Here is a 562717-nt window from a genome sequence, read left to right as displayed (position 1 = left end):
ATCATGATAATCACGTTATGTTGCACGATTGAAAAAATAAAATCCCAATCACTCTGCTGAGTCACTACAGAAGACGGACAGTAAACTGAAATCACGTTTTTAATTTGATCACAATTAAACACTTTAACGTAAACAACTTCTACACCAGGATTAGGGTGTTGGACACGACAATGCTCAGACTTGATCGATTTATGCGTAAGGATTGCAACACCACCATATCCATCCGATCTGTCCGCCCTATATATATTATAATTACTAATGCGAAAATAACAGTCGGAATCTAACCATGTTTCACTAAGTGCCGCTATATGGATCTTCTCCTGAATAAGTAGATTTTCAAACGATGGTAACTTTGGTCTAATACTCTGTGCGTTCCATTGCAACATGTTAAGTCTGCACTGTTTTAAGTTACTAGCCATCTGTGGCGTTAAAAAAGGATTTTAAGCAGGACATGTCAAGTATATTCTTCATAACAAAAGATAAAAGCCATTCTAATCCAGTTTGAACCCCTAATTTTAATTTTTCAACAATCGTCAAGTTTTTCATGAATATGATATCTTTTAACTTATCAATTAGTGAACTAAATTTAAGTTTATTTTCACTTACTTCCTTGGGTTTAGTCGTTATTTCTGGTAGAACGTCACTATCATTAGTTTCCATACTTGATAAGTTATTATCAGATATACTGTCATCTTTTTCTCTCACTTCCTGCTTCCTGCGTTTAGGTTTAGTACGGCTTGCCTTTTTAGATGGAGTAAACGAGACATTATTTTTACCTGGGGCATCACTATGAACTACAGCTTGGGTCGTCACTACTTTTGCATATGCTGGTTCGATTACCGCAGGCTCCACTGTTGATGTTTCAGCCACTGAAGACGTCTCAGTTGTCCTAAGCGTCGGGGGAAAGTTTTCCTGATACATTGATGCCGCCGGGGCTGGCGGGCTGCTAGAACCTGGTTCATATTTATTCAACGCCTTTTTATATGTACAATTAAATTCAGCCATAATCTTCCTTATGTTTCTTTCTTTTTGGTAGAGCGGACAAATTTTGTCTAAAGCCATGTGATTCCCTGAGCAATTACGACATGTGAATACAGTTGTTTCGCAATTTGAATGTTGGCCTCCACACTTAGGACAAGTACATTTTTTGGAACACGTTTTCTTTGTATGACCATACCGCCAGCAATTGGCACATCCTGATTCATCTGAACTTTTTCTGCTTAATCTTTTTACTGAAACTATTTCTACTCCACACATCATACTCTCTTTCACTTAAATCTAAATCCACATCTTTAATAATGCCATAAGAAACACCAACCTCGTATGTTTTTTGGCACCGCCAGCCCAACTCCTCATGCATAGCAACCTTGGACATAAGCCGCTCAGCGCTGGTTTCATTATCAAATTGGACAAGCACTTTATATGAATTAACGTACCTGACTCTAATGATACCTAAAATATCATGACTTTTTAATAGCTTCGCTAGCGCAAATTGTTTCGGCAGCTTATCTTTGCAAGTAATGCTTATTTCTGTGCCCACGGATAAGTCTGGGTTAAACACATAACGGCGTTTTGGATTTTTGGTAACTAATGTCCATTCATCGTCCTTCCTCGTTTCGTTGCATAGGAATGATCTGTCGTAATAATTGTCTCAGTACTAACCTTAGGAAACTGTCTTGCCTTAAGCTTACCCTTGACCTTAGGTGACCTTAGGTCAACTGATGGGTTCGGTTCACCATTATCAGTCGTCATTTCCTCTAACTCGCAGTCCATATCACGTTGTGTTAAGTCTATGGAATCATTTTGTAGGATTGTCTCGGAGCTATTTACGTGATTTGTAGCTTCATTTGCGCCATCATCTCCATTGTGGGACATTGGTTTCGGATCCCGACTGTATCAGTCGGGACCGCTTCAAATTTATGAAAAACCAGAAGATTAATAATTTATGAGTATTTTAAAACACAAATAACTGAAAGACACGCGTTAATTGAATATAAAATTAATAATTTTACACAAGAGTTTTCAAAACACGTCTTGCCGCCATAAAAGTTTTTTTTTTTTTTTTGTACAAAATCTTAATTGTACAAAATGAGTAAATCAACCTCTTATCACTCAATATTCATAGCATCCTGTGGCAGCGTTTTATCAAATAAAAATAGGTACCTAGGCGGCATTGATTATCAATATCATATGTTTATGTTTTAACTCACAGATTTCAATAGGTATCAAAAGTCCATGTACTACACAGTAATGTTTTCCAGTCCTTAAACCTTATGACCATCATTTGTAGAATTTGTACGTAGACATAAAACCGGCCAAGTGCGAGTCGGACTCGGACGGGTTCCGTACATTACCCAATTTTTAACAATGTATTTTTTATATGTGAAACGCGAGTGAATTGCCTTTAAAAAACCGTAGGGGTTGGATCAAAAACTAAGTAATTAGTCCGACTCACGCTTGACTGAATATTTCTAATAGGTTTTCCTGTCATCTATAGGTAAAGAACTATTTTGTATATTTTTCTCAAAATTTTAGACCCAGTAATTTCGGAGAAAAGGGGAGGGGGGCTGGGAATGGTAATTTTTTGGCTATTTTCATAAATAACTTCTAAACTATTTATTTTAAAATTAGAAAAAACATATTTAAAATTCTCAAAATGAGCTCTTTCATTCACGCCTATTCCACCTATCCCTACCGCGATATCCCCCCAGTTATGTAACACGATATAGTTTAAAAATCATTATTTTTTAATTTTCTCATTAACCTCCCAAAACAAGGCCTCCATGTTTAAAATTCATTTGTTTACGTAAGATGTCCGTCTTTGGGTCACGAATTTACATATGTGTACCAAACTTCAACTTAATTGGTCCAGTACTTTTGGAGAAAATGGGCTGTGACAGACGGACAGACAGACAGACAGACGCACGAGTGATCCTATAAGGGTTCCGTTTTTCTCTTTTGAGGTACGGAACCCTAAAAAGCAATTGCCGGTAAAAATTTTAACAACATTTAAACACGAAAATTTTTCAAAATAGAAAATAATAAAAAAAACCGGGCAAGTGCGAGTCGGACTCGCGCACGAAGGGTTCCGTACCATAATGCAAAAAAAAAACGAAAAAACAAGCAAAAAAAGAACGGTCACCCATCCAAGTACTGACCACTCCCGACGTTGCTTAACTTTGGTCAAAAATCACGTTTGTTGTATGGGAGGCCCATTTAAATCTTTATTTTATTCTGTTTTTAGTATTTGTTGTTATAGCGGCAACAGAAATACATCATCTGTGAAAATTTCAACTGTCTAGCTATCACGGTTCGTGAGATACAGCCTGGTGACAGACAGACGTACGGACGGACGGACGGACGGACGAACGGACAGCGAAGTCTTAGTAATAGGGTCCCGTTTTACCCTTTGGGTACGGAACCCTAAAAACAGAACCTGTGAATATAACAACTGTTACAAAGTAACTTTAATTTATATAAACCTTTCAATATCTATCGTCGACATAATAAATGGGAAAGTGTGTTTGTCTGTCTGTCTGTCTGTCTGTCTGTTAACTCTTCATGCTTAAAACCGCTGAACGGATTTAGTTTAAAGGCATAGAGATAGTTTGAGTCCCGGGGAAGAACATAGGATAGTTTTTATGTCTAAAGTCACCCCTAAAGAGGGTGTAAAAGGGGGTGGAAATGAGAAAATTAATGAATTGCCTGTTAATTGGTGTAAGCGATTAATTAACCATATGCTCAAAATTATTGCCATTCGATTTTGTCCAGGCGCTATGCTATAGGTACTTTAACTGCTGGAACTAATTCCACTCAGACGAATTAAGTCGCAGTCAAAAGCTAGTTATATTATATACGAGTATAATACACTATATGAGGTACTTACCTACCTTGTGAAGTTTCACATTATCACTCAGTATTACTTATAAGAAATGTCTCTGTAATACCCAGATCCCAGGGGGCAATACGCGAGGACACAACTCACATGGCGTTCGGGTGGGAATTGTGTGATTTATGATAACAATAACGACCTTTGTTATGCGAATGAAGTTGTAGGTTTTCTGAGATATTATTATTTTTTACTTGATGAGCGTTTATTATACTTATTACTTACACACGTAGGTACTTATTATGCCTATATTATATAGGCAGGGCCGGATTAAGCATGTCGGGGCCCCTAGGCAGTGCGAGGCTCGGGGCCCCCTACAGTCAATTCTGCACACAGCATATTCAGTATAGGGAAACAAGTTTGCGTTTTTAATTTAAATCTTTAGGCGTTGGCCCAGCGGTCCAGCCGATCCGAATCGAACGATGTCTTTTTCGCTCTTATTGCATGTACATAAAGCTTTATTCTATTGGTTTTTGCCGATTCCATCGCGTCAAGTGTGGGGAGAACCATTTAGGCTTAAGGCCAATTCCCAGTAGAATACCAAAGATGTGAGCTTCAGCGTCACTTTCCTATCTACCTCTAATGGCAAATTTTAAGCTCAACTAGTGCCGCAAAGTTGATAGTAGTAGTAGTAGTAATCAGTTTATTGTACACACCACAGGTTTACATAATATTTACAGAAATAAAGGTACAAAGGTAAACTTATCCCTGTAAGGGATCTCTTCCAGCTAACCTTCGAGTAGTTGATTTTCTCAATAGTTAATATTTTGCGAGGCTGAACAGCGATTGTCCGACCATAAGACCAAACGCCGAGCCACATGATTAGAATCAACTTAATAAGTAATAGTAAAGGATTTCCATATGTTAAAATTATTTAAATTACTAGAGTTAGACCAAGATAAGCCTGCAACAATTTTGATAGCACTCGCAGTGCAAGTGTGCAGTGCATTATGACGTATAAATAACACTTGCACTGCGTATGCTATAAATATCATTGCAGACTTTCTTGGTCTAACTCTATTCATTCACCAGTCAAGCTAATATGTAGATGATACAGGGTCAACTAAAGAATCAGAAATAAACGCGAGCGCAGCGAGCGCGAAAAATTTTGCTATCAATATCGCAAATTGTGAAAGCGTGTTAAAAGGCCGGGTACCTATCGATCTTCATCTGGGCCTAAAAGTCCGAAGTGTGCCAGTGAGGCGAGCTTTCATGCGAAGTCAAAGCCGTGCTTCATCAGGCTTCAGGATAAATAGTTGAGCACAGACACGAACCAATGTCCATTGTATTAAAAAGCGAGACCGCAGGCCGAGCTTGGCGCGGCGAGGCCAAAGGCTAAGCTGAAGTAGAGGAGATGTGGAACACAAACCAATGGTAAATTGAGGTCGAGCATTCCTATGAAAAACTAGGGACACTTTCGTCTTCTTCCCCCTTTCAATTTTGACCCTATGGAACAAAATTTTATTTGGTGCGCGCTGAGCCGCCGGGGCCCCTTAGCCGAGGCGGGGCCCCTAGGCAGTTGCCTACTTTGACTTAGGGTTAATCCGGCCCTGTATATAGGTAGTGCTCCCTCACCGTAGCTTCAAAACTGCTAGGTGTATTTTATTTATCAGAGTTATTATAAGACTTTGGCAAAAATGACATTTTTGGTACAAGCTTTTATCGCTGACTATACTTTTCTTAACACAGGCAACTAATACCTACTTACTCATCGAGACAATTCTAAAACCCCAAATACAATTAGGTTGCGTTGTTTCATCACAGTGTTCTTATGGCTACCTCCTGTCTCCATCAGATCAGCTCGATGGTACCATAATAGTACATGCATTGTCACCCGACTCATACGTACATGCATATGAACCAATGTTATGTAACAACTCAAAGTTGCAGTAAAGACTATTTTTATATTTTCATCTCAATTGTAAATCGGAAAGTGGGTCAAATTATAAGATTTAACCCACGATTAAAGGCCTGTGCACACCGGATGCGTGTGCGTAGACGTGCACGTGCACGTGCGCGTTGTAGACTTGTAGTATACAGATGCTCTTGAAAGCCCGACCATTAAAAGGCCAGGCACTTCACACATAGACAATAATCTTTCATAGAGCTGTAGCATTACCATAATGGTCCTGACTGCCGTATAGAGCTAGGCTAGTACGTACCAAAGATGACTTATCTACTAGATTAAACATGCTTCGACTTACACATGGGTGACATGCTTTGACGACCTGCCTATGAAGCTGATGGTCCTAGGTTCGAATCTCAGTAAGGGCATTTATTTGTGTGATAGTTCCTGAATTATGGATGTTTTCTATTAGAGATGGGCTGAATATGGACTTTACCGAATACGAATTACGAAGGGTTACCAGATGTCAGGAATTTTGGCCTTTTGTTAACGCCTAGACCCTTCCCCCCCCGTCGTCGTCGTCAAAAATATGAATGTCAGGAAATTCTAAATTTGTATCTGGTAACCCTAAGTTCAGCTCATTCCGAACCGAATATTCGGTTGGGCTAAAACTGCCTAAAACGCTGAAAACTAGTTCATTCAGGTCCGTGGTCTGCACTCATAACGTGTGTTTGACCCTCCTCCTAAGCTCCCGACCGACCGGGAATGTTATATGAAAAGAAACGGAAACGTCTCATACCTGATCGCGAAGTACCTCCGCGCTAACTAGCGGATGCCCTTAAAAAAATGTTTATTCGGTAAATATTCAGCAGTTCGAACCGAACTATTTGGCCGAATACGAACACTGAAAAATATGCCGAATACCGAATAATTACCGAATATTCGGCCCATCTCTATTCTATGTATTTAAGTGTTTGTATTGTATATTAATGCACCTGCATGCGCCCGCTCCGTGCATCCTCGCCAGCTAGCGGGCGGAGGACTTAATAGAGCATGTAGTAACCTCATGGTCGTCGTAATTTTACAAATCGTAGTCTATGCGTGGTAGTCCAGATATGTCGTAATTTTACAAATCGTAGTCTATGCGTGGTAGTCCAGGTATAGAATATAAAAGCACGTAATGAACTGAAGTTTTAATGAGCGCTAAAGCCTTGAGTTGAGAGTCCCTGAAAGCTCTAAGTAGGGTTATCATGCTACGCGAAAGATGAAAGCTTCTACTTTAGTGGGGTTAAATACAAAATTGTCTGAAACGTTTAAAAATTTGCTGTTATTTTTGCTCTGAATCACGAGCTTTTTCGATCCTAATATTTGGAACGTTTTTACAAAATATTTAAATAATAAATAAGTATTATACCTACATCTACACTAGTTAGGTACACGAGAACAGATTTACAAAGTACATAAAAGTAATCTTATTTTCGGTAGCATACAAAAGTCGCTTATATATCGAATTATAAAAATCTTACTCGATTTATAAAAATCTCAGACATAAGTAAGTAAACTAATGGAGACACTTAAACTCTTTGTACAATAGGTTAATAGCTTTTTCATCACACTTGCTCGGAAAAGATGTATTTACACGTAGGGCTTGCGGGCGGGAAATTGAATTTTTCGCCCTAGGGCGGAAAAAATCTTTTCCGAGCAAGTGTGATGAAAAACACTTATTTACACGTAGGGCTTGCGGGCGGGAAATTGAAATTTTCGCCCTAGGGCGGAAAAGTGTTTTATACAGAAGTTTGTTTTTATTAATTCTCCTTTTTTTCCTTACAAGTGTGATGAAAAACATTGTGTGTGCCACGGGCGGTAAAGAAATTCCGAACTCGTGAACATTTTAAGCCCTCGCTTCGCGTCGGGCTTAAAATTGACACTCGTTCGTAATTTCTTATTTCCCGCCCTTAATACACAATGTACTATTGTGTTGTTTTATTTATTCTTCTTAAGGAGGACACTAGGACAGACGTTTAAGTAATAAATTGATATTCATTGGCAAGAAGCTGGTTTTTCACTTGGCTGTTGTTGCCAAATATTAACTTTGCGCTGAGCTTGGCATATAAAAGAGATGTTTACTTAGCTATTTGGCAAGAGTTCAGAGTTTCAAAACAGGGTTGATCGCTCAAATAGCTGGAAGGTCAAAAAGTTATCCCTTAAATTGATAAGGTCACCTTTGCACTTCACATTTCGTTTTGGTAGTCTAATTTGTTTACTCACAGCAAGTATTTTTATTAGTTAAGACGTAGTTCTGTGTCTACAGAACTACGTCTGTAGTCTGGTAAAGGTCGCGGGAGCCCGCTGGATGCGGGTGGCGCCAGACCGGTCATTGTGGCGATCTTTGGGGGAGGCCTATGTCCAGCAGTGGACGTCCTCTGGCTGATATGATGATGATGATGATGAAGACGTAGTTACGATTGTCCGTTGGGGCCACCCCACACTAGCGTCTTTTGACGGTTTTTGAGCGTCGGCGACTAGCCAGTGCGATGGAAAATGGCGTCGCTGCGCAGTGGCGCCAACGTTGCGTCGAACAACAGTATATAAATATATGGGCATTTTGACTTAAAAGTGTACCATTTACTTGGAAGTCCCTTTCTAACAAAACCTGTCAAAAAGTGACATCCGCTTGTATTACAAGATATAAAAGCTTTTGAGAAACGGGCCGCTGGTGGACGATGCCACAGAGTTAGTGTTGCGTTGTACAATAAAGTGTTTACTAGATTAACTAGGTACGTAAGGTACGTATGCCTCATCATCATCATCCTGGCGTCAATCCCGGCTGTGCCCCCGCGCGGGGCGCGAGGACCCGGGGTCCGCCTTCCGACTCCTTCGTGACCACTTTGCCCGATCTTCGGCATCCCTGGTAGTGAGTCCGTTGGCACGCATGTCCTCCTTGAGGACATCAAGCCATCGCTTCTTGGGCCGGCCTCTTCTTCCCGTACCGGGAGGAGGCGGCATGGCCAGGCATTTGTTACCCACGTAACTTGCCGGTCTGCGCGAGACGTGGCCATACCAACGAAGGCGACACTCTTGCAGTTTGTCTGCAATGTCACGGACGCCAAGACTACCCCGAATGTGGGCGTTTCGGACGCGATCCTTGCGTGAAACTCCGCACATCCACCGTAAGGTACGTATGCCTGTCCGAGATTAATGATGTTATTATTGCAACAAAATTACAGCGGGTGCAGCTGCGGATGCGGCTGAGCGAAGAAAAAGGGCTAAATACAGCCGCATCGGCCAAGAATATAGCTTTACCCCTTTTGGTGTGGAAACACTCGGCCCGTGGGGTCCCAGTGCCCAGATTTTTTTCGGAGCGATATCAAAGAGGCTGGTGGATGTGACTGGGGACCGAAGGGCTGGCAGCTTCCTCGCACAGCGCATTTTAAGCATTGCAATTCAGCGTGGTAATGCTGCCAGCGTCTACAGGACCTTGCCGAGGGGTGATTTATTAGTGTAGTTTAGGTTTAGGGATGTTTTATTTTTATTAATTTAGAATAGTTAGATACTTTTAGTTTATAAGTTTATATACAATATTTATATTTATTTGTTTAATGGTTCAATAATGAAATTACAGCTACATAGTAGACGCTAGTGTAAAAATGTGAAATAAAAGATGCAGTTCTGAACTAAACTCCATAATTGGGTTAGTTTAAAATATTTAATAATTTTTCTATTCCAAACATTGACACTGTTAAAGTATGTTCATTCTGTGTGTAACTACTCTGTGACAGTCTGCGGCAGTAATTTATACCTAATTGCCCTAGCCTAGGCCCTTAGTGGCTGCCCATGGGCTGCCCTTTCGAGTAGGCACACTAGGTATAGCCTTAATTACGTTTTAAACTAATTATTTTACGACCTTAATTATTTATGACTACCTACACTTTAGCTCAAACTTCATATGACATGTTTTATAAAATATAAATACCTTATTTGCCTTTATTTAACAAAGTGTTTGGGTTTAGAATTTAATACCTGACATACCTAAGTCAACATATTTCATACCAAATCCATTTAGGCACGTATACCTACAAACTTTTATATGACAATACACTAGATAATGTAACTATTATCACAGATTAGGTATATAATAGTTCTTATGCTATTATGAATTATTTCCATTCAGCCAGTATAAGCGGACAGTACTTACTTAATACCTAACGATACCAAAGTAATCGACATACTTATCTTTTGCGTGAAAGAGCCTTTGTACCAACCACCCTACCCCACACTAGCTTCTTTTGAGCGTCGTCGTCCTGCCAGCGCTAGAGAATATGGCGTCGCTGCGCAGTTGCGCCAACGTTGCGTCAAGCAGCCATAGATTTGACTAGACGTCGACGCTCGTAAATGCTAGTGTGGGTTGGGCCTTTATTTCCGGTGTGATTTCTGTCATAAATTGAGTGTAATTAACAGTTAATTTTCATTTTGTTGCAGGAGCTAGTTGTAAGCCACAATGATCGATCCCAGCTCTTCGGAAGAGGACAGCGAGGATGAACACAAGAAGCATCAGCCCACCAACAAATTACAACCTGGTAAGGTTTTGCTCAGCATCATCTTTCTCGCGTTGTCCCGGCTTTTTGCCACGGCTCATGGAAGACGCAAAAAACAGTGCAAAGGCTTCCCAAAAATTTAAGTAGGTATAGACAAGGACCATGTATAGTTGAATTTTTTAAGCTGACCGTGTAGAACTGTGAGCTCTCATAGTTTAAAACGGTCAGCTTAAAAAAATTCAACTATACCTACTAGTTTCTTAAGGTTTTTCTATTACACAAGAGTCTTCCAGATTACTTAAAAAATAAAGAATGACTAGAGTCTGTCTTAGCTAACTCTGCACCGACTCGACATAGGATTATTTTTATCAATCATCATCATCCATTCATTCCACACAGACGAAGTCACGGCAGAAGCTAGTAGATAAATTTACGTCATAGCACAGATTAATAAATAGTTACTACGTAACAGATACTTCATTCCCAAACAAAAGCGAAAATACCTACGCTATAATAGCCTACAAAACCTTAATAATAATACCTGCTGCTCAGGACAAGAAGAAATGTACCATAAGTACGCGCACAAAGAGTCGAGACTGTGTTGCCCGCCGTGCGAGTCACGTGCTAACGCGTCATCGTAAGAATGCGCTAGGGTTGTAGGCATCTACCTAGGATGATTATTGTAATAAAACGAATGTTGCGGATCAACCATATTTTTTATTAGTCAATCAAATATGTTTTAGTTTTATATAATGATTTATAATTTTTACCCTTCTCTTTATTAAATTTTACAGTTGTAAATATCCTAAATCGCGTAAATAATTTTAATAAATACTCAGGAGCAAAGCAACGGAAAATCAACGGTTTTAAAAAATTTTAATACCGTGCTACCAGGCCGATTAATTATTACGTCGTCAAAATTATTTAAAAAATACTTTTTCTAACCCTTCAATATAATTATTAAACGTTTCAGGTGGGACCTTTAGCCCGCCATAAAAAGATGAATCTTTATTATAGGCTTTTTCCTTTGTTTTTTTGACTTTTACACCCATTTACTGCACAATAATTACGTGGTTTCGGCATTTCGAAGCGTAAGCGCGGGAAACGTGCGGTGCGAGCGTTCAGGCGGGCGTTTGGCGGCCCTCTGTCGGTTGTATCGTCGACGATACGACGAGCGGTAGGCATATAGCGCGTGGCCTTGAGCGTGTGACGGAGGCCTGGTCATAGCCACTTCAGAACCTGTCTACCCCGACTGTTATCGATTCGCTATTGATATGATAGGCCCAATGCCACTTCAGGTAATCCAGTTAGTGGAAAACATATTGAGTTTGGCTTATCTGTGTTTACTACTAGAAATACAAAATATTTTTTCACTTTTGATACAAGTTTTTGATATGGAAGAGAACAATCTCACAACCGAGGATGCCGAAGACTGGGTAAAGTGGAGAAGATTGACCAGGAAAGCGGACCCTGGCGCTAGGCCGGGAAAACGCTAGGTTGAAGAAGAAGAAAAAGTTTTTTCACTCTTGGTTGGTCTTGGTTGGTCTTGGTTGGTCTTGGTTGGTTGGTTGGTAAAGGAGATAGCATTATGATCTCAGTCGCCAGTTGGTATTGCGTTAAGTATAGATTTGTGTAAGATTGTCCCATAATATTTATTTATAATTATTACAATATTTATTAAAACTTGTAGGAAAGATCGGGGCTGTGCAGTGGAATACGGCGTGTTAATGGCGGTAAGGAGTTGGCTTGGAAATAAAACACTCACTGGTTCTGCAAATGAAGCAATGTGTATTTCTCAGAATACAATGTCTTCATGTTTGTCAGGCGGGTTATAGGACACACGACAACACATATAAACTATCAATTATAATATTATTTAACTTGAGGATAGCAAACACAGCGGCCATGGAGATAGCCATCAAGGAAAGAGATCGGAATGACATTTGGTGTTGCCAGAGTTGAGAATATAATTTCCAACACTTCCCCTTATTCTCAACAATAGCAACATTCATATACACAAAATAACTACGTCTTAACACATATATATGAAGTTACATGCCATAAAAAATTCTACAATACATATTTCTAACACAATGTGTATGTATTCATATATTCACAAAAACATTCTACATGTCAAATATAAAAAGAATTAAAATATTGTTTGCAGGCAAAACTAACCATTAATATTATCATTCCAATAAAATATTACAATAACTCATGCTTATCATTTAAGTTTAAACCTTTCATAAACGTGTAATGTTTAGTTGTACATAATGGTTTGGTAAATATGTCGGCTGTCATATTGTTTGTAGGCAGATATTTTACAGTTATACAATGCTTTTGAATCAGATCTTTTACAAAATGATATCGAATATCGATATGCTTAGTGCGTTTATGTGAATACTCCTTTGCCAACAACAATTTTTGAGCGCTTTGATTATCATTAAAGATAACTGGATTATAATGTTTATCAATAATTTCACACAGGAAATTCTTAATAAAACACAACTCTTTCGCTACATCACTAATGGCTAAGTATTCAGCCTCTGTACTGCTTAAGGCCACACAATGCTTCCTAGATTCCCAGCTTACACAATTCAAGCCTAACTTTACTACAAAGCCTGTGTATGATTTTCTATCACATAAGTCGTTAGCCCAGTCAGCGTCAGTATAGGCTGTTATATCTAAGCCCTTACTTTTATAAAAACATAGACCTACATCTATAGTTCCTGCCAGGTATCTTAGAACACGCTTTGCAGCCACCCAGTGACTTTTATCAAAGTTACATAAAAATTGACTTAGCTGACTACAGCTGAATGTAATGTCAGGCCTTGTACACACTGAAAGATACATAAGGCAGCCGACCAATTGCCTGTATTTGTAAACATCATCATCTAGTGGTTCCGTGTCTGATTTTAATTTACAGTTTGGTACTAAAGGTGTGGAAACAGTTTTACATTGCAACATATTAAATTTATTAAGCAATTTGCGAATATATTCCTTTTGATCTAATATTAATACATTTTTATCTCTAGTGACTCGCATTCCCAAACAGCTGGTTAATGAACCTAAATGTTTCACATTAAAATTTTGCTGTAACAAATTATATAATGCTTTTGTATCACATGTAGAAAAAATGTAAAAATCATCCACATAGAGAGCTATAATGGTAAGATCCTTATCACACTTTCGCACGTAAACACAAGGTTCATTTTTGCTCTGTATGTAACCATTTTTAGAGAGCAAATCATGCACTTTCAGGTTCCACATGCGACTGGCTTGTTTTAGCCCATATATGCTCTTTCGCAATAAACAAACCTTTCGTTCATCAGACACAAAACCCTTTGGTTGCTCCATATAGATCCTCTCATTCAAGTCGCCATTCAGAAATGCCGTGGTGACATCAATATGCTCTATGGACATATCATATTCATGAGCCAATGAGAATAGAATACGCATCGTTGAATGACGCACGACAGGAGAGAATGTATCTATATAATCTATACCTTCTTTTTGTGTAAAGCCGCGAGCAACTAAGCGTGCTTTATATCTATCAAAATTACCCGATGTGTCATGTTTAAGTTTATAAACCCACTTGCACTTAATGACATTAGCGTCAGTGGGTCTATCTACTAATTGCCACACATTGTTCTCAATCAATGAATTATATTCAATTTCCATTGACTTTTTCCATTCGTGAGCGTTACATGATGCTACCGCCTCTTCATAAGTTTGAGGTTCATCTAATATAGAGCTGGCAAACATACCCATTTCGTAGTCACCATACCTAGTTGGTGGTTTACCACGAGTGGCACGAACGGGGCGGCTGCTGACAGTTACAGGTTCCACTGAACTAGTCGCGCCTTCCCCTTGAACTGCAGTGTCTCCTGCGGGCATCGGCTCCGAAAGCAGCTCCGCATTGGGTGACCACTGCTCAGCGGAGGACTCTTCCTCGCTGTTGCTGTCCTTGCCAGACTCAGCATCTGTAAATTCATACGAAAAATTATGAGGATTGTTCTGTGCATCATCATTTGAATCAGACAATTCATTTATGTTTTGACTAGAATTTTCATTTAATTGACTAGACTCTAAATCATTATTTGAATATTGTTCAATATTTATTTCATTATTAGTTCCATTCAATTCACCATAATATTGCACAGAAGGAATTATCAAGTAATCATTAACATTATTATTATTTTGTTCATTTTTAAAATTCTTATAAAATTTATTTTCTAAAAAGTCTACATTCCTTGACAAAATAGCCTTAGTGGGATTTGATGGCTCAATAAGTCTGTATCCCTTTGTAGTCTCTGAATAGCCAACAAAAATACACATTTTTGACTTAGCTGACAACTTACTAGTGCGAGTAGGCTCCGGTAACAAAGAAAATGCTATGCAACCAAACACTCGAAGGTGTCCAAGATCAACGCTGTGTCCGGACCAGACCTCCTCCGGCAACTGTCCTGCCAATGCCCTAGTAGGGCTGCGATTCTTGAGGTAAATTGCTGTCATGACAGCCTCGCCCCAAAATCGATTGCAGAGACCTGCCTGTAAAAGCATGCACCTAGCCTTCTCCAAAATCACCCTATTCTGGCGTTCAGATACACCATTCTGGGGAGCACAGTAAGGTACTGTCAGTTGGTGAAGTATGCCCTCCTTTGCTAAGAACTCCTTAAAAGCTGCATTGCAATACTCACCACCATTATCAGAGCGTGAACACTTAATCTGCAAACCAGTCTGCTTTTCGACTACATTTTTAAAATTAACAAAACAAGACATTACCTCAGATTTCCTTTTCATTAAGTATCCAAAGGTTTTTCTCGAGTAGTCATCAGTAAGGGTCAAGAGGTAACGCGCACCACCCCAGCTGTCGTCACTCATCGGGCCGCAGACGTCTGAATGCACCAGTTCGAGAAGCTTGCTTGCACGCCTCGCTCCATCCTTAGGGTAAGCCTTGGCCACCGGCTTCCCCTTAAGACACGCGACGCACTGCTGTATGCTGTCATCGCTCATCTGAAAAGAGACACCACGTGCAGCACTCTCTCTCACCATACGCATTCCATTCAAACCAAGATGTCCTAAACGCGAATGCCACAAAGATGCTTTCTTTGCATCTGACACAGCTAACTTTGCAGTCTGTGATCCCTGCACTTCATGCAGAGTAGCCATCGACTGCTCCTTTGCACAAATACCTCGTAACCGGTACACACCCTTACACAAATCAGCTGACATAACAGGTTTGCCCTCTAAAGTGCATTTATCATAAATAAAACAGCCATCACTTTTAAACACCACTACCAAACCCTTTTCACACATCTTACTTACAGACAGCAAATTTTGAGATAGATGAGGCACATACATTACATTCTTAATAACTCTATCAGAATTTTCAAGTCTTACATGTACATCTCCGATACCATAGCTCTCTAATTTTGAAGACCTGTCAGCACAGTTAATATTTGTTTTAGAGTCCTTTAAATTATCAAAAAAATTATTATTATTAACCATGTGAGATGTTGTACCACTGTCCACAATACAGTCCACTGAAGCCGCTTCCGCTGAAGCCATGAATGCAGAAACCTCTTCTTGAAGATAGAGAGTCTTTTCTTCTTTTTCGTTCTTATTTTGCCTTTTTAGTTTGAAGCATTTTGACTTAGTGTGTCCTGGTCTGTGGCAATAGTGGCACACAATCTTCCTTTTATAATTGCTGACAGCAAATGCGCTATTCCCATTTCCATTAATGTCAGCGCTAACTCGCCGGAAGTCCTCTTGTAGTAGCCTAGTTCGAACTATTTCTGATGTTAAAGAGTTTGAGATTGAAGCGGTTCCTAAGGCGGAAACTAGAGTGTCGTAATCCTGCGGGAGCCCTGCAAGGAGAATCTCCGCTATCTCCCCGTCTTCAATCGTTTTTCCAATGTCTGCCAATTGGGAAACCAATGTAAATACAGTATCTATATAAGCTGTCATGCTGGAACACTGTCCCAATTCTATTCTATGTAACCGGCGAAGCAAGCTCACACGCCTGAACAAGCCTTTATCTTCAAAGACAGAACTGAGCTTCTCCCAAGCTTCTTTTGCTGTGTTAATTCCATGCAGTAATTGAAAGAGTGTGGGTTTTAGGCTTAACGATATTCTGGCTAAGGCACGCTGTATTTCAACTGGATCGTTGTCATCACCCGTGACAGATGGCCAAAGTCCTTCCAAAATTAAAGCATTTTTGCACATAAATTTCCATGACGAGAAATTTCCAAGGCCATTCAATTTCTCAATAAGCATTCCGCCGCCAAAGCTCGAAGTCGAAGGGTTAGCAATAGCGTTCTCCATCTTATGCGGCGACAAACACGATTGAGGTTATGCCAAGCACGTTGCAGTTGAGGTTATGTGAGTTCGAATTTCAAGTTATTTTCCAGCCAACCGCTTATAGCTTTCTACTGCTTTAGTAATCAAATCTACGCCAATAATCTGGGCCCATAACCTGTAGGAAAGATCGGGGCTGTGCAGTGGAATACGGCGTGTTAATGGCGGTAAGGAGTTGGCTTGGAAATAAAACACTCACTGGTTCTGCAAATGAAGCAATGTGTATTTCTCAGAATACAATGTCTTCATGTTTGTCAGGCGGGTTATAGGACACACGACAACACATATAAACTATCAATTATAATATTATTTAACTTGAGGATAGCAAACACAGCGGCCATGGAGATAGCCATCAAGGAAAGAGATCGGAATGACATTTGGTGTTGCCAGAGTTGAGAATATAATTTCCAACAAAACTTGCTTTTGTTCACAGTGGCTCCACCCGGTTCGTTGGCAAGCGGGCGGCCCTCGGTCCGCGGCAAACCGGAGCTGCCCCGCGGCTCTACAGCCGGTCTACAGGGTAACATAACATAACATTAACATATTTTATTAATTGTTCTTCCATTTAAAGCGTAAAGGATGACTTACGTTAGCCCGGGCCGTGGCCGGGCCGGAGCTTCCGGATCTTCCTTTCCAAGGAAAGCACCACGTGATCGTCGATCAGCTGTCGTGGAACTCGTCGAAAATGACATGTCTGACGCCTCGGCCCGGGCACGGCCCGGTCTAGCGTGACGTGAGTCATCCTTCAGTCAGAAAATTAAAAGGGAACCAAATATATGACAGAACTTACCTAAACTACGGAGACTAATAAAAGTACTAAAAAGACATAAAACACGCGGTCGCTACAAAAATTCTTAGAACAAAAACCTCATTAATACTTATCCATTGCGGCTCAACGGTTCCCAAAGTTTCGGGAAACTTTTCAATCAAATCCTACATTTAACCAGCCCACAGTTTAATTGTTCAACTTCCTCAATTTGCTGGACTTGTAAGTTCACTCTTAAGCACAGAAAGTCTTAAGTGACACGATATTTCCATTGAGATACGCTTTTATGGTTGGTTGGACTGTTTCTGATACTTTCCAAGCTTCGAATTGTAGTCGCTTACAGAGGGCAAGCATTTGGTTTAAAAGGACCAGGCTTTGATTTTATAAAACTTGGTACAAGTTACGATTTTACGACAAGTATACTACTTATACTTAAAATAATTACCTACTTAAAATAAAAACTTTTTACAAACATAAGAAAACCGACTTTCGTGAAAATATTATCAGTAGGTATACCTAATATAATCTTGATTATAGCGACTACCATCCGTTATAACGACCATTATGGTAAACAAGTCCCTTCGATGATGTCATTATAAACTCCAAACGGTTAGGAATTTGCAAATTTTAACTTCACGTGAATATTGTATTCTCTCTTGTGTGAGTTGTGTGCGTATGTAACAGTGTATATGTGTAGGTGCGAGTCCCCTCACGACGGCCCCGCTCGCTGCCCCCCTCCACCCCGCCACCCGGCAGCGGGAGCAAGCCGCGCTAGCACCACCTCCACATGCGTAAGTATCCTACTTTTACCTTAGCTGATCCCACACTAGCGTCTTTTGAGCGTCAGCGTCCAGTCAGCGGTATGGAAAATGGTGTCGCTGCGCTTGCGCCAACATGCAGCAGCCATACGGCTCGGCCACGACATTGAGCGACTTGCGACAGCGGCAGCGATAACCACACGTGGGAACGAAAAATCCGATCGCTGTGTCTCGCTCCAACCTATAGTTATCGCTGCCGCCGTCGCAAGTCGCTCAATGTCGTGGCCGAGCCGATAGAGTTGACTAGACGCCGACGGCGACGCGAGTGGGGCCTCTTTTATACAGAATACAGTGGTATACAGATTGAGATAACATTGACATTAGACATTATTGCGTCTATTGTCTTATTTGATTTGATTTGACCATCCTCGCGCATCCGGCTTGAAGGACCATATATTGCATTGTGCCTTTATTACGTTAAAACTTTGGGGATTCCATACTATAGGGACAAAAATAAAAAAATCTAATTCTGGATACCACATTAGCTTTCCTCCAGGCTAATATTTTAATAACTTGAACTTTTCATCTGATATTGTATTTTAAATATTTTTGTATCGGTAACATGGTCTTGAATATTAGACCAACTAAATAATTTAACAGTCAAGAGAGAAAGAGCCGCAACTGCCTATTCAGCCTATTGTAGAATATTTTATTGTCAGTTGAAAACTGTCAAGTTGATGAAATAGTGCCATTTTTTCTATAAGTCCTTTTAAAAATCTATCATTCACTCCCATTTCAATTCACAAAACATAATAGAAATTATTTGCTAATAGAATTATTGATTAAGTTTTGACAATCCTACTTATTTCTTTTATAATCTATTAAAGTAGACGTAGTTTTCTTGTAAAAGTAGCGCTTAGAAGAAGAAGTAGATCATACATGAAACCATACACGTCTGGGCACACTGAACTACCCTATTACCAAATAAACAACTGTACCTAGAGTGGCTCCCTAGGGTACACCATAGCCAAAATAAGTTTAATGATATAAACTATGAGTAAAACATGAAATATTTAAATTGGTAAAGTTTTTTTATAAGTTTTGATTACTTTCTGTCAATATATTTATAGGAAATTACATAATTATGTCGGTATATTCTGTTCAGTGTGGTCGAACGCTTGGCACAATACATTGACGACCTAATACTATAGATCGTGTAGATCGTTCTTGCGCAGGACGTCGACCGGGAGTGCGAGTTCCGGGGAGGCGCCAGCGCCGTCACCTAGTCCTTCAGGGGCCAGCCATTCTGACAAGGATCAAGACCCTCAGGTAAGGCATCAAGCCCTGATATTGGTTTTATACATTCCATTGTTCCTGATATAACAGGGACTCATTTGTACATAGGCTAAAAGAGTATTAAAATGATGTTTTAATCAGGATAAGACAGAATTGACTTCTCACTCTTCTCATGAAGCTGATGTAGCTATAGCAAATCTAAGCTGTGTTTATATATCTTAGATACTAACTATAACAGTTCGATTGCCTATTTACCATCTAATCACTGTGCTTATGTACCAATTTTGTACTCAAATCGGTCGGCAAATTTGAGGCAATCGAACTGTTTTTTACCCGACTACGGCTAAGCAAAAAAGGGTTACTGTATCATAGATAGAATACCTACCGAATTTAACGAATTTTACAGAATGAAGTGATGATGAGAGCTTCCTTAGAGCCAAATAACACTAAATACAACGTTACTTTAGGAAAAGATCGAAAAGCTAGAGGAGGACAAGAAGCGGCGACTGCAGCTGTACGTGTTCGTGTCGCGATGCATCGCGCACCCCTTCAACGCCAAACAGCCGACGGACATGACGCGGCGGCACACCAAGCTCACGCCGCACCAGCTGGAGACCATTCAGGCGCGGTTTCAGGTCAGTCTTCTTGATGTATGTATGTCACTTTATTGCACATAAACAAGTTAACACAAAATATACATAACAGAGTAAAAGACGTAAGTATATGTACAAAGGCGAACTTATCCCTAGAGATCTCTTCCAGCTACCTTTGAAAAAATGAGAGAGGAACAAACACTAAAAGGTGAAAGAAAACTAAAAATGATCAATGTTGCAGTTCATTGAAAATAAGGGTTGGCAAAAATACGTACCCTGAATTCGTCCTCAGTACATAACTTCGCCGTAACTTGAATTAAATCACAATTCCACAATTATCTTATATCGTGGACGTTTATTAATTCAACATTTAGTGAAACATGTTACATTTTAATGAAATTGAACGAAGACAGAAAAATTCGTATTTAAAACCTAAATGTTAACTGATAGTGTAGTAAATAAAGGTAGTGGACCCCGCAGTAATTCCTCAGCCAGAAAAAACTTTACAGTATGATAAAGTATCAATAAATAAAAAGTATTGTATAAATTTCCAAAGAATAATAATAATAGAATTAAAGTAAATACCTAAAGTCTTAAATCGTTAATATATTTTTACGGAAAAATGCTCCGTTCAAACTTTCTTCGCCAGACATATTCATGTAACTTATTGCAACTATATATGAAATATCAAAAAAATATCCCAGCAGAAATACCAGTATTAATAAAATAAATTTTTTTGGCGTGTCTTGGACCGGAAAATTGCTCAGTCTAATTTTTTCACTGGAATGCCATTTTATTGCCGTTTTATACCTACAAAATGAAAATCTAAAAATTTTCTACTCTCAGTTTTTAATAGTTCTATATTACATACATTTCGATACGCATTTTTTTTGGATTTTTTTACCCACTACGCCAAATTATATTTTAAGATCATATAAGAAGAAAAAAATGACAGAGCAATTTTCCCATGAAAATGAGCGTCAAAAAAAAGAAGTATCATAAAAAAATATTCTCATGTTTGACAAAACTTTTAGATTTTTTTGTAGTATCACATACTGATACAAATAACTTATTTTGTAAAATAATTTTGGACTGAGCAATTACTCGGTTCAATATATAATCAGATTTGTGTTTTTACCTAACTTAGGAGTTTTTTTTTTTTGGATATTTATAATGTTAGTCTCGGCTCATACTATACAATAACCAAGCTAAATTTCATCGACTGAGAAATTAATGCATGGGTCTCCATACAACAACTTGCTTCATTTACTACCCTATGATGCAGATCTAAATATCTATTTTCAAATTCCTTCAGGCATTTCTAAAAGGCGAAACCCAGATCCTCGCTGACGAGGCCTTCCAGAACGCGGTCCAGTCGTACCACGACGTATTCCTCAAGTCCGAGAGGGTCGAGCAGATGGTCAGATCAGGCGCCTGCAGCCACCACGACTTCCGCGAAGTCTTCCGGAACAATATCGAGAAGAGAGTCAGGTTAGAGTGATTCATATCTTTTAGTCGTACCACGACGTGTTCAAGTCCGAGAGGATCGAGCAGATGGTCAGATCAGGCGCCCGAAGCCACCACGACTTCCGCGAGGTCTTCCGGAACAATATCGAGAAGAGAGTCAGGTTAGAGTGATTCATAACTTTTAGTCGTACCACGACGTGTTCAAGTCCGAGAGCATCGAGCAGATGGTCAGATCAGGCGCCCGCAGCCACCACGACTTCTGTGAGGTCTTCCGGAACAATATCGAGAAGAGAGTCAGGTTAGACCAGAGTGATTCATGTCGCTATATTTCTATCATCATTATTAGGTAGGTTACCTTTTGACATGTGTAAAGTTAGTTTATTAAATGATGAAGTTACCAACCAAATTGGCTGCTAAGAAAGTGATAAATTTTAATTTATCTAATTATTGGTCGCATGCAACCAAATTTTTTTTGGATTTTAAGACATAGTTGTGACGACGCATAGTTTTGCCTTTTGGTGCGTATTTTAAAGTGGGGACGTGAATGTTATAGATTACGTTCACTTTTTCAACTGAATTAATCTTAGTTTTTTGTCTTCACCTTTACGATTTCATTGTAAATATTTTAAAAACACATTAAAAACATGAATCTAGAATGTTTGATTATCATGTTGCTTTCTCAGGTCTTTGCCAGAAATTGATGGATTAAGTAAAGAAACAGTCTTAACGTCGTGGCTAGCTAAATTCGACTGTATCATGAAAGGAACGGGTAAGTCATACAAATACTAACTTGATTTCAATCGTAACTGGGCTACATAAGGGTCAATGTTACCAATGTTGATAAAATCTATCCTAAATACTTTTACGGCACCATTAGCTTTATTAATTAGCTGTTTGCGTTTCTAAATACCATTGAACTAGAAAATCGTACAAAAACTATCGAAAATTACATACCTACATATGTTATACTTGCCAGTTATTTCAATATTAACAACAAAGTTATCTACAGACTCGAAATTTGTATCAACATCAATAAATATTGCTATAGAGAAATTAGCGTTACTTAAGATGATATTTAAGATAGATTTGTAAGTAGTATTTTTGTCACATTGGCTCTTTTATAGCCTTTTGTGTTTTGGAGAACGGATTGAAAAGCATGAGTGTTAAGCATCAGTTGTTGAAAGAGCTTATGTTTGCAAAGCCTTTGGTTGTTTGTAATAAAACAGTGTGCTCATCGGTAGAAGGTGTATGTCCTTAGACTCATCAGTCAGTACAATGAATAAACTTAAAACCAGTACTGACATTACATGAAATCCTTTACAAAGACATTTAATCATTACACAAGAACTGATCATTGACGTTACTGAACAGATTGACTCTTCTGATAAACTAACAGTCATGAACCTACTGCCTTTTGCATCAATGTGTTCATCAAATCAGTGTATGATGCAACCAAATGACTATAATGGATTATAAAGTGGAATTGCGACATTTACTACTTGTTTATAAATATAATGTTCAAGATTAATATGTTATTTAGGCATTTGATCAACTAGAATGAAATGTGTTATGTCAACGTTTAGTGTAACAATGTTTACTATTTTATGTCCCAATTTCATTTCTACCTACGATAACGTGTGATGATTACAATATAATTTAACTTTAATAAAATACTTGTTTCATTTAAATAATATATGAATATTTTGAAAATCATCATACGTATCAATTCCAATCATTGTGTTTGTACGGTAGAGAAATAAATGTAAATCAAATCGGATCCAGTATTATAGCAAACTAAACCGTCACACCCTTAGATTAACGATTTTCTTTACATTAAAAAAGGAATCTTTAGTAAATTTATTTTTAAAATGTTCACGTGCACTAGTTTGCTAAGTACCGTCCTGAACTCAATGTACCTGATACTGTGTGTCGCCTGCGTCTGTCTCACTCTCTGTGTTTCTCTCCCTTTCTCTCACAACATGTCTCTCTCACAATCCCAGGAATAACAGGTATCACTCGACTGTTCATTGTTTCCTTTCTAGCTTCAGTCACGTGTGATTGCTTGATTTATTGATATTTTCGTGTAGTTCTTTTGTTTACAGTTTATAAGTCCGTTTTAAAAGAAACAAGTGCATATCTGACTACCTAACTTAGTTGCTTTCATTATTCTAATAATTTCGTTCAGCTCACCGAGGATCATGTTAAAGATACCAAGTCCTATATTGTTATGACTATTTAAATTATTTTAAATATACATTAAATTAAACATCAAGATTGTAAAAAATATTATACATCTGAATGAGTAAATTTAATATTTGTAACGATATTAATTATGTTTTTAATTAAAACGGACTTCCCATTTTTCTCGTAATCTTATTGTATTTACTCTGAAATATTTTCGCCTATAGCATGTTGGGAATAGTTTAATCTTACTAATGCCTCAAGCTTAAGTAAAAATCAAATTTTGAATTTTCGCTTCAGCTTGGGTGGCAAGCTTTTCAATATTTTGATCAACAACACAACACTTGCAGTTAATAAAGAAGGCAACTGATTTACTTAATAAATTCCGCAAACTTATACCTAAAACTTTTAAAAACTTTTAACTGATATTAAATAATATATCATCGCTTCATCACTGTACTGACTTGTCAATCTTAGTTATTATATTAAGATAATTAACTCGATTTAAAAACCCTCTTGCCTTCCTTTCCAAAGATTCTAACTTATGAATTTTCCACGGAACACTAATTTTACAGCAACTCACTACAAACTTTGTGAAATATTTTGTAACAAGATGTTCACCTTTACTTCCAACATTTTAATTGTTTTAGCATTTTTATATTTATCTTAATTAACATCTTTGGATAATTCATTTTATCTCTAGATTTGTAAGGGATTTTCATTTTGTTCTTTTAGGAAAATGGTAAGTTTATGGATAATTTATAGACATGAGCTCAGCGTCCACAGCAAACATAACTCTTATTGCGTTTCACGAAATCAGAAATTATAATCACAAGTAACAAATTTTAATCACGCAAAGAATTAAATACTAGCCTTCATAATCTTGAACCGATCGTCATAAAAGGCTTCCAGAAAAACCTAGAGACTGTTTATAATAAAGATAAATAAGATCAAAATAAAATTAAGAGTAACACATTCGTGCGTGACGAATGTAATTAAATAAGTCCTCATATAGTGCAGAATTATAAACACAAAGAAATACTTCTGCAATGTCGTATATTCCCCAGACCCCAACACCAAACAGTTTTTTTCTATTCCTTCTACTGGCTTCTACTGGCTTATTTCCAGAAATAGAACGTTTTAATCTTAACTATTTCTGATGATGTAATAATCCCAGGTGTGCTGGGTGACGATGAATCCAAGCGGCCGTCGCGGGCTCAACAGCAGAGTCTCAACGCGGAGTGCATCCTGAGCAAAGAGCAGCTGTACGACATGTTCCAGCAGATCCTTGGGGTCAAGAAGTTTGAGCACCAGCTTCTGTTCAACGCGCTGCTTGTAAGTATAACTACTGTCTTCAGTCAAATCTTCTGTTATTGTATCTCGGCAAGAAGCAGCTATATATGTTCCAGGATCCTTATTCGTATATATTTGCCCAGAAAGGTCAATAATTTTAAACAATAATTTTAATTTTATAAAAAAATGTATACATTTTCTAAATATGAACAATCGAAAACAAGTATTAAATATTAAAGGAATAAAGTAACTGGGTAATTGCAAAAGCAAAGAAGTCAATGATATAGATATGAGCGACAAAAAGGCGTGGAAGAAAGAAATTGATCCCAAATACAATGCAATGAGAAAAAGCGAAAATTAGAGTAACATGGGCAATATAAACGAACGTCTCTTGTCAAATTAATAACAACGATATATATCTTAATTTACAGCTGGACTCGGCAGATGAACAAGCGGCCGCTATCCGGAGAGAGCTGGATGGAAGAATGCAGAAAGTCAACGAGATGGAAAGGGTAAGTAACTCATGATGACGAATTTTGGTACTGAAACATGAAGATTGATTGGAAGTCTAGATTAGGAAATTGGAAAATCGATCAGAGAATCAAAATCTTATATCTTTATGCCTATGATCATGAATGATTCCTTAACTCGTAACCAATGATCATGATAACACTTTGCCTTATGGCTGACTACTTAATTGCTGAAAAGAGATATGACTTATATTATATGAGGCCAAGACTAATTTTGGGTCATCGCGCCAGATACGTAAGTAAGTAGGTATATGATTCATTCAGTCATGACTATAATTTTTGTGCAATAAGTATCGATACCAAACCATGTTGCGATTATAAGTTTGTGAAAATCTGAAAGTTTTCTTACATGTTTAAAAAATTCTGAAAATCTTGGTCTACACTACACAGATTATGAAGGTAAAAGTCTCAATGATTATCGTCAATTTCCAGAACCGCAAGCTAATGCCGAAGTTCGTCCTCAAAGAGATGGAGTCCCTCTACATCGAAGAGCTCAAGTCCTCGATCAACCTCCTCATGGCCAACTTGGAGTCCCTGCCCGTATCCAAGGGCGGGGCTGACTCCAAATACGGCCTGCATAAAATCAAGCGGTATAATCACAGGTCGGTGTCTGGAATGTTTTGGAGGTTAGGATCTTTATGTCAATTTATTCAAATCTTGGAACCTTCCGCGATTGTACAGTTAGCGGTAGAAGTTGCTAAGCGGGCGAAATATTCAAAATAATGTACACAACTTTATTATTAGTGTGTCATTTTGATCATCTCACCCGCTTAGCCACTTCTGCTGCTAACTATATTAACTAATTTAAAATGTTTCTCGTTACTAAAATATATCTATCAACAAAAAAGGTTTTCTGAATCTGAAAACTTAAAAGCAGCATTTAAGTCAATGACTGATTGTGAGTTGATTTTATTGATTTTCAATTTATAATAATCGTGGAAGGTGTTAATTGGCTTAAGACAACGTAAGATAAGAATAATTTTAGAGTTGAGAATAAAATTTGGACACAAAAATTAGTAAGAGTTTATCAACAGCTTTAAACTGTACTACAACTTTATTTATATTTTAGTACCCAAATTTTATTCAAAATTAAATGTTGTGATCTATGTTCTTCATTACATTTGTCTGTGTTTTAAATAAGTAACGAACTGAACAAGACAAGACAACTCGTGACATCATTTGAATGTTTATTTATTTGGCAAACGAAAAAAGAAATAAAAATATTGGTTATACATTCTTCAACACTGTGTCCAACTTTCTAACGCACTGACTCGATCTGGATGCAACTGCATTGCATTACACTCATTGAAATATAGTTTAATAGTTTCTAGTTCATCCAGTGTAACATTATCTACTTGTTCATTTTCTCTCTACTTTTCTTTTCCCTGGCACATAACTGGACACTAATAAAGGAAGTACAAGTAATGAGTACAGAATTGTTAAATTGAGCACGTGTCTTGTGTAGCAGGACCCTACACCCGCCCGGCCTCGAAACGATCCTCCTGTTGTCGTTAGACCACTGTAGTCATGTAGAAGTAACATAGAATACCTAGCTAGAGCCATAGAAGCTAATGTGGTCGTGCTAAATGAAATGACAACTGAGGATGAAACAAAAGCTTCCACTACACAGCCAGAAGATTTTAAAGCTTGATAGTCTTTTCAAATTTTAGATACAATTTTAATATTCATAGATTCGCTCACAAAACAATTAGAAGACAGTAGACATTTTATCAATTTTCGATATCAGAGCGCTTTTTACAATTAAACATAGCTTTTTAAAACAAATACACCACAAAGAAAAAAAATTTCCATCGTTAAACCATTTGCTTTATTTTAAAACGTTGCGATTACAACATTTGAAACAAGCAGATCAAATACCACACTTGTAATTTGTATATAATTGTCATTTTTTCAATACTGAATCACAAAATAACGTTGTACTTATCTTTTATTACTTCGCTTTCTATAATAATATTGTTTACAGCTTCCATTTTACTTCTCTCACTAAACTTCACTTCTTCTTATTCTACAACATTATAATTCGACAAATCATTTAAATGAGCAAAGTTAGGCAATGTTAAAATAGCGAACGCTTTTACTAGGACACCGATAAAAATGCTTCTTGCGGTAGGCTTTGCTTCTGTTTTTGTTTGGTTTGGTATCGCTTCTATTATCTTCACTATTATCACTGTTATTAATATGCAAAACACCCTTTACAGATTCTTGATAAGTTTATATCCTTCTAATGTTTCAACTATTTCAAAGGTTTTGCATATTACTAACAAAATAATCACCTTACTTCAGTACTTCAGCTAGCTTAGTATAGTTAGTTGTATGTCTAGAAATTAATGTTTCCTTCTGTTATGCTTAATCATTCTTGGTATCGGTGATGGTTCCATTGTATGCCACCATGCATTCGTCCTAACATGTGAATGTTTGTCCTATCTCTAAAACTATTATCAATGGTGATTGGGAACTGTAACATCAATAATGTATATATCATTAATATCTTCTGTTGTTGTATCTTTGTTGTTGACTTTGATGATGCTGGTTGGTTTATGATGATTAGATCAAACGCCGGGCCTGACCCGAGTCCAAGGTTGAGTAAGCAGCTGTGTTTCAGATCGCAAGGGTCTCTGGCCAACAAGTTGACAGGCGAGGGCGACGGCGGAGATGTTGACACTCAGCTGACCAAAATGGATGTCGTTCTGACTTTCCAAATAGAGGTAAAGATTGGAAAAAATTACAATGAAGATTGGGTGTGTTAGTATTACATCTGTTGTAAATGAAATAATTACCTATGTACTTCAAAGTTGTTTTTTTCCGATGCAGTGTAAATATTTGCGAAATTTAATAGAGCTTTGTTCAGATATTTGAGAACGACCGTGAATGACCTTGGCTGCTCCGATATATCTTATGCCGACCGTAATAAATAATGTTCTATAAATATGATGCACATTGTTTTTTTCACAATATGCAAATTTAATAAGTATATAAAATTCTCTGGCAAAACAAATAATGAAAATGAAAAAAAATAAGGAGTAATAATAATTATGTCACATAAAGTACTGATGATGAGTGTGTTGTATTTGAATGAATTCTAGGTAGTAGTGATGGAGGTAAAGGGTCTAAAGTCATTAGCGCCGAACCGGATAGTGTATTGTACTATGGAAGTGGAAGGGGGCGACAAGCTGCAGACCGACCAGGCTGAGGCGTCTAAACCGATGTAAGTAATAATACTAATAATATAAAGGAATCCAATCTAGCCCTAAGCTAAATTACTCATTAAGAACAGAATTAAATAGTGATTTAGGCAGTAAAAACTTCTACTATACCTAAGAACTTATGTAAAAAGTAATGAAATAAACGCATTTGTATTTGTATTTGTAAAAAACCAACAATCTAGAATTAAATGAAATGAACCTATGACCAGTGTTTGTGGCTAATATTAAAATACACTCCTATTGAACAAAACTGTGATGAGGTGACACACAAGAATTCCGTATTGACTGTATAACTGTTTATTCTTACAAAAGTCAAATTAAATTTGCCTGATGACGATGATCCAATGATGTAAAATAAGACGACTTTTAGTTGTAGATAAAAAGATACAAGATATTGTACAAACAGCAACATTCTTGACTGTCCATCGGTGGACCTTATGCCTTTTGTAATAATGTTTACGAACTGGCAGTCAACAGTGTAGGCGATGGTACTCAGATAGTAAATGTGACGTTCCACGGGAAAAGGTACCTTATGAGGGTTTCTAGTTTCGGAGATATTAAATGTTTTGTAAAGAGGTGAAAAAATGCTCAATTTTTTTTTATTGTGTGATCTGAAACCTTAATGCCTAACGTTTGTTTACCTGTTTTTATTTTTGTTATAAGTTAGTTATAAGCCTAGTAATGTCGTCTCAGAGTTTAGTAGAAAAGGTACCTTATGGAAAAAAGATTGAAAATTCCCAAAAAAACTAGTCAATACGGGAAAAGAAGTTTGGTAGAGAACTGTATTAGCATTCTGCAAAACTAAATTGATAATTTTAGTTCTGGTTGGGGCGCCTCGCAAATATTATAACCGTACATAGACCGACATCACAAATCCAAGTAGACTGCTATTATACCAAAGTTACTCTCGTCAAGTCTTTCTTAACTAGAATAATCTTCATTTGGTTTGGTCGCATGCAGTAAATCAGCCATTGGTTTGCTGAAAAATGCCAATACCCGACGCATTACCTTATGGAATATCTGAGGTCATTGAACCTCAATGCCGCTTATCTTCAATAGCAACCGAAATATATTATTGATAAGAAATAGACGATTTATACCATCTTAACCCCAAAATATTATTAGTTTATCCTAACTGTTCCATCATCATCATGCCTCATCATGTAACTTGACCACAAGGTACCTTTTCATTACATACAAATTATTGGTCTTTTTTAAGATTATTATGACGAAGAACTAATTAAATTGGGGGCAGTTTAATGTAAATTAATATTTTCTATTCATAAAAGATAAACTATAATATGATTGATATTTTGTAGTGATGTATTATTAGATTTATTTCCATAAGGTACCTTTTCGTAAATGTATGGAGCAAATACTGTTATTGTTATGTAAGTTTAAAGTGGCATAAGGGGTTAAATATAGTATTTAGTTGGGGTTTTAGGATTTATTTCATTTGAATGACAGAATTTCTTTCATATGTGCTCAGAAAAATTGATTGTGTGTCACATTAAAAGTAAAAATATTCAATTTTGTGATTTTATATGAAAAAGTCAGAAAATACATTTTCACCTCTAAATCGGTATTGTTTTTTGCTTAAACTGTCTGTCAGTGTCGTTTTCTAATAGATAAAATTTAAATCTTGAGAGCTCATTGCAATCAATCGTGAAAATGAAATAAAACTTTATTTTCAAGAGATTGGTTAGTATACACATAAATCAGTCGATATCAAAAGTTTCTATTTGCATTACAGAACAAGTCGCAATATTTTTTTAATCTCAGATATATAAGGCATTATTATTTGTAGTCAACTATGTAACTTACTTCAGGAACATAGTTTTTTAGGCGGCTAAACTTAAAACTTCTCTATCGTAAAGTTGCTCATTTCACAACATTATTTTCAAAAAATGATATCTCTGTAACTACGCAACCTAGAAGGTTGATCTTTTGTGTTATCGATAGCTTATTTATTGTAGATTACTGGGGTATGCATAACTCCATACCCGCCATAAGGTACCTTTGACCGTGGGACGTCACAAATGATTTGAATAATTATAAACTTTACCCAGGTGGGACACTCAAGGTGACTTTAGTACCACACAGCCCCTACCAGCTGTAAAAGTTAAGTTGTATACGGAGAACCCCGGAGTACTAGCCCTGGAAGATAAGGAACTGGGGAAAGTGGTTCTCAGACCTACGCCACTTTCTAGCAAGGTAATATACTCATTAGAAAAATAAACTCACAAGTAGTAGATAAAATACTAGATGATCTTTGAAACTGAATCAGTATAACAGTCTAGTGAAATTGAACACCAAAGTGTTAGGTTTGTAGATTCGGACGAAGCTCACTCTGCATGAAAGTGTCAAATTGCTACACTTTGGCACTATCACACTTTGTAAGTTCAAAGTAGGAGTTAGCTGCAAACTCCATAGGTACAAATGTTGTATTTTTCTACGCAGGCCCCAGAATGGCATCGCATGACGGTACCAAAGAACCTTCCAGATCAAGATCTGAGAATCAAAATAGCTTGTCGGATGGACAAGCCACTGAACATGAAACACTGCGGGTAAATCTCACGTTCTCATTATTTCTTTTTTATTCCTGTCTTGTCTTTACATTGACTGTAATGTTTTCTCTTTTACAAAATGTCCCCATTCTATTTGGTTTTGTTTAGTGTACTAACAAATATTTATATATTAACATCTTCAACGTCAATCTTGTTGTATTTTATGTATTGGAATCGCATTTGTATACTAGCTCTGTTTAGCTTAATAAGGTTATAACCGTTTAAAAAACTAAACTTATATTCCTAACAGTAGTTCTTTGATTTGTGCTTCGGCCTAAAGTCTGTCTAACCGCACCAAATAGTTATATGAAAAGCTGGTGTTCAGGCTACGAATAATTTTCGAATCTCTTTATTTTATTTCATCCATCAGGTACCTCCACGTGATCGGCAAGAATGTCTGGAGAAAATGGAAGCGGCGCTACATGGTGCTGGTGCAAGTGAGCCAATACACGTTCGCGCTGTGCTCCTACAAGGACAAGAAGTCAGAACCGGCGGAGATGATGCAACTGGACGGCTTCACAGTGGACTATATAGAGCTGGCTAGCGGTAAGATTTTAGATTTCGAATTTCTTCCAAGAATTAAGAATTTAAAAGGCTAGCATGTCGCAACTTCGAAATATTGCAATCCCGGTTCATCGCAAGTCCGATGTTTCATTTGCCGAATTTTAATTTGACTGCTAGCTGACTAGTGTTATCTTCTTGGACCGAATATGCATCTGAAAAATGGCATGGCCACTTTGTGAACGAGTGTCCATAGAATTTTGCAGCTCCCTTCTGTACCCTTTGCCCACCAACTTTAATCTAGAATTAATATTTTTCATTTTCTTTTACAGCACAACTAATGGTTGGGCAAGGTAAGATATCTTTCTTTACCTACAATTTATTTTATGGCCATATTTTGAACCAACATTTTTTTAAATCATCATGGCAATTACCATTATCTTGATAATCTATACCTATTTGTTTCTCGTTGTCTGGTGAATCAGGATAAGTCATTACCTAAAAGACAGTCCACAGTTCCCAGTTCTTTGCCCAGCATGCTTCTCAAAAATATACCTGTTTGAAAACCCGTGCACCTTTCAACTTCAACTTTTAATAATCTGACTCACAGAACTGGAAGGCGCCAAGAACTTCATGAACGCCGTCCGCGACGGCGAGTCCGTGCTAATGGGAGTGGGCGACGAGAACGAGTGCCACTTGTGGGTCATGGCTTTATACAGGGCCACAGGCCAGAGTCATAAGCCCACTCCACCTACTACGTCGGATACGCATCATAAGATCATGGGAGGTGAGTCTTCAAAGTTGTGTTTTTAAGGTCAATGTGGAGAAGATCGGCATATTAAATTTATTGCAGGGAAGACCGTCTCACTCCTTCTGCTCTACCGACTTTCTGTATGTGAAGTAATGTGTGCAAACGCAAGAGTTTATTTGGTACCTAAAGTGACATTTAGATTTTTTATCATGTATAATCCGTTTTTTTTAGCATTAGAAGTAAGATAAACAATCTTGGTGTGTCTTTTAATTGAAAAACACATTTTAAAAATAAGTTACGGCAATTATGTAACAATTATGAATCTAATACGATCATTTATATTCTTCTGCTTTCATAAGTAATAGTTACTGATTTTTAAAAAGCGTTTTTCAATTAAAAGACATGTCAAGATCGCTTACCTTCTTTGAAGTTCTTTCTAATGCTAAAAAAAACGAACTTTATACTCATTATCTTAAAAAAAAAAAAATATATAGTTTTATTTGCCAAAAAGTTTACAAGATATTCTTAACCTATGACTGCCACACTAGGCTACGCCTGTCTTGTGGAGTCAGATTGAAAACAATGCTAAATTGAGTTACTTCCTACGCTGAAGTTTTAGTTTTCTAATAAATATCTAGTACTAAATAATATGTTTAATTATAATAACAGGCTTAATCTAACAGGAACAATCACAATTTAGGTAGAGTAAAAAGTTTACATCAATTTATACCATTACCTATCGTAGACAGCAATCATGTGAAGTGAGTGTGTTTGTGGTGTGAGTGTGTGTGTTATATGACGGAGCGAAAATGACGGTATAATTTCCATTATTAAAAGCCTACCGAGAGGTTAGACCATTGATTTTACCAGTTACCAATCATTTGTCTTCATTAGTTGTTCTGTTTCAATATAAGTAAGAGTAGTTTATTATGCTTATTGTGTTAACAATCCAATGTTTGTAACAGATGCAGACAAGGCGCGTAAGCATGGAATGGAGGACTACATCCAGGCAGACCCGTGTCAGTACGATCACCACCAGCTGTTCTGTACGCTGCAGTCACTCACGCTGAAATACCGGCTCCAGGATCCTTACTGCTCATTGGTGAGTAAGAACTAAAATCCTTTGCCGCTCCACCTTTCCAAAAAAATTTAAAAGTTGTCGAAATTGTAAACTTTTCAAACATTTTGATCTCTGACAAACTTAAGTAAGTAATATCAATATTTTTTTATCTTTTCCAGGGTTGGTTCTCCCCCGGCCAAGTTTTCGTGCTCGACGAATACTGCGCGCGCTACGGCGTTCGCGGCTGCTTCCGCCACCTCTGCTACCTCTCCGACCTCCTCGACGTCGCCGAGAGCGCCTCCCAGACCGTGGACCCCACGCTCATGCATTACTCCTTCGCGTTCTGTGCGAGTCACGTCCATGGCAACAGGTGAGTTGTTGTTTTAATTTGATAGACAGATCGACGAAAGTTGGATGAAATAGACGGGATTATGTCGCGATAGAAAAAAAACACTCCTAGTAATGAGCGTTTTTTGAGGCTCTCGAGCTATGCAGGTGACCTTAGGGTTGATCGCGAACATCTTCGATCGTTCATTAGCCTGTTTGCGCTATCTAATACGTCAGAGTGAAGGAGAGGCAAATAGATGAACTTACGATCGAAGATGTTCACAGTAGGACCTCTGGATACTTAAGCGGGGCAATGACTGTCACCGCGTGATTTCATCTGTTTAGTCTAGCTTTCGTATGTCAAACTAAAGGAATCTGAAATTAGAAAATTCCAGTGCTCTTTTAAAATAAACTCCAAGTGCACAACGCGAATTCGACTGTGATTTGTTCTATTCCAATCGATGTCTAGAAAATATTCTGGACTGTTGTAAATTAAATAGAAAACAAAGAACAGCGTTGAATACTTTATATAGTTTTAAGAATAATCATATTAATGCCTTTGGAATGGTAGACATAGTAAATTGTAAACTTGATACCGATTCCAATCAGGTTGTACCAGTACAAAGATGAGAATTTATAGATAATCTTTATAAAGATCTTGAAATTAATTAGAATTTGCCTGCTGTGTATTAGAAATCGATGTTTTAGTTTGGTGTTCCCCAAGGATTCATTCTTGGTCCTATTCCCTTTTCAATGTGATAAATGGTTTAAAAGAAGCTGTAATCGATTATTGTTTATTCCAAATTTCGAGACTCATTAACTTAATATTTACTCAAGTAGGTATTTTTATGCTTCCCGAGTATAATTACTATAATTTATTAACATTACACAGTTAGCACACTCAGCTAGTTGATCACTTAAACCGACTTTAATATGTACCTAAATAATTTGTTGATCTTTCTTCTAAATCAAAAGACCATAAGAAACTTATAAAATAATCGAAAACAGCTTATAAGTCCCTCTTTACACCCCTAATAGTGACCACGTTACTGTGCCTCCACACGAACTTGCTTTCTATGTACTGAACTATTAGTTGGCCCCGTGGCATTTCTCATCTACCATTAATGTACCATACTTGAATATATGTGCTTAATACTAATTGTGACCTGCTTTTCCTTACTAATGTTTTCTGTTTCCGACCAGTGGATTTGGCAGTCGCAATAAGGTTTTTTGGAATCAAAAAGGGAAATAGTCGATGATACTTATGTTAGGCTTCTGACAGGGTTTGCTTTTAAAAATTAAAGCCTATGAGAAAATAACAATTATTGCGTGATGCAGTGTTATTAAATGAACTAAAAGTAAAGTAAAAAAAAAGTTTCTTTTCTTCATTTTTATTCTTAACCAAACATTAAACTAAAATTAAAATAGTGTTCTACAAGGATCAATTTTAGGCCCTTGCTATTTAAAACTGAAATAAATAATTTTAAGAATTGTTTGTCAATTGAGGAAATATTCATCTTCTTATTTTACGTTGTCGTTTCATAAATATACTTAATATATTAGACGAGAAGTATCGAAATATTTTTTTTTATAAAATCATAATCTGCCATTTCCACGGTCCCCTATCCTGCTTGTGCCCTACTAGATTAAGCCCCACACGCAAGTGGTTCACAGTACGGCCACGTTGCCTGGCAGGCCCGATGGCGTGGGCAGCATCACCGTCCAGGAGAAGGAGAAGTTTGCGGAGATCAAGGAGCGGCTGAAGGCACTGTTGCAGCACCAGATCACCAACTTCCGATATGCGTTCCCGTTCGGAAGGCCGGAGGGGGCGCTGAAGGTAAGATATGTGAGAAAAATACTGTAAAAGACTACAATTTCAAGGAAACCGTATGCAAGCTAAATTTTATATTGGTCGTAGAGACTTGTACTGCCTTTTGTGTTTTACTCGGAATCTTAGTCCAGAAATGTACCTGAACGATTGTGATGTTTTAGATCGGTAAAAATACTGTTAAATATCGATTTATGTCGACATTTCATTATTAACGTATGAAGAGAATAAGGCTTGTAAAACAAACCTTGCATTTGTTAAAATGATAGTTTTTCAAGTATATAACAAAATAGCTTCACTGATAATGCAAAAAGCAAAAATTACAGCGGCATAAAGCAATCACATGTAATTACGCCTGTGATAAGTAGATATACATATATGTATGTATTAATTTTATTAGCCATAAACTCAGATGGAATTTCAGATCACGTAAAACAGGATCGAAAAACTGTTCAATATTTTTCCAGGCTACACTATCTCTGCTAGAAAGGGTTCTGATGAAAGACGTAGTAACACCCGTTGCACCCGAAGAAGTTCGTGCCATGATCCAAACCAGTTTGGAGAACGCAGCGCTACTGAACTATACACAACTCAGTCAAAAGGCCAACATTGAAGGTAATTTAAACTAAATAACATTGAACATAATAGTAACTTATGATAATTTAGCAATACAGTAAACGATGAAATAGGTAATTGTAAATAATGATACTAAAATATAAATAAAACATTCAGAGGATTTAAGAGGAGAAACAATGGTGACACCAGCGAAGAAATTGGAGGACCTCATACATTTAGCAGAGCTGTGCGTTGATCTCCTTCAGCAAAACGAAGAACACTACGCGGAGGTAATGTAGAAAACATTGCATTCAAATATCAGTCCTTATAGAGAAAGCTGTGGGATGCGAGTTTTGGAGTAAAATCATATTAGCATAAAGCAATAATAAAATAACTACGAAATTGCAGAGAAAATTCTCATAGTGAAGATTTTAAGTTAAATGTATTTTTCTCCAAAACATTTGCTAACAGTGTCTATGTCTATCCTGAATGTCGTGATTTCTGTTTTGGGAAAACTTCTTAAGAGGATAATATACTGGAAGTTCATACTAACTGTAATATATAACTGAACATAAAATCTTAAGAATTTTTGCCATTAAAAGTTCAGTGTTCACTGAAAAATAGCACCCTACTCTCCTATCGCTATTAGTGTGGGGAATGATGAGGCAGTAATATTTGTATTTATATTCTTAAACTGAAAATATTTGTTTTCAATTCAGTAAATCATAACAATATTTCCAGTTTAGCCAGTACATGACGAATTTTTCAATTTTAGAGTGCAGTCTTTACAAAATGAAAGATTTTGAGTCTTGTAAAGACAACACAGTACTTTTAAATATTATCTGTCGTCGTTGTGTACTTGGTTTTTAAATTTTGAGTTAGAATCCCACAGAGGTTGTTTATTTTCCTCTATTATTTTATGTGGCTTAGTCGTTATGTGAATGACATATGATTCACTTCGCGACATTGGATGTAAGCTAAGTACTCTTTTAACTTTTTATATCCCACTTCTATCTTATCTTTATTTCTCCGCAGGTGTATAACACAAAACCGGACTCTAGCGGTCAACCAAATGTAACTACTCATAATTTGATTGAATGCTCGATGCTGATCAAATCACTTGTCAGTCTGTTCACTCGATTTTCTTGGTCATACTTCACTTGATTGGTTTGATCACAAATTTTTGAAAGGAGTAGACGTTTAATTAAAGTTTTTTATAGCTGAAACACGCTTGAGCAAATAGATGTTGATAGTGTTAAAACTGAAATGTTGCATGGATATCGAATGAGAATGGGATAAATAGAGCAACACAAATTGCTGGGTCTGTAACTTTTCATTCTGGGCTTGAGAAATCAAAATTTATTGCAGAAATTTCAATATCTTCAAACAAATTGGCAGGGTTTTCCAATGTGACGTCTGAAATGAAAAGTGTTTCACAAAATTCAAAACAGTCTACTCCAATACTTCAAACGTTATTGAACACGACATTAGACAGCTTCGATACAATACATAGTAGGACTTACAATACATTAAAAGCACATTTACAAAAAATATCTCGCTTCAGTAGTACGCTGTTCTTAGTAACGACGCTTGCACTTGTTCAAAGTACATTACTTGTCGTATATAAATCATCCAGGTGTACATATAGAACGTCAGCAGCATTGGATGATGCACATTGCTCATAAACAACAACATTAGTATAAAAACACTTTGGAATTACGGCTTTATTAGCAGCGAAATCAAAACGTAGATAGAAAGCGTTATTTTATTTCATATTTTGGTATAAATAAATATATGTATTTTGCATGGTTTACTTTTAGATTGCATAAGTGTAGAAATTTCAAAATATTTGCGTTATTTAGATGTCGTAATAGTAAAAACTCATGAAAACGCAAATATTTTGCTATCTTGGTAAGTATTTAAACTTTTAATAACATCTGAATCTCGTGTAGGTACCTAAATTGCGCTACAGCGTAACTCTTTTTCAATTTGCCAATTTAAAATATCAGATGACGATATGTTTTTCTCCATGCACAATTTATGAAGCATGGTTTTTTGTCTCTGCCATTGCTACGTTGCGAACTATTGTTGTCCCCTACTCTGTTGTCTTCCACAATTTGGCCGTCTTTAAATTCCGCAGACGTTTCATCACCATCTCCATTTTTAGTGTCAACATCATCAATATCTTCACGTGTATCTGTGCAGGCATTCGCGTGGTTCTCGGAGCTGTTGGTGGAGCATGCTGAGATATTTTGGGCCCTGTTCGGTGTCGACATGGATCGGGTTTTAGCGGAACAACCTCCTGATACGTGGGATTCCTTCCCGTTGTTCCAGATTTTGAACGATTATTTGAGAACTGACGGTAATTTATAATTTTGATTGTTAGTAAATTTGATATAGAAATTATATTCGTGATTTAGGAACTGTCTGAAAAAGAAGCTTTTTGTACATTGATAGAATTGTGCATTTAAAATTCATTTAATTAGTAAGATCTCTCTCAATGTTCTTTATTCTCGTGGGTTTACTTTGCACCAACAAGCTACCCTCTGTATATAGCGCCAAAGTATGTAAAAAAATCTTCATAATTTCTCCAGAAAACTTGAAAGGCGGCCGTTTCCACGAGCACCTACGAGACACGTTCGCTCCACTCGTGGTGCGGTACGTGGACCTCATGGAGTCCTCCATCGCGCAGAGTCTTCACAAGGGCTTCGAGAAAGAGCGGTGGGAGATTAAGGGGTAAGATAATGTTTAATATCATCAGAAGGGCGTTTAATATCATCATAGTAGAGTTCGGGTACGTTAACTGGGTTGATAAATTTAGTAACACCAGCATGAATGTCAAACATTTTCGAAAATTTGACGTTCATGGTCGTGTTATTAAATTATTTTACAGCACACACCTATCGGAGTCTAGATGCCTATTCATTCGTTCTGTCTCCCTTTCTTAGAGATTGCCCATTTAGTAGGTATATTAATATCTACTGTATAGTCAAAAAAATGTATGTCCAAATTTGATTGTCACTGTGACAAGATACGAAATGGGTCGGAAATTAAACTCTTTGACTGTACATGAATATTTGATAATGCCATTTGGTCTACCTTATGACCTTTTAGTAAGGTTCATGGCTACGGTTAGAAAAGTTAAAATGTGACGTTCCATACCTTAAGGGTCCTTATGCTGCTTTATTTCTCCTCCAATAAATAAAAAATATCTTTCCAGCAACGGCTGTTCAACAAGCGAAGAATTGTTCTGGAAGCTGGATGCGCTGCAGTGCTTCATCCGGGACCTGCACTGGCCAGAGCCGGAATTCCGGTCGCACCTGGAGCAGAGACTCAAGCTGATGGCCAGCGATATGATGGAGACCTGCATTCAACGTACTGAGTCCTCGTTCCAGGTATATTCTTCGTCATCATGTAAAAAATGTTTTCATGCCAAATGTTTTTAAGCATTTTATTTAAAAAGAGCATTTTAGAATTTTAGTCTCGCTGGTCAAGTGCCTGTGCCAAATCTTGAGGTTAAATTGCTGTAAACCGTGGCAGAATGCAGAGTCTTGCTGGTGATAATGAAGAGGTCAATCCAGCCACAAAAACTTGATGTATAAAATTGAGGTATAAAAAGGCAGTAGGCCGTCGGCTAAAGTAGCACATCTGTTAATTCCATTAGAAGGTGATATGAAATTGTGCCTTTAGCCTACAAGAAATTTAAATTGAAATCCTCTTAACTCTGTTCGAAGGAGATACGAGGTTTGCGACTTTAGCCAACGATGCGCCTTGTCTATGCCCCATTGACTTAGGGCAACTTATGGCGTGTAGTTTAAAATATAATTTACGGTGTCCCGCTATCTCTGTGTCTATTGAATGTTTTTTTCCACAGTCGTGGCTGAAGAAGAGCATAACGTTCATGTCAACGGACTACATCCTACCGGCGGAGACATGCGCCATGGTGAATGTGGCGCTGGACGCCAAGAACCAGGCGCTCAAGCTGTGTGCTGTGGAGGGTGTGGACATTGTAAGTGTGTCTAGATCTGAACATACTGATATTACTGATGAACCACCTAAGTAGTTTGATTACAATGATTATAGACACGTACCGGAACAGACGATACACAGACGATACAGACAAATTTGGGGGTCTCTATTGGTTCCCATAAAGTTTTAAGTCATAATAAATAAATAAATAAATAATAAATAAATAAATATTATAGGACATTCTTACACAGATCGACTAAGTCCCACAGTAAGCTCAAGAAGGCTTGTGTTGTGGGTACTCAGACAACGATATATATAATATATAAATACTTAAATACATATAAAACAACCATGACTCAGGAACAAAGGCCATAGTCGGTTTTCCATAGTAAGTTGGCCCTTAAGTCAATTTGATTCGGGTTTTTTTTGTGAGTACCTCTTATGGTGAAGGATATTTTTGCTGAGTATCAACATCCTACTAGTGACAGTTTTTGACTTATGATTTTATAATTTTTTGTCTTTGATGTATTGTTTTTCGGGATGTATTCAAGCGATTTACTTCAATTTTTTAAATAGTGTTCTTTATTTAGGTATGCATCGATACTCAAAAAACGAATACCAGTTGTCATATAAAAAAAAGTAAAACAATAATAAAACATTTTTTTTACTTCCTGTCAAAAATTAGCAATGTGTGTGGTCAAGTTCTGTACTCCATCGGTGTTTTTCAATGTAGTATACAAACATTAAGTTGTCATTGGCATTTTACTCTTAAATACGACAACCAGGGCCCAGTTTTATAAAGTTACAAGTTACAAGTTTACAGGCGTTTACTGGCAACACTTGCTCCGTTTTTTACAATTTGCGTTTTATAAAAGTACTGTGTTACAATTTTACAGGTTACAGGTACAAGTGCCTGTAGCTCAACCATAGACGAAAATATGGGAATTTAATAGTTTTAAACTCATAATCGAACAAGCGTTTTATAAAAATATTGTAAATTACAAGTGTAGATTGGTACACTTGTAACAAAAACGGACATACGTCTTGAGTCCTGTAATTCTTAATTTTTAATTAAAATTATTCGTTTTCTGAGCGATTTTAATATTTACTCTTTATTGTTAGGCACCAACGCCAACGATTTTGCCAGGGCATGCATATTTTTCCATGCACTGACCTCATCAGTTTTTGTTAATGTATCTGAAGTATATAGTAAATAGGAAATAAAGTGACAATATGTTTGATATTGATTTTATTGATGATATCGTTTTATTTTATCTACTAGGAAACGGAAAAGGATTGGTGCCGATATTTGTCGTTGATTTATTAGCATTCGTCTGTTTATTTAAGTATAGTGCATTCACATTATGGTAAAGTGTACTATTCATAATTTTCAATACACAGCGTACTTATCTTTGAGCCGCTACCGAAGCGATACATTTTATAATGTAATGTGAAACAGTATTTATTTACTTATTAGGTAAATATTTCATGAAATCTAACTTAATCTGAATCTGAAAACGGCCCGAAAAGTATATCCTTGGCATCGAACACCGCTCTCAACCACTCGATTTTTCCTCTGGGCATTTTTCCAATAATTAATATTTTACAGCAAACAATAACACAGCTTACACAGCATTTAGTAGAGCACAGAGTATCTATGACAGACTTTTTTTTTAAATAGTGATGTCCTTCACACCTGTAGATTTCACATGTAATCGAGATTGACCGTGGTTCTTTACAACTGTAATTATCTATGTGTATTTATAAAACACCTGTAGCCGTTCACAGTGCATTACAGGTGCCTGTAGCCTGTACTCTTGTAACCTGTAACTTGTAACTTTATAAAACTGGGCCCTGATAAGAAATCGCAAACAGAATCGAAGAGTTTGTATACTAAATTGAAAAACACCGATTGAGAACAGAACTTGACCACACACATTGCTAATTTTTGACAGGAAGTACCGTTTGGAAAATTTTGATATTTAGGCAAGTAGTAGGCCAATGTCAGGCCTACAACTAGAAAAAAAATTAGAGGTTTCACTATTTCACCACGACATAAAAAAAATGTATTATTTTTGTTTTACTTTTTTTCCTTTTTTTTATATGACAACTGGTATTCGTTTTTTGAGTATCGATGCATACCTAAATAAAGCACACTATTTAAAAAATTGAAGCAAATCGCTTGAATATATCGAGAAAAACAATACATTAAAGAAAAAAATTAATAAAATCATAAGTCAAAAACTGTCACTAGTAGGATGTTGATACTCAGCAAAAATATCCTTCACCATAAGAGGTACTCACAAAAAAAACCCGAATCAAATTGACTTAAGGGCCAACTTACTATGGAAAACCGACTATGGCCTATCTGTGTCATCACACAAATAAATGCCCTTACTGGGATCCGAACCCAGGACCATCGGCTTCACAGGCAGGGTCACTACCCACTAGGCCAGACCGGTCGTCAACAATAATGTATTGTTTGTCCGCATGTCGTTAGTCATAATTTGGTTTTTCTCAGAAACGCGTAACTTTTCAGCACTGCCATAAAACAATTAAACCTAACCTAACCTATATATAGGATAAACCAATATATAGAATTATGACTAATGATAATCTGACAGTCATTACATTATTACTTTCAACAATTATGTCAAACAAAGGGATCCGTAAATTTGGTGGTCTATTATCCCCTTTTAGAAGAAACTACGTGACCCGAACAACGGGATCTGGTTTATTGTCTCACTGATAATGTAGCGTGATATTTTTTGCACTTTAATATTCTTCGGTCGTTTAAATGTTTTTAATTAATTGAACGGATATTTTTTCGTACAAATATTTTATATATATTAAATTATATACACGTATTTATTATTGATTGTCTTTTTTGTGCTGGTTATATATTTAAATATTTTAAAGAATGGTTTTATTATTTCTCTGTTATAATATATTAATTTTTTCTGGCCTTTCTTCTATGCTTTCTATGATTTATCTAGGGAAGAAGGGTATGTCAATCATACCCTCTTGCCAACTTGCCATATAAGTACGGCTATCCATTGCTTGGTAGTTTTGGTTGATTATTGCATACCTCTTCCTATTAGGTGTCCTCACATCTTGCCTCTCCTATTCTGTACCTATGGACTAGCTATCATAAACTTGGTTCTATAAGGCGTTTATCAACCCTCGGATCACCACACATATGTAGGGGCTTTTTAAATTGCATTAAGTACTCAGGTATTCGACAACAGCCAATAGTTTTCAAGGACGTAAGCTAAATTGAGCTGGTGACCAGTAAGTAGTCGTTTTCTATGATCCTTTGGACACTAGTCTTCCTGAATGTTGTTAATTTTCACAGTTATATGTCCTCTAACCAAGATTGTATTTCACAGTACCAATACCACGCGAAGATGGACGCCCAGATCGACTCCTGCCTCCAAGCGATGGCGACGGGTATGACCACGCGACTGTCAGCCGTGCTAGAAGCCACGCTAGCTAAGATAGCACGGTTCGATGAGGGGAGGTAAGTTACCATTGCTACTAGATCTTGCTGGCCTAAAAGTACCCAAGAAGTTCAAATAACCCTTCAGAATAAGTAAGCCCCACCTTGTCTGCGTATCTTTAGAAACATCTTTGTCGTCACTCCAGCTCAATTCAGCTTTTAGATTGCTTTCGGCCCTCCGACATAACGTAGACGAGGAACTTGGAGTTACGGCTTCCGTCGATTACCATTCGTAAGCGATGCTTGCATTATTCGCTTCTCCTGTGCCATGGTGTGGCTTTTCTTTTCTACCTCAATTTTTGTGCCGCCGCCTGAACTTTAATGATTTAATCGATGACTAATACGTCTTTAGTAAGACATGCCAACTTGACTACATTGTATTAGGGCAAAATTAATGAGCACATGGACTTCTTATCACTACATAACCAATAGTAACAGCAATCGCGCAAATCTCACTACCAAATAGCTACCCGCCCTTGCCCTTGAAGGACTTCAAGTTAGGATCGCCAGTATTAGGTTTATTAGGTACCTATGTTATTGATAAACTTATTTCCTTTTCCAGTTTAATTGGCTCTATCCTGACGATAGCCAACGTGTCTGGGTCGGGGAAGGACATCGGGCAAGGCTACGTAAACTTTATGAGGAATTCTATGGACCAAATCAGATCGAAGGTACTTACTCCAATTGCTTGAACTCATTTTACAACAAATAGAGGCTAATGCAGATTAAAGAAGAAACTGACAGCAGTTCAAAGAAAATATAATTTCAATATTATTGCCAGGCCATTGCACTCGCTGATGTTAAAGTTTCGAAAACCAACCACTACTATTCTGATGATTTTATCACTTCATGGTAAAACTTTCCAAAATCATTTATTTAGATAAAGATACATCCAGTGGTTGGTACTACTAAACGAAATTAATAACTAAACTGAAAATCATAATACAAGACCAAAAAAAGTAAGACAATGTTGCCACTGCAATACATTGTTTGTAAAATAGTAAATTCCTTTTTTAGAAATAAAATGTTAAGATAATTTATTTATTGGTAATTTTACTCCTACGATTTAGAAAAGTACTTTTATTTACTTATTTTTACATAAATACAAGACGCGCTAGTAAAAAGTGGCAACATTGTTTTACTTTTTTTGGTCTTGAATCACGATTTTCAGTTTAGTTTAAATCTAAAATAGGCCCTTGAGGCATTGTACCAAGGATACTGGCGGCATTTCCTCGCTGTATCGCAATCAAAGAATATAATACTCACTAGGAGAAGAACGATAACTCCATACAAAAAAATGTCCCTTTCAAAAGTTACTACTAGCGCTAGCGCTCTGGTAGGATACCATTGTAATTAGAATTGACAACCCGTTTAGCCTAGCGGGTATTGGCAGTAATACCCGCCTGTTCAGGAAGCTAATGGTCCTGGGTTCGAATCCCGGAGAGGGAATTTCTTTTTGTATTTTTTCTTTTTTGTTGGGATCAGGTTTTTAAGAGCCCATCAACGTGCACACTAGCGCCACTGCTAAATAATCGTGATTATTTAAATTTAGCGACAGGTATTTCAAAAAGGGGGCCGCTACTGACTGTATTGTGTATTTAAGTACCTTTTGAATACACCAAACTAGTTTTTATGTTGCTGGATTCGCCGATCTATGAGCTCGAAACAAAAACGGCCGTTTTAACTTTGGACGCGTAGATTGACGAATCCAGTAACATAAAAAGTAGTTTGATGTATTCAAAAGATACTTAAATACACAATACAGTCCGTAGCGGCCCCCTTTTTTAAATACCTGTCATTCCTCCTTCTTCCTTCTTCCTCGCGTTATCCCGGCATTTTGCCACGGCTCATGGGAGCCTGGGGTCCGCTTGACAACTAATCCCATGATTTGACGTAGGCACTAGTTTTTACGAATTAAATTTAAATAATCACGATTATTTAGCAGCGGCGCTAATGTGCACGTTGATGCGCTCTTAAATTAGCATATCACAAATAAATTAAAAAATACGTTAAAAGGTAATGATTATGTATATATGTTAGGAGCAATACATATGAATACATACATTGATATGGCAAATGGTTACAAGTTGTTATTACATCTATCCGGTTATCGGACATTTTCTGCTTCACAACTCCGCGCAGCGTTCTTGGTCACCGGGGTACTAGTCTGAATATGCGGCAGATACGTGCCCTTTGAGCTTTTTCCAAGAAATCATATGACGGCCCAGGATTATAGTGTTATCTCACGCTCAAGCCATCTGCTGATTCCCTCTCTAAAACAAAACAGTCACAAATTAAACAATATAATCTAACTGCCTAATTACTAACGTCGCTAATTGCTACCGGGTCTAAATTTACCAGCTTTATCAATGTGAGGTTTTACATCTATGATGAATTTTGATTAAAATTTCGGACGCGATATAGCGTCCGCGGGACTTACGGGGATAATTAGATTAAATTATTATATTTGAATTTGGCAATTAGTACGCTCATTTTTATTTAAAGATTAATATATGTATTTCTTACCTTGAAATTATCGCTGTTTCTGGTTTACTACAGCGGTTTAAATTTAACTAAGTCTGTGCGAAGACGTATTTAGATATGTTGCTCGTACATATGAATAGTTTTTATTTTAAGATTAATAGGTAAATAAATATATTTCAAGTGAATAAATCGTTTTATATGAAAACTGATATTTTTGCGTTAAATGACTTTAATGACAGCATTGACATTACAGACTTTTGTCTTGCCTATGTTCTTACCGGCCAGACCCAAATCAAGGCCTATCAAAGAGGCCTATTGACAAAGATTTTTTTTAATTTTATCATGGAGGGTAGAGGCACGTCTACCCTTCATAGATTTTATGAACATAGACAAAGACAAACTGAAATAGATAATAATTTACATATGACTTCGACTACTTCATAAAATACTAATCAAAATATATTTGATAAAATCCTAGAAATCGTATAGACAAAGCCAGTTCTAGCAATGTTGCTGTAGTAAAATATTTTTATGGTAATTACTGGCAATCTTCCTCTAGGAACGGAGCACACATGTATAATTATGAAGGGTCACGTCATTCCAAGGAAGTCAATAGGCCTTGATCGCAATGCTGATACGTTGTGCGAGGTAGCCGCCAGCTCTTCTGTCACCAGTTACGTCAACCAGACGCTTCACGATTTCTGCATGCGAACAACTTGTGTAATTAGGTTAAGTTCATAATGTGGCCAACCTCAACCATCGTTACATGAAATGCTAATAATAGCCACAAGATTAAAAGACCAATTCTAAAATGTAGCCACGACATCGACAATCATTTTTGAATGCTCTATAATACTTTGGTTTTCGTCTGCAGGTGACAGATGAGTTATGGATATTACAACTGTTCGAGCAGTGGTATGGTATCCAAGTTGGATTAGTCAACACGTGGTTAACTGAGCGGCCCGCGTTACACCCTCAACAGGTCGCGTGCCTTTCTATCATTCTGAAGGTGAGTAAATTTCCACATGGTAAAATTTCGGAATCTTCACGTATGAGGATCGAAATTTTTAATTTCCAGAATTTTACGAACTTTTTGGTAACTATGTCCGTATGTATGTTGGTAACCAGGACACTCTATCAAGCGTGAAATGGCAAATCAGCCATAAGCCTCGTACCACTGTCCCTAATTATTCTAATAAGGTCCTATTTGTTATCACCCAGTAATTGGTACGGACAAAAGCTCTGGTTTCCTAAGGTAGCGGTGTGCCGTCATGTAGCGGTCGTCTCCCTTCAAAATACTACTATGGAGTAGTATGGATGGCCATATATTTTGTACGGAGACGGCCGCTATATGACGGCAACGCTATCCTAGGAAAACAGGGCTTCAGGACTAATGAACATACGTCGTTCCTTGAAATCGCTGAGTTTTAAGTAATGATGCTTGATTTCAGAAAATGTACAGTGACTTCGAGCTGCAAGGCGTGATAGATGACAAGCTGAACTCGAAGATTTACCAGAACGTGGCGTCTCGTATGCATACCGAGGAAGCTACATGCAGCTTGCTCCTGGCGCAACAGGACGCTGGGTAAGTCATCATCTTGGCCCCAGCATCTTTGCAGATAGTTAGAGCATCTAAGGAGGTATTTTGAGAAGGTAGTTGGTCTAACTCTAGAAATCGATCCAGCAGTTTGAAGAGTATCAGCTCTTTTCAATAATGTAAGGAATTTTTGGCATAAAATGTATTTTTTGGCACATAGAGTAGGGGTTTTTATTTACTTTTAAACGCAAACAACTTTGTCAGTAGAAAAAGGCCTGAAATTCATATTTTCTATGGTAACCCTTCGCGCCTACATTTTTTAAATTTGGTGTTTTTTTCTACTGACGGAAATGGCTTGACCTACTATATTTATTTATTTATATCAAGTTTTTTGCTTCAGGGGCGGAGACGAGGGTTCAGAAGAAGGTTCGAGGAGCGGCAAATCGAAGCTGGAGGCGCTCACCGAGGAGGCCAAGCTTGGCAACGTGACTGCTGTCGTTGGGAAGGTGAGATACCTAATATAAGACTCACGCTCCGCGATTGTTGCGCCGTCCTAGCTAAATTGGTGGTTCAATACTTACGCTATAGTATTTCCAATTTAGCAAGAACCCTAAATGGTATAACAATCCCGTGTGGTGACTGTAGGTAATATACAACGGGTTAAACTTAGACACGTCATTTCAGACAGGGTGTACATTGACGCATGGTATAATAGTATACTCCGCCTGGTACTCTATTCCGAGATTCGCGTATGACCTAACTGACACGGGCCTACGTCATCATGCTGTTTACAGGTTCTCTAACTTTAAAATGTGGGAGAATTTTAACCAACGGTGAAAATTATTACAACGGCATTAATTTTAAGTTCTCCATGTAGAAACATAGTAAAATAAAACAAATCTAATGTATTAAATTAAACTTTATTTATCTATACAAGACAAACGTTTGAAAAACTAATTCACAGTTACACATTAATTACCAAGCTTACGACGTGAAAAGTTTGGAAAACACTGCGACTGCTGACACTGAGCGAGAAGGAAATAACAATTAACACGCGTTCGACAAGGATGACGGTCAGGGCATGAAGTTATCTAGATCCGAATTGTCAAATGTGACAGCGCTATCCTGTGTTGCCAGTAATGTAAACAGAATTACCCGAACGTCTGAAATTTCTTTCGTGAATCGGAAGATATTGCTAACGAACAATTAAAAAAAACGTGTTATTGTAAAATTTAAGATAAAATACATTATAAATGAAAATTATAAAATTATAAAGAAATATTTTAACTTATTAACCATAGGTATAATGTACCCATGTAACATGTTATGTTGAAATAAAGTGGCAATGTTATTGTGACGTAGGCCCGTGTCACTCTGGGAATAGAAGACCATGTTTTATTAGACCATGCATTGACGATCATTTCAAACATGGCTTAGTTTATAACTACCTACTTTTATTTAGTGATAGTCTTTCTGATTATGAGAGGTAGATAGAGAACCTAACTCTAAATTAGGTAATATATATAGGTACCTACATTTATTTGGCTCAAAAGTTTTTAAAGAAAATTTAATTTAAAAAACACTTCAGCTGATGAACACTTTTGTGGGGACTTTTAAATTCCAGATTAAATGGTGTTGACAGATATTGCAAATGAAACCATCAGATTGTGTTTAATTCAATAGTAATCTTATCCAGGAAAATAAGCATGTGTGATTCATTTCGTTTAGTCGTTCATTGATTTAAAGTTTAGGTACATATACTTATTGTCATTTTTTTTAAAGCTTTAATTTTTTCAGGTGGGCAACATCTTCGGGCGAGGCATCGGCGAGCTGTCATCGAAGATAGGCGGCGCTTCGTCCTGGTTCTAGCGCCCCACATGCGTTTTATTATTTGCCTACATCGGTGTAGAGAGATGAGAATCCATGCCTTGTAGTACTGCGAAGGGCCCTGCCGAGACCCTATTGCAAATATCGAAATTTCTTTGTCTGCCTCTCTATCGCTCTTAAAATATAGTTATTCGAACGATAGAGAAAGTAGGTAATGATTTTCAATTTTCGCGGTAGACCTAGACCACCGACAGATTGCTGGTTGCGATCAACCTGGATATCTCAGATTGCGAACCATTAAGCTAACAGATTGGAACGACAGATTTTTGCGTCTGGTGCCTTTACTGCTGATCAGTTCGATTTTTCAATTGGCAACACTAAAGTTATTGAATTTTGCGTTCACATGAGGGTAGTTAAAAGCAAATCTACCTTAAGTCAACTTAAATACCAAGAGATTGAATGAATAATCATTTGTCTCAACCATTTAGTGTTGTCAATTTGAATCTATCGAACTTATCGGAGTAACCTTTTTGAGAAATGCTTGATCTGATTTTGCTATCTGCGCGTTACCATCGTTTATTAAGAATTATTTAAAAATTCTGAAAACAATTTGCCCATTCAGAATTTACTAAAACGCCAAAAGGAAAAATATTTCAGATCAAGCATTTTCCTCCCGGCAGTAGTAAAAAGCTTAAAACTATTCTGTGATGATGAAATAATTTCATTTTGCTTTCAACTTTTGAATTAGAGTTTCCGCCATTTCTAAAATAAATAAATGGCATCTTACGCGCTAGGTAATACTTAAGTGGCCAGTCGCATAGCTTAGTGTGATTTAGTAGGTATAGTAATTATTTTATAAAAAAAGCTTTATTATGTACAGTTAGGGTCACCATTTATTCGATACCATTGTACTAGGTGTGTATATTAAGAGTAGTATTTGATAACACGAATGATAACAATAATGAAATACGAATGCATAAATAGAAACACATGCTACAATAAGAAAACATATCGCTTTGGCAAGAGTATATTTTACGTGTTGTAATTTGTAAATTACAATTATTACGGTGGCGTTATTTACAAAAATATAACGTAAATTGTAATGAGTTTGAAAATGAGGAATACGAGTGCACGGAGTTACCTAAATTGATTTTATATCCCTAGCCCTACTAATTACAGATAGTAGATACGCCACTTAAAAAAAGTTTCCAAATACCTAGTTATCACCATATGGTCGTATGGCAGATGGATTAATTAATAATAACAACCACTTCAACAACTTTTTTTTGGGAAAGTGGCGTATCTACTTTTGTATTGTGTTATCTGTGTCGCTATGCTCCCAACTCCCAAGTAACATCCAAATGCACTATCTCAGGCAGTGTAGTTTCCAATGCAACTCTTTCTATACCTACTTCAAGAAAACATATTTTTCTAATAGACTTCGTAATTCACTTTTTACATCATTTGTTTAATCTAGTTCTAATCTAATGTTTACCTCAAAACTTTTGGAATGCATTCTTATAAAAATATAAAGGCGCGAGAATCGTATTTTTGCTAAACCTACATAATGTTGCCAGTTATTCAAATTTTACCCCATTTCGGGGTAAAAGATGTTTTTATAAAAATGCATGATTAAATTGAAAGTTAGTCACTGTTTGCTATAGTACTATTTCTCTATAGTTTAATGCTCTAATGTATTAAAATATCTAGTGACTACACTTTACCTTGACTTAGTCATCGATATAACTATTTATAAATGAATATGTATAACATTATAGTTATTTGTTGACAAATAATATTCTTCTACGCTAAACACCTTACAAATTTTTAAACTAGGTGAAAAATTTAAATTTCTTAGATAAACTTAACGTAAATGACAGCGAGTAGTCGCTATGCTGAGCCTTATTACTAAAGGGCGACTGACGGATGTTATTTTCATGTTAATAACATCAGTTGGCATTAAAACATGCTTGAAGTAGAAATTGACACTTTTATTGCATATACGTAGTAAGGTACAAGGTTGTACGTAATGCTACACAGAGTGAATAAATTCGAGTAAAACATATAATACGGTGGCAATATAGTTATTACACTGTACTCACCGCTAAATGATATTGCGAACACTAGAGGTTGTAGGTAATAAAGTACCAGTGTACTGCATTTCAGCATGTCAAGCTTCTTTGTAAAAAAAAACGAATTACTATCCATCATATAGTCACCAATAGATAGCATCTGGCAGCCGCCCATTGCTCATTACTCGTAACGTTGAGGACCGCTTGAGAAAGGCTTTTGAAGGAAAATTATTTTCATTATATCACTTTTCAGCGTTCATGACTAAATCATTACATTTATATCTTGGCATCTTAACACGCAATAGCCTAAGACGAGCGATCACAAACTTATACTTGCCGCTAAAAATGTCCGTACGGTCTAAGAAATGATTGAAATCAGTACGCGATGACAGAAATTCTAAATTTACGCAATATGCCTGTAAATTTGTACGGTAACGATAGCATCAAGGTCATGGTTTTCGCGCTTCTTGGATTACTCTACAGCAGGGCTCTCCAAACCCCGGCCCGCGGGCCAAATCCGGCCGGCGACGCATTCCTATCCGGCCCGCCAACACCCAAAGCGTCCGGCCCGCGGGAGTCAGGCCACAGGGGTTGAGCCGAACGCGAAAGTTTCTGAGGCACAATATGGCCCTCAGGTAAAAAAGTTTGTATACCCCTGCTCTATAGTTACAGTTTAGTAGAGTACCTATTGGTATTTATTTATCTATCAAATAAAATTTCACTAAAATTATAACACGCGTAGACATCGAAAGATATGCTTAATAATTGTATGAAAACATTTTTTACTATCTCTTTTTCATTTTTACTAGATGCCAAGATCACAGTAAAATTAAAACGAAATTCAATATGAACGGATTAGACCAAAGCATTAGTTTAACCTCGAAATCATAGTCATTATAATGACCATTTAGGTACACTAGAAATGAAAAATGCAGAGTCCGGAAAATATATTTAGCACTCTGTCGCAATAATACCTTTATTTTAACGCCTGTGGGTTTTTACAAAAATGTATCGATCAGGCTAAAGCGACAAAGTGCTAAATCATTTGGAGTTTGCGACACTATGTAGTACTGTAATAGCACAGTAAATAATCGACATTAGGTAATGTAGTGCTCATTAATCAAAAATATGAAATAAGAGGAACATGTAAAGTATCTATTCACGTTTATATTTTATTTTGCCTTCGTTTTTCACTACGAATGATGACTATATTTCTCATGTGCAGAACGCATGACATGGTTTTGGGAATATTTATTCAAAATAAAAATTGTAAATCGTTTTAATACACGAAGATCCAGAGAAAATCATAACATAAAAATATATAATTGTAATATAATTAAGTAACAATTAATAGTCAGTTCCTTAAATAAAAGACAAAAAAAAACAGTTAAAAATGTGGTAAAATATAAATTGTCGGTTTCCCAATGCCCGAATTTCATTTATGCGTTCTCACATTAAATTTGCTTCACTATTTTTCCTATAGATTGGAATCGAGCTCAATCAAAAAGTACAGATCTGTAGTGTCTAAGTCCATATAAAATTATGAAACGAGCCGACTGACAATGTTCGTAGACTTGCTTATAATGTATTATTTCGCCACGATATGGTCGAGATTCTGTATGGCTTATAATCTAAAACGGTAAACACTTGTGCCTATAAATCTTGAATAATTATTAATAATACTACTGAATTTGGTAACAGTAGCTACGTCCATAGGCTACGGTGACTGCTTACCATCAGGCGGGCCATATGCTTGTTTGCTACCGATTGTGTGGTATAAAAAAAGCATCATTAGATGACTTAAATATTTTAAATTATTGTGTTGTGATGCTTTTAGTTGACAATGGTAATTGCCTACTGAGCAATCATACGGTTGAATACGAACCATATTGAACAACAGTTTCATTGCTCAGGTGTATATAAAAAGTAGTTGGTTTTTAATAACTAAAGCCTAAAAAATGCATGAAACAGAATCGACGCCTTCTAAGATAATTTGTGTAAATTGTAATATCTGATTATCGCTTGGTCATTCGTTTTAATATAGTAAAATCGAAATCATTCATTCATTATTATAAGTTCCAAACTAAAACTCGTTAGAAATATCTAGAAATCTACCTAGTAGGATAGTGGCCTAAATACTAGGTATAAATATTGCTAAAGCTGTTAAAATGCTTTATGCATTGTAGGTAAATAAATACCCAAACCTAACTTAACATTCGTATATAACTTCATCTTCAATCTAATTAAAAATGTTACCAGATTGAAGTAGTATTAATCACGGATTAACCATTCAAAGTGAGTAATTTTGTCTGCGCCATACTGAGTCTCTGAAACGCTTCGAATGCCACCGAGTGTATTGCGATTGTAAGAGGATACAATAAAAAATATTTACAATAAAAATGTTTACTGTTTACTTTGTCTCTTATTTATTAAGCTGTATCTTAACCTTTTTCTTAAAAAAATAAGCCTAGTTTTAAAGCTTTCTTTGGTTTTAAAGCATATGTTTATATGATTAAGACTTTAAATTTATATAAAAAAGGAATGAAGTTCTTCAATTAGTAGTGTACCTACTTGGACATTTACAGGGTTTCCAAAGGGATGGCAACGCGCATGTGACCCCTCTAGGGTCTCAGGTGTTCATTGACTGCGGTGACCGCTTTCCATAGATCGTGCCATATATATACCTACTTCCATCGTTTTTTTTTACTTCGATTATTCGATTTAAAAATAGAGTGTTGCAAGAACAAGAAACAGTAAAAAAAGTTTTATTTCTCAAAAATTATGAGCCCATAAACTTTCCGTGAAGCAAGTAAATGGAGTGTTTTGTATTTTTATTACCACAAAGCTATAACAAGGGTGGGTTGAACCGACTGAACTGCTTACAATAACACTCGGCCTACTCGTAGTTTTGTTTATTTTTTTTACTTACTCCTTGTTAATGTTTTATTATAAGTAAGTAGTAACCACTAAATACTAAAACTTTTATAAGTTTTCGACTTCAATAAGTATAAAAAAATCTTATTTATTAATTAGCACGTAATTGTAATACTTAAAACATTTTAAAACATATTTTATTTGAATTTTGTCCTAATTGTCGAGCGTCCCACATTCCTGTAATGTAAAAGCGCAACCAAACTAAATGCTGATCTCGACTCAACAGCTGATTCTCTTCACTCTCCGCGCCAAAACAAGACCGCAAATCTGTTATCTACTCACCAATCCGCACATTTCATCGAACCAATGAGTAATTTTATTTTAAAACATTCAACGTACACTATCAACAGTGCATTGGTTCCCAGTCAGCGATCCGCGAATGCGATTACGACCGCTCTGGACCGCAATACGTGCCAACGAGGATTTTTAAATATTTGACCTATTTTTAGTCACTGCTAATAATAATTAGAAAAGGTAACGTGAACCTCTCAGCTGGCAAAGAATTTTGTGTGAAGTGTTGAGTCGTGGGGACTTTGTGATTTAGCGCTGGCAGCATTGAACTAAGAAATCAAATTATTTTACATATACACGGAAATTTTCACTTATATCGCGATGGCTATAATGAGAAACAATTAAACATTGTTTTATCTAGAGAATATTACTCTTGAAATCACTATTATTTTATGAACCATAATTTCAAAAGCTCACCAGCAGGGAGAATATTTTTATAACACGGCAACACCAAATCAAAAAAGTTTGACATATCGCAGTGAAGTTGTGTGGACAGTGAACGTGTGTGTAGTTTTTAATAAATAATTATTTTTTATGTAGTGTTATAAAGGAAACAGGTGAGTTTTTCAATTAAACAATATCTATTTAACAGATAGCCACTTGAATACAAACAGAGAATACGTTATGTGACGTTTTATAGCGCTAACATGACTCGTTCCCGGAAACGCTTCATACTTGGAGCTTTATTTTTAAAAAGAAAAAAGTTAAAATAAAAGGTATCATGTGCATTCCAAAGTTATTACGTAGGCGTGCCGTGTGAGGGGATCTTTCGCGTCGTTTTTGGCGGGAATTGCGAAAGGTGAAAATATGTGCGGTGTTTGAGAATCTTAAAATAGTTGTACGGGGATAATTGGCAAAGTCGAAATGTATTGATATGTGTCAGTAGGTGAGGGTTACCTGGATTTAGACTTCACCTTAGCCTAGTCAGTAATTATTAGAGAGGTTTCTTCTCAAATTATTCTTTCAAGTTCATTACTCATGACTCAAGACTGTTATTTTCAGAAATTAACATACTTTTGGCAAGAGAAGGTAAACATTATCAAATACTTATTTAGAAAGTTTATATGGGGCATTATCTATGAAAAGGAACCTTATTGTCGATGGCGCTTACGCCGCACAGCGTCCCGTGGCATTGTATTAACATAGGAGCATCGTTAATAATGGCGTAACCACCATTGACAATGAGGTCCCTTTTCATAGATAATGTCACATATTATTTTTGAACTAAGTAAGTAAGTACATTTAATATTTTAGAAAATGCCATAAAACTTTTTTATTATTCTAGTTTTAATAAAGGTAATAGCTATCACCAATTCTTATTGGAAATAACTTTAACTAGTAAGCATAAAGACACAAAACAGCTTAAATAATTTCCTTAATTTGGTGATTCTTATATCTTTAAATTATTTATATATTTGTTTTTAACAGTAACTATGCACTCACAGATAAGAATCCATTTCCTTCATTAGGGTTTCAAACATTCTCCGGACAGTTCCGAGCTGATAAGATACTAGTAATTACATATGCTGCTCTTAGTTATCTGTTAAAACATTTGAAATGTTTTTTAAAGTTGGTATTTTTAAAAGCAAGCTGGTGGGAACAGTTTCATGGACCACCACTGATCATTTATGTCCGTGGTTGCATCTTGTGCCCATGTAAACTAGTGGCCCTGTGAGCTATAAACCGTGTAAGCATAACTTAAAACGGAATAAATGTATTACTCCGCCATATCATATATAATAAAGGGGCCCATTGATTAACAGTCCGCCGGATGGTATCGTCCTGTTAGTTGTTCGGAACTATCAAAATTTTGTTCTAACTGACAGGCCGATACCGTCCGGCGGACTGTTAATCAGTGGGCCCCTTAAGTCTTTGGTTCTAACCATTCAATGTACACATACACCTCAAACAAAACATTAGCGGTTATCAAACATGTAATACGTATGTTTACATGATTAACTCAATTGTGGTGCCAATCAGGCCAATTGTGTTGCGAGTTAAATGCACTGCAATACGCCAAGCCATTCCTTCATTCAGGGAACAGGTTGAAAAAAAAAAACCGGCAAAGTGCGAGTCGGACTCGCGCACGAAGGGTTCCGTACCATTATCCACAAAAGTGCAAAAAATCACGTTTGTTGTATGGGAGCCCCACTTAAATATTTATTATATTCTGTTTTTAGTATTATCTGAGAAATACATCACGGTTCATGAGATACAGCCTGGTGACAGACAGACAGACGGACAGCGGAGTCTTAGTAATAGGGTCCCGTTTTTACCCTTTGGGTACGGAACTCTAAAAACATGTAATTAGATTGTTATAAAGATTTCGTCAAAATGGCTTTTTATTTAAAAAATAAAAGTAGGCACCTATAACATTTCACAGAATCTATACCATACCATAATATTCTATCAATGCCTACCATAATATTTATTTTACTTAAAGCACTAAGGTGCAGGGGGGGCATTTCGACTGCGGTATAATTTCAATTAATCGAAATATCTTCCATGTTTTACATTAACTAGAGTCACACACAACACATCTGTTTCGCTATATGGCACTCTAGTTAATAATGTAAAACATGGAAGATATTACGATTAGCTGAAATTAACCCGCAATCGAAATTGCCCCCCGCTGCACCTTTAAGGTTGACTCACGCTAGACCGGGCCGTGGCCGGGCCGGAGCTTCCGGCGCTTCGTTTTCTATGGAAAGCACCACGTGATCACCGATCAGCAGCCATAGTAAATGACATGTCGGTTGCCCCGACCCGGGCACGGCCCGGTCTATCGTGAGTCATCCTATAGTTTTTTCTGTTTATTGGCTTTTTACTGCGAAACTTAACAGGAGGTTTTATAACAGGCACGCGTAAAGCCACAGGTCTGTGACCCAGCTTTAATGTCCCATAGATAATACGCTTGTAGACCCACAAAAAATGGCTATTATCTTCAATACCGAAAGATTTGGTTTAGTTTTAAAACCGTTTGTGTAGGCTATGTCTTTCTTTACTCATCACGGAACAATCAAATGGTGTTCTGGACATTTGGGAGGCGTGCCTTGCGCGGAGCCGAAGCCAACACGTAGAAGCCCTTTTGTCACTTTAATGATGCTCGGTGTGTATCTCCCCCAGTTTTCACGTAGTAATTCAATTCTTTTTCGAACAAAAAGTAAAAAAAAAAATTGCTTCATCGTTGCCACCTGTCAGTTTAAAAAGCGCTAAACGCTGCGCGCTATATTTGAATATAGCTCGAAAAAGCGTGAGATTCCTTATAGGGACCGTGCGCGTTGGAGGGTCTGCCATCTTGTGGCCTGAATCGGAAACATAGGTATGTGCACATGTACAAAGCCAAAGCAAGTGCTACCATCTACCGTTCTCGTCGGTACGTTTCTTAGTGCATTAGGTTCTGCCATCTTGTGGGCTACATCGGAAGCATAAACGACACATTTACGCCTCGCACCAAAAATCTAACGGGTCCTATGCTGCCCCCTATAGTTCATGCACGGGGCCTTATAGGATGTTGACTATGTGACGAAAACCCTTTTGTTAAACTCTAGTAGGTACGTTTAAACTGAACTTCAATTAGATAAATATGACAATGACCTACACTATATAACACTGATTCCTTTTGTTATTGTTCGACGCCCGTTGTTATGCCTAAAGGGTGACTAAAACTGACTCACCTGGAATTCCATACCTAAGTCAAATACCTTGTACTTTCCTTATATTCTTAGTTAATCACATATTTAAGTAAATATCTAAAGTTTCTTGGTTTTTTGTGTAACGTAACCCTTATAGGATCACTCGTGCGTCTGTCTGTCTGTCCGTCTGTCACAGCCTATTTTCTTGGAAACTACTGGACCAATTAAATTGAAATTTGGGACACATATGTAAATTACTGACCCAAAGATGGACATGTAACGTAAACAAATGAATTTTAAACATGGGGGCACTTTTGGGGGGTAAATGAGAAAGTTAAAAAATTAGGTTTTTCAACTATACCGTGTTATAATATCAAATGAATGAGCTCATCTTGAGTATTTAAAATATATTTTTTATACTATGTATTTCGTACCTGGGCAAAAGAACATGTATTTAATAGGCCTACAGACACATTTTATTACCACCAATAGCAACGCACCATGTTTTCATAGTTTCATAAACCGGCATTATGTGCGTCCCGCTTTTTATTAATCTGTTGTTTTTCCGCACCATGGCAAGGTGTCAAATCGGCGTACTATTTATAAACGACACTAAACTAGGCAAATGTGAACTCTATTGCAAGGAAATAGGGTCTGTCAATGGTCAGTTGTTTATACGATGGTTGCTAAATCGCGTTTCCATGATTTATATGGAACGGAGTCGTTTTAGGATTCATGGCAGGTTAGACGGAGCACTTTTTTTTTACCTCACCAATTCGAAAAAGAGCTTTTTCTTCCCTGCTAGGAGGGATCAGAGTGGCACTTCTCCTCCCCGCTAGGAGGGATCAAAGTAACACTTTTCTGTTCTAGGACACAATTTTTTTTGCACTTTATTTTTTTAGCTCAAATTATATTTTTAAACATCATAATTACCTAATAGGTGATGTGAAAAGCAGTATTGTGTCACATGGTAGCAAAATAATTTCCATCTTGGGTGCAAAACACTTGAATCCCTCATCTCAGAATTCTACTTTAGAATCCTTCGCTTCGTTTAGGAATAAGTATAATACAGCACTTATGCAGCAGCAATAAGTATATACAGGATATTCGTTATTTCCCAAAATAAACAAATAAAAAATTTGTAGACTATATTAAGTAACTAATCTAATGAGAATCACGTTTCAAATTTTCTTCCATAAGCATTTCTTTGACACAAATTCATTGAGTTATTATTACCAAAGACATCTGTTACTTCGTATAAGAGGAATAAAGTCTAAGGAAAAAACGTGCCTCGGAAATCAAGAAAAAGTCATTCTCGGATAGGTGGCGCACATGCCTTTGGCCTATCCTCGGCTAGATGGCGTGACGACACCGTTTCATATTTAACAATTTTAACACATAGATATCACTGATATCAGTGAATGAACATGGGTCAAAATGATATAAAAATAATAAAATCATTTATTCATATATATACGTTTTTGATAATTTTATACGTTTTCATTTTGAGTTTTAGTCGTGTGTACAACGTCAATGAAAGTCTGCAGTCGGAAGCTAACTGTTTATTGATAAGAACTTAAAACTACCCTAATCTTAGTTACAAGCATACCCTACATTTCTTCCCCCTTATATATAAATAATTGACCCTCTGCTTTAGACCCATTTAAGTCCTGCTAAATAATAGCTTTGTAATAAGAAAACCCTTCACCTTGGCAATACAAGTACTCAATACTACTTATATAGGTATACAACAAATGGGAGTTGGAGTTGATACTATGTTTATATAATAGAAACATAGTACCAATATTTCATACATAAAAAGGTACAACTTAATAATAAATTAATACTACAACATTACAAAAGGTAATAAATACCTAAGCAATCTATGCAATGCACACATTTTATTTTCTCATCGGCGCGGCGTCGGCACTGGTTAACAACTATTAATAAAAACTTAGGCCTACTATTATTTTAATCTATTTGTTACTAACTATATACATTTTTTTTTTTTTTTTTTTTACTCTATTCCACCCCCCGTAATCTTTTCTCCCTTCTAAATGCCCTTTTAGCGCGTTCGCTGCCTTCTGCGGAAGGTATTAGACTTTGGGTTTTGGGTGGGTCTGCCGAGCATCCTTCGGATCCTTCCGAAGCAGAATCAAACTCGCTTTCATCTGCTGACCCTTCCTTTGCTGAACTTACGGGCTCCTTTGGCGGTGACGGAGGATTAGCGCCCGTGCTTTCCGTGTGTCCTTCGGACGATGAACTAGGGCCTGCTAAGGAAAACCTTGTGCGGCGCACGGGTATTATTTGGTCCGCGTGTCTACGACAGCTAGTCCCCCCGCCTAAATTTATTTTGTAGGACACCGGTCCCGTTCTTTCCCCAATGTTACCCGGAGTCCATTTGCCTCCGCGAGTCGAATAATCCCTTGCCAGTACTGCGTCTCCTAACTGAAATTCCCTATCGCGACCGCCGGCTGCCTCCACCTGCCGTTGCTGTGCCCTGCGCACGACCTCAGCGGTCTCGGGTCGCAGTGCGTCGAGCCGGTTGCGCAGGCGTCGACCGAGTAACGCGACTGCGGGCGATACGCCAGTACTCGCGTGTTCACAGTTTCTGTATTGAAAAAGAAACTTATGTAGACCTGTTACAAGATCTTGTCCCCTGTACAATGCCTTTTTTAAAGCCTTTTTTACTGACTTTACAGTGTTTTCTGCCGCCCCATTGGTTTGTGGTCTGTACGGGGCGGAGGTGGTATGTTTAATCAAGTTGTTTGCGCAATATTGTTTAAAATCTTCGCTTTGGAACGGGGGTCCATTGTCAGTCACTAATTGTCGTGGAAGACCAAATCTCGCAAAAAGGGATCTTAGGAACGTTATTGTATCTTTTGCTGACGTACTACGGATCTCTTCCGCCTCCAACCACTTAGAATGCGCGTCTACTAACACAATATAATACTTTCCATTAAATTGTGCGAAATCCGCATGCAAACGCTGCCACACCGTGTCGGGGAACTCCCAGGGGTGTAGGCTGGCCCGCGGGGGGGCGTCGCGCACACTGCAACACGCGTCACATTCCTTGGCTATTGTTTCGATATCTTTATCAATGGATGGCCAGTAAACATAATTACGCGCGATCGATTTCATTTTAACTACTCCTAAATGGCCTTCATGAATTTCCGACAACAATTTTTTTTGGTATTTCGGTGGAATAACTATTCTATATTTATAAACAATGCACCCATGTTGTAAATTTAAGTCTGCTCTTCTAAAATAAAATGGTTTCACCTGTTCATCGTCACATCGTTCTGGCCAACCGAACAAAATAAAACCTACCACTTTACTAAGTATCGAATCTTTCTTCGTTTCTATTGCTACTTCTTTAAAACTTATCGGTAAAGTCTCATCCGTAAAAAATAAATAGTGACAATCGTCTTCCTCCCTTACCCTCTGTGACTTACCCTGTAACGGCAAGCGCGAGAGTGCGTCTGCGGTCACGTTATTTTTTGAAGTGACGTACTCAATTTGAAATTCATATGCAGCCAACTTTGCCGCCCATCGCTGCAGCCTGCTTGCTGCCGTTTGAGGAATACCCCCTTTTGGCCCAAAAATATAAGTCAAAGGCTTATGGTCCGTTTTCAGTATGAATTGCCTACCAAATAAATATTGGTGATGTTTTTGTACTCCATAAAAAATTGCTAGTGCTTCTTTGTCTAGCTGACTATAATTTTTTTCGGCATCTGTCAGCGTTCTCGAAGCACAGCTGATTGGCATTTCGGTACCGTCGGCAAACTTGTGTGTTAAAATCGCCCCAATGCCATAAGCACTACTGTCTACCGATAAAATTAAGGGCAACTTTGGGTCATAATGTGTTAAAACTTTGTCGCTACTTAATAATGATTTTATTTTGTTAAACGAAATTTCACAACTTTCATTCCACTCCCACGTGACCTCTTTTTTTAATAAATTGTATAGAGGATGTAATAGAGTGCTTAAATTAGGCAAAAATTTACCATAATAGTTAACCAGTCCCAAAAACGCTTTTAATTGAGTAACATTGCCCGGTCGCGGCGCATTTGAAATAGCTACTATTTTTGACTCATCGGGATGCAACCCGTGTCGGTCGATCACAAATCCAAGATATGAAACACTTTTTTGTAAGAATTTACATTTATCAATTTTTACAGTTAGACCCATTTCGGCCAGTCTTTCGATTACCGCTCGCAGATTTTTAATATGTGTCTCTCTATCCTTGCCTGTAACACAAATATCATCTAAAAACACTACCGTATTTGGTAAACCTCGCAACGTTTCTTCCATAATTTTCTGGAATTTTTCAGGCACGCAACTCAACCCGTACGGAGTTCTTTTATAAACATACGTTCCAATATGAGTAGATATTGCCGTCGCCGCCTGAGATTTTTCTTCCAACGGTACCTGCATATAGGCTCTAGTCAGATCTATTTTTGAATATTCTTGTCCCCCGCTTAAAGCTGCGAACAACTCATCAATACGGGGGAGGGGATAATAGTCCCTTTTGAGTTTTGGGTTGATGGTGGTTTTATAATCCCCACAGATCCTAATTTCTCCCGATGGTTTAATCACGGGTACTATAGGAGTACCATAGTCTGACTGATCTACCGGGTATATAGAACCTTCCTGCTCCATTCGCGCGATCTCCCTCTCGACGGCCGCGCGCAGCGCGAGCGGCACGGGCCGAGCGCGTATGAAAACCGGTTCATTATCTGCGAGTTGTAATCGAATGGACTTTTTACACTTTCCTAAACCATCTGTAAACACTTGTGGAAATTCTCGAGTTAACTCGTTGACAAATCGATTCTGAACAACATTATCCTCGTCTGTCTCAATATTGTGTATGTCAAAGTACTTAATATTGAAACGACGAATCCACGATCTACCTAGTATTGGGCGGCTACCATTTTTAATAACATACAACTTTAAATCTCTTTCCGTAACATTATTTATAGATGCAGTTAATACAATATAGCCCACCGATTTGATCACCGAGCCTGCATATGCATTAAGTTTAATATCATCATTAAACAAAGGATAATCCGGGAAATAACGTAAATAATCCACTTCATTGATGGCAGAAATTCGAGCACCAGTGTCCACTTCAAACTTAATCACCGAACTGTCAATTGTAACGTCTACAAAAAATGGTTTTTCTCCTTCCGCGCACACCCGGATGTGATAAAAATCACTATCGGACTCCTCCGACTCCTCCTCCATAAAAAAATGTCTCCTATTTTGCCCCTTATTATCAGGCAACTTACACATACTTTTCAGGTGTCCTTTACGTTGACACTTATCACAATTATATTGTTTAAAACGGCACTTATCTGGTCGGTGTTGTTTACCACATCGCCAACAAGCCGCCGCCGCTGCCGCCGACGCCGCCGTCGCGGGCGCGCCGGGCCGCGCTCCCCGCACGGCGTGCAGGCCCTCGCCCGCCGCGCCGCCGCCGCCGAGCCCGCCAGCGGGCGCGCCGCCGGTGCTCGCGCTCGCGCCGCTGCCACTCGCACCGCCTGCACTCGCACTCATGCCCCCGCGCACACCACTAGCACTCGCCTCCGCATGTTTCTCAGCCGCCTCTAACGCCAGAGCTAGCTCCACCGCCTTTTTGTATGTGATATTGGTTTCCGCGAATAACCGCGATCTCATATCATCACTCGCCAATCCGGACACAAACTGATCTCTTAAGTTTTCCTCTAATGTAGTACCAAAAACACAGGTTACAGCTAAATGTTTTAAATTTTGTAAATAATCCGATAACGATTCGCCCACTCGTTGTCTACGTAATCTAAAAACATGGCGTTCGGCGATAACCGACCGCTTGGGCTCAAGATGATTTGTCATTAATTGTTCCAACTCCGCAAACGTTTTGTCCTCCGGATTAGCAGGCGCGCACAGATCACACATTAAATTATATGTGGGTTCACCGACTAATGTTATTAACGTTGCCACTTTCAATTCTGTTTTGATTTCGTTGAGTAATATAAATTGCTTTACGCGGCGTATATAATTTAACCACTGCTTCGACTGTAAATCGAAAGGTTCCACTTTACCGATCGGCATTTTGACTCCGCGTATCGATATTTATCACTGATTTTAAAATATTTGCTATCTAAAACGGTTAAATTCCCGAGTCGTCGCCAATACAACGTCAATGAAAGTCTGCAGTCGGAAGCTAACTGTTTATTGATAAGAACTTAAAACTACCCTAATCTTAGTTACAAGCATACCCTACAGTGTGTCGATAGATGGCAGTAAATTTACTATGACAAGACCCCTCTATACTATCTATTCTCTTTGTTATTACTATAGAGAAGCCATACCAAACAAATGAAATTGTCGCAATCGCAACTTGCGACCAAAACGTCGTAAGCGCCGTAAAATTCATGGCGCTTACGCGTTTAGGTCGCGGGATTCACGCTCCGCTTCTATGGTTTGTTGTCAAAACAACATCAACTCATGGCGCGAAATACTGGTTCTCTGTGCCGGTTCCATACATAAAGTAAAAAGTCTGCAGCGATTTTGATAGCCCACGCAGTGCAAGTGTCATTTTAAACGTCAAACTTCTATGAAATTATGACGTATACATAACACTTACGCTGCGTAGGCTATCAAATCCGCTGCAGACTTTTATTGGTGCGACTATAGTAATAATAGTTCAATGCACAAAATATGTCGCGGCGTAAACCCCGATAACGACAGCAGGTAAAGAATTCTATTTGGATTGGATTATATTTGGGTGGTTTGTGTAAAAACGCGCCCATTGACAAACCCGAGATAAAAAACGGAGACATTTGTGAGTTTGTCGAACGAAAGATGATGTCATTGGGAAAGCATTTTGTGAAACACAAAAAAGATTTAATGCCTTTTAGCACCATTGAACAACTTTAGTTACAGAGAAAATGTTAATACACGAGCCAATTACCTTTTCGCATGTGTATTGTACAACGTTTTACAGTACATATGGCCCCTAGTTAAAATTTTTGACATAGGCACGTATTGTGCTAATTACCGCTCTAGGGCGGTAAAGTGGCACCATATGTACTTTAAAAAAGTATTAGGTACAATTAGCGTACTTGACATTTATTAATAACCTTTCCTTACTTTAACTTTCCATACGACCAACGTACAATAAAACTCTTACGTCATGCATTGACGGCTCCGATAGGGCCGTGATGCCCTCCAGCCACTTACATCCATCGGCTCCGAAAATGAACTTTATTCATTAGACGGTAAGGTTGTAAGTCGTGAAGTGCCGTTGAAAGCTCGACATGGGGAGTATTACTAATTGTGCTGGCGCATGCGAGTTGGGACCTCGAGTTAACCACTGTCACGAGATCTCGAGATCTGCGTACAGTGCAGGTTACGTTTCCAAACCTAATTCTCACCATCGTTGTATCTAAAGGCTTGTGTACACGTTGCGAAGTAGCAAGTGCAGGTGCGAACCTGCACTTCTCACCTGCACTTGCTACTTCACACTCTTCACAGTGATTAGTAAGATCATGTGTAAACGGTAACGGTGTTAAGTGACAAGTGCGAGTGTCAAGTAAAGTGATTCGACGCTTGGTCTATTTTTGTCTGTATTTAACTCTTGCCCCCTTACACCCGCGTACTCCCCTCAATCACATTTTTGTCCTACTAAATAAAAACACTGTAAACTTTATCTGCTTGTTAAGTGCGTAAAAAAATAAAAATTTGGTGTATGATGGATTTAATAATTCTAATCGTTTTTCGCCCTTAGTTTTGTCCCTCACTTTGCACCTGCAACTAAGCAATGTGCTTTCTTAACACTTGACAATTATCATCGAAAAAACATGTTAACTAACCACTTCTCATTATTAAATTGTACAACGGGACGTATTTAAATTCTAAGAAAGTGATGAGATGTGTAAAAATTGTGAAAGTTTAAATCAGTGTAATCACTTCTCACCTGCACGTGCTACTTCGCAAAGTGTAAACAAGCCTGTAACATCTATATCGGACTCGGAGGGTCTACCGCGAACCACGTTCGACGTGTTGCCTCCCTGTCACACTTACGTACGAATTTACAAGTGCGACAGAGAGCCAACACGTCCTCTGGTTCTCTTGACCCTTCGCCTCGCCCGTGCAATCGTAACGCCACTGCTATGCACCCGTGTATGCAATAAAAAGGAAAGTGACTTCATCCTTAAAGTGCACATTCCGGTTATATAACGTCAGCGTGTAATTGGTCTGTGTCGCCGGCATACATTTCGATTTGAGTAACGTTTCTTTTTTAAAAGAGCTCAAATAGAGGCGGTTCTCAATTCGAAGAGTTTTTTTTTAATGATTGACGTAAATCCCGATTTCCCAAAGATGCCTGAGCTTTCCGTTTTCATAGTTCGTCCAATTACTATCGGATCTCGACGATGGGTTCCTAGAAAACTACTTCTAATAATTAGTACTACTAATAGTAGCTTGTACCTATAATATGTATATTTGAGTATGTTCCTCATTTTCTCTATAGTTAGTACTAACTAAAATCATTCATTGTCTGGCAACAAAGGCCCATAATAAAATAAATAAAAATAAAAAATAAAAAAATAAAAAAGCCTTTATTATTCCAAAGTCATACATAACATGCAGTATTTAGTTGTAGTTATTTTACTTGCATTACATTATAATATTTCTTTCCAACTAGCATGCATTTAAGAATAGTTTTAAATTTAAAGTGTTCAAAAATTATTATTTAAGTTAATTCATGTTCTTATATTATAATTACATATTTAGAAATTGTCCATTTGATTGAAAATTATATTGATTTAGCAGTAAGAATAAAATGTCATCTTTTAAAATTTAAATTTGAACACATTATTTATAGTGTAGTAAATAAAGGTAGTGGACCCCGCAGTAATTCCTCAGCCAGAAAAAACTTTACAGTATGATAAAGTGCCAATAAATAAAAAGTATTGTATAAATTTCCAAAGAATAATAATAATAGAATTAAAGTAAATACCTAAAGTCTTAAATCGTTAATAACTTTTTACGGAAAAATGATCCGTTCAAACTTTCTCCACCGGACATATTCATGTAACGTATTGCAACAATATATGAAATATCAAAAAAAATATCCCAGCAGAAATACCAATATTAATAAAATAAAATTTTTTGGCGTGTCTTGGACCGGAAAATTGCTCCGTCTAATTTTTTCACTGGAATGCCATTTTATCGCAGTTTTATACCTACAAAATGAAAATCTAAAAAAATTACCATGTAACTGTACTATTTTCAGAAATTGCCTTTTTACTCGCTGTGGAAAATTTCTCTATCCATTTTATTTACTGAATTAAGTTCACAGTTGTCTTTCTATTCAACTATTAAAACATCCAAAAAATAACGAGCGTATTAAAAACTAAACATATCGGGAGCAGTGTGTAGGGAGCGGGGTGTACAAGATATGATATTTCTTTTGGATATTTTGGATTTAAGTGTATACGTGACTACTTAGTACATATTTAAAAAGAAATCAGGCTGAGAAATTTTCCACTCTCAGTTTTTAATAGTTCTAAAATACATAAATTTGGGTATGCATTTTTTTTTCTTACCCACTACGCCAAATTATATTCTAAGATCATATAAGAAGAAAAAAATGACAGAGCAATTTTCCGATGAAAATGAGCGACAAAAAAGGAATTATCATAAAAAAATATTCTCATGTTTGACAAAAGTTTTAGATTTTTTTCTAGTATTACATACTGATACAAATAACTTATTTGGTAAAATAATTTTGGACGGAGGAATTACTCAGTTCAATATATAAACAGATTTGTATTTTTACGTATAAATACCTAACTTAGGAGTGTTTTTTTTTGGATATTTATATGTTAGTTTCGGTTCATACTATACAATAACCAAGCAAAATTTCATCGATTGAGAAATTAATGCATGGGTCTCCATACAACAACTTGCTTCATTTACTACACTATTAGGTGTGGACCCCTCGGCGGGTAAAGGCCTCCTCCAGGCATTTCCAATTGTCTCTATCGGATGCTATTTCTGTCCAATTTTCTCCGGAAATCTCTACGATCTCGTCTTTCCATCTCCCTTTTGGTCTTCCAGGTCTGCGGTCTCCGTCTGGTCCTTTCCATGTAGTCGCTCTCTTTGTCCACCTGCCATCTTGGTACCTAGCCACGTGACCTGCCCACTTCCATTTAAGGGCTTGGGCGTAGGATAGAGCGTCGAGTACTTTTGTTTGTTGTCTAATTTTGCTGTGTCTGATCTTATCTTTTAATTTTATTTTTAACATGCTTCTTTCTAGTGCTCTCTGAGTAGTTAGTATTTTATTTCTGGTTTTTGCATCAAATACCCATGTTTGGCAGCTGTACGTAAGACATGGTAATAGGCACGTATCCATGATTTTTTTCTTTACAGATGGGTGTATGTTGGACTTCATTACCTCTTTAAAGCTCCAATATTTCTTCCAAGTCAGAGCGATTCGTCTATCAACGGCCCATAGATATTTATAATTTTGGCTACACAACAGTTTTTTGCTGCGTCACCTGCCGTGCTAGCATGAATTGCGAGCGCGACTCCATACATCTAGCGCGCCATCAAGTATAGACACGCGCGAGAACGCATCTCATGCTAGACCCCCTGTTCTGGTGTAGTATGTACCTACTACCTACTACTACTATATACAGTCACTTGATGAAATGGAACTTCTGACGTACATAAAATGTTGGCATAAGGGACTGTGAGGAGTTTTATTTTGGTAAATATTATTTAGTGGTCAAAATGGTTGGCCAAACCATAACAGTAAAAGCGAGATGATTCACAATTCACATACACCCTTTGTTTTCGCGATGGCCTCAAATGTATCTTCCTTATGTCTGGCAAATAACTCCATGTTCCTTGAAACGGGTTTCCTGTCCGCATTCTGGTGTTGAAAAGTGCATGGAGATGTTTCAACCGTAATATTAAGGCATTACGGTCGACGTCTATCCATGCACTTTTGTACGCCACAGTAGGTACATAATGAATATAGAACTGGGATAACTAGTTTACCTCTGTGTTTAGACAAATATAACGAAAACACAATAATAAACATTATTATTCACAACGACGGGACTTAATCGCGTAAAATTAAGTTTTAAATTTACCTCCGACGTTTCGAGGACGGCATTGTCCCCGTGGTCTCGGAGAAGACTGGCTAAAGTTGACATCAACATCTAGGGATTCTTGAGCGAAATATATTTTCATAAACGTATGAAAGAGCTCAGAAAAATACGTTTTGATAAAAATTTCGAACTCCCCGTTAAGCTGGCCATACACTGCAGTATCACACTAGAGTATGCCTGTGGAATTTGGCGACTGCACAGGAAAAACGTAGCGTATGTGGCATTCGACTGTGCAGTTTTACCTATGCAGTTGAACTGTATAGGTAAAACTGTGCAGGCGTACCTTAGTGTTTATGGCCAGCTTTATAGATGCGATAGAAAATGCAGAGCGAGGCTACATCTACGCAATGCCAAGGAGTCAAGCCAATTCAGGCGTGGCTCACTCCGCCATTTCGTCGCTTTGCAACAGGTAGATACAAGTACATCCGTCCCACACCATGGCTAGTAGGGTGATTCACTTTTGTATGGAGAAAAAAAAGTTGTAATATTTTTCCTGACTTTGCTCACCAATGGAGCCTCCCCACACTAAAAACTATCTATTTCAATTTTCAAAAAAATCGAATAACGTTTAGAGGTTGCACAAGTTGAAAAGGTAGAGTGAGAACCCCATACATTGCGTGAAAATTAACTATGTTCTAAAATGACAAAATATAATGAACTGATACTAAAATCGAATGAGAAAACTGAATTTTGCGTTTAAAACACGATAAAAGCATTTTTCCTTTGGAAACAGGTGGAAAAACTGAAAAATCTTAATTAGAACATTTATCGAGTAACCAAAATCCAAGTTTATTACTAATTTTAAAATTTATTTATATGTAGAAGGTTCAGTATCACACTACTCTCCGCTTTGATGGTAGCCGCTTAAACCATTTTCTACCCTCCGATGTAGAGTCGTTGGTTATTTGAAAAATCTATGTTGATGGTGTGCAACCTCTAAATGTTGACCGATTTTAATTTCTTTTAACGTATAATATTCTAATCCAATCGAAGGTTAGCTGGAAGAGATCCCTTATAGGGATAAGTTCGCCTTTGTACTTCCATTACTGTAATTTATTTTTGTAAACCTGTGTTGTGTACAATAAAGTGATTACTACTACTACTACTAATATTTTTTTATCAGTTAGAACAAGAATTCGAGCAAAGTCAGATGAAAATCGAAAATTCGGAAAAATGAAACACCCTAATGGCTAGCCATAAGCCGCGCGTGGCGCTGTCGCCACCTAGCGGTCATATCTGTCCTAATCGTAAGAGACGCGTTTTGTTAGAGAGTGAATCTTCTGTACCTATACTATTATTTATTCTGTGGCCAAGTTAAGGACCGTCTCATCGTCTTTCTCATCATATGGAATCCTAAAGAGCTCCATCTACAACTAGCTTTCACCGGCCTTCCCCACACACTAACCCTTTGATTTAAGGGTTCGCGAACCCTTTGATAAATCACTTCAGCACTCACATAAAAAAAGTCTGCGCGTCCGTCTGTTCTATAAAAAACGTAAACAACCGCAGCTATGCCACGCATTCCTGTTGCGAAACTTCTATTAACACTCCGACCCAGTTTTCGAAAGTGACAGTTTTTTACGCAAGGTCGTGTCACGAAGACAAGTACTGCATAATGAGCGAGAAATTCTAGTTTTTCGCAATGACATTCATCTTTCTTAAAATTAACAAGGTTTGTTATTTTGGGTTCGTCTTGCGTTGTTTGGATGAGTGACTGACGGTTTTTTGACTAGGTAAAGTCAAATAATTTAATTTCAGTACCAGATCGTAAGGTAAACGTACTAGTGCTCGACATGCTAATGCCCAATAGATGACACCTTGCTGTCCCCTCTATTGACAATGACTTACGTTTCAAGATGTCCAGTACGTTTACCTTATAGTATATAGTCTCGTTTATTGCAAACCATGGTATAATACAATAGATCTTACAATGGAAAAGGGTCGCATGGCACCCTGGTAGGGTATGGCAATTATCCTTAAAACTAAATACATTAACTAAATATAGTATTTAACACAGAAAAATGGACTTAGGTACTACATATTTATTACTATCTAAGTATAGGAGGAAGAAAAAATATTTGTTTTCAATCATTTCATCATCCTGCATATATCTTGTCACAGTGACAACCAATATGGATGTCGCTAAGGGACCACCAACTGTTGTCACGTACAAAATGGTACAGAGATTAAATTGATCGTACACGAATTATTCCCAAGCCTTCGCAGTCGGTTTATCCGTCTGCTCTTTTTTCTGTTTTTCACAGAAAAAAAAATCAAAATAATCTAAACGTCAGTACCTACAATTAGCATAGTTGCAGAATTTATGGACAGACGAAGTACTTACGTCCAAACGCGAAGTATGCTAAAACTCTGAATACTCTGAAACGAATATAACTGCACTGAGCATTATACGACTTTGCGGAAACTATCCCTGACATAATCGTGGGTGGGCATGACTCGCGTATGGTATCAGATTGCGGATTATGTTGTACCATAGTTCACACTGTTAACTGACAATTTGTAATTCTTATTCCAAAGACATAAGGTCCACCAATGATCACCTTAATCAGCTAAGTGCATTGGTGTTAGTACGGTCTCGTGGACAAAGTTGACTGAGCATTCATAGTCTTTATTGCAAAGGGTGAAGGTCTAGCGATGGTCAGTGTTGCTGGTTGTACGTACTTGGCTACCTCATCAATGGATTATAATGCACAGGTGTTAAACGCGTAACTAGGGATTGCAAACCGGATTGATTTTCAATCCGGCCGGATCCGGCCGGATTTCGGCCTCAATCCGGCCGGATCCGGCCGGACCGGATCCGGTTAGGTATAGGGATATTAAAGTTAATAAAATTACATATTTTTCAAGTTTTATGCCTTATATGAGAAACAAAGGGTATTTTTACAAATGTATTCATAAAACAACAATTTGAAGTTAATGAAAGAAATAACTTTGTAACAATAAAATAAAACTAAGTATTAAAAAGTGTCACATAGTCAAACTCAATTTAAAAATAAAATATGAAATCTAAGTCATTTATTAATTTTATTATATTTAATCATTCACATTCTGCTCAAATTTATACGTTTACAATAAAAATATAAATTTGATTAGATTCCAAAGCCTGTTAATGGGATAATTATGCCATGGGAAATGGAACTCCTTGAAAGGACAAGTTTTCGTAACTGTTCTTTGATGGAATTATTTGTAACGCTGACATCCATTCTAGTACCAAAATATTTTAATTTTAATTAAAACCAAAATATTACTTTGCTAATCCGCGAAAAGATAACGTGCTAGTCAATCAGTGCTAACCCGTTATACTTACTTGCGTATTTTTACATGCAATTAATATTCCCACCCTCCCACCGCAAAAATAAATACGCAAATAAATATAACAAACCACCACCAAAAGAATAAACCTCGACACGTGTTTCGCCTCTCTACGAGGCATCCTCAGGAGTTGTTGACGGTCTGACGCCCGGCAACGGAATGACCTGTCTAGAATGGTCGGCCATATTTATACCTTGACCACTCCCCCTACCGTGCAAGTGTGAGTGAGATGGAAAAATTCGTAATAACGGCGATGACGCAACATTCAATTGTTCGTTAAGAATCATGCCCCTATTGTTGTACCTAATTATTTCCAGTTGTTCCAGAACACCCAAACGCAATCCCTTTTCGCAAATATGTAAAATATCAAAAGAATGATTCTCAGATAAAGTGTGACCTGCATCTAATAAGTGCTTTGCAAAATTCACTATTCACTATTTTAATTTTAACCAAAATTGTATGAAATGCGCTCCAATATTATCTTGCTTTCATTTTTTATCCGTGAAAATAGTTTTATAGCCTAAATCACAAATAAATAAGTAATTCATGAATAAATATTTGGGGACAATTTTATACAGATCGACCTACTCGTAGCCCCAAACCAAGCAAAGCTTGTATATGGGTACTAGCTAGCTCTAGGTAGTACTACTAGGCGACGATATATATACGTATAGTATATTGATAAATACATAGAAAAACACCCATAACTCAGGAACAAATATCTGTGTTCATCACACAAATAAATGCCCTTACCGGTATTCAAACCCAGGACCATCGGCTTCATAGGCAGGGTCACTGAATGGTCACTACTCACTAGGCCAGACCGGTCGTTACAAATGCCTTCCGTGGCATCTCTATCCTTTAATTTTTACTTCTAATTATTTACGTAATCGTCGTATCGTGCCGATTCGTGCCACCAACATGAAAGAAGAGGAAATCCTCTTCTGTTCTCAATCATCGTCATATGAAATATCTTCTTATTTTACTAAATTTGGATTTTTTTATTCGTTCTTTTTTCTGTTTAACTTCTTTCTTCTATCCATCGCCTTTATCTCACCTAAAACGCGCAGTGGGTGCTGCGTGCGGTCTTTTTTCTATTTTCCCGGATCCGGTCCGGATCCGGTGATTTCAACCGGATCCGGTAGCTCCTAAAACGTGCCGGATCCGGCCGGATTACCGGATCCGCCGGACCGGATTGCAATCCCTACGCGTAACCTTTTCACATTTTGATTTGTTTGAATTTCTTCGCAGATGTATGAAACTCTCCTTAGGATATTTTCCTTCAGAGAAAATCAAGTGGTAAATTGGACATACATGATTTTGATTTTGATTTTGATTTATAAAACAATAGGTAAATAATATAAAAACTATATCACATAGACCAAAAGTTGGGGATCGAATCAGTAGGACAACAATAGTAAATCTGATTTATACAGAAATTATTTGGTTTATTAGAAAACACAATTCCCCCAACGAGGGCGTCACTGGACAGGCGATGCCCTCATAATAAATTGAGATGTCTCTATATCTAGAACAACAACAGATACTTTTGAACGCGAACTGTACAGATTTATCTCTATTTGCAAATCTAATAGGGTGGCAGATATATTTGGCGTGTGGTTCCATCCGCTACTATTGATGCTAACTACCCAAAAGTGACGTTTAGTCAGGTGAAGCCCTTATTAACCAGGAAACGGCAAACACACGTATTCGAGTATAGCATTGTGTATGACATAACCGGGGCTAAAATTAGCCAATCAGGGCGCCGGCGCATCGGTGCACGGTTACCGTGCAGCGCTAGGCGACTCTAAAGAACCGGTATCATGACGATGATGCTAAGAGTGGGCAGCTATCTGACAGAGTAGGATAATATTTAGGGTTCCGTACCCAAAGGGTAAAACGGGACCCTCTAATTAGGGTTCCGTACCCAAAGGGTAAAACGGGACCCTATTATTACTAAGACTCCGCTGTCCGTCCGTCCGTCCGTCCGTCCGTCTGTCTGTCACCAGGCTGTATCTCACGAACCGTGATAGACACTTGAAATGTTCACAGATGATGTATTTCTGTTGCAGCTATAACAACAAATACTAAAAAGTACGGAATCCTCGGTGGGCGAGTCCGCACTTGTCCGGTTTTTTTTTATCGGCGCAGCGGTATTAACATCTTACTTTTTAACCGCTCAGTTTCGCCATTTTTATTCCACAAGTTTAACCGTAATAACTTTCTTACGTTTCCATCATCATCATTAACTTAAGAGTTGTTTACTCTTGTCGGTAGAGTATCATCCAGCTTTCCCTATCTTGCGCCAGCTCTTTGACTTTTTGATATGATTGCGTCCTATCTGCCTCTTCAGGATAGTTATAAAATTTTACGGGTACAAAAACAAAATACGACCAATAAAGAGCGTATTGGTATTGCAGGTGTCCATGGGCGACCGTAATCGCTTACCATCTGGCGATTCGTCTGCTCGTTTGCCTCCTATATCATAAAAAAAAACAATATTGAACTCACTTCCTAAGAGATAGTATAATTGTTAGGTACCTCTAATATTAAGAGAGCAGAACTGCAAGGACCATGACCTTTCTGTATATCACAGCTCGAAGGCCAGCAGTTACATAATATTAAATTGCCTTTTAGGTTCTCTCCTAGAACAAAAAACCTTAAAAATCGAGTCCCAAGGCGCGAAATTCAGTTGCGAAAAATTTAACACACTATGTGACAGTGCCTTTACGCGTTTCAGCATTTCTTAGTCTATGGTCCAGGTGTTGCCACTGCAAAATGCACTCCAATTTTCGGGTATTGAACCATTGAATTATGACATGCACTGGTATGCAGCATGTATTTCTAGCCGGGCCTAGTGCCAGCACACTCAGGTGCGAAGTGGACGTCAATTACTAGCTTTCCGGCAGTGTTTTGACTAAATTACTTGACTGGGATTCTTTGATGTTGGAGTATTTGCAATAGAATGGGAAGATCGCTTGGATGTCGGTTAGGAATTACAGTAAAATTGAGAATGGATAGGTCTAGTCTACACATTGTATTGTAAGCAAATTCCATTCAAGAATTTCTCGTACCTATAGCTAATATAGGTATACATTTTTGGCAAAAGTTATTAATAATTAAAAGAGGTTTAAAGTCTCAGACAAAGTTGTCTTGAATTTGACAGCGAATTAGATGTTCTGGTTCAGTATCTCTGGTTGATAAATGTTTTGACAAGTCATTTACCACAAAAAACTCATCGGGCACATTTTTATTAACTGCTTGCTTCGAGAGTAGACCTGATAGATCAACTTTAAATCGATTTTACATAAATCATTTAATTATTTCGTTATCAGCCTTGCTAATCTAGGTTTTAATAAACGCATAGTCCCTGGCCTTCTTACTTTAAAAGCTTTATAACCGCTGTACCTGTATAATTGCTATCCTTACCGTACCTTATCACTGACCCGCTGGGAACATACCATGCCATGTATTAAATATATATTATTCTCATTGGTTGCGCCAGCGAAAGAATCGACTTGGAACAACCAGGGTAACGTGACCTTGAGGCCATCAGCCGAAAGACCTAAAAGTGTACTTGTAATTAGTATTCTAACAAATATTACATAAAAAAAAACAGGACGACAAATTTAAATACAGCAAATGCTTGATGTCTGTTACAAGTGTCTGTTTAAGTGTACCAGCACCTTAACGCTGGACATAGTCTCTAAGGATCTCCTCAATGATGGATCATGAGCTGGTCCCATACGTTTCACTGCGATCATGATCAGATCGTCGGGCTCTCCGAGACGACGACGAAAGGTCTCTAACAAGGTGGATGATCTGTTCGTTCTGACGATTTTCTAGACTATTTCTGCTAATTTTATAGGGGAAGCCTTCCTTCTCCAAAACTTTTCGCAACATCGGCAACATCTGTAATTCAGTAACAATCGCTCGAACTCTCTAAGCATTTGGAATGAATACTTGTGCGATAAAATAATTAAAAGTTGACATAGCGGATTTAGTAATTAAGCTCTAATTGGACCTAGATCCGCCGCTAACCGTCAGAATAATTGGATTCAGAGAAAAATGGCCCCATTCCAGAATGATTTAACTTGAGGCTTCTGCCAAGATAAGATAATTTTATCGCGGTGGCCTAGCGGTTCAGGTTGGACACTTGCAAAGCGAAGGATGAGGCATTGAATTCAGCGGGCCTATCGCGAAAAACGAAAGTCGAAATTTCGTTATCTGCCTCTCTATCACTGATAGAGGAAAAGGCAGATAAATACATTTAAATACATTTCAATTTTCGTTTTTGCCGTCAGGGCCTCTGGGTCGTACCAATAATTTTCAAAAGATATGTGTCCGGAATATCACTAGAAGTTTTTGCGTCATATCTAGTGTTACCCCGAAGTTTTAGGCTCATCACAAGCTAAAGCCTGTAAAGATCCTGAAGGATGCAGCTGGGAAAAGACGAGAGCCTCTTTTTGCTTTGTCGCTTTAAAATTTTAAATGATGAGTCACGCTAGAACGGTCCTGGTCCGAGCCGAGGCGTCCGACATTTCAGTTTTCTATAGAAAGCATCACGTGATCACCGATCACCCGTCATAGAAAGCGAAGTGTCGGACGCCTAGGCCCGGACCCGGACCGTTCTACCGTGAGTTATCCTTAATTCTAATTTAATCTCCATAATTATTAGCGCGATTTGGAATAAAACGCTAAAAGGTCTTTTGTCACTCGATAAACAAGAAAAATCATCCAATAATCCGTCTGTAGCAGTCATATGTCAGAAAAGAGACATAAGCTTGTCTTCTATATCACTTTAATCACTTATCACCCGATAAAAACGGCTATCCCCTTTTAGAAGCCGAAGTCGTAAATCTATTAATTTACACTGTCCTAATTTGTCTTCATATGCGGGAATCCTTATATTTAAAGTGTGTTTCAAAATATGCTCTTTATTAAAGATACTATAAAGAACTCACTATTTCTTTGTCAAGATTGTACAATTTAAGTAGTTCTGAAAGCAAAAGAAATGTCTGTTGTAAAAATAAAAGTGATACACGTATTTAAAAAAACACCAATGACGTGTTTTGCGATGAAACATCTATTCTTAATTATATTATAACACGATATTTACACAACCAACTTGCTGACATGATTTGTGTTGGCTGAAATAGGGTCCGTTATAATTTCTGTAAATATCCGTACTTTAATTTCTTAAAGTGAAATTAAAGTAAGCTCGGGGATTCAGCATATATAACCTAGATTGAAAAATCCTCCAACAGGGTAGGCTGGCGATCGGGTCATGGTCGATGGGAGCCGTTTCTCCCGGTACCTGAATCCTGATGTTGACTAGAAAAGCTTAAAGTTCATGAGAAAACGACGACAGTCCATTTCAAGTCGAGAGATAAATAAGTTTTTGCCATTAAAGTGCCATTCTTACCTATACAAAGTACCACTCTTTACAAAATTGAAGAGTTTTTCTTCTACCTAGCGTTATCCCGATCTTTGCCAGGGTCCGCTTTCCTGCTTGCCTTTCTCCACTTTGCACGATCCTGGGCGTCCTCTCGTGTGAGCCCGTTTAAGCTCGTATCTGCTTTCATGACACCGAGCCATCGCTTTTTTTTGGTCTGCCCTGTTCCTATCTGTCAAATTTTAAGAGTTAAAGAAGAAAAAGCACTTTACGAAAACTAGAAATGAACTATAATTTTTCCTAGACTCTTCAAGTGTAAAAGAAATTTCAGTAACCTTGAGAACACCTCTAATTTTCCAAACGTTCCCGAATTGCGCGAAAACAAGACGACGCGAGTACGAATCCAGCGTAGATTCTTGGCACGACACATCGCATCACAAACCTATATTCTCTCCAAAACAATAAGAGCTCGAAGACTCTGATTTGCGTAATAATGCACTAACGAGAAAATCTTTTATACAAATAAGCGCATGGAAGGTAACTACCAAAGAAGTAGAATCTAATTTGATTAACATTTTTTATCAAGCAGATACCCTTCCTTGTTAGAAATAAATTAAAAGTGGAAAATTCACAGTCTTGGGCGGGACTTGAGCCCACGACCACTGGATCACTAGTACAGTGCTCTGCCATCTGAGCTACCAAGACCGTACCCAATACAGCGAATATTTCCACCATATAAATGAGCCAAATGAGCATTTGATGTCGCTACAACCGGGAGGCTGTAGCGACATCGCTAGAGCCCCACCCAAGACAGTGAATTATTCCACATTTAATTTATTTCTAAACCTACTATTTTTTTATATAATAAAGCATATATTATAAGAAAATTTTCACCGTTTCGGGCAAGATTCGAGCTGACTACTCAGAACACCGGTCCGATCGCTCTTGAAAAACTGAGCTACCGAAGCTTAACAGAAGTAAGTAAGTAAGTAAGTATTTATTTGCAAAGAAGCGTGCGAATCTTTTAATTCCTTCGACCGAAAATAAGAATTTTAATTTAAAATGGCGCTGCTTTTCCTCTAGGATCTTTTTCTAATACCTATGCCGATCCAACGTATAAAGTTGGTATTCTGTGCACCGCAGCATGAGTAAACATTGCAAATGTATTTCGAAATGTACTTACACGGACTGCGCATGCGCTAATGTAAATACTTCCCATGTACGGGTTCGGACTGATAAACAACTTCGCGAGTTCTCATAATAATGAAGAACGGCTTTTGTTCAAACAGTCAATCGAAGTGTTCAAATTTGTAATTGCATATACCACTTCAATGGCAAAGTAGCATACAGCCTACATGATAATTAACAGTTAATGTAGCCCATGGACGCTTCACATGTGTCGGAAAAACCTGCTTATTTGAAAAAGTTCATACTGATATGTATCTTGAGAGAACCTGAACAGGAAATTCGTCTCCCAGTCGCGATGCGAGCGTGTGTCGTGGCTACTAAAGTTGTTTTCGGCCTGAAAGCACGTATTTATAAATATTTTATGTGCATTCGAGAAACGAGGATGAAATTGTCTTATTTTCGGAAAAACGCGGAACAATTGGCAAATGCACAACGTACAGAAATACGTTGCAAATAAAGTATGTACTTACTTGCATAAAAATATATGGTTTTTAACATAAATAACACAATTTTATGAGTTCGGGCGACTCGCCTCTAATACTGTCCATAGTAACGCTTAATACTATTTCATCACACTCGCTCAGTAAATGTGGAATTGCACGCAGGTTTAGCAGGAGTTATAGAAAAAGCGTTTTCCCTAGGGAGTTATGAAGTTTCTGGTGCCATAATTAACAGTTTTTTGTTTTTATACTTAATTTTTGTATCGCAAGTGTGATGAAAAACATTTTGTGTAACTCTGGGCGTAATAATATTGCAAACTCGAGTCTATAAATCGCTCCGGCAAGCCGTCGCGATTTAACTTACTCTCGTTTGCAATATTTAACTTACGCCCCATGTTGCACAATGTACTATTGTGCACGATTGCTTCTCCATACAAATGTAGTTCCCATTTCCCTCCCTAGGATTACGTCTCTACCAGAGTAAATTGGTGAATCAACTTTTTCTTGTTACTCATAGCCATGGTTACGGTCTTTTAAAATCCTAGTTTTGCAGTATTTAAAATAACCAAACATACAATTTTTGACAGTTATAAGCCTCTTCCATTGAGTCTACTTAGCATATAGCGTAGAACGTTGTATAAGTATAACATTAAGTACTTATAACATACTACGCTACTATTGTCTCCAGCAGGCCTATTATGGATGGCTTTATCCACGTGACAAAATATCCGTCACTTTTTAATACCGTTTTATCACGCTGTCACGTAGACAAGAACGGCCGTCATATCCGTACTGGCTGACGGGACAAAATAACAACAACAAACTTTGAAATTAAATTATCATTTTTCACTTCTCATGCTCAAAAAGTGCACCTTTATGTCGTGCGTAGACGACATAAAATCGCATTTTATGCTCTAGAGTCTAGAGCATAAAAGTAAAATTTTCTTCTAAGACTAAGGTAATCGGTCTCAACAGCCAAACAGTTAAAACATATTGCACAATTTTACTGAGCAATAAAATTGTGTAGATGACAAAACTTGTTATATTATTTTATTTTTGCTACAATTTATTAGAAATCCGTATTTTGTGTCATTAAATTTAGTAAATCACATAAATAGGAGTCGATTATCGTTCAAAAATGCTCCGAAATGTTTGACTTGGCAGAAAACCAAGCGTCTGAAACTCTGATCACATATTGAAAATTAAAAAAAAAATTAAAAAGTTGGCGGGAATTGGTTTTGTATTATGTTCTTTCGCTTTACGACAATTTCGTGGTGTAAATTGCCGTGAAAAATATAATTTTATTTTCCTCGCAATCGAAGTGAAAAGCAGAGTGTACAACAAGGGCATAAATGTCCATTTTTACCCTCGTCTACAATTTTGCAAAAAAATTGTAAAAAATTGCCTCGGGTATAAATGGGTCACTTTATGCCCTTGTTGTACAATCTACTATTTCGTGCGTTCGTTGCCTCGCAAGAATAAAGAATAAGCCGTACTACCCACCAAGGGTAGGTGGAGAAGTGGGGATAGATCTGTTAGAGTTTTTTGCTAACCACTAGGACTACCTGGTTTTTATATCTGTAGAATGAAGCTTAAGAAATATAATAAACTGGATATAATTAATGTGTATAAATCTTAAATCAGGGCAGTCTGCGTTCCGCAAAAACATAAAGCCGTGATCTTTGAATGTAGGTCATTGACTGCCTCGTGTCCAACCGATCGAGTGACTCATCAAAATAACAATTATTGCGTTTGTACGTTTTTAATGGGTACCTATTTTATTTCTTGCTTTGTTTAAGCCGACTGTCGCAGGAGGGTTATGTTTTTCGATGTTCGCTTCGAATTTCGATATCTAAATTATTGGCATACTTACACCGTTTGACGAAATACATAGTTACAATGTTTGTAATTCATCTCAATGAAAATAGTTTAAAAAAATTAAAAGTGTAAACATATCTTTGACGAAGGTACAGTCTTCGTCAAAGATATGTTTACACTTTTAATTTTTACACACATCTGTGTTCTATTATCTAATCTAAACACTAGGTACCTACTGGAAAGTTCTTTGAAAGAAATTCTTTCACATACGGACACGTGAAGTTGGACCATACTTAGTTGTAGTACTTATGTTCTGGCTCCAATTTCACCACGGTGACAGGTGCGACAATTGTAAAACATCACTGTTGCTGACGTCACAGGCATCCATGGGCTACGGTTACCGCTTACCATCGGGCGGGCCGTATTCCTGTTTGCCACCATCATTGATTTATTAAAAAAAACTTTATTATATCGGAAAAAAACAGATATTTCTCTTGCTAAGTTTATGACAATTGTCACAAGAAACACTACAATTGTCACGAAATTCCGACATATAACTCATTACCTACAATTCTTCTAAATCTTGACAATTGTCAGAAACTTCGCAAAAGAAATATCTGTTTTTTTCCGATATAATAAAGTTTTTTTAAATAATACAATGATGCACTGAGAGAAAAAACTAACAAAAACACACTTAGAATTACAAAAATAAAACTTAATCCGGGGACAAGGAGAGTCAACTAATAGGAACAAATTGACTTTTGCAATTTCCATTTAGTAGGAAATACAACTTCTATATTTGTAATTTGAAGTATGCTAGAGTAATTTCAGAAATTTGGTTTTGTTATTCCGAGAGGTGCTTTAGCAATATCGGAGGTGATGACGTCATGGGTGAAAACTAATCGTTTTGTAATTCTAAGCGTGCTTTAGCAATATCGGAGACGATGACGTCATAGGTTTTACTAAACTGTACTGCGATTCCAAGCTAGCTGTTGTTATTCTAGAGATAAAGACGTCACAGGCAAAAACTAAACTGTTTGCAATTCCTCCGCCCCTAGCAAACGGGCGCCGCGAGAGCATGTCGCGCGCGTGGTAGCTACCCGTCTCTATTTCTGTCTGTATGAATAAAAAAGCATTTGGTAGTATATCTCTGTACTAAAGAGGCACTATAAAAGCCTGTCGAGATATTCTACCCATTCCTTTCTTATTCATACAGTCAGAAAGAGACTAGTAGTTATTACGCGCGCAACATGCTCTCGCGGCGCACCTGTGCTAGGGAGGTTGGAATTGCAAACAGTTTAGATTTACCTTTGATGTCATTATCACTAGAATAACAACAGCTAGCTCGAAGTTGCAGAACAATATATTCCTGTAGACCCCAACTACACAGTAGGTCGCGGGTTAATATGTCCATGGCCCACAATATATCCTAAATTTATTATTTAACTTAAGTATGTTTTAAACAAAGAAGACACGAGACACGCCCGCCCGACATCCGACACAATACTAACTCTAACCAAATGAACGTAGCAAGTAGCTGTGTTGGTATTACAAAACTCGTTTAGTGATTGGTACAACAATGAACATAAACCCAACAAGTCTATCTACTAAATACCAGTAAACTTTGTAATGTCGCTATAGTAACAACTGAATTGTTATTTTAAATGGGGTAATGTTATTCCCGCGAACTCGTTTTTTAGATATTACAAAACTATGTAAGTGAGACATTTACTAAAATCATAACTTGAAATCACAGATGCTTTTTTCCAAAAATCACAAACTTTACTAGTAAAAATCGGAGAATTTTAGTAGTAATAAAAATGGATTGTAACAAATACTGAACTTTGTTTAATGCTCCATTTACTAAAGTCTGTTTGCTGAAATTAGATTTAGTATTACTGAGCTGTTTGTAGAAATAAGTAAATTTTACAGAAATAGTGAAACTTCCATGATTACTACTAAAACTTCATTTTTTCCCCCAGTACAGAACTGTTTATTATTCCTGGTGATGATTTTTCTCTCAGTGTGGTGGCAAACAGGAATACGGCCCGCCCGATGGTAAGTGGTAACCGTAGCCCATGGATGCCTGTGACGTCAGCAACAGTGATTTTACAATTGTCGCACCTGTCACCGTGGTGAAATTGGGGCCTGGACTAACGTTACCTGTGTTTACGGTAACTATCTATTAATGTCCGACTGAAGTATCGGTTTCGGCATGAAAATCATGTTTCGACGAAGGAGAAACTATACTCTGTATCTTTAGGTATTAAGTATTTAGGTATTAGGTAAGTAAACAAACAATTTGTACATTTTCGGGTAGTTATAAGTGTTATAACATTTATTGGTTAACCAACCAAATACAAAAGCGCCTGGATCTGTCACTGAACGACCCGACTTTAACCTACTTACATTATTTGATCATGTAATGTTTTCATCTACCCTCAACTGACTTAAGGAGCCATTTGAGAGTAGATTTTGTTTACTTTTATTTAAATACCTAAAGATACAGAATTACAGACTATAGGGAAAAACCGAACCTTCATCGGAAAAATCTGGTTTCGTCAGACAGACACTGCTACAACATATTGGTTGTAAACATGGTACCGTTACTAAAAATTTAGTTTCAAATAAACAAGTATACCTATACAGTATGCTTAACTAAACAAATTAAACTATAATTCCCAATTATTACTGTAACGTAAATATATTTTTCCTTTTTAATTGTGGGACGTACCACATTATTACAATCTACAAATTGTAAATACAGAAACCAGCCAGAGAGTTGGCCAGAGTTGATCATCGTTGATTTTTTCATTGCGATTGACATCTGTGTTTACAATTTATAGATTATCACTGTAACGTTTCTAACCCTTTGCCCGGAACCTGGACCGATGTAACGAAAGTTAGCCAACGGTTTAATGGAAGGAAAACATAGTGTCGTATTACTGCTTTAATCGGGACGAGTAGGTATATATAGAAATACTTTTTCGGTGTGCTCTTGTTACGTCGAAAACAACAAGACGGTGTAGGTAAAAAGTAACAAGTATTTTTTTTAAGTATAATAAAATTATAAGTTATTGCGTTCAGGTCAGGAGTAGGTAGTAGCGATTCTGATCTGCAATTGCAAAATAATAATATGTCACCCATTTTATGTAATATGTCGCTCTTTCGTCTCTTTTAACTTTACTTGTGTTTGTGTGTGTGAAGAAGTGAAGCTCCTTTTTTAGGGTTCCGTACCCAAAGGGTAAAACGGGACCCTATTACTAAGACTCCGCTGTCCGTCCGTCCGTCCGTCCGTCCGTTCGTCTGTCACCAGGCTGTATCTCACGAACCGTGATAGCTAGACAGTTGGAATTTTCACAGATGATGTATTTCTGTTGCCGCTATAACAACAGAATAAAATAAAGATTTAAGTGGGTCTCCCATACAACAAACGTGATTTTTGACCGAAGTTAAGCAACGTCGGGCGGGGTCAGTACTTGGATGGGTGACCGTTTTTATAGATAATAGTACGGAACGGTACGGTAGTAGTATGTTTGAGCGACGTATGTATATACAAATATGAGAGTTCTTGCCGTTCGACGGTCTTCCCTGCAATACATTAGTTACATTACATACATTTAAATTTGTTTGTATTTTCCTTTTGCAAATTTAAACTGGTTAATCAAACTTAGACCAGCTATAATAGCGCTCAGTAAAAAAAGGTAAAAAAGGGACCATCCATAAAAACCGAGTGCTAAACCCTACGCTAAGGAAATGATAAATCTCGACACAAACGGGAAAGCACCGAGGTATATTCGCGTAGGTGTAACTATATGTGAGTTATATATAACTTTACGAGCTATAACGCTAGGGCAGGCTATGTGGAACGCGTAAAACAGGACTGACTTAATCGCGGGAGATAGCTAAATTATCACAGTTTAATTAATTAGTGGCTCTGTGAGGAAATATACATTTTTTTATGATATTGGAGGCGAATAGGCAGACGAATCATTTGATGGTAAGGGGTTGTGCACAAATCACGCGAGGTGTTTTCGGCTACTTTTTGATCCCTCCCTCCCCCTTGGTGATATTTGGTGAGGTTTTTGGCTACCCCCCTCCCCCACACAACCTCACGTATATTTTTTTGAAATTTTTCATTCGACCTTATTTTAAAATAAATAGTGTTGTATATAGAAAATCTTGTTTATTTTTCTATTTTCGTTAAATAGACTCGCTATTTTGAAGTGCAGAGTGAAGATTTATGCTTAACGAAACCGAGAAAAAGTATCTACTCATGTGGTAGGTCTTTTTTTCTTAGTTTCGTTCACTGTAGAAAAATACACGTGAGGTCTCCTTATACCCCCTCCCCCAACGTGAGCTATCGAGATTTTTTCGTGACTTCCCTCCCCCTATCGAACCTCGCGTGATTTGTGCACAAGCCCTGAGCGATTACTGTCGCCTATGGACATCCGTAAACCAGAGGGGTTCAGTGCGTTACCGGCCTTCAGGATGGGAGTACTTAAACTTAGCCACTCCTAACTAAACTAAACGAAAAGGTAACCTAATACTCTAAGAACAAATTAAATTACTTTCCAAAACAAAAATATAAAATGACCATAGGCTCCAGTGTCCATACTGGAGGCCTCGGAGTAATTAATTTTTCCCTTCGTATTTGACGTTTATTTCGGTTTATAACCTTATATTATGACATAATTCTCTACTTTTTTCTATTATGTTGATGTAAAACTCAAAACCATCTTCTGACACATCTCATATATACCCACGTAAAGCGCGCACTCACTTCGCAAACCGAAATGAATCAATGTAAATAAATAACGTTTACTCATTTTTGTGTATAAAAGACGGATTGTCTGTCTCTCCTAAACATTTTAGTTTTGACTCTGAGAGAGCATAGTTTGAGGACGTGAAGTGTTAAACATTTAAAATGTTGCTGGTGTCACCGATTTCGTACGGTACTTATTGTGAACTTATTTATTAAATTAGTTTGTTAATAAAATCAGGTGTTTGCTGTTTTAAAATTTATATAAGGAATGCACATGTTATTAATTTTGGTCGAAACCACCTCTAGTCCGTCATCAGAACCCCTAGTGTACATTTAATTCGATAAGGTGACGAGCGTTCGCGTTTGCGTTATGTCTATGTTTGTATGGGAGTTTGAACAGCGCGCCAAGCGGGACGTTTTGGAAACTCATAATCCCATACAAAATGACACTTAACGCAAACCCGTCTCGTCACGGTTGAGGTACAGACTCAATATTGTTTAGCTTCAGACTGTCAGATTTTAAATAATATTTCGTCTTCCAACTATAAAAAGGCAACAAAAGCGTATTCAAGTCTTCCTATTTAGTTACACTTTCATTTGTTTTTGGCCTTATCAAAATTTATAGAACAGGAAGAATAACAGTATATTTTTTTATAGATATACAACTTTACAAGGTGCTTATGAAATGTAATTTATTTCCAGAGCACAAGATGGCAATGGCTACAGCAACGCACAACTCCGTCGCTTCGACGATGGAGGCCTCTCAGTCCCTCATCCAGACGGAGTCGAGGGTCCAGAGGAACTACCAGGAGGTCCAGGTGTCGGAACAGCGTCAGGTTAAGAAGAAGAAGTCCATGAGGAGGCATAAGGATGAAGGGACCATTTCTGTGGTGAGTTTCTTTTGTCTTTTGTCTTGTCTTGTAAGTTGATGGAGTCCTCTCAGACCGTCATTCAGACGGAGTCGAGGGTCCAGAGGAGCTACCTGGAAGTCCAGGTGTCGGAACAGCGGCTGGTCAAGAAGTCTATGAGGAGGCATAAGATGAAGGGAATGTTTCTGTGGTGAGTACTTTTGGTTTGTGGAGTCTTTGACCTTTATCCAGGAGTTCAGGGTCCAGAGCAGGTACCAGGAAGTCCATGTGTCGGAGCAGCGGCAGGTCAAGAAGAAGTATATGAAGAGGCATGGATGAAGAGAATATTTCTGAGGTGAGTTGCTTTGATTTATGACCTGTAGGAGTCCAGTCCAGGAATTACTAGGAGTAGGAGCAGCGACAGGTCATCAGTATAAGGTATTTATTTATTTATTTAAAAGTATAAAGATATACATATAGGTATAAGTATAAGGAAATATTCTATATTGATTGCTTTTTTCTTTGGTTGACTGGTACTTAGAAAAATGATATCTTAAGTTAAGACATTAAGCCCGACTTTTCTACATTTATGAGACAATGACATCTGTCAGCGTAAGGTATAGGTACCGTAAACCGGGGTTACTTTGATTTGCGGGTCGACTTTGATAACGACTTCCCTCCGCTACTAAAGTGCTTGTTTTGACGAGTTGGAAAATACCTTCGCAGTTATTTTTTCTTTATTGACAACACTGATAGTTGTTTCATCGCCCAGTAACCGGATGCGAGTGTAATATTATTATTTCGTCTTGAAAAAAAAAATTAATGGCAGGTACGCATTTCTTCCTGGTTTTATTGGTTGAATAACTTTAACTGTATTTGTGTCAATAATTAAATACATGTAATTTTATAGTGTCTTAGGTTAATCACTGTTTATTCGTGAGTTTATAAAAAAATACCTGTATTCGACAACCTACACATGCGCACATAGCCGGGGAATCCATGGGTCGGGGTGTCTTTGATCACTTATACGTGGTGAAATTGATCAAAATATTAAAGTAACAACATGAATTACTTTGGCAACTTACGTTTTTTTATGTATCTTTTCCAATAATAAATAGGTATCGTTTGAGTCAGTGGAAGAGGTAGAGGTTGTAGAATTATAAGTTTGTATGTAAATGTTGATCTCCGGAACTGCTCATCTGATTTTAAACATTCTTTTACCCGTTTCTATTGTATGGAATTAACTTTCTGGGTGGAAATTGGCTATATTTAATCCTGCGTCTTTCCTTTAGGTGTTTTATTATACGTGCGTAAGGCCACCAGCCCACCAGGGTATTAATTAATTCTACTATTAATAAATATGCATTGATTTTTTTATAGAAACAATGCCAGAGATTACAAAAAAAAAATCGGGTAACGAGACTACAAAAAATACCAAGAAGAACAACTCAATGATGCACTCGCACACATAGTGGCGGGCACAAAATCTATTCGTGCCGCATCGAAAGCATACAATTATTTTTATAGAACTTTATACAATAAGTATAAAGGCAACATATCAAAAACCCGGGTGCACAGACCAAATTTACTGAAACCGTAAAGCTTGCAATTCAAAAATCAGTTGCTAAGTCAGATAATAAGTTAAAATCCTACGTTATTTATAGTAGATAATGTAATAACCGCTTAAAGTTATTAATTTTTATCATTTGGTATGTTATCAAAGTAACCCCACACCTTAAAAATATAAATAACTTAAAAAGTACTTAACCGATTTTTATTTTTTTATTTTTTACGGGCTTTTTAGCGGGTCTACTTTAGATTGTCAGCAAAAAAATTAGTGGTTTCAAAGTAACCCCATTCTCAATATAACTTTGATTGCGTTGTTTTTATTTATTTCTGAAAAAAATATAAGTCTTAATTTTTTTTTATTTGGCAGGCGGAAAGAAGAGAAAAAACCGATTATTATATTTTTATATCATATTTTTACGTATATTAGGATCGTCAAAAAATGGTGTCAAACTCTAAAATTGATCAAAGTAACCCCGGTTTACGGTACCCATCGAGTTTGAAAAATACTATATACGGTGAGCGATCATTTTGAATGATGGCACACTACGCCGCCTTATCTCCATATCAGCAATTTCACATGACCAATTACAGAGTGAAGAGGTAACGCAGCAGACCGTAGCATTCCTCTCGCGCACGCGACTATCAACAGCACTAATTAGTCGATTGTGACGATTTGATTCATATTTATGGTTGTGTACGGAATACCATCCCAACTTCGACCAGACAACGGCATACATGACAAGTTTTAATAATGGTGAACGAATTATAAGCCATAGTCTAAACTAATCAAATCGAACTTGTACTACAAAGGACTATCTAGCTTACAATTTAGCACAAAATATCTACGTCACTGTACACAAAACACACACTAAATAAAATTCAATGACATAAGTAGGTATACTGTCTTGGAATTTTTGATTGTTAATTGCAAAGCTCAGACTAGAAATGGTTTTCAACTGAAATTTATCTGTAGATCAGGTTTGTTTTGAGGAGGATTTTGTGGACAACGTTTTTGAAAAGTAAATTATTTCAGCAATAAACGTCTCATGCAATTTTATTATACGATCAAAATAAACTAGATTAAACATTACTATTATGGTTCCCATTACTGGGTCATTTTATCTTCATGTATGTGCAAAATTTATTAGGTACAATAAACAAAATTGTTGTGTGAAACAGTCACCTGCAGTAGTATGTTACACAACAAAGGCCGCAAAAATATCTGACACGATCTTGTTTGTAGGGACATAATAGCGTGTCACATATTTTTGCGGCCTTCGAATACATATTATTCCAGGTGACTGAACTAGACGAACTAATTTTCATCGGGGCAGTAGTCGACTACACTGGACTTAGCGAAATCTAGATCCGAGATGTCATAATAACTGTCAAATTTCTAAAAATCTCTTTCCAGTCAAGGAGCTCATCGAAGCTCCACAAGAAGATGCAAGCCGCCGACGAGAACCCTCAATGCGCCGCATGCTCCCGCCCCGTCTACGCCATGGAACGCATCAAAGCGGAAAAACGTGCGTGGCATAAGGAGTGCTTCCGCTGTACGCAGTGCAACAAGCAGCTCACGTAAGTATTTGACTGTTTCTAGAAGAAACACAAAACCGATAGTCAAGGGGAGAGGCCGTTACTCAACAGTGGGACACTCAAATTGGCAAGAAAAAAAACAATACTCTCAAAGACGATGTTTATACCCCTAAGGGCCACTTGTACCATTCCACTAGGATTCCACGGGATGGTGCAAGTGGGCCTTATTAGATTAGTCACTACTTTATGATGGCTTATCTAGACTAGAAGAACTGCTTGTTACTGCCAAAGAGCAAATAAAAAAATCGTCTCTCAGCTTAGGAGAAATGATCTGGTTCTGAGGTAAATTGATATAATTATTGTTAACAGTGTGGAGACATACCAGAGCGACCACACTACTCTCTACTGCAAGCCGCACTTCAAACAGCTGTTCGAACCCAAACCCGTAGACGGAGACGACCAGACAGACGGTAAGATTATTCATTGTATGTATATGGTTGGAAAATACTATAGGGAGCGCGCATGAACTGTAGACCTGCAGCAAAGAAACCCCCTATTCATATTAAATATAGTAAAAACAGGTCACTCACGTATTTTAAGTCGAAAAACGCTCGATGAGGATGAGGATAGTTTCTCGCCCCCCCTGCCGCCACATCGGGCGCGGAGGGCTGCGGCCCGCAGTCTGCGCCGGTCCGTCACCGTAAACGCAAGCTCCTGATGACACTCCTCGGTACGGAGTGAAACATGTCGGTCGTTTTTACTATATTTAATATGTCTGTGTCTCACGGAAGTTTTGTTATTAAAACCCTTGGCGCGAAGCATTGTCAAGTATCCATTTCTAGATTTAAGCCACTAGATGGCAAGCCCTATAATGCGAAATAGAGCCAGCGTGAAGTGTAGATGGCAGCACCTGCTTAGAAGCGTGAATTGTTTTCGCTTTCAATTCAGGTCACGAGATGGCAGACCCCAGGGTCTCTATCGTACCTTGAAAACAGGCGCCATAGAGACACAAAAATTTAGTGGTCGACTAATCTGTTTCTTTCACAGAATTCACCGATGTGGTTGCTTTGATTAATATAAAAAATATCCAAAATTTTGTAATTTGTATGGAACTTTTGGTTTCTATTATAAATAAGTTTCACACAAATAAAAAAGGTCATAAGAAAAACCTCATACAATAAAATTTAGCCAACGCTTTAACGGTGACAGACGGCTTGGTGCAACCGGCCCTTAGTCCATTTACTTAGGGCCACTTGCTCTACCCACTAACCCGGGGTTAAGCGGTTAAACCGTTAACCCAGTGTCAAATTGTACTGGTAACCATGGTAACTCCAGGTTTAACCGGTTAACCCGGTTTAGTGGAATGGTGCAAGTGTAGCTTAGGCATGTTAAAATAATACTTATGCCTCTTTAAATTTCAAACTTCCTCATAATTATTTGTTAGGTTTTTGCTGTTGGTATACAAACACATGATAAAAATAATGAATTCCTCAAAGACAATTATTGCAAATGAGTCATTTGGTTTAATAATAATTTGTAATTATATTTGTTAGTCATTACTGGGACTATAGTTTCAGTTTATCCTTTATGTTTCGCTTGAGTGGACGTAATTTTAATTGTTTAGTCCTTTATACTGTATTCGTCATGAATTGTGATTGTAAGGGCCACTTGCACCATTCACTAACCCGGGGTTTACCGGTTATACCTGGAGTTACCATGGTTATCAGTACAATTTGACACTAGTTAACGGTTTAACCGCTTAACCCCGGGTTAGTGCGATGGTGCAAGTGGGCCTAAGTGTAATTGTTGCAATAATTAAATAATTCGTGAAAATTGTAAACGTGAAAAAAAGATCATTCAATTGTATAGTTGAATTATCGAGAAGTAGACCAATAGTGGGACCGGATTTTTGCACTAAAAGTTTTGATAATTCTAAAGATGAAAAAGTGATACTTATCTGACATGGGACATATTTTTAAGCATATTTGTAAAATATGACGAAAAGTTAGAACGAGCGTTAGATATAAATTAGGTATTTATATATTTTTAGTAATGATTTTTTAATATTGAATTAAAGTGCAATGTTTAAGTTCCATCGTTCATAATATGTATGACGCTTTATAATGTAAAATTATTAGAAATTTTTTTAACGTGCTTCTTAGTCAAACTACAAATTAGCTTATTATTTTGTCGATATTGAATTAAAGTTTAATAAATCCACAACAACATATCTAAATTCTTAAGTTAATAGGCAAGCTAAAAATTTAGAAGAATAAGATATATGCTTTAGAATTAATATGCGTTTTTTGTCCTATAATATCTAATATTGAATTAGAGTCTGTAAAAATAAGTCTATTACTATAAAATAATATACGCAGCCATATTATGGAAAATGAGAAATTTCGGTGTGTAGCTTGCATTGTAATAGTAAAATATATTGTAAAAGGCGCGAAATTCATACATACGCCGCGCTGGTCCGTCAGTGTCGCCGGCGCGGCGCCCGAGACCCTATCATAGCCTACCTATACCTCGCCCCTCGCCTCGCCCCACCTGCCGCTCACAGCACTGTCTGTCTTTTCTTATCATTCATTTGTTTGTTTACTGTGGACATATATAAATTAGATGCGGACATTACGTGAAATTAAAGGGGTCCCTTTGTTTCCCATAAAGTTTTAAGTCGTAATGTATTGTTTGTCATATAAGAACCTTCGGGCTCTCGAATTAAGGTTTATTTTTGAATGGCCTTAGTAGCAGTGTGATAGCGTTGACTCGGCTCGGAGAGTTGGCGAATTGGCGATTCATTCGCCGAGTTAGCGGATCGGATACCAAGTTATCAGTTAGTTTAGTGGCCGAGTTGATTAGGAAGTACATTTGAATTTCGAAATTGTAATAAAAATGTACATGATATTCACAACTATTTTTTACCATAGTTTGTCAAAGGACTGTCTCATTTCAAACATAGAGAGAATCATCATACTATCTTTGACTTACACTAGTACTAGCACCCAAAAGAAAAGGATGAATATAGTTTTTTGTTTTTATTTACTGACAAATTGGTTTGACCGACTATACCTATTTCTGGTTCCTATTGTCATGTCCTGTCCTATTCAACGTCAATATCATATTATGTATATTATAAACCAACTGCTCAATATTACACGTATACATATTGAATATACAATAAGGTAAGTGACCTCACCTTATTGTATATTCCGTGTCGGCCGTATATGCCTATATACGGCCCACCTTAAATTAAAATGTTTTTTTTTTAATAAACAGGATATTAAGTATGAAAAACTCACTCAAATAGGTATCTTATTTATTGAAGTTTCTTCATTATACCAAAATAGTTATAAAAATATTACGATACTCTTGGAAAATATACCTTTTATAAAAGTCCTATTGTGGGCCTTATTGAACACTAGCAGGGTATTACTTAATCCCGCAAAAAATAATAATTTTGACAGTAGACAATAACAGATTTTATTGTTTTTAACTTAAGAGTTATACATATACAAATAACAATATTTGGTACTTCAAAACAAGAGGATATTTATAATAAGTTAAAAATAATTCTTTTGGGCCTTATTAACTAAAGATATAAAAATTGTCTAGTTTACGCGAAAATAGTAGGTAACTAAAGTCACTAAACATAAAGCTTTATTATTATTATGTTTTAACATCTGGGGGCACGGCAGTGCCCCCGCCAAGACGAGCAAAGCGCAAGGGCACTATCTACCTTTTCTTGAAGCGCTTCGTCGTTTTTTGGAACCCTCATAACTTGGGGTTGGATTATACTAGATAAACAAAGTTCTCGGACTTATTAAGCATATCAATTGCATAGCTCGTATACTTTAGATTTTATTCATATCTAAAAACTTCGATTTCGTCACTGACTCACTCACTTGATGATTATCAATACCTTTAGGGTACTTCCTGAAGTCCTCTAAGAAGCTGAAATTTGATATGTAAGATAGTTTTAGTACACAAACAACAAATAAATTCAAAAACTTGAATTTTTTAATTCCTAAGAGGATGATGAGGGGGTTTAATCTTGTATGGGGAATCAATAATCGCTGAACCGATTTAGTTGAAATTTGATATGTAGATAGGTATTGTTATGGGGAAGGATATAGAATAGATTTCAACCTCAAAGTTTACCCTTACGGGCTGAAGGCAGATTTCAACCCCAAAGTTTACCCTTACGGGGTGAAGGGTTTATATGGGGAATCAGTAAGAAGTACATTGTGTAACAGATGCCCCCAGATACTTATTTCAGGATTTTTAATAGTAAATCACCCCCAACCCTTTAAATTAGGGGATGGAAGATTGTCATAAGCAACTTACAAAAAGAAGTGAAATCCCACCAAAACATTTTGATGTAAAATGTTGCCCAGACGAAACCATAAGGCTCGCACTGTCAAAAAGTTATCAGATCTCTTGCCAAGCTTCTAACTCTACAAGCCCTAACTTCACTAGCTCTACACCTTAGTCAAAGTATGTAGCTCGGCCGTTTCGTTTCTACAAGAACTATTGTATGTATAATAAAAAAATCGCCCAAGTGCAAGTCGGACTCGCGTTCCAAGGGTTCCGTACATTACACAATTTTTAACAATATGTTTTTTTAGTGAAAAGTGAGTAAAATGTCTTTTAAAAACCCGTAGGGATCGGATCAAAAACTAAGTACTTAAGTCCGACTCACGCCACAGATTATACAATAGTTCTTACGAACAGATACTTATCTCTCAAACAAAACGCAAGTACCTACCGTTTTGATACCTACACAAAAATACAATGGAGTGACCTTCAACGCGCCGCTCCCCGCACCGCGCGCACCGGCACAACGCTAGGGTTGCTGACGCTTAGAAATGATAAATAAATACCCACTTAAACAGAGGAGTGAAATAAAAGGAAAGCTAAATCTTAAATTATACCTAATATTCCGATTATGCTTTAGTGTTTGCGAAATAGTCATTTTAAAAGGTCATATGTCCCTGCAGTAACCGCAGTGTTTATGCCGTTTTATAAACCACGCAATAATCCCAGCAAGAATTAGTTTTAAAACTTCGTGTGATTTAAAACCAGATAGAGATTAATGTTACATAGTAAAGAAAAATAATAGAAACCCCATGAATAAAGGTAATTAATTATAAGTTAACCAGAGCAAAAATGAGTAGGCACTTTCCGGTGTAAACTTACTGTCGTTAAAATAAACATTTACCAAAATAAATTAAAAATTTACTACCTATTTCAAATAGATAGATATCTAAATTTATACATTTGTCACACATATTAAACATTACATGTTTAATTAAAGAAATTCAATAGTAGGTAGGTACCTACTACCCGCGCGATTCGAACTTTAAGATATCGCGCCGTTAGATTTCACTAGATATGAAATAGTAAAGATATGTGACGTTCCACGGCAAAAGGTACCTTATGGCGGCTGGCGCTTACGCTTATTATGATCGCCACTCCAATATTCAGTCGGGGCAATGGTACCTTTTGCCGTGGAACGTCACATATCTTTACTATTTCTTATCTAGTGCATCTCTAATTCATTTCCCGAATCCCGCCGTCCGTGTAACTATCGTAAAATTTGACAGTGCGGCGCGCGGTGACGTGCGTACGTGAGCGCGTGTGGCAACCAACTGGCTTGCTTTTCTACCGTGAACGGGAGCAGATTCGTAGGTATTAATCCGAGCTCGCGCAGAGAGTTCCATAGGCCTGCTCACGCTTAGCTCCACATTTCTAATAGGTTTTCCTGTCATCTATAGGTAAAGAGCTAATATGTGTATTTTTTTCATAATAAAAAGACCCAGTAGTTTCGGAGATAAGGGTAATGTTAATTTTTTGCCTGTTTTCTTAAATAACTTCTAAACTATTTATTTTAAAATTATGAAAAAAATATATTTGAGATTCTAATTCTAAAATGAGCCCCTTCATTTGATATATAACAAAGATATAGTTTTTTTTCTTCTATTTATCATTCATCTCAAAAGTGACCCTTTTATTTAAATTTATATTACATATTTACTTTACATGTATGTCTTTGGGTTATAGACAAGTTTCAACTTATTAGTCCAGTAGTTTCGGAGCAAATAGGCTGTGACAGACGGACAGCCAGACACACGAGTGATCCTATAAGGGTTCAGTTTTATTCCTTTTGAGGTACGGAACCCTAAAAATAATGATTATAATAAGTTTTTCACCTTATGCCCATGTGGCGGTAGCAAAACAGCCAAGCCACATATTTTGACTAAGGTGTAGAGTTAGTGAAGGGGCTTGTAGAGTTTGAAGCTTGGCTCGACAAGAGATCTGATAACTTTTTAACAGTGCGAGTCTTAGGCTTATGGTTTCGTCTTAGCAACATTTTACATGAAAATGTTTTTGGTGGGATAATTTTTTACAGTATAAATATTTATTCGTAACAGTTAGTATTATCTTTTAACATGATTTTTACTGTACATCTGGGCCCTATTTCACCAACGTGACAGGTGCGACATTTGTCGACATCACTGTTACTGACGTCACAGGCCTTTATAGGCTACGGTAACCGCTTACCATCAGACGAGCGGTGTGGTTGTTTGCCACCAACCAGTGTTGGGCGTAATTAATTACTCGTGTAATTTAATTACATGTAATTTATTACTCGTGTAATTGAATTACATGTAATAAATTACTCGTGTAATTTAATTACATGTAATTAAAATGTTTGTAATTTAATTACATAAAATTAAAATACATGTAATTAATTTTTCTGTGTAATTTGCAATTGTGATTACATTAATTAGTAATTAAATTACTCAATTACTTTTCATTTACCTTTTTAATAATATGCAAATATGAACAAATTTACTTGTAGTAATTATAAAGAAAAACTTTTATGAATTCCATTATACGCTGGATAACGTTATAACATATTTTTTATCCCTGGAATCATACCTTTACAGGGTACTATGTGACAAACCACGTTGAATATGGCGGTCGGCGCTTACGTCGCGTAGCACCGCATTAGTTTGCACGATGCACATCCCTGGTGCGCCGGGTGCGGGCCAGCCCCAACCCTATCCTGTGTGTGATAGCGGACAGACTTGACTGCCCGTATATGAGACACTGCTGCGAAATGCATGTTTCCAGCAGTGTATATATATTGTAATAGTTAATTAGGTACTAATATTAGGAACGTAAGTCTACTAACAAATCTGTATGAGTCCATAGTTGCTCGAAATAAATATTTTTCATTTCATTTTCATTTCATTAGTATTAGGGCGCCGGTAATAATGACGTAAGCGCCGACCTAAGGTGCCTTTCGGGTTGGACTGTAGCAAAGGGGGGGCTGGGACTTGGACAATTGTCACAAGAAATATGACAGTTGTCACGAAATTCCGACACAGAACTCATTTACTGTCATGAATTACCGAAAGTTCTTTGAAATCTTGTGTCAATTGTCATCATTATCATCATAAACATCACAAGAAAGATACCTGTTTTTTGCCGATATAATAAAGTTTTTTTTTAATAATACAATGATAGTGACAAACAGGAATAAGGCCCGTCCGATGGTAAGCTATAACCGTAGCCCATGGATGCCTGTGACGTCAGCAACAATGTCACGTTGGTGAAATAGGGCCCTGGTGCTACATTACGACACCGGTGCTATAATAAGCACATTAAAACACTCCCTTTGGCCGTGTTTTAAAATTCGTCATTCGTTGCAAAATTTCAATTTTTCGCACTTCTATCGTAAATAACTACCTATGTATTAATAAGAAAAGTTACCTATATAAGTAAGTAGTTACTGCCTTTAAAAAGTATAAGTGTCTAAATGTTATTAGACTTTTTGATTCTTTAAAACGTCTTTAGGTCAATAAAGCAAGTGAAAAATTATTAGAGTTAGACCAAGAAAAGTTTGCAGCGATTTGGACAGCCCACGCAGTGAAGGTGTTATTTATAAGTCATAATTTCATAGAAGTTTCTTCAAATCGGCCTTATTAATGAGAGATTAAAAATATTCAAAATTATCTAAAAATATTTTAATCTATTATTTCATCTCATACGTTCAATAAGGCCCGGGACTGGACCTTTTTACCTGCACTGACAGTGGATCTTCTTAGCAACAAGTACAAATTCAGAATAATAGGGAGCAACTGCTATTTTTGAATGCTGGGCCTTGTTACCCGCCGGGCCTCATATGCCTGCACCTCACCTACCTTATTTATTTGTTTTACAAGGGGAAAATTTGTTGATTAATCATGCTAATATTGATACCCAAACAAGCGAAACATTCTAAAATTGAACCACAAGCGTAGCGAGTGGTTCGTAAAGTTGAACCTCGAGCGTAGTGAAGGTTTCAAGGGACGAGGGTTAAATAAAATTTTCACTACATCAGCTCGTAAAGGCCCTCTTGATTGTTCGAAACGGATAAGAAGAGTGGCATTTAATTTGATGCAAATTTTGAGTTGTTTCCGTAGGTATACTCGTAAAGCTCAGTTGGTTGGTAAAATTGACTTTAAAATGATAAATATTGAATAACGTTAGTTTGAAATTGATTTAAATGATAAAGTAAATATTAGCGGAGATATATTATATATCGGATATCGCTCTTAAACAAAAAATATATGTCGCTAGTCATTTATAACCTAAAAGCGCCAAATTACGCAAAATTATATTGAAATGACACCTGTCTATTGAATTTGAAGAATACTTTAACAAGGGTGGTTATCTGTATGACAATGCACCTAAAATAATTTTCAAATGTATCTATTATTTCTATACTTAACACGATAACGAATTCTACGTAAACCAAACCGCGGGCAATCCCTAGTACATATAGAAATAAATGAGTGTAGGTAAGTTTCCATTAGTGTACCTACTACATATTAACAATATAACTATTTACCATTGATAATAATTTTATAAACGTTTTGCGTATTTTTTACGGGCACCGCGCTAATCGCTAGCCCGCCACCGTCGATCGCTGCCTCCTGCCACGGCGCACAGCGCGGCGCGCGAAAACGCCGCGCGTTTGAAATGTAACTCAATATAAGCGCGGAATGCATACTTACGTATCAGTATTTAGTGTCGCCGTGATTTTATATTTCTAATATTTTGTGTGGGAACTAAGATCTTTATTATGACTGTGTAATATTAACTCTACAAACTTTAATTCAATATTGGCTATACTGCTTAACCAGAAATCAATATCTAGACAAGCACATTGTCTACATTTCTAATTTTTTACAAGTATACTAAGTTGATAGATAATATCGTAATTTTACAATATCAGCTACTTTAATTCTTTATTGACAAAGTAATTCGTGTTTTTACGTTCACCAGAAAGCAGCTGTTCCAGATTTCTAAAAACCGAATATTGTGAATAAATTAAAGTGTTATTGAACATGTTACAGTTTTTTGTAACTTTAATTTTATATTTACATAGTTATTTAGCAAAATTGAAATATTTAAATATGGCCGAACGCTCCACCTATAATTTTCTAATATTTTACATAAATGTTATTTAACATGCATGCAATAACATATCAAAAAAGAAAAAACTTTAATGTTATCAAAACCCATTTTTGTTCCACCGCTGGTCTAAAGATGGAATTGCATTTGTAGTGGTTGTATGCTGATAGTACAAGAAAATAGAAAATTCAAATATAGAATGCCTGTAAACAAACAATACTACTACATTCCACGCTCTCGATGATTCAACTATAAAAAGAGTAAAGTTCTTAAGTTATATTTTATTTGTGTGTACATTAAAATTAACTATAAACTAAATTAAAACTAAACTAAACAAAGCCACCACTCAGTCAAACAACTCATCCCGCGCCCTTCCAGACGCAAAGGTGCCCATCACGCCGCATTGCCACGCTGAATAGCGATAGACAGCCTCTGCGTCAGGAATGACCCGGAACGAGGGTCATGACCTCTTTCCCTTAAACGCTGTCCCAATTCGCCCAAGAAAATTTTGGCATTTTGTGTGTTTGTTTTGAATGTGTGTTGTTGGTTAAATTTTAACCGAAACTGCTGTGAAAGGGTAGTTTTATCCATAAAAAAACTCATTGGTACGGGCCGGGACTTGAACCCGCGACCTCCGGATTGAAAGTCGCACGCTCTTACCGCTAGACCACCAGCGCTTGTTATATTTTAATACATGAACGTCATAAACTAAGAATATGTTTTTTTTTCTTTGCAGCGGCGCCTCCTAAGAAACACCAAATGATTATTTGCGAAAGCAACCCCATCGAGCTACCACCCGATGTTGCCAGAGGTAATGTCATATTGTACAGTCGCCATCAGATGTATCGAAGCGGCCAAGGTGTTCACAATATCTGAACACGCGCTCTAACGCCCTGACAATAGAGGCGTGTTCCGATATTTGTGAGCACCTTGGCCGCTCCGATATATCTGATGGCGACTGTATATGGCGATCATAAATTAAAAAACAATATATATCTCTCTTTTTTAATCCTTAAAATTTTATGTAATTGATTTACCTATTGCCATTGCCACTGAGTGAAACGCAAAACTTTATAACACATACGCCTATTTTGTGTAAAATCATGTTTTTCACAGAAATCCATACGCATATGAAACGTTCGCACAGTAATCATCTTCCTCGCGTTATCCCGGCATTTTAGCCACGGCTCATGGGAGCCTGGGGTCCGCTTGACAACTAATCCCAAGAATTGGCGTAGGCACTAGTTTTGGCCAAAGCGACTGCCATCTGACCTTCCAACCCAGTGGGGAAACTAGGCCTTGTTGGGATTAGTCCGGTTTCCTCACGATGTTTTCCTTCACCGAAAAGCGACTGGTAAATATCAATTGATATTTCGTACAATAAGTTTTGAAAAACTCACTGGTACGAGCCGGGGTTTGAACCCGCGACCTCCGGATTGCAAGCCGCATGCTATATTTCTTAAAATAATTAATACCTAATCCTATATATTTATTTCTATCCCCAGCATCAGACAAGCCAGACCTGGGTCTCGAGGAGCTCTCGCAACTCGACGTGAAGTCTCGCTTTGAGGTGTTCGAGAAAAAGAACGTAGCGGAGGACCCCGCGCCCAGAGAACCGAGGGCTCCGAGAGAGAAGAGCACCGCCCTGCTGTCCAAGCTTGCCAAGTGAGTAGACCGTAGTAGACCACAGTAGACTGCGCCCAGAGAACCGAGGGCTCCGAGAGAGAAGAGCACCGCCCTGCTGTCCAAGCTTGCCAAGTGAGTAGACCGTAGTAGACCACAGTAGACTGCGCCCAGAGAACCGAGGGCTCCGAGAGAGAAGAGCACCGCACTGCTGTCCAAGCTTGCCAAGTGAGTAGACCGGAGTAGACCACAGTAGACCGCGCCCAGAGAACCGAGGGAGAAGAGCACCGCACTTCTTTCTAAGCTTGCCAAGTGAGTAGACCGGAGTAGACCATAGTAGACCACACGACCACAATAGACCGCGCCCAGAGAACCGAGGGCTCCGAGAGAGAAGAGCACCGCACTGTTGTCTAAGCTTGCCAAGTGTGTAGACCGGAGTAGACCATGGTAGACCACACGACCATATTAGACCGCGCCCAGAGAACCGAGGGCTCCGAGGGAGAAGAGCACCGCACTTCTGTCTAAGCTTGCCAAGTGAGTAGACCGGAGTAGACCGTAGTAGACCACAGTAGACCGCGCCCAGAGAACCGAGGGCTCCGAGGGAGAAAAGCACCGCACTTCTTTCTAAGCTTGCCAAGTGAGTAGACCGGAGTAGACCACAGTAGACCTTAATGCTGCTACTTTTCATGCTTGTTGGTAAGCATGAAAAGTAGCGCGGTGACTTGCGGTAAATTTTTGATCGTAATTTAAAATCCAATGGCTTTATCCGATTAATTTACTAAAAACATAATCGTCTGTCAATTCTAACAAGTAGTTGATAATCGTTTGTCCCTTTCCGTCATTGTTACATTTGTGTTTGTTAGAAAGAGAACTTTACACCTACATGCATTAACAAGTAAAATCATACGTCATAAAGCCATAACCGTGCCTTGCCGTAATCGGGTATAAATACCAGCGACGCCCCAGGACCACTCGACCGCGAAACAATAATATTCTTGTCAATAATCTTCAAAGAAAACACCCACAACTTTCATCGGTCTCCTATTACTACATCGCTTAAGTATCCTTTTTTTATACACCTTCACGAATTTCACATATTCGACCTTATTTTTAGATGGGTAAGGTTGAGATTCGATTGTGGGTAGTGAGTATTGGGGCTTACACGTGTGCGTAGTTCGCTTGAATGATCTTGACAGTGAAATTGTGATTAGTTGGATTATGAAAATGGTAAATGGTTCTGTTATTTTTATTATTGATTTAGGACTGATTTGATAAGATTGATTTAGACATTTTGCATTTTATGTGCATTGTGCATTAAAAGCAAACTTGCTTCCTGAAAAGTAAGTGGACATAACCAATATTTGTGGAAAAGAGTACAATGTAACTCGAATCATCTCCTCTTCTCCTCTCTCTCAAAATTACAAAAACAAAGTTGATTGTATTCACTTTGAAAGTTTAATCTGATTTAGAATTTCAACAACCTTTTTTATTTCATAAGTAAATAAACTTTAATTTAGAAATTTTTGGCATTTTCATATCAACCAATCCTAAGGGGTCGTCCAGAAATCATGTGATCATATTTGGCCTATTTTTGACCCCCCCTCCCCCTTGGTGATATTTGGTGATTTTAACCCCTCCCCCCCCTGCCACAAGATCACGTGATAATAATGATGTTTTTTATTGGGTACATACGCATATGAAATAGAGCGGATTATTTGATCTCATTAAATTTTTGAGTAATATTGTTGTTCTTGTCTTTCCCGCTTTGAAAAAACGTGATATCATCTCGGACCCCCCCTCCCTCATCGTAATCGTTCGTGATATTTTTTTACCCCCACCCCCCTCTAAACGATCACATGATTTCTGGACGACCCCTAAAACCAAGTATCAAATCCGTTCGCACCTTATACACCCGCACTTGCGTCAGCGCGTACATTTCGAACGTTCTATTTTTGAACGTGGAACGCTGTGCGAACGCACAACGACCGTTGCACGGTATACGCCGTACATTGCGCGCTGACCTTGAGGTAGAGAGGGATGCAGGTAAATGCTATTTCTTTTTTTGATAAAAAGTAGAAGGCTTCTTATAGTAAAAATTCGTTTGTTTCTTTTTAGTGCAAAAAAACTGAAAGACTGATGATAAACGTTTATGGAAAATGACGTATGTCATTTTATTGATATTTATAAGATGATATAAGGGTAACAATAGGATCATGAGCCTAGTGAGGGATTCAGAAACAGTAGGTATACAATTTGGTTGTTTATCATATTTAATATTAACATTTTCTATTCAGTTGGTACAAAAAATATTGGTTTATGGAAGACCCCTTTATAAAATAACTCATTAGAAAAGTTCTCTCGTGGTACAGGCAACTTTTTTCAGAAACTTCACCACAATATTACAGTTGCGGTGTTCGAAAATAAATTACTCAATATTTAACCTTATTTCCTAGCGTTAAATTATAATTTTTATTTTATCGACGCTATTTTTTACATTGTATAGGATAATAGTCAGATCCCTTGTCATATATCGTTTAGCGTTACACCGGTCGGACGTTGCGAGAAGTTTTTTTTATTTCTAGCGATGGGGTTAGACGTCTTGGAAAAGAGGTGATTTTAGTTTTTTTCTACTTTATTTTAAAAGTGAATTGTGATATATTTTTGTTTTGACTACTTAAATTTTTTGTGTAATTCTTCTATTTTCTGCTATTTAAATAGTATCGTGTGTGTTCTAAATAGGTATCGGAGTCAGGAGAATTATAAGAATTTTCTTGCAATGGTATTTTGTAGGTACAACAGGTACATAATAAGTTATGATTCTATAGACACGCGCCGGCTCGCCCCACGCGCCGCGCTTCTAATGAAGTTGATGTAGATATCAATGGCAGTAGAAATAGTAGTTTGTGTTACAAGGGACCAAAATTATATATTTCCGTCAAGGGCGTATATACATTGAATCCTGAATGAAGCGATGGATTCTACAATCATGGATTCATTGTAGAATCCTGAGCGTAATGAGGGATTCAAGTGTTAACGCCCAAGACGAAATAATTTTGATACCGTGTGACACATACACTATGAGGAAATTGTTATGTTCCAAAATATGTATTATTTGACCAAAAAAAATTGTATGCAAGAAAGAATAAAATTGTGTCCGAACAGAAAACTACAACTTTGATCCCGCCTAGCAGGGAAGAAAAGTGCCACTTTGATCCCTCCTAGCGGGGAAGAAAAAGCCCTTTTTCGAATAGGTGATGTGAAAAAGCCCTTTTTTGAATAGGTGATGTGAAAAGTAATTTTTTACCCCCTGACCTAGAGTGGAGGTATTGTTTCTCGACTGAACACACATACCTATGTTTGTTTATTACATTAGTGTATACTTTGGCACGTCTCAGTCAAAACGTGTTGACACATTTTGATTTATGACTCGTCGTTAAAACTCATCTGACTTTGGGGAGTTACAATTGTTATTTAAGACTACGCTTATGCAATACGTACTTGTACATATGTACGTGTTGTACGTACTCACGTACATGTATACGTATCCGTGTGCGTGCATGTTCTCTAAATTTCTACACATTTACTTTTTATGCTCTTTAACCCTTTAAAGGTCCAAATAAAATATAAATACACGATTCAAGCCTCATCGCCTCAAAGTCCTAAAAATTCTGCATGAGGAAAAAATACAAAAATATGATGTAATTTTTGCCTTATTTTAAGTGTGCCCATAAATAGTTAAAATGTATGTGTTACCTAGTTTGTGATTGACAGATGATTACCTTACTATATTACCTTGATATAAAGGGTACTTTATTGATAAAAACAAAGAAAGAAATAAACAAACATAATAAAACTTATTTTATCTTATCTTAATAATAATAAAGTTTATAACACTTCAAATTTCTATTAGCGTTAGGAAATTAAATGGATTAAAATCCTCTACCAATCACAAACTAGAAGTAATATTTCTGTATATAGGAATTGGTAATAATCTTTTTTTCTTTCTTTAGGTTCAAAGCCAAGGGCATGGACGTGGGCGTGTCCGACGAGTACCTGAACGGTATACCAGTGGAGGCCAGCTCCAGCGAGCCTGAGGATGAGGATGGTAGGTGTAGACCTGTTTAACGGCCTCTCACGCCTCGGCCGCGAAACGCACGCTCCATTCTGCGAAGCTGGAAGTTCTGGGTTCGAATCTCGGCAAGCGTATTAATTAGTATGTTTATCAAAAATATTTGTTCCCGAGTTTTCTATGTATTTAAGTAAACTAGTAAAAATTTGTATAACTTGGCCTAGTCCCTACCATATGATACAGTACAAGTGTCGCTTTGTTTGCGGCTCAAACAGTTCAACCTATCTTTGTAAGACTGTCCTCAAATATTTATTTGTCTTATTAATTTTTCTTTCTCTTACAGACGAAGACTCAATCCTCAAGAAGTCCTACAAGGCCGCTAACGGCCGCGAGCAGCCCGTCTCCTTCTGCAACATGAGCGAGATAGTCGGCAAGTTTGAAACGGGACAGCACAACAGCTCAGAGCGCACGCGCGAGAGGAAGCAGGAGATACAGAATATTCGCAGCAGGCTTTTTATGGTGAGAAAACAATAATAACACTACTTTGACAACTTTCTAAAACATATTTTTAGGGTTCCGTACCCAAAGGGTAAAACGGCCGTCCGTCCGTCCGTCCGTCTGTCACCAGGCTGTATCTCACGAACCGTGATAGCTAGACAGTTGAAATTTTCACAGATGATGTATTTCTGTAGCCGTTATAACAACAAATACTAAAAGAATAAAATAAAGATTTAAGTGGGGCTCCCATACAACAAACGTGATTTTTGACCGAAGTTAAGCAACGTCGGGCGGGGTCAGTACTTGGATGGGTGACCGTTTTTATAGATAATGGTATGGAACCCTTCGTGTGCGAGTCCGACTCGCACTTGGCCGGTTTTTTTTATTTATTTCTTGTGACTTATCTAAAGCTTTTGATTGTGTTTGTCGAAGAACACTATGTAGAAATATCAACATTACGGTGTACCTATGCGAATACCTAGTACTGTGTTAGAAATAAAGCAATAATCCATATAATTTTGTATCTCAGCGATAGATACATTATTATTGTTAGTATAAATTACATCTAGGAGCTGTGTTAAAGGTGTGCCTCAGGGCTGTAACCTAGGTCCTTTTCTTTTCTTGGTGTTTATGTCACCTATTAATAGTGGATTATATACTCACATGACTGTAAGGTGATTCTTAAATCCAACTGACTAGAAAGGTTTATTTAAGTGTATTTATGAAGATTTCTCTATTCCAGGGCAAGCAGGCTAAAATCAAAGAGATGTACGAACAATCCGTTATGCAGAGCGAACAAGGTAAGTTTCCCAGTTTATTTATTGTTTAAACATTTTGATTGACTGATTGTATTTTTTTATGAAATCCATTATTGTAGGATTTTTTATAAAACATAAAATGCCTCTATCATGTGTATCCCTTTCTAACCAACACAAGTGACGGATTAGGACATACATACAGATCTTAACGATATTTTAAAGACGAATATTTTAAGTTTCTATATTTAAAAACTATACCTTAGAAAACAAAGTCCCCCGCCGCGTCTGTCTGTTTGTATGTATGTATGTTCGTGATAAACTCAGAAACTACTGAACGGATTTTCATGCGGTTTTCACCTATCGATAGAGTCATTCATGGGGAAGGTTTAGGTGTATAATTTGTTAATCCGTGCGTAGCCGGGGCGTGTCGCTAGTTTTTTATAGCTTAAAATGCCTCTTAACGGTATTTTAAATTTGACAGATATTTTAAGTTTCTTTATTTTGCCAAGTAATAATAGCACACCCAGCTGGTCACGTAATTATTGCAATTATTGGATACGTAATTATTGCTAAAAGTAATTATTTCGACGCTTAAGAATCAATACTGTCCAACTAACATTTTTGACGTTTTTTACCTTTTAATGCAGTTAGGTGCAGAAAAAAATAACGAATAATATGCTATAATTGTCTAAATTTTAAATTATTTGTTACTTAGACAGTATTGATTCTTAAGCGTCGATTTGTCAAGACGTGTCTCATTTAACGTTATTACTATTCCCAGGTGTAACGTCGGCGGATAAGATCTCTCGCGAGCTAGAGTTGGACGCGGAGAAGTCGCGAGCGATCAAACAGCGCTTCGAGAACGGCGAGGTGTTCAACGACGAGAACCAGCCACCGAGGAACAGGGAGATAGACGACCAGGCGCTCTTTAACGAAGGTAATTTTTAGGGTTCCGTACCCAAAGGGTAAACACGGGACCCTATTACTAAGATTCCACTGTTCGTCTGTCTGTCTGTCACCAGGCTGTATTTCATGAACCGGGATAGCTAGACAGTTGAAATTTTCATAGATGATGTATTACGGTTGTCGCTATATATAACAACAAATACTAAAAACAAAATAAAATAAATATTTGAGTGCCTCCTTTACAACAAACGTGATTTGTTTGCCGTTTTTAGCGTAGGTAATGGACAATGGTACGGAACCCTTCGTGCGCGAGTCCGACTCGCATTAAACTTGGCCGGTTTTTTTTTTAAGACAGCAGGAAACACCTAAAATGTTAAATAAAATCAAAGTAAATATATTGGTTTGTAGATGTTTTCCTAGAAGTCAGCATTAAAAAAATATAACAGTTTCATAATATTCTATGAATATTCCCAGCAACACTGCTGTTATGATCCTATATGTCGGACCATTGCTCACACAATGTATGTCTGTGAACAGGTATCGGCAAGAAATCTCGTTCCATCTTCTTGGAGCTAGACGCCAACGCCAAGAACGCGCCGACCTCGCCGCCGCCGCAGGAAGTGCCCAGGAGGAAGGAAATTGTAAGTTTCTCTCATTTTTTCGTAGTTGTGTACACTTGTACAGTACAAATTAAATTGAATAAAATCACAGTAATGTAAAAAAATATATAATTTTATTGTCAACTTTAAAAAAAGACAAAAGTTGTGTCATGAAAATAAATGCGACTACAATTTTAGTCCATACATTAATACTGCCATACAATGTCGAAGAAGTGCCATATTGAAAGCGCCTTACAAATGGCCGAATTCCATATCTATGAATGCACTTTTGTTTCTTTTTTAAAATAAAGGAATGTCTCCTTTAAGTAAAATGAGCCAACTTAAGGATTTAAGGTAGTTACCCTGCAGGGCCCGACTTATTTTTCCACATTGTATAGGTTAATTTTATGGTATTTATCTGTGAAATAATTATTTGGTTCAGTATAGCAACTATAGCAGATTGATTGGTTGGTCAAACAATCGGTTGATCAGTTCTTTTAATTAGTGATTAATAATTAATATTAAATAATTTGAAAATTCAAATTTAAACTGTAAGATCCGCAATCCGCAAATCTGCTGTGTAATCCGCATTGGGCTAGCAGGCCAAGACCTCTCGTGCTTGAGAGGAGGCCTGTGCCCAGCAGTGGGACGTATATAGGCTGAAATATTTTTTTTTTAACTGTAAAATATTTCCCCAGCCCTTCATACCCAAGGATGTGGTCCGTGCAGCAGACAAAGTGGAAGAGGTCCACATCCAGACGGCGGACATCACGGACCGCTTCAAGTTCTTCGAGACCTACAAGCCGGAGCAGACCCGCAAGGAGTTCCGCATGACACCACCCAGGCAGACGCAGGTATACATTATATTATTTATCTTAGCGCCACTTGCACCATCCCACTAACCCGGGGTTAACCTAGAGTAACCATGGTTACCAGTACAATTTGACAGTAGGTTAACGGTTTTTAAATGATTTGTATTGATTTTGTTTGATATTTTACAGTTAGTATTTTCCTTGTTCTGTCTTGTCTCGTGTCCTGTATCCCGCAACGCTCAAGGTTCCCTTTTTCGAACAACTCGCTAGGCCGCTAGACTAGAATTGTTCGCTTGCCCGAGCAAGCGAGGCATGAGAGGTTAAAGAGCAAACTTTGCCCCCTTGTAAAACAAGTTTTGTGTGGCTGGGTGGCTTAAATGTGACGTTGCACGGGAAAAGCTACCTTTTGGCGGCTGGCGCTTACCTCTAGTAGCACCGCAATAGTATTGGAGCGGCGTTAATAGCGTAAGCGCCAGCTGCCATTAGGTACAGTCAGCAGCAGATATACCTGAGCGGGCAAGGTGTCCAAGAAAACAAACACTTCAATCGTCACAAAAATAAGGACATCTAAGTTGTCATTTTCACGTAGGCTTTCAGTTCGTCACATATATCTTAACTTCTGAGTTTTTCTTTAACACAGACACCCTTATTTAATCACAATGACAATAACGGTTAGAAAGTCAGTGGTAACTAAGCACTCAAATTCAAGCTGCTGTCATTAATACCTACACGCACTGCCAATCACGTACGTCAGCAGTTGAGTATTATATTCTTTGGTCAGCAGCCAGGGTGCCACCAGTTGCTAAGCAGTTGTTATTTCAATGGTAACTAAGCATCAACATTTTACCTGTTTAACTTTTAAAAAAAATACTGTAGCAGCTACGAATTGACACCTCCTTTCTTAAAGAAGTATTTTATCGTCAAGTGTCAAACTTAGACAATAAATAAGTAGGTTCTACGAGAATGATCGGTTTTTTTATTTTATGATCGGTCATAGGCGGCCGTTCTTCCAAACCGTAGAGCAAATATATGTTAATATATTTATTTAGCCCGCTTATTGTACTAAAATATACTGTACAGGGTGGCCCATTTAGATCGGTCAATATGGGAAAATCTGAAACTATAAGATATACACCGATCTCTTCTTAGGAACCATGTCGTCGATTTTAGTAACAAGAAAAATATATTTTACATATTTTTTTTTATGTATGAATGCAGTTTTTCTTGTTACTAAAATCGATGACAGGGTTCCTAAGAAGAGATCGGTGTATGTCTTATAGTTTTAGATTTTCCCATACTGACCGATCTAAATGGGCCATTTTTAGTTATATAACCTAGCAGTAAACATCAAATGGCATTCCGCACAGGAGTAATCTAAGGAACGCCCACTGCGGGTTCAAACCTACAACGTCCTGTTAGAAAATCGTACATACACCACATGTGACATATCTTCAAAAATTATATAAACTAATGCGAAATTGACATAAAACCAGAAGACACAAATTAATAATAGAAATGAAACCCAAAAAAAAATAAAAGCTGTAATATCTAGGTGCGTGCGACTGAGATTTGAACCCGCGGTCTCTGCTTTGAAACGCAAACGCTCGTTACTGAGACCACAACGTGCCTTGACAATTGGCTCTAAATTCGGCTTCAGTTAGCTTTCGCTATGTGTCATTCGTTTTGACGATTCTGCTAAAAGAAATAGTTTGCAGTAAGTTGACCGAGAGGCCCCTGTCAAATGGTTGAAGAACAAAACGTGAGATAGATGTATGTGATGACAAGTCTGCACTGCTTTCGATGATTGTCAAAACGCTTTACCTGAAATTAGCATGGCTATTTTTCATTCAATATTCGACCATACTTGTATGCTTTAAACGTCTATGTTTCCATATTGTTCAGATATATTTGACACGTTGACCGCATAGATACCAGTGTTTTTTTGACAGCTAAGGTATCAATGACTAGGGTGTAAGTGTAGAAATTAATGAATATCGACTGTTAAGATATTTGTGACACGTTGAGCGCTCACAAGTAAATACTACCATGACAGTCAACAACTTTTTGACAGTTTAAACGTTTACCTCTCTTTGAGCACCTGGAGTGTATAGCGACTTCTGCTGCTGACTGTACCTTTACCCGTGCGCCGTCACAAATGTAGTTGATCGCGAAACCTGAAAACGCTGGTTCGTATTTAACCGCGGCCACTGGGTTTACAACTATTTCAGTTAAGGCGCTCTTATACTCGAGTTGTACGTTTTCAAGGGGGTGAAGCAGACGCGTGGTAGAACGGGCAGGCGGGCGCCCCGCGCGGCGCACCGCACCATTCCCGCGCAGCACGTCTACGTCCTTATTCTGACGACATCGGTATTCTGAATTGTCAGTTCCGGGATTCTTTCCGGCATTTAATATTGAATAAGATTTCTTACCAAATTCGTATTTTGATGAGTACTTAATGAAATTAAAAATGGTAGGTAACGGTGATAGTGTAAATAATTATTAATTATAAACAATATGAGTGTATACCGCGACAAACTGAGAATCTAATCAAATGATGCCAAATTATTGTGAGACAAAAACTAGTACTTACTAATAGACCTTAAAAATGTAATAGAGTTAGACCAAGAAAAGTCTGCAACGATTTTGATTGCACACGCAGTGCAAGTGTTATTTTAAACGTCAAATTTCTATGAAATTATGAATAACACATGCACTGCCTATGCTATCAAAATCGTTGCAGACTTGGTCTAACTCTAGCAGTCAATTTCGGGCAAGTAGATAGTGAAAATAAGGGAGAATACTAGCAAAGCTAATGATTCGGTCAAATTGTGTTTTTTGAAAAACAGATTATAGCCAGCATTCAATGAATGTAGTATGATACCTTTGGGTATGGTGCTTTACGCACACTAGTGAAATAATCGATATGAAAGAAAAAAAGTGGTGTTTTCCCCTCTAGTTCCCCCAACTTTTGAACCATGTGTCCAAAAAATATGAAATAATCGTGAAAGTGCTTAGTATACTTTCAAGGAAAAATGTAGCAAACCTGAACGCTCCAGCCGTTTTTGAGTTTTTGCAATCACTCAATCAGACTATTTTGACGTACGGGTAACTTCGGTCCGGAACCCATACTGATCATGGCCCGACATGCTCTTGACCGTTTTTTTTATGTTTCATCAGCAGGTCGCTAAGCTTGCTTATTCTAAACACGCAAAATGATTTATGATGAACAATTACGAAAAAACGACGTTTTCTTAATTCGTCTTTTTTTATCTCTTTGTTAACTTTAACAACCTGTAGCTCCTAAAGTATTGATGTAACGTAAAAATAAAAATAACTACATTTGTAGAAAAGTTTATATTTTACTTTTGTTCGAAGTAATTATAATGCTATTCGTACAGATATTCGAGATATGAGCAAAAATTTAAAAAAAAGGTATCTTCAACCCCCGCTACACCCTCCAAGACCCCCTACCCTCGAGGACTTTTAGTATGTCTATCTGGACATCACAAGGTATAATTATACCAATTTTCAAAACTACACGAATTATTACCGCTAATTTTTAAAATTTTCTTGAGATACATGTAAATTATATTTTCAACAAAACAGAAATGTTACTTGTCTTGTATTCCTTTATTAGCCTTATTTTATATATTAGGACTATATCACAAAATCAATCAACATTTGGCATGATGTGCCTCATCCCTGTAGTTGCAGGCGTCCATAGGCTAGGGTAAATGCGGGTCGTATGATTGCTTGCCACCAATGTGGTATAAAAACAACTGTATAAAAAATGGCTATAAAACATTTTTTGGAACAAAGTTCTATATCGCACGGTACGGACTTGGCGGATGGAGGCTAGGCGAAAAAAAGTATAAGAGTTTTCCGTCACGAGTTTCCGTCACGACTCTTTCTTAACTTCGTTTCAACCGATTGTCCCATGACACTCGCATTTTTTTTATTACGATAAAAGTTTAGAGTGATCAATTGTACTTACACTTATTTTCCTTAGGATGTAAATACCTAATCCAAACACAAAACCATTATAGCCATTTTTCGACCACTTCCACAAAAACGCATGTAGGACGCAGATCTCGGAAACTAAAAGTGTTGAAATGGTTACCACCATACACTAAACACTCCCACATATTTGAATCCTGTATATCTTTGTTTAAAAATTATTCAATTAATTGATTAATTTAATAGCCTTTTATAAAATATGTTTACACAATTTATCAATCGTGACTGAATTCCGGATTGGTTAGATGGGTGTGTGCCTTTGCTGCCCAACTTGTTATAAAATGACAATATGACGGACGAATGTCTGAAATGTCACCGTATTTAAGAATTATTTTGCTTTTCTTCGTAAGTATGTTAAAAAACATTGTGTGTATAACATATTTGCATATTTATACTGTGATTACCCATTTTATGAAACGTCCGCTAAACCAGCATAGGTCCGACGCTGACAGTGGTCACGGGCATACTGGCGTGAGGAATGATCGCAAGGTATTGCCGCGTAGGGTGCATTTTAGTAGGCAAAATGTTGAATTCATAAAATGATGAATGAAAAAATTAACGTATCGATAAAAGCACAAGCAATAATGAAGATTTACTTAAAAGCTATCGACTGAAGTAAGTTTCATATACATTTTCGTCGTAGTACTTCTAACATAAGGAAATAAAGACAGTGTTAGGCATGTTTTCAATTTAAGATTCTATCGAGAAAAAATGAGCCGTCGTGTTTCTGACAAGCAATAACGTAGTTCAAGGACTGAAGTTATACATACTAGAAAATAATCCATGAAATCCTTGTAAAAGTCTGTAAATGTGGTGACAAAAAAGCGCATTTTACTACACACCGCGCCTTAATAAATCCCCATTTGTTCTCAGCGAGCCAAGTCGCCGTCCCCCGAGGTGTACCACGAGCCCTCGGTGGTGCGCAGCGAGGACGCGGCGCCCGACGCGGGGCTGGCCGCCACGCGCCACACCGCCTCGCGCATGATCAACGTCTTCCGACAGCTCGAGGAGCAGCGCCAGCCCGAGCCACAGGGTATGTCTTTCTAGTGCTTGTTTGCCACCAACATAGTACAGTCTACGTCAAAGATATATACGTTTTTCGCCTTATTACAAAGGAGTAAGGTGCAAAAGTGTAAACATATCTTTGACGTCGACTGTACAATGCGCAGGTATAGTCTGTCAAGCAATGTACAGCAAAGTGAATTAGCGCAACACTCGAAGAGCAGTATTGCGCTAAGAAAAGCAGCAATGCACATCGAACCAAAACATGTAATTATCATAACCTCAAATTTTACACCCACATATTGTTTTACAAATATATACGATCAACGAGCATGATTGTACATTGTAGGCACCTTGACTTTGCTTAAGTTCATGCACAATTTTATTTAATATATTGGTATTGAATGGTGACAGCAGAAATTTCTCTTGAAATAGCAACGATTCAGAATGTAAACAAACAAGATGGTTGTCATTCACGATCCACATTCCACAGATTAAACACAGATGACACGCGATTTTGGAATTATTCGAAAACAGTGTTGCTAACCCGCGAATTTCCAAATTTGCCGCCTTTTGCTACTGACCAGATTTGCTTGACCAAGTATAACAGCCCAGGCCCCGTAGACAACAGGCCAATCGCTATCGCTCCGTAGCGAACGAAACGCAACTGTCACTGTCACACTAATACGGAAGAGTGATAGAGAGACAAAGCGATTCGAAGCGCAAACGATTGTCACTTTGGCTAGGCTGCCTGAAGTTGCAGGCGTCAATATACTATGGTGACTACTTACCATCAGGCGGGCCGTACGCTTGTTTGCCGCCAACATGGTATTGAAATTATTGTCCTCCGAAGTATGTTCGAGGAGCAGCGCCACCCTGACCCCCAGGGTATGTCTCTTTCTAGTGCTTGTTTGCCACCAAACGCGCAGGTAACAGCCCTGGAGTTGCAGGCGTCAATCAATAGGCTTACCATCAGGCGGGCCGTATGCTTGTTTGTTATCAACGTGATATTAAATTATCCCCCGAAATATACCTTTGCTATTTTGACCTTGGCTGCTTACCATGGTTATGTTAGCTCTCAACTAAGATACGGACTAAGTCTGTGGGGTAACTGTACAAACTTTGAAAGGGCGATCATAGCCCAATAGAAATGTATAAGGGCAATATATGGGTGTAAATTATTAATTAATTATGTTCTTGATTTAGCTATAATTTGTAAATAGACTTGTTATTTAATAAAATAATTTAGGTTTAGGCTAGTTTTTAACATTTGCATGCTGCGCAAGGACGGCTAAGAGGATGGACTTTATTACAAATATAATGTCTCCTTTTTTTGCAAAAAAATATTATGAATTATGAATTATAAGTAAGTTTACCCTACATCTTGCCCTATATACAGGGTGGCCCATTTAGATAGGTCAGTATGGGAAAATCTGAAGCTATAAGACATACGACGATCTCTTCTTAGGAACCATGTCATCGGTTTTAGTAACAAGAAAAACTGCATTTATACATTTAAAATAAATGTGTACTCAGCTCGGGAATCGAACCCGGATGTTTTGAAAAATAAAACTAACAATATTTCTAAATAGATATCGATTGTGTAGGTCTTAAGCAGTAAATGTTACTATGAAACATGATGTCAGAAATGAATAAAATGCATTGTTTTCATATCCTTTAATTTATTTTAGTAAGTTTTCGAAATGACCACCAACACATACAGTCAGCAGCAGAAGTAACTAAGCGGGCGAGGTGTTCAAAATTACCTTGACACGCTCTTATTCTCTTAATAATAAAGTCGCGTCAAGATCATTGTGAGCACCTGGCCCGCTTAGCAACTTTTGCTGCTGACAGTACCTACCTAAACGAGTTGAATATTGTATTGATAAAAATGGTGGTCATTTTCGAACATATAATAACTCATTATTTCCCTCAGGCCCCAAACCCCTCAAGCGCTTCACCCCCCCTCCGCCCGGCGAGGAGACCCACCAGGGCCACAGCTCCGAGGAGGAGTACACGGATGAGTATTCAGACGAGGAGGATAGCGAGGAGGAACGCCAGAGGTTCTACACCGAGGCCCGCGAGAGAGACGAGGCTCTCAAACAGGTATATCTGCTTACTGTTATAACGAAATAGAGTGTATTCATACTTACTTAGTCCTATAACGTAAACAAACACTTCTCGAATTACACTTTTCTCTGGAATTACACAATAATCATCACTTAAATGTATACTTAAAGAAACTCACAAAGTATTAAAATCAACCAAATAACCATTGAAAAGTATCATTTCTAATAAGAATTTCATCAATAATCGCAGTAACAATCGGATCATTTTAAAAACATCTGACATTACGATGTCTAGATTGTCTATGAATCGTATTGTTGGAATGAAACTTTGACGTCACGTTTGTTTACATGATAAGACACGTAAGGATGAATACACTTTATAATACGGGGTGAAATTTTAATCACTGGCCAATACTCTGCGTAGTGACTGCCAATGCAGAAATCGCGAAAAAAAATTGGCAATGCCGTTGAAGACAATGATATTGATGACGATAACATTGTTCAAAATGATCTTAATGCGACTTTATAAGAACGTGTCAAGGTAATTTTGAACACCTCGCCCGCTTAGCAACTTCTGCTGCTGACTGTACCTACATAAAGTTGTTTTAGTTGAGTTATGGTGTAGACCGAAGTTAAGTAAGTTATTTTCCCCAGGCCCAGCAACTAGCCCGCACCAAGAGCTTCCGCGACCGCTTCGAGAACTGGTCCGAGTCCGAACCCGAGAGACAAGTCGGGCATGTCGTCATAGAGCGCGACGATGACGGGGAGTCGCAGCTCGAGACCGCCAAGAGGTAAGGACGCCCGAGTGACCCGAGTGAACCCGAGAGGCAAGTCTGGCCCATTATAGAGCGGGGCGATGCCGAGTCGCAGGTCGAGACCGCCAAGAGGTAAGCACGCCCGAGGGACCCGAGTGAACCCGAGAGGCAAGTCTGGCCCATTATAGAACGGGGCGATGGCGAGTCGCAGGTCGAGACCGCCAAGAGGTAAGCACGCCCGAGGGACCCGAGGGAACCCGAGAGACAAGTCGGGCATGTCGTCATAGAGCGCGACGACGATGGCGAGTCGCAGCTCGAGACCGCCAAGAGGTAAAGACGCCCGAGGGACCCGAGTGAACTCGAGCGGCAAGTCTGGCCCATTATAGAGCGGGGCGATGGCGAGTGGCAGCTCGAGACCGCCAAGAGGTAAGGACGCCCGAGGGACCCGAGTGAACCCGAGAGGCAAGTCTGGCCCATTATAGAGCGGGGCGATGGCGAGTGGCAGTTCGTGACCGCCAAGAGGTAAGCACGCCCGAGGGACCCGGGTGAACCCGAGAGCCAAGTCTGGCCCATTATAGAGCGGGGCGATGGCGAGTGGCAGTTCGAGACCGCCAAGAGGTAAGGACGCCCGAGGGACCCGAGTGAACCCGAGAGGCAAGTCTGGCCCATTATAGAGCGGGGCGATGGCGAGTGGCAGCTCGAGACAGCTAAGGACGGGAGTGTAAACCCGAGTGGCAAGTCAGTCGCAAAGCGGGAAGGCGACTGAGCGAGATCGCCTAGAGGAAAGGACACCCGAGGGGCGCGAGTGAACCCGAGTGGCAAGTCGGGCCTTGGCATCATAGAGTGTCGACTGTTTGTGCCAAATATTTAAATATTTCCAAGGAAATTAAAGCCCATAGTCTATTTTTAGTCAAACAAGAATTAAAGTTATAAAATTAGTGCTTGAAAATGGAGACATGGGTACTCCGAAACATGTCGCGCGAGTGACAAAAAAAAATACGTGAGTAATACTAGCTTATTCCTTAATGAACGGAAAAATTAATGTCTCCTTGATCCATATGGTGGAAGGATTTGCTGGCTATGGATGAGGTCTTGGTGGCTCAGGTGGCAGAGCGCTGGAGTATCGATCTAGAGGCCGTGAGTTCAAGTCTCACCCAAAACAGTAATTTTTCCGCTTTTAAAGGACCATGGGCAACTTTGTATGGAGCCTGGACCCAACGCCAACAGAAATGAGAATAAGGTTATTAGATAGGTATTTCTATGTACTTCATTTTTTTCTATGGGCACCAAGCGGAATTCCATTGCAGAACTGAGATATTGGTATTTTAGCCAAAATGTCGTCACCCTTATTACCTAGGCAATAGAGTCCAAGTCAGTAAATTAATTGCTGCAGGGTAGATGTTCGCGCAGGGTAGATGTTGGACTCTATTGCCTAGCTAGGTAATAAGAGTGACGACATTTTGACTAAAATACCAATATCTCAGTTCTGCAATGGAATTCCGCTTGGTGCCTAAAGAACGAAATGAAGTACAGAAAAATAGCTATCTAATGAACTTTCAACTCTGTTGGTTTTGGCACCATTGGGACGCATAGTCCTTTATTCTAAGCTTAAAATGAATGATTTGTTTCAGCTTGCGCGAAAAGTTTGAAGCTCTGAAGGAGCAACAGTCGAACGTGACGAAGACGTTCTCGACTAAAGTCAATAGATTTGTGGTGAGTACAAACATGTCAAAGCAGTACCTCGACTGTAGTGAATAATAAATATAATAAATAAATAAATAAATATCATAGGACAATATTTATACAGATCGACCTAGTCCCACAGTAAGCTCAATAAGGCTTGTGTTGTGGGTGCTAGACGACGATATATATAATGGTATCGACTGAATGCAATTTAATGCCCTGAAAACAAACATAATAATATGAGATGACAAGCGCGAAAATCGAGTTCTAGACGACTTTTCGAGAAAAGGCCGGACCACTTATTGCAACCTGGTCAAAAAAACAAGTTCGCACCCTTTACAGCGTTCGTGGTCAACGGGTGCTGTTGTGAATTTTATGTCACCCGTAAGTGGGATTTTCTTCCCACGGGATGGGAAGAAAATCTCACTTCCTGGCCAAGGCAAGACGTAAAACTTTATACAAACCACGGGCGGTAATTCGTAAAGCCCCAGATCGCATAACACCTGCGATCTGGAGCATTTACGAATTTACCTCCCTAGGTATGTAATGTACTATTACAGTACATATGGTGCTGCATTACGACACTCTGTGCTATAATAAGCACATTACGTAACTATGTAAAATTTAATGCGCCATATGGACTGTAAAACGTTGTACGATACACGTGCGAATAGGTAATTAGTAACTCGTGTCGTTTTAAAACACTCTCTTCGGTCGTGTTTTAAAATTCGCCAAACGTTGCGATAATTTAACTATGAAATACATTCCGTGTGCGATAAAAACAGTTTCCGTAAAGTCGGGTTCTTTAGCCCTGCAGGGTAACTTTGGCCATTGAGATTTACTCGGTCCAGGTTATATTATTGCAGTATAATCATGGAAATATGCCATGAGGTTGGTTTTAGCTAACCTTTGACGTTTTTATGTTTTTTATTAGATTTAAATGAGGTTTTCATGTGGGTCAAAGTTACCCTCCATTGGGTCAAAGTAACCCGAGTTTACGGTTCCCATAGTTTTATTTCATGAGTAACTATCGCGGTGACCGAAGACAATATTATATGACATTATATTGTTTTTTTTTTTTTGTTGACAGTAACCATGGAGTGATACCGCGAGAGCCGTCGATTGCCAAAGCCTTACGTTTTAACCCTGTTTTAAAGTTGTAAAGTCTCGTATTGCCAATATCGCAGGAAATATAATGTAAGTCTGATGACCCGTTTTCTTTACACATTCATAAGAAAGAGATACTATTGTTGGTTTTGGAACATTCCACAAGCTGTCCCGTACAAACACATTTTACTTCGTGTATTAAAACCTTTTTTTCGGCGTTGATTATTTTTTTTGCGCATATTTTTGATCATTTGTCACAGAAAACAAACTCCTATACGTAAATCTTTAGAAAATTCGCGTTTGTACGGGACAACGGTAGACAAGTTCATGTTATGCTCCTTCATTGCAATGAAAAATATAGCGAAGTAGGTGTCATCACGGACCACATTTATTTAGTATAAAACATTAGTACCATTGACCGGGGTGACTTTCAAATGCAGGGGCGACTTTAAAATTCTAGTTTTTAAGCCATAATATATATTTATGCGAGAATTTTTACAGTAGGTGAATATGAATATATAGTAATCTAACTAGTTACAGGAACATTTTCAGTAAATAATGAATAATGGTAATTCTATGGCCGTTTTAAATCTATCAAAGTATCCCCAAATTTTCCAAAGTCACCCCGGTCTACGGTAATGCATTTAGGGTCATTAAGCATTTAAAGTGCCTTATTGAGTGCATTTTGGGTTACAGTTCAACCAATAAATAGTACAATTAAACCCAAATTAGTTGCATTTTCGAGTTACATACTTAATTTTTTAAAGGAGTCAGATTTCTGTTACATTATATTTTCTGTGCCAATTATAATCTTAAGCTATGGTTGTATCCTTAAATAAATCTAAATTAGAATAGAAATATATTTATACAATTTTATATAATAAGGACTGAATAGCATTTGAAGTGCCTTAATATGTGCAATAAGTATTAGCTCATATGTAAAAATTTGATTTGCTTTTTCAACTTGCTACCTATTACCTAATCTTAAATTTTATGATTATTAATAATGTAAGCTCACTCAAACCAGAGGTTTGTTAAATCCAGATTGGTTTATTAAAGTTCTTCTGCTTTGTGAGAAATCCGCAAATAGAATAACTCCCTAAGAAATTTTACATCAAAAATTCGGACAGTTTTTTTTTGTGATTTTCATATTTCATTATCATGGGCCATTTTCTATTTTCTTTTTAAAGTTTCCCAATGTATCACTTTACCAAATTTCGGACATATCCTATCTTTGGGAGTTATCTCAAAGCACTAGAAAAAATTAAGTACCTAAATATGTTTCGAGTTGGAGCTTGAATCTCATTGTTCTTGTATTTTTGACTTTATACTCAGCAAACGGTTTATATTCGATAATACGATAAAAACATATTAATATTATTTTATCTGTTCTTAAATAGTCTCAATCTTAGATAGGCACTGAATCTTAACTAAAATTATTAAAGTGATTGTGAATTGACAAATAAATTTGTATTTTTAATAAATGACAATTTTGATCAGTATTTAGCGAAGTGGACTTTTCTATAAACTTTGAAACAATACCCTTGGAGCAAAAATTATTGTATCTCTATACACCATATAATATTATATACTGATAATACTCAAAAAACGCGCTTTGGTTGACTGGAAGAAAATATGTTAAAGCCATAAGTTCGCTATGTGAAGTTTAGGGAATCTCATGTTTTACTGTCATGGTAAAAAAAATTTTTTTTAATAATCTACATCTACATTGTATATCTCTTTTCAACTATTATTAATTTTGTTATATTAGATCCAAGGGTAAAAGAGTTATCAATATAATATATTTGTATATTATATGTGAGTTCCGAAATTATTTAGTATTTTATTGGCCTATTGATCTGGATCTAGTTAAAGTATTATTTTCATTGGTAAAGTGTTCTTGCCATATTTATTACTATTAATAATTTAATCATCAATTTGTGTCGCAATATGTGCCATTTTTAATGACAATTTCAATGGATAATTTTATTTTATTGCACGATTTTGACATTATTGTAAATATTTAACCCTTTAGGCCCACTTGCACCATCCCAATAACCCGGGGTTATGCGGTTAAACCGTTAACCCAGTGTCAAATTGTACTGGTAACCATGGTAACTCCAGGTTTAACCGGTTAACCCCGGGTTAGTGGAATGGTGCAAGTGGGCCTTAAACAGTTTAAACGAACACATCTAAACTAAAGACGCATAGCACGAATAATTTCGTACATAGACCCGCTTGTTTCTATCTCTATCGCACGTATCTACTTATATTGCTGTCGCGCCCTTGCCGGCGGTCAATGCCACTGCGAGCGGGACAGCAAAATAATTACGCGGGTGCGATAGAGATAGGAACAGGTGGGTCAATGTAAGAAATTCTTTGTTCTTAGCGTTCTTATATTAATGATAAACAAAATGCTCTTTTGCATATATTGCTTTTGCTCTTTTGCGTATCTAGATTCGATTTGCACTGTGATCCGATTTGTCTCGGTCTACCCTATTGTCTGGCATTGCAAAGACTGTTGGTGTCATTCGCGATGGAAGGGTTAATTCGAGAATATTATTTTAATTTTGATCACCATTTAGGTAATTATACGATCCGACTGATTACCGACTCTCTATTTATTATTTGTACTTACGTTTTCAATGTTTTTCAACTTATTTAGACACTTCGTTAGGTAAATAAATGATGTAAAATTATTTATTGTTTTATTATACTGGCTAGACTACCCCTTATCCTACTCTACCCGTCAACAAAATAAAATAGGAGCGAATAGGGTAATTCGCCAGTAAACTGGCCACCTGTTAGTAACTAACCACCCTAAACTAAAAACGAATTCTATTCACCTATAAACAAAATTCATTTTAGTATAAGGTGGCTAGTTATTGAAGGCTGGCCAGTTATTGAAACCTTATACTAAAACATAGGTGAATAGAATTCATTTTTGGTTTAGGGTGGCCAGTTATTGGCCGGAGGCCAGTTACCGGCGAATTACCCTACTTACATTAATTATTTAAATTACATAAATTAATTTTAAAATAACAATTTTTGATTCGTGTAAACCTTTATAAAATTTCAATTCGTTATAAAATATGTTGATATGTTGATTTTCATGGTGTTTTCACCTATCAGTAGAGTGATTCTTGAGGAAGGTTTAGGTGTATAATTTGTTACGGTTTTGTGAAACCCGTGCGAAGTCGGGTTGCTAGTGTAGTTATATACAGTGAAACCTGGTTAATTGGCACCTGGATAAATGGAAAACCTCTATAATTGCAACCAAACGTCCGGTCCCGGTCCCTTGAGACCAAGAGGCCTCTATAATTGAAATTTTGGAACCTCTATAATTGCAATTTAGATTTTAGTGCTTTTCTTAATTTTGCCTCTATAATTGACCACAACGCAGCTTAGACCTCTATAATTGAAACTGCGCTAAAAAAACCGTTATTTTAGCTCTTCTTATTACCTCTATTATTGAAACGAGTCTTACTTATTACCTCTGTAATTGAAATAATGAAGCGATCGGAAACAATATTTTTATAGCAATGATAATTTTGTTAAGTACTTTAAATATTACCAGAATTCATTTTATTTATAGATACCCATCTATCACAGCCTGTAGGTAGTAGGTGAAATAGTTTTGATTAAATTAAAAACTTTATGCTTTTTACACACATGCATACATTCCCATAAAACTTTCTTCTACAATTCAAGGGAAAATATTTAAAACCCAAACGATTATAAGAAAATAAAGTAGTGTAAAAGTGCAAGTCATATATGTAATATATTGACCAGAAACCCAGAACGTAAGCTTGTAAATCTACTTTCAACGGTTATTGGCACCTCCATAAAAAAAATTGTCAGAACGCAACCTCTATTAATGAAAACCTCTATAATTGAAACAACGATTATTTAAACCTCGTTAATTGGCACGACCTGCTTAAATGAAAAACCTGGTTAATTGACAAAAAATTGCCGGTCCCTTGAGATTGCAATTATCCAGGTTTCACTGTATCAGGAAAAACGTTTTCATCACACAAATGCCTAACGGGATTCGAACCCAGGACCATCGGCTTCATAGGCAGGGTCACTACCGAGTACCGATTACCAGAACGGTCGTCAAAATTACCATGACTCAGGTACTGATATATTATTCTCTTTATTCAATTAGGGTCTTAGGTTAGGGTTTTACAATGTGAGTATAAAAGTAAAATATAAAAACACTTACAAAACGATAAAAAATACATATAAACACATTATAAAAAACCTAACCTAGGGTGCCGCCAGCAGCGGGGCAAGGCCCAAGCTACCGGTGGTCAGGGCTGCAGAGAGAGGAACCGGCGGACTATCCGCGCCGTGTCCAAGATCACCGCCTTCTGCATCTGACCCTTGATCCAACCACCTAGCGAGAGTCTCTCAAGATGTTGGTCGAGACTCTTCGCTATTAGACCGTTCACTGAAACGACTATCGGGACAATGATCGTCGAATCAACATCCCACATGGCGGTTATCTCGTGAGCCAAGTCTAGGTACTTACTGGACTTGTCCTTCTCGGCCTTCACGAGATTCTCATCATGGGGGATGGTGATGTCAACGAGCACGGCCCGACGTTGCGATCGATCTATTATCACAATGTCAGGCTTATTGGCTACAATAGTCCTGTCTGTGATGATAGATCGATCCCAATAGAGCGTGGCACGACCATTCTCGAGAACAGGCGCAGGTAAGTACTTGTAGTACGGTACTTCGCGGTCCACAAGGCCATATAGAAGAGCAAGTTGCTGGTGAATAATTCTGGCTACGAGATTATGTCTGTGCAAGTACTCGCCGTTAGCAAGATGAGAACAACCGGAAATGATATGCCTGAGTGACTCTCCGGGACGGCGGCATGCCCGACAAATGTCGACCGTACCGTCCTTCAGGATATATTTCCGATAGTTGTTCGTCATCATCACTTCGTCCGCAATTGCACAGGCAAAACCCTCGGTTTCTCCGAAGAGGTCCCCGAATCGTAACCAGTTCACCGACGCGAGCAGGTCCACATCTGATATATTTATTATTGCTATTGTCGAATTAGATCCAATTTAATTTTTAACAAGCAGAGACGTCTGCGAACGATGTTATTAAGCTTTGAATAAATTTAAAAGTGGAAAAATTACTGTCTTCTGTGAGACTTGAACTCACGGCCTCTGGATCGATACTCTAGCGCCCCCTCATAATATGGCCCATAATAATTATGGTGGAAAGATTTGCTGGCTATGGATGAGGTCTGGGTAGCTCAGATGGCAGAGCGCTGGAGTATCGATCCAGAGGCCGTGATTTCAAGTCTCACACAAGACTAATTTTAAAATTTAGATCCAATTTAGTTCTAAACTAGTGCATTACATGAATCATGAATTCGTGAGAATAATCTGACTCACAGGAAAGCTACAAGATTGAGGATGCGTCAGGTAAGGGAGGGTGACTACGTGAGAACGGAACACAAATCTTGTCGAGTTATTTAAGATTCATCATCATCATCTCAGCCATAAGACGCCCACTGCCGAACATAGGCCTCCCCCTTGGACCTCCATTCGTACCGGTAGGTACCATTTAAGATTAAAATTTTAATATACACTCGAGTGCAAAGAAATCGGACCACCCCAGCATTTTAAACATTTTTTCAATTTGTATAAAAACTGTAAGCTCGATCATGATAATTTAAATACCACGTGGTAGATAATTTTCTGCCCTATCAAATGACATCAATATTCAGGGGTGGGGATGGATATTTTACAAAATATGGGCCTGGAAATCACCCCCCTCCAACTGCCTCATTAGCGCATGCACTAATTGACCACTTATCATTAGGTATAAAACCAGTCATTATCATTGTTTATGCATCTTTCGTGATTGGTACGTCTTCCTGAACACTACTCTCATCCCCTGAACCTGGAAAAACTGGAGAAAAATGGATACTACCCCGACTGAAGCCGGCCAAGCAGTTGCCCTATTGCAGGGAGGGCTTAGTCAACGTGCAGTGGCTTGACAACTCAACCTATCGAAGTCATCGGTTCAACGTGTCTTCCAGAGATTCCGCGTAGATGAGACGCTCTCCAGAAGACCCGGAACTGGCAGAACTCGTATCACTTCTGAGAGAGATGACCGTTTCATCGTTATTACCTCGCTACGAAATCGTCGACTGAATGCCGTTCAGCTTCAGCAGAAGCTCCTAGAGACCAGGAATGTGTCTATCAGCCGATGGACAGTTAGAAGACGACTGAAGGAGAAGGAATTGACAGCTCACAGAGCTGCAAATGGCCCAAAACTCACCCCAACACATCGTGGACAGCGACGCGTCTTCGCTCGCGAACATGAAGAATGAACCCTTCAGCAATGGAGTCCCGTATTTTTTTCCGACGAGTGCAGGATAACTTTGTTTGGCAATGACGGACGGGCACGAGTCTACCGAAGACCTGGGGAGCGGTTCTCTCAATGCTGCATCGAGGAACGTGTTGCTTATGGTGGGGGGTCAATCATGGTCTGGGCTGGTATTTCTTTGGAAGTGAAGACGGACATTGTGTTCATCGCAGGGCCAGGTACCAGACCGAATTCAGGCGGTTTGACTGCACGTCGGTACGTGGAGGAAATCCTGGCTGATCATGTGGTCCCATTTGGGGGTTATATCGGCGATGAGTTCATCCTCATGCAAGATAACGCTCGGCCGCATACAGCCCGGATCACTAAGGAGTACCTGGAGGAGGTCGGCATCAGAGTCATGGAGTGCCCAGCCCGCAGTCCTGACCTAAACCCGATCGAGCACATTTGGGACGAGCTGAAAAGAAGAATCCGGGCCAGAAATCCCGCCCCTGAAACCTTACTGGAGCTAAAGACTGCGATCGAAGAAGAATGGGCGGGCATCCCTCAAGACACTGTAAAAAAATTAATAAGATCAATGAAAAACCGTATGACTGCATGTCGTAGGGCTAGAGGAGGCAACACACGGTATTAAAATGCTGAAAATTGTTTTAATTTTTCCTTGATTTCCTTAGAATCGCAGTGTTCCCAGTACGCATTTTTAGGGTGACAAAGTTCTTAGCCCTGAAAGCCTGAAAATATTGGCAGCAAACCTATCAAAGGCACATCAATTTATAGAGGAAAAGCCAACCTTTCATTAGGTATATAATATGTCACAGTAGCCCTTACAGTTTTTACAGAAATTGAAAAAATGTTAAAATGCTGGGGTGGTCCGATTTCTTTGCACCCGAGTGTACATTAATGTACCTATAGATATTTTAACGTTTGATTGTCTTTTGTTATAATTAAAATTCCACGCAGTGCGAGTTAGCAAATGACCACCATAACTTTTTGTATTTGTTTTGCTTAAGTAGAATTTTTAGGACTTATGTAAGGCATAGGTAACTGTTTTCCATCGTATTTTTTCGGAAATGTTCGTATTTATCATGCTACTTCAGTCAACCTCAGTACTTTTTGTACCGAGACTGACTGAAATAGCAAGACACGTTCGTACGTTTCCGTGAAAATAATCATGCACTACCTACATCTGTAATGAGGATTGAATTGAGGATTTCTTGTAACCCAGTTAATGGGTTAAAACCACTGAACCACCACTGAACCACTGAACCACTGTGGTGCACTCCACATGTGCTTAAATAAATAAATATGTAGTAGTAGTAGTAGTAAACTCTTTATTGTACAAAAAGACATATTAAAAATAACATACAATTAGTAAGAAGTACAAAGGCGAACTTATTCCTTTGAGGGATCTCTTCTTTTTTCTCTTTCATTCTTTTAGGGTTCTTCTTTGTAGTTAGATAGTTACTTAATAAGTTTTGTGTATACCTACTAACATTAGTTTGTCGGTCTTAAATAAATTTAATTTTCACCTTCCACGCACCTTCTGGGCGAGCTCGCTCCATCGTAGGCCAAGGCTACGCCTCGGCTAGTCTGTGGCCATGAGTAAGCCCATTAATAATAAAAAAAAAAAAACCGGGCAAGTGCGAGTCGGACTCGCGCACGAAGGGTTCCGTACCATAATGCAAAAAAAAAAACGAAAAAAAAGCAAAAAAAAAAACGGTCACCCATCCAAGTACTGACCACTCCCGACGTTGCTTAACTTTGGTCAAAAATCACGTTTGTTGTATGGGAGCCCCATTTAAATCTTTATTTTATTCTGTTTTTAGTATTTGTTGTTATAGCGGCAACAGAAATACATCATCTGTGAAAATTTCAACTGTCTAGCTATCACGGTTCGTGAGATACAGCCTGGTGACAGACGGACGGACGGACGGACGGACGGACGGACGGACGGACAGCGAAGTCTTAGTAATAGGGTCCCGTTTTACACAGATGATGTATTTCTGTTGCCGCTATAACAACAAATACTAAAAACAGAATAAAATAAAGATTTAAATGGGGCTCCCATACAACAAACGTGATTTTTGACCAAAGTTAAGCAACGTCGGGAGTGGTCAGTACTTGGATGGGTGACCGTTTTTTTTTTGCTTTTTTTTGTTTTTGTTTTTTTTGCATTATGGTACGGAACCCTTCGTGCGCGAGTCCGACTCGCACTTGCCCGGTTTTTTAAGTTTTGTAGGTTAGTTATTTAATTATGTTTTGTTTCTTGGTATATTAAGTTTGTATGCACTAATAAAACCGTTATAAACTATTAGGTACTTATTTAGTTTTTAGAAAGCTAGCTGGTGTGTGTTAGCTAAGCAGGCCCTTGGCAGCCCCACGCTTCCGCCAGTAATAACTTCCCGCTAGGTGTGAAGCGGCGGCGCTCGCATGGCGCACACTGCGGGGATAGATACGAAGATTTCCCCGTTTATTCATTAAAAAGCTACCTCTGTTTAATTTTGTCTCTTTCTAATAAACATCTCTCTTAATTCTCCAGGAACTTGGTATTAGACAGCGTCTTTCTTCCATCGTCCAGTGTCGTATACTCACTTTCTTTGGACATATTACACGTCGAGATGATTCATCTGTGGGACGACTTGTAGTGCAGGGAAAAGTCGAAGGCACAAGCCGTGGTAGGTCACCAATGCGTTGGTCAGACCTAGTCAAAAGTGCATTCAATGAACCACTCACCACTCCATGAATGTACAAGAAGAGCTACAGTACGGGAGGAATGGCCACGGATTCTGAAGCTTGCCACCGGCCCTGATATGACGACCATGACCACTCTCACAAGAGTGTGACGACAAAGAAGAAGAAGAATTAGTCCACTCATTATATTCAAAAAACCGACCCTACCCACAGAATAAATAATAGTACTAAGTACAGAAGACTCACTCTCTAACAAAACGCGTCTGTTACGATCAGCACAGATATGGCCGCTAGGTGGCGACAGCGCCACGCGCGGCTTATGGCAAACCCCAAAATAGGGGCCGAACAGATGTACTTTTAGCTACCTGTAGCAAAGCGACGAAATCGCGGAGTGAGACACGCCTGCCCTACCCGTGAATAATCAGTTCTTGGATTTTTTTTCGTAGGTCCCTCGGGGGGGTCACTGGGAGTGTACATTTTTGGAAATTAAATTTGAAAAAAAGCGACAAATTCAAAATATTTTCATCTTCTCGTTTATTTTCAACTTTACGGCATAAATGAAGAGGACTAAACGAGATGATGAAAATATTTTGAATTTGTCGGTTTTTTCAAATTTAATTTTCAAAAATATCGATCCTAGAAGTAAAATTGTGAGGACCAAACTTGTAGAGAATCAAATTTCCTACGATTTTTGTCCTCATGGTTTTACTGTAAAATCAAAAATGGCCGAGTTATTCAAGAAAAACCGTTTTTCGAATATACACACAGGAGCCTGATTCAGTCTACTTTTTGAATTTACACTCCCAGTGACCCCCCCCGAGGGACCTACGAAAAAAAAATCCAAGAACTGATTATTCACAGGTCAAAATCTATAATGACTGAACTAAATAACAAACATATATGTACATATGTATATCAAAATGACAGGGACAAACGACTTTCAACGGCTTGTTAGATTTGACTATCGTTTATGAATAAAGACATATTATGAATATTTTATTAACAGGGGAAGGAATTTAGTTATCTTTTTTGAAGTGGATTTTTCTTGTTTTAAACTAAAGTTAAATTTATTTTGGGGTGATAATTATTACTGATTCTCTGCCTATGCTCCTGTAATAAAATGTCGCTTGCCAAATTATAGGTACAAAATGTTGAGTGTGTGTGTATGTGTATGTGTGTAATATAACTGGGTCCAAATTCTTTTCGGTGTCTTGTTTCGGACCACTCTGTCACGCTTCTATTTTTGTCTTTATTCAAATAAATAAAAAAAATCAGCGGTCTCGCTGAGTCTCATCCATTTTACTACACAAATATTATACATATTGTACACGCACTTAATTTTTGTGCTGGTAACAAATTAGTTATCTTGTTTGTTATTTATCTGAATATATATCTCCGGTATAATATCTTTAATATCTCCGGACGTATCGCTTACCGCGTATGGGTGCGCGCAAGCAGGAACCTTGCATCCGGGACGCGGTCGCTCCCGTGGGACGAGGCCCCCCCACCGAATATCGTTTGCCGGAAAATCGCGAGGAATCTCACACTGATACCCCTGGCCTAGACAAGACGACAAACGTACATCGACTAACGCTATACGAAAAGAAAAGAAAGTATCGGGATGATAGATACCAAAAGTCACGGGACTGTTTCCAATTTTCCATACATTATTTAACGATTCTATTTTGGCTAGATCCTCTGAGTAGCGACATGTCAAAAGCCTTTGGTAATTCGGTAAATTGGTAGCCTTGCGGTAAGGCGGGCTAAAGAAAATATAGGAGTGCCTCAGGGCTGTACCTTACGTCCTTTCCTGTTGTTGGTACCTGTATATAAATGTGGCATTAATAGCAAATTGATCGATAATTAGTGTCCATTTGCTATGAAGGAATCTGTAATGTATGTACAGTCGCCATCAGATATATCGGAGTGGCCCAGGTGCTCACAAATATCTGAACACACGTCTCTATTGTCAAGGTGTTAAAGCGCGTGTTCAGATATTATTGAGCACCTCGGCCGCTCCGATATATCTGATGGCGACTATACCTACTCTACTAATACCTACATTAGATACGAGTCTCTTCTTCCTCGCGTTATCCCGGCATTTTGCCACGGCTCATGGGGCTACATTAGATACGAGTATATATTATAATCAGCACACTAGAGCTCGGATCACTCGGATGCAGGACGATATAGGCCGAGTGTCGACCATGAAGCCAGATCAGATATGTGCATACCTAATTAAGAACCCTCCTCCATCGAGCTTAAGCGATGTGGATGATACTATAAACTTAAGTAACACTGCCGACGAAGTTGGGGTAAATCCACAATCATGCCGTAGGTACACGGCCCGATTCGAACTTAAAGATACGTCAATTAATAGATCTAGAAACGATATGGATAAGATATGTCAGTGTCAAATGTGACGTTTCTTCAAACAAAAACGTCACTTTTGACACTGACACATCTAATCTATGTATATCGTTTCTAGATCTATTAATTGACGTATCTTTAAGTTCGAATCCAGCAGACAGTCGCCATATATATCGGAGCGCCTTGACAATAGAGGCGTGTTCAGATATTTGTGAGCGCCTTGGCCGCTCCGATATATCTGATGGCGACTGTACGGTACGACCCGCCGAGAGCGATTTTAGGCGATATACTTACTCGTAATTGCCTAGAGTAGACAATTATTTTTTGCGTTACTTAGTATGACCCAACCCAACTAACTTAAATGCATAACGCCTTCGTACAATCCTTAGCAGTCTTTTGCTTCCATTTATTGAATTGTGTTCCAAGAATTAATCCAGGTTGACCCTCGTCAAGGCAGAGACGATTTCGCGACCATGTGTAGCATTTCAAACATGTATTCAATGAGTAACACTGGCATTGTATTTTAATTTTTAAGCTTTTATCTACTTAATAATAGGTACTTCAAGAAGCATTTGAGTCATTGTAGCTAATTAAATAATTGCAAAATACTATCCCGGGACATTCAAGGCTTGTATCGATCCCTTGACCCATTTCCATTGCACCCAGCCTCCGTACCGGGACACCATAACAAAACAAAATTAAACAAAAGGTCGTAAGTAACAGGGTTCTAGTACTTTATTATGCCCTTTTTGGGGGTGCCGCAAGGTAGCGCGCTTGGTCGTGACATTTAGAATCCCCTGTATAATAGCGGTGTTATAGATAAGGAATTATTAGGTAACTGACATTGGAAGGGAGATCATTCGGCTGGTTTTATCTGGGTATCCACAGGCTTTTACATGTTGGCATAAATGGCATATTCTTAAAGGGTGTAGGTATGGACTTATTTATTTATTATTTAATCTTTATTGCACAAAACAAAAAGTATTATCTACCAGTCAACTTTAAAGCAAAGAAGAGAGAATATGGCGTTATTTAGGGGGGGGGGGGGGGGGGGGCTTAAGGCGTTTTAATAAAAGTCTGTCAAATCTAACAATCTGTTGATAATCGTTTGTGCCTATCCGTCGTTTTGATCACGAAAATTCTGTTTGTTAGAAAGTAGGTAACAAAATTTAACAGAGGTTGCCAAGCTCTATGAATAAGGGGGCTAACATTTTTTATAACGTGTCCAATTTAGTAGTAGTAGTAGTAGTAGTAAACTCTTTATTGTACAAAAGACATATTAAAAATAACATACAATTAGTAAGAAGTACAAAGGCGAACTTATCCCTTTGAGGGATCTCTTCCAGTTAACCTTTGAGTAGATGAGAGGAGAAAGTGAAAAGAGGGTGACAAATGCAGCAAAATGTACAACAAGGTACCAGAAAGATAAAGGATATAAATACATACAAAAAAAATAGGATAAATATATGTACATATATTACACAAAAAGGAATGGGGAAAATGAACTAAAAATTTATTGTGAATAATTGCTCAATTTCTATCTATATAACTAGCTTTTCTTAGGAAAATCAACATGTGTCATCGTCCCTATTAAAATACTTAACCTACCCCTAGGCTGTCGAAAAGTTTCTCTTTGATAATATGTTTTCCCGAAGCGTGCAGTATATATACAGACGAAAGGTAATTACCCTTGCATAAGGTAAATAAATAAGCCCAGCAGTGGGATAGGGCGGTTCGTTCAAGTTCGGTGTGTATCGATCGTTTGACCTACTTCTGGTTGCATCTCCAACTCAATAACTGAGTGCCTTCTCGGAAACTTGTTCCATTAGTTCTATTAATATAAATTATAAGCTTTGATAGCCTGGCATTAAGGCGTGCGACTTTCAAACTGAATGTCGCGGGTTCGAACCCCAGCTCGTACCAGAGCCATTTTATTTAACCTTTTGAACGCCACAGACGGCATTTGACGTCAACGCAAAATCGTGACAACGACGCCAAAGACGGCATTTGACGTCGATCATTTTATGATGAAAATCTACTGAAAAACACCCCACTTTTAGGTTGGCATTATTTATTCACAAAACTAAATTTTACCCCCGTGGCGTCAGTGGCACGGCAAATGGACGCGCCGTTTGGCGTTCAAAAGGTTAATGTTGTATTCTACTACATACATTTTAATTTAAGGTTTTTGAATTTTTATGTTATTTTTTAGAATCACGAGCTCTTCGACCCTATAGGAGAAAAAAGTAGGTAATCCCAAAATTTTACTTCAGAATTTCTGATTCTGTGATCTGCATTGCCATTAGCTAATTTTTTTACTTTTACAAACAGAGGATTTTTTTCCAATGATATCTCCTTTTTTTTTCTTCAATTTTCAAGTTATAGGTCCTCGCTTTCAGTACGGGCGGCCTACAACACTTATTACTTTGTTTTATATTTTGTTTTTTCATTGTAGTCAATTACAATGAAATCTCCTAATCCAGGGGTTCCAAATCTTTTTTATACCGCGGCGCACTTGCAAGTTCAACATTTAAGCTTGGCGCCCTAACCTAGCTAGAGGCTATTCGAAATAGATAGGTACTACATGGTTAGGAGGATTTCCTTGAGGCGCCCCTTTTACTGACTACGGCGCACCAGGGCGCCGCGGCGCATAGTTTGGGAACCCCTCTTCTAATCACAACAAAAACCACTAAACGTGCTTCTGTATTCAACAAATTGCACTTACCAAAAACATTACCCTAACCCAAGTCGTTTGAACTCCGCAACTTACGAAATACAACTTTAATAACTTCCGCTTAAAGTCCAAAATCACAATACAGCCGCTGAAAGTTTACGACAATGAGAAATAATTATACTTCAGAAGTTATTATTTACTGATTTTGAATTGTATCATTATTATAATAAGGTTGAAATTCAATGAACGTATTGTTTTCTGTACTTTTGACTATAAATGTGTGCATTTATCTTGATCGTAAAGCTTCGCGTGTACTGATTCATATCAGACTTTGGTATTTTTTTAAAAATAATTATAAAAACTGACTTCAAAAAGGATAAAATAAAATATTTTACCTTTTATATGCGCTAGCAACTGATATATTTGAAGTAGGTGCCAAGCCAAATACCTACACTATCGAACCGAATGCCAACCCTGTAGGCCTAGTATATGATTGGCGCGACAGTTTCTCGCCGCGAGATAGACTACGTGTCCCTCTTTGATTAATAGAGTTAGTAAAAGACGAGTCTATCTCGCGGCGAGATACTGTCGCGCCAATAATTTGCTAGCCCAGCTACTGGTGTGGTTCGGTAAGAAAGAAAGATAACCGATAACCGTCAAAAATATTTTTTGATACACATTTTTACTGCCGACTGTATACTTTCTCTCAATTGTAGGTATGTCTATCAAGTACTCCTCGAGACCATTCAAATGAGCCTTTTTTACGTTGGGGAAATGCGTTTACGCATGCCACCTGGTCCGGGGGAACTAGGGGGATGACGGACTAACCAGTGGAGTACTACCGTCTAAAACCACCACCGAATGCCGACTCCGCCTTAGATGAGGTGCCGCAGGGTCGCTATCGGCATTCGACCGCGTGCGCCCCACCATTCAAATGAGCCTAAACTCAATGTGTTTACATTTTCCCATTGAAGAGTTCCTTTGGCTACTTTTCAACTGCATCATCAGATCAGCTCCGTTCCATGTTAGCATATTATTGAATTCACTCTATTATATAGGTGTGCGGTGCGTAGTTAACACGGGTTGTTTACGATGCTCTCTTTCGCAAGTAATCTGCGACCCCAGGCAAATACTGTATGCTATATTATGTTTGTATGTTATTGTTATTGTTTTTTGCAAAGCTCAGAAGCCACAATACAAATGGATTAGAAATCTGTGATCTTGACAAGAACCTTATGTAGCAGTGTTAAGGGTTGTTTTTGTTTGGCAAGAAGTTATGATACATACAGCTTCTGTAGGATTAAAATGATTGAATTGTAGATGCGTCTTTACTATAGGCACTTCGTTTTTTTAGCAAGAGAAAAAAGGTAAACAATTTTCATTTGTATTTTTTATTGAAAAACGCTTTTTTTTTATTAGTAACTATTACTTATGAAAGCAAATCAATGTAAAGGATCGTATAATGATTTACAATTGTTCCCTATGTACTTACATATAATTTGCCGTACCTTATTTTTCAAAAGTGTTTTTCAGTAAAAAGACACGACAAGATCGCTTATTACCTTCTGTCTAGTGCTAAAAAAACGAAGTATTTGAAAACTATCCTAAGTTAAGTAGGTAATAAAGAAAGTTTTCTTATACTCGACAAAAACTTGAGATTTAAAAATAAAAATAAAAATAAATAAAAATCGTTTATTCCAGATCATTGACCCATAGCGTTATTAGTAGGTATAAACTTAAAAACTATGTTAATTACTTACTAAAAATAAAAGAACGAATGAAAACTATAATATAAAAGATAAGATTTAATAGAGGCGCGATTTTACAAATACAAATACAAATACAAATGGTTTATTCGCAGTAATATGGTTACATAGTGGTCTTAAGTAGGTACAAAATAGTTCTACATATTACGCCTTTTCTTTTAATACAAAACTTCCATATGAAATACATTAAACGGGTCACTCACGATTTTAGTAACCGTGAGTGACTCGTTTTCATATAAGCATTGAATATTATAGGTAACATATTGAGTAGAATTTAACCAAAAGAACCCGTTATAAATTTATTTTTATATTATCCTGCCTTTAAACGAAGAATGACTATTAGAGTCAGACCAAGCTAACTCTGCAGCGATGTTGATAGCACAGACTGTGAAAGTGTTGTTTTAAATAAACTTTTATGAAATTATGATGGTAAAATAACACTTGCACAGTCTGTGCTATCAAATTCGCTTCATTTAGCTTGGCCTGATTCTATTGCTTAAAGACTAAGGCCCAGTTGCACTAACCACATTTAACAGACTGATTAACGTCAAACAGCAGTGAAGTATGAAATTTCCCATACAAATAAATTTAGCGAACACTTTAACGGTGACAGACAGTTTGGTACAACCGACCCTACCCTAGTAGCATTTTCGTTGGGGCCCACGGTGCCAACGGTAGGGAAAACGTTGGGATGAGGTTCGTTCCGTAGCCTCCACCATCGCATTTACCAACATTCGCTGTGGCACAGATGCCCAACAATGGGCCTTTGTGTATTTTGCTACCGTTCGCTAAACAACGATAACATTCGTTGGCCCAATGGTGACAAATACCGCATTTACCAACATTGGCTGTGGCACGGATGCCCAACAATGGGCCTTTGTGTATTTTGGTAACGTTGGCTAATCAACGATATCATCCGATGGCCCAATGATGACAAATATCGCATTTACCAACATTGGCTGTAGCATTGATGTCCAACAACGGGCCTTTGTGTATTTTGGTAACGTTGGCTAATCAACGATATCATCCGATGGCCCAATGACGACAAATATCGCATTTACCAACATTGGCTGTAGCATTGATGCCGAACAACGGGCCTTTGTGTATTTTGGTAACGTTGGCTAATCAACGATATCATCCGATGGCCCAATGATGACAAATATTGCATTTACCAACATTGGCTGTGGCAGTGACGCCCAACAATGGGCCTTTGTGTATTTTGCTACCGTTCGTTAAACAACGATATCATCCGATGGCCCAATGATGACAAATATCGCATTTACCAACATTGGCTGTGGCACTGATGCCCAACAATGGGCCTTTGTTTATTTTGGTAACGTTGGCTAATCAACGATATCATCCGATGGCCCAATGACGACAAATATCGTATTTACCAACATTGGCTGTAGCATTGATGCCCAACTATGGGCCTTTGTGTATTTTGGTAACGTTGGCTAATCAACGATATCATCCGATGGCCCAATGATGGCGTAATGTACGGCCAAGATGAGTTTGACCTGATAATGTAACAGCTGTATTGTACGTAGTAAAACTATACATAGTAATTTATTGTAATGTATTCTTGACTAATTGCTATCTTTGTCTTTTGTATTCTTATTACTATCTTTGTATTTTGTATGTATTAATTTTGTTGTTAATTCTCTTGTTATTCATGTTACCTGTCGTGATTGTTTCACCGGATGGTCTTATCGGAAGATCAGCGCTGGAAGTCGCCAGCAACATGCTGAGGTGAGACCATTTCGTGGCACTTTCTCTTTTTTATGTTTCTCTGTTTAGTATAAGTTTTTATTTTGTGTTTGTGCTTACGAATAAAATTATTTCTATTCTATTCTATTCTATTCTATTCAATGATGTCAAATATTGCATTTACCAACATTGGCTGTGGCAGTGACGCCCAACAATGGGCCTTTGTGTATTTTGCTACCGTTCGTTAAACAACGATATCTTTTGATGGCCCAATGATGACAAATATCGCATTTACCAACATTGGCTGTGGCACTGATGCCCAACAATGGGCCTTTGTTTATTTTGGTAACGTTGGCTAATCAACGATATCATCCGATGGCCCAATGACCACAAATATCGCATTTACCAACATTGGCTGTAGCATTGATGCCCAACTATGGGCCTTTGTGTATTTTGGTAACGTTGGCTAATCAACGATATCATCCGATGGCCCAATGATGTCAAATATCGCATTTACCAACATTGGCTGTGGCAGTGACGCCCAACAATGGGCCTTTGTGTATTTTGCTACCGTTCGTTAAACAACGATATCATACGATGGCCCAATGATGACAAATATCGCATTTACCAACATTGGCTGTGGCACTGATGCCCAACAATGGGCCTTTGTTTATTTTGGTAACGTTGGCTAATCAACGATATCATCCGGTGGCCCAATGATGGCAAATATCGCATTTACCAATATTGGCTTTGGCAGTGACGTCCAACAATGGGCCTTTGTGTATTTTGCTACCGTTCGTTAAACAACGATAACATTTGTTGGCCCAGTGGGGACAAATTTCGCATTTACCAACATTGGCTGTGGGACTGACGCCCAACAATGGGCCTTTGTGTATTTTGGTACCGGTGGCTAAACAACGATAACATTCGTTGGCCCAGTGAGCACAAATATCGCATTTACCAACATTGGCTGTGGTACTCATGCCCAACAATGGGCTTGTGTGTATTTTGGTACCGGTGGCTAAACAACGATAATATTCTTTGGCCCAATGATGACATATATCGCATTTACCAACATTGGCAGAGGCACTGAAGCCCAACAATGGGCCTTTGTGTATTTTGGTAACGTTGGCTAATCAACGATATCATTCGATGGCCCAGTGAGGACAAATATCGCATTTATAACTATAGCCGGTCAAGCAAGTTTGTCAGTAGAAAAAGTCGCGAAATTCAAATTTTCTATGGGACGATAACCCTTCACGCCTACATTTTTTTAAATTTGTCGCTCTTTTCTAATGACGAAAATGGCTTGACAGAGTATAACACCTTAAATAAATAAAAAAATATCACACGAGCATTTTAACAGCGTGACGTCATCAAAATAGCTACCAGTTGAGTTTGCTTGTGGCGTCACTAGATGGCGTTACTGTCTCCAAACATAGAAGTTAAAGTTATTTTCTCGATTATTCCGGATATAATCATAATATTTTTTTAAAGTAACTTATAAATCTAATAGCTATAACTATAAAATTTATACTTTAATTTAAAAAATTGTATTTTACCAACATTTTCTCAATTTAAATCTCAAAAAACATAAATCTCGCTTACGAAGTTTCGAAGTGCGGTTAGTATATATACAAATTAGAGTGTATAGTAAGTGTACTTGCTTCGGCAGTACATATACTAAAATTGGAACGATACAGAGAAGATTAACAACAACTGCTGCCTAGGGCCTTCATGTGGGTATGCAACCAATGACTACCGTAGTGTAATTGTAATATTTATCAGCAAAGGCCCAACGTCGTATTACACAACCACTTAACGTAGGGTAACTGTAGGACTCGTAAGCAAAAAGCCCATTACATAATTAGACTGTAGGCCCACTATAAATTACACAACTATTTACCTACGGTAGTATTGTAAGCATCCTACACAAGGCCCAACGTTAACGTTACAATGGTAGGCCCTTTGTGGGACAAGCTGTGTTGGGCCTTCAACATGGTGCACGACTACCTACCGACCTACCTGACTTGCCGTTGGGTAATTGTTGAATTTGCAAACAGAAGCACAACGAAAAAATTGCCCTTTTTTATTTTTTTGCAGTTGGCCCTACAGCAAGCCATACGGCCAAATGTAACAATTAACCAACCATCAAACAAAAGTGTATAGGCCCAACCACGGCCCAACCAAAACCACCACCGTTGAATAATTGTATGATTTATTTAAATAGGCCCAACGAAAAAATTACTCTAATGGCCCTCTGTTGGGAATCTTCGGGAGGGCCTTTGTCGAGGGCCCTCCAGCAAATCGTACGGCCAAATGTAACAATTAACCAACCATCAAACAAATGTGTATAGGCCCAACCACGGCCCAACCAAAACCACCACCGTTGAATAATTGTATGATTTATTTAAATAGGCCCAACGAAAAAATTACTCTTATGGCCCTCTGTTGGGAATCTTCGGGAGGGCCTTTGTCGAGGGCCCTCCAGCAAATCGTACGGCCAAATATAACGGTTGCCCAACTAATACGTAAACAAAGGCCCAACCAAATCCCTACAAGAAAATGCTATTAGGGTATGCCCTTCAATCGCGTCGTATAGTCCTCTCGCATCTATCTCTACACTCTCCACAGCATCTACGCTCCTCATGGTTCAGATGGACCACGCATGCGCCCAGGACCAACCCCTAGTCCTTTGTCCATACCCTCCCCGCCCGTCGGCTGCACCGCTCCGTTTGCCACGCCAGCTACACCGCCGCGAAAAACGTGAGTACGAAATCCAGATTTCTAATAGTTTGTCCACTTTGAGAGTATTTGCACCTTATTTCGTACTAAATAAGAATTAAGGTCAATCAACGAATTAACCAAAGTCTAAGGTTGTTTTATTAGAAAGAAAGTGTGATCGAATTTGGACTGTGAGGTGTTGAGGTTAGGTTTAAAATTGTTCGGCACGTGTGAGATGAATTCGTTCTTATTATTCGGAACATTTGGTGTATGCGTAAAATAATGCGTAGATGCTTTTAACCTGACTACGAGGAATTTTCGCAGTCTATGTAGGTAGGTATGTTGTTTTATGGTTATGAGGGTAGGTTTATTTGCGTAGTATGTTCAACCATAAATTTTGATGAAGGTGTCAATCGACTCGTCTTATGGCTTGTGTGAAATAAACGGTTTCCAAAAACTCTTTTTAAGAAGTAGGTTCTTATCCTTTTAGTCTCGAGTTTTTCTTCGATTTTACACATCGTAAGATATTTGATACATACCCTGCTAAAATCATAAACCCTTAATGTTAACCCTTAGTCCCATAAAATTACAAGTATCTACCTATTCTTCGTTTTTAGTGTTTCGCGCAAACTGTTCGCGGAACACTTAGGGTCTCCCCAGATATATTGACGCGCATTCGGCAAAAGCCGATAGGTAAAAGCTTTATGACCGCGCAATAAGAGCGAAAAAGCCGTCGGCGCATCGGCAGGCGCCGGCCGATGCGAGCCGAGCAAAACGACGACTTCTTCGCTCTTATTGCGCGGACATAAAGCTTTTTCCTATCGGCTTTTGCCGAATGCGCGTCGATATATCTGGGGAGACCCTTATGGGATCACTTCGGTCTTGCAAATCAGTTAAATGCGTTTTTCTCAGAGACCGTTTGACGTAGATACCTTAAAATTTGGAACAGTTATAGCAATTAGAAAGAACTTCGGAGAAGTAAGCTTGTGGTTTCAAATCGGGCACCTCTTGCGGTAAATTTGAAGTAAATTATAAGTAGGTATATCTACCGTGCAACATTAGATAATTCCATTATTATGAACAATTAAAGATCCTGATAAAAACTGTACGCTTCCTTCTGGAGAGTTCTTTCTAATGCTAAAAAAAGAAGTAGATACCCATAGCTAAGTTAGGCACCTGTCGAATATAACCCTCGAACATCAATCAAACTTGTTTCAAAATCTGCGTCAGCTGTCATACTATTCTTCGTCCTTTGATGGATGGGGACGGAGAAAACTGATGAATTTTTGTTAAAGTTTTGAAGGCTTGACGTTTTTCGTTAAAAATATTATACTAAAATTAAGGTCAAACGCGTGAGTGACCCGTTATATATATCAACTTTTTCTTGACGTTTGTTGCCATGGTTACGTTCTCCTAGGTCACTCTATAAATCCAGGTTTTATGGCATTAATATCAATCAAAAATGCATTTTAGACGTCATGCTCTCTGGCCACCTACCTTGCATTTTTGATGGTCTATATGAGGATTGAGTACTTACAAAAAAAAAACGATTTAATAAATATTATAGGACAATTTTACACACATCGACCTAGTCCCACAGTAAGCTCAATAAGGCTCTTGTGTTGTGGGTACTAGACGACGATATATATAATGTACACATATATATAAATACTTATATTATACATAGAAAACATCCATAACTCAGAAACAAATATTTGTGATGAACACAACTAAATGCCCTTACCAGGATTCGACTAGGCTAGGAGGCGGTTTACTATTAGTTCTTAAAAAGAAAATAAAATATGCGTCACCCGAAAGAACACAAATGTGGCTATTGTGATGTTATCGTATATACCGTCTGCAAAATTTGGCGTTTTTCCTTTCTAGCCCGTCCGCGAAATACATTTTTCCCCCCGGTCGGAAATCCATTCATTACCGAGGTGTCACGATTGACGGGAATTGACGTGACAATCACGAGAGTAGGGTCAGAGACGACGGTTGATTACTATTATAATACATACGTCGTCTAGTACCCACAACACAAGCCTTATTGAGCTTACCGTGGGACTATGTCGATTTGTGTAAAATTGTCCTATTTAATATTTATTTATTATTTTTATATTTTTATACGTTAGATAAGTAATTTTAATAACAAAACTTCCGTGAGACACAGACATGTTAAAGCTATATTTTCATTTAATTATCCCTTTCAGTATCACTTAATTCATCATTTTTAATCCTATACTAAGTAATCATTTTACTAACTAATAATCATTTATCTAACTAAGTAATCATTTATTCAACAATCCAAATATTACATAAACCATCAATGCAACTAGCAAAAACAACATGTTAAATATATTAAACCGAGTCACTCACGTATTTTATGTCGACGATTCCTCGAGATGTTTCTCTGCATAACGCGAGGAGCATTTCAGCGGAAGCACGCGCTGGTGAACCGCAGACTGCGAACATGTCGAGCAATCGTCGATTTGAAATACGTGAGTGACCCGATCTAGTATATTTAATAATATTGTAATTAGTGAAATGAAGTTTAATAAATACATTATACAATTTACATTATACATGCTCAGGCAAAAAACACAACGGTGATATATTATTGGCCGGTATTGTAGATTAGTTTCCTACACCAACCGAAGCCTTGTCTAATTTAATCCCTCAGAGGACCGAGGAATCTTAGTGTATAGTAGCAATCAAGCATGAAGACTAAGACTAATCCCTTTGTGATTAAACTGAGATGAACTTTAGTAATTGTATGTAGACTCGCACTCCCATATAAGAGATAATACTAAAGAGGTGGGTAATAGCAGGCAAACTTAAATAAGTAGGTATGTAGGATCTAAACATCTTATAAAACAAAGTCCACCGCCGCGTCTGTCTGTCTGTATTTACATACTTATGTTCGCGAATGCGCGGATAAATTCAATAACTAATGAACGGATTTTCATGCGGTTTTCACCTATCAATAGAGTGATTCTTGAGGAAGGTTTAGGTGTATAATTTGTTAACCCGTGCGAAGTTGGGGAGGGTCGCTAGTCAAATATAAGAGGTACCATTTACTAAAAGATGACTTATTAGGTAAAATCCTTACGGTATATGTCGCTATGCGGGCTCCCTAGGCGTGTAAACAAAAAGACGAAATGGAAAAAATCGCACGCTTCTGGTAAGCTTCGGTAGCTCCGTTAGTTAAAAGCGATTGGAGCGGCGTTCCAAAAAGTCGCGGGTTCAAATCTTGCCCCAAACGGTGAATTTGTACTATAATTTGCAGATTTGCTTGAACCAAAAATAGATCAATATGAAATTATATGAATAATTTAATGTGAAGCAACATTCAGCAAAAAAAAATTCTGCGTTAGGGTAAACCATTTTAAAGATAAAATTAACACATTTATAGATTTTCAACAAATATACGTTTTTGCATTGTATGATGTATTCGGGTAATTTCGTTTCGTATGTCGGATAAATCCGAAAATCACCCAAAGTTTTATCATAATTAGAGTCCCGGAATTTATATGAAAATTTGAAAACGCTACCTTTAACCTCCTGCCTACCAGAGGTACTTTTTTTGGAATATCTTTTTGAAATATTCAGAAAACATTTCTTAGGGTTAGAGATGTCTAGGAAAAATGCAGAAAAAATCTCCCGTTTTTCCTACTAGTTTTTCCTTACGTCCTTTACAAAGGACATCAGTGCCCAATTAAGTTGTCCTGTGCAAAGGACATAACACTTTGATGACCATTAAAAGTAAAAAAACTGAGGTATTATAAACTTCGAGCAACACGGAAGGGAGGAGGCATTCGCACTATTTCCCCTTTGCCGAGGTACAAGATTAGCGCGTCAATCTAATCTAGCGCGGGTAATAAAACTAGTTGCACTTGGATTTTTCACTAGACCGAGTCCAGACGCGCGCGTGAACACTGCTGCACAAAAATGCCTGTTTGCTCGGTTTTTTGTTATAAAAAGAGGTCGGAGACATCAAATTTACAAAAAGAAAGTGTTACATTTCACATGTAATATTATTTTTTTACATATCATACGTTTAATTACATTCAAACACAATTATAATATTTTAGTGTCATGTAATTGTTGGATTTATCGATTTTGCTCGCTCAGTACAAATTGCAGATCGGTCGAGCGACAAATCCGACTTCTCATCTCTCAGAATACAGTAACATACTTCAACGAAAATGTGTTAGTGTGCGTGTTGTGACACTTGTCACTCGTCCGTACACAAAAAGAGATCGAGGTTTGCAATATTTGTCTTTGACGTGTGTCATTTTCTATGTATTTGTGTCGTCATTACAGATTGGATTTTGTATGTAAGTGTGTGAGAAGTGCGACATGTGTGCACCTTTCCCCCCGCGAAAAATGGCAGAAAGATTTGTACGGTGAGATATCGCTTGGGCCCCTCCCTTCCGATGTGTCGGAAGCCGGTGTTGCTCGAAGATTATAAAGAATGAAGAAGATTATAAAGAAGATTATACGAAAAATTTAGAAACAAATCAACGTTATATTAAAAATGTAAAATTTTAAAAAACGAGGCACATTTCTTTGAAATCCTCCTCCTGCCTACATTTTTCCTTTGGAAGGGACATAAGAAATAAAAAAATGCTGTGGAGTATTTCTCAATGGTAACCCTAATGCATTCCTTGTAACTCATTATACAACTGTCAAAGTTTATAGAACAAAATAGAAATGTCAATGTCAAGCTGTCATTTTTCAAAAATGGCGACGGCAAGTCCTTCCACAAAAATCAAAATTAAACCGAACATTCTCGTCTCATAAGTCAAAAGTCTACACCTCGACATTGGCAGAATCCACCTTGCTAAATTTAGCGAGGAGTAAAAGCCATAATAATAATAAAAAAAAAAAAAAAAAAAAAAAAGTGGACGCGCCGGCCTGCACCCGCGCAAAGGTAAGTCTCGTGATTAATCTCGTTTTTTAATAACAATTATCTCGTAAGACGTATAATTTATCGATAATTAAATGATATATTTACGTATTAGACAGTTATTTTCTTTAACTATTCAAAATATTTTGTGATACCATGTTGAAATGTATGTATGTCCTTTGCAGAGTACAAATGTAGGCAATTGAGTTTAAGAAATTGAGACTATATATGTACTTTGCACAGGACATTAACAAAGGAGGGTATATTTTTTATTTATTGACCGTTGTTTTCAGCGTTAGCAGACATAGATATCGAGAACGTCCTAAATGACTCAGAATTTGACTTCTCGGGAGATGATTCAGACGACGACCCTATGTTTCTCCCATCAGAAATGGTAAGAACGGCCAGTATCCAGACTCAGTCTGAATACTGAGTAACTCAGTCCGTACTGGCCGTTCTTACCATTTCTGATGGGAGAAACATAGGATCGTCCTCGCTATCTATGTCTGCTAACGCTGAAAACAACGGTCAATAAATAAAAAATATACCCTCCTTTGTTAATGTCCTGTGCAAAGTACATATATAGTCTCAATTTCTTAAACTCAATTGCCTACATTTGTACTCTGCAAAGGACATACATACATTTCAACATGGTATCACAAAATATTTTGAATAGTTAAAGAAAATATATCATTTAACTATCGATAAATTATACGTCTTACGAGATAATTGTTATTAAAAAACGAGATTAATCACGATTAGACTTACCTTTGCGCGGGCGCAGGCCGGCGCGTCCACTTGCCGTCGCCATTTCTGAAAAATGACAGCTTGACATTGACATTTCTATTTTGTTCTATAAACTTTGACAGTTGTATAATGAGTTACAAGGAACCATACCACCATTGAGACCATTGGTTACCATTGAGAAATACTCCACACCATTTTTTTTATTTCTCATGTCCTTTCCAAAGGAAGGATGTAGGCAGGAGGATAAACCTACCTATAAAAAAATATAGCTCATAAATCTCATAATAATGGACGGCGGCCCTTACCGGCTAGACGGTAGTTGTAACACATCCGGTACCGGAACGCGGGGCGCGCGAGACAATCATGTGGGACTCTCAACGATATGCTTTAATAGAAATCATTTCAACACTTTACACTACACACTACAATAGTGTCAAATTAAGTTTAATACAAGGCCCTATACGCGGCCTTGTATTAAACTTTCATGAGCCAAATGGAACAAAATGTTACGGCCATTAAATTCTACTCGGCGAGGTACTTGGAGGTACCTTGGCGAGTAAATATGTAAAAGAGAGAGTATGATCTCTTGTTACCAGACTTGACGTCAGTACCGCCATCTGTACAATAAAACTGGTAAGCTATATCAAGGACGCAGCAGCAAACATATAGATGGTCAAGCAAATCTTGTCAGTAGAAAAAGGCGCGAAATTCAAATTTTCTATGAGACGATATCCCTTCGCGCCTACATTTTTCAAATTTGCCGCCTTTTTCTACTGACAAGATCTGCTTGACCAAGTATATCTTGTGTGCGCTAAGCTCTTGTTCCGATTTCGGCGCTCCTGTCCTGTTGCGCAGCCTTTGGCCTCGCAAGACAGCAAACTCGGCTACTCAATGCGAAGCCTGGAGACTGATCTCCAGGCTTCGCAGGTCCGCATAACTCACGGTCTGTATGACAGCCATCAGGTATTTTACCATCAGGGTGTGTCCGATTTTGCCTTTCCTGCAGCCTTTGGCTTCACAGCGAGCCCTCCGCATAATGCAGAGCTTGGCCTTCGGAGGCTCACCATCTTTAAGTCTTTAACGTAGCCTTTTAGCACCAGACTGTGTCCACTCTCTGTCTTCTTGCACTCAGCCTTTGGCCTCGCTTAAAAGTCAGCCCTGACGGTCTAGCATGAAACTGACTGATAGCAGAAAACACTCAAATACCCAAGAGCGTACCCTGGTCTGGTCAAGAGACTAGCCGTATCGAAATCGGCAACAGAACGAATATTATGCTAACTGCTCAGCTATGTACCGCCAATAACGCATCATCCGGCGTCATACCAGCTTCCGGAGGGGCCCAATCTCGTTACCGATGCCCATAATTCTTTCCATCTCTGACAGTTGACGCGTTCACATGTCATGTAACATATACGAGCCCGGTTGAAACCACATTCGGAGCACGGCATGAGGCCGCGCCGCACGCCTTACCTTTTTTTTTAAACAGTTATGGCCTGGATGCAAGTCTTTTAAGCCAAGCGAAGAAGCGTTTTTCGAGTTTTAAACGCAACCGTGTTTGACAATGCTTGTGATGTGTGTGTGTAGCTGACGCTGTGTGTGTTTAAAGTAAGTTTTTGTGTTAAGATGTTGGTAGTTTTGTGGATTTGTAAGTTTTGTAAGTTTGTTTTAGACATAGACATAGACATTTATTCATAATATTTTAAATATTACATTATTATTTACTCACTACTGATACGGTACCCGCCACTTAAAAAGTTAACTTGGTGCCCGTCATTTCACTTCGTGATGTAGTGACATTCTGATACAAAATTGCTTAAAATTACAAGTCTTGAAATATCCCCTGATTGGCAAACAACAAAAGGAATATTATATCGTGCGACACGTAAAATCCTAGAACAGAACCGACCTGTCTTAAAGGAATCTTCAAGAAACCAGCAAGTTTCTTGATATTTCAGTCACGGCATTTGAATTCTGACACCAGTTAAGTCCCTGGTGTTCACTTAATTGTACGGCAAATGATGATGATGGAATTTCCTTTTGCAGAGTTGCTCCTTTTGACTCACAGATTGATTTACGAAGGGTAGCCAATCGAATTTTTGATGCAAAATTTTGACTTAAGGGGGGTGCCCCCCGAAATTTGTAAAAAATTAAGTTTTGCTATGTGGTCAAGTTTGGTATCATTTTCGTGTAACTCAAGGATGCTAAATTCGTTTCTGATATTTAATTTATACGGTTTCATATAAATAATTTGAAAAAAAACAAAAATAAAATTTTTCTATTTTATATTTTTTCGAATAAAAGCCTATATTTTTCTTATTTTAATATGCAGACAAAAAATAAAAATTTCATGAAAAAGCCCTACTATTTCTCGTTATAAAACGTATACATATGGCATATTTATTGTACATTAATGTGAACAAAAAAAATTAAATGTAGACCTACTTTCTACTACTCATTGAACAAGATACAACGATGCGAGCTACAGCTAAGCAATTTATGGCGTTTGATGATGATGAGATCCCTTTTTATTATACATAGTGAGTCCTTAGAGCCCTTAGATCATTTTAGGAAGGAGATCCACCTTGATTTTTGATACAGTCGGGATGAAAGGTGGGGTGATTTGTCCCAAAACATCATAAATTTACGCAAGCACCTGTTTAGGTTTCTGCAATAAGTTTGCTGACATTTTCGAGTAAATCAAAAGACAGAAATCATTTACGTAATTAAATATTCAAAATACAAATAAAAGTGAAACATCTATTTAATAATAAAAGATAAACAGCTAACAACATAGACATTATAAACGTTTTAGACCAATCTATAAATTGTATATAATACAAATTAATAATATAAATATTTACTAATATTTAAATTATTTTCCTCCGTATAGCTACGTCCCTCAAATCGGATTACGTTGTGCACCGAGCATAAGCAATGTTAAAGAATGTTTACAAATATATTAGGCAGTAAAATCTTTTAAATACGAAATAATGTAACTATTAGTCCATTTCTCTTTTTTTCTTTTAATTTACTCGATAATGACACCAAACTTAATGCAGAAACCTAAACAGATGCTACCATAAATTTATGATTGTATGGGACAAATCATACCCACCTTTTCAAGCACACCGCACCAAAAATCAAGGTGGCTCCCGTTCCTAAAGTGATCTATGGTTTCTAAGGACTCACTATGCTAAAGGGTATCTCATCATCATCAAACGCCGTAATTCTCAAGCTGTAACTCATATCTTTGTATACTATACAGTGCGCTGGTGGTCGAAAGTAGCTCTACATTTTTTTTCTATACATTTTAGATATAAATATGCCATGTGTATACTTTTTATAACGAGGAATAGTAGGGCTTTTTCATGAAATTTTTATTTTTTGTGTATATATATATATATATATATATATGTGTATATATATATATATAAAAATAGGAAAAATTTTGGCATTTATTCGAAAAAAAATAAAACAGGATTTTTTTTTTCATATTTTTTCAAATTATTTATATGAAACCGTATAAATTAAATATTAGAAACGAATTTAGCATCCTTGAGTTACACGAAAATGATACCAAACTTGACCACATAGCAAAACTTTATTTTTTACAAATTTCGGTGGGCACCCCCCTTAAGTCAAAATTTTGCACCAAAAATTCGATTGGCTCCCCTTCGTAAATCAATCTGTGAGTCAAAAGGAGCAACTCTGCAAAAGGAAATTCCATCATCATCATTTGCCGTATATCACACTTTTTTGTCGTGAGCGCCACGGACTATTAGATAATAGGCGGTTTTAATGTTGCTAACACAAGCGCGTTTTTAGGGTTCCGTACCCAAGGGGTAAAAACGGGACCTTATTACTAAGACTCCGCTGTCCGTCCGTCCGTCCGTCTCTCTGTCTGTCACCAGGCTGTAACTCATGAACCGTGATAGCTAGACAGTTGAACTTTCACTTTTTATTTCTGTTGCCGCTATAAAAACAAATACTAAAAACAGAATAAAATAATATACAACACATAAATTAATATACAATAATTGCTCGTTTTAAGGTATTAGATATTTCGGGGATCTCGGAAACGGCTCTACGGATTTCGATGGAATTTGCTATAAAGGGGTTTTCGGGGGCGATAAATCGATCTTGCTAGTTCTTATCTCTGGGAAAACGCGCATTTTTGAGTTTTTATATATTTTCCAAGCAAAGCTCGGTCTCCCATATATTCGTATTTTTATTGCACAACATCGTTAAAGTATGCATTTATTTTTTTGCTAATTTAAGGGTTAAGTAGTATGCTATGAAAGGTAAATTTTAACGAAACATTTTCTATTTACTATGTACGTGTCACCATCAACTTTAGATTAAGTCAAGTCCCCACACAAAACCAGCGCCACGGTTTGCCGCGGCATTATGCTGAGTGGGGATCCTATTTTAGCGTCCAAATGTCTTTTATGTCTGCATGCCTCCCTTTTTTTTTCATGTACTATGTTGTGGCGTTAAAATACATGCATTTCTTCTATTTCTATATTTATTCAGCCATATACGTTGCAAACTAGTAACCGTTTAAATCGCTGCACCGAGTTTGGTTACCTAATGGGATAATAGCGGGTCAGGCTCGATTTAGACCAGGTGCACTTGTTATTCAATTAACCTTTGACTTTTATCTTTTATTAATACCACCACCTTAATAAAGTATAGACAGTAAATACCTACATACAGTCAGTGTCAATAGAAGCGAAACAATACGCCAAAAGCACAAAATAAGTACAGAATGTAAATAAATAGTATACTAGGTACAGAAAGTTCACTCTCTAACAAATCGTCTATTACGACAGATATTATTATGACTGCAAGATGAAGAGAATGGTATACTTTTGACGCGAAGTCTGATTCGGAAAAAATACACTAAGGTCTCTTCTTCTCCCTGCCCTTATCCCACGTTATGTGGGGTCGGCACAACCTGATTTTCTCTTCCATTCTCCTCTGCCTTTCGTCACATCAGCACTCACTCCTCTCTTTCTCATATCATATCCTCTTTTACACAATACATCCATCGTTTTTTGGACCTACCATCCGCTCTTCGTCCATCAACATTCATCCCTAACATTCTTTTGCTTATATGGCATTCATCACTCCTCAATGGTACTGGCGAATATGGACGCAAAATTAAATCCCATCCACACTTATTCAAATATGAAATTTTTAAAGCAGACAAGCTTATAGATCCGTGCCTTATTTAGCGCAAATACCTTCTTTTAAATACCAGGCATTTCACCCACACTGGCATTAAGTCGAAAGAGAAATTGTTAATTTACTTCCAAAACTCTTAACTTGGTTAAAAATAAAACAAGGCTTCGAAGGACTTGTCAAAGTTTCAAACTAAGTTACAAATTATCTTCTGAAAACGACTTGTCGGGCAGAAAAAAGTTATGCCAACAGCAGAGAAGACAATTTAAGGATCCGCAAAGATACGGGAAACTGATGAAATTTAAGACTCATAAGCCCAATCAATTAACTGTTGTAATATTAGGTTATAATTACTTTAACTTAATTAGATAAACGATCTGTAAGACTTTTGATGCGATGATTAGATGTATCTCAAGGGATTACCCAGTTTACCCACTTAGGGATGCGTTTTGTGCTACAACTTAAAAGGCTTACCAACATCTTAGTCAAAAGGTGAGTTCTAAAATTATAACGTAAATAAACCATTCAATACAATGTCAAAATATGAGTACCTAGGTATTCACTTGTATCAGAGTTAAGAATTAGAGGTGTATAATTTGTTGAGTTATATAATATCATTGCCCTCAAAATGGTGCAGGTATAAATTCCTCCCCACGAACATTGCATTACGGAGATTTGTATCCCTAAGTAAAGTCATAAAGACCGTAAAGACGAGATCAGGTGCGCCTGGGACCATTATTTATGTACGGCTTCGTGCTGAGTACATAGTAATATGGCTTTGACTGAGAAAATGACTTTAAGGTGCATTGGGGTAACTTCGACAACGGGATACATTTTTAAAAAGGCTAATATACTAACAGGTCAATTCGAGTTTTAGTTATTAGATTTGCTTCCGATATGATACTGAACTGTCAGTGTCAAACGTTACATTTTTTCAACCGGTAACGTCACTTTTGACAGATCAGTAGGTAATATTATATAGGAAACAGATCGAATTACTAAAACTCGAATTGGCCTATAAATAAGAAGAACTTCATAGGTTCATACTTATACATTCTGACGACCGGTCTGGCCTAGTGGGTAGTCCTGGGTTCGAATCCCGGTAAGGGCATTTATTTGTGTGATGAGCACAGATATTTGTTTCTCAGAGTCATGGATGTTTTCTATGCATTTAAGTATTTGAATATTATATATACCGTTGTCTGAGTACCTACAACACAAGCCTTAGTATTTTTTTATTCGTCATCTTCACCTTCATCGCGTTGTCCCGTTTTTGTTTCCACGGCTCATGGGAGCCTGCGGTCCGCTTGGCAACTAATCCACAGAATTCTTACAATCTCTGGAAAAGCTATAGGCCGAAAAAATTTATTTTTAGGAAAATTATATTCTGTTACACTACTTTACACTATAGTTTTTAGTTTAGCTTTTAGTTCATAAATAACGAGATAGTTCTATGATAGTACTGTCACAATTCTGTTTTGTTTTCTGTCCCACTGCTGGGCAAAGGCATCTTCTCTTTCCCGCCAACAATTTTGTTTAGGGTTTAAAATTTTAAATGTTATTTTACTTTTGTTGCAGACATCCACAAACGCTTCCCGACTGTTAGGCACTGCCAAAATGGTCATAGTCCCCTAGAGATTGATCGGAACTTGTTTTGTTAGAGTGAACAAGATGGACGCGAAGAACGAGACGCAAGATATCGAGCTCAGTGCGCAGGGGACGAGCAATAAGCCCAGGTATTTTTTAAATTTGCAAAATTTTCTACGTGGGAATCATTGGGAAAATTTTGTTTTCAACCAAAATTTTTCTATCAGTACTTTTTTAAACCTTTAGCAACTTGATTATTTCTAAGTTTTATTAATGTTACTTTACATTATCAAAAATTTTTTTTCAAAAAAAAAAACTACTTTCTAATTTTTTAAATTTTATCTCGAATTTCGGTCCGATTCGAACTTTGGGATACGTCAAATATTACGTCAAGATACGATATAGATTAAATATGTCAGTGTCAAACGTACGTAGACGTAATATTTGACGTATTTTATTTAAAGTTCGAATCGGGCAGTATTTAAATCATTATATCATATATCCAAAACGTCCTTTGATCTAAACAATATCAAATTCCCCCTCTTTTTCAGTGATGTCGCCCTCAAATCGGACCTCCCCGAGAGAGGCTCCTGGGCCTCCAAGCTGGACTTCATCCTCTCCGTGGTCGGCCTCGCCATCGGCCTCGGGAACGTGTGGCGGTTCCCATACCTCTGCTACAAGAACGGCGGCGGCGCGTTCCTGATTCCTTACTTCTTGACGCTGTTCCTGGCTGGTATACCCATGTTCTTCATGGAGTTGGCCATGGGACAGATGCTGACGATTGGAGGGCTGGGCGTGTTCAAGATTGCGCCGATTTTTAAAGGTGATTGCTATTTTTTGATTGGGCATGTTTATAATATTCCTCCCTCCTTGCGTCCTATTCCTCAATATTGAGGGTCATGACCTCGCTTTTGTATCACTTTCTCTCTCTTACGGTCTTTCTCCATCTGTTTCTGTCTCTGGTGTGAAGAGCTATGTGAACTGTAGAGTCAATGTATTGGAATCAATATTTAGTAATTTGTAGTTAAGACGTGACCCATGTTTTGTTGTGTTTTGCTAATGTGTTTTATATATTGTGTTACATTTTGTGCTGCACAAGCTCATGGCCCCGACGGCAGACCAGCGCTAGCCCAGCCAGGCTAGCATCATGCTGAGTCGGGACCATTTCGTGACTTACATGTTAAGTTATAATGTTACGTGTTGTTTTATTCTTTTATTCTTTGCCTCGAATAAACACTATAGGGACCGTGCGCGTTGGAGGGTCTGCCATCTTGTGGTCTGAATCGGAAACATATGTGCACATGTACATTGCCAAAGCAAGTGCTACCATCTACCGTTCTCGTCGGTACGTTTCCTTGTGCATAGCATGTCTGCGATCTTGTGGGCTACATCGGAAGTATAAACGACACATTTACGCCTCGCGCCAAAAATCTGACGGTCCCTATGCTGCCCCCTATAGTTCATGCACGGGGCCTATTCTCCCTAAAATTACTAAGTAACCCCCTTATTCATAACACATCTGTTAAATTTTGTCCCTTTCTAACAAACATAAATGTCAAAATGTCGGGAGGACGACTGAATTTAGTAAGGTGTAAGTTGACATCCTTTTATTATACCTAAGCTCGCAAACTGCAACATTCAAGGAATGTTTAATTGAAACTTATTTTTGTAATTCTTTCATCAATTACCAAATCAAATTTTCCATTCAATCGGTTATTCAAAATTAAAAAAAAAACAATTGTGTAAAACAATTCATCCATTTCTAAAAAGTTCTAGAAACGCCAAGTTAAACAAAAAAGTATATTTTTATTCAGAAAAACCCATTTTAAATTCGGATCTCGTCGATTGTTTTCCTCAAATTTAAAAACATTTATCATCTTTTGGAATCCGATGGTTTGTGGAATGCTTTCAATTTGGGGCGAGAAAAGGGGCGATATTTTACTGAAGATCTGTATAAAGAAGATAAATTGGATGTCGTTACTTCCTTCGCGATCAATTATAATGGATTTTGTAGGGTTATTCTTAAGATTCTGCTTCCTTCCAGTCTTTCTGTCAGTAAGTGTATCACATAGGTAAACAGTTTTTTTTTCAGATGTTTCAATTTGAGGCTTTAACAACATACAGGTGAAATTACTAAAACCTATTGAGGCTGTAATAGTTTATAATTAATAAAATACGAGTAAAGGAGGTTTCCAAAAAACAACCGAACCTGCTCACAAAATTTCACGGGAATCGGTTGAGAATTGCGACCTGCAGAGGAGAACATCCGGACATACGAAACTATTTTTGCCCAAGTTGAAACGAGGGTTCGCTAATGCTCGGTCAAAAAAAAAATGGCTTTTACAAAAGCGTAAAGCGATATTTATTGCTTTAACTTAAAAATTAAACTTCAGAGATAATAAAAGGATTTATTTACAGGTATTGGCTACGCGGCGGCCGTGATGTCCTGCTGGATGAACGTGTACTACATCGTCATCCTTGCCTGGGCCATCTTCTACTTCTTCATGTCCATGCGATCAGGTAAAGATATAAATAATGGGTCTCTATTGTTTCCCAAAAAGTTTCAAGTCATAATGTATTGTTTGCCCGCATTTTCGTTAGTCATAATTTATTTGGTTCAGAAACGCGTCACTTTTCAGAATTGCCATAAAACAAACCTAACCTAACCTAATAACCCATCTATAGCATAACCTTACGAAAGTCCTGAAAAGTCAACGGTTTAAGTTTTATGACTAATGATAATATGACAAACAATACATTATGACTTAAAACTTTATGGGAAACAAAGGGACCCCATAAATAATATATGTTAGTCGTTTTGATCTTCAGTTCATTTCTTTAAAGAATATATTTCATATATTAAATTTGAAAACAGAATATTTAGAATTGAAGATGTTTTAGATGCAACAGTTGCAAGGATTCACTTATGCATTGGTATTAAAGACAGTAAAAACCATGTCAACCAGTTATCCGTTAGACCTAAGAATCAAGTACCTTGAGAATAAAGTCTTGTCTTAATAAGTACATTAGTTGAACGTTCCAAAGCTGAAATACGGTAGAGAATATGTCGTTTTTCCAGAGGTCCCATGGAGAAACTGCGACAACTACTGGAACACGGCTTCCTGCGTGAATCCGTACGACCGCAAGAACCTCAACTGCTGGTCGTCCTTCAACAAGACCACCTATTGCGTGCTCAACGGCCAAAACATTACAAAAGTCGCCCTTTCTGACCCCGTCAAGGAGTTCTGGGAGTAAGTGATCTTCAGTATCTCTATTATCATCAGGGATCGTACATTTTCCAGCGTTTTTGGTGCACGAAGTGTTGTTAACGGAATTGGTATAAATAATTTCAACCCTAATGATTAATTAGCGTTTATTACGTTGATATTAACCTTAATTTACCATTTCAGTTGACATTATCTATACCAATTCCGTTAACACCACGCGAATCGATTTGGTGCAGCGGAGTGCGGAGGAGGCCAATTCCGTTAACACTAACGGAATTGGTATAAATAATTTCAACCCTCATGATTAATTAGCGTTAATTACGTTAATATTAACCTTAATTTACCATTTCAGTTGAAATTATCTATACCAATTCCGTTAACACCACTCTGCTGCACCAAAAATGCTGGAAAATGTACGATCACTGATTATCATTAATAGACCAAAGCCTAACATGGGAGAGTCATATTAATTCCCTGTGCGGCAAATTGGGAAGGGCATGTTTCGCCCTTGGCAGGCTGATGACAGTACTTACGCTTCAGGCAGTCCGCAGCTGTTACTTCGCCAGCATACAGTCCATCGTTCAATACGGGCTTGAGCTATGGGGACGTCCGGCCGATTGGCTACGTGTCTTTAGGCTCCAAAAACGAGCTATAAGGGCTATTGCTCGAGTTCCATGGTACGAGTCTGCAAGGCCACACTTCACTAACCTAGGGATTATCACGGTGCCAGGTCTCTTAATACTGCAAATAGCCTCATACACGCGAGAGAATTTAGATAAATACCACAGGCGGGGTGACAATAGCGACCGTATTACACGATACGGGCACAAACTAGCAGCAGTGCCCCGTAGCTTAGCAAAGACGGCAAAAACTATACACGTCATGGGCCCCTCTGTGTATAATAATTTACCAACAGTAATAACAGACGCACCTAGTTTGTTAATTTTTAAAAATAAACTTAAAGCTTGGCTTGTTGAGCGGTCGTTCTATAATATAGAAGAATTTCTGACTGCGAAATATTCATGATAAAAATAGAAATCTACGCAAGTAGCTAATGTATTTAATTTAAATTTTTAATGTTTTTTGTACTAGTTATGTAAGCTGACATGTAATTACCTATTACCAATAAAGAATGAGTATGAGTATGAGTATGAGTATCATCTGTGGGTTGCAAGAACCTCAACTCCTTGTCGTTTTCTGACAAGACCCCCAATTTTGGTTGTAAGTCGGCTTTGTTGTCATCATTCATTTCATCTTGTGTGTTTGGAGCCTCAACAGCTAAAACACTTACTGTCTTCAGATTTTGTACTCTATGGTCAAAATTAAGTATATAATTAAGCGTTTCTTAAAGTTTTTCCATTTTACTATCATTAACAATCTGTAATTTCTTCCTTACAGACGTCGAGCCCTCCAAATCTCGAGCGGTATCGAGCACATCGGAAACATCCGTTGGGAGCTGGCCGGTACCCTGCTGCTGGTGTGGGTGTTATGCTATTTCTGCATCTGGAAGGGCGTGCGGTGGACCGGGAAAGTTGTCTACTTCACTGCTCTGTTTCCGTACTTCCTTTTGACCGTGCTACTGATCAGAGGTTAGTCAACAAACCAACCAGTGTAGAACTATACTTCAGCGAGTGATGTTCTTCTGCACCTGTAAGGGCGTGCGGTGGACCGGCAAAGTGGTCAACTTCACTGTCCTGTCACACAATTCCTTCTGAACAGGGGTCATCCATTAAATTACATCACTCAAAAATTTCGATTTTTTTTGACCTCCCCCTCTCCCCTTGTCACAATTTTTCATAGGAGAAAGATAGGTCTTTAATACGCGCCAGCGTGTTTTGCTTGATGATAGGTTTTCTGATTGGTGCGAACTCTCCGCTGGCGTTCCACAGGGGGGAGTGCTTTCACCTCTACTATTTTCTATTTTTATTAATGGTATCACAGACTCCCTTAGATCCTCTTACCATCTATATGCGGACGACCTACAGATCTATGCAGCGGCTGGCATTGATGATGTCTCCTCCCTAGTCAGTCTGATAAATTACGATCTTGAATTGATTCGCAGCTGGGCGTGTAACTTCGGTTTAAAAATTAACGCACAGAAATCGCAAGCAATTGTTATTGGAAGTCCTTATTATATTAGCAAGCTCTCAGAAGTGGTGGTACCCGACATTCTTTTTGATGGAACTCCCATCACGTTCTCCTCTACTGTTAGGAATTTGGGTATCACCATGGATGAGACGCTTTCTTGGTCTGCGCATATGGCTGAAGTGAGTAAAAGAGTGTTTGCATCTCTCCACTCTTTAAGGCGTCTCCAGAACTTCCTCCCGGTTCACACCAAGCTGACTCTTGCGTGATCCCTCCTGATGCCACTTTTAGACTATGGTGACATTGCGTTCTTGGACCTGAGGGAGGAACTACTTGATAAGCTAGAGCGTCTGCAAAATGTATGTATCCGATATATCTTTGGGTTGCGGAAGTATGACCACATCTCCGACTTCCGTTCTCAGCTCCGTTGGCTTCCGATCCGTCGACACAGGGACAAACATATTCTGACGTTGCTTTTCAACGTCCTGTTTAATCCGACGGCCCCTCGATATCTTTCTGAAAGATTTACATACCTGGCGGACGGCAGTGGTCATCGTTTGAGATTAAGTGCGAACCTGACTCTAGCTGTACCGTGTAACAAGACCCGGTCGTACTCTAAGTTATTTACAGTGCGCGCTGTACAGTTGTGGAACAAGTTGCCGGTATCCCTTAGGCTTAGACAGTCACCGTCGGTAGCTTCACTCAAGAAAAATTTGCATAAGTTATGGCTCTCCAATGACTTGTGTTCTGGTTGAGTACTAAGTATTTTTTATTAAATTGTGATAGTGTATATATTTATATTTATGTATGTATCTTTATTAATATGTATTATATATGTGTATAATATGTAGGTATATATTATTATATTATAGGCTATAGGTTTTAATTATTTAATTGCGTAATAATTGAACCATAGTTTACTTTTTTGTATATAGTGTTCGTTTGTCTATCATGTTTGTTTTAATTTACTCTCAATTGCTCAAAGGTTGACTGGAAGAGATCCCTTATAGGGATAAGTTCGCCTTTGTACATTATATATATTTTTTGTCCCATTGTAATTAAACCTGTCTTATGTACAATAAAGTGTTTACATACATACATACATAATACGTACTGTCACACTTGGCGTTATTTAACTGTTAACAGTGAATAAAAAAATAAAAACCATTTTCGATTACAGATGCAGGTTGCGTACGCGGCCGAAGTGTAAAGTCGCTTCGGCCGCGTACGCAATCGGAGCTTCGTAACCAGTTGCGATCGAAGACTTTTTCGGTCTTGTACGAAACCAGTTGCGATCAAATACTTTTTTCTTCTCATACGTAACCAGTTACGATCGAACACTTTTCGTTTTTGTACGAAACCTCTCGACCGTTCATAGGTACCCGCAAAGACCTTACTGTACACGTTATACACGTAGGTACTGGTACACAGGTCAGTTAAGTGGTAAGGTAGACGTATTTCTACGTACCCCTAGAGAGCAATTCCGAAAACGGAGGCGCGGAGGGAGGGCAGCCCTCGCCCGCCGTGACAATCTGCGGAGCGGAGTGTAGTGAGCGTGATTTGTCACGGCGCGGCGGGCGAAGGCTGCCCTACGTGTATAACGTGTACAGTACTTTATATTAAGGAAGGTCTTTGCTGGTACCTATGAACGGTCGAGAGGTTTCGTACAAAAACGAAAAGTGTTCGATCGTAACTGGTTACGTATGAGAAGAAAAAAGTATTTGATCGCAACTGGTTTCGTACAAGACCGAAAAAGTCTTCGATCGCAACTGGTTACGAAGCTCCGGTTGCGTACGCGGCCGAAGTGGTTAAAGTGACGGACGTCACACAAGATGTGACTCCCCCCTCCCCCTTGTCACAACATTTCACATTTTCTTGACCTCCCTCCCTCCCCCTAAACGTATGACGAATTAATGGATGAACCCTTAGCTTGGTCAGGCTCTATTACCTACTACTTCACGCTCTTTAAGTACCTATGTTTGCTTTTGGTTTGCTTATAACAATTTTTTTCGTGTCCCAGGTATAACCCTCCCCGGCGCGATGGAAGGCATCAAGTTCTACGTGATGCCGAACATGTCGAAGCTGTTCGAGTCGGAGGTGTGGATCGACGCCGTCACGCAGATCTTCTTCTCGTACGGACTCGGCCTTGGCACTCTCGTGGCCCTCGGCAGTTATAACAAGTTCACTAATAACGTGTACAAGTAAGTTTAGTTTGATATAATTTATTTTCGCATAATTTAGTTTGACATAAATGACATAATTTCGTGTGACGTAATTTGGTTCGGCAAAAAAGACTTGGGGCCCACAGATTACCAGTTCGCCGGACGATATCAGCCTGTCAGTTGTTCGGATCTGTCACCTTTTGCGATTAACTGAGCTGATGAGGCTGATATCGTCCGGCGAACTGATGGTAATTTGTGGGCCCCTTTAAATAATCAAGTGAAGGCCGGATTCGAACCAGCGTCTTTAGCTATCGCGGCTAACGCCATGAACCCCTAGACCACCTAAATGGATCATGCGAAATGAAGTGAAAGTCGCATCAAAACCATTTCAAAAACATAACAAATTGTTAAATTAGAATTGACCTCAAGGCCGTTAGCCACTCACAGTATGACAAGATAAAAATAAAATATTGTGTTAAATAAGTAATATATTTCGCATCTCTAAATTCTACCAATGGGGCGACACTCCTGTTGCGTGCACGACCACAATGACTTGAATTTTGACAACCCTAAATAGCCGAAAGGGATATTGCCTTACATTAGAAAGGGACAGCATGATTCGTCCCTGAATCGCTGTCGAACTTCGGTTTTGTAGGAAGTGTCCTTTCTACGGTAGTACTAGTATTTATTCTGTGTTTCTACCTTGAAAATGCGAAGTCTGACACAATCATTGTTTATATTTTTAATTCACTTAGATAACGCGAAACTCCAGACATAATGTTTGTGTCAATATTTTGCTTTTGATAACAATATCTTTCCGTGTACTATGAGGAAATGAGTATAACATTTAAGTATCTACTTAAATCGTATTTAAACAATGATTATGGGGCGCTTAGTATTTGACATAGTTTTGGGTCGCCTAATTTTAGCTCAACTAACTATACTTAGTAGGTAACTTAGATACGGGATCTCCCTAAATTCTGTAGTCATTTTACATTAGCTATTATATAATGCTTGGAAATACTTGATTGATTCATTCAAAATAATGATTGCATATGAAGATTGAAGATGAAATTAGCTACGTCGGCTTTTGAAATACGTGATGTCAATCGGCAATTTCTTTTTTTTTAATAATGAGAATAAAGTTTTGGCCTTAGCCTTAGTCACGCACTGACGCAGCATAATAGTTCAAATTGAATTGAATATTTATTAAAAACAAGATCAGTTGCTTCAGAATGATTGATCATCAAGCAGGACTAATCTCGCTACTATTCAGCTACTCTTTTTTCGTATCGGATTCTGGATTAAATGATCAAAATCATTGGTTGGTCTAAACTAGACTAATATTCCTAAACATAATGCCTTTGTTCCAGAGACGCGTTGATAGTATGCACCGTCAACTCCAGTACGTCCATGTTCGCCGGATTCGTCATCTTCTCCGTCGTCGGCTTCATGGCCCACGAGCAGCAAAGGCCGGTAGCTGAAGTGGCTGCCTCAGGTAAACTTCCTCGCACAGCTTCTCTTTGCATCGATTTGAACAGAACAAAGTTAGTGAGCGTGTCAATTGGACAATAATGATGACATTGCCACACTTTGTCATTGCAAATACCATGCAGATTTAGCTTGGTCCGACTCTATATATTGAAGCTGTTCACAATATTTATAGATTTTAATCAAAATTCTCACATTTCCTTCTTTTCCTTCAGTCACTACACGAATCCTCTTATATTCTCTCACATTTTTATTTCTCTGCTCCTGTTGTCTGTACATGCTCGTACGTGTTTAGTGATTGTCACAATAAATGCCTCTTCATATGTATCTTATCTTTAATGCTTTTATATTCCAGGTCCTGGTCTAGCTTTCCTCGCCTACCCATCAGCGGTTCTCCAGCTCCCGGGCGCCCCGCTCTGGTCCTGTCTCTTCTTCTTCATGCTGCTCCTCATCGGCCTGGACAGCCAGTTCTGCACCATGGAAGGCTTCATCACGGCCGTTATTGATGAGTGGCCGAAGTTGCTGAGGAGGAGGAAGGAAATCTTCATTGCGATTACTTGTTTCATTTCGTATTTGGTTGGGCTGTCTTGTATTTCTGAGGTAAGCTGTTTTTTTATTATTTTTAAGTCATCATCATCATCATACTTAGCCTAAATCGGTTCCACTGCTGGCGACAAGCCTCTTAACGTGAAAGTTGAATTGTTATTATGCCAGCTCAATGTGGATTGGGGATTAGATCAGGACTTATATTATTAGTCTTTGGACCTACGTTGGGTTAAGTTGTCTGGATCTCTGAAAGTTAAATAGGTGTAACGGTGGATATAGCTCTACGAAGTGTATCGTCATATCCTCTAAATTTTATGAGATCTAAGACGAGATTACAATAAAGTACCTAAATAGTAAATTGTACCTTAGAAGGGATATTAAAAGCATCGTAGAAAACTAAATAGGCATAAACAAATTAGGTCAAATTAAACCTTAGGTCGACTAACAAATCACTTATATAGTTATAAATTTAATATTACTCTACCAACTTTATAACAGCAATGCTTTTTTAATTGTCCTTTAAAATTTAACGGAACTCATTACAATGTTTGCAAACTATCATATATGTTCATTCTCCAGGGCGGTATGTACGTGTTCCAAATCCTGGACTCGTACGCCGTGTCCGGCTTCTGTCTGCTCTTCCTCATCTTCTTCGAGTGCGTGTCCATCTCCTGGGCCTTCGGCGTGAACCGCTTCTACGATGGCATCAAGGAGATGATCGGCTACTACCCCACTATCTGGTGGAAGTTCTGTTGGGTCGGATTCACGCCTGCTATATGTATTGTAAGTTTTTGTTTAATTTATTCATATCGTTTGTGCATTTTCATTTCAAATACCTATATAAATCGTCGGTAAGTAATCAGAAGCTGTTTGGAGTGCAAATTTGTGAATTTGCTAGGCATGAGCATTTACATGTAGGTGAAATGATCGTATGTGTAATCGAACGAGCGAGCGAAGCGAAGCGAAGTTCTTACATTCGACTTTGAACACGCGGCTGGCTAGCGGCACGTCCCGGCTTTTCGATGTTTTTAAGCTGAACTGTCAGAAGATAGTTTGATACTCAATAACTTAAGTAAATTTGTTCTAATTTAAATGAAATTGGGTAAACGTGTAGTCGAGGGCATTATATTTTAGTCATTAAATTATGAGCAGGCACGATCAAGGGGTTATTGAGCTAGGAGAGCTTAGAAGGCCAAAAAGTTGTTTGTGAGAGGTCTTGCTATTCTGGTCATTTTTTGCAAGAAACATGGTCGAGTTTAGTATCAAATGAAAGTGCTCGACTTACACTTTTATAATATCGTTTTTAAATTTACCATTTTGAAATAATTAGCAAGATACAAATAAAATAGAATAAACATAATATACGTATTCGACATTTGACAGGAAATATTTCGGCTTAGCATAGATACAGTTTATTTTAATCTCTATGGTGGTGACTTAAATCCAGGGGAGGGACAGCCGTATACGAAGCCCTTTATTCGAAAAAATAGCGCCATCTATATATTACTTAACGTTAAACTTGTAAATGGCGCTTCAAAATTGATGCAAAAAAGCAAATATTGTCAGTAGAAAAAGGCGCGAAACCAGGGGTGCGAAACTCCTAACTTCGGTCAAACTCGGCTCCGCTCGGCTCAGCATTGCTCCGAGCAATTATTAGGGTTGGCACCACTTGACTTCCTTTTGCGTGCACGACCACAGATAAGATAATCACTTGAATTTTGACAACCCTAAATAGCCGAAAGGGATAGTGCCATATATTAGAAAGGGATAGCATGATTCGACCCTGAACCGCTGTCAAACTTCGGTTTTGTAGGAAGTTTCCCGTTTCCGTTAGTACTATTATTTATTCTGTGGCGAAACTCAAATTTTCTATGAGACCATATCCCTTCGCGCCTACATTTTTTCTACTGACAAAATCTGCTTGGCCAACTATATTATACATACTACTCTTTGCTTAAATCTATCAGTAAAGGGCTCCACAGACCTTGCAATAAATCCACGCGATCTTTGATCCATTGCCGCCTATAGAGCGACATAAAATAGTAGAAATTAAATAAAATGGTACTCAAAAATGTCCATACTAAATTGTTGCCATGTGTAAGGCCCTGGGTTTTCTGACCACCCGTCGCCGGCGGCCGGCGACCGACGCGTGTCCGCCGCCGACGACGTTCGGATGTTTTGTTCGGGAATGTTTGAGGGTGGTTTCTCTGAAACGCCGCCGGCGGCGGGTAGGTCGACGGGCGAAGGTCACACGCTGCACGCGTCGGTCGCTATCATTTTTGTAGAATAGCGACGGACGGCGGGTGGCGTCTTGATATTGAAAATGTCTCATTTCAATAAAGACAACGATGAATTATTAATAAATCTAATACGTTGTAATCCTATATTGTTCGACGCGTCTGACAAAGATTATAAAAATAACAATTTAAAGCACAGAAAATGGGAAAATATTAGTGAAACAATGAAAATTCCAGGTGAGTGTTTATTTACAATTTTACATTCTTAGTACCTATAATTACACCATATTTAATTGCCATGTCACTGACCCTTGAGGTGAACATATATAGTCTTTCAACTCATTTCTTAAATTTATTCCTGCGACTCCACCTACACCACCAGTCCGTCGAAGTGCCGTCAAATTGCTTTGATTCGTGTTATTGTTGCTGGTATTAGAGTTTGTGGGGTTTTCATTGCTTTTATTTTCCATTAGCATGTTATGAAGACAGCAACTTGCGAGAATTAAGTAGTCTACTGTGTCTGTGTTTTTGAGTAATATAGGTGTATGAAACACTCGGAAAACATTAGATAATATACCAAACGCACTTTCCACAGTTCTTCGTGCACGACTAAGCCTGTAGTTGTATTGTCGTTTAAGAATATCTACTTGACTTTGGGCATTAGAATATGGCTTCATAAGTCTAGGCAATAACTTGAAGCCCCCATCTCCTATGACAAAGTGTGGAAAATAAATATCTGAACCTGGTAATCTTGCGTCACCAGGAAAAGGAAATCCACCATGTTCGATCTGCTTTCCTAGTACCGATTTTGAAAATATACCACTGTCTCTCACTCAAAGCGGGCACAATGCGACTGAGCTCCTTCCCCGACGACGGGTGGCCGCGGGCCAGAAAACCCACGCACCCGCGACCGACGGCGTGTGGCACAGCGTGCGACGCACGTCCAGACGCCGCCGGTCGCGTGTGACTGGCCAGAAAAACCACGGCCTAAGCATTTTACGTTAAAAATGTGACAGTTACGTAGAAAGTGGCGCCCTCATTTATTTTCTATTATTTTATGTCGCACTATACGAGTACCTAAGTAGGTGCAACAAAGTCAATCGCTATATAATTTTTGGTTAACCGCGAGTTCTCAGTTCGGGGCGAACTACTAGTAAATATGTATGTATAGGAAATATCACTCGGTTTGGATTAAAATTTAGATTAATTTCTTTGACGAACAGTATACATAATATAGTCATCACATAGATTGAAGGTGTGTTAAACTCTTTTCCTTTGTTATCAACCAGCGCTAAGAATTCTGATTACCTGTATTTTACAACCTGGACACTTTTTAATAGGTGCTCCATTAATCAGCGTTCCTGAAGTTGACCAAAGAGTAAATGATAATGCATAAATTTTTTGAAAGTGATTGAAAAATTAAATACATTATTGCTTTTAGTTTAAACGGCATTCCTTATCAGAATAATAAATATAATATCTCGTTTTTATCCAACAGAGCGTGTTCATCTTCAACTTGGTGCAATGGACTCCGATCAAATACATGAACTACGAGTACCCGTGGTGGGCGCATGCGTTTGGCTGGTTCACGGCGTTGTCCTCCATGCTGTGTATCCCAGGGTACATGGTGTATCTGTGGCGAGTCACGCCGGGTACTACGAGTGAGGTGCGTTTATACCATTGGTATCAAAGGGCCTACGAAAATCTTAATTTCTTTATCCACCTCTCTATCGCTCGAATATGCAATTATCAAAGTACGTTTCAAGACCCAGACCTTTTCTTTTAAATTATTCTTCTTGTCTCAAAATGAGTACGATATTAGTTGCCTGTTGAAAGAAAAGTACAGTCAGCGATAAAAGCTTGTATCAAAAATTGTTTTTTTGTCAAAATTAATACGTATTTGATTTTACAGAAATTCCACAAGATCGTCCGTATCCCGGAGGATGTGCCGTCGCTGCGCACCAAGATGCAGGCTGAGGAGATTCAGAAGCACGGCGTAGCTTCAGCTTAAACTAGTCTTATGACCGCGATCTCAAGGACTTTCGGGATTACAACCTTGTGTAGTTTAACATAAGATTCACTTTACAACGACTCGGAGATGACATAATTTAGTTTCGTCTAATCTTAAATTTGACTACACAAGCTCGAACAAGAATTGATATTCTAAATCCACGCACAATTTTGACACCTTTTACGGTGTGTAATGTGTCATAAATTATAAATAATAATGAATTACCGCTGTAGGAACTCGATTAACTACTCGGTTTGATTGAATACTCTAAAATATTTTAAATATTTTTATGAGTTAGTGTAATTTTAATTTGTGACTCTTTTGGGTGCGTTGCGACGCGTTCATGTATGTTAGATTTACGCTATATTTCTATATTTAGGAGTTGTGTTAGAACATTAAAAAGTTAAGCGAACCGTATGAGTGGGACTATGTTACGAAGTATAAACTCTGTTACTATTGTTGTCTTCCATGAAGCTTAGTGCTTAGATTGTATTTAAGCTTGTATTCAATTGTATTTTATAATTATAATCAATATTTCTAAGAGTCCAGTAACCTGTGAGTGTTTAACAAGCAAAGATGTTGCCAAAATTAATTACAATTTTATCTAGAAAAGAGATGTAGTGATGAACTTATTGACTTCATGTGTTCGTAAATGGATCAGATATAATACAGTATATAAATGCCTGTTTGTGTGTGTGTCCTGCTATTTAATCTTGTTATCCTTAAAGGAAATAGGTATAGTTTTAATTGGTGTTTTGGTAGTTTAAATGTTTAAATTAAAAATATTATAAACGCAACGGGACGCGTGTTTTCGAATCTGTATGGTGTTTTAGGAAATGTATTTTAAGATAATATATATTGTCTATACCTGAAACTATTTAATCACTAAATTATTTACATGGATGCAAGAGTTTAAATGAGATTAATATTATTTACAAATTGTTTTACATAATCTTGAATGAATACAAATATTTAAAGAGATAAGTCGAGATGTAAATTATGACATAATTGTTATTTTAGATTTATTGATATTTTTTATACCTATTTACTCGTATTTGGTTAATCAGCTTTAATTATTTTACTAGATTATGTTATTAGTCGATTAAATAATCGCTATTTATTATAAATATTCGTTAAAATGCATTTTAATATTTATTTTGTAATTCCTAATGATTTCATTCCATATAATATAAATGCGTTTTATATAATCATATTTTTCGTAAGGGTATTTTTAGTAAAATTTAGTGTTCCGTCAGAGACCAAAATTCTATAAATTATATTTCAGATGACATCTACTGTAGATTTTCTACAAAAATAGAACAATTACAATAAATGTACTCATAGTCGAGTGAAGTTGTATACAGGGCGTTTAGTAATGGAGCAAAATCGGCCAAAAATTATGACAACGAAACCAAACCGTATCAAAAATTAGATTATTTAAAAACCATCGGAGATTGTCACTAGTCCAGTAAAAATACTCGTATAAACTCAAACTAAAAGAACTTAAATCGTGTTCAAATTATAATTAACTTTTCACTTATTATACTATCGTCAATTTATTAAATAATAATATAAAACATAGTGAACATTCGTAGTTGTTTATTATAAGATATAAAGTATAAATGTATTACGGTAGTAAATTATTATAAAAATATATTCCTACATTTGCTTAATTCAATTCATTTACTTATGTTTAGTGCCAATTTAGAGCAATTTATGATATTATGTAACTTCAAATTATGAATGTAATTCATTTAAATAATGGCAATTAAATTTGATTGTAATTTAGGTGAAACCCAAAATATAATGTAATTTTTGAACTGTTAATTTCTGAAAATGTTTCTACGGCTACCTACCTAATTGTGAACTTTTTACGAAAGATAATGACAATATACTTATTTCAGCCTAGCGAGCAATGTGGTTTAAGATGAATGTGCTTCCATGTATTTTAAATACTAAAATATAGATACTTTAGATTTAAATTTAGTTGCATACTTTTGTGTACTTTATTTTAATCTAAGTAATAAATTACGCTACAATTATGAAAGAACATGACAAATTATGTCAATTAAAATTATGTGAAAAATATGAAACTTTTGAAACATGGTCTAAATTTTAGTTGTACATCCAAAAACTGTCACATATCAAATGTTGTGTTTTATCGTTGTACATTCATATTATATTTTTAAGTGTTGCCATAACAGAAATAGTCAACAACGTAATTTATATATTTCATTAAATAGTTAATAAATCATGTTTGTTTTTAATTCTACAAGTGTTTAGCTTAAATGGGACTATGCGATGCGATGCGGGACTTATTAAGCTAAAGCCACCAAAAATAGATCCCGCAAAAAAGTAGACCAGGTAAGTACCTAGTCGAAGATGACCAGTACGGTTACCATCAGTTTGTCACTGACATAAACGCCGTCGAGAACGTAATTTACTTTCTATACATCTCGCTCGCACTCGCATATTAGTGCAAACGGGATGTATAGAAAGTAAATTACGTTCTCGACGGCGTTTATGTCAGTGACAAACTGATGGTAACCGTACAGATGATAATTGACGCATTTGATGAAGACTGTTGAGATACTAGTACACAATGAAGAAAACTAGTTAGGCTTATGTCCAAGTGGAATTATTAGCAAGACAAATACTGTACATTTTTTTTATACACACACTATTCTTTCCCAAAATTCCTTTTTAGGGTTCCGTACCCAAAGGGTAAAACGGGACCCTATTACTAAGACTTCGCTGTCCGTCCGTCCGTCCGTCCGTCCGTCCGTCCGTCCGTCCGTCCGTCCGTCTGTCACCAGGCTGTATCTCACGAACCGTGATAGCTAGACAGTTGAAATTTTCACAGATGATGTATTTCTGTTGCCGCTATAACAACAAATACTAAAAACAGAATAAAATAAAGATTTAAATGGGGCTCCCATACAACAAACGTGATTTTTGACCAAAGTTAAGCAACGTCGGGAGTGGTCAGTATTTGGATGGGTGACCGTTTTTTTTTTTGCTTTTTTTTTTGTTTTTTTTTTTTGCATTATGGTACGGAACCCTTCGTGCGCGAGTCCGACTCGCACTTGCCCGGTTTTTTTAAATAAATATAGGTACGAAATAAGGTAGGAAATATCACAGAGTCACGTACCCTTTTATTTTTTTTAACAGCTATTCACATAATTTCTCGGGAAGCCCATAGGATGGAAGCTTTGCTACATGTTTAATTTATGACGCGTATACAACATTTATAATATAATAATAATACAGTATGTAAATTAACGAAAAACATTTACTCAAACCTGTTAATGACTGTCACACTGAGCAACTTTTACTATGGCACCAACCCCGAAATCGCGAAAAAATTTGGTTGTTTCATACATTTTGCTGGTCTAGCGTCGAAATTTCCTATGGGCGAGTCAATTCTTTTTTCCCGATTTTGGGGTTGGGGCCATAGTAAAAGTTGCTCAGTATGACCTACACATTGACGGGTTTGTCTACACATTAAATGTTTTTCGTTAACTTACATACTGTATATAAATAATGTCTCTTTTGTAGAAAAAAGCATTTTCTTGCCGAATTTTTGATCAATTCCGTATATTTTTGTCACAAAACCGACCGTTTGGTAATGAGTGCCGTATCTGTACTTAGTCTTCTTCCTCGCGTTATCCCGGCATTTTGCCACGGCTCATGGGGGCCTGGGGTCCGCTTGACAACTAATCCCATGATTTGACGTAGGCACTAGTTTTTACGAAAGCGACTGCCATCTGACCTACCAACCCAGAGGGGAAACTAGGCCTTATTGGGATTAGTCCGGTTTCCTCACGATGTTTTCCTTCACCGAAAAGCGACTGGCAAATATCAAATGACATTTCGTACATAAGTTCCGAAAAACTCATTGGTACGAGCCGGGGTTCGAACCCGCGACCTCCGGATTGAAAGTCGCACGCTCTTACCGCTAGGCCACCAGCGCTTTTTTTTTCGCCGTATCTGTACTTAGTAACGTGTATATATGATCTGAGTAACAGTTTTATCTGGTGTTATCGCCCACGTGCGATTTGCCACAGCTATCTTAATTACAGCTTGTTTGCTTTATTAATTATTAGTCTCCTCACAATCACATTGTCTGAATAAAAAATAAAAATCAATAAATTTTAGGATAAAGTTTATTGAAGGGGTCACGTTACCTTTTTATGCTAATTCATAACAGCCCTATATCTAGGAAACCTAAGTTTAATTAATTAATTTAAATAGGTCCTTAATTAAATAGGTTTAATGGGCTAATATTGCCCATTGCAGACTTGCGATAATTTTCACAGAATGGAACGAATGACATTTCTGAGGTGTAACTAAAAGTTTTTATCACATTTTTTTTAGTGCCAAATGGTGTCTATTAACATTTTCTATTCGAAACGTACCAAATTTTTAAATGTTAGAAAAAATGTGTTTTTGATAACAATGGAAAAAATCCGGGAAACAACAACACCCGAGAACACACTAATATATACCTGCGCCAAAGAAGGTCCGGTTAGCTTGCCTGCTTTCAAAATGTCATACCTTTATAAGTGTGAATGGGGTCAAGTTCAAATTTTGCGTCTACGTTCAGTAGTACCGCAAACAGAACTGCAAGTACATACATATTAAACATAAGAAAAATAATAAACAAAAACACAAATAACGATGGGCCTTCTTTGGTGCTGGTACCTACCTTATATAAGCATCATAAGGGGCCCACTGATTAACAGTCCGCCGGACGGTATCGGCCTGTCAGTTGGAACAAAATGTTGACAGTTCCGAACAACTGACAGGCCGATACCATCCGGCGGACTGTTAATCAGTGGGCCCCTATACATCGGGGTTTTCGGTGCGGGAATGATTTCGTGTATTTATAACTTTGTTTATTGTAAAATAATTACCAAACTTGAATTAAACGTAGGTAGTAAGGTCCAAATGTGCTTAGAAATATTAAATTAGTATCGTTTTTTACAGTTTTTACCTGTTATTTGGCTGGTGTAAAACATTCCCGCACCAAAAACCCCGATGTATGCTTATGAGGTACGCCTTTTTAATCTGTGCATTTTCGTAATTTTGCAGAGCCCACGAGTCACTGTGCCACAAAAGTTTGGTCAAAAAATTAGTAGCTTTCGGACCTTTTAGCACATCTGCTCCGACCCTGTGATTCCTACAGCTCACCAGCCACTCGCCTCATTCTAATAAATTTATGTTTAGGTACAGAATGCTCAGGAGAAATCCGAAGAATTTCAAGAGCTTTCTTTATATAAAAATAGTTAAGTACCTATGATTAAACCTATTTGGCTTAATAGTTATTAACCTACAAGATTTCAAATTGGATCAATTTCAAAATGGGATCCACGAGGAATCGAGGGAACTCCTCAAATCTTTATTTGTGTATTTCCATGATCAAACCAAGCATTTATGTAAGTACATAAAAAAAGTGACATTTGATGAAGTGCAACTGCTGATGGTGATCAGAACGGAACTCTTCAACGACACATCGTTCACGTTTGGCGATTTGTCCTCTTCGTTATGTTTGTTAAGCAAGTTAGGTTTTCAAGCCACATGTTTGTCAAGCTCTAGCTCTTAGATGTATTCTGTGCACCGTTGCGTCAAAGCACCTACCTAGGGGATCTTATTATACTAGTCATCCTAAAGTTTGGAAGGCATTGTAAATAATAACCAGACACTCCTTATTAGGGGGGTGATGTAACATCGCCTTGAAGATGTCCATTAATTTGTATACATATGGAAGTCGTTAAATTAATACTATTGTATTTAATTCATTCACGAAGACCTTGGGTGTTTAAAATGTATGTAAATTCAGGTTACATTTAAGGCGAGACGCGCTCAATCTGATATGCGCTATTTTCTTATTAATTTTATATATGTAGAGCGAACTCTTACGTAATCTAGAAGCTGATTTGAAACTCCAATTCTTTACATTACTATTATAATACGTTTCACATAGCATTGGGTATGGTGACAGCTGTCATCTCCATACAATTTATAGAGATGAGACTGTATCCATGTGAAAAATACTATAAATAGACCCATTGGATAACGAATTTGTACGAGTGAGGACAAAAGTTATTAGGACAATAAACATTATAGCAAAAAAAATTAGGGTTATTGTTCGTTATTTATGTTAAAAATGCTTAGTACATAATGTTTAGTAAGGTGTATTCGGGTATTACCGAATGTCGGATAATTCCGAAATTCAGACGAAAATCACCCTTAATTCCATCATAATAAAAGTCTCTTTCGGAATTATCCGACAGTTTTCGACATTCGGAATTACCCGAGTAAACCTTATGTGCAAAGATGTAAGTGCTAAGTTGTGAATCTGTTACATCGCGCTAAACAAATGTTATACCATAGAACATATGGTAGGTAAAAACATTTATAGGAAGTGATTCTATAACAATATATTAGGGATTGCGAGCGACGCCCGTTTTTTCAGAAATTATAGCTAAGTAATAAGAAAAGTTAACTCAATGAGTAATTAATCACACTACTCAATGTAAACTACGAGATATACTAGTAGGTATGTATATTTACTCAGGTTTTAAATCCGATAAACTACTATTGTTAAAAAATACAGAACTTAATGATAAATACCTATATTGTTCGGGTTACTCCCTTTGCACTTTTTTATTAAACAAATAATAAAAATAATAATAATGCAGCCTATATACGTCCCACTGCTGGGCACAGTCCTCCTATCTCCTATCATACGCGAGAGCGCTTGGGCTATAGTCCCCACGCTAGCCCAATGCGGATTGGGGACTTCACATACACCTTTGAATTTCTTCGCAAATGTATGCAGGTTTCCTCACGATGTTTTCCTTCACCGAAAAGCTAGTGGTAAATATCAAATGATGTTTCGTACATAAGTTCCGAAAAACGCATTGATACGAGCCAGGATTTGAACCAGCGACCTCCAAACAAATAATAATACGCATTATGTCCTGCTGTTTTGGGAAACCTCATGCTGTTTTCCTTCACCGAAAAACAGGTAAATATCAAATGATATCTAACGTTTTGTACGAAAATTCCGAGAAACTCATGAAACATTATGCAAAATATGAACAGAAATAAATCAGACATGTCAGACGTAAACACAATCCAACTGGAAGCAATTAAACGAGAATGTTTAGATACGCCGGTTCCGAGAATCACTTCGCGGGTAGGTGCAGGCGCTATCTGATACACGGTGTAACATGAGGAAACCGAATAATTTTAACAGCGTATTCCTGATCATATTTAAGAGACAAAAATGTCCTATAAACTTTTTTTAAATTCGCCTAGTTTCAGAGTTATTACCATCAAGCTTAAAAAAAACGAGTTTTTATTGTTACATAGTGCAAAACGCCTTTTTAATGGCGATGTTGCTTCTATGGGACGTAGTCTAAATATCCTTATTGATAGATGTCAAAAAGTGACAAGTAACACTTTGCAAAAACTAGGTTTTACGAAAAAAATAAGTAAAAATCCATTTTAAGTGACAAGTTTACCAATAACATTAACTTTTTATGTACAAATAAATTCAAAAAATTGAAAAAACAAACCAAAAAAAATTTTTTTTTGCGAAACTGACCTAAATTCATTTTTTTTTCCTTCTTTTGACCTCAGAAATGCGTGGTTAAAATCTTTCGCATTCCTCGTGAGCACCTTGTATATGGGAGCGGCCAAGGTGTTCATAATATCTGAGCACGCACTCTAACGCCTTGACAATAGAGGCGTGTTCAGATATTTGTGAGCGCCTTAGCCGCTTCGATATATCTGATGGCGATCGTATATACATGGCCCAACACTTTTGTTTAAGCGTAAGTGAAGCTGCCACATTAACTTAATTAAGTTGGTCTAGGGCCAGTTGCACCAACCACATTTAACGGACTGATTAACGTGAAACAGCAGTGAAGGACATTTCCCAAACTAATAAATTTAACGAACGCTTTAACAGTGACATACGGTTTGGTGCAACCGACCACTAGTCCGTCCGTCTGTCAGTTAATATCAGAGCGTCACAATCGTTTTTCTCGGATAATACACGGTGGCCAAAAAATAAGTGCCTTCCCGTTGCCAGGGAGGTTTTGGGATTATACTGAGCAACTTTTACTATGGGACCAACCCTGAAATGGCGAAAAATTTTTTTTTACATATTTGCCGTTACTTTTTCTTCAAAAGTGTTTATCAATAAAAAGACACGTCAAGATTGTTTACCTTTTTAGGGTTCCGTACCCAAAGGGTAAAACGGGACCCTATTACTAAGACTTCGCTGTCCGTCCGTCCGTCCGTCCGTCCTTCCGTCCGTCCGTCCGTCCGTCCGTCCTTCCGTCCGTCCGTCCGTCCGTCCGTCCGTCCGTCCGTCCGTCTGTCACCAGGCTGTATCTCACGAACCGTGATAGCTAGACAGTTGAAATTTTCACAGATGATGTATTTCTGTTGCCGCTATAACAACAAATACTAAAAACAGAATAAAATAAAGATTTAAATGGGGCTCCCATACAACAAACGTGATTTTTGACCAAAGTTAAGCAACGTCGGTAGTGGTCAGTACTTGGATGGGTGACCGTTTTTTTTTTGCTTTCTTTTTTCGTTTTTTTTTGCATTATGGTACGGAACCCTTCGTGCGCGAGTCCGACTCGCACTTGCCCGGTTTTTTTTCTAATGCTAGAAAAAACGATAAGATATCCGATGGCTCATATATCAAAGTCCATGCTATGACATTTGGCATCTAATCTCAAACCTGTCAAAAGTTCACCGTTAACCAAAGTATGTTTTTATTTGTTTTTATCTTTAAGATAAACAAAATACAAAACTATTAGCCCTGAGATAACCGACCGATTCAAAAAGAACTAACAACGTATGGATATCATATACTGGTACTACTCTTTTCTCCTGCGCAGCAAAATGTATACAACCAAATTGAAAAGGCGTAAGAATGTATGGAGTTTGTAGAGAGTTAGGACCTTGTTCTTCTGAAGATATGAAGCGTCCTGAGCGTCCCATAACTCAGCCAGGCTGCAACCGAGTGGGAGGTGCAAAGAGTAACGTAATAAACAGACGTGGCATATGCACTGCGCTATCAGTCCGTGTCTAGTTAATACTACCTAATGGTACCTAGGTAAATGGTACTACGAATAAATGTTCACAACTTCACACCTATAGGCCCCGTGCATGAACTATAGGGGGCAGCATAGGAGCCGTCAGATTTTTGGCGCGAGGCGTAAATATGTCGTTTATGCTTCCGATGTAGCCCACAAGATGGCAGAACCTACAATGCACAAGGAAACGTACCGACGAGAACGGTAGATGGTTGCTTTGGCAATGTACCTACATGTGCACATAACATGTTTCCGATTCAGGCCACAAGATGGCAGACCCTCCAACGCGCACGGTCCCTATAGAATTCGAGGTAGAGTTCAATAAAGCGAAGCCGCGAAGCCAAATGAAATAGAAATCTAATTCAGATTTAACAATTTGTTATGCTTTTGATCTAGTTTTGACACGACTTTGACGGCCGCTCGCGCTGATTGATGCATGTGTATTGAAGTGAAAGTCGTGCGTGAGATGCAAGCCTGCAAGGCGAGCGTTAGGGTCGCATCAAAACCAGTTGAAAACCATAACAATAGGTAATTTTGAATCGATCTCCAAGTAAATGTTAATACACCCTTAAGCATGCGGACCAATACATATAAGAAGAACTTTTGCTCAAACCAGAAAATTATTATTAGTTAATAGAGGGTATTACTGCAATGTTCTGCCGCCAGAGTGCAGCACTAAGCTAGCTAGTAAACCATAAAGTAACTTATACATACTGTGACTTAAACGGTTTGTTAACAAGGGCCTACCGGGAAACGCGAAAATCTGAATTTACTTATCTGCCTCTTTATCGCAATGAAATCGAAAGAAAAACTATATTTAATATGAAATGAATTGATAATATTTAATTATTATAACCCAAAAGAAAACTTATCGCACGAAAGCCCAATAATTTCACATATTCTTTACCAAAGGCAGATCAAAAAGATTACGCCAATGATGATCCTTTGTCTCAGTAGGCATTCTGTATTTTTCTACTCTTTGCCAAGACAGAGAGGTGCATGCGCGACCGAAATAGATCGACTCAGGCGCACGCCGTTCGCGCAAGGATCCATGGAGCGTTCCTAATTTAAAAATCCAACTTTCAAACTGAAATGGAACTTTTTGTAGAATTATCTCGATCAAAATAACCGTTAAGTGAACAAAATGGAAATTAATATGAAGTTAAGTGTTGTGAATGTGTTAGTGTTGTGTAGTTTCGCTTACGGTATGTATATTTATTGTTTACTTTATGATAGTGCTGATAATTCTTGCGTAAATAGTGCATTAGGTTACATTGCACTGATTAAGTTCGAATTATTGTTAATGCAATTATTTTGCTTGTTTCATTCAGAAAATACATGCGGTTTATAATTAAAGATCAATTTTATTTTAGTCCAAGGTTATATAGGTATATGTGAACATAAGACGAAAAATACAGTACGTGTGAATTAATACTCGACTCGACTAAATAATCGATATTTTCGAATTTATAATATATACTTAATTAAATGTTTAATTCAATGGTTCAGTGGCAAAGTTAATTAAGTACTTTATTTTGTTATTAACTTTGAAGGAATGAGTGAGTAGGTGTTAGAACTTAATATACCTACCTAATTAATTATTTTAAGGGTGAAATGATGTCTTTATGACTACAGTTATAAAGAAGGACCGATTACGGAAAAAAATAATTAGCTTGTAAAACAGAGTCCGCGTCCGTCTGAAAAAAATATCTGAAAATACATAAGTGTTCATCTAAAATTTTTACGTCACGAAAACACGAAATATTACGAGTTGATGCGTAATTTTTACGTCACGAAAACACGAAATATTACGAGTTGATGCGTAATTTTTACGTCACGAAAACACGAAATATTACGAGTTGATGCGTCATTTTCCTATCCCTCCGCCTTCCTGTGGATTGGATTTTTATACATAAATGATGTGAAATCACTAACATTAAATCTATTTTAAGTTTCTGAACTTTTCTGGAATATTTATGAGTTAATTTTTTTTAAAGTGGAAAAATTACTGTCTTGGGTGAGATTTGAACTCATGCACTGAGCACTGGAGTACCGATCCAGGGGTCTCACCCAAGACAGTAATTTTTCCACTTTTAAATTTATTCTAATAAGCTTAATAGCATCGTACGCAGACGTTTCTGCTTGTTAAAAATTAAAATTTATGTGTTCCTTCTAAAATACCAAATATTTTTGTAAAATTTCAAAGATTAAACTCGACTTGCGCTCCGAAGATCATGTTCCAAAGATTACAATGTGACATCACGATTTGTGACCCCTAATCTCTCACTTGTCACAATACGGTCAGAAATTCAGACATTATTCATGGATAATCCAAGAAGCAAATAACACTGATTTCAACTTACACTATTTTTACTCATTAATTCACAACGACGGGACTTAATCGCGTAAAATTAAGTTTTAAAATTTTACCTCCGACGTTTCGAGGACGGCGTTGTCCCCGTGGTCTCGGAGAAAACTGATTTTTTTAGGGTTCCGTACCCAAAGGGTAAAACGGGACCCTATTACTAAGACTTCGCTGTCCGTCCGTCCGTCCGTCTGTCACCAGGCTGTATCTCACGAACCGTGATAGCTAGACAGTTGAAATTTTCACAGATGATGTATTTCTGTTGCCGCTATAACAACAAATACTAAAAACAGAATAAAATAAAGATTTAAATGGGGCTCCCATACAACAAACGTGATTTTTGACCAAAGTTAAGCAACGTCGGGAGTGGTCAGTACTTGGATGGGTGACCGTTTTTTTTGCTTTTTTTTCGTTTTTTTTTTTTTTTGCATTATGGTACGGAACCCTTCGTGCGCGAGTCCGACTCGCACTTGCCCGGTTTTTTTTAAGTCTCATCGTTGTGAATAATAATGAATAATTACATGAACATTAAAGACGTTAAAATACAATGGATAATTAACGGATCAATGGCTTGTTTTATAAACACACGGTTAACATTAAGGGGCCCACTGATTAACAGTCCGCCGGACGGTATCGGCCTGTCAGTTAGAACAAAATTTTGACAGTTCCGAACAACTGACAGGCCGATACCGGCCGGCGGACTGTTAATCAGTGGGCCCCTTTAGAAAATGTTACGTTAGCATTGACCTACTTAGTATTTATAACCAATTTTATACAACTTCTCATATTTCCGTGTACTGTCAAAGAATTTAATTTTAGCACAAAATAAGTAATAGTACTACCGTACAGAAAGGACACTTCCTACAAAACCGAAGTTTGACAGCGATTCAGGGTCGAATCATGATATCCCTTTCTAACTATGACACTATCCCTTTCGGCTATTTAGGGTTGTCAAAATTCCAGTAATTATCTTATCTGTGGTTGTGCACGCAAAGGAATGTCAAGTTGTGTCAACCCTAATAATTGTCCGGGCAAGGCTCAGCCGAACGGAGCCGAGTTTGCCCGAAGTCAGGAGTGTCTCCCCACTGATTTTACTACCATTTCGTACTACGAAGGGTTGTTCTCCCATAGAAAGTTTTAATTTCGCGCCTTTTTCTACTTGACAAAGTTGGTTTGCCAGAGTATAGTAGCAATCATTAAACTTAACTAAAGCTACCATTAGATTAAGTCTCGATGAGTATTAGTTGCGCGTGGAAAGAAAAGTACAGTCAGCGATAAAAGCTTGCACAGTCACCTGCAATAATATGTTACTCTTCAAAGGCCGTAAAAATATGTGACACACTCTTACGGCTCTACAAATAAGATCGTGTCAGATATTTTTGCGGCCTACGTTGTGAAGCATATTATTGCAGGTGACTGTACCAACAATTATTTTTTACCAATAACTTATTTATAACCAACATTTTACAGATCTGGAAACCTTTGCAACCCGTCATTGATAATAACCCCCTACAATAATCCCCTACCCTATAATATTTATTTTTTATTTAAGTACTTATTGATTATTTGGTCCGTCCGGATTAGCGAGGTAGGTACTGGCTCAAACTTAATAAATATGTCACTTTCTAACACACATATGTTAACTAAAGTGACCTTAACTATTTTATTAACATCTTCAGTATTCTTAAACATGGCAAGGTCCAGGTATGTTAATTGGTATTTAACAAAATCACCGTTTTCACGAGTTAATTCTACTTCGATTCGATATAGAATAGGGGGTATTACCGCAATGTTCTGCCGCCAGAGTGCAGCACTAGCTAATCTAGTAAACCATAAACCCAAACATGCTGTGCCTTAGACTGTTTTTTTGACAAGTTTTCACAGACAATAAAATATGACATTGATGCATCAAGGCGGTTTTTTAACAAGGGCCTACCGGGAAACGCGAAAATCGATATTTAGTTATCTGCTTCTTTATCGCTCGAATATGCAAGAGTGATAGAGAGGTTAGCTAACGAAATTTCGATTTTCTTGTTTCGCGGTAGACCCCCCAGATTTTGACGGATAGTGGTAGAGGCGCCTCCTACGCACAGTTTCGCGTAATATTCCCTATTCTCGTGATGTTAAAGATCATCAAAACAAGAAAAAAATCCCATCACAATCAGTCATATCATCATATAATATATGATACAATTATGTCATAACTTAAACTTAAACTATGACCTTGAAACTCCGACCCACTTAACTATCATAAAGTAATAAATTAAATTGAAACATAGTTCGAAGAATCCGTTACTAGAAACTCAACCGTATATGTTAAAGCGGGAAGGTTTAAATTCCAAAATCAACAGTGATTAAGAGGGGGTGTAAAGCCAGCTTTGAAGGAAAGTACCTACCTACTCGTATACTTAAGCTCCATATTTTACTTCTCAGATCCATAGGCTATTTTAGTAGCTGCTTAATACTAAAATTATACTGCTATGATATGCAAGGTAACGATATACGAACCAAAATAAATGAAAAGTAGAAATGTTTGCAAATTTAGTTTTAGTGAGTATTTCTTCATGGTATTTGCCCTTGATTTAAACGTGTAAAAAAAAGTGTACTCTGTGTGTGTCAGCTCCGACGCACGACTGGAGTTTACTCTACCGTACGAACGATTATAAAATACAATATAAAATTTAAAATTAAAACTCCACAAAATTGACAGTTGGTATATGTTGACATTGAATAAATAAAGTGTTTCCATGCAGCCGTGGCTAGGGGATGCGCAAAATAAGTTGCGCACGAAACATAACGTAACGTAACGTTTGATTTGACTCCCCATAAATTTTCAAACCCTTGGCTTAATGTGAAAATTGAAAATCGATTCTTAAGCAGTAAACTCAAGCCAGTCAATGAGTAAACTCCAAAATTCAATATATAAACTACAATTTTGCGTTAGCCTCCTCTTAACAGTGAGGACGATGGTATACAATTAGGACAATCTGTTAGCAATTCGCAATGTTTTTATAAGAACATGTGATGAAACCCACCCAGATGTCAGTCCATCTGGCGACTATAAAAAATGGCTGATTCGGAGCAGTGAGACGATTAACGATTTTATTACGATTAATGATTTTTTTAGGAATAGACAAAAGAAAATAAGACTGTGTGGCCTTCATAAATAAATGCCGTATTTGCTGGTAATTTCCAAACATTTTACTAACTACTGAATAGAGTCGAGTCTCTGAGCTGTAGCCCTCGCGAAAGCTTTAAATTAAACTAAATAAATGTATGGCTCCACCTTTTTGAAAAAAATCCAAAAACTGAATCGACAAAAAATCTATTTAATCTTCGAATCTGCTCACAAAATTTCACGAGAATCGGTTGAGAATTGTGACCTGTAGGGGAGAACATCCGGACATGTCCGGACATGCTATAGCATTTTTGCTCGAGCTGAAACGTATAGTCCTTCGCTAACGCGGTCAATCAATACTAATTATAATTAGGTAATTAGCTGAATTTTAATTCATTTTATATTCGTTTGTTTAATTAATTAATTCTTCTTATTAATATCCTTCGTGTGATACCTCTTTATAATCAGAATAATAAATTAGTACCCACGGGTAATGGATAGATAAGTAGGTATAAATAATGAAAGCCCGTTTTAATTGAAATTGCGTATTATTTGCAATTTTATGAGTACTTGAGAACTATAGGCATTTAATTTTTATTGTTCAGTTTACGATGAATATAGTTACTTACGTAATTAAAACAATTAGGTCACTTGGCGGTAAGTCAATAAAATATGTACCTATTTACTTATAATAAACACTATATGTACATAGGTAGGTATACTAACCACAGGACTATTAAATTGACCTTCGGTGGCCCTTATACAGCGAAGGAATATATATATATATATAGAGGAAGCTACATTTTACATTTCGGGAAATAGGCCACCAAACGAAGGAAAAACGGGGAAAATAATATGTGTATAAGCGTAATTTGGCATAGTTGTAGGGAATGCTACGAGTTATTTACGAAAAGCAATAAAAAGGGACCTTTAAACCCCTCCCTACCCGTTAGCTTCACCCCCACCCTGCGGTACTTTTAGTATGTTGTTTAATACACCTGTCTCTATAACTATCCCAAAATACGCTTAGTCACGAATTATTTCCACAGATTGGAAATTTTTGGTTTTCGATTGGTGTATTAAAACGGTCCATATGACTGACAGTTTTCCCTTCTCCATAAATATACGCCGCCCGCAAGTTTGCATAAGGTCAATGTTGCTAATTCCGTCAACGGGACTATTTCGTCCACTAGCGTTTTTCTCGAACAACGAACAACATTGATAATTTCGTCGATAAAGCAGCGATTGCTTTTAGTTTCAGCAATCAAAATCATTTTTTCTTCCTACGATTGAAAATCAAAGAAATATACGGTCGTGGACGGAATAGCCCCTATTACGGAATTAGCCACATAGACCTTACCTTACCCAATACACTATTTCCCGCTAAACAAAGTTGTGATTGCTCAATAAAAGTTTTGATAGGCTAAATTAAAATTATATAATAGGTAGACAAGACATCTTGTCAAACATTTTGGATGATAATTTGATATCTTCCGAAAGCAAATACTCTGAATCTGAAGATAATACAAATGGGCCCGATCATTATAGCGAACAAGGATAATTTCCCCATAAACAATAAACATGCTGCAACATCGCGTGGGTGCAAGTTTCCTCCCAAGAATCTGCTCCCATTCCACTGACCCAGAAATGCGACATTGATGCATGTTTGTTTATTCAATATAATCGCCTTGTGGTTTGCGGTAAAGTTAACTATTGGCAGGGTGCAGGCATATTTATGATGACAATAATAAAATTAATGAATACCACACAAATCGAGGAAGTACGAAAATACTACAAATATTCAATACCGTACGTGTAAAGATTCTCTTAAATATCTTTAAATATATATAAATATTTGGGGACAAACTTACACAGATCGACCTAGCCCTAAACTATGCAAAGCTTGTACTATAAGTACTAGGCTATTATGATATACACCGTGTTTTTATTGAATTCCGTTAACTTCGGGGTATGGTTAAGTAGGTACGTTTAAGAAAACTAAATGGCATAGTCAATTTTGAAAAAATAAAAAAAAAATTTTTTTTGCTTTTTTTTTCAGAAAAAATAATATTAAAAAGTAATTAAATGTAGCATATAGCGTTGTTGTAACACGGGCATTACATTTAAGTAAACCAAACAATTGAAATCTGTGACATATCAATGTCAATTCGAACATCGATCGACCGAGATTTTACTTAAGTTTAGTAGCAAATGTATGAACTCATTCTAAACACTAATCAATATGTAAACCGGCCTTAAGGCAAGTGTACAAGCTTGTAGAGGCCTTATAGGAAAAAAATAAAATATTGATTATCTTCGAAATGGAGTTAATTAGAATATCGGTGTCTTTGGGAAAGTTACTTGATTTAAGCTCAGGTATGCACCCTTGAAATTAACGGAAATCAAAAAAACACGGTGTAGATACTTATACTGATAAATACATACTTAGAAACATGGATAACATCCGTAACTCAGTGTAGCCACCATCAGTTTGACACTGACATAAACGCTCTAGCGTGAACGTAAATTTGCTTTCTATGCATCTCGCTCGTATTGGCAAGCGAGATGTATAGAAAGTAAATTCCGTAGACGTTGGCGTTTATTTCAGTATTGACACTATCAGTGACTCATGGTACGGGTACACGAATAAAACACACAAATTAATACCCTTACCGGGATTCGAACCCGAGACCTCCTGCTTCGTAGGCAGGTTCACTACCGACTTAGGTTATGAGGCCGTTCTATACCTTTACATCAGCTTCTTTGTCTATTATCTCGCCTCAGGTTTGTCACTCTTTAGCACCACCCAGGGGACACGTACAGGGTCGTGGTAGGTATTACGCGTGTACCATTCGTCCCTCCTTGTATAAAATTGCCTATTTTTGTAGTTATGCCATACGATTAAATAAATAGCTTCTTTGTTTCCCAGGATTCGTGGACGATATCCCGAGAATATCGAAACTATGCTGCGACCAGGGCACGTCCTACGCCAGACAGCATACGTCAGAGGACTGCTCATCATCAGCTCCACCGGCTGTCGCACGGGATTTGGGGCCTCTGTGCCTGTATGCCATGGATGCTTGCTGTAAGCAGTATTTCCAGTGAGTGATTATTCATTTTTAACCATTCCCGTTCATTCATTCATTACCTACCCGTGTTTTAGAGAGGGGAATAATAGCATCAGTTTTGTGGTCGCACTAAGATGGGCCAGTGTGTAGAGAGGGTAGCGGTGTCGGATGGCTTATGGTGCGGCGGGATGGCGATGGGATGGCCACGGTGTCGGTTTTTCGTCCGCACATCAAAGATAGGCCAGCGATGGTGGGTTACGCATCTACACGTGGCCTTTCCATAGTGCGTGCTCTCAACCATCGCATGGCCATCTCGCTGCATCGTGTAGAGAAGCCATAACCATCGTATGGCCATCTTGCTGGTCCAGCGCTGGGCCATCATGTAGAGGACCCAAGATGGTAAACGCCTGATGGATGTCAATGAATTTTATTCTTAACCATAATTTTGCTACTTCCAGGAAGAAGAAAGAGTGCGACACAGGTGTCGACATTGCAACTAGCACGCAAAATTGTGACGGGACCATAGAAACGGCACAGGTACGGCGCGGCGATGTAAGAATGACTCGCGCAACAACGGTCCGGGTCCGGGCAGACTGGGCCGAGGCGTCCGATACGGCGGGTCTCTATTGTTTCCCAAGGAGTTTTAAGTCATAATGTATTGTTTGCCCGCGCATTTTCGTTAGTCATAATTTATTTGTTTAAATTTTTAACAAGCAGAAACGTCTGTGAACGATGCTATTAAGCTTAGAATAAATTTAAAAGTGGAAAAATTACTGTCTTGGGTTATCCAGAGGCCGTGAGTTCAAGTCTCACCCAAGACAGTAATTTTTCCACTTTTAAATTTATTCTAAGCTTAATAATTTATTTGGTTCAGAAACGCGTCACTTTTCAGGATTCCATAAATCAAATCTAACCTAACCTATCTATAGGATAACCTTACGAAAATCCTGAAAAGTTAACGGTTTTAGTTTTATGACTAATGATAATCTGGCAAACAATACATTATGACTTAAAACTTTATGGGAAACAAAGGGACCCCGTCCGATACATCAGATATAGAAAGCCCGTCACTCGTCAACGTCATAGAAAACCAAGTGTCGGAAGCCTCGGCCCGGACTCTGACCGTTTTAGCACAACCTGCAGTGATGAGCGAAGAAACTGATTTTTAAAACTATGTAATACAAAAATTTTATCGAAATTAAAATCCATGTATGATTGTGCCGGCTTACAAATTTTCCCGAGAATTTATTGAACATGATGTAACAAAATGAAACAGTTATTTGACGCTTGCTTGGTCCATCCATCCATCCATTTTGTGTTTCCCATGCAGTCCCGTCATAGACTTACATATATCTCGGCATCAAATTGAAATTAGAGTTACCTAATTAAATTAACCCAATTACCTAACATTCTCGCATTGCAGTATCGGTTAACTAAACACGAAACTAGGTTATTAGTAATGCTTATCACTAGATATATAACATTCTAATGTAAGAAAGGTCTTAAGAAACAAATTGTTTTATTAAGATAGGACTTTTTATAATGATAAGTTTTATATCTGATATAACTGATATAATAAACGACTTAAACGACACATTGTTTTCTAATGATAAGGCATTTTGCGATGAGCGGGTTATGTTGACAATATTATGAGATTAAGTATAGTGGTAAATTATGTCAGTGTCAACATCCTTATTCTGTAATATAGCAACGTAAATGTTTAATTATCTTGGAATAAACAAGTATTAATAGAACAACTTAAATCATACCTATACAGAATCCCGTCTTTTATTGGCTGAAAAAAATGTGTCCCGCCAAGTTTCTTGCCGGTCCCATATTGGGATACCCTTCTCCAATTGAGGAAGGATTTAAATCTTCTCGAGCAGTGGTGAAGGTTTAGAGCCGGCGTAGCTTTATTTGACGTTCATAATTCATAAGCGCATTGTAATGCATACTTGGAAAATAAATTATCTTTATATTTATCTTATCTTTATCTTGTAGCCCGTATCACCGTCAAATAGATCGAGAATTCATTCAACAAAACCGGCTCAGTAGTTTCGACTATACGCTCTACGATACCTTTTACTCTTATAGTCCATTATCAGATGATCTATGGTATTCTATCTCTTTCCTAGTCATGCTGCAACGAGTGCAAGAGAGGGGTAGAAGCTGCTGGCAGTGGCAACTCCTGCACAGCACTGGAAGGAGAAAGCCAGGACCAACTGCTTTCTGGAGACGCGTTTAAGCAGTGTTGTGTGGTAATACATGTTTAACAATCATCCCCTCCCCCAAAGAGTGCCACAATGACTGATGGTCTTGCGCCACCCGCATCAGCGGATTCCCGCGACCTTTACCAGGTCGTCAGTCCACCTTGTGGGGGGTCTACCCACGCTGCGCCTTCCGGTACGTGGTCGCCACTCGAGAACCTTTCCGCCCCAACGGCCATCGGTTCTACGGGCAATGTGCCCCGCCCACTGCCACGTTGCTATTCACTAGCGATTCGGAGGGCTACATCGGTTACTTTGGTTCTGCTGCGGATGGCCTTATTTCTGATGCTATCACGCATAAAATAACTTGTTTAACAATAAGCCTATGTAACTTTCCCATACGAACTTGGATGTATACCAACCTTCGAGCAACACCGGGAAGGGAGTCGGCATTCGCACTATTTCCCCTCTGCCAAAGCACATGCCCGATTGGGCATGCACACAACTAGCGCGGTGCGTGTTGTACTCATCAGTGCACAAAAAGAGATCGAGGTGTGCAAGATTTGTCTTTGACTTGTATCGTTTTCTATGTATTTGTGTCATCATTACAGATTGGATTTTGTATGTAGTGTAGTAGTAGTACTGTGTGCAAGCTTCCTCCCGCAAAAAGTGGCACGATTTGTACGGTAAGATATTGCTTGGGTTCCTCCTTTCCGACGTGTCGGAAGCCGGTGTTGCTCGAAGATACCAGCTCTTGTCGAAGGTACTTACGAAAGCTGTTGGTAGCCATAAGCGATCGTTCACCAACGGATGTTGGAATTTTATGACAAACACATTTAGAGAGGGTAAAAATATCATCCAACACTACATCAAATAAAAATAAAATAATATAGCAATGTTGCACGTATCCGGATAGGTGGAGTAGCATAGCTACCAACTTTTAAAATATACATCTATTAGACATCTTTTAGACATCACCAAGATACGATAACGATATGTTTAAGATGTTATCTGTCAAATTTGACATTTGCGCGATTCTGGACATACTGTTGAACGATTTCCACAGGATATGACTTAGAGATCCAATTCACATCTAATAGATATCTTACTCTATCTAACGTAAAAGTGACATTGGTTGCCCGAATTGCGCTGCAAAAGAGAACTAGTTCATATCTAAACTATAACGTATCTAGAATGGATCTAGTACGTGTCGTCTCTTGTGAATATCTTGAAGTTCGAGAACGGCAGTTAGACACCTTCACCAGCAACTGGCCGGAAAAAGCACAACAACCGAGAGTTCTGGAGATCAAGGGGAGAAACCTTTGCCCAGCAGTGGGACACTATTACGGGCTAAGAAAAAAAAATATAGAAATGTAAAAACCTTTTGTATATTTTCAGAAAACCGTCGACCATAACAAGAAGATGCATATAGAACCTTTGAACCACACCACCGCGGGGAAGCCTGCGCATCATGTGTACCCTGCTATACCTTCATCAAAAGGTGAATCTTACCTCACCTACTTCTTCCTCGCGTTATCCCGGCATTTTTCCACGGCTCATGGGAGCCTGGGGTCCACTTGACAACTAATCCCATGATTTGACGTAAGCACTAGTTTTAACGAAAGCGACTGCCATCTGACCTTCCAACCCAAAGGGGAAACTAGGCCTTATTGGGATTATTCCGGTTTCCTCACGATGTTTTCCTTCACCGAAAAGCGACTGGCAAGTACCAAATGATATTTCGTACATAAGTACCAAAAAACTCATTGGTGCGAGCCGGGGTTTGAACCTGCGACCTCCGGATTGAAAGTCGCACGCTCTTACTGCTAGGCCACCAGCGCATCAATCCATTAAATCTTACCCATTGAACTATTATTACTAATGCATAGAACCGGCACAGAGAACCAGTATTGTGCGCCTTGAGTAGATGTTATTTTGTCATCAAACCATAGAAGCAGAGCGTAAATCTCGCGACCTAAACGCGTAAGCGCCTTGAATTTACGGCGGTCGGCGCTTACGACGTTTTGGTCGCGTTACAGGTTGTGATTCCGATGATTTCATTGTTTGGTATGGCTTCTCTGTAGGAATAATAACTCAATGATCTTACCTTAGCTCGTAGCGAAGTAGAGACCTGAACATTTCCAGAATCACTTAGTAAATAATAAATTACACACTGTAACCAAATCACTGTGAAGGTTAAAGGAAAACAAGAGTTTTTGGGACCACGTAAAATGGGTGGGACCTTAACACGTAAGGTTACTGAACTAAGAGACCACCACCACCAGGTTCTTCATTATTTATGAGAAGTGCGAGATGGATTTTAAGAGAATAATTACCTAACTGTAATAGTATTTGATCCAACCGTACTCCAGGATCGTGATAACATTACATTGATAGTGTACCATTCATTCATAACATATAAATTAATTACTTACAGTAGTATGACAGTTAATCATCAGTGAAGGGGAGAGCAAAGAGTATAATATTAATTATATTTATGGGTACCCTCCTTAGAGGATATAACCTTGGGCTGCCATAGACTATAGAGATACTCGTGCTGCGGATTGGTCGAAAACAGCGGGCAAAATGTTTTTGAAGTTTTCTGTCATTACATGTTATTTAATGGTTATTTATCAATTATTTATGTCACGCAATTTGTCACACAGTAAATCATAATCATATCGAGAAAAATAAGGATTGTTGAATTTCCCATTCTTGAATAATTCCAAAAGTTTGGCGTACAAGCTATGTGCTGATGATGATGTGTAATGGTTTCAATTGTGTTGTCCAGAGGTGTCCTCGCTATGTGAAGAATACGCTCCGAACGAACTATGCGCGCACCACTGCATCCCTGTACCAGGGTCATACAAATGCGAGTGTAACCCGGGATACAAGCTCATGCCTGACGGGAAGAACTGTAAAGAGGTATGTTGTTTCTCTCTTATCTAGAAGTACTAGGCTTATACAACCGTAGAATGTAACGCAGGATACAAACTCATGGCCGGGCTCGTACAAACAGCAAGACTCCTAACTGTACATCGGTAGACCTTATTACAAAAGGCATAAAGTCCACCGATGTACAGTTTACAGTGTGGTGGTACAAGTGCTAGTGTAGTGTATAATTCCAGGTGACGAAAAACCGCTGCAAGCCCCGTAACCCCTGCCAGCATAAGTGCTACGATAACGGCGGAGCCGATGTCCAGTGCTCGTGTAAACGGGGTTACGAGCTGATGGCTGATGGGAAGAGCTGTCAAGGTATAGTCTGACGTTGTTTATTGTTTTTGTTTTTTTCTGTTATATCTCAGGAGGTGTGTCCCAAAAACTAGGTTATTGCCAAACTGAGTTGGGTTGAGTGTGTTTTATTACTACTTCTATTATGGGTTGTGCTCAGAATTCTTGTTTGATAATAATGATAATCATCGCTTTCTCCCACCGCACGTTGGGAAGGCGCTCGTCATCATACCCTGAGACCTAAGTGTTCACGCACAGTGCGGTTTCAGATAAATTTCTTTCCGCGAACGCTCCGATTGTGGAGTGTAGGTACCTAGGTACTCCCTGTCGAAGCTTTCTCGAGGGATTTAGTGTGGAGTTTAAAAAAAAATGTGTATATTTTTTAAAGGAACGCGCATTTTGATTCTGGTATTGTAGGCGTCAATAGGCTGACCGCTTTTCATCAGACATGCAGCCCGCCAGCTTGTTTGCCGCCAACGTGGTATAAAAAATAGAAAACCGGGATGCTTTTACGAACTGTGCCAATACATCTACTTTGAGTTAAAGACATATCAATCTTTATTCCAGATATAGACGAGTGCACGCACGAGCCGCCCGTGTGCCTGCCCGGCACGAAGTGCTACAACGTCCACGGCTCCTACAAGTGTATTCCGGTGAAGAACCATGCTGCTGAGAAGGGGCAGTGCCCTCCAGGGTTTACCAGGAATCTGGTTAACTTCGCTTGTGATGGTGAGTGTTCAATAGTAGTATTTTTACCCGCTCATCATCAGCTTATTATATTATACCCTAAGTATTGCTAGAAACAGTCCTCCTCTCATTTTACAAAGAGGGTTTCGGTTTCCTGCTAATCCTATTTATTTTCCCATTTCTTCACTATGACTTACATCATCAATACTGTTAACTGACCGTACGTACGTAAACTTTATTGCAACAACGTTGTTGTTGTTTTTTTTTAATTTGTAAATATTTTAATACATGAGTAGATAATCATACTTTTTTCTGATGACAATGATACTTTTTTCTACACAAGTTCTAAGAAGTTTGTGTCTGAACCGGTAACCTCCGGTTTGGAAGCATATTTCGGCAAAAACATTCTATAGCTTTTAGCCTATAGAACTGGCGCGAAATGAATCGCGTTATGTACCTATCACATTTTAATTCCATCAGATGTCAACGAATGCCTCCTTCCGAATCCCCCCTGCCCGTCATACCTCTGCGAGAACACGATAGGGGGGTACAAGTGCGACGGCGTGTCGGGAGACCCGGCGAACCTGGCCAACAGACCCAGGGTTGTGGAAGAGAGATGTCCTACTGGATTCAAGACTGGCATGAATGAGGAGTGTGATGGTAGGAGTCATGATCATCCTTTCAAAGAAATGTCCTCTACTTTACTAAGACTTAGCGTAAGCAGAGATATATATAACTCCGTATAAGATAAATAAAGTCTAAGAAAAAAACGTGCCTCGGACGGCCAAGGAAAAGTCATTCTCGAATAGATGGCGCCATTACCTTTGGCCTATTCTCGGCTAGATGGCGTTAACGACACCGTTTGGTATTTAACAATTTTAACACATATCAGTGAAAGAACATGGGTCAGTATGGAACAATAAAAATTAAGAATCATTTATCCGTAAACATATTTTGATTATTTTATACATTTTCAATTTTATTTTAAGTTTTAATCGTGTGTCGATAGATGGCAGTAAATGTACCGTGACTACAAAATTGACAATGACAGGACCCCTCTATACTATCTATTCTTTTTGGCGTAAGCATTCATTTCAGACGAATGTCTATCATCATCTTCGCGTTGTCCCGACTTATGCCACGGCTCATGGAAGCCTGGAGTCCGTTTGGCAACTACGAGTAATCCCGTGAATTAGCGTAGGCACTATAGGCCAAGCAATAAGAAGTTATAGAGGGAAATGCTAGGAACACAATTTTTGATTCCGTAACTTTGTTTGGAGTAGTTAGGAGGTGAACATATCAAAAGTCCCCGCCCTTAGCCCTGGTGCTGGGGGGGAGGATATGTACATGGAGCATAAATACCCTTTTCTGATAAAAGCCACAAATTATGATTTCGAGAAACGATATTATGAACCCGTCCATTATTGATACACATATGCAAGAAGGTTAAATATGACGAATTTAATTACATTTTAATTACATCAAGGGGACTCACCAAGTTTTTAAAATATTTTCGTCATGATGCACCATTATTAAAAGCTTGAATTAAATATATGTTATAGTTTATTAAAAGGGCTATTATTCGTAAAAAAATTGGAGGTGTGTCTGTTTAATAAGTTATAAATTTTTTTTTTAAATATTGACACATGTATTTTTTTCTTTTTTGTATGAAGTGTTAACTTGTTTATAATTACATATTGTAGGTCTTGATAAAGTGTACCATACGTGTAAAGCACGAAAGAATTCGTTCCATGGAAACGAAAATATTCATGAATAAATTTTTATTTTATTTTATTTTTATCTTCAAAAATAAGAATAGCTGAAAGCTGAAATTTAGTATAGACCTTACTAATAATGTAGTACATCATCACAAAAAAAATCAGGCTGAAAAGCTATTAAGCTACAAGATGGTCCCTCTTCCTGCCACGGCCTATTACAAACATTCAAGAGCGGATATCTCGAAAACTATACAAGATATCGAAAAACTTGATGAGTAAAACTTAATAAGCTTTAATTTTGTAGAAAATATCATGTCGCTAGGACGCATAGTTTCTGAGATATAAGTAAAAAACCGAAAAACGGGACCTTCAAACCCCTCCCTCCCCCCCAGCACCAGGGCTAAGGGCGGGGACTTTTGATATGTTCACCTCCTAACTACTCCAAACAAAGTTACGGAGTCAAAAATTGTGTTCCTAGCATTTCCCTCTACTTACCCTCAGAAAGACTAAAGTGATTAAAATTGAGTGTCACTTTATTGGGGGTATAATCTTGCTGCGTCCTTCGGGTCGCGGTCGCTGCGTCTAGAACCTTTACTGCCTCTCGTTTCTGCAAGCAATATGCCCCGTCTATAACGTCTATTGGCATTGAAATCTGGCAATGTTTATTGCTCACAAAAAAAATGGATGGCTGATATGATTACAATTTTTTTCTCTTTCAGACGTGGATGAGTGTGCAGAACACAAGGACGATTGCAACCATCTCTCCCAGTTCTGCATCAACACCCACGGCTCTTTCTATTGCCAGGACCAAGCTTCCAAATACTGCCCACCAGGGTTCAAGATTAACCCTAGAACGAACATGTGTGAAGGTATTCTTCAAAATTCTTCTTTATCAATCTATTTCTTCACATACATCCTTTTCAGGACTTACATACGCATCCTTTTAGCCAATTGTTGCAGTATCTCGTGACCAGTTTTCTGCCGTCTTCACGATATTTAAACTAAGGTCTTTCTCCTGCATTTTCTTGCGTTTATTTTTTAAAGTCTGTCAATCTTTGCTATGAAAGATCTAACGATCCTTCTTGAACCTCACAGGACAGAAAGAGGATCTTGAATAGAAAGCGAGAGATTTCTTGCCCTTAACCAGCTTAAAGCATGAATAGATTTTAACGAATTTACCTATTCTGTTGCAGATATCAACGAATGCGAAGACGAGGATTTGTGCGGAGATTTGACGTGCACTAATCTATTAGGACAGTACACATGCCAACAGAAACGGGACAGGAAAAAGTGAGTAGTTAAATGTTCCTTAAGAAGAGACGCTTTCCACATAGATTTTCGTACATTAACCCGCCTGTTGCTATCTCTCTTGCACGCGCGTAATATTATTGCTGTATCGCCCATGATGCCGGCTGTCAATGTCACTGTGCGAGCTTGACAGCACTATAATTATGCGCGTGCAATAAAGATAGCAACAGGTTCAATGTACGAAAATATATGTGGAAAGCGATTCTTCTACTGAATTTAGTCTGTGCATTTATACTCCATGTTGTTTGCAATTTTAATTTTATTTTTGTCCTTCAGAAATCAATGTCCCGACGGTATGCGACTAAGAAGAGGAACTACTATTTGCGAAGGTAATTTTTAAATCTTAGTTAATATTTACATGGCCGTTTTAAAATCATGAAACTAAAAAAAAATACTACAACAGCAGGGATTGAGAGACATTGATTCCATTTTGACAGAAATTCTGCTTTTCCTCTGATGTTGAGGTGAATTTAGCGGAGACAAAATTATGCAATAGTAAGAGGCACATCCCTATCTATGGCTTTTGCACATTTGACCGATAGAAAAAAAAAATGAAACAGCAATAGTCTTCCTGACACCGAGTGTACTCAACAGGATGTCTTTCTTTTCCAGATATCGACGAATGTTTAGAAGGCACCCATCTCTGCGACCAGTACCAAACCTGTCACAACACCAACGGCAGTCACGAATGTAGATGCAAGCAGGGCTTCGAAGCTGATTTGCTGACTGGAGCATGCGTTGGTGAGGCCAAAAGAAACCTTAAGTTAGTGAGATAAGGTTTAGATTCCTGTGCCTTTGTTGCATCGGAACTAAGTACAGATTACTGTATATCACTCCTTATAATAGTACCTATTTTAAACCGAATTCTAGATTTCGAAGGAGATTTTCAATTTTCATCAGGAGCTTTGTTTTTTTTTATGTATGTACGTCTTCTCGAAGATGGCGGGGCAGATTTGGGCATTTTAGATTTTTCTGAAAGCGTGTGTGACAATTACTCCTGATTAAAAGTTATTTCTGTTTCAGATGTAAACGAATGTGCGACTGAAAGCCACGACTGCGTCCCTCAGTCGCAGCGCTGCGACAACACAGTGGGATCTTATCTATGCATCCGTATCACATCCTGTGGTACAGGCTACATCCTTCAACATTCCACGGGACAATGCGAAGGTACACATCCTAAACAAAATGTTCAGCAATATTACTTGCCTATTGTTAACTTGCCAACGAAGTTAACAGCGCCATCTATCTGACCCTTTTTATACTTATCGAACCCTAGACAGCTTATCGATAATCGATATTATACGCATCCAATAAGAATACGTAGTTCCATAGGCAGTCCATAGGTGGCGCTGTAATTTCGGCTAGCGAATTTTGATGTACTCATTTCACTTTTCCAATATACTTCATAGATAGCACACGCTTGTTTCTCTCCGACTCCCTTGCTATCCTCCGACCTCACCACCCATCACCCCACGTGCCAACACCTATGTTGCACCACAAGGTGCATCCCTCAGTTGCAGCCTTTTAACAACATTATGACAATATGTTTTCTTCTTTTTCTTCAAAGATATAAACGAGTGCGCGCTCGGCCAGGACGACTGCCAGCGGCTCGGGCCCAACTTCAAGTGTATGAACATCCCTGGGTCCTTCCGGTGCTCCCGGGTCTTACCCAGCACTACCACCACTACGCTGAACCCGGATTATGAATATTATTACGATTCGTGAGTACCACATCGTTTTTTTTAATCCAATATATAATTTGATGTCATGTCAACACTACTCGAATAATTCCACGAGTAATTAGTAACTAGTCACAATCTCTTCATACCACTTGCCGTAGAATACATAACACCCACACTCCACAACGGTTGTATTTTGAGTTTGTGACTAAAAAAAACTTGTTTACAGCGACGATGAAGAAATCAACGCGACTCTACCAGAAACGAGCAGTGCAAGGCCAGAACCGTCCACTCCCAAACCAGAACCTATACCAACCAGTCCTTCTCCGCCTACAACCTCATCAACAACCCCAGAAACGAGATCAGAGCGCCCTGAAGACAACTTCGTCTTCACAGACAAGGACCCAGACACGAGAGAATTCAACTTCGGACCATTACCCACAACATCTACCTATTACGAAACCAGCCAAGAACCAGAGAAACCACAGCCTAAAGAAGAAAAACCACAAGAGCCAGAACCGCCCAAACCTGAAGAAAGACCAAGTGAACCACGACAACCTGAGCTAGTTGAACCACCAGCTCCTTTACCACCAGAAGTTAGGATACCACCAACTAGTCCTAAAATAGTATTAGTTAATAAGAAGGACGAGGAAACGGCGACAGTAGCGGCCGAGAGGAGACAGGATGGATCAGTGTTTGTCGATACATCTAATTTGCCTGAAGGCGAGTGGACGAAGATCAACGCGAAGCCGATTCAGTGCCAGATTGGGTTTGAGCTGGATTCATTTGGAGCTTGTTTTGGTAAGCTTTAACTATATAGGTAAAGTAATTCACGAATAGGTCACAATACATATACATAGACAACACGCCCCACTCCCACTGAAATACCTATTATACAGGTCTATGCCCACTCCGCGTATGCTGACATTTGTCAAGACACTGACTGGAGCTAGTTTTTAATTTATATGATTTCAATATCCTCTGTTGATATTGATAAGGTGTATTCAGGTAATTCGTTATGCTTGAAGTTTATTATTTACCTATCTTCCAGACATCGACGAATGCGCCACCAACCGCCATATCTGCACCAGCTTTGAGACCTGCCGGAACACCATGGGGGCCTACGTGTGCGACTGCAACGAGGGTTACAGAAGAGACCTGGTCACTGGCATGTGTGGGCCCATGCCTACCACCACACCAGTCACTACTCCAACAACGCCAGCTACTACTCAAAGTACAACTGTGGCTACAACTAAAGCTACCACACCAAAGTGTAAGAACAGTCTTCTTTCTTCGTCTTTTGAATTATTAGGCTAAGCTGAATGAGGTTCATGGTTTAAAGTATTATTCACGAAGCAGAACCGTGGCTCAAAAGCCGCAGCCTCCAGAGTGACTAACATATATAGGGACCGTGCGCGTTGGAGGGTCTGCCATCTTGTGGCCTGAATCGGAAACATATGGACATTGCCAAAGTAAGTGCTACCATCTACCGTTCTCGTCGGTACGTTTCCTTGTGCATAGTAAGTTCTGCCATCTTGTGGGCTACATCAGAAGCATAAACGACATATTTACGCCTCGTGCCAAAAATCTGACGGCTCCTGCTGTTGTCGGCTGCTGCCCCCTATAGTTCATGCACGGGGCCTATATTGATACATATCACATTGATTGTCATTTACTAACTTATTTACTACAGAAAATATCTAAAATCTATTCTTACCTACTACGTACCATCAGTTGCAAAAGTGCATGGCGACTTTATCAATGAATTCATTCATAATTTCTCCATGCAATTAATATGCAGCTCATTGTACCAATCACACTGAGAGAAAAGTATAACAAAAACACACTTAGAATTACAAAAAAAACTTAATCCGGGGACAAGGAGAGTCAACTAATAGGAACAAATTGACTTTTGCAATTTCTATTAGTTCTTGCAATTTCTATTATCTGTTTGTTGAAATTAGATTTAGGATTACTGAGCTGTTTGTAGAAATAAATAAACTTTACAGAAATAGTGAAACTTCCATAATTATTACTAAACTTCATTTTTTCCCCCAGTACAGAACTGTTTTTTAATTCCTGGTGATGATTTTTCTCTCAGTGCATCCTCACAGGTACTGTATCAATATTCATCCTCTCTGGTACCTAATAAGCTGAATGCTAAGAAGGCAAATTTAAAATGTTCTTTATAAATTGAACTTATTTCACAGATGATTATTGGGGCTCCCGTCGTAAGTTGCCACGGCCATTCCGACCCCGGATTCGTTGCGACGTGGGTTACCATCTTAATCCCACCACGGACCAGTGCGAAGGTAACTTCCTTAGCTTCTTCTTCTTCTTCCTCGCGTTGTCCCGGCATTTTGTCACGGCTCATGGGAGCCTGGGGTCAGCTTGACAACTAATCCCAAGAATTGACGTAGGCCCTAGTCTATACGAAAGCGACTGCCATCTGGCCTTCCAACCCAGAGGGGAAACTAGGCCTTATTGGGATTAGTCCGGTTTCCTCACGATGTTTTCCTTCACCGAAAAGCGACTGGTAAATATCAAATGATATTTCGTACATAAGTTCCTAAAAACTCATTGGTACGAGCCGGGGTTTGAACCCGCGACCTCCGGATTGAAAGTCGCACGCTCTTACCGCTAGGCCACCAGCGCTTCCTGCTATCTTTCAACTCCATAATCCTATAATATTTATTATTTGTTTAAGACGTGAACGAGTGCGTGAACGGCCAGGCTAACTGCGCCGCCGTGGAGATCTGCGTGAACACCGAGGGCGGCTACCGGTGCGACTGTCCTCCGAACTGGGTGCTGGATGCGACGCGCCACCGATGCGTACCTGCCAGGAACGTGCATGGCTTCCCGCATGGGTACGGGAATGAGCCAGGTGAATTTGCTAAAAAAAGACAAAAACTTGGTTTCTTCGGTTGCGAGTCTTAAAAGGGTAAATAGTAGATTGCTAACCAAGGGATGAAATGTACTCACTCCTGCCGAGGTAGTCCGAGGCTGAAATGATGTCTTTCACCCGAATTAAACACTCTACTTTTCATTTCGAATACGAGGAAAGTGAAATGCATGTGTTTTTTTTAAACATGACTAAATATTAGTGATGTACCGACTATTGATTTGGCCGACTAGCCGACTAGCCGACTAATCGGCGCTCGAATGGCCGATTAGTCGGCCGACTAGTCGGCTAGTCGGCCAGATCATTAGTTTCGTATAAGTTCAGGTGAAAAACAATAGTTTTGCTCCTTTGGTTGCGCTATTCGTCATATTAGCTTGGTTAAAAGGTGTTCTCTACAGGTTGAAAGACCTATCACAAGAATCCTCGTTCAATTTTTGTCTTTAGTTCTTTTATTTTGCGATCCTGTGCAGACCGTCAGTACAGCTACTAGTAGGAGGTAGGAGGTATTTCTAAGGCTTTATTTCCCGTAGCTAGTCGCAAGTTAAGAACCTATCCCCTGTGGTCAGCGTCTTTACGTAAAACGTGCCCTGTCTAAGTCCCTAAATTTTGCAATAACATTAAAAGTTCCTCATGGCTCTACCATAAAAAAAACTGAATAATAATAAAAAAAAAATCGAACTTGCACATGAAATTACACGAGAATCAGTTGACATCGACCTGTAGAGGAAAACACCAGCCCACCAACATACGATAACGATCAAACGGTCAATTATATGAACAAAATTTTTTGTTTGCACCCTGTATGGTTATTCTAGTAAAATAAACATAAAACATATGGTAAATAATGACTGTTGATTTATTTTTTTCTTTCACTAATAAAGCGCCGACTAATCGGCCATTTTTGCCGACTAGTCGCCGACTAATCGCCGACTACAAATGTGGCCGGATAGTCGGCTTTCCCGACTAGTATATTATATTTATATATACATTTTTATAGTATTTCTTGAGGGTAGGTACTTTCAATTAACAATTTAGGCAAAAGTATCGTTATTTATGGAATGGGGGGTTAAATAATATGGAGTTTAAGAAGCCATTTGAGGGTACATTAATAGATTTTGTTTACTCTTTTTAAATACCTAAAGATACAGACTAAAAGTAGTTTTCCTATTTCAATGTTTTCAGAATATCAACCTCCAATCGAGCTGGATCCTCCGGCAAATAAGGGTACGAAGTACGTGAAGCCCATAGTGACTGACCTGGGTAACCGACGGAAGGTCGAGTGCCAGTGGGGCTACAGGCTCGGAATGGACAATATTTGCGAAGGTGAGTTTTAGACCCAATCAGGAACGGTGAGAGATACCATGTGGCCTAGAACATGAGTGGTCGAAGAATACATAGACCTCACACCAACGAGACGGCGATTTTCTCTAAAATGAGGTCACTCAGCTATGAGGATACGACAAGGAAGAAGAGAAAAAACGACGAAAAATCAGGATGTTTTTACACCAATCGATCAATTGACGTGAATGGCCAATAATAATATAATAATTTTAATAAACATTTGAATATTTCCAGACGTTAATGAATGCGCCACTGGAGAAGCGAAGTGTGGACCCATGCAGTACTGCACCAATCTGCCAGGCGGTTACCAGTGCAGTTGTCCTAAAGGGCACAGACTTGCTGGCGACCATGAGTGTGCTGATGTCGACGAGTGTGCTTTAGCTGGTAACCAGGTTAGTAACCAAATTTACCACCAAACCATCTAGCAGATACAGCATTAATTTACCAAGTGTCTCAGTATAGTTGACCCAAAGAACACAGCTGGTTACCCGGGGAGTGCACTAGTTATAGTGATCATGATGAACCTCAAGTGCGCTGAGTGCCAACCGGATCTGTAAACCTCGACTAGAATTAAAAATGTTCGTATTTACCAAACTCTACGTCTCTAAACATTGCAGGTATTGAGTTGACCTACTGACACAGTTACCTACCCACATTTAAAAGAAGTAAATTATTTTTACTTAGGCATGAAGGGCTTTGATAAACTTGGTTAATCTTAGCGGTTTTTTTTTTCAGTCGATATGCTCCCAAAATGCCAACTGCGTGAATACAGTTGGCTCCTACCAGTGTCAGTGCCACACAGGGTTCAGATCAGCTCCCGCCAACGATAAGGTAAGCTTATTCAATACGTTATGCTATCACCTGAAATAATCACATATTTTCGGCTTTATCATCTGATGAATACAGTTGGTCATTTCGTGGTACTACTTGTTCTTTTTATTAGGGTTTCGTACCTAAAGAGTAAAAACGGAACCCTAGTAGGTACTAAGACTCCACTCTCCGTCTGTCTGCGACCAGGCTGTATCTCATGGACCGCGATAGACCGTGAACTAGACAGTTGGAATTTTCACAGATGATGTTTTTCTGTTGCCGCTATAACAACAAATACTAATAAAAAGTACGGAACCCTCGATGAGCGAGTCCGACTCGCACTTGTCCGGTTTTTTTCTTATACTTTTTAGTCCGTGTCTTTCGAGTAAAATGATTAAGTACATTTTATAAGAGTAAATGGAAAATTTCCCCATTTAAACTGAAGCAAGAACAGCAGTGCCAACCTTTCTTAAAAAGTCAGTTGTTTCTCAGGTGTGTGTGGACGTAGACGAATGTTCGGAGTCTCCAGTAGGCTCTCTGTGCGAGCAGCGCTGCAACAATGTCTGGGGCGACTATAAATGCTCCTGCCATCGAGGGTACAGATTGAATAAAGACAACAGGTTTGTGTATACTCTTCTATATTCTTTCCCTAATCGCCACTTGCACCATTCCACTAACCCGGTTAAGCCGTTAACACAGTGTCAAATTGTACTGGTAACCATGGTAACTCCAGGTTTAACCGGGTAACCCCGGGTTAGTGCAATGGTGCAAGTGGCGGTTAGTGTATTGAGACGCGCAAATCAGGTTATTACATAGTTATAAAGCAATTTTGAAGAAGCAATTGCTAACTTGGAGAAAATTATCTCTGTATGGCCCGAGAGTCACCTGGTAGAGAATGCCTTCTGGTATTAAGTTCGCCTTTTGAAGTGAAATAAAGTTATATAAAATTGTTACAACAATATATGCAGTCGTAAATGTTGTACCATACTAACTACAATACGTTAACACTGCAGTGAATATAGTTGGCTAACACCACAATAATATAAAATACGAGTTAAATTTATAAATAGATTTTCATAGAACCTTAGAATTTTGTGTTATTGACATATATAATTATCCATATAATAACGGACGTTTTAACCTATTTACAGGACGTGTTCCGACGTAGACGAATGCACAGAATACAAGTCCAAGATCCTCTGCATCGGACGCTGCGTGAACGAGCCTGGCAGCTATAGGTGCACGTGCCCGGCGGGCTACAGACTCTCTGAAGACAAGAGGAGCTGTGTTGGTAAGTCCGTTATTGTCATCCGTCATGTCAATGTCATGTCATGTCAAAACCATCCGTCACCAGACCCTTACTAACACATCCGTTTTTGTCATGCGACATCTATTAGCCACCATACGGAGTCCTGAATGAGTAATTTTTCATCCAAAATTCACAGCTGAGGATACATTACGCTAAGACAAAGCCTGAAGTATAAATCCAGGATCTTTCTTATCGGATATTGCGTGAACGAATCCAAAGGGCCTACCGCGAGCCACGTTCCACATGTTGCCTCCCTGTCACACTTACGTACGAATTTACAAGTGTCACAGAGAGGCAATCCAAACAAGTGAGTCTAAACAGTAAAATTATTCAATGTTAGTATGTCTCACAACAGTTTAAATTCGAGAGGCAATCCATCGAACGTGGTTCGCGGTAGGCCTCCAGGTTCCTACTGCCAGCAGTTACCCGTTGGTGATCTCGATGGACAGGCAAAACAGCCTCTCTCAAGACACAAGTAGATGTACTGGTACAGCTTATGACAAGTCTGAGTCCGGTAAGATTGATATAATCGTATGTTACATTTAAGTATGTAGTTTTCTTTGGATTAAAAATGTTAACATTCCTTTTTCAGACATCGACGAGTGCGAAACAGGCGAAGCTCCTTGCGCCAGCACCGCGGGTACAGTCTACGGCGGCGTCAGCGACGTCTGCCTCAACACTCGCGGCGGGTACCGTTGTGAGAGAATCACATGTCCGAGGGGGTACCAGCTCGAGAGCAAACAGTAAGACCCTGAACTTATACCTCATGGCTCTTGCACAAGGTGTGGATAAAGGTGTAGTCTACGGCGGCGTCAGCGACGTCTGCCTCAACACTCGCGGCGGGTACCGTTGAGAGAGAATCACGTGTCCCAGGGTGTACCAGCTCGAGAGCAAACAGTAAGACCCTGAACTTATACCTCATGGCTCTCGCACAAGGTGTAGACAAAGGTGCAGTCTATGGCGGCGTCAGCGACGTCTGCCTCAACACTCGCGGCGGGTACCGCTGTGAGAGAATCACGTGTCCCACGGGATACCAGCTCGAGAGTAAACAGTAAGACCCTGAACTTATACCTCATGGCTCTTGCACAAGGTTTGGATAAAGGTGCAGTCTACGGCGGCGTCAGCGACGTCTGCCTCAACACTCGCGGCGGGTACCGTTGAGAGAGAATCACGGGTCCCAGGGGGTACCAGCTTGAGAACAAACAGTAAGACCCTGAACTTATACCTCATGGCTCTTGCACAAGGTGTGGATAAAGGTGCAGTCTACGGCGGCGTCAGCGACGTCTGCCTCAACACTCGCGGCGGGTACCGTTGAGAGAGAATCACGTGTCCCAGGGGGTACCAGCTTGAGAGCAAACAGTAAGACAGAAAATTTAAATCTTAACCTAACATAAAATAGCCCTGTCGCTGGACGCATTCGAAATACAATGTTGTGCTGATATTCTACTAGTGATATGGTATTATGGTATACCCAATTCAAAATTGAAGCGTTTGAATGTAACGATTGTGCAAAGGCTCTTTAATCGAGACAAGCTAGCGAGAGGTGTGTACGTTTTGTCAATTTCTCGCAAACCATATGAGTTATGCACCAAAATACCGTCCTAATAAAACCTGGTGGATAAGAACTGTTCAATAATACTGTTGCTATCTGTAAGTGACTTGAGAAGTGCCTCAAATAATCTGAAAGCCAAGTGTTCTGGGATCACGCTAATAGTCAACCAACCAACCAACCAACGAACCAACCAACGAACCAACCAACAACCAACCAACCAACAACCAACCAACCAACCAACCAACCAATAACCAACCAACCAACCAACCAACAACCAACCAACTGTTTTCAGTCGCTGCACGAAGATAGAGAAGGTCTGTGCGCCTACAGACTGGGAGTGCGCGCACCAGCCCACCACCTACTCCTTCAACTTCATCACCTTCGTGTCCAAGTTGTACATTCCTGATAACAAGGCAAGTTACAACATTAAATGGTTCTGGATATACGATTTGAGCTCTTTCATTTGATTTGAACAATCATTTTGAGATATTCTTTTGTAACTATTCTTTTGCTACCGTAGATAAAATTACTTTTACTTTGTAACTCTGTTCTCGTGTAAGTGACTTGTATGTCTTTTATGAGAATAAATATCTTTAAACCTAAACCTAACCAAGTTACATTGACCTAAGGTGAGATGGGGTAAGATAAACACTGGGACAAGAGTAACACTTGTAGGGAATCCTTATACTATTACTCTTGCCCCGAGCAAAGAGAATAGAGTGCATAGAGACGGATTGTCAAAGTAAATTATGTAGTCACTGTATATATGCCACAGGTATGGTGCAATCTTCTCGAGCGATGGCGCTATAACCTTCAGCCTACTCTCGAGTAAATGGCGTTAATATTAATAATTAACAAGTTAACACATATCAGTGAAAGAATAATGATCAAAGTCAAATGGCGTTCTAACAGTTTTGATCGTCTGTCGAAAGATGGCAGAAAATATACTGTAGCTACATAATTTACCATGACAGTAACTCTCTATTTCAAATTCTCTTTGCCCCGAGTAAAAAAAACTATGTTTCTCTTAACCCACATGACATTATATATTAGACGTACGGTCAAGGAATTTATTCACTTTTGCTTGTCACAGTAGTTATGGAATCCCTAGCGGCTAAATATTAATTCTCATTGGGATATAAGGCATGAAATAGGATAAAAATCAAATTCCGTGTCTGTTGATGCAACCAATCTAAGCTCTTGCTTAAATTTTCTTGTAATTTGAAAATCTAATTTGTACGACATCTAATGGTTCCGAATATCAAGGTACAGTCTGCAGCAGAAGCTGCCAAGCGGGCGAGGTGTTCAAAATCACCTTGACACACTCTTATCGTCTTAACAATAAAGTCGTGTCAAGATCATTTTTAACACCTGGCCCGCTTAGCAACTTCTGCTGCTGACTGTACAAAAGTAAACTTGAAAATTTTTGACTGTGCAGCATGAACTAAAATCAGGTTTCGTGTAGAAGCAAAAGACATTATGATATCATAAACCTTGTGTTTTTTTATAGACCTTTAAAGTATCAGCTTCTAATCCCTATTTTAATAATTATTTGGAAACAGGTGGATCTATTCACAATGAAAGGTCCGGCGTGGAAAGACGTGAGAGAAAACTTCGAGCTCCGACTCAAGGACGTCAACGCTCCACCCACCGTCAAAGACAAGGCTGACATCAACGCTTTTCTGTAAGTATTATCGAGAACTATTGTACAGATGTTACACAATCTGTACAGAAAATAATTATGCACTACTGTGCAGTGCATAATTATTTTCCATCGTATTTTCACGGAAACGTACCAACGTGTCTTGCTATTTCAGTCAGTCTGTTCAAAAAGTACTGAGGTGGACTGAAGTAGCATGACAAATACGAACGTTTCCGAGAAAATACGATGGAAAACAATTATAGGTACACTACATCTGTACTTTTAGCGATTTCTACAAAAAAACTGAACTCACGTAAAAGTTGAAGCACAGGTACACGCCGTAGACCATGTTGAGGACGTCTACTATACATCTATAAGCAGTTGTATTTAGCACGAACTATACACAAGATGGCAAATTCTCCAACACAAAATTGTGTGTGTTAATTTTAAGTGTGCGTATACCTTAGGCTTTGCTCACATTGATTGACGCGAATACAAAACATTCTAATTTCTTTCCTTGTTCGATTTCAGTTTGACGAAAACCGGTCACCAGGGTATGGTGTCGCTGGTCCGGCCGCTGCAAGGCCCGCAGAGCATCGAACTCGAGCTATCCATGGAACTGTACAGTGGCGACATCTTCGGGGGCATCGCTGTCGCAAAGCTGTTCATCTTCGTGTCCGAACACGAATTCTAGTCCTGGATGTCACTTTAATTTTACCCCTTTAGAAATTTCGACCAAAAAGTTTTTTAGAATGAGTTAAAGTTACGCGTCTTTGCTTTGGACATGAAATGAACTTTAATCTTTTAATTCGCAATTTAAATTGGTTGAAATAACTTTCCTCCTCTTTTTCCATTTTTTCCAAAATTATCAAGACAATCTAGCTTTGTAGGGGCGTGCACGCACTTTCTCGGCAAATTATTGGGCTTTAAATAAGAGTTGAAGTTGTTCAAGTTCTATACATATTTGCATTCATGTTGTACTTGAGTTAAAGCCTAATTTGGGTACTTCTTGGGTATTCTTAAAATTTGTCTGATAAAAGCATTAAAATGGTACTTACCCAAATTACCTTTTGATAATGTTCGTTTATCACGAACGTTTATTTATTTGCCAGCCAAAAACCGAACATAAAGTTATATCTGGAACACGAGGGGTTAAGAAATAAGTTTACTTATGTCAAAATAGAAATTTTTGATTTAATTACACGGTTTGATTGCGTAAGACTGTACGCCTGAAATCGACCAGTACCACCAGGGGCCCGTTTCTCAAAAACTTGTAACTTGTAATAAAAGTGGAAGTCCCATTCTAACAAAAGCTGTCAAAAAGTGACATCCGCTTGTATTACAAGTTACAAGCTTTTGAGAAACGGGCCCCAGTACTCGTACCACGAGTCACTGGCAATGTCAACACTGACATGTACGGCAACGTCTACGTAATTTACTTTCTATACATATCGCTTGCACTACGTACAGTACGAGCGAGATGTATAGAAAGTAAATTACATTCACACTAGCGTTTATGTCAGTGCCACTGGGAACTCAATTTTTTTTTCAAATATGATCACCTGAGTGATCTAATGAGATGCTCTTGGTGATCGTAATCTCTTGGTGACGCCGATTCAGATTTTATTTGTGAAAAAAAGTCTAAAAGTTATCTGTACTAACTGTACTTGTAAAAAATGAAATTTATTTCTTTGTATTTAATGTACAGTCAGCAGCAAAACCTGCTAAGCCGGCGAGGTGTTCAAAATTACCTTGACACGCTCTTATAATCTTAACAATAAAATCGCGTCAAGATCATTTTGAACACCTGGCCCGCTTAGCAACTTCTGCTGCTGACTGTACCTATTTTACTTAAGTACGTAAAACTCGTAAAAGACATCTTTGTTTTGTCGCCATGAGAATGAATATTTTTTTGCTTGTTTATGAAAAATCTGTTTCACTTAGTTCTAAGCAATATGTTTTTGTAAGTGAAAGTATACGAATACTCTATTATATTTAGTAGGGAGGACAATAAATATTTTTCAGTTAGACATTTGTTTTATTTTCTAATGAGTTTTTCTAAGGTCTAAGACACCCCACACTAGCGTCTTTTGAGCGTCTCGTCTGCGCAGCGACGCCATTCCATAGCGCTGGCAGGCCTAGCCAAGGTGACCATCGCTTGCGAGCCTTCGCCATCGAATCGCTTTGTGTCTCTCTATCACTCTTCCTTATTAGTGTGACAGTGACAGTTGCGTTTAGTTCGCAACGTAGCGTTAGGGATAGGTAGACATGTTGTCGAGGCCTGACTAGAGACTATAGTTGGACCAAGAAAAGTCTACAGCAATTTTGATAGCCCACGCAGTGCAAGTGTTATTTTAAATGTCAAACTTCTATGAAATGATGACGTATAAAGTGTTTTTTATGTTTGCACTGCGTGGGCTATCAAAATCGCTGCAGACTTTTCTTGGTCTAACTCTAGCTATAGTTCGTTTTTTTTAGCATTAGAAATAAGGTAAACAATCTTGATGTGTCTTTTGATTGAAAAACACATTTTAAAAATAAGTTACGGCAAATATTTAACAATTATGAATCTAATACGATCATTTATATTCTTCTGCTTTCATAAGTAATAGTTATTGATTTTTTGAAAGCGTTTTTGAATTAAAAGACATGTCAAGATCGCTTACCTTCTTTCAAGTTCTTTCTAATGCTAAAAAAAACGAACTATAGCTTTGCTAGCTAGACGCCGACGCACAAAAGCAAATAATAATATAATACTTACTAGGAGAAGAACGATAAGGAAAAGACGCTAGTATAAAGCATGGACCTAGAATACTAATACTAATACCTACCAAATATATAACTCTATGGTATAAAGGCTCTAATACTTAGTTATTTAATAGTATGAAAAAAAAACAATAGGAATACCATCGCATCTGCAGCAGAACCCCATTATGCCGTCGGTCTTCGTGGGGCCTCGTTGCTCATCGTCAGGTCTGCGGGCATCCGGTTCACCGGTTCTAAACATAAGTTTGGCTGACGCGGTTACACGGAGTAGGTGAGCTGAGCGGGTTAACGAACAACATCATGACTTTTTGAAAACATGACGTTTTCAGAATGGGACTAAGGGCGTCCGCTAACTGGCGCGGCCGCGTGCGACGGATTTTACCTACAAATGGCACTTGCGTGGGCTTCCAGTACCGTCTTTACCATAAGGGCACACGGAGCCCTTGCCCAGGGCCCCTATCCTCAGGGGGCCCCGAAGGACAGACAGTAACAGTATATTTGATTACCTATAATAGAATCGGACCGAGAAAAGTCTGTAGCGGATTTGATAGCCCACGCAGTGTAATGTTATTTATACGTCATAATTGCATAGAAGTTTGACGTTTAAAATAACACGTGCACTGCGTGGGCTATCAAATCCGCTGCAGACTTTACTTGGCCTAACTCTAAATAGAAGATCATAGTAGAAAAATGTTAGTTTAATTAGCTTTCTTTACTTTCCAAAAGGGCCTAAAAGTCCTGTTTTCAAAAAGTCCCTCCGTCGATATTCTACCTCTTTAAAAGAAGGTCAACATCAAGAAAAATAAGTCGTTCTGACAGACTTTTTACTTTGAAAAACGAATATCATTTCAAATTTGTCATCTTGAAATATATTTTGATAATGATTTTGACCACATTTTACAAGTTTTATTGACTGTTTATGAATAAAATATGGTAAGTGTCAATATTTTAGGGAGAAAGTAAATTGAAAATGGTAAGTAATGTTCAAATGGTTTAATATAAACAGAATGGTTGAAAGAATACTAGGTGAGTGTGAGTGAAACTGTCAGGTGAATAGCACCAAACTGGTGAGAGTGAACGATTTTATTCTTCAATCTAGGCATTATTGACGACCGGTCTGGCCTAGTGGGTAGTGACCCTGCCTGCGAAGCCGATTGTCCTGGGTTCGAATCCCGGTAAGGGCATTTATTTGTGTAATGAGCACAGATACTTGTTCCTGAGTCATGGATGTTTTCTATGTATGTATTGAAGTATTTGTATATTATGTTTATCGTTGTCTGAGAACCCACAACACAAGCCTTCTTGAGCTGACCGTGGGACGTACAGGCCTATTCGGATTTCGAGATAATCACAAGATCTTGAGACGATTTAGAGATCAACTAGATCTACATTAGATATCGACTAGATGTGACTTGGATATCTAAGTCATAACTTGTCGAAATCGTTCAAGAGGACCTCCAGAATCGCGGAAACGTCAAATTTGACATATCTATCTTACAAACATCTTTAAATTATCCGTATCGTGACTTGTTGAAGTCTAGTAGAAATCTAATTCGTTTTCCGAATCGAGCCGTTAGTCAATTTGTGTAAGAATGTCCTTATAATATTTATTTATTTATTACACTTATGAATGTCAGAAACTACCACCGGTTCTAACCCTACATCATAGCCCCATGAAGTCGTAGACGCAAGGAACTTAATAATACGTAACGCGTTCATAAGAAGCTTTTTCTTGTTTTGGCCATAGAGTAAGTAAGGGGATGTGCACAAATCACGCGAGGTGTTTTCGGCTACTTTTTGACCCCCCCCTCCTCGGTGATATTTGGTGAGGTTTTTGGCTACCCCCCTCCCCCCACACAACCTCACGTGTATTTTCTTGATTTTTTTTCATTCGACCTAATTTTAAGATGAATAGTTTTGTATAGTTGGTCAAACAGATCTTGTCAGTAGAAAAAGGCGGCAAATTTGAAAAATGTAGGCGCCAAGGGATATCGTCTCATAGAAAATTTGAATTTCGCGCCTTTTTCTACTGACAAAATTTGCTTGACCATCTATATGATAAAACTAGTGTAATTCAGTTTTGTAATAGTCTCACTGAAATACTTTATAATTATTACCTTTACTGTTATATATTTTTTAGATAGTATTCTAAATTGTCAAGCTCCTCCACAGGACAGGCGTTGCCTAGTGTGGAGGTCAGTAAAAACTGTACCTTTGTGAATATTCATTAGAAAATAAACATTTTATTCTTCTTATTCTTTATTCTTTATATATAGAAAATCTTGTTTATTTTTCTATTTTCGTTAAATAGACTCGCTATTTTGAAGTGCAGAGTGAAGATTTATGTTTAACGAAACCGAGAAAAAGTATCTACTCATGTGGTAGGTTTTTTTTTCTTAGTTTCGTTCACTGTAGAAAAATACACGTGAGGTTTCCTTATACCCCCCCTCCCCCAACGTGATCTATCGTGATTTTTTCGTGATCCCCCTATGGAACCTCGCGTGATTTGTGCACAAGCCCTAATATAAGTAAAGAAAGTGGTAACTCCATACATCAGTTTTCTTACCAAAACGCGCGTTATTTCGTAGTCGACATCTAACGTCAAGTAGTGAAACTATCAGGCCGCGTAGCCAAGATGCCAATTGCTTACGCTCCGTAGCGATCGAAACGCAACTGTCACTGTCACGCTAATATGGAAGAGTGATAGAGAGACATAATGCTTTTCGTTGTCGAAGCGATAGCGATTGTAACCTTGGCTAGGCCGGCTGTACAGCTACTTGACACCAGATGGCACAAGTGTCGCTACTGACGAAAAATGTAGGTACCTATTACTGCTAAAACAATTTACAACTAATATTAGAAGCAGAAGGAGTTAAAGATAGAGTAATCCGGTTATAATATTAGCTGAAAATTGTTGAGTTTCTGTTCGCCGCGACATCTATTGTCGACTAGCAGTACTGATAATTCCGCTACTTGACGCTAGATGTCGACTACGAAATAACGCGCGTTTTGGTAAGAAAACTGATGTATGGAATTATAACTCTTTCTTTACTTATAATACTGTATGATTTGGCTGCTAAGAACATAAGGACCCTTCTCTGTGGAAAGCCATGTGGCTTACAAGGGATTACATATGTATGTATGTATGTACGCTAACTTTCTTCGCCTTCTTCTTCAGGTAGGACAAGGAGGTGGATCATGGCTGTTTCGTAAGTATTTATATTTTATGCTCTTAACCCTTTAGTCCGTAGCGGCAACATACTTGCCATCATACTTAAAACAAAAACGCATCTCTACTATAAGAATTACGGTTCGAATTCGAACGACCCAGGCTCCAATTTCACCACGGTGACAGGTGCGACGAATTGTAAAATCACTGTTGCTGACGTCACAGGCATCCGTGGGCTACGGTTGCCGCTTACCATCGGGCGGGCCGTATTCCTGTTTGCCACCATCATTGTATTATTTTAAAAAACTTTATTATATCGGAAAAAAACAGATATTTCTTTTGCGAAGTTTCTGACAATTGTCAAGATTTAGAAGAATTGTAGGTAATTCTTGACAGGTAATGAGTTATATGTCGGAATTTCGTGACAATTGTAGTGTTTCTTGTGACAATTGTCATAAACTTAGCAAGATATAGTAAAGTTTTTTTTAATAAAACAATGATGGTGGCAAACAGGAATACGGCCCGCTCGATGGTAAGTGGTAACCGTAGCCCATCGATGCCTGTGACGTCAGCAACAGTGATTTTACAATTCGTCGCACCTGTCACCGTGGTGAAATTGGGGCCTGAAAGGAAAGTCAAATGGTTAAATCGCCAACCACATCGTATTTATTTAACTTGCAATGATTATAAAGGTATGTTTGTTCGGATCCAATCTTGCAAGCAATAGTCTGTATCTTTAGGTATTTAAATAAAAGTAAATAAACAATTTGTACAGTTTCGGGTAGTAACATTTATTGGTTAACCAACCGAATACAAAACCGCGTGGATCTGTCACTAAACGACCTGACTTTAACCTACATTATTTGATCGTGTAATGTTTTCATCTACCCTCAACTGGCTTAACGAGTCATTTGAGGGTAGATTTTGTTTACTTTTATTTAAATACCTGAAGATACAGGCTATAAATTAGACCCACTTCCCATTATTCAATCGAGCTGAAGCTTCACATACTTATGTACAGTCGCCATCAGATATATCGGAGCGGCCAAGGTGTTCACAATATCTGAACACGCGCTCTAACGCCCTGACAATAGAGGCGTGTTCCGATATTTGTGAGCACCTTGGCCGCTCCGATATATCTGATGGCGACTGTATGTTTGATGCTTGGGTTGGTTAGTATTGTCCCGATGAGTAGGTATTAGTTGCCTGTTGGAAGTAAAGTACAGTCGGCGATAAAAGCTTGTACCATCGCCCACACTGTTAACTGTACATCGGTGGACCTTAGGCCTTTTGCAATAAGGTCCACCGATGTACAGGTAGGAGTGTTGGTGTTTGTATCAAAATAGTTATGTATGTAGTTATGTAAGTGCGGAAAAGAGGAAATTCGAAATGAGTGGCGATAAATTAAAACACGACCGAAGGGAGTGTTTTAAATCGACACGAGTTGCGAATTACCTATTCGCACGTGTATTGTACAACGTTTTACAGTACATATGGCCCTTTAAACTTTTTACATCGCACAAAAAGTGCTATTTTACGCACTAGTGCGGGAAAATAGTACCATATGTATAGTATGAATTTTCTCAAATTATTTTTAGGCCTCAGACCCTCAGCTTAATACAAAAGCCATTGTTTATTTTGTGCGAGCGGTGGGCTTCCGTGTTGGGCGCGTGCCAAAGCAACAATGTCGTTTAAAAAGCGGCTGTATCGAAGTGATTTTAAGGTTCAAAACATGTAATATGTTTTGGTGATGTAGGACAATCGACCACCTCAATGTGGGTGATCGATTATATTATTACATAGATTTGAACCTTAAAACCACCACGATACAGCCGCTTTTTAAACGCCATTGTTGCTTTGGCACGCGCTCAACGCCGTAGCCCACCGCTTGCACAAAAGAAACAATGGCTTTTGTTTAACAGATTAGGTTCACAGGCGTAAAAATCATTTGAAAAAAAAATCATACTACTCTAAATGATTTTTTTGTCATAAAACTTATTATTGTGCTATTATTTCAGGGCCCGATGAACGGTACTCGGGGAACAAGAGCCGTTTTCAAATCATGTCAAAGACATTAGCAGAAGAAGAAGCTTTCGATGTGGGCAAATTGAGGAAAGGAATACGGAGCGGGTATGTATTATCTTAAGACCACCACACCACGCCACGTCTACGCCTCGGCTAGTCTGTGGCCATGAGTAAGCCCATTCATAAAAAAAGAGCGTTTCCACATTGTCCGCCATCGATATCGGATGTAGGATCGTACATCCGCGTCATGAATCTAGGATATAACTGGATCTGGCTTGAGGGGTGGGGGGAAATGACTGAACGGGATAGTTTTATGTATCTTTCAGTAGGAGTAGCAGCGAAAGCGCTATTGTTGTTTGTCCTGGTCACAGCCTCACATATTTTTTGTTCCCCACCGTAAATTTAGTATGTATTATGGTGGGCAACAAATAAATTCGAGCAATCATAGTGTCGCATTGCGTATGTTTTGTCCCTCACGGAGGCACGCATGTACTTCTATAGGATCCTACCTTCGTAGTCAGGCCGCGGGGGCGCCGTCTTTAGCGGTCACGCACACTACAACAATGATTTTGCCTATACATACGCACACAAACAAATAATGTCGGTCCGATAGCTGACGGGGGGCTCCGACATGGCTGAATTTATCGGAAGCGCATTTCCGATATCGGATGTCGGAAGGCGCCTATGACAAAAACAGCTGCAGGAGATTGCCATTGGCATTAGTCCGCATTTTTTGCGCTAATTATCGTTTTTTAGTAATAAAATAATGATTTATTAAATGCATAAATAAATACAGAGAAACACATATAACTTAGGTACATTTTACTTCCTTCCGACATCCGATGTCGGATCGGACAATGTGAAAACGCTCTAAGGACGTCACATGCGCGATGCGCGTACGCTAGCTGCATTAGATACCTAATCGTAAGTACCGTAGACCGGGGTGACTTTGGAAAAATTGGGGTTACTTTGATAGATTTAAAACGGCCATAGAATTACCATTGTTCATTATTTACTGAAAATGTTCCTGTAACTAGTTAGATTACTATATATTCATATTCACATACTGTAAAAAATCTCGCATAAATAATATTATGGCTTAAAAACTAGAATTTTAAAGTCGCCCCTGCATTTGAAAGTCACCCCGGTCAATGGTACCTACCTACAAAGTAAGAGCTTCGATTCTATATACTTAGGTACTTTTTCCATTACTTGCAAACCTATTCGTAAATTTTTGACAAAAAACGTTATTTTACAGGTTATATTGATTTAAACTAACACGATTTTCAATCATAATTTTATAACTAACACGGGACTTAATCGCGTAAAACTTACGTTTATTTAAGGCCTGACGTTTCGAACGTGCCGTTACGTTCGTGGTCACAGAAGTGGGGAGGCACTCCTGACTTCGGTCGAACTCGGCTCCGTTCGGCTCAGCATTGCTCCGAGCAATTATTAGGGTTGGCACCACTTGACTTCCTTTTGCGTGCACGACCACAGATAAGATAATCACTTGGATTTTGACAACCCTAAATCGCTGTCAAACTTCGGGTTTGTAGGAAGTGTCCTTTCTGTACGGTAGTACTATTATTTATTCTGTGGTCACAGGCAGACTGGCGAAGAATTCAGAGTTTTACGCGATTCGGGAAATTAATTAAATAATTTCCCGAATCGCACCGTAAGTCCCGTGATAGTTATAGATGGTCAAGCAAATATTGTCAGTAGAAAAAGGCGCGAAATTCAAATTTTCTGAGACGATATCCCTTCGCGCCTACATTTTTCAAATTTGCCGCCTTTTTTCTACTGACAAGATCTGCTTGACCAACTTATATAAAATGATTTTACAGGATTTTGTTTTCTATAATGAACCTGGCTAAAGGCGCGCTCGGCGGAGGCGTGCTGGCCGGTCACGTGGCGTACATGACGGCCGGCTACTTACCCGCCATCATCCTCAATGTCATCTACGGCGTCTACATGTGTTTCAACTTTTATGTGAGCTCAACATTCGTGACGTTACACGGCAAAAGGTAGCTGGCGCTTACGTCGCATAGCGCCGCAATAATATTGGAGCGGCGTTAATAAGGTATCGTCTTGGGTCGTCCCATTCGTATTTTGTCAAGTTCTTAAATTAGTCCTGTTCTGCTTTCGTCACTCATTCTACATTGAACTACACCGACGATTGTGGCGAATGTAGAATGAGTAACGAAAGCAGAATAGGACTAATTTAAGAACTTGACGAAACACGAATGGGACGACCCAAGACGATACCGTTAATAATAGCGTAAGCGCCAACCGCCACAAGGTATCTTTAACCGTGGGGCGTCACATTTTTTGTAGAAATCGGTAACAGTACCAGGTGTGCCAGACGGGATTAATTGCCAAGCGGACCCATGAGCCGTGGAAAAATCCGGGACAACGCGACGAAGATGTAGGGATGTAGTGCATATAATTGTTTTCCATCGTATTTTCTCGGAAACGTTCGTATTTGTCATGCTACTCAGTCATTCTCAGTAGTCTTTGTACCGAGACTGACGAAAGGCTTATTGTTAACCGGGCAACTAAAATATTACACAGGAACTTTAATTGGGCATATAATAATATAATTTGGCTGTGCATTAATATTTTAGCACCAATAAATTTATATTAGCATCAAATATAAGCATCATATTATGAAAAAACTGGCAGCAAAATCAAGCCACCCAAATAATTTATAGGAAACTTGAAGTGATAAGTTGGCGTCTAAAATAATAAGTTGGCAACTAATATTGAAAAGCGATCATAAAATTTGGTTGTCATCTAATTGTTCACATCTAAGTACCTAATCCTATTGAGCATATTGTTTCGGGTAGTATTTTCATAGGAGAGCAGTTAAATTTAATGAATATTGGTCATTATTTACACAAAACACCTCAAATTAATTTACCAATGCGCAATGGCCAGTATACTTATAGTCGAAATTCCTAATCATGAAACACCTAATGGCCATTATACCATTAGATCTTTCAATTTTTAATTACTAATTTCAATAGTAACCACTGTGTTCTGCCAGAGTCATAAGATAGGTGCGACGACGAGCGAAGCAAGGAGGAGCGTGTTAGGTTGACCGTGTAGTGACCAAACATGGACCTAGAATATTACGGACGTAGTTTCGCTTAAAACACAACTCTGATTCCATCATCCACCAATTTCATCGTATTTACGCGTGACACACACACATTGACAGCTATCTCTATGGCCTCATCCACCAATTTGCCGTCAGTCGGATCGAAACGTCATTGAAGTAAACATGTCGAATAAAAATATAAAATATGCCGACATTCGTAGTTAAATCCTGCAAGAATTGTACCGAACGAAAGAAAAAAAGTGACGGAATAACTTTTCATACTTAAGTTTATCAATTAGTACGTAAAATCATGATATTTCATTGTTTATAAAATATCAAATTGCAAAACAGGAGTGTGACCAGTAATTTGAATAGGGTAATTTACCGAAAGTAGGGTAATCGATGCTCTTCTTATTAAATCATTATGTATATCATTTAGGTAAAGTTAAATTATAGATTGTGCATTTCAAACTAAGTCGGTATAGTAATTTCCCGATAATAAGGAGATTAATGACGCTTACATGAATATTTGATAGTTAACGTTTGTTTGTTATGTATATTAATTTGTTGTTTAAAACCAGATATGTTTCAAGTTAAATGTATAAATTAAAAAAAACATGAACTGATTTCATTCCGATGCTAAATATCATTAGGTATAGAAAATAATATTTGCACAAAGTAATTGTGCTACTATGCGCATTTTCAAGACCTATAAAATCAGTTAGGTACACACTGTTTTTATTGTCTAACGTAAAACTGTCCTATTTTAATATTTGAAAACAAGGACGGTATTGAAAATAATTGTTGCAGCATTAGGGGAGAATTTGTGTTACATGGTATCACTCGTCTACACGCACACTTTCAAACCGTCCGTCATTGCAGTGTCACAGTTTGTCTTAAGTGACATTCCCTCTGTCAAATATATAACTCTATGTAATCCAGTGAAATTGTCGAATTTTGTAACGTGGCTCTTCTGCGTCAAATCCGGTAGTTCTGATTTTTTGCAGACTTATTTATGATGTTGGCCCAATTAATAATCCAAGTTTGAGACCTTGAGCGCCGAACGCAACTTTGTCAAAAATCGAAAAACCTGCGAAAATTTCGGTTTTGATTTAGTTTTGGGCGATTCTAACCCTAAAGGACTAGTTTTTGATAGTACCTTCCTTAGACGTTTTTAAGAAGACTAAACTTGCTACAATACGAGATTAGAACTGTCTCTGTAGATTGAATAGTTTCCGAGATAAAGGCTTTCAAAATTTAGATTTTTTTGAAATTGAGCTCGTAAGCTGAGTGAGTGCAGTGAGTATGCACTTTTGACTCAGGCGATGCCGCTTGGCACGATTGTTCCTAAGGTCAAACAAAGCTGATTTGGTCCAGTAGCTATGAGATCGTACCGTGCATACCCCCCAAAAAGGGAGGGGAAAGGTCGGATTCCCAGGTCCAATCTTTGCTATATTTCTTCCTACTCTTAGGAGCTAGGGCACGTTATATATCATTTTCATATAATTTAGGGATGAAAACATTATATTCATACTTTTAAAATGTCAAGTTAAATGTTTTTTTAAAGATCAGCTTTCAAGAAATCAGCTTTGTTTGACCTTAGGAACAATCGTGCCAAGCGGCATCGCCTGAGTCAAAAGTGCATACTCACTGTACTCACTTAGCTAACGAGCTCAATTAAAAAAAAATCTAAATTTTGAAAGCCTTTATCTCGGAAACTATTCAATCTACAGAGACAGTTCTAATCTCGTATTGTAGCAAATTTAGTCTTCTTTAAAAACGTCTAAGGAAGGTACTATCAAAAACTAGTCCTTTAGGGTTAGAATCGCCCAAAACTAAACAAAAACCGCAATTTTCGCAGGTTTTTCGATTTTTGACAAAGTTGCGTTCGGCGCTCGAGGTCACCAACTTGGATTATTCATTGGACCAACATCATAAATAAGTCTGCAAAAAATCAGATCTACCGGATTTGACGTAAACGCTAAATGTATAATTTTACTGTATTAATGTGACCAAACAAAATATTTTAAAAGAACTTCATTTTGGAATTAATAGATAGCCGTTTTCTTTTTAAAATGTGCTTCATACATGGTCTCCAATACAATAATTCAGTTGCCAAATAAATACTTGGTACCTGCCTAAAAATAATCAGAAGCTGTAATAGCTGGTTTGTTACTGCACACCGTTGTATGGGGACCTTGCACTTTGAGACTATGCGCTGAAACTTGGCACAGTTGATTGTTAGCTGGTCTTGAGCAGATACAGACCGGTAGACATCGAGAGCCACGTCTCATTTAGTGGGGGGGAGGGGGGAAGTTCGACGCCGCCGCGCTTCACTTGGAGCAACATTTCTCTAAAACTATACCTATTAGGGCATGTGATATATCATTTTCGGATAAATTAAGGATGAGAAATCTAGTTTTGGAACAAAAACAATGCACTTTCTAACAAAAAAAAGCATAAAGTAGAAAAGACTAAAAAACGATTTGAGATTTTTTCATAATTACCAATTTTTTTTAAAGTGTAGTAGAAAACAAAAAAATACAGTTGTAAAGCTACACTTATTACGCTTAAGAAAATATATAAGTAGTTTATTATACAAAACTGTTGATAAATGGGAGATAAAAAATACTATTAAGCGTGGGTCCGAGTGATCTCAATACAAAATATTATGAATGTGGGAAAGTTACTTATAATTTGTTCTACAATCGTTTATTTTTCTTGTTTTTCGTAAATAACGCGTAAACGGTAGCCCACAGCTAAAAATTATCTTTTACGTAAATAATCTGTTTCAGATTTCTTATAAAATAAGTGCTACCTTTTTTCGCTACAATCAATATTAAAAAAAAAATATTGAAGGGAGAAAATAAATACTTAGGTCACCTTTTTTAGTCATTCGTAAATAACTCGTAAACGATGGCCAATAGCAAAAAAATGTTTAGTACATGAATAATTTACATAATATTTCCAACAAAAAAGATCATTAAAACTTTTTCGCTAGGATCAATATTAAAAACGATATTAAAGAGAGAAAATAAATTCTAAGGTCCCCTTTTTAAATATTGATCCTAGCCAAAAAGTTTGAATAACCTTTTTTGTAGGAAATTTTATGCTAATTATTTATGTATTAAAATATTTTTTGCTATTGGCCATCCTTTACGAGTTATTTACGAATGACTAAAAAAGGGGACCTTAGTATTTATTTTCTCCGTTCAATATATTTTTTTAATATTGATCTTAGCGAAAAAAGGTAGCACTTATTTTATAAGAAATCTGAAACAGATTATTTACGTAACAGATATTTTTTTGCTATGGGCTACCGTTTACGAGTTATTTACGAAAAACAAGAAAAATAAACGATTGTAGAACAAATTATAAGTAACTTTCCCACATTATTAATATTTTGTATTGAAATCACTCTAACCCACGCTTAATATTATTTTTTATCTCCCATGTAACAACAGTTTTGTATAATAAACTATATATTTTCTTAAACGTAATAAGTGTAGCTTTACAACTATATTTTTTGTTTTCAGATTCCTACTACACTTTAAAAAAAATTGGTAATTATGAAAAAATCCAAGATACGTTTTTTTGCCTTTTCTACTTTGTTTTTTTTTTGTTAGAAAGTGCATTTTTTTGGCTCCAAAAATAAATTCCTCATCCTTAATTTATCCGAAAATGATATATCACATGCCCTAATAGATACAGTTTTAGAGAAATGTTGCTCCTAGTGAAGCGCGGCGGCGTCGAACTTCCCCCCTCCCCCCCACTAAATGAGACGTGGCTCTCGAGGTCTCCCGGTCTGTATCTGCTCATGACCAGCGAAGAATCAACTGTGCCAAGTTTCAGCGCATAGTCACAAAGTGCAAGGTGTCGTGCACTAACAAACTAGCTATAACGGCATTAAAATACAACTCATATTGATATATTTTAAGCCTCCGTTTTTGTTGCCAATCTATTAATTTTAGTCCCCATATCTATTTTTTTAAACTACCCAATTTCGATTAATTAGTTGACCGGTTAAATACGTGCCCTGACGAAATAGCAAGACACGGTCGTACGTTTCCGTGAAAATACGATGGAAGATAATTATGTAGCGCATACGAGCCCCGATGCATATGTTTTCGTCTAGTCAGGCCATTTTTTGAGGTTCTCGCGTTTGTAAAAAAATTAATGTTTTATACTTGGTCAAGCAAATCTTGTCAGTAGAAAAAGGCGCGAAATTCAAATTTTCTATGAGATGATAATCCTTCGCGCCTACATTTTTTAAATTTGCCGCCTTTTTCTACTGACAAGAATTGCTTGACCAAGTATAATTTAAAAATCACTAATATTTAACGCTTATACTAATGTACTTTAATCTTATATGGTAATATTTTACAATACCTAAATCCAAATACAAGAAATACTGTTTGTACTGATAGAAAAAAAAAAGGTTTTTCATTTCTTATTTGATGGGTAGGGATATAACAGATGTGAAAAGGGCTATTACTAGGGAAAGCAACACGGCTCTGCCAATGTACCTACGGACAATTTTGTTTCGAGCCAATGCATGCAGCAGTGCTGTAGGAGAGGACAATATGATTAGGACAACGATTTTGAAAAGTACATTTTTTCAGCAATAAAAGTAGCATGCAATTTTATTATACGATCTAAATAAACTAGATTAAACATTACTATTATGGTTCCCATTACTGGGTCATTTTATGTTCATATGTAAAATTTATTGGAATAAACAAGATTGTTGTGTGGAACTAGACGAACCAATTTGCATCGGGGCTCGTAGGTAATTATTTTCCATCTGTCCTGGCATCACAGCATCGTCCTCGCGGAGTCTTTTGCCACAGTTCATGGGACCCTGGGGTCAGCTTTGCAACTAATCCCGAGAATTGGCATAGGCACTAGTTTTTACGAAAGCGAGTGCCATCTGACCTCACAACTCCGAAGGGAAACTAGACCTTTATTTAATTACACAAACGGGTCTTGCTGGTGCAACTCAGCTGAAACGTCGGAATTAAAGGTAAAAACAATGAAATTATATCGCGGTAGACCCGTTTGTGTAATTAAATATGTGTACAAAACGCGAGAGTTTAAAGTGTTAAACTAGACCTTATTGGGATTATTCGGTTTAAAGAATTTGACTGCGATTCTGTCTGGTGGTGTGGAAAGAAATGGCGTATAAGTACCTAATATTTATACTTACCTACTAACATTAGTTGTAAGATTAAAATGTGTCACTAACAAAATTGATCCTTTCTTGGTCTTGAATAAATACGTGAGTACCCGTTTTTAATACATATATTTAATATATTGAATAAATTAAACTAAATTTTTTATTTATCTATATTTCAGATTTTAGTGGTGTCCTCACAAAGGATGTGTCGCCGATGTCACGTGCCTTTTATGACGTATCCCGATGTCGGCGAGGCTGCGTTCGCTCTGTACCCCAATCCCAAGGTTGCAAGATGGTCGACTTGCTACAGGTTAGTGTGAAAGAATTTTAGTTATTTGCCTCTTTACCGCTCTTGTCGAACGAGCGAGCGAAGCGAAGTGAAGTTCTTACATTCGACTTGGAACACACGGCTGGCTAGGGGCACGTCCCGGCATTTCGATGTTTTTAAGCTGATCTATCAGAGGATAGTTTGATACGCAATAACTTAAGTAAATGTATTCTAATTTAAATTATACTAGTAGTTCGCCCCGAACTGAGAACTCGCGGTTGACCAAAAATTATATAGAGCGATTGACTTTGTTCATTATTGCACGTACTTATAATATTAGTTATTTACTCTGAGCCTACTTAATAGGTACTCGAATAGTGCGACATAAAATAGTAGAAAATAAATGAGGGCGCCACTTTCTAATACGTAACTGTCACATTATTGACGTAAAATGCTTACACATGCCAACAATAAAATTTAGTATGGACATTTTTGAGTTCCATTTTATTTAATTTCTACTATTTTACGTCGCACTATAGGCGGCAATGGATTTATTTGACTTAGTTGTTTTTTGTGATAATCGCCTCCATGGCAACGATGGATATACATATAAATAATCTGTTCTATCAGGCCCCAATTTCACCACGGTGACAGGTGCGACAATTGTAAAATCACTGTTGCTGACGTCACAGGCATACATGGGCTACGGTTACCACTTACCATCGGGCGGGCCGTATTCCTGTTTGCCACCATCATTGTTTTATTTAAAAAAAACTTTATTATATCGAAAAAAAACAGATATTTCTTTTGCGAAGTTTCTGGCAATTGTCAAGATTTAGAAGAATTGTAGGTAATTCTTAATAGTTAGGGAGGCGAGGTAGCTAAATGGCGTAATTCAACGGCGCCGTCGAGACCTATCAAAATCGAAAGATAAAATAATTTCGAAAAGAAAAGCTCGTATGGCAAAAACCATTTTAGCGGTGGGTTTGGCGTGTACGGTTTTTCTAAAATGTTAAAAAAAACAGTTACTTGGGCATTCTCGAGCGCGTCAGATATTCATACTACGTATGCCCCGAGTGCCTCTGATAACAACGGTATACTAATCTGCCGGTTTGCGTGGTGGGGGTAGGCATAGACCTATGGTATACGAGGACCAGCGTATGACTGGCTAAAATCTTATTTATTAAATAGAAAACAAATAACACGAGTAACTAAGTTAGACAAACTGTCAAGTACTGTAAAAGATTATGACTCAAATGCTAAGGTAGTAATTAGAGGGGTACCCCAAGGAAGTATCCTGGCACCATTGCTTTTTCTTATATATGTCAATGACCTCCCACGAGCGACAGAACAAAACTGTATACTTTTTGCGGATGATGCAACAATAATGTTTCAAGGCAACGACCTTAATTCCTTTGAGTCCAACATCAATACAGCCCTGAGGAGTGTCATAGCATGGTTATCAAATAATAATCTTGAAATTAATTTAGGGAAAACCAAATTAGTTTATTTTTCCGCAAATCGAAACAGAACTCCAGAATTGAATATAGTGTATGAAAACCAGAAAATTGAACAAGTTGACAGCACTGTGTTTCTAGGTATTCATATAGATGATCATCTGACATGGAATAATCACATTGATATGCTATGCAAGAAATTAAACAAATTCATTTACGCATTGAAAACTGTTAAAAAGACCAGTTCAGTAGAAACAGCTATTTCAGTATATCATGCCTATGTGTGCTCCCAATTACGTTATGGGATCGTATTGTGGGGGAATTGCTCTGAAGCAAATAGAGCATTTGTCGCACAAAAAAAATGCTTGAAAGCAATTTGGGGTCTAGGCACAATGGAGTCATGTTATCCAATTTTCATTAAAAATAAATTTATGACGCTACCGGGCATGTATATCTTTGAAACAGCTAAACTAGTAAAGGCAAATATGTCACTATTTAAGCCGAACGACAATTTCAACCGGAGAGCTGAAACTCAAGTTAATTTAACCATGCCCGCCCCAAGACTAAAACTGTACCGCAAAAACTGCTACTACATGGCCTGTTTAATCTATAACTCTATACCAAAACAAATAACGGACATGGATTATAACAATTTTTGCAAAAAACTTAATTTATGGTTGAAAGAGCAGTGCTTTTACTCAGTCAAGGAATTCTTAAAAGAAACCAACTGTAGATTTAATAATTATGCGCAATAAAGGGCTGCAAATGTAATTCTATGTAAAATGGTTTATCTAATTATAATTTAATTAATGCAAGTATTCTGTAGGACATCCGTTAATGTAATTATTCTCATTTTGGTAATGAACTATTTATAAATATTGACATTGTTATTAAGCAATAATTAATCTGTCAAATGTAAATATATGTAGAGTAAATGCATGTTAGTAATTAAGTATGTATAGTAAAATTTGCACGCCGTAAGTCGGCAGAATTGTGCTGGACTTATATTTCTATCTAACATCTATGTAACCATGATTCTAGCAAATAAATAAATTACAATTACATATAAAGTAGTCAAAAATGCAAAAAAAAAAAAATTACTCGAGCGCGTCAGATTTTCGGAAGGGGTGTTAAGTAGGCCCCAAGGAAGCTTCCTTTAAAAAAACTGACGATTTCGGCGTGACGATAAGTTACGATGAATTTTTGAAAATGCAAAAAAAAAAAGATTTTTTGAAATACTCGAGCGCGTCAGATTTTCATAGGGGAGGTTTATCTCGGTATCCTGAAAGCATATTTTTTTAATCTGACAAAAATGTTGGTGGGTTCTCTTAATCTGACCGAAAAAGGTTTTTTGGTTGAGTTTTTATGATGCTTCAAGTCAAAAAGTTTTAACTTTGGACAAAAATGTAAAGAGACCTTTTTTGTGTAAAATAAAATTACCTTTTTTGTTTATTTAAACTTTTTTTTTGTAAAATGTATCGTTCGCGACTTATATGCCGCAACGCGTTCTTAGGAAGACGAAATGGCTCCTCCACACTTCCGGTCATGCGGAAACCGGCAGATTTTGTATTTTTAGTAAGTTTTAGATTATATTCTTCAAAATAAAAAATAAAAAAATCGCGCTCGAGAATGCCGGATTAACGTTTTTTTTTTACAAGTTCGCGACCCTATAACTCGGCGGCGTCAAGGACTTATCGTCAGATTAGTTAAATTTAGTCTTTAAACACTAAAATCAACCCCCAATATCTTAATCTGAGGCGCTCGAGTATTTCAGACTATCCATTTTTTTTTACTAATCTGATCGTCTATCCTAGGCGCGCGTCACTACATATAGAGCTAAATACTTTACAAGGTTGTTCTATTAGGTCTAAGGTATCTCTCATATCTTAAACTGCCACGCTCGAGTATTGCCGAAAATTCCCCTATTCGCCTCCCTAACTATAACAGGTAATGAGTTGTGTCGGAATTTCTTGACAATTGTAGTGTTTCTTGTGACAATTGTCATAAACTTTCTATATCTGTTTTTTTCCGACATAATAAAGTTTTTTTAAATAAAACAATGATGGTGGCAAACAGAAATACGGCCCGCCCGATGGTAAGCGATAACCGTAGCCCATGGATGCCTGTGACGTCAGCAACAGTGATATTTTACAATTGTCGCACCTGTCACCGTGGTGAAATTGGAGCCAGATGTTTTTTGTTTGTTTCATGCTCTGGATACTTTTAAGACGATTTGACGAAATAAAGTGAAGCCATATTTAAAAAAAAGTATAGCGTTAAGTAATAATATAGATGGCGCAATTTTTTTCGAATAAAGGGCTTTATATACGACTGTCCCACCCCTGGATTTAAGTCACCATAGAAATAAACTGTATCTGTGCTAAGCCGAAATATTTCCTGTCAAATATCAAATACCTATATTATGTATATTTTATTTTATTTTTATATTGCTAATTATTTCAAAATCGTAAATTTAAAAAACGATATTATAAAAGTGTAAACCGAGCACTTTCATTTGATACTAAACTCGACCATGTTTTAGCAAATAAAATGACCAGAATAGCAAGACCTCTCACAAACAACTTTTTGGCCTTCTAAGCTCTTCTATCTCAATAATCCCTTGATCGAGCCTGCTCATAATTTAATGACTAAAATATAATGCCCTCGACTACACGTTTACCCAATTTCATTTAAATTAGGACGAATTGACTTAAGTTATTGAGTATCAAACTATCCTCTGACAGTTCAGCTTAAAAACATCGAAATGCCGGGACGTGCCGCTAGCCGGCCGCGTGTCCCAAGTCGAATGTAAGAACTTCGCTTCGCTTCGCTCGCTCGTTCGATTAGGTAAACATGTAGTTGAGGGCATTATATTTTAGTCATTAAATTATGAGCAGGCTCGATCACGTGGTTATGGTGCTAGAAGAGCCTAGAAGACTCAAAAGCTATTTGTGAGGGGTCTTGCTATTCTGGTCAAATCCTTTGCAAGAAAATATGAGTGGCCATAGTTTAGATACATTGGTAGGGTAGGTGGATCGTTGTCTGGTCAATAAAATTGTGGTGGGTACGCGAGGAAATAGGCGTATCAGCCATCTTAAATTTAACATTTTTTATTCAATCGTCTCGAAAATGAAATATATGTCTATGATTCTACGCTATTGTATAGTTTATAGCGAACCGCGAGTTCTCAGTTCGGGGCGAACTACTACTACTAGTTATTGGACACTAAGGATATTGGATACAGGTCAATTCGAACGTGCGCTGATATCAAATCGATTTCTTTTTATTATTATGGAAGCAAACGAGTAGATGAATCGCCTGATGGTATGCGATTACCGTCGCTCATGGAGACCTGCTACACAAGAGATGTCGTTAGTGCGTTACCGGCCGGCCGGCGATACCTTTGACTCGAGTAGATGGGGACGCTTTTTGACATTTAACAAATTTAACATATGTACCTACATCAGTGAAATAACAAGGATCAAAGTCAAATGGCGTTTGGCTAAAAGTTTTGGCAGGCGGGCGAAAGATGGATGGCAGTGCATGAAATTATTTTTTTCACATTCCCCTACTGTGAGCAAATGTCAGAGGCAGAAAATACCACTAGACATAAGTTAAATATATCTCTATACACCGTGTTTTTTTTGATTTCCGTTAATTTCAAGGGTGCATTCCTGAGCTTAAATCAAGTAACTTTCCCAAAGACACCGATATTCTAATTAACTCCATTTCGGAGATAATTAATAAAAAAAATTTTCCTATAAGGCCTCTACAAGCGTGTACACTTGCCTTAGGGCCGGTTTACATATTGATTAGTGTTTAGAATGAGTTCATACATTTGCTACTAAACTTAAGTACAATCTCGGTCGATCGATGTTCGAAATGACATTGACGGGTTACTAATGGATTACCGAAATATTTTTGCCAGATTTTCATATCCCAAACAATTTATCCCAAAAATATAAAATCCAACTAATCATTTCCCAACTAAACAAGTCGAAAAAAAATATTTTCCAAGAGAACGATATGCAAAAAAATATTTTGACATTTCCTTACTTTGGCAACATTTATTTTACCAAATTTTAATTACTCGAAAGTATTAGTTGGCAAAGAATACAAAAACCATAACAAAACATGACAAATGTAACAGTTATCAAAAAAAGAAATTGCCAATTTTTATTTGAACAAATTTTAATTTCTCCAAATGAGTACTTACCAAAGAATACAAAAACCAAAACTAAACGTGACAAACTATTGTATTTTGTCATTTTCTTATTTTGACAATTATTATTTCACATTTTGTTATTTATTTAATAAATACTTTAAATAATTCCAAATTTAGTAATGGCAAATATTACAGAACAAATGTCAAAAATTATTATCTGTAGGGTGGTACGAATTGCATTTCACTAATATTTTAATAAGTGGGTAGGCTCCGATAACAATCCCTTTTTTTAAAGTAAGTGAGACCCGGCAGCCGGTCGACGAAGCCCCGCTTCGCGGGCTTCTATTTTCTGCTCTAAGGAACGCAAGGTAACTAACGAACCTATCTAGGTGGAAATATACGTAATACTGTAGTGTTTTTTCAATGCGGGGGGCTTCGCCCCCCGAGCCCCCCTTTCGGGGGGCTTCGCCCCCCCGTCCCCCCTTTTGGTAGCTTTCGCGTGGTTTAGACTAACGCAACATATTCTAAAGTATGACTTAATTAATAAAAAAACAATTGTTGCATATTACAATCCCCTTTTTTAAAGCAAGTGAGACTCGGCAGCCGGTCGACGAAGCCCCGCTTCTCGCTTCGCGGGGCTTCTATTTTCTGCTCTGAGGAACACAAGGTAACTAACGAACCTATCTAGGTAAAAATACAGGTAATACTGTAGTGTTTTTACAATGCGGGGGGCTCCGATAACAATCCCTTTTTTTAAAGTAAGTGAGACCCGGCAGCCGGTCGACGAAGCCCCGCTTCGCGGGGCTTCTATTTTCTGCTCTAAGGAACACAAGGTAACTAACGAACCTATCTAGGTGGAAATATACGTAATACTGTAGTGTTTTTTCAATGCGGGGGGCTTCGCCCCCCGAGCCCCCCTTTCGGGGGGCTTCGCCCCCCCGTCCCCCCTTTTGGTAGCTTTCGCGTGGTTTAGACTAACGCAACATATTCTAAAGTATGACTTAATTAATAAAAAAACAATTGTTGCATATTACAATCCCTTTTTTAGGGTTCCGTACCCAAAGGGTAAAACGGGACCCTATTACTAAGACTTCGCTGTCCGTCCGTCCGTCCGTCCGTCCGTCCGTCCGTCCGTCCGTCCGTCCGTCCGTCCGTCCGTCCGTCTGTCACCAGGCTGTATCTCACGAACCGTGATAGCTAGACAGTTGAAATTTTCACAGATGATGTATTTCTGTTGCCGCTATAACAACAAATACTAAAAACAGAATAAAATGAAGATTTAAATGGGGCTCCCATACAACAAACGTGATTTTTGACCAAAGTTAAGCAACGTCGGGAGTGGTCAGTACTTGGATGGGTGACCGTTTTTTTTTGTTCGTTTTTTTTTTGCATTATGGTACGGAACCCTTCGTGCGCGAGTCCGACTCGCACTTGCCCGGTTTTTTAAAGCAAGTGAGACTTGGCAACCGCTCTAAGGAACACAAGGTAACTCACGAACCTACCTAGGTAATAGTGGTTTTTTGGGCAGCTTTCGGGCTGTTTAGTTTCCCAAACCAAACTAAGCACCCACTTTACCTAACCTAGCCGTAACACATTTTTAATAACCGAATGTTTTGGATAGACATAATTTGTCCAGTAGTGGTTTTGCAATACATTTGTTTGAACAAACATTTTTTAAGTAAAGATATTTTTGGAAAAAATAATTTTGTCCAGTGATTCATTTGACGAAAATAAATTTGAGCGAACATTTATAGTCTAAGTAAAACATTTGGAAAAAAAACAGTTGGTCTTATAAAAGTTGCAAAGTAATAGTTTGGGAAATGATCATTTGTCGGAATTTAAGTTTGTTAAATGTTCATATGGGAAAGATTGAGTTGACAAACGTGCAGTTGGTAAAATTTGGTTGGGAAACGATATTTGGTCAAAAAAGTTTCGGTAAATTAAAAGGATCCCGACATGGACATGTCACAGATTTCAATTGTTTGGTTGAGTTAAATGTAATACCCGTGTTATAACAACGCTACATGCTACATTTAATTACTTTTTAAACTTAAATTTTTTATTGAAAAAAAGCAAAAAATATATATTTATTTTGAAAATTAATTATGTAATTTAGTTCTCTTAAACGTACTTAACCATACCCCGAAGTTAACGGAATTCAATAAAAACACGGTGTATAATCTTTGTAAGGTGTATTCGGGTATTACCGAATGTCGGATAATTCCGAAATTCAGATGAAAATCACCCTTAATTCCATCATAATAAAAGTCTCTTTCGGAATTATCCGACAGTTTTCGACATTCGGAATTACCCGAGTAAACCTTACATATAGTAGTAAGTTTAGCATAATTGACACTAACAATTTTGTTAGTAAATACCATATGCCTATGGTGTTTTTGACTAAAGGCAAGTGTTGCCTATCAAATTATTACAAAAGACAAATAGCTTTATCGCTATCATATTTACTTGACATTTCTGCCAAGAATTTGGCAGACAATTCTGCTCCTATTGAGCAGCCCAGTATGAACATGGAATTGGTTCCAGTCATAACCAATGATTTAATAGATTTAAACTAGCTGTTAAGACAAAAGATTCTGTCTCTGGCAATTTAGTTTTAAATACATATAATGAAAAATACTGCAAACATGGAAAGTATATCCACCTGGTGCATCAAAATATTCAATGTATTAGAGGGAAAAATTTACAGATAGAACTTTTTTTGAATGATTTTAATATTGATATTTTATTGGTTAAATAATAATGAATTAATGCCCCAATTTAATAATCACCAGGCGGGAAGTTCGTTCACCAGACTTAGTTCCATACATGGTGGGTCATTAATTATATTAAATAGTCAGTTAAAATTTAAAGAACGTAAGGACATTGTATCCATGTCTGTTGAACGGACTATAGAACTAAGTGCAGTAGAATTATTGCAATTTATTGTTGTCTGTGTGTATAGGCCGCCATTAAGTAATTTTGAATTATTTGAAAACATAATGGGATCTGCCCTACTTAAAATATCATCTTCTAGTAAGAAATTGCTTATATGCGGCGACTTTAATGTAAATATTATGGAAAATTCAACAATGTCTTGTAGATTATTGAATCTTTTTAAATCTTGTAATCTCAACCACATGTTTATGGAGCCCAGTAGAGTGACTGCTACTAGTGCAACCTGTATAGATAATATTTTCACAGATATTTTTCCTATTGCTAAAAAAGTTATCAGCAATTTAGAATCAGACCACTTAGGTCAATTAATGGTATTCGAGGCATTAAGGAAAAATACCATGAGAAAACAAATAACTTTTGTACCAGTAACCTCGGACCGCGTGGAAAGAATGAAGCTAAGTTTAGTTCAGGCGCTACACTTTTTGTCTTCCGATATGAGTCCTAATAGTATGTATAATTCATTCTTTCACACTTTTATGGATCATTATAATGCGATATTCACCTCAAAATCGGTCGTAGTTAGTGGTGCATCAGTTTTTAGTGAGTGGGCTACTGCGGACTTACATCAAAGAAGACGTGAACTGTATGCCCAATTTAATAGTTTTATTTTGTATGAGGAACGGCGGTTTAATCAGAGTGATGAATTTAAAGAACATGTGAAGGAGTATTCGAAGAAGTTTAAAGTAGATTGTCATATAGCGAAGCGAAATTATCTAAGTCAGAAAATAAAAAGTAGTTCCGACATTGTTAAAGCAACCTGGAAAGTTATAAATGTGGAAACTGGTCGCTCGAAACACAATTAAAGAACTTAAACTAAACATTGATAACAAAATTATAGATTCCAATTTAGAAGTAGCTACAGAATTTGAAAATTTTTTCACCGAGGTACCAGTATCCACAACTAAGGATTTAAATTCATCACCCTCATCTGCTGTTACATTATTAAAACATAACGCTCCAGAGTGTTGTGGAGACCTTCATTTTGAACATGTTTGTACCTCAGATGTAATAAAGGCGTTTAAATCAATTAATGTCAAAAAAACTAATGACCTCTGGGGAGTCTCTGTCCATGCTGTCAAATCCTTAGTAGAAATTGTAGCGCCTGACTTGGTAGTTATATTTAACAACAGTGTTGATTGCGGCGAGTTTCCTGATCTAATGAAACATAGTAAAGTAATTCCTTTATTTAAATCTGGTAGCAGCTCTGACCCCACTAACTTTAGACCGATATCTGTGCTACCAACATTTAGCAAGATTTTTGAAAAATTAGTTCTTTCTCAATTAGTACGACATTTTAACGTTAATAATTTGATGCATAATAAGCAGTTTGGTTTTACACGGGGTCGCTCAACAACCGATGCTGGTGTTGAGCTAATTAAGCATATTTTCGATGCCTGGGAGGAGTCACGAGATGCTTTAGGTGTCTTCTGTGATTTATCTAAGGTCATTTCTCAAAAAGTTGGCACCGCCACCTGTAAATAGGTTTATGTTAGAACTTTTTTTTCATTATGTATAATTTTTATATATAAAATTTCAACACATATTTATAGAGACTTTTTACACAGAGGCCTAATACTTTGAAAAAGATTTAATAAAAATTGATTACAAAAAAAAATATTGTAACTACGTTTATCCGTTAACCTGCCGTGTCCCAACGCGAGGTACTGATGTTCCAAGCTATGAAAACTACACAAATTATTAACTTAATTTAACGTCATTACCGTATTTTATTAACATATATCCTTAACTTTTAAAGTATTACTATCGCATAACAATATTATACTTATATTTTAAGTTATTCGGCTTCAAAGTTTGTCCAAGGCAATTCTTAACATTCACCTGTCCCGTCACGTTCACGACGATTGTATAACCCCCACCGCACCTATCCTGTCTCACTCCGTACGAGCCGAAGCCGTCACTCATCAGCTATCACCTGGTAGGACGAAGACGTGGTTATTGTGCTTCGCAAATAAAACACAAACGACAAAGTATCGGAAATTGGAGTTTGTAATGGGTAAGTACTCTTGATCCTGGCGTCGATATCTTGCTAATTGTGTAACCTATCGCATTACTATTAAGATATGTAACGTAATCAATAGTTTAGTTTTATATTCCTAAGTATGAAGTTCATCAAGCTAATACATTTTCCCCATCACCTGCATATCGTCCACCTGGCTAAAACTGCCAGGTGGATGAGATTTTGCGGCAGGTTAATGTCACTGATACCACAACTAATACTCGTAACTATATAATTATATAGCGGTTATATCGCTTTTGTGTGTTAATTTAGGAATAAAAACTATCTTGTCGGTTAAAGCTGCATATTATTCAAATTTGTGTACTTTTGTCTTAAGTCTCGTTAACCTGTCCAAAAAAGTCAGGTGAATGATGCACTGGCAGGTGAATGAAGCGTTACATATACTCAAACAGTGATTATGTTTATTGAGTCGTTAGTAGACAACTGTTTCTCCATACAAACGTAGACCCCATTTACCTCCCAGGGTTTTTTTACGAAAAAAAAAAAATTGTTACACTAATGTCGTAAGTAGATTTGTGACGTCCCACGGGAAAAGGTACTTTATGAGGGTTTTTAGTTTTAGACATTTATTAAAATGTTTTGTAAAAAGGTGAAAACATGCTCATTTTGTTTATTGTGTGATGAGATGACGGGCAAGAGAGAGAGGTATGGATGAAAAGAAAATGCTGCGTCGACCCCAAATGAATGGGGCAAGGGCAAGCGAATGATGATGATAATCTGAAACCTCAATGCTTAACATTTGTTTACCTGACCGATTTTGAAAAATTTTTTTTTGATTGTATATATGCATACAGATTGGTCCCGTTTTTGTCAAAACCCAGTTCTGATGATGGGATCCATGAATCGAGGGAGCTCCTCAAATCTTAAAGGTTTAAAGGGTTTTAATATAGTGATTTTTGTGTTTTTATTTACGAATCAAGCATATACATATACATTCACAAAAGTGACATTTGATGAAGTGGAACTGCCGATGAAGATCTGAACGGAAATCTTCAACGACGCATAGTTCACGTTTGGCGATTTGGCAATTTCTCTATCTAGCAGTAGCTCTCCCAGCACGTGTTGGATGACCAAAACAGCGTATGCCTATGATGAACCAAGTCTATTCCACTCGTACTACGAGGGTTCAGCATCAGCTCTATCTTGGGTACTGCGCTCCCAAGTGCTCGTTAAGACGTGTTGGATGGCCAAAACAGCGTGTGTCTATGTTGCACCAAACCCGAGTTCCACTAGGTGCTACGAGGGTGCAGCATCAGCTCTATCTTGGGTACTGCCCTCCCAAGTCCTCATCAAGACGCGTCGAATGACCAAAACAGCGTGTGTCTATGTTGCATTAAACCTGAGTTCCAGTAGGTACTGCGAGGGTTCAGCATCAGCTCTATCTTGGGTACTGCTCTCCCAAGTGCTCATCAAGACGTGTCGAATGACCAAAACAGCATGTGTCTATGTTGCATCAAACCTGAGTTCCAGTAGGTACTGCGAGGGTTCATCATCAGCTCTATCTTGGGTACCGCTCTCCCAAGTGCTCATCAAGACGTGTCGAATGACCAAAACAGCGTGTGTCTATGTTGCACCAAACCTGAGTTCCACTAGGTACTGCGAGGGTTCAGCATCAGCTCTTTCTTGGGTACTACTCTTCCAAGTGATCATCAAGACGAGTTGGATGACCAAAACTGCATGTGCCTATGTTGCACCAAACCTGAGTTCCACTAGGTACTGCCAGGGTGAATAGACAGCAAGATTGAATGTTTTCTTATTCACAGAAACTTGTTGTTAAATTGGGAATCGAATCGAAGGTGAGGTGGGTCAGAATCCAAAATTTTAATCATCGTAGTGGACAATAAGGTCCTTTTTTATAGAAAATGACACATTTTTCGATTATTTTTAGAAGACATTGAAAATGATGTGGTGGACAGGTGGATGACACTCATTGCAGGTGAATGATGACAAGAAACCAGGTTAACGGCAACGGACACAGGTTAATGACGCCTCTCGATAACCTGTCAATATTTTCATTTGAATTTGTACTTATTTCTCGATAACCTGCTCCTACTATCGATAACCTGGACACAAAATATCTTTCACCTGTCCTTGATATCATTCACCTGAATTTCAAACGCCTATATCTTCTAAACTAATTGAAGGAATTGCTTCCCTTCCACATTTTCTAATAGTTTAAGTTGCCTTTTACCGATCCCAATAAAAAAAAATGCGAAAATGCAAAATTTTTGAAAAACATAAATTTTAACCTGGCGGTGCCAACTTTTTGGGAAACGACCCTAAGACCTTCGACTGTGTTTGTCGTGAAACATTAATCAGGAAACTTCATTATTACGGAGTTAAAGGATCGGCACTGAATTTACTTAAGTCCTACTTAAATGGTAGAATACAAAGGGTCGATGTGAATGGACAGCGATCACCTGGGTCATTGGTTTCTATGGGTGTACCACAGGGGTCAATATTGGGGCCTTTCCTGTTCCTTATCTACACTCTTCATTCCTTGTTAAGACCCACCATGATAGAGTATTGTTTGCAGACGACACCTCACTTATTTTCAAAGTCAAACGACAGCAACAAGCTTACAATGATGTAAACAAGGCCATTTCAAAAGTAGTAAATTGGTTCAATGTTAATAATTTATTGTTAAATGAGTATAAGACTAAATGTATTAAGTTTGTCACTAGTAGTAACGTAAGGCATGTGCAAACAAGTGTCATTGTGAAGGATGAGGAATTGGAATTAGTTGATAGTACAGTTTTTCTTGGTATAACTTTAGATTCTAAACTCCAGTGGGGTCCCCATATTGCTACTCTTTCGAATAGACTGAGCTCTGCAGCTTTTGTAGTGAGCAAAATCCGTCAGTTAACTGATGTGAAAACAGCTCGATCAGTATATTTTAGTTACTTCCATAGCATTATGGCATATGGTATTTTACTGTGGGGCGGTGCTTCAGAGATAAATACCATTTTCGTTCTGCAGAAGAGGGCTATTCGAGCAATATACAAAATGAACCATAGAGACTCACTTAGAGATAAATTTAAGGAAATTGACACAATGACAGTGCACTGTCAATACATTTATGAGAATATTCTGTATGTACATAAAAATATTGTAAATTTTAGGAAAAAATGTGAAATTCATAATATTAATACTAGAAATAAACATAAGCTCGCAGTGCCCTTCACTCGGCTCCATAAAATAAAAAAATCATTCATGGGTAATTGTGTAAGATTTTATAATAAACTTCCAAACCATATTACTGAATTATCTATTAATTAATTTAAGAATTATGTAAAGCGTAAACTTATTTCTAAAGCTTATTATACCACACAAGACTACATGAATGATATTACAACGTGGGATTAATTGTTATTCGAAATGATTATTTATTTATTAGGTATGTTTGATTATTGATGAGGAAATGGATATTCCGATGTAATACTACCTACTTCTTTTGTTACTTATGCTTTTTTTTTGACATTTAGATTTTATTTTAGAAATTCTAGACTAGTATACAATCTTTTTAATGTTTGACGATCCTTTTGTGAAATTCTTAGTGTTAAATTTGATATGTATAATAATCCAATTTTATTATGGAATAATATTAACATCAATAAATTGCTCAGATAATTAGATTAAGATTAATTACGATTCATAAGAGCTTGTTGCTAGGCCTACATGAATAAAGTATATTTTGATTGATTGATTGATTGATGGTAGTAAATTTACTGTGGATACAAAAATTACTTTTCACCTCAGCAGCTCGAACAAGAGTACTTTGCTTCTTAAAAACAGTGAGCAAAATGCGATTTTGCTCACTGAGTCATTTTGCCTTACTCAGTGAGCAAAATCGCATTTTGCTCACTGAGTGAGACACACTCAGTGAGCAAAATGCGATTTGAGACAAAATGTCATTCAAGTGACCTTTATAGTCAAATGTCCTTTCAACATGCGGGGTCTAATACAAGTTCGATATACTTGGGTTCTATTATCTCTGTCCCTCTAGGTATGTTCTCACTGCTTAGGGTGAAAAATTTTGTGTACTACACGAGATCAAAGTTATTTACATCTCGTGCGCTTTTGAATCTCTTACTACGCTCAAGATTCTAAATTAGATTCACTCGCTACGCTCGTGATCTATTATAGAATCTTTCGCTTGCACGGGACTCAAAATAAGCACTCGAAGAAATATCAAACTTTGATCTCTTGTTGTACAAATAACTATTGACAATCCGCCTCTACGTCAAGTTAGCATACCAAGTCATGCGCGTGGCGCACGAAATGTACTGAAGGTCTACCGCGAACCATCTTGTCTCACTGTTGCCTCCCTGTCACACTTACGGACGAATTTACAAGTGCGACAGAGAGGCAACACGTCGAACGTGGTTCGCGGTAGGCCCTTTGACTTTATATCAAGTCAATGGCGGTGGAAAGGTTAATAAAAACTTATTGTTGTAGAAAATGGATCGACGTGATAACATGTTTGAACCTGTTCGGGTCTTGTGCCGCGTATCAGCTGATGGTGGCTAAAACTATCAAACAATTGGCAGAAGACACCCAGGAGAGCATTATAGAGGGGCGAAATGGTTCGTGTTTTACAAGCTTTTAAGTATATTTGTACGGGTCAAATCTTGCAAGTTAAATTTGACCAACTTTCCGGTTTCCGATGAAGCTGAAAATTTGCATATATCTACGTGTGTAAGTCGGGTGACAATGCTATATTATGGTACCATGGAGCTGATCTGATGATAGAGACAGGAGGTGGTCATAGGAACTCTGTGATAAAACAACTCAACCTAATTGTGTCTGGGGTTTTTAGAATTGTCTCGATAAGTATTAGTCTGTGCAAAGAAAAGTATTACAATTTACAGTCCGCATTAAAGCTTGTACCTACCAAAAATGATTTTTTGTCAAAAACTTATTAAAGATTAGTTTTTTAATGTTCCGTACAAAACTTTGTTCACGGAACACTTATGGGATCACTTCGGTCTAGTTATTTAGTAGGTACAGTCAGCAGATATACCTGAGCGGGCAAGGTGTCCAAGAAAAGATAAACACTTCAATCGTCACAAAAATAAGGACATCTAAGTTGTCATTTTCACATAGGCTTTCAGTTCGTCACATATATCTTAACTTCTGAGTTTTCCTTTAAGACATACACCCTTATTTAATCACAATGACAATAACGGTTAGAAAGTCAGTGGTAACTAAGCACTCAAAATTCAAGCTGCTGTCATTAATACCTACACGCACTAGCTGCCAATCACGTACGTCAGCAGCCAGGGTGCCACCAATTGCTAAGCAGTTAATTGTTATTTCAATGGTAATTAAGCATCAACATTTTATGTGATTAACTTAAAAAAAAAATACTGTAGCAGCTACGAATAGACACCTCCTTTCTTAAAGAAGTATTTTATCGTCAAGTGTCAAACTTAGACAATAAATAAGTAGGTTCTACGAGAATGATCGGTTTTTTATTTTAACGGTCATAGGCGGCCGTTCTTCCAAACCGTAGAGCAAATATTTGTTAATATTTTTATTTAGCCCGCTTATTGTACTAAAATATACTAAACAGGGTGGCCCATTATTTAGATCGGTCAGTATGGGAAAATCTGAAACTATAAGATATACACCGATCTCTTCTTAGGAACCATGTCGATGTCGTCGATTTTAGTAACAAGAAAAACTGCATTCATACATTTGAAAAAATGTGTACTCAGCTCGGGAATCGAACGTTTTGAAAAATAAATCTAAGACTTTTTCTATTTAGATATCGATTGTGTAGGTCTTATGCAGTAAATGTTACTATGAAACATGATGTCTGAAATGAATAAAATGCATTGTTTTCATATCCTTTAATTTATTTTAGTAAGTTTTCGAAAATACCATCATTTTTTTCAATATATTTTACATATTTTTTTTTAAATGTATGAATGCAGTTTTTCTTGTTACTAAAAACGATGGCATGGTTCCTAAGAAGAGATCGGTGTATGTCTTATAGTTTTAGATTTTCCCATACTGACCGATCTAAATGGGCCATTTTTAGTAGCAGTAACATCAAATCACTGCGGGTTCAAATCAAGCGCGAGCGCGGATTCTAGGTCTATGGTTCAAACCTACAACGTCCTGTTAGAAAGTCGTACATACTCTACATGTGACATATCTTCAAAAATTATATAAACTAACTAGACGGGCCCGCAGCTCCGCTCGCGAAATGAAATAAAGAGTGTGTCAACCCTGCCAGGGTTCATAACGGTGATAGGGATTTCTTATTTGTACCCGTTATTTGGATAACTTAATACGCAAAATATCTGAAAAAAATTGTGATTTGACAAAAGGCAAAATTATACTTTTTCATCTACGTGGTTATTTATTTAAAACTCGTTTCAACATAAAATTATTATTTATTTTTATAAGCCTAATTGCAAAAACGTTCATTAGATTAATTTCCGCCTTAAGACGAATATGGACGACCACCGCCCATAAATCGCCTTTTGGTACAAACGTACGTACTCCCCATTTCCCTTTCTGAATACTAACATTACTTACTACGGTTATGTGAATCCTGGCCTCCGAGAAAAGATCACACCATGTTTCTCGGTCTTGCGATAGCTCTCGCCAGTCCCCATGGCCGAGGATAAGCAGATCTCGAGCAACTACGTCGTTCCAGCGGTAGGTACCTATGACGTCCAATTGGGCGTCTCCCATTTCGTTGTACCAAGTACGCTCTCGTCACGGCACGATCCTCTCCCATTCTCTCTAAAAGTCCGAGCCAATGTAAGCTTAGCCACTTTTGTCTCTCAGTATTCCGCCAGTATATCGGAACACATCCTTATTTCTATAGCAACAGAGTTATATTACGATATTTGGCCGACTGCTGACTGTACGTTTGCTTATTTTCACCAGGTCGTTTCGCTCAAAAATATCTGAACATGCACTTAAATTTTATCTACCTACATTATAACTTGCTATTAACTTTGTATTTTTGGCCCATCTCGGCAGCCCGGTCCCCGGACGAATTTGTTTGCCGAAGCTGTGAAAGTAAATCTGAATAACATAACTCAAAAAGAAATTTAAAACAACAAAATACAAATTACTATTGATATTGATAAGTCATTATCAGTCATTATATGGCATGCCACTCGTATCTCGTATGGGCATAAACTAAGGTAAAAGGTTGAGGTTGACAGCACTTTTTATTTTACTTCGAGTAAAAAAGGCCGAAATCACTGCATACCAACATAACAAACATAATTTTGGTTATTTGAAGTTCGAAACGAAACCAACCGAGAGTTTCCGAAAATAGCCGATAGTCGTAAAATGAAGAATGTTATGAAAATTTCTTTTGCTTATTGTAAATTAAATACGCATCGAAAGCGATAGTTTTTATGCTCTAGTTATATTCTCATACTTAGATAATAGATTGGAACAGTTTTTTCTTATCATACATGCGTCGTATTTGAGAAACGTGTCAAAAACTTTTTTAGAAATTTGTAAGGCGCCATCTCGCTTCTTCCCTCGTTTTTTATCCCGTTCTGGTTTTTCAATTTTAAATATATGATTAACATAAAACCAGAAGACACAAATTAATAATAGAAATGAAACCCAAAAAAAAATAAAAAGCTGTAATCTCTAGATGCGTGCGACTGAGAATTGAACCCGCGGTCTCTGCTTTGAAAAGCAAACGCCTGTTACTGAGACCACAACGACGTGCCTTGACAATTGGCTCTAAATTCGGCTTCAGTTGGCTTTCGCTATGTGTCATCCGTTTTGACGATTCTGCTAAAAGAAATAGTTTGCAGTAAGTTGATCGAGAGGCCCCTGTCAAATGGTTGAAGAACAAAACGTGAGATAGATGTATGTGATGACAAGTCTGCACTGCTTTCGATGATTGTCAAAACGCTTTACCTGAAATTAGCAAGGCTATTTTTCATTCAATATTCGACCATACTTGTATGCTTTAAACGTCTATGTTTCCATATTGTTCAGATATATTTGACACGTTGACCGCTTAGATACCAGTGGTGTTTTGACAGCTAAGGTATCAATGACTTGTTGTAAGTGTAGAAATTAATGAATAGCGACTGTTAAGATATTTGTGACACGTTGAGCGCTCACAAGTAAATACTACCATGACAGTCAACAACTTATTGACAGTTTAAACGTTTACATCTCTTTGAGTACCTGAAGTGTATAGCGACTTCTGCTGCTGACTGTACCTATTTTATTTTAGATTAGGTAGTGTTATTTATTTTAGAAGAAGAAGAAGATTTAGGTTTTAAGTTTTAGTTATATAATTGAATATGCGTTAGACTTGTATGGTAATGTTTATAATTATATACTTACCTATCCTTATTGTTGTTTTCAGGGTTACCAAATTTGCGAGCTTATATTGCTTTTTTGATCGTTCCATTTATCGTCATCTGTTTAATTACTGAAATGAAATACTTGGCGCCATTTTCGATTGTTGCAAATGTTGTAATAGGTGAGTAAAAATTAATTTTTACTCTTGTATTTATTACTTCGCCGGAAGACGCTGGATGCGGGTCGCTTCCAACCGGTACGTATGGAGGTCCAAGGGGGAGGTCTATGTTCAGCAGTGGACGTCTTATGGCTGAGATGATGATGATGATTTATTACTTAAGTTATTTAGGCAACGTGAAGTGGATAACTTCGTAACCGGGGCAGAGCCACCCCACACTAGCGTCTTTCGAGCGTCGGTGTCTAATAGTCAGAGCTATGGAAAATGGCGTCGCTGCGCAGTTGCGCCAACGTTGCGTCGAGCAGCAGCCATAGAGTTGACTAGACGCCGACGCTCGAGAGACGCTAGTGTGGGTTGGCCCTTAAGTAAGCCAGATACCTTAGTAAGCGTTGCAATAGCCTATGCGTTGCTAAATTATGAAGTCCTTCTGGTTTTTTATAGATATTTGCCAATTTTCAAAATTATCTCGCTTTCAAAGTTACCTATATTTTATTTTTGCTAGCCTATTAAGGTGTCCCACTGCTGGGCAAAGGCCTCTCTCCTTGTCTTCCGCGACTCCCGACATAGCGCCTGCTCTAGTCAGTGACTGAGAAAGGTGTCTGGGCCTGCCGCGTCCGCGCTCTCCTTCTGGCATCCACTTGGTAGCTACACTAGCCCATCTGTCTGGATGCATGCGGCAGACGTGACCGGCCCAGTCCCATTTGAGCCTAGCAGTCTTCTCGCCGACGTCAGCAATACGGGTTTTTGCGCGGCGTGGTGTTCCGAATACGATCAGTCCTCTTTACACCTATATTATTGCTCGCAATACCAAACCAAATTTGTCTTAAGGCGGGATTCCACCAGTGTGCGGCACTTTGCGGCCCAAGCTTTTTTGTACTGAATATGCTTGTGCTGCACAGTGCCGCACACTGGTGGAATCCCGCCTCGATCGCACTGTGCACAATAAAACTGCCTCCGGTGAGGCGTCGTAGCTCACTCCGCGTTTTTGTCGCGTCGCTACAAGTACATGCGGCCACACCAATTTTGGTGTCTCTTAGCAGTCATAGATGCCGCGCACCGTCACGGAACGGACGCTGAGTGACTGTACAATAACATATTAATTAGTTCAACCATATACCCTGCTTGGTGAAGCATGCAAAAAAAAATTCTAAGCTTAAAATTTAAATTTTCAGGGGTAGCGATTGTCATGACCGTCAAATACGCAATAAAGAACAACCCGGGCTTCGAGAACATGGTGGTGGCCACTAATTTTATGGACGTGATCAAATTCACCGGCATGGCCGTGTTCAGTATGTCTTGCGCAGGCGTCGTTATACCGGTGGAGAACAACATGAAAGAACCTCACAAATTTGGTTTTGTGTTAGGTGTCGGTAAGCTTTACCGGATCCCTTTGTTTGACATAATTATTGAAAGGTCAGGTCAGGTATGGAAATGCAATGATGGTCAGGCCGCGTAGCCAAGATGCCAATCGCTTACGCTCCGTAGCTATCGAAACGCAACTGCCACTGTCACACTAATATGGAAGAGTGATAGAGAGACATAATGCTTTTTGTTGTCGAAGCGATAGCGATTGTAACCTTTGGCTAGGCCGGCAGATTATCGTCATTATTCATTTTCTTCTTAGGCTTAGATAGATTCTTCTTAGATCATTTATAATATGGATATAAAAGCAAAATACAAAAACACAAAACAATAAAACATGCGTATAAACACATTATAAAAACTGTAAAGCACGTCTATTGTACAACGTTTTACAGTACATATGGCCCTTAAAATTTTTGACATACGCACGTATAGTGCTAGGGTGCACTAGGGCGGTAAAGTAGGTATATGTAGGTACTGTAAAACGTTTTATAGTACATAAATATATGGCCCTTAAAATTTTCGACGTAGTAACGTAATGTGCTTATTACAGCGCAGTGTGTCGTAATGTAGCACCATATGTACTGTAAATGAATAAATAACACAAAATGATTATTTTGCAGGATACATTTTCATCATAGGCTGTGTGTTCATGGCTGCATTTTTCGGATATGTTGCGTTTTTGGACAAGTGTGAGTCGCCGATAACGATGAATTTTCCTTTGACAATGTAAGTACCTTATATTATTTGAAATATGAAAGTTAAAAGGCATACTTTATACAGTCGTCTTCTTATCATTAATTAAATGTAATCACAAGCTATGTTATAAATAATAGAGGAGTTAAAGTGTAATTCTATGGAACTTGCTAACTATATATGTAAACAAACCGCCATATTGAAATTGTCTTTGAATGATGAATTTACTAGTGACTTTTGTAAAGCCTGACCAGGAATATATGATCATTGTCAAGAGGGCGCTATTATTCTCATTTATATGGCACAGTTCAGTATAGTCTGAACAATGTGGATTGGCAACTCGTTACTTTGACTTACATACTTTTACTCACTCTAATCATAATCACTTAATCAGTATCCAAATATTCGGTGTTCACATTTTTTTATTGTAGGTTTTTACCGTATAAAATTCATGTATTTTCTTACGCGTCACACATAGGTCAAAATTACCTTACATAGGGTCTGCTACATTGTCAATGAATAAAATTGATCGTCTCCAAAGCCCATAGCAAAGAGAATAGAGTGTATAGAGAGTTATTGTCATAGTAAATTTTGTAGTCACTGTATATTTATTGCCATCTATCGACACAAGATTAAAACTAAAAATTAAAATCTATGTTATGTAGGTATATCTTTGCCCATAGTAAATATTTCTCAAACACATCTTTGTTACTGTACTTAAGTATTTCCTCGCTTGTATAACATAACACTACAATAACCAAGTCGTAATAACCAGACTATAATGACATTTTGATTTGTTTACCTGTCAGCTCTGATGTTAATTTGGAAATGTTTCGTAGCGATATAGTTTAATTTCCCGAACGGTTCTTTTCCAGCAGTTTATTATTTACATTATTTACAATGTTTCGCTCTTGATTATGTATAGTTTTGGCCATTTTTTGTAATTTATTATTTAATATTCAACACTTAAGTATTATTCAAGTAAACCGCCACAAAATGACACTGACAACAGTGACAACCTATCATTAAAATTATTGCCAGTGTAAGAAATTAGTTCCAATGAAATTCCGCAACATGGCGCATGATCATTTATTAATGGTCAGGCTTTACATAGTTAGCAAGTTCCATAGAATGACACTTTAGTTACTTGAATGGTTAGAGCATTTGGTAACTGGAGACGCCTTGACTGTCATTTACTGTACAAAACAGCCTGCCGATTTTAGCGAGAGAGAGGCACGTCAAATGTATGACTAAATTAGTACATGGTTTGGACGTAACGTACAAATAGCCATGTCAGATAAACGTCAGTCCATACAAAAGTTTGCACAACTGTGCAAGGTTTTCGCCAGAGGGATTATTAAATGCTCTAAGCTTGAATGTCATAACACTCATAACCCGAGCCCGGAATTTTTGCGGCGAAACAAAAGACTGTCGCAATCTTGCTAGAGTTAGAAACATTTTTTGGTCGATATCGATAGTTGTGTAGGTGTGTTGTCTAATAGAAGAAAAAACGGTCCACCTAATAAAAAAAAAATAGTAAGAAAATTTACGTGAGGTTTGTCTAAAATTATATTGTCTGTCTTTTGTTTTGCCGCGAAAATTCCGGGCTCTGCTCATAAGTAATGATTTTAGATTTTTATTTTTAAATTGGCATAATATAAGTTTACATTAGGTACAGCTAGATTATCTATACTAATTAGTATTATATATACATTAGGTACCTACGTTAACGATGCTATTTATAAAATGTCTTAAATAAAATATAATATTAACAATTTTATCCTTGTTAGCGCCACTTGCACCATCCCACTGACTCGGGTTAACCGGTTAATACGTTAACCCAGTGTCAAATTGTATGTTAATTGTGTGTTGTGTGGTAACCATGGTAACTCCAGGTTTAACCGGTTAACCCGGCTTACTTGAATGGTGCAAGTGGCTCTTAGCGCCACTTGCGCCATCCCACTATCCCGGGGTTAACCGGTTAAACCTGAAGTTACTATGGTTACCAGTACAATATGACACTGGGTTAACGTTTTAACCGCCTAGCCCCGAGTTAGTGGGATGGTGCAAGTGGGCCTTAGGGTGTTTAATTTGTCCGAATTTTCCATTTCCATGTAACTTCGCTCGAATTTTTATTCTCACTGTAGAAAAAATGATATATTCCAAAAAAAAATCGTTCAATATTTAGAGGTTGCAAAAAATCAACAAAGATTAACTACTCTACAGCAACCAACCTTACCAACGACTCTACAGCAAAAGATAGAAAGAGCTTTATGCCATCCATCCATCCATGTGGAGAGTAGTGTTACTGAACTCTCTATATATGTCGCAGTCGGATCGTATAATCCGCCGTATTACATTACGGCTAGCCGTTTTCAAAAACAGGGGCGTTTTGAAATGCGGCGGTTCAACGATTAGCCGGATTGAATGCGGCTGAATGAGAATCCGCCGGAATGTATTCGGCGCCATACGTTCTTCAACACGGCTAGCCGTAATGTAATACAGCGAGTCATTAGCCGCCGCTTTGACAGTTTTTAGTTCCCATTTTTAACACTCGTGGCGCTGCCTGACATAACAACAACAAACTATGAAAAACGCTGGGGTGTCCATCAAATCTGGAGTTCGTCGGACTGTTTCTTTTCAAAAAAACATTTCCTTCGTAACTAAACTAGACGGAGCCCGCTTCGCGGGGCTCCTATTTCTGAGCGGTTTGCCCTTCGGGCATCTGAAGCTACCTAACGAACCTAACCTACCTACCTATTGATTTAGTGAGACGTCCGTGAAAACATTACACTTTGGGGAAAAAAGCGTAGGTAGTTAAGTAGGTTAGGTTCGTTAGGTAGCTTCAGATGCCCGAAGGGCAAACCGCCCAGAAATAGGAGCCCCGCAAAGCGGGGCTCCGTCTATTTAAGTTGTGAAGAGAATGTTTTGGAAAAGAAACACATGTAGTGCGGTGGGACCATGGTAAAAATAAATTAAATTGCAAACATTGTCAAACTCCGGTTACGTAGGCGACCGAAAGAACTGGTCACTCTACAATCTAAATAGTAGTACGATGCGGCTAAACGTAGGCCGCCTTATTGAAGAACGTATCGCAATGACAATCCGGCTAATCGTCAAACCGCCGCATTTCAAAACGCCCCTGTTTTTGAAAACGGCTAGCCGTAATGTAATACGGCGGATTATACGATCTGACTACGACATATATAATTATAAATAATTACATTTTAAAATCAGTAGTATACTTAGGGCCACTTGCACCGGATGGTGCCCGGGGTTAACCGGTTAAACTTGGACTTACCGGTTACCAGTACAATTTGGCACTGGGTTAACGGTTTAACAAGTGGTGCTTAGAGTTTGGTTCCTCGATAAATGTTACAATGATAAATGTGACATGCCTTTTCGAGCTTATTGTGGGGCTTAAGTCTAATATCTGTGTAAGAATCTTCTTCTTCCTCGCGTTATCCCGACATTTTGCCACGCCTCACGGGAGCCTGGGGTCCGCTTGACAACTAATCCCATGATTTGATGTAGGCACTAGTTTTTACGAAACCAACTGCCATCTGACCTTCCAACCCAGAGGGGATTATTGGGATTAGTCCGGTTTCCTCACAATGTTTTCCTTCACCGATAAGCAACTGGTGAATATCAAATGATATTTCGTACATAACCGAAAAACTCATTAGTACGAGCCGGGGTTTGAGCCCGCGACCTCCGGATTGAAAGTCGCGCGCTTGCCGCTAGGCCACCAGCGCCTTTTCTCCAATCTGTGTAAGAAAGAATGTCCAGCAGAGCTAGCACATGATTGGCGCGACAGTATCTCGCGGCGAGATAGACTTGGTGTCCCTCTTTTATTAACATAGTTATAAAAAAGACTGGTAGTCTATCTCGCCGCGAGATACTGTCGCGCCAGTCATGTGCTAGGACTACTGCATTTATTTATTTATTCATTACAGGGGCCCAAAAATCCTTAAAGGTTTCATAGCCGTCATGATTTACGTGACCCACGCGGTCAACTTCTTCATGCCCTTCAACTGCGTGTACTACTACCTGAAGCCTAAGTTCAAGCCTGAGAATCAATACAAGATGGAGCTAGTGTTCAGGGCGATTATAGTGATAATTATCGCGTTGGTCGCTATTGCGTTTCCCAGTGTTGATGCTTTGATGGGATTTGTAAGTAATATCAAAGACATATGTAACTTCGTATAAGATGAATAAAGTCTAAGGAAAAAACGTGCCTCGGAAATCAAGAAAAAGTCATTCTCGGATAGATGGCGCACACACCTTTGGCCTATCCTCCGCTAGATGGCGTGACGACAGCGTTTCATATTTAACAATTTTAACACATAGATATCAGTGAATGAACATAGGCCAAAATGATATAAAAATAATAAAATCATTTATCCATGTATATACATTTTTTTGATAATTTTATACGTTTTCATTTTGAGTTTTAGTCGTGTGTCGATAGATGGCAGTAAATTTACTATGACAGGACCCCTCTATACTATCTATTCTCGTTGGTAATACGTAATGTTAAACTGTCGTGAGTCACACTACCTTTTAGCAAATAATATTCAGAAAGACAACCAAGGCTCAGAACCGGTTTTTTCTCCACATAAAAAATACCGGTATTATTTCGTTCTTTTTCGTTCTTGCCTCCAATCAAGAAAAGAATATGACCTTACCTTAGGGGCTATTCATAAATTACGTCATTTCAAATTAGGGGGTGGGGGGGTCTGGACATCGGATGATGGTAGCATGACGTAGGAGGAAACGGGGTCATTTGAAGCATGATTTTGGATGATTTTAGAGGGGGGGGGGGGGGGGGGGGGTCAAAAATCATCAAAAAACGATGACGTCATTTATGGACAGCCCCTTAGGCCTATGCTCGTGTAGATGGTGACACCGTTTGACAAAAACAACAACACGTTTAACAATTTTAACACATATCAGTGAAAGAACAAGGATCAAAGTCAAATGGCGTTCTAAAAGTTTTAATTCTGTGTCGAAGAATGGCAGTAAATTTACTGTCACTAAAAAAAATACTTTGTCAATATGCCGATACTAAATTCTCTTTGCCAGGAGCGTGCGAATCTTTTCATTCCTTCCTTTTATGTATACGCCTAGCCTATAATAGACGCCAAACGATCGTTCCGATAGGGTAATAAACCGAGCTGTCAACAAGGATGCGGCTAAAGTCGATATTGCTTATCGATGAATTACGCTTGCTCGATGAAACAGTATTATACATTTGCATTTATTATAGTACCGATGGCTTCATTAATATTTTAGAACCGTCTGGTAATAAATTTACAAGATGACAGTGATACCGACAACAGTTCCGACGATATAATAGCGACATCCACCGGATGACTGTTCTATCATAACGACACCTCTATCTTTTTAGGGTTACCCTACTACTCCACTGTCCGTCTGTCCGTCCGTCTGTCTGTCACCAGGCTGTATCTCATGAACCGTGATAGCCAGACAGATGAAATTTTCACAGATTATGTATTTTCGTTGCCGGTATAACAACAAATACTCCCATACAACAAACGTGACATTTTTGCCGTTTTTTCGGTAATGGTACGGGACCCTTCGTGCGCGAGTTCGACTCGCACTTGGCCGGTTTTTATTTTGTTATCTGAATAAATAAAATCGTTTTTTCAGCTGGGCTGTTTCTGCCTCTCCAACATGGCGTTCATCTGTCCGAACACAATCTACGTATTGGTGCACTACGACCGACCAGGTATAAAACTATAGACTAGGAATCCTCTAGACCAGCGGTCGGCAACAAGCGGCCCGCGAGCCACATGCGGCCCGCGAACCTCTCACTTGCGGCCCGCGAGCCCCCTGGCTATTTTGTATGTAATATTGTCAAACAACAATGTCTGATAAAGTCACACATATATTAACAAAAGTGCGGCCCGCGTCCACTTCCTTAACTACTATGTGGCCCTTGGCTGCTAAAAGGTTGCCGACCGCTGCTCTAGACCGAGTTTAGAGCAATTATTTCATGCAACCGATGATGCCAAAAATGCGGGGGTGCGCGGGACGAGGTGAGCGAAGTCCCGTGCCGTGATGGGTCCGTTCAAAGACACGGACGTCACACAAAGACACTTTCGACTCGAACATGGAGTAAAATTACCGTATGCGTGGTAGAGGGGGTAGCGCGACTATGCTCAATCTGGAGGATGTTTTGTCTGTGTATAAAACAGTGCAGTCGCCATCAGATATATCGGAGCGGCCAAGGTGCTCACAAATATCTGAACACGCCACCATTGTCAAGGCGCTGGAGTGCGTGTTCAGATATTTTTGAGCACCTCGGTAGCTCCGCGATATCTGATGGCAACTGTACGATAGCTAGTTGGATGTAAAAGAAAGTACAGTCAGCAATAAAAGCATGTATCAAAAATGAAAGTTTTGGTATCCATTATTTTAATACTCACTAAACTCTCGCGTTTTGTTGACATATTTAATAACACGAAAGGGTCTACCGCGATAAGATAATGCAAACGGTCGAAGAAGGTTTCATACTATATATTTATCACCTCAGGAGCTATTAACACATACAGGTTGCTCCAAAGTAAAAAAAAAAATTGTTAATTTCTTCGTAACCGCTACGCGAAAGTGTGCCTGTCTGTCTGTCTGTCTGTTACCACTTCACGCTTAAGCCGCTGAATAATTTGGCATAGAGATAGTTTGAGTCCCGGGGAAAGACATAGGGTAGTTTTTATATCAGAAATCATCCCTGAAAAGAGTGCAAAGGGGGGTGTAATTGAAAGAGTTAATGAATTGGCTAATAATTGAAGTAAGCAATTCGCGAATTGTATAATTCCTATGACCATTATCCAGGCGCTATACCTAATTTAGCTGCTGTCACTAATCCACGCAGACGAAGTCGCGGGCAAAAGCTAGTAGTTATATATCATTGGTAGTAGCTCAGTTTAGCGAGTAAAATCAAGCCCTGGATTTAAAGCCCCATGGTCAGACACACCAACACCATGTATATCTTTTTTTTTTCTAGGTAAGAATAAGAAGTGGTTGATTTGGCGCGCCGTTCTGCTCTCGGCGTTTGGAGTATTCATCCTCTTCTGCGGCTCGTACGTCAGCGGCAAGGATCTCGTCTCTGCGCTGTTTATGAAGAAGCCAGCAGGAGGCGACGAGACGACACCAGCTCCAGAGACTCCAGCTCCAGGTGCATAGTCTAGCTAAATTGAGTTCATTTGATTTTTTATGTTATTTCTAGTTTGAACTACGAGATCTTTCGATCCTAATGCCATAGAATAGATAACAGGGTCAAAATTATTTTGGTTGTCTTGTTTCTGACCACTCTCGGCTCGATTCGGAAAATGAATTAGATTTCTACTAGACTTCAACAAGTTATGATACGGATAATTTAAAGATATTTGTAAGATAGATATGTCAAATTTGACGTTTCCGCGATTCTGGAGGTCCTCTTGAACGATTTCGACAAGTTATGACTTAGATATCCAAGTCACATCTAGTCGATATCTAATGTAGATCTAGTGATCTCTAAATCGTCTCAAGATCTTGTGATTATCTCGAAATCCGAATAGGCCTGTCTGTCACGCTTCTATTTTTGTATTTTATCAAATAAATAAAAAATCGAATTTCGAGCTGTAAATTATAATTCTCTTGAGAAAAATTAAAAACTGAATTTCACTCCATACAAAAAGCTCCACTCCGTCATATTTTCGGGGACATAAAACAAGACAACGAAAACAATTTTGACCCAACAACAAATGTCCAACAACAAGTGTCAATGTGGTTGTCTTGCTTCACTCAATGCAGCATCGTGCGACACCTGTACGGATATGATGGTCGTTCTTGTCTACGTGACAGCGTGATAAAACGGTATCCGTCACTTTCCATCGCGCTGTGTTAAAAAGTGACGGATATTTTGTCACGTAGATAAAGCCCTCCGTAAGACCTAGGCCTGCTGGGGCCGATTTCTCGAACGGTATTACACTAATATTTTTAGTCCACAAACTGTCAAATCGTATGGGTTTCCATGACAACATAGTGGCTAATAAGCCTAATATGGTTCGAGAAATGGGTTCCTGTCCTGATATATTTGGTCGCCTAGTCAAGCCCTGGCTTGGAGTGCCACCGCTGGCTTGCACGAAACGTTGGCATAATAGGAGAAAAAAAAAATGTTATTTTTTGTTTACTTCTGCCTCCAATTTCTGTATTTCTTTCCGTTACAATTTTTATAGACTGTAAGAAAAATGAAATTCTGACACTTTATTTTCTCCTACAAAGATCGAAAGAGCTCATGATTATGAGTAGAAATAACATAAAACTTTTCAAATAAAAAAGTTGCGTGGACAACTAAATGAACTACCACCATACCTATTACCATTTGTAACATATGCACTTGTAATGTTGTAAATTGTGTTTTATAAAATGTGGCTTTGCTGATAAAGTCTTGGTTATCGGTAAAATTTTCAAGTCATATTTGACGTAAAACTTTTTAAAAAGATGTATTAATCTAATATGTGTGCTTTGATCGAATTTAGTAACTGTCAAATATAACATATATGCCGTCAAATGGGGCACGATGTTGCAATAGACTCGACATCTCTTCTTAAATCGATCCGTCTTTAACCGGCTAATCAGTTTAACCGGTTAATTTATGTACTCAAATACTTGGAAATAAACCGGTTACTCAACTGACAACGAATATTATTACTAATTGTCAACTGAGCGCCAATGTTTTGATATATTTTACTCGTACGATTTCTTTTTTATTTAAATTTTGTTTTGTCTTATCGCTTTCTTACTTTATATGTAAATGTGTCCGTAAATTTAGTAACTGTTTGCTTTTGTTACATTTTTATTAATTTGGCCTTACACCAATTGTAGGTTTTTATGATTATTTTTATCAATAAAAAACTAAAAACAAGATTTACTCGTGTTTAAATTTCACTCAAGTATTAAAAAAACTACAAGGTTTCTAAACGGTTTGCAACGCGCCTGTGTCACCCTAAGTTGCAGGTGGCCATGGGCTATGCTTACCATTCCCACCGGGCGAGCTGGGCTGTAGGCTTGTCTGCAACGTCAAATTATTCGATGTTTTGGGTGCAATATTGTATTTTTCTCCCAATGTATAACCGAGGTTTAAGTACTCTCACCATCTTGGCGAGAAGGCGTCCAGATTGAATTAAGTATCTAAATACAGCGGCCAGGGCCGTCTTAAACTATGCTGGGGCCCTTGGGCACAAGAATTTGGGGCCTTTTTGGAAAGTAAAGAAAGCGAAACAAACATTTTTCTACTATGATCTTCTATTTATTATGAGTTATCAAATATACTGTTACTGTCTGTCCTTCGGGGCCCTCTGAAGATGGGGGCCCTGGGCACGGGCCCTGTGTGCCCTTAAGGTAAAGTCGGTACTGACTGATTCGGTTAAATTGTGTTCTAATGTATGGGGAAGACAAACTAATTATAGCCAGCCTTTTATGAATGTAGTATGATACCTTAGGGTATGGTGCTTTACGCACACTAGCGTCCCTTCCCCTCCCCCTGACGCAACCCTCCCTTTTTGCATGAAATATGTCCCGGTTCACAGTTTTTTACTTTTTTTCAGGAAAGTATACATTTTAGGAAAAAAGTGTCAATGAAAGAAATAATCCTTAATAAAAAAAGGTCATATTCATTTTTTTATATGATGCACCATATTCATGTATTAGCTTGTTAAAATTCGAAATAACATAGTTTTTACTTAGGATTCGAAACTCATTTATTATACACGGTGTAACACGAGGAAACCGAATAATTTTAACAGCGTATTCCTAATCATATTTAGACACAAAAATGTCCTATAAACTTTTTTGAAATTCGGCTAGTTTCAGAGTTAATACCAATTTAAAAAAAAAACAAGTTTTTATTGTTACATAGTGCAAAACGCCTTTTTGATGGCGATGTTGCTACTATGGGACGTAGTCTAAATATCCTTATTGATAGATGTCAAAAAGTGACAAGTAACACTTTGCAAAACCTAAGTTTTACGAAAAAAAAAGTAAAAATCCATTTTAACTGACAAGTTTACCAATAACATATACTTTTTATGTACAAATATATTCAAAAAAGAGAAAAAAACAAACAAACAAAAAAAAATTTTATTGGCGAAATTGACCTAAACTCATATTACATTTTTTCCTTCTTTTGAAAATCGTCTAGTGAAAATCCCTCGATAACTAAGAGTAGGTAAATAAAAAATATGTTTTTGACTATTTATTTATTGATACAATGTAATTAACTGTTTAACAATGCATTATCTCTACTGAGGAAGCGGTTTTAGATATTACGGTGATACCTATATGGGTCATGTATACAGCCAGCAGCAGAAGTTGCTAAGCGGGCGAGGTGTTCAAAATTACCTTGACACGCTCTTCTTATTCTTTTAACAGTAAAGTCGCGTCACCATTTTGAATAACTCGGCCGCTTAGCAACTTCTGCTCCTGACTGTACCACAGAAATTAGGTTAACGTCTCTTTTGTGGATATAAGACCAGGTCTAGAACGTACACGAAAATTTTAATGATGTCAAGTGTCACTGGAAGTAATTCACAAATAAGTTTGGTACGTCCAAGCGGCCGTTAGGGGCCGCTAAGAAGCTAAAAGACGTTCACTTTTTTCATTTGTAGTCTTTGCTTACCTTTACTTCAATTGTCTTTCATTCTATATCTGTGGGGTATACCCAAAGCTAAGAGCTATAAAACCTCATTTTCCTATGGACCCTTATTAGGTACCATTGACCGGGGTGACTTTCAAATGCAGGGGCGACTTTAAAATTCTAGTTTTTAAGCCATAATTTATATTTATGCGAGATTTTTTACAGTAGGTGAATATGAATATATATAGTAATCTAACTAGTTACAGGAACATTTTCAGTTAATAATGAATAATGGTAATTCTATGGCAGTTTTAAATCTATCAAAGTAACCCCAAATTTTCCAAAGTCACCCCGGTCTACGGTATCAATATCACTATTTATCATTATCATTTTCTAGGTTATCCACTATTTCTTCTACATACAACTTAGAGCATTTAATAACTGGAGTCGCCTTTAAGAGCTTACCCCTCTGCCGAAAAACTTGCACAATTGTTCATACTTTTGTATGGACTGACATGGCTATGTGTACGTTACGTACAAATGATGTAGAAATAGCAATACATTTGACGTCCCCTCCCCCGCAAAAATTGACAGACTGTTTCGTACAGAAAATGACAGCCATATATGACGTCTCCAGTTACTAAATGCTCTAAGATATACAATTATTATACTATTTCTACATTTAACCCTCTACTAACTCCTACGGGCCACTTGCACCAACCCACTAACCCGGGTTAACCGGTTAAACCTGAAGTTACAATGATTACCAGTACAATTTGACACTGGGTTAACGTTGTAACCGGTTAACCCCGGGTTAGTGGGATAGTGCAAGTGGCGCTAAGTAAACAATAAAATATTATTTAATCCACACAATTCCCTTATCACAGCCATTTTTTCAATAACAAAATAACATTCCCGATATATCTACTAAGGAAAAAGGGTTTATTCACATAGTTATACTATAACTAAATGGACGAATCCGATCCCAATTAATAGGGAATATTAGGCAAAGCTCTGCGTAGGTGGCACCTTTGTGGCACATACAGTAAACAAACCACATTGACACATGGCCTACCGCGAATCATGAAAATCGAAATTTCGTTATCTAATCTCTCTATCACTCTTGCATATTCGAGCGATAAAGAGGCAGATAACTAAATTTCGATTTTCGCGTTTACCGGTAGGCCCTTGTTAACAAACCGCCTTGATGCATCAATGTCATATTTTATTGTCTGTGAAAACTTGTCAAAAAACAGTTTAAGGCACAGTATGTATAAGTTAGTCTATGAATTTACTGAGTCGGTAGAGCTGCACTCTGGCGGCAGAACATTGCAGTAATATCCCCTATTGAATCGATTTATAGTCTGTATCTTTAGGTATTTAACCCTTAAACAGGCCTGAGGCATTTTTTTACTTTTAGTAGTGATTATAATAACGTTAAAAGAAAACTAATTTCTTGTTTTTATTTTTGTTTCATTATTTCAAGAAAAAAACCCTGTGGTTTTTATATGTCCACTTCCCGTTACGGACGGTGGCATGTAGTACATATACAGCCACTGCACTGCTAGCCATACAGAGTAGTTTTAAGGGTTAGTCGCTTCTTTACATATTATCGATGAAATAATAAAATCACAACGTAAATAAGAAAATACTGCCATTTATCCGTGTTTACATTAGTAAACAGCAAAATAAGGTCTAAAAGTAATAGTTACTAAAAAGTAAATACCAGTTTAAAATAGTGAATATTGTACAAGAAGGGTTCATTAATAGTAATAATCTTACCTTTAAATGTCATGTAAACTCCCTGCAGGGCAGTGGTCACATACAGACCACTTGTACGTACCCCAAACGAGCAGAGGTTACATATGGATCACAAACTTTAAGAGCAAATATTTTACTAAAAAACAAAAACTGATAATTTATGATTTTCTACACATACATTATCTAATATTCAACCAAAAAATACAACACAAAGCACTTTCTGTATTTTTTATCGACATTACACACATTTATATAGGGAAGAACGTACAAAAATCGGCCATTTAAGTATTGTCGTTAAATTTGTTTTGACACCTCCCATTTTTTTGCGTTCGGAAATCGCCCACTTTATAGACTTTACGGTAATGACATTTTGTGATCGTTGTCTTTTCGCTGCTCGTCAAAAAAAATCATTTGCTATGTGGTAGCTACAGATACACTACCTGCTTAAGGGTTAAATAAACGTAAACAAACAATTTGTGTTGCGATGACCTTCGCAAGGCGGCCGGCAAGAGCTGGATCAGAGTTGCCGCAAATCGAGCTCAATGGCGTGCAATAGGAGAGGCCTATGTCCAGCAGTGGACAAGAGTAGGCTGATGATGATGATGATGAAACAATTTGTAAATTTTCGGGTAGTTATAACATTTATTGGTTAACCAAAACCAAATACAAAACCGCCTGGATCAGTCACTAAACGACTTGACTTTAACCTACATTATTTGATCATGTAATGTTTTTATCTACCCTCAACTGGCTTAAGGAACCAGTGGCGTAGCTAGGCTTGGGCGGAGTGGGCCGTCGCCCACAGCCTCGCGCGAGGCCCCTTCGGGCACAGTGAAAGAAAAGGGCCTCGCAGATGCGACTTCGCCCACGGATAGATTGACGCCACTGTAAGGAGCCATTTGAGGGTAGATTTTGTATATTTTTATTTAAATACCTAAGTAAAGATACAGAGTACAGTTGAACTGCTCAATATAACAATGGATGATTAAAACACGAGGGTCCTCGCTGAGGCAGCCATCTTGAGAAGCTATAGTGACGGATTTGCCCTATGGGGGCTATCTACGCCCGTCACTTCGGCTGGGGCCAGGTATTCACCGCTTTGTGGGTCTCTATTGTTTCCCATACAGTTTTAAGTCATAATGTATTGTATGTCCGCATTTTCGTTAGTCATAATTTGTTTTTCTCAGAAACACGTAACTTTTCAAGATTGCCATAAAACAAACCTAACCTATCTATGGGATCTATAGGATCTTGAAAAGTTAACGGTTTCAGAATTATGACTAAGGATAATATGACATTTTTTTCCCGGACCACACAACTACACACTCAGAAACAACGCGTATACCGATAGCGCCGAGTTTCTGGGAACAAAACACTTTACAGGGTGGAGGGGTTTAGTCCGTAGGCGGCTGGGAGGAAAATCTCCAACGCAGCCGAGTCGGGCATGCTACCGGATACCGGGCCGGCAGTATCCAATGAGGATTACCTCCACCTCTGGCAAAAAAAAAGACAAACAATACATTATTATATTTATGACTTAAAACTTTATGTCAAACAAAGGGACCACCCGCTTTGTGTATGGATGATCTATGCATGTGGATCTTCGATGTTAAGTATAGTTAGGCAGCCATCTTGAGAAGCTATGGCGACGGCTTTACCCCCATGGGCGCTGGCTACCCCCGTCACTTCGGCTGGGGCTCTGTATTCGGCCACTGCTTTGCCGTCTATTGTTCTGAAATATAACAAATAAAGAAATAAACGGTAAGTTAAACGATTACCGAATATAACCTCCTACTTAAGAGTAGTAGCCTGTGTCACTCGGGAAACAAAAACGAAGAGTGCAATCGGATTAATTCGTTCACATAATACTTGACGGTCGTTGAAATAGTAAAAGAGGAAACAGTAGGGGTAAGTCAAGGAGGATACACCCGGTGAGGAAACAGTCTTACCTGAACACCCTAAGCGTCTTCCTCCCGCTGTGGTAGTAAAACACGTACTGGTCGTCGGAGCTGAACATTGTGATGATGGAGAACACCCCCTCAGCGGCCCTGGAGATCAGCGGCTGCACGGAGGTACCCCTCTTCAGTTCGATGAGGTCGAGGCCGCCGCGGGTGGGCGCGCAGAGGCCGAACTTGCCGTCACGGGTGCAGGCCCCGTTCCAGCGAGGGACGAATCTGCATTTAAAAATACACGCTTACCCATTAGTGGGCACACACGGGTACACCTGGGTTACAACTGTTAATAGATTCGACTGTAACTCTACCTAATAGTATTAAAAAAACGGACAAGTGCGAGTCAGACTCGCGCACGAAGGTTTACGTACCATTACGCAAAAAACGGCAAAAAAATCACGTTTGTTGTATGAGAGGCCCACTTAAATATTTATTATAATTTCTGTTTTTAATATTTGTTGTTATAGCGGCAACATCACGGTTCATGAGGTAGGTACAGCCTGGTGACAAACGGACAGACAGACAGACGGACAGCGGAGTCTTAATAATAGGGTCTCGTTTTTACCTTTTGGGTATGAAACCCTAAAAATTGAAAGAAATCAAAACTGCGACCGGATTTAAGAATCAATGGAATGTTTACATATACATTTTTAAGACAATCGGACTTAAAGTAAGGGAAATCAAGATGGCGACCCTTTTTTCCGATTTTAACCGGAAACAATTATATTACCTGACTAGTCTCTTGGTCTTTATATCGAGTATGGCGGCTTTGTCGTTGCCGACGACGGCTACCCAGTTTGGCTTGTGTGGAAGTGCCACTATCGACTGCATGTCCTTTATGCCGCTGTTCTTTATCGGGATTCTGAAAATCAAAGAGAAAATCATAGATTGGCTATTTCCAAAAAATTTTGATTTTAATTTCAATGGCTTAAACTGAGTTATGGTGGGCAGCACGAGGCTAGCCATCGCAGGTAAGTTTTGTTTTGAAAGTCCAGCCTTAGAGGAAGCTGTCTAAGAGGAAATAGTTCAAAAGGAAACAGTCAAAGTCACCTGTGCAATCTAGCACCAGTCCTAGAATGTAGCACATGGAGACAGTCTCTTGACGACTTGTCAACGCCGGGTGCCACGAGGTGGTGCTCGTCAGCGGACACTACTGCTGAACGGTACCCTATTCCTCGCACTTCATAGTCTACAGCGTAGATTTTCTCTCCATCTGCCAAAAAAAAAAATTATACGACATTTTTACACAGATTGACTAAGTCCCGCAATAAGTAAGATTACTTGTGTTGTGGGTACTCAGAAACAATATACATATATATGTAATATACACATACATAAATACAAGAAAACACCCAAGACTCAGGAACAAATATCTGTGCTATATCGTCGCCTAGCAGCCCCATAGTACAAGCTTTTGCTTAGTTTGGGGCTAGATTGATCTGTGTAAGTTGTACCCGGATATTTATTTATTTTTGTAGTTTATTACCAGGTATTGTCCTTGTTACAATGTTGGCAACAGCAACATTATCCATATTGTCGGTGGCTACTTCAACGGAGATGGTGACAAACTTAGCGCCATCCTCAAGGAACAACACTTGCTTCACTCCTTTCTGCTGCTCTTTGAAGACCACCTGCAAAATGCAAAGAAACAGAAAATAACTAGAGATGCCCCGAATAGTGGTTTTGGCCGAATGGCGAATACCGAATATTCGGCCCCGGTCACGCATGCGTGGCATGCGAACATTTTGAGTCACAATTATTACGAAAACTGTTCGCCAACAAAGCACAACGTTTGCTAAGATATTATATTTTTTTTAACGAATGTAGTTAGAGTCAAGCGAATCAGACCCATGATAAAAATAAAATATTTTGTAATCAACAACTGCTCAAAGGGTCCTCGTATTTAAAACTTTGCAAGTATACATTTTAAATATTAAATATACCTAATTTTTGGTTTATTATTTTGTGTTTTTAGTAGGTATTTGTTGTTATAGCGGCAACAGAAATACATCATCTGTGAAAATTTTAACTGCCTAGCTATCACGGTTCATGAAATACAGTCTGGTGACAGACATACGGACAGCGGAGTCTTAGTAACAGGGTCCCGTTTTTACCCTTTGGGAACTCTAAAAACACCTTAGTTAAATGGTGAATCTATAATAGTAAGTCTACAATACCTGTTTTTCTTGCGTATCCCAGATAATAACATTGCCGGACTCAGCAGTGACAACGTTCTCTCCGCTCGGCGTGATCACAGCATGGGTGACTATGGCACCTAGAGGAGCATCCGCTAGCTGTGCCAGGAGATGGCCGGTGCTGGTGTCCCAGAGACCCCAGCAGCTGCGGGTCGTGGTGGCTGCCAGACGCTGGTCTCGGGCCAAACTGTAGACAATTGGGGCTTTATCTATGAAAAGGGACCTTATTGTCGATGGCGCTTACGCCGCACAGCGTCGCGCGGCATTGTATTTATATCGGAGAACCGTTAATAATGGCATAAGCGCCATCGACAATAAGGTCCCTTTTCATAGATAACGTCACAATTATAGTTTGTATTAATTATCACTATCGACATTGCGCCATGGGGGTCGATATTGCGCCACGTCCGTAGGAAATTACCCACAGCCACCCTACACGTGACCCCCGGGTGGTGCTAAAAGCGCAATAAACCTTGGCAACCGTACTGTCCCAGCGATCTCACGGTTCGAATCTCACTGTGTTTACGTCTGCTATCACTATGCTCCGAAATGCTCACAAAACGTCATCGGCACTCCCCAGTGCTAACGCAAACGGCACTTCTCAGTGCCCCCAGACAAGAGACCTAGGACCTTCAGTCCGCATCTGCTCGTTAAATATAGAGAGTATAAGTTTAGCTAAGACCCAATGCCTGACTAAAATCGCAGCAGAGAAAAAAATCGACGTAAAATTGCTGCAAGAAACCCATGCAGCCGACGCGTCGCAGCTTGCTCGTCGAGGAAACATACCCGGCTTCACAATGATTGGTGCCACCTACCATGCTCAATACGGTACTGCGTCTTACGTAAGAAACACACTGGCAAAGACGACTAACTTAATAACAAACACCATCGACACCGGAAATATAGCATACACAGTGATCCAGTTGGAAGGCATTAAAGTCTGCAACATATACAAACCCCCTAACAGCCCCTGGCCTAAACCACCGATACCCAACTTGGGACACCCATCTATAGTAGCAGGCGACTTCAACAGCCATCACACCAGCTGGGGTTATGCAGCAAACGATGGAAATGGAGAAGCAGTCGTTGACTGGGCAGAAGAAGCAAACTACTTTCTCGTGACTGGAAACAAAGGCAGGGGAACCTTCAAATCTGCCAGATGGGGACGCGAGTACAATCCAGTACATTTGCTTCCCAAGACGCTGAACGAAACCCACTACCAGTGACGAAGTCTGTTCTACAGGACTTCCCGCACAGTCAGCACCGCCCTGTGCTGCTTGAAATCGGCCTTAGAATACCATTGATTCACTCATACCCAGCACCCAGGTGGAACTTTTTGAAGGCTGACTGGAAAGCATATTCAGACTGCCTAGATGATTCTGTCAGATGGATACCACCTCTCCCAGAAAACTACGAGCGATTCCAGAAGCTAATAATAACAACGGCCAAAAAACATATACCTCGCGGCTATCGCAAACAGTACATCCCATGCTGGAATGACAACACCGAAAGACTGTGGAATGAGTTTAATCAGACTGGTGACCGAAATACTGCCCATGAACTGATCAGATCCCTGAACGAAGCACGCCAAACGAAATGGGAGAGCACCGTCAGCAACATGAATTTCACGCATTCAAGCCGCAAGGCCTGGCACGTCCTCAAGCGCCTCACTTCTGGGATCAACAGTCCAGCTAACCACACAAAAGTCAACCCAAGTGCCATCGCCAACAGGATGGTGAAGCTATCAAAGATGCCTAGCGGAAAAGTGCATACCCGCCTAATCCTGAAGCAATTGAAGGAAATGAAGTCTCATGCTACCCCTGATTGTAATTACAGTGGCCCTATCACTAAATCTGATGTGGCAGCGGCGATCAAAAATATTAAAACAAATAAGGCTTGTGGGCAGGACAACATTTTCCCGGAGTTTATAAAATATTGTGGCCCCCGCACGCAGCAATGGCTGGCATCATTCTTCACGAAGATGATTGAGTCAGGAAAAATCCCTGCCCCGCTTAAATATGCCAAAATAACCGCAATACTGAAACCGGCAAAACCAGCGGATGATCCTGAAAGCTACCGACCCATTGCACTCTTGAGTGTGACATACAAACTTTTCGAGAGAGTACTCTACAACCGAATCGCGCCAGCAATCGAAGCGCAAATTCCTCAGGAGCAGGCGGGATTCCGCCCTGGCCGCAGCTGTAACGATCAAGTCCTGGCGTTAACCACGCACATAGAAAAGGGCTTTGACGAAAATCTCAAGTCCCCTCCGCGGCCTTCGTAGACCTCACCGCCGCATATGATACCGTCTGGCGCCAAGGACTGCTGTTTAAACTACTGAAAGTCGTCCCTTGTATCAGGATATACAGAATAATAGAAGACGCCCTCACCAACAGACCCTTTCAAGTATTCTTATAACGGATTACCTCAAGGATCGGTGTTAGCCCCCATATTATTCAATCTTTATATACATGACATCCCGGATACCCGGTCGAGAAAATTTGCCTACGCAGACGACCTTGCCCTCGTCTCACAAGATCGAAGTATAGAGGAGACAGAACGCACCTTGCAACAGGATCTTTCCACTATGAAGGATTACTTTGCCCGATGGCGCCTACGCCCAAATGGATCCAAAACCGAAGTGTGCTGCTTCCACCTCAGCAACCGCCTAGCCAGCAGAGAACTCAACATCCGATTTGGTGACACAGTCCTGACCCACAACCCTCACCCAAAATATCTTGGAGTCACACTGGACCGAAGTCTGACATATAAAGCCCACATGCAGAATGTCGCAGCCAAACTGAGAACCCGAAACAGCATACTTCAGAACTTAACGGGCACCACATGGGGAGCGTCCGCGGACTGCTTAAGAACGACCGCTTTGGCTCTAGTCTACTCTACAGCAGAATACTGTGCCCCTACGTGGATAAACAGTGCCCACACCCAAAACGTGGACAGCCAACTTAACCACACCATGAGGCTAATTACCGGGTGCATGAAACCAACTCCTGGACACTGGTTACCGGCTCTCAGCAGCATTGCCCCACCACACCTCCGACGCCGCCAACACCTCCAAAAAGAAGTCGACAAAATTCGTGCAAGGCCCGACCTGCCCATTAATACAGACTTAAGAACTTTCAGATCGCCAAGACTTAAGTCCCGAAATCCACCAGCCTTACTCGTGCACGAGCCCTCGACTGATTGGAACGTCCAAACCGCCTGGATAGAGGAGTGGGCAGCAAAAGACGAAACCGCAGATCTATTTCACCTCGATCCCCGTAAATTCCCGCGTGGTTTCAAAGAGGCCCGTAGTATCTGGTGTTCCTTAAATCGTATAAGAACCGGAATAGGTCACTGCGCCTACCTGCGTAAAAAATGGGGCTGGACTGACGCTGAGAAATGCGACTGCGGAGACCCTAAACAAACCGTGCACCACATGGTTTTCGAATGCCCCATAACCAAGTATGACGGGTCACCCATGGATTTCAAAGACCTCACGAGCGACGCTATCGACTACTTACGGAATGCTAAATTTAAGTAATGATATGCATGTTAATATTTAAAAACACAGTGTATAATGCCATACGATAAATAAATAAATAAATCGACCCGCTCTGGCTTCGCATGGGTTACACAAAACCTTAGATTTATACACCTAAACCTTCCTCAAGAATCACTCTATTGATAGGTGAAAACCGCATGAAAGTCCGTTCAGTTTTTGTTTTTGAGTTTATCGCGAACATACATACATACAGACGGACGGACGCGGCGGGGGACTTAGCGTGATTAGTAGTCCTTAGTTCAATATAGATCTAGGCGCGAAATATGACCTTGAGTTATGTTTCCTTGCCATTATTTATTTATTTATTTATATAAACGTCTTTCTGTAAAATGACAGACAGACACCTGCAACAGGGTATTTGACTGTGTTTATTATTTAAATTAATAATTTTACACCATGCATGAAATAAATCACCAGTAGATTAATAGAGAAACGTAGACAGCAGTTATTTTTAAACACAATTTCTATTTCAAAACCCGTATAAAACTATAAAGAGTAGGTAATTTGATTGTGACGTCACATGCTAGTGTTTCATATAAATTCCATAGTAGCAAAATCGCTATGACAGTTCGAAAAAAGAAACTGATTTGACTAGTAGTTAAATACGCTACTCTTGCCATATGAGTCTGACCTTTGTGCATCAATGGGCAACTCCTGCCGATCGATCTTGTGGACCTGCTCGAAGATGTTGTCAATGTTCCAGATCTTGACAGTCCTGTCGATGGAGGAGGTGATGACGTTGTTCCAGCTGCCCACAGCCAGGGGCTCCAACTGGACAATTCGGCCGAAGTGCGCGTCCAATACTTTGATTAGTTTCGTGGTTTCTAAGCTCCAGACGTAGAGACTTTTTCTGTGAATGCGATGTGAAGATATAGTAAAACCGGCTTAAGAAGATTTTCATTACCAAACTAAAATGGAGTTGGGCGGGACATGTTGCTAGGTAGAGTGATGGCAGGTGGACTAAAGTGTTAAGAGAATGGTGGCCGCTTCCGGATGAAAGAAGCGCCTGGCGCCCGTTGGCTCGTTGGATGGACGACATCCGGAAGATTGCGGGCCACTTCTGGATGAGATTAGCTCAGGACCGTTACAAGTGGCGTACTAGAAGAGAGGCCTATGCTCAGCAAAACGCGTCTCAATCATTGTAAAATTATGTTTTACGCGAATTATGTTTTACGTTGAAAGAGATGATGTTTTTCTGTATTTGTTCCGTAGGTGAACTTTAGATCTGATTAGACTGACACCAAATAGAGAATGAGAGAGAGAGAGAGAGAGAGATACAGAGATGAGGGTTAGTCAAGTTACCTGACGCCAGCAACAGCATAAGTGTTGTTATTGCTGATCATAAAGGAGTTGGAGAGAGTCATTTTGGTCGAAATATTACGGATGGTGTGAGGAAGTTTGAGCACGATGCCTTCCAGAGACATATCCTTTTCCGGTTCATCATCTATTTTCTCTTCCTGTAGGAAAAACATGAAATTAATTGAATTAATCTTACCCAAAAAAGTACCGGCTTTTAACATAAGTATTTCACTAATATTTTATAGTCTTTATCACCAGTGATATAAAGTTAGAAATAAGAACCAAAATCAACACAAGAAACTAAACGTTAAAATTAAAACTAAAATAAAACAAATCCTAAACTAAACTTATAAGTAAAAAATGCTCCCCAGGTCACCTTCATGCGTTATGGTGCCCAGAAGGCTGGCAGCGTTACCTTTTTGGATGGCCAGGCTTATCCTCTGGCCGAGGTAGCTGCCAGCCCTCCGGTCACCTGAGGTGTCAATGAGGCGCTGTGATATTTCCTTAAAAAGGCTTTTTGCACTAGGCCCCCACGGTCCCAGAGTCTCTACGCCTAACGCAGCAGTTCTACTTTAACAAATCTCAATATATTGGCGTCACCAAGGTGGGCAGTTGCACGCTTGCAATAATACATGCGTTATTTCAAAAATACCCAAATTACTAAAAGACCAATTAATATGAATATTTTGGAGAGTTCTTCCAAATTTTCTTTCATCAGATCCAGATAGATACATAGAAGGTAGGATCCTATAGAAGTGGTATACGCGTGCCTCCGTAAGGGACAAAACATAGGCAATGCGACACTATGATTGGTCGAATTTATTTGTTGCCCACCATAACCCATAATTTATGGTGGGGAATAAAAAAAAAGTGAGACTGTGACAAGGACAACAATAATAGCGCTTTCGCTGCTACTCCTACTGAAAGATACATAAGACTATCCCGTTCGCTCATATCCCCCACCCATCATGCCTTATCCAGTTAAAATACTAGATTCATGGATAGATATGATGTAAACTTATTTACTTCTTCGTCTTCTTCTTTCTTGTCGTCATCATCTTTCTTCTTTTTCTTGCTGTCGTCGACGTGTTTGGACCTGTCGATCCTGCTATCGAAATCCCACACCACGAAGCTGTATGTTGTTGTAGCTGAAAGGCATTAGAAAATTAATATTATTGATAATAACTAATAATATCGTCATTTACTTAACCTTATTGAATCTACTGTGGAACTATGTTGATTCCCAAAAGAAATTTGTATTTGTACATTAACTATTATTACTTATTACTAACGTATAGAACCGGAACAGAGAACCAGTATTTTGCGCCATGAGTTGATGTTGTTTTGACAACAAACCATAGAAGCGGAGCGTGAATCTCGCGACCTAAACGCGTAAGCGCTATGAATTTTACGGCGTTTACGATGTTTTTGGTCGCGTGGCACAGGTTGTGATTGAGACAATTTCATTATTTGGTATGGCTTCTCCATAGTAATAACTCAATGTATTTGCAGCGTCTTAAGTTAATAAACTCAACAACTCACCTAGAAGCATTCTGTCTTTCTTCCCTCGTTTTAGCTGAAGCATCGCTTCAGCAGTATCAGTTTCTTTATGATACAGCTCCTGTATCTTCTCCCAGCAAAGCTGTTCCTCATTTAGCTCGAAGATTGAAATCTGTCAATAAATTGCTAAATATTAATTAACAAAAATATAAATACTAAACGTAATTTATAACGAAATGCACCCTTACAGAAAACCGCAGCCAAATAACACTAGACCCTACTCATAGACCTCATAGTGTTGTGTTCCTGCCAGTGAGTAAGGTTGCCAGAGCTCAACGAAGGTGCGGAGTGTAAGGGTCGGCAACGCGCATGTAACACCTTTGGAGTTGCAGGCGTCCATGTGTTACGGAGATTGCTTACCACCAGGCGGACCGTATGCTGTTTTGCCACCGACGTAGTATAAAAAAACTAGACCATACCTGATACCCCCTCTCTGGATCACTGGCATATATTCTATTCCATCCCTTGTTAAAGGCCAGAGCACCTCTGCACCTCAGCGGCTTCACCCACTCCCCCCCTTTTTTGTAGTGCACCAGCAGCCGGTCCTCGTCCAGGTCTCCGCTCCACATGATCAGCTGGAAGTTGTCCAGGTCACGGAACTCCATGGCTTTAGACAGTGAAATAAACCAAGTTCAAAAGGAAGGAATAAAAGAGGCATACACGAGCAGACGTACAAAGATTGTTTTTATTTCTCATGCTCTAAAAGTGACTCATTGTTATAAACTAAAATTAAAATATTTTTCTGAAATAATTTAATTTGTGCAAATACTTTAGTGACTCATTGTTGTTCTATGAAGTGTGCAGAAAGTAATACGTTTCTGTTCTAGAGTGTTTTACTTGCCAAGTACGTTATTTATATAAACATTTATTACGATAAGCAATCAAAATTTGTTTTAAACTCAAATTTCATTGCAGGTAATTTGTACTAGTATTAGAATTTTGAGCCCCGAGAGGATATGGTTTACAATTACAAATGGTAGGTATATACTTACAAAGTATCTCCCAGGTGACGTCATCGTACGGTGCCGGATCCGGGGCCGGCAGGGTCTCTTGGTGCTCTCCTCGCATGGAATACCGGACCCAGGAGTTTGGCCCGTATATGAACATGTGATGGTTGAGAACTGATACGCCGCGGACTGTCTCTCCTGAACATAGAAGAATTCAATTAGTCGCAGATGGCGAGATTAAAATAAAACAGTATAGAAGCGCTGGTGGCCTAGGAAGCTCTAGTGGCCTAGCGGTAAGAGCGTGCGACTTGTAATCTGGAGGTCGTGGGTTCAAACCCCCGGCTCGTACCAATGAGTTTTTCGGAACTTATGTACGAAATAATCCTTTGATATTTTCCAGTTGCTTTTCGGTGAAGGAAAACATCGTGAGGAAACCGGACTAAATCCTAACAAGGTCTAGTTTACCCTCTGGGTTGGAAGGTTAGATGGCAGTTGTTTTCGTCAGTGCTACTCCAATTCTCGGGTTTAGTTGCCAAGCGAACCCCAGACTGCAGAATGCCGGGATAACGCGAGGAAGATGATGATACCTCTAAGCTAGCTAACCCTGCAAAGTTTCAAACTTCCACAATCTTGGCTTAGTTTGGTTCCTTCTAGATCTTTATTCTGTAATTAATTAAAACAAGCAACAACAAGAAACGAAACATTCATCGCGTTTGGGTTGGTTTTATCTCAGCATCGTGCTTTTGGTGAGTTGAGCCCATCAGGTGGTGAAAAATTGGAATGATTTTCGGATATGTTTGTATCTTTACCTTCGTCCAGTGGATTTTCGATCGTCACGTATTCACTGGTCAGCATATTCAGCAGCATAGACTAAAATAAATGTATTACATTTAGAATATTGGTAACTTCTTATATATAATTCGTGCGAGTTGATTTAGACAAAATACAAGTTGTAAAAAGTTGTTAAAAGAAAAAATAAGACCATTGAAGTTACAAAATATAAAAAAGAAACAATAAGCTAAGATGGCAGGGCTCGGATTCGGTATTTTTAAAAAACCCCGAAATCACCAATATTTTGAATTATTTTATGCTCTTTACGTAAGACTGTATTTAAGTAGTATTTGTATTATAAGATACTTCAATTAAAAATGAAATAATAAACCAAAGAACGAAAAAGAACTGAATAATACCGGTATTTTTGTATGGAGCAAATACCGGTTTCCGACCCCTGTAAGATCGTTCTTTCCCAGACAAAAAAAATTGATTAAAGATGTACAGTGTGTCCTAGATGTACTTTTCTTGTTCGATCTTAAAGAACCGTACATATAAATAAAATTACATACCACAGAGTTATTAGTAGACGCAGCAGCCCACTTATTATCCGGGGACAGCTCCAAGTTCTGCATGATGCCTTCCAGCTGCGGGCACAGGTCCCTGGCCAGGTCCGAGGTGGCCAGGTCCCAGGAGATCACTCGACTGGAGATGGAGACGACGTAGCGCTTGTCGGAGGAGAGGCGGAACGCGAAGACGGCGAACTGGTGGCCTTCTAGGGAGTACTGGAACGGAGAAAGTGATATGAGTAATCGTCTTAACATATTTAAAAATATACAGGCTTATACTCTGTATCTTTAGGTATTTATATAAAAGTAAACAGACTATAGTTTAGGGAGCACTGTTAATTTTTAGAGTTCCGTACCCAAAGGGTAAAAACGGGATCATTTTACTAAGACTCCGTTGTCCGTCCGTCCGTCTGTCTGTTTGTCACCAGGCTGTATCTCATGAACCGTGATAGCTAGGCAGTTGCAATTTTCACAGATGATGTATGTGTTGCCGCTTTAAAAACAAATACTAAAAACAAAATAAACTAAATATTTAAGTGGGGCTCCCATACAATAAACGTGATTTGCCGTTTTTTGCGTAATGGTACGGAACCCTTCGTGCGCGAGTCCAACTCGCACTTAGCCGGTTTTATTTTTAACTATAGGTAGTATAGGTACCTATTCGTGTTCCTGCGACAGCCATGCGGCAATGATAGCAACGCAATTTATCAAAGAGAATAGCAACCTCGCCCAATACTTATGTAACTTTACACCCCAATAGATGAATAGAAAGATCCTTACCTTCAAAGGACCCCCAGGAGTGTGCAGACAGTGATGCGAGGGCAGCAACGCGCAGTGGTTCTTTCCTTTATCATGGCACTGTTTCAACAGTGACGCGACGGCCGGGTTGTGGGGGGCTTCGGGGAGGAGTCTGCCGACTAGTTGGGGGGCCAACATGTCGGGGTAGGTGCCTAGGATGGCCCCGCCGAGGCGGAGGGCGTCGGCTACTAGCATCAGTTCTCTGGAAGATAATATGGGTGTGAGACGGTAACCGTGTAGTCCAACCCATCACATCGTTGAGCATTCAACATCCGTATCTTCGAAGCTGTGTTTTAGTATCTAACTAAAGAAACCTTTTCTAACAGCTATCGCAGCTTTGCAAATAAAAGGGATCATCCATTAATTACGTCACACGAATTTCTAGGTTTTTTTACCCCTCCCCCCCTCCTTGTCACACTTGGTAACATTTTGCGAACCCCTCCCCCCCCCGGTATGACGTCACATTTTAGGCAATTTTATTTTCAACGAAATCGACAATATTAAGTCGGCATTATTTTTTTAATAAAAAAATATTTTTGATATATAAATATTAGTAATTTTGTATAACACAACGAAAGTTACATCCAAAATCTCATTATTTAACTGTACAGCGAATAAAAAAATATAAATTAATTTTCGGTTACTGATGGAGTTAAAGTGACATATAACAATGTTTGTGACTCCCCCCTCCCCCATGTCACAACATGTCACATTTTCTTGACCCCTCCCTCCCCCTAAACCGTTCGAATAAGTAAGATAAGTACAATTAAGATGTCCACGTCAAAAGACATATTTAAGACCATAATTTTCGACGTTGATGGAATGTAACTCGTAGCTTTATAACTTGTAGCATTCGGCTCAGAACTTCCCACTATTTATTTACAGTTTTGTGTCCTCCTCCTCTCGTCATGTTCCTCATCGCTGAGGGTCGTGAAATCCCTGTGGAATCAGCTTTTCTATGACGGTGTCCCGCTATCTGTGCCTGTTGTTGGCATCGTGAAGCGCGACGTGCAGTTCGGTGTTCACGGTTGAACGGGCTTGATCTGCCCACCTTGTTGGGCTACGGCCTCTAGGTCGTTTGCCATCAACATTGCCAGTAACTATGAGTTGTTCAACTTCAGTTTCGTGTAGGTAACGTAATTTTCTGATTAACCTAAGATATGCTAACCTGACGGCATCTTTGTTCACATGCAGCTTGGCGTCTTCGAAGTCCGCTAGAACAGCTTGCAGCGGACAGCAGTTGAGTTTGGCGTGGAGCCATTCGTAATTGAAAAGTACTTCGGCGTAGAGGTCAGTAAAGCGTTTGGAGCGGACCAGGTGGAAGGGCAGCTCGCCAAACTGTAAACAGTTAAAATATAGCAATCATGGTGGTTAATTAAATATCAAGTACTTATGTACTACCGTGCTCAAATTACGGCACCTATGCAATTAAAACTGCACGAGGCCATGCGCTTGGCTAGGAACAGAACAGAACTCTATGGAGGAACTTGGTATTCAACAGAAGGATATGATGTCACGATTGAGGGACCGACTGAAGAAGAAGAGGTACCACCGATGCGAAATCGAGTCTGAAAATACTTAGATTGGAATTGAATTCTATAAGTTAAAATACCTCTGAATTTTGAGAGGTTAAAACTTTGTAAAACTTCCGATACAACTAGGTACTTATTAAACTTTCAGTAATGAGGTACTAACTTGAGACGAATGATCAAAGCTGTTGTCTTAAAAAACCTGTACATGCTTGTGTTCCTAATGTCAACCGAAATGAATTAATAATGTCCGTCCGCGTAAGTTATAGGTAAGTATTCTGATCGAGATTCGCAAGAAACAACTATTGTAATCAGGGTAAAGGCTATTGTAAAAGGCACCTTTCTATCACGCCACGCCCTCTTGGAAAGCCATATTGAACCGGTGACGTTGGTTTTACTTCATTTACCTTTCTCAGATTGTATCTCTTGGTAGACCCATCAGCTGACGTGAAGACCATAGGCTGTAGAGGCACCTTCCTGTCGGCCACACCCTCGCGATCAGCCAGGTTGAAACAGTGACGTTTGTTTAACTTCATTTACCTTTCTCAGATTGTATCTCTTGGTAGACCCATCAGCTGACGTGAAGACCAGAGGCTGTAGAGGCACCTTCCTGTCGGCCACACCCTCGCGATCAGCCAGGTTGAAACGGTGACGTTGGATTAACTTCATCTACCTTTCTCAGATTGTATCTCTTGGTAGACCCATCAGCTGACGTGAAGACTAGAGGCTGTAGAGGCACCTTCCTGTCGGCCACACCCTCGCTATCAGCCAGGTTGAAACGGTGACGTTGGTTTAACTTCATTTACCTTTCTCAGATTGTATCTCTTGGTAGACCCATCAGCTGACGTGAAGACCAGAGGCTGTAGAGGCACCTTCCTGTCGGCCACACCCTCGCGATCAGCCAGGTTGAAACGGTGACGTTGGATTTCTGTGTATTTGAAAGGTTTGGGGTTGCCTCCGCCCCATATACCTGAGAAAGGATACATAAAATCAATTATGGATATTCCTATCAAAAGATCAGCCGTCAGTAGTAATTCTTATAGGTACTTATACCTACTGATGTCTTGTAGCATACCTACTGATGTCTCACCAAATCTTTATTGCCAAGTCAGGAAACCCTTCCTGATTTGGTCTTATCAGCTACTCGCGGTGCTTTTATATGTGCCTATGTGCGAGGGTGTCTTTCAAATCATAAGGACCATAGGTAGGTGAAGTTGGTGAGGTGGAAATGTATTTTAATAGAGAGTAATTTCCTGATATATGACATATTATGACGTGGTCTTCTAAGGTAATTTTTAAGATAAAACCAAATAAATAATACGGCAAAATCAAATGGAATTATACCAAACCCCCTAAAATTCATATGGATCTCGAGTGTTTCGACAAGAATAGACCAGAGGACATAAGTAATACATACCGAGGTAATAATCAGCAATCATAGAATGGAAGTACATGGCCATATTCATGTTCTTGAAGTAACGCTCGCGAGCGGTGTCTCGGAACTGCCGGTGGTACCTGTTAAAGAAAACAGTGTTTATAACTATATTCAGCCCAAAAATACGCTTAAGTACGTATTAGCGACCCGTCTCGGCTTCGCACGGGTCACAAAACCTTAACAAATTAAACCTTTCTCAAGAATTCACTTTATTGAAAGGTGAAAACTGCATGAAAATCCGATTAACTAGTACCTAGTTTTTTAGTTTATCGCGAACATACATACACACAAACAGACAGTTGCGGCGGGGGACTTTGTTTTATAAGGTGTAGTGATACTTTAAAATAGCTTGACCATTAACGATTTTGATACCAGCTTATCCTATGGCTACTTTAAGTTTCCATCATCAGATCAGCTGGACCTTATCAAATTTGATATCAATCAAACGTTTGGAAGTGTGTCTAAAAGTAAGCTTCCACCACTCTGTGGCTTCCACATACACAACAACGTCTTCATCATACCGTCCTGGCCGGTTTCGACCACCGCGACTGTATAGCACTGATTATTGAGAGACAATCTTTTGACAATCTGAATACAACAACGTACCTACTACTACGATGGGCTTATTATAATTACTAATGGCTCACACCAAAATGGCAAAAACTTCAAAATAACAAACAATATACATTTGATATAGGTGTCTGAAATAAAATTATTAGTTACCTACCAGTTCATAACAGAGACACCGTCGGCCTCTCTCTCGGACAAGTAGTTTGGGAGATCATTGCGGATCCTGGGAACAGAAAAAATCGAAGAAAAATACCTCTTTAAAGTTCTAAGTCTCAAACACAGTACCGTCTTTACCATAAGGGCACACGAGGCCCGTGCCCAGGGCCTCCATCCTCAGGGGGCCCCGAAGGACAGACAGTAACATTATATTTGATTACCCATTATAAATGTTAGTTTAATTCGCTTTCTGTACTTTCCAAAAGGGCCCCAGCATAGTTTAAGACGGCCCTGCTCAAACACCAAATCGGGAGTCATGGAAATCAAAGGGAGAGGCCTTTGCCCACCAGTGGGCCACTCAGGCTGTCATTCAAGGAGATCAGGTTTTCAAGCTCCCTCTCCAAGAAACCACTGCCAGCCTGCTGTTTTTTTATTGAATTCATCATTCAAAATGTGCCCGACCCAATTTTATAACTCGCTGTCCACCAGGGCTTGGAATACTTGGACTACTGGGAGTAATACTTTTGAAAATGGTCCCTCATGAGTACCTGGTCCACAGCAGTGGTGGTATCCTCCTAACTGGCGGCAGATGGTACTGGTACACGTCATCCAGCACCCTATCATCCAAGGAGATCAGGTCTTCAAGCTCAGCTCCGAGAAACCACTGAGAGCTTGCTGTTTTCTTATTGAGTGAATTCATTCAAAATGTGTCCGACCTAATTTTGTAATTTTGTAATCCCAGTATTCCAAGCAGGAGGGCTTGGAATACTGGGACTACTGGGAGTAATGCTTTTGAAAATGATCCCTCGTGAGTACCTGGTCCACAGCAGAGGTGGAATCCTTCTAACCGGCGGCAGATGGTACTGGTACACGTCATCCAGCACCTTGTCATCCAAGGAGATCAGGTCTTCAAGCTCGGTCTCCGAGAGGCCGCTGCGGGCCGCTGTGATGTAAGCCAGAGCGTGGAATACCAGGAGACGGCCATGCTGTAGACATAATAGATAATTAGATGTTTGATTATTCGATAGTGACCAGGAGATGGTCCTAGGTTTGAATCCCCACAAGGGTAATGACAGTTCATTTTCATAAAGAGTAGATGTCACGTAAAATGTTAGTAGACTTTTTTTGGAAGTTAAACACATTAATTAAAGTTTAGCTGAAAGAACCCTTTTGGGGATAAATTCGCCTTTGTACATATAATATGTTGTACTTTGTTTTGTCTTGTATGTACCTAAACCTGTTTATGTGCAATAAAGTGACATAGGCAGGTATATAATTTATTTAGAAACGTACATTTAAGTACCGTAAAATCAGGTAACTTTAGTCCACAAATTACAACTATGGGCCAAAGTCAAGTTCCAGTAAAATATGCATAAGTGTTTTTCAAATTATGTTGAGTACCTACTTATATGATATAGAAAGAGCATTAGAGTATCTAAGCTCCAAAACAAATGTAACGAGTACGAATTATAAAGGTTCGTTAAGAATCAACGTTAAAAACTGGACCGTATTTTAGTTGTACTGAAGGACTATAAGTAGTTACCTAAAATAAAACTATTAACATATCTTTAGGGTAGATATCTACTCAAAAGTTGTCTTAGAGATCCGTGAAAATTTACTGAAACCGATATTAATACTGGCCATTCACTTCATGAGTTGCGTGCATAAGTAGCGAATAGATTTCAAAAATATCAACTTGATTTGTTATTGATATGACATGATCCTGTTTTAGAAAATCCAGTTACGATTTTTAGGGTTCCGTACCCAAAAGGTAAAACGGGACCCTATTACTAAGACTTCGCTGTCCGTCCGTCCGTCCGTCCGTCCGTCCGTCCGTCCGTCTGTTTGTCTGTCACCACGCTGTATCTCACGAACCGTGATAGCTAGACAGTTGAAATTTTCACAGATGATGTATTTCTGTTGCCGCTGTAACAACAAATACTAAAAACAGAATAAAATAAAGATTTAAATGGGGCTCCCATACAACAAACGTGATTTTTGACCAAAGTTAAGCAACGTCGGGCGTGGTCAGTACTTGGATGGGTGACCGTTTTTTTTTCCGTTTTTTTTTTCATTATGGTACGGAACCCTTCCTGCACGAGTCCGACTCGCACTTGCCCGGTTTTTTAAAATTTGAATATGCATTTAGTTCAAATTGAAATCAGTCATGCACTGCGTTATCTATAGTTATTAAAATTTGGTTGATTGGCAATTATTCAATTTTATTAATTAGTAAGATCAAATTGATTTGATTGTCTATTTCACGGTAACATCGCGACTAACATCCGATTAATCGAAAACATAGAGTATTGATTGTTGAAGAGGTTTAAAGTCTCTGAAAAAACCTTTCCATTTAACAACCTGACTAGAGGGCGCTGTTCGGTGCCAGCGTCAGTTTAGAAGTTTAGAAGCAACTGAATTGTCAAAGTAAACGTCAACTTTTGACGATCGGGAAAGCCTAGCCAATATGACAATCGCTGACAGAAAACGCCAATCGAAACTTAAATAATGCATGGGAATAATAGTCACGTGGTTTTTTGCAGCAGCTTTGCGAAACTTTGCGTACGGGGGCGCTGCTACCACAATCCATCACAATCTGGGGGTCTACCGCGAAACAAGAAAATCTAAATTTCGTTATCTAACCTCTCTATCACTCTTGTATATTCGAGCGATAAAGAGGCAGATAACAACATTTAGATTTTCGTGTTTCCCGGTAGGCCCTTGTTAACAAACCGCCTTGATACATCAATGTCATATTTTATTATCTGTGAAAACCTGTCAAAAAACAGTTTAAGGCACACATATGTACAATAAGTTACTCTATGGTTTACTAGCTAGCTTAGTGCTGCACTCTGGCGGCCGAACATATATTGCAGTAATACCTATTGGTGTTTATAGACGTAAGATTGTCATCCTGGCTAGACCCCCTGTTATCGCATAATTAATGTATGGGGTTCGTACAGCAACATTCACGGATCCTGTCAAAACTAGAGGCAAATATTTTCTTAGACTTTCCAACTCTTCTACACTTAATTGTTCTTTGATCATATTGTTTTATAATTGACTAATCAATCTAATCATTCACACGAGCATCGTTGCAACCATGCACTTGTCCCTACTGTGCTTGCTGCCTCTGGGCATTTTTGCGGACTTTTTAGTTGTTGGCCGCGATGCTAAAATAGTAAGAATATTTAATTTCTAATTTATTATTATATAATTATATACAGGATGATTCAGGAGACGTGAGCAGGACTAACACTGCGCATTTCGTAAATTATAAGCAACAATTTCGTATCATTATTAGTGAGGTTAACGTTAGTTTTCTAGTTAGTCGCGTTGAAAAAAAAAGTTATTAATTTATTTCCTACATGCATGGTCACCCTAAAATTAGAATACTAAACTACCCATATTCTGTGTCAAATTGAATGTCATCACTGCCATCACGGTCTGGTTACTTTTGAAAACTCGTATCTCTCTCAAGTTTGACAGTTTATTTTCTTCGTAATCAAAATGCTGTCATTACGTTTAAAGAAGTTTTATGTTTATTAATTAGGTCTTGTAGGGTGACCATGATTGTAGAGAATTAAATTTGCCCTCACCAAAAAATTACAAAATAGGTAAAAGTGTGGTTATTTCACCTAAATACGATGGTGATCGATCAATTATCAGTTACTGAGTGTGCAGGATTAGTCCTGCTCACGTCTCATGAATCGCCCTGTATAGTTATAGGCGAGCAGCTATTTAGCTGATGAGTCTATGTCACACAGTGTCCAGTATTATATAGTTCAAAGTTTGTAAAGTCATATCACATCACTAAGTAACATCAGTCTAACTTATTGTTTAAAAGCCACTTGTCCAATCTGTTTTTAAACACATTGACCGAAGGAGCAGTCACAACACTATCCGGTAAACGGTTGCAAGCCGTCACGACACGGTTAGGCAAGGAATGATATGCAGCTTTAGTTGTAGCGGGAATGCAAACAATTATTAGGCTAATAGTTCTCATATTGATTATTTCGTGAATGTCAGGGAGGTTGTAACAGTGGGATTTAGTCTCCTTTTAATTTCTTAATTTCACAGTAAGTACATTTAGACACTTTAGACCTATATTTTTATGGCACTAGGGGTTTAGAGTTAGACCAAAAAAAGTCTGCAACTATTTTGATAGCATAAGCAGTGCAAGTGTTATTTATACGGTATAATTTCATAGAAGTTTGACGTTTAAAATAACACTTGCACTGCGTGTGCTATTAAAATAGTTGCAGACTTTTTTTGGTCTAAATCTAAACCCCTAAATGCCATTGTCTTGGTCTAGATCTAGCTCTTCAGCTCTTGAAAAAGCCATCTAAAAGACTGGTCGACGTCACTGGCGACCGAAAAGCTGGCCGTTTCCTCGCGCATAATAAAGGACAGTCCATTTCCAACTACAGCAGCACTACCATTCATTTTACTATGGAAATTGACAATAACACCGACGCGTTCGTACTAGTAGTGCAACTGCGGTCAGAAATGGAATGTTAACCTAAGCATCGCAATGCATCGGGGAAACGCTGCCAGAGTCTGCCAAACAAAGCCAAATGGGCAAATTCTGTTTCCAAAATTGTATATTAAATTCTTTAAATATCATTAATCATTAAATATTACTGCGGAAGTACCTATTAACCAAATATTTCATTAAATTTTATGGACAGAAAATTCACATGTTACTTTTTTTACAATGGTAATCTTGAATCTTTCCCAGGCACTCAGAAGTGGCAACCCGGGTAGCCAACAACGAGAAGTACCCAAAATTCGGAACATATTAAAAAAGGCATGTATGAAATAAAAACCTTAGAACATTAATTGCACCATAAACCGTAATAAACATAATTAGATTTTTCACGTAGATATCATAAAATTAAATCTTCTTCTTCCTCGCGTTATCCCGGCATTTTGCCACGGCTCATGGGAGCCTGGGGTCCGCTTGACAACTAATCCCATGATTTGACGTAGGCACTAGTTTTTACGAAAGCGACTGCCATCTGACCTTCCAACCCAGAGGGGAAACTAGGCCTTATTGGGATTAGTCCGGTTTCCTCACGATGTTTTCCTTCACCGAAAAGCGACTGGCAAATATCAAATGACATTTCGTACATAAGTTCCGAAAAACTCATTGGTACGAGCCGGGGTTCGAACCCGCGACCTCCGGATTGAAAGTCGCACGCTCTTATTAGGCCACCAGCGCTTCCATATCATAAAATTAAATATTCTATTTTAATGTGTTAAATATATTTCAGTGCCACAGAAGTTTTATTCAAATATAAGATAAAATTGTTTTTATGTATACAGCTATCTGTAAGTATATTAATTAGACTTTTATTTTTGGCTAAGAGCGATTTTGAAAATTATTATTTTTGAGATTTTCTTATGGTTTTTACTCTCAACATTGTTGATATTAAGTTATTTACAGTCACAATAAAAAAAAAAGAAAATGTCCCTCTGTCAAATTTATGCATAATTATGTAATTTGTAATAATATTGTAATTTTTTGGTGCGTTACGCATGTAAGTACATATACAAAACCTGACTTTCCGGATAGGTAGCTTCAAGAAATATTTAGACATAGAAATAGAATCTATCTATATACATATAATAAAGCTGAAGAGGGTCGAAAGTCTGTACATGGAAGATATTTGAAAAAAAGTTGGCTGGGGATACTTAGAATTGATAACAGAACGCGTTCCAACAGTTTTTAGAATTATTGTCTGTTTGTCTGTTTATCTGTTTATCTGTTTGTCTGTTTATTTGAACGCGCATCACGTGAAAACGGCTGAACGGATTTTGATGAAAAGTTTACTAATCTGTCGAGAAAATCCCCGGCCAGGTTATAGGCTATAAAAATTCAACCCCTAAAAGGGGGGGTAGCCACAATACACGATTGAATTAAGTTTGCCCCTGAATCGTATGGCGCTACTTAGGAAGGAGGGGCAAACTTTTTTCAAATATGTGCTAACACTATAGAGTACCCTGGTAAACTAACAGATGGCACTGAATTAAATACGACCTGACATAAATAAGCCACCGAGGAAGGATTTTGCCAAATTAACTCTAAGTTTAGAAGACCCCTCTTCTAAAATTTCAATCAATCGTACGGATATCAACAAATTTAATTGAATAATTGTGTTGATTAATAATACAACAAAATTAATTGCCCCTCATTGCACAGTGCCATCTTTTGGGGAGCTGAGTAAACATTAAGTAACCAAGAAATTTAAAAATGAGTTTACATAGTTACTTAGTGGTAAAATAAACATACATATCAACACGCGTATACATAAAATTATTTATTTTCTCCGTCATGAATTATACCTAACCGTAATTATATCGCATCCATATCAAATCCATATTCATACGTATCGCCTCCTTAAGCACTTAATAATGGCCACGAAGGTGGGTACATTGAAAAAAAAACATTGACCTCTGTCATTTGCAGTGCCGGATTAACCCTTTTAAGCAAAATAAGCACTTGCTTAGGGCACCATGTCTAGAAGGCACCAAAAAATATCGAAAAAATTTCGCGCTCGCTTCGATCGCGTTTTCAATTAGATTCTAAGATGTTTATGATAAAGGTGACATTTGGGTGGCGACTGCAGCAGCATTAGGTACTCTGTTGCAATGTTACTGCTGCGGCACTGTCAATTTTCGTGATAAAATGATGTGACTGATTTCCACACTAAAAGTAAAAATGTACAACTGTCTATCAAATTGCGTTTTTTTATATCGAAAAATTGTCGCGCTCGCGTCGCTCGCGTTTTCAATAACTTTCTGAGATATGATAAAGGTGACATTCGGGTGGCGACTGCAGCAGCATTAGGTACTCTGTTGCAACGTTACTGCTGCGGCACTGTCAATTTTCGTGATAAAATGATGTGACTGATTTCCGTACTAAAAGTAAAAATGTACAACTGTCTATCAAATTGCGTTTTTATATATCGAAAAATTTTCGCGCTCGCTTCGCTCGCGTTTTCAATAACTTTCTAAGGTATGATGAAGGTGACATTCGGCTGGGGACTGCAGCAGCATTACTCTGTTGCAACGTTACTGCTGCAGCACTGTAAATTTTCGTGATAAAATAATGTGACTGATTTCCATACTAAAAGTAAAAATGTACAACTGTCTATCGAATTGCGTTTTTATATCGAAAAATTTTCGCGCTCGCTTCGCTCGCGATTTCAATAACATTCTAACATATTTATGATAAAGGTGACATTTGGGTGGCGACTGCAGCAGCATTAGGTACTCTGTTGCAACGTTACTGCTGCGGCACTGTCAATTTTCGTGATAACATGATGTGACTGATTTCCATTCTCAGCTGAAATGCAGCAATGATCGTCACTCAATTTACCAAAAAAATTCAATGTAATATTGATGACCCTAGGGAGAGGGGGCACCAAGGTCTAGAAATACTTAGGGCATCAAAATATCTTAATCCGGCCGACTGGTCGTTTGCGGAGTCAAGCGATTTGGGACTCGCATTTTATACGCATTACCATGCCTTCCCGAAAAAAAACGAATCATTCGCGAAAGTTTCGCAACGCATTGAGGTTACAAGGGGCACGTGGTCTTCCTCAGGAGTCTGAAGAAGACCACGGTAAGTGGCGCTCTAGCCAGGCAGGCCTCTTCGCTTTCGCTCGCGCGCATATACCTTACTGTATCGTCCGATATTCACCTACTACTCTGTCGTTTAAATCCATAGAGAATATAACCAACGGAGACGCCATGTCTATAATTTTCGGTACAAAATAGTCTGGCGTTTTTTGCGGGGGAGGGGCACATCAAATGTGTACCACGTAACGTAAACATAGCCATGTCAGATAAACGTCGGTTGACCATTGGCCGCCTATTTTCGACAGAGGGGAACGCCTGTTAATGACCACTCCGTTTGGTTATATTCTCTAAGTTTAAATCACGTGTAAAATTTGAATAAGGGCGAATAAAACTATTGATTTTGGAGTGTAGTTTTATTTAGTGGTACCTAATTGTAAAATATTTTATCTGGACTTCAGTCCTCTAGCATATTATCCATCTGTCAACTTTACTTCAACTTCCGCCTCCAGGGGAGAGGGAGAGAAATTAGGATTAGAAATTAGCCGCTTACTGACACAGACCGAATTACACGCGGGCGGAGCCGCGGGCACAGCTAGTTAGAAATAATTTTATTCGTGAGCACAAACACAAAATAAAAACTTATACAGAACAGAAAAACATAAAAAAGAGAAAGTGCCACGAAATGAAAACCTCAGCATGTTGCTGGCGACTTCCAGCGCTGATCTTCCGATGAGACCATTTATAATTACGTATGAATAACATATCTAATTAAGTAATAATATTTAACACTTGATTTCTTAACTTTATGCATATTTTAATAATTTGAGGAAGATGCTTTTATTGAAATAATTATATTCTTTACAGATGACCAAACCTGGAACGGGAGATAAAGTGGCTGCGAAGGTATATGCATTCAAATATTTTGCTCATAATCCATATCAAATATTTTGGCAATACGTTTATAATTTTTTGACTAAACAACCGAGTATAAAACTTTTAGTAATTGATTCGGTCAAATTGTGTTTTTTGAAAAACTAATTATAGCCAGCCTTTTATGAATGCCTTTGGGTATGGTGCTTTACGCACGCTAGCGTCCCCTCCCCTCCCCCTGCCGCAACCCCCCCCCCCCCCCTTTTGCATGAAATATGTCCCGGTTCACAGTTTTTTTAATTTTTTGGGGAAAGTATACAATATAGGAAAAAAGTGTCAATGAAAGAAATAATCCCTATTAAATTCTTAACAAAAAGGGTTAAATTCTTTTTTTGATATGACTCACCATATTCATGTTATGGCTAGATGAACTTCGACAAAATTTAACCGTTGAAAAACTTGTTGAAGTTCAATATAACATAGTACGTAATAGTACTGAAAGAAATCCTACACGGAGAATAACCTTGCAAGCTTATTCTCCGTATAAGATTTCTTTCAGTATTATCACGTACTATGTTATATTGAACTTCAACAAGTTAATACATGAATATGGCGAGTCTTACCAAAAAGTTGCATATAACCTTTTTTGTTTAGAATTTATTAAGGATTATTTCTTACCTTGACACTTTATTCCTAATTCTAATACTTTTCTCAAAAATTAATAAAAACCGTCAACCGGGACATATTTCATGCAAAAAGGGGGGGTTGCGGCAGGGGGAGGGAAGGGGACGTTAGCGTGGGTAAAGCACCATACCCAAAGGTATTATACTACATTCATAAAATGCTGGCTATAATTTGTTTATCTTCCCCATATATTAGAACACAACTTAACCGAATCAAGTGTGCTATAGGATCAAATGGCATTTCTGCAAGAAGATTTTTGTTTTATACAAATTTTTAAATAATAAATATTTTTACTTATTTATTTCTAAAAGTTGGTAAACATTAAAATTAACTTTAACAATCAGCAAAAAACCTTAAGCGTTTTATGATGGTATATTTATTTTAAAAATAATATATGTAACTCATTTTTAGTGCGATATATTTATATAACTATGTATACGTACATCGACCTGCAGAGTTTCATAAACACAATATTAATGAATTTATTGATACGTAAAGTGGCCACGCCATATTGCGGTTGGATGTACATAAGAAACAATAATACCTACGATAAATATAATAAATAAATAAGTATTAAGTTTGTATTTTTTACCCAAATTGTTAATCAATAATAAAGCAGCTATTATGAAGGTAAAAATAAATTAATATTGTCCTTTTATAGATTGCCTTGGATATTATTGATCATGATCAAAAAACAACAGAGGTAGGTATAAATATATACAATACATACCTACATTCCCAAATTATACTATCCCATTACAAAAGGAATGAAAATTATAAAAAAATACAAGTGAAATATACATGATTACATGAAACATACCAAATTAATGTAATTAAATTATATATAATTTTTAAGGTAAGATTTAGTTCTAATGTTTAATTTTTATTTGAATTTAAGTTTTATATGAAATTAAATTTTAGGCTGTAACTAAAAAAAAATTATAAGTTATTTAATTTATTTTAATATAGACAAATTGTGTAGTTATTTCGAAGAAATGAATAAAATTTACTAAATTCTAATTTTAATTATCTTATTACTACAGGACATTAAAAAATTGGAAGCTTTTGCAGTAAGTCAAGAAAATAGTTAGTCAAGTTTAGAGCAAGATATGAAAATATTTGTTATCTCTGTTAGCTTTAGATCTCTGGAGTTTCCCAGATGGTTTTGCCATTTTGTAAATTTTCCGAAACGCGTTGTACCAACACTTAATTACTAACCTAAAAGTAAAAATCATTTAATTAATGTATGTTGTGATCGTATTTTAGAAAGACAGCGAAGCTGACATTGCAAAATTATCTGAAACAATAAAGGTAAGTAAATTTAAGCTAATAAAACGATTTAACTCAAGTATTTTCTTATGGTTTTTACTCTCAGAATTGTTGAAATAAAGTTATTTACAATCATTATAATAAAAAGGGAATGTCCCTATATTTTTAGTCACTCGCGCCACATATTACGGACACCCTGTGTCAGCATTTTTTAGCACTAACAGTGCATGAGTAGCGTTTACGAAGGCCGCGCGTCGCGTACTGTTACACGTCGCGCCGGGCGCTGGGAGCGCAATGAGATAGCCGGTTAGCGGAGTTATGTACCTACTATTGCCCGCGACTTCGTTCGCGTGGAATTGTATCTACCTATAATGTATTTATACTTCTTTTTTGCTAACACCCATTACAATGGAAGTAAATGTTCTTAACCTTAAATCTGTTTTACATAGCTGGCAGTAAGTAACTTATATACGTTATACTTTCATTAAGTAATTGCAGTCACATTGAATTTTTTTTTGTCGTTAAAAGAAAAATTAATATTGTTTTGGGTTCCAATTTGTTCACGCTGTTTAATCGACAGAGTCAATGTGCGTAAAAATGACCTATTTTATTTATTTATACCATACTCTGTATCTTTAGGTATTTAAATAAAAGTAAACAATATCTACCCTTGTCACCCCAGTTGAGGGTAGATGAAAACATTACATGATCAAATAATGTAGGTTAAAGTCAGATCGTTCAGTGACTGATCCAGGCGGTTTTGTATTTGGTTGGTTAACCAATAAATGTTATAACTACCCGAAAATGTAAAAATTGTTTACTTTTATTTAAATACCTAAAGATACATATTATAGTGATGCAATAGTTATGACACATAATATTGTGTTACTTAAAATAAGTAGTAAATAGATGTTAGAGTCATTTTTGCGAAGTCTCTGTTCCAGGCAAAGAAATAACTGAAAAATTTGGTATTTTGGATTAATCATTGTACCAAATAATATTTCTCATTGGTAAATACAATAATTATTATTATAATTATGACGTCGTCTAGTACCTACCCTAAATAAGCCCTATTGGGCTTTGGGTAGGACTAAGTCGATCTGTGGTTAACATATTTATTTATATTAGAATCAATTTGTAAATTAATATTTTTGACAGGCAACAGGTGACGTAGAAGGAGCGAATAAAGTAAGTTAATTTTATGTAACTCCCGTAAAACTATAAAGGGTAATTTTTATCCCGGTTTATGTATGTAAGGACCGACTTACAGTTGATTCCATGACTGTTCTCTTTCCGAAATCTATTGCATTTATTTGGTACTTACCATTGGTACCATATCTGTAATTTTCGGTACTAAATTGCTGATTTTTGCGGGGGAGGGGCACGTCAAATGTATACACTAACGTAAAAATAGCCATGTCAGATAAACGACAGTACATCCAATGTGTTTGACCATTGGCCGCCTATTTTCGACAGAGGGGAACGCCTGTTAATGGCTACTCCGTTTGGTTATATCCTCTAAGGTTTGGTATAACTTGTTTTAAGTATGAAGTTTTAATTGCAGTTGGCGAGTGAAATAGTCGAGCATCAACCACCCGAGGTAACTACATATAATGCTTTTCAAGTAAAATATCACTGTTAAAATAACACAAAGAAAACCTTTACCTTGTCTCCGAGACTGTGGAACTGAATAACTAATTTAATAAAAATAATACATATTTTTCTTGAAATATAAAATATATTAAGATTATTTTAATAGTTTACTGAACCTCCATTGACTTATATTTTTTAGTTAGCCGTGAGTATTTTCAACTATCATTACAAACTTACTTATTTGGTTGGCGCGGTGACCCAAAATGAGTCTTGGCCTCCAACACAAGAGCACGCCACTTTGCTCGGTCCAGAGCGGTATCCCGCCAGCTATCGCCGACGCCGAGCTCTTCCTCCACTCTATCTGCCCAACGGTATTTAGGATGACCAACAGGACGGCGCTCAGTTGGTCGACCCAAGTAGGCCCTTTTGGCTGCCCGATCTTCACCCGTCCTTTCGAAAACTTTCTTTTCTTTTCAGTTTTCAAAACTATCATTGACTTACAAAATTAAATGCAATCTTTATGGATGTAATGGTATACTTAGGCATACCTAATAAAGCTAAATAGCTAAATCTTCCTACCACAAAATGCCATGATATAAACAGTTTCGATATGTGTAATAATTACATTTAATAACCAACAATTATAAATAACTTAAATAAAACACGCGGCTAATTGTATTCATAATATTTGTTCGCGTTTCAGGAAGAACTTAAACCGAAACTCTCCGCATTATTAGGAAGCTTAAAGGTAATTAGCAAAAAAAAAATTTTTTATTGAAGTGAAAACTTCCCTAGCGGCGCTGTGCACTCTTTGTGATGGGGAAAAAATGTTAAACTCGCGAGAGCGTAAGACGTAAGACGTGACGTCACTTGTCATTGAGTTTTTCTTTATTGATTTAAATGCCATCTAGTGAGTTTCCCTCCAACTGGTATACTATAACTCGAGTACTAACAGTGATGTGCTTAGGGATTTCAAGTAATGCGACGAAATAACGCTAGATGGCGTTAACCTCAATTATACATAGTGGAAACTTCTTTAGCGGCGCTGTGCAATGTCATTGAGTTTTCACTTCTGCCGGCACTTCCGGAGTGCAACCCGTTGTTTTTTTTGACATAATTTACTTTTTTGTTATTGACATAATTTACCTATTTTTTTTTATTATAAGATTTAATTATTTACAAATATCGTTTTATTTGTGCCGTTTTAATCTTGGAATTTTACAGGTTCAAGAAATAACTAACGAGGAACTACAGGTATAAAAATGTGTATACTTACCTTTATTTTCAAATAACTACCTACACAGTTTTATAATGAGTATTTTTTATAAAATACCTGAATAATTTATTGGTTTTTATTTTCAGTTGGTATGTAATATTTTACAATATTACGATAACTATGTACCTACATTACATTTATAAATACATTAAATTTTAATGATTCAAATAGTAGATACAAGAAAGATGTGCAGGCAGTTTACAAAGAAAACAATTATATACTTTAACCTTAATTTATATTATTTGTTTTTGGAAACGTATGTATTAGAAAAATTTAATATAATAATGAATAATTTTAGATTAACGTATTTATGGCCGCGGTAAGTATTTGTCATTAATATGGATTTAAAATTTTTTTTAGGATAGTGATACACATGCAATTTTTTTTCTTTTCTTAAATACCGTAATATGTTCTTTTTACTGAACTTTTTTATGTAGGTAGGAAAAAGTCAGTGTCATGAAAATCTCAGACTCAGATTATTCTTAATTTGTGTTTTTAGTAATAAATTATAGTTTAGATACTAATAGAACTTGTTTTGATTTGTTTTTAACACTTAGTTGGATAATTAGTCATATAATAAAAAAAAATTATATTGTAGTAGCTTTGATATTAATTATTTATTCTGTTAAAATAATAGCCGCAACGTCAGTATTCGGTATTTCTCTAAGATTCCCACGATACAGGCTGAGCCTTGTGGGGATCACTGTACTGCTTTTATTGAAATTTCTGTATTTTTTGAAATAAATATATTTTGAATATTTAAATTTGTTTTGAAATTTCTGTATTTCTTGAAATAAATATATTTTGAATTTACAATTTTTGTTTGTTTAGATTGGGAGTACAAAATTAGAGTCAATCATTGAGGATGTTGTGCCCACGGTAAGTACTTATCACTAAAATCGATAATAAATAGTGAAAATAGCAAATACGCCCTGGCATACCCACATTGTCAGTAGAAAATGGCCCGAAATTCTTTTTTTTTAAAAAGACCCTTTGCGCCTACATTTTTTAAAATTGCCGCATTTTTCTCCTGAATAGTAGCTGTGCCAGAGTATTTTATCCATTTACAATTAAGAGTTTTACCCCACAAAATAGGGTTCTGTAAAAAGGAGTGTACAGGTTTTTGTAGGCGTCCATAGGCTATGGTGACCGGCACACATAACCACTGGTGTGGCAAGGGGTTCATGGTGTTAGCCCAGATAGCTATAGACGCCGGTTCGAATCCGGCCTTCACCACTGGACTGGCCACTGGGCTTCGTCACTTTTTCTTTAATATGTGACATCTATGTAACTTAACATAATAAGTACATATGTTTAATTCTAGAGATAATTCGAAAAGTGTATAATGTGTGTAATACAAGTCTACTTCTTAATTATATAATACTGACCACATATTATATGTATTAACAGTACAAGTGTCTTGGTTGGAGCTGTAAACTTATACTTTGTGTTTGCCTGAATAAAGAATAAAGAATCTATTATCCGTTTATAAACTCAAAGTAAATAAAAAAATGAGTAATCAAGCTACTAAATTTGATTAATATATTTCAGCATGGTACAGAAAAGGAACAGAAAGCACAAGAAGTATGTTACGAAAATTTTACTAAAGAATATACATTTTGATATAGGTACTGTAAGCTTATTTCCAACGAGTGTTTCGCGTAAGTGAAATTGTAAAATTACCTTAAAGTTCGTTATATCTCACGAAAGTTTAAATTCGATCATTTTGTTAAAACTGTTTCTTTTACATATAACTCACATTTATAGACTGGTCTAACGCGAAATTTATTCAATTACCTTTATTTACTGACGTTTCGTTTCGACACAGGTTTCACTGGTCGTGGTCGCGGCTAGAGTCGGACCAAAAAAAGTCTGCAGCGGATTTGATAGCCCACGCAGTGCAAGTGTCATTCATACGTCATAGTTTGACGTTTAAAATAACACTTTCACTGCGTGGGCTATCAAATCCGCTGCAGATTATTCTTGGTCTGACTCTACTGATGTCCCAGCAAAATGTCAAAACAGAGATTTGTGCAACTACCCGACGAAAAGTGTATGGAAAAGTTTGGGGTGGACCATGGTATAATAATATACTCCGCCTGGTACTCTATTCCGAGATTCGCGTATGACCTAACTGACACGGGCCTACGTCATCATGCTGTTTACAGGTTCTCAAACTTTAAAATGTGGGATAATTTTAACCAACGGTGAATATTATTTTAACGGCATTAATTTTAAGTTCTTCATGTAGAAACATAGTAAAATAAAACAAATCTAATGTATTAAATTAAACTTTATTTATCTATACAAGACAAACGTTTGAAAAACTAATTCACAGTTACAAATTAATTACCAAGCTTACGACGTGAAAAGTTTGGAAAACACTGCGACTGCTGACACTGAGCGAGAAGGAAATAACAATTAACACGCGTTCGACAAGGATGACGGTCAGGGCATGAAGTTATCTAGATCCGAATTGTCAAATGTGACAGCGCTATCCTGTGTTGCAAGTAATGTAAACAGAATTACCCGAACGTCTGAAATTTCTTTCGTGAATCGGAAGATATTGCTAACGAATAATTAAAAATGACGTGTTATTGTAAAATTTAAGATAAAATACATATAAATGAAAATTATAAAATTATAAAGAAATATTTTAACTTATTAACCATAGGTATAATGTACCCATGTAACATGTTATGTTGAAATAAAGTGGCAATGTTATTGTGACGTAGGCCCGTGTCACTCTGGGAATAGAAGACCATGTTTTATTAGACCATGGGGTGGACATCACATCTTCAAACCACCCACTACACATAGTGTTCATTATTGTCAATAGGTAATTGAATAAATTTCGCGTTAGACCCGTCTATAAATGTGAGCTAATATGTGTTAAAAACGCGGAAGTTTTAAATATTATGTTTCTTTTAAATTCGTTATTATTTTATTTATTTAAACGAAAAAATATTTGTTATTGCAGCTGGTACGTAAAAATAACTAATTCAACTTTTTTTTTAAATTTATATATTTTTATGTAAAATTGTATTAACAGTAGTACAAAGTAAAACAAGAGTAAAAAATTTAAATTAAACATCTTCAAACCATTTCAGATAAAAGAAGCACTGGTAGAAGTAAGATTAACTTTGATTCACTATTCAAATAAAAAAAACTAACAGTTCTTTTTTGACTGAAATTTAGAATATGAATTATATTTATTATTTATTTATTGGTATTAGCGGAAGCGCTGATGGCCTACCATTAAGAGCGTGCGACTTGCAATCTAGAGGTCGCGGGTTCAAACCCTGGCTCCTACTAATGAGTTTTTCGGAACTTATGTACGAAATATCATTTAATATTTACCAGTCGCTTTTCGGTGAAGGAAAACATCGTGAGGAAACCGGACTAATCCCAATAAGGCCTAGTTTACCCTCTGGGTTGGAAGGTCAGATGGCAGTCGCTTTCGTAAAAACTAGTGCCTACGCCAATAATTGGCGTTAATTAATTAACTATTCTTGGGAATAGTTGCCAAGCGGACCCCAGGCTCTCATGAGCCGTGGCAAAATGCCGGGATAACGCGAGGAAGATGATGATTTATTAGGATTTATTCTTATGAAAATGTTACGTTTATGGCGGCACTGCTACACTTTGTCACAGCCAAGTTAATGTAAAATCAGCTTAGACGGACTGTAATTTATTTTAATTTGTATTATTTTTTGCAGCAAGAAACGAAGAACCTTAAGTTGAAACTGAAGCTTGAACCTTATCAACCTGCTGTGGTAAGAATAAAGCATTATGTCGGAGAATGGCTGATTTGTGCCATCTATCGCCTTCAAGAGGCGTTTAATCACGCAACCTTTGACAAATAAAGCAAACTAGAGTGTTACGTACACCTGGGTGGCGTTCGACGCAGTTCCACCAAGGCGTCATAGAGTGCGCTGTCAAAACAATTGAATTCCAGAACAATTGAAGTTATGCTGTCAATCATTCTTCAGAAAGGGAACGATGAGAACGAAAGGGAGAAGATGACGTCTGTGGTGGTTCCTGGGTCAACTCTTACTGGTTTGCTTAAGGGGCTACACCACGCCAATGACCTTCTATCAGAATCCCTTAGTTTTCTAATGTTTTTTGTAGCTTATTATAGTATCCCATATTTACTTCAAAGTTCATTGTCTTCGAGATATTTGGCATCAAAGTTGAACAATTTTTGGCTAAAAAACTGATTTTCTGGCCCATAACCTTTGGGTTAATTAGTTTAAAATTAAAGCCCTGGACACGTTTTTCGAGACGTCAAGGACGAACCCAAATATGTAGATTTCGTACATGTAAGATCCTTCACTGCAAACTAGATACGAAAAAAGTGTTTTTTTTAGACAATGTTAAAAAAATCCATAAAAAAATAAAGATTATTTTTTTCAAAATGCGGTGGACAAAACCGGAGATAAAAGATTGAAAAACCGATAACCGTTTGTCTTATAATTCTATCTGTAGTGCAAAAAAAGGAGATACGATTCAACACTTGTCAAAAATCGATGAAAACCTTGGGTAGCCCCTTAAGATAAGAAACGTAACGTGTGCTATGCTGTGATTTGTAATGTCTTCTCCAGTAAAGACTGAGTAGAATATCGTATTTCATTGAAGGCCCTCGCCATCCACGATTGAAAGTTTTGATGTGCTGACGATAGTATGATACGCCCACGATTCCCGACACATATATTTATTTGTAAGAAGAATAATATAGTTATTTAATACGAGTATATTTACACTAACACTTAGTGTAAATTTCATTCAGCGTGACGAGCGTTCGCGTTTGCGTCTATTTTTGTATGGGATTTTGAACAGCGCGCCAAGCGGGACGTTTTGGAAACTAAAAATCCCATACAAAATGACACTCTTCCAAACAATTTTATTCACTATTTTTCTTCCAATTATTTCAGGATGTATTGTACCAAAAGGTTTGGTACCTATTATTACGAGTTGTAATAATACTGGATGTATGTGAGTGTGTATGGTTATTGTGACAGAATTTAGTAAATGTGGTATCTTCGGTGTATCAAATTTTTTTTTTTTTTTTTTTTTTTAATATTATAGTATCTACAGTGATAATCATCTTTGATTTTTTTGCAGGTCCCGAAACGACAACGTCTGTCTTCAAACTCTTCGGTATGAAAAATAATTTCACCTTGTCTATAATTATATTCCCTCTCAAGGCCTGAGCACACACGTCACGCTAGCGGTGTGCCGTCTCTCATAAGGATCTGTATACTACAACGCCGCACGCACACGTCACGCACACACAGCGGTGTGCACAGGCCTTTAGCCTAGTCGGTAGTGAACTAGTGACTGTGCTGGAGGTTGGTTCCGGGTTGAGTACGAGCGAGATGCATAGAAAGTAAGTTATGCACACGCTAGTGAATATGTCAGTGTCAAACTCGTGGTAAGGCTAAAGGTGTTTGATTCTTATTTCTCTTCGAAACCTGAGTGCGAAATTGTACCCTCATTTACTGATTATCTTTATTTCCAGGATATGACTCGGTTATCCTCTAAAAATACTGGGGTATATAAACATATTTTGTTTAATTTAATTATGATAAATTTGACCTCACAATTGATGGCCAAATTATTTTGATCACGACGGATATGTCGGCGACCGATCTTAAAATCAGGCAAATCATGAAATTCCTAGGCATATCGTGAAACGTGGAAATCATTGTCTCAATTCCTGAGTCGACGAAGCCCCTCTACGCGGGGCTCCTATTTCTGGATAGTTTGCCCTTCGGGCATCTGAAACCCCCTTTAGGAATCTATCCTACGTATCTATTGGTTTAATTTAATGTGACTATGGCCAAAATATTACACAGGAACTTAACGATCGGCCTTATTTTACGATCGGTCGCCGACACATACAATGGTACGGGTATATAACATTTAAAATACCGTCAAAGGAAGACAGTAAACGGCGAAACCACGTATGCTGTAAGTAAAGTGTTCAAAACGTCAATTCAATTCAAATTGTTTATCACGGTGTAAACGTACCTACATTTCAAAACATACAAAATAAAAATAAAAACACACACACACACCTAAAACTAACGTCGGGATGTATTTTAAATTAATTAGACGCGATATAATCCGTTTATAGTTTTATTTCATTCATAACTATCGCGGGAACCAAAGACAATATTGTGTTCATCATTCGGTTTAAGGCCTACAAATACAGCTGTCTCGGCGCTAACTACGGGTTCGTAGCTTTTGGCGTCGAGACACTTGGGCCGTTAGGTGGAGGAGCCCGTGGGCTCCTTAAGGAGCTTGGAAAGCGGTTGAGGGGACTCTCGCGCAGGCAGCTTTCTCGCGCAAAGGATTGCTATCGCTATACAGCGCGGGAATGCTGCCTGACTAGGCTTAGAAGGTAGGTTTTATACTCTGTAAGTTTAGGTATTTCAATAAAAGTAAACAAAATCTACCCTCAAATCGTTCCTTAAGCCAGTTGAGGGTAGATGAAAACATTACACGATCAAATAATGTAGGTTAAAGTCAGGTCGTTCATTGACTGATCCAGGCGGTTTTGTAATTGGTCGGTTAACCAATAAATGTTATAACTACCCGAAAATGTACAAATTGTTTTAATTTTTATTTAAATACCTAAAGATATAGACTATAGGGACTTTTTTTTAGTTACGGTTAGTTTTAGTTATTTTATAAGTAGCCAATAATTATGTTCATTTTTCATTATTCACTGCTGGACATAGGCCTCCCCCAAAGAGTGCCACAATGACCGGTCTTGCGGCACCCGCATCCAGCGGAGTCCTGCGACCTTAACCAGGTCGTCAGTCCACCAGCAGCAGCAGCAGCTGTCAGCAGTGGACGTCCTCTGGCTGATATGATGATGATGATGATGATCATTATTCAACCATATTTTTTACAGAATAACAAGGAAAAAGTGCTTTGCCTGTTTACACCTGAGAAGCAGTATTGCGTGAAACAGATAAAGGCAAGTTTCATTAGAAACTAATAGAAACATTACCAATATCATAAACAAACAGTACAGATGTAGTGCATAATTGTATTTGTCATACTCATGCACAAACAAGACATAGTAGCTCTACCCCCTCTGCCACAAATACGGTAGTTTTACTCCATTTTCGAGTCGAAAGTGACTTTGTGTGACGTCCGTGTCTTTGAACGTACCAATCACGGCACGGGACCTCGCTCACCTCGTCCCCCGCAACCCCGTATTTTTGGCAGCATCGGTTTCATGAAATGATTGCTCTAAACTCCGTCTAGAGGATTCCTAGTCTATGGTCATACTTCACCCATATAACCATTCCAGTCGCAGAATCACAAAGTGGTAACTAAATGTCAGATGTGTCGTAACAGAGTCCACACAATGTGTCTAGAATTGTTTCGAAACAAAGTGTCGTCGCCGTGTCTACACTTTTCCGTAACAAGGTGTCGACACATTTGTGTGCACTTTGCGTGCGGTTTGCGACTAAATCTGACAGCAAATTTGTGACAGCAAATGTCAATATAAAATACCTCTTGAAAACCAAGGTTTGTCAAACTACTATTAGTGTCTCGTGTGCTCGTAATTCTAGTAAGTCATCATGGGCAATGCAAATGATAATAATCGACCGAAACCATATAAACACCCAACACCCGTCAACCTTTTACAGAAAAGTTTTTAAAGAAATTCAATAAGCTACTTAGGTCAGGCAACGAATGCTCCAAAACTTGTAGAGGGAAATGCTCGGAACACAATTTTTGACTCCGTAACTCGGTTTGACAAGTTAGGAGGTGAACATATCAAAAGTCCCCGGCCGTAGCCCTTGAGCGGGGGGGGAGAGAGGGGGCTTTGAAGGTCCCATTTTCCCGTTTTTCGATTATATCTCGGAAACTATGCATCTCAGCGACATGGCCACTTGGCTCATGGCTCACAAAATGAAAGTTTATTTAATTTGTTACAAGTTTATTCAGTCAATTTTTTCGATATGTTGAATAGTTTTTGAGATATCCGCTCTTGAAAGTTTATTTAGGGCTCTCAATTTTATCTTGATATATCTATATCAGTGAAGGTGCTAGGCCGTGTTTGGTATCGTTTTCGTATAAATCTGGGGTGCTGAATCCATTTAAGATATCACATTGACACCATTCCACAAAATAAAAATAAATCTTTTTAGGGTTCCGTACCTCAAAAGGAAAAAACGGAACCCTTATAGGATCACTCGTGCGTCTGTATGTATGTCCGTCTGAATACACAAAATAGTTCTTTACATATAGATGACAGGAAAACCTATTAGAAATGTGCAGTCAAGCGCGAGTCGGACTTAATGTAAGGAACCCTTAATACGCGAGTCCGACTCGCACTTGGCCGGTTTTTTTGAAACTCTTCTTGACGCTTAACCGCTGAACCGATTTCGTTGAAATTTGGTATAGAAATAGTTTGCGTCCCGGAACAGGACATAGGATAGATCTTATAACCAAAATCATCTTTTGAAGGTGTGAAAAGTGGCGTGGAAATTTGTACGGGAAATCAATAACCGCTGAACCGATTTATATGAAATTTGGGATGGTCTACATCTTTGATTTAGTTAAAAATGATGAAAAAACATGACTTCAAACCTAAACTTAAACAGTATTCTTCAAGAAGTCAATTCTGAATTCCCCCCTATACCTCATGTCACACCTTTAAAGGATTATTTTTGAGGTAACTTATTATATCCTGTCTCGGGACTCAAAATATATGTGTACCAAATTTAAATTAAAACTGTTCAGCAGTTTAAGCGTGAAGAGGAGTTTAAAAGAAAGTATTTTAATAAGTTTATATGTTTTTACTTCGGAATGGTGTCAATGTGATACCTTAACTAAATTTGGTACTGCGAATTTATACGAAAACGATACCAAACATGGCCTCGTAGCTTTTCTGTTGTAGAAGTCAAAATAAAATTGAGAGCCCTAAATTCTTATTACTTGGCCAAACTTGTGTAGAAGGAAAAGGTAAAATAAAAGTCTTCGGCAGGAATATAAGACACAAATATAATTTTTTTTGCGTTACTATTTCATTCATCAAATATAAACATACCTTGATTATACTATTCTAGTGAGATCCTCATAGATAAACAAAAACATTTACTTAAAAAATTACAAGGTCGAAATGTCACGGAACTTGTGAGAGTAATATGTGAAAAATATAAACTTTTATGACAAAAAAAATCTGGACACAATTTAAGAATCACCCAATTGCGTCGAGGAATCATCTGTATTTTTGCTTGTTTCATTACCTCCTCGCTTCTTTTTTGTCCTTTGTATTCTGTAGCAATTTGTTAGATCTGAAAATAAAGATAACTTGCGTCGTCACGGATGTCGATTTATAGGTTTTAGGGAGTGCAGAATTCGAAAACGATGATCATTTTATAATCCAAGATGGCGGCTACGTATTTTGTCATTAAAGTGGAATCCAAAATAGTCATCATTTTCGAAATCTGCGCCCCCAGAAACCTATAAAACGACATTCATGACGACTTTTATGACATAGTGCATGGCCGCCATCTTGGAATCCAAAATAGTCATCATTTTCGAAAGCGGGGCCCCCTAAAACCTATAAAACGACATACATGACGACTTTTATGACATAGTGCATGGCCGCCATCTTGGAATCCAAAATGGTCATCATTTTCGAAATCTGCGTCCTCTAAAACCTATAAAACGACACCCATGACGACTTTTATGACATAGTGCATGGCCGCCATTTTGGAATCCAAAATGGTTATCATTTTCTAAATCTGCGCCCCCCAAAACCTATAAAACGACACCCATGACGACTTTTATGACATAGTGCATGGCCGCCATTTTGGAATCCAAAATGGTTATCATTTTCTAAATCTGCGCCCCCCAAAACCTATAAAACGACACCCATGACGACTTTTATGACATAGTGCCTGGCCGCCATTTTGGATTCCAAAATGGTCATCATTTTCGAAAGCGGGGCCCCCTAAAACCTATAAAACGACATACATGACGACTTTTATGACATAGTGCATGGCCGCCATCTTGGAATCCAAAATGGTCATCATTTTCGAAATCTGCGCCCTCTAAAACCTATAAAACGACACCCATGACGACTTTTATGACATAGTGCATGGCCGCCATTTTGGAATCCAAAATGGTTATCATTTTCTAAATCTGCGCCCCCCAAAACCTATAAAACGACACCCATGACGACTTTTATGACATAGTGCATGGCCGCCATTTTGGATTCCAAAATGGTCATCATTTTCAAAATTGGGGCCCCCTAAAACGTATAAAACGACATCCATGACGACTTTTATGACACAGTGCATGGCCGCCATTTCGGATTCCAAAATGATCATTATTTTCGAAATCGGCACTCCCTAAAACCTATATATCGACACCCATCTCGACTTTTATGACAAAGTGTTTTGCTACCATCTGCATGCAAGACATTTCTATTATTTTTACGTACAAAAATGGCCCCCTGTCAACTTTCAATCGAGATTTAATCGATAATTTATTCGATTAATATTCAGATTAATTCAATTTCAATCTATGTTAGGTCGACTAAACTAATCGCGATTAAAATTTGAGAATTAACTTTTTTTATTCCATTAATTAGTCGAATAAACAGTTAATCGATTAATGCCCATCTCTGACCACGGCATTTTTACACTTTGAGAATATCTGAAAACAAATCAACACAAGGAGCCATTTTGCAAATCGAGTAACTTTGTTATTACTTTTGACAGCGCGTGTCATGTGTCAACACAGAGTCGACACAAAGTCGAAACATTGCAACTACTTTGTGACTGCAATATTTCTCAGCCTTAAACCATATTTATACATCATAATTAACAAGTTTGGTAGTATGTAAAGCGTTATTTCTGTTATTTAAGTATAGTATACGCATCGAAGTACTAAAAATGCTTCAAATAATATAGTTATGAACACAGGCACTGAGAAGTAAACAATTTCATTTCCGGCTAAACTACAACAATGTGGTGGCGCGTTGATTATATTACACTTAGTTTATCAAATCACTCGAGCAGTTTAATTCCCCATAATAATTTAAGTCATATTGTAATATAAATGCAAACAATATATAATTACGTCTTGTAATCCGTTTAAGAGATGGCGTATTAATGTCACTTATTTTTATTTAAGTATTTTTCCATCTGACAGTTTCCATTTGACAGGAACAAAATGAACGAATGAACGAATGATTTTGGCATAAAGTAGTCGCAAACCCGAAACAATGTGTGCACACGGCGACCACACTTTATGTCACTTTGTGTCATGTGTCGACCCTTCCCCATTTCTGGTAACTGTGTCGACACGGCGACGACTCTGCGACTGGAATTGTGACCGAAACAGACGGTGTCGACACAAGATGTGTCAACACCGCGTCGTAACGGCGACTGGAAATGGTTGTATGGGCAGTCAACGTCAGTACTTTTTGTAGCCAGACTGACTGAAATAGCAAGACACGTTCGTACGTTTCTGTGACAATACGATGGAAAATAATTACCTATGCACTAATACATCTGTATATTCACATCACCTATTCGGAAAGGGCTTTATCTTCTCTGCTAGGATCCCTCCTAGCAGCGTCAAAGTTAAAGTCACGCTTTTATGTTCTATGACACTATTTATTTACTTTTTTTAAAGAAAACGACAAAAAAAATTAAACTAAAAAGTAGTAAAACTATAGTAAAAGAAATTTCTACCAAACTAGTCTGGGTGTCTGGCGACCTACGAGCTGGCACATTTTTTGCGCAAATCTTATGGCTCCTCTACACGAATAGCCAACGCCGGCCAATCCAAGGGACGCAGCCATGCGGTAGACTGAGATAGCAATATCACTTGCTCCCTCTAATGCATAAATGCGGCCCTTGGATTGGCCGGCGTTGGCCATTCGTGTAGAGGAGCCATTAGCCTCACCTCACTGTGCAGAGGGAGAATGCGGCCAGCGTCCTGGGAACAATGCCTCAGGCTAATTTAGGTTTAGACTTATGATCATTTGTTTAATCTCGATGTACTTTTTTGCATACATTTTTTTTAGCTTAAGTAATTAATATTTTTAAACATAAAAAATTCCTCATAAGTATGTGATGTTAAAATAAAAGCAGTATTATATGTGTCACATGGTAGCATGGTTACAGGAGGGAATTACTTATGTTATAGGAGTTTTACGATTCAGCCGTAAGTTTTTGAAAATACCTAGTTAGACCACCAAAACCATTAAACTATAGAGAGATGGTGGACACAAAAAAATGAGCTGTACTCTTTTGAGTATTTCAAGAAATAACTGAATATATATAGGTAATAAAGATTGTTTTTTTTTTTATAAATATCCTAAATCCGATTTAAGGATAACTTACGGTAGACGGGGCCGTGTCCGGGCCGGAGCCTGCAATGTCATAGAAAAGTAAGCGCCGGAAGCTCCGGCCCGGACAAGGCCCGGTCTAGCGTGAGTCATCCTTTATTGTTACAAACCGACTTGTTGTCCGGTGTAACATACCTTTATGTAGTTCGGAAGTCCCAATTTTTATTTAAGTCATGACAAAATATTTTGTTACTGTTATGCAAACATTTCTTTCAGCTTAATACATATAAACATTAGGTTCCGTGTGAGTTTCAATTCGATACGTTAACATGTTTTTTTTTAATTTCTAGCTCGGCAGTGGAGACAATATGGACTAAAGTCCTAAAAAAAAAAAGAAAAAAGTTACCTGTTGTGAGAAATAAACAGAATTATTAATAAGTCGAGTTTTCTTACATACCTACCTACAGATGTAATAGTGCATAGGTGTATTCCTTCGTATTTTCTCGGAAACGTTCGTATTTGTCATGCTACTCCAATCAACCTTTTTGTACCGAGACGACTGAAATAGCAAGACACGTTCGTAAGTTTCCGTGAAAATACGAAGGAAATTAATTATGCACTACATCTGGACATCATAGATTGGCCATAAGCCGTATTTCAGCAGTATTTTCCTCTTTAGGCATATTCCATAGGCCTGCGAATCCTTTTAGCTTGAATAGCTTTTTGTATTGTATGAAGCTATACGGAACCCTCCATAATGCGTGGCCCGACACGCAGTTAGCCGTTTTTTTGCCGTATTAGATGATTATTATACACCTATACCTTCCTCAAGAATCACTCTATTGATAGATGTAAACCGCATGAAAATCCGTTCAGTCGTTTTTGAATTTATTGCGAACAAACACACAAACAGACAGACGCGGCGGGGGACTTTGTTTTATAAGATGTAGTGATGTATGATAGTGATGATGATAGGTATAGGTATAAGTAAACTTAAATAACAATACTATTAGAAGTATTAGAACAAAGTAAATTATTTTTCGATATGAAAACCACAATTTGATAGACAGTTGTACATTTTTACTTTTAGCCCCATCCAGGCGCGAATCCAGGATTTCATACAGAGAAGGGATGGGACAGTTTTTTATCAGCCTAGCTTCGCATAGGGCTCGATATTTAAGGGTTTTTTTTGCCTACGGTTTTGGTGCCCCCTAGACGTGGTGCCCTAAGCAAGTGCTTATTTTCCTTAAAAGGGTTAATCCGGCACTGCAAATGACAGAGGTACTTAAATGTTTTTTTTTTTTAAAGTACCCACCTTCGTGGCCATTAAAGGCGCGCTTAAAGGAGGCGATACGTATGAATATGGATTTGATATGGATGCGATATAATTACGATTAGGTATAATTCATGACGGAGAAAATTAATAATTTTAAATAATTATGTAATTATACGCGTGTTGATATGTGTCTTCATTTTACCACTACGTAACTATGTAAACTCATTTTTAGTTTTCTTGATTACTTAATGTTTACTCAGTTCCCCAAAAGATGGCACTGTGCAATGAGGGGCAATTAATTTACTGTCGTTTAATTTTGTTGTATTATTAAGTCAACATAATTATTCAATTTTTGTTGATATCCATACCCCCTCTTCTAAACTTAGAGATAATTTGGCAATATCTTTCCTCGGTGGCTTATTCATGTCACAACGTATTAAATTCAGCGCCATCTATTAGTTTACCAGGGTACTCAATAGTGGTAGCACATATTTGAAAAAAGTTTGCCCCTCCTTCCTAAGTCATCATAGGCCTTTCAGTCTATTGCAGACTATACAAACAGTGTCAGGCAGGGCGACAACGTTTTTCATGGCTGTATAAGCCAATACGGGAGCGGCAACCACGACCGCAAAACAGGCAGGTGTAGTGTGCCCGTGGCGAACAGATGTCGGGCTGATGACGCTTGGCTTCCTAAGTAGCGCCATACGATTCAGGGGCAAACTTAAGTCAATCGAGTGTTGTGGCTACCCCCCCTTTTACGGGTTGAATTTTTATAGCCTATAACCTGGCCGGGGATTTTCCCGACAGATTGGTAAAGTTTTCATCAAAATCCGTTCAGCCGTTTTCACGTGATGCGCGTTCAAATAAACAGACAAACAGATAAACCGATAAACAGACAAACGGACAAAAATTCTAAAAACCGTTGGAACGTGTTCTGTTATTGATTCTAAGTATCCCCAGCCAACTTTTTTTCGAATATCTTCCATGTACAGACTTTCGACCCTCTTCAGCTTTATTATATGTACAGATAGATAAACTGAAGTAAACGTCATATACTAAGAAAAAGTGACCAAGGCCTCCAGTGCCCCAGGCTGGAATCGAACCAGCATCCTCTGCTATCGCGGCAGGTGCCTGACCATAAACCCATAAAATCGACCTATGCCGCTGTGGCCCGGTGGCCGAATGGCACAGGCACCTGCCGCGATAGCAGAGGACGCTGGTTCGAGTCCAGCCTGGGGCACTGGAGGCCTTGATCACTTTTTCGTAGTACATGGCATTTATTTCAGTTTATAAACTAAAAAAAGTGTACCTGTTTTTCGATCCTCTCGAACAGCATCATGATGGAATCCATGACTGTGGAAGCGAGATGGGTGTCCTGAGGTTTCGTGTAGCTTCTCCATCTGCAGACCTGGTGAAAGAAGAACATCTTTATCTATTTACCTACATATTATCTATAGCAGAAGTAGTAAAGCGGGCGAGGTGTCCAAATACAACGAGACACGAACACATTCGTGGCAGCCTCGGACTCTGTGACGTAGCGCATAAGCTGCAGGAAAGCCGACTCTGATGGTATGGCCATATAAGCCGCAGACCGGTGGACTATGTCGGAAACAGCCTCAACCTCACTGTCCATGGCCCTAGATCACGCGGCCAAGGTAGGCCTAAGAAACGCTGGCTGGACTTCGTGATAGCGGATATGGAAGAAAACAATGTCACACCCGAGGATGCCGAGGATCGGGCAAATTGGAGAAGATTGAGTAGGAAAGCGGACCTTGGCGCTAGGCCGGGAAAACGCTAGGTCGAAGAAGATACAGTCATTATACAATGAGAACGTGTGTTCAGACAGATGTAGTGCATAATTATTTTTCATCGTATTTTCATGGAAACGTACGAACTTAACATGCTGTTTCAGTCAGTCTCGGTTTAAAAAAGTACTGAGGTTGACTGAAGAAGCATGACCAATATGAATGTTTCCGCGAAAATACGATGGAAAACAATTATGCACCATCTGTAGAGCATTTTAAACAACAAGTATGCTTAACAGCTAAGTATTTATGTTGTTCTTACTAGATGTTGGACTTACTAGTATCTGGTTAGATTACAATTCAATTCAATTCAATTCTTTATTGATAAAAATATAATTTTACATGTCAGGTACATATATGCTTAATGCTAAGTCTTATAATTAATTAATTATTAGATTTATTTACATAGTTGGACAGGCAAGGCTGAGCCCGCGAACTAGTAGTTGTTTATTAGATAAATTAATGTGAAAGTACCTATATTATAGTATTATCTACTTGGTACAGTGTTAGGTCTCGAAAAAGGCATCGATTGAGTAGTATGCGTCAGACGCCAGTTTAGATTTAAGTTTTTTATTGAAACATAGGTCGCTGGTGGTTTGTTTCAACTCCAGCTGGATTTTATTATATACTTTAGATCCTACCGTATGTATACACTTTCTAGACTTGGCTAGTCGCGTCTTAGGTGGATTAAGTTCAATAGGCCTCCCGGAACTCGCACCTCGGGCGTTGCCACGAGTCGGAAACAGTGTTATGTTGCGTCTTACGTATTTTGCCACTTCGAAAATGTATAGACACGGCAGGGTAAGAATTCCTGTTTGTTTGAATAGTTCCTGGGCTGGGTGGTCCCATGGGACGCCAGATATGCACCGAATTGCTCGTTTTTGGAGTTTGAATGGCCTTAGTCGGTCTGCAGCATCGCCCCATAGGTCGACTCCGTATGCTAGTATTGAATGAAAGTAGCCGTAATAAGCTTTCTTAATATTATTAATGTTTAGACTGGGGCGGAGTCTGCCCAGGGCGAAGCAAGCGGATGACAGGCGGTCACATAGCTGATCAATATGCGGACTCCACGTTAGACCGGAGTCGATTATCAGGCCTAGGTATCGCACTTGGTCAACCTGAGGGACGTATTGGCCGTTGCAACTTATATTTAAATCGTGCACTCTGTTACCTCGCAAGCAGAAGCGGAGTATGTTAATTTTATTCAACGTTTAATATCATTCCGTTGGCCGAGAACCACCTTGCTACTTCATCCATTACTTTGGCCAATTTAGTTTTGAGTAGAATTTGATTTTCAGCTGCTACGATTACACAATAGTCATCGGCTATGGTATTTCCGCAATGGTATTTCCGCAAACATCAGTTTGACGAAGAGAGAAAACAGCTGCCTATAGCGTTGGACACCAAACGCCACTGGTAGTTTCTATCGTACCTATATATGTATATATATGACATCTATTTCAGTTTATGGGCCACCCTACACCATCGTCTCCCTAGCGTCGGCGTCTAGTCAACTCTATGGCTGCTGCTCGAAGCAACGTTGGCGCAACTGCGCAGCGACGCCATTTCCCATAGCGCTGACTAGACGCCCGGGAGACGCTAGTGTGGGGTGCCCGTATAGATCATAGTTACCTCAGCAAACACCAGTTTGACGAAGATCGGCAGAGAACAGCTGCCTATAGCGTTGGAGACCAAACGCCACTGATAGTTCGACAAGTCCCGAGCTGCCGATGCCATCCATAACCTGGAAATAATATAAAATGGACATTCGAATAATAACTGCATCATGACGATGTAGGTGCAGCGCGTTGGTGGTGTTAGTGAAATGAAATGATAATTATGAAAATATGAAATGAAATTAAATATGTAAGTGCGAAAATGACGCATGTCATGACATGTGATAAAAACGCGACCATGATACCGCTGCAAAATGGAAGGTATCGAAAGATAAGGGTACATAAAAAGTAATGATAATGACATGTTCGCAATGTCAGGCCAAATGACTAAAAGTGCACGCAATAAAGTCCAGTTTCTGTTTCAATTATGAACAAAAGTTTGTTTTATAAATTGAAATTCTACTGTCAAATAAAATACTGACAGTGCAAAATAAAATACAAGTGCTACGCGCATCAGCTCAGCTCCAAGAGCTGCTGGTGTATCAATTAAAATAATAAAAAATAGTTTGCTAGACTATACAGGATGATTCATGAGACGTGAGCAGGACTAATCCTGCACACTCAGTAACTGATAATTGATCGATCACCGTCGTATTTAGGAGAAACAACCACACTATATTTCCTATTATTTAACTTTCTGGTGAGGGCAAATTTAATTCTCAACAATCATGGTCACCATACAGGACCTAATTAATAAACATAAAACCTCTTTAACCGTAATGGCATTTTGATTACGAAGAAAATAAACTGTCAAACTTGAGTGAGATACGAGTTTTCAAAAGTAACCAGACCGTGATGACACTGATGACATTCAATTTGACACAGAATATCGGTAGTTTAGTATTCTAATTTTAGGGTGACCATGCATGTCGTGAAAAAATTAATAACTTTTTTTTTCAACACGACTAGAAAATTAACGTTAACCTCACTAATACTGATACGAAACAGTTGCTTATAATTAACGATATGCGCAGTGTTAGTCCTGCTCACGTCTCCTGAATCACCCTGTATATAGGTATATAGGGTTACTTAGGTTAGGGTACTCTAGATAGACACATAAAAGTTACGACTATACTTACTTCAGGACCTGCATGGCCAGATCCTCGCCCAGCGCCGTGACTTCTAGAAAGTTCTCCTCAGAGTCGATCATGCGACGGAGCACGTCATACTCCTTCGAGACCTCGGGGTTCGTTTCCTCGCAGGCGCACGTCACTATGATCTGCAAGTTTTTTACAATAAGGTTTCTAGCTCATTGAAGAAGTGTATTTGGTATAAGTACTGTCTTACTCTTGTATGTGTAAATGAATAGGTTTTTTGAGACATAGACTGTCTCATAGATATCCAATGATATGATGACTTTTTCTCCGTTTGTCAGTATTATGTAAATAGGTATATTAGTTTAAAGCTTAATAATTTTATACGTCCTCTCATATTTTCTAATTTGACCTGTTGAGGGTACGGAAAAGACCTTACCTTTATCAAAGAGAATATATAGTATAGAAGGGTCCTGTCATAGTAAATTTTGTAGTCGCAGTAAATTTACTGCCATCTATCAACACACGATTAAAATGAAAACGTATAAAATTATGAAAAAAATGTATATACATATATGGATAAATGATTTTATTATTTTTATATAATTTTGACCCAAGTTCATTCACTGATATCTATGTGTTAAAATTGTTAAATATGAAACGGTGTCTTCACGCCATCTAGCCGAGCATAGGCCAAAGGTGTGTGCGCCATCTATCCGAGAATGACTTTTTCTTGATTTCCGAGCCACGTTTTTTCCTTAGACTTTATTCATTTTATACGAAGTTACATATGTCTTTGCTTTTATGACTCATTTTTACAGTCTGGGAAAACTAGAAACAAAATATTAGATTTTGAAACTACCTTACAATGTGGTGGCAATCTCGTTGGCAACCAAGACACCTTATTATTCTCCGTCCCGATCCCTGTTAGCTGGTCCACAGAATCCAGGAATAGAAGCAGAGGCTGCTGAGCGGTAGCCATGGTGAGGAGTTGTTTGAAGTGCGCTGTGAGGGGCACCAGGTCATCGGGGATGCTCTCGAAGGGGAGCGCGAAGTTGTAGGAAATCTGGAGAGCGGATTTGAAAGGTTAGACGTTTAGGAGTTACACTGGCCCCGTAGACAATATTCCAGCTACGTAGCGGGTAGCGGACGAAACTGTCACTGTCACGCTTATATGGAAGAGTGATACATACATACATATAATCACGCCTATTTCCCGGAGGGGTAGGCAGAGACCACGGATTTCCACTTGCTACGATCCTGACATACCTCTTTCGCTTCCTTCATATTCATAACATTCCTCATACGCTCGTCGGTTTAGGGTGCTCTTGACCTGGCTTTTCTTCAGGATTTCCCCGAGCTGATCAGAGAAAGTCCGCCGAGGTCTACCCGTTCCAACTCCCACTTCCACTTGAGAGTGATAGAGAGACACAAAGCGATTCGATGGCGAAGTGCAAGAGAATCGTCACCTTGGCTAGGTTGCTTGATGATCTAATGAGATGGGCAGATACTATAGCAAAAGATATGAGGGCCTGCGACGTTTCGGTAGACGACACGTCCGATCGCGCGAAGTGGAGAGAAAGAACCAGAGAAGCAGACCCCACAATCAGATGGGAATAATAATGCTAAGGAGAGAGGGAGAAAGAGAGAGAGAGAGAGAGAGAGAGAGAGAGAGAGAGAGAGAGAGAGAGAGAGAGAGAGAGAGAGAGAGAGACTGATGATCTAATTAAGGCCTTGGGTTACAGTGGACACTACACGTTGCGTGTAACGTCACCTTGTATGAGATGAAAGCAAGCACGAGCAGCTCACGTTAGACCGGGCCGTGCCCGGGCCGGAGCTTTCGGCGCATCGTTTTCTATGGAAAGCATCACGTGATCGCCTGTCATGTCACAGAAAAGGAAGCACCGGAAGCTCCGGCCCGGACACGGCCCGATCTAACGTGAGTCGTCCTTTAATCGTTGATATAGAATATACAACAGATCTTACTATTGCGTTCTTTGGAAAATAAATTACTGAAATTTTAAAATCTTTTGGCTGGTCGATCGACACGAGGCGATCTGAAAAAAGTCATTAAAACTTTATTTTTATTTTTTGTGGTCTTAATAGCCCATGTTTCTTACTTGCTGGCAAATGGATATGAGCGTCGGAGTAAGCGCGCTGGAGTCAGGAGTAGTTCCAAGAAACCTGATGATGTTGGTGGGCCGCACTTCAGCGAACCAGGTCTCCAGACACGTCGCTGCACTCTTTGAGAGTAGACTGGTTTTACCGCAGCCACCTGTAAAAAATTAACAACTATTCTATGTTTTCACAGTTGAAGAAACCCTTAAGCGGTATCCAGACGGGATGATCAAATCGATCGATTTGATCAGAAATGAAATTGGCGTCAATCTCCAATTTAGAGGCCTCTAAATTGAAAAAATGCCCCAGAACGAAAATATTGGCGTCACAAATTGGTATGCTTGCGTCCGCACTACGTTTTATCGGTAAGATCGGTCACATCGGCGGTTGAATTCGGCGAGCCAAATTGGCGTTTGCGTCCGCACGGCTTGATTTGATCGGACAATTTAATCAGATTGGCGAAAAATTGTCCCCGTCTGGATACTCCTGTATATTACACCTTTTGGATGTTCTGAAGCGTATGAAGATATGATCATCACAGAGCATGACACATAATTATGATGACTGTATTGTATCCAAAATCGGATCGTATTTTTCTCTGTCAATCTCGTAACGGCCAAGATCCTCTTTGGGTCACTGAGCCAGTGATGTATGTGTATGTATGTATGTATCCAAATGTCTTCACACCGCTGGAGTGATGAAGCCCACGAAAATGTTTGGACGAGTGGCGATCTTAAGTGTATGTAGGGTTAATAATTACGTATCCTATGCAAAGCATTCTGTAAAAAGTGGTCAAACATTATAGCCAATACGGTCGAGTCTAGAAAAATTTGGGAGGCTTTTGCCTTACAATAGGCCACTAAGTAGCCTAACGCAAAAAATACCTACCTTCTCCATACAAAACCAGTGGCTTATCAGAGCCATTCTTCATATAATTCTCGACAAAGTTCAGATCATCTTCTCGCCCATGGAATACTTTGACGGAGTTGTTGCAAGCGTGGAGATGCTGAAGAATTTCTGTCACTATTTGACCTTGGGCGCTGCTGTCTTCTTTGCGCATTGCTCTGGAATTCAAACAAAATTTACTATGAACAGGTCCAAAACAAATGGTAAATTAGTAATTAGGTAACACCGTAATAATACGCTTGACAGCCATTTGTGGCTTAAAATAACGGGAGGTAAGAAAAAAGATTTTCACACGTCATTATTTACATGGGTCGTTCTACCGTTTCGTGCCGATTTGCCACTTTTTTGGAGATTTTTTTTATTTTGAAGTTACAGTGTAGAGTTTGATATTGTGAAGGTGTATACGTATTGTGTATATTATTTTAAGAAAGGCACCTATATACTACTTATACTTTTGGAAAACAAATAAGGAATGTAATGAAGGCACAGATGGAAATGAAAAAGCAAGGGAAGGTAATGAAACACGAATAGAAGGAAATGAAATTAGATTAAATATAAATTAACTTTATTGGTCAAAATCAAAGTGATAATATTTTAAACGATGGAACCATAAATATCTTGGCTTTTAAAAAGTATATCTACCCTGTTGACCTGTTTAATATAATAACCTACTTTTTAACAATACTTTTTATGATGTTTCAGTATTCGGTCTCATTATTTGTCAGAACTAGAAACATATAATAATGAGATTTGTAATGTAAAAAACTGCATAAATGAAATTTAAAAAGCTTGAATTATCTACAAATTGTTATAAAAAACAATCGTTATTTATGATAAAATATATTATTCGGGAAAGAACTGAGGTATAATTTTAAACTATCCAGTATCGATGTAGGTAATGTGACTTAGCCGCGTTTGTAAAGGGCAGATGCTGTTTTTTAAAATAATGAAGTAGGCCAGAGATTACATTTCGGACACGACCATGATAAGCCGTTTCAAAGGGAACGGCGGGCCGAGGTAAAGCTGCAGGCAGCAGAGCTTGGAGACGAACAAATAGTTGCGTATTAAAAAGCAAACTAGCAGACCGCAGACACGATATTGAGCTCTAAAGCCATTGGAGGTCGAAGAGCGACTTTACGAGACACAAAACCCTGTGTAAATAGAGGCCAAAGGCCGAGTACGCCCCAATAATCAAAATACTTATTATAAATAACAAACTCCATAGGGTTGTAGACTCAACAAGTCGCACTTTCGAGGAAAAATGCAAAGGTCAAGCCGCAGGAGGGTCCGAGATTACATTGGTTAAATTTCAAGCTCTCTTAGTTCTCAAGTTAGGTCTTCTATAGAAGCGCAACGTGATAAGACGGACTGGGCCTTCAGCGTTTATGCGGACCTCGGCCTTTGGCCTCACTTACCAAAGTTCTGCTCTCTTGCAGATTGATATTTGGCCTTGCACGGAAATGTGCCCCTATCTGAAGCTCCCCCGGGCCTTCGGCCTTGCTTTTTAATACATTCGGCTATTGGTTCTTGTTTGAGGTCAGCTCCATTGTCTTTGACCTCGCACGATTGTGCCCGCTGCCAATAGTTAAAAGAAATGTTTAACACCTTTTGCGGAGCCCGGCTTTCGGCATCGGTTGCATTTGGGCATTGAAACAATTTAAGGTCTACTCTCCTGCGAAAGCTCGGCTTTCAGCCTCGCAGGAAAGCGCGCCACAATCGGACGCTCCGAGCTGCTTGCTCTTTCTTTGCGGAACTCGCAGAAAGGGGTGGGAATGGGACGCTCCTCTCCAGTTCTAGATGGTGTTGGACCATTGTTTCATGAATTTTCTAGATTTTTCTAAAGCTTGGCCTTTAGACGATTACAAAGTTACAAGAAATTTCCCTGATACGGCCAACCCGTATTTTTAACTTAGCACTAGAAGAGGCTCCCAGGAGCAGATCTTTGTGAGACCCTCCTCATAAATACCTGGCGTCGGAGGGCTCGCTCTTGAGCTTTATTCAAGAACTATCAAAAGTTTTCAGTATTTTAATTAGCATAATTTTTTCATTAATAGGCGTTAGATAAGTTTCAATAGGGTCATCTTCTTCTTAGGGTTCCGCATTTATAAAATGTTGGAAATATGATGTATCTATCCGATATATTTACAATATTTGCCATGAAAAAAAAAACTACTTACGCGCCTATCTCCTTATTTATATGCAATATCCACAACCAACAGGATTCCCATGACATGATAGTGTCGGGTATAGGTAAGAACCTATACCCTGAAACTCTGTCAAACGGTCTAACGAAGTCGAAAGAATTGGACATACATACGTTTCAAAACATGAGAGTTATGATTTTTAGAGCGTATGTGTGCATATAACTCTTGGGCTGTGGGCTAAAAACATAAAAAGGTATCACATCTGTCATACAAAATTATTGTTCATTTCCTTCCAAACTGGTTCATTTCCTTCACCCGAAAATATTGGAAGAAATGGAGAGGGATGAATTGGAGTGGAATGAACTTTCGACGGCTTTTTAAATTTCTTTATCGTCTTTAAGGCTAGAATGTCATCAAGTAAAAGTAATGAAGATATACCAAAATGCTAACAGATTATTAACAAGGTGATTTTTTTGCAATATATATAGCACCAAATTACTTAATGGATAAAAATGAGTAGTAACCGTGACAAAGTGCCTTTCCGGTGAGGAGAACCTAAGTTACTCGTAAATCAAGAGCGCGAAACCTCCTTCGTTGACGTATTGCGGTAGACTGAGGTAGTAAAAACACGTAGCAATCACAGTTATTCGTGAATAAAGGCGCGTTTAGATTTGGCATGAGTGGCAATTTTTTAGAGTGAAAATGAAGTATTTCGCGTGACAAAATTAAAAAGTGCGTTCTCTCTATGATAATTGATAATTTAACTTTAAAAATACGTACCATGTACCATTATAATACTGATTATGTGCTTATTTATAAACAATAATGGAAAGTAGGGTTTATCTGCAAATAACTGTGTTTTTTAATTTTCGAACCCAATGGTACGCCATTTTAGGTCGAGGGAAATGAATTTTTCGCATGTTTTTAATTTTTATTTAATAGATCATTAGGTCTAGCTAAATTCTATAACTGGCGCATTTTCCGTACCACATAAACATACCTTTTAAAAATAACCACATGTAAAAAAATATAATTTTAAGGCTTGATGTGGGCTCGGACACCAAATCGGCACGAAACGGTAGAACGACCCACATAAGCACTTTAACGTGACTTGACAGCATTGTCCCCGTGATCTCGGAGAAAGACTGACTAAAGGATGACTCACGCTACACCGGGCCGTGTCCGGGCCGGCAGGCGAAAGCATTACGTCATAGAAAAGTAAGCGCCGAAAGCTCCGGCCCGGACACGGCCCGGTCTAACGTGAGTCATCCTTAAATCGTTACACAGCATTCACGCATCCAGATGATGTTGACGGTAACTTTAGTCAGTCTTTTTCCGAGATGGACAATGCCATCTTTGAAATGTCGGAGGTACTAATCTTAAAGCTTAAGTATACGCAATTAAGTGCCATTAAATAAATAATAATGTCAAAAAAAATTGTCAGCCACGCGATCAGTTATTTGTGGATAGAAGAACTGTCTCTGTATCTGTGTATCTGTCGCAGGGATGACGACCGATAGGGCCAGCGAGTACTGTTCTGGAGACCTCGACTGGGAAGCCGGAGGGATGGAAAACCACGAGCCAGATGGTCGGACGACATTAGAAAGACATCAGGGCCGACCTGGCGTAGAACCGCCGCATACCGAACAACATGGAAATCCATGAAAGAGGCATATGTTCAGCAGTGGACGCAAATATGCTGAGAAGAAGAAAAAGAAGAAGAGAAGAAATGTGCATACAGGTTATTAGCATCGGTGCATCCATAGGAACAACAGCGAATTCACTGGAGCTCCGGTGCTTTACCCAACAGAAAAACATTAGAGAACCCAAGATATTCTATTACCTGTCTACTAGCTTGATGATGTTCTTATAGAAGTGTGATATGAAGTGGTTGAGGTATTCGCCGTGTGTCTCGTTGTCCAGGCCCTCTCGTCCGATCCACTCCACCGTGTATCTAAAAGTAACAAATTAATTTCTAACTGAAAGTACTTAAAAAATACGGAAGTTGATTGTGATAAAGAAATACCAACCATTGATGATTAAACAGAATAATGTAAATGAAATGAACGTCAGTTACCAGCACTAACTACTTCAATAACCATGGGCGGTTCCTGAAGGTTTTGAACAGGGGACTGTTCCCTTGGTGTCTGAGGACTTGAAAGAGGGTTTCAAAGTCTACATATTCTACTTATAATTACATTTTGCACAACCTAACCAGAACCAGACCTCTTAATTATAATCACTGGCTTATCTCAGGGAGACTCACTTCACTCACTCACTTACTTACTTATTGCTGTGGCGCAACGACCCAAAGTGGATCTTGGCTTCCGACACCATAGACCGCCATGCTACTCTGTCCAAAGCCGACTTACAAGGAGACTTACTTCTGTATATTAGTAGTCTCAATCTTGTTCGGCAGCCTGACGTCCCTCAGATCAGCTAACAACTTGGAAGCCTCGTTGTCCAGCGACCTGTTGAGGATGTCCACAAAATTGCTGGCCTTCTTGAGGTTCTGCAGGTTGATGTTGTTGATGTAGCGGACGTAGGCGAGGCAGTGGTTCTTGGTGTTCTTGACGTTGAGAACACCGTTTATTACTTCGCGTTCGGTCACTGGGAATTGAAGTTTATTCATTAATAGGATTGATTGATGCAGCTTAGTATACTAGGTAGGTATTCGCAGAACTGATCGAATCAGAAACACGAAACACCATGGTGTAGGTCGGGGTGGCGGACTCCAACAAAACCTTAAAATGTTAAAGTTGGATTGATAATAAAAATAACGAAAACATGTTAAATTTTCATTTAATTTCAATTGCAGGTATATCGTTACCCTGTAATAAAGTATTTATTATAAAATAGCCACCGCCGATATATGGCCGAGGGATTTGTCTAGCAAAATTTTTGAGGTAAAAAACGTTAAAACCCACGCGCTCGCCAAATCTTCCGTCGCAAGTTTCTCGGGGTGTACCATAAATTATTCCTTTCTAATTTCCTGGCTTTACGTTCCCACTCCCCCCTATTTAACAGTAAAACGAGGTAATTAAATTTATTATTACCAGACATAAAGTAGTTATGCATAGCATCTTTATCCATTTTTCCGTTGTTGTATAGTTGAAGGGAAGCTTTTCGGAACAGCTTCTGCATTTTGCCGAGTGTGTCCCACCATACCGCCTGGTCTTCTGCCTGGAGTTTCGGGACTCTCTGAAATATGGGAATAATATAACACTTCAAACTCTCGCGTTTTGTACACTTATTAAATTACACAAACAGGTCTACCGCGATATAATTTCATTCCGTGGCCACAGCTGGTGCAACTCAGTTTTTACAATGAAATTGGTATATCGCGGTAGACCCGTTTGTGTAATTAAATATATGAGATGAGAATAATGTTTATTTGTGATGCTAGGTGATAGGGCGTAACGGAGTGAAATGTTGCACATAAGTATAATCTGTCAAGACATCTCCATCAGTAGAAAAAACCAAGTGCGAGTCGGACTCGCACGCGAAGGCGAAGGGTTCCGTACCATTACGCAAAAAAAAAGGAAAAAAAAAAACTTTTATTGTATAGGAGCCCCACTTAAATGTTTATTTTATTCTGTTTTTAGCATTTGTTGTTATAGCGGCAATAGAAATACATCATCTGATCTGTGAATATTTCAACTGTCTACCTATTCATGGTTCACGGTTCATGAGTTACAGCCTGGTGACAGACAGACGGACGGACAAACGGACAAACGGACAGGCGGACAGACGGACAGACGGACAGACGGACAGACGGACAGACGGACAGACGGACAGACGGACAGACGGACAGACGGACAGACGGACAGACGGACAGACGGACAGACGGACAGCGGAGTCTTAGTAATAAGGGTCCCGGTTTATTATTTTGACTGCACACGCAGTACCAGTGTTATTTATACCTATAGTTCGTTTTTTTTAGCATTAGAAAGAACTTGCAAGAAGGTAAGCGATCTTGACACGTCTTTTAATTGAAAAACGCTTTTTAAAAATCAAAAACTATTACTTATGAAAGCAGAAGAATATAAATGATCGTATTAGGTTCATAATTGTTACATATCTGCCGTATCTTATTTTTTAAAAGGGTTTTTCAATTAAAAGACACATCAAGATTGTTTACCTTATTTCTAATGCTAAAAAAAACGAACTATACGTCATAATTTAATAGAAGTTTGACGTTTAAAACAACACCTGCACTGCGTGTGTTGTCAAAATCTCTGTAGACTTTTCTTGGTTTAATTCTATATTAATTGATTCGTAGCTAAATTTGACCCATTTCCTGATTTCCAACTATGTTTCCAACTGAGCTGAAAATTTCATTATGTAAGTCGGGTGACAATGTAATATTATGGTACCATCGAGCTGATCTGATGATGGAGACAGGAGGTGGCCATGGGAACTCTGTGATTAAACAACGCAAACTTATTGTGTTTGGAGTTTTAGTTGCGTGAAAAGAAAAGTACAGTCAGCGATACAAGCTTGTACCAAAAATGAAATTTTTGCCAAAAACTTATTGAGTTTAGGTACCGCACTACACCATATCTTGAAAATTAATTAATCTATTGAGATATGAGAGACACAAATCTGAGGATGAATAACGCCATCTACCGCGGGGTTAACTGAACTTAAAATGCTACATGAAGTTATTTCCAAAAAATTTCATTAGTTCCAAAAAAAAAAATATATAATATATTTTGAGCAGATTTATAGACGTGACATTTAACTTCATTGTGAGTTGTGAGAGATAATTCTCTAGAATATTTTAATTTAGTTCGTCACTCTCTGATAGATGGCGTAAGTAGTCCTCTGCTTTCCCCTTTACTTTCTCCACCGCGTTAGTACAAGAAATGTCAATAGATGGCGCTGCCTGTCTGTTACATCTCGCTAACGTTTGTTCGTCCTGGAATCATTATATGGGCACCTGCGATTTACTCAATCACTAACTTGTTATATTACATTTGAGTAAGGTCTTAAACATCCCCTTAAACCGGTGTTGTTATCTGAATAAGATGGCGCACATCGAAGATTTTTGAAAGGTGCCGGTGTGGTCCCCTCTACATATCACACACGCCCTTATTAAACCTTACGGACGTGCTTTTTAGAGTTCCGCACCCAAAGGGTAAAAACGGGACCCTATTACTAAGACTCCACCGTTTGTCCGTCTGTCTGTCACCAGGCTGTATCTCATGAACCGTGATAGTGATAGATAGTTGAAATTTTCACAAGTGATGTAGGTACCTATTTCTGGTGCCGCTATAACACAGAAAAACGTCTGTGCGCTATAACAACAAATACTAAAAAATACGGAACCCTCGGTGGGCGAGTCCGACGCGCACTTGTCCGGTTTTCGGGGTTGTTCTTCCAACCCAGTGTTTTCATTTATCGCCACTCGTTTCTAATTTCCAATTCGCACTTGCATCGTATTTTACTATTATTACATAATTCGTGGTAAACATTACACAGGTGACTTTTCTTGAACAGCTAGAAAGATATCACCACTTTGTGGGTCTTGTTGCTCTATCTGCACTCATCTTAGTGAATAGATTCAGGCGTTACTTCTTTCTTTCTTTCGTTTTCTTTCTTTTCGCGGATTAGCCAAGTAATATTTTGGTTTTAATTTGTGCTCACCTTGTTATTAAAATTGATGAGTATAGAAGAAATCGGTTGCAAGACGGAGACGGGGGGTACGGCGTTCGAGTCCTTTTTGTACCATGTATCCAACAAAATGACGTCAACGCCCCCGGCCGCTAGTTCATCTCGTAGCATCTGCAGTTCCGATGACAGGACGTATGTGGGGATTGGTCTGAAAAAGAGGTTCAATCATGAAATAGGTAGCGCAAATCACCAGAAACACAAACAGTGTAAATTAGAAACCACGGAAATAAAAAATATGAAGATTATGGTTACCGAGCTCCTTTAAACTTTCGTGGAGCAATGCATGTCTTTGTGTCAATTTGGTACTTAGTGCGAAGACGGAAGATCTCGAGGCAAAACTCTTACTCTGTACTGACCCTCAGACCACTGTTAATTGCACCTTTGGTGATATTTTTGTCCATCGGTGTACATATTTCTGATGACATACTGAATAACCATACAAATCTCTAACCATACTTATGGCCTAAGAACACAACGAAGTTGGGTCTCTTGGAGAACCAATAATTAGCCTGTTATAGAGAATTGGGAATTCCATATTTCCTTCATACATAGCTAATCTTGTGATCGTCGGTGGTGTCATCTCGAACGCCCCACCGCATGTCGACATCCAGAATCAATACATAACTACAGTTTGAAAGTAACCACGGAAGTCAAAAAGACAAACTAAGATCAAACGGAAAACCGTTGATTGAATTTAGCGCACTGTAAGTTAAATTTGATGTATTTGGAAATCCTCTATTGAACAAAATTTTACAGTAAGCAGCAGTAGAATCCAGTGGTGTTCTGGTAAGGAGCGTTCAACTAGTCCTTTCCGATTTGGTGATTATTTTCTTCAACCATGGATAATGGAGATATTTCAATTCATAAAGTGAATAATCATTACTAACCTGTACCACTACGAAGTTAGGTCAAATGGAGAGCCTCTGAATTTTTTTTATTTCCCTTTACACTTACACAGCTCGGTGGTCATTCTGATCGTCGGTGGATTAATCATCACAAATATAATATACCTGTATCCATACTTCTGCCCCAGGAACACAACGAAGTTGGGTCCCATGGAGAGCCTTTGACAATTTTTTATCTCTCTCATACACAGCTCGGTGGTCATGTGATCATCGGTGGCTTCGTCTCGAACACCCCAGCGCATGTCAACCACCTATAACCGTACAAAAATATTGCACTTATTAAGGTTCAAAAACTACAGAGCTTTTTCCAGAAACAAAGTGTTAACAGGGGGTCCGTAGCGTCGCTATAATTATGCTATGCTCTAATAAGACTAAATGACAACACCCTAGCGTATGCAATAATTAATAATCATTAATTTTTAAACACATGTTTAAATAATCGTGGCATAAATAGCTGTAAGAGGCATCTGTTGGGTTAAATTTGAACTTTTATCACCGCTTGGAGTTGTTGAGGGAAGTGTGTGATGTGAGCCCCTAAACAAGGTATTACATGCGCTCGTGAAAATGCCAAGAGATGGCGTTCAAATCCACTTCAATTGAGAGACATTACAACCCATATAAGTATTAAATTAAAATTAAAAAAAAAACCCTACGCCTTATGCCAACAAAAAATAAGCAATAATAATATCCTTGATATGTAGGTAGCTTAGCGCCACTTGCATCATTCCACTAACCCGGAGTTAACCAATTAAACCTGGAGTTACCGTGGCTACCAGTACAATTTGACACTGAGTTAACGGTTTAACCGCTTAACCCCGGGTTAGTGGGATGGTGCAAGTGGCCATTAGACACTTTAGTTAGACGGTGGCCTGTACGAAGTTAAATATATCACACCAAAATATTTTCATGTGAAATGTTGCCAAAACGAGATCATACGGCTCGCACTGTGAAAAAGTTATCAGATGTCATGTAGAGCCAAGCTTCTAACTCTACACGCCCCAAGCCCTAACTTCACAAACTCTTCACTTCAAATTTTTTTTTTTTTTTTTTTTTTTATTTATTTATTTCAAAAAATATACTTATGTTTAGGTATACAAAACAACAAATGATACGGGTAAATACTAGAAGGTTAAGTAAACTTAAGTTTACTGGTGGTATTCCTGGTATACTAGGTGGTATACCTAGGTTACCCAAGCCTTTTGGATAAAGCCCGAATTTAAAAATAAACTTAAGTTTACCCGGGTATACAAGGAGGAAGGGTAATGTCAGAATAGATGATGCAACACCTAACATTACCCACCTATACATATGTGTACGGGTAACACCGAATACAGATTAATGTTGTTTAAATTATTGGACTTTACCCAAAAGGCTCGGGTAATACTAGTTATACCAGGGTAAAGTTTATCTATTTATTTATTTATTTCTTAAAAAATAGTCATAGTCCCGCAGAACTCAACAATGAGTTTGACTGTGGGGTCATCATTCATCAGACTCTAGTTATGTAACTTATTTTATTAACTTGTAATTATTTAACTTTTTAACTATTTCTTTCTATTTTTTGTTATTTTCAAGAAATATTTCTTTGATTTTCAATCGTAGGAAAAAAACATTTGCTTTTGATTGCTGAAACTAAAAGCAGTCGCTGCTTTGTCGACGAAATTATCAATGTTGTTTGTTGTTCGAGAAAAACGCCAGTGGACGGAATAGTCCCTATGACGGAATTAGCCATATTGACCTTACAGGAAATTGTGCAGTATCTTCATTGTACATACATTGTATACATATTTTTGAACACTTCGCCTGCTCAGCTACTTCTCACTAACCAGTATTACGGTGTTTGTAATCCACAAATAGTGCACTTGTAAACATGGGGCGGAAACGGACGCACGTGTCACGTATTTATAGAAGCTTTGTTTTTAATAGGAATTTAGTTTGGTTGATATATGCCAGCTATGCGTTACGAGGCAGACCACCAATGACTTTAATTACGAGTACCACGTTTTAAAAGCGCTGGTGGCCTAGCGGTAAGAGCGTGCGATTTTCAATCCGGAGGTCGCGGGTTCAAACCCCGGTTCGTACCAATGAGTTTTTCGGAACTTAATTATGTACGAAATATCATTTTGACATTTACCAGTTGCTTTTCAGTGAAGCAAAACATCGTGAGGAAACCGGACAAATTCCAATAAGGCCTAGTTTCCCCTCTGGGTAAAAACTAGTGCCTACGTCAAATCATGGGATTAGTTGTCAAGCGGACCCCAGGCTCCCATGAGCCGTGGCAAAATGCCGGGATAACGCGAGGAAGAAGAAGAAGAAGAAGAACGTTTTACTGAGTTTTAGTGTTATTTTAACATAATTTTTGACCTTAAACTTTGTTTTTTTATGATATACGAGTATACGAGTATCTATGTAATATGCATAGACTAGGAATCCTCTAGACCGAGTTTAGAGCAATTATTTCGTGCAACCGATGATGCCAAAAATGCGGGGGTACGCGGGACGAGGTGAGCGAAGTCCCGTGCCGTGATTGGTCCGTTCAAACGACGAACGAGTTCAAGGACGTCACACAAAGACACTTTCGACTCGAACATGGAGTAAATTTACCGTATGCGTGGCAGAGGGGGTAGCGCGACTATGCTAAGTCTGGAGGATGTTTTGTCTGTGGTAATATGTTCGCAATAAATTCGATACATGAGAAGTCCCTAAAGGGGCCCACTGATTAACAGTCCGCCGGACGGTATCGGCCTGTCAGTTGTTCGGAACTGTCAAAATTTTGTTCTAACTGACAGGCCGATACCGTCCGGCGGACTGTTAATCAGTGGGCCCCTTAAGAATGACAATAGGGTATTTGACTATTAGCAAAGACATATGTAACTTCGTATAAGACGAATAAAGTCTAAAGAAAAAACGTGCCTCGGAATTCAAGTAAAAGTCATTCTCGAATAGATGCCGCACACACCTTTAGCCTATCCTCGGCTAGATGGCGTGACGACACCGTTTCATATTTAACAATTTTAACACATAGATATCAGTGAATGAACATGGATCAAAATGATATAAAAATAATAAAATCATTTATCCATATATATACATTTTTTGATAACTTTATACGTTTTCATTTTGAGTTTTAGTCGTGTGTCGATAGATGGCAGTAAATTTACAGTGACTACAAAATTTACAATGACAGGACCCCTCTATACTATCTATTCTTTTTGCTATTAGTCAAATCAGTTTTTTTATTCGACCTGTCAAAACGATTTGCCACTATGGAATTTATACGAAACATTACAAATGACGTCACGGTCAAGTTGCCTACTCTTCTATACGATACTATAGTTCTATACGATTTATAAAATGTGAGTCTTAAAAAAACTGCTGTTTACGTTTCCCTATTAATATTCTGGTAATACTTTATTTCATGCATGGTGTGAAATAATTTATTTTAAATACAGTCAAATACCCTATTAAAACTGCCTCTGCAAATTCTTATCAATCAAAAATATTGCATAATCAATTATCCGAAAACATTCTTAAATCTCTTCTCGGGACAGTTTTAAAGAGTTTAAAGCCGCCAAACAGCTTAAAAATAATCCCATTTAATAAGAAACCAACTCTTCCAGAAATTGTCTACTCCCAAAATCCGAGAAGTTTTTATTAATATTCCGGGGCGGGCATTTCTACGAAAATCTGCGAGCACGTCGATCGGGTATAAAGTATTAAAACATGGCTTGATCCGATTCTGATCCTCATTTAAGTTAAGGGATAGTCATTTTTATGTTACTGAATAAAAAAATGGTTTATCCTTAAACATAAGGATAAACCATCTACCTATGTAACTTAGTAATAAGGTCACTGTGGCGAAGTCCGGAATACTTTATTTGTTTTTTACTTTGGAGTGATCTAGTTCCGTTAATTATTCACCTATGTTACTGCTTGTAATCGCATACGATGAAGAATTTAATAATTAATAGTTTAGCCTTAGTGACAGATCATTTCAAGCACAAATTAAGCAAAAACAATGGCATTTTTTAAAATTCGGCGAGTAGACGGACTTCCCGTGCAGTTTAAGGGAAGTCCGTCTAGTTATGATATCAGCCAATCTATGGGTGTGTATATGTTCGTAGACAAATTCCTAAAAAGAACGGATCAAGACAATGAAAAGTGTATTCTAAACTTGTTAATATACGGTTCAGATTCGAAATAAACACCATTTTTCTAAAACAAAGGCAAGTCCGGCATATACTACCAAAATGGGGTGGTAAACCTTTTTTGGCAAATAATTAAACATAATTATTTTTTTGATTTCCGAAATAAAAGATCAATAGTAATTTTAAAATGAATTTTAATCGTTTCTTTTAATTTACTGAGATCAAAATTTAATTAAGTAACATCATGCGCAAAGTCAGGAGGATTTTTTGATACCTTATCAAATCGTTATAATATTAAAGTCGCACAAACAGTTGGTAATCTCTGATTTATCGAAAGTCCGGCATATGACGGACTTGCCTTGAACATAATAGACGGACTTTCCAACTTAGTCAAATTTTAATATGATTAATTGTGGAACGTATAATTACAAAACTAAGTTAATTTCTGATATTTTAAAAATAGAATAAAGACAACTGGTTCTTAGGCTACCTACGTAGTTACTTTTTGATGCACAATCTTTTCAAAAACTATTTAAAAAAAATTTTTTTCGAACGGCTGTCGCACTATGACTTCGAGTTCAAAACACGAAATGACTTGTTGAGGCGGATTGCTCTGAAGTTGGTTGTCAGAGCGCCATCTGTTTTACAGTGACGGAACTAGCGCGAAGAACTGGTTAATCGCCTGGACTCCAAAGTCGCATACGCCTTCAAATTCAAAAGTTATAACGTGTTGACGGACTTGCCTTGTAGACGGACTTACCCACAGTGACCTTACATATATTTGTTTAATTTAAGATCCTAAAGATAGTTCGAAAAGTGTATACTAAAGGTTCCCACGGCCCGTGTTATTACAGGCCAGGCCGGATCGCGCCACGCCTGTGGATGCCTGTGCGGTTGATTACGTCTCGCGCCGAGCCATTCCAATTCCAACGGTGCGAGTCCGCCTGTCGTTACCGCTAGTCCAACATGTGTGCGTGTACTGTACGCGCACGCGCTGTCCCAGGTGAAATGAACAGACGCAGACGCGCCCCTACAGGCCGCGAGAGGCAACGCCGCGCCGCGCCGCGCCGCGCCTTTGAAGTTACCGACTCCCGACTCCCGACGGATCGAGCGGGTGACGACAGGCGACCACAGGCCTCGTCGGATGCGACCGTTCCCACGATCTGTCGGCCTGTAAAGGCGCGGTCAGATCTTTGAAACAACGGGCCGTGGGAACCCGGCTTTACATGTTTAAGTTTGTATTGTTTAAGTTTGTGTGTAAGTGTACATGTACATGTAGGTATGTGTGTAACTTAGTAATAGATATGTTTAATTTAAGATCCTAGAGACAGTTTGAAAAGTGTATACATGTTTATGATACTGACTATGTATTAACAGTCTAAGGTATCTTGGCATAGGTACCTATAGCTGTAAAGTAATACTTGTTTGAATAAATTTTCCCAGTCCTCTCGCCGACTTCCCCTTAAATATGCTATGATCCGTACCTAATACTTTCTCAGACAATGTTCCAAGAAGCATTCGCTCGATTTACTTTCAATTCAGAGTGATACACGTACGACAATTATTAAATTACTAGCTTATTCCCGCGACTTCGCCTGCCTATGATAATAGTGTTGGCCTCAAAATATATCCATAAGAAATTTCATCTTAATCGGTTCAGCGGTTTAAGCCTTAAACCGCTGAACCGATTAAGATGAAATTTCTTAAACTTTAAGCGTGAAGAAGTAACAGATATAGACAGACAGAGTTACACTATAATATTAGTTGGGACCTTGAGACTAAGTAAAGGGGCCCACTGATTACGAGTTCGCGGGATGATATCGGCCAGTCAGTTGATCAGAGCTGTCAAATTTTGCGTTTAACTGACAGGCTGATATCGTCCGGCGAACTGGTAATCAGTAGGCCCCTTAACGATATTAGAAGAACCTAGTCTTGGTTCCCAGCAGAATAAGTGGAACAGATAGTCAACGCTAGTTTTGGGTAGAATCAATATATTTTATTCAAACATTTTGACATTACATTCGACGTTATATGTTTACAGTATATTGTGCCAATCCAGTACATATGCAACCTCCAATAAACGATAGGTTAGAGTTGGCTGCATGAAGCTGATTTGAAATATGTTATGTAAGTAAAAATGTAATACATAAACTAGTTTTAGACCCAAAACTCAGTTACTTTCTAGTAGGTGAGAATCTGTAGAACTGTTGTCGCAAGCATAATTATCAGACCGCAGTTTGATTTCTGATCCTTGGTAGTGGTGTTCCTAGAGTTCAAATAACTCGATGTTGCCAGGATGAAAAGTGATGCCGTTACCCCCGTCAGCCTCTTGAATTTCCCGCTTACAATTCTCATACATACATCGTCGAAAATATCCGGACTGACACGAAAGATTTTTGCCCAAACTAAAGCTTCGCTTTGCTCGGTCAAAAAAGGATCCCGAAGAATTGAAAACCTACCGCTTCGAAATGTTGAAGTCGGTTACAAGTCGAGATATACTTTCTACAATTTTTACAACCATTAAACGTATCTTTAAATCAAAATTCTAAACCATGTGACTCGATTTTCAACCTTATTCACTCGGGGCAAGGTTTATATTAAATTAAGTAAAGAAATAATCGATATCGGTTAAATTTTCTTTTAGAGCCACCTGCGATGCCTTATTACCTGATTCATTATGGATAAGAAAGATGCGGTTTAAAGTTACGTCGAACAAATAATTTAAGTTTTAGTTGAATTTTAAACAATTTTCTTTCGGGTTTAAAATTGTTTTATCTATGAAATTCGAGCACGGCTGGCCTTACAGAGTTTGAATCCGAATCTGAATTTATGATATGAATTCACAATCATCATCATCTTCCTAGAGTTGTCCTGGCTTTTTTGGCACGGCTCAGAGAGGCCTGGGGTCCACTTGGCAACTAATCCTACCAATAGGCGTAGGCACTAGTTTTTTACGAAAGCGAACCTGGTAGGTTCTCCTCCCTAAACTAGGCCTTATTCGGATTAATCCTCGCGATGTCATCCTTCACCGAAAAGCGACTGGTAAATGTAGTGACAATATAACTTTTATTAATACATACATTATTGCACAATTAGGGAATTATCATAAGTCTAAACCTAAATTAGCTTGAGGCATTGTTCCCAGGACGCTGGCCGCGTTCCCCCTCTGCACAGTGAGGCTGAGTTTTTGCGCAAAAAATGCGCCAGCTCGTAGGTCGCCAGACACCCAGACTAGTTTGGTAGAAATTTCTTTTATAGTTTTTTGGTGTCTGACGACCAAGGACCGAAAGTATATTATTTAAAATTTTAATGGAGTTTTTTATCAACGATTGTCATGTTGACTAGTCCCCCTGAAGCGATCTTACCTGAAACTCGAGCCCGTGCTTCTCTCGACAATAGTCTTTGATGCGGGGGTAGCATTTGGCCATAAGGGTGTTCCTCTCCATGGTTGTGTCTGAAAAGAGAAAAAGTATCCAAGTTAGAAGGTCCGAACCATACTGTTCTACCTTAGGGATGGCCAGGGGGCGTCATAAGCCTTCAGTGAGAAGTGCATATACTTGGAAAAATTCGACCTATGCCGCTGTGGCCCGGTGGCCGAATGGCACAGGCACCTGCCGCGATAGCAGAGGACGCTGGTTCGATTCCAGCCTGGGGCACTGGCTTTGGGTACTTTTTCTTGTATATGGCATTTATTTCAGTTTAAGAGAAAAATTATTAGACTCGAAGCCCTTAAGGACTCGCAGATTTTTGTTTCAAACGGATAACCGGATTCACCGGATCGAACGTATGTGAGAAAAACAACCGGATCGAAAAACGCTCGACATGTGTCACTCCGTGCCGAGGAGTTTCGTCAGGAGAAGGAGGAAGAGGAAGAGGAGTGGCGGTATTTAATGTATTAAATAAGTGTGTGTCTCACGATATAAGCGCAGAAGCGCTGGTGGCCTAGCGGTACGAAAGTGCGACTTGCAACCTGGAGGTCGCGGGTTCAAACCTCGGCTCGTAGGGGAAACTTGCCTAATTCGTACCCCTTAAGAGAAAATGCTAATTTCTTGGAAATATAACTAATAAATAAAAATCAAATGGTGTTTAAAGAATCTTTATTTAATAACGAACCAACCAAAGTAACAAATTAAACTTAAACCTCTACAACTACTGAGAAATAAAAGTTAAAAAAAAAAGTGGAAAAGGTACCTCTGGGTTGGAAGGTCAGATGGCAGTCCTTCTTCCTCGCGTTATCCCGGCATTTTGCCACGGCTCATGGGAGCCTGAGGTCCGCTTAACAACTAATCCCAAGAATTGACGAAGGCACTAGTTTTTACGAAAGCGACTGCCATCTGACCTTTCAACCCAGAGGGGAAACTAAGCCTTATTGGGATTAGTCCGGTTTCCTCACGATGTTTTCCTTCACCGAAAAGCAACTGGTAAATATCAATGATATTTCGTACATAAGTTCCGAAAAACTCATTGGTACGAGCCGGGGTTTGAACCCGCGACCTCCGGATTGAAAGTCGCACGCTCTTACCGCTAGGCCACCAGCGCTTCGGAAGGTCAGATGGCAGTCGCTTTCGTAAAAACTAGTGCCTATGCCAGTTCTTGGGATTAGTTGTCAAGCGGACCCCAGGCTCCCATGAGCCGTGGCAAAATGCCGGAACAACGCGAGGGAAATGATGATGATGTGTGTCTCACGGAAGTTTTGTTACTAAAATCCACTATCCTGTTACATTCGTTCATTTAATCAGTCCTGCTGTCGGTAAAAACCCCGGCGGGTTAGAATAAAGATGAATGCAAGACTGCATTACTGGGTGACTGACGCAGTTGGAAATAGGTCGATACACGGCCCAGTAATACTGCAGTAAGGTAACATTCAAGCTAACATTGACATAAAAATTGCTACTTTACTAGTGGCTCTTTCTTTATCTATATTTCTAGCGACCCGGGGGCTAGAAATATATATATATCTATATTTGTAGCCCTTGCGAAGCCGGGGGGCTTCGCAAGGGCTACACAAAACCTTAACATTTTATACAAGGTTTAAGCCTTCCTCAAGAATCACTCTACTGATAGGTGAAAACCGCATGAAAATCCGTTCTGAAGTTTTTCAGTTTATCGCGAACATACATACAGACAGACGCGGCGGAGGACTTTATTTTATAAGGTGTAGTGTTTATCGAACCTGCTAACTAAATTTCACAAAAGTCAGCTGAGGTATACAACCCGTAGAGAAGTACTCTAGGTCGAGGACTCTATCAACGCTCCGCTGTATTCCCATTTGTCCCTTACGTGACTGCCACCGTGCACCGCCACCTAGGCGTCACAAACCTGGTTCCACCGAAATCGAATAAACCGGAAAAACCAGGTTTACAGCCAATTGCAAAAACCGGGTTTTCACTTTGATAAAACCGGCTTTTTCGAGTTTTTCGATTTTACAGTTTTATATAAATAGTTTAATTATTTTGAAGGGAAAATTAAAAAAATAAAGCAAATTATAAATATATTATACGCACTAATTATATAAATGAACAGCTTTTAGTCTCCAGCAGCGTTATATCTATTTGCCCAGTTTTGCAGATAGGTTGCTTAGGTGCTCCTTGAAGTTAAGCCTTCAATCCAGGATGCTTCGGAGATATTTAGGAAGGAAGTTGTGACGGATACTACTCTGCTATTGCTACTCTTTCGAATAGACTGAGTTCTGCAGCTTTTGCAGTGAGCAAAATCCGTAAGTTAACTGATGTGAAAACAGCTCGATTAGTATGTATATTTTAGTTACTTCCATAGCATTATGGCATATGGTATTTTACTGTGGGGTGGTGCTTCAGAGATAAATACCATTTTTGTTCTGCAGAAGAGGGCTATTCGAGCAATATACAAAATAAACCATAGAGACTCACTTAGAGATAAATTTAAGGAAATTGTCATAATGACAGTGCACTGTCAATACATTTATGAGAATATTCTGTATGTACATAAAAATATTGTAAATTTTAGGAAAAATTGTGAAATTCATAATATTAATACTAGAAATAAACATAAGCTCGCAGTGCCCTTCACTAGGCTCTATAAAATTAAAAAATCATTCATGGGTAATTGTGTAAGATTTTATAATAAACTTCCAAACCATATTACCTACTGAATTATCTATTAATAAATTTAAGAATTATGTAAAGCGTAAACTCGTTTCTAAAGCTTATTATACCACACAAGACTACATGAATGATAATACAACGTGGGATTAATTGTTATTCGAAATGATTATTTATTTATTAGGTATATTTGATTATTGATGAGGAAATGGATATTCCGATGTAGGTACTTCTTTTCTTATGTTATTTTTGACATTTAGATTTTATTCTAGAAATTCTAGACTACTATCAATTGCTCTGATAATTAGATTAAGATTAATTACGATTCATAAGAGCTTGTTGCTAGGCCTACATGAATAAAGTATATTTTGAGTTGAGTTTGAGTTGAGATAAGGTTGCCCCTGAATTTTACTCTCAGCTCCTTGTTGGCCAGTTTATTGCACTGGTGAAAGCAGGACACCTCAGTCTTGGAAGTGCTGGGGCACAAACGACGAAACACCGAGAAAAATAGTCATCTAATAGATCCAGGTCCTTTTCTAGGGTATTTTGTCCCATTTCCAAGCTGTCTTTTTGTATCACAAGGGGCAGGTCATCAGCATAAGCAAACTTCCGCGAGGTGGTGTTACTGTTAGGAAGGATACGACTCAACCATCAGTCTGCTGACTTAGTTAAAAACTTTATGGATGGAATTTGATGGTCTTGATAAATATAAACTACTTAAATAGAAATGTCGTGGAAGACTTACAAATTTAAAGCATTGATCCTAAAAATACTTGCTTAATTTACAAATTAAGTATACGTAAAATCGAAATCACCGAAAAAACCGGAAACCCGGTTTTGCAGTTTCACAAAAACCGAAAAACCGGTTTTCTAAAATACGGACAGTTTTGTGACCCTACCGCCACCATACAAGAGGGGACAGATGGGAATGATTTATATGAATGCATCCGTGCCCGGCGGTGACAAATGGGAATACCTACACCTCACTCATAAACAGTGTATGAAGATGTTAGGTTTAACATTTCGGGTAGATGATATTTTTACGTCAGCCGATTGCACCTGGCAACAGTCTTGTCAGTCGGAATATAGCTATATAATATATCCTAAAAAAAAATACAACTGTTGTACAATTTAATAATGTGTAAAAATCGTGAAAGTTTGAATCAGTGGAATATAGCTATACCTACGATAAACAGCCGTGTCTCATTTCTTGGCATCCTTTTCCCTCCAAAATAACACACACACAACACAGAAAACAGTATTACTAGACCGTTCAAGTTACATTCATACTGTAGCCGTTACATATTTGCTGACGGTAGGACCACCCACCGACGGTGTTATATAATATAACGTTTACAAAACGCCTTCATATTTAATACAATCAATATATAGTTTAAGGCATAGACAAAATTTTTATTATTATTATTGCGAGCCTGATGTGTCCCACTGCTGGGCAAAGGCCTCCCCCCTCTTCTTCCATTCGTCCCGATTTTGAGCTGCATCTGGCCAGTCTCTCAAAAAGGAGTCTAAGTTATCCCGCCATCGCCGACGAGGTCTGCCGGATCCCCGGTTCGACTCATGGGGCACCCACTCTGTGGTTATCTTGGCCCATAAGTCATTCGGCATGCGGCAGACATGACCAGCCCAGTCCCACTTTAACTTGGCCGCTTTTCGAGCTACATCTATTATTTGAGTTTTAGAGCGCAGCGTGGTGTTCCGGGTGCGGTCCCTTAGTTTCACACCTAATATGCTGCGCTCCATAGCTCTCTGACAAACTCCGAGTTTGGACTTCTGAGCTTCCGTCAAAGACCAAGTCTGTGCACCATAGGTGAGGACTGGAAGTATGCACATGTCCATGAGCCTACGTTTGAGAGACAACGGTAGGTCTCCCTTCATGAGGTGTTTCATGGACCAATAGCTCTTCCAGGCGTTCTCGGTCCGTAGACAAAATAATATTCTAAAAACCGGCCAGGTGCGAGACGGACTCGCGCACGAAGGGTTCCGTACCTTTACGGAAAAACGGCGAAAAACCACGTTTGTTGTACGGGAGCCCCACTTAAATATTTATTTTTATTATGTTTTTAGTACCTATTTGTTGTTATAGCGGCAACAGATATACATCATCTGTGAAAATTACAAGTGTCTAGCTATCCCGTTTCATGAGAAGCCTGGTGACAGACAGACGGACGGACAGACGAACAGACGGACAGTAGTCTTAGTAATAGGGTCCCGTTTTTAGCCTTTGGGTAGGGAACCCCAAAAAACCACTGAGTAATAATAAATCAGTAGCGACATTTAAAATGTTGGCCTGAAAATCACACTCATCACACATCATTATGACGTCATAGTCATTAAAAATTTCGGTGTATTTATTCTGTCTATATTGGCACCAAATAAAACATTCATTAATTTATTTATTTATTCACTCATTATTATGAGTGAATACAAGCTCGAGTCCAATACAATGTTTTGCGAACTGAGTAGTAAGAGTCGATCGATCACTTTGTCTGGACGAGGTACTTTGGGTTATACGCTGCACAGTTCTAGACTTTAATTTAGTGTAGTTATTTATGGATATAGATTAAGATCCGTGTAAAAATTCTTATGAGAAACATCCCGAGGCCGTGAGTTCAATTCTCACCCAAGACAGTAAGTTTTCCATTTTTAAATTTATTCTAAGCTTAACAATTTTAGATTTTTAAGGAGCAAATTAATATCAAAAACAAAGTACTTAAGTTTAACAATTTTTTTTTCGTCTGAAATCTTTTAGGCAAATCAAATTAGATCCATAAAAAGCGTTTATGAGGGATTACAATACAATAATTGCACACCTCAATAAAAGAAAACAATACAAAAGAAAACAGAAATACAAGCAGAGGTAAACAACAGGCGGTCTTATCGCTAAAAAACGATCTCTTCCAGACAACCCAATTAATTCCCAGCAAGCTGGAAATCGTGATGATACCTTTCATTTGGCCATAAATGCGTGTAATACGAGTTTGCGAAATGCGAAATCCCAGGAGGTGTATATGAAGCCAATGGTGTGCGGGTTCGAGTCACACCCCTGAACCATTTCTTTTTTTTAGATAATAACACGCTAGGATTGAGAAACACTTTGTAAATATCAGAGAAATCGATATCAATTTATTCCTCACGTTAAAATTGCCCACGCTTCCTGAAACCACGAACATTAAAATTCAGGGCACGCGAATTAAATCTGGCAACCCACTATCTGATAATAGCGTTAATTAACAGTTGTCCATATTTCCCGCGCTTCCCCTAACCGCATAGAATGGCGGCCACAGACATATTTCTAATTAGGGGGCCAATTCGAACGACGTTGTCATTGTCGTAAAATGCCACAGGAAGGTCACTCTGACATTATTGCTAGAGTCAGACCAAGAAAAGTCTGCAGCGGATTTGATAGCCCACGCAGTGCAAGTATTATTTTAAACGTCAAACTTCTATGAAATTTTGACGTATAAATAACACTGGCATTGCAGGGCTATCATAATCGCTGCAGACTTTTCGTGGCTTAACTCTATTTTACATTATTTGTTTTATTTTGCGTGCCAGTTACTAGTAAAATGTGTGCTCCTTATGTTTTATATGGACTAACTTTTAAAGCAGAGACGCGTTCCATAGCGGCACTACTTTCAAAAAATCGAGGGTTGCCTGGTGAAACCCAATAAGTGACGAAAAGTGAGATTTTAATGTAAAGAAAGTTTTAGATTGATTCGATATCGCTCAATCTAATGGTAATACCGGATAAGCGGATTTGACGTGTATCACGGAAATATGCCCAGTTGTTAACCCAATAAGTACTTGATTTGAAGTTTTAATTTAGAACTAAATACTACAAGTACATTTAAGGCTTCAGTTTTTAGTATTACTTAGTGGAAGAACCACACAAGACACATTTATAGGTATTTAGTGCAGAGTAATTTACACTAAATTCAAGTAAACACACAATGTAGAACCAGTTACTATTACTTACCCGGTCTTACCTCATTACGATTTGAACCTTAAGACGATTTTAGTAAGAATTAAAACACGTTTAAAGCATTTGTCGGATTCTACTTTTACGATATTATTTATTAAACGTACAAACTATTTAAAAGAGTAACCCAATAAACAAACTTATAATAAGTATTCATTAAAAATATTTATTTTAGTCTAATTATCGGATTCTCGCACGGGCCTTTAACAAATTTCTTTAAAAAGTTGTTCGGAGAAGAATCCAATAAGTATTTTTGACGACCGCAAGGTCATGCGCCGCCTCGACAGGTAATGTCTAGTTACGCGATTCACACGATCGCAAGCGCTGCGCTTCGTCGTTGCATCATTATTTTAATTGAAAATAGCTGTTAAAAGTTGTGCGATGGGTGACCGAGGCAGAAAATTAGTGCAAGTAGCCTGCAGTAACAGGCTAGAAACAGGTAAAATCTAATTTTCTAACCTAGAAATACATTTAGAATTGTCGTACAAAATAAGGATACTTAATCATGTTATGACCTAATCGCCTGAACGATATACTTCGTGTTTATAGTACTGTGTTTAAATAACAATAAATCAGTCTAAGCTATTGAAACCGTTAATAAATTACGAAAAGCAGTGCGAGGGTTGCGTGGTCAAACCCGATAAGTGGAGCAAATGTGTTTTTGAAATTGTAACTGTAGGTAAATTAAATAACGTTCATATATCAATCACAAATTATTACGACTTATCGGGTTTGACCACTCACCCCTTTAATTGTTGTAGTTTCATTTAGAGCGACTTTGAGCGAGCTTATCGGGATTTAGCACTAACTATTAATCGAACCACGCGACTTTGAGTGATGCTTACCGTACAAAACAATAAAAATGTAGTTTAAATTAAATTATGCTTGCTTAAATTATTGAATAATAATGATTATTTTTTGCGTTCCAGTGGGATCAGGTGGTTCTAATAACAGATTTTCTATGACGGGACCTAGTGTTTCAACGGCAAACGAAAACATAAGATGTTACCTGCAAAACAATAATGATGGTAAGTTTCCATGGTTTAAAGATCCGTAATAGTACATTGTGCATTAACCTCGTAAGTCCCCGCGTACTTGTAAAAGTACAAAATAGTCCGCAAAATACCTGTACATTATTGTACTTATGGATAAGATCAATAATTATAATATGTATTTTGTATGCCCTTATTTGTACTTACCCTAGTTTATAATCCAGTTACTGCCCGTAAATGATTTTAAGTTATTGTGTTTTTGGCACTCATACTTTAATTTATTCATTTTCAGACAATGACTCCTCCGATCTTGATGAATCGCAAATTGATATCGCCGCCCAAATGCACAATATTGTCACCGATGATAATATTACGGCAGACTCAAGTAAGTCTTTTGAAGATTATATAAAAAAATTATATTAGGATCCATTCGTTAACTATGTTAATATGTAACTTAATTTATTTTGCTTATATTTTTTTCCAGATGATGAAAGTAATTTATTTGGCAGTGACCATTCGGATGAAGATCCCACTTACGTGCCAGATCCTAAGGACTATTCGCCAAAGCAAATAGATTCCGACTCTGATTTTATTCCTGAAAGTCCGAATGCTTTCTCCAAACAGGAAGACTTTTTTATGGTGCTGATTTATGAAGTTTTAGATCGAGTTTGGATTTCTGTAGAAGGTGACTATTCAGCAGCAGCTTATGTTCAAGATTCAGATTCAGAAAACGATACACCTCAGCAAAATGATTCCGGCCATGATATTATTATTCCTGAAACTCCCAGCCCATGCAAACAGCAGAAACGTTCCTTGTCGATATTTAACAACGTTTGTAGTTCTGGAGAAGGTGAATGCATAGAAAGAGCTTCTTCTTATGTTCCAGATTCAGAGGACGATCCATTAAAAGTATTACATCCAACTGACTCTAGCTGCAATGACAGTATGATCCCTGAAAGTTCAGGTGTTCGTTCACAAGTGGAAGACACTGTTTACTTTATTGTAGACAATATTTTAGACAGAGTTTGGATTCGTGTCAAACCCTTGAAGCGAGCTAAGCCATCTGAATGGAAAATAAATATCGCCAAAAAGCGAAAAATGGAAGGGCTACCTTATGTGACCCAAGGCATTAAGCGTCCTGCTAAAGTTCCAAAGCCTATTGAATGGATTCTCATTACTGCCGTAAAGACAGTAAGAAGAAATACCTTTACCCTGACGCTAAATCGGTTAAAAACATGTACATGTGAAGATTCATGTAAAGAGACTAATAAAAAGCCGGTTTCAGAGTCAAAGTACCGTGATATTTTTAATGAAGAATACAATTACAGCTTTTTCAGTCCAAAAAAAGATCTCTGTAACGTTTGCTCAAAGCATTACCAACAGCATGTACAACGGAAGACGGTCTGTCAAAATGCTAAAGACGCTGACAAAGCTCGTGCTAATGTAGACAAAACGTTTATGTCAATAACTATGGACTTACAGGCAGTTTTGCAAATACCTAATGGCGGGGAAAGTCTACTATATTACATGAGAAAATTAGTTCTCTTCAATTTTACCATTTATGAAGCCAGTCTCCCAAATAATGCTTACTGTCTTTGCTGGAGTGAAATAAATGTTAATAAAGGCAGTTGTGAAATTGGAACTTGCCTTTTCTACTACTTGTCTGAATTGCCTAAAACCGTGACAGAGTTAAGCAATTTTTCGGATACGTGCAGCGGCCAAAACCGAAATCAATATATTTCCGCTCTCTTACTCTGGGCAGTACAAAAGATAGACCACCTACAAATAATTGAGCAAAAGTTTCTCGAAAGTGGGCATAGCCAAATGGAAGTGGATTCGATGCATGCAGCTATTGAACACGCATCGAAAAACTTATCTATCAATAGCGTTTCTGACTGGAAGAATGTCTTTAGATTTGCTAGAAATAAAAAAACAAAAATCGTTACCACTGGCGAAGAAAAGAAAAAAATTGAAAATAGCTATAAAGTGAAAGAGTTTAAATATAACGAAATATTAGATTTAAAAAAACTAAATCGTGCCATAGTAAATAATAGAACCAATGATACCACGAATGAGGCCGTGAACTGGCTGAAAATTAAAAGGATTAGGTACGTGAAAGGAGATTTCAAAATTTACTTCAATTACGACATGTCCGAGGATTTTCGTCAGTTAGATGTTTCGAGACAAAAGCCAAATACACCTAGAACAAGAGCTAAGAGACAGTCTAACCCACCATCAGTTGCAATGCCATGGCCAGAAGAGTTAGAGCCAAGATACAGTAGTCAGTTACCTATAAGCATTGCTAAAAAAAAAGATTTTGAGACCATGTGCAGGAAACAAATTATACCTGAGGAGTATCATGGATGGATAAGAAGCCTAAAAACATTTGCCGGGAAAGCACCAAATAATTCAGATTCTGATGAAGAATAATACCGTTCTCACTTGAAGATTCACTTCTTTTTTTTAGTTTTTTTTAAGTAATTATAACCTCTTAGTAACATTGACGGCTAAAAAAAATTTTGAGACCATGTGCAGGACTCCAATTATACCTGAGGAGTAACATGGATGGATAAGAAGCCTAAAAACATTTGCTGGCAAAGCACCAAATGATTCAGATGAAGAATAATTCCGTTGTCACTTGTAGATTTACTTCTTTTTTTGAGTTTTTTATAAGTAATAAAACCTCTTAGTAACATTAACGGCTTTTTTCTTTTTGCGTAAACCCAATAAGTCGAGACCCTTTGGTAAAATAATTTTTTTTACAGGAAAACTAAATGAGTTACATAACTAAAACACAAATTAACTAAAAGTGGATAAAATTACCTACACGAAGAAATTATAAAACTACAAATTTATTTATCAAAAATTAGTGTTTGATGACCATAAACCTTTAACATCGTTTTTCTCCAAACTAGGTTTCTCATACTTATTGGCTTTCACCAGGCAACCCTCGAAATCTCGTATCTTACACCGCTACTCAAAGTTGAAAGACAGTAACTCTGTATGCATCAAATACATAGATACAACATTTTTCTTTTGATTGACAAAATAAGATACGAGTTTTTTACAGAACAATAAAACTTTACTAATATCTATAAATTGTATGTATACATTACGTCAATTACAATGAAAAAATCAACGATGATCAACTCTGGTCATTGACATAAGTACTTACATACAATTTACAAAATAAATTACTCACATTAACATAATTCAATTTTAATAAAATCATGGCAGATATGATGTCTATGTCTATATTGTGGATATATGTCTGTGATGGCAACTTCACTGAAAATGTTTGGAAAAAGTCGTAACGGAAGTAAAGTTTTTTTTGGTCTTTTCAGTTTCAACGGAACGGGTTGCGTTCTGAAACTGAAAAAGAATAAAATTGTTCTTAACCCACTTACATTTTGATATTAACCCTTTATAACGGGCCGACTGAAAAAATTCTCAATTCAAGCCTCATCGTCAATCTTTAGTTCTAAAACTCTGTACTAGAAAATAAAAATACAAAAAATGGATGTTATAGGAATTATAGGATAAGTATATGGTCTTCTTTGAGACGTTCTTTACCATAATAAAGGGTTAAATTGTAGACTGACTAAGAAATAATGGCATACATTTTAATAAAAATATATAAAAGGCTGCACATTTATTGCTGAAAAGGCACTCTATCGCCTATTATGGCGTGTTCAGATATTTGTGAGCACCTTCGGCGGTCCCATATATCTGATAGCGACTGTATCTACATTTTTGTTTCTGTTTATCATTCATCGTTACTTCTTTTCTACTCATTTCCTCAAAGGTTAAATGGAAGAGATCCAATACAGGGATAAGTCTACCTTTGTTGTGTTTCATTATTTATGTAACCGTGTTTCCCTTGTTTATTTTTCTATGTACAATAAAGCATAAGAATTATATAAGTATACATACAGTATAATTCTTAGAAGAAAGTGATGCATGGCTACGCTATAAAAGCGCGACCATGCTAGGCCCGCAGACCAAACTACTCAATATTATGTATACAGTGTCAAAATATACATTAACGAGTCCATAACACATTATTGCTTTTCCAACAGGCACTAAAACTAGTAGTAAAGCGGGCCGTGAGCGGGCCGTAAGTTGAAAACACCTGCAACGGCCATGTTTCTGTTAATGACCCGTACTTTGTATTAGTTTATCGATCTTTCCAGAATTTATTTAAGGCGAGGTAGGTATTTATAGAATTCATCTAATACGGCGACTTTGACGTGACAAAGTAAAAGTGTTTTAGATAGAAATTTAATGTGTAGGTATGGTTAACATCAAACTTTGTGAATAGAATCAGGCGTTACTTTGCGGAAATCCATATTAATAAACCCAACCATACCAGATATCCATATTAATCAGTGCTAACCCGTTAAGTACAACGGGTTAGCACTGATTGACTAGCACGTTATCTTTTCGCGGATTACCAAAGTAATATTTTGGTTTTAATCAAACTTTGTCATTGCTAATATAATTAATACAATATCTGGGAGACCGAGCTTTCCTCGGAAATCATGTGAAAACTCAAAAATGCGCGTTTTTCCAAAGATAAGACCTAGCTAGATCGATTTTTCGCCACTGAAAACCCCCATATAGCTAATTTCATCGAAAATGTTAGAGCCGTTTCCGAGATCCCCGAAATATATATCTGGGAGACCGATAGGTACTCAAAACGTATAGAAACTCAAAAATGCGCGTTTTCCCAGAGATAAGACCTATTAGCTAGTTCGATTTTTCGCCCCTGAAAACACCCGTGCAAAAATATCTGGCACGATTTTATTTGTAGCGCAATTAAGAGCGCGTCACATGTTTTTGCGGCCTTTGCTGTGTAATGCTGGATGACTGTCCTATTAGCTTGTATTTTATTATGCAATCTAGCCCAGGCCGTTGCCTAAAAAGTATGGAATCCTGTACCGTCCATGGTGAATACACTGGAATTAAGTCCTTACCAGTGAAGGTGGAGCTGGTGAAGATCCTCACGATCTTGGAGCTGACTGGAGGCAGGGACTTCAGCGAGCCGGAGAAGATCAGGTCCACCGTGCGATCGTCCATGGTTGATGGTTACTGGAATAAAGGGTCAAATTAATGGGTCTGATGATGGGAGGAAATTGAGAGAACTACTCAAATTAATACACCACACACTTATTTAACTTGCAATGTTTGTTTGTTTGTAATATGTTTGTTCGGGTCAAATCTTGCAAGCTATATTAGACCTGCCATTCTCGAAATTTTCCCGAGACCAGAGAAATCTATCGGAAACGTTCTCGCAAATTTCTCGGAAATGTTCTCTGACAGTTTTACCCTTTTGTCGCAAAAGCGATCAATTCTTTTGTTTAATCGCTTAGTGTAGGAGATCAGATAAATACCATGGGAGCTTAATGGAAATACTTGGCACCGTTCATAGCAATATAAAAAAAAAACTAATTGATAAAAAAGCAGGAGTACACAAATTGCCCAAACAAGTTAATTGAGGCAAAAGGTGTAAATTTTACAAAAGTAAATATGTCAATCCATACAAAAAATTGTTCATAACTTATTTATGCTAATAAGAGAACGTTTCTTCGGAAAGGATGTCTCAGAAACGAGAACGTTCTCATCGACACATCACTACCCACTTCCCATTATTAGATTGATCTGAAACTTCCCATACATATTATATGTAAGTTGGGTGACAATGCAATACCATTGTACCATTGAGCTAATCGAATGATGGACACACAAGAGGTGAGCATGGGAACTCTGTGATAAAACAACGTAACGTAATTGTGTTTGGGTTTGTTCGAATTTCGACGAGTATTAGTTGCCTGTTATATCATCTTCCTCGCGTTATCCCGGCATTTTGCCACGGCCCATGAGAGCCTGGGGTCCGCTTGACAACTAATTCCAAGAATTGGCGCTGGCACTTTTTACGAAAGCGACTGCCATCTGACCTTCCAACCCAGAGGGAAAACTAGGCCTTATTGGGATTAGTCCGGTTTCCTCACGATGTTTTCCTTCACCGAAAAGCGACTGGTTTCGTACATAAGTTCCTAAAAACTCATTGGTACGAGCTGGGGTTTGAACCCGCGACCTCCGGATTGAAAGTCGCACGCTCTTACCGCTAGGCCACCAGCGGCACCACCAGTAGCAATACTGTAGTTTCGTCCCTTTCAAATCAATCTATATAAGAAAACGGGACGACACTACAGTATTGCCATTTTTTAATTTCTACTCTTTTTTGTCAGACTATAAAAGTTCAGTCAGCGATAAAAGCTTGTACTAAACTTACTAGAAATGAATTTTTTGATCTGAATCTTATTAGGTACCTAACTTGTGTGTAACACTCAATTTGTGTATTACCCTTATATTATATACCTATTGGCAACCGTTATAATAGATACGGTTTTACATAACAAACCATTGTCCTCTACCGTAAACCGGGGATACTTTGATCAATTTTAGAGTTTGGCACCATTTTTTGACGATCCTAATATACGTAAAAATATGAAATAAAAATATAATAATCGGTTTTTTCTCTTCTTTCCGTCTGCCAAATAAAAAAAAATTAGGACTTATAATTTGTTCAGAAATAAATAAAAACAACGCGATCAAAGTTATATTCAGAATGGGGTTACTTTGAAACCACTAATTTTTTTGCTGACAATTTAAAGTAGACCCGCTAAAAAGGCTGTAAAAAATAAAAATAATAAAATCGGTTAAGTACTTTTTAAGTTATTTATATCTTTAACGTGTGGGGTTACTTTGATACCATACCAACAGATACAAATTAAAAAATTTAAGCGCTTATTAGATTATTTACTATAAATAACGTAGGGATTTAACTTATCATTGCACTTAGCAACAGATTTTTGAATTGCAAGCCTTTCCGTTTCAGTAAATTTGGTATGTACACCCGGGTTTTTGATATGTTGCCTATATAGGTAGGTACTTATTGTATGAAGTTCTATAAAAATATTGTATGCTTTCGATGCGGCATGAATAGATTTTGTGCCCATGTTTGCGAGTGTTGTTCTTCTTGGTATTATTTGTAATCTCTGGCATTATTTCTATAAAAAAAAACAATGCATATTTATTTATTGTAGAATTAATACCCTGGGCTGGTGGCCTTACGCACGTATAATAAAATACCTAAAGCAAAGCCGCAGGATACAATATAGCCAATTTCCACCCAGAAAGTTAATTCCATACAATAGAAACTGGTAAAAGAATGTTTAAAATCAGATGAGCAGTTCCAGAGATCAACTCCTACAATACCTACAAACTTATAATTCTACAACCTCTACCTCTTTCACTGACTCAAACGATACCTATTTGTTATATAACTACTGAAAAAAAATACATAAAAAAATCGTAAGCTGCCAAAATAATTCATGGTGTTACTTTAATCTTTTGATCAATTTCACCACGTATAAGTGATCAAAGACACCCCGACCCATGGATTCCCCGGTTACGTGCGCATGTGGAGGTTGTCGAATTCAGGTATTTTTTTATAAACTCGCGAATAAACACTGATTGACCTAAGACACTATAAAATTTACATGTATTAATTATTGACACGAATACAGTCAAAGTTTTTCAACCAATTAAACCAGGACGAAAAGCGTACTCGCCATTAATATTTTTTTTCTAGACGAAATAATAATATTACACTCGCATCCGCTTACTGCGCGGTGAAACAACTATCAGTGTTGCCAATAAAGAAAAAACAACTGCGAAATTATTTTTCAACTCGTTAAAACAAGGACTTTAGTAGCGGAGAGAAGTTGCTATCAAAGTCGACCCGCAAATCAAAGTAACCCCGGTTTACGGTACTATAAACAAGTTTAATCTAGTAAATCAAAGAATGATACAGTCACTCGGCCCTTCGGGGAAGCCGCGCCTTGGTCCAACTACTATTATTTCACAGTACTTTATTCTGATATAGCAGCCGCCGCAAGTGGATGCGTTTAGTTCTACGAGGCCGTGCCGTACAGCTGCGATCGTGGCCCACAAAAATGGACTCGCCGGAAGATCAGCGCCGACTCTCGGGTCAGCATTATGCTGAGCCGAGTCCATTTCGTGGTAAACAATATGTAATTATGTTTGTCTTCAACCTTTCCTGTTACTTTTGTATATACACTAAGTTTATCACGAAAAAATAAATGATATATGATTTATGATACTCTTTCGCTTTCTGTCTTGTTATGGCGTCTTTCATAAGCTCCAGTAGAAAAGAGAGGATTAGTAGCTTTAATTAGTTAGGGTGATCGGTTAACCGAAGGCTACCCAAGTAGCATGGAAGTGTCGGCAACATCAATATAGCAGCCAATTAAGAACTTAGAGTGATTTAAGGGACGTATAAGAGTGTCAGAAAAGATTTAAGCTGTATAAAAGGTACTTTACAGACATTATACAGCTCAAGCTGTATAAAATCATTATAAAGGATTCTGCGGAAGCATGGGGTGCTTTATCAGAATATAAAAAATCTACTATAAAACTAAAAGTGTTGTGAGAGACTACAAGCTAATTCTATCGTAAAAGCTGTATACAGGCTGTATTGTAGTAACACTTGGCACTTTTAGCTGTACAAAAGTATCTGTCAACTCCGTTTTAAAACATTTAGTGTTATGAAACACTACAAGCTAATTTTATCGTAAAAGCTGTATACAGGCTGTATTGTAGTATCACTTGGCACTTGTAGCTGTACAAATGTATCTGTCAACCCCGTTTTAAAGCTATTTCTTATGGCGTAATCTTACTCTCCTATAAAAATAGTAGTTGTATAACTTCTGTCTGTAAGGGTATTATAAAACCAAATGAATAAATGGCAGCTATAGTACAGCTTTTTTCTGTATTACTGATAAAGTCGCTTATAACAATCTTTTGGCGTAATTTTACACTCGTATAAGTATAGTAGTGTAATGATTTCTGAAAATAAGTGTATTATAAAACTAAAGGAATATATGACAGTTACAGTCTTCTTCTTCCTCGCGTTATCCCGGCATTTCGCCACGGCTCATGAGAGCCTGGGGTCCGCTTGACAACTAATCCCATGATTTGACGTAGGCACTATTTTTATTTTTATTTTATTTTATTTATTTGGGGCATCAACAGCAATACAAAAAGTAAAAATACATGGCACAGTGAGCAAAATACAAAGCCAATAACAGATGTCCACAATAATACAGTTAATATGCAATAACTAAGTGGAAACTATACAAAAATGTTAAGAAAAGAGAAGGGAGGAAAAATACATTTCACAAAGTAGGTGCATGGGCTTGCGTAACGTGTGTGTGTGTTTACGTGCATGTGTTAGTGTTTGTGTGTGTGTGTATTTGTCTGTGATAGAGTGTATGGTGTGAGACGACTACGATGAATGTATGCATTATAATTTACTTATCTATCTAGTTATATTTTGTCAATTGTCGCTAATTTTGGATTTCAGTAGCAGTGACCGAACACGATTCTTTAAAGTTGTTTTTGTGCAGTCGAACAAGTCGATACTACTAAATTGTTTATTATATAGTTTTAGAATACGATTGATGGGCGAATTTTGAGCATAGTTGGTATGAACTTTGGGTAGACTAAACAGACAACGCTCAGAATTCCTAGTTCTAATTGATGGCACTGAGAATTTGATCTCCGACAGCAAAGGAGAATTGTCAATTCGCCCCGAGAGTATGTCGTACAATACAGTAATATCTAGTAAAACCCTTCTATCCTGGAGACTAAGTAAGCGGTGACGAATACACCTGGACTCGTAGTCGGTATCCCATTGTCTGATACGGAAGCCCAGGTGGCGCAAGAAGGAGCGCTGGATTTTCTCTATTTTTTCCTTATGAATAATATACTGGGGAGACCAAACGCAGCTAGCGTATTCAAGGACGCTTCGGACATAAGCATAGTATACTATTTTAATGCATCCGACATCCTCGAATTCACCACAGACGCGAAACACGAAACCCAGATTTTTATAAGCACGGTTCACAATATCGTCGATATGTTGAACGTATGTTAATTTTGAATCAAGGGTCACCCCAAGATCCCTCACTGAGTATACTCGTTCTACAGCTTCACCTCCGATACTATACTGAAACTTAATTGGACAAGGACTACGGGTAAAGGAGATTTGGGCGCATTTTGTTATGTTTACAGTTATACGGTTGTTAATGTAATACTGAGATAAACGGTCCAGATCACTCTGTAGCTGTTGACAGTCGCTGAAACTACTGACATCCGTGAAGATTTTTTTGTCGTCAGCATACATAAGAAACTTTGAAAATCTAAATACTGAGTAAATATCAAAGAGATATGCGTTGTAAAGCAACGGACCGAGGTGCGACCCCTGGGGGACACCAGAAGGGACATTCACAAAGTTTGACCTGCATCCACCGAGGACTACCGCTTGCCGCCTGTTCGACACGTATGACGTAACCCATCTAAAGACATCACCACGGAGACCCAACCAGTGTAGCTTGCGAAGCAGGATGACGTGATCCACTCTGTCAAATGCTTTTTCGAAATCTGTGTAGATCACGTCAACCTGCTTTCTTTTATCCATATTTTTAACCACGAAGTTCGTAAAATCTATTAGATTCGAAATTGTAGAACGATTTCTGAGAAATCCATGTTGCTGAGGGGGAATACCTTTGTTAATTACATCGTAAATATTATTTAATATAATTTTCTCAAACGTTTTAGCGAACTGATTTAAAATTGATATAGGGCGATAATTTATTATTTTAGATTTGGGTCCTTTCTTGTGAATTGGGACAATTAAGGCCTCTTTCCATTTTTCCGGAAATAAACCCTCAGATAGAGACTTTTTAAATAATATAGCAAGTGGATGACTCAGGCTCGATGCACAGTGTTTAATAAAAAAGGGGGGGATCCCATCGCTGCCAGCGCCGCCATTGGGATTTAATTTAGATAGTAAATTTTCTATTTCTACGGGTGTAATATTTACTGCCGAGACAATCTGCTCGCTGTTACAATAGGGTGGCGCAAGATGCATCTCAGGGTAAACTGTGAGAGGCAAGCTAAATACGGAGTGAAAAAAATTATTAAAACCTTCACAAATCTCAGCATTATCATCTAAAGTTTGACCTTGGTATTCAAATGACTTAGGGTATGCGGAACCGCCCCGGCGAGCTTTTACAAAAGACCAGAGCTGCTTTGGATTACTTTTTATCCCATCTTGGACCGAGAGGAGATAACGTTTCCAGCACATTTCTTGCAGCTGTTTTTGACGTTTGCGTAATATTGAAAAACTATCATAATCAAGAGGATTTCTATATTTTTTCCATTTAGAGTGCATGTTATTCTTTTCTTTAATAACCTTAATTAAGCAGGTGCTGTACCAAATGGGATACTTACGTTTATTAGAGCGGGAAGCACTAGTTTTAGTTTTTTTAGTTTTTACGAATGTTTTTAATGAATGACAGGTTTTTTATTTGTTATACGGATCTCTAAAGAGAATTATAACTTATGTACGGAGAACCGAAATACAGCCAAACGAATACAAATATTCTATTATAAAGCTGTTTTAATTACAAAAGCTGTAAAAGACACTCTATTTATTACACAGCACAGCTACTAAGATTATAATGCTCTCCAACTATCCTGTAGGCTGTTTAAAAATTGTCGCCATTTTACAAGAAATAAAAAAACGTATTTGTAAATATAATTAAAGAAATACTTGCAAATATTTAGCAGACTAACGCCGTGTTATGATTACCAGCTAAAATAAATTGTTTAGCCTTAGAATTAATATTTATAAATATTTTTGATACTCTAACCTTAAAAACAAACAGTAACTTTGCCGATTTTTGATATTTTCCTTATGGTTTCTCTTTGTTATTTTGCAGGCGCGTAAATATTTTGCCAGAAAAGATACACAGGTTCACAATAAATAATAATCCGCACTTACCAATAATGTTATATTCCATTCAAGTCCTGTATAATATTTACTTTTACTTTTACCATCCACTATAACACTTTATTGTCGCCATTACTATATTACGAATGAACAAGATTAAGACATTTTAGTTTCTTAAATGATTATTATTCTCTTGTAATTCTTTCTTATAACTCATTTAAAACTTATATTCTTATATCGTACTTATAAGAGATTATCTGTAGTGTTAAGGTTTCCTGTTACACCGAAATATAGCTGTAATGCAGCTATTATGCAGCTTATGTATTGCTTATACAGCTACTCTAAAGCTCTAATAACGCCAAAGGCTGTATAATTTGGGCCCTTTTTTTACTTATAAGGGCTGTATAAGCGCTTATACAGCCTTTGTACAGCCTAACTGTACAGCTTATAGTATACAAATAAACTTTAATACAGCTTATATACAGCTTGCAATGCTACTTGGGTACAGAATCAAGTCTGACTTAGCACCTAAACAGCAAGAAGCCTAATATGCCAAATCCTTACATATTTGGAATTATAGGCATCATAATATGCTATATTTTTTTCTGCTGGCGATAGGTACTATAATATTTTTAATTAAGGGAAAACAAAATCACCACTTTGGGCAAGATTCGAACATGCGAACTTTCAGAAAACCGTTCCGATTGCTCTTAAGCAACTGAGCTATCGAAGCGTACCTGAAGCGTGCGAATCTCTCCATTCCTACCTTCTTGTTTAGGGAGGCGCTGGCACCGGAGACCCATTAACAATCTGCCAAAAGTCCCAAGTTGTTCGCCGTAATCGCGAAGCGTTTGATTGACGTAACTGGTAACCGAAGAGCTGGCGGCTTCCTCGCACAACGCATCAGCATTGCGATACAGCGAGGAAATGCCGCCAGCATCCTTGGTACAATGCCTCAAGGGCCTATTTTAGATTTAAGCTAGTTACGAGTATTAATTTCGTAACCAAGTACCACTGTATATGTTTATAATGTAAATAATGATTTTTAAATTAAAAAAAATTCCGTTAACATACTGTCTGCATATTTTAACCGCGGCAACAGTATCGCCTCGCCCAGTAATCTAGTTGGCAAACGACCGCAGTCACGCACGTATGACGTCTTTCACTCGGACTGCTGAATATCGTAACGTTACACTATAGGGGACTGTTTGACTTTTACATTAGGAGAAAGGGTAGGGCGTAGCGAAGTCAATTTATTTTGCTTTTTCGCTTGGAGCAATATAAAAGCACAGCTAAACTGTGGATTGAACTGCCTGCGGTATTTTCGGACCGATGCCTTCAAACCTTCAAGAAAAAAGCTTATACCCATTTTATGGCTCCTCTACATGATGGACCAGCGCTGGACCAGCTAGATGGCCAAGCGATGGTTGAGAGCACGCACTATGGAATGGGCCACGTGTAGATGCCCACGCGTCATCGCTGGCCCACTACCTTTGATGTGCGAACGAAAAACCTACCCCGCAGCCATTCCATCGCCATCCCGCCGCGCCATAAGCCATCCGACACCACTACCCTCTATAAACGCTGGCCCAGCTTAGTGGGCCAATGTGATGGCCCACAGTTTAACCCCTCTGGTGTTAGGTGTCCATGAGCGACGATAATCGCTTACCATCAGGCAATTCATCTGCTCGTTTGCCTCCTATATCATAAAAACCGGACAAGTGCGAGTCGGACTCGCACACCGATGGTTCCGTACAAATACATCATCAGTGAAAATTTCAACTGTCTTGCTATACAGACAGACAGACGGACAGACGGACAGTGGAGTCTTAGTAATAGTGTCCCGTTTTTAGGGTTCCGTACCCATGCGTAAAAACAGGACCCTATTACTAAGACTCCGCTGTCCGTCTGTCCGTCCGTATGTCTGTCACCAGGCTGTATCTCATGAACCGTGATAGCTAGGCAGTTGAAATTTTCACAGATGATGTATTTCTGTTGCCGCTATAACAGCAAATAGGTACCTACTAAAAACAGAATATAATAATAAATATTTAAGTGGGGCTCCAATACAACAAACGTGATTTTTTTGCCGTTTTTTGCGTAATGGTACGGAACCCTTCGTGCGCGAGTCCGACTCGCACTTGGCCGGTTTTAAACCCTTTGGGTACGGCACCCTAAAAACCAATGCCTATCAACTAGGCTTTACCTGAATCCTTAAAATCACAGACAAGAGTAACCCCTAAATGAATTCGGTGAACGTTATCTGTTATCAGAATCGCGAATGCTTAGGGCAAGAGACACGGCCCGTTGGTTTGATAAGGGGTGATAAGCTCATGCCAGGCATTTAGCACATAATGCAGTACAGTTTTATATACCGTAAAACCACCCAAAATAAGTCAAAAACTCCCCTAAAGATTGTTCATTTTATCAAAAAGATGATAGTATAGAGGTTAGGGTTATTGTCATAGTAAATTTTGTAGTAACAGTAAATTTACTGCCATCTATCGAAACTCGATTAAAAGTAAAAATGAAACTGTACAAAAATTTATATTATGTGGGGATAAACGATTTTTTTTCTAGAACGCCATATGACTTTGACCCATGTTCTTTCACTGATATGAGTAAGTGTCAAAACAGTAGACTTGTTGTTCCCCGCCAATGCTTGGTGGGCAACCCGACTAAATTACGTAGGTTGCTTTTGGTATGTTGTCTGCAATGTTCAAATGTGTTTTTAATTTCGTCGCATTGCGTATGTTCTGTCCCAAACGGGTGCACCCCTGTGGCAACTCTATAGTATAGGTCCTTCCTTGCTTTTCACAGACAAGACATCCTGCAGACTGAGCATAGTAGCTCTACCCCCTCTGCCACAAATACGGTAGTTTTACTCCATTTTCGAGTCGAAAGTGTCTTTGTGTGACCTCCGTGTCTTTGAACGGACCAATTACGGCACGGGACCTCGCTCACCTCGTCCCCCGCACCCCCGTATTTTTGGCAGCATCGGTTTCACGAAATAATTGCTCTAAACTCCGTATAGAGGATTCCTAGTCTTATGTTGCTTTTAGGCCGCTAGGGTAGCGCCATTGCCATGCAAAGGGAATTATTCAAATGTGTATGAATAATATTAAACCCCTTATTCATGAAACTTAGCAACCTGTTATAAACCTCTGTTAAATTGGGTCTCTTTCTAACAAACAGAAATGTCAAAATGACGGTTAGGGACACACGATTATCAACGGTTTGTTAGATTTTACTAACGTTTATGAATAACGTCATATAATATACTAGCGCCCCGCCCCGGCTTCGCACGGGTTAACAAATACACCTAAACCTTTCTCAAGAATCACTCTATTGATAGGTGAAAACTGCATGAAAATCCGTTCAGTAGTTTTTGAGTTTATCGCGAACAAACATAACACACAGACAGACGCGGCGGGGCACTTTGTTTTTTAAGGAGCAGTGATCTCTACATCTTTGTATCTCTACATCGACAAACGCAAGTTTAAAACAATTCGTCTATACCGTAAATTGTTAATTGTACAAACAAATGAATTCCTAATTTGATTGTCTTATTTAACGGCTGGTAAGGCTGTGACCTGGCACGAGCGTAGCGTGCCAGAATAAATACCATAAAATTAACAAAATTATCCACATCCACACAGGCTTTATGACTTTATGACAAAGTTACTCGGTTCAATTTCGCCTGTTCTCTGATACAGAATAGATACAATTGAGTTAATAAGGGCACAAGGCTCCATTTCGTCTCGCTTGTTTTGTTTTATACCTATAACAGAATTTGTGTTAGTACCGTGAGTAGTCAGTTCGACACCGAATTAAAAGCGTCGTTTTACGATTTGAGTTTAAAGCATGCTTATTTAATTACACAAACGGGTCAACTGCGATATAATGTCATTGTTTCATTGTTGTAGACCCGTTTATGTAATTAAATATGTGTACAAAACGCAAGTGTTATAAAAGCATGCTTGATTTTATTTTATGAAACTCAGTAAGAAAATATTTTCAATTTCACTTAAGCGTATGAAGATCCATCTTAAGCTGTAGCCTTATTTGAAAGTTAAATGAGCGAGCGGAAACTTGGAGGATGCGGGCGGAACCATGGAGCTTTGCTTAATTAAAAATAAATAAAAACAATCTGCGAGATTCGATAAGACCATGACCTTATTAGATACCAGTAGTCTAGCCCTTGATAATCGTTGGTTCTTATCTGTCATTTGGACATTTGTGTTTGCTGGAAAGGGACAAAATATAACTAGGCTTTATGAATAGAGTCCGTTCCAAATTGCTAACTGTTTATTTTAGGTATAACTAATAAAAAAATTAAAAAACCCCCTACGCTAAATTTTATATTATTTAAGGATAAAAACATCATCATCGTTTTGTAAGCTGATACATATATATTCTTCAAACTGCAGCAGCACAAATAGCTAAGAAGCACCACAAGGAAACTCATTTAAAAAAAAAACCCGCATCGAAATTGGTCCATCCATTTGAGAGCTTCGATACCACAGACAGATCTGACATTGGCGACAAGCGTATATTAAACATCCCTCTTTTTGCGTCAACTACCCCGTGGTTTTAAAAACACGATAAGTCATTCTAAAATACAAACTTATTAGAATTTTCTCTAACGATGCGATATAATACAACATTACTACGCCTCAATCAAAGTAACGATCCAAGAATACATACGTCCTTATAAACCTACACAATAATCCTCACCTGGCCTACTTTCAACGTATCAAACTTTGATCAATACATTGCACCACTTCTAATGTTAAGGTCACACTATCGATTTTTCACTTGAAACTCATTAAAAAATAATAACCAATCTCACACCACAGCCTTAAACAGTTTTTAAAGTAATAAACGTCAACACTTCAACCGTTCTTTTGTTTTTGATTTTGAATTTTGAAATCGGAACGCGTGCTGTTCGATTCTGTGAGCTTTTTGGACTGAAAGTGATTTTCGAATGTGTAATAATCTGATCTTGTTATTTGGTTGCTAGGCAACGACATAACCTCTGTGACTTTGCGAATTTGTGTTAACTGTTGATTTTAGCGATAAAGTGGTGGAAGTGGGTATTTTATGGGGGAAGTTTTAGTAGATAACTTGATATAGATAGTAGGTAACTGTATCCAGTAGCTACATCTAGATATACCTAGGTATTATGATATCGCAACACCAGTGAATGTAAAAAGGAAGCACTTTTATTAATGTATGTTTACTAATGTATCTACATATACTTACGTCATTTAATAGTTAAAATTAAAATATATATATGCTGGCCTTAAGACCCAGACACTCTCTACCAGTTAACTATTAATAATATGTCATTATTGCAGAAACGTTACTCATACTCATACTCATTTATTTATAATATAATCACATATTACATGTCAAAATTGAAATTAAATTAGATAAATTAAGTTACAATTATTTGTATCTCCGTTTTAAAACTCTCGGGTCTTTCGAGCCCGGTCATTTATAAGGCGTGCGTGGGGATATGGATCCAACACGTAGAGGCCGTTTGGAGAGATTTGATGTCATGTAGAGCGCCTGCTGGAACCCATTCACGGGTACATCAATAGATACCCGTGAACCGGTTTCAGCAGGCATTGGAAGCTATTGTAAAGAATATGGACAGAGTACTGGTCTATGGTTTAAGTTTGGGTGGAAAAAAGGCTGGGCTATTGCAAAGAAGTCCGGACACCTGCCATAACACTGCTTACACAAGTTATCGAGGCAGGCGATGACTCGCCACTCGTTAGATGGGCACCTGATGCGCCATCGTAAAGACGGCCAGGCGCAACACCGGCGTGAGCGGCTCAGGGGTGTCGAGAGGTGGTGCTGCGCTTTCTCCGAAGTTACTCGCGGCGTTATGCCCTTTAACACTTCCACCCCTGGAGCATATAACTCTAGCGACTCCTCTCTGGACGGCCAATGAAGGCAAGCCAGAGCTGAGAGTCCTGCGGGTCCCCTTGGGGTCCACTCCGACCGACGAAGACACGCCGGAGACGGAGACCCTGACCGACGCTCGGGAGCACTCGGGTCCGTGGGGTCGTTACTCCCCAACAGCTCGCCACAAGCTGCCCTGCCCCAATTACATTATTATTACAGTTTTGGTTGGTATACCTAAATAAGCTAGCTTACCCTCTGTAATAACTAGGTACTACCAAAGACATATGTAACTTCGTATAAGACGAATAAAGTCTAAGGAAATAACGTGCCTCGGAATTCAAGTAATAGTCATTCTCGAATAGATGCCACACACACCTTTCGCCTATCCTCGGCTAGATGGCGTGACGACACCGTTTCATATTTAACAATTTTAACACATAGATATCAGTGAATGAACATCGATCAAAATGATATAAAAATAATAAAATCATTTATCCATATATATACATTTTTTTATAACTTTATACGTTTTCATTTTGAGTTTTAGTCGTGTGTCGATAGATCGCAGTAAATTTACAGTGACTACAAAATTTACAATGACAGGACCCCTCTATACTATCTATTCTTTTTGGTACTACTAAGGTACGGCCTCCGTAGCCTAATCGCTAGTGACCTTGCCTAAGCTATGCAGCAGGAGGTCCCTGGAACGAGTCCCGGTAAGAATATTTATTTGTGACTTGTGTGTTTATCGCAAATATTTAAGTATTTATATTAGACTAGCTTTTGCCCGCGGCTTCGCACGCGCAGGAGAGTTTTTTAATTTTGTTTTTTTTTTTACGGACTGAACAGTGACTCACCGTAGTCTCACCTGCTGGAAAGTGATGACAAGGCCGAAGGTGTAGGGTTGTAAAAAAAACGGTTTTTTTCTGACTTGAGAAAAAACATGAAAAAAAACCGTGAAAAAAAAACGGTTTTTTTCTGGAGTACGTTTTTTTTCAAAAGTATGAAAACTCAAAATTTGCAAGGCAGTTAATACTTTTATACGGTTGTTTTACTTGTTTTAGACTTTATGTCAGTTTATGTTAACCATTAAACCAATTTAATTTAACAACTTTGATTAATAACAACATAAATGAAATCTGTAGTGGTAGTTATCGCAATTTACTGTTGGCAACACCAACGCCTCTCGTCGCCGCATCGGGGAATTCAGGGATTCCCCAAAAATTACTTAGTTTTAAGTTACATATACAAATAAATCACGAAAAACCGTTATTGTGGCATATTTTTGTTCATCTGAAAAAAAACCTAATTTAGAAAAAAAAACCATGGTGCCAGGTTTTTTTTCATAAATTTGAAAAAAAACATTTGTTTTTTTTTCTATTTGCAACCCTACGAAGGTGTAGCTCACTATTTCAGTAAAAGCTTATTCACAGTATTCACTCTTGACTTGAAGACACCAATTGTAATTATATCGATTAATCGAGCTCGACTTATTTAATATAATCTAATGTACGTTTTGTACCTAACACCTTTTAATTTATATTTTTTATTTATGTAGTTGTAGCCTTTTGTACCTATAGCACCTCCTTATACACTACATTAGTGGTTCTCCCTTGGATTGCTAGAGAACGATAAACATTGGGACTCAACTTTAGAGGAAGCTGCGTTGTGCGATTCTCCCTTCAAGCTGCGTGAACTTTTTTGTCAACTTACAGACCCGTTAAGTCTCTGGGAAAAATATAAGGACAGTTTTTCGGACGACATTAAACGGCAACTTGAGAGAGAATTGCAAAATGGTGCGGAGTTTTACATGGATGAAGTGTATCAGTGTGTGTGATTTGCTGATACCTAGCGGAGGTGTCACGGTTTACCTCGGGGTGGGTTTGCTGATACCTAGCGGAGGTGTCACGGTTTACCTCGGGGTGGGCTTGCTGATGCTGATACCTAGCTACTGCTTCTCTGTGTAGGTTAGGTTAGGGTTCATTTTTTGGTAATTGCTTACGGCAGCTTGGTGATCTGATGATTTGTTTTGCATAAGTATATTTATTTGCGGCAGCTTTTAGTTGTTTGTTCCGTGTAGTATTCGTGAACCTGGCACGGCGTTTTTTAGTAACTGTTTTGGTAGCGGTAAGAGATAATGATGAGTCTGATTCTAAATGGGGTGGTAATCTCCTCGTTCCTTCTCGTGGTAATCTTCTTGGCAACCACAGAGAGGAGTGAAGAAGGGGGCTCTGATATTGTGGGTCTTACGAGTAATTCACTGCGAATATATACGTCAAAATGACCGCTAGACAAATCACTTGAAAATCTTAGTCGGCCCACCGGATTACCCACAGTACCAACTCTCATATATAGCTCATTGTTGCGGTAAACTTCGAAAACCCACGGAAACAGTTGTCCTGCCGCTACCAACTCGCAGAGACTACCGTAAGTAAACGGGCGCGATATTTCAAGGCAGTATTCAACGGAGCTGGAGTAATTATCACCGTTACTGTTAATGAGACATAATAACAAACTCCTCCCAGTTGGCCACCACGTGACTAACGATTTGCTCACGCACCTCCCTGGCCATCACCTGCGTATCATACAGAAGATAGGAGATGGCGCGAAACAGCCGGCCTAGCCAAGGTTACAATCGCTATCGCTTCGACAACGAAAAGCATTATGTCTCTCTATCACTCTTCCATATTAGCGCGACAGTGACAGTTGCGTTTCGATCGCTACGGAGAGTATGCGATTGGCATCTTGGCTACGGGGCCTGACAGGCTCCATCTCCAATTATAGGTACTACGGTGTGAGCCAACATGGTCCCATCAATATCCAACAATTCAACAGCCATTGTAGGTATTAGTGAAATTTTCCCTGAGCTAATAGCTAAAAAAATTTACTTTAAGGCATTGCAAACTCAAAAGTCTGGATCACGTGTGGCTGTAAATCAGCGTGTATGTTACAACCGTCTATGCTATCTTCGTAATTAGCATTCCCCAACAGGGGCCATAGTTCACGTCGGCTACGTTATATTTTAATTTTGAACCCATTTTTGTAATTAGCGTCCCACAAAACCATGGAAATGATACCCATATTGATATTTTGAAATTTCAACCCCATTTCACCCCCACCAGGGGGATGATTGTTCACTTCGGCTACGTTAATTTTAATTTTGATGCCATTTTTGTTATTAGCGTCTCAAAATACTATGAAAACGATACCCATATTGATATTTTGAGATATCAACCCTATTGGGGACTTTTCCCCCTCTTAGGGGTTCAATTTTCAAAAAACCTGAAACACGTGTTTACTCATTTATCTTTAGGAATACTCCTGTGAAATTTGGAATAAAATAGTCTAACTAATCTTGTTTCCCCATACAAACTTTGGACCCCCATTTCACTCCTTTAGGGGATGAATTTTGAAAAATCCTTTCTTAGTGGACCCCTAGACCTTATAAGAAATCTAGTTGAAAAATTTGGACTTTCTAGTCCCAGCGGTTTGGGCTGTGCGTTGATTTAAGTCAGTCAGTCAGTCAGTCAGTCAGGTCTTTCACGTTTATATATTTAGATTTTTTTTAGTTGTTTTTCTCAGAACAGAAATAATGCTTATCATTGGTTTATAAATATGTATGTAGTGCCAATTCAGTGACCCTGTATTCGTCTTACAGGAGTGCTGTTTTTTTTAGAGTGTACCTACATATTTTATTTTCGCAGCCCTTTCACTCGCTTTACGCGGCTAAAGTTTACACACAACCTTAATACCGTCGTCAGTAAGTTTCTCAGTACCTACCATAAACTGCAAGCGTTAAGGTTACATCCAGGTTGTGAGAGCATTACTGTGCAGCAGGGATCTTAAAAAAACTTTATTAAGTATTCGACGGCCACGGATTTGCCTTCTGTACGGTTACCATCAGTTTGTCACTGACATAAACGCCGTCGAGAACGTAATTTACTTTCTATAGATCCCGTTTGCACTAATATGCGAGTGCGAGCGAGATGTATAGAAAGTAAATTACGTTCTCGACGGCGTTTATGTCAGTGACAAACTGATGGTAACCGTACTGCTCTTTTTAACGCACGAAGCAAAAAGAGGGGTGTATTGTAGATATCTGTTTGACGCCAATGTCTGTCTGTCAGGTCTGTGGCATCGTAGCTCTCTAACGCATGGATTGATTTCGATGCGTTTTTTTACGTGAAACCGAGCTTCCTTGCTGTGTTTTTAGCTATTATTGATAAAAATCGAATCGATTAAAAAGCGCCGGTGGCCTAGCGGTAAGAGCGTGTGACTTGTAATCTGGAGGTCGCGGGTTCAAACCCCGGCTCGTATCAATGAGTTTTTCGGAACTTATGTACGAAATATCATTTGATCGCTCGCTTTTCGGGGAAGGAAAACATCGTGAGGAAGCCGGACTACTCCCAATAAAGCCTAGTTTACCCTCTGGGTTGGAAGGTCAGATGGCAGTCGCTTTCGTAAAAATTAGTGCCTATTACAATTCTTGGGATTAGTTGTCAAGCGGACCCCAGGCTCCCATGAGCTGTGGCAAAATGACGGGACAACGCGAGGAAGAAGAATTGATAAAAATAGATTTAGCAGTTTTAAGAGTATCAGCTCTTTTTCAAAATGATGTAAGGCATTCTTTTGCGTAATTGCGTAGGCGGTTTTTTTTAAAATGTAATAGTTATTTGGGCCTTTGGCTTTTCCACTTCTATTCCGTGGCTCGTGGGCCGTAGTTTGGAGACCCAGCATTAAAACATCCGAAAATAGGCAATGTCACTGTCACGGCTCGATTCGGGAAATTAATTAGAGATTAACTAGATACGATATAGTAAAGATATGTGACGTTCCACGGCAAAAGGTACCTTATGGCGGCTGGCGCCGCGATTCGGGAAATGAATCAGAGACTCACTTGATATGAAATAGTAAAAATATTGTGACGTCCCACAGGTAAAGGTACCTTATGGCGGTTGGCGCTTACGCTATTATTGACGCCGCTCCAATATTATTGCGGCGCTATGCGACGTAAGCGCCAGCCGCCATAAGGTACCTTTTGCCGTGGAACGTCACATATCTTTACTATATCCGCTATATCGTATCTAGTTAATCTCTAATTCATTTCCCGAATCGCGCCGGCAATACCTGCATCGTGGCTATTTATAAACTATAGCTATCACCTTACATTGAGCACACTTGACATTGGCAAAATCATCATAAATTTGATAGAAGCTATATTTTATAAGAAGAAGAACACAGTCGCAATCGGAACATAACCTTTACCCACCACATGCCGTTAACTGCTAAGCGTAAACCGTACCGAAATAAATTTACCGGTAACCGGTAACCATCGGAAGTGAGTTTATGTTCAGTCTAATAGTGGAAAACGGGCAGGTACGAATCGCCCGCGTCACGAAAATAGACGGGTTTCCGTTCCATGGGTCATGGCATAAGCGGTGAGCGATTTGACGGTTACCTACTCTGATGGGTAGTACCAGTTTATGTTCAGTCTAATAGTGGAAAACGGGCAGGTACGAATCGCCCTCGTTAGGAAAATAGACGGGTTTCCTTTGCATGGGACGGGGCATAAGCGGTGAGCGATTATAAAGTATCTACACGTCGAATTACACGAAAAAGAACATTAATTTAAAAAATAATAGTTCAAAAGTTCCTTTCTCATAGTATTTTTCTTAATAGCTAGGGTGCGGTGACAGAATAGATATCATCTGAATAAAATGTTGCGTTAAGGTAATTGTATGGAGTAGACAGTTGTCACCGTACTCAACCTATTTAAAAAAAAAATATGCCGCTACCGCTGCTACTTTTAATTTGTACCACAAGAAGCTGCAAAAGACGTAAAGTTTGAAAGCTAGGTATTTAAGACGTCAGTAATAGTTTAGTCACTCTTATATTATGTTTCTAGAACTAAACAATCAGAAGAATCAGTTTCTCTCAATGAATCGTAGTTTCACTATAATATTTGCTGAAGCAAGTACCATTAAGTTTAAAAATATACCCGAATTCATTTAGGCATATCTTTCTAGTTTTACGTCTTTTAATTAATCCTAATCAAGCCGATGCCATTTTCAATGCGTTACATTTTTGTATTTTATTTCATAAACGGATTTATTTCAACAATAGCAACCCCGTGCATTTTTTTAAACCATTGCATAATATATCTACCTCCGTAACGTATTCATAAAACCGTAAAACGTAGCAGCTTTTTACAAACCTCTGTTAAATTATCTCTCTTTCAAACAGAAATTCCTATCTAAATGACGGATACGGACAATCAATTATCAACGGTTCGTTATATTTGACAAACATTTATGAATATCGCCATTAGTCGTTACATTAATTTATCAAGCTATGGAAAACGCGTCCGCTGCCGCCCCCGCTTCTTCTCTTAACTAAGACCACAGACCAAAGACAACGCCCGTCGCAAGGTGCGGCTTGCATACGCTGTTACTAATGGATTGCTTTTTGTATTCTTTTATAGCTAACAGGGGTACCTTACTGCCCTATCGAGCATAACAGCCGTATGTCACATTGGAAAACACATTCAATTACAAACTTTATTGTCGAGCCATAAAGGACATGTTTAAACATGTTTCAAACGTCACATGCGTTTGTTATGCGTGTTCGGCAGTTAGTAATGGACAATAGATTTGTGTTTAAAGCCATTATATTAAGCTGTTCTATTTGACACGCACTAATGTTATATGGCGAGTTTTCTTTGCGTTCTCTAGCTTTTAAACTAGTACCTATTACAAAATGGGTGAGTTAAGGAAATTTTCCCTAGTTAAAACTAGTTTTACGTAACGCCTTAGTGAAAACGCGTTTTAAATAGTTTCCCGAAACGCTATGGTGAAAACTAGTTTTGACTAGGACTTTTCAATACCTCAAAATGCATCAGTGAAATCTAGTTTTCACTAATATTTCAAAATAAATTTCAGTAGGTATAAATTAATTTTGACTAAAAACACTAGGAAAACACTAGTTAAAACTTGTTTTCATGGTATTCTGCCAAAGGCAGTAAATAGGTGCGACGACGAGCGAAGAGAGGAGGAGTGTGTTAGGTTAACCATGACCAAACAGTTATGACGCAGACTGTACGTAGCAAAGAGTAAAATTTGCTGATCATAAGTCAAGTTAAGGACGTTCGTTAATGACGTAATCAGTTAATGCCTCGCGGAAGTACGGGCGTTAAAGTTAATGGGGGGCACGTGAGATTTTTGCCTCGTTAGGAAATTGTACTCGTAGCCAAATCTTCTGCCTACAATATCAACTCTGTATATCCTACACCTTATGAAACAGTCCCACGCGGTGTCCATTTGTTTGTGTGTATGTATGTTCGCAATAAACTCAAAAATTACTGTACGGATTTTCATGCGATTTTCACGAATCAATAGAGTGATTTTCGAGGAAGGTTTAGGTGTCTACTGGTGATAGGTGAAAACCGCATGAAAATCCGTTCAGTAGTTTTTGAGTTTATCGCGAACAAACATACAAACAGACATACGCGGCGGGGGACGTTGTTTTATAAGGTGTACTGGTATATTTATAACATTTATATAAGCTTAGAATAAATTTTAAAAGTGGAAAAATTACTGTCTTGGGTGAGATCCAGGGGTCGTGAGTTCAGGTCTCACCCAAGACAGTAATTTTTCCACTTTTAAAATTTATTCTAAGCTTAATAGCATCGTTCGCAGACGTTTCTGCTTGTTAAAAATTAAAAATTAAAACATTTATATAGGTAAGTACACAATATATTTGTGAAACAAAACCAGCGGGATTCTGAGATTTTAATGGAAATAATTTTACGCTACATTTACGTACAGTCACCTGCAATAATGTGTTACTCTTGGAAGGCCGTAAAAATATCTGACATGATCTTATTTGTAGAGCCATGTGTCACATACTTTTGCGGCCTTCGAAGAGTAACATGTTATGTATTGGAAACTCGAATAACCGGTTACGGTTACTTTTGGTTATTTATTTATGACTTAAATTGTATGTTTTTATCATCTAATGACTGCAAAATCCTACCTTTTTTGGCTGTGACGCCTGTGACTATATTTTTTGTCATCGTGGACTTTAATAACAAAAATATACCAAATTTACTTCCCTTATCTATCTATCTATACATATAATAAAGCTGAAGACGGTCGAAAGTCTGTACATGGAAGATATTTGAAAAAAAGTTGGCTGGGGATACTTAGAATTGATAACAGAACACGTTCCAACAGTTTTTAGAATTTTTGTCTGTTTGTCTGTTTATCTGTTTATCTGTTTGTCTGTTTATTTGAACGCGCATCACGTGAAAACGGCTGAACGGATTTTGATGAAAACTTTACTAATCTGTCGAGAAAATTCCCGGCCAGGTTATAGGCTATAAAAATTCAACCCCTAAAAGGGGGGGTAGCGACAACACTCGATTGACTTAAGTTTGCCCCTGAATCTTATGGCGCTACTTAGGAAGGAGGGGCAAACTTTTTTCAAATATGTGCTACCACTATTGAGTACCCTGGTAAACTAACAGATGGCGCTGAATTTAATACTTTGTGACATGAATAAGCCACCGAGGACAGATTTTGCCAAATTAACTCTAAGTTTCAGAGGGGGTACGGATATCAACAAAAATAATTGAATAATTATGTAGATTTAATAAACGAATAATACAACAAAATTAAACGACAGTAAATTAATTGCCCCTCATTGCACAGTGCCTTCTTTTGGGGAACTGAGTAAAAATGAAGTAATCAAGAATATTAAAAATGAGTTTACATAGTTACGTAGTGGTAAAATAAACACACATATCAACACGCGTATAATTGCATAATTATTTAAAATTATAAATTTTCTCTATTATGAATTATACCTAATCGTAATTATATCGCACCCATATCAAATCCATATTCATACGTAGGTATCGCCTCATTTAAGCACTTAATAATGGCCACGAAGGTGGGTACTTTGAGAAAAAAACATTGACCTCTTTCATTCGCAGTGCCGGATTAACCCTTTTAAGCAAAGTACCGGGGCACCAAAACCGTAGGCAAAAAAAAAACGCGCAGGCTGCATCAGCATTGCAGTCGTCGTGGAGTAGGTACAGTCAACGGTAAAAATAAGGGTGTACAAATCATCTCAAAAATATGTCCCATAACTCTTATGTCAGTGAATTAAGAACTATGGGACATATTTTTGAGTAAGTTGTCTACACCCATATTTTTACCGTTGACTGTACCTACATGAAACTTTTATACGTGTACATGTACCCATCTAATAACGAAGGGTCGTAGGGATCAAGTAAGAGAGTGAGGGTACGTAAAAACATCTCCAACGTAGGCTTTCGATTTGACCTTACGCGGAGGCCCTTAAAGTCATGGAAAAAAATCTTGCTTTCGGGCTTGCGGCCAGCCGATTTTTTCGACATAGGTTACTGATTTTATAGCGAATTTTGCTCTCTTGCACGCCAGATTTGTCGGCCAAGCCGAGTTGCTCCTTAGCCGCGATCCTGAGACCTAACTGTCAAGGTGTTATAAGGGGCCCCGTGAAAGCCGAAAACTAAAAGCATCCTATCAAGTAGCGCTTTCGAGTGAAGCCAAAGAGCGAGCAGTAGAAGAATCGTGATTACATGCATAGATTCTATTTCAAACCACTCTTTTGCAGTTCGGCGTAAGGTCTTATGCGAGGTCTTCTGCCTTATGGAAAAGTTGATCTTCTGCCTTAATTACACTTGGGCGTGGATCCAAATCCAAGCTTTCCTCTTTCGCAGCTGGGCGTTCTGCCTTGCTCACACTTCATATTCACTTGATCAATTCTAAGCTCTGCTTTCTTGCATCTTTTCTGTATGAATTCAACCTCGCTGAGACCCTTAAATATCGAGCCCTATGCGAAGCTAGGCTGATAGAAAACTGTCCCATCCCTTCTCTGTATGAAATCCTGGATTCGCACCTGGTTGGGACTAAAAGCAAAATGTACAACTGTCTATCAAATTGCGTTTTATATATCGAAAAATTTTCGCGCTCGCTTCGCTCGCGTTTTCAATAACTTTCTAAGATATGGCGACTGCAGCAGCATTACTCTGTTGCAACATTACTGCTGCAGCACTGCCAATTTTCGTAATAAAATGATGTGACTGATTTCCATACTAAAAGTAGAAATGTACAACTGTCTATCAAATTGCGTTTTTATATCGAAATATTTTCGCGTTTGCTTCGCTCGCGTTTTCAATAACTTTCTAAGATATGGCGACTGCAGCAGCATTACTCTGTTGCAACGTTACTGCTGCAGCGCTCTCAATTTTCGTGATAAAATTATGTGATTGATTTCCATACTAAAAGAAAAAATGTACAACTGTCTATCAAATTGCGTTTTTATATCGAAAAAGTTTCGCGCTCGCTTCGCTCGCGTTTTTTAATTACTTTCTAAGATATGGCGACTGCAGCAGCATTACTCTGTTGCAACATTACTACTGCAGCACTGTCAATTTTCGTGATAAAATTCTTCTTCTTCCTCGCGTTATCCCGGCATTTTGCCACGGCTCATGGGAGCCTGGGGTCCGCTTGACGACTAATCCCATGATTTGACATAGGCACAAGTTTTTACGAAAGCGACTGCCATCTGACCTTCCAACCCAGAGGGGAAACTAGGCCTTATTGGGATTAGTCCGGTTTCCTCACGATGTTTTCCTTCACCGAAAAGCAACTGGTAAATATCAAATGATAATTCGTACATAAATTCCGAAAAACTCATTGGTGCGAGCCGGGGTTTGAACCCGCGACCTCCAGATTGAAAGTCGCACGCTCTTACCGCTAGGCCATCAGTGCAGTGCAGTCTCTGATGGGCTCGGTACACGTACCGAGTAGAGTGGCGAGACAGTAAAACGAAGTATGGAATTTGTACTCGGCCGAGTAACAATTTCATACTTCGTTTTACTGTCTCGCCACTCAACTCGGTACGTGCGATCCTGGCAATAATTTTCGTGATAAAATTATGAGACTGATTTCCATAATAAACGTAAAAATGTACAACTGTCTATCAAATTGCGTTTTTATATTGAAAAATTTTCGCGCTCGCTTCGCTCGCGTTTTCAAAAACTTTCTAGGATATGGCGACTACAGCAGCATTACTCTGTTGCAACATTACTGCTGCAGCACTGTAAAATTTCGTGATAAAATTATGAGACTGATTTCCATACTAAACGTAAAAATGTACAACTGTCTATCAAATTGCGTTTTTATATCGAAAAATTTTCGCTTCGCTCGCTTCGCTCGCATTTTCAAAAACTTTCTAAGATATGGCGACTACAGCAGCATTACTCTGTTGCAACATTACTGCTGCAGCACTGTAAATTTTCGTGATAAAATTATGAGACTGATTTCCATACTAAACGTAAAAATGTACAACTGTCTATCAAATTGCGTTTTTATATCGAAAAATTTTCGCGCTCGCTTCGCTCGCGTTTTCAAAAACTTTCTAAGATATGGCGACTGCAGCAGCATTACTCTGTTGCAATGTTACTGCTGCAGCACTGTCAATTTTCGTGATAAAATTATGTGACTGATTTCCATACTAAAAGACAAAATTTACAACTGTCTATCAAATTGCGTTTTTATATTGAAAAATTTTCGCGCTCGCTTCGCTCGCGTTTTCAATTACTTTCTAAGATATGGCAACTGCAGCAGCATTACTCTGTTGCAACATTACTGCTGCAGCACTGCCAATCTTCGTGATAAAATTATGTGACTGATTTATATACTAAAAGTAAAAATGTACAACTGTCTATCAAATTGCGTTTTTATATCGAAAAATTTTCGCGCTCACTTCGCTCGCGTTTTCATTCACTTTCTAAGATATGGCGACTACAGCAGCATTACTCTGTTGCAATGGTACTGCTGCAGCACTGTCAATTTTCGTGATAAAATGATGTGACTGATTTCCATTCTCAGCTGTAATGCGGCAATGAACGTCGCTCAACTTACCAAAAAAAATCAATGTAATCTCGATGACCCTAGGGAGAGGGGGCACCATGGTCTAGAAATGCTTAGGGCATCAAAATATCTTAATCCGGCACTGGTCGTTTGCGGAGTCAAACGATTTGGGACTCGCATTTTATACGCGTTACCATGCCTTCCCGAAAAAAATCGAATCATTCGCGAAAGTCTCGCAACGCATTGGCTTACAAGGGGCACGTGGTCTTCCTCAGGAGTCTGAAGAAGACCACGGTGAGTGGGTGGCGCTCTAGCCAGGCAGGCCGCTTCGCTTTCGCTCGCGCGCGTATACCTTACTGTATCGTCCGATATACAACTACTTACTACTCTGTCGTTTAAATCACGTGTAAAATTTGAATAAGGGCGAAAAAACATATAGATTTTGGAGTGTAGTTTTATTTAGTGGTACCTAATTGTAAAATATTTTATCTGGACTACAGTCCTCTAGCATATCCATCTGTCAACTTTACTTCAAGTTCCGCCTCCAGGGGAGAGGGAGAGAAATTAGGATTAGAAATTAGCCGCTTACTGACACAGACCGAATTCCACGCGGGCGGAGCCGCGGGCACAGCTAGTTTATGAAATATTTTTATTTAATATTGGATCACGTCCAAGGTCATATTTTACTTTTACTGTATTTGGTGGGTTTTATTAAAAAACGAAAACTTTTACTCACATTCCCTAATACTGTAGGTACTAAAATAAAGATTTTTCTATTTTTAGGGTTCCGTACCTCAAAAGGAAAAAACGGAACCCTTATAGGATCACTCGTGCGTCTGTCTGTCTGTCTGTCTGTCTGTCTGTCTGTCTGTCTGTCTGTCCGTCTGTCACAGCCGATTTTCTCCGGAACTACTGGACCAATCAAGTTGAAATTTGGTACACATATGTAAGTTTGTGACCCGAATACGGACATGTAACGTAAACAAATGAATTTTAAACATGGGGGCCACTTTTGGGGGGGTAAATGAAAAAATGAAAAAAAAAAATTTTCAAACTATATCATATTACATATCAAATGAAAGAGCTTATTGTAAGGATTTCAAATATTTTTTTTTTATAATTTTCGAATCAACAGTTTAGAAGTTATTCAAGAAAATAGGCAAAAAATGACCATTCCCCCCCCCTTATCTCCGAAACTACTAGGTCTAAAATTTTGAAAAAAATACATAAATTAGGTCTATACCTATAGATGACAGGAAAACCTATTAGAAATGTACAGTCAAGCGTGAGTCGGACTTAATTACAGTTTTTAATCCGACCCCTACGGATTTTTTAAAGAGATTTCACTCACGGTACACATAAAAAATACATTGTTAACAGTGCCGGATTACTTAGAGTAGTAGTTTTCTTAGAGTAATTGGTGATAATTTTCTGATAAGATAATCATTTTAATTATTTAACGGTCTTACCTACTTACGAGTAATTGTAAGGTCAAATTAAAAATAATGTTTAAAAAAAAAGTTAAATTGAGAGCTAGCTTAAAGTTTTTTGTACTCGTCGACTTACGGTCGGTCGGTCGGTTTGACGACCGGTCTGGTCTAGTGGATAGTGACCCTGTCTGCTAAACCGATGGTCCTGGGTTCGAATCCCAGTAAGGGCATTTATTTGTGTGATGAACACTAATATTTGTTCCTGAGTCATGGTTGTTTTCTATGTATATAAGTATGTATTTATCTATACAAGTATGTATATCGTCGCCTAGTACCCATAGTACAAGCTTTGCTTAGTTTGGGGCTAGGTTTGATCTGTGTAAGATGTCCCCTTATATAAAAAAAAAAAAAAAAAAAAAAATGTTTGAATTAATAAAGACTTTGTAACCAATAAGCAAAACAAGCACGTGCTTAGGGCACCACGTTCAGGAGGGGCACCAAAATGCCAGGTTGAAAAAGGTGAACAAATTTTAAAATTAGGGACAGACACATCGTTTTTACCACACGATTTTTTTTAGCTGTCCAAAAGCTAATTTGCAAAAATAATGGCGCGTAATTCTTTGGGAAACAATCGGTAGCAGTAGAAGAGTCGTGATTACATGCATAGATTCGATTTCAACCCACTCTTTTGCGGTTCGGCGTTAGGTCTTATGCGAGGCCTTCTGCCTTAATTACACTTGGGCGTGGATCCAAATCCAAGCTTTCCTCTTTCGCAGCTAGGCCTACTGCCTTTCTCACACTTCGCCAATTCAATTCCAAGCTCTGCTTTCTTGCATATTTTATGCATGAAAACAACCTCGAATATCGAAGCCTATTAAGAAATATCGAGCCCTATGCGAAGCTAGGCTGATAGAAAACTGTCCCATCCCTTCTCTGTATGAAATCCTGGATTCGCGCCTGGTTGGGACTAAAAGTAAAATTGCGTTTGTATATCGAAAAATTTTCGCGCTCGCTTCGCTCGCGTTTTCAATAACTTTATAAGGTATGATAAAGGTGACATTCGGGTGGCGACTGCAGCAACATTACTGCTGCAGTACTGTCAACTTCCGTGATAAAATGATGTGACTGATTTCCATACTAAAAGTAAAAATTTACAACTGTCTATCATATTGCGTTTTTATATCGAAAAATTTCCGCGCTCGCTTCGCTCGCGTTTCTATTACTTTCTAAGCTATGATAAAGGTGACATTCGGGTGGCGACTGCAACAGCATTAGGTACTCTGTTGCAACATTACTGCTGCGGCACTGTCAATTTTCGTGATAAAATGATGTGACTGATTTCCATTCTCAGCTGTAACGCGGCAATGAACTTCTCTCAATTTACCAAAAAATCAATGTAATCTTGATGACCCGAGGGAGAGGGGGCACCTAGAAATCCTTAGGGCATCAACATATCTTAATCCGGCACTGATTGTTAAAAATTGTGTAATATACGGAACCCTTGGAACGCGAGTCCGACTCGCACTTGGCCGGTTTTTTTAAGTCTCATCGTTGTGAATGATAATGAATAATTACATGAACATTAAAGACGTTAAAATACAATGGATAATTAACGGATCAATGGCTTGTTTTATAAACACACGGTTAACATTAGAAAATGTTACGTTAGCATTGACCTACTTAGTATTTATAACCAATTTTATACAACTTCTCATATTTCCGTGTACAGTCGCCATCAGATATATCGGAGCGGCCAAGGTGTTCACAATATCTGAACACGCGCTCTAACGCCCTGACAATAGAGGCGTGTTCCGATATTTGTGAGCACCTTGGCCGCTCCGATATATCTGATGGCGACTGTACTGTCAAAGAATTTAATTTTAGCACAAAATAAGTAATAGTACTACCGTACAGAAAGGACACTTCCTACAAAACCGAAGTTTGACAGCGATTCAGGGTCGAATCATGATATCCCTTTCTAACTATGACACTATCCCTTTCGGCTATTTAGGGTTGTCAAAATTCTAGTAATTATCTTATCTGTGGTTGTGCACGCAAAGGGATGTCAAGTTGTGTCAACCCTAATAATTGTCCGGGCAAGGCTCAGCCGAACGGAGCCGAGTTTGCCCGAAGTCAGGAGTGTCTCCCCACTGATTTTACTACCATTTCGTACTACGAAGGGTTGTTCTCCCATAGAAAGTTTTAATTTCGCGCCTTTTTCTACTTGACAAAGTTGGTTTGCCAGAGTATAGTAGCAATCATTAAACTTAACTAAAGCTACCATTAGATTAAGTCTCGATGAGTATTAGTTGCGTGTGGAAGGAAAAGTACAGTCAGCGATAAAAGCTTGTACAGTCACCTGCAATAATATGTTACTCTTCAAAGGCCGTATAAATATGTGACACACTCTTACGGCTCTACAAATAAGAGCGTGTCAGATATTTTTGCGGCCTACGTTGTGTAGCATATTATTGCAGGTGACTGTACCAACAATTATTTTTTACCAATAACTTATTTATAACCAACATTTTACAGATGATAATCTGGAAACCTTTGCAACCTGTCACAAGGGTTCCGTACCCAAAGGGTAATTAGGGTTCCGTACCCAAAGGGTAAAACCCTATTACTAAAGACTTCGCTGTCCGTCCGTCCGTCTGTCACCAGGCTGTATCTCACGAACCGTGATAGCTAGACAGTTGAAATTTTCACAGATGATGTATTTCTGTTGCCGCTATAACAACAAATACTAAAAACAGAATAAAATAAAGATTTAAATGGGGCTCCCATACAACAAACGTGTTTTTTGACCAAAGTTAAGCAACGTCGGGAGTGGTCAGTACTTGGATGGGTGACCGTTTTTTTTTTGCTTTTTTTTTTCGTTTTTTTTTGCATAATGGTACGGAACCCTTCGTGCGCGAGTCCGACTCGCACTTGCCCGGTTTTTTTAATTATGTACTTCATTGTAAATTTATAATTTTTCGTCGAAAGTAACCGTAACCGATATTCGGTTATTTTTCGGGCATAACTTTAACCGAAACCGGTTATGAACTTTCGTCGGTTATTACATTCCCTAATGTGATGGCAGGTGACTGTACGCGTAGGTATTTATTTACTTAGTTATATTTTTTGACCTTACCAAACTTATCTGTATGGAAATAAATTTCTACAGTTCGCGTCCAAAAGTATCTGTTACAGTTTAAGAATGACTCACGCTAGACCGGGCCGGGCCCGGGCCGATTAGTACGACACGTCGTTTTATATGACGGCTGATCTGTGATCACGTGGGGTTTTCCATAGAAAACGAAGCGCCGGAAGCTCCGACCCGGCCCCGGCCCGGTCTAGCGTGAGTCATCCTTTAGGTAATTGTTCTACATATATATATCTTTTTTTGATAAGTTAATAGAGACTTTTAACTTTTCTGATCCGCTACTTTTAATGCTGACTGTACACCAAACATTTTTAGGGTTCCGTACCCAAAGGGTAAAAAAGGGACCATATTATTAATAAGACTCCGCTGTCCGTCTGTCTGTCTGTCACCAGGCTGTATCGCTAGGCATTTGAAACAGATGATGTATTTCTATTGCCGCTATAACAAAATAATAGGTACTAAAAACAGAATAAAATAAATATTTAAGTGTTGCCCTATAACAAACGTGATCTCTTTGCAGTTTTTTGCGTAATGGTACGGAACCCTTCGTGCGCGAGTCCGATTCGCACTTGGCCGGTTTTTTGAAGTTAGTGTACATTCTAACGCATTTTAATTCATGTATATCCGTTTGTGCGCTTTCCGGAACTAAATAAGTACAGTCAAACCAGCTTATTTAAAATTACTGCGAGTAATGAAATGTAAATTATTTTGTTCTTAAAAAAAAACGGGCAAGTGCGAGTCGGACTCGCGCACGAAGGGTTCCGTAGGTACCATTACGCGAAAAACAGCAAAAAAATAAAAAACCGGGCAAGTGCGAGTCGGACTCGCGCACAAAGGGTTCCGTACCATAATGCAAAAAAAAAACTAAAAAAAAGCAAAAAAAAAACGGTCACCCATCCAAGTACTGACCACTCCCGACGTTGCTTAACTTTGGTCAAAAAACACGTTTGTTGTATGGGAGCCCCATTTAAATCTTTATTTTATTCTGTTTTTAGTATTTGTTGTTATAGCGGCAACAGAAATACATCATCTGTGAAAATTTCAACTATCACGGTTCGTGAGATACAGCCTGGTGACCGACGGACGGACGGACGGACGGACAGCGAAGTCTTAGTAATAGGGTCCCGTTTTACCCTTTGGGTACGGAACCCTAAAAAACACGTTTGTTGCATGGGAGCCCTACTTAAATATTTATTATATTCTCTTTTTAGTATTTTATTGTTATAGCGGCAACAGAAATACATCGTATGTGAAAATTTCAACTGCCTATAGCTATCACGGTTCATGAGATACAGCCTGGTGATAGACAGACGGACGGACAGACGGACAGACGGACCGCGGAGTCTTAGTAATAGGGTCCCGTTTTTACCCTTTGGGTACGGAACCCTAAAAAGGAGTGTACAGGCTTTTAAAGGATCGGCAACGCGCATGTGATACCCCTGGAGTTGCAGGAGTATACAGGCTACGGTGTTTGCCACTGACTGAGTATAAAAAAATGTACTTAATCAAATGTTTTTTTAAATATACAGGATGGATTTTCTTTTTGGGTCAGTCAGGGCAGCTACCAGATCCCGTGCTGATATGCGAAAACGGTCTTAGAAGACCTTCCTTCGATTTCAAATCTATGAAGATTGGGGTTTACAGATTATGGAAAAAAACATACAGGTTGCTAGAAAAAGGTCATTTTTGACAAACTTTTTTTTATGCTAATCGATCCCATTTCTAACATAAGTAGGGTAATTCGCTAGTAACTGGCCACTTTTAGTAACTGGCCCCAAACCAAAAATGAATTCTATTCACCTTATAAACAGAATTCATTTTAGTAGGTATAAGGTTTCAACAACTGGCCAACTTTCAATAACTGGCCACCTTATATTACCTATACTAAAATGGATTCTGTTTATAGGTGAATAGAATTCATTTTTAGTTTAGGGCGGCCAGTTACTAAAAGTGGCCAGTTACTGGGGAATTACCCTATAACTATACGTGCACAAATTGCACAATCCATTGTAACTTTTACGCCACGAACTGTACTACACAGGCTGTCGTGCGAGAATGTCAACGGTATGCCATTAATGTCATTAAAACGAGAATTATTACGGATACGCCGCTATTGTCTGAATTAATTAACTTTTTGTTAAGCCTAGGACTGAATGGAAGCTGCTTTTGAACTGTACAAAATGAATTTGATCTCATTTTGAATACATTTCACTCCTATTTAATTTAATATGAAATACGAATATTGTACGTAGCAGAGGCGTGATGGGTTGCAAATTATTGCAAAATGAGATCAAATTGAGATTAAGATGATATATTAAGTACCTATTTACCAAAATATAGGTAGTACTAAATGCGCGTGACTAGGGTTGCATTAAAGGAAAGTGTGTTGTGGCGACCCATGCACCTACGATTAGAAGTATTCGAGTGAAGCCATTTTTATTACACACTTTTATTATTACACACTTTCATTACACACTTTCATTACACACTTTTATTTAGCTTCACTGAGTATATACCTTTGCATACGATACTCGTACCAAAAAGAATAGATAGTATAGAGGGGTCCTGTCATTGTAAATTTTGTAGTCACTGTAAATTTACTGCCATCTATCGACACACGACTAAAACTCAAAATGAAAACGTATAAAGTTATCAAAAACTGTATATATATGGATTAATGATTTTATTATTTTTGTATCATTTTGATCCATGTTCATTCACTGATATCTATGTGTTAAAATTGTTAAATATGAAACGGTGTCGTCACGCCATCTAGCCGAGGATAGGCTAAAGGTGTGTGCGGCATCTATTCGAGAATGACTTTTACTTGAATTCCGAGGCACGTTTTTTCCTTAGACTTTATTCGTCTTATACGAAGTTACATATGTCTTTGCTCGTACCTAGTGCTTCAAATCTTGTAGGTAACTAAAATTTGAACCACTTCCCGGTACCTTTTTGATTCAGTGGAAATTTGGAGTACTATCGTAATTCCGGTGACAATGCAATAATATACTAACATGGAGGTGAACTGATGATGCAGTAGGTAGGTAGCCAAACTCCTCAATGGAAAAACACAAACACATCGAGCTTAGGCTCATTAGAAAGGTCTCAAGAAGTACTCGATAGACATGCAAATGAGGAAAAGTACAGTCAGCAATAAAAGTGTGTGTCACAAAAATATTTTTGACAGTTACTTGTTAAGGTGACGGTCGGATGTCAACTGCAGCGTTATTGCCGCCGCTTTTCTGTCAATTTCCATGATAAAACGAGTGACGTTCGCCGCCGTTCCATCCATCTTTGACAGATACATTGCAACTGCAGCTATACCATCGGAATGTCACCCTTAGCTATTCATGTTAATTTAACGAATTCATGTCGTAGGCTTAGGTTTGTCCAGGTTACTTTGGCTAAGGCTTAACAATGAATAAAGCCTTCTGAAGTTGGCGCTAAGCCTCCGGGAGGGTCCCATCTTCTAGACAATCTAGACTAAAATAGTAGCGGCTCTAACCGATTTAGTCTCTGCCACAGATCTCTACAAGACTGCCCGTCAAATATCAAAAGTGCGGCCAAAATCGGAATGACGTCGTGTCGTGGAAGTCGAAATAGGTAATATGTGACGTTATCTATGAAAAGGGACCTTATCGTCGATGGCGCTTACGTCATTATTAACGATGCTCCGATATAAATACAATGCCGCGCGACGCTGTGCGGCGTAAGCGCCATCGACAATAAGGTCCCTTTTCATATATAATGCGTCATATGTGATTGCGTAAATTAATTTTGTAACGGTATATTTCAAGATATTCGTCCACCGTACCTATCTCCTGAATACAGCTTTTCGTATTTTCCAGCCCGCTTATTATGTTCTGACACAATTATGCCGCTATGAGGCACGAAGAAAATGGGCAGGTTTTTCATTTGTAATTTGCCGCTTTCGCACTCATGAAATGTTCATATACTTATTATACCTACGTGATGGCTTCCCTTTTGCACACCTCAATTATTTTCAAGCGTAAAGGATGACTTACACCGGGACCCTACATTACCTTCAAGCGTAAAGGATGACTCACGCTAGACCGGGCCGGGGCTGGGCCGGAGCTTCCGGCGCTTCGTTTTCTTTGGAAAGTACCACGTGATCACCGATCAGCCATGTCGGACGCCTCGGCCCGGGCACGGCCCGATCTAGCGTGGTCTCTATACTAAATATTACCTAGTCCTGTCCTAGATATTATTTTTACATAGATCCATCGAGTGCGCCGTCTTCTGGTCGAAGGGTGTCGTGTTTCGGGGGTTCCGGGGCAAACTGCCGAATCCGACACAAGACCAGGCGATTCAACGGAGCCACGCCGTTTTGTCACTACAATAGTGTTTAATTATGTATGTTAGTCTGTAAGGTATTTGTAATATGGGCTTTATTGCCTGATTTAAAATTTTAAATAAATAAATAGTGATTTTGTATTTCTAACTCAAAGCCTTCTCAATGTTACTTAACCTAAGCGTTCACAATACGAGTAGGTACCGTCTATTGGAGGTTTGTTAAGTCTTAAGCCCTAGGGAGTATCCTAACTTCGAGGCTAGAATAGTAGTCTCGGGACTAGGACTAGTTGATCTTACAAGAGGTCCTCAGGGACTATCGGGACCGGACCTTTAGAGGGTAAGTACTATTGTACTATATAGGTATATATATAGTTGTTATATTGTTGGAGATTTAATATTTAATATCTGTGAGACCGAGCTTTGCTCGGAAAACATATAAAAACTCAAAAATGCGCGTTTTCCCAGAGATAAGACCTAGCTAGATCGACAACGCCCCGAAAATCCCCATATAGCAAATTTCATCGAAATTGTTAGAGCCGTTTCCGAGATCCCCGAAATATATAAATAAACAAGAATTGCTCGTTTAAAGGTATTAGATAGGTATTTTCTTTAGATAAAATATAATTTCCGCCTAAATAGTTTAATAGTATCATTTCTCCACTACCTAAAGGTTGTCTGGAAGAGATCGCTCTAGCGATAAGACCGCCTGTTGTTACCTCTGTCTTCATGTATTATGTGTGTCTCTCATGTTTTATTGAGGTTGTGCAATAAAGAGGATTTGTATTGTATTATATTGTATTGTATGGTGTTGTGTTGCGTTGCGTTGCGTTGCGTTGCGTTGCGTTGCGTTGCGTTGCGTTGCGTTGCGTTGCGTTGCGTTGCGTTGCGTTGCGTTGCGTTGCGTTGCGTTGCGTTGCGTTGCGTTGCGTTGCGTTGCGTTGCGTTGCGTTGCGTTGTGTTGTGTTGTGTTGTGTAGTATTTAATTGTATTGTATTGTATTGTCGGATCAAACTAACTCCGCATGGCATTTGTAAGGCCCACTTGCACCGTCCCACTAACCCGGGGTTAAGCTGTTAAACCGTTAACCTAGTGTCAAATTGTACTGGTAACCATGGTAACCCCAGCTTTAACCAGCTAACCCCGGGTTAGTGGAATGGTGCAAGTGGGCCTAAGTGTGGCAATGTCATCATTAATTTCATTTTTTTTAAACAAAACGTTTATAATGACAGTCCTCCACTTTGTTCGGTTTAAGTTGGTGCATAGTTAGGTTAGACGGACTCTAAGAGCGAACACCGATAAATGGTACAATAATACACAGTCAGCAGCAGAAGTTGCTAAGCGGGCGAGGCGTTCAAAATGAGCTTGACGCGACTTTATTGTTAAGAGAATAACGTGTCAAGGTAATTTTGAACACCTCGCCCGTTTAGCAACTTCTGCTGCTGACCTAATGAGAGCAACTAAATTTGTAGTTTGTTATACAATCCTTATAACTAGAACCGGCCATCTGGCAGCTGATCATTAGTGGAGGACAGAGTTCATTAATGAATGGTATTTCCAAAATAAATGCGTACTTTAGCAAATGATAAACGAATAGAAAAAATATATATCGTGATGGCAGATGGTAACATTCCGTACCATCTGCCATCGCGATACAACTTTTCTATTCGTGACGTAAATGGTAAATGTGAGAATGTGACTATTTCCTTACATTATTTTAAGCTTCGATGGACATTAAATTTTCTGTCATCAATTTTCATCTTAACGGGCCTTCAGATTAGGTCTTTTGCTCTCACTACGACTATGCAAGTACGAGGGCTGATCCGAAAGTTGTTAGCTGCTCCGGCTCTACTCATGCGATTGCAATATGATTTATACCATTGTGAGGGATATTTCAGTATGTAAAGAGGTGAGGTCAATTCGTTTTTAGAAAACGCATAGTTTTTTTTTTCAATATTATTTTTCTGCGACGTGCCGAAGCATAACCGTCAGCCAGGATGTTTAGTAATTTGAGACTCCATTATGTGGTATCATTTTATAAACATTTTTAGTTTAAAAACATATAATTTTTTTAGGTGCTGCTAATTGCGAATCTCGATCGTCTTTTTACGTATAAATCATTTTTCACCTCAGCAGCTCGAACAAGGGTACTTTAGATAAAGATAAAGATAAATATATTTTATTGAGTTAATAAAGGTGCTTAAACTACTTACATAACTTACATTGTATTATGGTACAAAACCAAATGGCAAGTAAGTGTCATCTGACCCCCGTACTAGTGTGAACTGTATCACGGTGGGTCAGGATTCACCGTCCTTACATTTTATTTTCAACACAGGTACCAATCCATTTATTTTATGCTTAGCAATTATAATATTACATATTTGTATTACAAGATAATAGAAACGTAATATTTAACATGACGACAAGGTAAACAAAAGATGAATAGCAAAACAATTTCTTAACATCTGGACTGCGGCCGTTGCCGGGCCGTATTAGACGTAAACAAGTAGTATACTTTGCTTCTTAAAAACAGTGAGCAAAATGCGATTTTGCTCACTGAGTCATTTTGTCTCACTCAGTGAGCAAAATGCGATTTTGCTCACTGAGTGAGACAAAATGACATTCAAGTGACCTTTATAGTCAAATGTCATTTCAACATGCGGGGTCTAATACAAGTTCGATATACTTGGGTTCTATTATCTCTGTCCCTCTAGGTATGTTCTCACTGCTTAGGATGAAAAAATTTGTGTACTACACGAGATCAAAGTTATTTACATCTCGTGCGCTTTTGAATCCCTTACTACGCTCAAGATTCTAAATTACTAATATTATAGAATCTTTCGCTTGCACGGGACTCAAAATAAGCACTCGAAGAAATATCAAACTTTGATCTCTTGTTGTACAAATAACTATTGATTGAGTAAACCTAATTATGACTTAATAGGTGTCAATAATGAGTCGCTATATCAAAAGTAATAGTAATTTCAGATACTTATTCAAAAATGTGCTTTATCATATAAAATTATTTATCCATTATACATCGAAAATAGCAGAAGGAACCGAATAATTAGACCCGGGTAAATATAAGTTGATTAATTCTTAAAGATTCCAATTGGTACGAAATTCATCTAATTGTGAAAAAAAATCGTTTTTTTTTTAGTAATTTATAACTCCATACAAAACAGCTTTTAGTAAAAAATATATTATATATATAATAAACATATAAGTAAAAAAATGGTCATAATTAGCATTGAAATATCCCTCACAATGGTATAAATCATATTGCAATCGCATGAGTAGAGCCGGAGCAGCTAACAACTTTCGGATCAGCCCTCGTACAGATGTAGTGCATAATTATTTTCCATCGTATTTTCTCGGAAACGTTCGTATTTGTCACGCTACTTCAGTCAACCGCAGTACTTTTTGTGCTGAGACTGACTGAAATAGCAAGACACGTTCGTGCGTTTCCGTGAAAATACGATGGAAAATAATTATCCACTACATCTGTAAGAACGACCACAGACTATAGTCTGTAAGGTATGTAAATAAAATTAAACAAACAATTAGTAAATTTTCGGGTACTTATAATATTTATTGGTTAACCAACCAAATACAAAACCGTCTGGATCTGTCACTGAGCGAGCTGACTTTAACCTACATTATTTGATCATGTAATGTTTTCGGGTAGATGAAAATGAGTTTTTTATGTTTTTTGGACCCACACTAGACTGTTTAGACTAGGTGGGTCGAAATAACATAAAAAACTATTTTTGAGAAATTTGTCCCTTTATACTAGGTTTTGGTATGGGACAGCCGCAGTCTGGCTTGAGGAGCCATTTGATAGTAGCTTTTGTTTACTTTAAATTGAATACCTAAAGATACAGTGTCTAGGGAACGGAATCACGTATATTTTTGTCGCCGCCAGAGCGTGGTCGAATCGTATGACAGCCACGCTTGACTGATCAGAAGTTAGCCGACAGTTCAACGCCCTTCTCTAAGACATCTAATTATTTGTGACGTTTTCAACCAAAATGTACCACATTGTCGTTTCTCAATAAGGTTGATTTCAAATTGAAACTATGTAAATATATGTAATTAATTATTTTATTAGTAAATAACTCAATACTAACTCTAGTTATTAGGTACTTAGCTTAAGATAGTAGATTAGATAAATATATACAGGGTGGAAAGGCACGACGATCCTTCCCGGAAGTATTAGGTCGTTTAAGTGATACAGAGACTATTGGTAATGGTAAGAATCGTTAATTGAGTAAAAAATAAAAATTGCAAAAATACTACCTTTTAACTGTGGTGATAACCCTATAGCATGTGCACATGACGGCTAGATTAAGGATCTCCGTCGGGAAAGCTCGGGACTTTACACTTTTTTCCGATCGTTGACAGTATCGCAATGATGTATGAATGACGCATAAATGTCAAATAAATCAAATGCATGCAAAAATATTACAAACAATTTTATTACTTTCTTAGATAATTACTTTTTTCCAATATTTAATACTATCCTCTTTTCACATACGGTGTTCAAATGTACCTCCGTGTATTACAACGCCGCCGCAGCCCGTACCCGAGTATGTCGATGCACATGCGATATAGTGTATGCTCTTCGTCATTTATCCTCCGCAGAAAGCACCAATTAGCCTTTGTCTCATTTCGTCCGCAGTTTCACATTCCGTTTGGTTTGGTACACCATATCTTTTACACAGCCCCACAAATTTAAATAGCCACGAGCATCTAACATTTTTATTTGAAGAATATGACATTCAATAAGTATAGTTCAATGAAAATTTAATTTCAAACATCAGACGTCTTGTCTATTTCCTACCACGCAAGAAGGTTTGTTAGTTTGGTATTGAAGAAGTATTTATTCTTGATTTATTCTTAGTATTTCATTTTTGCAAGTTCATTTGGTGCAACTAACACAACCTACTTGTTATTTTTAATTATTTTAGATAGTTTCCAATTATTCGAAAATAATTTTGTGAAACGTGTTAAGAAACTAAAACCTTTTTATCAGTCAAAGAAACCAGAGATATTTATAAGACGATTGCGTACTTTTGAGTGGTTGTCAATGTCACCATTTGAACTGTCGTTGTAAACAATGTTGTGGTTAGTATTATTAATATTAAGGAATAACATAACTATTTCATTCAAGTATTGAACAAGTGGAACCACTAAGAAAGCGAAAATCCTGCAATGATTCTTACCGTGCTGTAAGCAGACCTAAAAATGGTTAGATGGCAACAAATTAGCATAATTTCCTGTCGAATACTGATTGTTTACAAGTAAGTTCATTGACCCTGTCACCTGTTAGGGTTAGAACAAAGTAGTTTTTTGCGTGGATGTTTAAAAGGTCATAATTTAGAAACGGTTGCCCATATTAACATAGTTTCTATGGAGAAAATATAGAGCTTAGGCTAAACTATCTCCCATTTCCGGAAAGGATCGTCGTGCCTTTCCACCCTGTATAAATTATTAGTAGAGTCCAAATAGCGAAAAAGAAAAAGTGTGTGACTCTAGTTAATAATAAACTGGAAAAATGGATGATATTTCGATTAGTTTAAATTACCCCGCAGTCTAAATTGCCCCCCCTGCACCTTCCTAAATTCATGTTTAGGGGTCATCCATTAATTACGTCACACGAATTTCTAGGTTTTTTTACCCCTCCCCCCCTCCTTGTCACACTGGTGTGACGTCACATTTCTTCAACGAAATCGGCAAATATTGATTTAATATTTTATCAAAATATTTTTGACAAAAGAAATATGCGTAATTTTATAACCCAAAACTGATTAAGAAATAAAATTAAACGAATAAAAATGATTATCGTTTCAAAACCTTGTTATTTAAATGATAATTAGCGTATAAAATAATTTAAATACATTTTCGGTTACTGATGAAGTTAAAGTGATGTCACAAAGTTTATGACTCCCCCCTCCCCCTTGTCACAACATGTCACATTTTCTGGACCCCCTCCCTCCCCCTAAACGTGTGATGTAATTAATGGATGACCACTTACCCGACTCCATGACCATACTTAAATTCTTTAAAGTATTTGACTCATTGTTTTACATATTTCTACCAGTCCACACCACAATACAAAAACCACTCTCATTATAATTAGTACGCTTTAGTCGGTCACGTCCGTATGCCCGACAAATGACATTTTAACAGTTGTAATTATAATATTGCATCTCAATTGGACAAGCAGACGTTACGTCTTAAGCAGAGAATGTTTAAAGTCAAGCGACTAACTAATATACGCGACATGTGTGTGTGTGTTTGCTAGCAAGTTATAAAACATGTGAACAATTAGAGTTAGACCAAGAAAAGTCTGCAGCGATTTTGATAGCCCACGCAGTGCAAGTGTTATTTTTAAGTCATAATTTCATATGAGTTCGACGTTTAAAATAACACTTGCACTGCGTGGGCTATCAAAATCACTGCAGACTTTTCTTGGTCTAACTCTAATTGTTCACATGTTTTTATCCCTTGCTAGCAAACACAGACGTTAAAGTGACAGTGTAAAACGAATATAGCTAATTGCAGCATGAATACTAAGGCGAGCCACGTTCGACGTGTTGCCTCTGTGTCGCACTTGTAAACTCGAACTTAAGTGTGACAGGGAGGCAACACGTCGAACGTGGTAGGCCCTCGGTTAACGAATTACAACGTTCACCCGCTCAACATTTTGTTACCGAAACGGTAACAAAAACTGGTGCTGACCAGGGATGTTGCGAATATTCGCATCCGCATCCGCGGAACATCCGCATTATTTTCAACATCCGCATCTGCATTCCCATCCGCATAAAACCGATGCGGAGCTCATGCGGATGCGGATGTCAACCAAGTCGGTAACAGGAACGTCTTAGCGGCGGCGTAAGTGCTAGGTCATTTCGTCATTTTATATAACGAAATCGTCTAGATCCCGAAAAGTCGGCCAAGTTACTGTTTATTAAATAAAACGCACCTATATTCTTGCTCAAATACTAAAAGTTTCGTTATTTTTAATAAAAATGACTAAAATACCATACCATACCATCTTGACATACCATCCGCATCCGCGTCTATGAGGCTTTAAATATCCGCATCCGCATCCGCGGATGTCAAAAAATCTGCATCCGCAACATCCCTGGTGCTGACTAACTTCATCAGCTTTTCCCTGTGAAAACTGAACTGTTTTGATAAAAAGACTAAAATGTTTTAATAACCGGGCCTTTGTTGGAGGCAATCAGTGCCCGACCTGCTTTTTATTAGACGGGTAGAGCTACAGCCAAGTCCAGAAACGGTATCATGGTCGCATTTTTATCACCTGTCATGCCATGCGTCACTTTCGCACTTACATATTCCGTCGCCGCCGTATAAGCCGTCGGTGAAGATAACCTTAGTTTAGACATGCTTATGCTCGTAGCAGACTATATCTCCCCCATCATATCTCACATTATAAATTTTTCCTTTTCGTCTGGGGTATTTCCTTCAATTTGGAAATACGCTAGCGTGATTCCTCTCCCTAAAGTTTCCAATCCTTCTTCTATCTCTGAATATCGACCTATTTCTATTCTCCCTATTCTCTCCAAGGTTATCGAACACTTTGTCAATCGACGCCTTACCTCACATCTAAACAGACATAACCTTTTTAATCATCTACAATCCGGTTTTCGCCCCGGGCATAGCACAGTCACTGCTTTAGTCAAGGTCACCGACGACATTCGTTACAATATTGAGAGCCAAAAGGTCACTATCTTGGTTCTTTTGGACTTCAGTAGTGCTTTTAATACTGTGGACTTCGATATACTTCTTGCATTTCTGAATAGACTTAATGTTTCTTCTAAAGCTCTGTCCTGGTTCCGTAGTTACCTCTTTGGGAGACGGCAGCGTGTTCGGGTTGATGATAAGGTCTCCGAATGGACTGAACTTTCGGCTGGTGTCCCTCAAGGAGGTGTAGTATCTCCTTTACTCTTTTCAATTTTTATTGATAGCATAACCAAAAATTTACATTCGTCATACCACCTTTATGCAGACGATTTACAGCTTTATTCAGCGTCCAACCTTGATGACATCAGTTCTCTAGTCAGCCAAATTAACTCCGACTTGGAGTCTATCCGTGTATGGGCATCATCCTTCGGGCTGAAAGTTAACACCACAAAGTCGCAGGCAATAATAATTGGTAGTCCTTACTCTATCTCCAGGCTGTCCGGGTCTTGCCAGATATTTCGTTCGACGGAACTCCTATTCCTTTCTCTTCCACTGTCAATAACCTCGGTATTACTATGGACCAGACGCTCTCATGGGATCCTCATGTCTCTGAAATCAGCCGAAAGATTTTTGCCTCTCTCCATTCCCTGAGGCGCCTGCAGAATTTCCTCCCGCTTCCGACTAAAATTATGTTGGCTCAGTCTCTTCTACTTCCACTTCTCGATTACGCCGACATTGCGTTTCTCGATCTGAGACAGGAACTGCTTGACAAGCTTGAACGCCTGCAGAATATGTGCATAAGATTTGTATTCGGTCTAAGGAAATACGATCATGTTTCTCTATTTCGCACTCAACTTAATTGGCTTCCCATCCGCCGTCGCAGGGATCTACACATTCTTTCTCTTCTTTTTAATGCTCTTTTTAATCCTTCTTCTCCTCTCTATCTTTTACAAAAATTCAAGTTTTTGGCAGATGGTAGTGGCCATCGCCTTCGATCGAGTACCAATCTTGCACTGGCAACACCTCATCACAAATCTCGTGCGTATGGTAAATCTTTTGCGGTACGAGCTGTTCAACTTTGGAATGAGTTGCCTCCCTCCTTAAGGCAATCGCAGTCCGTTGCGTCGCTTAAGGGGCAGTTAAAAAGGCTGTGGCTATCGGACCGGAATTAACTTATTCGTGACTATAGATATTATATATTTATTTATTATATTTAACGTAGGTATTCTATATATTTGTTACATTGTTACTTCAAATTTTTATCTTATATTATTTATTCTTGCCCTCTTTTTTATAATTTTATTGACTTTCCTCTAGTCTATTGTACTCAGTGCTATATTTGTCTACCGTTCTTCTTCAATTCTCATCTACTCAAAGGTTAACTGGAAGAAATCCCTTAAAGGGATAAGTTCGCCTTTGTACTGCCTATCCTGTGCCATAAATTTGTGTTTTGTGTTTTGTACAATAAAGAGTTTATACATACATACATACATATTTGTTAGAACGTGACAGGCATGGTAGCGGATGGTGCTGGGCCTAAAATACGGCGTTGCGTGAACAAGAGAATTCCTTTGGCAGGATTGGTCCTTAGGACCCAAGGATGGATTTAAGAAGTGGAGCCACCGAAATTTTTGATGTAAATTTTTAGGGGGAGGGGGGCTCTCAACTTGATCTTGATATCTATATCATTTAAGCTATTAGGCCAAGTTTGGTATCGTTTTCGTATAAACCGAATTCATTTCTGATATCATAATGACACCATTCCGAAGTAAACACACATAAAATATGAAAAAAATATTTTTTTTTCATTCCTCTTCACGCTTAAACTGCTAAACCAATTTAGTTAAAATTTGGTACAGAGATAGTTTGAGTTCCAGGGAATAACATAGCCTACTTTAAATCTCAATAATCATCCTTAAAGGGTGTGAAAGGGGTGGTGGAAATTTGTATGGGGATTCAATAACCTCTGAACCGATTTAGATAAAATTTGGTATAGAGATATTTTGAGTCCTGGGGAAGAACATAGGATAGTTTTTATAAAAAAAAATTCTCTTAAAAGTGAAAAGGAAGGTGTAAGATTGTATGGGGAATCAATAACGGCTGAACCGATTTAGATGAAATCTATGTCTACATCTTTGATTTACTTGAAAATGATACTAAACTTGACATAGAACCTAAACTTAAACAATTATTAACATCAGACGTCGCTGACGCTTATAACCCCCCCACCTGCATCAAAAATCTGGGTGGCTCCACTTCTTAAATCCATCCTTGGGTCCTAAGGACCAATCCTGCCAAAGGAAATCTCTGGTTCATGCAACGCCGTGGTTGACCTTTTTATACTCTGAGCACACTCAACTATGGGGACAAATGATAAAGAGCCGTCCATCTTAGGGGCTATCCATAAATAATACGTCATCGATTTTGACGATTTTTGATCCCCCCCCCCTCAAATCATCCAAAAATCATGCTTCGAATGACCCCGTTTCCTCTTACGTCATGCTACCATCATCCGATGTCCAGACCCCCCCCCCCCCTAATTTGAAATGACGTAATTTATGAATAGCCCCTTAGCCCTATAGGGTAGTTCGATGCTTGACATTAGCCACCGATTACTGGTGTTGACATTTTAGTATAGTAATGTTACTTAAAATAGTTGTAATGAAAAGAAAATGAAATAGTAATGAAAATATTTATTTTCAGGCAACTATTGGCCCGTAGATAAATACCTTAAAACTAACATACATATTATTATAAAATATATCTTAAAACTAAAAAACACACAATTATGGTTGCGATGCAGTTCGCAACCCCCTAGGGTTGGGGAGCCAGCCGCGGAACCGACGGAACTTGACACTCTTCGGCCAAAACTCCTCCTTGGTAATGTATAACTAGCTTTATGAGCTAATTTTGCATATTAAGGTCAGGTTTGAAAAAAAGGCATCGGTCCAATGGGACAATTTAGCAAGTATCAAGGTAGGGAGAGCGAAATTATATAACGATTTCACCAATATCAAAAGTTTGATTGTAGAGCAAGACGTTGTATGGTGATAAGCTCTTAAGGGGCCCACTGATTAACAGTCCACCGAACAGTATCGGCCTGTCAGTTATAACAAAATTTTGACAGTTCCGAACAACTGACAGGCCGATACCGTCCGGCGGACTGTTAATCAGTGAGCCTCTTCAGTAAAGCGATAGTTGGACCTTACAGAAGCGCTGGTGGCCTAGCAGTAAGAGCGTGCGACTTTCATTCCGGAGGTTGCAGGTTCAAACCCCGGCTCGAATGAGTTTTTCGGAACTTACTAGTCGCATTTCGGTGAAGGAAAACATCGTGAGGAAACCGGGCTAATCCCAATAAGGCCTAGTTTACCCTCAGGGTTGGAAGGTCAGATGGCAGTCGCTTTCGTAAAAAGTAGTGCCGAAGCCTATTCTCGGGATTAGTTGCCAAGCGGTCCCCAGGCTCCCATGAGCAGTGGCAAAATGCCGGGATAACGTGAGTAAGGTTGGACCTTACAAACAGCCACGATGGACTAACGGATGTTGACTAAAGAATGGTTAAACGCGTTTCAAGAATTTTGACAGTGGTGTATATGATTATCCTCAGCCAACCCGTTGACCACAAACACTATAAAGGGTCCGAAATGTTGGGATGTGTTTTAAATTCATCATAACGCGATATAATCCGTTTAAATTATTTTATTTCATGAGATGGTTGGTTGGTTTAATGGCGCAGCAACCCAAAATGAGTCTTGGCCTCCGACACGAGTACACGCCAATTGTCTCGATCCTGAGCCATCTCCTGCCAGTTATCGGCATGGAGATCGCGCAAGTCCGCTTCAACCGCATCGCCCCAGCGATACCTGGGACGTCCGATCGGCCTCCGTCCCAGGTATGCCCTTTTAGCGCCGCGATCCTCCTCCATTCTCAAAACGAGATTCATTTCATGAGATGGTTTCTTTTAATTTTCATAGGTTAAAGGGCTCTAGTGGTGGGCGACGGGTCAAAACCGGGATACGTGGAAAGGGAGGAGGGGCTTCAGCAGTGAGGACGCTCTAGGCTCATATAAATAAATAAAAGGGCTCTAGACAGTACTGCAAAGCAGTACTTTAAAAAAATCTGTATAATTAATTATATAACTGAAATTGCCGAACTTGGCCACTTTTCTTAATATTTTTTTACTGTATTCTTTTTGCCAAAGAGTTGAACCGGCGATCTAGGAATATTTTTTGTTCATCTACTTTAGACATCTATTTTGTTAATGCCTGTCTAGATATTGATAGTCCCGTGCAAATTGCAAAAAAGAAACATAAAATAGGAAAAAAGACACCAAATTAGTACAAAGGCGAACTTATCCCTTTCAGGGATCTCTTCTGGTTAACCTAAGGCTAATAACATAATAATGAACTTAAAATAGTTATATGACACAGTATATTATTCAAATAAGGACACGCCACCGATGAATCTTATTACTTCCAAGTACCTATAGTTATGTACAGTCGCCATCAGATATATCGGAGCGGCCAAGGTGTTCACAATATCTGAACACGCGCTCTAACGCCCTGACAATAGAGGCGTGTTCCGATATTTGTGAGCACCTTGGCCGCTCCGATATATCTGATGGCGACTGTACACCTAATGACTTTAATTTTAGTTGACAGTGTATTTAACGTCACATGTTATATTAGTCATTCATGTTGCTAACATTGAGATAAGTAACTGCATTGGAATAGAGAATAGACTACGTAAGTACCGCAACAATGCTGTGGTCATAAATATAGTACGTGAGCTCAATGCAAGAAGCCATACTTGTCGATTACATGATCCCTTGAAAGATCCTTGGTTCGGCTAGTACCCATATTTCTTATAGTTGTGGTGTCTAATATATGTTCTGCCCCAATCAATTGCTTTCTACTACCACATGTAACTACTAGGGTTGCTAGCACCCATAGGCTGCGGTAGATGCTTAACATCCATCGTCGTGGTATGAAAAACATGAACAAACGAATACCAATAATATTTTCGCGTTTATTAGACGAAATATTTGTAGATCCTTAAAGAAAAGCAGCTGCTAGAGAGTGTCCCATGGCATTAAGTCTTTTTTTGGTTCAAAGTCAACTTTTGATCAATAAGCATTTAATAAACAATGAATGAATAATATAAAACGGCGCTTTTCCGACATCCGACATCGGATCACACAATGTGAACACGCAATGAAAGCTAAATATAACCATCAACACAATCCCATTTCATCATATTCATCAATACTCGATGAGGTTTGATTCCCACAGCAACCTCCCCGCCTATAAACCAGCAAGTACATAGATAAAACAATGCATCTGACTCACTAGTTTGTGATTCGCGTTAGAACTACTATATCCAACATTTACATCCATGACCAATTTAAGGTTGAACTCCAATCGTTTACATTTGTTAAGGATCTTAAGGTCTATCTAAAATGTTTTTAGTGACAAAGGCTAGGGGAAACGAATAGTACCCCTGACATCATTCCATCCGTGATATGAATGGACACTAGATAATATGCATGCAAATATAATAGGGATTAACTACGAAATGACGGATTGTTAGAGAAATATTATGGCGCTTATGACGTTTTTCGTAAAAGCTGTAGTGTAGAATGATGGGTGCAACGCGTTGGTACTAAAAGTTATTGTTTTTATTATTGCGGTACAAATGTACTTCCATTACGGACGTAAATGTATAAACAGAATTTTGTATTTATGTACTTGTTTTTTTTGTACGTGTTTGTTTTAGATTTTAAGTTCTGACATGTATTTTTAATTTAAAAATTGTAGCTCCTCCTCAGTCGTTCACTCTTGACAGAGTGGTCGTGGTTGTATGATGAGACGTATCTATCGTGGATAACGCAGCCCTCGCAATGCGCCTCCACTTGCCACGGTCTTCAGCGTTACGGGAACATTGGACTATGGTGGTTTGTGTCGCAGATTTGATCAGGATCAGGGGATCAGTACAGTCAACTGTAAACATATGGGTGCACAAATCATCTCAAAAATATGTCCCGTAAATCTTACGAGGGCTGATCCGAAAGTTGTTAGCTGCTCCGACTCTACTCATGCGATTGCAATATGATTTATACCATTGTGAGGGATATTTCAGTATGTAAAGAGGTGACGTCAATTCGTTTTTAGAAAACGCATAGTTTTGTTTTTAATATTTTTTTTCTGCGACGTGCCGCAGGCCGGCGTGCAGCGGCGGGGTGTCCATGGACGCCGCCCCGCCACTGGTTTACAGAAAATTGCCGAAAGAAGATTATGCTCGATAAAATTAGTAAATTTTTGATAAGTACATACAAGTAGGCCTAGCAATAAGAAGGTATAGAGGAAAATGCTAGGAACACAGTTTTTGACTCCGTAACTTTGTTTGGACTAGTTAGGAGGTGAACGTATCAAAAGTCCCCGGCCGTAGCCCCTATGCCGGGGGGGAGAGGGGGTAAGAAGGTCCCATTTTTCGGTTTTTTACTTATAATTATCTTGAAAACTTTGCGTCTTATTTGCGTTTATTTTTCTTCTCGTCGAATCTTTATTTTATTCAAAATAGTGCCTCGATGATAAACTAGTGGATAATGTAGGTATTAACTCACATTTATAGACGAATCTATCGCGAATTTATTTTATTTCCTTTATTTACCGACGTTTCGACACAGGTTTCACTGGTCGTGGTACTCGTGGTCGCGGCTAAATAATGTCCCAGCAAAATGTCAAAACAGAGATTTATGCAACTATATACCCGACGAAATAGTACATTGTGCAACATGGGGCGTAAGTTAAATATTGCAAACGAGAGTAAGTTAAATCGCGACGGCTTGCCGGAGCGATTTATAGACTCGAGCTTGCAATATTATTACGCCCCGAGTTACACACAATGTTTTTCATCACACTTGCGATACAAAAATGAAGTATAAAGACAAAAAACTGTTAATTATGGTACTAGAAACTTCATAACTCCCTAGGGAAAACGCTTTTTCTATAACTCCCGCTAAGCCTGCGTGCAATTCCACTTTTACTGAGTGAGTGTGATGAAAAGTGTATGAAAAGGTTTGGGGTAGACATCACATTTTCAAACCACCCACTACACAATGTTAACCCATTAACGGCTAGCGGTGCCATACGGCATCGCTTTTCCTGTGCTTAGTATTTCGCTCTCTAAAGATACAATAAGCAGAAAATGAAGGAGTTTTGTGATTAATTACATACTCAAGGATACCAGTTATCAATTTAATTACATGTTTTAAGCAACTTGAATTGTTCCTGCTGGTTTCAGGTACCCAAAAATTGGGTATAAAAAAAAATACAAATTTTTGGTGTTCATTCTAAGTAAACTGGTCAGAAATCGTTGGTTTTCTGGTAAAATATTTATGTAATGTATTTTATCAGGACGTGGGATGTATAATTGATGCAATGATATACATAGACTATTAAATTTTGATTTCAGATTTTGTATATGGCATGAGAAAATTCTCCGATGCCGTACGGCACCATTAGCCGCTTATGTGGTCTTATCACTTGATATGTGTTACATGTTCTATGTTTTATTTTCCCCTATTTGTTAGCGTTTTCATCATGATTTTAGAATCTTATCGGGCTTTTTAAAAATCTCGAATACAATTACTGTCAAAAAAGTAAGGATTTCGAGTTTTAGTGGCTATGTTGAACCTCTTGCCCATACAGTCTATCTAGGTCCAACCCACTTAGTTGGTTGTTACTTCATTGGTAACATCACTGGTTGTTATTAAGATATCTGGTGTGGTAGGGTGATGCTGTTTACATCTAAGACATCGTGATCCCGGTTTCCATTCCATAGAGAACTTCAGATAGAACCATAAACCGACTCTTCCTATACGCCGAGCCAGTGATTTTCTAGCCAATATAGTAGAATTGGGATTATCAAGCTACGTTGTGATGACAGTTTTTATCACTTGCTGGTTATTAGTATACAGACGTATGCAGACTTCTTAATAAACAGTCTGTCCTCAAGGGTTGCGACAATCTCAGACTGGTATCCGAGTTGCTGATGATTTTCGCTATGATGGTGTTGGTCATTACATATTTGGTACCATGTGCTGAGGATGTACGTAGAATGTGCTTTGGAACAGTGTAAAAGCCAATCTAGATAACAATGTTGCAGGACTTTTTGCCAAATGTGATTATAACTTTCATGTTCAATAAATGCTGACAAATAAGAACATGTTTTTATTGACACGGTAGAGGGCTAGCGATGTCATGCGGCATCAGTATTTTTTTTCTAAACTACAGGTCGGATTTAAATTTTAATTTCATATTTCTGTTTCTGAGGCCTAATATATTAATATATCTGAAAATCATCAAAATCGGCGACATAAAAATAATTCAGCCGCTAATGGGTTAATTATTGTCTGGTAAATAAAGGTTTATATTCGCGATAGGCGGGTCTGTAAATGTGAGTTAATATGTGTTCAAAGTCAAAACGCCGAAACTTTTAAATATTATAGTGGATAATGCCTGTTTGGCAATAAATCCGCGTTTTGTACGTTCAGATAGGTACTCTAAGTATTGACGAATAAAAAGAGACAGTGAAAAGAAAATGTGAGAAAGCGATGACACCGTCCGATTGTGTCGCGTGCCCTTAGTCACGAAATAATTATAAGACGGGGACTTTCGTGCCACAGGGTACCGTCTATGGACTCCATTAAGCCGACCACTGACTAACAGTCCGCCGGACGATATCGGCCGGTCAGTTGTTTGGAACTGTCAAATTTTTCTTCTAACTGACAGGCCGATATTGTCCGGCGGCCTGTTAGTCAGTGGTCGGCTTTATAATATGGTAGAGTTAGACCAAGAAAAGTCTGCAGCGAGTTTGATAGCCCACGCAGTGCAAATATTATTTACACGTCATTATTTCATAGAAGTTTGACGCTTAAAATGACCCTTGCACTGCGTGGGCTATCAAAATTGCTGCAGACTTTTCTCGGTTTGACTCTGTGGTTCCTAACCTGGGGGTAATTACCCCCGTGGCTATGAAAATAAATTTTCATTAACTTTAACCTGTCGATGCCACTTTCTTGAGAATCACTCTAATATTTGAGTGGGGCCCATACAACAAACGTGATTTTTTTGCCGTTTATTGTGTAATTTTACGGAACCCTTCCTGCGCGCGTCCGACTCGCACTTGGCTAGTTTTTTTAGTTGTCAACTTGTCACTTATCACTGAGAGCTGAAGACTCATCTATTTGGTAAGTGGTCTGGGTTTCCTGCCAAAATGCGAGACAAATTCAATTCATGGGACGCAGGTGCGCCTTCCGTAGGCTTGCGAGAATTTATTAAGGAGAATATTATCGTTATAATTTATTACACGTACTGTGAAACCCGATTTCAAAAACCAGAGGAATTACCGGGAACACGCATCGAAATTTCAGTAATTCCACTCTTCCACTTCACCAGGAGGCCAACGGTCTGATTCGAGCTTTAAGATACGTCTAAAATATGACGTCTCCTGTGCTGCCCCCTATAGTGCATGCACATTGCACGCTCCCTATTTCTGTCGGATTTAGTTTAATTTTTGATTTTACTTATCAAGAGGGAAGTATATTAGCCACGTGATCATCAATAAAAAGAGAAAACTTTTTCCACTTCTAAATAGTTTCCATTTTACATGATTTTTTAGTAGGTAATCTTCTCTTATTGACACAAAATTTGCAATTCAAAAATATTTTTTTTGAAGTGAAAAACGTTTTCTCCCAAAATGGAAATTGTATGTAAAAAGTCAACGAATTCACTGTAGATTTTTAGACGCATTAGATTTTTTTTTCTCTTTTGAGTTTTCCCAATAATCACGCTAGACCGGGTCGTGTCCGGGCTGGAGCTTCCGGCGCAGCGTTTTCTATGAAAAGCATCACGTGATCGCCTGTCATGTCATAGAAAAGTAAGCCCCGGAAGCTCCGGCCCGGACACGGCCCAGTCTAACGTGAGTCATCCTTAAACATCCCAATATCACCAAACCCTTTAGGTATATTCAGATTCCCCGTAAACATATGACCGCTGTCCGCCATTACGTCGGCCATCTTATTAAAGAAACCCTTGGCATTTTTATTATCACCTCCCCTTAAGAGGGTGGGGGACAACTCGTAAAACGGGCCAAAGAATATGGAAATAGACGCGACACGGTATTATGATATAACCTATTTGTGCAATGGGTCGGGATTAGGGCTTCCAAATACCGGACTTCTTTCAATACCGGTATTAATACCGAAACTGTCTTCATCAATACCGGGATCCCGGGATCCCGGTATTGACTATGAATCGCTTAAAATATTTGAGTTTTATTATAAAAAGGCTCACTGTAACACCAGATATGTATGTCTTTAGCTTAGGATATTAAACAATAATCGCCGTCTGCAATAATAGGGAATATTACGCAAAACTCTGTATAGAGGACGTCACTAACTCAATCACATGGCCTACCGTGAAACACTACAATCAAAAGTTCCGTTTCTACCTCTCTATCACTCTTGCTTATTCGATCGATAGGGAAACAGATAACGAAATCACGATTTTCGCGTTTCGCGGTAAGCCACCTGAAAACAAACCGCCTTGATGCATGAATGTCATAGTAAAACTTGTCAAAAAACTGGTTAAGGCGTAGTATGTATAAGTTACTCTATGGTTTACTAAACAACTTAGTGTTGCACTCTGGCGGTAGAACATTGCAGTAATACTAGGGAGTATTACTGCAATGTATTATCATTTCACCCTCCAGGTTGGCAATCATTTTATATCCGCCTTGTTAACTTCACCACTGTTACCAGTCACATTTTTAGTTCAACCTTATTAGGTTGGCTGGTTTATTAACCAGCCAACTATATTCAAATTTGCCACTAAAAATTCGTTTGCCATACTAAAATTCCTTATTGCTTATTAGTTTCCAATCTTAGATATAATTTTAAGAACTAACTATATTAATATCATATCCTGAACATCAGAATTCATTACCAAATATTTATCTATGCATATGCACCGACCTTGGTCCAATTAAATGATCTTGTTTCATTAAATGGGCAAGTAATATTCTTGATACAGCCGAAGTTACTCATTTTAATGGATTTTAAACGGTATAATTTCCACATTTTCCTTGTTTTTGAAAATACCGGGATCCCGGTATTGCATTAAAAAATACCGGTATTAAAAAATGCGTTTTCACAGACGGGATCCCGGTATTTCGGGATCCCGGGATCCCGGTATTGGAAGCCCTAGTCGGGATCGTGTTTTTACGCTTGACGTCTTTGGTTAAACAAGGTGGGTCTGAATAACTAAATTTTTTTACTAAAGATTTCGCTGCCTAATAAAAGCTAAAAAGTTGTATAAAGGATATCGTTTAGTTTACAAGATATTCCTTATTTTCCAGCAACCTATAAAAAAATCTCGGAAATTAAATCGAGCGATTTCTATTGTTATAAGTGTTATTACCGTACCACGACCGACGGTGCTGTAAGAAATAAACTCCTTAACAAAATCATATTATTATGCCTGAAAAAAAAACATGAAATTTGGGAATATAAAAACAATTTAATTCAGGAGATAATTTAATAAGCTCCATGAACTAGAGTCAGACCAAGAAAAGTCTGCAGCGGATTTGATAGCCCACGCAGTGAACGTATTATTTTAAACTTCTATGAAATTATGACTTATAAATGACACTTGCACTGCGTGGGCTATCAAATCCGCTGCAGACTTTTCTTGGTCTAACTCTATCAGGATATACCGCACAATTTTTACTTTTTATTAATCAATCAATCAAATCATTTATTTTCAGGCAACTAAGGGCCATAGATACAAGATACAAGATATTTATTCATAAACAATAACCTAAAAGATAGAATAGTTAAAACCTTAAATACTAAAAAAACATTTTCGTTACGCAGTTTTTTGTTGCGGTTTTATACCACCAGGAACAACTTAAGGGAAAAGCAACTGTTGTGTACCTATTTTATAGGGACCTAAAGAACTTGCCCGAAGACCACCAAAACTGGCGTCTACTCCACCGACAAGACCCAGGCTCTTAAATTGAGATGACGAAGGATTTTTTTTTGCCTATTTGAGTGTCCTACTGCCGGGCAAAGGCCTCTCCCCTGGTTCTCCACAACTCCCGATTAAGCGCTTCCTCCGGTCAGTTGTTAAGGAAGGCGTCAAAGTTGTCCCGCCATCTCTGCCTGGGCCTGCCCCGCCCACGCTTCTTCGTCGGCATCCACTTGGTGGCTATGGTAGCCCACCTATCAGGATGCATGCGATAGATGTGGCCGGCCCAGTCCCATTTGAGCTTGGCATGTGGTTAAATTATTTCGGGTAACTTGCGCTCACCCTGTATTGTGCAGGCATTGTCGACTTGTTAGTTTTTATGAGGATCCTCATGGTTTGACATCGTAATTGACTGTACAATTCCTTGCATTGCGTATTTTGTTAAATGGAGTATGAATTTATGTATGCACTCTCCTCATTTTCGTTTATATTTTCTCTGCTTGTACGTATTTCTTTTGGTTTGATTTATTTTCTTAAATTTTCTTTCCCTATCTTAAATTAACTGACATAATCATATAATAGCTGGTTTGTTAGTGCACGACACCTTGCATTTTGAGACTATGCGCTGAAACTTGGCACAGTTGATTCTTAGCTGGTCTTGAGCAGATACAGACCGGGAGCCGTCGAGAGCCACCTCTCATTTAGTGGGGGGGGGGGGGGGAAGTGCGACGCTGCGGCGCTTCACTTGGAGCAACATTTCTCTAAAACTATACCTATTAGGGCATGTGATATATCATTTTCCGATAAATTAAGGATGAGGAATCTGTTTTTAGAACAAAAACAATGCACTTTGTAACAAAAAAAGAATAAAGTAGAAAAGACTAAAAAACGTATTTTTGTTTTTTTTTATAAATACCAATTTTTTTTTTAAGTGTTGCAGGAATCTGAAAACAAAAAATATAGTCGTAAAGCTACTCTTATTAGTTTAAAATAATATATAGTTTATTATAAAAATCTGTTGATAAATGGGAGATAAAAAATAATATTAAGCGGGGGTCAGAGTGATCTCATATGAAGGCCGAGTATGAAAGTGATAATGGCAACTCTCCGTCTTAGGCTTGTGTTGAGTTTTAGCAGTGGGGCGATACTCCTTTCGGGCATTCTCGGCTCCGTTCGGCTCAGCATTGCTACGAGCAATTAGGGTTGGTGTTGGTACAACTTGACGTCCCTTTGCGTGCACGACCACAGATTAGATAATGACTTGAATTTTGACAACCCGAAAGGGCAGCATGATTCGTCCCTGAATCGCTGTCAAACTTCGGTTTTGTAGGAAGTTTCTTTTCTTTACGGTAGTAGGTACCTACTATTACTTATTCTGTGGTTTTACCCCGATCATTAACTACTCTTTCTCACTTATTCAGACATCTCAAACTACACATTTAGCGTAACAAGGTATCTAACAATGACACGTCACTTTTGGATGACCATGATTGATGTTATGACGTCACAAATGCGCCTAGAATGGGTGGGCTGTCAGAAACCTGCCTGTCATTGTGAAACAATAAATTTGATATGCCGTTTTATCAGGCCAGCCGAAAAATTGGCTCATTAGGCCCAATTGCCCCATTCCATTAACCCGGGTTAACCGGTTAAACCTGGAGTTACCATATTTACCAGTTGACACTGGGTTGACGGTTAATTTAACCGGTTCACCCCGGGTTAGTGGGATGTCAAGTGGCGCAAAATTAGTGGTGTAAATAAGTTTGTGGTTTATGGTATTTTCGTAATACTGATGGGGCTTGCCCCAAATATTTAGCATAAATTTGTGTAAAGTTTTCGTTTCTGTTGTTGTTTCTAAAGAGAAATTATAAAGGAACAAAAGATAATTACGATTACGGCGCGCCGCGCGAAACTTTTATTTTTATTCTATTTTATTATATTTAGGGGCTTAAATCAGTTAAGTACATGATTATGTCAGTCCCATTGTACCTATACTAGTATTCTTACATGTCTACTTATGGGACAGTATTGTACCGTTTGAAATAATCTATAACATATAAAAATATCTTTTTAGCCTCTTCTGAGGTCGGCACAGTTAAGATGCTCTGAAAAGCTGAGATGCTCTGAATATAGGTAGGTATATTTATTATATTTACCCAAGTAGCACAGATAGCTCTATAACTACTCACTTTTAGTTCTATCTAACGCTCTGTGCGTATTAAGACACTTATAAGAGCACACTCGTGGTCCTACAGCTGTATAATAGATCTCAGTGATATTTATATAGCTTAGGGCCGATTAAAAGCTGCATTACGGCTCTGAAAACTACCATTAATACGCAAAGAGTGATATAAAGGTATATTTGCTACGACCCTATACAGCTTTAAGGGTTATCAAATGATTTAACCGTTATAAGGTCTGTTTAGTGGATAAAATTACGCCATGTGCTGTATAAGGAGGTAATTGTGGACTTTTATTACGTTGACTTATTAAGGGAGCACAAGTGAACTATTATGAAGCTAATAGACGTATAATGGAACACATGTGGCACATAATACAGCTTGTCGCTTAACATGTTTACCACTAAGCAGCTTTTATTACACTGACTTTTAAGGGAGCACGAGTGAACTAATATGAAGCCAATAGACGTATAATGGAACACATGTGGCGCATAATACAGCTTATCGCTGAACGTGTTTACCGCTAAGCAGCTTTTATTACGCTGACTTTTTAAGGAAGCACGAATGAACTATTATGAAGCCAATAGACGTATAATGGAACACACGTGGCGCATAATACAGCTTATCGCTGAACATGTTTACCGCTAAGCAGCTATTATTACGTTGACTTTTAAGGGAGCACGAGTGAACTAATATGAAGCCAATAGACGTATAAATGGAACACATGGGGCGCATAATACAGCTTATCGCTGAACATGTTTACCGCTAAAGCAGCTTTTATTTCGCTGACTTATTATAAGGGAGAACGAGTGAGCTATTATGAAACCAATAGACGTATAATCGAACACATGTGGCGCATAATACGGCTTAGCGCTGAACATGTTTACCGCTAAGCAGCCTATTATACTACCATTGGGACTGTCTGCATAGCGGCTGTTAAAACGTTCATAAGATGCCTTATAACTGTTTAGAGGTTCACTAGTGTATCGAAATAGCGACTTGGACTTTATAGTGGTTCACTTAAGTATCTTTATCAGATATATAACAGTCGTATGCTGCATATAAGAATTTTAACGTTTCACGTTGCTTTTTAACATTGACCGCCATTTTATTGTATATAACCTACAAGATTGAAATTGCTTTTCCAACTTTTAAGGGTAACAATATAGTTTTGTGCCTGAGTTCTTAACCTAAATCATTAGTTTAGTACTTCCTATAACGTATTATTAACTTTTTAACTCATAATTCTGTCCAAACCACTGAAATAGTTTTTACACATAGCTTATTTATATCATTAAAATAAATAAATACTGATTATTTTCGTGGCGCACTGAAATTTTCTTAGATAATGTATATATATAATGTCAATAAACTTGCATTCCCAAACATCTTTCTCGCATTAATATATAAAAGATCATCTACAAACATTTAACTAAACACTTTAACAAAATGACTTATGGTGTCGTTGCGCTTAATGTTTTTGCTTCAATATAAATATGTTCACCTCTGCGTTCGTCGTCACTATACTAAATATAATAGCTGATTTTTAAGGCAGAGGTGTAAAAGTATGTTATTAATTATCTTTTATTCAGCCCAATGTCAATATTTCCCGGTATTAGGGCGCACATGTGACATATTAGCTGAATAAAGGGTAACTGGTGGTCTCTTACCCAGCCAATATACACCTCTTATAACTCCTGTTACCCCTTATAATTCCGTTAAATTGCTGCTACAACGCTCTTAAGTAGCTATGTGAACTTAAGGCTGCCTAATTTGTGCCCATTTAAGAGTTATAAAAGCTGAAAAGACGCTTATACAGCTCTTATGCAGCTTTTATATTCCAGCTTCAAGCGTATTCGTACTTCATTATGCGGCTGCTATACAACTAATCTGTGCTACTTGGGTACCTTCCTACACACACACCACATTCCTAGACTGTACATTAAATTCTTATTGACACTGCTACTTTTTTTTTCAGAATTTTCAATAATTTTATTGATAACCTTAATTAAGTGTACTCATCAGGACAGGTTTTTTGAGGATGATAGTGATGATTTGTTAATGGTCAAAAAATTCTGTGATTCGCGATTTGATTTTGTTTCCTCTTTGAGCCTCTAATCTTTTATGTACTACATTATTATTATCTTTGGCTTAATCTCTATTATATTCTTAATCTATGTCATAGTACGAGCACATACATAAAGCCATGTCGTAACATGTACGTATTATGAATGAAAATATAAAATTATACGTCGTCGCTTTATCGACGCGACCCGGTTGAGGATTGAAATGTTATGGCGTGGTGCTTGGTGCATTTAACTATTAAATGTGACGTTATCTATGAAAAGGGGCCTTATTGTCGATGACGCTTACGCCATTATTAACGATGCTCCGATCCGATAATATATATATACAATGCCGTGCGACGCTGTGCGGCGTAAGCGCCATCGACAATAAGGTCCCTTTTCATAGATAATGCCCCAAATATGTATGTTAAGCCGGGTCACTCACGTGTATAAAGTCGAAGATTGCTCGACATGTTTCGCTCCTAGTATTTTTTATACAATGTTTTATGTTAACCGATCTTTTTGTGAAATTCTTAGCATTCAATTTGATCTGTATAATAATCTAATATTATTATGGAATGATATTAACATCAATAAATTGCTCTGATAATTAGCTTATGATAATATATATGTAATAACAACTTACCATTCATAATAACCTGTAGATGTCTGTTTGGCCCTATGGTTGACTGGTAGAGAATGCCATTTGGCATTAAGTCCGCCATTTGTACATTTTTGTATATACTTTGTGCAATAAAGTTTAAATAAATAAATAAATAAATAACCTACATGAATAAAGTATAATATCTGGGAGATCGAGCTTTGCTCGGAAAAAATCTAAAAACTCAAAAATGCGCGTTTTCGATTTTTCGACCCCGAAAACCCCTATATAGCAAATTTCATTGAAATCGTTAGAACATGGTTAGAGCCGTTTCTGAATTCCAGAAATATATATATACATATATATAAATATAAATACAAGATTTGCTCGTTTAGGTATAAGATTTGAACTGTACGGCTACCACCAGTTTTGACATTGACAGATACGCTCGCGTCTACGTAAATTACTTTCTATACATCTCGCTTGCACTAATATGCGAGTACGAGCGAGATGCATAGAAAGTAAGTTACTTAGACGCAAGCGTATCTGTCAATGTCAAAACTGGTGGTAGTGCTTCTGAACTGAACTAAATTTGACGTTTTCTGCAGTGACGCAGTCGGCATCACACTTACTGCAGCAGTGACGATGTCTAATGGTAACATTCCATTTCTGACCGCACTACTGGTACAAACGCGTCGGTGTTATGAGGCCCACTGATTAACAGTCCGCCGGACGGTATCGGCCTTTCAGTTGTTCGAAACTGTCAAAATTTTGTTCTAACTGACAGGCCGATACCGTCCGGCGGACTGTTAATCAGTGGGCCCCTTTATTGTCAATTTCTATAGTAAAATGAATGGTAATGAAGCTGTCGTTGGAAATGGACGGTCACCTTAAATCCGAACGTCACCTTAAATCCGAACGTCACCTATAAGACTTTAATTTTATTTTACTACTAATAGTGGTTACTCTAGCACTCTAGCAACACTAAAACGGTAGAAAACTATAAATTACGGTTTACGACATTTTAGAAGTGAGCCACGTGTTGTGTTTACTATTTTGGATTTATTAGGTACTTTACCACCAACGTGATATGTCACGAGGGCAGTACCAAAAGTTTTTAGAATTTCTAAACCAGTGATTTATGATGATCATTGATCACAGATATTGTTCCTTAGTTAAGGATGATTTCTAAATATTTAAGTATTTATCAAAATATATCTTTTAGACAGGGTGGCCCAAAAATAAGTGCATTCCCGTTGCCAGGGAGGTCTTGAGATTATACTGAGCAACTTTTACGATGGGACCAACCCCCAAATCGCGAAAAAAATTTACCCTCCCATAGAAAATGGACCAGCCAAAATGTATGAAACAGCCAATTTCGGGGTTGGTCCCATAGTTAAAGTTGCTCAGTATAATCCCAAAACCCCCCTAGCAACGGGAATGCGCTTATTTTTTGGCCACCCTGTATATACCACGTGTCCCAAAATTCAACGATAAGCTGGCACCATAAGATGGACCTGCTCATGACTACTCGAGGAAAAAAAATAGAAAAAATATATCTCAATTTATTATGGAATTACAAAAAAATTAAAATCGACACCCCTAATGGTATTTTTAACGACCATGTCTACAATTTTTCAAATATTTCTGTTTTTTTTTTTTTGTATCGGCAACCTAATTAGCACTGCTATCCACCACAACCCTTAAAATACCAGAATACATGTACTTAGTTACGATTTTCATTTTTTTTTTTGTAACTCCATAATAAATTGAGATATATATTTATTTATTTTTCCTCGAGTAGTCATGAGCAGGTCCATCTTCTGGTGCCAGCTTATCGTTGAATTTTGGGACACGTTGTATATCGTCTTCTATGAGCTTACTCTGGAACTAGAACTAGGTCGATTTGTGTAAGATTGTTCCATAATGTTTATTTAAGAAAAAATATGTTGTACGAAGAAACAGAGGCACATGTAAACCGTCACTAATTTTTAAATCTTTGTATATATGTTATGAATGTAACTATTCAATATGTGTTATAAATAAATTATGTTTATATACATAATATATTTGGCCAACTTGGCTATCACTAATCACTATTCACTATCTATTTGTAGCTTGTACAGTCAGCAGCAGAAGTTGCTAAGCGGGCGAGATGTTCAAAATTACCTTGACGCGCTCTTATTCTCTTAACAATAAAGTCGCGTCAAGATCAATTTGAACACCTGGCCCGCTTAGCAACTATTGCTGACTGTACAATCTTAGATCGGTAATGGTAATGACGTATAATCGCAAACATCGGCATCGAAAATCCTAATTTCCGCGTGCGCTTCGCGGAAGGTTTACAAATTGCTAATGTAAACCTGTGAATCAATTTCAAATCGCGAATGCTTGCGAAATTGCATCTGTGGGATCGGCATGCGTTTTGAAAGTTGCATCGGTCTGAGTTTTGTGTGGGGCGCCCATTGAGTTATTATTACTATAAGAAGTCATACCAACAATGAAATTGTCGAAATCACAACTTGTACCACTCGACCAAAACGTCGTGAGCGCCGTAAAACTCGTGGCGCTCACGCCTTTATGTCGCGAGATTCACGCTCTGCTTCTATGGTTTGCTGTCAAAAAAACATAAACTCATGGCGCAAAATACTGGTTCTCTGTGCTGGTTCTAGAGTCTGTGCGGAAAGAGAAGAGTCGTGGAATGTTAGGGTTAACAGGTTAGTAATAGTTAAATGGGGGATCCAAACGTTTGCAGGTACCAAGTGTACCACATTATAGATTTCTCGCGTAAGAGGAAAGGAAACGATCGCTTCTCCATATAAATGTAGTCCCCAGGGACGGAGTAGAGGAAAATTCCTCTCTGGATGTGGATATTGAAAATAAGCCAAATATTTTTTCACACTTTAATGTACATATATTAACTACAGCTATGTCCCGTCGTTTGACTTATTATTTATAAGAATTAGGTGCGAAAAATATTTTAATTTTTCAATAATGTTAATATCCAGGGAGGAAAATGAGGACTACGTTTGTATGAAAAGCGCGATTTCGCGCGGCCGTCTACTTTCGTCACCCGGACCAACTGCCGTATTCAAACTTCAAGATATTCACAAGAGACGACACGTACTAGATCCATTCTAGATACGTTATAGTTTAGATATCGACTAGTTCTCTTTTGCAGCGCAATTCGGGCAACCAATGTCACTTTATAGAGTAAGATATCTATTAGATGTGAATTGGATCTCTAAGTCATATCCTGTGGAAATCGTTCAACAGTATCTCCAGAATCGCGCAAATGTCAAATTTGACAGGTTAGATCTTAAACATATCGTTATCGTATCTTGGTGATGTCTAAAAAATGTCTTATAGATGCCTATTTCAAAATCCGAATCGGGCCCCAAGCCGCCGTCATACAATTGAAGTTACGCTCGCATTGTAAAAAGATATTCCGAAATAACATGAACGTTAACATTAACATAATGGAATTATTTAAGGATGACTCACGCTAGACCGGGCCGTGGCCGGGCCGTGACCGGGCCGCGGCGTCCGACATGTCATTTTCTATGACAGCTGATCGGTGATCACGTGGTGCTTTCCATAGAAAACGAAGCTAGATATTTGCACATGTATACACAAATAATTTACAAATCTTCTAATCTTCTGTCATCTTCTAGAAGCTTCCGTATCTGTAGCCAAGCCGGCACTAACACACCTGAAAGTTTGCTCACCTAGTTCAAATACAGGTTAGAGCAACAAATTCAGGCCCATCAGTGTACCAGACTTCTTCTTTCTTCTGTAAATTCTTCTTTCTTCTATCTTCTTTCTTGTGTATTCTCTTCTTTGCTAAATTGAGAGTTTGTCCACGTATTTTAACCTATTAAACTCTTTACGTCATAAACAAAAACGTCACTCACACGCCAATGTCCTGGGCGCAAGCGAGCTGAATGTAAACCTTACTTGAAAAATTCTTATTCTTTCTTCTATCTTCTTTCTTGTGTATTCTCTTCTTTGCTAAATTGAAAGCTTGTGCACGTATTGTAACCTATTTAAACTCTTTACGTCATAAAAAAAAACGTCACTCACACGCCAATGTCCTGGGCGCAAGCGAGCTGAATGTAAACCTTACTTGAAAAATTCTTATTCTTTCTTCTATCTTCTTTCATGTGTATTCTCTTCTTTGCGAAATTTAAAGCTTGTCCACGTATTTAACCTATTAAACTCTTTACGTCATAAACACAAACGTCACTCTCACGCCAATGTCCTGGGCGCAAGCGAGCTAATGTAAACCTTACTTGAAAGTGTGAAGGTTACTTTGACAGCGTAAGCTATAACACCTATCCTCCTAAGGCCCAAGGTCCTACCTATAGTACATATTCAGTTCAATGAAATAATCATATTCGATTGGAACAGTTGCTTCTGCTTTGTTGCGTTCAGTTTTTGAACAACGCAAAATCAACTCTATTTCCTACACTGTAGGTTCAAATTTCTGTGGCAAATTTTGCATTTTTCATTTATATGGCTGGGCCTTAGGAGGATATAGTTGTCCACGACTGGTTACGACGCCTTTAGTTCTTGGCGTTTAAACGGTTAAATACAGGTAAGAGCAAAAAAATCAGGCCCATCAGTGTACCAGACTTCTACTTTCTTCTTCTCTTCTGTCTTCGTTCTTCAATATTTTCTTCTTTGCTTCATATCAATCTTCTTTCTTCTTCTCTTCTGTCTTCGTTCTTCTACTTTCTTCTTTGCTTCATATCATAGTGATTTCCACATTTTTACAAGCTTTTATTTATCTTGCCGTGTTAGTTAATAGTGTGTCGGTCAAATCTTGGAAGCTGACCCACTTCCTGATTTTTGATTGAGCTGAAATTTTGCATACATATGTAAATCAGATGAAAATGCAATAATAACAAAGTAAGAGAGTGTCAATATAAACATATTTGCATTTCACACTCTGTCATTGCAAATGCCGTGCAGAGTTATCTCGATCCGACTCCATTATTTAGTGAAAAAAAAACCCGAAATTTCAATTTTTTGTCTATTTTTAATTAATTTAGTCAAAATCGTCATAGCCAGTCGTTTGGGCGACAAAACGCCCTCCCGGCGGCTTTTATGGGACTAAATGAATAGAGATGGATCGTAAAAGGGCGCGGACATCGTTTATTCAATCATACAATGGTATACAGGGTGGCATAAAAATGAGACACAAAATCAAAGTCTTTAGTCTAGTCTAGTTGGTTATTATAATAGCAATGATAATAAAATATGTGTACTTACCTTAGCTTACAAATTCAATCTAAATGAATAGAAACTTGGAAATAATCAATTTGAAAGAATTTTAATAAAAACTAAAGGTTGCCTGGAAGAGATCGCTCTTAAGCGATTGACTATCTAACACAATGTCTAAAATGTCTAAATACCTAAAATTGTACATATCGCTAACTAAATCTCGTTCAAACTCGTAGACCCTATATGTACAAATACGTACATATTTAAGTAAATAGGTATTTATTTATTTTATTTTAATGATTATGCAACATTCACAAACAACCCAACTTATGTCACTAGGTTAAATACGAGTATATATTGTGTGGGATATCAAGTATCATGCCATGAATCACCCTGTATAACTGTGATGTACAGCTACTGACTGTTTTATAGTGGGTGCGACAAACAGACATAATTGTTGAGTGGGTGCGCCTATTGTTCTGTTACTTATGATTATTACATTCTATTATTTTAATTAGGTATTAATTTATTTCTTGATGTCAATAAATGTTCTTGTGTATGTATTGATCACTATTAAGTGGTTTTAACTATTTTAGCTATTTGTATTAACTAGGTTAAGATTATAATATATTATACGTAGTTTTGAAATAAAATTAAATCATATAAAAAATAATGGATCTGAAATGTAAGGCGTGTGAACTGAAATAAAATTAATATATTTTCTGAAACTAATTTAATTTATTCTAATGCTTCTAATAGTGGGTAGTAAGGCGTATGGCCTAACTGGTAGTCCCGGGTTCAAACCCCGGCTCGTATCAATGAGTTTCTTGTTACTTATGTAGGAAATTGCAAATAAATTTATGATTTTTCATTTTGTTTATCATTAATAGTTGCAGGCATCTATGGACTACGGTCACCGCCTACCATGGGGTTTTAGCTTTTTTCCATCGACCTTTTGACATAGCAATACCTATAGCTTTCGAAACATCGATGTACAGTAAGCTGCAATAACTGACCCCTGCTTATAAACTAGTTTAGTTTGCAGGGGGGGGGGGGGGGGTTAACCTGCAGCTTAATGTACATTACCTTAATACAAGTCAGCGATTAAAACAACCCCGGCAAAAAAATGAAGTCGCATTTAGAATTCTATAGAATTTGATAAAGTCACATTAATAAGCTTAACGTGCGATAATTTATTCCATTAAATGAGAAAATTAATGGAATCTAAGAGTCCGCTGGATCCTCGGGGGATGATTATTAATGTGAAGGCATTCCGTTTAATAGGTAAAGATGAGTGGTTAATATTGTGGGTACCCGTGGAAACCACTTTCGAAAAGGAATATTTAAATGCCTTTATTTTTTATTGTCTACTGACAAAACTGGATTGTATAACTATTTATATATTTAAGTACACAGTTTATATGGTTTGGTCACAGTTTGATAACAACCTCTTTTACACGAGTCTACTGTTTGATCCTATTTACCAAATCATCGACAACCCTAGCTTATCGAAAAAAAAATCTCCGTCTATGCCCCTCGTTTGTCACGCGTTCGCGCCATTAATTGACAGCTGTCAACTGTCACTTCGCGCGCCATTCCGACGCCATGTTTGCTCGTCATAACGATGTAGATTTTGGAGTCAGATTACGTGTAGTAAAATTGTTATCGATGTTCTGTTTTAGGTTTTTATTCGTTGTTTTGCTGGTTCTGCCCGCAACTTCTTCTGCGGAAAACGATGATGATGATGATGATTGATAAAAACTGGCCAAGTGCGAGTCGGAGTATTTAGTAGTAGTACTAGTAGTAGGTAGTAACAACTAAACACTTTATTTCACAAAACAAGTACATAACACAGAGAGAATTCAGTAAATGTTGTACAAAGGCGAACTTATCCCGTTATTTGTTGTTATAGCGGCAACAGAAATACATCATCTGTGAAAATTTCAACTGTCTGGCTATCACGGTTCATGAGATATAGCCTGGTGACAGACAGACGGACAGTGGAGTCTTAGTAATAGGGTCCCGTTTTTACCCTTTGGGTACGGAACCCTAAAAAGATTAACTGTTATCTAATGTATAAGTAGTTATTTACGAACATTACCAACGTTCTCTTCACCGACGGGCCGCCAGCCAGTCTTATAGTGTTCTACAAAAAAATTAAGTTAGGAAAGTCAAGAAAGTTTCTAAAACAAAATGGCAGCCTCGGGCGACGGCGTGGGAGTTTGAACATTTGCTACGTTTCCGACACATAGCGAGACATATAGGTAGTCCATATGTGATGTTATCTATGAAAAGGGACCTTATTGTCGATGGCGCTTACGCCATTACTAACGATGCTCCGATATAAATACAATGCCGCGCGACGCTGTGCGGCGTAAGCGCCATCGACAATAAGGTCCCTTTTCATAGATAATGCCCCATATTGAGTTAGACTAAGATGACTCTACAGCAATTTTGATAGCACAGACTGTTATTATTTAAACGTCATAATTTCATAGGAGTTTGACGATTAAAATAACACTTGCACCGTCTGTGCTATCAAAATCGCTGCAGAGTTATCTTGGTCTAACTCTATGATATCACTAGATCTTAACCCTCGACGCAAAAAGAGGGGTGTTATAATTTTGACTCTAACTAATGCCTGTCTGTGTGTCTGTCTGGGGCAACGTAGCTCTCGGACGGATGGACCGATTTCAATGCAGTTTTATAACGTGAAAGTGAGTTTCCTTGTAGAGGTTCTTAACTAAAAGCTTACTTACGCATATGCACTTTTTAAAAGTAAACAAAAAATCCATTTAGCCCGGAAGTCGGCCCGGTTTGGGTGTACACCGACCGCACGATTGAAGTATTAGAAAAAAGGTATATGGTTTTTAAATTGTGTACTTATTGCTTGACATTTGTATAATTATAATCAATTCTTATTTTCCTACTTGACGATCATAATATAAATTCGTATAGATTAGTGTAAAATAATTTATATTGTAATTTCATATTATGAAATAAATAAATCTAAATCTAAATCTAAATCTAAAGGGGGAAAATCAATTCTCTCAAGAGGGAAATTACCAGTACCACATTTTAAAATGGTAGCCCATATTTTTGTAGAACTGAAGCCTTTATACAAGCTTATATTTAACTTGCAATGTATGTGTCCAATTGTCTTTGTTTATGTTACTGTACAGTATTGTAAATTATATGAGGTGTGCACTGTGCAATAAAGAGTATAGTATTGTATTGTATGTAAATATGTTTGTACGGGTCAAATCTTGCAAGCTAAATGGCACCATCGAGCTGATCTGATAATGAGGACAGGAAGTGGCCATGGGAACTCTGTGACAAAACAACGTAACTTAACTGTCTTTGGATTTGTTAGAATTGTCTCGACGAGTACTAAGGTGATGGTACTAGTGCTAGATAACACCCTGGTGTCACCTCTATTGACAATGACTTAAGTTTGAAGATGACATGTACTGGGACCGCGTCGAGCACCAGTACCACCACCTTAGTTGCCTTTTGACAGAAACGTACAACTACAATGAGCGATAAAAGCTTGTATCAAAAATAGTATTTTTGACAAATTTCAACCCTGTTCGGTCGGTGTGCACCCGTCAGATTACCCCTAACCACACTCTATTAATCTTTCTAAAAAACAATTTCGACTGTACGCCGCCAGAATCGAAATAACGGCAGAGTTTCCTTTTGTTGGTTTATTTGACTTGGCGTGACTTGGAGATTCTTAGATTTCACGAGAATATTGCGTGTGAGAACCAAATGTATTCGTATGTGACGTTCGCCGCGATTCGGGAAATGAATTAGAGATTAACTAGATACGATATAGTAAAGATATGTGACGTCCGACGGGTAAAGGTAACTTATGGCAGTTGGCGCTTACGCTATTATTAACGCCGCTCGAATATTATTACGGCGCTATGTGACGTAAGCGCCAGCCGCCATAAGGTACCTTTTGCCGTGGAACGTCACATATCTTTACTATATCGTATCTAGTTAATCTCTAATTCATTTCCCGAATCACGGCGCCAGCCGCCATAAGGTACCTTTTGCCGTGGAACGTCACATATCTTTACTATATCGTATCTAGTTAATCTCTAATTCATTTCCCGAATCGAGCCGGTTATCTATTAAATGGGACCTTATTGTCGATGGCGCTTACGCCATTACTAACGATGCTCCGATATAAATACAATGCCGCGCGACACTGTGCGGCGTAAGCGCCATCGACAATAAGGTTTCATAGATAATGCCCCATATAGACAAGCGGCACCGTCTCAAGCCAAGTTCAAAAGAAGAGAACTGGCGACACATTGGCCGTGCTAGTTTTTATACAACAAACTAAATTTTATAAAAGTAACATTAGCAAATATAATACCTAATATCTGGGCGACCAAGCTTTGCTCGGAAAACATATAAAAACTCAAAAATGCGCGTTATCCCAGAGATAGGACCTAGCTAGATCGATTTTTCGCCCCCGATAACCCATATAGCAAATTTCATCGAAATCGTTAGAGCTGTTTATGAGATCCCGGACATATATAAACAACTAGCTTTTGCCCGCGGCTTCGCACGCGCAGGAGAGTTTTTTAATTTTGTTTTTTTTTTACGGACTGAACAGTGACTCACCTTAGTCTCACCTGCTGGAAAGTGATGACAAGGCCGAAGGTGTAGGGTTGTAAAAAAAACGGTTTTTTTCTGACTTGAGAAAAAACATGAAAAAAAACCGTGAAAAAAAAGTTTTTTTTCTGGAGTACGTTTTTTTTCAAAAGTATGAAAACTCAAAATTTGCAAGGCAGTTAATACTTTTATACGGTTGTTTTACTTGTTTTAGACTTTATGTCAGTTTATGTTAACCATTAAACCAATTTAATTTAACAACTTTGATTAATAACAACATAAATGAAATCTGTAGTGGTAGTTATCGCAATTTACTGTTGGCAACACCAACGCCTCTCGTCGCCGCATCGGGGAATTCAGGGATTCCCCAAAAATTACTTAGTTTTAAGTTACATATACAAATAAATCACGAAAAACCGTTATTGTGGCATATTTTTGTTCATCTGAAAAAAAAACCTAATTTAGAAAAAAAACCATGGTGCCAGGTTTTTTTTCATGTTTTTTTTCATAAATTTGAAAAAAAAACATTTGTTTTTTTTTCTATTTGCAACCCTACGAAGGTGTAGCTCACTATTTCAGTAAAAGCTTATTCACAGTATTCACTCTTGACTTGAAGACACCAATTGTAATTATATCGATTAATCGAGCTCGACTTATTTAATATAATCTAATGTACGTTTTGTACCTAACACCTTTTAATTTATATTTTTTATTTATGTAGTTGTAGCCTTTTGTACCTATAGCACCTCCTTATACACTACATTAGTGGTTCTCCCTTGGATTGCTAGAGAACGATAAACATTGGGACTCAACTTTAGAGGAAGCTGCGTTGTGCGATTCTCCCTTCAAGCTGCGTGAACTTTTTTGTCAACTTACTGACCCGTTAAGTCTCTGGGAAAAATATAAGGACAGTTTTTCGGACGACATTAAACGGCAACTTAAGAGAGAATTGCAAAATGGTGCGTTGTTTTACATGGATGAAGTGTATCAGTGTGTGTGATTTGCTGATACCTAGCGGAGGTGTCACGGTTTACCTCGGGGTGGGCTTGCTGATGCTGATACCTAGCTACTGCTTCTCTGTGTAGGTACATCAGGGTTCATTTTTTGGTAATTGCTTACGGCAGCTTGGTGATCTGATGATTTGTTTTGCATAAGTATATTTAATATTTGCGGCAGCTTTTAGTTGTTTGTTCCGTGTAGTATTCGTGAACCTGGCACGGCATTTTTTTTGGTAGCGGTAAGAGATAATGATGAGTCTGATTCTAAATGGGGTGGTAATCTCCTCATTCCTTCTCGTGGTAATCTTCTTGGCAACTACAGAGAGGAGTGAAGAAGGGAGCTCTGATATTGTGGGTCTTACGAGTAATTCACTGCGAATATATACGTCAAAATGACCGCTAGACAAATCACTTGAAAATCTTAGTCGGCCCACCGGATTACCCACAGTACCAACTCTCATATATAGCTCATTGTTGCGGTAAACTTCGAAAACCCACGGAAACAGTTGTCCTGCCGCTACCAACTCGCAGAGACTACCGTAAGTAAACGGGCGCGATATTTCAAGGCAGTATTCAACGGAGCTGGAGTAATTATCACCGTTACTGTTAATGAGACATAATAACAAACTCCTCCCAGTTGGCCACCACGTGACTAACGATTTGCTCACGCACCTCCCTGGCCATCACCTGCGTATCATACAGAAGATAGGAGATGGCGCGAAACAGCCGGCCTAGCCAAGGTTACAATCGCTATCGCTTCGACAACGAAAAGCATTATGTCTCTCTATCACTCTTCCATATTAGCGCGACAGTGACAGTTGCGTTTCGATCGCTACGGAGAGTATGCGATTGGCATCTTGGCTACGCGGCCTGACAGGCTCCATCTCCAATTATAGGTACTACAGTGTGAGCCAACATGGTCCCATCAATATCCAACAATTCAACAGCCATTGTAGGTATTAGTGAAATTTTCCCTGAGCTAATAGCTAAAAAAAATTACTTTAAGGCATTGCATTCTCAAAAGTCTGGATCACGTGTGGCTGTAAATCAGCGTGTATGTTACAACCGTCTATGCTATCTTCGTAATTAGCATTCCCCACCAGGGGCCATAGTTCACGTCGGCTACGTTATATTTTAATTTTGATCCCATTTTTGTAATTAACGTCCCACAAAACCATGGAAATGATACCCATATTGATATTTTGAAATTTCAACCCCATTGCACCCCCACCAGGGGGATTATTGTTCACTTCGGCTACGTTAATTTTAATTTTGATGCCATTTTTGTTATTAGCGTCTCAAAATACTATGAAAACGATACCCATATTGATATTTTGAGATATCAACCCTATTGGGGACTTTTCCCCCTCTTAGGGGTTCAATTTTCAAAAAACCTGAAACACGTGTTTACTCATTTATCTTTAGGAATACTCCTGTGAAATTTGGAATAAAATAGTCTAACTAATCTTTTTTCCCCATACAAACTTTGGACCCCCATTTCACTCCTTTAGGGGATGAATTTTGAAAAATCCTTTCTTAGTGGACCCCTAGACCTTATAAGGAATCTAGTTGCCAAATTTGTACTTTCTAGTCCCAGCGGTTTGGGCTGTGCGTTGATTTAAGTCAGTCAGTCAGTCAGGTCTTACACGTTTATATATTTAGATTATACAAGAATTGCTAATTTAATGGTATTAGATAAACTTTTTTCTTGAGTTAGAAAGTACAAAACTTTTTCAAGTCAGTGAGTACTGTATGTGAAAATTTATCAAAGTACAAAGAAGTTTTTACAACAGATAAGAAATAAAAGCCTCTTAAACCACAAAGACCGGAAAATGAGAAGGCTTTGAAAGTAGTTTTTAGTATTAGCTTTCCTTTGAGAGGAAACAGCAAAGAAATGTGTATATTCCTTAGTATTTTTTATTTTAGTGTCTTAGTTGAAAATATCAGTAGGGATAAATATACCCCGCCCGCAGCTTGGAATACACAATTTCTAGCTATTAAAAAAAATGTTATAGGTCACTAAAAGTTTTCTGTTCTTCCTCGCGTTATCCTAGCATTTTGCCATGGCTCATAGGAGCCTGGGGTCCGCTTGACAAACTAATCCCATGATTTGACGTACGCACTAGTTTTTACGAAAGTGACTGCCATCTGATCTACCAACCCAGAGGGGAAAATTATGCCTCATTGGGATTAGTCCAGTTTCCTCACGATGTTTTCCTTCACCGAAAAGCTAGTGGTAAATATCAAATAAGTGGTAATATTTCGTACATAAGTTTCGAAAAACTCATTGGTACGAGCCGGGATTTAAACCTACGGATTGTAAGGCGGACGTGTTATCCACTCGGCTTCATTCACTCCATACTTACCTAAGTAAATTTTGTCGGTTTATCGGTTTAATACATATATCTTATATAGGTACATGTTTTTCCCAGCCTAATTGCCATAAGTGGCCCACGCTATCACATAATAGCCATTAATCGGCTAAACCGATATAGATAAAACACAACTAACACAAATTGAGCAAAAGGGGAAATGCTCTTTACGGCCTTAATTGAATTAAATGGGAATTGATATTGGCCAATTACTTTAGAGGCGATTAGATATTGCTTATGTGGGTAGGATGGGTCAATATGTTTAATCAAACTACCTACCTATATACGAGTATATATGGATTTATTACACAGGGTGGCTAAAAAATAACTGCATTCCCGTAGCCAGGGAGGTTTTGGGATTATACTGAGCAACTTTTACTATGGGACCAACCCCGAAATCGCGAAAAAAATTTGGCTGTTTCATACATTTTAGCTGGTTCATTTTCTATGGGACGGTAAATTTTTTTTCGCGATCTCAGGGTTGGTCGTAATATCCGCCGGATCATGAAATTCGTGAAAATTCAGGAAAATTTAGAAAACGGGCGTGCTTATTATACCTTAAAGGTTTTATTGAAATTAATATGAACGAATTTATTACGATAGTTTTTAGGTTTCCGTACCCAAAGAGTAAAAACGGGATCTTATTACTCCGCTGACCGACTGTCCGTCCGTCCGTCTGTCTGTCACCAGGGTGTCTCTCATGAGCCGTGATAGCTAGGCAGTTGAAATTTTCCGAATTCCACAACAAAGTTATCCAACGCGGAAACATTGTCCAAACTAACGAAGCTAAATTCACAATTAGATTGTTAAGGCAATAAAAATGACCTAGTTCCTTAATTGCTCTGACCTTAATAGTTATATTCAATTTACCCACTCATAAACTTCAGTGTGTTCACTACTTTATCCTCGTATGGAAAGAGGGTAATTGTGTGTGTGTGTGTGTTGGTATTTTCTTTGGCTTTTTACTTTGCAAATCGCCTAGCGTGGTACGGGCATGTGATGCGGAGGGATGAAAGTCACGTGACGAGAAAGGTATTACGAATGAATGTGGAGGGAAGTACTAGGAAAGGAAAACCGAGGAAAAAGGTGGATGGACTGTGTGAGATATGATATGAAACGAACGCAACGCAAGTGAATGATGAAATGACGGGCGACAGAGAGGTGTGGAAGAGAAAGACGTGCTGCGCCCATCCCAAGTGAATGGGACAAGGGCAAGAGAATGATGGAGCTTTCTAATGCGAAGGTGCCATCTGGAGTTGCAAGCGCCCATAGGCATACTATCATGAAGGCCGAATGCTTATTTGCCATCAAGTTGGCATAAATAGTTATTTGTTTTACAAGGGGGCAAAGTTGTTGTTTAACCGCTCGTGCTAATATTGATACCCGAGCAAGCGAAAGATTCCAAAATTCCGTCGGTCGTGTTTTAAAATTCGCCACTCGTTGCGAATTTCCTATGTTTCGCACTTGTGTTGCAAATAACTATTACTACAATCCTCTGTCATATTCTATTTAGGTTGTAGTCAAAAAATAATAAAAGCTCTCACAACGAACTAGGTTAATGACCACTTTACGAACTGCGAACTCTAATTATTTTTAATGGAAGACTGCTAAGTGTTCGTTACTGTGAAGAATTACTAAAAAAAATTTAGTATCTCAATTTTAACGCTGACTTATTGAAGAAATATTATAGGATAACTTTACACAGATCGACCTAGTCTCACAGTAAGCTCAATAAGGCTTGTGTTGTGAGTTCTATAAACTCTGTATCTTTAGGTATTTAAATAAAAGTTAACAAAATCTACCCTCAAATGGCTCCTTAAGCCAGTTGAGGGTAGATGAAAACATTACATGATCAAATAATGTAGGTTAAAGTCAGGTCGTTCAGTGACAGATCCAGGCGGTTTTGTATTTGGTTGGTTATTACTACCCGGAAATGTAAAAATTGTTTGGGGATCATCCATTAATTACGTCACACGAATTTCTAGGTTTTTTGACCCCTCCCCCCCTCCTCGTTACACTTGGTCACATTTTGTAAATCCCTCCCCACCTGGTGTGACGTCACATTTTAGGCAATTTTGTTTTCAACGAAATCGGCAATACTAACTCGGCATTACTCTTTTAATAAAAAATATTTTGGGTAAAATAAATATCAGTAATTTAATAACACAAAACCTTAGGAACGAAAATTACTTCCAAAAACTCATTATTTAACTGTACAGCGAATAAAAAAATATAAATTCATTTTCGGTTACTGATGAAGTTAAAGTGACGTCACAATGTTTGTGACTCCCCCCTCCCCCACGTCACAACATGTCACATTTTATGGATGATCCCTTGTTAACTTTTATTTAAATACCTAAAGATACATACTATAGATGACGACATCTCTATAAAATATACATATATTTATACACAAATAGGTACTTATATCGGTACATAGAAAACATCCATAAGGGGCTATTCACAAATTACGTCATTTAAAATTAGGGGGAAGGGGGGTCTGGACATCGGATGATGGTAGCATGTCGTAGGAGGAAACGGTGTCATTTGAAGCATGATTTTTGGATGATTTTTGGGGGGGGGGGGGGGGTCAAAAATCGTCAAAAATCAATGACGTAATTTATGGACAGCCCCTAACTCAGGAACTAATATTTGTAATGGACTGCCGGGCCCTCCTGCTTCATAGGCAGGGTCACTACCGAGTAGATTAAGAGCTTACTTAATAACTCACGATTTAAATAAGTGACAGATTGAACGTTCTAATCGCGACAGCAATGCATGTGTTGTTGCCATCCGTACGTCACCTTTACTACAGCAAATATGTACCTTGTTTCTACCATATTTTACATGCCAGATGTTGGTAAATTTCTTTTAATTACTTCTATTATGTACCACTTTTTATGCAAAATAAAGACATTGATTGATTGATTGAATGCAACGTTGGCGCGGGTGTCACTGAAAATTTCCTTGATTAATTGATATACATAATTACCCAATAATAAGCTCCTGCAGTCGCTATCCGAATGTAACGTTTAGGTATTTTATACTGTCATGGAACGTTCTAAAACCATAGCACCCCATAACTCTGTATTGATCGTATCTGTATCATCTCCACATTAAAGCTTCGCTTAAAAGCTTTATTTATTTATTGCCACGTAAGCTTTTACATTTTATCGCGTTGTAAAAATGAGAGCTTTAGAGCCGATGTGATATATGTATTGTGTGTTGTATTATGTACAATCAGAGTCAAAGGACGAGACTACGCTTGAAAATCTATCATTCTATATATTTAATTACCAAACGGGTCTACCGCGATATAATTTCATTGTTTTCACCTTAAATTCCGACGTTTCAGCTGAGTTGCACCAGCTGTGGTCACGGAAAGACGGAGTTAAGTGTAATAAACGCGAGAGTTTGTGTTAAAAGTGTTAAATCTATCATTCTTCTATTAACTTAACAAAAGTTTGTAATTAATTATTTTTTACTTTAGTCTTTATAAAAATAGATATCCCTAATGTTATTAAAAAATAGATATCCCTAATGATCGTTGGATCATGTTTCATACATGTTGTATTTAGACGTAACACATATGGGGATTTCTTTTTTTTGTCCAATTCCCCATCTATCATTATCATCACATTCATTTTCCATAATTTTAAAATATTACAAATATTACAATGTACTTGCAATATGACCCCAAAACCGCAATCTCCAATATTTCAAATAAACATATCCCGGTTTTTCGGGGGCAAAAACCTACCAGTGCATGTGGTCAATTAAATATAAATAAGTGTAATCGATTGTCGATAGCTAGAAATTTTTATATAATAATAAGAAATGTGAATCATCCTTAAAGTAACCATTACTTCCAAACCTCTTTGATTTCCGACAAAAATTAAAATTACACCGAATAGTAATACAGTTCATTTTAGTGTAAAAGCTATTATTAGACTTTAAACTCTCGCGTTTTGTACACATAATTACACTCCATTGACATTTTGCTGGGACGTCACGTTTCCTTGATCACAGCTAGTGCAACCTGGCTGAAACGTCGGAAGAAAGGTAAAATAATGACATTTAATCGCGTTAGATCCGTTGAGAATATTAATCTGATGTGTTGAAAAAATCATGCTCTAGCTTCGAAAACCACGGAGGAAACAGTCGAGTACGTTTGTATGGAGAAACTACCACCCCTGTTGGCTCTTAATTTTACATTTTGAGCAATTATCAAAAATTAAAAAATTAAAAAATTAGTAAGTTTCACTTTACCCTCGCACTTTTTAAACGTCAAACCAAAATTGCACCCGTCAGGGGGTATGAAATATAAATATACTCGCATTCCTTCGTAAAAATCATAGCCACATACCCGACGGCAAGAAAATTGAGTTGGTGCCAAAAAATATTAATCTTACTTCCCAATAGTACATTGTGTATTAAGGGCGGGAAATAAGAAATTACGAACGAGTGTCAATTTTAAGCCCGACGCGAAGCGAGGGCTTAAAATGTTCACGAGTTCGGAATTTCTTTACCGCCCGTGGCACACACAATGTTTTTCATCACACTTGTAAGGAAAAAAAGGAGAATTAATAAAAACAAACTTCTGTATAAAACACTTTTCCGCCCTAGGGCGAAAATTTCAATTTCCCGCCCGCAAGCCCTACGTGTAAATAAGTGTTTTTCATCACACTTGCTCGGAAAAGATTTTTTCCGCCCTAGGGCGAAAAATTCAATTTCCCGCCCGCAAGCCCTACGTGTAAATACATCTTTTCCGAGCAAGTGTGATGAAAAATACATTTAATGCGAGATCGATCCATTGCGTTTACATACTGCGGCGGTTTAAGGCATAGGTTGGAGCGTGAGCGTAATTAGGACATTTTATTTTAACACTTTAAACTTTCGCGTTTTGTACACATATTTAATTACACAAACGGGTCTATCGCGATATACCGCGATATTATATCGCTGTAGACCCGTTTGTGTAATTAAATATTTTATTTTAACTTAAAAGCAAGCGGCAAGAGCATGCGACTAGCAATCCGGAGGTCGCGGGTTCAAACCCCGGCTCGTACCAATGAGTTTTTCGAAACTTATGTACGAAATAATATTTGATATTTACCAGTCGCTTTTCGGGGAAGGAAAACATCGTGAGGAAACCGGACTAATTCCAATAAGGCCTAGTGTTGGAAGGTCATGGCAGTCGCTTTCGTAAAAACTGGTGCCTACGCCAATTCTTGGGATTAGTTTCCAAGCAGATCCCAAGCTCCCATGAGCCTGCCGTGATGAGCCATGAGCGAGAAAATGCCGGGACAACGCGAGGAAGAAGAACACAGCATCAAAAGTAGCGGATAAAACAACTAGACATCTATATGATCTATACAGTTGGCGTTCAAATATATCTATAATAATCTAATTGTTGTACGTAAGTATAGAGAAAAAATCTTCTTGTTGAGCTGTTAGATAATGCTGTAGATACTTTTGATGAGTAATCTGATCCGCTAATTTAGATGCTGACTGAACACTATAGTTTTTTACAAATTTAGTCATGTTCATGTTATTTCTTTATATATTCACATTTTCACTTACACAAATATTAGAATAACCTGAATAACTGCACAGTAAACTCGTAAAAATAAAACTTGTGGTACTTATTTTATAAACATATCCCTAGTGAATCCCAATTTATTGTTATTCAAGTGTTTGCGAGCTTAACACACTTCTTTGAATATAAAAATCACCCTAAGGCTGATATTGGTGATTTTCATATGTATTTCACGTACAAAATTCTACCTCAGCAATTCAACAAATCAGAGCGGAAATTTAGCCCCCGTTCTATAAGCGCCCTAAACGAAGAGTCAGCAAACATGAGGATTTGAGGTATTTTTGCATTTTGTGCTTCGATTTGTTTCTGATATTGTAGTTAAGAAGTTGTAAGAAGAAAGTGCAAATGTTTAAAAGCAATTATTGTTGTCTAAAATAGGAGTAAATAGGAAAAAGGTCAGAAGTTAGTATTATGAGATTATTACCTAAGCCTATTCATTTTATTTGTAGGTACCGGGTTCGTAAATGCAATACTGCAATAAGATATATAATTTGTAAGTATTTTCAAAATCTTTGCTCAAAGTTGTTGGCACTACCAATTAAGGTGATGGTACTAGTGCTCGACATGCTAATGCCCAATAGATGACACCCTGCTGTCACCTTTATTGACAATGACTTAAGTTTCAAGATGACATGTAGGTACTGAGACCGCGTCGAGCACCAGTACCATCACCTTATGAGTATAAAATAATAAAATTACAGAAGCAATGTATTGTAAGGAAAAACGTATAAATATACAAAAATATTTGGATTATTTTTATAATAGTTTATGCAGTCAATGCATAGTGATTCCGTTTGGGATAACTGAACACAAAATAATCTAATTTTGAAACAATAACTTATAAAACGCTCTGCGCTTTTCTAGGCTCTGTTTGGTTATAGTAGCCTTAAAGGGGCCCACTGATTAACAGTCCGCCGGACGGTATCGGCCTGTCAGTTAGAACAAAATTTGGACAGTTCCGAACAACTGTCAGGCCGGTACCGTCCGGCGGACTATTAATCAGTGGGCCCCTTAGGTGTATTAGGATCCGCTTTCATAAATTATTTTATTTTGTTTCATCGATAAAGGTTTTACAAAAACCGCTTGTAACTTGCACCACACATGAATGACGCCGACGGAGAGATGTCTGGCGTATGTCCGTCAAGCCGTCGGCGCACGCGCATCCAACCCTAATCCCAACCGTATTCCCCTAACCATAAGGTCCATTTCAGCTTGACACGGACTCGCGCGTGTTATCTCTGGTGTATTTAAAACGTTCGATTTGATATGAACAGACATTTGGGAAGTTTCAGACGTTTGCGCGAAATGTTAATACTTTTGAGAACTTCGGGAGTTATTTTTATTGAAATATGCCACTTAATTTCTTATCTGAGTAAAAATGGAGTCCAGTTTTACGATATATTTACTGAGTAACGGGATCCCTTGGTTATTTCACTGCTACTGTTACAAAATTGGCGATATCATATCGTCGATATGACAAGATAAATAAATAAATATCAGCGGGCTCAGCACGGTTCCATTTTTATCGACTATCACTATGCGCGTCCCTTTCGCACTTACATACTTGTTAGAACGTGACAGGCATGGTGACAAGGGATAAAAACGCGACCGTGCTAAGGCGCCAGGGGACACTTTTACACAGATCAACCTAGCCCCAAACTAAGCAAAGCCTGTACTATGGCTGCTAGGCCACGATATAATTGCGAATAAATCTCTGTGATTCACTAATTTTATCGAAGTTGGGTTATGCCGACGTTGTCTACGGTGGTTGCTTGCTGGCGCGTACTTCTACTTTGGTACAGCGTATACAAAATGCTTGCGCTCGATATTGTTTTAATGTACCATGCCGTTCCCACATCACGCCATTTTTAAACAACAATAAACTATTAAATATGTCGGCCAGGCGAACGTTGCAATTTTCTTCGTTAATTTTTGGGGTTATGCATACCAAACAACCATCATATTTATTTAAGAAGTTACAATGCTCCAAGCGTGAAGTGCGGGGCGCTCAACGGCTTGTTGCCCCAAAACACAGTACGTCTGCTTTCCGTGGCAGCTTCCGTTACGCCGCCACGAAGTGTTGGAATAATGTACCACCACCTATTAGAAATTCTACGTCGATAGCAACTTTTAAAAGTAAAATTAAGAAGTATTTACTCGTTCTTCAAACTTCCAACACATGAGCTGATGTACTGTGCTAGATGTTATTATCATTAATTAATACTTGTATTTCGGTAGTTATTAAGTTTGCTTTATGTTTACAGACACGTATTTTTACTGTCTAATTGTGCAAAGCACATACCATGTACGTATTTAACTATTTACTGTTTTTTGTTTGGCTAATATCATGGTATAGTTTAAACTCACCTTCTCTCACGTGTTAGCTTAGTTTTGTTTTTTAATTTAATTTTATTGTGATTTTCTATTTTATTGTGTTTTTCTCTCTGGTTGCCCTGAAAACCAGCGCCATGGCTAAGTATATTAGCCATCGGCAAATGCTGAGTGGCATCCATTTTGGTGTTAGTATGTATTAGAATAAGATGTATTTTTAGGTTAAGTTTTATTTTGCACCAAATAAACTTTTTCTATTCTATTCTATTCTATTAAGTATGTATATACATACTTATATAGATAAATACATACTTTTATACATAGAAAAACACCCATGACTCAGGAACAAATATTTGTGTTCGTCACACAAATAAATGCCCTTACCGGGATTCGAACCCAGGACCATCGGCTTCACAGGCAGGGTCACTACCCACTAGGCCAGACCGGTCTTCATTAAAACTTTATGAAATGCGTTACTTTGTCAAGATATAAGACATCACCGGTTTATTACATAATTATGTCCATAGAAAACATCCATAAGTCAGAAACAAATATTTGGGATAAACACATAAATAGCTGCCCTTACCAGGATTCGAACCCGGGACCTCCTGCTTCGTAGGCAGAGTTACCACTGTTTAGGTTAGTAAGCCGTCAAATAAACTAACAGTACTAACAGAAGCGGTGGTGGCCGAGTGGATATGACGTCCGACTTTCAATCCGGAGGTCGCGGGTTCAATTCCTGGCTCGTACCTATGAGTTTTTCGGAACTTATCTACGAAATATCATTTGATATTTACCACTAGCTTTTCGGTGAAGGAAAACATCGTGAGGAAACCTGCATACATCTGCGAAGAAATTCAAAGGTGTATGTGACGTCCCCAATCCGCATTGGGCTAGCGTGGGGACTATAAGCCCAAGCCCTCGCGCGCATGAGAGGAGGCCTACAGGCCCAGCAGTGGGACGTGTATAGGCTGAAATTATTATTTATTATTAACAGAAATTGTTTCTATGTCCTTCCTATTTTTAGTTAGTTTCTCTGATCAGATCGGGGAAATCCTGAAGAAAGGCCAGGTCAAGAGCACCCTAAACCGGCGAGCGTGTATGCGGAATGCAATGAAAGGAAGCGAAAGAGTTATGTCAGGATCGTAGCAAGTGGAAATCCGTGGTCTCTGCCTACCCCTCCGGGAAATAGGCGTGACGATATCTATGTATGTATGTACCTGGGCATTTTTATTTAAAGTTGTACTCCCAACATGCATTTTAGATTTTGGATTTTTTAAATTATTTCCACTCAGAATCAAGAACTCTTTCGATCCTAATACAAGAATAAAGTGTCCCCCTAAATTTCATAAAAAAAAATTTGTCCGTTTTGTGACGGCCATAGAAGGTTGTATTGAAAACCGTAACCAAACGGACCAAAAATTTTGGGGACACGTTTTTTCTCAGTAAAAATCGAAAAAGTTCGTGATTCTGAGTAGAAATAATATAAAAAATCCCAATTTTAACACAAAAAAATTTGGTACATCTTTAAATACATATGCCCACCTATGTTCTTTCCGTTTTAAAATAACCCACCGACTGTACGAACCCACAAAGTTCCTATCTATACTAAAATTCAAATGGTAAAGCTATCCCCGTTACATAATGATTTCTTCCCCAGAGAAATCGGATATGGCGTGCAATCCGACTTTCCTTGTCTTTGAGCCGTCTCTGCGGGCTTCTGAATAATGGGCTTTTAAAGTGTTGGTTTATTACCGACGTTATTTTAATTTTAGGGTAGGCTATTTTAATACCGTTACTCATCAAAATCGTACAAACCTTTTATATATTAGAGGACAATGGAAACTTTAGACATACCTACATGTATAGGTACATGGATATTATACCTATATGTATATTTAGTACAATCGTCACAAGTGCTTCAATTTTGGAGCGCGTATAAAATATCTATAGTTAAAAGATGACTTAGGCTCAATCCAGACCTTTCATGAAATAATGATTATTCAAAATTAAAGATATACCTACCCAAGTAGGTACTAAATAAAAAAAAAGTTTAGGTACAAACTTTTTGTAAATAACCCTTTAAGGCCATTTCCACCATTCACGAACCCGAGGTTAGCCGGTTAAACCTAGAGTTACCTGGGTTACCAATACGATTTGTCACTGGGTTAACGCGGTTTAACGGGGATGGCACGTGGGCCTTAGATAGCTTAAAATTACACTTTACGAAGAGCGAAACCGTATCCCTTCAAAAGCCAATAGCTCGCAAATTGATCCTAATACTTTTATCACAACTATTTAGGGTTGCCCCTTGCCCCTTTCATCGCGTTCACGCGCCAGTTGGCAACCCTGATTTAATTGGGTGAAACAAATCTTCAAAAAAGGTCTTAACTAAGATATCACTAAAGTTACTTAATACGTTTTTGAATGGAAAATAAGTTAAAGAATTTAAGGTTTATTCTTTGAAGAAAACTATTTTGACAGCGAATGGTGAAGTCATGTGTAGCGCGTAGGTTCGACCCTTTTTAGGGTTCCGTACCCAAAAGGTAAAACCGGGACCCTATTACTAAGACTCCTCTGTCCGTCTGTCTGTCTGTCCGTCTATCTGTCTGTCACCAGGCTGTATGTCATGAACCGTGATAGCTAGACAGTTGAAATTTTCACAGATGTATAATTCTGTTGCCGCTACAACAGCAAATACTAAAAAATACGGAACCCTCGGTGGGCGATATTGACTCGCACTTGTCCGGTTTTATTGCTATTTTATTAAGTTCCGCTCAACCGGGGTGAATCGGGATGGCTGGGGTGAATAGGGACAAAACTGAATATGTGATTTACCTGACAATTACTTAAAAATACCCACACTTCATAATATGGTGACTGTCTAGTCTGTGAGTTTAAAAGACCGATTTTTATTATGTCAATATTTTTTTCGTTACATTTCGATAACATTTGTTATACCTATATAGATAGAGTTCCCTATTCTATACAATATAAGCACAATCTCACCGTATGTCCTAAAAATCTCCCTCTGAGTTATGAAAAAGTATGGTATTTTAGTACAACAACAGCAAATTCCATACATTATATGCGCGACCAGGCCCCGTACACAATATGCCAATCGCTATCGGTACGTTGCGAATGAAACGCAACTGTCACTGTCACACTAAAAAAATAATATGGAAGAGTAATAGATATATACACAAAGCGATTCTATGGCGAAGCGCAAGCGATCGTCGCTTTGGCTAGGCCGCCAGTTGTGATTTCTTATTAATCCCGCTCAGAATGAGCAGCTCATCAACAAGCCAAATTTATAGTAAATATGGGTAAATAACGCTAACCTATCCGAAAATAAATAGTTTATAAAAATATTCGAGATAGGTAGACAAAGAAATTGAAACTACCCGTTTATGTTAATTGTCTATAAAGGCCACCTCACTAGGGTCTTTTGAGCGTCGACGTCTAGTCAGCGCTATGGAAAATGGCGTCCCTGCGCAGTTGCGCCAACGTTGCGTCGAGCAGCAGCTATAGAGTCGACTAGACGCCGACACTCGGGAGACGCTAGTGTGGGGTGGCCCATATGTTGTTGTGTAAGGTATATTGTATGTTCCTTCTAATTTCCTGGCTTTACCGCTCTTAACCGCTTCCCTGCCAAGCAAATATTATTACAAAACGTAAACACCTCTATTTGACCGCCATACAAATTGTGAACAAATGTTTGCCAAGTGTAACGACGTACAAACAGAACTGGTAAACAATAGACCTTATATCTTGGTAATAAGATTTACAAATAGTGAGTTAAATGTCAATGATGGCGTATAAGGACAGTCATAATGGTATGACACCTTGTTATAGACGAGAAGCGGTTTTTTAGCAGTCTATATATGTATGCTACCGTAAAAACCCGTTTTAAGGTGGTTCGCTTTCCATACAATAAACAATTGCGTTATACATATTAAGTAATTACACACTATTACTACATAAACATGTACGATTGTGCGCATCTATCTACTTTCGAATGTTTATTTGCGCTAAATTGATAGTAAAACTTTGTTTTATACAGAAATCACGCAAAAAAACGATTTATTTTTTATAAATGCAATACCAAAATAACGTTTTTTGCGTGATTTTTGTATAAAACAAAGTTTTATTATCCATTTAGCGCAAATAAACATTTGAAAGTAGACAGATGCGCACATATTTATGTAGTAATAGTGTGTGATTTACTTAATATAACGCAATTGTTTTTTGTATGGAAAGCGAACCACCTTAAGTGTAAACGGAATTTTTATATTATTTCTACTCAGAATCACGAGCCTTTCCATTTTCACTGAGAAAAAACGTTGTCCAAAATTTTTGGTCCGTTTGGTTACGGTTTTCAATACAATCTTCTATGACCGTAACAAACGGACACAAAAAAAAATTATGTGGGGACAGTTTTTACTCTTGTATTAGAATCTAAAGAGCTAGTGATTCTGAGTGGAAATAATATAAAAATTCCAAAATGTAAAATACAAGTTGAGGGTACTACTTTAAATAGAAATGCCCTTTTACTACATTCAAGAGATAGGTGCGACGACGAAGCGAGGTTCGGTTAACCAGCCAAAGAGCCAAAACCGACATTTATGTATTTTATAATGAATCCAATCCAAAAAGAATCGTTTTTAGGTTTCCGTACCCAAAGGCTAAAAACGGTACCCTACTAAGACTCCACTGTCCGTCTGTCTGTCTGTGACCAGGCTGTATCTCATGAACCGTGATAGCTAGACAGTTGAAATTTTCACAGATGATGTATTTCTGTTGCCGCTATAACAACAAAAACTAAAAAGTACGCAAACCTCGGTGGGCGAGTCCAAATCGCACTTGTCCGGTTTTTGTGTAATGTACCTTCAGCCTTCAGCACTTGGTAATGGTATTTTCCCCATAATAGATTTCGAACCACCACGTTAAGACCTTTGCTCCACGGTTGAATTTGCCACTCCGTCATTGTACCTGTAACAAAAAAGATTTTTTATAAGAAAATTGCAGATTTTAAAACATGTGTAAAAAGCTTTTAGTCCTTCGATTTTAAACTCTATAAGAGATACATCTGTATTTATTTGCACTTAGTACATTGGAAAACACACAATTTATGTACCTACCGGATAAAACTACATAATTCACCCCGCTCGCACTTGATCCTTTCCGTATTAAATTGAATGAGTAAAAATGAGTGTACCGTAGGTAATGGGATATTATTTGGGTTCCTTTATATACTATCTTATTTATTATATATATCTTCAAAAGTTAAAGTCAACATTTCCTTTGAATGCATTTTTTTTGTTTTATCAATTTTATAGTCAAGAGATCTTATTTTAGTCAACAGATCTGGCAATAATAATGTTTAAAAGTCTGGTATTCATTGCAAACCGATGGTAAATTGACAATTTATATTTAAATTTTGTTTAATCTAATGTTACCTGCGCCAAAGAAGCGATTCTCTACTTTAAAAAAATTATATTTTTTATAAATGTGACATTTTGCGTCCATGTTCGCTAGTAGGTACGATATACAAAACTGAAAGTTCATATTAAATATAAGAATAACGAAAAAAAAAACCGGCCAAGTGCACGAAGGGTTCCGTATCATTACGCAAAAAACGGCAAAAAAATCACGTTTGAGCCCCACTTAAATATTTATTTTATTTTGTTTTTATAGCGGCAACAGAAGTATATCATCTGTGAAAATTTCAACTGTCTAGCTATCACGGTTCATGAGTTACAGCCCGGTGACAGACAGACGGACAGACGGACAGCGTAGTCTTAGTAATAGGGTCCCGTTTTAACCCTTTGGGTTAAATAAGAATAATGATGGGCCTTTATGGTACAGGTATATACAAAATTTCTAAATCCCCGATATACCTATTTCCATCCGGTAGTTCGCCCCACTCGCACTTGACCCTTTCCGTATTAAATTCAATGAGCAAAATGGAGTCTTCCGTAATGGGATATTATTTGGGTCGCTCCATTTTCGGCACGCGAGCCCGGCTGGAAATACGGTTTACGGCGGTCACAGATCACCACTACTAGATGCAGCACGTAAGGTCAGGGGCGTATTTACCCTAGGGCCATCCGGGCCATGGCCCGGGGCGCCAATCCGCCAGGGGCGGCATATCGGCCGTATGTGCATTTTGTTTTTCTTCCTTGGGGGCGGCGAAACGTATAGGCCCAGGGCGCGAAATTTCAAAATACGCCCCTCGTGTATTCGAATATTCGTAACGGGCTTTAAAACAACGGATGATTTCGTTATAAGTATAAAAACTTAACTGCTCTTTACAGTTAGGGATAATGTTTACGATCTGTAGTCGCCTAAATATTAATATCAAAAGAAATTAAGTTCCAGGTGTAAACTTAGGCCGTTGTACAATAAAATACAATTATTTACCTAATTGTTATTTTCCTACTTTACGATCATAATATACATTCGTATAGATTAGTGTAAAATAATTTATATTGTAATTTCATATTATGAAATAAATAAATCTAAATCTATTTATTTAGGTCAATCTGTGTAAGATTGTCCCCAAATATTTATTTATTTAAAGAAGTGCTCTCAATCTCAAAGTATATAGAGTATTTCACAAAGAGAACCCCTTATTTTTGTATTTTGTGTTTGTATATTAATTTTGTATTTTTAATAAATAAACCTATGGGTTTGTCAATTGGTCTCGCCTAGAGTGACCCTGCCTATGAAGCCGATGGTCCTTGGTTCAAAATGTTCGAATCTTTGTTTGTGTCATCAGCACTAGAGATGCACCGGATATCCGGTTACTATCCGGTATCTGGCCTATCCGGCCCTCTTTTTACTATCCGGCCGGATACCTGATAGTGATCTACTATCCGGCCGGAGACCGGATAGTAATTTTGCTTGATTTTGAAGTCAACAAACTGGATTTAAGAAATAGTGACGGTCATAATCGTACTCGTTTATTATTTTAAAACATTTTAAACATTCCGCTATTGCACGCGCACTCTTTTTCGAACCTAGAAATGAGTACACGCGAACTTTCACTACGAAACAGATCAAAGCCTGCACAATGCGCACCTGAAAAACCGAAATATAGGTATAATTTCGCCGGCCGAATACCGGATATTCGGCCAGATCATCGGCCGGATATCAGGCCAAACAACTATCCGTTGCATCTCTAATCAGCACTAATTTTTTAGGATAATTATTCTCATTGTGTTGTATTTGTTCAATACTGTGTTGTATTTGTTCAATAAGGTTCATAATAAATAAATAAATAAATATTTAGGACATTTTTATGCAAATTGACTAAGCCCCACGGTAAGCTCAAGAAAGCTTGTGTTGTGGGTACTCAGACAACGATATATATAATATATAAATACTTAAATACATAGAAAACAACCATGACTCAGGAACAAATATCTGCATCATCATACAAATAAATGCCCTTACCAGGATTCGAACCCGGGACCATCGGCTTCATAGGCAGGGTCACTACCCACTAGGCCAGACCGGTCGTCGAATCTCTTAACTCATTATATAAAATTACAATATAATATCCTTAACTAATCTACATAAATTATTTTATATTATATCGTTGTCTGAGTTCCCACAACACAAGCATTCTTGAGCTTACTGTGGGGCTTAGTCAATTTGTGTAAAGTTCTATAACATTTATTTATTTGTGGGTAGTGAACTCGTGATCTTAGTAAACGCTTCTCTTCTTTAAACGGTGTCTAAAGTTGGTAGTCTATGATGGCGGGGCTATTTTTAAGGGTTTGGATTTGATCCTTCTTATATATATCACTCATTATATACGCTATGTAATTGTAGACGTTACACATATTAGGAATAATGGGTTCAAAAACGTATTCGTTTATACTTTATTGGTATCTACCGTAATGCATTATTTCCATAAAGATTCTTTAAAATATTGCTAGAATTAGACTAAGGTGCATCAATTTTGATAGCTCACACTGTAGAAGTGTTATTTAACCGTCATAATTTCATAGAAGTTTGAAGTTTATAATAACACTTGCACTGTATGTGCTATCAAAATCACTGCAGAGTTATGTTGGTCTCACTTTAGGTTAGTACTTATATGTCAATTTTCTTTGTTAACGTATTTTTTTTATTTCAAAACATCATAAATTAAATTACACATAAAACTAAAAACAAAAATAAAAAGTGTGTGGATGTCAGAAGAAGGGCGCGGACGCGGCAGACCCAGACGGAGATGGCGGGACGACCTAGACACATTTCTCAGTAACTGGCCAGAGCAGGCACTATGTCGGGAGTCGTGGAAGACAAGGGGAGAGGCCTCTGCCCAGCAGTGGGACACCTTAATAGGCTAGCAAAAAAAAGTTTGACTGACAGCAAATACATACCTAGGTAGTATAAAAGCAATATATGTACCTACATTTAGCTACTACTTTTTTGTACACAATAGATCGAGACTATACCAATGTTGGCCGAAAGTTAATGCTAATTGAAAATGTTGGCCATTAACCATTATAAATTGAATCGTAAACTGTAATCGTCCGTTACGGTTTAAGGTTCAATTTATAATGGTTAATGGCCAACATTTTCAATCTGCATTAACTTTCGGCCAACACTGGACTATACATTATTGAACTGTTATTTAAGCACGTAAGCTTTTAACATTCCACGAAGATTAATTAAAAAAGGGACTTGACACTTCAAGGGTGTCAGTCACACGACCGAAAAGGGCGGAAAGTTACAATTTTGGTCGGATTTGTGGAAAGGAAAAATACGAGTGATATTTAGAGGTCAAAAAGGGCAGTATTTTAGAAACTAAATAAATACGGGAATCTCTTACGGTAGATGTCGCTAGGGTCCCCTTGACCCATAATATGGTGGAAAGATTAGCTGGCTATGGATGAGGTCTTGGTGGCTCAGATGGCAGAGCGCTGGAGTATCGATCCAGAGGCAGTGAGTTCAAGTCTCACCCAAGATAGTAATTTTTCCACTTTTAAATTTATTCTAAGCGAAATAAATAGATAAGTACCTACTTAAATTATTTGGTGTTACATACACCACCTTAAATTACATTTGAAAACAATTGTTTATCGTATTCTTACACAATTAATTCAAAATTCAATTTGCTAAAAATAATTGTACGGATTGAATTTCAATAAAATACCGCATTTCGAAATAATACCGCAACCATGAAAAAGGAGTTATTATTAAATTCATTTAAAGAGTATTTCGGGTCTACATTTTACATAACGCAAGTATTCGTTTATGAACGTAAGTGCTTTTTTTTAAATAAGGCATAGGGGGCAAAATCGACTGCGGGTAAATTTCAACTAATCGAAATATCTTCCATGTTTTACATTATTAACTAGAGTCACACGCAACACATCTTTACGTTCTGGACATATATGGCACTAATAATGTAAAACATGGAAGATATTTCGATTAAGTATGTAGTTGAAATTTTACCCGTAGTCGAAGTTGTAGAATCGTAAGGCAAATAAAATCATTAAAATGAGAATTCATTTTAATGATTTTATTTGCCTTACGATTCAATAAGGAAGGAAAATTAAATAATAATAAAATGCGGTAAAAACGTCAGCACAAACCCACACGTGCTGTATATTACAGAATCATAACTTCAACAAAGTCATGAAAGTCCCGAAACTAAAGTAATAAATAAACTACGGAAGTTGTGGAAGTCCTGATTGGAAACAGGCAGGCCCATACAAGCCAAATGGGCCGAGCAAATGGAATGTAGCGATTCCGTCCATGCTTCAAATGCTTGACTTGATATGGTGTGAGTTATGAGCGGTAGCGATTTTAATTGCAATTCATTCTGACTTAAAACTAAAAATGTGTATTTTTTTTTAAATAAGGTATGTTGGGGTAATACCGGACGGATTTGGGACTAATTGGGAGACCTCGCGAAATATTTTTTTTTCTCGAGCTCAGTACGTGTCAGCTTCTAGAAATATGGTGCAAATCGTTAAATAATAACCGAAGTTTAAGCCTGAATATTGGCAACCTTCAATGTTTAACGGTTTCAGTTTTATACGAGTGTAAAGATGAGACATATTTTTATTCGAGGGTAACGATGAATTTGTCATCCCGGGAGAACATCGGATGGCGAAAAAAAACCGGTTCTAATGCTCAGATAACAAGGTATCTAAAACAGTATATCCGATGTTTAACCTCCTCCAACGTATATGAATTTCAGCCACGAATAGCTGGAAACTTAAAAGTTCTCATCAAATGTATAAAACTTTGCATTTTTGCATCCGATCTTGACCCATATACGAAAATTTGGTAAATCTGTGGCTCTCAAAGTGTGATATGTCAATAGAAACAATTTCCTAAGTAATACATTCATACATATATAGCTACGTACACTGCTAATATCTCTTCCTTTTGAATTACCGTCCTCGAATAAAAATAAAGGAACGAAATAATTACGATAAAAACAGAGTTCTTGCAGTCATAAAAAAACAAAGTTTGACAATCACTGCTGAATTTTAAATGGGTAAAGGTCGGATTGTTGCTATCCGATCTTTACCTGCAAGGGTAAAGATCGGAAATCGGTCTACAGCAGTCCTAGGTCTGTTTTGATTGGATTAATTTAAAGATAAACCTTCAAAACGAAATTGGACATCAACTGAATCACAAAAACAACCACAGTTTTATCACAATACTCGACATAAATTACAGGGCGAAGAAATAAAGCCTACTTTGGCGGAAATGAATTTCCTACGTTCTTCCCCCGCATCCGATATTACCCCAACATACCTTACCGTGTTTTCAAGCGAAGTCAAAGAGTTTCTTGTTCAATTGTTTAGTTAAATAAGCGACTATAAAAAAAATCTAAGAAATCTAAGAAATCTTATCTTATCTTATATTACCTCAAAAAAGTCTTACTCATCATCAACATATTGTATGGCTTGTAGATGTTAAATTGCATGAATCATAATTAAGATTAATGAGTTTGCTCTATTTCAGTGTATAAAGAAAACGATGTGTGAAAAGTGTAAAAATATGAAGAAGAACATTCATGCCTTAATGTAAAACAAGTATTACCTTTTTGAAGAAAATGTTTTCACATCATATCAAAACGTCAACGAGCTAAACTTTAAGAAAATATAAGACACAAAATTAACAATATTTTAAAACAACTCGTAACAACAACACAATCTTTATCACGATTTACCATCTTGGCAACGAATTAACTTCTATTCAGGGCTGTCACAAAAGCTAGAACGCGATCGCACTACCGTAGACACGTGCTGACTGAACGTCCCCTAAGAATGTCACTTCTTTTAAACCCCGATAGTTGCGCGCGCATGCAAAAACACTCACCCACAAAAGGTCGTATGCACTATATAGTTGCTATTAAGTTGGATCATTTCGTTTTGGCTCAGTGAATAAATGTTAGCACACCCCATAAAGCGACCTCATTAGGGAACACACCTTTATTGCTCTGTTTATTTTAGGTTTAAGCTCTGACTTTATCGGCCGTCCTGACTTATTGGCGCGGGCTAATAAGTTGATAGTGCGATTATTGGGGTTGGCCGGGGTTGGCGCGCCTACGCAAATGCTGGAATGGGGTTGGGTGGGGTTTATCACAGGTGATGGGTTTTAGGGTTGGTATAGTATATGGCTATCAGCTGATAATATGGCTCGTTTCGTCTGATTGTTATATAGAGGCCGATTTAAGCAACAAAACGGTAATAAGTATACATTATTATTTATTTCAGTATCTAAAACATTTTTAAACCTAGTGTACAATATAGGTTAATAGTGTACAATATTGGCTGGACGTCGTGACAGCGGACATGGGAGAGAACAATCTCACACCTGAGCGCACCACAAAGCGGACCCTGGCGCTAGGCCGGGAAAACGCTAGGTTGAAGAAGAAGAGTGTACAATATAGGTATTTACTTTAAATCTAAGCAAAACTTGAAAAAAAAGTATGAAAGCGTTGCCAACCCTAAAAACTTAGAAAATAATGATTCATAATATTTTTCTAATGATTGTTTTACTTTCTATAGGAATAAGAACATAACAGTTTACAAGCTTCCGATGTGTCGGAAGCCGGTGTTGCTCGAAGTTTACAAGGGTAATTCATGAATAATTTCGTAGTTATGACTATTAAAATAATATGAAGATGTTTGTAAAGTACTTAGAGTTAAGCCAAGCTTCGGTACATGCATGGAATTTTCAATGATAAAGTGTGGTAATGCCGTAATTAATGTAAAATTTCTATGAAAATGTGACGTTTATAATGACACTGTCTCACTTTATTCTATACAAATCGGTGCAAAGTTAGCTTAGCCGGACTCTAGAATAAATAAATAAATATTATAGGGATGTTCTTACACAAATTGATTGATTGATTGAAAATAACGTAGTACTCAGTGTATTTATTTAACGATTAGGGTATAAACTTTTTGAATATGAACTAAGGTTATGTCTTTCCTGTGGACATAAAAAAACAGACTTTTAATCCTAAAACAATCAATCCGTTACACAGGCCAATTCGAGTTTTAGTTATTCGATCTGACATGATACGCATATGTCAGTGTCAAATGTGACATTTCCTCAACCAAAAACGTCACTTTTGACACTGTCTGATCAGTACCATATCAGAAACAGATCGAATAACAATCATTCGAATTGGCCTGACATTAGAAAATATAACACCCCTCCGCGTCTCCCTAGACTTCGCTTTCGAACATTATTCGAATAGGGTATTATACTGTATTTAACATAAATTATTTTACACCATGCATGAAATTAAAGCACCAGATAATTATTAGAAAAACACAGATAGGAGTTATTTTTACAAGTTCTATTTAATAAATCGGATAGAAATATAAAAAGTAGGTGAGTTGACCGTGACGTCACGAAGTAATGTTTCATATAAATTCCATATTAGCAAATCGTTTTGACAGTTCTAAAAAAGTAACTGATTTGACTAGTAGGTAAATACCCTATTTGAAATCGGAAATCTGCTGACAGTACATCTGTAGTATCTGTACATTTTTCGTAACCCATGCAAAAGCATAAAGTTCCCCCGTGAAATTTAAAAGTGTTAGTACACTTCGTTCCAAAATTGTTAAAATGGGTCTCTCGTGGGACTCAACGTCTGTCTGTCACGGACATTTTAACCCAATTGGGGGCACGGGAAAGTTCAAGCCCGTATTACAGTAGCCATGAACCTTGATGCGGGAACTTTTTTTTCAGTTCGCGTTTATTTGGATTCAGGTTGTGAGCAATGTGGTTGCGAAAGCTTGGTTTTGAATTCGCACAATTCCTTTCGTTTACATTTATTTATAGCAGGTCAATTATTTCTTTGCTAATCATTTTAGACCTTAGAGCATTTAATAAACCGGAGTCGCCTTTAAGAGCTTACCCCTTCTGCCGAAAACCTTGCAAACTTTTGTATGGACTGACGTTTATCTGACATGGCTATTTGTACGTTACAAATCAAATACAATAATATTGTATGTCTCCAGTTACTAAATCTAACAATCTAACAATAAGTTTTAGACATAGAGTGACCGGATGTTAAAAAGGCTAAATTAAAATTGAAATAAAATAAAAAACCGGGCAAGTGCGAGTCGGACTCGCGCAGGAAGGGTTCCGTACCATAACGCAAAAAACGGCAAAAAAAACGGTCACCCATCCAAGTACTGACCCCGCCCGACGTTGCTTAACTTCGGTCAAAAATCACGTTTGTTGTATGGGAGCCCCACTTAAATCTTTATTTTATTCTGTTTTTAGTATTTGTTGCTATAGCGGCAACAGAAATACATCATCTGTGAAAATTTCAACTGTCTAGCTATCACGGTTCGTGAGATACAGCCTGGTGACAGACGGACGGACGGACGGACGGACGGACGGACGGACGGACAGCGGAGTCTTAGTAATAGGGTCCCGTTTTACCCTTTGGGTACGGAACCCTAAAAAATCGTACTGATTGTTTTTTTTATAAGTTGCGAATACCTAGTAGATAAATAGAGGTAGATAAGTACGATTCCGAGTAGGTAGTGCAGCACCTAGTTTCTGTTTGGTCCTAATTTAAAATAATATAGTTAATAAAATATATTTTTAAGGAAAATCATATTATATATAACACTTTAAACTCTCGCGTTTTTTACACATATTTAATTACACAAACGGGTCTACCGCGATATAATTTCATTGTTTTTACCTTTAATTCCGACGTTTCAGCTGAGTTGCACCAGCTGTGGTCACGGAAAGACTCATATCAAGGTCATATTATATAATTTCTAAATTAAATCTGACTTTTTTGCACGAAATTATATTCGACATCTATCTCTCTAATATGAATAACTGCGAAAGTATGAACTCTGTCTGTCTGTTAGTTCCGAACGCTTAAACCGCTGAAACCGATTTAGATGAAATTTAGTATGAAGATAGTTTGAGGTCCACATAGGATATTTATCATCATCATTTCACGTAGACGAAGTCGCGGGCATAAACTAGTATTTAACACATTCATTGCCACCCAGCCAAACAAGACGTCCGCGCCAAGCCACAACAATTTCGTCATATAAAGCAGTAGAACCATGATCCCGACTATCGGGTCGTCGGGCCTGGGTACGAAATCATAAAATACCTGATAGTCGGGTTTTCAGCACTGAATGTGTTAAATAAATATATCTAACCGTATATCCGTATGTGTACGTCCAAACCGCAGCCGGAACGGAGCCCCGAACAAATTACGCCCCCGGCGCTATTTTTAACGCTTCTGGGTACCTTTTTAATGTTTAATCTGGCACCCGTCGAGTACCTCCCGTAGATCTCGCATAAAAGCATACGAGCACATGGTGGACCAAAATACGTAGATATTCTTTTTTAGGTTTTTTACATATAACCAGTCAGCCGCAGAGATAGAGCTGACCCCCGACTGTTTGTATGCAGACGGGGTCAACTATCTCAGCTGACTGTAAGTCTTTAACACAATTTCATTAAAAATTATAACTACAATGTTTTAACTTTTAACTGAAGGAAAACGTATTATCCTCAAAATATTCTTCTTTGGCTTTGATACACAAACGCAAACATTAGATAAAATGATAAACAATGAGTACCGAAAAACGGGGTCAACAGAAATTGCGGGGTGAATAGAGAAATTTTGAACTTTTTCTTTCAAGTTGTTATATTTAAAAACGTACATCTCTAAAATTAGATTTTTTGGAATGTGTATATAGTAGACTATTTATTCTCTACATTGATATCAAAAGAACTTAATCAAACTGCCTAAAAGTTAGATTATTTTGACTCTAAAGTAAGGTCTCGCCGAGGTAAGAAATGAAGCCTGTCTGAACTTAGTTCTAGCGGTAAATGTTTTGACATTAACTAAGTAAAACTTGGCTAACCTGGTAATATAGTATCTGTAGTACTTAAGTAATAAATAATATCACTAATTTTCTCTATAAAGAAGCATTTTTTTGCAAAAAACTAGTAACAAGCAATTTTACGTGATAAAGGGGCCAGTGGACACGCATATGCGGTGAATAGTTACGCCATAGGGGGTGATTAGATACAACAAAGGGGTGTAAAGACACGCCTTGGGGGTTAAGACACGAAAAAAGAATTTTGTGTGAAATAGCTGTTTAACAGATGTATATACCATTTGCCAATAGACCAAATCAGCATAATAATGACCAAATTCGATGCCTATGACGACTAAAACTTAATATTTCTATTCACCTCTTTCTTGTGTCTTTCGACCCGTTTTAAGGATATGGAGAAAATAGGTAGTTTTCTTTGTTTTTCTCTGAATTGGGTAGGTAAAAACAATTTTCACAAATGCAAAATTGAAGAACTAACCAAGACTCAAAAAATGATATCAAAATTTTTACTTTTATCATTTGGATTATTCGCGAAAATCGTCCTCGAAGTTGAAAATCGTGTCTTTTCACCCCGTTTTACGGTATGCATGTGCATGCACGGTAAAAAAAAATTGTCAACGTATTTATAAGCCACTCTGTATTTGAAGAATCGCGCTTTTCATCATGAATATGTATTGGTATAATGTTATTGCTCCACCATGTTTTTTTTTTTATTTACGTAGTTTAAGCTTTATTACACATAATAGACGGTATAAGTATCGACGTCCTTCTCATATTTTATCAATTAAAACGCAATAATAATTATATTAGTGTGGGGACCCATATGTTACGCTTTATCTATGTGTTAGAAATCTATGCTAACAAAATTACGCGCTCAGATCAATAAGGGCTTATGTAAAAGGGTTTCAACTGTAATAAAGACATTTTATTTCTGACTTTATAATAAAAGGGGAACGAAACAGGATGGTTTACCTAAGTTTACCAGTATAAGATGAACTGTCATTGTGTATAGTTATTTAGGTGCTTGGGTTCATGTTTAAACTGTCAGGCCAATTCGAGTTTTAGTAATTAGATCTGTTTCCAATATGATACTGATCTGTCAGTGCCAAAAGTGATATTTATTTAACCAAAAACGTCACTTTTGACACTGATCAGTAACATATCGAATAACTACAACTCGAACTGGCCTATGGGTTAGGTAAAGTAATAGAGCTAAACGATATTTACATACGATAAATGAAACAACAAAAACAGTTACGTTAGAACGATAAATGGGTTTAACCCTTAAATGTTTTAATCTAAAGCAGCGGTCGGCAACCTTTTTTTGCGTAGTTTTAGTAGCGTAGTTAACGATGAGTAAGTTGACGCGGGCCGCACTTTGTTAATATTTATGACTTTATCAGACATTGTCGTTTCTCAATATTACATAGCCAGAGAGGCTCGCAGGCCGCAAGTGACAGTTTCACGAGCCGCATGCGGCCCGCGGGCCGCAGGTTGCCGACCGCCGATCTAAAGGGTTTATTGTGCTTGTCCCGTGTCCCAATGTTGAGCATACGACTCTTCTCATTATACGAAAATATTTTTATTTTCGTTAGAATTCGATAAAATTTGGGGAAATGATAGAGTTCATTATCCTGTACATCTACAACATAAGCGTAATTTCACAGTATGTCCAAAAAAAATTTCTCCTGTACGAAAACGTATGGAGGTTTCGTGATTTCGTGTTTATTCCTCCAAGAATAAGGAGCTCTGGAAACTTACAAAATTGTAACAAAATTTGACGAAAAAAAAAATCGGCAATTAAATAAAAATTGCCTTATATGAGCCAGTTTCGAATCTATATTATCCCATCCCCATTATCCATCCTCTTAAGTAGCTTAGAATTCAATAACTTTCAGTCAAAAAATTCCTCATTGACTAAAGCTAAAACTAAAACACGTTTAAAATTCAAATACCGATCTCAGTTCTCCAAACTCATAAACTCTTCACAATTGAATAGGCACTTAAAGAAATTACTTTCAATGTTTCGTCGGGAACCGAACGCGGGACCGTGCGCTGAACAATCACAGTTACAATAATAACTGTGTTATGACTTAATATATGGGCGATAAGATGGAGGTGTAATGTTTCATTAGTTTTTTCTATTAAATATAATATAGTGGCACTAGCTTTTGAAGAAGTTTGTGTTTCATGGTGTTTTTAACCTTCAATAGGTTAGATATAAGAGGGCACAAAACTGTAGTTTGTATATTGGATTTTTACACGTTTCAATCAAGTTCACTTGGAAACTAAACTATACATATTTGTAAGTGCAAGCCAAAACAATAAAAAGTTAACGATATCTTTATAGAAAAACATCACGAAAACATGTCTTGTTTTCATTCGGGTTCGAAACATCGGGATAAATTCATTATACGCGATATAATCCGTTTAAGAGCCCATCAACGTGCACACTAGCGCCACTGCTAAATAATCGGGATTATTCAAATTTAACGAAAGATATTTAAAAAACGAGGCCGCTACGTACTGTATTTTGTATTTAAGTACCATTTGAATACATCAGACTAGTTTTTATGTTGCTGGATTCGTCAATCTATGCGTCCGAAGTTAAAATGGCCGTTTTATTTTGAGTTCATAGATCGATGAATTCAGCAACATAAAAACTAGTCTGATGTATTCAAAAGGTACTTAAATACAAAATGCAGTACGTAGCGTCGTCGTTTTTTAAATATCTTTCGTTAAATTTAAATAATCACGATTATTTAGCAGTGACGCTAGTGTGCACGTTGATGGGCTCTTAAATAGTTTGATACCTCTTAGTTCTTGTTTTTTAAATTGTGGGCGAAGTTTCTAGACACGCATTGTAAGCACATGACTCACGTCCAGAAAAATTAACAATGAAAAGTTACGCTAACCATCCCACTAATTATATTCACACCTCTCACTTCGTGATATCACTAAAAATGCTACAGTTTTTCCAATTAGACCCAATTCTCGCTTGTTATCAATCAAATTCAAACTTTATTCTTTACAACATAAGAATGATTTTCAATTAAATTAACTTCCTTTTTTATAAACTCGCGTATCGCTTGTTACTTGCGACGCTCAGGTTTAATCTTATCTTTTTCGCTCAGAAAATAAAGTTTAGAAAATGTACTTTTTGTTGACAAAGAAGCTTCTTTTAAAAGCTACGAGTAGGTACATGTAGAAATTCAGGGCTATGACCGCGCAAATAGCGGGCATCTTTTTCTGTCACTCTAATTACGCCTTCATTGGAGTGAAAGAGGAAGATCCCCGCAGTTTCCGAATTTCGGTTTTCGCGGTAGCCCCGGTATCCAGGGTAAAATATGAGATCAGTCATCCATTTCCAAAATGGATTCTAGTGGCATCGAGCCAAAGTAAACAATTACAGCGACTAGGGGCTCGATTCAGATTTCCAATTTGTTACTATTTTGATACGATCTTATAGATCGCTTCCGCATGCGAAATGAAATAAAACGGCCCGATTCGAACTTTAAGATACGTCAGTTAATAGATTTAGAAACGATATAAATAAATAAATATTGGGGACATCTTACACAGATCGATCTAGCCCCAAACTAAGCATAGCTTGTACTATGGATACTAAGCGACGATATAAACATACTTATATAGATAAATACATACTTATATACATAGAAAACACCCATGACTCAGGAACAAATATCTGTATTCATCACACAAATAAATACCTTACCAGGATTCGAACCCAGGACCATCGGCTTCGCAGGCAGGGTCACTACCCACTAGGCCAGACCGGTCGTCACTATGGATTAGATATGTCAATGTCAAATGTGACGTTTCTTCGAATAAAAACGTCACTATTGACACTGACACATCTAATCCTTATAGTTTCGAGATCTATTAATTGACGTATCTTATAGTTCGAATCGGACAGAAAGTCGATTAATTACCAAGACGATAGTCACGGTCGTATCAAAACCAGTTTAAAACATTAACAAGTTGTCAAATCTGAATATCTAAGTTGGGTAAGTATAAGAGAATGTTTTTTTTTAGAATTGACTTTAATAAAATATACTTAAAAATAGGAAATGCAATTGTTTAGCCGCGAAAAATACCTGTCGTTATTGACCGGAGCGTAGCGAAGGTCTACGTTTCGACTGGAGCATTTTGCTTTTGTATGTCCGGATGTTCTCCTCTACAGGTCGCAATTCTTAACCGAATCTCGTGAAATTTTGTGACTGGATTCTATGTCTAAATAATTTTTTTTTGTCCGTCCGGTTTTTTGAATTTTTTTAAAATGGCGGAGTCGTGATAGCTCGCGCCTAAACAAATAGTGGTATCGGTACCATACGAGTGTTTTCTTTTTGAGATATGTTTATAGATTAAATGGCCAAAAATTCAGAAAAATTATTTCGCTGGTTTCGGAGGTATTGAGATATTTAATTTTAACTAATTTTAATTTGAGAAGGAGTAGCTAAATTTCGTCAACCCATCTAAGAACTATTTGGCTCAGTTTGTAAACGTTCGCTTTTTCTGTTTGCACAGAGGGTCTGGGTTCGATCCCCAGTAATTGTATGGGATATTAATTATAACTTTTTGTATTTTTTTACACATAAATTTCGTATTATTGTTTTTTTTTAATTTACTATATTTAAAGCTCTTAGCACCATGTTATTTAAACCTCTGCTCGCGAGGTCTACAGCTCACAGAGCCACTAGTTACTTTATCCTATCATTACATTACGTAATTGTATTTTACCCCCTCATTCCATTCAGCCATTCTTCAAACTTCTGCGCGAAATAAAATAAAATAGGTACAGATTTTTCGTCACGACTTACAAGTTTTAAGACAAAAAGCCGCTACGGTAAGTATTCCGCTTTCCGGTCGTGGCTTGGACCACACGTGTGATGATTAGTTCGATTATATCGATGACTCACGCTACGCTCCGTATTCTAAAAGCGTAGCGCCCGCTGTACGTAAAGCGACCATTGTAATACGACCTGAAGGTTTGTGTTCTTCTCTCACTCTAACGAGAGCGAGGTGGGTGTGCGTGAGATATCACGTTTCTGAATTTGAATTTGTTGTAAGTTTTAATAAAAAAGGGTCTTAGGTATCATTCTGCCGGAATGGTACAGGAGTGGCGCGAAAATATCTCACCCGCGAGATAGACTACCCGTCCCTTTTTAATTAATACAGTTAGAAAAAGGCGGGTAGATCTCGCGGACGAGATACTGTCATACCACTCCTGAGTTAGGCCTACTGATGTCAGTCATGGTAAAATCCCAGGCAACCCATGGCTCCTTCAAAACCACCACTCCGTCAAAAAAAAACAGCGGGTTGCACTCCGGGAGTGCCGCCAGAAGTGAAAACTCAACGGCATTGTAACTCAAAATATTAGTCACAGCGCCATCTAGTGCAAAATATCTGCAGCACTATGTATAATTGAGGTTAACGCCATCTAGCGTAATTTGTCGCATTACTTGAAACCCCTAAGCACATCACTGTGATTACTACAGTTATATTAATACCAGTTTGAAGGAAACTCACTAGATGGCATTTAAATCAAAAAAAGAAAAACACAATGACAATGTAACAGTGTCCGTCACACGTAACGTCACGCAAGCGCCCTGCGCCGCCTAAACGAAACAGCAGGCTCAGGCATACATTTTCGCCGCGCGGTAGAAAGAGAGGGTTACGCCTTACGTCTTACGCTGTCTCAAGTTTATCATTTTTTCCCCCCCTCAAAAAGTGCACAGTGCCGCTAAAGAAGTTTTCACTTCAAAAAAAGGCTTACCTATGTCAGTGTACGTTCGAATTGGCCTGAGGGCCTATTACGTTCGACGTGTTGCGTCCCTGTCACACTTACGTACAAATTTACAAGTACAACAAAGAGCCAACACGTCGAACGTGATTCGCGGTAGGCCCTCTGTATCCTTACAGGCGGCCTAGCCAAGGTGACAATTCGATATCGCTTCATTCATTCTTTTAAAATTATGGCTTCAGGCCATTGGGGCTATTTCGCCAGTGTCAAGGTCGTAGTAGCAGGGTAAAACGATTGAAATTGTACGGTTAGTACAAGACAGTGTACGGTGATTTAGCTCTTGTAAATCGATAGCGGGCTTTACAAGAAACACGTGGACAACCGGCCGTTGACTCCAAAATGATGGTTAAACGTGCTTCAAGATAAATTCTCCATTCACTGCACACTACCACATTAGTTTACTGTATAATAGGCTATCGATATTACACTTTAAACAATATTAATGAGCAAAAAACAAAGCAATTGATCCCGACGCGTGCCATCAAGATGGCGCTCGAACCGGAAGTCCCGATATCGCTTCGCCATCGAATCGCTTTGTGTTTCTCTATCACTCTTCCGTATTAGTGTGACAGTGACAGTTGCGTTTCGTTCGCTACGAAGCGTTAAGGGGCCCACTGATTAACAGTCCGCCGGACGGTATCGGCCTGTCAGTTGTTCGGAACTGTCAAAATTTTGTTCTAACTGACAGGCCGATACCGTCCGGCGTACTGTTAATCAGTGGGCCCCTTTTTGTTTACGGGGCCAGTTTCGTTTGATGTTGTTTTGTGAATGGGCGAATAGAATAGCATGCTCTGTGCGTTTCCATTGTTACGACGCGCGCGTGCCCACAATTATAAACATTGCCTATATTTTGTATGGTTTGTATATTTTGACGACCGGTTTGACCTAGTGGGTCCCGGGAATCCCGGTACGGGCTTGTGCACAAATGACGCGAGGTTCGATAGGGGGAGGGGGGGTCAATCACGATAGATCACGTTGGGGGAGGGGGGTATAAGGAAACCTCACGTGTATTTTTCTACAGTGAACGAAACTAAGAAAAAAAAACCTACCACATGAGTAGATACTTTTTCTCGGTTTCGTTAAACATAAATCTTCTCTCTGCACTTCAAAATTGCGAGTCTATTTAACGAAAATAGAAAAATAAACAAGATTTTCTATGTACAATACTATTTATCTTAAAATTAGGTCGAATGGAAAAATTTCAAAAAATACACGTGAGGTTGTGTGGGGGGAAGGGCGAATATCACCACGGGGGAGGGGTGATCAAAAAGTAGCCGAAAACACCTCGCGTGATTTGTGCACAACCCCTAAGGGCATTTATTTGTGTGATGAACATGAACACAAATATTTGTTCCTGAGTCATGGGTGTTTTCTATGTATATATGTATTTATCTATATAAGTTTCTATATGGTCGCCTAGCACCCATAATACAAGCTTTGCTTAATTTGGGGCTAGGTTGATCTGTATAAGGTGTCCCCTAATATTTATTTATTTATTTTATTGCATGTCATAAAACGCAATTCAATGTTGGTATATCTTAACCGTTTCTTTCCATAAATAAATATTCTGACATTGAAAGACCACTGAAGAGCGAAGTATATTTATTTGTTTATTTTATTTTATTTATAAATTTAAATCAGGCAACAAGGCCCATATTAGAAATACCTTACAGACGGACATACAACTTAAAACTAAACACTATTTAGGCGACAAAACGGCGTCGTCTAAATAGTGTAATACATACATATAAAAAGAGAAAATGTTTTTCCACTTCTAAATATTTTCCATTCTCCATGATTTTTTATGTCATTGGCACAATTAAAAAATATGTTTATAGGTATTCCTTTTTTCCAAATTTGCAATATAAAAAAAAATAAAGCGAAACCTATAAACCTGGAATATATCATACTGAAGCGATCGACATAAAAATCAAACTGATTTGTTAAGGTTTAGTTAATGGAATTGGAAACCGTTTTCTCCCGAAATGGAGTTTCATAGAAAACGTACGTTATTTCGTTAGGATCGCAAAGTTATTTTCATCCCTATTCCCACATTTTGCGGATGGCAGCATCCTCTCGGTGTGCCCCTTCTTATATCCCATTAAAGTGTCTAAAGGGCCTCTACGTGTTGGATTTAGCTCCACGCAAACCTCCCAAGTGTTTGGAACACCTTTGTTCCGTGATGAGTACAGACAGGTACGTATAACTATTAAGTCCTCATATTTTAAGAGCATAGGTACATAATATTTTTAAAGATGAAACAAAATTAAATTCATTAATAATTAATGAATATCATGTCATGTTTATCATACCTATTTTCCCCCAGCAGCGTCTTTCAAAATATTTAATTATTTCACCCAAAATAACTTCTCTCCCACCTAATTTCACGCTAATCATAAAAACTATACTTCTATTATGTTTCTAATTTTGTCTCGTCACTCTCTATTTTAAGGTTTTCAAATATAGCAGAGGAACGCTAAAAAACCGGACAAGTGCGAGTCGGACTCGCCCACCGAGGGTTCCGTACTTTTTAGTATTTGTTGTTATAGCGGTAACACAAATACATCATTAGTGAAAATTTCAACTGCCTAGCTATCACGGTTCAGGAGATACAGCCTGGTGACAGACGGACGGACGGACGGACAGCGGAGTCTTAGTAATAGGGTCCCGTTTTTACCCTTTGGGTACGGAACCCTAAAAAACGAACACTATCATTAACACATTATGTTAAGTATATTTACTTTTAATTAGAATAATTAGTATCTGCGGTGCTTTAAACGCCCGCCATTCGAAAATTGATCATATTGCATCGACTTAAGTGTGAGTCATTACTTTGTAACTTTAAAAACGTCATAATTATCTTTACCTAGCTATTCCAATATGAGTCTTATATCGTTAAACACAGAGTTGCAATTCTGTCGAACGGATTAAATTAGATGAGACGTTTTATCTCGATTCTTCGTTTGCAATAGACTAACAATTGTTATACAATCTAATTTGAATCTTAAAACGTATGTAATAGGGTTGAAAATAAACAACGACACATGGTACTTGATTCCCACTTGTCTAATATTTCTGCGGCCTTGCATCAGCAGTTCTGTGACGTGATTGGACGAAATAGGATCGAACGTTCGTCATTGGTCTTTTCATGGATTTCCGCGATGTTTTATATGCTACCATTGGCTGCAGACGTCATAATGGTTTCATTTGGTTATGCAATTCAGTTTAACGATGCGTAGTTTCATTTCAATGGTATGTTTTTTTAAAAGCTAGTGCCTAAGGCCTAAACAAATAGTACTATACTATTTTTGATTTGTTGTACCTATATGAAATTACTTATACATACGTAAACTACTTAATTTTGTTAGGTTATAGGGAAATATCGTTATCATCTCAAGTCCTCACAAAACAACAATAATAAATCTAATTACCATGAGCCATCCTAGATGTCGCTTTTTGTGGGGGCCATCTTGTGAGGGCGAGTCACCGTCTGCCGGAAATAAAATTGCATACCGTTTTATTAGGCAGGCGTCCGGTTTTTTACCCTATAGCTCAGTTTTTACTCCATCGCTTTCACCTAATAACCTAGTTCATTTTAGATTCCATCCCCCCCTTCCCTTACGCCCTGGCGGGTGCTGCCTCTGCGTGCGTCCCATGACACGGGCAAGGGCAGCATCCGCTCGGTGTACCCCTTACATTTCATTAAAGTGTCAAAAGGGACTCTACATGTTGGCTTCGGCTGCGCGCACGCCTCCCAAAGGCCGGACCTTATTCCGTGATGGGAAAGAAATTCAATTATATAGCGTCATAGTTTTTGCTCACTAAATATTGTAAACTTCAATCCTCTATTCTCTTTCTATCATCTTTTTACTCTTCCTCTCTCTTTCTCGCTCCTTTGATACTTGGCAAGTTAGCAGTGATCTCACTCATACCCTAAACTGTAAATGGCCCCGGGAGTGGCCAAACAGTATGCCATGATCAAAAAAAATCATTAAGTCCAGTTCTTGAAAAACAGTAAAGTCTTTTGAAAGTGTAAGGCGCATCGCATACACCCTTTAGAAGTGATGTTTGTTTCGAAATTGTAATCTGAGGGAACATTACATTACTTAACTTTTCGGTAGATTGTGTAACAACTTCGCAACTTCATTTGGGAACAAAGGCAATACAACTTTGAAGGCCTTTTTGGATATTTAGATATAAAGGTAAAAAGCGTTATTTTTACCTGAAGTTATTTTTAAATCTGATGTTAAGAAATGAATAAGTAATATGTAATTGATTTCTGTTAGGTACCTAAGCAGTACTTATTAAAGTGCCAGTAAAAAAAAATTTTTTTTTTGGATTTTGTATGATATATGGTAAAAATACATGATTATTTTGTGTAAGTACTGAACAAAAAAAAGTGGAAAAATGCTGACTCAATACGGGCCAAATTTATGTAGAAAAAGAAAAACAGCCATAACCCTCTTTAAAAATATTTCATTCGAAATGCAGCATTCTTTTTTCAAAATTCCTTTTTAATCCTCGCTCAGCCTAAGGCTGTAATCACAAAGCCATAAAGTCGGTTCGGTTTGGAAATCCGTGTCCCGTTATTCTGACGCAACGCCAGACAACAAAGCGATTTGCATATGTTTCCGAACGCAACTGGGCCGCGTCTTCCCATCGCCTACAGAAACAAAATCTCAGAAGAACCAAAGTAACTTGTGAACCCGAGATGCGTACTAACTAGTAGATTATACTTATACTGGTTTTATGACACGAGCGAGTCGGCAAGCGTTTGAAACATCAACCCCTGCGCGTCTTCGCACGTGTTCCTTTTTCAAATTCAAAATGCGTCTCTCCGCTTAAATGAAAACAAACCTTAAGGGTTTAGGTTACGGTGCATAATAGTTTATTGATAGGCGTACCTACGTTTGTGGATTGCAGATTTATGTTTTCAACTCGGAAATTGAAAGCGAACGCTATTTTAAAGCTTCACCGTATAGGATAAAGGTCTCGAGGTAGTTTCGTAGGTGAATGAACATGTTTGTAAAATGTTTCAAAGAATGGGTTGTTTGTAGTGAATGGAGCCTTTAAATGTACAAATGAGCGTTATCTTTTGAAAATGGCGTCTTTGAATGAAGTTTGTATGTTTGTATGGTGATTAATGTAGTATATAAATAGGTCAGATTAATGAGTGGGTGGTCCAGAACTGTCATATGCCATTTAATACGGCGCAGGTCAACGAGTTGATAAGTTTAAATTAAATAGTCTAACGTCCGCATTCGTCATTCGCCGAAGTACAGGGTGGCCCAAAAATACCTACATAATCAAAGATAATGTTTTCACTGTGCATATTGTTGATAATTTTAAGAAATGTTTGCGTTTGTGTAAACTCTAAATCATAATTAGATTCCAAAAAAAGTAAGACAATGTTGCCACTTTTTACTAGCGCGTCTTGTATTTATGTAAAAATAAGTAAATAAAAGTACTTTTTTAAATCGTAGGAGTAAAATTAGCAATAAATAAATTATCTCCACGTATTTATTTATAAAAAGGAATTTACTATTTTACAAACAAATTATTGCAGTGGCAACATTGCCTTACTTTTTTTGGAATCTAATTATGATTTAGAGTATAATGTGTAGGAGAGAATAAAACGTTTTGTTTCAGTTATCTATGTTCAGAGGTGGCATTTATTTCATACATTTATACATCGTCGGGTGACACGCAAAAGTCACTAAGTACTATCAAAAAATTAAAGTAACAATACACTTTATTACACTTGTAACACGGTTTATTGTCCAATAATTTTAATGGTGTTAGTTAGTGACTTTTGCTTGTCACCCGACGACATGTCCTTTAATTTCTGTTTTTTTCCTCATGAAAGTATCAAAGCTTAAAAAATGTTATACGGCCCGATTCGAACTTTAAGATACGTCAGTTAATAGATCTAGAAACGATATGGATTAGATATGTCAGTGTCAAATGTGTTTTTTTTTCAAACAAAAACGACACTTTTAAGGCTGACATCTAATCCATATTGTTTCTAGATCAATTAATTGACGTATCTTAAAGTCCGGATCGGGCCTAAGTATTACCTAGTCGGTAAAATTATTAAGGGCAGATTTATGTTGAGTTATGTTAATTTCTGTTTCACTGCTAAACATAAGTATGAAAGTTAAGTATCTAAGTATTTAATATCAGATAACTTCTACACAGTGCATTTTCACTTCTCTATATTGTAATTTAATCCTTTGTGTAACAAAAGTTACCGACATTAGGGGCTATTCATAAATTACGTCATTTCAAATTAGGGGGGGGGGGGGTCTGGATATCGGATGACGGTAGCATGAAGTAGGAGGAAATGGGGTCATTTGAAGCATGATTTTTGGATGATTATAGGGGGGGGGGAGGTGTCAAAAATCGTCAAAAATCGATGACGTAATTTATGGACAGCCCCTTACCTACGTAATGTTCGTTACACAGAAGAATAAATAAAACTTTAGACTAATTAAACCATCATTTTATTAAAACCCTATGTACAAAAATAAATAAAATCAAGTAGAGTCTGTGCGGAAAGACAACAGTCGTGAAATGTATGGGGTCCAATACATTCCACGAATCTTCCTTTTCCGAATAGACTCTAGTCTAGTCTATACGTAGGTATATAAAATTGACAGTTACCTGGCCAAGAAAAGAAGATATATATATCTACCAACAATTTACAGTAGGTACAGTTAAAGAAGTTATTTTTCACCACACCAGCTCCGAAAGGCTTACTTTGCACTTCAGAAACTGATAGCAAAGTTGCATTTTATTCACATGTGAGGCAAAGTAATCAAATGCAAATTTTGAGTTGTTTTCTTATTGTTTGCTGGTAGAATTTACTTTTAAATGATGATTTTGGATGATAAATATTTAATAACATTCATTTGGATTTGATTTGGTTTGATTTTGTTTGATATTTTACATTTAATATTTGCTTCGGGTTGGTGTGGTGAAAATTTTTGTGTTTCACTCGGGGGCAAATTTTGTTTAACCTTCGTGCTTTGAAACCCTCGCAACGCTCAAGATTCCATGTTTCGAACCACTCGCTACGCTCGTGGTTCAATTTTGGAATCTTTCGCTTGCTCGGGTATCAATATTAGCACGAGCGGTTAAACAACAACTTTGCCCCCGAGTGAAACAAATAACTATTAAATACCATTTCGTACGTTGTCATAGTGGCAATCAATATGAAAGTCGCTAGGGACCTCATACTATTGTCACGGTGACAAGGTACTAAATGATACTGAAATTAAATTCCTTGACCGCACCACAGAATAAATAATAGTACTAGGTACAGAAGACTCACTCTCTAACAAAACGCGTCTGTTACGATCAGGACAGGTATCGCCGCTAGGTGGCGACAGCGCCACGCGCGGCTTATGGCTAGCCACCAAAATTGGTGTGGAAAGGATGTACTTTTAGCTATCTGTAGCAAAGCGACGAAATCGTGGAGTGAGCCACGCCTGACCGTACTTTAATAGTTATACACTTATACATATTATACACACTTACCCCTTTTCTCCAAGGTAACCCAAATACCCGTAGTTTCAAGTGACCTTATGAATAATATCATGTTCCTACCATCGTTACAAGAAAATTAGGCCTGTGTATCAATATATATAGCTACATATACATATGTAATAAGCCTTTAGGTAACTCTACTAGACATAAAGCCAATTGTTGAAATTACAGTTCATGACATACGGCCCGATTCGAACTTTAAGATACCTCAAATATTACGACTAGATACGATATGGATTAGATATGTCAGTATCAAAAGTGACATTGCGTCAAACAAAAACGTCATTTTTGACACTGACATATATAATCCATATCGTATCTAGCCGTAATATTTGACGTATCTTAACGTTCGAATCGGGCCTATAGTATACCGTGTGGCCATTTTAGAGTAGCATGAAAGTTGCAATGACAAAGTGTGGCAGTGTCATCATTTCATAATGACACTCCCTCCCTTTGTTCTGATCAAAACGATGAAAAGTTAGTTTAGATGGACTTCACAAAAGAATGTTAGTAATAATACGTTAAAAAGAGTTCGCGTACGCAGCAAATTTAAAAATGAAACGCACTCTAATACCGTTCCATCTCACTGTCAACGACCAAATCACGAAACTAAGGCAATATGTCAGTCTGCCTAAACGCGACAAAATTATCCAATCACCGGCCGAATTTTATAAATGTCAACATTTGTTCCAAGTCTCAAACAAAGAAAGAATAAATCACAACAACACCAACGTAACTTGAGCTCCCGCGTCTCTCCCATCTAACAGAGAATAGTAAAAACCTCATTCGTACAAAGAACTCTCACGGCTCATCTCCAACTGGTCTTACATAACCTACATCTGCCTGCTACAAATTTCTTTTTTCTAAAAAAAATTACAATACCATTTGAATATAACTCTTAGTGCTTACGTAAGAAAGACTTTGAAAGAGTTATTCAGCCGTAAATATAAGGTTGCTCTATTTAGTCTGGTTGCAACATGAGCGGTAAAGAATCCATTTTGGGTATGGTTTAATTAGACAAATGTTTTCTTTGATTTAATGTTCTTTGTGTTAAGTTTGGGCATTACGTTACATAAACGGTTTTGTGTCTATAATTACATTATTACAGTAACAACAACTCCATAAGTAAAACAGATTATTTAAACTTTAAAAATGAGTTACTTATGATATGAGCTTATAAGGTTTAGTCCCAAATAAGACAAACATAAATGAAATAAGTATATAACACAAAAATTGTCCCTCGTCTGTGTTACAGTAACTTTGGACACACAAATTAATGTATTTAAATGTTTAAAATTTAAATACACGAAATTGTAATTATGTAATTTGACTGATATTGACGTACAGTCAAAGAAATCAATTTCAGTACCTTTTCGTACCTAGTCACAGTGGCAATATATATGATAGTCGCTAGGAACCTCAGACTAAGTCTCACTGTGACAAGGCGCAACATTGTACTGAAATTAAATTAATTGATCATACGTTTAATTGATTTCACTGAGCCGTAATTTAATGCATTCCTCTAAATAATCAACGAGGCTCAGCCAAATACCAAAACTTCTGCAGCGATTTTGATAGCCCACACAGTGCAAGTGTCATTTTAAACGTCAAACTTCTATAAAATTATGACGTATAAATAAAACACTTACCTACACTGCGTGGGCTATCAAATCCGCTGCAGACTTTTCTTGGTTCGACTATAACTACACTCAAGCCTATAGAATATCTGTTAAGTTCAAAAAGCTTTTAACTGTCTGTAAGGATTTTAATTGAGTTTTCACGAGACGGGTGCTAGTTAATTATTTATCTAATTTTCATCTTAATGCAGCAATGCAGCTTTTACAGGGAAAATGCATCTTAAGGGTCCTCGGCACTTTCAAGATATTATTGTGAAACTATTCGCACGTTTTAAATCAACATAAAAATCTGCCAATCCGTCAAAACCGACGTCACTTTTGACACTGACATAATATATCTAATCCATATTGTATCTAGACGTATTTGACGTATCTTAAAGTTCGAATCGGGCCGAGTATCAACGGATTTAGTAAGGGGCAGTGTTACACTAACAACTAACCCGTTAGTTCCGAAGCGAAATTTTACTTAAAAGGTTCGTGGTCAGTGAGGAGATTAAGTATAGCCTGTCCGATTTCTAAGATCAAGTTCGCCATAGATTTACTATGGCGAACTGGATTTTAGAAAAGCGGACAGACTATACTTAGAAGGGATGGTCTGCTGTCGACCACGAACGCTGTAAATTTTAATTCGGTCCTCGAAACATTGGAGTGTATTTTAAATTCATTATACGTGGTATAATCCGTTCAAACTGAAAAGTAAGGATAAGAAAAGCACATGAAAACTAACTATGAATAACTTTCAAAGATTTTTCTTGGTGTAAAATCAGTATCTATTTCATAGTTTCCAGTTTGGACCGCCTTAAAACAAAGATGTTAATCCGGTAAGCCGCAGGAATTCGCTAGATACAGCTCTGTTTGCGCTGACATCATAGTTAGATCATGCGCGGGATTCGACTTACCGGCTGCTTAACCTCATTTTACAGAATTCGTATTAAAAATATTGAATGTTTTGATACAGGATAACCCATAAATACGTTTACAATCATTTTTAACCCCCGACGCGTAAAGAGAGTCTTATATGCTGTTTAGACGACGGTTTCGACTCACTTGAATTTTTAGTTGCTATTGGACCCGGGTATGTCCTTAAACTACGTCCAAGACCACCGGTGGACGGGCAGCAGCGTCCCTCAAATTCGGTGTAAGTACTCGACTGCGATCGCCAACCCGCCTGCCAAGCGTGGCGATTATGGCATTCACCCCCCATCAAGGGGGAGGCCTATGTTCAGCAGTGGACGTCTTTTGGCTGAGATGATGATGATGATGAATGAAGCTTTTGTTTAAGATATATTTTAATTTTATTTATTATTAGTTTTTAGTTTTAATTTAGTTTTATTTTACCTATAGATAAGTTAGTTTATTTTTTTATGTACCTACCTGAAACAGAAAATAAACTTTTGCCAAAGTAAAAAAAATATTTGTTTTAACACACCTTATATCAATGTGACAGTTCGGATCGCTCTAAAAGGTCGTAGAACTCAGAGGTAACCAAAATTGTTCAATTTGTTAGAATGACACAGTTCCGCGCCCCTCGAGGGGCACAATCCAAATTGATTCGCTTTTAAATTGCCCCCATTTCTCTATGCTCACATCAATGTACCTGTAGACGTGCCGTGAGTTGACAGTAGACGTTTAAGCGGGATTCACATTACGACATTAGTGTCATGCATATTGAAATCAGTTTCACGAAAGTAGTTTCGATTTATGCGAAAATACTAAATTTCAAGTAAAATTAAAATTTTAGAGTTTATCGATATGTCCACAGCAAGGTGGTTGCACATTGTTAATCGTACAGTAGACGTCAAATATATGTTTACACTTTTGCACCTTACTCCTTTGAGTCCTTTGTAATGTGGTGAAAAATGTAAATGTATATTTGACGTCGACTGTAGATAAAAACCAAGTGGCGACAGTGACAGCTCGCTTAGGCTCCATCTTTAGGAATATTATATCTATGGTCAATTGTGTCCCTTGATAAAAATGAGAGACGTAATGAACGTCATAATCGCGACAGTAGGTAGAGTCAGTCCATGAAAAGTCTGCAGCGGATTTGATAGCCCACGCAGTGCACGTGTTATTTTAAACGTCAAACTTCTATGCAATTATGACGTCTTAATAACACTTACACTGCGTGGGCTATCAAATCCGCTGCAGACTTTTCTTGGTCCGACTCTAATTCGTCTTACAGTCCTCCAGTAATTCATCTCCAGTCAGACATCCGAACCTCACCTTTACTTAAATTTAATTCAATTTAATATTTACCTATTAATTTAGGTAAGTATATTAAACAATTTCATAGAGAAAACTGTTTAGAGAAAAAATTAGATCAATGTTTGACGACCGGGTACAAATCATTTCACAAATTTTAAGTATTTGAAACTTACTGAATTTGAAACTTCACAGATCTCGGACATTCTGAAACAAAAAAATATAACTTTAATAAAATTTATCAACTGAACTTATTCTAAAACCAAACAGTTATAAAAATAAATACTATTTTACTTAAATGATGTAAACAAAAAACTAGAGTTAGACCAAGATAGCACACGGAGTGTAAGTGTTATTTATACGTCATAATTTCATAGAAGTTTGACGTTATCCAAATCGTTGCAGACTTTCCTTGGTCTATCTCTAACCAGGCGGCCTAGCCAAGGTGACGATGGCTTGCGCTTCGCCATCGAATCGCTTAGTGTCTCTCTATCACTCTTCCATATTAGTGTGACAGTGAGCTGTTCCGTGCTCCGTGCGTTAGCGATTGGCATATGTGACGTTATCTATAAAAAGGGACCTTATTGTCGATGGCGCTTACGCCATTATTAACGATGCTCCGATATAATAACAATGCCGCGCGACGCTGTGCGGCGTAAGCGCCATCGACAATTATGTCCCTTTTCATATATAATGCCCCATACTGTCTACGGGGCCAAATAAGAAACGATTTAAGGTTCTTCTAATCCTTTATAAATAAAATGATCATTACACTCCAAATCCAAACATATAAACAGAATCCCGGAATCCCGGGATATTTGTCACCGTGTGGTCCCTTGGCGGCCGCTAGTTTACCGAATTTATGTGGGGCCGGACCGTCCGTATATTTTGTGCGGGTTTGTGTCTTTGTGAATTATCTGAAGGTACCTTTATGTTCGTATAACTAATTACAAAATGGTACAGTCGTCTCTGAAATTTAATACTTATGAAACTACCTAAGCGGTAATGCAATACAACTGTACATAGAAAACAAATCATTATGACTATGCTGACTTTAGAATCAAAGAGATTTAGGAATGTTTATAGATAGATAGATAGATAGATTAATTTATTTCTTATTGAAAACTACATGGTATTTAACAATGTCACAATGTTTCCAAATAAAATGAATTCACAAAAAGATCGTCAGATTGTAAACAATAATACATTAAAATAATTAAGAACTAAGTAAAAATATAAAACAATCAAATAATCATAATAAAAATTAAAAGTAAAAGTCAAATATACAGGTAGGTACCTATTTAATAGTCATATAGGTTATAATTTTTTTTTTCAATAATTAATAATTATTGTGTTTATTTTAAATGATTAATATTTAATAGCGTTCATTTGAATTTGATTTCTAATATTTTACAGTTAGTATTTTTCTTAAGTTGGTGAGGTGAAAAATTTTGTGTCTTGCCGTGAAACCCTCGCAAAGTTCTAAAATCCAATTTTAATTTTAGAATCTTTCGCTTGCTCGGGTATCAATTAGCACAAGGGGTTACCTAACAAAAATTTTATAAATTGACTGATGATTTTTGATGTGATATTCACATTTTTTTGTAACATACAACTTTGTCGCTTAAGGCATGTTGTTTCCAGTAGGTATAAGAGGCGTTTTTCACCGCATAAGTCGGAACGTGTGAAAGGGATTTTTTAGGATTAGGGCGTGTAAGGCCGGCTTTACGGAGGGTCAGTGACTTTTGAGGAAAATGTCAGCGGTGAAACTTCAATTCCATACGTATATAGGTCACGGAAACTTTTAAATAGACTTTCGTGTTTAAGAAGCCAAGCAATGAAAAGGGAAGTATTTTTGTAGAAAAGTTTTTAGTTCTTTAGTTGGCCGCTAGAGGCACTGTAACGTATTGCTGGGTGCCTAGTAAGATGCTAATCATTCGCTCCGTAGCGAACGATACGCATTGTGTCTCTCTGTGGCACTAATATGTAAGAGTGATAGAGAGAGATTACCGTTTCGTTCGCTACGGTGCGAACGATTGGCATCTTAGCTAGGCACCCTAATCTCGTGGTAAGCATACTGAAAGTGTACAACAATTACACAGGTGCCTAACTCAAATGTAGGTATGTATTATGTAGATTGCTAGTAATTATAAGGCGCCTTGGGGGCTATTCATAAATTACGTCATTTCAAATTAGGGGGGGGGTCTGGACATCGGATGATGGTAGTATGACGTAGGAGGAAACGGGGTCATTCGAAGCATGATTTTTGGATGATTTTAGGGGGTGGGAGGGGGGGGGGGGTCTAAAATCGTCAAAAAACTATGACGTAATTTATGGACAGCCCCTTGTCAGTCTTTTGTCAGTAATGATTGGACACTTAATACGACACGACCACTTCTTTAAAACTATCCTGGAGGGGCGGATAGGACGCAAGCGAGGAAGAGGGAAACCAAGACGCAGCTTTTTGGAGCAAGTGAAAGAAAAAGTAGGGGTCGTGTCGTATCAAACAGTCAAAGAGCTGGCGCAAGATAGAGAAAGCTGGAAGATACTCCACCGACAAGAGAATAACTCTTGAGATAATGATGATGATAATGATGTCAGTAATAGGCTAATAGCTAACGACGGGATCTTGTGGGATTGAAAGTGCATGTTAATCGTTTTGCAGTCATAATTCTTCATAGTTGCATGTGCATCCGAGGCACACACCACCGCTTTAAGTCCACGGCCAGGTGGCTTGGGTTCGACGACGGTGCCGCCCTTCCACACATCGATTGAAACCCCTTTTCTGCCCTACATTTTTCAATGTATATTTGCCTATGTATTATTATTAGAGATGCCACGAATATTCGGCAACTATTCGGTATTCGGCCTATTCGGCCACTTTGCCGAATATTCGGTATTCGGCCGAATGTTGCCTACTATTCGGCCGAATACCGAATATCTGTTGCACCTTCCTAAAAAGAAAAATTGCACAAAAAAATAATCAAAAACTAGGTATAATTAATGTTTAAAATGTATTCTTGGAAAGTAGTTAAATACGAAGGCACGTTTTTGAGCATTTGTTGATTACAAAATATTTTATTTTTATCATGGGTCTGATTTGATTGACTCTAACTACATTCATTAATTCTGTTCAACATATAAAATATATCTTAGCAAACGTTGTGCTTTGTTGGCGAACAGTTTTCATAATAATTGTGACTCAAAATGTTCGCATGTCATGCCGAATATCTGGTCGCCGAATATTCGGTATTCGGCCGAGAGAGGGGCCGAATATTCGGTATTCGGTAATCGGCCAAATTCACTATTCGGGGCATCTCTAATTATTATACATATTATTATATTAAATTCATGTGATTTTAACCAGTAATAAACTAGTTATCTATACGACGTTCCCTTGCGCCTAAAGGATGGTATTCTGTGCACGTGGCCACCCACAGGAGTCCCATAAACAAGATCCTTGTAAGGCAGTGTCGTAATGTTCCGATGAGTCAGACATTGCACAGCGGTATGTGCTACTTGTGTGTTTTGAGCCAGATCGTGATTTTGGGTTGTTGCTCACTCGATGTTTTTTTTTTGTTTCACACGATTTCGGCATTTATGATGATAGGAGTAGGTACCTAATTGTAAATATGCTCTGCACAGAATACCACAAACTTTGGGCGCAAAGGAATGTAGAAATCGTAGAATGTATAGATAACTGTGAAGATACCTGCAAAAAATAAAAATTACTATATTTTTATTATGTTTAATATGAACTTGCAGTTTTATCTATGCCATAGACAACCATAGACTCTATGGTATTAGGGTATCGTCTTGGGTCGTCCCATTAGTATTTCGTCAAGTTCTTAAATTAGTCCTATTCTGCTTTCGTCACTCATTCTACATTGAAAGCCACCGACGATTGTGACGAATGTAGAATGAGTGACGAAAGCAGAATAGGACTAATTTAAGAACTTGACGAAAAACGAATGGGACGACCCAAGACGATACCTCTTAGACTATGCTTGTACGGCAAAATTGCGTTTGGTATTGTACAGAATAGAGCTCCATCTAAGTAGTCATTTGCCATATTTTCACGAAATCTGACGAAAATAGTAAAATAAATAAAAATCGGGCATTAAACTGGTTTTTTTAGGGTTCCGTACCTCAAAAGGAAAAAACGGAACCCTTATAGGATCACTCGTGCGTCTGTCTGTCTGTCTGTCTGTCTGTCTGTCTGTCTGTCTGTCTGTCCGTCTGTCACAGCCGATTTTCTCCGGAACTACTGGACCAATCAAGTTGAAATTTGGTACACATATGTAAGTTTGTGACCCGAATACGGACATGTAACGTAAACAAATGAATTTTAAACATGGGGGCCACTTTTGGGGGGGTAAATGAAAAAATGAAAAAAAAAAATTTTCAAACTATATCATATTACATATCAAATGAAAGAGCTTATTGTAAGGATTTCAAATATTTTTTTTTTATAATTTTCGAATCAACAGTTTAGAAGTTATTCAAGAAAATAGGCAAAAAATGACCATTCCCCCCCCCTTATCTCCGAAACTACTAGGTCTAAAATTTTGAAAAAAATACATAAATTAGGTCTATACCTATAGATGACAGGAAAACCTATTAGAAATGTACAGTCAAGCGTGAGTCGGACTTAATTACAGTTTTTAATCCGACCCCTACGGATTTTTTAAAGAGATTTCACTCACGGTACACATAAAAAATACATTGTTAACAGTGCCGGATTACTTAGAGTAGTAGTTTTCTTAGAGTAATTGGTGATAATTTTCTGATAAGATAATCATTTTAATTATTTAACGGTCTTACCTACTTACGAGTAATTGTAAGGTCAAATTAAAAATAATGTTTAAAAAAAAAGTTAAATTGAGAGCTAGCTTAAAGTTTTTTGTACTCGTCGACTTACGGTCGGTCGGTCGGTTTGACGACCGGTCTGGTCTAGTGGATAGTGACCCTGTCTGCTAAACCGATGGTCCTGGGTTCGAATCCCAGTAAGGGCATTTATTTGTGTGATGAACACTAATATTTGTTCCTGAGTCATGGTTGTTTTCTATGTATATAAGTATGTATTTATCTATACAAGTATGTATATCGTCGCCTAGTACCCATAGTACAAGCTTTGCTTAGTTTGGGGCTAGGTTTGATCTGTGTAAGATGTCCCCTAATATAAAAAAAAAAAAAAAAAAAAAAAAAAATGTTTGAATTAATAAAGACTTTGTAACCAATAAGCAAAACAAGCACGTGCTTAGGGCACCACGTTCAGGAGGGGCACCAAAATGCCAGGTTGAAAAAGGTGAACAAATTTTAAAATTAGGGACAGACACATCGTTTTTACCACACGATTTTTTTTAGCTGTCCAAAAGCTAATTTGCAAAAATAATGGCGCGTAATTCTTTGGGAAACAATCGGTAGCAGTAGAAGAGTCGTGATTACATGCATAGATTCGATTTCAACCCACTCTTTTGCGGTTCGGCGTTAGGTCTTATGCGAGGCCTTCTGCCTTAATTACACTTGGGCGTGGATCCAAATCCAAGCTTTCCTCTTTCGCAGCTAGGCCTACTGCCTTTCTCACACTTCGCCAATTCAATTCCAAGCTCTGCTTTCTTGCATATTTTATGCATGAAAACAACCTCGAATATCGAAGCCTATTAAGAAATATCGAGCCCTATGCGAAGCTAGGCTGATAGAAAACTGTCCCATCCCTTCTCTGTATGAAATCCTGGATTCGCGCCTGGTTGGGACTAAAAGTAAAATTGCGTTTGTATATCGAAAAATTTTCGCGCTCGCTTCGCTCGCGTTTTCAATAACTTTATAAGGTATGATAAAGGTGACATTCGGGTGGCGACTGCAGCAACATTACTGCTGCAGTACTGTCAACTTCCGTGATAAAATGATGTGACTGATTTCCATACTAAAAGTAAAAATTTACAACTGTCTATCATATTGCGTTTTTATATCGAAAAATTTCCGCGCTCGCTTCGCTCGCGTTTCTATTACTTTCTAAGCTATGATAAAGGTGACATTCGGGTGGCGACTGCAACAGCATTAGGTACTCTGTTGCAACATTACTGCTGCGGCACTGTCAATTTTCGTGATAAAATGATGTGACTGATTTCCATTCTCAGCTGTAACGCGGCAATGAACTTCTCTCAATTTACCAAAAAATCAATGTAATCTTGATGACCCGAGGGAGAGGGGGCACCTAGAAATCCTTAGGGCATCAACATATCTTAATCCGGCACTGATTGTTAAAAATTGTGTAATATACGGAACCCTTGGAACGCGAGTCCGACTCGCACTTGGCCGGTTTTTATTAAATAACTTCTAAACATTAAATGAATCGCAGAAAATGTTTCTTAACTACTATGCCAAAATTGGCTTCTTTACAACCAAAGTTAGTCAGAGCTGTGACATTGTAAATGCCACTTGCACCATCCCACTAACCTGGGGTTAACCGGTTAAACCGTTAACCCAGTGTCAAATTGTACTGGTAACCATGGTAACTTCAGGTTTAACCGGTTAAACCCGGATTAGTGAATGGTGCAAGCCCTAAGAGAGTTACGGCTTTTTTCCCTCAAATCAAGTATTTACCCGAAGTACAGTCAGCCCGAAACTTAAACAGCCCGAGAGCGGAACAGGAAATTGCGACATTCCTCCGAGAAAATGTTCTGGAAAACGTAATTCTATTTCTGAGATTGGACTCGTAAATAAAATTAGTTACTTACTTGTTGGATTTGCTAGTTTACGATGAGTTTTCAGGGGTTAGTTAAACAATTATTTAGTTAATATTTTAATTTGTGTCGTTTAAGTAATTATAAAGTGGAAGAGATTGACTTGAAATACGCTTACTATAGTAATTGTTAGCGACGCTACGACAAGACGCGGATAATTATAAGTTAGATTAAGATCAAATTCGATTAAGACTGTATTCTCAATAAAGATTTATTTGATAGGTAGGGAAAACCGCGATTAGATTGTCAGTAGTCATAAGTATTCAAAATATCCGTTATTTAACTCGTAGGTTCGTAATAAGTTTTAGGTCACCCAGTAAGTTAGGAAAAAACATGGTTAAACCTATTTCCCAATTCCCAAGTAATCACTATAAACTTAGTAAAATAATGTAGGCTCTGTCATTGGTTAACCAAAGAAAGGCGGATCAAGACAAGGAAGTCTCAATATGAAAGGGACAGAATGACCGCTTCTCATTGGTCGGCCAAATTCGAGCTCAGCGCTCCGATACAGCGTAATTTTCACTTAGAAACATACACGTTTCATTAATTAATTCGTAACCTGTTAAAGTTACATCATAACAATATTTGTAGATATTATAGGTCGTTAGCCTAGTCACCTAGTTAGATAAGAATCATAAGGCAGTCACAGGTAGACAAAGGCCTGCGAGTCGGCAAAAGGGCCATAAACCATCCATTGTATTCATTTCGGCCGCTTTCCTATCTATTGTAAGCCAAGTCGTAAGGACTAGTGAACTTGTTATCGTTTGTTTTTATAACTAATGAACGTAGTTAACTATTTGTAATAGTTTTAAGTCAGTAATTAATCGGATGTATGTAATATGAGTCGCAGAACGATAGCGGGATAATGAAAATTCACCCGAAAATGACCGTATGACGTAAGCGACCAATCACAGGCCGATTAATTCCGCGAATTAAGACATGATTTTATCTCCCTATCGTAGGTGACTCTCTTTCTTGATTTTTCGTATAAAAGTAAGACGGAACCGCTTCGGATCGTACAGTACACCAGGAGCAGCCGAAAAGGAAAAACCAAAAGGAAGAAAACCAAAGGAAGAAAACCAAGGAAGACCTGAGGGATCCGAAGCTGTACCGCCTAATCGTTGTAGGAGTATTTTTATATTTGTACCGCGTAATAAAAGTCAGTTTTTTAAATCGTGTAGTTTATTCTTTATCGCGAGGCGGTTGAAGATATTCGTCGAGGGCTTCGCACATGGGCATCTAGTAGGCTGGGGCGACTGCGGTTTCGAGCGAGGCGCCAGTAGACCAGTTACCTTCTCCAACTGCTATCGTCGGCTATATTGGGCGTTGAGAGTTCAATATTTTCTGGTCCTTCGAACCGGATCTACTGTCAGCGCACCGGGACGTCGTGCTCAAGTCTACACTTGCTGCGAAGAAACGTCACAAATGACCGATAAAATGGTCGGTACGCGTTCGCGAAAGGCTGCGTCGATGCAGAGCGACGAAGATAGGCGGCGTTACCTAGCGGAGGGCGCGGCAGCGGCTCAGAGGGCTGCCCGCGCGGACGCCGAGAGGTCAGAGGGCGCCGAGGCGGCGCGCCCCCTCCTCACCCCTGTAACGTCGTCCGACGCGCTCAGCGAGCGTCCGCGCGCGGCTAGCGCCGAGCCGTTTGGCGTAGCGGCCGCACCACAGCACTCCCTCAGGGCGGACGACTTCACGAGGCCACCGGGGTCTCCCTCGCAAGTAAATACACTGCTGTGGAGCAGAGAGCTCCGCAAGCGGTTACGACGACTTGCGAGGCCCACACCGTTACCACTGCGACGGGCGAGAACGAAACTTAAGGACGTCGCAGCTACGCAGCAGGGAGGCACTATGGAGTCGAGCACTCCGTATGCACCTGCCCCTACTCAGTCCGTGCACTCATGCGCTAGTACGGTCATCGAGGCAAGGCTATCTCAAGTGGAGCTTGAGGCGAGCGAACGTCTAGCAGAAATTCAGCGAAAAGAGTTGCGGATCGAAGCCGACTTAATAAAGAAGAGGCTAGAGGCGCAGAAATCACAGATTATAGCGGAAGGAAGCACGGGCGCAGTCTCAGATGCGGGTGACATCGAGCCACAACAGAAACGAATCCTGAAGTGGATGGACGACTCTCAGGATGACAAGACTATAACCGAGCCAGTTAAGAAGAGGTTAGCCAACGAGCCACCACCGGACTACGAGACTCCTAGACGGCCTCTGCGGGACGAGCGACATATGCGACGCCGCTCACCGAGCCGCGTGGAACGTCAACGGCGATCGGAATCGCCACCGGAGGAGCCCCGTACGCCGCACACGGCGCGTACGCAACACACGCAAGAAGGCACAGTTGCGGAGTCTATGCTGCATTTGTTCGAGAAGATGCAGATGGCGGCTCGTCCGGCACCTAAAGATATCTTCGAGCTACCTCACTTCTATGGAGATGTGAGCGAATGGCGAAGCTTTTACAATACCTACATCGAGACATCGAAGCGCTACAAGTTCACCGACTACGAGAACGTTGCAAGACTGCGTATGGCGTTACGCGGGGACGCTAAGATGTGCGTGTCACATGTCCTGTCTACAGCTACTCGTCCAGACATGGTTATACGTATTTTGAAGAAGCAGTTTGGCCGAAGCGAGGTGCTTTTGGATAAAGCAATCGAGGACCTACGAAGACTGCCACCGTTGGGGCCGAGCGCGAACGACCTCAATACGTTTGCGATCAAGATTATGAACGTCGTATCTACTATCATGGACATAGATAGAAGACACTACGCCGACAACCCGATGCTGATACGGGAAGTAACCGATCGATTATCGCCTCATCTACGAAGCAGATGGTGCGACTACGCCAACAGACATCGCGATACTGACGACCCCGAGATCCTGCAGTTGGCTGATTTTCTGATGGAAGAGAGCGAGCTAGAGATGTCATTCTGTCACGCGCGCGCACCAGCGAAGCGCGCGCAGGGACCGATGACAGCACCGTACGCGCGCGCGCCTGGCGCTAGACTGAACGCGCCCGCGCCGCGCTATCCCATCCCCACTCCAGCTCCGGCCGCAAATCGATGCAGCGGAGGGCAGAAGGCGACGTATGCGGCTCGACAAATCACAGCGAAGAGCACGTGTTTGTACTGCGGTGGCAATCACATTACTACAGATTGTCGCAAGCTGGCCGCACAGAGTATAGGCGCTAGATGGGAATGGGCAAGACTCAATCGTATATGCTTCAGATGTATGGACGCGAAACATTTGAAGTCGCAATGCAACGCGAAAGGGTGCGGCGTGACAGGCTGCCCGCACACGCATCACCGTTTGCTGCACACCGAGCCTACACAGGCGAACAACAGCAGTGGGGCTACAATAGCGGTAGCTCAGTCGACGCATCGAGCGGTCGCCTCACCGAGAGTGACGTCATCGTTTGCGGCAGCGGCCGAAACGGAGTCGCGGCCTACAGAACGAGAGGACAACGATCCGCGCGTCTACGTGTCGTCAACCCCAAACTTCAACGTGCTACTGAAGGTGCTGCCTGTAACAGTCACGGGGCCGAAGGGTACGGCTCAAATATTCGCTTTCCTCGACGACGGGTCAACGCTTTCCATGATAGATCAAGACGTCGCAGATGAAATCGGAGCAGTAGGCGAAGACGAACCTCTCTGTCTACGTGGGATAAGAAACCTGAAGCACACATCTATCACGCAAACTGTAAAGGCGCAAGTGGGACCGCTGCGAGGAGGCACCGTGCACGAGATCGTCATGAAGACCGTAGAAGGACTTGGCATACGATCGCAATCACTCAACAAGGCCGAATTGATGAAGCACAAACACTTAGAAGATTTGGGCGACGAATGCTACGTGGGTACAGGAGTACCGCAGATGCTGATTGGAGGCGATTTCTGCCACCTGAAGACTCCCATCGAGATCAGGCAGGGCGGAGAGGACGAGCCTTGCGCAATGAAGACACCCTTGGGTTGGGTATTTTTTGGGCGAATGCCGCGCATCATTCGCACGATCGAGCAAACCGTACTTCATTGCCGCACAGAGGACGACGAATTAATCGATCAAGTTAAGAAGCATTGGTCGATCGAAGCGTTAGGAGTAACGAATAAAGAAAACGTCAGTCCGAGCGATCAGCGAGCCATCGACATTTTCAACGCTACGGTACGCAAGACTGCAGGGGGCCGGTACGAGGTCGGTCAACTGTGGGCGTCGGACAACGTGAAGCTACCACCGAGTTACGTAATGGCGCGGTCGAGGCTACACAACTTGGAGATGAAAATGCGGCGCAACAAGGACTTCGCTGAAGACTACGAAGCCCAAATTCAGAAGTTACTACAGAAAGGATACGCGGAACGTATCATGGAGCCGCCGCAGACCGACCGAACCTGGTTTTTGCCGCACTTTAATGTATTTAATTTAAATAAAGGCAAAGGAAGAGCCGTTTTTGACTGCGCGGCAAAAAGTCAAGGAAATAGTCTGAATGACTATATTTTATCGGGGCCAGACCTACTACGAAGCCTATTAGGAATTTTGCTACGATTCCGCGAATGGAATTTCGCGGTGGTCGCGGACATACAAGAAATGTTCCTGCAAATTCAAATGCGAGAAGAAGATCAACAGAGCCAACTCTTCCTGTGGCGCGGCACTAGAAGAGATATGGAGCCCCAGGTGTACAAACTAAACAGAGTTTGTTTTGGCAACGTGTCATCGCCTTTCCTCGCGCATTCGGTGCGTAATAGGAACGCGCTCGACAACCAGGACAAATATCCGGACGCGGTCTACGACATCCACAATAATCATTATATGGACGATTACGTGGCATCGTACGAGACCGAGGATGAGCTGCTACGAGTATCACAACAAGTGCGAGACTCGCACGCGGAGGGCAGTTTTCATCTACGAGGCTACGCGAGCAACAGTACGCGAATGCTGGCAAGCGTCGAGCACGAACTACACGCAGCGCAAGGACCGACGCATCTGGGCGAAGGTCAACCCACAGTTCTAGGCATGACGTGGGACCCTAGGACGGACACTCTGGGCTACAACACGAAAATGCTGCGAGTTCCCGAGGCTGTGAAGACGCAAGAACGGCCGCCGACAAAAAGGGAACTTCTCAGCGCGATAATGTCCATATACGACCCCATGGGACTTATCGCTCACTACGTCATCAGCGCTAAAATGATATTTCAGCGAGTTTGGACAAAAGGCACTACGTGGGACGCACCGCTACCAGATAAAGAAGCTGAAGACTTTTTTCAGTGGCAGAACGCACTGAAACACGTAGCGGCGCTACGCATACCTAGAAGGTATGAGTCACCGGGCGGAGCTACGAGATACACGTTACACGTTTTTACCGACGCGTCAACTGAAGCCTATTGCGCCGTGGCGTATTGGCGTATCGAGAACAAAGAAGATGTACGAGTCAGCCTAGCAGCGGGCAAAAGCAGAGTTTGCCCCCTGAAAGTATTGTCAGTACCACGACTAGAGCTTACAGCCGCAGTAATCGGAGTTCGATTGGCCGAGACGATTAAAAAGGAGCAACGATACAACGTCAAGAAAATTATCTACTGGACGGACTCTCGAGTATTGCTAGGATGGATCAAAGACGACGCAAGAAACTACAAGCCGTTCGTGTCGCACCGTTTGGCTGAAATAGCTGAAAAATCGGACCGGCGGGCGTGGATGTACGTGCCAACCGACGTGAACCCCACAGACCACGCTACGAGAGGGAAGCCGGCGAGGAAAATCACCGCTCACGACGAATGGTACAAAGGACCGTCATTTCTTCACCGACCAGAAGTGGAGTGGCCGAGTCAAGAAATAGGCAGACCGACTGAAGACCTTCCTGAAAGGAAAAGCGGAGTCACAGTAGAGACTACGTTATCTACTACTACGTCAAAGTCAGATCCGTCGAGCGTGCTACCTGACATACGACGCTTCAGTAATTACGATAGGCTAATGAATTCGACGGCCTACGTTCTACTTTTCATAGATAAGATGAAAAATAAGAACAAGACGCTGCAGCTGCAAGTGAACCACATAAAGCGAGCCGAGCATATGTGGCTACAGAATAGCCAACGAAGAAGTTTCCCGGACGAGCTGCGCACTCTAAGCGCAGGACGCGATTTGGACAAGAAATCGCGAATATACAATCTAGCACCCGAGCTGTGCGACGACGGCGTGCTGCGAATGAAGACGAGGTTAGGAAACGCTCCAGTGTTGTACACATCGGTACGACCCGTAATATTAGACGGCAAGGACTCATTTACCAGACTAATGGTCCAACGCGCACACAGGCGAATGGCGCACATTCATAACGAGGCAGTGGTAAATCAGCTACGACAACATTACTGGATATTACAACTGCGACCTACTGTGAAAGCTGTAGCGCGAGACTGCGCGCTGTGTAAGCTACGTCGAGCTTCACCGCGAGCGCAGCCCCTTGGCGATCTACCACCCGAGCGGCTACAGGCTTACCAGAGGCCATTCACCTACACCGCGCAAGACTACCTCGGGCCTATGTACGTGACCATAGGACGACGACGAGAGAAACGCTGGGTGTGTCTGTACACATGCCTAGTAACTCGGGCTATTCACCTCGAAACTGTACATAGCCTGTCTACGGATAGCGCTCTACTGGCGCTAAGGCGCTTCGCCGCACGAAGAGGATGGCCGAGCGTTATGTATAGCGATAACGCAACCTGCTTCAAGGCGGCATCGAACGAGCTGCGCGAGGCCTACAGGCAATGGCTTCCGCAATTGCAACACTACGGCGTGCAGCGACGAATGGATTGGAAATTCATTCCCCCCGGCAACCCATCTGCAGGCGGAGCTTGGGAGCGAATGGTACGCACCGTGAAGACAGCGATGCTCTATACCTTCAACACTAGAGCACCGAAAACCGAAGTGTTCGAGACTCTACTGGCAGAGATCGAGAATATCGTTAACAGAAGGCCGTTAACACACGTGAACGTCGACCCAGAGAGCGAAGAAAGTCTCACACCTGCGCACTTTCTTCTACTTCATAACGCTAACTTACCTATGATTGGCGCTTACGAGGAAAACGACAAGCGACAATGGAGGGCTGCCCAGGCGCTAGCAGACCACTTCTGGCGGCGCTGGACCAAGGAGTACTTTCCACTGCTGGCACCACGCAAATCATCCGACGACGGAGGGCGACAGATCCAGCCGGGAGATGTTGTCATCATTTCTGAACCCAACGGACCACGCAGCGTGTGGCCTAAAGGAGTCGTCGAGACCGTCTATCATGGACCCGACGGGAGGGTTCGCTCCGCAGACGTCAGAACGAGGCACGGGACGCTACGCAGGCCGAGCTGCAAGCTGGCGGTCATCGCGTCGCAACCCATGCACCAGGAGTCTTCGACTGCGGGGACAAAATGTTAGCGACGCTACGACAAGACGCGGATAATTATAAGTTAGATTAAGATCAAATTCGATTAAGACTGTATTCTCAATAAAGATTTATTTGATAGGTAGGGAAAACCGCGATTAGATTGTCAGTAGTCATAAGTATTCAAAATATCCGTTATTTAACTCGTAGGTTCGTAATAAGTTTTAGGTCACCCAGTAAGTTAGGAAAAAACATGGTTAAACCTATTTCCCAATTCCCAAGTAATCACTATAAACTTAGTAAAATAATGTAGGCTCTGTCATTGGTTAACCAAAGAAAGGCGGATCAAGACAAGGAAGTCTCAATATGAAAGGGACAGAATGACCGCTTCTCATTGGTCGGCCAAATTCGAGCTCAGCGCTCCGATACAGCGTAATTTTCACTTAGAAACATACACGTTTCATTAATTAATTCGTAACCTGTTAAAGTTACATCATAACAATATTTGTAGATATTATAGGTCGTTAGCCTAGTCACCTAGTTAGATAAGAATCATAAGGCAGTCACAGGTAGACAAAGGCCTGCGAGTCGGCAAAAGGGCCATAAACCATCCATTGTATTCATTTCGGCCGCTTTCCTATCTATTGTAAGCCAAGTCGTAAGGACTAGTGAACTTGTTATCGTTTGTTTTTATAACTAATGAACGTAGTTAACTATTTGTAATAGTTTTAAGTCAGTAATTAATCGGATGTATGTAATATGAGTCGCAGAACGATAGCGGGATAATGAAAATTCACCCGAAAATGACCGTATGACGTAAGCGACCAATCACAGGCCGATTAATTCCGCGAATTAAGACATGATTTTATCTCCCTATCGTAGGTGACTCTCTTTCTTGATTTTTCGTATAAAAGTAAGACGGAACCGCTTCGGATCGTACAGTACACCAGGAGCAGCCGAAAAGGAAAAACCAAAAGGAAGAAAACCAAAGGAAGAAAACCAAGGAAGACCTGAGGGATCCGAAGCTGTACCGCCTAATCGTTGTAGGAGTATTTTTATATTTGTACCGCGTAATAAAAGTCAGTTTTTTAAATCGTGTAGTTTATTCTTTATCGCGAGGCGGTTGAAGATATTCGTCGAGGGCTTCGCACATGGGCATCTAGTAGGCTGGGGCGACTGCGGTTTCGAGCGAGGCGCCAGTAGACCAGTTACCTTCTCCAACTGCTATCGTCGGCTATATTGGGCGTTGAGAGTTCAATAGTAATAACTAGATATCGTGTTTCAGATTCAAAGCTAAAGTATGTATATTGATTGAAGAGAAGACTTACATTGGATTAGAAACTGCGTCTTGAAATTTTAGGGTGTCTACTTGCCTAGTTAAACCCTAAAAAGGTAATGTGCAAGGTTTTAAATGATCAGTATAGCATTTATGGTGCTACCCCCTTCTCCCTGTATAAACTGGGTTCGTAGCCAACATGCCGATCGTTTACGCTCCTCATCGAACGAAACGCAATTATCACTGGAGCACTATTATAAAAGAGAAGAGTGATACAGAGACACAAAGAGTTTCGTTGTCGTAGCGCAAGCGATTATCACCTTGGCTAGGCACCCTGGTCAGAAAACGGGGAGAAAACACTATCCTTGAGGCGAACTATTACTTTGTACCGCTTACCTTTGAGACAACAGTGAATATCATATACTAGGAATCCTCTAGAGCAATTATTTCATGCAACCGATGATGCCAAAAATGCGGGGGTGCGCGGGACGAGGTGAGCGAAGTCCCGTGCCGTGATTGGTCCATTTCACGTTGACACTTTCGACTCGAACATGGAGTAAAATTACCGTATGCGTAGCAGAGGGGGTAGCGCGACTATGCTAAGTCTGGAGGATGTTTTGTCTGTGGTGAATATATAATTATAAGGTCGCATATACATATTTTTGGCACATTGCCCGTGTCGATATTTAATGCCTCGCCAGTACATTTCACACTTAAAAAGAAGAATATCCCATTTTCACTGCAAGAGTACAAAACGCGTGATCGTGCGAAGCCGGCAAAGCTTTGATTGATATCGATCGTATGCACACACATACATACATATATGATGTATGTATGCTTCCAGGCAATCAGTTGCCACTTAGCTTCCATATGGAGTTACAAGGGTGCCCCTCATTTAATTATAATGGGGACAATGTTCGTCATGCTAGGGTCAAAATACTAGAGTTGGCTTGTGACAATTTTCTTGTATAAACATATTAAATACGGCGTCCCTTTGTTTGACATAATTATTGAAAGTCATAATGTAATGATTGTCAGATTATCATTAGTCATAATTCTGAAACCGTTTACTTTTCAGGATTTTCGTAAGGTTATCCTATATGTAGATAGGTTAGGTTAGGTTTGTTTTATGGCAATCCTGAAAAGTTACGCGTTTCTGAGAAAAACCAAATTATGTATAACTAACGAAAATGTGGACAAACAATACATTATGACTTAAAACTTTATGGGAAACAATATAGACCCATTAAATACTTGTGTATTTAATAATACATGTTAAACATTACGTGTAAGATTACAATATGTACGTCCCTGTGTTTCAAAAATGAATAATCTCTCTTTCTCCACACTATCTATCACACAGACACTATATCTAAAGGTACTATACAATCCTGCTGCACTAACTCCAAGTTTTGTTTGACCCAATGGTTGACTGGTAGAGATTGCCTTAAGGCATTAAATCCGCCGTTTGTACCATTTTATGTCGTGCAATAAAGTTTAAATAAATTCGTCTAATTTAATTATTATTCCCAAATGCTTTATTCTTCCTTCTTCAAGAGACATACCGAAATTTTCTAAAACCATTTCTTAAATTTCGTCGAGATTAAAAAAATCGTTAAAAGCGCCTGTCAGAACCAGATCACAACCGATCCTCTGACATTTAAAAAATCAGGACACGTCCCAAAAAAGCGGCCATCATATCCCCCCTACGATTGCGTCAACACATTTATGAAGTGTCTGGGCGGCGGGGGGGTTGATTATCAGCTGAGTGATAAGGACTCCCTTGTTAACCCCCCTGATTATCGAGCCCGTATGTTATTACATGATATTGCATTAAAATCGGGTCAATTGCTTGTCGGTTGAACAAGTGGAAGTTGGAGTACCTACTAATGTAATGTTATTGGAATATTATATATTATTTTACTAAACAAATGTAACATAAAATAAATTAAAAGAAATTAAAAAAAATATATAAAATAAAAATTGAGATTCTCAAAATGAGCTCTTTCATTTGATATGTAACACGATATACATAGTTTCAAAACACATTATTTTTAAATTTTCTCATTTACCCCCCCAGAAGTGGCCTCCATGTTTAAAATTCATTTATTTACGTAAGATGTCCGTCTTTGAGTCACGAATTTACATATATATGTGTACCAAATTTCAATTTAATTGGTCCAGTACTTTTGGAGAAAATGGGCTGTGACAGAAGGACAGACAGACAGACGCACGAGTGATCCTATAAGGGTTCCGTTTTTTCCTTTTGTGGTACGGAACCCTAAAAAACTAAGTAAGTAGGTACCATCAGCCGCAAAAATGCATGGCGACTTCAGTCATAATTTCTCCATGCAATTTCGCAGCTCACTGTACCTAGTGTACCTATACATACTTATACCGTATAAAAATTTACACCTGTGTTGTTTTGTTAAAATTCATATCTAAACAATTTTATTTCTGACTAATATACATATTAAAGTAGGTACTTATGTATATTTATTAAACAAGTTCAAATTATGGCAGATTCCTAACAAAATATTTTTTTTCTTAAGAAAATAAATTAAAACCGCTCCTGATAGCTTCCGACGCAAAGGTGCCCATAATGTTACCTGTAATATTACCTATTTACTGATTAATTTATTAGATATTGAACCATTAAACAAATAAATATAAATATTGTATAAAAACTTATAAACTAAAAGTATCTATTCTAAATTAATAAAAAATAAAACATCCCTAAACCTAAACTACAATAAAAAATCACCCCTCGGCAAGGTCCCGTAGACGCTGGCAGCATTACCACGCTGAATTGCAATGCTAAATTGCAATCCTATTTACATTGCAAATAATTTTGTCATTTAAGGTTTACTCGGGTAATTCCGAATGTCGAAAACTGTCGGATAATTCCGAAAAGAGACTTTTATTATGATGGAATTAAGGGTGATTTTCCTCTGAATTTCGGAATTATCCGACATTCGGTAATACCCGAATACACCTTACTGTATTTTGAAACATGTTAAGTCAAACAATTTGTATTGACATAATTTGAAGATTAAATACCCAATCAAATACAACTAGAAACTAAAATATGTAGGTACATTATCTCTAAAATCTACCAATTAAAACGACACTAATGAACGCAACTTTTTTGTTACCCTAACCTTTCTTAATTAAGGACCCCCACAACAGCTGGTGACCTTTGGGACCCCTACGGAACCCATCTCGGCAGATGTATGCTGAGTCATCAGGCACATACACGCGTGGCTCGCGCACGAAAGTGTTTATTTGTGAAGCTTTTAAACAAAAGCATACAGAGACTTAGTCGGTTCGTAAAATAAAAAATACGGGCAACTGCGAGTCGGACTCGCGCACGAAGGGTTCCGTACCATAATGCAAAAAACGGCAAAAAAAACGGTCACCCATCCAAGTACTGATCCCGCCCGACGTTGCTTAACTTCGGTCAAAAATCACGTTTGTTATGGGAGCCCTACTTAAATCTTAATTTTATTCTGTTTTTACAGAAATACATCATCTGTGAAAATTTCAACTGTCTAGCTATCACGGTTCGTGAGATATAGCCTGGTGACAGACGGACGGACGGACGGACGGACGGACAGCGGAGTCTTAGTAATACGGTCCCATTTTACCCTTTGGGTACGGAACCCTAAAAATCGTCCTTATCGAAAATCGGCAAAGTTTAACATACAAAACTTCTAATTACTCTAAGATGCATTTTACTAACACACCTATGGAATATGTTAGTCCGAAATAAAAAAATATTTTTAAAGCATCGAGAACTAGTACCAGACATACCTACGCCACTGATTATATGTTATGTTATGAATATGTTCATGCCAATTTTCGTGTAATTTAAGCATGTCGTTTTAACTTCGATTGTATGGGAGCTTTTTGGCGGTAACATAATAACTATAAATTTTAAAAAAAAGCTCGTACGCAATTATTTATGCCACAAATGCTGCTGTTTATGCTAAAAAGAGCTTATACTCATCAAACTGCTGGATCGATTTTTGTCAAACATTGCTAGGAACCACCGCAAGGAAACTCGCTTTCACGTCAAAAAAAATGCACCGAAATCGGTCAATCCGTTTGAGACACATTAGCGTGAAATAAAAAGGACTAAAACTACAAATTGCCCTAAATTCACCTCATGTGAACAAATGTCTGTTATCTGTGGGTCTGTCCTGCAACTTTCGAGATAACGGACACCGTAACGAAACCTCACCGCCATCGCCACTTCCTTAAGGAAACTAAGATTCTCCCATGAAGATACTAAGTCCTCTAAAGTATGAGTGTTATTCCATTTTGCACCCTGCTCAAAACGCTCTAAGTCGATTTTGACTTGTTCTTTTTCAGTAAAATTTGACCACGTTTAATCGCCTTTATGTCAAGGTCTAAAGGTTCAAAATCGCACAGGTTTTTGATGTGAAACTTACCCTTTAAAAGTTGGAGATACGGATGTCCTTTGATTATTGCATTTTATCTGAACTAGGCGTTATCAATAGCAACTTCGGGCCCTTTCCGGGCCGTAATAGGGCTATCCATTCATCTTGAAAAGTTACCAACTAACAAGGTTGGAAGGAGATACTGCTGTAGCTAGTGTTGGTAAATCGAGTCTTTTGAGTATAAATTTCAACTAGACTCATTTTTACGAGACAGCGCTTAAGAAACTTCTAAGTCGTTTAAGCTCAGCGAGTCCTTTATTAAGTAGGTACACTCGCAACTCAAAAGGACTCGAGTCTCTTAATAAAGAGTCCGTATTTTTTTTTTGTTTTTATCTAAATAACAGTAAAATAGGTGCTATCGTATGATATGTTCAACTAATAAACCTAATTAAAGACAATGCGATTTGAAAATTGTGTAAATAAAATTTGAGTTCTCTAAAAAGGAGAGGACTCAAGTCTATAAAAGACTGCGGTCTCTAACAAGTTGAAAAGAACACGAGTTTTCGCCTTAATTATTGCGCCTGAAAAATTGAGTCGAGTCGAGTCTTAAGCAAACGGACTCAAAGAAAGTCTTAACCAACACTACGAGTAGCTGTTACGCCTGTTACGTCGGAACCTTGGGAAATATAGTTCTGTGAGAAAAGGGAGCTTACTAGGAGGTTATTTAACATGTCACGATTACGATACGTTGCTGTTGTATAAAAATAATACAAGTACCATTTTTTAGGGTTCCGTACCCAAAGGATAAAAACGGGACCCTATTACTAAGACTCCACTGTCCGTCTGTCCGTCCGTCTGTCCGTCCGTCTGTCAGGAGCTCTCATGAACCGTGATAGCGAGACAGTTGAAATTTTCACAGATGATTATTTCTGTTGCCGCTATAACAACAAATACTAAAAAGTACGGAACCCTCGGTGGGCAAGTCCGACTCGCACTTGTCCGGTTTTTTTTATTCTTAGTAAGTAGGGTAGTACAGTAATTCAGTTCAAGAAAGAAAACTATTTAAACGGATTATATCGCGTATAATAATTTAAAATTAAAATACATTTCGACTTTTCCCCCCACAACATGTAAAATTTTCTTGACCCCCTCCCTCCCCTAAACGTGTGATGTAATTAATGGATGATCCCATTATACGCGATATAATCCGTTTAAATATTTTTATTTCATGAATAACTATAGCAATAACCGAAGACAATATTACAATCCAGTTCAAGTTTACATTGTAAGTTCTAACAATATTATTGAGGAACTGAAACCCTTGAATCATACTTTATCCTCCTAAGGCCCAAGGTCCTACCTATAGTACTTATTCAGTTCGATGAAATTTAAATAATATTCTATTGGAACAGAGTCGCTTTTCTTTTGTTTCGTTCAATTTTCAAACAAAACCAAAATCAACTCTATTCCCTGCACTAATGGTTCAGATTTCAGTGGCAAATTCTGGATTTTTCATTTGTATGGCTGGGCCTTAGGAGGCTATTAGGGAGAAAAGTTAACTAACAAGGTTGTAAATGGATACCGCTGTTCCGACTGAAAGTACTGAGTACTGACATACAGCCGTATTCGAACAATGAGATACGTCAAATACTAGATATTGAAACGATAAGGATTTGATATGTCAGTGTCAAACAAGTGTCAAAAGTGACGTTTTTGTTTGAAGAAACGTCAATTTTTGACACTTGTTTGATACTGATATATCTAATCCATATCGTTTCTAGATCTATTAACTGACGTATCTTAAAGTTCAAATCGGGCCGATAGTGATATACCGTTTTTATCCTTTGGGTACGGAACCCTAAAAATGTACTGGTTCAACACCGAAATTATTGTTTGTCAAAGCCTACAGCCTCAGGTCATTCGCTCCGCATACATACCTGCGTCCGAATCCAGACATTATCAGTATTATCTTCTGCCAACAGTTAATAAAACATTAATATCGTACACATTGTTATCAGTGTTGTAAATGCGGCCTCTTTGTAACCGGGGAGATTTTACAACAGTTATTTAGGAAAAAGTTAAAGATAATTAGAAATTATGAATGCTAACATATTTTAACTCTTTTGAGCATCCATACCGCAGTTAACTTTTGTTGAGTAACACTGTGCAACACGGTAACATTAGGTAACTTACTCCACAGTTGCTCCACAAAACTGCGGTCTAGAGACTACTTAATGTTCGCAACCCTTATTTAGATTCTTGTAGGTAAGTAGGCCTAGATTAAATTGTGTAAGAAAGAAAAAAAGAAAATACATTTATTTATATAGTTGATCTGTGTAAGACTGTCCCATAATATTTATTTTTAATTTGCCCGAATAAATATTATGTGATAGTTAAACGCATTTTTCTGAAATCGTTCACCTTTCGATCACGAAAGGTTCTTCAAACCTACACAAATACAAAGGGAAATTAAAGGGATAAGTTCGCCTATATGTACTAATGACGAATATTATTTTTCCTGATTTGCTTTACAATACAAGCACGAGAATATGACGCTGATTCTATTACGATAATAATGTCGTAGACATAATATTTTCGACATTAGGTACGTACACACAAATATATATATAGTACCTACAACATTATAATAATGTTTATTCGACATAATCATTTTAAATCGTTTCACTCAAATGTAATTCGAGTTCAAAAGGCTTTTTACTTTTGCCGAAATATCAGCACGGATTTAAGGCTCCAAAAGGTTTTTAATCATAAGCTTCTATTGATTCCGGACCGTAATTATGATTACCGAAGCAAAAGGTCTGGGTCCGGAAAATTAAAATCTGGAAAATTTATTGCCGTATGAAAAACATTACCTTCCTTACCTGTCGCCATCAGATGTATCGAAGCGGCCAATCTTTTCACAAATATCTGAACAAAGCCTTTATTATCAAGACATTAAAGTGCATGTGAAGATATTTATGAGCACCTTGGCCGCTTCGATATATTTTGATGGCGACTCTACATGTTGATAATTGCTCTACATTATCATTTTACGTTTTAGGTAACTTTATTCAGTAAAATATTGCAATAATGTTATTATATTAAGTCTCAGGATCAACTTTTATTGGGTTTGTTTAATTAAATATAAGCCAATAAAAAGTAATATTTTTTGTATGAGAAAAGAGTCCGTTCCGGTGCGTCAAGTCACGTGTCACGTACAAAGAGCACAAAACGTGACAATCCGGAAGTCAATATCTGAATTGAAATTACAAACGTGTCGCTTAATTTTAAACTCGGATATCTATCTGCCAGATTATGCGATGTTGGTATTGGGAAAAGGTAATAGGGTAGATACCTACGGCCCGATTCGAACTTTAAGATACGTCAATTAATAGATTTAGAAACGATATGGATTAGATATGTAAGTGTCAAAAGTGCCGTTTTTGTTTGAAGAAACGTCACATTTGACACTGACAATACTGACATATCTAATCCATATTGTTTCTAGATCTATTAATTGACGTACATATCTTAAAGTTTGAATCGGGCACCTATTTGTTGAGAGGATCGAATGGATTTATCCGAGTTTGAAGTTAAGCGACACAAACAGCAACACTCTGCACTGTCCATCGGTGGACCTTATGCGTTTAGTAATAAGGTTTATGAACTGTCAGTTAACAGTGTGGACGATGGTAATAAGTATTTACGGCGCGATTTGGGAAATGAATTAGAGATTCACTAGATATGAAATAGTAAAGATATGTGACGTCCACGGCAAAAGGTACCTTATGGCAGCTGGCGCTTACGCTATTATTAACGCTTCTCCAATATTCAGCCGGGGCAATGGTACCTTTTGCCGTGGAACGTCACATATCTTTACTATTTCATATCTAGTGCATCTCTAATTCATTTCCCCAATCGCGCCGTTAGATGTTTCGTATATTTAATTACTTCGTCGTAGTTTTCTCAAATATGATTCACGCATTCCTGGACAGTTGGTCTTATCTTATTTGCAATTTATATTATTATTCTAAGATAAGATTCCTTCATTCATACTGTTTAATGTTTTATCTCTATAGATGCGTTCAAATAATCCATGTTAGAAACGAATTAAATTGATTTATTGCAGTTTTCTCTTCAGCTCGCAAATGGAGGAAAGTTGTCAAAATTCAAGGAAATCTTAGCAAGTCTGTATCTAAGATCGTCGGTTTTTTATCATCTGTCATCATGCCTGTCACGTTCTAACAAGTATGCAAGTGCGAAAGTGACGCATGACGTGACAAGTGATAAAATGCGACCATGATACCGCCACTGAAAGGGTATGCGATTGGTGAATTTATTAGAAGAGAATATTAAAATTTCTCTTTGCAAAGTCTTAATTCCAGTACCTATTAAATCCCCCGTTAACCAGTAGAAACCTGAATGCTTAGAGTCGGACCAAACTAACTGTGCATGGTTTTTGCAATGACAAAGTGTGGACATGTCATGATTAATATCAAATTTCTATGAAATTATAACGTTTAGATACTCCCTCACTTTGCTCTATAGGTACATGTCTGTGCAAAGTTAGGTTAGACTATATTAGTGTAGGTATAATTATGAAATTAATTATGATTTGTTTTATTTCAGGCAACTAATAGTGGCCCATACATAAATACCTTAAAACTAGCATACATATTATAAAAAATATTTTTTTTAAATTACCTACACACTACAAATCACATTATGATTGCGGTGCATTAGGGTAACATTCCATTTCTGACCGCAGCTGCTGCACTACTAGTACGAAACGCGTCGGTGTTATTGTCAATTTCCATAGTAAAATGAATGGTAGTGCTGCTGTCGTTGGAAATGGACTGTCACCTTTACGCAAACCCGCAGTGTCAGGGAGCCGGCCGCGGAACCGCCGAAACTTGACACCCTTCGGCCAAAACTCCTCCTTGGTGAAGGTCGCTAGATGTTCAGTCTATACAACATGGCTGTATCGAACTGTCAATATTTTTCACAGAACACAAAGCACTTATTACGTTATTCTACTGACTAGTTCCTAACGTAGTAGTGTAAGTAATAAAACGTCGTAAGAGCCTGCAATTATGACGCTTTTCCGTCATTTTGGTTTGAATGTTTAGATTAGCGTTATCGAAATGCAAACGTCTCAAGGTTCCCAAACAATACGTCGTTTTAGTTAGCAGTTTATATTGGATCATCTCTATTAACAATGTTTTCACCACACCAGCTCGGAAAGGCTTACTTTGCACTTCAAAAACTGATAGCAAAGTTGCATTTTATTCACATGCGAGGCAAAGTAATCAAATGCAAATTTTGAGTTGTTTTCTTATTTTTGCTGGTAGAATTGACTTTTAAATGATGATTTTGGATGATAAATATGTAATATAAGCTTCGGGTTGGTGTGGTGAAAATTTTTGTGTTTCACTCGGGGGCAAATTTTGTTTACCCCCGTGCTTTGAAACCCTCGCAACGCTAAAGATTCCATTTTTTGGAATCTTTCGCTTGCTCGGGTATCAATATTAGCACGAGCGGTTAAACAACAACTTTGCCCCCTTGTAAAACAAATAACTATTAAACGCCGGTCAGCCCTGCCTTATAGTGGACCGTGGTTAAAAGGAAATTGTATACAATATAGACATAGGAATTTATTTACCTTTATATAGGCAGTAAATCAGCTTAAACTCACAATACCTACCATTTATATACCTATACCTACTTATAATGTTTTTAATGCTAAATTTACGAAATCTCTTTTTGCTTTCGTCAACAGATTTAAAAAAAAACCTTTCTTAATATACCTATTTCTACTTCTTCTACTTCGTAGGTGTAAACTCGAGCTTAATAATGTATTACATCATGTAATCAGAGCCCCTTATCAATCACCGTCCCACAGATCGATAGGTTTCGGCATACGACATAAAATTGATGGATTTTTGCCACGACTGTACCAACATTGAGCGCTACCATCCAATAATCGACTTTACACGATTCTGATAAAGCTCAAATTTGAATGTAGGTTGAACCGAACTGCCCGCTCGGAGCTATATCGCCCACTAAAGGCCTCAGAGGCGCCTCTAAGTCGCATCCTAGCAATAATTAAACTATGTAGGTCGCTCGCCCACCACTGAACACCTAACCAGAGTATCCAGACCTACCTAAACCCTACTTAATTAAAAAATTGCTTAAAGAACCCGCGAGGCGGGGGTCAATCGACGCTGGTCGAGTGACCTCCGCACAACGCATCTGTTGTTCTTTATTCAATTCAGCTGCGTTTGAATTTGGAATAGAGGTTTTTGAAACAAAGCGGCGTTCATGTTCTGTTCTTAATTCAAACGGCTTTTGTACAGACACCGATATTTTCCGTCAATTATAGAGTTAGACCAAGATAAGTCTGCAACGATTTTGATAGCACACGCAGTGCAAGCGTTATTTATACGTTATAATTTCATAGAAGTTTGACGTTTAAAATAAGACTTGCACTGCGTGTCCTATCAAAATCGTTGCAGACTTTTCTTGGTCTAACTCTATCTGTCACTGAAATATAGACGTGAATTTCAAAGTTTGTAGAATCGAACCTAGCGACCTAGCGAACTTTGCATGGCATTTGGAATGTCAAATTGTGGAAATGTCATCATTAATGTCAAATTTCTTTGAAATTAACTCGTTTATAATGACACTTTCCCGTGACATTTATTCAAACCGGTGCATAGTTAGCTTAGACAGACTCTATCTTAGATGGTCTTTACATAATTTATTATTAATGATGGCATTTCCACACTTATTTGTCATAAAAAGTCATAAGTTTCATAGATATTTGACATTGCAAATGCCATGCAGTCAGCTGGTCTGACTCTAATTCCCAGTAATTTACATTTTTTTATTAAAAGTCTACACTGTATAGCTAGTTTGTTAGTGCACGACACCTTGCACTTTGTGACTATGCGCTGAAACTTGGCACAGTTGATTCTTAGCTGGTCATGAGCAGATACAGATCGGGAGACCTCGAGAGCCACGTCTCATTTAGTGGGGGGGAGGGGGGAAGTTCGACGCCGCCGCGCTTCACTTGGAGCAACATTTCTCTAAAACTATACCTATTAGGGCATGTGATATATCATTTTCGGTTAAATTAAGGATGAGGAATTTTTTTTTGGAACCAAAACAATGCACTTTCTAACAAAAAAAAAGCATAAAGTAGAAAAGACTAAAAAACGTATTTTTGATTTTTTCATAATTACCAATTTTTTTTTAAGTGTAGCAGGAATCTGAAAACAAAAAATACCGTCGTAAAGCTACACTTATTACGTTTAAGAAAATATATAGTTTATTATACAAAACTCTTGATAAATCGGAGATAAAAAATAATATTAAGCGTGGGCCAGAGTGATCTCAATACAAAATATTATGAATGTGGGAAAGTTACTTATAATTTGTTCTACAATCGTTTATTTTTTAGTTTTTCTTAAATAACTCGTAAACGGTAGCCCACAGCAAAAAAATATCTTGTACGTAAATAATCTGTTTCAGATTTCTTATAAAATAAGTGCTCCTTTTTTTCGCTAAGGTCAATATTAAAAAAAATATTGAAGGGAGAAAATAAATACTAAGGTCCTCTTTTTTAGTCATTCGTAAATAACTCGTAAAGGATGGCCAATAGCAAAAAATATTTTAACACAAGAATAATTAGCATAAAATTTCCTACAAAAAAGGTTATTCAAACTTTTTCGCTAGGATCAATATTTAAAAAGGGGACCTTAGAATTTATTTTCTCTCTTTAATATCGTTTTTAATATTGATCCTAGCGAAAAAGTTCGAATGACCTTTTTTGTAGGAAATTTTATGTAAATTATTCATGTACTAAATATTTTTTTGCTATTGGTATTCGTTTACGAGTTATTTACGAATGACTAAAAAAGGGGACCTAAGTATTTATTTTCTCCCTTCAATGTTTTTTTTAATATTGATGGTACCGAAAAACAGTAGTACTTATTTTATAAGAAATCTGAAACAGATTATTTACGTAAAAGATATTTTTTTGCTGTGGGCTACCGTTTACGAGTTATTTACGAAAAACAAGAAAAATAAACGATTGTAGAACAAATTATAAGTAACTTTCCCACATTCATAATATTTTGTATTGAGATCACTCTGACCCACGCTTAATATTATTTTTTATCTCCCATTTATCAAGAGTTTTGTATATTAAACTATATATTTTCTTAAACGTAATAAGTGTAGCTTTACGACTGTATTTTTTGTTTTCAGATTCCTGCTACACTTTAAAAAAAATTGGTAATTATGAAAAAATCAAAAATACGTTTTTTAGTCTTTTCTACTTTATGCTTTTTTTTTGTTAGAAAGTGCATTGTTTTTGTTCCAAAACTAGATTCCTCATCCTTAATTTATCCGAAAATGATATATTACATTCCCTAATAGGTATAGTTTTAGAGAAATGTTGCTCCAAGTGAAGCGCGGCAGCGTCGAACTTTCCCCCTCCCCCTCACTAAATGAGAGGTGGCTCTCGACGGCTCCCGGTCTGTATCTGCTCAAGACCAGCTAAGAATCAACTGTGCCAAGTTTCAGCGCATAGTCTCAAAGTGCAAGGTCCCCATACAACGGTGTGCAGTAACAAAATGAACATCACGCGTTACATGACGTAACTAAAAATACGACGTCCATAGCTTTAATTGAAAATAATTGAAATAATTGAATTGAATGCCTACCGCCATTTAGTACATATGATTTGGATGGTGTACTGCCATCTCGCCGAAATATTTTTCGCCTAATTTCACTTCCCAACCAACTTATTGCAGTACTTTTAGTTGGCAAACCAATGCTTAGCATATTATTATTTAGCATAATTTTTATTTGAACACAATTTTATTTAGCAGATGTTCATTTTACCACGATTTATTTAGAAAAATAGTTACTAAGCAAATGTTTTATTATACCTAACTATTTATTGTTAAATAACGTTTGCCCAAATTGAAATTTCGCATACTTTTTATTGGATCACAACTATATTTAACATTTTTTTATGACCCGTAAAACGAAACTGCTCCCAGAGGTAGGTAGGTTATGGTTATTTTTTTTATGACCCTAAAAACGAAATTGCTCCCAGAGATTGGTAGGTTATGGTTATTTTTTTTTATGACGCGTAAAACGAAACTGCTCCCAGAGATAGGTAGGTTAGGGTTATTTTTTTTTAATGACCCTAAATACGAAACTGCTCCCAGAGATTGGTCGGTAAGGGTTATTTTTTTTTGGTGACCCTAAAAACGAATCTGCTCCCAGAGATAGGTAGGTTAGGATTATTTTTTTTTGATGACCCTAAAAACGAATCTGCTCCCAGAGATAGGTAGGTTAGGGTTATTTTTTTTTGGTGACCCTAAAAACGAATCTGCTCCCAGAGATAGGTAGGTTAGGGTTATTTTTTTTTTGGTGACCCTAAAAACGAATCTGCTCCCAGAGATAGGTAGGTTAGGGTTATTTTTTTTTATGACCCTAAAAACGAAACTGCTCCCAGGGATAGGTAGGTTATTCACAATATTAGGCGAAAAATAATTTATGCCTATCAATACATTCGACATAACAATAAAAGACATTTTGAAACATGACCAACTAAATATTTTGCCATACAATAATATTGTAAATAATCATTTGCGACATGTTATATATGCGAAACATTGGTCTGCCATCTGATAGTTTTGCCAAATGATACTATGGGAAAAATAGTTTGGGTAGTGATAATTTGCCATACAATTTTCGGCCACATATTAGTAAACCGATTTGGATCAGTCATTCATTCTTTTTCAGTCTAGTCTCCATCTACTTGGTCAAGCAGATCTTGTCAGTAGAAAAAGGCGGCAAATTTGAAAAATGTAGGCGCGAAGGGATATCGTCTCATAGAAAATTTGAATTTCGCGCCTTTTTCTAATGACAAGATTTGCTTGACCATCTATAGTTACCAATTATAGTCCTACAAGAAATTGTAGAAAATGATCGAAGGCGCCACTTCCTACGTAACTGCCACATTTTTGACGTAAAATGCTTAAACATGGCAACAATTTAGTATGGAAGTTTTTTAGTTCCATTTTATTTTATGGTGCACTATTTTTACGTTATTTGAAACGAGAAAAAAACATGTCACGTGACATCACAAGTTGGTATTACTTTAAAAAATACTAAGTGTGTTTAAAATTTAATTATTTTTTGTATAGTTTAAGCCTAACCTCATAATACCACGGTAGTTATGTAAGTATGTACATATATTGTAAGTCAAATTAGTACAAGGAAAACTCTTTTTTAATGCTAATGAGCTGTTATCACGATAAGGAGTGTTTTTATTCTTTATCGGTCTTGTGTAACATTATTATGCCTATTTCGTTGCTTAGTCAAGCAATTCTTGTTACTAGGTATAGACTAAAAACTAAGGTTTCTCTAGGTATCATTGCAAAGTTTGATTTAAACCGTTTCTTGGAAATTTGAAGCAAAAAAGGACATTACGGATAACTCGGATTGTTACGTTACACTAATCTTAATGAATACCTACAAAAACTGTTGTTTTTTGCAATATAAATCGCCATGCATTATTTTTACTCATATAAGTGACGAATTGGAAAAACACTATTTTTATTCATGTGTGTGTGACGATCCGGAAATATATCTTAGTTTCATTGCAAATGCGTGTAACGGACTGGAAAACATTTTGGTTTTCACTGAAATAAACTGGAATAAATGTCATATACTAAGAAATAAAAAAACCGGGCAAGTGCGAGTCGGACTCGCGCACGAAGGGTTCCGTACCATAATGCAAAAAACGGCAAAAAAAAACGGTCACCCATCCAAGTACTGACCCCGCCCGACGATGCTTAACTTCGGTCAATATTCATATTCATATATATTCATTCATTTCAACTGTCTAGCTATCACGGTTCGTGAGATACAGTCTGGTGACAGACGGACGGACGGACAGCGGAGTCTTAGTAATAGGGCCCCGTTTTACCCTTTGGGTACGGAACCCTAAAAGTGACCAAGGCCTCCAGTGCCCCAGGCTGGAATCGAACCAGCGTCCTTTGGTATCGCGACAGGTGCCTGTGCCATTCGGCCACCTTCTTACTGAAGGCTTACGGCGCTCCCTGAAAATAATTTAACTTAATTTGGTCTAATACTAATAGTATTTTGGTTTTCAGTCTCAATTTCAACAAAGTTATAAAAAAACTCCAAAAATGCTAAACCTTACAACCTTACAAAGCTATAATTTGACTTTGCTAGTATAAAGACAACAGGTATAAAAATGACTTAAGACATTTTCGAGCGAGGCTCGGTCCCTTCACCGGTCCCCCACAATCTGGGTCAGCTGATCCGATCGGTCGACACGGTCTGAATGATTTCTTTTGTTTCTGAATGAATCCTGTTCGTCACGCTTCAGATCATACATACATACATACATACATTTGCATCAAAAAGGGGTAGGCTAGTAGAACTTTTGCCACTGAAATGACGCGCATTTCACACGTCCGCACAAAGCTTTTATACGGCCCAATGCTTATAATATAAGATGTCACGGCGATACGGTACCGAGTGTCTGTGTCAAAGGTGACGTTTTTGGTCGAAGGAATGTCACTTTTGACACTGACAGATCTAGGTATCAGTGTAACATCTTTTAAGGATTGTTAGAATTGGATCGATAGGAAGGTTTAGGTACTTATTATTTTAACAGTGTATGTGTGTTGGGTATATGACATTTAAATTGATTTATTTTTGTTTGGGCTGGCAGACAAATGACAGTGACTGCTGTCTTCAATATGTGACAGATCTACAATTGTACAAGATGTCCTGTCAAAAGTGTGACCAAAATCGGAATGATGTTATGTTATAGTAAATATCTGGGAGACCGAGCTTTGCTCGGACAACATATAAAAACTCAAAAATGCGCGTTTTCCCAGAGATAAGACCAGACAACAGATAAGGCCGATTTGTCGCCCCCGAAAACCTCCATATAGCAAATTTCATCGAAATCGTTAGCCGTTTCCAAGATCCCCGAAATATATATATAAATAAACAAGAATTGCTCGTTTAAAGGTATTATATTTTAAGACAAAACTATACCTTATCTCTCAAAATGACAAAATTATTAATATATTGTGTCTCTTTCTATCTAATCTAAATATCAAAGTGTCAGATAAGGAAGGATAATTTATACGGCACGTACAAAGTTTATGAATAACGGCTTTATTAAGTTTTATGTCGCTTTTCGTGTTTGAAACTTTCGTTCGAATTAACCATACTGTGACATGAACCCCTAGTCAAAATTTTATTCGAAAGCGTGACGAACGTTCACGTTTGCGTTAGGTATGTCTATTTTAGTATGGGATTTTGAACAGCGCGCCTAGCGGGACGATTTGGAAACTCGAAATCCCAAACAAAATAACACTACGCAAACGTCACGGCTTTCGAATGAAATGTACACTACGGTACTGTCGGCGTATTATGGATAGCTTTATCCATCTTTATCCACGTGATAAAATAACTGTCACTTTTTAACACCGTGGGATAGAAAGTGACGGACGCCGTTTTATCACGCTGTCACGTAGACAAGAACGACCATCATATCCGTACTGGAACTACTGAAAGGGGAGCGAAGTGCCATTTTGTAACAATAATTAGTGCTGTTAGTTCAACCAATTTGACATTTAAAAAGGTAACAGCTTGACCTTTATAAAGGTCAGATTAACTTTAGTCTATGCTCTATTTTACCTTGGTGTCCAAAGCGGTGTATGGGTCAGTAAAAAGACGTAGGACCTACCTTTAAAAAGACGTACCTACAAAGCCTGAGCGTGATTCATTCTGAGGGTCGTGAAGTTGAAATCTCGACACAATGAGAATTTTAATTCGTTTATGGTGAGCGTTCCATCTGAACATCTAGCGACCTTCACCAAGGAGGAGTTTTGGCCGAAGGATGTCAAGTTTCGGCGGTTCCGCGGCCGGCTATTAATTACCGAATACCAAATAATTACTTACCGAATATTCGGCCCATCTCTAATACAAATTTAAATTGATGAATTTTGTATGTAAAACTTCTACTGGATCTAAATTATCTGTATTACAATTGTAATTTCTAATTCAGAAATTTCTGGCGACGAAAAGTAATAACACACATAATATATATTGTTAAGTTATTTCATAATTAACAGCGTTCGTGGTCAACGGAAGACACGCTAAGAGTTCAAAACGTCGAGAAGTATTTTAAATTCATTATACGTGATATAATCAATTTACAGATGTAGTGCATAATTGTTTTCCATCGTATTTTCTCGGAAACGGTCGTATTTGTCATGCTACTTCTATCAACCTCAGTACTTTTTGTAACGAGACTGACTGAAATAGCACGACATGTTCGTACATTTCCGTGAAAATACGATGGAAAATAATTATGCACTACAACTGTATATAGTTTATGAAACTATCCCAGTTAATACTTCGGAATGCACTAGTTTACTAATGAATGTCAACTCTTTAACAAGGCTTACGGGTGATCCGTTACCACAATACAATAGAATGCAGATGTCACGTCTACTCGTCTTGTCATCGCCACATTTCTATTATCAGCTACATTGTAATTCCAACTCCGTTTTCCATGTAACAAGGTTGGTTTTGAAAAGATAACAGTGACAGATACGACAGTTTGTAAGATGCTGAGGAACCGGGCCAGTCTTTCATCCTAATGACAAATGTTTCACTCGTCTGTCATTTGTCAGTTTTTGTTGAGACCGAGATTCATAATGTTCGTAGAAAATACGGTTCAACGCTTGTTTTTGAATGAATTGGTGATGTCAAAAGGCGCAAAAGTGACAAAAATAATAATATTTTGTGAGAGAGGACCCTACATAGATTTTATTCGAATTTAATTTGTGGTTTTATTTTAAAGCTTTTAATTAAATGGCTACCTACTTTAATATAGTAGAGTAATTCAGACCATTTTTCACGTGCCCCATTTTAAATAACTCGTTAGCGTACAGCGTAGGTACTGCCGGCCTAGCCAAGGTTACAATCGCTATCGCTTCGACAGCGAAAACCATTATGTCTCTCTATCACTCTTCCATATTGGTGTGACAGTGACAGTTGCGTTTCGATCGCTACGGAGCGTAAGCGATTGGCATCTTGGCTACGCGGCCTGTTACTTAATACTTAGTCGTCGTAGTCGCAGTACGTCTAGAGATGGGCCGAATCATAACCGAATATAGACTTTGCCGAATACGAATATAGACAGCCGAATGTTCGGTTCAGATCTTGCCGAATACTATTCGGCCGAATTATTTGGTTCATACCTACATATCGTTCATAGATTCTTATATCATCTGAAAACGTTTTAATTATAATCGCAGCTAGAGAGATAAAACGCTCCCTCGAAGCATTCAGGTTTCGTAAAAGGCAACTGAAGGACTCGCGAACAAATTTTCTACGCACTCGTCTAATGATCTTAAAGTTACCTAAGTTTTACAGAGTTACTTACCTACATGTAATATTTTATGTTACCACAAGACGAACATTATAGTTTTTTTGCCGAATATTCGAAATTTTAACCGAATAATTCGACCGAATTAAAAAGAATAATGAATAATTATAATTACCGAATATTTGGCCCATCTCTACTTACGCCTGACAACCCTGTTAATAATTCGATTGTTTTAAGCGGCTTTATAAAATAAACATCATGCAAACTGCAAGACATTTCTAAGATTACAATTGATGGTCAATTCTGTTTTTTTATAATTTTACTATTTTGATAATCACACTTGTAAATCTTTTCAATAAATACGGTAAGATTACAATTACACAGGTAGGTATATGTAGTAGCTATTCCCCGCATAAGGTATTATGACTATTATGTGTAGACTTGTACCTATTGTAGACCAATATGACAATAAGGAATCTACATAATAATCAGACATCGTAAATTTTATAGCATTTTCGGTGCAGCGGAGTGGTGTTAACGGAATTGGTATAAACAATTTCAACCCTAAAGATTAATTAGCGTTAGTTACGTTAATGTTAACCTTAATTTAGGTACCATTTCAGTTGGAATTATCTATACTTACCAATTCCGTTAACACCACTCCGCTGCACCAAAAATGCTGTAAAATTTACGTGGTCTGATAATAATAAAGATGTTCATATAAAAAATAACTTACTTAATATGTTATTTTATTTCTAGCCAATTGAACGGATGAAATTTATCAACTTGGCAGATTAACAGATGAGTCTATTTTATCTTTTCTTTTTTCATAATTCCGTTTTCCCGGTGACTTCTATCTAAATATAAATTAAAAAAAGTTACGTTATAAAAATTAAAGATAAACTGTTAAAGATTCAACGATTTTTTATCGCGAATAATATCTAATAAGACTTATTAGAACATTTAATAATTCTTAAAGAACAAAGGCGCAAAAGCAGATTTTGCGTGATTTTCCCCTCTTCGTAAATTGAATTATTCTACTTTCGCATCTAAATAAAATTCCGAAACAAAAGAAAACCAAAATGTGCTTTTGTCTTTTTCGCGGCGCAAGTGGCTGTTCCCATGACGGTTTTAATAAATTTACAGTCGCAGGAACACTTTAAAAAAAAACTTCGCTTACTGAGCGATCCAATAAATTTTACAAAGGCTTTCAAACATTAAAATTAACGGAGTATATCGACCAAACTATAAAAATAAGAATCCGGTGCAAAAACAGCAACGAAAACTTCGCACAAAAAGCTCTAAGCCGATCGATTGTTTAAAAAAAAACTTACGTCTCAAGCCGGATCCAGGTCCATCGGTCGTGGGGAAAAAACAAAAAAAAACACAAAATCACTGGCCGCGAACGGTTTTCGGGATAAAAATCATAGGAGTTTGAACAGGCGTGCGTTCAGTGCGCTGCGGGCTGGCTACTGATCTAATTTGAAAACGACGAACGAACAGCTCTTGAAAGTGACGTAACACTGCCGCCATATTGCCCCGCACCCCGCCCCCCGGCCGCGCCTAGCTTCCGATTTGAGCAAAAACTGCACTATTATTTTTAATCAATCTAGTTCCGTACTAAAATTCTCGTGTAGAATTGATACAAGGCGTTCGCCCAGAAAGCAATTACTTAGGGTAGTTTAGTATGTCGCTGTTCCAATTAAGTTGTTCGAATTAAGCAGTAGAACTAAGGTTGGTTGCGCTGTTGTTTAATTTAGTTAATGTACTACCTACGTGAGAATAGATAGAGAATTGTTTAGCAATAAAATGGCTCAATTCGAAAAATATTTGGATGGGTAAATTCTATTTAACCTTAGAGCATTTAATAACTGGAGTCGCCTTTAAGAGCTTACCCCTCTGCCGAAAAACCTGCACAATTGTGCAAACTTTTGTACTGACGTTACGTACAAATCATGTAGCAATACATTTGACGTCCCCTCCCCCGAAAAATCTGCAGAATGTTTCGTACAGAAAATGACAGCCATGACGTCTCCAGTTACCTACTAAATGCTCTAAGTATTTAACACAATATATTAATCTACTAAAGTTTCAATGTATTATTTGCAGAGCTGAAGACGCCACCGGTTTGATTCCGCCCTCGGCCACCGGAGAGCTTGGTTGCTTTTTCTTTAGTACAGTCGGCATCAGATATATCGGAGCAGCCGAGGTGCTCAAAAATATTTGAACACGCACGCTAACGCCTCGACAATAGAGGCGTGTTCAGATATTTGTGAGCGCCTTGACCGCTCTGATATATCTAATGGCGACTGAACCATCTATTTTAGTTTATAACATTGTACTTAATTTTTTTTCGTTTTTACAGAAAACCTAAATGATTTACGACTTTGTGTTTCTGTTGATAAGTTATAGCCCTTTTTTGTACGAATTCGGACTTATGGCCCTTTTGGGCTCAAGTACTTCAAGCTTTTAAACTTTTATAGAAGAAATGCTAAGCTTTTTGGAAGTTTTATTTTTTGCTCTAAGTAAGAGTGATAAAAAACTTTAAAGCTCTCGAGTTTATCGCGGAATTGGCTTTTTAGCTCTACAAAGCCATTCATTTTACTTATTTTGATGAAAATAACGTTTAGTGTTAACAATGTTTATGATAGGACTATAGCAAAAACTGTATTTTACAATATTAGTATTGTTTAATTGTTTAAAAGGAGGATATATTGGTTTATAAGCACACCCGTGTTTAAAAAAACTTAAAAATTCCTTGTTTTCCATACTGCATCCGACCAAGGATGTATATAACTATCAGATTTATCACTCACACAAGTAATAGTTCAGGTACTACTCGTTTTTCCAAATCTTTAGTTTTGGGACTTTTTTATTAGTTTTTTTGAAAAAAGAGAACTTTGAAATGTGCAAAAGTTAGTTTCCGTTACGTCACGCTTATAAAAATTATAAAACGGTTAATACTAAACCGTGGCGTTCTGGAAATAACAATTATCTATTAGAACGCCTAAAAATGTTAAATTATATGTACGTCAAAATTAAACATCCACTGCCCGATTCGAAGTTTAAGAAACGATATGGATTAGATGTGTCAGTGTCAAAAGTGACGTTTTTGTTTGAAGAAGCGTGATATTTGACACCGACATGTCTAATCCATGTCGTTTCTAGATCTATTAATTGACGTATCTTAAAGTTCGAATCGGGCCGCCAGTCAATAAAGGGTTAGAAAGGGTCAGTAAGTAAAGTAAAATGGAATTGACGGGTATTGAAGCAGTGTGTGAAGTACTTACTTAAAAAATTAAAGGCTAGGTACATAACACAAGATGGACCGACGATTAACTAAGGAAATTGAAATTATAAGAACCCTTCTTATAATTTACACGGAAATAACATGTCTAGTCCCATTTTTCGGAAAATGAGATTTTCATGTCAAAATGTAGAGCTCTTAATGAACTAATACCTACATATCTGGGAGACCGAGCTTTGCTCGGAAAACATATAAAAACTAAAAAATGCGCTTTTTCCCAGAGATAAGACTTAGCTAGATCGACTTATCGCCCCCGAAAACCCCCATGTAGCAAATTTCATCGAAATCGTTATAGCCGTTTCCGAGATCCATAATATTGAAAAAACAAAAATTGCTCGTTTAAAGGTATTAGATTACTTACATGTTTATGTAGTTTGAAAATACATATATGTAGCACAACTTTTCTTTTACTTTCAAAAGAACCTGGTCACGGAATTAACATACATTTTGGCATCGTTTCCAACTTTAAAAACGCGATTAGGTACTCAAAATGATCCTAATTCTGATTCTTTTAGCTTTTTCTTCAGGAAAAGTCAATTTGTAGAATATCACCCTGATATTTAAATAACTATTCTAGACTTGCGCTCCATAAAGCAAAACCGTTTAATTCCGCCCTTCATCCCTCAGCGTTAATGAGATTATATCAACGGATTTCATATTATTTTTGCACCCGCACGGGCGTATTTTACACGAAACGACCGCGATACGACAACCTATAGTCCTACAAGAAATTGTAGAAAATTATTGAGGGCGCCACTTCCTTCGTAACTGTCACATTTTTGTCACATGCTTAAACATGGCAACAATTTTGTATGGAAATTTTTCAGTTCCATTTTATTTAATTTCTACTATTTTATGTCGCACTATACCTCAAAAAGCTTAGGAATACATGAAAAATTCAAAAAATCACTAGAACTCGCGACTTTGGATCGCTAGTCCATCGCTCGTCCAACTAAGCTACCGAGACTTCGCTCGATGACGGGGAATATTTTCACCTTATCACTCATATGCGCTTAGGGAGGCGCTTAGCTCGGTGTCCGAGACAGTGAATTTTTCCACCTTTTATTAATTATAGTGAATAGAATCAGGCGTTACTTTGCGGAAATCCATACTAATTAAAACCAAAATATTACTTTGCTAATCCGCGAAAAGATAACGTGCTAGTCAATCAGTGCTAACCCGGTATACTTACTTGCGTATTTTTACATGCAATTAATATTCCCACCCTCCCACCGCACCAACAAGTAAACAAGCAGCAAGTATAACGGGTTAGTTATACTTGCTGATTGTTATAATTTGGTTTTGATTTTTATAAATTATTCCTAAGTTTTGTACAAATAAAAATACAAATGGATTTATTTCATTACTTTTTACATCTGTTCTGTGCCTCATTTGCAGACGTTTCTACTTAATACAAGCTTAACCTTACCTTATGAACGTTTTAAAGCAATTTAAGTTCTGATAGCTGCATGAGTAGTAAGTCATTGGGCGTGCCGTTTTCCAAACCGATATTGTGGATTCAAATTTTGGTAAATTTTTCACGATTTACCAATTGCTTTTCAGTGAAGAAAAACTTCGTGACGAAACCTCATCCAAAAAGATCTCAGGTTTTTGTAGTCCCACTCCACATTGAGCAAAACATCTTGTGAGAAAAGCCCTTTCGTGATGAATTCATGATTATGATATTGTAGAACCAAGGTGTAAAATTCTCTATCCTCTTGAAAATAAAAATCCTATTTACAATTTCTTGGTTCTACCTCGTTTGTAATATTGCGCAAATCAAAGTCAAGTCCAAAAAAACATCGTCTTCTTGATTCTACCCCGTTTCTAACATTGCACAAGTTTTGACTCCAAGTATAGGTAATTAATTATTGTCTGAGGAAATAAGTTTTTTCCTACATATTAACACTCATTTTAAAAGTATGCAATAGAGCGGAAAGCCCCGTTTATACAAAAATAAACATACTTTATGTTTATTTTATTATAAACATTGAATCATAAGACTGTTTTAGATACGTGGTAAAACGGAAGAAACAAAGAATTACACGAATTTATCTCAAGAGTTACACGAATTTCATTAATACTAGTAACTGCGTTATCGTCTTATCAAGTGGGTTTTTTGTGATCCAGGAAATAAGGGTCAGTTGATAAACTTTGAATAATATTATTAATATTATTATTAAAGACTAATGAGCTTGGCATCCGATCAAAAATATAATCTTCTGATCTGACGTCCGGTCCGGAAATTATTTCAATATAAAAATTTGATTCGTCTATGAGAAATGTATTTCCATTGCGTCACAATACAAACTTAAAAGAGAGTCATAGTTTAATTTTGAAACCCAAATATTGTTTTTTTAATAATTAAATAGCGCTGGTGTCGCGAATAGAATACGAATGTTTCCGAGAAAATTGTTGTTGTTGTACTTCTATTATGAAAGTTTATATCATTAGAGCGATAATCATTGTTCCAGTGACATACGGCCCGTTTCGAACTTTAAGATACGTCAGTTAATAGATCTAGAAACGATAGGGATTAGATATGTCAGTGTCAAATATGACGTTTCTTCAAACAAAAACGTCACTTTTGCCACTGACACATCTAATCCTATCGTTTCTAGATCTATTAATTGACGTATCTTAAAGTTTGAATCGGGCAGATAGATAATTGAACGCGAGACGAGCCGAATTAACTCATTAGAATATTTAAGGGCCCTACCGAGAACCACATTCGACGTGTTGCCTCCCTGTCACACTTACGTACGAATTCACAAGTGCGACAGGGAGGCAACATGTCGTATGGACGCTGCAATGATAGAAAACTTGATGCATTCCAGTATTTTAAAATCGCTACCTATTTCAACTAAAGTTTTTAAAGACATTTACTTTATTTAGTATTTACTAGCGACTCGCCCCGGCTTCGCACGGGAAACCTAAACAAATTATACACCTACACCTTCCTCAAGAATCACACTATTGATAGGTGAAAACCGCATGAAAAACCGTTCAGTAGTTTTCGAGTTTATCGCGAACATACATACACACTAACTTTGTTTTATATTTATCCACATGATAAAATAACTGTCACCTTTTAACACCGTGGAATAGAAAGTGACGGAGACCGTTTCATCACGCTGTCACGTAGACAGAACGACCATCATATCCGTACAGGAGACCTATTCTAAATTAACAATTCGTTATGGTTTGAATCTGGTTTTGATACGACCTTGCGCCTTTTTCTAATGACAAAGATAAGTTGTTTGACCGGCTATAAATACTTAAAGGGTCGGAAACCTAGAATTACAAGCACCCGTAAGCTCTGCTGCGGTGACCGCTTAAAATCCAGGCCACACACTTGTTTTTCTCTGTCGTGGTATTCGCCAGTAACTGAACACTGTTAGTAATTGGCCACCCTAAACTAAAAATGAATTTCTATTCACCTATAAACAGAATTCATTTTAGTATAAGGCGGCTAGTTATTGAAGGCTGGCCAGTTATTGAAACCTCATACTAAAATGAATTCTGTTTATAGGTGAATAGAATTCATTTTTAGTTTAGGGTGGCCAATTATTAACAGTGGCCAGTTACTGGCGAATTAATATGATAAAAGATTGTTCTGTTTTTTTTTTTTTCAGGAAGAAGTACAACTGGCAGGCGTTTACGTACCGTAAAGTACTCGTGTCGTAGGGTGTCCCAAAACCCTCTAAAAGATCATTAGGACGATAGCCATTGTTCGGGTGACAGCAAATTGAAGGCGAGACGAGCCGGGTTAACTCGGCTGAAAATCTGAATAAATGTCAAACGGCCTGCCGACGGAGTGATGGAAATGGGAAGCTTATTGGGAGATTTTCCATTTTATTTTTTAAGAGGGAAGTATATGAATGAATGAATGAAAATGAATGAGAATATTTATTTTCAGGCAACTATTGGCCCATAGACAAATCACTTATAACTAGCATACATATTATTATAAAATATATCTTAAAACTAAAAACACACAATTATGGCTGCGATGCAGTTCGCAACCCCGCAGTGTCAGGGAGCCGGCCGCGGAACCGCCGGAACTTGACACCCTTCGGCCAAAACTCCTCCTTGGTGAAGGTCGCTAGATGTCCAGTCGGAACGCTCAGCACAAAAGAATTAAAATTCACACTGTGAATAGTATAGCACGTGCTCGTCCATACAAAAAGAGAAAACGTTTTTCGACTTCTAAATATCTTCCATTCTCCATGATTTTTTAGTATGTTGGTGACACAATGAATAACAAGATATAGGTTTTCCGTTTTTCAAAATTTGCAATACAAAAAAATATTTTTTTTAAAGCGAAACCTATAAACTTTGAATATATTATGCTGAATCGATCGACATGAAAATCAAAGTGATTTGTTTTGTACCAAGGATGCTGGCGGCATTTCCGTTTAGTTATTATGACTATACCTAATACGTGTATTTAGGCATTTTGGGAAAATGCTTATTTAAGAAAAAAATTAGGCATTCTGGGACTTAGGCATTTTGACACCAGGAATTTAATGTCATAAATGTCAGTGTCAAACATGTGTCAAAATTGACGTTTCTTCAAGCAAAAACGTCATTTTTGACACTTGACATATCGTTTCAATATATACATCACACAGTATATACATCACCGACGATCTATATCATACTGGCCGTGTGTTATCCAACCTCGACACTGGCGGAATCATCAAGCCCTGATGGAGCCATAATACACACAAAATTGATTGATTGTTTGACGTATCTCATTGTTCGAATACGACTATACGTCCCTACATATTTCTGTAAAGATCACACCGTCATTCTAACCTACACAATTCTCTTCTAAACCCTTAAAACTGTGTCAAACGCTAGTTCCCGTGAGGAAGTACAAATTTGCCTGCACTAACTAGTCCAATACAACCTGATCCCCTTTCTAAAGTTGGCCACAACGGGGCAGGGGCCAGGGTATTCTGGCGGAGCATAATGAGGATGTTGCAAGGATCTTGAGGTCACGTCGACAACGGATGAAACAAGTGAAAAGCGCTGGAAAATGGAATAGGATTTTGGAGGAAAAAGTAACGGTTGCTTTTGTTTTAAGCATGACTCACGTCAGACCGGGCCGTGTCCGGGCCGGAGCTTCCGGGACTTACTTTTCTATGACATGACAGGCGATCACGTGATACTTTCCATAGAAAACGATGCGCTGGAAGCTCCGGCCCGGACACGGCCCGGTCTAAAGTGAGTCATCCTTTAGTAGGTAGGGTTACATAAGAAAAAACAGTTGATTTTAAATCAATTTTTAAAATATAAATAGTTATAAGAGGTCAGAGAAAATATATACCTACCTACCTAATTAATCGAATGAAGATTGGCGATTCATCTCACACGCACATATATTTATTATATTATTAACGGGTCTCTATTGTTTCCCATAAAGTTTTAAGTGATGATGTATTGTTTGTCTGAATTTTCGTTAGTCATAATTTGGTTTTTCTCAGAAACGCGTAATTTTTCAGGATTGCCATAAAACAAACCTAACCTAAGGTCTCATTTACACGGCGCGCGAACTCGCATGCGATTTTAGTTCCATTGCGGACCATTAAGGTTACATGAAATCAGCCGACCGATCAAATAACGCAATGTAATGAAACTCGCATGCGAGTTCTCGCACCGTCTAAATGAGCCCTAACTTAACCTATCTATAGGATAACCTTGCGAAAACCCTGAAAAGGTAACGGTTTTAGAATTATGACTAATGCTAATCTGACAATCATTACATTAGGACTTTCAATAATTATGTCAAACAAAGGGATCCGATTATTAACATTACTTCCACAAAAGTAAAAAGTTCGGGCAGCAACATCGATTTTAAGACATAATTTTCTTTGGCTCTTTCAGCCATCTTGAAGTTTTTCCCTAGATTTTCCACGTTCAACTAGACATTACTTTTAAAACTAGTTTTATGCCTAGAGCTAATGTATTGGTGCTGATCCAAAACGCGGTTTACGAGGCCAGTGGCCCGGGGTAGTAAAGATTTTTTAGCGTTCCGAGAAACGACCGATTTAGAACTGCTACTTTGTAGTTCTGCGGTGTATTTGAACTTTTAAGAAATACGGTGGCTTTTTGTAAAAAAAATACTGAAAAAGCCGGCCTAGTGCAAGTCAGACTCGCGCACGAAGGGTTCCGTACCATTAAATATTTATTTTATTTTGTTTTTAGTATTTGTTGTTATAGCGGAAACAGAAATACATCAAACTGTCTAGCTATCACGGTTCATGAGTCACAGCCTGGTGACAGACAGACAGACGGACAGCGGAGTCTTAGTAATAGGGTCCCATTTGGGTACAGAACCCTAAAAAGCGTACAGCTTGTCTGTTGGGTTTTAGGCGAAGCGACAGCCAATACTATTCGTAAAGTCACACGAACACGCCGCCAAAATACCGCGCTCATACAAATAAACTTCCGTGTTCATTTTAAAATTATGTTAAAATTAAATGAAACTTGGCATGAACATTTACGTTACATAATCTCTCTCTCATGATTGAGGATCGTGGTCATCGGTGGATGTGGATGCTCCACACCTGGTCGTTATGATCTGCCTCCAACGGTGCCTGTTCATTGCGTCTCTGACAACCGAGCAAAAGTTTGTTGAGGCTGGAGCCCCTTTTAATTGATCGCTCCATCTTGTTGGAGATCGTCCTCGGCTTCGTATGCTCTCCGTGTTCCCAACAATGATCAGCTTTTCAAAGCTTTCATCTCCCCTCCTCATTATGCTCCTCCTCTTTACATAATATCGTTTCGCTATAATAGTTTTCGTAGTTTTAGTTTCATAAGTTTCGCATAATGAAACTTCTGTATCATATCGCTATATTTTCCTTGTATAATAATTTTTAACAACGAAAACTAAGTACCAGATACTTGAATGTTCATTTCAAAATTTATTTTATTTCAGAATTTCGTTTTAATATACTTATTACATACATTAAAATACAGACGGAAGCGAATTCCACTAGCAGTTAGCATAAATGATACAGTCAGCAGCAGAAGTTGCTAAGCGGGCGAGGTGTTCAAAATTACCTTGACACGCTCTCATTCTCTTAACAATAAAGTCGCGTCAAGATCATTTTGAACACCTGGCCCGCTTTGCAATTTTTGCTGCTGACTGTACCTATGACGACAACTGGAAGCATTTGCTCGACGCTCCGGGTCGTCCGGTGGCGGACGGTGGAATGTCATTCCTGCATGTACACAATCCAAAATGTATCTCGTGTTTCCGGAAACTAAAATATGTGTGTCATTTCACTGTCCAAATGCTTTCGGGTAAGAAAGCTGAAATCACAACTCGTAAAAAACTATTTCCGGAAAATACAGGACCCTCATACATATAACACTTTAAACTCTCGCGTTCTGTACACATATTTAATTACACAAACGGGTCTACCGCGATATAATTTCATTGTTTTTACGTCAGAATTAAAGGTAAAAACAATGAAATTATATCGCGGTAGACCCGTTTGTGTAATTTAATATGAGTACCCTCTTACGTTTGCGCTTTTCTATTTCCTAAGTAAAAAACCACAAGATATGTTGGTATGAAGCTTCATAGCGACTATTTTATGACAACAAATCAAATTTACTACTTCGGGGAGTATAATTGTCTTATAATTTATGATATATTCAACAGCCGCCATCGAAAACAAGGCTAATTAAAACTATTAAGCGCTCGTAATTCATTATTATTGATTAATTGACTTTATTATGGTACAAGTTATAAGATTTAGCGGGAAATTACTCATTTTCTATTATTGAATAAATACTTTTAGTTACCTACCTAATTGTGTATTTCGAGGTAAACTAAGTATTCATTCTGAATTGGGAGGGGACTGAAAATCAGCGGTCTCGCCGAGTCCCATCCATTTTAATACACAAATTGTATATCTAAATTCTACCTGATTTTTGATTGTGCATGCAATTCATTGTTTTTTGTGTTGCTAAATAAATATATTTTTATTGTTGATTTAATATTTATTTATTCAACCAACCAAAACTAAATTAACGCCCAAAACTAAACAACACAAGTCCAAGGGCATTTTACACCACTACTTATTTATAACTAGTTAATACGCGTTTTCATCGAGGCATTTCGGAAAACTAGTTTTAACTAGGGAAAACGCGTTTTCACTAAAAACGGCTTTTTAATAAAACGCGAGGCAAATAAAACGTCGGACAAGCATTTGTCTAAGTTGCAATAGGATACCCAGACTTTAAATCTATGACCTGTACGTATTAACCTTAAGTATAGTATGGACTCTATCCGCCAGCCTCTTCTCCCCAACACCCTAAACACATCAGCAGTAAGCACATGTCAATTTACGGCGGCTTATTTCCGTGCCGATTAAAGGATGACTCACGCTAGACCGGCCCGGGGCCGGATCCGGCGCTTCGTTTTCTATGGAAAGCACCACGTGATCACCGATCAGCCGTCATAGAAAATGACATGTCGGACGCGTCGGCCCGGGCTAGCGTGTGTCATCCTTAATTCCGTGCCGGTTAATGGACACTCACTGCCATAATAATAATATACAGTCAGCAGCAGAAGTTGCTAAGCGGGCGAGGTGTTCAAAATTACCTTGACGCGCTCTTAGTCTCTTAACAATGAAGTCGCCTCAAGATCATTTTGAACACCTCGCCCGCTTAGCAACTATTGCTGCTGACTGAACGAGTAGGTGCAGTGGGTTCAGGCTAGGGTTGCCAACCGTACTACCTATATTATATAGTATTGTACTATATTTTGGCTCTCTGTACTATATACTTTTGGAAAAATATATAGTACGTTAAAATACTATATTTCCGATTAAACGTATATTACACTAATTTTTAGTATTTTATCTAAAAGTACTATATTTTTTTTAAATGTACTATATTTTTGATGCCTTACTCTGGAAAATACTATATTCCACCAAAAAAAAGTTGGCAACCCTAGACTTCAGGCACCAGACTTTATAAAAAATCGTACCGCTTTTTTGGATTATAAACTTGAGGAGGCATTTCTCCAGTCACTACATTTTATTAACTATACATTACCAGAAAAGTAGGTTAGGTTAGGTTATCTTTTAATTTTTAGTTCTGACACTAAGGGGGCCCACTGATTAACAGTCCGCCGGACGGTATCGGCCTGTCAGTTGTTCGGAACTGTCAAAATTTTGTTCTAACTGACAGGCCGATACCGTCCGGCGGACTGTTAATCACATTTACGTAAATGTATGATGATGTACATCTCTGAAATACTCTTAGATTTATGTATGTTTGTTTTTTTGAATATTATTATGTTTTTTTAATATTATTATTATTTTACTTTATTTTTGTAATTCGACATCTAAAAGTCTCTAAAGACTTTATACATTTCTAAGTAATTGTAATACTTTATTTTGAATAGATTTTTGCGGTTAGATTTATTTATTTATTTAAACTTTATTGCACAAAGTATATACAAAAATGTACAAATGGCGGACTTAATGCCAAATGGCATTCTCTACCAGTCAACCATAAGGCCAAACAGACATCTACAATTGGTGCAGAGAGAGAAAGATTAGGTTAGATGTATTTTATAGGTTTTTTTTTTGCTTGTACATGCAAATTCCATGTTGACGTGTAAAAGTGTCCTTGTGGCCTATTTGCTGAATAAATATTGATGTTTGATTGTATTTTTCTGGGAAATTTCCTTGAAAAAGGTTTTTTTTAATTTTAGAACTTTATTAACCAAAAAAAAGCAAAAGGTTTTTGCGCTAGCCCCATCCGGTCCCAGAGTTTCTACGCCAAACGGCGCAAATATGTAGAGTTAGACCAAGAAAAGTCTGCAACGATTTTGATAGCACACGCAGTGCAAGTGTTAATTTAAACGTCAAACTTCCATGAAATTATGACGTATTAAAACACTTGCACTGCGTATGCTATCAAAATCTGCAGACTTTTTTTGGTCTAACCCTAGCCCTCGCCGAGGACAGCATATTTGCGCGCTTCTTCTGTTATTCTTATTCCGCAGAAAAATAAAAATCATATAGGTGTACGGCACATTTCTTTTCTATAAATTCTATTACTATTCAGTCTGAGGAGAAAGTACTTCAATTCAAAACCGTTTGACCTTAACCTACAAATGTACTGATACAATTTCTTTACCATTTTAGTAACGTTCGAAAACAATTCTGCACGGCTCAAGTTGTTAAATAAAAATCAACCGAAACTGGTTTGATTTAGAATCTAAATTTGGATATCGTGATCGATTTATGGTTGATTTACTTTTTGGGGTTCCGTACTGAGCGCCTTTTGACGAGGTTTGTATTCTCATTTGGTAGTGAGAATTAATAAGTGTAGGTGTAGCTGAAAAAGTCACTTAATGTCGCAAAAAAGAAAACAAAACTTAGTAACGAACAACACAATAACACACAATAAGGTGTAAGTCCAATAGGGTTGTTGACTGTATATATGACGACCACAGTGACCCTGCCTGTGAAGCCGGTGGTCCTGGGTTCGAATCCCGGTAAGGGCATTTATTTGTGTGATGAAGACAAATATTTGTTCCTGAGTCATGCGTGTTTTCTAGGGATAATAAGTATGTATTTATCTATATAAGTATGTATATCGTCTAGGGTGTTTCATTTTTCCGAATTTTCGATTTTCATCTGACTTTGCTCGAATTCTTGTTCTAACTGATAAGAAAATATTATACGTTAAAAAAAATTAAAATCGGTAAACATTTAGAGGTTGCACAACTTCAACAAAGATTTTTCAAATAACCAACGACTCTACATCAGAGGGTAGAAAATGGTTTAAGCGGCTACCATCAAAACGGAGAGTAGTGTGATACTGAACCTTCTACATATAAATAAATTTTAAAATTAGTATTAAACTTGGATTTTGGTTACTCGATAAATGTTCTAATTAAGATTTTCCAGTTTTTCCACCTGTTTCCAAAGGAAAAGTGCTTTTATCGTGTTTTAGACGCAAAATTCAGTTTTCTCATTCGATTTTAGTATTAGATCATTATATTTTGTCATTTTAGAACATACTTCATTTTCACGCAATGTATGGGGTTCTCACTCTACCTTTTCAACTTGTGCAACCTCTAAACGTTATTCGATTCTTTTGAAAATTGAAATACATAGTTTTTAGTGTGGGGAGACTCCATTGGTGAGCAAAGTCAGGAAAAATATTACAACTTTTTTTTCTCCATACAAAAGTGAATCACCCTAAATTATCGTCGCCTAGCACCCATAGTACAAGCTTTGCTTAGTTTGGGGTTAGGTTGATCTGTGTAAGATGTCCCCTGATATTTATTGATTTATTTTTATTTAAAAAATAGTACCTATGTACACTCATGGTCTAATTTAGAAGGACCCTAACACATACAAACTTCCACTTTATTTAAAGTTGTAGGTACACTAGGTAAATCTTTTTTTTATGTGGTATTTTTACGTTATTTCTGTTTTTTTAATAAAAACGTCCCCTAGTGCGAGAGTCCGACTCGCGCTTGTCCGTGTTTTTCGCCGCGCGTATCTCGAACGCACCGGTTCGACATCAGAAAGCGCGGGAAACCATTGTTTTTTTTTAGTTTTAATTTCATCGGGCTTAAATTGCGAGGCAAAAAATAGTATTAATGGTACTGTTTGATTTAATAGAGTTATTATGCTCAGATCAGTTACTTTAATGTTTGTTTTGTGTTTTGTTGTTTCAAACAAACATCAAACATCAACATTTATTCAGCAAATAGGCCACAAGGGCACTTACACGTCATCATTGAATTTACATACAAGCAAAAATAATAACATCAACAATTTTATAAAATAAAACTAACAATTCAATCTAACGTATTACAATTACTAAGAGATGTATATGGTCTCTTAATGTCGAATTACATAAAAAATACAGATACAAAACACAAAAAAAAAATCTATAATATTTAGAGGTGTAAATGACTCTAGGTATCAGAACTATAAGATTATATAGTTTATCAAGTTATCCTTAGAGATGTATAGGGTCTCCAAGAGTCAATATCCTGTATAATTAATACATTCATTAAGAGAAAAGAAACATACGAGAGCAGAATGAGGCGTCTCACTGTAATTAATTAATAAAAATAAAGTTACTAAGTATAATAGCTTGTGTTAGCTTAAACAGACCAGTCTCCACAAACAGTTTGTTTATTTATGCCTAAGAATGGAAACGGTTAATTTGTTGCGATAATTACTTAATAAATGTTTGACTCTCTGTTACGCTTAAACCGTCTAACAACCTAACCGATTGAGAAGAAATTATTATGGTAATAGTTTGGATGGACGGGCATAGGATATTTTTTATATCATCAGGGTGCCTAGCCAAGATGCCAACGCGCTACGACAACGAAACGCTCTCTGTCTCTCTATCGTACTGAGTGATTTTAAAAGTTTAGTACATATTATCATCTGTGATTAGTGTGGCTACCACCAGTTTGGCACTCGCATAAACGAGAACGTAACTCACTTTCTATGCATCTCCCTCGTACTCGCATATTAGTGCGAGCGATATGTATAGAAAGTAAATTACGTAGACTTTAGCGAATACATAATATACAGTGTGGAAAGATATATCGAGCCCTGGGGCCTATTTTATAAAGCTACAATTTACAAGCGGAATTCTCTTTCTAACCCTATGTGTTAGAACGAGACTTCCGCTTGTAAATTGTAACTTGTAGCTTTATAAAATAGGCCACTGGAGGGAACCTACCTTAAATCCTTAAGTTGGCACATTTTACTTAAAGGAGACATTCCTTTATTTTTAAAAAGAAACAAAACTGCATTCAAAGATTTTTTTAAATTCGCTTGTCTTGACCGGGAATCGAACCGAGTGAAACTTCCAAAACATAAACTCTCGCTATTTTTTTCTACTAGTCGATACAGTTAATGAAACATTTCTCCAAGAAATATTAGGTCTTACACTCGTCTGTCGTACAAAATATCCATAAAAACGAATATTTAGTACTCAAGAAGTACCTACTTAGACAAGCAATATAGAAGAAAAAAAGAAAAATCTTTGAACGCAGTTTTATTTCTTTTTAAAAATAAAAGAATGTCTACTTTAAGTAAAATGAGCCAACTCAAGGATTTAAGGTAGTTTCCCTCCAGGGCCCGACTTATTTTTCCACCCTGTATGTCAGTTTTGACACTGTCAGTGACTCATGGTATGGGTATAGGTAGATCTGTACAAAGACTTTGAAGGTTAAACCAACAAACTAAAAAGAGATCGATATATTTATTAGCTAGATTCTGCATGGCGGAACTAAAACACGGAACTATGACGATGTAACGCATTAATACGCAATCAAAAATCAACTTTAAACATTTGAGATAAAGATCAATTTTCAAACGCAAAGTGACTGCAACCTATGACGTAGTTTTTGTACGGATTAGAGTTTTTTCATTTATCTTTTTGTGAGTTTGTGATTCAGACTTAGTTCAATATCCGCACGCACTAATGGAGATCATTTATTATAAAGGCTGATGTACAGTAAGCTGCAGAGATATCTGACCCCCCCTGCAAACAAGTTTAATGCAGGAGGGGTCAGCTATCTCTGCAGCTGACTGTACACGACATGCATTTTCAGCATGGAATCGCCGACATTCCTGCCGGCTGCATTGCAGTCATGTCGCGCTCCAATATACTGCAGCAATGCAGTCACAATGAATTAATTCATAGGTCATAAAATATTACTTTTATATTTACATGAAGTAACTATTAGCCAAACCCGTTATTTGTCGCTTTCGGTGCAAAAGTGCCCATAATGCTCACGGCATTACCCCGCTGTATGGCTATGGACAGCCTCTGCACCAGAAACGATTTGGAGCAGGGATCCTCTCCCTTTTGCCTAAGTCGACGGCCAATGTCACGCACAAATTGTTTCGCGTCAGCACCCCAGCAGCCCGCCGTTTCCACCGCAAAATATATTTAAGTAGGTAATAATAAAGAATTAATAAAGATAATTTTGTCACCTGGTCCGCTAAGTACTTTACATACTATCAAAGACATATGTAACTTCGTATAAGATGAATAAAGTCTAAGGAAAAATCGTGCCTCGGAAATCAAGAAAAAGTCATTCTCGTATAGATGGCGCACATACCTTTAGCCTATGCTCGGCTAGATGGCGTGACGACACCGTTTCATATTTAACAATTTTAACGCAAAGATATCAGTGAATGAACATGGGTCAAAATGATATAAAAATAATAAAATCATTTATCCATATATATACATTTTTTGATAATTTTATACGTTTTCATTTTGAGTTTTAGTCGTATGTCGATAGATGGCAGTAAATTTACTGTGACTACAAAATTTACTATGACAGGACCCCTCTATTACTATCTATTCTCTTTGATACTATGTAGTACTATAGTACTACTATACTAACAACAATTTAATATTACGTTACTTTTGTCAACCTACATTTCCTTTACACTCAAATCTAAACCCTAAATACACAGCAATACGATTTATTTTCCAAAATTTCGCCGTAAAATATTACACGTCCGCTCCCGTTGACAACTAGTCTGCGTCTGACAGATGTCGGCCGCCATTTTGAATTAGTGTTGTGACGGGCGAGCGCTCGACTCAATCGGACCAGTATAAAGCCCCATTTAGACGATTCAAGAACTTACATGCAATTTTCAAATTGCTAACTACAGAGTACAATGAATTCAGTGGATCGACCAAATACCGCAATGTCTATGTGTCTAAATTTGGCTTTAAGTAGACAGACAAACAGACGGGACATTCTCTGATAATATATCTGCGGTTGCGTCTAATTGCCACGACTCTTTTCATACATTTTGTATGGGTCGCGGCAATTAGACCTCAGATATATTTTTTGAGAATCACCCGGACCTGGCAATAACTCGCATGCGAATTTAGATACGATACCAACTAAGTAGGATCAATCGATCAAAATAAATGCCACAGTTTGTGAAAAATCGGATGCGATTTGTTGCAGCGCCAGTTAATACTATGCCTTAATGGGAAACGGTCGAAGAGATAGTTCAGTAGGGCTACCGCCAATACCGAAAATCGTCAATTGCGGGCATATTTCTCTGTCACTCTAATTACGCCTTCATTGGAGTAAAAGAGTAAGATCCCCGCAATTTGCGAATTTCGGTTTTCGCGGTAGCCCCTCAGATCCGGAAACCGCTACCAACTTTTAGTATGTTGTTGGACATGGTATTGGGTCTCCAAAACTGCCGGGAGACAGCGGCGCCAGCCATCTACTTCAGCGGAATGACGTCATTAAAATCTGTCTGTCTTTCATGCATTTGTACTGACAAATACCTACATTTTGATGCATAATTTCCACATATTTGGTCAAATTTAGATTTTATTGATATCAGTGTATGGCTTGAGACGTCATCTTTAATGTTGTAGTACATTGCTTTAACGTTCGACTTTTGGTTTGGTTGTAAAACCCAAATAATCGAATATTTTTATACATTGTTTTGATTTTTTTGTAAATTTCTCTTGAACTGTTGTATATTTTGGTACACGCTGCATAAATGAAATATAGCATATTTAATTGGCTTTCATTTAATACCCACACGTGTATGTTCCATGCATAGTTTGGGTGCAATATGCAATATTCGCAACGAGGCGGGAGTCATTTTGATGACGTCATTCCGCTGAAGTAGATGGCCGGCGCGCTGTCTCCCAGCAGTTTAAGAGACCCAATGCTATGCCCAACAACATACTAAAAGTTGGTAGCGGTTTCCGAATCTGAACTAGGTATATTCCCATAAGGCAGTGCACTAAGTAGAACGCTTAACCCTTTAACGGTCAAGATTCAATTCTCAATTTTCTCATCGCCCCTAAATTCTGCATAACAAATAAGTACAAAAAATTAAGAAAAAATAATTACAATCTATGGATATCGAAAAAAAATATGTTTAAAGTACCTACCTCTCAACTTTTAACTACTTATTGTTACCTACATGTTAAAAATATATTAGCGATGTCTGATCCGCTACTTTTCATGCTAACTGTACTCTGCGGTAACTCGCTGAGCTATGAGAATACAGAACTGGCGACGGGTACTAGACTAGGCATAGAAATTCGCGATCAAATGGGAACGATATTAAATTGAACATGCTCCATTCTATATTGGACCTTATGGAGCTTTAATAAAGTTGACAATAACAGCGAAATATTGCAGTTTATAGTGTTTTATAGTTTTAAATTATTTCATAAAAGCTAAATGAACGATATCTGCAAAACTGTCGATAGTAATATTTTTATTACGCTTTAATCTAATAGAGATCCGCCAGCGAACGAAAAGTCTTCTAGAAATCGGTTTTCGCTCATGTCGTCTCGGATATGAGTGAATATGGTATCGATGCATTCAGTGTAATACCCTGAACATAAATATATGAAATGACAACCGCGAAAGTGGTGGGGGTAGTTGCTGTGACGTCATAAAGTCGGCAGTACAAACTTTTATTTGTGTTCAGGGCATTACACTGAATGCCCCCACCCATATCTGAGACGACATGAACGAAAACTAACCTAAACCTGGTGGTGAGTTGCACCAGCTGTGGTCTTTCCGTGACCACAGCTGGTGCAACTCAGCTGAAACGTCGGAATTAAAGGTAAAAACAATGAAATTATATCGCGGTAGACCCGTTTGTGTAATTAAATATGTGTACAAAACGCGAGAGTTTAAAGTGTTATAACTAACCTAAAGCCCGTGCAGCCGGCCGTCTATAGTAGATTTTTCGATTTTATCTTCGGAGTATATTTTTAGTCCATTTATTTATTTCGTACTTAAACTGCCTGAGAGTCTAGCCAAGATGGCAATGGTTGATAGAAAATGCCAATACTTAAATAATGTGTGGAAATTGTCACATGGCTTTTGATAGCATCTGTCATTTCGACACATTTGTATCATCTGAACACTTCTTCTTCTACTCTTCTTCTTCTATACTCTGGATCTTTAGGTACTTAAAGTAAACAAATAATTTGTACATTTTCGGGTAGTTATAACATTTATTGGTTAACCAACCAAATACAAAACCACCTGTCACTGAACGACCTGGCTCCAATTTCACCACGGTGACAGGTGCGACAATTGTAAAACATCACTGTTGCTGACGTCACAGGCATCCATGGGCTACGGTACCGCTTACCATCGGGCGGGCCGTATTCCTGTTTGCCACCATAATTGTTTTATTAAAAAAAACTTTATTATATCGGAAAAATACAGATATTTCTCTTGCTAAGTTTATGACAATTGTCACAAGAAACACTACAATTGTCACGAAATTCCGACATATAACTCATTACCTGTCAAGAATTACCTACAATTCTTCTAAATCTTGACAATTGTCAGAAACTTCGCAAAAGAAATATCTGTTTTTTTCCGATATAATAAAGTTTTTTTAAATAATACAATGATGGTGGCAAACAGGAATACGGCCCGCCCGATGGTAAGTGGTAACCGTAGCCCACGGATGCCTGTGACGTCAGCAACAGTGATTTTACAATTGTCGCACCTGTCACCGTGGTGAAATTGGGGCCTGACTTTAACCTACATTATTTGATCATGTAATGTTTTCATATACCCTCAACTGGCTTAAGAGGGTAGACTCATCAGCCGCTAGCGGCCCCTTAGGTACAGGTACGTATCGGCTTCCCTTTTGCACACTTTAATTAATCTTTAATCGTCAAGCGTAGGTAAGCGTCATTCCAGTACCTACGCCTACCACGAGTGTGACACTGACATAATATATTCGCTAACATCTGCGTAACTTACGTTCTATACATCTCACTCGCACTAATATGCGAGTACGAGCGTGATGCATAGAATACTTTTCAAATTACGCACATGCTAGCGTATGTCAGTGTCAAACTTGTGGTAGCCGTACTGTGGTCGGTATTAACGTTTGACAATTAAACTGCCCTTAAACACTTTCGCCTAAGCCACTCCCAGACTAAGCTGAGACTAAATTTACCTTAAGCTGCTAGTGCTTTAAATGGCAATTTCAACATACAACGTCATACAGGGTGGGCCAAACAACTGACCTATATTTAGGAAAATAAGAATTCTAAGCAGACATCTAAAACTATGAATAAATATTAATAATAATGAATATTTTAGTGGGGACAATCTTACACAGATCGACCTAGCCCCAAACTGAATAAAGCTTGTACTAGGGTACTAGATTTCGTATCTAAGGCGTACGCAACAAAATGTTATCCCAGTAACAAATAGGACTTATTAATCAGTTCCTTTTTTGAACTGTCAAAACGATTAACCATCATGAAATTTAAAAACAGAACAAGTCACATCATGGTCAAGTTACCAACTCTTAATAGTTCTATCTGATTTATTAAATAAAAATTGTGTCAAAAATAATTGCTGTCTACATTTTTATAATAATTTATTGGTGCTGCATGTATTTTGTGAAACAATTTACTTTCAACACTGGGAAAGTCCTTATTACAGTTCTGTTATTGTAACATAATTTGACCAGATTTTGTATAATTTGTATTGAACAACTTTGCAACTGCAGCAGACTTTCTCGAGTTTTTTCCCAACTGACCCCATTAGGAATTCATCCTGTATCTTGTAATTGGGGGCTGATTAGCCGGCCTGTCCCGCGGACTGTGATTAACGACCTCCCCCCACCCCTAAGAAACCCCCTCTTGAGGGTAAATGCAAGGGCATTTTCAGTGTAATATTTATATGTTTGCGGTTCTGACGGCGGGCGAGGTTACAGTGAATAATAGCTTGTAGAAGGTATTTTATCGTATAAACAACTTTTGGTAAAAAAAACTGAAGCTTCAATTTGAAACTTGAAGTTAACGTAAGGTTTGTAGACACATTAACATTATTTGCTTAGTTAGGTACTTTTAATTTAATTGTCGTGGAGATTAGGCACATACAGGGTGGAAACATGTATGGGCCCTGGAGGGAAAGTGCCTTAAAACCTTAAGTTAGCTCATTTTACTTAAGGAAACATTCTTTTATTTCTAAAAGGAAACATAACTGCATTCAAAGGTTTTTTTTTTAAATTCGCTTAGTCTCGACCGGGGAATAAACCGACTAAAATTAAAAAAAAAAACACTCGCTATTTTATTTATTCCATTAGACTAGACCAGCGGTCGGCAACCTTTTAGCAGCCAAGGGCCAATAGTAGTTAATGGAGGTGACGCGGGCCGTACTTTGTTAATATTTATGACTTTATGAGACATTGTCGTTTGTCACTATTACATACAAAATAGCCAAGGCGCCTCTCGGGCCGCAAGTGACAGTTTCGCGAGCCGCATGCGGCCCGCGGGCCGCAGGTTGCCGACCGCTGGACTAGACGATACAGTTCATAACGTTAAAATTTCTCCAAGAAACTTATCTTACACTCGCCTATTTTCCATAAAATCGATTATTTAGTATTTTAAGTCGGTTCGATTCCCGGGCGAGACAAGCGAATAAAAATAAAAATTGGATGCTGTTTTGTTTCCTTTTAAAAATAAACGAATGTTTCCCTTAAGTATAAAATGAGCTAGCTTAAGGTTTTAAGGTACTTTCACTACTTTCCCTCCAGGGAGTCCAGGGCCCATAATTTTTTTCCAACTGCATGTATCCATATCAATTTTATCACTGTAACGTAGTATCTATTTCATTGGCAAAGCTATTCTCGTACACCCAAGCCCATCGTACGGGCGCGCCGGGGCGCGGCGACGGCAGGACGGCCGAGTGTTATGGTCGCGAATTGTTATTGCTGCTCAAGGGTTGCGCTGACCTGATTCCGGCATTCGTTTAATTTGATGTACGTTTTTAGGGTTCCGTACCAAAAAGGTAGAGTTAGACCAGGAAAAGTCTGCAGCGATTTTAGCCCACGCATATATCTATGAAATGAATGATGACGTATAAGTAAATAACAGTTGCACTGCGTGGGCTATCAAAATCGATGCAGACTTTTCTTGGTCGAACTCTACAAATGGAACACTTATGGTGCGACTCTGTCAGTCTGTCTGTCACTATCCATTTGAAATTTGGAATAGTCACGAACAACGCCAAGCCAAAACTAACATTTAAAATGTTACTTTTTATTTTATGTTTTATTTACTACAAAAATTGATCATTAGAAGAGGGGGGCAAAATTTCAAAGTCTAGTTACTTACTAGGTCAAACGGGGTATCATTTGAAAGAGCATAAGTTGTAAACTTTCAGGTTAGTTTTTGACTTGTAAAGTTAAAACCAAAGCCTATTAAAAGCCTCATCAAGGCGTGCCGATGTTGTTCCCATTAATAACCGTGATATATGAAACGCGGGTGAATCGTGGAAAACGCCACGAAATTCAATATTTGCGTTAATAAACGTCAAGCTTTAATTGAGCACGACTTTAATTTGAAATTAAGTTCTAATCATAGAGAAATATAAGTAATAACAAAGAGAATAAAGTCTATAGAGACGGATTGTCAAAGTAAATTATGTAGCCACTGTAAATTTACTGACATCTTTCGACAGAACATAAAAACTGTTAGAACGCCATTTGACTTTGATCCTTATTCTTTCAGTGATATGTGTTAACTTATAAATATTAATATTCACGCCATCTACTCGACTATAGGCCAAAGGTATAGTTCCATGTTTTCGAGCGATGGCGCTACAACCTTCAGCCTATGCTCGAGTAGATGGCGTGAATATTAATATTTAAAAAGTTAACACATATCAGTTAAAGAATAAGGATCAAAGTCAAATGGCGTTCAAACAGGTTTAATCTTCTGTCGAAAGATGGCAGTAAATGAACTGTAGCTACATAATTTACCATGACAGTAACTCTCTTCTTCAAATCCTCTTTGGTAATAAGTAGGCCAAGCGATAATAAGCTATAGAGGGAAATGCTCGGAAAATATTTTTTGACTCCATAACTATGTTTGGACTAGTTAGGAGGTGAACATATCAAAAGTCTCCGGCCGTAGCCCCTGTGCCGGGGGGTAGACGGTAAGAAGGTCCCATTTTTCGGTTTTTTACTTATATCTTGGAAACTTTGCGTCTTAGCGACATTACTACTTAGACAAACCGAAAGCTGATTAAATTTTTTACAAGTTTTACTTAGTCAAGTTTTTCGATATCTTGAATAATTTTTGAGATATCCGCTCTTGAAAGTTTATTTAGGGCTCTTAATTTTATTTTGATATCTACATCAGTTGGGTATAAATCGGGTGTGCTGAATTCATTTATGGTATCACATTGACACCATTCTAACTAGTCCAAACAAAGTTACGGAGTCAAAAATTGCGTTCCAAGCATTTCCCTCTACAACCTTTTGAGCATTCGTTGCCTAACCTAAAGTGCTAACTCCATAAGTACATCAGTGTTCTTACCAAAACGCGAGTTATCTTCATAGTCGACATCTAGCTAGCTTGGTCAGACTCTAACAGCATTTCAGTATGCCATCATCCACAGTAAAATAAAAAATAATGCGTCGTATGAGGAAATTAAAAGACTGGCACAAGAAAGAAATGATTGGCGATTACTCCACCGACAAGAGCAAAGCTCTTAAGTTATGATGATGATCATCCACAGTGTCAGCTCAGCTGACGATTCACTTTTTTTTTAAATAAGTCCAACCAAAAGAGACTTGAAAGAACTGTCATAGGAACCATCATTCGACTCAAGAGGTACTTATACTTAGGCCCTCTTGCACCATCCCACTAACCCGGGGTTAAGCAGTTAAACCGTAAAACCAGTGTCAAATTGGACCGCACTGCTGGCAGTGCCGGCGGCGCGCACGGTGTCGCATAGGAATTCGCCGCTCTATCGTGCGCTGACGCTGCTCAATGCGCTCCTGACATCGGCACCTGAATGTGACTTGTTTGCTTGGAGATGGGCGACTGTGTGCCGTGAATGTCTGAAGTTCTGCGAGATGATGGATGACAGGCTGTCCAGCATTTATGTTTAATGTCTCCTTATATGTTTCATGTGTTTGTATACTGTGTGTGTTGCAATGTTTAATTTCTCGGTGTATTGGCTTGTCTGTAATGCCGTGTAAATATATTGTTAAATAAATAAATAAATAAAATTGTACTGGTAACCATGGTAACTCCAGGTTTAACCGGTTAACCCCGGGATCGTGGAATGGTGCAAATAGGCCTTAGAGCCATTTGCATAACCCGGGTTAACCGATTAAACCTGGAGTTACCATGGTTACCATTACAATTTGACATTTGGTTAACGGTTTAACCGCTTTACCTTGGGTTAGTGAGATGGTGCAAGTGGCGCTTAATGTTAATACATTCCGATTGCAACTTCAGCATGAAAAACAAAGTTTAGGGTGTGGAAATGTACACCCAGCTAATGGAATTCTTTCATTAGGCTGCCTTTCCACTGAGCGGAAAGCTTTCCACTGTCGTATCCAGCGTAGCGGAGAATCTCTTCTTCTTCTTGGTTCTCACCAATACTATTGGTTGATTTCAGTACGTCTCTTCTCACCTCCGCTCGTCAGTGGAAAGGCAGCTTTCTGAGTTTTACTTCGGTAGTTGTGTCAGTCTAGCGTGTTAGCAACTGTAGTCGTTGTAGCCACAATTGATCGCACACGGGTCGCGCCTACTTCCCGCCGCGCCCGCTTCCTACTGGGGCACGGCCGAGGACCATTGACAATATTACGCAGAGACGACAATTCTATTTAGCGACAAAATATCGAAACTTAGGTATCTCATTCTGTCTTGTCTTATCTTTTCTTATCGTATACCTTCTTATCAACGCAGAAGCAAAAATGGGCAACATGAATGTAACATATTTCTTACTAGCGACCCGACCCGCACATAAACCTTCCTCAAGAATCACTCTATCGATAGGTGAAAACCGCAAGAAAATCCGTAGATTTTAAGTTTATCGCGAACATGCAAACACACAAACAGACGGGTCAAACACAAAACTGTGTTCGCGTCTTTCCTGTAGACATACACAAAAGTTAAGGGCTATAAAAAAAATAAAATAAAAATAAAATAAAATCACTTTATTTCAGACACATGTCCATATAAAAATTATGCTAATCCTAATATAAACTAAGAACTTAAACTAAGAGTTGCTTCAGTCGCCACATGACTAGTCTTATAAAATATTTTATATTAATTTTACAACATATATAGGTACTCTAGGTACTGTCACTTTTTGTTCTCGCTGTGGTGAACGGATGACCAGTAACGAAAAATGGGGCTGTACAGGCTCTCGGAGACGGTCTTAAGTATTCGATTGTCTGAGTTTCTCAATCTCTCCCAGAAACCTGCTATCCTACTTCTGAAGATGGCGAAGAAGTCGGGCACCCCCGCCTCTGCGAACATGCTCGATGCGCTACAAAACCTGGGTAACCTCAGTAGAATGCGGAAAGCGTCATTGTATTGAACCCGCAGAGTTGAAAATGCTTTTCTACTGAAGTTAACCCAAAGTTGACAGGTATACAAACACTGGCAAAATGCTCTGAACAGAGTCACTTTGACATCATTTGTACACCTCGCAAATTTGCGCGCGAGCATGTTACACCTGATGGACAGAGCCCGCCTTTCTCGTTCCATATCAAGGTCACCTTATAAGTCACTGCACAAGACGTGTCCAAGGTATTTAAACTTATTAACTACCTGCACCGGTGAGCCATTCAGAACTAGTTTAGGTATCCTGTCCGGACCTCTGCCAGCCCTAAAGACCATCATCTCGGTCTTCTGAACGTTATATTTTAGACCATGAGCCGCCGCATACCGTTCACAGACCGAGAGTAGCGTCTGAAGACCACTGATAGACGGACTCAGCAGCACCATATCGTCCGCATAGCTGAGATTGTTTAGACAAACATCCCCGATATGACAGCCGATCCTGGCGCTGCTCAGCTCGACTATTAGATCATTCACATAGAGGTTAAACAGGTCCGGAGAGGTCAAACCACCCTGACGTACACCGCAGTCTAGTCTATATTCACTAGACGTCGCGTCGCCCCACCTAACGCAGTTAGTTTGGTTCCCGTACCAGTATCTCAACAGCCCGACGATAGGTTTAGGTACCTTAGTGTCGAGCAATTTGTTCCAGAGAATATTATAATTCACCAGATCAAATGCTTTACTTAGGTCCAGGAAACACGCATAAACAGATGTTTCCCGGTCCACGTAGTAATTCACACTGTGTTTTAGGCTTAAAATCGCCGCGTCTGTTGAGAGCCCGGTACGAAAACCAAACTGTGCATCATTGATATCTAAATTACTCACCAGTGCAGGCTGTATAAGGCGCTCCAGAATTTTGCCCAGTATTGTACCCAATGAAATGGGCCTATAATTGCTGGCAGATCCCAGGTTACCCGTTTTGTTTTTAGCAACTGGCACCACAACGGTCTTCATCATCTCAGGCGGTAAATAGGAATGTTTGACGCACATGCAGTATAACGCACATAATTTGCCATAAATAACATCGCCAGCATATTGCATACTGCAGGTTAAAGGTTAATTTTCTTATGGAACCCTTATCCAAGTGAAAAGGTACTCCTTTTATTTAGAGAACTATGATAAAATCATTACCTACATGCCCACAAGCTGTTAAATATTGCCCACAGGAAAGAAAAATGTACAGTTCGCGCGAACACACTAGTTTTCTCTCCTGTGGGCAATAGTTAACAGCTTGTGGGCATGAAGGTAATGATTTTATCATAGTTCTCTAAATAAAAGGAGTACCTTTTCACGTGGATAAGGGTTACATAAGAAAATTAACCTTTATAGCCCTTAACTTTTGTGTATGTCTATGCGTTTGTGTATGTTTTGTGTATGCGGATTTCACATTTTTGGTTTCATTTCGTGTCGTTGAACGTACCGTGTCCGTACGGACACGGCGGGGGACTTTTTTTTATAAGGTGTAGTGATTAAGTATTTGTTCAATGAACACGTTCAACGACACGAAATGAAACCAAAAATATGAAATCCGCAATTTTTGCGGCGCCAGCCGTGGCCGCGTAGTTTAGTGTTCAGGAGGACGTTAGCCGCATAAGCTGAAAGTCGATTCCGGCCTCGACTTCCGGAGGTGTTGGTCACTTTTTAGGGTTCCGTACACCAAAAAAAAAACAGAACCCTTATAGGATCACCCGTGCGTCTGTCTGTCTGTCTGTCCGACCATACCCCTCTCCGAAACTACTGATGGGTCTAAAATTTTGAAAAAACATATAATAGTTCTTTACCTTTAGATCACATGAAACCTATTAGAAATGTGCAGTCAAGCGTGAGTCGGACTTAATTACTTAGTTTTTGTTCTGACCCCTACTGGTTTTTAAAGACATTTCATTCACGTTCCACATGCCTAATAAAATACATTGTTAAAAATTTGAAGACTGTACAGACGGATTGCCGCTTCTATTTCAATTATTCTATGTCCACAGACAGTCAGGGCGCGGCTGCCGTTAAAAAGTTTCGATTACGCTCCCACCTGTTTAGCGATATTGTTATTGTCTATGGATTTTGTTGTAATGTCGGTTAGAGTCAGACCAAGATAACTGCAGCGATTTTTAAAGCACAGACGTGCAAGTGTTATTTATATGTCATAATTTCATACAAGTTTGACGTTCAAAATAACACTTGCACTGTGTGGGCTATTAAAATCGCTGCAGACGTTTCTTGATCTAACTATATACACTTTTGCTTTCCGCCGGACGATATCGGCCTGTCAGAACAAAATTTTGACAGTTCCGAACAACTGACAGGCCGATACCGTCCGGCGGACTGTTAATCAGTGCATGGGCCCCTTAAATCTGCAAGCGCTGGTGGCCTAGCGGTAAGAGCGTGCGACTCAATCCGGAGGTCGCGGGTTCAAACCCCGGCTCGTACCAATGACTTTTTTCGGAACTTATGTACGAAATATCATTTGATATTTACGACTAGCTTTTCGGTGAAGGAAAACATCGTGAGCAAACCGGACTAATCCCAATAAGGCCTAGTTTACCCGCTGGGTTGGTAGGTCAGATGGCAGTCCCTTTCGTAAAAACTAGTGCCTACGTCAATTCTTGGGATTCGTTGTCAAGCGGACCCCAGGCTCCCATGAGCCGTGGCAAAAATGCCGGGATAACGCGAGGAAGAAGAGAAGACAAAATCTGCTGAACTCCTATCCCTACCATCATCGTTACATGGGTCACTGATTATAAAATTATATCATTAACTCTATCCCTTGTGTACATTTAATTTGATAGCGTCACGAGCGTTCGCGTTTGCGTTATGTCTATTTTTGTATGGGATTTAGAACAGCGCGCCAAGCGGGACGTTTTGGAAACTCAAAATGACACTTAACGTCACGTCATGCTATAGAATGAAATTTATACTACTACTGTGGTTGAAGACATAATTTTATAATCAGTGACCTATTTTACTAAGACCGTAGAATCAATACGAAATAAGGATTGGAGGGGATTTATAAAATATTATACGTTTAAATGAGCAACTCTTGTACATATATATATTTGTATATTTCGGGGATTTCGGAAACGGCTCTAACGATTTCGATGAAATTTATTATATAATGTTAGTTTTTGGGGGCGAAAAATCGATCTAGCTAGGTCTTATCTCTGTGAAAATGCGCTATGTTTTCAGGGCAAAGCTCGGTCTCCCAGATATTAAATATAATAATTAATAAGACGCCACATAAAAATACACACTGTGGTAAATAACTTAAATCCCTTCTCATTTTAAACTGGACTTTAAGGAAAATTGCAAAAAGTGTCTTGATATTATAAATATGTATATATTTTTGCAATTTCATGAGACTCGGTAGGATTTTTTTCAATTTGTTACAATAAGCGCAATACATCGCAAAGTTTATTCTGATTTTGTGATTTTTTTTAAGACTCCATTTCCGCTAATCGTCCATAATTGTACATCTTTGTGCAATAAAGATTGAAAAAAAAAAGAATGCCTCTCCATTTTATTATGAGACAAAATCACTTCACACCAAATTGTTATACTTTACAATGATAACATAAAATGTACACACCCTAATGTTTATGTTTTCAAATAATTAACCTATAATAAAACAAAGTCTCGTATCGCCACCCTAAGTTTACTTTACCACCTTTGAAATAAACGTCACAAACTGTATTCATATATTAAGGGAGTGACGTCGTTTTGGTTTTGTGCGTTTTCGTCAATTAATTAAATTGTTTTCGCTTTTACGGCCATTTTATGGGTCGGCCATTTTGATCAGCCGTGTTAAAACGGCGGATAGTGTCTTCCGGTTTATGGCTGATTTGATGATATGTGGCTTTCCATCAGAGAAGGGCCCTTATGCTTCATCTGAAATAAGGACGTTTTTGTTAGAATTTCTGCTGGAATTTTAGATGGAAACGTCCTTATTGCACTTGAAGCATAAGGACCCTTCTGTGTTGGAAAGCCACATATGAGTCGTTAAGTTAGGGACAGGTAGTGTAAACATAAAGTGTTTCAGAGGCGTGACGTTCTCTAACCTTGCCTAATATACGTAATACAATTGAGCATTATTACAAAAGAAAAAGAGTAGTCACGCTAAACGTTACTACGGGAGGATCAAGTCTGACATCGTGAAAATGTTTCTGATACCTACATCTTAGTGTTTAGACATACCTATATGACTATTTCTCAAAAAAGTGTCCCGAACACCGACACCGACATACAATTGCAAAGATATATATATCTTTGCATTTGTTCAGTATTTTATTTATTTATTTTATTTTTATTTATTAGGAAAACTTACAGCTTGAGTAACAAGTTAGGTAATAACATAGAAACAGTAAGCCAATTACAAGTTTCCACAGGTAGAAACTGTATAAAGTATATAACGTATGGTATTAAACATTGTTTTAATAGCATCATCTTCCGCGCGTCGTCCCGGAATTTTGCCACGGCTCATGGGAGCCTGGGGTCCGCTTAGCAACTAATCCCAAGAATTGGCGTAGGCAGTACTCATAGTTTTTACGAAAGGGACTGCCATCTGACCTTCCAACTCAGAGGGCATATTAGGCCTTATAGGGATTAGTCCGGTTTCCTCACGATGTTTTCCTCCACCGAAAAGCGACTTGTAAATATCAAATGATATTTCTTACATAAGTTCCGGAAAACTCATTGATACGAGCCGGGGTTTGAACCCGCGCCCTCCGGATTGCAAGTCGCATGCTCTTACCGCTAGGCCACCAGCGCTTGTTGTTTTAATAACGCACCATCAAAATAACTAGATGCAAATGAAACTGCACCAAAATCCTTTCCCACCAATAATGGCGTTAACAAACAGAACGTCGTCGTATAATATTGATGGGCTGGCTAAAAGCCGACAAAATGGCGGACAGTCACATCATCCATCATTCGCCGCAAAAAAACAACATCATAGTCACCATAATTAAACGTTTTATCCTGGCAGGCGATTGGTCGAAGAAAATAAAATTCCATTTTTTTTTAATTTTTGATCGGTTGACCAACGATAGAATCGATACGATATATTATATCTTGTTTTAATTTAACTGGTTATGTAACTATGATGACGTAAATAAATGTATTTTCTTTCTTTCTTTCTTTCTTTCAATAAGGATTGGTGCAGTTGGTTCAGTTCAGACAGCAGAGTTTAAAAAAAATCGTGTTTTAGGATTCCCTACCCAAAGGGTAAAAACGGGTCCCTATTACTAAGACTCCACTGTCCGTCCGTCTGTCTGTCTATCACCAGACTGTATCTCATGAACTGATAGCTAAGCTACAGTTGAAATTTTCACAAATTACGTATTTCTGTTGCCGCTATAACAACAAATACTAAAAAGTACGGAACCCTCGGTGTGCGAGTCCGAATCGCACTTGTCCGGATTTTTTAACAATTTACAATAAAAATGTAGATTATTCATTATCAAACTACACAACGGGACTTATAATCGCGTATTTAATTTTTAAGATTTAGGTACCTCCGACGTTTCGAGAAGTCTTCTCCGAGACCACGGGGACAACGCCGTCCTCGAAACGTCGCAGGTAAATCATAAAACTTAAATACGCGATTAAGTTCCGTTGTGTAGTTTGATAATGTTTAATAACCGTGAAAGTTTAAATCAATGTAGATTAATGTTTACAAAAAGTGCCACAATCTGTAGCAAATTGATTTTTCATTGCGCCACGTTTGAAACCGACAACGATTTATCTCAAAATAACAAAAGTCCATCAACAATCTGTCAATGGTTTCGCCCCGTTGACAGATCCATCGTCGCCCCTGATTGGTCCAGGTTCGCCGCCAAAAGCTGACAGCTGTCAAATGCCGCCATAATGAGGTGACACGTTGTAAACAAATGAGCGAATGGTTTTCTTTGAATGGATCTTGTTTGAGCGAATGAATGGAGTGTGAATGTGTTGATAGCTAAAGCGTAAGATGTGGTATGCTCGTTAGATGTGTAAGATGATTTAAATTTGTTGAAAAGGTGCTTCGTACCACAATGTTGTTTAAAAGCGCCCTGTTTTGTTACTATGAAACATTCCATGGGCTGCCCCGTACAACAACACATTGTATTTTGTGTACCTATTAGAATTTATTTGTCAGTGTTTTAAGGCGATGATGATTATTGTGATTATTGACAGCAGACAGACAGAAAAGAGAGCCTTAATTTCATGATTTTGTGTGACATAAATTTACATATATGGACTTCTCTCTGGCTGGTATCGTGGGGTCGCAAGTTCGAGTCTCGCCCGAGACAGTCAGTTTTTCCAGTTGTCCTTTGTTTCAAAGCATTGTGGTATCACTTACTGACGTTTCGGCTTAATACAAAATAGACATAAATCATGCTAGACTCCAATTTCACAGCCATATCCGTCACACTTTCAATTCACCCGGCCGACAGGAAATTTCTAAACAATAAGTTAATTTAGCCACAATGGTCGATGAAAATGAAAGTAATAGAATGGCGTGACGCGCCTGCTGCTAGACAAATAGTCTATGACGTATTCCTGCACCAAATTATTATTGCGGACGCCCAAAAGTAAAACTATCTCAACTTCATATCAATTCTTAAAGATCTTAAGATAGTGGCGCTTAAATCAACTGCAAGTATAACTTTGTGACACAATTTAGCGGCAAACTTATGTTTTGCGTGCTGTGAAATACATTTTCTTGAGATGGGACAAAGACTGTGTATAGGGACTGGTGATAGGTCGGCCATTTTGGATTGTAAAGTTAAGTTGGTGTTGCAGTAATTCGTTTACCAAAAGGACAAGTTGTAGGTTGTTGGTAATTAAAAGTAGAATTGTCGCGTGAGTAATGTCTGGGGATAGTAGAGTATTTGTTTACTGAAATAAATGTGTTTGGTACCCGTTATAATGCAGTTCGTGAGTACTTATAGTCGAGTGTGCTCAGAGCATAAAAAGGTCAACCACGGCGTTGCATGAACAAGGGATTTCCTTTGGCAGGATTGGTCCTTAGGACCCAAGGATGGATTTAAGAAGTGGAGCCACCCAGATTTTTGATGCAGGTGGGGGGTGGGGGGGTTTTTAAGTGTCTGCGACGTCTGAGGTTAATAATTCTTTAAGTTTAGATTATAAGTCAAGTTTAGTATCATTTTCAACTAAATCAAAGATGTAGACATAGATTTCATCGAAATCGGTTCAGCGTTTATTGATTTCCCATACAATCCTACACCTTACCTTTCATTTTTAAGGTATTTTTTTTGGAATAAAAACTATCCGATGTTCTTCCCCGGGACTCAAACTATCTCTATACCAAATTTTATCTAAATCGGTTCAGCGGTTATTCAATCCCCATACAAATTTCCTCCTCCCTTTTCACACCCTTAAGGGATGATTTTTGAGATTAAAAGTATGCTATGTTATTCCCTGGGACTCAAGCTATCTCTGTACCAAATTTTAACTAAATTGGTTCAGCAGTTTAAGCGTGAAGAGGAATTTTAAAAAAAGTATTTTTTTCATATTTTATGTGTTTTTACTTCGGAATGGTGTCATTATGATATCAGAAATGAATTCGGCACCCCCGATTTATACGAAAACGATACCAAACTTGGCCTAGTAGCTTAAATGATACAGATATCAAGATCAAGTTGAGAGCCCCCCCCTAAAAATTTACATCAAAAATCTCGGTGGCTCCACTTCTTGAATCCATCCTTGGGTCCTAAGGACCAATCCTGCCAAAGGAAATCTCTTGTTCATGCAACGCCGTATCTTAGGCCCAGCACCATCCGCTATTAGGTAGGTAGGTACTTTTAAATTTGTAGCATAACCTCCTAAGACCCAGAGTCATTTTTGCAGTTTTGAATTTGGAACCTTTTATTCTATTATAGTTCAGAATTCGAATTTAATTTGTTCTTTTTAAAGGAACTCAGGACTTAGGAGGAGGTAGGTATGTACTTATATTAATTAAAATAAGGTGTTTTCATGCTCGGATTTGTTAGCGCTCTAATTTTTAGGGTTCCGTACCTCAAAAGGAAAAAACGGACCCCTTACCCCACTCGTACGTCTGTCTGTCTGTCTGTCTGCCCGACCATTCCCCCCTTTATCTCCCAAGGTACTGGGTCTAAAATTTTTGTTCTTTACCTATAGATGACAGGAAAATTTATTAGAAATGTGCAGTCAAGCGTGAGTCGGACTTAATTACTTAGTTTTTGATCCGACTCCTACGGGTTTTTAAAGAGTTTTCATTGACATTCCACATAAAAAAATACATTGTTAAAAATTGGGTAATGTTCGGAACCCTTGGAACGCGCGTCTGACTCGCACTTGGCCGGTTTTTAATAATGATAATTGTGTAAAATCAATTCTCCCCTCCCTTTTAAAAAAATGCCAAACTTTAAAATAATTGGTATTTTATAATATCACGATCTTACGCTTTAGCCAATAAAACACTCTAAAACTGCGTTTTTCGGTTGACCATAATTTTCTCTTTCAAAATGTGATCAAAAGGTACTCATACCTTAAATTTTTCTGACATTTAATTATAAATAGTAATGGGATGAAAGCGATTAAGCAGAAATGTAACAAGACTAAGGGCCAGTTGCACTAACCACAGTTAACAGAGTGATAAACGTCAAGCAGCAGAGATCTATGAAACTTCCCATAGAATAAAGTTTTGCGAACGCTTTAACGGTGACAGACGATTTGGTGCAAATGACCCTAAAAGTACCTATATTTCCAAAGAAACAAATTACATTAAAATAATCTAATGATTTCCCGATAATCCCAATCTAAATATCTCGCGAAAACAATGAGACAAACCAAGAATTAATGGCCCAATTTTAGATCAATTTTCCATCCGAATTAATCGCATACAAGTATAATTTGCTCAATCGGCATAACCCGTTTGAAAATGTGTTCAAAACGAGCCGTGACCAATTTTATTATAAGGCAATAGGGTTTGAATTGGATTGTGACAATAGTTTTTGGCGATGGCTGGTTAAATGATAGGCTGAAGCGGATAATTTCTTATCATCATCAATAATTATCATTATTAATTTCTTTCATTATTTTAATGTCATTATATCTTAGTTTAATTTGTGCAAGTACCTATAATGTTTGGCCAAAGACTGTTACATTTCAAACATAGATGGAGATAATCATACTGTTTTTGTCTTATTTAAGTTAGTACTACCACCCAAAAAAGGTATGATAATATAGTTTTCTTTTTTCTTACTTACTGACAAAATGTGTTTGCCAGTAAGTAAGAAAAAAGCGCCTGTAAGGGTAACATTCCATATCTAACCGCAGCTGCATTGCTGTTACTTTTACTATGGAAATTGAGAATGACAGCGACGCGTTCAGTACCGGTAGTGCAGCTGCGGTTAGAAATGGAATGTTACCATAACTTAGACCAAACAAACGGTAACAAAAGCTGGACGCCGGCTGTACCATCCGGTCCCACACGCAATCACAACTCTTTAAATCGCCAATCGCTTCCGCTCACGCTCCACCTATCGCTCCGCCTGTAACTTGGCCCACACGAACGGTTACAAAAGCCGGACGGCGGCTGTACAATCGGGTCCCACACGCAATCACAACTCTTTAAATCGCCAATCGCTTCCGCTCCCGCTCCGCCTATCGCCCCGCCTGCAACTTGGCCCATACGAACGGTAACAAAAGCCGGACGCCGGCTGTACCATCCGACACGCAATCACAACTCGGAACAACTCTGACGAATTAATATTCGTCAAAATTGTTCGGTTTCTTGATTAGTGGCGGTGACAATGAGTTCGCTCTGAAAGAGACTGGTCCGAATATAATATCGTATGGCTTTAAAGGAAACTTAATTTACAAAGGTAACATTAATATTAGGTACATCTATAGATTAATATCTCAGCCTTATCTAATCTGTGCCTGTGGCGCGCCAGACCGAACAATCACGCACATTGTGGAGGAATGCCCCAGGGAGACGCTTTTTGGGAGGCATTAAAAAACTGCACGCAATAACTGAACTGAACTAACTAAATAACTAACTACAGATAAAACGTTTACAGTAAAGGTGCCGTTAGAATTCAGATAGCACCGTCATGAGTGCAGTATTGCAGCGCGAAATAACTGCCGACTGCATCACTGCCGCAAATGTCAAACATCCAAGTGTCAAACATCGGTTTTGACATTTGCGGCAGTGATGCAATCGGCAGTAATATTGCTGGACGCTGCGCTGCAATAATGCTGCAGAAATGCAGTCTGCCCAGAGGACAAACGAATTTTATCCATTAAGTATACCTATTTAGGTTAGATATATTATATTTTATTTTTCTTGGAAGTTTGTCCCGATAATGGCTGTTTGTTTATTTCCAATGAATCACCACTTAAACAAATGGCAGACCACTTGACTTGTATGAATGTGATTTGCAGATCTGTCACTAGTGAAGTGGCTTCCAGGTATTCCTGAATGAATGGCTAGTAAAGGTATTTTATTCTTCTTATATTACAAGCTTTCTTTAACTAGCAATATTGGTAGAGTTAGACCAAGATAAGTCTGCAACGATTTTGATAGCACACGCAGCGCAAATGTTGTTTTAAATGTCAAACTTCTATGAAATTATGACGTAAAAATAACACTTGCACTGCGTATGCTATCAAAATAGTTGCGGACTTTTCTTGGTCTAACTCTATGTATGCTAAATTAGAGCCACTTTACTTTATTCGATTCTACATTGCTTCTCTTTTGAGTAATTAACAAAAAATATTACATTGCTAATCTTAGAAATAATAACGTGCTAGTAACATTAATTGCATGCAAAAATACGCAGGTAAGTATAACGGGTTAGCACTGATTGACTGCCTACACGGATTAGCAAAGTAATATTTTCGTTTGTGTAAAGTAACGCCTGGTTCTATTAATTTCTTGGCTCCTAATTACTGTGAGCGTCATACAGCCCATGAGATTGTACGGTATCGTATCAACGTTTAGGACTGTCCCACGATTTAGTAGCATCATGGCGACCCTACTTGCACTCCGCTGGATCGTTTAGCAGAATTACAGTAAAATATAAAACTGGCGCTGATATCAGTGATAGAGCGTATAGCGTATTATAGCGTATTGCCGTGGCGCAGCGACCCGAAGTGGATCTTGGCCTCTGACACTATGGAACGCCATGCTTCTCTGTCTAGCGCCGTTTCTGTCCAATCGACGGCACCGAGCTCGTTCAGACTCAGTGATAGAGACTATCCTAAATTTCTTTTAGTTGATAGTCACCCTACTTGCATCGCTTCGTGTCTAAATCGCTTAGGTTCTAATTACCGTGAGCGTGACAAGAACCCTTCACTAGGGGCCCTTGCGTGAACTGTCTAATTAAAATCAATACGAAAAGCCAATGGTACCACTATATCCGTGTCCGGAGTAAAGAACTCAACTTATATAAAAGCTATAAAATGTATAAAAAAAAGTTAGAATGATACCTGACTCCACACTCAAACTAAATTTAGTTTTGTGGAGCTTTGTTTATACTTCAAAAATTGTATCTTCTTGTTGTAATAAAAAAATAAAATAAAAATATGAAAACGGATAAAATCGCGTGTGATGAATTTTAAGTCCTTTTTCAAACTTACAAACAAACGGACAACGGGAGACTGAGGAAAATAATTATTTTATTTTCTTTGATTAATTTAACCAGTAACTTATAGATAATTTGCATGACATAATAGTTACTCTACACGGTGGCCAAAAAACAAGTGCATTTGCTTTGCCAGGGAGGTTTTGGGATTACACTGAGCAACTTTTACTATGGGACCAACCACGATATCGCGAAAAAAATATTTACCCTCCCATATAAAATGTACCAGACAAAATGTATGAAACAGCCAATAGTTATTTGTACAACAAGAGATCAAAGTTTGATATTTCTTCGAGTGCTTATTTTGAGTCCCGTGCAAGCGAAAGATTCTATAATAGATTCACTCGCTACGCTCGTGAATCTAATTTAGAATCTTGAGCGTAGTAAGGGATTCAAAAGCGCACGAGATGTAAATAACTTTGATCTCGTGTAGTACACAAAATTTTTCACCCTAAGCAGTGAGAACATACCTAGAGGGACAGAGATAATAGAACCCAAGTATATCGAACTTGTATTAGACCCCGCATGTTGAAATGACATTTGACTATAAAGGTCACTTGAATGTCATTTTGTCTCACTCAGTGAGCAAAATCGCATTTTGCTCACTGAGTGAGACACACACAGTGAGCAAAATGCCATTTTGCTCACTGAGTGAGACAAAATGACTCAGTGAGCAAAATCGCATTTTGCTCACTGTTTTTAAGAAGCAAAGTACCCTTGTTCGAGCTGCTGAGGTGAAAATATTTTTTTCGCCATTTCGTAGTTGGTCTCATAGTAAAAGTTGCTCAGTATGATCCCAAAAACTCCCTGGCAAAGTGAATGCACTTATTACTTGGCCATCCTGTATATTTCGCGTTCAAAAGTATCTTTTACCTACAGTCTAACTGTCTAACATTTAGTACCATATATTATCTCTTTTTGTCAAGCTGTTAAAATAGTAGATACTTTTGACGCGTAGTCTGATCCACCACTTTTGATGCTGACTGTACGTAATATAGAGCCACTTGTAATGTTACTTCTCTCTCACATTACCTCCCGTTTTACGTCAGTTAAAAACTGTAACTCCCTGTTGCTAAAACTTTATCCATAATACGATCTGCAAAACTGCAAAAAAACTAAATTGCGTCCATTCAAACTGACAGGCTGTCAGGTGGGGCTATGGGGGGAGGAGGGAGGGGGTTAGAGGGGTCATCGCGAGTGTACTTGACCCGGGGATAGCCGGGGCGGGCGAATGTCGAAAATTCTGGTGAATATTATTCTGGACAATAAGTGAAAATGTTAACAATTGCAAATAGTAAGAAAAGTTGTCGGGAAATTAAAAAAATAAAGGGAATATTCATTTTGGAAATGGAAAATTAATAACGTTCTCCATAAGTACCTACTAGCCCCCCCCCCCCTAAAATCATCCAAAAATCATGCTTCGAATGACCCCGTTTCCTCCTACGTCATGCTACCATCATCCGATGTCCAGACCCCCCCCCCCCCTAATTTGAAATGACGTAATTTATGAATAGCCTCTAGGCTGGTAAAAATCACTTTTCGTACACTCTCGAAAGCGCCAGCTAACCCCCTATTTGATTGACATCGCCATGGTGTCATGTTACACTGGAAGTGTGAGGGGGACAGTATTATGCACCGTTTACTTCGTTAGAAAGAGATACATGCGATACGATGCACTGTGACACTGCGGTTTTTGGCACTCGGTTTAACCGACTAAAAACCCACTCCCATACATTCAAAGTCGTTTTAAAATGAGAGTGTAACTTGAATTGTATAGCGGCGGCTAGGTTTGTGGTTAAAGTCCATGTTCAGATATTTTGAGCACCTTGGCCGCTCCGATATATCAGATGGCTGTACAGGCAAACTACTCAGCATTCGCAGCGTTTCGTAGGAATACGAATGGCGCGTTATTATTCAGATGGAGTTTTTGTGTTGCCGTAATGGCCCATTGCGAGAGTTGGGTATATTCTATACTACTGATAATGCGAGTACGTAAGTCATATTGCTAAAATATATTGTCTAAAATGGTCAGATAAGAAATAATGTTGCTGTTATGAGTTATAAGTTATAGGATATTCTGCAAATCCGTTACATCTGCAAATCTGTTACCTCTTTTTAGGGTTCCGAACCCAAAGGGTAAAACGGAACCCTATTACTAAGACTCCGCTGTCCGTCCGTCCGTCCGTCCGTCCGTCCGTCCGTCCGTCTGTCACCAGGCTGTATCTCACGAACCGTGTTAGCTAGACAGTCGAAATTTTCACAGATGATGTATTTCTGTTGCCGCTGTAACAACAAATAAAAACAGAATAAAATAAAGATTTAAGTGGGGCTCCCATACAACAAACGTGATTTTTGACCGAAGTTAAGCAACGTCGGGCGGGGTCAGTACTTGGATGGGTGACCGTTTTTTTTTGCCGTTTTTTGCATTATGGTACGGAACCCTTCGTGCGCGAGTCCGACTCGCACTTGCCCGGTTTTTTTTTAAGTACAACCTAAAAAAGTATTTACTCGTAACTCCACCCGCAACTCGACTGGACAACTCCATTGCGCATCGTGTGACCGCATCTTCAAGACGAAGTTTGGTTTTGCGAGCCACATTAGGGCATTTCATAATCCGGATAAGAATTGTTGATGTAGTCGCTATTGCCGGATACGGCAAGGAAGGAAAAGAGATATTACTATTGTACACTCTGGGACCTCCTGCTTAGCATGGGCACTACCGACTAGGATAGGAGGCCGTGAAACCGCCCTTAAAACAGAACAGTGACCCAGAAACGTAAAGGCAATAGGATATTAACAAGTTGATACCGGGGCAGGAACTATTTCATACGAGTCACCGTGGAAGGAAGGCATTTAGGGAATCATTTCCGATGACAGTTGTGATGGATGTGCCTGGCAATGTGGTGGGAACTATCGGATTATGTGTATAAATAGGAAAGTGATGCAAAAATTAGACTTATATCGACCGGGATATTGAACCGTGATTACCTATTGTATTAATATATTGTATTTGAGAAGAGCGTATGTGGGGCACCCGGGTGGAAAACGTCCGTCTGGGCGTCCCAGATACCGCTGGAGTGACGAAGCCCTAAAGAGGCCCACTGATTAACAGTCCACCGGACGATATCGGCCTGTCAGTTGTTCGGAATAGAGATGGGTAGGGGTGAGTAAATACTGAGTATTTACTCGGTATTTACTCAAAGCACCCGATAAATACCCATATTTACTCATTTAGGTGGGTAAAAACGATTGCTTATAAAATATTAAAAAAGTGAGATTTAAGAAAAAAAAATGCATTTTATTGAAGAGTGCAATCTATAAAATAAAAAGCATATAGGACGCTTAATTTAGGAAAAAAGGTAATTATTAGTGAGAGGCAAATTGTGATAATGCATAGTTAACTATTTTGTTTTAAATAAGAAGGTATTTACTTTAAAAATATGGTACTTAAATTCTATCGATGTTCTAGATAACTGCATGTCGCGCAAAAGTGCGTGTTTACGCAGCACTTACGACCTTTTATTAAGGGTTTTTTAAAGAAAACTCAAAAATGGCTCAACCGATGATGTTCAAAATATTATTTTTTGTACTCTATTATACGGCTAATCTCCCGATATGTTTTCATATTTTTTCTGAACTTTGGTTTTCTAAAGTTATAGAGAATAAACATTATTTTGGCCTTTCGAAATGGTTTTTTCCAAAAATATTCAATTTATCCAATAATGTTCTTAGAAACATTACAGTTATTTTGAAAGACCCATTTAATGATGTGCAACACGTTGGTGGTTTCTGAATTTTTTCTGACAATTAGTTACATGTATGGAGTGCCCCTCTTAAAAATACATTTCTTACAATTTTGAGTACTTAATTCAGTAGCGGCTTACAAAATACACCTATATTTCAAATTTATATGCCTCTTTCACCACTCTAAATAGTTTATACCCACCAATTTGGGTACAAACGAGTAAATACGGGTATATTGAGTAAATACTGAGTATTTACTCGGTATTTACCCGTGAGTATTTACTCACTACCCATCTCTAGTTCGGAACTGTCAAAATTTTGTTCTAACTGACAGCCCGATACCGTCCAGCAGACTGTTAATCAGTGGGCCTCTTAAAAGACCTGTCCGCCCTCGAAATACCCAAATTGCGTGGAGTATATAGCGGTACCAATAATTCCGCTACTCGATGCTAGATGTCGACTGCGAAAATAGAATAGTAGTTTTGGTATCAAAACTGATGTACGGAGTGAGCATTCTATTCTTACCATATTTCTCTATGGTGCAGTGTAGTAAATAGTAAAAGTAACAGTTCTTAGTGACAGGAAAGAGAACCTTGATGGACAGTGTATAAGTGTAGATTTACAACAGTCAGATGCGAACAATAACTAAGGAGTCGGTTCACTTTTTTTGATTATGTAAAAGTTCGGAGCGAAAACCAATTCTATTCCATCTGATTTGATGTCCGTACAAAGTTTCACGTTCAATCAGATTTCGGCCCCTCCAGCCTATAGTTCGTCCGTATTCGATTCCATTCGATTCCAATCGATTCCTCGTCGAAGTTTCAAATGATGGAGCGATTCCAAAACTTATAGGCACGTTACAATTACTTTAGTAGAATCAGATACTACCCAACTAGCAAAATAGTCGTATAAGAATTGATTTACTCAGCCTGTAATCGTATAACAGCCGAGTTACGGTTGTTGAAGCACCAATATATCGTATAATAGCGGTTAACTCGACTATTTAGCAATTTTCGCTAATTAGTGCTATAATCATGTCGTATAAACGTTTATAGCACTATCTTTTAGCACTTTTATTCCACCTTTTAATAAATGCTGAGTTAGCGCTACTAAATCACTTTTATTCCATTTGCGCAAAATTTGCCAAGTTAAGCCACGGCCGACCAAGAGCAGTTGAAGCTGCTAAAAGTCAGCTACCCCTACAGAGTAGGATTTTTCAATTTTTTTATCAGGTAGGGTTTCATGCAGTCGGCCATCGGACTATAAATCCATAAACATGGCGACATCATGTGCTATAAGTGTAGCAGTAAACGCAGTTACTCGACTTATAGTCGAATTAATGAGATATAACAGAAACTAGATCGTGTAAGCAAATTTTTACTTATTTTTATTAATATTTTTTTATTGAAATTTAAGAAAATAGGCGGCCCATGAATATATATGAACCAGTGCCTTTGGTTTTATCAATGAAGTATTTTTCGCGCTGGGTTTTACTGTATTACGTGTACTTACAGACAGTAAAAACTTATGTACACAATCACGGTAAAAATAAATGTCATGGATGACAGCAGTAAAAAATACTTGTACCTTTTTGTTTTATTAGACACGTGAAGACGATTAGGCCTCAAACTTAATCAAATAATTGAAATATAATCGCTTACCTGAGATCGTTTTTAGCACTTATTACTTGAATAAAAGCATTTACTGCACTCTTACACATTTAAAATGCCGAGTAAAAGCAATCCGGCTACCTTTACGAAACATTTTTGCTGAGAAAAAGCAGTGCGGCTGCTTTTATAGAACACTTTTACTGAGTAATAGTAAATTGCTAATGTTTATAGAACAAATAGTCGAGTAAAAGCACTATCGTTAGTATCGTTGCTATTAAAACACTAGAAGTGCTTTTATCCACTTTATTCAACTCTTACAGCATCGATTTGCTTCTTATACAGCGCTTACTCGATTTTTATAACACTTTTAGTCTGTATAAGTGCGCCTTTTCGCGTTGAGTAAACGCTTACAGGACTTCTACTCGACTGTTTTTACACCGTTTATAGCACCAAAAAGCGAAAATAAAAACGTGCTCTCAACTTTTATAGCACATAGATTTGCTAGTTGGGTAGTATATTTACGACTAACAAACTTTTTTTTCACAATATGGCGGACCAAAAACCAGCTTTTGATTATGAGGCATAATAATATTATCACGCTGACATAAAAATATTGTATGTCGCTTTTAAAAAGCAATGCTTCGAAACGAGTCATTCTGAGTAGACCTAAAGTTTATATTATATACTAGCGACCCGCACCGGCTTCGCACGGGTTAACAAATTACACATCTCAAGATTCACTCTATTGATAGGTGAAAACCGCATGAAAATCCGTTCAGTAGTTTTTGAGTTTATCAGACGCGGCGGGGGACTTTGTTTTATAAGGTATATAGTGATGTCGTGACCAGCGGGCTCAGCACGGTTCCATTTTTATCGACTATCACCATGCGCGTCCCTTTCGCACTTACATACTTATTAGAACGTGACAGGCATGGTGACAAGGGATAAAAACGCGACCGTGCTAAGCCGCCTGATCTATAATTTCATGATAAGCAATTATTTTAATTATGAAATAAATATTTTTTTTTTGATAAGCAATCATTTCATGAAATTATCGGTCATAAAAATTCAAACCTAACCTAACCATATCATGAAGTGAACAATTCTAAAACGACATTGTCTTGTAATTATCATTATAAATTGTCTATGATACCGATATGTTGGTTTTCTTAATGAATTTTTTCTCGTGCCTTTGTTTATTTGTTTTGTTTTGTGTTTTTAATTATTCTTTTTGTGTATTTTTGTAATGTTTTAAGTAATATGCATCTTTATGTGCTTATCTGTCGTGGCATTACCAAATGGGCCCTACTATGGAAGACCAGCGCTGGCTTTATATCTATCATTATGCTGAGTTGGGTCCATCACGATGCACACTTAATGATATCTTCTTTTCTTGCTTTTGTTGTCTGTACATGTCCGTACATGTTTGTGATCGCCACGAATAAATCTCTCTTATCTTTATCATTGCACAAAATATTCATATTCTATGATCTGGCTACAACATTATATTAAATTAGGCATTTTAGACCATATTTTCTCTGATTCTACAGCGCATGCGTTTCACTAACCTGCATTTGAAATTATAATCGTCTCCATATTAACAATTCAGATTTGTTGTGAGAATGAAGTTTGAGGTAGCCCAGCATAGTTTGTGAACTTTACCTCAAAGTTTTGAGTTAGAAATGAGGAATCATGAGATTTGTTGGCGTTCTGTTGGAAAGGAGAAATGCGTACGTACATTAAGTATTTGGATACGTGTCAAAATCTATAAGTATAAGATTTATATATGTTACTGTAAAAGCCCGAAGTACGGCAAAACCTAGGTTTTACCGGTAAATCCTAGTTTTTACCGATGCCGATCGGTAAAAGCCCGAAATTTTAAATCTTACTAGTTTACTTCGGGCTTTTATTGGTAAAAGCCCGAAGTAAACTACCGATATGGTAAATCCTAGGTCTTACCACGGCGACCGGTAAAGTTTGAATCATGCACTGATACTTGAGATTATTAGATGATAATAAAAAAAAACCGAGTTCTATGGGGCCCCATGAAAGATTATGGTAGATGGTGCACTATGTAGAAAAGGAGGTAAAAACCACCCACTTTTCTAGTAGCATTTCGTTTCTGTAAGGGTCGCAGTTCTAACCTAACCTAACCCACTTTTTTCGGTTCTGTGAGGATCGCAGTTCAAACCTAACCTAACCCACTTAACGGCGCATGCGGTGCGGTGTACGGGGGTTTGAGCGGGAGGGGTTGAGAATCAGTGCATGATTCAAACTTTACCGGTCGCCGTGGTAAGACCTAGGATTTACCATATCGGTGTTGGTAAAAGCCCGAAGTAAATTAGTAAGATTTAACATTTCGGGCTTTTACCAATCGGCATCGGTAAAACCTAGGTTTTACCGGTAAATCCTAGGTTTTGCCGTACTTCGGGCTTTTACAGTAACATATATATGCGTTTCAGTTTCAAAGACGTCGAGGATCCCGTTTAATATTATTATTTTTTTACCACGCCAGTTCGTAAAGGCTCTTTATTCAAAAACTGACGTTAAAGTTGCATTTTATCCACAATAGTGGTAAGTAATTTGATGCAAATTTTGAGTTGTTGTTGTTTGAATTTTGATTAAGGCATTAAATAGGCTTACCTTATATTTCTTAAAAATTATATGATAAATGTCTTAGATATAGTGATTAAGTTTAGTTTTTAAGCAGTTTTATAATAAATATTTCTCCTTAGAAAAATGCATCCAAATCGTTAACTTTTGCAATGTCCACAGAAAAGACTCCTTCCCAAAAGTTTTTGACCCGCCTATCATTTCAGAGCTATAATGTCAATGACCTTTCCTACAGATCTCATTTCAAATTCGATCTCGCAATGAAATGTCGAGTATAGCGCCCTCCAATTCCCTTTGAGTGACTTTGAGCCTCCTCAAGACACACCTTTTTGAGTTTTCGCACTCGCAAAAAAACTTCATCTTTGTATACCTGATATTTTAATGATTTGAGGAAGAGTTCTTAAGTAACATTCGGACACCTTAAGGTACTTACCCTTCGGATACAAACAGCAGTGAAGTAAGGAATTTCCCGTACCTACAAATAAATTTAGCAAACACTTTAACGGTGACAGACGGTAACACACTCATAAGTCTCATAACATAGTAATGTCAAAATGTCACGTATTAAGGGTAAGTAATTACACTATTAAAACACTAATTAGGTCAAACATCAAGCAGGAAATTTAATTCGTTTTTTAGAACGCTCTTAAATGTACGTAAAAACGCCGTAAACCCAATGACAAATATCCAAGGTCATGAAGTATGATGCTTAATTAAGTAGGCTGAAAGCATTAGTACTGCGTAGCCACCCTATTTGCAACAGTGTGCGTTCTTCTATAAACCATATAGCAACATTCGCGCACAAAAAACGCTTCATTCTAAAATAAACTCTAACCTTAACGTACTAAGATTGATTTCCAAATGAGCTTTTGCTATAGATACGTCAGTTTCAAAGTTATAAATGCTTTAGTGTGCGTGGAACGCGCAACAGGTCACGTTATCGAACCAAATACGCTTGTGTGCGTGTACAGTATACACCCTTCAACATAAGTACATTGTGAACCCGTTTTAGCACAGGGGTAGGACTAGTGTTGGGTGGAGAGTTGTACTTTCATATTATATGTAGATGTCAGTTGGATATGTGAGTTCGTAATATGAATACTTACGAGTACTTTGGGCGGATTTTCCGAAGTTTGCAGTTGTTCTATTGACTGAGCGATATACTTGCGGGAAATTGAATAAGTGTATTTTTTCTTCGGAATAGTATTACGAAGAAATTCACGTTTGTGTTACGTAATGGCAATATCTGAACAATAGGTATTTTGAAGAAATTCATGTTTCGTTAGTGTTACGAATTCTAGTGTAAGGACTTAGTCACACTAACCTAGCCGCCGCCATACAATCGAAGTTACAGGACCACGTTCGACGTGTTGCCTCTCTGTCGCACTTGTAAATTCCTACGTAAGTGTGACTGGGAGGTAACACGTCGAACGTGGTTCGCAGTAGGCCCTCAGGCGTGGCTCACTCCGCGATTTCGTCGCGTCGCTACAAGTACATGCTGCCACACCAATTTTGGTGTCTAGCCATAGTAAGTAGTTGCCGCGCAACGCTACGGAACGGACGCCTGCTCGCGCTTGCGCCACCTAGCGGTCATATCTGTCGTAATAAACGCGTTTTGTAAGAAAGTGAACCTTCTGTACCTAGAATTATTATTTATTCTGTGGTCGCGCTTACATTTAAAAGTAAAGCAAATAACTCGTGTTATTTCAACATACCCTACCTATATCTATGTTCAATACGTAAATGTTCAAGCCAAATTTCATGTAATGTCATTTTTAGGGTTCCGTACCCAAAGGGTAACACGGGACCCTATTACTAAGACTCCGCTGTCCGTCCGTCTGTCCGTCTGTCACCAGGCTGTATCTCGTGATCTGTGATAGCTAGACAGCTGAAATTTTCACATATGATGTATTTCTGTTGCCGCTATAACAACAAATACTAAAAACAGAATAAAATAAAGATTTAAGTGGGGGCTCCCATACAACAAACGTGATTTTTGACCGAAGTTAAGCAACGTCGGGCGGGGTCAGTACTTGGATGGGTGACCGTTTTTATAGATAATGGTACGGAACCCTTCGTTTGCGAATCCGACTCGCACTTGGCCGGTTTTTAAAATGAAAGCTTAACTTGAATTGTATGGGAGCGACTTCTTGGCGGCGGGTTCATGTGACTCTTACGTTTTCTTATTACAGTTACAAGCGTTTGTAAATGATTTTTATTAAATGATAACGTTTTGCTAATTAATTAACGCAGTACCAGATCTGAATCCTGCATGTCGGGCAGCATACTGAGCCCCTAAAAGCATAATTACGGTATATCGGACAGTCTGCCGGCTCCTTAAGTCATGTCAGGCTTAGGCGGACCTGATTATTGCATTTCGTACAGCACAGTGGGCCGTTAAAAGCATAATTTCTGTATATCGGCCAGTCTGACGGGTCCTTAAGTCGTGTCAGGCGTAGGCAGACCTGATTACCGCTGTTAACATATTACGAGGCCGGGGGTCAATTAGTGTAGCGTGGGCATATGACTCACTAGATAAATACACTACAGACATGATAACGAGATGGTAAATGCATCAGTGATAGGCCAGTGCTGAGTTGAAGAACCTTTGAGAAGAGCCAAGCGTATAGCTTATACATAGATGTTTTTTAGGGTTCCGTACCCAAAGGGTAAAAAAGGGACCCTATTACTAAGACTCCACTGTTTGTCTGTCTGTCACCAGGCTGTATCTCATGAACCGTGATAGCTGGACAGTTGAAATTTTTACAGATGATGTGTTTCTGTTGCCGCTATAACGACAAATACTAAAAAGTATGGAACTGTCGGTGGGCGTGTCTGACTCGCACTTGTCCGGGTTTATATATGTGATAGTCAGCAGACGAGCAGAGGAGCCGCCTGATGGTAAGTGGTCCCCGTCGTTCATGGACATAAGAAGCATCGGTGGACTCACTTAAGCATCGCTGACCCTTAGGAACCTTGAATACCTACTCGCTTATTGAAGAACCCCATGTCGTAACGAAGGTTAGGTGGAAGGCGAACCTTGAAGGTTTTAAAGTATATCCTAACTATACTTACCTACCAAAAATTTACCTACAGAAAACCATATTAACAAAATTTTACGGCGCTGCAATCTAGCTAAAATAGATATAAAATATGTCAAATCCAAAGAAACCAATCTGTGAAATTTTAACCTCGTTCTACTATTACGTATTACAATACTAAAATAGTATTTTTTCCTCTCATGAGTTCTTATGTGGGTGCCCAGGGCACACTTGCTCTTAAACACCCTTTCACCTTTTGACCGGCTGTTATATATATTTTACGAGTAGATTGTTCAACGTTCAGGTCGGCAGAGATAAAGAGCCAACCAGACCTTGACCTTTTTGCACCAACGAAAATGAGAAAGTTCCAATCGTCGCGTTTCCCTTAATTGGCCCTCAGGAACACGTTTAACGTTATTTTGAGAACAAAGAAAGCTTTTTTATTTAGGTTAGGTTTCACCAACATTACATGTGTATGTGTGCGATATGTTTATATTTTTATGCAACTTTATAAGAACTACTTTCATACATCCAATTTTTTTCGCGATTTCGGCATTGGTCCGATAGTAAGAGTTGTTCAGTGTGACCTAGCTATAAATTCACTATGTACAACTTGGTACGATGGATGCTGCCTATTCAAACTACTGTTTCATCAATCATCAGATGCTTATGTAGCAACCGTTTGAAAGCAAACTTGCTCGGAGCTTGTCTTATATGTCGCGAGGAAACAAAAATATACTTAAGAGTAACCCATAAAAAACGTTGATCACGAGCCTAGCGACGAATCTTATGAATATTGTGGAAATTGCCGGAGGCCCGCGTATTTTTGTGATATTTTCGTGGCTGCCAAAAGAAACACCTATAAGTATAACTAAAATAATATATGCTGAAATGCCTGCGGTATTTCCGGACCTTTACCACCTCTAAACCCTTAAGGAAAGAGCCTACTCACTCCCATCTTAAAAGCCATGCACTTTTCGTTCGTCGTCTGCTCCTTTGCTTACTATATCATAAAAAATTCGGTATCTATATCTTGAAGGTATCCAGTTGAAATTATGTCAAATTCTAAAGTACAGTACCGGCCAAAAATATGTCACCTTCAGGTTTTTACGGCAAACCTTTTTAGGATGATATATTTTTGGCTGGTACTGTAGGTACTTATATTCTTAGTTAAAACTTTAAAACAATGCCAATAACAAGATACATATGTTTACGAGTCATCATCATCATCATCATCATCTCAGCCATAAGACGTCCACTGCTGAACATAGGCCTCCCCCTTGGACCTCCATTCGTACCGGTTGGAAGCGACCCGCATCCAGCGACTTCCGGCGGCCTTAACAAGGTCGTCTGTCCATCTTGTGGGTGGACGTCCTACGCTGCGCTTGCTAATCCGTGGTCTCCACTCGAGCACTTTTCGACCCCATCGGCCATCTTCTCTGCGTGCAATGTGGCCTGCCCATTTGCCACTTCAGCTTGCTAATCCGGTGGGCTATGTCGGTGACTTTAGTTCGTCTACGGATCTCTCATTTCTGATTCGATCACGCAGAGGAACTCCTAGCATAGCCCTCTCCATAGCTCGTTGAGCGACTTTGAGTTTTGAGATGAGGCCGATAGTGAAAGACCCCGTTTCGGAGCCGTAAGTCACCTACTCGTAAACGTAAAAAAGGTATGCAGTCTAACGTAGACTAGAAAGTAAGGTCCATCCAGATCACATCTACCGCAAAACCTGTAGCCTTATACAGCTTTTTTAGGATACATACAGGTGGTGTGAATAGATAGAGAACTCTGTCTATTCACACCACCATATCGAAATCTGACAAAAATAAAAAAACGACACCAAAATAAAAATCGCTTCATCTAGGTCTCCACCTAGTCTCCTTATAGGTTTTCGCGGGCTTGGTTTCCGCAACTCGACGTCATATTATAGCGCCTATTTTGCGTGATAGGTTGGCGGCACTATTCTTGCCAACCCAACTCTACCAAGAAGCCTAGCAGACCTTTGACGCTGCCGACGACTTCTGGGAGAGACCCCGGTGGGCCGAGGTGTTGTGCCCGGTATTTTGCCACCCCTGGGCATTCGAAAATGACGTGGGCGGCTGTCTCCTCTGCCTCCATGCATGCTCTGCAGAGGGGGCTATCTGTAACACGTAGGATTAATAGGTGCTTGTTAAATGAGGCGTGTCCAGTTATGGCCCCAGCTATAAGCCGGAGCTGTGGTCTCTTCAGCTGTCGAAGCCTCCGGCTCCTACACAGCCTAGGCTCCTTATAATATGCTAGTCTCGTCGAAGTAAAATCTTATGAATATGTGGAAATTGCCGGCGGAGGCCCGCGTATTTTTGTGCTATTCTCGTAGTGTGGCTTGCTGTATACACTTATGTATGTGAGTATGTACGGAGAGCGTTACTATACCGGTTAAGGGGTCATACGATGCAAAAGAGATTGTAAAATCCTACTTGATTAAATGAGATTCTATTCTATTCTATTCTATTCTATACGAAATAGTTTTTTGACAAAAATTCCTTTTTTTATACAAGTTGTAGGTATTTTTCTTTTAATACAGTTCGGTGGCGTTATTTTATCCCAGAGTTACCTATGGCCACCTTCTGTGTCGATCTTTAGGTCAGCTCGATGGTACCAAAATATTGCATTGTCATCCAACTTGCACAACTGTATTATTTACGACATGCATGGTCACCCTAAAATTCGAATACTAAACTAGGTAAATGTCGTCATCACTGTCATCACGGCCTGGTTACTTTTGAAAACTCGTATCTCACTCAACTTTGACAGTTTATTTTCTTCGTAATCAATATGCTGTTACGGTTAAAGAGATTTTATGTTTATTAAATAGGGTGACCATGATTGTAGAGAATTAAATTTCCCCTCACCAATAAGTTAAAAAATAGGAAAAAGTGTGGTTATTTCACCTAAATACGACGGTTATCAATCAATTATTAGTTACTGAGTGTGCGTGCTCACGTCTCACGAATCACCCTGTATTCATTTTACTAAGACAGCTCTTTCTATGAGCTGTAGACCTCAAGACCTCCATTTTGTAAAATTTCCAAAAACGGTGACAAGAAATACTTACAAAATTTCACGAGAATCGGTGTAAAAATAAAAATGTGAACTAACCTCCTAAGTCCTAAGTCCCAAAGTCACTTTTACAGTTTTGAAATTGGTACCTCCTTTTACTCCATTATAGTTCAATATTCGATTTACCAAACTCCCTCCCCCTTATTAAAAAACTCCCCACCCTTAACGCCCCAAAATAGCTGCGTTTGATCGCCAACAGGCGCAGGCGCACGCGTCGATCCACCATCGATCGATTGATTTATATATACTTGCGTCCCTCTCACACTTAAACCACACATCTACCACACCGTTCACACACGCTTTCAACCTTACATTTCTATAAATAAGGTTCAATTTTAATCGGAAAACAAGCGACTTAGTCTTTTTAGAATTACACTAAGATTTTTTTCAGCTTTCAAACAGTCTTAAAACATAAAGTATTAATGACTTTAATTTATATATGTAGTTAGCACGTTTTTATACTGAAAAGGTTCTTTATGGTGTGATTTAAAGGTTGAGAAATACGCCAGATGCCAGACTTCGGGACTCCTGCGCAACGGACTTTAAATAGAAACAGTTGGTACTTACTGTGCCCTATTTTATTGAAAGTATGTTTTTTATCAATTTCATCATATAATAATAATATTTAGATAATATTTATTCATTTAAAACTTATGCTAATTTGATTTATACAATGGTAATTATACAATTTATACTTAAATACTAGTTCATTCATGGATTCAAGTTAAAAATAGGTAAAGATCAATTTAATAACTTTAATACCGATACAAATGTGTATTTTCTGTCTCTAATGGAAATTTGATAACAATACCTAAACTAAGTAAACATTTACTTGTATCTTAGGTATAATATTTAAAACTTTCGCGTTTTGAACACATATTAACTCACATTTATAGACGGGTCTAACGCGAATTTTATTCAATTACCTTTATTTACCGACGTTTCGACACAGGTTTCAATTTCATCATGTAGGTAATTTAGGTTCACCTTACCACCTTAGCTACAAGCACAGATGTAGGTAAAGTTAGCAGCAGAAGTTGCTAAGCGGGCGAGGTCTTCAAAATTGACATGACCCTCTTATTCTCTTAACAATAAAGTCGCGTCAAGATCATTTTGCCTCGCCCGCTTAGCAACTATTGCTGCTGACTGTACAATGATCAAATTTCCTTGTAAATATCAAACGCTTACGTACCTAGGTACTTATATTATTTCTGGATTCAATACTTCAATTTTATTGATACTACAACATTCAAATTTTGGTGGCTTTTTGATATTTAATAGGCTAGTATCTTGTATATAGAAAAAAGTCAAAAATCGACGAAGCAACTTTGCCAGTAGGTACAAGCATTTATTTATTTATTTAGTTATTGAGGAGGTAACACAGAAAAACATACATGGGATGAACATAAAACTTAAAATAACAAAATAACAAATGACGTTAAATACAGATGCTTCCATTAAACGTATCTCACAGAGAACATATGAATATTATACCACTTACCTAATACTTACTTAACTAACATGCGGTTCACAATATTTCAAGTGTTGAGAGAGACTGTATAGTTGAATTATCGAGAAGCTGGAATTGCATTTGTAGTGGTTGTATGCTGATAGTACAAGAAAATAGAAAATTCAAATATAGAATGCCTGTAAACAAACAATACTACTACATATGCAATTCCACGCTCTCGATGATACGACTATACCTATATATAATATATTATGTATGTACTTAGACTAATGTAATAGGAAGAAGTTACCTAGGTATTATTTATTTCTATATAAATGTGTGACTGCTGCCTTGAGCTGGGCGCGGGATTTTGAGAAGAGATCGATCTCGAGAAGAGATTTATTGTAGTGGTCGCACAGTCTGTATATAGGTGCAAGTTTTCCGGCGTTAGTCTTTGTCGTTTGTCAATAAAGTTTTTTTTAAACAATAGGACCCTATTAACTACCAATAATAAGTATAGGTACAGCTCATTGAAACGGCACATTTATCCTAGGAACCCTTTCAGAAATAACAATTTGTTATGGTTTTTAGCTGGTTTTGATACGACGTTGAACATCGCTCACATTGAATGGTGCATTTTTCGAAGAGTCGAGTGTAGAGATGCACCGGATATTAGGTTACTATCCGGTCCTCTTTTTATTATCGGGCCGGATACCGGATAGTAATTTTGCTTGATTTTGAAGTCAGCAAATTGGATTTAAGAAACCGTCACGGTCATAATCGTACTCGTTTAAACATTCCACTATTGCACGCGCAGTGCGCACTCATTTCGAACCTAGAAATAAGTCCGCGCGAACGTTCCCTACGAAACAGGTCAAAGCCTGCACAATGCGCACCTGAAAGACCGAAATGTAAGTATAGCTCCGCCGGCCGAATATTCGGCCGATGGTTAGGCCGAACATCCGGTATCCGGCCAAACAACTATCCGTTGCATCTCTATAGTTCGTTTTTTTTGCATTAGAAATAAGGTAAACAATCTCGATGTGTCTTTTTATTGAATAACACGTTTTAAAAATAAGTCACGCCAAATCATGTAACAATTATGAATCTAATAGGTACGATCATTTATATTCTTCTGCTTGCATAAGTAATAGTGACTGATTTTTAAAAAGCGTTTTTCAATTAAAAGACATGTCAAGATCGCTTACCTTCTTTATAATGCTAAAAAAATGAACTAGAGTCGAGTGTGAGATGCGCGCCAATCACAAACACGATCGTCAAGGTTGTATCAAAACCATTTCAAAACCATAACAAGTTATCATTACAGATGCCCCGAATAGTGAATTTGGCCGAATACCGAATATTCGGCTCCTCTCTCGGCCGAATACCGAATATTCGGCGACCGAATATTCGGCATGACATGCGAACATTTTGAGTCACAATTATTATTAAACTATTCGCCATTAAAGCACAACGTTTGCTAAGATATATTTTTATGTTGAACAGAATTAATGAATGTAATTAGACGCAATCAAAACAGACCCATGATAAAAATAAAATAATTTGTAATCAACAAATGCTCAAAAACGTGCCTTCGTATTTAACTACTTTCCAAGAATACATTTTAAATATTAAATATACCCAATTTTTGGTTATTTTTTTGTGTAATTTTTATTTTTATGTAGGTGCAACAGATATTCGGTATTCGGCCGAATGTTGCCTACTATTCGGCCGAATACCGAATATCCGGCAAAGTGGCCGAATAGGCCGAATACCGAATAGTTGCCGAATATTAGTGGCATCTCTAGTTATCATATCACAATCGAGCTCCTTTAAAATGGCACATTTATACAGATCGGGTGAGTATTTATCCGACCTAGTTTCGAGAATACTTCATAGCTAAAATGCATTTTATATTACAAGCAGTTTAATGTTTATTCTGCAGTTGCCGCATTGCGGCTTTAACACAATCCGTCAATGCAGGGAGGATTTTAGACTACGTTTGGTATCAGTCTAATATTGAAATATAGAAAAGAAAAACAGAAAAGATTTTTATTTGGCATAAAAAATTATACATTAAGTAATAACAATAAAATTACACCAATTAAAAACAAAATATTAATTTGCCAATCCGCGAAAAGATAACGTGCTAGTCAATTTGTGCTAACCCGTTATACTTACTTGCGTATTAATTGCATGTAAAAAATACGCAAGTAAGTATAACGGGTTAGCACAGATTGACTAGCACGTTACCTTTTCGCGAATTAGCAGTACAATTTGACACTGGGCCGGTTTAACCGGTTAACCCCGGGTTAGTGGGTTGGTGCAAGTGGCCCTAAATGGCATAATAATCCCGAGTGGTGACTGTACGTACCTTAATTAGGCATTTTGTTTCAAAATGAGGGCATAACTTTGATTTTATGAGAGCGGCTTTTCTCCCTTTCCGAAAATGATTTAAGTTCATTCTATTTGACACTTTATTTCTTTACATTTCGGTTGATATTTGAGTGTGCAGCTAAATCATTGCCGGCGGCTTCATGTGATTCTTAAACCAGCTTGGATTCTGTCAGAGGTAGTCTAGAAATTAACCCAACTTTCTAAGCCAAGATAGCCTCAAGCGGCGATGTTAAAACTGTGAACTAACTTAGCTGCTATACCTTAGGGCTAAAGCACTAAATCCAAAAGGTAATAAGCGTATACTACGTCTAGATACTTACTACTTTTTTTCGAAATCACTGCATACTAGAAAAGGGATAGCTCAGAAGCGAAACGTAACAAGTGTATATAAAAATGTTAGACGCTTGGTACGTTCTGTTGAAATTGTTTGTAGAGTGGAATGCCCTACTAAACTTGATCCAGAGTCGTGACCCGCGCTAGGTTACGTATATCTACAATCAATAATCACTGCACAAAATAAAAGCAACTTTAGGACTAGAGGATAAAGTCGCATTTTGAAGAGCTAACTGTAACCTTTCGGTAATGATTTAAGTTCATTCTATTTGACACTTTATTTCTTTGTATTTCAGTTGATATTTGAGTGTGCAGCTAAATCATGTAAGTACGTGTTCTTTTAAATGAAGATTAAAGCTTTCTTTGCTTAAATAACATTGTTTCTTTAATAACAAGATATCGTCTCGATATTAGGGTGTTGTCATGACATTTTCGAACTAAGTATAATATACATAAAGCTAAATTTCCTTTGAGGACAGCGATGTTTTGTAATGTATCATAATAAAAGGCTCCCTTTGGCTTCCTTTTAGTTAGATTCAGGGGAATTGGAGATTTTCAAAGGCCTTTATGAGTGTAACTTACGTAATATAGATACTCTGCCTTTGGGAGATGCTTTTCGTTGTTAGGTATAACTTTATAAATTATAATAATTGTAAGTTATTTGTTTTAAGCAATGTTGTATTTGATTATTTATGTAAGTAGTCGATAAATACTTAAAAATCATTTATTTACATACAAGATATATACAGTGGTACTACTAAACGAAATTAATAACTAGCTTAAATCTAAAATAGGCCCTTGAGGCATTGTACTTAGGATGCTGGCGGCATTTCCTCGCTGTATCGCAACGCTGATACGTTGTGCGAGGTAGCCGCCAGCTCTTCGGTCACCAGTTACGTCAACCAGACGCTTCGCGATTTCTGCGAAAATATTTTATTAAAGGTTTAAACAGGAAAATTATTATTGATAAAAAGAAATGGTCGCCAGTTCGAGTCCTGCCGGAGGTGTAAATTTTGGTCAAAACTTGCCAAGACAAATGCAATTTTGAACTGTCAAAATAAAGATTTAAATTAGAATGGAATGGGAGACCTTTTTATAAGTCTCTGTGCGCCTTGTGGTTAAAGGACAATTTTACATACGTTCTAGTCCCACAGTAAGCTCAATAAAGATTGTGTTGTGGGTAAGGTACTGGTGCTCGACGCGGTCCCAGTACATGTTATCTTGAAATTTAAGTCATTGTCAATATAGGACAGCAAGGTGTCATCTATTGGGCATTAGCATGTCGAGCACTAGTACCACCACCTTACTAGACGATATAAATAAATTAAAAAAAAATACAAGTAAAAACCATCCATAATTCAGGAACGAATATTTATGATAAACACACAAATAAATGCCCTTAACAGGATACGAACCCGGGACCTCCTACTCTGTAAGCAATCATAACCAACTAAAAGGGCTGCTCCTAACCTAAGTGACTACTTAGGACTGAATTGAACTGACTGAATTGTCTTAGAATATAAAATGAATTGTCCTAAAATTGTTCTAATTAAACTGTACGACCAATCAATCGTCTCTCGTGCTGAACCGCCATTTCGCGGGCCTGACTAGGCTGGCCGCATTATCATACAGTATAGATCACTTAACACTAGATCAGGCGTGGCTCACTCCGCGATTTCGTCGCGTCGCTACAAGGGGGCTATTCATAAATTACGTCATTTCAAATTAGGGGGGGGGGGGGTCTGGACATCGGATGACGGTAGCATGAAGTAGGAGAAAATGGGGTCATTTGAAGCATGATTTTTGGATGATTATAGGGGGGGGGGGGGGGGGTCCAAAATCGTCAAAAATCGATGACGTTGGTGTCTTGTCTAGCGGTAGTAGCTGCCGCGCACCGCTACGGAACGGACGCCTGCTCGCGCTTGCGCCACCTTGCGGTCATATATGTCGTATAGATTGATTGATTTGACGCGTTTTGTTAGAGTGTGAACCCTCTGTACATAGTACTATTATTTATTCTGTGACTAGATGAAATGAACTGTCGCCCACGGCATTTCCGGACTATTGATGTGCCGACGGAAAGCTTCCAAAATTGAGAAATTTTCCACATAGGAAAGTATCAGAAATTTCTCTCAGTTTTACTGGGATTGAAAGTTTCCAAAACTTTTTGTCAAATTTTCAACAAATTTCCGAGAACATTTCTAACTTTTTCATAACTTCAAGAAAAGAGCGTAATCTCATCTTAAATGCCGGCAACGCACTTGTAACCCCTCTGGTCTTGCATGATGAATTGATGGGCGACGGCAATGGCTTACCATCAGGCAATTCGTCTGCTCGCTTGCCGCCTATGATTCGACGAAAATATTTAAATTTGCTTCGTATAGGCCCAGAAGTCTCAAATATCCCCACTTAATGGTATTAAAGCTATTTACCGAGCGTTAGCGAAGGTCTGCGTTTCATCTTGGGCAAAAATGCTTTTGTATGTATGTATGTTCCCTTCTACAGGCAGCAATTCTCAACCGATTCTTGTAAAATTTTGTGAGCAGGTTCGTTTTTTTTTGTCGATTCAGTTTTTGGAAAAGTTTTTAGAGAAGTAATACATTCAACAATAAAAGTGTGTGTGACACAATATATTTTTTGACAGTAGCTTGTCTTAATACAAAGTCTATAGGAGGTGATCTCCGGCATAGAGTAAAACAATAGCGGCCAGCGACCCCTGACCCGGCCGTTGACCCGCTCTAATTCCGTCCTTAGATAGCGTTTTTTACGGCCTTAAGGCTTCCGGTCCGGTTTTAAGTTCTTTGTTGTGGGTGTGACTGATTTGGTCAAAGTGGAAGTCTGAAATATAAAAACCGCGAGTCGGATTTGCCCACCGAGGGTTCCGTTCTTTTTAGTATTGGTTTTTATAGCGGCAACAGAAATACATCATCTGTGGAAATTTCAACTGTCTATCACGGTTCATGATACAGCCTGGTGACAGACAGACGGATAGTGGAGTCTTAGAAATAGAAATAGAAATATTTATTTGCTTAAACATGGTAAATGCGTACAGATGTCAAAAGTAAATTAATTTAGTCCCACATGTTTAGCCAAATATGGCATGCAAACCTAAAGCTAAAAAAAAACCCTTTATTACAATGTCAAAACTAGGTAGGTAACCAATACCAAAAAGAATAGATAGTATAGAGGGGTCCTGTCATTGTAAATTGTGTAGTCACTGTAAATTTACTGCCATCTATCGAGACACGAATAAAACTCAAAATGAAAACGTATAAAGTTATCAAAAAATGTATATATATGGATAAATTATTTTATTATTTTTATATCATTTTGATCCATGTTCATTCACTGATATCTATGTGTTAAAATTGTTAAATATGAAACGGTGTCGTCACGCCATCTAGCCGAGGATAGGCTAAAGGTGTGTGCGGCATCTATTCGAGAATGACTTTTACTTGAATTCCGAGGCACGTTCTTTCCTTAGACTTTATTCGTCTTATACGAAGTTACATATGTCTTTGCCAATACTAAATCATTAATATAACATGCAGTCAAGTAGAGTTTAATTATTAGTAATAGGGTCGAGTTTTTACCCTTTGGCTACGGAACCCTGAAAAGGTAAACCTAAGCTTTCATTGCAGAGAAATATTCAGCCTTAGTGGTAATTTTTTCATTTTTTTATTTTCGTTCTATGCATTTTTATGAATATACTAGGAATAACAATATAAAATATTTGTGGCTTTTCATCAGAGGGGTCTTTATGCACATTGAAGCTGATGTAAAGCCACATTTGTGCATTAGTATCCTGGGGTATGTGTGTGCGCTGTATTTATTTAACTTACACACAAAAAACATAACCCCCCTCCCGCCGCAGTAGGATAAACAGTAAAATGGGTCAGACACTGACATGAATGACGTCAATCAGGACAGAACCCCCTATAATTCCCCACTCGGCATAATGCCACTACTTTTATTAATGTTAGTTACGATTGTAAAGCGGTGGTGGCCGAGCCGGTGGCCGAGTGGATTTGACGTCCTACTTTCAATCCGGAGGTCGCGGGTTCAAAGTACCAATGAGTTTTTCGGAACTTATGTAACTTACGGAATATCATTTGTAATTTGGGCATTTTTAGAAAAAAGTGTACCTAATCCTTTTTTTTCGAAAAACCATCAACTCAGAATAACGAGGACTATCGATTTAAAAAGGAAAAAGTAGTATCCGTAAAATAATTACATTTTTGTGACTCATTTTCACATAAGTACATTGTGTATGGACCGTCACAAAACTGACATCCAAAAGTATGAAAAAATGAAGACAATTTTTACTTTGTTTCGATCAATAGTCCTCGTGATTGTGAGTAGAAAATAACTAGAGATGCACCGGATATTCGGTTACTATCCGGTATCCGGCCTATCCTGGCATGATTTTAACATCCGGCCGGATACCGGATAAAGGCCTACTATCCGGCCGGATACCGGATAGTAACATTGTGGATTTCGGAGTAAACAAAATTGGAATAAGAAAAAGCCACGGTTATAATCGTACTGGTTTATTATTTTAAAACAATTTAAAGATTCCACTCACTTGCACGCACACTCATTTCGAACTTAGAAATGAGTCCGCGCGAACGTTCACTACGATACAGGTCAAAACCTGCATAGTGCGCACCTGAAAACCGAAATATAGATATAGTTCCGCCGGCCGAATATTCGGCGGCCGGGTCCCGTATCCGTATCCGGTATTCGGCCAAACAACTATCCGTTGCATCTCTAAGTGGATATTTTTTCGAAAAAAAAGTACCTATATGATACTCTATTTTCTGAAAAACCCCTAGCTTTTTCGATGCAACAAAAACATTGTGAGGAAACCTGCATATGTACCTGCGATTTCAAAACTGTATGTGAAGTCCCCAGCCCGAATTGAGCCAGCATTTGTGAGTTTCCGTACCCATAAACACGAAGTTTTTATTACGACACAAATAAGGCCCAAAAGGAACCGCCGGATAACTCCGCCCGAAAACTTTGCAACAATAATATCGCCTTTGAAATTCAAATTAATTTTCAGATCTACATGATGAAATCCGCTTAGAAAGTTGCCTAGATTATACCACCAACTGTTATTTCGACTGTTTTGTATAAGTAATCATAGAATCATCGTAATACGATCACGTTTAATTCGATTACGCCAATTTCAGAAAAATTATAGTTTGGGTAGGTACATTTTCAGATTTTAAGTGTTCCGTACCCAAAGGGTAAGAACGGGATCCAATTACTAAGACTCCGCTGTCCGTCTGTCTGTCACAATGCTGTAACTTATGAACCGTGACAGCTAGAACGTTTCACAGATGATGTATTTCTGTTGCCGCTATAACAACAAATACTAAAAACAAAATTATATATCATATATTTAAGTGGGGCTCCCGGGGCTCCCATACAACAAACGTGATTTTCTTGCCGTTTTTTACGTAATGGTACGGAACCCTTCGTGCGCGAGTCTGACTAGCACACGACTAGCACTTGGCCGGTTATTTATATGCGGGGGTGCTAAGCTAGTAGTGTTACTGGCTGTACATAAGATATAAAATGCAGATCTTGGTTCGTCAAAATTCACGCATTTAAGCTAATAGACTGCGGTCCAGCGGAAGTGAGTAGGAACAGAAATAGCTGCAGTTCGATTCGGACTCGATCGGTAACACGGATATAGATATATGGACGCGTCTACGTTGCTTTGGGTGATTGTACACTGGTGCTGTATTCGAGAACCATGACAGGGTGACAACCCACCTTCTAATTGGATTATACCTTTAAAAGTAATTCTTGAATATATAAATATTTATATATTTCGGGGATCTGGGAAACGACTCGACGAACGAACGATTTCGATGAAATTTGCTATATTTTCGAGGGCGTAAAATCGATCTAGCTAGGTCTTATTTCTGGGAAAACGCGCATTTTTGAGTTTTTATATGTTTTCCGAACAAAGCTCGGTCTCTCAGATATTATTGTTCTTTAGTGGGTCTATCGTATTAGTACTAAATATTAAACAGGTTAACATTTCACAGTTTGTCTCATTTTCATAATAGATCTGATCGTATCTTGGAATACATTCAGGTTACCCCTCCCAAAGCCCTAATCACTCTCCTAAAATGGCGTTTTGACTTACTCAAAGTGTTTGTGGTATTAGTTGCTACAACTGTTCCCTGTGTGTACAGATATTTATGTCAAACGGTTTCCTATTAAAACGCATTTAACCGATTTGCAAGTCCGAAGTGAGCACTAAAAACGAGGGATATCTTCAATTATGATACTTGCCCGGTACCCAAATATTTAAAGGATGATGTTACGCGGTAGGCCTAAGAAGAGCGCTGGCTGGACGCCGTGACAGCAAACATGGCAGAGAACAATCTCACACCTGAGGATGCCGAAGACCGGGCAAAGTGGAGAAGACTGAGCAGGAAAGCGGACCCTGGCCCTAGGCCGGGAAAACGCTAGGTTGAAGAAGAGATGTTACGACACGATTAATTCACCCAGACCATCATATAAGGTAAAGTCGAAGGAAAGAGGAAGAGGAGGAAGCCAAGAAGCATACATGGATCAAGTGTCGTATCAGCGGGCGCAGCATGATGGTTCCATTTTTATCGCTTGTCACTATGTCCGTCACTTTTGCACTTACATACATGTTAGAACGTGACAGGCATGGTGACAAGCGATAAAAATGCGACCGTGCTACCGGTGCAGGTCTTAAGTTTCTGATGCTGAAAGGAAACATTTTATTGACATTTCCAGTGGTTATAGTCTCGCTGTCGATCGTGCGAATTCATCATAATTCTATATTTAACTCGCGTCAGCTGCCAACGTTAATTTCGGGTTTACGGGCCGTAAAACCAAAAGGGCGGCCATCTTGTTCATAGAGTATAAGAACTTCGGAAGCATGTGGAGCTATTACGGATTTTATTTTATCTTCGGTCTTCTACCCTTTAAATTTCATTCGATGGCGTGACGTGACGTACGCGTTAAGTGTCATTTGGTATTGGATTTTGATTTTCCAAAACGTCCCGCTTGGCGCGCTGTTCAAAATCCCATACAAAAATAGATATAGGTAACGCAAACGCGAACGCTCATCACGCTATCGAATGAAATTTACACTAGGAGTCTCTGATCTTATCTGATTTAACGCAGGTTTACAATAATTACATGTGACTGATGTAATTTAATCTTCGAGCAACACCGGCAAGCGATATCTTACCGTACAAATGTTTCTGCCATTTTTTGCGGGGGGAAAGGTGCACACAGTCGCACTTCTCACACACTTACATACAAAATCCAATCTGTAATGACGACACAAATACATAGAAAATGACACACGTCAAAGACAAATCTTGCAAACCTCGATCTCTTTTTGTGTACGGATGAGTCACAAGTGTCACAACACGCATACTAACACATTTTCGTCGAAGAATTTTATTGTATTCTGACAGATGAGAAGTCGGATTTGTTGCTCGACCGATCCGCAATTTGTACTGGGCGAGTAAAATCGATAAATCCAACAATTACAAGAGACTGAAATATAATAATTGTGTTTAAATGTAATTAAACGTATGATATGTAAAAAAAATATTACATGTGAAATGTAACACCTTCTTTTTGTAAATTTGATGTCCCCGACCTCTTTTTACAACAAAAAACCGAGCAATTAGGCATTTTTTCTGCTGCTGTGTTCTCGCGCGCGTCTGGACTCGGTCTAGTGAAAAATCCGAGCGCAACTAGTTTTATTACCCGCACTAGATCAGTTGATCTTATACCTAGGCAGAGGGGAAATAGTGCGAATGCCGCCTCCCTTTTAACCAACTGCCGAAAAAAGAAATGTAAAGTCAAAATGGCGGCTAGGCGGAGCTTGACAAAGGCCTTACGCCTTGGACACTTGCGATTTATGACTTGATTTTCCATTTTTAACCCAAAAACTGAGTACTCAACTGGCTTTATACGTACTTGCTATGGAATTTCATAATTTATATAAAAAAAAAATAACATCTTTTCCCAAAGTTTAGGTCAGTCTGTGGGGCTAAATGCTCTGAGACTAAACGGTCCATTAAGCCTAACTCCTAAATCAAAATGTATTTTTGACGCTAAGCGGTAAATCCATTACTACAACGTTAATGCAGATAATTTTACTTCGCGAATTCTAATGTTATCTAATGTAAACGCGGGCGGAGCGGCGGAATGCGCCGAAATTTTGAAACGTACCTAATAAATATAAAAGCCTCGGTAGAGACTACCATTTTGTACCATTTGGAGTTGAAACTCCAGGTCCATGCCGTCTATGGGGTCCCAGCGCGCACAAGTTTTTTGCAGAAATCGAAGCGTCTGGTTGACTTAACTGGTGACCGAAGAGCTGGCGGCTTTGTGGCACAACGTATCAGGCACATTGCGATACAGCGAGGAAATGCCGCCAGCATCCTTGGTACAATGCCTCAAGGGCCAATTTTAGATTTAAGCTAGTTAGTTATTAATTTAGTTTCTAGTACCTCTGCATATTTAATTATGTAAATAAATGGTTCATTTCATGTTATCTTCCCTGACGTCAATGTGAAATCCCTGGTAAAGCTACTCCAGTTTCGACGGTGCGTTTACTAAGGCATTGTTGTGCAAGTATGCCACCGGCGGGTTTTGAACCCGTGACCTCGAGGTCAAGCGTGACGGGCGACCGCCGCTGCCCCACTCGCCTGCCGAGCGTTCGTGGGTCAACTAGTAATATAAGACCCCTAATGATGATAATAATTTATTTATCATAATATACTTTATTTATCATAATACTTTATTTATCATGATAAAAGTATGGTATTTCATCATAATCGCTGGTGGCTTAGCGGTAAGAGCGTGCGACTTTCAATCCGGAGGTCGCAGGTTCAAATCCCGGCTCTTACCAATAAGTTTTTCGGAACTTATGTACGAAATGTCATTAGATACCAGTTGCTTTTCGGTGAAGGAAAACATCGTGAGGAAACCGGACTAATCCCGATAAGGCCTAGTTTCCCGTCTGGGTTGGAAGGTCAGATGGCAGTCGCTTTCGTAAAAACTAGTGCCTATGTCAATTCTTGGGATTAGTTGTCAAGCGGACCCCAGGCTCCCATGAGCCGTGGCAAAATGCCGGGACGCAGAGAAGATTATATATTTCATCACATAATAACTTCGATAGTAGCAAAGTGTCTGTATTTCTGTATGTCCATGTAACAAATAAATAAAATAAGTAATTTGGCGTATCCTCTGCTCGTTTGCCCACAATTAGACCACATTCCTCATAAGGCCCACCATACCAATATTTTCCTATTTTTAATTTGAACCTTGTTGAATAAATTGGGATGGAATTTGAACCTTAAGTATTGAATAAATTGGGATGAATTTTGTTTTATTCAAATAACAACGAAACAAACGAAATGCTACTTTATTTGGTCCACGGAAGGTTCAAATTAGTTTGCAACGAATATGTACATTTATTTAGCCTTACGAGTATACTGCTTAACCGGAGGCGATAAGCTGGAAAGTGTTATTAATCACAATTCTGCCCTACCGTTCTAATCCAAAAAGCACTACAGCTTTAGAAGTCTCTGATGTAGATACGTTTTAAGGCTTAGGACACTGATGTACTCTAGTCTACATTACAAATGTAAGTATTCATTAGTAAAGAGTTACTTGATTGAAATTAAATTAGAATGAAAAGTTTAATTTACGACACACGCTTTTATCGCTGACTGTACTTTTCTTTCAACAGGCAAATAATACTCATCTCGACAATTCTAACAAAAACCCAAAATACATTGTTTTATCATAGAGTCCCTATGGCCACCACCTGTGTGCAACAGATCCCTGTGCTGTGGGCCCTACGGAAGACCAGCGCTGGCTTTATAGCTAGCATTATGCTGAGTTGGGTCCATTTCGTGATGCACACTTATTGATTTCTTCTTTCCTTGCTATTGTTGTCTGTACATGTTCGTACATGTTTTGTGAACGTCACGAATAAAAATCTTTTATCTTCATCTTATCTTAGATCAGCTCGATGGTACCATAATATTGCATTGTCACCTAACTTACATATATGTAGGGTCAGTTGTTCTACATTGAAACAATCGGACACAGTGTAACTTTGCGATATCTCGGAAACTAGGTGTTACCAGCTAGTGCCGTCTGTCAAGCAAGGGCAGGCTCAGGGACCCCCCAGCACCTCCCCAAAACACGAGCGCGCCTCGGAGAAGGAGCACGCTGCTACGAGCATTATTGTGAATTCGTGCAGCAAAAGTAAATTTTTTCATTTAAGTTTCGCAATTTTTTACCAAGATATAGACTCGAGTTTGGCGTTTTTTAAGTTTTTGTTATGTTCTATGTGTATTAAAGTTTATTTGGAGCTAAATATTTTTAAGTTTCTTTCACTCTTTGGTGCAGTTTTTATTAATTGATTAAAAAAACACCCCCTAGTCTCACAATGAAACATTTTTATGTAGTATACAATGAAACATGATGTTCACTGAACACCAGTACCAGCACACAATGAAACAAACTCATTATTTTTTTAAATTATTAAAACCTATGTGTTAAATTTGTGAAACTAAAATACCATGAAAATTGGTAATAATTTGTCTATCATATGACAAAATATAAGATACTTAACTTTAGGAATGGCTGAGATAGGATGGCTTATATGTTGAATGTTTCATTGATGGCAAGGTTAAGGACACATGTCTTACATTGAAACAGTCGTGTATAAACACTATGTTGCAAGAAAGTGTATGAAATCAAGCATGGAGATGCTCAAAACCCTCCCGCGTCTACCTAGTTGGCAATCATGCTCCGTGGACTTAAAAGGCGCCTTTTTCGCAGCATGCCGTACCTGCCGACCAGCTTTTCGATTCACAATGAAACTCAGGTGTGTGTACAATGAAACAAGTCTTTCGCTTTTAGATATTTCAGCAATCTTATAATGATTCCATATGTCGGAAACCTTTTAAATAACTAATTTCAGCCTACCACTATTTTCTCCTTTCCTTTCTCATTAATTGAGTGAAAGCATATATGTATTAATGTCACTTATTTATTACACCGTTTCAATGTTTATTAACTATGTTTCATGGTAGACTATAATTATTACATTTGTTTCACTGTAAAAATCTGAGTGTTTCATTGAAAACATGCACAAGTACACAATTAAACAAAACTCATTTTTCAAAAAAAGGCTTATAACACAGGAACTGTTACAGATAAGTAGAAACCAAGGATGCCATATGATAGCCAACGAAATTGTTTATCTTCATACGAAATGTCACACTCATAACTTTAAAAACACCAGAGATAGAAAGGCTTGAACTTTTAGTGTTTCATTGATCAACAAGTTACCCTATGTGAAGTTACAGCTCAATCGAATAATGGGAGGTGGGTCTTATTTAGCTCGCACGATTTGTCCAACATACATAAAATGGTGGTACTAATGCTCGACATGCTAATGCCCAATAGATGACACCCTGCTGTCACCTCTATTGACAATGACTTAAGTTTCAAGATGACATGTACTGGGACCGCGCTGCCGTGTCACGCCAAACTCCGTTAACTCGAGTTACATGAGTTACGGATAACCAGTCTAAATCGTCTTAACAACCATTAAATATATATCTACTAAAATAAAATTTGAAAATCTTCATTATTTACTGAGAAAAGCATATGACTAACTCATGTAACTTAATTTTTTTGCAGATGGCGTCAGGCACAACTCAGTTAACTTGAGTTACATGACTGACACAAGCAAAATATCAGCATCGTTTCTTAAGTTACCGGAGTTAGGCATGACTGGCCGAGCGCTTGGTTTATACGACAACAATATTGGTAAAGTAATACGTGTCACGTCTGATCACGCGTAGGTCATGTAACTTGACTTACATGACTTCGTATGACCACTATAGTATGGAAGAGTTGATCATGCGGAACCATTTAATTCGAATAAAATGAAAACTATTCCATTATGCGAAAAAAAAATTAAAGGGCCTATTCTGTGACCATATTTCCTACATGTAGATTAGAAAAAATAAAAAAATTACGATGAACCGTCAACGATAATAGCATTTGAATCTTTAAAACTTTAAACGTAATTATCTCGAAACTCAACTTTTAAAGTTACATGAGATGCGCGTGACACGGCAGCGCGTCGAGCACCATCAGTACCACCTTACATATCACAATATCTGGGGAGACCGAGATTTGCTCGGAAACCATAAAAACTCAAAAATGCGCGTTTTCCCTGAGATAAGACCTAGCTAGATCCATTTATCGCCCCTAAAACCCCCATATAGCCCCCCAAATTTCATCGAAATCGTTAGAGCCGTTTCCGAGGTCCCCGAAATATACAAGAATTGCTCGTTTGAAGGTACATATTAGAGTTAGAAGCCAAGAGCTTGTAAACATTTCCAAATTAAAAAAAAATATGGTCAAAAACTAAATAAAAGTATAAAAACTAAATAAAATGGCCTCTGAACTCTTTCTGAGTAGAGCTCCCCTTACTTAGCATCTGGAGCCCAAAACGCCGTACAGCGCCATCTTTTGAAGCTGATAATCTCGGGGATACGATTTTGATGTAAGTAGTGCATAATTATTTTCCATCGTATTTTCACGGTAAAGTACGAACATGTCTTGCTATTTCAGTCAGTCTCGGTACAAAAAGTACTTTTTGAACGTTTCCGAGAAAATACGATGGAAAACAATTGAAGGGATGCTTACTTAATAACATAACTGCTTAGAGCGGTTGACACTTTTTTAAGAACATTGTTAATCGTTTCAGGTGTCAACCAGTGTAGTCAGTTATGTTGTTTTTGTAAACATCCCTTCAATTATGCACTGCATCTGTATACAGTATACACTTATGCAATCAAAAAATCTTTAGTCTTGGTAATTGCAGAGTTTCGTCCAAATCATACCCACACATAAAACATCAATGCTTCCAAATTCCCTATTGCCTTCCAAAAGGATTCCCTAGAGCCCCTAACAAAAGGCCTTTATGCTAAAATACGCGATAATAAATAGCTCAGAAAACAATAAGAAGGGTGGCCGGTCGACCAAAGCGACAATTCGGCGTTTTTGACATTTAGCCGCCATCTTTTTAATGTCAAGGGGAAGCGAGGTCTGGCATTTTGAAAAATGTTACGGCTAATTTGTTTTAGGGTTGAAAATGTTAAGTGTGTCAATTTATGTCTTAAATGTCAGATTTGTAACAATATACTTTCACGGCTACCACGAGTTGGCATTTGATATTTAGCGACTGCGTCTACTTAATCGCGTTCCCTCTATCGCACCAATACAGCAATAATACATCAGTGCGAGCGAGATGGACTGCATTTTATTATCATGACGTTTTAAAATGAGAGCTTAAGGGTAACATTCCATTTCTGACCGCAACTGCATTACTAGTACGAACGCGTCGGTGTTATTGTCAATTTCCATTAAAATGAATGGTAGTGCTGCTGTCGTTGGAAATGGACTGTCACTTTAACGTCGATTGTATTGTATGTCGTCGCGTAACAACAAAGTCCAAAGAGGAATTCTCTGTTAAGAGTCCGCAGCAAGGTCGGTTCTCCATACAAACGTAGTCACGCTCTCATTTGAAAACGACTAGCTAGATTGCTCTGAAACTTTGTATTTACAATAGGATACTTAAGGTATAATATCTGGGATAGTGGGAGACCGAGCTTTGCTCGGATAATATATAAAAACTCAAAAATTCCCAGAAGTAAGACCTCGATTTTTCACCCCCGAAAACCCCCATACTGCCGTCAAATACCTATAACAAATACAGGTATTAGATTAGATAGATAGGACTAGATATATCTCGTCATTGTATGTGCAAAATTTTAGAGCAATCTAGCTAGTCGTTTTAAAATGAGAGCGTAACTACGTTTGTATGGAGAACGGAGCTTGCTGCGGACTCTTAAAGCATGGTTTTAGATTTCGGGTAGCCATAAACGACCCAAGCCTAAATATATCGTTGTAACAACATAAAATAACGACTCCACGAGTCCCTCGAACCTCATTAGCATATAGAACATATAAACATACATACATACATACATACATACATACATACATACACATTCATCAGCATAATAAACGGGCCGGTGAATAAATGTATAATTTCTGCACCTTCCTTTTGTTATCGGCCGCATTTATTTTCGTCCCTAATCATGCATTTTGGGTATTGAACTTTAAACCTTACCAAATAGAATTAAAGTCGATTTTCACTTGTATTTTATTGAAGGATTTGGTGTTTAGGGTTGCCGCCGCTATTGGGAAAAAGGAAATTTGTATAAGAAAATAAATAATGTGGATTTTTTAAACGCATGCGTTTGAATGACGTCTGAATTTGAGAATAGAACACGCACAACTTAACCTACATATACGAAATACGAAATCAAATACTCGTACAGATGTACGGCCCGATTCGAACTTTACGATACATCAGTTAATAGATCTAAAAAAGATATGAATTAGATATGTCAGTGTCAAAAGTGACATTTTTGTTTGAAGAAATGTCACATTTGACACTGACATATCTAATCCATATCTTTTCTAGATCTATTAACTGACGTATCTTAAAGTTCGAATTGGGCTGGTGTAGTGCATAATTGTTCTCCATCGTATTTTCTCGGAAACGTTCGTATTTGTCATGTTATTCCAGTCAACCTCAGTACTTTTTGTACCGAAACTGAATGAAATAACAAGACACGTTCGTACATTCCGTGAAAATACAATGGAAAATAAAAATAAAACGGCGTTTTCTAAAATAAATATTGAAAACCTGATTCTTTCAAATCTGTACGTTCTCGTGCTCATTCTACTCAGAATCGACAGCATTCTCCATTCCACCATTAAAAAAACCGGGCAAGTGCGAGTCGGACTCGCGCACGAAGGGTTCCGTACCATAATACAAAAAAAAAACAAAAAAAAAGCAAAAAAAAACGGTCACCCATCCAAGTACTGACCACTCCCGACGTTGCTTAACTTTGGTCAAAAATCACGTTTGTTGTATGGGAGCTCCATTTAAATCTTTATTTTATTATGTTTTTAGTATTTGTTGTTATAGCGGCAACAGAAATACATCATCTGTGAAAATTTCAACTGTCTAGCTATCACGGTTCGTGAGATACAGCCTGGTGACAGACGGACGGACGGACGGACGGACAGCGAAGTCTTAGTAATAGGGTCCCGTTTTACCCTTTGGGTACGGAACCCTAAAAAAGATGTCCCAAAAAGTCCATTCCATTACGTCACGTTTTAGTATGAAAAAAAATTTCACTCGTATGTGCGTGACGTAGTGGAACGTACAATTTTCATACAGATTTTTGGGACATCTTATTTTATCATCAGAATTGAATATGCTAGTGATTCCGAGTTGAAAGAACCCAAAAACACCAGGATCTGTGAGAATCAGGTTTTCGATATTTATTTTAGAAAACGCCCAATTATGCACTAATTATTATGTAACCGATTAGCAAGACCAAAGTGATCCGTGATCCCATAAGTGTTCCGTGAACAAAGTTTTGTACGGAACACTAAAAACTAGGCAATAACAAAATAAACTCAAAATCTAGGTTAAATGTAGTACCTAACTCGCCCATTTAACATCCAATTTTACTATTGTAGGTCGTTCAACCCTCCATACAAAGGCCAAAAATTTTTGGAGTTAATTTTATTTTTATTTTTCAACTAATCACGATACTACATATGCCCTTAAAGTCCTTTAACGGATCTCCACTATTTTTGTTCCATCTTCTATGTTACTTAAGGTACCAACTTGAATGTTCATGTGTCAGAAAATTAGTGTGGTTCATGTGACTAAAAAAAAACCGGGCAAGTGCGAGTCGGACTCGCGCACGAAGGGTTCCGTACCATAATGCAAAAAAAAAGAAAAAAAAACAAAAAAAAAACGGTCACCCATCCAAGTACTGACCACTCCCGACGTTGCTTAACTTTGGTCAAAAGTCACGTTTGTTGTATGGGAGCCCCATTTAAATCTTTATTTTATTCTGTTTTTAGTATTTGTTGTTATAGCGGCAACAGAAATACATCATCTGTGAAAATTTCAACTGTCTAGCTATCACGGTTCGTGAGATACAGCCTGGTGACAGACGGACGGACGGACGGACGGACAGCGAAGTCTTAGTAATAGGGTCCCGTTTTACCCTTTGGGTACGGAACCCTAAAAATAGTCGGGACCGGGACTGAAACTCTATTTTTTCTGCTTGTGACACAAATTACCAACCCTTAAAAAAAAGAAAATAAATAAAAACGCCCAGCAATAGAAACAAAAGAACACCGATTTACCCAAAACAATGATGCCCCATTTCTTATATTCCCCACCTAATTCCCGAAATACGACCCTCATTTAAAGCATAGATTAAAAAATAAATGCCTCACATACGTAACCTACATACGATACGACCACCGTAATTGATTCCACCCCACAGATTGCTTCCCAATAGAGGGAGCATACAAGACGACATATATCACTGTAATCATTACACTCTTTCTCATTCACACTTACAACGCCTATACGACGGTTCCACTAGTTTGTTTTTGTAAGTCATAATAATAGGTTAAATTAATTGTGTATCAATCAGAAACGTTTGCGAACGATGCTATTAAGCATAGAAACAAATTCAAAGTGGAAAGATTCACTGACTTGAACCCACGACCAAGCCCCACTCAAGGCAGTGATTTTTTCCACTTTTAATTTGTTTCTAAGCTTAATATCAATAACAATATTTTATATGTCATCGTCGTAAGTACTAACAAAAATGATCTCAGTTGGTTCTTAAATAAATGATAATTGAAATTGAAAATAAGTTAGTTACTTGTTTCTTAATTATACGCCTTAGTTGCCTCCTATTTGGTGATTTTCTATAAATTACACTTTTTTTACAAGCTTTTATATAGTTTCACCTGTTCCGTTGTCTGTCGTGTAACATGCCCGAAGTATTTGAGGATTCGTATTTGAACAGTAGACGATAATCTCTCCTTAACTTTGAGCTCTTCTAAGATCGAAACTTTGCTTCGAAAGCAGTCCAAGGAATTCGCAGCAGTCACCTCGTGATGGATCTATTGGAGGAAGTCTGTTATCCCACCCCACCCTCTGAGGAATGCCCTCCCCTTGGTATGAGCATTTCTAAAACTCATTTCGTGTAAGACAACCATAATTGATTCGAGTGAAAATAGTTGGTAGCCATATTGTTTTCGTTCGGAGTTTTCGTTACAATAGGGATGATGACACATGTTGAATTTTATAACAAAATCTAGTAAAATAGATAGCAAAATGAGCAATAATGTGGATATTAAAATAAATATACGGAAATACTATAAAAATACAGGATCTGAAAGATTCAAAATTTAAGTTTTTTATACTTTCAAAAAGGAAATAAGTACTTAAGCATACCATTCGATTCCTTACATTTGATCCAAAAAAGATTGTATAGCAACTATAGACATAAACGCAATATTTCACCGACAAAAACGCAATTTTCTTGTTTTGTCCACGCTCCAAGATGGACTCTCAGTGACCTTGACATCACGTTCACTTATCGTTTTGTTAGGAGCGTTTCGGGAATGAAGTACGACTGATTTTTGTATTGATTTAATGCAATGGGTCCCATATAGACATTTGATCCTAAAAACAAACCTATTCGATTGACACTATGTATAAATGAAAATTTTGAACAGACAAGACAGCGTGCTAAGGGCCTGTCAGTTGTTCGGAACTGTCAAAATTTTGTTCTGACTGACAGGCGGATACCGTCCGGCGGACTGTTAATCAGTGGGCCCCTTAGAAATTGATCTGTCATTATTCGATAGCGTGACGAACGTTCGCGTTTGCGTTAGGTACTTATGTCTATTTTTGTATAGGATTTTAAACAGCGCGCCAAGCGGGACGTTTTGGAAACTAAATCCCATACAAAATTACACTTAACGAAACAACGCAACGTACGTTACGTCACGCTGTCGAATAAAGTTTACTAGAGATGCAACGGATAGTTGTTTGGCCGGATACCGGATACCGGATATTCGGCTTGACCATCGGCCGAATATTCGGTATCCGGCCGCCGAATATTCGGCCGGCGGAACTATACCTACCTACATTTCGGTTTTTCAGGTGCGCATTGTACAGGTTTTGACCTGTTTCGTAGTGAACGTGCGCGGACATTTATATTAGGCTCGAAATGAGTGCGCGTGCAAGTGGAATGTTTAAATTGTTTTAAAATAATAAACGAGTACGATTATGACCGTGACTGTTTCTTATTCCAATTTCGTTTACTTACTCCGAAATCAAGCAATGTTACTATCCGGTATCCGGCCTGATAGTAGGCCACTATCCGGTATCCGGCCGGATGTTAAAATAATGACCGGATAGGCCGGATACCGGATAGTAACCGAATATCCGGTGCATCTCTAAAATTTACACTAGGTGTACCGATATCGGATCGGATAATGTAAAAACGCTCTGAGACAACACCTACAGCCTATCGACCTTGCGAACACTCGGTCTTGAATTATTGATGCCGTGGCGCTATCATCGATTTTACCCATTATGTATTATTGATACAAGTGGTTTGAAGATCTATAGTATTACAAGGATCCTTCCACATTCACAGGTATATTTGGTAATATATTGTATGCCCAAAATTGGTTTGAATTGAAACTATTTGACTGAACAGGCCCCCTTGTAATTTGTATTTATTTTTTAATAACTATTTCATCATCATCATCATCACAGCCATAAGACGTCCACTGCTGAACATAGGCCTCCCCTTGGACCTCCACACGTACCGGTTGGAAGCGACCCGCATCCAGCGTCTTCCGGCGACCGTAACAAGGTCGTCTGTCCATCTTGTGGGTGGACGTCCTACGCTGCGCTTGCTAGTCCGTGGTCTCCACTCGAGCACTTTTCGACCCCATCGGCCATCTTCTCTGCGTGCAATATGGCCTGCCCATTGCCACTTCAGCTTGCTAATCCGGTGGGCTATGTCGGTGACTTTAGTTCGTCTACGGATCTCCTCATTTCTGATTCGATCACGTAGAGAAACTCCGAGCATAGCCCTCTCCATAGCTCGTTGAGCGACTTTGAGTTTTGAGATGAGGCCGGTAGTGAAAGACCACGTTTCGGAGCCGTAAGTCATCACTGGTAACACACATTGATTAAAGACTTTCGTCTTGATACCTATTTATTTATTTAAAATTCGACTCAAGCAACAGGGCCCATATTAATAATACTTTATGGAAAGACTAACAAACATTGTTTTTTTTTTATCTGCTGAAGAACGGGTATCAAAATTTCCTAGCTTAAATTGACACCGCTGTGACACCGCTGAACTAGCACCATTCTTAGTGTCGTCGTAAGGCCCGTCCTTAGATACATGTCAATGAATTACTGGTGAACTAATCATTCATCATTCATTAATTCATTCATCAGTCATTTTGAACATCCGAGTAACATAATAGATATTTTTATATCGCGAGTTATTGTATTTACAAAATGTTTAATTTTCATCAAGATAATCATAGTTCTGTTGAAAGAAATAATTATAAAATTAACCAAATACCGTGTAGTTGACACGCATTTTCTATTTCATTTGATTTTAAACTCTATCTTAAAGATAATACAATCTATTATTCTTCAAACGCTAGAACCCATTAAGGAACGACACATCAACACATTTAATTAGTACAAAAACGCACCGGTTAATAATGACATGGTTGCTAGTCAATTATGGACCTTAATTAGTTGACTTAAGAGCTACAAATCGCCCTTTGTTTGACTACCCTTGTTGTAAGATCAGAGATTATAAATAGTTCAATTCTATAGAATACTAGCGACCCGCCCCGGTTTCGCACGGGTTACACAAAACCTTAATCCCTACCTTTTTCAAGAATCACTCTATTTATAGGTGAAAACCACATGAAAATCCGATCAGTAGTTTTTTTCTAGATTATCGCGAACATACATACCTACACACAAACAGACAGACGCAGCGGGGACTTTGTTTTATAAGACCGGTGTAGTGAAGTAGGTACAGCATTTTTGAAGTGAAAACTTCTTTATAGCGGCGCTGTGCACTTTTTGTGATGGGGAAAAAATGTTAAACTCGCGACAGCGTAAGACGTAAGATGTATGGGATTTTGAGTTTCCAAAACGTCTCGCTTGGCGCACTGCTAAAAATCCCATACAAAATGATACTTAACGCAAACGCGTGATGGGCCTCACGTTACGCTATAGTATGAAATTTACACTAGAGTACAGTCAACGTCATATATGTAGTAGGTATTAGCATCCAAAGTATATTCAAAAAGTTCCGCGCACCATATAATTTGTATGGTATCGTTCTTCCTCGCGTTATCCCGGCATTTTTGCCACGGCTCATGGGAGCCTGGGGTCCGCTTAACAACTAATCCCAAGAATTGACGAAGGCACTAGTTTTAATTAATAATTAAAACTAATAATAATAATGTATAATTTATATGGTATACCGAACTATTTGAATACTTTGGATGCTACCTACTATATGACGCTGTATCATTGTTGTGTGCATTTTTTGTATGTTTTAAAAAAATGGCTGTGTGCCGGCGGGGTCCACAAATAGCGGACATAGTCGGTTAATTAGATTAACACAATGTAGATGCGTGCCAACAATGGGAAGCGGTGGTAGCCGAGTGGATATACGTCCGACTTTCAATCCGGAGGTCGCGGGTTCAAATCCTGGCTCGTACCAATGAGTTTTTCGGAACTTATGTACGAAATATCATTTGATATTTACCACTAGCTTTTCGGTGAAGGAAAACATCGTGAGGAAACCTGCATACATCTGCGAAGACTTTCAAAGGTTTATGTGAAGTCCCCAATCCGCATTGGGCTAGCGTGGGGACTATAGCCCAAGCCCTCTCGCGCATGAGAGGAGGCCTGTGCCCAGCAGTGGGACGTATATAGGCTGAAATGATGATGATGATGATGAGATGCGTGCCACGTGCGACGCATCTGCCGAGTGTAAACAGCGGGCAGGGGTCGGCAACACGCACTTCCTTCTTTAATTGTTTCACTGGCTCCGAATGACGACGAAGGTTCCGAAGAAGAATTTTTGACCTTCGATTTCTAGAATAAGGGATATCCTTAAATTATGTAGCAATGTACCGAACAGCGCCATGCTCTACGACAGCGGTCGGCAACCTTTTAGCAGCCAAGGGCCAATAGTAGTTAACGGAGGTGACGCGGGCCGTACTTTGTTAATATTTATGACTTTATGAGACATTGTCGTTTGTCACTATTACATACAAAATAGCCAAGGCGCCTCTCGGGCCGCAAGTGACAGTTTCGCGAGCCGCATGCGGCCCGCGGGCCGCAGGTTGCCGACCGCTGCTCTACGAGAACACTTTTGCTATTGGCAAGTTTGATGGAAACCATCTATTTAGGGTTCCGTACCCAAAGGGTCAAAACGGGACCCTATTACTAAGACTCCACTGGCCGTCTGTCTCTCTCTGTCTGTCACCAGGCTGTATGTCATGAACCGTGATAGCTAGACAGTTGAAATTTTCACAGATGATGTATTTCTTTTGCCACTATAACAACAAATACTTAAACGCACGGAACCCTCGGCGGGCGAATCTGACTCGCACTTGTCCGGTTTTTTTAAAGAAGTGTTATAACTAAAAAACGTTGTAGACCCCTGCTCTGAGCGGTACTATAAACAAAGCCCGCGATTGTGCCGGCATGAACCCGGTACACTGTACACTCATCACTCAATTACTGCTTAGATATAGGTACAGTTGCCTCTATATATTCTGTATCTAAGCTATCGCATAATCACTTACTTCTCAGGCTAACCTGGCGGCCTAGCCAAGGTGACAATCGCTTGCGCTTCGCCATCGAATCGCTTTGTGTCCATCACTGTTCCGTATTAAGGGGCCCACTGATTAACAGTCCGCCGGATGGTATCGGCCTGTCAGTTAGAACAAAATTTTGACAGTTCCGAACAACTGACTGGCGGATACCGTCCGGCGGACTGTTAATCAGTGGGCCCCTCAGTGACAGTTGCGTTTCGTTCGCTACGGAGCGGTAGCGATTGACATGTTGTCTACGGGGCCTGGCTGCGTAGCCTACATGCCAATAGTTTACGCTTCGTAGAAAACGAAACACGACGACTGTCACTGTCGCACTAATATGGAAGAGTGATAAAGCGTTTCGTAGCGCTAATGATTGTCACCTTGTATTTGTACGGATATGATGCTAGTTCTTGTCTACGTGACAGCGTGATAAAACGGTGTCCGTCACTTTCTATCCCGCGTTGTTAAAAATAAAAAGACGTTATTTTACTGTATGTTTAAATACCCTCCATGTAAGTTCTTTCGCTAATTTCATGCAAAATAAATGTATTTGTGTAGTTTTAAGTTCTCATATAAGTGAATTGTCAAATTCTTAGTGAGAATAAAGAATCTTAAGCCTATAAAAAATTGACAGTTATTTTATCACGTGGATAAAACCATCCATAATACGTCGAAGATTAAAAAAGTGCCCCAATAAATAGGTACGAGTATCATTAAATACACACAAATGTCGTATTGCAAAGTAAAATTACTTCATGATTTCTACTCGTAATAACCAACTTAATAATTAGTGAAATTTCTAACATGATTATGACTTGAAGATAAAAAACACTACCTATATAAAAAAAGCGTTTAGTGTTTATACATGATTTATCTGACCTTCATAGATTTACCATTACATTGTTTAATGACCATCATTGTAGTTTTCACAAAATAGCGTATTATAACACGGAACAGTTCTATAATAAGTCTTTCTGCGTTTGCGCTTAACGGCTCGATTCGGAAAATGAATTAGATTTCTACTAGACTTCAACAAGTTACGATACGGATAATTTAAAGATATTTGTAAGATAGATATGTCAAATTTGACGTTTCCGCGATTCTGGAGGTCCTCTTGAACGATTTCGACAAGTTATGACTTAGATATCCAAGTCACATCTAGTCGATATCTAATGTAGATCTAGTTGATCTCTAAATCGTCTCAAGATCTTGTGATTATCTCGAAATCCGAATAGGCCTGTAGGTCACCTTGTCCTCGACTGCCCACACTGCCCAGTGCCCACGATATCTAATTTAAAAAGTCTGGTCTAGGTTATCTAAACAGTACCTATACTGCCATACAGACCTTTACTCCTACGTTAGACAATAAATATAAGAGCCATTCCACTTATCGCTATTAAGTAGGTAAATTAAAAAAAATACATTACATTTTAGTAGTAGTAGAGAATAAAAGATGACTCACGTTAGACCGGGCCGTGTCCGGGCCGGAGCTTCCGGCGCTTACTTTTCTATGACATAACATGCGATCACGTGATGCTTTCCATAGAAAACGATGCGCCGGAAGCTCCGGCCCCGACACGGCCCGGTCTAACGTGTGTCATCCTTAAACCAACGCTCCAAAAGAATCTGCCACCCTGGAATACTTTTACAAATATAAACATATCTCGTCTAAAGTATGCGTTAGCTCGCGTTCAAAAGCTATTTTAGAGAATGATAGATACTTTTGACGCGAAGTCCGATCCGCAAATTTTGATGCTTACTGTACAATATTTGAACATCTGTACCATCAATATTCCTATCGTTTGGGTACATATAATACAAAAAATCTGTGTCTGCTGATTTTTCAATGAAACAGGCATGAAATATTTGCACCTATTACAGTACCCATCAAATAAAAAGGCCATATTACCTATACCTATACCTATGCAGGGAAGAGTAGAAGGACGGACCAAATAAAGGCAATGGACGGCCCCTTGCAAGAATGCGCTAAACGCGCAGCCGTCAGGGAGGAGTGGAGGCGAGCCGTCAAACGTGTCACAAAGGCAGACTTCCAATGATGACCACGACCGCTCTGTCAAGAGTGTCCCGATCAAGAAGACAAGAAGAAGTAGGTACCTAATGTACCTATACAGCAATTATAACCCGCGACCCAGACGCGGGTAGGTCCTTACTACGCCCAAAAGAGAGGTATGGGCACTGTGAATATCATGTCGCTTTTTGTGACAGCGGATGTCATTCCAGATCTAGAGCAGAGCCCAACTGAGGAAGTACCTCCACCTTACAAAAAACCGCAGCCAAATAACACTAGAGGTAGAGAGTAAGGTTTTGGTTAGCTCAACGAGGGTGCGGAGTGTTAGGGCCGGCAACGCGCATGTAACACCTCTGGAGTTGCAGGCGTTTATAGGCTACGGAGACTGCTTAGCACCAGGTGGGCCGTATGCTTGTTTGCCACCAACTTAAGATAAAAAAATAACCAGGGGCCGATTGCATAACAAACTACAACTAATATTACAAGCGGAACTCCTTATTTAATAAGTGAAATTAGAAAAGGAGTTCCGCTTGTAATATTAGTTGTAGTTTGTTATGCAATCGGCCCCAGGTCGTTCAAGACAAACTATACAAGAATGGACAAAACTATACAAAACCGAACAAAGAGTTAATTGTGACACACAAGCCTCAGGGCCGT

At 38.3% G+C, this 562717-nt stretch overlaps 7 protein-coding genes, 3 long non-coding RNA genes and 1 other non-coding gene across 19 annotated transcripts in view; 9 read left to right on the top strand and 2 right to left on the bottom strand.

Moving 5' to 3' along the window:
* The window catches only part of LOC134801409 (calcium-dependent secretion activator), a 62670-nt gene extending 8542 nt beyond the window's left edge, over nt 1–54128 (top strand). The window contains exons 2-34 of one of the 8 annotated variants that reach the window (XM_063773943.1): nt 10215–10312; nt 17064–17150; nt 18094–18187; nt 19375–19483; nt 19918–20085; nt 21359–21534; nt 22194–22279; nt 24869–25026; nt 25416–25496; nt 25947–26116; nt 28084–28240; nt 28619–28740; nt 30808–30952; nt 31199–31305; nt 31676–31851; nt 32139–32159; nt 32417–32593; nt 33523–33659; nt 33797–33987; nt 35640–35781; nt 36240–36387; nt 36505–36617; nt 37363–37401; nt 38533–38689; nt 38922–39063; nt 39548–39722; nt 40202–40336; nt 43686–43816; nt 44358–44466; nt 47154–47288; nt 47731–47864; nt 48217–48322; nt 49614–54128. In XM_063773943.1, the coding sequence (XP_063630013.1) occupies nt 10234–10312; nt 17064–17150; nt 18094–18187; nt 19375–19483; nt 19918–20085; nt 21359–21534; nt 22194–22279; nt 24869–25026; nt 25416–25496; nt 25947–26116; nt 28084–28240; nt 28619–28740; nt 30808–30952; nt 31199–31305; nt 31676–31851; nt 32139–32159; nt 32417–32593; nt 33523–33659; nt 33797–33987; nt 35640–35781; nt 36240–36387; nt 36505–36617; nt 37363–37401; nt 38533–38689; nt 38922–39063; nt 39548–39722; nt 40202–40336; nt 43686–43816; nt 44358–44466; nt 47154–47288; nt 47731–47864; nt 48217–48322; nt 49614–49685 (4179 nt within the window). In that variant the 5' untranslated portion in view covers nt 10215–10233 and the 3' untranslated portion in view covers nt 49686–54128. Of the gene's footprint in view, nt 1–10214; nt 10313–17063; nt 17151–18093; nt 18188–19374; nt 19484–19917; nt 20086–21358; nt 21535–21562; nt 21672–21699; nt 21809–22193; nt 22280–24868; nt 25027–25415; nt 25497–25946; nt 26141–28083; nt 28241–28618; nt 28741–30807; nt 30953–31198; nt 31306–31675; nt 31852–32138; nt 32160–32416; nt 32594–33522; nt 33660–33796; nt 33988–35618; nt 35782–36239; nt 36388–36504; nt 36618–37362; nt 37402–38532; nt 38690–38921; nt 39064–39547; nt 39723–40201; nt 40337–43685; nt 43817–44357; nt 44467–47153; nt 47289–47730; nt 47865–48216; nt 48323–49613 lie in introns of those variants that run through there. The other 7 variants (XM_063773944.1, XM_063773942.1, XM_063773946.1 and 4 more) reach the window with 7 other exon arrangements.
* Nucleotides 54129–55341: 1213 nt separating this feature from the next.
* LOC134801415 (LIM domain and actin-binding protein 1) lies at nt 55342–122697 on the top strand. 2 transcript variants are annotated; one of them, XM_063773961.1, is made up of 17 exons: nt 55342–55497; nt 87382–87569; nt 90511–90674; nt 91002–91102; nt 100837–100911; nt 101606–101765; nt 105734–105828; nt 106136–106311; nt 107033–107090; nt 107830–107985; nt 108492–108595; nt 109252–109407; nt 114256–114415; nt 116321–116490; nt 117108–117244; nt 118840–118921; nt 119982–122697. In XM_063773961.1, the coding sequence occupies exons 2-17, from the start codon at nt 87390–87392 to the stop codon at nt 119982–119984; spliced, it is 1977 nt and encodes a 658-aa protein (XP_063630031.1). In that variant the 5' UTR covers nt 55342–55497; nt 87382–87389; the 3' UTR covers nt 119985–122697. The 2 variants fall into 2 exon arrangements, with proteins under 2 accessions (XP_063630031.1, XP_063630030.1); XM_063773960.1 differs by lacking the exon at nt 55342–55497 and adding an exon at nt 86790–86869.
* Trnat-agu (transfer RNA threonine (anticodon AGU)) lies at nt 79101–79173 on the bottom strand. Its single transcript has one exon. It is a non-coding gene; the product is annotated as a tRNA-Thr (tRNA).
* Nucleotides 122698–147318: 24621 nt separating the features above from the next.
* On the top strand, nt 147319–168726 carry LOC134801417 (sodium- and chloride-dependent GABA transporter 1). The gene is made up of 12 exons (XM_063773965.1): nt 147319–147548; nt 152706–152863; nt 153266–153537; nt 155133–155234; nt 155794–155965; nt 157340–157530; nt 160047–160227; nt 161562–161686; nt 162035–162279; nt 162805–163008; nt 165961–166128; nt 166375–168726. Exons 2-12 carry the CDS (start codon nt 152799–152801, stop codon nt 166471–166473), a joined length of 1824 nt encoding a protein of 607 aa, XP_063630035.1. The 5' UTR covers nt 147319–147548; nt 152706–152798; the 3' UTR covers nt 166474–168726.
* A 7882-nt stretch (nt 168727–176608) lies between these two features.
* On the top strand, nt 176609–206563 carry LOC134801411 (fibrillin-1-like). The gene is made up of 28 exons (XM_063773949.1): nt 176609–176803; nt 184011–184182; nt 184608–184686; nt 186285–186407; nt 187755–187857; nt 189148–189281; nt 189485–189611; nt 190155–190316; nt 190755–190934; nt 192712–192861; nt 193186–193282; nt 193577–193629; nt 193913–194041; nt 194324–194467; nt 194868–195021; nt 195209–195780; nt 196031–196252; nt 197190–197291; nt 197687–197863; nt 199064–199204; nt 199457–199614; nt 199958–200053; nt 200525–200652; nt 201184–201323; nt 201934–202084; nt 203186–203306; nt 204456–204577; nt 205067–206563. Exons 1-28 carry the CDS (start codon nt 176743–176745, stop codon nt 205227–205229), a joined length of 4161 nt encoding a protein of 1386 aa, XP_063630019.1. The 5' UTR covers nt 176609–176742; the 3' UTR covers nt 205230–206563.
* Nucleotides 206564–208308: 1745 nt separating this feature from the next.
* Nucleotides 208309–249406, top strand: LOC134801664 (proton-coupled amino acid transporter-like protein pathetic). The gene is made up of 11 exons (XM_063774283.1): nt 208309–208327; nt 212489–212600; nt 214343–214487; nt 220954–221084; nt 236116–236243; nt 240026–240142; nt 241312–241509; nt 242125–242230; nt 246154–246370; nt 247871–247949; nt 249228–249406. The coding sequence occupies exons 1-11, from the start codon at nt 208309–208311 to the stop codon at nt 249404–249406; spliced, it is 1431 nt and encodes a 476-aa protein (XP_063630353.1).
* Nucleotides 249407–256173: 6767 nt separating this feature from the next.
* Nucleotides 256174–347296, bottom strand: LOC134801430 (NACHT and WD repeat domain-containing protein 2). Its single transcript, XM_063773985.1, has 34 exons — nt 346938–347296; nt 335293–335407; nt 322610–322698; nt 315202–315347; nt 314165–314339; nt 311572–311716; nt 310900–311125; nt 310359–310469; nt 306354–306529; nt 305468–305622; nt 304210–304413; nt 303393–303532; nt 302270–302381; nt 300142–300240; nt 272760–272929; nt 271945–272010; nt 271200–271297; nt 270589–270752; nt 269422–269591; nt 268236–268455; nt 267459–267671; nt 266925–266985; nt 266161–266313; nt 265588–265775; nt 265151–265280; nt 264635–264756; nt 263612–263766; nt 262941–263159; nt 258730–258934; nt 258039–258183; nt 257603–257765; nt 257283–257414; nt 256550–256774; nt 256174–256332 (listed from the first exon to the last, which is right to left on the bottom strand). The coding sequence occupies exons 2-34, from the start codon at nt 335393–335395 to the stop codon at nt 256188–256190; spliced, it is 5025 nt and encodes a 1674-aa protein (XP_063630055.1). The 5' UTR covers nt 335396–335407; nt 346938–347296; the 3' UTR covers nt 256174–256187.
* Nucleotides 265348–562504, top strand: LOC134801435 (uncharacterized). The gene is made up of 2 exons (XR_010145668.1): nt 265348–265456; nt 562383–562504. It is a non-coding gene; the product is annotated as an uncharacterized LOC134801435 (long non-coding RNA).
* On the top strand, nt 280394–282429 carry LOC134801575 (uncharacterized). The gene is made up of 4 exons (XR_010145697.1): nt 280394–280433; nt 281746–281787; nt 282128–282154; nt 282351–282429. It is a non-coding gene; the product is annotated as an uncharacterized LOC134801575 (long non-coding RNA).
* LOC134801553 (uncharacterized) lies at nt 285499–287078 on the top strand. The gene is made up of 3 exons (XR_010145691.1): nt 285499–285541; nt 286054–286101; nt 286774–287078. It is a non-coding gene; the product is annotated as an uncharacterized LOC134801553 (long non-coding RNA).
* Nucleotides 288001–297933, top strand: LOC134801645 (uncharacterized). Its single transcript, XM_063774264.1, has 9 exons — nt 288001–288005; nt 288296–288353; nt 288942–288998; nt 290157–290174; nt 290347–290382; nt 290744–290776; nt 292145–292210; nt 297415–297432; nt 297907–297933. The coding sequence occupies exons 1-9, from the start codon at nt 288001–288003 to the stop codon at nt 297931–297933; spliced, it is 318 nt and encodes a 105-aa protein (XP_063630334.1).
* Nucleotides 562505–562717: the final 213 nt, after the last annotated feature.

The sequence above is a fragment of the Cydia splendana genome, chromosome 22, assembly GCF_910591565.1.
Source record: "Cydia splendana chromosome 22, ilCydSple1.2, whole genome shotgun sequence".
Lineage (NCBI taxonomy): Eukaryota > Metazoa > Arthropoda > Insecta > Lepidoptera > Tortricidae > Cydia > Cydia splendana.
This window is presented reverse-complemented; position numbering and strand designations above follow the sequence as displayed.

Coding starts and splice junctions, on each gene's coding strand:
- LOC134801415 (XM_063773960.1), top strand. CDS start 86,842: ATGTTGCTGGTGTCACCGATTTCGTACG. Junction 100,912..101,605: donor ACCACCCGATGTTGCCAGAG/GTAATGTCATAT, acceptor TTCTATCCCCAG/CATCAGACAAGCCAGACCTG. Junction 117,245..118,839: donor CAGCTCGAGACCGCCAAGAG/GTAAGGACGCCC, acceptor GATTTGTTTCAG/CTTGCGCGAAAAGTTTGAAG.
- LOC134801417 (XM_063773965.1), top strand. CDS start 152,799: ATGGACGCGAAGAACGAGACGCAAGATATCGAGCTCAGTGCGCAGGGG. Junction 157,531..160,046: donor GACCGTGCTACTGATCAGAG/GTTAGTCAACAA, acceptor TTCGTGTCCCAG/GTATAACCCTCCCCGGCGCG. Junction 163,009..165,960: donor TCACGCCTGCTATATGTATT/GTAAGTTTTTGT, acceptor TTTATCCAACAG/AGCGTGTTCATCTTCAACTT.
- LOC134801411 (XM_063773949.1), top strand. CDS start 176,743: ATGGAAATTAATATGAAGTTAAGTGTTGTGAATGTGTTAGTGTTGTGT. Junction 184,183..184,607: donor TGCTGTAAGCAGTATTTCCA/GTGAGTGATTAT, acceptor TGCTACTTCCAG/GAAGAAGAAAGAGTGCGACA. Junction 184,687..186,284: donor GGACCATAGAAACGGCACAG/GTACGGCGCGGC, acceptor TCTCTTTCCTAG/TCATGCTGCAACGAGTGCAA.
- LOC134801664 (XM_063774283.1), top strand. Junction 242,231..246,153: donor ATGAATTTTCCTTTGACAAT/GTAAGTACCTTA, acceptor TATTCATTACAG/GGGCCCAAAAATCCTTAAAG. Junction 246,371..247,870: donor TTGATGCTTTGATGGGATTT/GTAAGTAATATC, acceptor TCGTTTTTTCAG/CTGGGCTGTTTCTGCCTCTC.
- LOC134801645 (XM_063774264.1), top strand. Junction 290,383..290,743: donor GTCTGTCTTCAAACTCTTCG/GTATGAAAAATA, acceptor CTTTATTTCCAG/GATATGACTCGGTTATCCTC. Junction 290,777..292,144: donor TATCCTCTAAAAATACTGGG/GTATATAAACAT, acceptor TATTTTTTACAG/AATAACAAGGAAAAAGTGCT.
- LOC134801430 (XM_063773985.1), bottom strand. CDS start 335,395: ATGGACGATCGCACGGTGGACCTGATCTTCTCCGGCTCGCTGAAGTCC. Junction 264,757..265,150: donor GAAAGACAGAATGCTTCTAG/GTGAGTTGTTGA, acceptor AATGCCTTTCAG/CTACAACAACATACAGCTTC. Junction 257,415..257,602: donor ACTGGTGCTAGATTGCACAG/GTGACTTTGACT, acceptor TTTGATTTTCAG/AATCCCGATAAAGAACAGCG.